This window comes from Dromaius novaehollandiae, chromosome 25 (assembly GCF_036370855.1).
Source record: "Dromaius novaehollandiae isolate bDroNov1 chromosome 25, bDroNov1.hap1, whole genome shotgun sequence".
Lineage (NCBI taxonomy): Eukaryota > Metazoa > Chordata > Aves > Casuariiformes > Dromaiidae > Dromaius > Dromaius novaehollandiae.
Window position 1 is genome coordinate 2,150,857 of NC_088122.1, and position 516,449 is coordinate 2,667,305.

At 50.8% G+C, this 516,449-nt stretch overlaps 30 protein-coding genes and 2 long non-coding RNA genes across 68 annotated transcripts; 16 read left to right on the forward strand and 16 right to left on the reverse strand.

The window, feature by feature from the left end:
- Positions 1-1,834: 1,834 nt before the first annotated feature.
- On the forward strand, positions 1,835-6,622 carry ISYNA1 (inositol-3-phosphate synthase 1). The gene is made up of 10 exons (XM_064497622.1): positions 1,835-1,992; positions 2,650-2,774; positions 2,857-3,018; positions 3,102-3,231; positions 3,303-3,646; positions 3,724-3,939; positions 4,025-4,189; positions 4,266-4,379; positions 4,469-4,686; positions 6,214-6,622. The coding sequence occupies exons 2-10, from the start codon at positions 2,661-2,663 to the stop codon at positions 6,407-6,409; spliced, it is 1,659 nt and encodes a 552-aa protein (XP_064353692.1). The 5' UTR covers positions 1,835-1,992; positions 2,650-2,660; the 3' UTR covers positions 6,410-6,622.
- SSBP4 (single stranded DNA binding protein 4) lies at positions 6,584-20,875 on the reverse strand. Of its 4 annotated transcripts, XM_064497625.1 has the most exons (18): positions 20,613-20,872; positions 18,480-18,552; positions 18,224-18,285; positions 16,913-16,997; positions 12,002-12,091; positions 11,261-11,344; positions 11,087-11,146; positions 10,928-10,997; positions 10,780-10,850; positions 10,631-10,698; positions 10,446-10,491; positions 10,297-10,332; positions 10,155-10,209; positions 9,986-10,056; positions 9,776-9,854; positions 8,559-8,587; positions 8,368-8,469; positions 6,584-8,121 (listed from the first exon to the last, which is right to left on the reverse strand). In XM_064497625.1, exons 1-18 carry the CDS (start codon positions 20,666-20,668, stop codon positions 8,092-8,094), a joined length of 1,167 nt encoding a protein of 388 aa, XP_064353695.1. In that variant the 5' UTR covers positions 20,669-20,872; the 3' UTR covers positions 6,584-8,091. The 4 variants fall into 4 exon arrangements, with proteins under 4 accessions (XP_064353695.1, XP_064353693.1, XP_064353694.1 ...); XM_064497623.1 differs by having other exon boundaries at positions 10,155-10,332; positions 20,613-20,874; XM_064497624.1 differs by having other exon boundaries at positions 10,631-10,850; positions 20,613-20,874.
- Positions 20,876-21,829: 954 nt separating this feature from the next.
- Positions 21,830-25,213, forward strand: LOC135323607 (uncharacterized). Its single transcript, XM_064497336.1, has 2 exons — positions 21,830-23,630; positions 24,341-25,213. The coding sequence occupies exons 1-2, from the start codon at positions 21,961-21,963 to the stop codon at positions 24,465-24,467; spliced, it is 1,797 nt and encodes a 598-aa protein (XP_064353406.1). The 5' UTR covers positions 21,830-21,960; the 3' UTR covers positions 24,468-25,213.
- A 150-nt stretch (positions 25,214-25,363) lies between these two features.
- On the reverse strand, positions 25,364-27,045 carry GDF15 (growth differentiation factor 15). Its single transcript, XM_064497338.1, has 2 exons — positions 26,598-27,045; positions 25,364-26,370 (listed from the first exon to the last, which is right to left on the reverse strand). The coding sequence occupies exons 1-2, from the start codon at positions 26,935-26,937 to the stop codon at positions 25,619-25,621; spliced, it is 1,092 nt and encodes a 363-aa protein (XP_064353408.1). The 5' UTR covers positions 26,938-27,045; the 3' UTR covers positions 25,364-25,618.
- Positions 27,046-36,356: 9,311 nt separating this feature from the next.
- PGPEP1 (pyroglutamyl-peptidase I) lies at positions 36,357-53,287 on the reverse strand. Its single transcript, XM_064497339.1, has 5 exons — positions 53,156-53,287; positions 49,712-49,764; positions 43,849-43,965; positions 43,223-43,455; positions 36,357-42,864 (listed from the first exon to the last, which is right to left on the reverse strand). Exons 1-5 carry the CDS (start codon positions 53,187-53,189, stop codon positions 42,672-42,674), a joined length of 630 nt encoding a protein of 209 aa, XP_064353409.1. The 5' UTR covers positions 53,190-53,287; the 3' UTR covers positions 36,357-42,671.
- Positions 53,288-53,894: 607 nt separating this feature from the next.
- On the forward strand, positions 53,895-60,401 carry LSM4 (LSM4 homolog, U6 small nuclear RNA and mRNA degradation associated). The gene is made up of 5 exons (XM_064497340.1): positions 53,895-54,043; positions 54,136-54,177; positions 54,362-54,460; positions 57,141-57,324; positions 59,792-60,401. The coding sequence occupies exons 1-5, from the start codon at positions 54,041-54,043 to the stop codon at positions 59,878-59,880; spliced, it is 417 nt and encodes a 138-aa protein (XP_064353410.1). The 5' UTR covers positions 53,895-54,040; the 3' UTR covers positions 59,881-60,401.
- Positions 60,402-63,641: 3,240 nt separating this feature from the next.
- JUND (JunD proto-oncogene, AP-1 transcription factor subunit) lies at positions 63,642-65,319 on the forward strand. Its single transcript, XM_064497337.1, has one exon. It carries the CDS (start codon positions 63,830-63,832, stop codon positions 64,793-64,795), a length of 966 nt encoding a protein of 321 aa, XP_064353407.1. The 5' UTR covers positions 63,642-63,829; the 3' UTR covers positions 64,796-65,319.
- An 11,808-nt stretch (positions 65,320-77,127) lies between these two features.
- On the forward strand, positions 77,128-82,472 carry PDE4C (phosphodiesterase 4C). Its single transcript, XM_064497325.1, has 14 exons — positions 77,128-77,361; positions 77,485-77,521; positions 77,659-77,732; positions 77,844-77,893; positions 78,518-78,630; positions 78,763-78,856; positions 79,405-79,583; positions 79,668-79,766; positions 79,856-80,020; positions 80,124-80,223; positions 80,319-80,473; positions 80,605-80,727; positions 80,959-81,141; positions 81,305-82,472. Exons 1-14 carry the CDS (start codon positions 77,330-77,332, stop codon positions 81,803-81,805), a joined length of 1,905 nt encoding a protein of 634 aa, XP_064353395.1. The 5' UTR covers positions 77,128-77,329; the 3' UTR covers positions 81,806-82,472.
- A 320-nt stretch (positions 82,473-82,792) lies between these two features.
- RAB3A (RAB3A, member RAS oncogene family) lies at positions 82,793-87,672 on the forward strand. Of its 2 annotated transcripts, none has more exons than XM_064497356.1 (5): positions 82,793-82,814; positions 85,168-85,395; positions 85,511-85,629; positions 85,709-85,833; positions 86,300-87,672. In XM_064497356.1, the coding sequence occupies exons 2-5, from the start codon at positions 85,168-85,170 to the stop codon at positions 86,488-86,490; spliced, it is 663 nt and encodes a 220-aa protein (XP_064353426.1). In that variant the 5' UTR covers positions 82,793-82,814; the 3' UTR covers positions 86,491-87,672. The 2 variants fall into 2 exon arrangements, with proteins under 2 accessions (XP_064353426.1, XP_064353425.1); XM_064497355.1 differs by lacking the exon at positions 82,793-82,814 and adding an exon at positions 83,774-83,902.
- A 259-nt stretch (positions 87,673-87,931) lies between these two features.
- MPV17L2 (MPV17 mitochondrial inner membrane protein like 2) lies at positions 87,932-91,009 on the reverse strand. Its single transcript, XM_064497357.1, has 6 exons — positions 90,952-91,009; positions 90,228-90,437; positions 89,793-89,963; positions 89,436-89,512; positions 89,218-89,346; positions 87,932-89,134 (listed from the first exon to the last, which is right to left on the reverse strand). The coding sequence occupies exons 2-6, from the start codon at positions 90,403-90,405 to the stop codon at positions 89,069-89,071; spliced, it is 621 nt and encodes a 206-aa protein (XP_064353427.1). The 5' UTR covers positions 90,406-90,437; positions 90,952-91,009; the 3' UTR covers positions 87,932-89,068.
- A 305-nt stretch (positions 91,010-91,314) lies between these two features.
- On the reverse strand, positions 91,315-93,865 carry IFI30 (IFI30 lysosomal thiol reductase). The gene is made up of 7 exons (XM_064497354.1): positions 93,606-93,865; positions 92,376-92,561; positions 92,194-92,268; positions 92,010-92,105; positions 91,756-91,908; positions 91,576-91,644; positions 91,315-91,490 (listed from the first exon to the last, which is right to left on the reverse strand). The coding sequence occupies exons 1-7, from the start codon at positions 93,849-93,851 to the stop codon at positions 91,428-91,430; spliced, it is 888 nt and encodes a 295-aa protein (XP_064353424.1). The 5' UTR covers positions 93,852-93,865; the 3' UTR covers positions 91,315-91,427.
- A 545-nt stretch (positions 93,866-94,410) lies between these two features.
- Positions 94,411-110,475, reverse strand: PIK3R2 (phosphoinositide-3-kinase regulatory subunit 2). Of its 2 annotated transcripts, XM_026105915.2 has the most exons (16): positions 110,277-110,424; positions 105,264-105,971; positions 102,677-102,769; positions 102,330-102,392; positions 101,507-101,638; positions 101,151-101,352; positions 100,748-100,833; positions 100,318-100,423; positions 100,021-100,119; positions 99,669-99,849; positions 99,244-99,369; positions 98,810-98,952; positions 98,487-98,663; positions 98,221-98,292; positions 97,810-97,980; positions 94,411-97,459 (listed from the first exon to the last, which is right to left on the reverse strand). In XM_026105915.2, exons 2-16 carry the CDS (start codon positions 105,601-105,603, stop codon positions 97,267-97,269), a joined length of 2,184 nt encoding a protein of 727 aa, XP_025961700.1. In that variant the 5' UTR covers positions 105,604-105,971; positions 110,277-110,424; the 3' UTR covers positions 94,411-97,266. The 2 variants fall into 2 exon arrangements, with proteins under 2 accessions (XP_025961700.1, XP_064353423.1); XM_064497353.1 differs by lacking the exon at positions 105,264-105,971 and having other exon boundaries at positions 110,277-110,475.
- Positions 110,476-111,097: 622 nt separating this feature from the next.
- Positions 111,098-146,237, reverse strand: MAST3 (microtubule associated serine/threonine kinase 3). Of its 8 annotated transcripts, none has more exons than XM_064497352.1 (28): positions 146,184-146,237; positions 144,069-144,100; positions 130,355-130,443; positions 129,574-129,646; positions 128,992-129,012; positions 127,557-127,635; positions 126,771-126,928; positions 124,537-124,612; positions 123,919-124,128; positions 123,730-123,831; positions 122,861-122,993; positions 121,988-122,055; positions 121,396-121,481; positions 120,650-120,858; positions 120,065-120,203; positions 119,564-119,696; positions 119,201-119,366; positions 118,633-118,734; positions 118,130-118,252; positions 117,654-117,763; positions 117,331-117,485; positions 116,922-117,154; positions 116,531-116,731; positions 116,084-116,310; positions 115,837-115,959; positions 115,173-115,309; positions 114,614-114,795; positions 113,008-114,348 (listed from the first exon to the last, which is right to left on the reverse strand). In XM_064497352.1, exons 1-28 carry the CDS (start codon positions 146,220-146,222, stop codon positions 113,183-113,185), a joined length of 4,572 nt encoding a protein of 1,523 aa, XP_064353422.1. In that variant the 5' UTR covers positions 146,223-146,237; the 3' UTR covers positions 113,008-113,182. The 8 variants fall into 8 exon arrangements, with proteins under 8 accessions (XP_064353416.1, XP_064353422.1, XP_064353420.1 ...); XM_064497350.1 differs by lacking the exon at positions 146,184-146,237 and having other exon boundaries at positions 113,008-114,091; positions 114,230-114,348; positions 144,069-144,316; XM_064497351.1 differs by lacking the exons at positions 144,069-144,100; positions 146,184-146,237 and adding exons at positions 142,425-142,514; positions 142,966-143,029.
- Positions 146,238-147,478: 1,241 nt separating this feature from the next.
- On the forward strand, positions 147,479-153,954 carry IL12RB1 (interleukin 12 receptor subunit beta 1). 2 transcript variants are annotated; one of them, XM_064497362.1, is made up of 15 exons: positions 147,479-148,420; positions 148,627-148,741; positions 150,106-150,275; positions 150,362-150,513; positions 150,715-150,769; positions 150,841-150,951; positions 151,037-151,119; positions 151,206-151,431; positions 151,513-151,683; positions 151,960-152,061; positions 152,544-152,684; positions 152,789-152,932; positions 153,016-153,112; positions 153,179-153,260; positions 153,329-153,954. In XM_064497362.1, exons 1-15 carry the CDS (start codon positions 148,381-148,383, stop codon positions 153,647-153,649), a joined length of 2,010 nt encoding a protein of 669 aa, XP_064353432.1. In that variant the 5' UTR covers positions 147,479-148,380; the 3' UTR covers positions 153,650-153,954. The 2 variants fall into 2 exon arrangements, with proteins under 2 accessions (XP_064353432.1, XP_064353433.1); XM_064497363.1 differs by lacking the exon at positions 151,960-152,061.
- Positions 153,955-159,883: 5,929 nt separating this feature from the next.
- Positions 159,884-166,953, reverse strand: ARRDC2 (arrestin domain containing 2). Of its 2 annotated transcripts, none has more exons than XM_026105968.2 (8): positions 166,564-166,953; positions 162,325-162,391; positions 162,034-162,181; positions 161,649-161,751; positions 161,156-161,412; positions 160,784-160,943; positions 160,545-160,696; positions 159,884-160,458 (listed from the first exon to the last, which is right to left on the reverse strand). In XM_026105968.2, exons 1-8 carry the CDS (start codon positions 166,826-166,828, stop codon positions 160,405-160,407), a joined length of 1,206 nt encoding a protein of 401 aa, XP_025961753.1. In that variant the 5' UTR covers positions 166,829-166,953; the 3' UTR covers positions 159,884-160,404. The 2 variants fall into 2 exon arrangements, with proteins under 2 accessions (XP_025961753.1, XP_064353640.1); XM_064497570.1 differs by lacking the exon at positions 166,564-166,953 and adding an exon at positions 163,114-163,449.
- A 1,517-nt stretch (positions 166,954-168,470) lies between these two features.
- Positions 168,471-170,586, forward strand: PEX11G (peroxisomal biogenesis factor 11 gamma). The gene is made up of 5 exons (XM_064497571.1): positions 168,471-168,584; positions 168,653-168,841; positions 168,987-169,165; positions 169,352-169,402; positions 169,529-170,586. Exons 1-5 carry the CDS (start codon positions 168,519-168,521, stop codon positions 169,752-169,754), a joined length of 711 nt encoding a protein of 236 aa, XP_064353641.1. The 5' UTR covers positions 168,471-168,518; the 3' UTR covers positions 169,755-170,586.
- A 1,449-nt stretch (positions 170,587-172,035) lies between these two features.
- Positions 172,036-175,850, forward strand: LOC112986610 (ectoderm-neural cortex protein 1-like). Its single transcript, XM_026105967.2, has 3 exons — positions 172,036-172,116; positions 172,483-174,298; positions 175,278-175,850. The coding sequence occupies exon 2, from the start codon at positions 172,498-172,500 to the stop codon at positions 174,265-174,267; it is 1,770 nt and encodes a 589-aa protein (XP_025961752.2). The 5' UTR covers positions 172,036-172,116; positions 172,483-172,497; the 3' UTR covers positions 174,268-174,298; positions 175,278-175,850.
- A 5,518-nt stretch (positions 175,851-181,368) lies between these two features.
- Positions 181,369-234,185, reverse strand: ARHGEF18 (Rho/Rac guanine nucleotide exchange factor 18). Of its 2 annotated transcripts, none has more exons than XM_064497550.1 (31): positions 233,934-234,185; positions 227,161-227,297; positions 226,147-226,646; positions 224,341-224,551; positions 223,196-223,310; positions 222,233-222,290; positions 221,967-222,011; positions 221,468-221,548; positions 220,965-221,070; positions 220,260-220,434; positions 207,520-207,587; positions 205,775-205,835; positions 202,140-202,284; positions 201,207-201,319; positions 200,913-201,053; positions 199,448-199,698; positions 198,560-198,685; positions 197,136-197,253; positions 196,468-196,716; positions 195,565-195,641; positions 194,145-194,323; positions 193,658-193,749; positions 193,107-193,295; positions 192,401-192,538; positions 191,347-191,468; positions 190,837-190,893; positions 190,155-190,202; positions 189,080-189,547; positions 188,037-188,364; positions 186,203-186,325; positions 181,369-186,113 (listed from the first exon to the last, which is right to left on the reverse strand). In XM_064497550.1, the coding sequence occupies exons 1-31, from the start codon at positions 234,037-234,039 to the stop codon at positions 185,953-185,955; spliced, it is 4,788 nt and encodes a 1,595-aa protein (XP_064353620.1). In that variant the 5' UTR covers positions 234,040-234,185; the 3' UTR covers positions 181,369-185,952. The 2 variants fall into 2 exon arrangements, with proteins under 2 accessions (XP_064353620.1, XP_064353621.1); XM_064497551.1 differs by lacking the exon at positions 233,934-234,185 and adding an exon at positions 232,378-232,507.
- Positions 234,186-238,033: 3,848 nt separating this feature from the next.
- On the reverse strand, positions 238,034-295,115 carry INSR (insulin receptor). The gene is made up of 21 exons (XM_064497361.1): positions 294,899-295,115; positions 285,592-286,143; positions 261,545-261,860; positions 259,769-259,914; positions 259,324-259,468; positions 258,860-259,074; positions 256,763-256,889; positions 255,888-256,138; positions 255,315-255,482; positions 254,365-254,566; positions 250,007-250,278; positions 249,641-249,783; positions 248,572-248,731; positions 248,120-248,219; positions 247,786-247,853; positions 247,337-247,566; positions 247,046-247,156; positions 246,788-246,947; positions 246,056-246,185; positions 245,688-245,822; positions 238,034-243,947 (listed from the first exon to the last, which is right to left on the reverse strand). The coding sequence occupies exons 1-21, from the start codon at positions 294,984-294,986 to the stop codon at positions 243,593-243,595; spliced, it is 4,074 nt and encodes a 1,357-aa protein (XP_064353431.1). The 5' UTR covers positions 294,987-295,115; the 3' UTR covers positions 238,034-243,592.
- Positions 295,116-301,221: 6,106 nt separating this feature from the next.
- Positions 301,222-306,397, reverse strand: USE1 (unconventional SNARE in the ER 1). The gene is made up of 8 exons (XM_026105960.2): positions 306,223-306,397; positions 306,046-306,095; positions 305,866-305,944; positions 305,165-305,317; positions 304,899-304,917; positions 304,137-304,167; positions 303,726-303,888; positions 301,222-303,222 (listed from the first exon to the last, which is right to left on the reverse strand). The coding sequence occupies exons 1-8, from the start codon at positions 306,322-306,324 to the stop codon at positions 303,040-303,042; spliced, it is 780 nt and encodes a 259-aa protein (XP_025961745.1). The 5' UTR covers positions 306,325-306,397; the 3' UTR covers positions 301,222-303,039.
- Positions 306,398-306,930: 533 nt separating this feature from the next.
- On the reverse strand, positions 306,931-353,209 carry MYO9B (myosin IXB). 12 transcript variants are annotated; one of them, XM_064497367.1, is made up of 46 exons: positions 353,103-353,209; positions 352,493-352,592; positions 346,923-346,981; positions 346,520-346,628; positions 341,750-342,643; positions 333,902-333,996; positions 332,357-332,419; positions 331,997-332,096; positions 331,746-331,846; positions 331,359-331,488; positions 330,777-330,866; positions 330,252-330,368; positions 329,828-329,962; positions 327,782-327,903; positions 327,013-327,154; positions 326,538-326,733; positions 325,861-325,936; positions 325,244-325,333; positions 324,062-324,172; positions 323,063-323,102; positions 322,453-322,575; positions 321,913-321,993; positions 321,616-321,726; positions 320,995-321,117; positions 320,346-320,495; positions 320,096-320,262; positions 319,449-319,710; positions 318,760-319,355; positions 318,150-318,216; positions 317,633-317,763; positions 316,778-316,935; positions 316,418-316,608; positions 315,859-315,957; positions 315,156-315,332; positions 314,624-314,665; positions 313,972-314,083; positions 313,721-313,791; positions 313,051-313,243; positions 312,588-312,716; positions 311,838-311,943; positions 310,883-311,014; positions 309,614-309,737; positions 309,102-309,149; positions 308,442-308,581; positions 308,018-308,145; positions 306,931-307,862 (listed from the first exon to the last, which is right to left on the reverse strand). In XM_064497367.1, exons 5-46 carry the CDS (start codon positions 342,584-342,586, stop codon positions 307,417-307,419), a joined length of 6,552 nt encoding a protein of 2,183 aa, XP_064353437.1. In that variant the 5' UTR covers positions 342,587-342,643; positions 346,520-346,628; positions 346,923-346,981; positions 352,493-352,592; positions 353,103-353,209; the 3' UTR covers positions 306,931-307,416. The 12 variants fall into 12 exon arrangements, with proteins under 12 accessions (XP_064353437.1, XP_025961678.2, XP_025961677.2 ...); XM_026105893.2 differs by having other exon boundaries at positions 318,760-319,710; XM_026105892.2 differs by having other exon boundaries at positions 318,760-319,710; positions 352,493-352,657.
- A 171-nt stretch (positions 353,210-353,380) lies between these two features.
- On the forward strand, positions 353,381-366,276 carry HAUS8 (HAUS augmin like complex subunit 8). 5 transcript variants are annotated; one of them, XM_026105912.2, is made up of 12 exons: positions 353,675-353,767; positions 353,848-353,918; positions 353,990-354,042; positions 354,358-354,463; positions 355,002-355,115; positions 355,664-355,746; positions 356,366-356,437; positions 356,947-357,105; positions 358,156-358,297; positions 359,102-359,243; positions 360,064-360,198; positions 364,055-366,276. In XM_026105912.2, the coding sequence occupies exons 1-11, from the start codon at positions 353,745-353,747 to the stop codon at positions 360,182-360,184; spliced, it is 1,086 nt and encodes a 361-aa protein (XP_025961697.2). In that variant the 5' UTR covers positions 353,675-353,744; the 3' UTR covers positions 360,185-360,198; positions 364,055-366,276. The 5 variants fall into 5 exon arrangements, with proteins under 5 accessions (XP_025961699.2, XP_025961697.2, XP_025961698.2 ...); XM_026105913.2 differs by lacking the exon at positions 364,055-366,276 and adding an exon at positions 363,838-364,043; XM_026105914.2 differs by lacking the exons at positions 353,675-353,767; positions 364,055-366,276 and adding an exon at positions 353,381-353,498 and having other exon boundaries at positions 360,064-360,921.
- CPAMD8 (C3 and PZP like alpha-2-macroglobulin domain containing 8) lies at positions 365,741-425,505 on the forward strand. Of its 5 annotated transcripts, none has more exons than XM_026105905.2 (43): positions 365,741-365,821; positions 374,161-374,312; positions 375,613-375,635; positions 377,069-377,234; positions 377,377-377,429; positions 377,933-377,950; positions 378,936-378,990; positions 379,121-379,234; positions 380,033-380,117; positions 380,419-380,527; positions 381,004-381,231; positions 381,396-381,566; positions 381,950-382,078; positions 384,428-384,617; positions 385,082-385,254; positions 385,364-385,513; positions 385,634-385,795; positions 387,823-387,965; positions 388,939-389,004; positions 392,257-392,488; positions 393,111-393,264; positions 393,849-393,991; positions 394,377-394,428; positions 395,145-395,443; positions 395,895-396,120; positions 396,703-396,879; positions 399,882-399,963; positions 401,476-401,632; positions 402,112-402,186; positions 404,155-404,320; positions 404,878-404,964; positions 406,005-406,141; positions 406,523-406,678; positions 407,076-407,138; positions 407,277-407,515; positions 408,480-408,567; positions 413,288-413,362; positions 414,064-414,169; positions 414,257-414,367; positions 415,061-415,273; positions 415,723-415,797; positions 420,933-421,101; positions 421,407-425,505. In XM_026105905.2, coding segments are annotated over exons 1-43 (5,550 nt in total). In that variant the 5' UTR covers position 365,741; the 3' UTR covers positions 421,408-425,505. The 5 variants fall into 5 exon arrangements, with proteins under 5 accessions (XP_025961690.2, XP_064353443.1, XP_064353441.1 ...); XM_064497373.1 differs by lacking the exon at positions 365,741-365,821 and adding an exon at positions 371,231-371,451 and having other exon boundaries at positions 420,936-421,101; XM_064497371.1 differs by lacking the exon at positions 365,741-365,821 and adding an exon at positions 371,232-371,451.
- A 163-nt stretch (positions 425,506-425,668) lies between these two features.
- On the forward strand, positions 425,669-426,597 carry LOC135323616 (uncharacterized). The gene is made up of 2 exons (XR_010385086.1): positions 425,669-425,807; positions 426,148-426,597. It is a non-coding gene; the product is annotated as an uncharacterized LOC135323616 (long non-coding RNA).
- Positions 425,798-428,530, reverse strand: F2RL3 (F2R like thrombin or trypsin receptor 3). The gene is made up of 2 exons (XM_026105910.2): positions 428,401-428,530; positions 425,798-427,645 (listed from the first exon to the last, which is right to left on the reverse strand). The coding sequence occupies exons 1-2, from the start codon at positions 428,489-428,491 to the stop codon at positions 426,570-426,572; spliced, it is 1,167 nt and encodes a 388-aa protein (XP_025961695.2). The 5' UTR covers positions 428,492-428,530; the 3' UTR covers positions 425,798-426,569.
- A 4,755-nt stretch (positions 428,531-433,285) lies between these two features.
- On the reverse strand, positions 433,286-448,250 carry SIN3B (SIN3 transcription regulator family member B). The gene is made up of 19 exons (XM_064497377.1): positions 447,996-448,250; positions 447,550-447,656; positions 446,813-446,966; positions 445,512-445,775; positions 444,947-445,090; positions 444,569-444,691; positions 443,955-444,044; positions 443,409-443,527; positions 442,443-442,650; positions 441,563-441,679; positions 440,925-441,163; positions 440,078-440,261; positions 439,256-439,850; positions 438,575-438,744; positions 437,847-438,020; positions 437,471-437,563; positions 437,056-437,150; positions 436,397-436,601; positions 433,286-436,014 (listed from the first exon to the last, which is right to left on the reverse strand). The coding sequence occupies exons 1-19, from the start codon at positions 448,092-448,094 to the stop codon at positions 435,784-435,786; spliced, it is 3,411 nt and encodes a 1,136-aa protein (XP_064353447.1). The 5' UTR covers positions 448,095-448,250; the 3' UTR covers positions 433,286-435,783.
- Positions 448,251-448,824: 574 nt separating this feature from the next.
- Positions 448,825-462,766, reverse strand: NWD1 (NACHT and WD repeat domain containing 1). Its single transcript, XM_026105919.2, has 18 exons — positions 462,683-462,766; positions 461,867-461,983; positions 459,913-460,201; positions 458,248-459,520; positions 457,626-457,829; positions 457,291-457,450; positions 456,683-456,800; positions 456,228-456,392; positions 455,446-455,643; positions 454,869-454,991; positions 454,493-454,692; positions 454,079-454,351; positions 453,201-453,291; positions 452,651-452,805; positions 451,671-451,944; positions 450,743-451,299; positions 449,919-450,027; positions 448,825-449,114 (listed from the first exon to the last, which is right to left on the reverse strand). The coding sequence occupies exons 1-18, from the start codon at positions 462,764-462,766 to the stop codon at positions 448,825-448,827; spliced, it is 4,680 nt and encodes a 1,559-aa protein (XP_025961704.2).
- A 6,935-nt stretch (positions 462,767-469,701) lies between these two features.
- On the reverse strand, positions 469,702-476,354 carry TMEM38A (transmembrane protein 38A). Its single transcript, XM_026105922.2, has 6 exons — positions 476,155-476,354; positions 473,848-474,004; positions 473,090-473,265; positions 472,713-472,800; positions 472,481-472,598; positions 469,702-471,872 (listed from the first exon to the last, which is right to left on the reverse strand). The coding sequence occupies exons 1-6, from the start codon at positions 476,276-476,278 to the stop codon at positions 471,651-471,653; spliced, it is 885 nt and encodes a 294-aa protein (XP_025961707.1). The 5' UTR covers positions 476,279-476,354; the 3' UTR covers positions 469,702-471,650.
- LOC135323618 (uncharacterized) lies at positions 471,713-474,256 on the forward strand. The gene is made up of 2 exons (XR_010385088.1): positions 471,713-471,838; positions 472,268-474,256. It is a non-coding gene; the product is annotated as an uncharacterized LOC135323618 (long non-coding RNA).
- Positions 476,355-476,427: 73 nt separating the features above from the next.
- Positions 476,428-481,496, forward strand: SMIM7 (small integral membrane protein 7). The gene is made up of 5 exons (XM_064497378.1): positions 476,428-476,538; positions 476,621-476,662; positions 477,122-477,174; positions 477,968-478,058; positions 478,666-481,496. The coding sequence occupies exons 1-5, from the start codon at positions 476,513-476,515 to the stop codon at positions 478,679-478,681; spliced, it is 228 nt and encodes a 75-aa protein (XP_064353448.1). The 5' UTR covers positions 476,428-476,512; the 3' UTR covers positions 478,682-481,496.
- Positions 481,497-481,895: 399 nt separating this feature from the next.
- On the forward strand, positions 481,896-505,505 carry MED26 (mediator complex subunit 26). 3 transcript variants are annotated; one of them, XM_064497583.1, is made up of 3 exons: positions 481,896-482,276; positions 501,678-501,752; positions 502,792-505,505. In XM_064497583.1, exons 1-3 carry the CDS (start codon positions 482,202-482,204, stop codon positions 504,481-504,483), a joined length of 1,842 nt encoding a protein of 613 aa, XP_064353653.1. In that variant the 5' UTR covers positions 481,896-482,201; the 3' UTR covers positions 504,484-505,505. The 3 variants fall into 3 exon arrangements, with proteins under 3 accessions (XP_064353653.1, XP_025961712.1, XP_025961711.1); XM_026105927.2 differs by lacking the exon at positions 481,896-482,276 and adding an exon at positions 482,797-482,983; XM_026105926.2 differs by lacking the exon at positions 481,896-482,276 and adding an exon at positions 488,631-489,127.
- Positions 505,506-507,989: 2,484 nt separating this feature from the next.
- Positions 507,990-514,569, forward strand: SLC35E1 (solute carrier family 35 member E1). Its single transcript, XM_026105929.2, has 6 exons — positions 507,990-508,440; positions 508,618-508,688; positions 509,089-509,226; positions 509,918-510,043; positions 510,556-510,801; positions 511,299-514,569. Exons 1-6 carry the CDS (start codon positions 508,041-508,043, stop codon positions 511,530-511,532), a joined length of 1,215 nt encoding a protein of 404 aa, XP_025961714.2. The 5' UTR covers positions 507,990-508,040; the 3' UTR covers positions 511,533-514,569.
- The last annotated feature ends 1,880 nt before the right edge of the window (positions 514,570-516,449 follow it).

Genomic DNA, 516,449 nt, shown 5'->3' on the forward strand with positions numbered 1-516,449 from the left:
TGCCTCGCAGAGGCGGCTTTGCAGCAGCAACGCGGCTTTTACAAGAAGCCGGCGCGCCGCGGGAGCTGATCCGGGGGCCGGGCTGCCGCGTGGGCCCGCGGCTGGGCGCAGCGCTCGGGAGCAGCTGGGGCATCGCCGGCTCCCGGGGCCGGCGGCGGCGCAGCTCGACCTGGGGCTCCCCAAAGCGCCTCTTGCACATATATATATATATTTTTTTTCCCCCCTTTTTGCGGTGGTCCCTGGGTGCCGGTCGCGGCGGCCCGGCGCTGCTGGCCCCCCGCCAGCCCTGGCAGCGGGACGCGGAGGCGCCCTGGGCCGCCGGCCCGGGCTCTCGGCCCAGCAGCGATGCCGCGAGCGAGCGCGAAACAAGGGCACCCGGCTCCGCGGCCGAGCGTGGGAGGGGTGGGAAGGGGGGGAGGAACAATGGTGGCAGAGCCGGGAGGGGGCAAAAAAGGAAAAGCAGTGGAAAAATACCAGTTCTGGGCCCCTGGCAGCGCCGCCCGGACCCTCCCGCCCGGGATTGTTGTACAAAGAAATGTTATTTTTGCTCGGCGATCTGCTGAGGCAGCGGCATTCCAGCGCCGCGCTCGCTGCGCCCCGCGGCCGGGCCCGGCTGGGGAACCGGGTGCCGCTCCGGCCCTGGGGCCCCTCGAAGCGGGGCGGTGTGGGGCCCCCGCGCGCTGCTGGCCCTCGTGTGGCGCTGGCCCGGGGTGCGTCGCGTGGGGCCAGGGCGGCCGCGGAGGGTGCTGGTGACGGGGTGCTGGTGCTGGTGGTGGGGGTGGCAGGGTGCTGGTGGCCGTGGCGGGGATGGCAGGGTGCTGGTGACGAGGTGCTGGTGGCCACGGTGGGGACAGTGCAGAGGTGGTGACGGGGTGCTGGTGGCCGCAGTAATGATGGTGGGGTGCTGGTGGCCACGGTGGGGTGCAGGCAATGGGGTGCTGGTGGCCATGGTGGGGATGGTGCGGAGGTGGTGACGGGGTGCTGGTGACCATGGTGGGGTGCGGGTGCTGGGGTGCTGGTGGCCACAGTGGGGACAGCGGGGTGCTGGTGACGGGGTGCCGGTGGCCATGGTGGGGATGGTGCAGAGGTGGTGACGGGGTGCTGGTGGCCGCAGCAGGGATGGTGGGGTGCCGGTGGCCATGGTGGGGTGCAGGTGACGGGGTGCCGGTGGCCATGGTGGGGTGCAGGTGATGGGGTGCCGGTGGCTGCGGTGGGGATGGTGCAGAGGTGGTGACGGGGTGCTGGTGGCCGTGGTGGGGTGCAGGTGACAGGGTGCTGGTGGCCGCGGTGGGGATGGCGCGGAGGTGGTGCCGGGGTGCCGGTGGCCGCGGTGGAGGTGGTGCCGGGGTGCCGGTGGCCGCGGTGGGGTGCAGGTGCCGGGGTGCCGGTGGCCGCGGTGGAGGTGGTGCCGGGGTGCCGGTGGCCGCGGAGGGCAGGGCAGGGCGCCGGCAGCCACGCTGGGGCCACCAGGGCGCTGGTGTCCCGGTGACCGCGGTGGGGCCACCAGGGCGGTGGCGAGGGGGGGTCGGGGGGGGCCGGGGACCGGGGGGGGGGGCCGGGGGGGCCCCGCGGGAAGCGGCGGCGGCGCAGGAAGGCGGCGGCGGGGCCCTGAATGGCCGGAAGGCGACGGCGGGGCCCCCCCGGCCCGGCCCGGCCCGACCCCCCCCCCCCCGGGCCGCGGCGCCACTTCCCCTTCCCGGGTCAGTGGCCGCCGCTTCCCCGGCGGCGCCGCCCGTAGCAGCCGCCACGCACCTGCCGCCGCCGCGGGGGCCCGACGGGGCGGGGCCGGGGGGGCCGCGGGGGGGGCACGTGCGGGCCGGGGGCGGCGCGATGGAAAGTTTTGGGCTGGGCGGAGCCGGGGGCGGGGGCGGGGGGGGCCGGGCCCCGCGAGCCCCTTAAGCGGCGGCGGCGGCGGCGGGGGAGCCCCAGCCCCGCTCGCAGCGCCCCGGCGGCAGCGCCGGCCCCGCTCGGCTCCAGCGCCCCGCGCCCCCGGTGAGTGGCCGCCCGCGGGGGGGGCCCGGGGGGCGGGAGCGCCGCGGGTCGGGTCGGGCCGGGCCGGGCCCGTCGGGGGCGGCCGCCGATGGGGAGCGCGCTGTCCCCGTGTCCCCTCCGCCACCCCCGGGAGTGGGGCAGCCCCGGTCCCCGTGTCCCCTCTGCTGTCCCCGACGGGGGGGGCAGGCCCGGTCCCTGTGTCCCCGTGTCCCCTCCGCCACCCCCGGGATCGGAACAGCCCCGGTTCCCGTGTCCCCATGTCCCCTTCGCCACCCGCGGGAGTGGGACAGCCCCGGTCCCTGTGTCCCCACGTCCCCTCTGCCACTCCCGGGAGTGGGACAGCCCCAGTTCCCACGTCCCCGTGTCCCCACATCCCCTCCGCCACCCCCAGGAGCAGGACAGCCCCGGTCCCCGGGTCGTCCCCCCCCGGGGCCAGCCCTAGGCCCTCCGGCACCCTCTGCCACCCTGGGGAGGGGGCCGCGGGGACCCCTGCCATCCGGGGCAGCCGGCGGTGCCGGCGCGTCCGGGGGCTGCGCGTGGGAAGGGGCCGCGGTGGCCGTGGCCGTGGCCGTGGCCGTGGCCGTGCCGGGGGGGGGGCTGGCGGGGGGCCCGGCGTGCCCGTCCCCGCGCGGCGACACCCATTTCCTCCCATTGCAGCTGCGGGAACAATGGCGGAGCCGTTCGTCGTGGAGAGCCCCGACGTCACCTACAGCAGCGACTACATCGAGGCCAAGTACACGTACAGCACCGTGCACGTGTGCAAGGAGAACGGCCTCACCAAGGTGCGGGGCCGGGCGGGCGGGCGGGGGGTGCGGGGGGGGGTCGCGGGAGCCGGCCCGGCCTCCCGCCCGCTCTGCCCCGCAGGTGCGGCCCTGCTCGACCCGCTTCACCTTCCGCACGGGGCGGCAGGTCCCCCGCCTGGGCGTCATGCTCGTGGGCTGGGGGGGCAACAACGGCTCCACGGTGACGGCGGCCGTGCTGGCCAACCGGCTGGGTCTCTCCTGGATGACCAAGACCGGGCGCAAGGTGAGCCCGGGCGGCCCTGTGCGGGGCGGGGGCGGCCCTCGGAGCCCCCCCGCGCCCTCAGCCCCCCCGGCTCTGCTCCCCAGAAAGCCAACTACTACGGCTCGCTGCTGCAAGCCTCCACGGCGTGCCTGGGCGCCGGCCCCGCCGGCGACGTCTACGTGCCCTTCCGCGACCTGCTGCCCATGGTGCACCCCAACGACATCGTCTTCGACGGTAGGTGGAGGGGGGGGGCGGCCCGGCGGCCGGGGGGCCCCCACCCACCCACGCGCTGCCCCCCGCCGCAGGCTGGGACATCTCCTCGCTGAACCTGGCCGAGGCCATGCGGCGGGCGGAGGTGCTGGACTGGCAGCTGCAGGAGCAGCTCTGGCCCCACATGGAGAAGCTGAAGCCGCGGCCCTCCATCTACATCCCCGAGTTCATCGCCGCCAACCAGGAGGAGCGGGCGGACAACGTGCTCCGCGGCTCCAAGGCCGAGCAGCTGGAGCAGATCCGCCGGGACATCCGCGACTTCAAGGAGGCCAGCGGGGTGGACAAGGTCATCGTGCTGTGGACGGCCAACACGGAGCGCTTCTGCGACGTGGTGCCGGGGCTCAACGACACCGCCGAGAGCCTGCTGCGGGCCGTGGAGGTGAGGGCGCGCGGCGGGCGGGCCAGGGCGGCCGGGGCAGCCGGGATGCCATGCTGAGCCGCCCCGGGTCCCCGCAGCGAGGCCTGGAGGTGTCCCCGTCCACGCTCTTCGCCGTGGCCAGCATCCTGGAGGGCTGCGCCTACATCAACGGCTCCCCGCAAAACACCTTCGTGCCGGGGGCGGTGGAGCTGGCCGCCCAGCGCCGCGTCTTCATCTGCGGCGACGACTTCAAGTCGGGCCAGACCAAGCTCAAGTCGGTGCTGGTGGATTTCCTGGTCGGCGCCGGCCTCAAGGTACGCGGGGACGTCGGGGGCGGGCGGCCCCGTCCGTGGCGCGCGGGGATCCATGGGGTGACCCCTCTCCCGTCCCCTCCGCCAGACCAAGTCCATCGTGAGCTACAACCACTTGGGCAACAACGACGGGAAGAACCTGTCGGCCCCGCAGCAGTTCCGCTCCAAGGAGATCTCCAAGAGCAACGTGGTGGACGACACGGTGCAGGCCAACCCCGTCCTCTACGGGCCCCAGGACAAGCCCGACCACTGCGTGAGTGGGGGGCCGTGGGGCTGGCCGGGGGGCTGGCCGGGGGGCGGCCGGGGGGCTCACGGGGCCTCGCTTGCAGGTGGTGATCAAGTACGTGCCCTACGTGGGGGACAGCAAGCGGGCGCTGGACGAGTACACGTCGGAGATCATGATGGGAGGCACCAACACCATCGTCATCCACAACACGTGCGAGGTGCGCGGGGCGCGGCGGGGCGCCCGCCCGAGGACGGGGGGCCTTGCGGGGGGCCGGGGGCTCAGCCCGCGCCCCCCCATTCCCCGCAGGACTCCCTGCTGGCCAGCCCCATCATCCTGGACCTGGCCATCCTCACGGAGCTGTGCCAGCGCATCACCTTCCGCACCGAGAGCGACCCCGAGTTCCAGGGCTTCCACAGTGTCCTCTCCATCGTGGCCTTCCTCTGCAAGGCGCCCCTGGTGCCCGACGGCGCGCCCGTGGTCAACGCCCTCTTCCGCCAGCGCAGCTGCATCGAGAACATCCTGAGGTACCGCGCGGCCCCGGCCACCCCCCCACCCCAGCCGCTCCCCCGGCCCTGCGTTGGGCCGCCTGCCCCGCCCCGGGTGCTCCGGCGTCGCCGCCCAAGCGATGCGAGGTGCCGCCTCACCTGGGGGTCCCGGGTCCCCTCGCGGTGCCAGGGGCACGAGGGTCTCGGCGCCCGGTGCCCGTGGATCCCGGTGTCCGTGGGAGCTGGTGCCCACGGTGCCCAAAGCCGGCGGGTCCCGGGCTGGTGGGTCCTGATGCCCCACAGTGTGCCCGGAGCTGGTGGGTCCCCGTGCCCAGAGCTGGTGGTCCCCGTGCCCAAGGCCAATGGGTCCCGGTGCCCGATGACCACGGTGTCCAGCACTGGTGGGTCCCCGTGACCAATGCTGATGGGTCCCCGTGCCCGATGACCACGGTGTCCAGCACTGGTGGGTCCCCGTGCCCAATATCTAAGGTGTCCAGCACTGGTGGGTCCCCGTGACCAATGCTGATGGGTCCCCGTGCCCGATGACCACGGTGTCCAGCACTGGTGGTCCCCGTGCCCAATTCCGATGGGTCCCGGTGCCCGATGACCACGGTGTCCAGCACTGGTGGTCCCCGTGCCCAATTCCGATGGGTCCCGGTGCCCGATGACCACGGTGTCCAGCACTGGTGGGTCCCCGTGCCCAATATCCAAGGTGTCCAGCACTGGTGGGTCCCCGTGACCAATGCTGATGGGTCCCCGTGCCCGATGACCACGGTGTCCAGCACTGGTGGGTCCCCGTGCCCAAGGCCAGGGGTGCCCAGTGACCAGGGGGCCCAGCACTGGTGGGTCCCAGTGCCCAATTCCCAGGCTGCCCAGCACCATGGGGTCCCAGCACCCAATGCCCAAGGTGCTCCATGACCAGGGTGCCCAGTGGGTCCCAGTGCTCCATGTCCAGGGTGCCCAGCACTGGTGGGTCCCCGTGCCCAGTATCCAAGGTGCCCAGCACTGGTGGGTCCCGGTGCCCAACATCCAAGGTGTCCAACGCCAACGGGTCCTGGTGCCCACCACCCTCGTGCCCCAGCACCGGGGGTCCCAGTGCCCAATGCCCAAGGAGCTCCATGCCCAGAGTGCCCAGTGGGTCCCAGTGCTCCATGCCCAGGGTGCCCAACACCGATGGGTCCTGGGGCCCATCACCCCGGGGGCCCAGCACTGGGGGTCCCAACACCACCGTACGCCCATGCTCCGTGTCCAGGGTGCCCAGCACTGGTGGGTACTGGTGTCCAACATCTAAGGTGCCCAGCACTGGTGGGTCACGATGCCCAACATCCAAGGTGTCCAATGCCAACGGGTCCTGGTGCCCACCACCCCGGGGGCCCAGCACTGGGAGTCCCAGTGCCCAATGTCCAGGGGATCCCAACACCCCCGTATGCCCGTGCTCCATGCCCAGGGTGCCCAGCACCGGGGGGGTCCCAGTGCCCAACGCCCGGGGTCCCCGCCGCCACCGGGTCCCGCCGCCTGCAACGCGGGGGCTGCCGGGCGCTGACCCCCGCCGTGTCCCCCCGGCAGGGCCTGCCTGGGGCTGCCCCCCCAGAACCACATGCTGCTGGAGCACAAGATGCAGCGGGCGGCCCCCAGCCCCAAGCGCGCCTGCCCCGCCGGGGCCGCCTGCCCCGCGGCCCCCAAGAAGGCGCCCGCCCAGCTCAACGGCCACCCGGGCCCCGGCGCCCCCCCGCCCCGGCTCCGCCTCGACGGGGCCGACTAGCCGCCCCGGCGGGTGTCGAAGGCGCTTTTTGGGGGAGACGGGGGGGGGCCGCGACTTGCCCCCGGTGCTACCTGGAAACTGTGAACCTCTTGCACCCGCGGGCTCCCGCGCCCCGGTGCAGCACCCCGGGGGGGGGGGGGGGACACGGGGTGGGGGGAGCCAAACCCAGGCGGCTTCTGAAAAAAAAATCAAATTACATTTATTGATGCAGGTTTTTGTGTTGTTTTTGGAATTTTTTTTGGTTTTGGATTTTTTTCTTTTTTTTTTCTTTTTTTTTTTTTTTTGATAAGCAACTTTTCCGTCTAAAGACTCTCGAGAATAGAAAGAAGGGGGGGGTCCCTACACAGCACGACTACGCCTGGGGGGGGGGGCTGCGGCCCCTGGGGGGGGGGGGCCAGGCACGGCTGCCCCCACACTGGCGCCCGCGGGTGCTGCGCAGCAGTGGGGGGCACCTGGACCCCCCCGGCATGGATGGGGGGGGCTGTACAGGGGGAGGGGGCCCGGGGCACGCAGCAGCGGTGTTTTTTTTTTGGGGGGGGGGCGCTGAGGTCCTTTCTGTTATAAAAGAGGAGACAAAATCCTTCATATTAAAGTTTAAAAGTGGTCCCTTCTGCGGGGGGGGTGGGGGGGGCCCGGTCTGGCGCTCGGGGAGGGGGCGGGAAGATCACAGTGCTGGCTGAGCACGCAGACGGGGCTGGGGGGGGGCCCGGGGGGGGCTGCTCTCTGCACTGGGGCCTGCCCTATAGCGCATGGGGGGGGGGGGTATGGCTTGGCACCCCCCTGCCCAGCCTGGCATGATGCCCTAGTGGGGGCTGTGCTGTATTTATGGCTCTACCGCCCCCCCCCCCAATTTCCCCCCCCCCCCAAGGCTTTGGCAGGGCCAAGCTTTGGCTATGGCCAAATGGCAGTTTTGGGGGGCGGGGGGGGGGGAGGGACAGACGGGACCTGCCTTGAGCCCCTGCCCAGCAGGGAGGGATTGGGGGGGAGGGGGGAGTCGGGGGGGGGGTCCAAGACCTCCCAGGCAGTGAGCATTTTTGGGGGGGGGGGGGGGGAAGCGCCACCATTGCTCATTAGCAGCTGAGCTAATTGCAAATGAGTGCATGTGCATGTGCCCCCCTCCCCACCTGGCAGATGCTTGGGGGGGGGCAGGGCAGATGGGGGGTATTTTTCAGTGCCCATGCAGCACCCCAACCCCCCCCTTCCCCCCCCCCACAAATAAATACCCCTCTCCCCGTGCTGTATGGCCCCCCCCGGGGACGTGTGTGTTGGGGGGGGGGCGGGGGGGCATCCTGGGCACGGTGCCGGTGCAAAACGCCCTCCCCGCACTGCATCTCGCCGCTGGTTTCCCCCCCCATGCCCCCCCCCAGCACGGTGCCAGGCGAGCGGGGCAGCGGGGGGGGCCGCAGCGCGGCGGTGCCCGGACCGGGGGGGCCCCGGCCATTGTCTGGCGCAGGGCGGGTCCGTGCCCGGGGCGGGAGGGTGGGTGGCCAGTTCCTGGGTGGTTTTTTTTTGTTTGTTTGTTTTGTTTTTTCCCCTCGTTTTTTCCTTTTGTTTAGTGTGGGGTTTTTTTTTTCCTTTTTTTCCTTTTTTTGTGTGTTTTCCCCTCTCTCTGGTGTGTGTTAAACACAGCGGTTAGCCCCGCGGGGCGTCTGGCGGGCGGCCGGGCGGCGTCGGCGCTGGGGTCACACGCTCATTGTCATGCTGGGCGAGTACTAGAGAGACCGGAGACACCGGAGGGTTAGCGGGGGGGGGGGGGGCGCCGCGGGACCCCCCCTGCGCTGGGGGGGGGGCCGGACGGGGCCGGCGGCGGATGGACGGATGGATGGACGGACGGACGGATGGCGCCGGGCTCAGGCCTCCGTCGGGCTCTCGCCCCGCGGGGCGGCGGGCGCTCTGCCGCGGCCCCCCCGGCCCCCCCGGGCCCCCCGCCCTCGCCGCCTGCCCGCCGCGGCCCTTACGCTGTCGCTTTGGAAGGGGTTTAAGAAATTGCCGCCCATCTCGGCGTCGTCCCGCGGGGTCCCCGGCGGGTTGCTCATGCCCGCGAGGTTGCTCGGCGAGCTCTGCGGGGACGGAGAGACGCGTGAGCCCCCCCGGCCCCGCCGCGGTGGGCCGCCGGCTGGCCCCCCCCGCCCCGGCACGGTGCACTCACCTTAGGCAGCCCGTCCATGTCCCCGGAGCCTGCAAGGACAAGCGAGCGGCGTTAGCGGCACCCCCGGGGGCCCCGCTGCTGGGGGACGGCGGTGGCCCTGCGTGATGGCCCTGCGTGGTGGCCCTATGTGGTGGCCCTATGTGGTGGCCCTGCGTGGTGACCCTGCGTGGTGGCCCTGCGTGGTGGCCCTGTGTGATGGCCCTATGTGGTGGCCCTGCGTGGTGGCCTTGCGTGGTGGCCCTGCGTGGTGGCCCTGCGTGGTGGCCCTGCGCGGTCCCCGGCCGCCCGCAGATGGAGCTCACGGACCGCCGGATGCTGCCGGCTGCCTCCGCGCTCTGCCGAGCCGGGAGCATCCTGCTGCCGCAGGGGACCATGGCCACCGCCAACACCGGGACATCCCAGGAGCATCTGCTGCTGCAGGGGACCGCGGCCACCACCAACACTGGGACATCCCGGGAGCATCTGCTGCTGCAGGGGACCACGGCCACCACCAACATGGGGACATCCCGGGAGCATCCTGCTGCTGCAGGGGACCGCGGCCACCACCAACATGGGGACATCCCGGGAGCATCCTGCTGCTGCAGGGGACCGCGGCCACCACGAACACCGGGACATCCCGGGAGCATCTGCTGCCGCAGGGGACCGCGGCCACCACGAACAGCGGGACATCCCAGGAGCATCTGCTGCTGCAGGGGACCATGGCCACCGCCAATGCTGGGACATCCCAGGAGCAACTGCTGCTGCAGGGGACCGCGGCCACCACCAACACTGGGACATCCCGGGAGCATCCTGCTGCTGCAGGGGACCGCGGCCACCACCAACATGGGGACATCCCGGGAGCATCCTGCTGCCGCAGGGGACCGCGGCCACCACCAACACCGGGACATCCCGGGAGCATCCTGCCGCCGCAGGGGACCGCGGCCACCACCAACATGGGGACATCCCGGGAGCATCCTGCTGCTGCAGGGGACCACGGCCACCACCACCACCGGGACATCCCAGGAGCATCTCTGCCATCACAGGGGACCGTGGCCACCAACACCGGGGTGTCCCAGGAGCATCCCCACCACCGCAGGGGACCGCTGCCACCAGGATGTCCCTGATGCCCCGGCACCTGGCTGCTCCCTGTCCCCCTCCCCGGTCCCTCGCGGCCCCAGAAGGCGCAGGGGGACGGAGGGCCCCCCCCCCCGCCCCCCCGTCCCCCCCCCGGTACCCACCTAAGGATCCGTTCATGTGATGGGGCTCCATGGCGCTCATCCCTCCCATGGGCCCCTCGGGCCCAGGCCCCATGGGGAACTGCAAGGCAGAGAGCGGGTCAGCGCCGGTGGGGCCGGGGGGGCCGCGAGGGCGCCGGCGGCGGGGGGGGGACACCGGGGCACGCACAGTTTTGGGGTGTCCCCCCCCCCCCAGGGGTCCCAGGCGCTTACGTTGGGCCGGCTGCCGGCGGGGCCGATGGGGTTCATCATGGTGTACATGTTCTCGCTGGAGTTGGTGGAGTCTGCGGGAGGACCGGGGGGGGGGGGGGGGGGGGCGTCAGCGCTGCTGCCCCCCCCCCCCCCAAAGCCTCCCCCCCGTCCCCGTCCCCAGTGCACTCACCTCCGGGGCTGGGCATGATGGGGGTGCCGGGGGGGCCGCCGCCGCCGGGGGGGCCCTGCCGGGACAGAGGGGGCTCAGGGGGCTGCGGAGGGGGCGGCCCATGGCGTGGCCCCCCCCCCCCCGAGCCCTCCCCAATACTCACCACGTAGTTCCCGGGGGACGAGGAGGAGTAGGCGATCTGGGGGGGGGGACAAGAGGGACGGGGTCAGCGGGGGCCGGAGCAGCCGGTGCCGTGCACGGGAACGCGGTGCCCCCCCCCCGGCCCCCCCCCCCCCTCCCGCCGGCACTTACGGAGTTGGCGTTAGGGTTCGGCCAGGGCCCCCGGCCGCCTGGGCCCCTGCGAGAGAAGCAGCGAGAGGTGAGGGGGGGGGGGGCCTGCCCACTCCCCACCCGCAGCCCCCGGAGCCGGGCATGGCCCCGGCACGTGCCGAGGGGGGGTCTGGGGGGGGGGGGGGGCCCGGCGTGCGGGGCCTTACATGTTCATGGCGGGCATGCCCGGGCCGGCCAGCGAGCTGGGGGGGGGGCGCATCCCGCTGCCGTAGGTCTGCAAGGGAAAGGGGGGGGGGGGGTGAGCTGGGGGGGCCAGGGCCTGGGCATCCCCCCCCCAGTGCCCCCCCCGGCTCACCTGGGGCGCCATCGCGGCCATGCCTCGCGGCGGGTTCATCCGCTGCATCGGGCCCCCCATGTTCGGATGCCCTGCGGGAAGGGGGGGGCGGCGTGAGAGGGGCCGGGGGGGGGTCTGGGGGGGGGGGGGGCGGGCAGCCCCGACTCACCCTGCGATCGCGCGCCGGGGTCCATGGCGTTCGGCAGCAGCGGCTGGGAGCCCGGGACGCCCACGGGAGGCTGCGGGGGGGGGACAGCAGCGGTCAGGGTGCTGCGGGGCCCCCCCCCAGCGCAGGCCCCCCCCCGCCCCCCCCCCGCCAGCGTCTCACCTGGTTGGGCATGCGGAGCGCGGGCCGGGGGCCGCCGGGGTACCGCGGGGACATGAACGGCTGCAAGAGAGCGGGTGGGGGGGCTGAGCTGGGGCTGGGGGGGCCACAGAGGTGCTCCTGCAGCGCCATGGTGGGGGGGGGCACGGGGGGGGGGGGGCTCTGCCCCAGCCTTACCTGGCTGTGCGGCCCCATCATGGGGGCGCTGGGGTTGTGGGGCGGAGGTTGGGCGTGCGGCGACGGCTGCGAGCCCGGGGGTCCCTTCGAGAGAAACGGGGTTACGGCCGGCGACGCGGGGGTGACGGGGGGCTGGGGGTGCCCGGGATGTGCCCCCCCCCCCGCCAGTGCAATGGGGACGGGGCGGTGCGGGATGCACGCGCGGAGCTCGGATGTGCAGCACACGCACGCATGCACCACTGTGAGCACACGCACGTGTGCATGCAGCACTCACCCCCCCTCCAAGCATGTGTGTGTGCTGCCGCACACCCGCAGCGCTCACACGCACACGCTTTGCAAGGACACACATGCACACACGCCCCGTGTGAGCACGGATGCACACGCATGTGCACATGCTTTGCAAGGACACGCACACCCCGTGTGAGCACGGATGCACACGCATGTGCACGCTCGCATGCACACGCTTTGCAAGGACACACATGCACACACGCCCCGTGTGAGCACGGATGCACACGCATGTGCACGCTCACCCGCACACGCTTTGCAAGGATACACATGCACACACGCCCCGTGTGAGCACGGATGCACACGCACGTGCACGCTCACACGCACGCGCTTTGCAAGGCCATGCATGCACGCACAGACGCACACGCGCACGTGCACGCTCACACACGCAGCCCCGGTGGGAACCCCGGCTTGCGCTGCCCCACGGCCCCGGCTCGGGGGGGCCGCGGGCCGTACCTGGAAGAAGGCGGGGGGCACGGGCCCCGCCGGCAGGCCCTCGCTGGGGGGCATGGTGCCCATCACCGGGCTGGGCGCCGCCGCCGCGCTCTGCGGGAGGGAAGGCAGAGCTCAGCGCGGCCCCCGGGGCGGGGGGGGGGCACGGGCCCCAGGAATTAACGCCGCTAATGAGGGCCGTGCTGCGGGAGGGGGCATGCACCCCGCTCCGGGAGGCGAGGCGGCCGGGGACCCCGCGCGGGCGGCGGGAGCAGGTGGCACCGCGACACGCAGCCCTGCCTCCGCAGCTGCTCCGGCCCCCGGGCCCCGGCCCCGCGTCCCTGGGGCCCCCGGCGCGGCCGCCTCCGGCGCAGACAAAGCGAGCCCCGGCCCCCCCGCCGGCCCCGGCCCCCCGCCGGCCCCAGCCCCGCTCCGCAGCCCATCTGCTCCGCGGCCGGCCCCGGGGCACCGAGCACTCTGGTGCGCGAGCAAGAGGGCAGAGCGTGGAGAACCCCCCGCGCTCCCCTCCTGGAGGGGACTGTAGGGCAACACGGGGGGGTTGGGGGGCCCCGCGGGTGCCGGCTCGGCCCAGGGGCTGCATGCTGCGGGGGGAGCGGGCGGGGGGCCCTGGCCCCCCTCGCCTGCCGGCCCCGTCCGAGGGGAGCTATTAAACGGGAAGGAATGCGCTGGCTTTCCGGCTCGGCCCCTCGCGCTGTCTCTGCCACAACTGGTTTCAATTTGAAGGGGAGGAGGAAGGGGGAGGGCCGGGATGGCCTCGCGCTGCCCCTCCAAGCGAGCCGGGGGCCCGGGGCGGCCGTGGGGCCTGGGGAGCACCGCATCGCTCCAGCCGCCCCGGCTGGGTCCGGGGGGGTCGCGCCCCACAGCTTTGGCCCCACATCCCCATCCCACCGGCGAGATGGGGCCAAAGGGGCCATGAGACATCCCTGCCCAGGGCCGCCGGCCCCCGCCGCAGCTGGGGGGGGGGCGGTGACGTGACCCGGGCCCCGTCCCGCCGCGGCAGTGCGACGTCCCCAGCCGCCGACCTCGGTCACGACAGCACCGGCCTCCCGGAGCCGCCGGATATTTTGGTCCCCGCGTTGGGGTCACGGCTCCCTGACGTCAGCGCGGCGGCGGGGCCGCGGCAGCCGGTGTCCCGTGCGGCACGGCCGCCCCCCGCGCTGCCCCCGCGCCGGCCCCACCTGACAGCGGGGCAGCTCCTTGCAGGAGCCGGTGACTCATTTAAATGAAATATGACTAATTCCTTCCATGACAGATGTCACCAGTTTAGCGAGCAGGCACCGCGCGGCCCGGCTCCCGCGCCAGCCCCCTCCCCGGCCGCCGAGCATCCCCGGCGGAGCGCCGTGCCGTGCCGTGCCGTGCCATGCCGTGCCGTGCCGTGCCGCATCCCGCGCCGGCGGTGCAGCGCGTCTCCCCTGCTGTCGCGGAGGGGAAGCGGGGCCCCGCGGGGAGCGGCGATGCCCCAGCACCTGCCCCCGCGTTGGGCACCGCTGCGACACGGGGGGGGCTCCAAACCCCCTGCAGCGGGGCGGGGGGGGGGCGCAGGGCTCCCCGGGGTGCTCAGCCCGGTCCTGCAGCCCGAGAAGGGCCGAGCCCCTGTTTGCGGGCGGGGGGCGTCACCCATCGCGGGTATCCCCACAAAACCGGAGCGGGGATGCGGGCGGGGAGGGAAGGACACGCGGCAGGCGGCGAGTCCCGTGTCCGGGCACACGGGGGATGCTGGCACACGGGACACGCCAGCTGCACGGGTGATGCTGCATGCAGGGGTCACGCCTGGCACACGGGACACGCCATGTGCACAGGTTGTGCATGGCACACGGGTCACGCCTGGCACATGGGACACGCCATGTCCACAGGTCATGCCACATGCACAGGTTTTGCCTGGCACACGGGTCATGCCTGGCACACGGGTCACGTCACATGCACGGGCGATGCTGCACGCAGGGGTCACGCGCGGCACACGGATGAGGCCTGGCACGCGGGACAGGGCCATGCTGCACGCAGGGGTCACGCCTGGCCCACGGATCACGCCGGGTGCACGGGTGATGCCGCGTGCGCAGGACATGCGCGGCACGCGGGTGACGGCGGGTGCTCGGGTCTCGCGGGTGACGGCGGGGAGGTCTCTGCCCCGCGGCGGCGGGCCGTGCGCTAGGGCCCGGCACCCCGCTCGGGGCCGCGTCGGGGCGGGCGCGCGGGTGCCGCTCCGGCCCCCCGCCTCATTTATCAGCTGCAGGCTCGCGCGGGCCGGGCCCAGCTGAACTCACTTTACAACCATGCACAAATCATTTGCAAGACAATGGCGAGTCTGTGCAGGCAGCCAAAACCAACAGCGCCGGGGGCCAGGCAGCCGCGCAGCACCCGCCGAGCCGCCCCCCCAGCGCCCCGCCGAGCCCCCGCAGCATTCCTCCCGTTAACCCCTCGCCCGGCCCCCGAGCGGGGGGCGTCCCGGGGGGCTGCCCGGCCCGCGGGGGTTAACGCCGCGGCCGCAGCGGGGTCATCGCAGCTGCCCGCGAAGCGGATGGGGCCCAGGAGATCCCGGCCCTGGTTGCGGCCCCGCACGAGATCCCCGGTCCCGCACCGCCGCGGGGACATGGGGACAGAGCCGAGCTGGGCGCCGGGTCCCCGCGTGCCCGGGTGCAAGGAGCCGGGATGCGTCGGCTCCGTTCCCGGCCGGGAGCCGCTGCCGGCGGGTGCTGGGGTGGCCACCGGGGACGGTGCTGGTCCCCACGGGGCTGGAGCGGGACCCCCCCATCCCGCTGTCACCCCCCATCCCGCTGTCACCCCAAGCCCAAGCGATGCAAAGCAGCAGTTGCCATGGCAACAGGTTGGGGCGTTTCGGCTTCTCCCGCAGGCACCGGGAGCATCCCGGAGCGGCCGCGCCGGCGGGATGCTGGGGGCAGCCGCGGTGCCCGGTGGGGCGCGGGGGGGGGGGCTGCCGCCCGGTCCCGCTCCCCCCGCGCGCCAGCTGCGAGGCAGCACTGCCATGGCAACGGGGCCGGATCTGCACGGCGGCATCGGCACCGAGAGCCTCATTAATTCCAGCGTGGAAACGGGCTCAGCACCGGGGGCGGCGAGGGGGGGGCTGCACCGGCCCCGCAGCCCCACGGCACGTGCGGCATCGCCGGGCAGCCCCCCCCCCCCGTGCCCACTGTGCTCGGCGGCTCACGGCGCCTCGCCAACGCGAAGTGACGGGCTGCGGCGGGGAGCGGCGCTGCGGCGGGGCGGCCGAGGACGCAGGAGGTGGCGGGGGACCGGGGGGGACAGGCCAGGGCTGGCCGCGACGCGCTGGTGCTGCAAAGGGCAGGCGCCCACGGCCCCCCCTCCGGCCCCCCTTCCCCGCGCGGCGCTGGGCTCCCGGGGGCGGCACGCAGCGGGGCTGAGCGGCACGACGGAGCGGCTCCGCACGGCTCCGGCCCCGCTCCAGCGGGATGGGGAGGAGCGCGAGGCCAGGGAGAGGGCGGAGGGCAGAGTGGGTCTCGCAGCCTCTCGCTGCACCCTGCATCCCGTGGCATCCCGCAGCATCCTGCATCCCACAGCATCCTGCATCCCGTGGCATCCCATCAGCATGCAGCATCCTGCATCCCACAGCATCCTGCATCCCACAGCATCCCGCAGCACCTTGCATCCCACAGCATCCCGCATCCCACAGCATTCCGCATCCCACAGCATCCTGCATCCCACAGCATCCCACAGCATCCTGCAGCATCCCGCATCCCACAGCATCCTGCAACCCACAGCATCCCACAGCATCCTGTATCCCGTGGCATCCCGCATCCCACAGCATCCTGCAGCATCCCACAGCATCCCACATCCCGCAGCATCCCGCATCCCGCAGCATCCCACATCCCGCAGCATCCTGCATCCTGCAGCATCCCGCAGCATCCCGCATCCTGCAGCATCCCGCATCCCGCAGCATCCCGCAGCCCATGCCTGCAGCCCCCCAGGCCAGCACCCAGCTCTCGGCTCTCTCCCCAGTGCCCGCCCCGTCTCCGGTGGGGCCTGCGCCCCCGTCCCGCTCCCCCCCCCACGCCCCCGGCAGCAGCAGCCACGGCGAGGCGGCCCGCGGGGACGGGGACGGCCGTCGCGGGGACAACCGGCCGGCGGATGCTCGTCACACACGGCTGGCGGCCGCGCTGTTGACTCTGCGCCAATGATTAACTCGGCGATAGCCCCGCGCCGATAAGGCGGACGACGAGCCCCAGCGCCCCGTCGCCGGCTCCGGGGGGGCGGGGGCCGGGGGGGGTCCGGGGGGACCGCGGCGAAGGCACCGGCCGGCTCCGGTGCCGGGTCTGGCCCGGCGCCCCGCGGCCAGACGCGGCCGAGGAGCGAGAACACGTTTGCTGGCTGCTCGCGGCTCCCGGGCCGCCGCCGGGGCTGATTCTCTCCAGACGTCCCCGCGCCCCCGGGGAGGGCTGCCCCGGCGCTGAGCCCTGACGCACCTCGCTGCACGTGTGCTCGGCCCCCCGCGCAGGGTCGGCGGGTGCAACGAGCGCGAGCTCCTCTGCAGGGGCGCGGGGCTCCCTTGGGGGGCAAAACAGGCAGAACGGGGGCAATTCGCGCCACCCCCCCATCCCCGCAGCCCCAGGGCTCCCGGGAGCGCGCAGGGCCCCGGGCGAGCTCCGAGCCGGGTGCTCCCCGCTCCGTCCCCGCCGGGAAGCGAGGGGAGGGCAGCGCCGGCGGGGAGCTGCCGGGATGCCAGGGGGATGGGCACGCTGGGGCACGCCGGGGCCCCTGGCTGGGGAAGGGGGGGGGGGAGCGCTGGGCCTCCCCGTGCCGCGCCGCGCAAAATAGGTCAGGCCGCGCCGCTGCCGAGGACGGCGCTGGCAGAGCTCGCGTTAACCCCCGCGGCGCCGGCACGGCACGGCACGGCACGGCACGGGGGGGGGGTCCGGCCCCCCCGGCGCCGCGGGGACTCACGTAGTCGTGGAACGCCTTGGCCTCGCTGGAGTGCTCACAGGTTTCCCGGCGGTCGGGAGCGGCGCAGTACAGGTCCCAGAAGACGCTGCGGGGAGGAAGAGCCCGTCAAGCCCCGCTCGCCATCGGCCCCGGGCACCGCCGCGGTGCCCTCGCCGGCGAATCCGCCCGGCAGCCGGGATGCAGCTGAGCCCCGACACGCTCGTGCCGCCCGCGCCGGTGCGGGTGCCGGCGGGGCCTCGGTGGCGGCTCCCGCCCGGCCCCTTCGCCGGCTGCAATCCGGCCTCCCGCCGCCGGCTCCCGCCCGGCCCCGCGGCTCCACCGCAGTGTTTTCCCTGGAAACGGTTGCCACGACCATCAGCTGGAGCCCGGCGCAAATTCCTGGGACTTGACATCAGGCTGCAGCATCCCGGCGCGGGGGGAGGCCGGGCCGGGCCGGCAGCGCTCCGGTGCCCGTGCCCCCCCCCCGGGACCGGCCCTGCGACCGCGATCCGGGGGGTCACGGGGACGGAGGAGCCGGGGGGCAGAGCCGGGGGCGCAGGGGGACGCCGGTGCCAGGCGCTCGGCGTCGCGGGGGCGCGAAGGTCGGAGCAGCATCACGGCACCTCTCGGCCGGGGGGGGGGGGCAGTTTTGGGGCAGCACCACGCAAACGGGGCGGCATCGTGCAATGCCGCCGGGGAACCTCCCGCGCCCGGCCAGCTCCCGCCCCCCCGGTCCCCTCCGCGCCGGTGACGGTCACCGGGCCGGGACCGCGGTGCACGGCGGGACGCAGCCCCGTTCCTGCGGGATGCTCCAAGGCATCCGTCGCCGCAGCTCGGAGCCGGCCCCGCGCCGGGGGACAGGACGGGACGGGATGGGGGGATTCACCCCCCCGGGGGGGCCGGAGCCGGGCTCCTCGCGGGGCTGCGGACGGGGCCGACTCCCGCCGCGGGGGCCGGCGGGTGGGGGTGGAACCCCCCCCCCCCGCCCGCCCGCCCCCCTCGCCGCCTTTCGCCGCGCGCTTTATGCCTTTTTGGGGCCGCCCAAATTGGATCCATATGGAGGAGCCGGGCTCGGCGGGGCCCGGCCGGGGGGGCCGGGGCACATCCGGGAAGCGGGACGGGGGGGCAGCGCCTCCCGCCAGCCCCACGGAGGGCGGCGGGGGGGGGCCGACACCCAGCCTGGCGCTGATGGGAAAAGCAGAGCGGCAGCTTTACGGGGTACCAGGCAACGTGTCGGCGAGCGGAGCCGGGAGCTGCTGGGGGGGGGGGGGGGGGGACGGCAGCCCCCGGCCCCTCTCCGGCGGCTCTTCCGCAGCCCCCGGCCGCACTTACCACCACCAGGAGTGCAGGAAGCCCGGGGGCTCTCCCAGCGTGATGTTCTTCTCCCATCGGATCTGCAGGGGCGAGCGAGGGCGGGGAAGGGAAGGGGGGTTATCGCCATCCCGGCCGGCCCGGAGCTCCGTCCCAGAGGGACCCTCGCGGAGGGAGGCAGCCCGGGCAGGCGGCTCGGAGCGGGCAGAGCCCTCCGGAGCCGGCGGGATGCCGGGGAGGGGAAGGGGGGCACCGGGGCCGGGAGCGCCGCGCTCACCTCCGACAGGAAGGTCTGTGCCGATTTCTGGGCTCCCACGTGCAGCAGGTACTCGTAGACGTACAGGGCCAGCCTGCGAGGACGGAGCGCGCGTCAGGCCCCCAGCCCCCCCGGCTGCCCCGGCTCCGGGTTCCCCCGCTTCCCCGGCCCCAAACCATCAATTATTCACGGCATCCTCAGACGGTTTAAAAGCCGGAGCTAAGCCGGAGCGCCGGCACCCCCCCCGGGCCCCCCCCCCGCGACGGCCGGCCCGGCGAGGAGGCAGGCAAAGGCGCCGCGGCTCGGCACCGGCACCGGCACCGGGACCATCCCGGCGGGCACCTCGGGAAGGGCCGACCGCTCCGAAACGCGGGCGCCTGGCAAAAGCCCCCCCGCGCACGGGGAGGGCGACCGGCACAGCCCGGGGGTGACACTGGGGGGTGGCTAGCGCTACGGATGGACCCTGTGAAATAAAACGGGGGGATTAAGTCCCGGGGCCGGGGCTGCGGCGGCCGGAGCGGCAGACAAAAGGCCGGAGCCATCCCGCAGCCCCGGGCTCGGCTCCGTCCCCGGGGCGCTGGCACCTCCCCGCGGGACCCAGGCGTCCGGCCGCGGAGCAGCATCCTCGGGGCGAAGGATGCGGCGTCCCGGCCGGGGGCTCGTGTGGGGGCCCCGATTTAACGCCGTGGGGGCCGAGAGGAGCCAGCGGCACCTCGGCGTGCGGGGACCCCCCTGGGGAGGGGGTGTCAGAGCCGGGGGCACCCCGGGGCTCCGCCGCTCCCGAAATCCCGCCAGCACCCTGGTCACGACGCAGCCGGGAGCAGCAGATCGGTGGGATGAGGCAGGTCGGAGCGGCGGAGCGGGGAGGGCACCGGTGTGCCGAGCATCCCGCCGGGCATCCCGAGCATCCCACTGAGCATCCCGCCAGGCATCCCGAGCATCCCGCCGGGCATCCTGCGGTGCATCCCGAGCATCCTGCCGGGAATCCTGCCGGGAATCCCGCCGGGGAGCCAGTTTGCAAGGTGCAAGCGCGGGAGGCCGGGAAGCGGCGCGCTGGCTTCGCGCGGGGGGACAGACGTCCCCGGGGGGACGGACACGCGTGCGGCACGCCAGGGCCGGAGCAGGGAAGCGGCACGCTGGGCCGGACCCCCCCGGGGACGCCGCTCCGTGTCCTGCGGGGACGGAGCGCGCCAGGGGCGGCCGGCGCCATCCCGAACCCCGCGGGGATCCCGACGTGACGCCGGAGCTGCTTCTCCAGGGGGACGCAGCATCCCGGGGCTGGTGCGGGGCTCGGTGTCCGGGCGGGGGGGCACCTCGGGGGGGCCGTGGGGCAGGGGCGCCCCGAGGTGACGCCGGGGGGGGGGTCCGGGGCTGCGCTGCCGGGGCTGGAGGGGGGGTGCACACGGGCACCGGGGGGCTGGACGGCTCCAGGGGCTCCAATAGCCGGTAGGATCCGGGTGGACAGCGCCATTCCCGGTAGCCCCGGGGGGGCTGGACGGCTCCCGGGGGCTCCACTAGCCGGTGGGACCCGAGGGGACGGCGCCGTTCCCGGTAGCCCCGGGGGGCTGGACGGCTCCCGGGGGCTCCACTAGCCGGTGGGACGCGGGCGGACGGCGCCGTTCCCGGTAGCCCCGGGGGGCTGGACGGCTCCCGGGGGCTCCAATAGCCGGTGGGACCCGGGCGGACGGCGCCGTTCCCGGTAGCCCCGGGGGGGCTGGACGGCTCCCGGGGGCTCCACTAGCCGGTGGGACGCGGGCGGACGGCGCCGTTCCCGGTAGCCCCGGGGGGCTGGACGGCTCCCGGGGGCTCCAATAGCCGGTGGGACCCGGGCGGACGGCGCCGTTCCCGGCAGCCCCGGGGGGCTGGACGGCTCCCGGGGGCTCCAATAGCCGGTGGGACGCGGGCGGACGGCGCCGTTCCCGGTAGCCCCGGGGGGGCGGACGGCTCCCGGCAGCCCCGCCGCCGTCGGGGGCGGCCCCACCGGCACCCCGGCACCGACCCCCGGGGCGGCGCGGCCGGGCAGCGGCGGGGCGGAGCCGCCGGGAGCCGCCCGCCCCCCGCGCCCCGGCTCCGGCTCCGCCGCCGCCGCCGCCGCCAACTTCCCGGCCGCGCCGCCCGCCCCGGCGAACTTCCGCGCCCCCCGGGCGGACTCACTTCTCGCGGGCCTGGCCGTCGGAGGGCACGCCGGGGCCCTTGCCCTTGCCGTACATGCTGGGGCGCGGCGGCAGCCACCACCTGTCACGGGGAGCGGGCGGCGCGGCCCCCCGCCGCCATCCCGGCACCGGCCCCGGCAGCGGCAGCGGCTGCGCCCGCGGCGGCGCGCGCGCCCGCGGGGGAGCTTGAAACCGCCGCGCGGGGCCGGGGGTCCCCGCCGCCGCCGCCGCCCGCTCCCTCCCCCCGCCCCCCGCGCCGGCTGTTCCAGGAACGCCGCCCCCCCCCTTCGCCCGCCGCGCCGCCGCTCTTAAAAGGGCGATGGCAGCGCCGCAGCCGGGCCCCACGCGAGTCGCGCGGGGACGCCGTGGGGGGGTGGGGGGGCAGCGGAGGCCCGGGCACGGGGGGGACACGGACACGAGGGGACGCGCGGCACGTGGGGTGCGGACACGAGGGACACGGGCACGGGGGGACACGGACATAGGGGCACGGGGGGGGGCATGGATGCAGGGGGGCACAGACCCGGGGCCACGGCTAGGGGGGCACGGACACGGGGACAGCAACGCTGCGCAGGGACACGCACACACGCATGCACACACACGTGTGGGCCTGCACATGCACACACGCATGCACACACGCATGCACGCCCCCCTCGCATGCAGCCCGCGGGCCACAGCCCTGGGGGGCCGGAGACCCCACGGAGCCCCCGTGGGTGCAGGGGACCCCGCAAGGGGCCCGATCCTGCCCCCGGTGCGATCCCCCCCGAGGCCGGGGCCCGGCGGCGTCGGGCGAAGCAGCGCTGCCCCCGTGAACAGAGCCTGCGAGCGAGCTAATTGCACCAGCCCGTAATTAATAACGCGCTGAACTGCGCCCCCCCCCCTCCCGTAGCCCCTCGGCGCCGCTCCCGGCTCCGCCGCCCGACCGGGCTTCCTGGCAGCAGCCGCTGCCCCCCGAGCCCCGCGGCCGGCGGCTCCCCCAGGCTCCGGCCCGCAGGAACCGCTCCGCGCCCCCCCCCCCCCCCCGAGCGGCCGCTCCGCCGGGACCCGCCGCGCAGCGCCGCCGCCCCGGCCCGCCCCGACGGCGCGGCCGCCCGCAGCCCCCACGGCCCGGCCGGGGCCTCGCTTGCCGCTGCGGGGAGCTTGAAGGAGCCGCTGCGGCGGGGCTGCGCTCCGGTGCGGAGCCGGGCGGCGGCGGGGGAGCAGGCGGGGGGGGGGGGGAGCGCAGGGGCGAGGGAGCGGCGGAGGGGTGTGTGTGCAGCGGTGTGCGTGTGCACGCGTGTGTGCACGCGGGAGTGCATGTGTGTGCACGCGTGTGTGCACGCGGGAGCACGTGTGTGCATGCGTGTGTGTGCATGCATGCAGGCGGGAGCGTGTGTGTGCAAGGGAGCACACGAGGGGCTGTGTGCAGGGGTGTGTGTGCACACGTGTGTGCATGCGGCAGTGCATGCATGCAGGCAGGTGTACATGCGTGCAGGGCCGAGTGCGTGTGTGTGTGCACACGTGAGTGCATGCGTGTGCACGCGTGCAGCTGGGAGCGCCCAGGCGGGCGTGCATGCGCGTGCCCTGCGGCGGGGTGCGTGGATACACGCGGGCACCCAGGCGTGCACGAGTGCCCGGCGGGGCCGGTGGGTGCACGCACGTGTGCAGCGCAGGCAGGTGTGACGTCCCGCACCGTGTGCCGCCCCCGGCTGCAGCCAGGCCGGGCGGGCAGAGCAGGGCTGGGGGCTGGCGGGGGCTGCGCGCTGAGCCGGGCGCCGGCACCGCTCGGTGCTTCCCTCGGCCGCCTGCAGATGTCATTCGCGCCATCCGTGCGGCGAGCTGCGCCCGGCATGCGAGGCTCCCGTGAGCCGTGCCCGCCGCGGCCCCCTTGCACCGGCCTGCGCCCTGCGTCGCTGCACCGGGGCCTCCCCAAAGCCCCGCGGCGGCTCGGCTCGCTGGGCATCACCGTGGCGGGGACGGCGATGCTGGGGTGGCGGTGGCCTTGCACGGTTGGACCCCCCCCACCCCGAGCACCCCACGGGGCTCCGGCACAGGGGAAGCCGAGCTTCCGCGGGGGCCGGCGCTCGGGGCCCCTGTCCGGCTGCGGCTACGCCCCGCGGCGCGGCGGACCCGCCCGTTCCTCTTCCCGGCGCAGCCGGCAGCGCCGAGGGGCGATGGGGCGCCCGGGCGCCCGGCTGCTGCTGCCGCTGCTGCTCGGTGCCGCGGCGGCGGGGCCCTGCTTCGACGTGCCGCCCAACGCCCCTGCCGAGCTGGACCTCACCAACCGCACGGCCTCCTGCCCCGTGCTGGACTGGGCGCCCTTGGCCACCCGCCGCAGCCTGCTCCTGGCGCACAACGGCATCGGGGCGCTGCCGCCGGACGCCCGCGCCGGGCCGGCGCTGGAGGTGCTGGACCTGTCGCACAACGAGCTGCGGCGGCTGCCGGACGCTTTCCTGAGCCAGGCGCGGCAGCTCCGCGACCTCTTCCTGCAGCACAACCGGCTGCGGGAGCTGCCCGCCGGCTTCCTGGCCGCCGCGCCGGCCCTGCAGCGCCTGCGCCTGGAGGGCAACCCGCTGACGGCGGTGCCCGCCGGCGCCCTGCCCGCCCGCCTGCGCCTGCTCGCCCTGCCCTGCCGCTGCGACGCCGTGGGCAGCGCCCTGGGCGCCTGCGCCTGCCGCCCGCCCGCCTGCGAGCCGCCCGCCTGCCGCTGCCTCTCCGACCGCCGCGAGCGCAACGCCTCCGACTTCCACGAGCAGCAGTGCCGCGGCGGCGGCGCGGGGCTGGTGGGCGCCGGGGTGGGGGCCGCCGCCGGGCTGCTGGTGCTGGTGCTGGCGGCGGTGGCCGTCGTGCTGCGCTGCAGGGGCAGGGGGGCTGCGGCGGGGCGCCGAGCCAAGCGGGACCCCCCCGCCGCCCCCGCGCAGCCCCGCTACGTCAGCCGGGCCGCCGAGCCCGAGAGCCCCCCCCCCGCCTGCCTGGCCCTGGAGTACGAGAACGTCTTCGTGGGCGCCGGCGGGCCCCCGGCCTGGCAGCGGGCGCCGGGCAGGTGAGCGTCGGGCGTCTGCTCTGCCCTGCCGTCCTGTCCTGTCCCTGCCGTGCTGTCGTGTCCTGTCGCTGCCGTGCTGTCCCGTCCCGATCCGTGCTGTGCTGTGCTGCCTTGTCCCCTGCTGTGCCCTGCTGTGCCCTGCCCTCCCGTGCTGTGCTGTGCTGTGCTGCCCCATCCCATCCCCTGCCATGCTGTCCCAGCCCGTGCTGTATGGTCCCATCCCTCCCATGCCATCCCACCCTGTGCCATGCTGTCCCATCATCCCATCCCATCCATCTCATCCCATCCCATCCCATCCCATCCCGTGCTGTGGCATCGCATCATCTCATCCAATCCATCCCATCCCATCTTGTGCCATACCATCCCATCATGCCATGCTATCCCATCCAATCCATCCCATCCTGTGCCACAGCATCCCATCATCCCATCCCATGCCATCCCATCTATGCCACCCCATCCCATGCCATCCTGCCCATCCCGTGCCATGCTGTCCCATCTTGTACTATGCAGTCCCATTGCATCCCAGGCCATCCCATCCCATCCCGTCCCATCCATCCCACCCCATCCCATCCCATTGCATTCATCCCATCCCATCCCATCCCATCCATCCCATCCCATTGCATTCATCCCATCCCATCCATCCCATTCATCCCATGCCATCCCGTGCCCTGCTTTCCCACCCCGTGCCCTGCCATGCCTGTGCCCCGCAGCCCCCCGGCGCCGGCGGACGACGACTATTTCCTGGAGAGCACCGGCAGCGCCGGGGACCAGCCCATCTACGCCAACACGCAGGGCCCCTGCGGAGACGACGACGTCTACGTCATGCCGGACGAGTGAGGGGCGCGGGCGGCCCCCGGCCCGCGGGGACGCACGGCTCCTCGCTGCTGTGCTGCTGCTGCTGCTTTTTTCTTTGCAATCACAGCAAACCGCAGTGCAGCTCCTTCCTGCCGCGGCAGCGCTCTGCCTGCTCCGGGCACGTGAGCGCAGCGCCGGGCGCCTCTGCCCGGGCTTGCCCCACGGCGGGCGGCGCGTGCTGCCGGTGCAGGGCCCCACGTGCGCCCTGTGGCTGGACTATTTTTTCCCCGGCTTCGCGGCGGGGGCTGAGGGCGGCGCTTCCCCCCCCCCGGGGGGGCCGCAGCAGCGCTGGCCTCCCACCCCCAAGCAGGACCGCTGAGCCGGCTGCGGTTTCCTCTTCCTCCTCTGGCGCAACGGCCCCGCGGCAGCCCGGCTGGGGCCTTTCCCACCCCCACATCTGTCCATCCGTCCATCCGTCTGTCCATCCATCCACGCATCCACACATCCACCCACGCATCCATCCACCCATCTGTCCACCCATCCATCATTCCATGTGTCCATCCGTCCATCCATCCGTCCACCCATCCATGCATCCATCCGTCTGTCCATCCATCCATCTATGCATCCATCCGTCCGCCCATGCATCCATCCATGCATCTGTACATCCATGCATCTGTCCATCTGTTCATCCATCCATCCATGCATCCATCCACCCATCCGTCTGTCCATCCATCCATCCGTTCATCCATCCATCCATGCATCCATCCACCCATCCATCCATCCGTCTGTCCATCCATCCGTGGACGCAGCACGGGCCGGGGCCGGCGAAGGGGCCGAGGAGGCTGAGCCCGGCGCCCGCGTCGAGGACGGTGGCGGCCGCGGGCCGAGCACCCGGCATCGCTGCCGCCCGGCGCCGCGGAGGAAGGAGCCGCCAGCGCCCGCGTTTGCATCGCTTTATTCCTCGGCATCGCCGCGGCGGTCCGTTATAGAAACATATAAAACACAAACGAACAAACGTTCCCAACAAAGTATTCCCACAGCCATAAAATACAATAAATAAATAAATAAGAAGCGGTATAAATAAGTCCGTACGAGTCCACGGCAGCCCGTGGCGTGCAAACCGGGGCAGGGCCGTTCCCGCGCCCGGAGCGGGGCGGCGGCGGGGGTGGCGGCGGGGTGCACGGCGGCGGCCGTCAGGCGCAGTGGCACTTGGTGACGAGCATGTCCTCGAAGACGGTGGAGACGAGGCGGCCGTCGCCGTCGTAGTGCATGAGCACCATGGGGTCGTAGGCGGCGGGGACGCAGCAGGGCGCCGGCGTGGCCCCGGCCAGCGCGTGCAGACGGGCCTTGACCTGCGCGTGCATGCTGGCCGCCTTGTAGTTGTGCGGGCAGGAGCCGGCGCAGAAGCGCATGTAGTAGCTGCTGGGCGCCACCACCCAGTCGGCCCAGCCGATGTCCTGGAAGGAGACCTTGAGCGAGCGCAGGCAGCACTTGCCGTCGCTCTTGCGGCACTCGTCCTCCAGCGCCCGGGCTCGGCGCGGCCTGCCGCCCCGCCGCCTCCGCGTCCGCGTCCGCACCGCCAGCACCGGCTCCTCCGCCAGCAGGGCCGCCGCGTTGGCCGGGAAGGCCAGCTCCAAGCGGAGCGTCTCCTCGGAGCCGGCGGCCCAGGGGCGCACGGCCGCCGTGAGGTCCAGGGCGGTGCCGGGGGGCAGCGGCTGCTCGCGCAGGGGCTGGGGGGCCGCGCCGGGCGCCGGCAGCCGGGAGACGCGGACGCGCGGCGGCGGCACCGAGCCGGGGGTGCCCAGCGCCTGCTTGAAGAGGCTCAGCTCTGCCCGCAGCACCCGCAGCCGCTGCTGGAAAGCCGCCGTGCGGGTCAGCAGCAGCTCGTAGCGGGAGGTGCCGGGGGGGTCCTGCTGGCTGCTGGGGGGGTCCGGCTGCCGCTGCACTGCGGGGACAAGGAGGGAAAAAAAACAGTGTCAAGAGTTGCAAATACCCAGCTGCAGCCCCAACCCGGTCCCCCCGCCCCGTGCAGCTCCGCGGCACCTCTTGAGTGCTCAAACCCCGGCAGCCCGGGGCGGTGACTCCTCCCCCGGGCCAGGCCATCGCCGGCTCCATTCATGCCCGGTCATGTCCCCAGTGTGCTCGGGCAGCGCCGCCTCCCGCCCCGCTTACATGTGACGGCCAGCCGGTGCACGCTGCTCCGTCCGGACACGCCGCCTTCCTCCTCCTCCTCCTCCTCCTCCTCCGCCGCCGCCCGGCTCCGGTTGCCCATCAGCTCGGCCACCTTCTCGGCGTAGAGCCGCTGCGCCCGCCGGACGCCGTCGGGGTCCAGCGGCCGCCGGCCCGCGGGGGGCCCGGCCATGCCCAGGCGCTCCAGGATGCCCCGTTTGACGGCTTCGAGCTGCAGCCGCTCGTCGCCCGCCGCCGGCGCCCGCAGCTCCACGCCGGAGAGCAGCAGCAGCACCGGCAGGCAAGTGGCGGCCGCCCGCACGTCCCGCGGCGCCCGCCGCATCGCCGCAGCCCCAAGCCCGCTCGCGCAGAGGCCCCACGTGCCGCTGCCAGCGATGCCGGGAGTGCAATGAATGAAGCTGCCCGGACCCGGCTTTATAGCGGGTGAACTTCGCCCGCCCTCCCCCCCCCCCCGCCCCCCCCGCCCCGTCCCGGACACGCGCAGGCGGCTGGCGGGTGACGCCGCAGCCAGCACTGCCCGGGCTTGCTGCAATCTGCTTCGCCGCTACGGGAGGATATGTAATGCTTTTCCCGCCGGGATCGCATGTAAACATCTGCCGGCCACGCTGTGGTTTTTCCCGCTGGTCCCGCTGGAGGAATCCCCTGCCCCCGGCAGCCCCGGGCGGACGGTGCGGCCGTCCCCTCCGCGGCTCGTCCCTGCCCCGCGGGTCCCCCCGGGCTGCACCGCGTCCCAGACCCTGCCGAAACCCAGCTGCTGCTCCCGGATGCAGCCGGGAGCATCCGATGCTTGCGGTGCCGCAGCAGCGGGAGCCGGCGGCTGACGACACCGCGGCCCTGCTTGCCGCAGCGGGCGGTGGGGCGACGCCTGCGTCCCGACTCGCCGCCGGCTCCTGAAGTAACCGCCGGCGAAGTTGCATCATTCCTCGGCCGCCTGAAGACGGGCTCGCGGCACAGCTGGGCCGCGGGTGGCACCGCTCCAGCGGCGCTTGGCACGGCAGAGCGGGGCGGGGAGGTCGCTTTGCCCGCGCTCCGCGGCGGGGTGGACCGCGATTAGCCTAATCCCGAGATTTAAGTGTGCTCATCCTCCCTTCCGCCCCGGGACGCGGTGCCCCGTGCGGCCCCGTCTCCCCGGCTGCTCGGAGGGTCGCCTGAGGCCGAGCGTCTCACCGCGAACCGGGCGAAACGCAGCTGGGTGCACGGGGAGGGAGCGGCGCGCGTGCCGCCGGCGCTGGCACCGGTCTGTCCTCTTCCCCGCGGCTTCAGCTGCGACCCGCGCCACGAGGCGGTGGGGAAACGCGGCGTCTGCAGCCACCGCCCGGGGTCCCGGCTGCAGCACCGCACCGGGCGCCAGCCCTGGGGCGAGACCTCCTCGAGCAGAGCCCGTGCCGCGCCGCGGGCTGAGCCGGCCGGCTCGGAGCTGCACGTGCAGCGGCCGCCGCTCGGAAACCTCCGACCGATCCGTGGTGGCTTTCGCTGCCCGGAGCCTCCCGCTGTCGCGGTTGCAGTTGCTCCGGGTTGGAAAGCAGCCGCGCGTGCGGCTCGGGAGCAGACCTCGGCCGGGTCTCCCGCGGAGCATCCCTGCAAGCAGGGGTGGCTGCGACCCGTCCCCACGTCACCCCCCGGCTCAGGGGGACGGAGAGGCGGGCGCACGACTCCGCGGGGACCGAGGGGCCTCCAAACCATGCCCGGGGGCAGCAGCCGACCCAGCCGCCCAGCGAGGGCAGCCGCGCGGCGACCTCCGAGCGCCGGCGCCTTGGGCGAGACGGGGCAGGCGACGAGGCCTCGCGGCCCGGCTTTGCAACGGGCTTCCCAGCGGCAGGCGCGCTGCTCGCCACGAGCCCCGGCCGCGGGTGACGCACGGCGGCTCGCGCTCGCGGAGCATCAAAGTTTGCTGCAGCCGGATGTTTTCTTCCGAAAAGCACCAGTCGGAGTTGGAGATTTACAGTCCAGCGGTGGCGATAAGACTTGTGTTTTAATAGCGACATTTGTGTGCTGATTACACAGATCCGGACGCAGGAGTAAACAGCATCCTACGTTTCCTTCGGTCCTCGCTCACCCACTCGTACACGCCGCGTTGTACCGCGAGGTCAGCTGCACCCAGCGCTTCTTCCCCGGGGAAAGCAGTTCCTCTCCGTTCAATCCTGGCTGTTCCAGCGTGCGTCCCCAAACCGGTCCGATCGCAGCGCAACTTTCACCTCGTTGGCACAGAGCTGGAGCCGCGACGAGGCAGCGGTCGTGGGGTGCGGACGGCCCAGGAGCCGCGGCCCTCGGAGCGCGTTCGGCGCGGGGACGGAGGCGAGGGAGGGCAGATGCCCCAGCACGGCTGCTCGTGTCGGCCGGCAGCGAGCGGGAGGGACCTGCCTGCTTCCCGGGGGGAAACGGGGGATTTTGGTCATTAAAACAGCAGTTCGGTAAAGGCAGCTAGAGAGGCTGGTGGAAAGCCTAGCAGCAGTTCCGTTTTGCACAACTTGTTTCTGTGTGGACCTGCCCGAGCAAACACCTCCCTCGCGGGCCCTTCTCCTCCCGCCTCTGCCCGTGCCGCGATACCGACCTCCGCGGCGGGAGAGCCCGCGCTGGAGGAGGAGACCGCGCTGCACGTGCCGAGACTGAACACCAAAAGGGAGGAGAAGAGGAACCTGAGTACGAGCTACTTCCCCACGGGACGCGAGCCAACTGCCATCTCCGGGCGGTTAAGCCAAGCCAACCCGGGCAGGGCTTGCAGAGGGCCCCGAGAAGCAGCCGAAGCCCGGCGGAGCGTGGGCCAACCCCGAACCGGCTCCGCGGCTCCTCCAGCGCGCTGGCTGCCCCGTCCCGAGGCGAGCCTGGCCGTGGGGCTGCCCCGCTCCGCTTGGACACGGTGCTGGTGGTTTTGCCTTCTGCCCAAGCGAGAGGCTCCCCGGCGCTTGCTTGCAGCCCGCACCTTTGCAGCAACCCCGGTTCCTTTCCGTGGCGTTTGTCGCTGCCACCGCAAAGAGGGACAGCTCTCCTCTCCAAAGCCTGGGCCAACCAGCTCCTTGCAGTCATTGAGCAACCGGCTTCCGAAGAGGTGCTCGGGGGCTGCCGCCAAGCCAGGGCCCCGCGGGGAGGGGAAGCTGCACGTCAGCGGTGGAGGACAAGGCAGGCAGTACTTCCAGGTAGCGCATTTTAAGGCAAATGCTAAGAAGCGAAGAGCAGCGCAGCTCCCCGTGCCGCCATGTGAAACGTTGGGTGAAGCTCAGGGCCTCGGCGCTGGGAAGCTGCTGGCTGGAGGCAGCTCTAGCACTTCTGCAAATATACCACTGCTTTAGGGCAAAATATATATATAAAAATAACCTTGGTGAAGGGGAGAAGCCCAGGCAGCCTCCAAGGCGGTTGATGGAAGGTCACAGCCGTGGCGGCCCTGGCCAGGAGGTTTGTTCTGTCCCAGTTCGTGCCACATCGGGAAAGAGCTGGGACTCGGTTTTGAGCGTTATCCGGGAGTTTGAAGACGGACACAGCGGGAGCAGAAGCAACGGCTCGTCCTCCGCTGCCCGTGGGGGGGTTCAGAGAGCCGCGGCTGGTGTTTTCCCATGCTTACTGCCGTCATGATGAATCTGCAGTGGACTCTTTCCTGACCTTTAGACATTTCTAAATATAAAACAAACACGATAAATCAGGTGAGCAGAAAACAGCTTTTATCCTGTTGCAGCAGGAATCACGTTTCTCTTCCTTTGTTGTGAGTTTACAGCAACTGCCAAAAATGAAGCTTCGGTTCCACTTGGAAAAGCCATTTCTGCCTTGACTGCACTCGCTGTCAAAGATTAACTTTAGTTCCCAGACTCCTTTGCCCAAACAGCACAGGAAATTACTCAGATCCAATCGCCAAAAATAGAAATCCTGCCTGACATGTTCTCTCCGTCGGTGCCTAGAAGGACTCCTCTGCATCGATGCTCGAGGCGCAAGAAAGTCCCCTGCTTGCAACACGCGCCTTTCCTGGCACCGGCTCCCCGGCCGGAGGGACGAACACGCGGTGCGGATGCTCAGGCTCTGCTCTGCCCTCTGGTCACGCTGCTTTACAGCTTCACTGTGGTATTTCCCTTTCTGCAGGCACAGAGATGCTGCAATGCCTTGAAATCGTCGTCTGCCCCGAGAGCAGCCAGCCAGACCAGCCTGGGCGAGATCAGTGATGACTGTTGAGAGGAGCAGCTTTAAAAAAAAGCATTTCCATGATGCAATTCTCTCTCTGTTTGAAGAGGGAACGCGTCTCACCCCTCCAACCAGCCCGAACTCTTAGGATGCAACTCGTGTAGCTCATCGGTGGTGGAAGTTCTCCTTTCCCACCTGCACCTTTCTAGGAAATGGTCTCTGTTCCCTCTCAGGCGAAACCACGCGTAACGCCCCACGCGGGCCTCGCTCCCGGCCGCGTCTCTGCCGTGCCTCTCGGGGCCGTGCCGCTCCCAGCCCGCGCAGCCTCCTGCTCCGAGCGTGCCACACGCGTGCCAGTCCCTTTCCAAGCCCCAATCCGCTCACCCCCTCCACGTCCCAGCCTGAATTTCCGCATGCTGCCCGTTATCCCGCTTTCAGGAACGTTTTGCTCCCTCGGACAGCGTGCGTTGAGCCCAGGAGACCTGAGACTCCCCCAGGCAACCGGGCGCCGTTGCACGAGGCGCCGTAGACGAGGGAACTCGGCAGATGGGACATGATAACGTCTAGTATTTTATCCCGAGAAGTCGTTTTAGCCTCAGCTGCAACGCGCATGAGAGCCGCTGAGTGCCGCCTCCCGGGGCAGGTAGCCCCGGTCCCAGCTGCAAGGACTAGGAGCTGGCACGGCGGGATGAGCAGGGAATAGAGCAGGGAAGGGGCCTGGGATGGGGAGCCCAAGAGACGCTCCGTGGAAGGAGAATGCAGAAAGCTCCTTAAAACCATGGGATTTACCAAGCGTCTCGATGTCTTCTTTAATGCCAGGTGCGGTTTTGGATGAGGCAGGAGAATGAAAGCCTCCAAGTTAAAGAATAGTGTAAGTTTGCTATTAATCTACACAGCCCCCAACACCATTCCCCCCAGCGTGCTCCTGCTGCCGGGGCCTGCATACGCGTGTGCCCACGGCTCCTGCCCAGCACCGTCGCGCTGCCGCGGTGTCACGTGAGTATTTACGTGCCCTGGCAGATCTGGGAGCTGGCTGCAGCACCAGGAGCCCCCCTGGAGCCTCCAGCAGTGGTGAAGCCCAAAGGGCTCCTGGCTGCAACCCCACGGCTGCAGGACGACCTCCTGCTCCGGGCAAGGGGAGCTGCCCATCGCGCGGGAAGGGGGCAAGCAAGCACCGTTAGAGCAGTGCGATGTGGTGCCGCAGAGACCCACAGCAAACACCGGCACGGAAAGATTTGTGCCCCCGCGGTCCCCCCCGGCTCTTTCTGAGCACTTCCAGGTCCGCGGGATCGGAGAGGGACCAGTCCGGGCTGCTTGCTTCAGTCTGAACGCAGGCGCTCGTGTGTCTGCTGCACCAGTCAGGAGGATATTAGTCACCTAAGTGCACAGCCCAGTCACGTGGCTCCGGGAAGGGTTGTGCAAGAGAGAAGGTTGCTCCAGGACCGGCAGATCCATCACTCCGAAAAGTGGCACGCAGGCACAGAGGGAGCATCCAGCGAGCCGACAGACTTTCCCTGAGCCCGGGACGGTCTGATCTGTGCCGCTGTCCAGAAAATAAGAAGCGTTCTACGATTTGCAACCAAATAACAGGGAACCAGCTGAGAAAACTCGAGTGTGTAGTGCAGGTACGTGGCTCATGTCCATCTGTACCTCCGGAAAGGCCGGAGCTGGACAGTGAGTTACTGCAAAACAGAAGCGCTGCTGAAATACCGTGCTGAGGAGCTAAGGGAGAGGCGGCAGTGGGGACTACGACGGCAGAGCGCTGCCTACCACGAGGGCAAACTCGGGAGCGTCGTCTCCTCGAGCAGGCGGCTCGTACCAGGGATTCTTCCCCGTTGCTTCGGGAGCCTGTCCATCATCGAGCCAAGGAGCCGATGGTGCAAGAGGCAGCAAACCCTGGCTGCTATTCACTGAGAGCTTTTTGTTTGCAGACGAAACTCCGCTCCCCCAGGCATGTGCCTTCACATGCCTCCAGGAAAGGCAACAAGGGCCACGGCTGCTCCCAACTCGTGGCTCTGAGCAGGCAGGAAATTCCAGCCATTCTCCCGTACCAGACCCACAGCTGCATGTTTCTGATGGAAGCCTGGGGAGCCCTTCACAGACACCGTAAAAAAGGGTGGGTTCTCCATCACCTTTGCTTGAGGTCAGCTTTGATTTGCAAGCCGGGAGAACGCGGAGGGCTTGCAGCCTGCCAGGTGGATGCTGTCCAAAAATCCCACTTCATTTACGAACAGTTTGGAGGAGCTGAGGAGCAGGGGAGGGAAAAAGAGGGGGGCAGAGACTCCCAGATAGACAAAGCTGTTGTAAGAAAGAAAGCAAATGTGATGAGATCTGCTAGGAGCCAGTCGACCAAAGGGATCTCTGAGTCCGCAGCCCAGAACTCCAAGCGGGATGCAGCACCCGGATCCACAGAGCTTCCTGGCCGACGGCCGTGCCAAGCCTGGGTTTCTTGCCCCAGAGCACTGTGGTTGCAAAATGCCCCTGTCAGCAGATGGCTTGTTCAGCAGGATGACATCATTCTGGGACCAAACACCTTGTCGGAAAAGCTTATCACCTTGTAAAGGAAATAAAAAAGCGTGATTTCAGCGCGCACACAATAGCAGAAGCAGGGATTGGCTCGCAGGAGGCCAGTGCCCTCTCCGGGGAGCACACGCCACGGCTCACGTTCGAGGAGGAGCTCGGGTCTCCACGGTCCCGGCTCCGCGTTGGCTCGTGCGGCTCGTACCGCCTGACTTTGCTCCAGGCTGTCGGCAGCCCGTCCCGTGCTGGGCATCAGCGGGGTAATAAAAGCGAGTGGACGGTTCAGATGTCCCGTCTCCGGAGAAGCAGGTAGCGAGCTGAGCGGGTCCTGACGGCAGCCCGGGAAAGGCGGATAGAAGTCCCCGACCTGAGCTGGCGGATCAAAGGAGACCAAGAGTGAGCACCCAGGCACAGAGCAAGTCTGTGGCAGAGACTGAAAACAACCCTTTAAGTTTTCGTTTCTGATGCCCCTCTGGTCCCAAACCAGCTTTTGCTCTCTGGGCTGGGGCACGGCAAAGGCCTCGCACGGCTTTCGGGCTGCCTCTGCCCAGCGGTGCTCCCTTAGCGCGGCCTCGTGCTCGCCGCGCGGTGCACAGCCCCGCAGGGATGCTGGAATCCTCCCGGGAATCCTCGGGGATGTCCCTCCGCGGGGACAGCCTCCAGCGGGGCCCAGCCTGCTCTACCTGTAGCTCACAAAGCAGCTGGCAAGGGGCAGAGACTGAAATCGCAGTGTTCAGCGCAGTCTCCGCTCGCTGCTTCTGGGGACGTTGCTTCCCCAGGTGATGCCTTGCTTCCCCCGCACCTTGGCGGTGTTAGAGGTGGCGGAAGACAGGACTGCGATAACTCATGCAAGACACAACAGCACCGAGCCGACGCTCTCGAGGAAGGTCTAATTGCTCTACCCACGCAGGGCTGTTCCAGGCTATTTCCCCGGGTCCGCGCACAGCGAACCAACCCCCCCCAGCCGTGCAGCAAGGTGGAAGCCGTGGGCAGCCCGGCCCGGGGCCCGGGGCCGGCGTCGGCTGTCTGGCAGCACCATCTGGCGGTACCGGCCCCATTCCGGCTCTGCGGCTCGCTCCGGCGGCACCGGCACGGCCGGGGAGGGGAGGCAGCCTGGACGCGCCCGGGGGGCCCCCGCGCTCCTGCCCGTCCTCAGCCCAAGCCCGGTGACAGCAGCCCGCAGAGGAAGAGCAGCAGCGGCGACCGCCCGCAGCCCAGGCGCGACGGCGAGGAGGGGCAAGCCGCGGCTTGCCTGGGCTCACGAGGACCTTCGCAGGGACGATCGTGAGAACTCCCTGCTCGGGGACTCGCTCTCGAGGGAAGCGGCGTGCAACGGCGGTTGCAGCCTGCTGCGAGTTTCCAAACGCGCTGCTCATCCTCCCGTGATCGCCGAGGCGGGGTTTCCTCCGCCGGAGGAGCATGACACGAGAGGTACGACTGGGAAATGCATTACCATCGTTTCTCAGAGGCTTTGAGAAGCTTGCAATGGGTTTTCAGCCTGAAGATCAGGCCACCTTCGCAATTGCTCTAACCTCTGCTGCTTTCTGCTGCGTTGCGTAGCAGAACCCACAGTCTCCGCGTCTGCCCCCCCCCCCCCCGAGTCCCTCGAGCTCTCCAGCTCGGCAGGGAGCGGGTGCCGGGATCCCCGGGGAGACCCGCTGCTGCCGTTCCAGCCGGCGCGAGAACAGCGAGGGCCGGACGCAGCAGAAACGTTTCATTGCTAGAACTGGCAGAGCTGAAGAAGACAGAAGAGATTTAGGGTTCGCTGGGCAGCGCGGATGCTGCATCACACAGCTATGAAGTCCAGGCTGAAAAGAAAGCCGAAGAAGTCAACCGGACGAGCTGCAAGCATCAGCACCTCACATGTTCGGCGTATTGGTAAAACACAAAGGTTTCATCAGACTCTAACGCTTTTCATAGGACGGTAACTGCCTTTCCCACCTGCAGCACACTGGTATCTGTGAGTAAGTTTTGGGAAGCTCTTTGAGCCCTGACAGCACGCGATGAACCTTTTTGCGTTCTGAATAGGTGGCTGCAAAGAGACGAGCTCGGCAGGATGTCTAATATTAGGTTCAGCAACGCTCTTTACTGCCGTGCAGCACATTTCTGCTCCAGTCGCTTATGGCAAGGCAGAACTAGCGCATACACCGTGCAGACTGGTCCGTACAGACACCTCATCTAAGAACAAAGCGGCAGGAGTTACCTTCTGTTTAAAGAAATGCACTGGTTCCAGCTTGGGACACAGAGGCAATTCCCGGCTCTGGAGGACAGCAGCTCCAAGAGCCAGGGAGAGCTTCTATGAAGTCTTTGCCAAGTGAATAACGGTAATAAAAAAAGTCTGAGTAGAACGGACATCTTTGGTGTGAGAACTGTGTAAGTAGGTTTATTAATTAGATCTTTTCACCACTACCTGCTGGAATTATCCAGCTCAGAGTGAAACGGGTAAGTCTCCAACTTGTAAAGCAAAACCGCTAAGCAGCTTGTGCTCACCAAAGCCTCCAGGATTACCGGCCCCTCAGGAACCCAGTGCTGCGGCACGCCTTTAGGAATCATCACCAGATCAGGGAAAGGACACACACACTAGGCCTCTGTATTTTAATACCAGTAAGTCTGAAGAGATACAGCTATTGCACAAGTGATATTTGGGTCTAACGCTGTGTGTTTGGGCTTCATCCGTCACATGCTTTCCGTGCATCTTGAGGTCACCTTTCCAGTGGTAGCTCGGACACACAGCACAACGGAGCAGCAGACAAGACACCCCTGCAAACAAACGCCTAATAGATGGCAAGACAAATCTTCCAAATGCTCTTCTGAATAAGTGACATGAAGGTTCAAGATATGCAGCTGACGTCTAACAGACCTGAGCCTAGATAGCATCTGTTCCCCTTCAGAAAGGGCCACGCTGGATCAGACAGGAGGTCCATGTAGCCCAGGACCTTGTCTCCAACAGCAGGAGGTATTTAGGGGCTGGTATAAGAACAGGACAAATATATTGTTATCTATTCCGTCTATGATTGTTGATATGTAATTTAAAAACCCAGAGTTAGAAAAACACAACCCTATAAAGGGCATCTTGAAAAGCGAGTCCTTCAGAAGACTGTCAAAGAACACCACGAGTGAGAGTTCAACTCTTTATTTACTTTGAAATATCAGTTTAAATTTTCAGTTACAAAGTCCAGTCTAGCAATAGCAAGCTGAAAGTATGTTAACGGTTCTTTATTACACAGCCCTTTCGTGACACACGAGATTGTTTGGTTTTACAAGGCACTGCAAGAACACACTGAGGAAAACAGAAGCCCCAACAGATTCATAATTGTAGCTCCAGGAGTCCTGATAAGCACGAGATTGGCAACACCTGAGATACCCAAACAGACAACTCTTTATTTCACCACAGTTAACAAAAGGAGGACCCAAAATGCTGGGCGATAACATGCATGACCAAGTCCGAACAAAACACAAAACCTTAAAGAACGACAGAATAACTATAAAGAAAGTGGCCCATCGAACCGACAATGACAAGTAAGTAGCAAATATTCCGCTTTTCCTTTGTCGGGTCTGAATGTGTTTCAGAAAACCTCAAGAACGCAATTCAGTGCAGTTTCTAAAGAGCACACTTGGATAAAGGGGACACTGAGGGAGTTCAGCAGTTTCTCCCAGTGATAAAAGCCCAGTCTTTCCACCCACCTCAGGTGCGAATGGCTCATCTGTCCCCATCACCGCCACTCTGCTTCCCAAAGCGAGCCCAGCGCAGGACAAGGCACTCCCTGTTCAATCAAAGTAAACATTTGCAATTCAAGAAGCTGGTGCAATATAAAACCTGACCGTGTACTTAAGTAGCACAGACTTATTTAAGGGCAGTGTGTAGTCTCATTTCCTATATCTAATTCCTATTTATTGGGAGGCATTTTGTTCTCTATTTTGTCTTAAAACAGACTGAGCAGAAGCAGATCTCAGCTTTCAGTTAATAAGGTGAAGAATTAACAATATTCTCAGCTTTGTTTCTACTTTGCAGGTTTGGCAAAACTGTCACTTTAGTCACATAAGACACTAATCAGACATGAATACAAGTTTTTAAGAAAAAGTGCATTTTATACTGCAAAACATTAGGGTTTCTGGTGCAAAAATAACAAAACCATCTGCATCAGTTGAGATGTGTACTTATGATATCAGCTAGTGATATTTTATCCATGCCAACAAATTAAGTTTGAAAACAAGTCTTTGCAGCTCTGAAATTTCATTAAAACATTATTGGATGGCATATTAAAGTAAGTAAAGGAGACAAGAGGAGTGAAGTAACTCTGTGAAAGTTTGTTCCAAGCATACAAATCAATTGCTAACAATTTTAATATCTGCACTGCAGGATGAATTCTGAAAATCATAATTAAAAAAATACACAACTGTACTTTCTACGACTAAACATTGGTTTCCAGTCAGTTTTCAAACACTACCACTCCCTCTTGAAGTAGCTTAGTGTCTGAGCACAAATTGCATGGTTAGAGAGTTAGAAACACACTATAAGTTAAAAAGATGCACAAGTCACAACTACTTAAACCATGATATAACATGGTCAAATCATAACAGCTGATTTAGCCTAGTGCTAGCTCTTGTGTTAGCTGGGAATTACCAATTCAACTCATTTACATAATTATCCCATTTTTGGTTTTAGGAAGCTCTTCCTACTGCAATTCCTTTATACATTTCCTAAGAAAGCCTGCATGCAAGGTCAGTGAATTACACACTCAATTGAATGAAGATTATTCAAGTATTAGAAGAAACTTAGGTAGACTGTAAGTTTTTAAAAACCTTTCATTAACAAATACAACAACACTGGGAGTCTGTGCTGTCCATTTGCAAGTCTGCAGGCCTGGAAGCTCGTGGGTGCTTATTCCAGGCATGCCACTCAGCGACAGCAGCCTGGAATAACACCTTTTGCCAGCTGACTGAGGCACTAAAAGGTTAAATATTGCCTGCACAACTGGCAGAACAATAAGAGAGACACGCTGAAGTTCGAATGCTACATCTAAGTGAGACGGTGTACATAAGTAAATACAAATAGCGCAGTTTCCTACCTGACTTACACAGTACTTGCAGTACAAACCCTAAGGAGATAAAGATAAGGTGACATTAGATGGGAGCCCTGGCTCAGCAAGTCAGCTCTGCTGCGGGCAGCAGCACTACCCAATGCTGCAGCAGAACAGGGACAACCCGCAGTGCTTTAAAGGGTGACGCTGCACGCGGACAAACGCCTTCCCCATTTCTGCAAGGAGTCACCCGCGGATCCCACAGCTGAGACGCGGGAAGCAGCGACTCTTTCACATTTTCTCCAGATACCTCGCCTCTGAACTTCCCTCCTCATCGGGGTGAAAGCAGAACGACTGGTCACTTCTCAAGTCCTGAACTTTTGAACATCCTCAGTCAGTTTCCTCCCCGAAAACCCTTTAAGCTAAACAGTTCTTGGCTGCAGTCTCATGTCACAACCCCACTCAATACCTCTAACCATCTTCATGACCTTTCCACCCTCTCCCACCACCACCTTGCTCAAGAGGAAGCAATCAGATTGGGAAATACTCCAAATAAGCACGAACTGTTCCACATGATCTTACAGATCCTGACATCCTTTCCAAAACTGTCAAAAAGCAGATAGCTTCTGCGCAACGGTCCGTCATAGCCCCACTAGTCTTAAGGTAAAGCAGCTTTCAAGCTCACAGGATTTTTTCTTTTTGCTGTGTCTCATAAAGTAGATTACGGTGTCTTAACCCAAAGGAAGTATCTCCTGACATCACAGTCACCAGTTTATGAAGGAGTTTATGAGTATCTGGAGTTCCTCAAAATCCTCCGCAGCATTTAATAACCAAAACAATTAAATCATCATCAACAAACTTCACCCACTCTTTAGCCAATCCCTACCCCAAGCTGTTGGCAAGTACATAAAATGACATCAGACCCAAAACAGGGGAACCTCCCTAATTCTCCCTTCCACACAAAATACTCTCACACCCATTTCTCAGCGAAGGGTATTATCAGACCCCAGTTTGCAGTCACATGTTTCTAAACCGTTATCAGTGTTTGCATTTTCTAAATTGCAGGCACAGCAAGGAACACTAAACCTGAACTTCCTACGCTTACTCACTAGCACAAAAATTTCTGTAGTTGGCAACAGGTCTCCCAGTCAGTGCAAATTAGCAAATTCTATTTATTGATGATCTGGAAGAGAAAGCGGAGAGCAAGCATTACACAAAACATCACCTCTTTGAAGCTCTGCATCATTTTTATGTCATATTTCCAAAGAAAATATGCAGCTATAGGAAAGACATTATGAATTAATGAATTTAACAAAAAAAACTTTTAAAAAACAAAAGTATTTAATTTAGGTTGAGATTAAATAAAATTAGCTTAATGCCATTTTAAAAAGTTTCACTATACAAAATCTCTCTACCACCAAGACACCCTTTACAAATACAAACTCTGATGACTAATTCTCGAGAACAAAAAGATTATAAAATAAATAATGTTGTTTAACAAACTGATCACATGGAGGCGTCACAAAAACAGATTATGAGGAAATGCACGGTTTAAAATGACGCTCAAAGCAAAATATTTATGAGAATGAGAATTTTAACACTGACGTGTAGAAAGTCAGCTATTGCAGTTCTGAGACAAACAGAAGTCACTGAAATCAATTCAGATTTTCCCTTTGAGTGGCAGAGAGGACCAAAGATACACTTCTAGGAAGAACAGCTCTAGGTGCTGAGCAGGAAAAATTCCACAGGCTGAATAAACTAATTTGGGAAGCGGTTCTCCCCATGCAGTTTCCACCTTCTACCTTCCCTGCTGACGAATCTGGCGATTTTCTTCCTCGCGCACACCCCGTATAACTCCTCAGCGCCCCAAGTGAATCCCACCGAGGCCGGTGCAGCATCCACGCCAGCGGCGATGCCCCAGGCTGACCGCTTACGCTCAAAGGAAGCATAAAACATTCCACGGATAAACACTGATAAATACAGCGCATCTCATTCGGAGCTAGGGACGTTTATCAGTAACAGAGCACAAGGCCGAGCCGTGATCTGCCCCAACCTCTCTCCTCGACGGGGCGAGGACCAGCAGCCAGGGAGCACGCAGCAGAAGGCCTCTGCCCCAGCAGGGCAGCGCGGCTTCTGCAGGTGACCCAAACGGTCAAGCCGCGAGGCTGAACCTTGCCGGCGGCCTTCTGAGCGCAGCGTCCGTGGGCTTTGCTCTGCTAGGCCAGCCGGCCCTCCGTACGGCCATCCTCACAGCGCCTCAAGCCACGGTCGCTTCCTCGCCTCACTAAACTGCTGATCTTCCACTCCCGTTTTACTCACCGCTAGAAATATTAAATGTGCATTAAATAGCGTTACTGAAAATTACTTAAATCGATTGCTGAACTCAGCAGAACACATGAATTATTTCTTTTTTAAAAGTTTAGCAGCTAAGATACACTGGTGATAAAAACTTCTTACCAGATAAAGGAATAAACCTACAAGAAGATAAGTACCTTAACTATTTGCAAAAATATGTCAAATCACCAATATTTAAACAAAACATTAAATATAATAAATTACTAATCAGAAAGTCTGCCTGCCTGCTGACAATCTGACAAGTGCTACTTTGTATTTGAATGCAAAAGAGAATATTTGCTTTGAAGGCAAATTCTTTTGATAGAAAGTACAGTAGTATTTTGCTTGGTAAGCCAGAAGTATATCCCAACATCTTCATACACAGTTTCCCTTAGCGAAGTTATTACAACTGCAGAAGTCTGCATCCTCTCTCCAGAGTTACAAGGAGAAGTGGTATTTTCTTCTTCACTAAACTTCTACTGGAAAACAGCAAGTTAATAGCAGCTCTCACTGAGAGATACTGTAGCAGAATCATCCATAATTAGAAAAATTAAAATAATGATATCCTAAGAAGTTTCAAAATGTTGGGTTTCTATACATATATATATATATATTTGTAAAAGTATTAGAATCAAAGCACAGACCTTCTCATTTAAGTGACTCCTTAATGAGACATCCTGGTCTTCAATTACCAATTTTATTTCTGTTCCCACTACGGCATCCTCTTTCTTTCACTGGAGTCTTGTAATTTGGAAGCAAACGATACTCCTAGCGTAAATAACTCTTAAAGTCCTGCTCAGAACCTGTATATACGTTTTCCCAAATGAATTACTTGGAAAGTCCACACAAGAAGCAGCGCTTCACACCCTCCCATTGGGAGGGGGGGCACTAATAAACCACCTGGACTGCTCATTCTAGGCAAAACTCCTAGTTTTCCAAAAACTGTCTCTGGTTTACAGACAGTGGGAATAGGTTTAAGATTTTAGAGTATTTGAATTGGCAGAATATCTTTGAGTCCACATGTTAGCATATTTATGCCTAAAATAAATCAAGGTGGCAACTTAGAATTCAAGTTAAACATTACTCTTCATCTAACCTCTAACGAGAATGAGAATTTATAACGAAGGAAGTTATAAATTACTCAACCTTCACCTTAAAAATAACAGCTAGCACCATGAGTCTAGGATAAAGATCTCCTGCAGAGAAAGTGGCCTTTAACAAAGCTATTTAACCGCTAATAATTTGCTTTATACACATACGAAACAATGTGTTTTGTACAGGAGGTATATGTTGATTTGAGTGAGGAAGGTGGCATCAAGAGCATAATAAAAAAGACATTTGGAAGTATTTGGCGCAAGTTAGGTTCATACTGTGTACAAAAAGCTATCTCCTGCTTCACAACAAAAGGAACCCAAAACACGTCCCTCCCATTTGCAGCTACCGGTTAACCAGTACGTTACAGAAAGCCCTACTAATATTTGGAGATTGGGGGTATGTGAGAAATCGGTGCCTAAAATATTTTCTGATTTTAGCAAAACAATTTAGAAGACTCCTCGTCTCTAACAAGTACTGTTTTACAACGGATAATCCCACACCACTCCAACTATTTTCAGTTAAACTTTTACATCATGACCTATAATTTGGGCCAGAGTGGAAAATCAAAACAAAATGAAAGCAAACCTTTCGGCTTAAGAATTAGTCATTAGAAGATGGTTTTATCAATTCCCCGCACCTGAATGCCAAGTCCTGATGAGAAACTTTCCATCTGTGCTGTATTAGACTGGTCAGTAGCTGTCACTTGACTGACAGATAAGCTCTGGATAAAGCACAGCGCACATACTTCAGTCACTTCAGAAATGAGTAGTTGCAGGTGTTTAAAAGAAGAGACTTTTGAATCCTTTGTTGCCTAGGCTGAAATGCACATATTTGACAAAAAATGTCAGTTTCTAGAAGTGGAATTTTCATTTTTGAAGTCTCCAATTCTTGTTCTGTACGTTTCAGACAGACTGTCTTCCCCAGTACTTCCGTAGCCGGGAAAATTTTGGAAGTGCAATACTAAGATAGCTTCTGCCCAGTTTCAGTGTTCATGCTGACAATTGATTTTTTCTTCAGAGTGCTCCAAAACATCAAGCATTTCTTCTATTATAGCCTGTAGTGCCCGACCCAGCTGTTCTGCAGTATACGGTTTTCCCAGCGGAGGCACATGAACGAAAGCGGACCTCCCACGGCTCTGGTACAAGGAAGTATAGTAAGTGAAGTCACAAAGGTATCTGAAATATAAAAATAAACCTTATTTAGCAACAAGTGACAAATACAGTGTGCAAACTGCCTGACAGCGTGAACTGTGTTCTTAGCATTCAGCATTGCATCAACATCCTGCAATAAAATGTGGAATACAAGCCAGGTATTGCGTGTTTGTGAAACTGCTTTAATCTAATCTAGGACTATGAAACACAAGAATCTCTCCTTTCCCTTACGACCGCATGACCGCAGAAGAACGGGTGGATTTGCTGGCCCCACTGGAAGTGAAAAGCGTACGAAAGGCACGGGCCTCAGTGAGCTGAGCACGAGAAGAACATGCTCTGCAGCGTGAGCCTGTTTCCCCCATCGATCACTAGCATCCCATACCTGCCCGCGTCCTTAGATATAGTGACAGTGACATCCAGCTCCAGTGCTGAGACTCTCTTGCAAACTGTGTCCATGTCAATAATGGAATCGATGCATTCTGGGCCACCTTCTATGCAACACTGAGAGCCTGGGCAGAAGCGGCAGTTGTCTAAGCCTTTATAACCTACGTTATGGCCACACTTCTCCAGAGTTACAGTTGTAGCCATACCCGAAACACCTACATGAACCACCAGCTACAAGAGAAAAGAAACAAGTTAGATCAACCAAAATAAAAATGGTGGAGAATCAACAGCCCACTATTTCCAGTAAAATACTGATGCAGTTGTTGCATGAATTCTTACATGAATACCACAGTAACAAGTCATTTTATCAGTGAACTCGTGGGTCCAGTACAGAACAATTCTGCTGACTTCACTCCCTCCCCAGGCTAAGTTTTAATTCACTCATGGCAAGATGAATGTTGGCACAATCGCAACAAAGCCCACAAAAGAAGAAAACATCTAGTGAGGGACTACAGTTCTAAACATACATTAAAAAATGTGACTTCGCATTATGCTCATTACTGAAAGAATGCCAGATTTCAATCATTTGTTCTGTCTTTTCTCCTCCTCGCTCTACTCACTCACTTGTGGACTGTGCTTTTTCCATAACGCAGGAATTAGTCTTTGCACGGTCTGATATTCGACTGGGATTTCATACACATGCAGATCCACATCCTCTCGCAGTCCTAGCTTCTCCAGTTCCTAAGGACATAAGGAAAGAAAACCCAAGAAGATCAGACACAAACTCAGCAGAGGATATACTTCGGGAAGGTTTAAGCGCAGAGTGAGTCTGCTGTAATGGACTAGTAGAAGCTTACATTACAGGTTAAATAACCCTATAAACAGCCCTCACACTGCCTTCCTACTCCCTGAGTAGCCAGAAAGTGGGAGCCATTGGACTAATACCTTCCCCAAGTTACAGGGAGGGGGGGGAGAAGCAATGCTACTATTCTAGTTCAGTTGCTTAATACAGAATCAAAGCAGTTTTCTATATCATACCGTACCCTGCCTCAAAGAGAGTCTCTTTAGAGGTAAGACAGAAGGAGCAGCAAAAAGAGAGAAAGAAAACATAATCGGGAACAACAAAGGCATCTCCTTGCACCTGCGTTAACAGCCCCCATTGACGGGACCTTTTGTTTTGTTCTGATGTGTGTGCAACAAAGAACTCAACATTTAACTGACAACAGTCGCCAGCAACGCCCACGCCAAAAGAAAGGGCTGTCTATAATATTCTTAGAAATACTAACTTTTTGAAAGAACTGAATGATATATAGAGAAAGCGGAATTGGAGAATTACATTCATAGTCTAATTTGTTATCTCTCAGGATTGCTGTTTTCATGTTTGTTTCCACATAAACAAATAACAGCTCTCACCTCTAGTTAACAGCACTGCAAGGCAGACTGCGCTTCTCTACAAATATTAACAAACATTCCTCATACGAAAAACAGAAGCAACATTGGCACACCCTCTGCAACATATTTGTTTTTACTTTTATTTTGGCAGAATCAGAGATACAAAACAGCCTATTTCCAAAATAGAAAATGGGCTTCCTTTGCTAGCTTCACCTATACTATCTAACATATTGTACTTCACTTTGCAACATTAACTTTTACCATTTGAGTGATTCAGCTAATGCAGTGAACTATTTCTTCTTCTGTGATGTTGACTAAAGTTATGCCCTAAAACTACCCCACCTATCTCGGTAACAAACTTAGCCGATTTCCTTTAAACCCGGTGAAACATAAAGTGTCAGTTAAATACCTTGGAAAGACTTCCTTAGAACAAGGAAAGAGGGAGGGAAACAGAAAGATCATCTTTTTTTCCAAAATACCTGACAGGAAAGAATATTGTTTCATTCCAACATGCACTGAAAGTTCTCTCTAAATACAGCATATGGTCTTGAACATTTTCCAGCTTGAACAGTGGCATAATTATATTTTATAGGAAAGGGTAAAACTGTAGATTGCTCACTGCTTAGTTACAGAATGCAATACTAGTGGTGAATCTGCCTTAGAGTGCAATGCCAAACAGACTTATTTGACCATTTTTCTTTTCTCCTTTGCTCTTCTTTGGTCCTCATTTTGATATACTCCAGTCTCACCAGCAAAGTTTCAGTTAGATGCTTGCTCATTTGGTACTTCAGACTTTAACAGTCTAGCCCAGAATAGGACTTCATCAGAAGGGAAACTTTCCAGACCTATCAAACCCAAACTTTCAAAAACTGTAGGAAAGGATATACTCACACGGTCTGAAGCCTCTGAAAAAAACTCTTAAACTAAATCATCAGCTGAGCTCCAAACCTGTGCTGTTTGTTTGGGAGCCTTGTGCAAGTCTACGCCGGGAGGCACTTTTCAAGTGGCGTGAGTGATTTCAGCTGTATTTTAGTTAGAAGCTTCTCTTCCTGCGCTTTTCTCCCCTGAGATACATGTCAGTTGAAAAATGCAATTCCACTCGTGCCAGAAGCTCAAAATGATCACTTGTATTAACAGCAAAGGAGCTGCGCGCACAGCAAGAAAATAACCTGAAACTCCCACGTCCAGAAACCACTACAATTGTTTTCCTGGGTCTGAAGTAAAACCAGCAATGTTAAAAGCCATCAAACTATCAAAGGACATTTTAAAATAGTCTTGAATTATTAAATGAGCTCCATTCCAGGTTCTGCTCCACTTTTACGCAACTCTTAGGCTTTATTTTCCTGTGAACAGAGATTATACTTGCAACTTCAGGTTAAGAAGTGCAGATTATTTATTTCCAATGAACCTTACTCTGTTTCAAATCTTATTTTTAACCAGGTTTAAAATTCTTTTAAACTAAAGACAGTGTAAAGTTCAGGAGAGGAGAGGAGAAGAGAGGATTCAAGTTTTCTGGACTCTTCCACTACAATCACACTTCCTCTATTTTCTAATCTAACCGTGGGCATTATTTTAGCACTGGGTTTTTTTTTTTGCAGTTATCAGCATGACTCGTTTCTTTACTAGAGTTCTGAGGGAAGAAAACCCTTCAAACTTGTATGGACACACATAGGCAGGTCTATGTAATCTGTAACAAGATTTCAGATAACTAAAACATGCAGAAAAGACAAGAGAAAGACTTTCACGGACCAGCAGATATGAGCAACAACAATGATAAATCACTTGCTCTGGCTCTGAGGGCAAGCCTGATATTAAAGGCTCGCTGTATTGATTAGTGTCTGGCACACACAGACATTCATTACTAGAGATGGATGCTAAGTGATGTTTCATCACATCTTCTTTACACAAACCTGCCTCCAAAACGCTAGCTAGTTTATGTGCTGCATTAATAAAATAAGCAGTTTACAAATTAGAGTATTTAAATACTAGTTAGTCTCCTTAGAAAAACTCCAGAATGTTAATGGGTAGGAATTCATCATCGCTTCTCTAAAGAGCGTGAAACAGCTGCTAAAGAGGAATTGGATAGTTAGAAGTTTTACCAACCGCGCACTCGCCGCAGTAAGCCAGAAACCTCAGGCCTTAACTCCGGGCCAGACCATTCCGACGGCATCTGTGTTCTCCAAATGCAGACACACTAAACGTAGTTTTACAAATTCACAGCTTTCTTTTAACCAAACAGTGAACATGCGCTTCCATTCAATAGTAAAGATGTACTCTGGCCCCCAGACAACTTATTATCTGCAGCCTTGTATACCTGACAAATATAGAAAAACGAACATGTTTGACCGATTCCCTGACCCCTCAACAATGGACTTCTTTGTGAGCCTTTAATATCCTTATCAGGTCTGTCTAGACACCCTGACAGCAATTGTCCTTAGTAATGTCAAAACGCACTCTGACCTCTCTCCTCGTCCTCCAGCTCAGCCAGAAACACTTCAGCGGGATGAAGGCAGGAGCCAATTAGCTTCACACTCGGCAGGGCACACCTGTGTCTGCCCCGACCCGCGCGGCTCAGCGCCGAGCGCTGCCTCCGACACGCCAGCGAGGCCGGACGCGCACGGAGCACAAAGCCAGCTCCGATAGCTTCTTCAGAGAAAGGTCTCTCCCAAGCAAAAATTGCAACTGAAAAACATCCTCGAGTGACATATTACGAAATCTAAAACATGGGACAGAAACCCCTCATTTTATAATACACAGAATATTTTCATTGTAGGCCTCAAAAAAGAAAAGGAAAGAAAATGGAAGTACGTTTTTCTTCCCTCTGAATTTACAGGCTGTATCTGTCCCATGCATAAAAATCTCCAAACATTTAATCTTCGCATTATTAGAATGTTACAGCAACCATTTAAGATACTCTACATGTTGCCTACATGTAAAAAAATCACTTACTTTTCAAAAAACTGTACTAGAAATTCACTGCAGTGCAGTCAGAGGAAAAAGACACACCATATTTGTGTTTGATTTAGGAATACCAGAAAAAGGACTAGAAAGAGAAGCAGAGAATTTTTTGCTCAAGATGCAGGATAATAAATGCAAAGATGTAATAAACCAGAACTAGCTTAGCCCTAAAGCTAGGAAGGATTTACAAAGATTGTTTAATTGATTTTTCTTCTATTAAAATGCAGATCACACTGTCTGGGATTCAGAAACTCAGACACGCCTTTGTGTCCACTCAGCTCCATGAAGTCCCCTGTCTGAAACTTGCACAATGCCCAACTCGCATGTGCTCAAAGACATGCTGTTCCTTTTTGTTTGGGCCTCTCCAGGCTGAGACAGAGTAAGGAAAGGCAAATCCTCTACACTGCCTGAAAGTTTATGTTTTTAGTCAGATTCTAACATAAGCTGTGAAATAGGACTCAGAGGAAGACCAGATCTAACACAGCAAGGCACACAACACCAATTGTAGTTTTATATTTTCAAAACACCCCCAAGCCCATAAGATGAATTAAAAATTCACATGATTGCTTCATCTATCAGCAACACAGCTGAGCAGTCATCAGCGCCTCGAGCTGCTGGGCTGAAGGAATGATATGCAATTTCTCTTATTACAAATTATATATTAGGTTTGTTCTTGTAAACCGCATCAGGACACCCACTACTCTTTCTTTCCCAGAAGCACAACACGCTTTTTTGTATCTTCTCTAGAACAAAAGTAGCTTGTTTACAGTAACTGACCTGACATGAGTAAGAACAAACCAAACCAAACAGCCTCACTACTAAATTTTAATAGCATAGGCAGATTTTTTTCCATATGTGCAGCTTACATTTTCCCCCAAACTTAGGCTAAGCAAATCCTAACTCGGATATATTCAGCTCCAAAAGGCTCATGGAGCCAAAGGTTTAGTCTTTTTGTACCAGCCAGTGCATTAGACATCTGGACATTAGTTGACTGTAATTGATTATAGTTGTGATTTAATTTAAAAGCATTCTGAAGAAGATATTAATCTCGGAGGTCTGAAGGGAAGAGAGATGTGTTGGGGAGAAAAATAGATTTACTTCCCTGGGTAACTGTACTAAAAGGTACCCTTGAATTCCCAGGAGTTTTGTCATAAAACACATCCAGAAGTGACAAATAAGGAAGAAGTGGGATAATGTGGCAGCACTGTCCCAAGCCAATGTTTTTAGCGCATCCTACAAAGCATCCTTAATTCCTTAGTCTAGCAGGGCATCTAGCTAGAGTTGGATTTCTTCTTCTTGTCTCATTTGTGAATATATCCCAATGAGGTATATCATACAGATGAATGTGGTCATGCAGATACACAGCTACAAGTGGCATAAACTTGATTAATTCAAGTGCGCATGATCTGCTCAAGCAACGCTGCTTCTCAAGCAAGGTCCGACTCCGTGAGCTAAAGTCAGTCAAGCAACATTCACCTGCTGCCTTCTCGAACGAGAGACGAAGCTGGCTCTGGAGCAACAGATAGTGCTCGATCACCCCCACGCCTCCTGCTTCACCTGCTGCAGCCCACCGCTGACAGCGGATCGCCACGAAGGGAAGAGAAGGGAAAGGAGGCAGTGGTAGCTACTTGCTTTGGAGTCAGGGTCCCGAAATTCAGACCCAAATCGGACTACTCTGCAGTGTACTCGACTCCACAAGACTGTCACGTATAAGTCTCATTACCAACGTCCAGCTTAAAGGTTAACCAGCTTGCCCAGATTCAAGCTAGAGTTGAGAGAAAAACATAAAAATCATAAAGATTTATTTGTTTTTGAGTCTCTAAAGAATATTAAGTCACAGAGCGTTCCAGCCCCCGCTTCCTCATTTGACACCTTTCAAATCTAGGGAGTTAGCCTATGAATTCTTTACTTGCCTTAGCTATATTAATTCAATCTCATTAAATTCTACTAGTTAAAGGATTGTTTTCTAAGAAGTGAATAAACATTATCCATCTCTCCATCTAGATATCTGGAGTGAGCTGGTCTCAGGTGAGAAACTGGGAAGACAAGTTATAATAGAGTTGCAAACTAAAATCTGTAAGGATACATTATCAGCACGTCTCTCTGTTTTAACCTGCCAAAAATGAAGTTTTGTTACCTGAACTGCAATCCAACTGGCATTAACAGCATGTTCTCCAAATGGACCAAACCCTGAAACAGAAGTAAAAATTCACAGTGACAAAATCATTCTTATAGGTTTGACTGTAAGTTGCAAAGTAGTTTGCGCTTGCCTGTTTTATACATTCTAAAAGATAAGCCACTTCTTATAATACCCAATTCTTTACTTTCCATCTAAGTACTAAATAAAAGACCTCCACAGAAATGATTGAAGCATATACCTTTTATTGCGAAGGAAAACAATAGCTTGCCTCAACAGAAACTCTTTTTTCTCATCAGACACTGGGGAAGCATATTTTTTCCCTCCTGACCAGGTTAGAAAAGCTTGTTATTAACAGGTAAGTTGACCGATGTCAAAGAACAACAATCATTATTGGATTTTCCATTCCTGACTGCTACAGTCCAGAACCGATGCTTCCACAAGCATGGACAAGTCTATCTTGAATATCTTCTCTACTGGGAAGATCTTCATCAAGATCTCTATTAGGACTGGTTATGCTTTAAGAGAAGTAAACAGAACATTGCTGACAACTCATCTATACTAAGCAGCAGAGGTATGACAGCCTTATGAAAATACTCACCATGTCTAAATTTCTTAATGAATAACTTAGAGTTAACTAGTAATCCATAACATCTTTTCCAGAGCAAGAACACAAAGGTTAGGCAGTTTATCTGGGTGCGATGTCAATATGCTTTAATTTAAAATGTCAGAGTTTCCCTATGAGCCCAATGCAATTAGAAGACATAAATTTTGTCTAACTTGTGAAAGGATTTGAGAGAGACTACAAATATTCTATGACACATTAATGGAAACATTCTATTTGCTATCAACAGTAAGCTAAGTCTGAGGTTATATTGCACATAGCCGCATAAAGAATTAGCACAGCATGGGCTCAACAGGAACTCCACTTCGAAGGAACTCTCACAATTTAACCAATGCCAGTATCTCCTCAAAAGTAATCTTCTGAAGTTTTCCACAAGATTGAAACGTAGGTATGTTTTTTCTGTATGGGCAAACCGCCAATATAAGTAAGATAATCTACAACTGCAGCACAGACTAACAAGGCTAATGATCAAATGACTTTGCAGCTGCATCCACAAGTCAGTGGTGTGCTAAACAACTTTCTGGAAACAAATAACCACAACCCTCTATGTCTCATTCCTAAAGAAATTATAATTGTCTTATAAAAACAAAAACAAACTGAGTATCTCTTTTTAACAATTTCAGCTACAAAGGAAGTGCACCGGAAGGCTGAAATTCTGCAGGTGCCCAAACATGTAACGTAACCCTCCTATTCTGAAGCCAAATGTGACCTGGCACAAATACTACAGCGGGCTATTGCTCCTCTGACTCATCTTCTATATAGATCCCTTGTGTTACGCCTTTTAGAGAAGATAAGCAACTTTGTTGGATAGCATCAAACTCCACCGAGCATGCCCAGGAGCTCTGCATCCACAGTAGGGCCCTCCGAGGCTCATTAGCAGTAAACCAGCTGCAGAGATCTTTATGGGATTATCTCCTTAAACAGTTCTAAAAAAGAAATTGCACATAAATAATACTTATCCTCAGTGAGCACATATTCATAACTGAAAGGGAACACAACACCGCTGCCAATTTTAAAAAGGAATTTAGCGTGACATCTATGACAGATTAGCAAATAGTAAATATGGGTAGAGCTGATAAGGTAGCCACTAAATTTCAGAAACAGACTTCCTACGAAACCAGAAAAAAAGAAAGGGGAGAAGAAGTGTTGCAAGAAGCAGAGTATTTACTGACGCAAGTTTTCTGTTTAGTCACTGCTAAGTGCAGCCACTTAGCAATAGAGACCAGTTTGGAAAAGCCAGAATTTGCCACCTGCTTCTTAGCTCCGTGCAACTGTTCTCTGCAAAGACACTTGCCTCCAATTAAAATCACTCCAGCGCATCGACGACGACGACGAACCCCTCGCCACTTCCCCTGCCCCCGCGCTCGCTATTCAAACGGCCTCAACTTCAGCTGCGCAGGCAGCGCTGAATAGTTTGGTCGAGTTCCCCATTTGTCACAGAGCTGCCTTCCCCACAAATCAAGCCGGCCGGCCTTTGTACCCTCGGGAAAAGCGGCTGACAAGCTCCGCGAGGGCCTTTCATTCCCTCACTTCTTCCTCCCCCCGGCACTTCTGCTGCGCTGCGCAGGTTATTTTGATAACAGTTTCGGCTTCGGCACCTCAATGGCCCGGGACGCGCCGGTCGGCCAGTAAATCCTCCTCTGCGCTCCCGTTTTCCTGCTCCTTGGCAGAATCGGTCCCCTTCCTTCCCCCGCAAGCGAGACCTCGGGGAGGATTGGGGACGGAGGGAGGGGGCACCTAAAAGCCCCCGGCCCGGCCGAGCGATAGGAAAGCCGCCCCAAAGCCCCTCGCCAACTACCACGGGCAGCGCTGGCCCCCACCCCACGGTCCTGCCTCCCCGGGGCACCCACGCCATCCCCACAACCCCACTTATCACCCCACACATGGGACAGGTCCCCCCTCCACCCCCTCCTTGGTCACCCCCCCCAGCTCCTTGCTGCCCACCCCTCTGCACGCACCCCCAGGGGCAGCTCCCGGCCCCCCAGCAGCCCTCCCCAAACGCCCCCCTCACTCACAGCTCCCCCCAACATCTGCCCCCCCACAGGGCAGCTCCTCTCAGCTACCCCTCGTTTACCTCCCCCCAGCACAGCTCCCTCATTTACCCCCCCCCCCAGGACAGCTCCCTCATTTACCCCCTTCATATACCCCCCCCAGCACAGCTCCCTCCAACTGCTCCCCCATTTACTGCCCCCCAGGACAGCTCCCTGATTTACCCCCTTCATTTACCCCCCCCGGACAGCTCCCTCATTTATCCCCCCCCCCATTTACCCCCTCTCAGAACAGCTTCCTCCAACTACCCCCTCATTTACCCCCCCCGGACAGCTCCCTCATTTATCCCCCCCCCCCCCATTTACCCCCTCTCAGGACAGCTTCCTCCAACTACCCCCTCATTTACCCCCCCCGGACAGCTCCCTCATTTACCCCCCCATCTGCTGCCCCACAGGACAGTTCCCTCATTTATCCCTCTCATTTACCCCCCCCAGAACAGCTCTCTCCAACTACCCCCCCCATTTACTGCCCCATAGCACAGCTCCCTCATTTACCCCTCCCATTTACCCGCTCTCGGGACAGCTCCCTCCAACTACCCCCTCGTTTACCCCCCTCAGGGCAGCTCCCTCATTTGACCCCCCCCCCATTTACCCCCCTCAGGGCAGCTCCCTCATTTGACCCCCCCCATTTACCCCCCCTCAGCGCAGCTCCCCCCCACTCCCCCCCCGGACAGGTTCCCCCATCCGCCCCCTCAGGGCAGCTCCCTTCCCTTACCCCCCGCCCCCCCCGGACGGCTCCCCCCCCGCCCGCCCGGCCCGCCGCCCCCGTACCCGTCACCACCACCGCCCGCCGGGGCTTCTCCATGTCGCGCTCCGACCCTGCCCGCGGCCGCCCCGCACTGAGCGCCGCGCCCCGCCCCGCCACCGAGCGCGCTCCGCCCCGCCGCCCAGAGCGGCCCGCGCGGCCACCGAGCGCGCTCCGCCCCGCCGCCCAGAGCGACTCGCGCCCTCCCGCTTCCGCCGCCACGGCGGAAGGCGCTCGGCGGCGGGGGCCGGTGCGTGGCTGCTGGCCGCTCCGGGGCCTCGGGCCGCTTTATCGGCAAAACCGGCTGTCAAGAGTACCGCGGCGGGTCTGACAGTGCGTGGAAGCGGTTCAACCCGGCAAACACCAGCGGGAGCCCGGGACCCGCGGGGGTGGGGAACCTCTTCTCGCTCCCCCGAGCGCCCCTTTGCCGTGGGCTCGGTACCGGGAACAAGCCCTGTCTCGATAAAAAATGGGCAACCGGCAGAAGTTGGTTAAAGTGCTGCAAAGCTCCTTTTATTTTTTCTGTCACGCGGGAGGGTGGGTCTTTCCTCCCACGGGGGCACATACGGGGACAGCTCCGCTTCCCGGCGGGACGGTGCCGGTACCGGGAGGGATGGGGGCAGCCCCCCCGCCGCCGCAGAGGACGCCGGGACAGCGGCGCCGCGGGGCACTGGATACTGCCACCGCCGCTTCCTCGCCTCACCGCTCGTTTCGCAGCACTGTCGTGAAAACGGAAGGGCTTCCCCCCGTGCCTGAAATGAACGAGGCGCCGCTGCGTCGCTTTACGGCCGAGGCCGGGTCCCGGGCGCTGATTGGTTCCGCCGGCGCGGCGCGGCGCGCTGATTGGCCCCGCGCGGCGCCGGGGGCGGTTTGAGCGGCGGGGCCCGGCGCGCGGCGGCGGCTCCGGCACGATGGTGAGTAGCGGCGGCCGGGGAGGGCCGGGGGCGGTGGGTCTCCCCGGTGCCCCGGCCGTGCCTGAGGCCTCTCTGCTCTCTCCCCCTTGCAGCTGCCCCTGTCGCTGCTGAAGACGGCGCAGAACCACCCCATGGTGAGTACCGGGAGGTCGCGGGCCTCCGGGGGCCGCCCCGCCCGCTGCAGCCCCCGGCCCGCCCGCTCGCCGGCCCCGCGGTGCCGCCCGCCGTCGGGCCCGCCCCAGGGGGTGCCGCGCGGGGGGGGGGGAAGCGGGGCAGTGCCGTTACCGGCCGCTGCCCGGTGACTCCGGTCTCTTCCAGCTGGTGGAGCTGAAAAACGGCGAGACCTACAACGGGCACCTGGTGAGCTGCGACAACTGGATGAACATCAACCTGCGGGAGGTCATCTGCACGTCCCGGGTAAGGCGGGTGGGCGGGCGGCAGCCCCTCCCCGGGGCTGCAGGCCTGGCCACCACTCGCCCTCGCTCTGTGAGCCAGCCAGTGCCCCCAGGCGCATCCCACCTCTCCCGGTTCTCTGGGATCCGTCTCTCAGGGACGCCTGATCCCCGTCCGTACACCAGAGACGACCCCCCGGGCTTTGCCATAGCTTGGAGAGGTTATCCTTGCCGTGGAAGTGAGACTTTTGCCTAAAATATGAATTTATTACAGCTATTTATATCATAACAAAGAAAAGAAAGTAACTGAGTGCAAGTAAAACAGCTATGAAGTGTGCTGGCTTTCCGAGGCTTTACTCGGTAAGAGGGTTTTAGGTGCAGGTCTACGGGTGGCTGAAGAGGGGCGGTGGTTAGTCAGTACCTTGATGCTGTGTTGGATTTTCAATGTACAGGAGCTTCAGCAGTTGTGTATGCTCTGCCAAGCCAAGTCTGCTGCAACCCTTCGGGTGCTCGGCTGACTCCTCATAATTTTCTTAACTCTCGCCCTCTAAGTCTCCACATGAAAAATAACAGGAGCCTGTTGTCTACCTGCGCTGAGGTTTTGTGCTGTCTGGTACTTTTGCCGTTGGCCAGAGGTGCTACAGAAGATTGCGATCTGCATTTTGGGCTTTGACCTCAGTCAGAAGTGTCTGGTCTTGTCCCTAAACATCCTACGCGCAGCTGCGCCAGCTGTGGGAACTGCAGCCAGAGGGATGTCAGCTGCTGCTGCTCTTCCCGTCTCAGAACACCAGAGGCCTGTAGGGGAGACCGATAAAAGAGACCACATTCTTCAAAAAATCTCTCTGCAAACCTTCAGTACCAGTTGGCTCCGCAACTGGAAAGTTTTGACCAGCGTTGCTGGGGCGTGGAGGCACGTCAGCACATAAATGAGACACGTAAAGATAAAACAAGCGAGGTTTGGGGAGGACCTGCTGTAGCTGGGCAAGGCAGTTGCTCTCAGATCTTTGCAGGCAGATCTTGGCCCATGGCAGGACAAATAGGAAAGGCCCTTTTCCAAATTATAAAGGAGCAGGACTGACTGAGGAGGTAACGGACAGCAAAGCCTTGTCGGTGCTCGCAACATGGGTAAAATTGTCCTTTAACGGTATCTCTTTGGGAATTAGCTTTCTACTACTTTATGCTCTCTCGTGGGAGGAGCGCTACCTCGCGCTTGCTGTCCTCAGGGTTACCTACGGCCATATCTGCTATATCAGCACGTCGCTTAGGCTTTCCGGGTGTGTTCCTGCCCCTCTCAAATGCCCAGGTGCCTCCTGCGCCCGGGTGAAGGCTCATCGGCCCGAGCTGGTTGCCGGGATTGCGGCGGTGGCACTGGTGGGGACCGGCCACTAGATGGCACGGAGCAGTGGCTGGAGGGCAGCCGCAGCCTGGGAGGCAGCTTGTTTACTTCGGGGAGGCCGGAACAAGGAAGCGGGGAGCCTGGCTGAATCCTTTCCTGTACCTAGAGCCAAAGAGCAGCTAGGAGGATCCAAGGCAGGGTGGGGTTTGTTGGGTGTCTTTTCGAGGGAGACTGTTTCTCTCTGTCCTGTCTTGTGCATGAAGGACTTGTTTGTGCACGCAGAGTTGCCCCAAATAACTCCAGAGGAGGACCATTTTATCCTGAGAGAGGAGAAACGAGGCGTTCTTGTTTAACCCACTCCTCTGGGGTGTTACGGAGCAGCCAGCTTGGTCCCGTGCTGTCAGTCAAGAATAGCTGGGCTCGAAAGAATAGCTGGGCTCGAACGATCCCGCACGCAGCCAAGTCCTGACACAGAGCCGCTGCGAGCCGAGGCTGCCGTGGCGGCGTGCAGCTCGCCCCGCGAGGCGGGGTCTCCTTCCCTCCTCCCAGTTACATCATGGGCAGCTGAGTTGTTGTTCAGCTCAGACGCTTGATTCCTATTCCCACCGCCACGCTTGCTGCTCGGGAGCTGAGGTACTGCTCCGAGGCTCTGTCCTAGGAAGGTCCCAAACTTAATTAAACAACTAATGAACAGAGAAAAAAAATATATATATATATATATAGAGAGAGAGAGAGAGAGAGAGACGGCTGGCTGCTTCCTAACTTGGCACCTGAAGACCGGCTATTTTGTATGGGATCTGTGAGCTCTTTATTTTCCGCAGCTCCAGTTAATACGCATCTGGTGGGCACACACCCCGCACGCAGCTGGCTCCGGATACAGCCTCGCTGCTCAATCCACACCCCAGAGGAGTGAAATATTTAGGTGACTCCCAGCCGAGACTTCTGGAGAAGAAATCTTTCTGGGCATACGCCTTTGCTGGGACTGCGTTTTGTTGTCTGAGTTTGTTGTTCGCAGCAGTTGTGTGTGATTTATCATGTTTGCCACTTTCAATTCCCTTCTTATACAAGAAGTGAAGAGAAGGCTCTGTTTCCTTAGCCTTTTCTTTCCTCATGTTCTGTTAGCGTTAAAAGCATTTGTGGAACGAACTGAAACTTTAATGGCACATGGCTGAACGCCTCCCCCCCCCCAGGTTATAGGGCTGCGTATTTTGGAGAAAATCCATTTTTGTGACTGCTTATGGGTAATGCTTTCAGAAGAGATTGGAATAACTGTCACGCTCTCCAGAAGTGACAGAAATATTCAAATGCCAAGAAGTAGTATGAGTGCATGTCTTCCTGTCCTTAGCCTAACACCTTGCCTCCCTAACAGGATGGTGACAAGTTCTGGAGAATGCCCGAGTGTTACATTCGTGGCAGCACGATCAAATACCTGCGTATCCCCGATGAAATAATTGACATGGTGAAAGAAGAGGTGGTGTCGAAGGGCAGAGGTCGCGGTGGGATGCAGCAGCAGAAACAGCAGAAGGGCCGTGGAGTTGGAGGTGCTGGACGAGGTAACGATCCTGTCTGCTGTTTGGCTCTTAGGTGGGGTGATGGGGGGTCACTTTCTTTAAAGCTCACCGCCTGTGCAAGAAACGGTTGTTGCTTTTCAACTCGAAACCCAGCGCTGTTTGTGAGGAGCTGGAGTCGCTCCTGTGTGGGATCTCGCTGAGCGAGTGCGTTGCCTTGCTTAGGTCTCGGCCAAAGAATACAAAGGAGGCGAGCGAGGGGTGTGCCTTTCCAGTTTCTGGGATTGGGTAGGAGCTTAACAGAGTCTCTGAACTTGACTGTTTCTACCCCTTCTGGCTAGTTACAGAACATGGGCTCAAGTACGTCTCGACAAAATTTCTGGTGTCTGCTACCTGCAAGTCTGGGAGGCAAACAAATGGCTGTTCTGTTTGAAAATGCACTGGGCTCTGACCATCAGGGTGGTAGAAAAACATCGTCTTGTCTTCCATCAGAGTGGTGCTTTTGATCTTCCGACTTGTCTCCCCCCCCCCCCCCCATCTGAGGATTTATGTTCCGCCTGCTCTACGCAAATAATTCATGTTTCTGATATGAGGGGAGGTTACCACTTGGGAAGAAACAGGTCGCAATAACAACCCTTCTTTCCTCTTTCCTGCTGAAAATAGTTAAGTTATCTTGGAGTGCTTCGGTTCGGGGATATTTTTGTCCTTTTTTGCCAAAACCATACTCCAGGAAGCCTGAAAAGCATTTCTCTTTTTTTCTTGCTCACATCTCCTGCCACATCTTTGAGATTTGCTTTATGGTCACCTCCCTAGGCCCCTTTGCCAGCCCCAGGGTTTGGCCTAGGAAAGCTGGGTTTTAAAAGGAGCCCTGGGGACTGAGACACTGAAGGGCAGAGTCTCTCTGCAGAGCACCCTTAACAAGCTGTCTGCGTTTTGACTATGCCAGGAATTCTGGTAGGACAGCTGTGATCTACCTGGGGCCATCGCGCCGGGGCACGTGAAGGGCCGTGTCGCCAAGTCCCCGGGACTTCTGGAGGAAAAGCCCCTGCAGTTCCTGCTGCCCGTGCTATCTCCTGAAAGCTCCAAGCATGCAAAAGTGACCTTTACAAATCTGAAGGCGCCTTTATTTTTCCTCCTTCCCTTCTCAGTGTCCAAAGCACTTGGCATAGCAGCTTTTTGGATATGGTTGTTTGGACAAACACTTTAGCTGAAATGTTTTCTCTGCTGCCTGTGCTGTGGAAATATCCACCTTGCGGAGAGCAGGGCCGAGTTCTGTTTGAGGTGGAGTTCCCTGCTGTTTTGAAGTGCAACTTAAATTAGCTGATGGAATATTTTAAAGGGAAGCTTCGGCATTTGCTAATTAGTTAAAAGGTTTGGCTCTCATTACCGAGACATGAAGGGGGGGGGGAAAAAAAGGCAGGACAATTTTGTTGAGAGGCCAGCAGGCAGAAGTAAAGCTATAATTGTGCACACAGTTGAAAGGATTATTGTTCCTGACACTGGTAATCCTTCATCTTCTGAACTTGGCGAGCCAAGAAGCAAAAGTACTGTAGTCCTTGCTCAACTTCTCTGGGAGCAGTTGGAGCTCTCTGAGCATCCCGAGGACTGCAGGGTTAGAAGCTGCTGCTGCTGCTTCCTTTCTTTCTCTCTCTCTGCCCTGTGGTCTGGGCTGAACAAGCAGAGCAGAGGGCTCTAGAGCAGGTGTCCTTTGGGTTCTGGCTTTTGCGCTAAGGTCACTGGAAGGGTGCTTTCACAGTCCCTTTATCGCTGGCACGCTAAAATAAACCTCACAGTTACAGCCCAGAATCTTATTCGGTCCATTTTAAGTGAATTTGTTCAGCGGGGGGAGGGGGGAAAGGGGGAGACTAGCAGCTCCCAAGGCAAAAATCAAGAGGCTCCCGGGTGTGAGGCTGCTCATACGTCTGCCGAGTCTTACCGCAGCGCTCGGTTATTGCTGTCTTCTGTCATCGTGGCATCCAGTGTCTTCTCCGTGCATTGACGGATCACTGCCCAGAAGCGAGGCGGTGACAGAGCGGGATATATTTTCTGTTTTGTAGCTGAGTGACTGAGTCACCCTCTTCATTGCATTCGGTTTGGTTTTACAGCTTTCAAGGGATATAGTGCAATCTGCTAATCCCACTGGTGACAGATGCTTCTGCTCGATTTTAAGCGCGGCATCTCTTTCCTGGTTACATTTCTCAATATCGGCACGTTTCAGTTTGATAGCACAGCTGGCTAGTAGAGTGCAGGTTAACGTAGCAGAGAAACATCACTGAACCGGCAGGTGTGGGGAGACACATTCATGCACCTCGTGAATAAACTGCAGGGTGTGGAACTGGCAAGGGAGAAGTCTAAAAATCCTGTCTCTCCTTCTGCAAAAACTGGAAAATGGGCTTGCATTCGGGCAAAGCATAAATGACTAAAGCTCTGAGTGGCTGGGAAACGTGTTGCTGGCTTATGCCAATGTTCTTACACCTGTTTTTCTTGTTTTGTTTTGTTTTTTGCCCCATAGGCGTGTTTGGTGGCCGTGGCCGAGGAATACCAGGCAGCGGAAGAGGCCAGCAGGAAAAAAAGCCAGGCAGACAATCGGCGAAGCAGTGAGCAGCGGTCTGCGCCCTGGCCAGAGACAGTGCTGGGATGCTGCTTGGTTTTGTCACCTCAGGATTGCCACGTGTTCAAAAGTGTTAAATTTCTAGTCTTTAGTCAGCTATTCGATGCCTGAATCATGTCACTTGGAAGCCCCTCTCGGTCTAATCGGTAAAGTGAAGTTTGCTGCTTCTAGTCAGAAAATCTGTAATTGGAAATACTTTAAAAAAAAAAAAAAAAAAAGTCACTTGTGGTAAAGGACCTAACCTCAGTCTTCTCTGGAGAGTGAAAGCGCTGTTTAATTCTTCAGAGTCACCAGGTTTAATTTAGTATTACCCTGTATAGTGTTTTAAGAACTGAGGCAAACACTTTTTTGAGGATTGTTTGTTTTGTTTTTATACTTGAAACTTGGGAAAGCTGTTGCATTTGTAACAGATGCAAACATTTTGGTTTAAAAACACTGAGCTCGAGAATATTGTATCTTTACATGAGTAGTCTTAAGCGTTCGTTTTTTTAAAAAAAACCTTTTAAAGCTATCTCCTTCCTGGCTGGTCGATTGTGTGTCTCCTGCGCCCCAGAGCGCGGGCGAGGAGGAGAGCCCGGGATGAATGCTGCGTTGGCCTCTGTAAGGGCTGTTTTCAGAAGAGCTTTGTGGTAAATAAGGGCTTCTCAATTAGTGATGTTTCTACTTTGACTTCAGATTAGAAGTTTCCTTTGAAGGAAAGGGGTTCTATGTTTTATTGTGGAAGGCTAGCGTGCCCCTTACTCTGCACTGCTTTTTTTTTCTTTTTTTTTCCTGAAAAGCGGTTGGAACTGTTAAGTTGAGCTGATTTCCCCCCCACACACTCTGAATACTCCCCCCCTTGTGCCCGTGACACGAAGTCTTGCAGTCAGATTCCTGAGCCGAGACGGTATTTCTCTTCGAGCTTATTTCTCATGATATGTAGAGGCTGACTCCACTGTAACTACCTGTCACTTCATTTTCTACTAACGGTCCAGATATTTTCCCCTGGGGCCCGAGACCGGAGCGCGAACGTGCCCCTCGCGCAGGTTGGGAGAGCTGCTGTGACTTTCGAGGTCGGGTTGCCTCAAGTCTTCCACGGCGAAGGCGCGGCGTCCCCCGAGCGAAGCGTACCTGCAGAATATCCTGGCTGATCTGAACCGAAACCCCGCTAGGGCCACGGGGGAGGAACGAGGCCGTAGATCTCGCCTCAACTTCCTGAATGACTGAGTTTAATTTTAAGGTAAAAGCAGACGCTGCGAGCAGCTTGTTCGGAGCGGTCAGGGGGAGGCGGTTGTCTTCTTACAACCGACTCCCCCGTTGAAGTCCCCTCTGCCATCACCACTGTTTTGAAGAGGAAAACAAGTCCACGCTTTTATATATAGTTATTTTTTTTAATGATTACAGAACTTGTGCTAAGCGGTGAGAAGGAATAAATCGCCAAGCTGTAGAAAACGCCTTCCTCTCTGCGTCCGCACCGAAGCAGGGCCTCGCCAAGCCCTCGTAAAGCCCTTCTCCCCTCCCCAGGGTAAACAACAAACGCCCAAGGAGACCGGCTGAAACGCTGGTCCCTAAAACCAGCCGCGCGGGCTCTGCGGCCGCCTTCCGGCAGCGCGGCCTCTGTTCCCCGGAGCGGCGGGAGCCCTGTCCGGAGCGAGGAGGGAGCTCGGGGCTGCGGGAGCGGGGCACGCGTGTCCCCCCTCCTGGAAACGCAGACGCCCGTGTGGCGTTGAACACCGCGGGCTGAGCCCTGTGTCAGACTTTCCTTCCCAAGCGGCTCCCTCCCTCTCTCCTCCCTCCCTCCAGCCGCCATGTGCTGCAGCCGCCCTCGGGAAACGGGAACAGCCGCGCTGCTGCCGGGACCAAAGCTCCATCCCAGACAGCGCTCGTGCAACGAGGGGCCCTTCGGCCTGGGGGAGCGTCCTCTGCGCGGGGCTCGGGCGTTTCAGCTCGTTTACGTTCTGCTTTTGTCTAGTTACAGCCCCGCTCTTCGTCGCTGTCCTTGCTGCCTCCCCCTTCTTTGCATCCTGGGTTTTTTCCGCCTCTTTCGGCGTGTTTTCCCCGGCACAGCGGTAGGTTCTGCATCGCCGACGCCGCCTCGCGCCGGTGGCACCCGGCCCCGTCGGCGCAGAGCCGCTCTGCGGCTTGGGTCCTTCCTGCGCGCTCCCCACGGCCTTCCTGTCCCCAAACGGCACCGGGCCCCGAGCGGCGGCCGACACCGGCCCGGGGAGCCGCGACGGCAAAGCGACGGCCCTGGGGGGCTGCGGGCGCCGGGGGCCGCCCGGTGCAATGCGGCGGGGCCAGGCCGTGACTCAGGGCTCGGGTGCCCGCGCCGGGGAGGCAGCGCAGGAATAGCTCCCGCCGGCCGCCCGCCCGCGCCGCCGAGGGAGGGGCCGCCGAAATATTTCAGGGCTGCGCTAAGCGCCTAAAAATACGCGTCGAAGCCTCCTCCTCGTTTTCCTTTTTAATATTTTTCTTTTTTTTTTTTTTTTTTCTGATCTGTCGCGGCCTCCTCGGGGGCAGCCCCCATCCTCCCCGCTCGCCAGCCCCACGGGGCAGCGGGGGCTCCGGCGCGGTTCCCTTTTTGGGGGCCGGGATGCAGGTGCTTTCCGGTCCTCGGTGGCGGCGGGGGGGGCCGGGGCCGGACCCCGGGGGGGCGGCAGGACCCCGGCTCGCGGCCCCAGCCCGACGCCCCTCGGGGGTGCTGCGGGGAAGAGCCCCGGGCGCCCCGTCGGGGCGGCGCCGGGCCGGGCTCGCCCGCCTCCCTCCCTCCCGCCCTGGCCGCCGGCCAGCGCCGCTCGCCGCGGGGCCCGGTTCGTCCCTCCCTGGAACTGATTAAAGCACCTCAAAACAAAGCTGCTTCTCATCGCGCCTCGCGTCGCACCGGGGGGGCGCGGGCAGCTCCGGGCCCCCCCCGCGGGCGCTCCCGGCCGTGCGACGGGCTCCCCGCGCTCCCCCCACCCCCCCCCCCGCCCCACGCGCCCTGCGCCGCGCGCGGCCCCGCTCTGACGTCACCGCTGACGCCGGTCCGCCCCCTCAGCCGCCCGCGGCGCGGCCCGGCCGTGACGCGCGCCGCGGCCCCGCTTTAACTCCTTCGCCGCCGGCCGCTCCGCGCCGCCCGCCCCGTCGGGGCTCCCCCCCTCCCCCCGCGGCGAGCGGGTCCCGCGGGCGCCCGCGCCCCGTCGGGGGGCGGGGGGCGGGGACGGACGGCGGCCGCGCGGCACGCACGCCATGGCCGCGGCCCGCCCCGTCGCCCCGGGGGGAGGGCGGCGCCGCGGCGGGGCCAACCGGTCGGGCTGGCGCCGCCGGCGGAGCGGCGGCCCCGCCGCGGCCGCCCCGTCGCGCCGCATCCCGGGCGCGGGCAGCGCCGGAAAGGGCGAAACGCGGTTAAACCTCCCGCGGTGCCCCGCCCCCATCCCGGTGAGCACCGGCTGCCCGGCGCCCCCCCCCGGTGCGCTTCCCCCCCCCCCCCGCCGCTTTGTGCCTATTAATACCGGCGGCGGGCGCGCGGCGCGGGGCCACGTGACCGCCCCTCCCCCGCCATGACGTCAGCCCAGGGGCCCTCGCGCTGTTGTGCCGTTTACCCGCCGGTCGCCCCGGCGACGGCGGAGCCAGCGGGGGGCGGGGCGCCCCCTCCCGGGACGGCGGGGCGCGGGCGGGGGGCGGCGGGGGGCGCCGCGGGCGAGGCCCCGCCCCTATGCAAATGTGGGCGGGCGAGGACGTCATCTGCAGCCAATGGGGCGGCGGCGCGGTGAGGTCACCGCGGAGGCGCCGCGATACTTAAGGCGGCGCGGGGGCCGCGGCGGCGGCAGACGCGTGTGTGCGCGCGCGCAGCACCGGGGCCGCGGCCGGTGCCACCGGGGCCTCCCCCGCCCTCCCCTCCCCCCGCGCAGCGCTCGCCCCGGGCCGCCCTCCCTCTTTCCCCCCCCCGCCCCGTCCCCCGCAGCCGGGCGGGGGAGGAGGATGGAAACACCCTTCTACCATGATGATGTGTTGAGCGGCCTCGGCAGCGGCTTCGCCCCGTCCTCCGGTAGCACCGGGCTCCTCCTGCCCTTCCCCGGCGGCAGCATGATGAAGAAAGACGGGCTCGGGCTGGCGCTGCCGGAGCAGGTGGCGGCGGCGCTGAAGGCGCCCGGCGCGGCGGCGGCGGCGGCGGCGGCGGGCCCGGCGGCGGGCGGCGAGGCGGCGGCGGCGGCGGGGCTGCTGGGCTCGGCCGAGCTGGGGCTGCTGAAGCTGGCGTCGCCGGAGCTGGAGCGGCTCATCATCCAGTCCAACGGGCTGGTGACCACCACGCCGACCAGCGGGCAGTTCCTCTACCCCAAGGCGGCCGCCTCCGAGGAGCAGGAGTTCGCCGAGGGCTTCGTCAAGGCGCTGGAGGACTTGCACAAGCAGAACCAGCTGGGCACCGGCGGCGGCGGCGCGGCGGCGGCGGGCGGCGGCGGCGGCGCTGAGCTGCCCGCCGCCGGGCTGGCGCCGCCGCCCGAGCCGCCGGTCTACGCCAACCTCAGCAGCTACCCGGCGGTGAGCTACGCGGCCGAGCCGGGCCCCTTCGCGGCGCCGCCGCCGCGGCTGCCCCCGCCGCCGCCGCCGCCGCTGAAGGACGAGCCGCAGATCGTGCCCGAGGTGCCGAGCTTCGGCGAGAGCCCGCCGCTGTCGCCCATCGACATGGACACGCAGGAGCGCATCAAGGCGGAGCGGAAGCGGCTGCGGAACCGCATCGCCGCCTCCAAGTGCCGCAAGAGGAAGCTGGAGCGCATCTCGCGCCTGGAGGAGAAGGTGAAGAGCCTCAAGAGCCAGAACACGGAGCTGGCCTCCACCGCCAGCCTGCTGCGCGAGCAGGTGGCCCAGCTCAAGCAGAAGGTGCTCAGCCACGTCAACAGCGGCTGCCAGCTCCTGCCGCAGCACCAGCACCAGGTGCCCGCGTACTGAGGGGGCCGCCCCGACGGGGCTGCCGGGGGGGGGGGGGGGCCACGCCGCTGCCCCCTTCCTCCACCGCGGACTCGGAGCTGGGCGCTCGGCGACCCCCCCCGGACGGACGCAGGGGGCCCAAAGGGGGCACCCCCCCCCCCCCCAAAGGAGACACTCGCACCAGGGCGGCCCCCGCCCTCCTCCTGCCCGGCCCGGCGCGGACTTAGCGCCCCCCCCGCCGTCGGGGCTGCGCTCCCGGGCCGGAAAACCCCCATGGACTTCGAGGTACCGGGGCTCGGGGGGGGGGAGCAGGACAGCACCCCCCCTTCCCCGCCGCCCTTCGCGGGCACGGACTGCAGCAAGCGGGGCGCGACCCCCGCCGGACTGAGGGGCGCCGGGACCCCCCCGGACACCCCCCTCCACCAACGGACTGAGGGGCGCCGGGACCCCCCCGGCCCCCCCCCCCCCGGACTGAGGGGCGCCGGGGCGGCGGCGGCCCCGCGCCCGCCACATTCCAGTGAGGCCCCAGTAAAGCCCGCGCCGGAGCCGCCTCTCGCTGTCTGCTTCGCCGCGGGGGGGGCACCGGGACGGGGGGGGGGGAACCGGGAAGGTTTTTGCGGGGGGGGGAGGAAGAGGCCCGGGGCCCGGCTGGGCCTGCGCCGCCGCCGCCCGGGCAGGAAACGCCGCGGCGGCCGGCTGCCATCTTGGGGCGAAGGGGGTTGTGGGGCGGCGGCGCCGCCGGGGGGGCGATCCGGGCCCGGTGGGGGGGGGAGCCGCCGAGGGGGGGTCCCCGTGGGGGGGATCTCGGGGTTGGGGGGGGCTCTGGGGGTTCCCCTGGGGTCGGAATAGGGGGCTCAGGGGTCCCCGTGGGGGGCTTGAGGGTCGTGGGGGGAGTTGAGGATGTCCTGGGGGCTCCCCTGGGGTCGGAGTGGGGGGGTTCAGGGGGGTCTGGGGGTGTCCTGGGGGCTTGGGGGTCGTGGGGGGATTTGGGGATGTCTTGGGGCTCCCCAGGGGCTGGGGTGGGGGGTTCATGGGGGCCTGGGGGGGTTTGGGGGTGTCCTGGGGGCTCTCCTGGGGTTGGAGTAGGGGATTCAGGGGGGTCTGGGGGGTGTAATTGGGGGCTTGGGGGTTGTGAGGGGATTTGGGGGTGTCCTGGGGGCTCCCCCGTGGCTGGAGTAGGGGGTACAGGGGGGGTCTGGGGGTCCTGGTGGGTGTTGGGGGTCACAGGGGGGATTTGGGGGTGTCCTGGGGGCTGGAGTAGGGAGTTCAGGGGGGTCCCGGTGGGTTGCGAGGGAGGTTGGGAGTTCAGGGGCATTTGGGGGTGTCCTGGGGGCTCCCCTGGGGCTGGAGTAGAGGGTTTGGGGAGGTCTAGGCATCCCAGTGGGTGTCACGGATGGACTCGGGGGTCTCCAGGGGTCCATGTAGGTGTGGGGGGGGTTCGGGGGGGTAACATGGCCATGTTGCCTCCAAGCAGCCCCCGGCTGTGCCACCCGCCACCCCTCCGAGGGGGCACGGAGCCGGGGGGGCGGCCAGGACCCCATCACCCCGGAACGGCGTTCCCCACGGGCGGGGGGCTCGGAGCCGGGGGGCGGCCCACGGCTCCCGCTGGCCTTCGCTTCCAGCCGCCGCTCCTCCTCTTCCTCCACCTGCGGGGCTGGCCTGGCCCCGCGGCCGCCCCGGGTGCCCCAACCTTGCGCCGCCTTTCCCCGGGCGACACGGCACCCACCGCGCCCTGCGTTCGCCGTGCGGGGCTGGACCCCGGCCGGGACCCCCCCGGGGGGGACGGGGAGCGTGCCTCAGTTTCCCCATCGGTGCAGCGCGGGCGGCTTTTGCCTGGCGCCAGGCGCGAGCTGGAGGCCGCAGGCGGGTTCGGGGGGATTTCGGGGCCTCCGTCTCACGCGGTGACGTCGGGGTGCGTTTGGGGACACCCGGCAGCGCCCGGCAGCCCCCCGCGCGCCGGGGCAGGTGGAGCGGGAGAGCGTCTCCGCGGCCTCGCCGCCCCGGCGGCAGGGAGGCAGGGCAGGCGCCGGGATTTGGCGCTGGGATTTGGCCCCGGGCCCGGCCGCCGCCGCTCTTATCTGCCCTGTTCCAGCTCCTGCTGTTCCGAGCGCTCCGCAAACACGGAGGAACCTCCCGCGCCGGCCCGGCCCTGCTGCCACCCCGCGCCGGGCGGCTGCCGGGGCGCGGGGGCCCCGTCGAGGGCGGTGGCGAGGCCTCTCCGGGGAGCCTGGAGCCGGCCGTGCCGGGCCGTGCGGAGCCAGCTGGCCGCGGCCCGCGGGAGGAAGCCTCCTCCCAGCCTCGCGTAAACAGCCGCTGCCCTGGACGGGGCCTGGGAGCCAGATGTGGCCTCCCCGCCGCGGGCGGCCCCCGCGCACCGAGCCCGGCCGAGCCGCCTCCGGCCTCACCCGCTGGCAGCGGAGCCCCGTGCCCCGGAGCCCCGGGGAAACTGAGGCACGGGGGGGGGGGGGAAGGGGGGTTCTCCCACCGCCCCCTCGAAGTGGGGGGGCGGCGGCAGGGCCCGGGGGGGCGGCACGGCCCGCGGCACCCTCTGCCTGCTGCTGTGCTGTGCGTGGGCTGCGCTCGGCACAGGTGAGCGGGCACCGGGGGGGGGGGGGCACCGGGCACCGAGGGGAGGGGGTGTTTGTGCTCTGGGGGGGCCTGGGGACAGCGGGCAATGAAGGGGGGTCTTGCACCCCGGGGGGGGCTCTGGGGCCTGGCGCCGAGGCGGCTGTACCCCCTGGGGCCTGGGGACGCCAGGCACCAAGGAGACCTGGGCACCCCGGGGGGGGTCTGGGCACCCTGGGGGGGTCTGTGGGGCCTGGGGACACGCCGAGGGGCTCCATGTACTCCCCCACATCCCGGAGGGGCTGAGCCCCGTCGGGGGGGGTCCATGAGCTCCCCGGGGACGGGGGGGGGTGGCCCCACAGGCCTTGCCGGGGCAGCGTGTCCTGCCCCTGCTGCAGCTGGCTGGACCGCGGGCAGGATGCGGCCCCGGCGCTGCCAAACCAGCCGGGCTGGCTGGAGCGCGGCGTGGGCGCTGCGGCACCGCCTCGGCCCCGGGGGGGCCACGGAGGCCCTGCCCGCCGCCTCCCCCCGACCCCCCCGGGCCTCGCTTTCCCCCTGTGGGATGAGGGATGCTCGACGGGGCGGGCGGCTGCCCCGGCCCTGCAGCAGCCCCCCGGGCTGGCTCGGCCCCACGCGCCGCGATGGACGGATGCGGCACCGGCGGAGTGCGTCCCCGGCTCGGTTACGGACGGCAGCGACGGCTCATGGGAACGCGGTCGTGCTCAGCCTGTGCCGGCCATGCCCAGGGCCCCTGGCTGCTCCCGTGCCAACAGGATTGGGGCAGATAAGGGCGTTATCGGCGCTGGCGGCACCTGCCCTGCCCTGCCCGCCACGTGCAGCCCCCGCGGAGCAGCCCCCGGAGCCGGCTCCTCTCCGGGCTGCAGCGCTCGCGGCCTCCCCTCCACGGGAGATGCTCCGGCCCCACCGTCGTCTCCATGTCCCTTCACTGCCGGTGCTCTGGCAGCTCCGCGTCTGCCTCGTCCCGGCAGCCGGTCCCGGACCCAGCGCTGCCGGAGGGGCAGGATCCACCCGGAGCTGCCGGCAGCGCTCTGCCCGGCACCGGCCCGCGGGCGCCTCGTCCTGCGGGAGCCCCGGTTCTGCCCGCAGCGTGCGGCCCCCGGCCCGGCGCGGTGCCCGGGGTGGGACTGGGCCCTGCCCCCGGGTGAGCGCCACGCGGCTCCTCTCTGCCCGTGCCTCCAGGATCAGCTGGTGCCTCTCCACCGGGCTCGGCCACGGCGGGGTCTCCATCCGGCTCTGCTTCAGCAACAGCCACAGCATCTCCGTCCGGCTCGGCCACGGCATCGTCTCCACCCGGCACGGCCATGGTATCTCAACCCGGCACGGCCACGGCATCGTCTCCACCCGGCACGGCCATGGTATCTCCACCCGGCACGGCCACGGCATCGTCTCCACCCGGCACGGCCACGATGCCTCCACCCGGCACGGCCATGGCACCGGCCCCATCTTCGCCCGGGCACCCCGAGTCCGCTCCCGCGCCGAGCTCTGCCCCGCCAGCCATGAGCCCCAGCCCCGCGGGCACCGCGGCCGACCCGGCCGGCAGCTCGGGTGAGAGCGGGGCTGGGCGCCGCGTGGGGTGGGGACCCGCGCGAGCGGGTGGGGGCTGCAGCGACCCGCTCGGGCCCACGCGGCGCCTGACGCAGCGGTGACGGCCACCGCGCCGCCTCGCCCCGCAGCCCGGCTCCCCACCGGGGCGAAGCCCGGCCTCGTCGTCGGCGCCTGCCTCTGCGGCAGGGACCTCTCCGGCCCCAGCGTGGGCGGCCGGACCAGGTGCCCCTGGTGCGTGGGGCGGCGGGGGCCGTGGGGCGATGGGGGGGCACCTCTGCCGCGCTCACACCCGCCTCTCTCTGCCCCGCAGGGGACGGCGGCGGCTGGGCCCCCCCGGCTCGGTGATCCCCGGGGGCCCTGCCATGCCGGTCAATAAAGCAGCTGCCAGTTTGGCTGATTCTCCCCATTTCCGAGCCGCCTGCAGCCCGCTGACCGCCCTGCCGCCCCCCCAGACCCTCCGTGTCCCCCGCTGCCCCCGGCACAAAGCCACCGGCCGCGGGAGCTCGGGGGGGGGCCGGCGCCCCGTGGGGGTCCCGTGCAGCCGGAGCGAAGCCGTGTGGGGCCGCGCGGCCTCCCCCGGCGGGGGGTGCGAGGGGAGGGAGCGAGCGGCCAGGCACGCACGTCGCCTTCCTTCTGCTCCGCTGCACTCGGCTGCAGGGCGCCGCGGACCCGCTGCCGGTAAGGGGCTGCCCGGGGGCTGAGGGGAGGCGGGGGGCGTCGGGCCGGGGGCCGAGCCCCCCTCGCCGGCCCGCGCGGCCTTGAGCCGCTGCCGCTCCTCATCCCGGTTCCCGGAGGAGCGAGGGGCTCAGCCCGGGGAATTGAGGGTTTTTCCAGGCGGGGAAGCCCGGGAACGCGCTCCGGAGCGGCGGCGGGGGCTGCCTGAGCCGGGGGGGGGCTCCGGGGCCACGGGCTGCCGGGTGCCCGGGGTTGAGCACTGACGCGGTGCCGGGGGGCTCGTGGCCCGGCGGATGCTCTGGGCCGGGGGAGCGGGGCCGAGTGCGGCCCAGCGCTGGCGGATGGTCCCCAAGCCCATCCCCGGGGCGTCGGGCCCAGGCGCCCCTCACCCTGCCAGGCGGGCGCCCGGCGGGGCGGCGCGGGGGTTTGCCGGCCCCGGGTGTCAGGTCTCCGGGCGTGAAACCCGAGGAGCCCGCGGCGGCGGCGGCGGCCCCAGCGCCCATAAATCAGCGCCGGGAGGCGAGCGAGGAGGTGGCGGCCGGGCCGGGCCGGGCCCCCCCCCCCAGACGGGGCGTCCCGGGGGTCCCGTCGGGGCTGAGCTCCGCGTCCCGCAGGCGCCGCGCGGCCGGAGGCAGCACGATGCGGCGGAGCCGGACGGCGCTGCCCTTCCTGAGCACGGAGGTGAGAGCGGGCCCCCCGGGACGGCCCCCCCCCCCGTGACACCCCCCCCCTCCCCGGGACGGCCCCGGTGCGGTGTCCCAGCGCCGCGCCCGCGGGCAGCAATAACCGCTATGACGGCACTCGGCGGGAGTTAATTATCCCCCTAATGGGCGGTTAATTATTATTAGCCCCTGCGTAAATGCGGCCACGGCGGGGGGGGGGGAGGTTTCCACCGGGGGGGGCCCAGCCCGGCGGTCGGCGGGGGTCCCGGGGCCTCGCCGGGGGGGGGCGGGGGGGAAGGGGGTGCATGCGGGGCCGAGCCGCCCCCGGGACCCCCGCGCCCTGCCCGGTGCACCGGCTCTGCGCGGCCCCCGGCGGCTGCTCCCCGGGCCGGAGCCGGGGCGGGGGGGGTGGGGTCGTGCCCCCCCCCCCGCGCCGCTCCGCCGGTGCCCCCGGGCTGCGGCGAGGCACCGTGCCCGGCAGGGGGCTCCCGCGCGCTACCGGCGCCCGGTGGGAGCGGGCGGGGGGAGCCGCTCCCCGGGGGGGGTCCCGTTCGCAGCGGGGGTCCCGGGTCGGTTTGGGGGGGGTTGGGGGGGTCCTGGCGTCGCGGCCGCTCCCGGCGCGGGGAGTGGGGCCGGCGCCGTCCAAAGCGCCTCGCCCGGTTGCCGGGTGCCCGGTGCAGCCCCCCGCGGCGGGGCGGCCCCGCACAGCACCCTGGAGAGCTCCCCCGGTACCGGGCTCAGGCCGCGCCGTCTGCCCGCAGCGCTGCCGGGACGCCGCCGAGCCCGCCCCGTCGGGGCCGGGACCGGGGCCGGGAGCGGCGCTGGGCGCCGGCCGCCGCCGCTTCTCCGGGAGCCCGCTGCTGCCGCCCCCACCGGGCTGCCGGCACGCCGAGGCGGCCCGCGGCACCGAGCCCGACGGCGCCCGGGTGGTGTTCACCATCGAGGAGAGCGGCCCCAGCAGCGGCGACGAGGCCGAGCCGCCCCGGTAAGAGCGGGCGGGCCCGGCGGGGCGGGAGCGCGGGGCGGGGCGGGAGCGCGGGGCCGCCCGGTGAGCGCGGAGGCGAGGCCGGCGGCTCCGGTCGTCGAGAAATCCCGTCTCGTTCTCGCCCTCGGAGAAAACGAACCCGAACAGTTTCCTAGACGCGTCTGGAAGCGGCGGCGCAGGGCGGGGGCGGGGGGGGGGGAGCTTCCAGGGACAGAATTGATGTCGGTGCCGGCGGGATTTATTTATTTATTCGGTTCTTACGAGGATGCGGGTTGACGAGCACCGCGCCGGGGATGACTAAGGCCCCGGCGGCTCCGGCGGGCGCCAGCCGCGGTCTCGGCGGGGAGCGGCCCGGCCCGGGGAGGCGCCGGGGGGAGCGGGGCCGCTGCTCCCCGAGGGGGCGGCCCGGGGCGGCGGCGCCGGCCGTGTCCCCCGTCCCCGCCGTCGAGGCGGGGCGGCGCCGCGCTGGGGCGGGGGGAGCGGCGGGGGCGCTGCCGGTGCCCCCCCCGGCCGCGCCGCGGTATTTAAGCAGCCGCGCGCGGGCGGCCGCTCCCGGGAGCGCGGCGGAGCGGAGCCGGGACACCGGGACACCGGGGCACCGGGACACCGGGGCGGCCCCGGTTCAGCACCGGCGGGCGGACAGCAGCGGCGGCGGCGCCCCGGCGCCATGGAGCGGCCCCGCGAGGGCCCCGCGACGGCGCGGCCGCCCCGGCACCTCTGGCGGCAGCCGCGCACCCGCGTCCGCATCCCGCGGCGCCTCCGCTCCGCCCCCGAGCGGCACCGGGCCGCCGACCGGGCCGGGCAGGGGGGGCCCTGCCGCGCCGCGCCCCGCTCCTGGCCCCCCTCCCTGCGCGGCCGGTAAGAGCGGCCCGGCCCCGGGCTGCCCCCGCCGCCCCCGGCCCGGCGCGGTGCAGTGGGGTGGGGGGACACGGGCAGGGGCGCGGGGTGCCGTGCCGTGGGGTGTGCGACGGGGAGGGTGCAGTGGGGCGGGTGCAGTGGGGCGGGGTGTGCGATGGGAGGGGTGTGCAGTGGGATGTGCAGTGGGGCGGGGTGTGCAGTGGGGCGGGGTGTGCGATGGGAGGGGTGTGCAGTGGGATGTGCAGTGGGGCGGGGTGTGCAGTGGGGCGGGGTGTGCGATGGGAGGGGTGTGCAGTGGGATGTGCAGTGGGGCGGGGTGTGCAGTGGGGCGGGGTGTGCAATGGGGAGGGGTGTGCAGTGGTCTGGAGTGTTGCAAGGGGTGTGCAATGGGGTGGGGTGTTGCAGGGCAGTGGGGTGTTGCAAGGGGTGTGCAATGGGGTGGGGTGTGCAGTGGGGCAGGGTGTGCGATGGGGAGGGTGCAGCGGGGTGTGCAGGGGTGTTGCAGGGGTGTGCAATGGGGAGGGATGTGCAGTGGGGCGGGGGGGTGCAGTGGGGCGGGGGGTGCAGTGGGGTGGGGGGTGCAGTGGGGCGGGGGGGTGCAATGGGGAGGGATGTGCAGTGGGGCGGGGGGTGCAGTGGGGCGGGGGGGTGCAATGGGGAGGGATGTGCAGTGGGGCAGGGGGTGCAGTGGGGCGGGGGGTGCAGGGGCGCTGCGGAAGGCCGTGCCACCCAGGCGGGCGGGGGGGCACCTGCAGCGGGGAGGCGCAGCGGGGGGGCGCGTGCAGCGGCAGGGCGGGGGGGTGCAGCCGGCCGGGGGTGCCGCGGGGTGCGCGGTGCCACGGGGTGCGCAGTGGGGGCGGGAGGGAGGCCGGGGGGGCCGGAGCGGCAGCCCAGCTGGGCTCAGCCGCCTGCTTTGCTCTTGGGCGCGTGGGGAAAGGGCCGAGAGCCCGTCGCCCGCCGTCCCTGGGGCGTGTTTTGGGGAGGCCTCGCCAGCGCCGGGGGCACCCAGCCCCTTCCCCCCCCGGGTGAGCCGAGGGCGGGGGCTGCCGCCGAGGAGCCTTTCCCCGGCCGGCTCCTTCCCAGGGTCCCTGTGGGAAACAGCCTGCCGCCACCGCCGCCACCGCCGCGCTCTAATTAAACCAGTCTGTCACTGTCCCCGCTGCCTCCGGCCCTGCGCATCCCTCCTGCTCCCCAGCGGTCCCTGCTGGTCCCTTCCTTCTCCCGGTCCCCAGGCACCTGCGGCCAGGCTTGGGCTCATCCCTGTCCTCATCTCCCCATCCCCCCATCCCCATCGCCCCGTCTCCATCTCTCTATCCCTGTCCCCATCACTCCATCTGCATCTCTCTATCCCAGTCTCCATCGCCCCATCCCCACCTCCCTATCCCTGTCCCCATCTCTCCATCCCCATCACTCCATCCCCACCACCACGTCCCCGTCCCTGTCACCCCCTCCCAGCCGACTGTCCCCAGGTGACTCGGTCCCTCCCAGCGTCACTCGGCCCCGTTCGCCCTGGGCTCCGGCCCTTGCGGTGCCCCGAGCTCGGGGGCAGCGGGGACCTCGGGGCCTGGCCGTGGCAGGAAGGGGCTGCAGGGGGCCCAGGCGTCCGGCGGTGCCGTGGGAGGAGCCGGGGGCTGCGGGGCCCGAGGCAGCCTCCGCCTGCAGCCGGCTATTTTTAGGCTGCTCCTTCCTCCCCCCGAACGTCCCGGCTCGGCTTGCAGGGGCGGCACGGCCGCGGCACCTGGCCGCACTGCGCCCCGGCTCCCGTGTCACCCGCCTGCCGCCGCACGTGGCCCTGGCAGCGGACGGGGACAGGCCGTCCCGCCGCCCCGGGGGGCCCTGCTTGGGAGGGCTTTGCCGTCCCCCCCATGTCCCCGAGCTCCTCGTGGCCCCCAGCCTGCACGTCCCCATCGGTCCCCGGCCGTGCCGCCCCTCCGCGGGCCTCGCACGGAGCTGCCAGCAGCTGGAATCGGCGGAGGACGGGGAGCCCGTCTGCTGCAGGGCCCCGTCCCCCGTGTTTTCTCGTGACCGGCTGCTTTTGGGGTGTTTTCCTGAGCCCCCCCGTCCCCCCCGTCCGGGATCCGGACGCGGTGAACCCGGCCCACCCGCCCGCCCGCCTGGGCCCCCGCCAGCTGGAGGTTATTTTTGCTGCCGGAGGGAACAGCAGGTATCCGGTTGCATCGGAGGGGACACGGGGTCGGGCCGGGCCGGCTCCCACGGCCGAGCTCTCCCGGGGGCCGGGGTGACGCCGTGCAGCGGCTCCCCGCGACACCCGCCGGCTCCCCACGGCTCGACCGCGCCGGTCCCACACGGGCCGCGGCCCCACGGTGCCGGTGCATCCCGGCTCGGCCGCGGCGCCGTGCCCGCATCCCTCTGCGCATCCCCTTGCCGCGCGTCCCTGCCCTTGCCGGGAGCAGCTGCCGCCTCGGCCCGGCGCGGTGCCACGTGCCCGGCTGCCAGTGACCCCCCGGCACGGGGCTGGCGCGGCGCGGCCGGCCCCGGGGGATCGGCTCCATGTGCCGGGCCGGCCGAGCCAGACAGTTGTTTCATTTCCCAGGCGCGGGCGGGAGGGGGAATGGAAAGTTTCCCGGGGAGCGCCGGGGCTGGGAGCGCAATGCGCTTCCTGCGCCGGCCCGGCGGGCAGCAACGCTCGCGACCCCCCCGGCCGCCCGCCCGGGCCCATGCCGCCGCCATGCTGCCCCGCCAGCGCGGCTCGCCGGGGGCCTCGCCGGCCCCGTCGCCCCACGGCTCCCCCCGCCACTCGCCCGTGCTCTTCGGGAAGCTCCTGATGCAGCAGAGCATCCGCCTGCAGCGGCGCTTCACCGTGGCGCATCCCCCCTGGTAGGGCGGCGCGGGGCTGAGGACGGGCGCGTTCGTCGCGGCGATGCCCGGGGCGGCGGGGCTGCGCTTGGGGCCGCAGCTGGCGGCAGCTGGCCGGCGGCCGGGGGAGGGAGGGCGGCGGGGATTCGCGTGGGGCAGCGAGAGGGAAAACAAGGCGCAGAGCCGCCGGGCTGCCCGGCTGTGCGGCGCGGCCGTGTCCCCTGGCAGGGCACCGGGGGCACCTTGCAGCCGCCTGCCGCCGCGGCCGGCTCGCGGGGACCGAGGGGGGCACCGTGCCGTCCCGGTGGGCTCATGGGGACCGATGGGGCCATCGTGCCGTCCTGGCTGGCTCGCGGGGACCGAGCGGGGCACCGTGCCGTCCCGGTGGGCTCATGGGGACCGATGGGGCCATCGTGCCGTCCTGGCTGGCTCGCGGGGACCGAGCGGGGCACCGTGCCGTCCCGGTGGGCTCATGGGGACCGATGGGGCCATCGTGCCGTCCTGGCTGGCTCGCGGGGACCGAGGGGGGCACCGTGCCGTCCCGGTGGGCTCATGGGGACCAATGGGGCCATCGTGCCATCCTGGCTGGCTCGTGGGGACCGACGGGGGCACCGTGCCGTCCCGGTGGGCTTGGAGGGACCAACAGGGTCACCGTGCCGTCCTGGTGGGCTCGTGGGGACCCATGGGGGCACCGTGCCGTCCTGGCTGGCTCGTGGGGACAGACAGGGGCACCGTGCCGTCCCGGTGGGCTTGGAGGGACCAACAGGGGCACCGTGCCATTCTGGTGGGCTCGTGGGGACCGATGGGGCCACCGTGCCATCCCAGCCAGCTCGTGGGGACGGACGGGGGCACCGTGCCATCCCGGTGGGCTCCTGGGGACGGATAGGGACACTGTGCTGTCCTGGCCAGCTTGCAGGGATGGACAGGGGCACTGCGCTGTCCCAGCGGGCTTGTGGGGACGGATGGTGGCACCGTGCCATCCTGGTGGGCTCGTGGGGACGGACGGGGACCAGCCTGGGCGCAGGGCAGCAGCTGGCAGCAGCCGAAGCCTCCGCGGCGGCAGCGGGATCTATTTATAGCGGCTCGGCCCCGGCACTGCTCGGCGGTCGTGGCCGCGGCCGGCGTGGGGCCGAAAGGAGGTTTTAATTCGGCAACGAGCCTCGGGGGAGACGCCGCCGGGTGCCGCGGAGCCCTGCGAGGACGCCGGGGCCCACCGGCACGGGGACGCGGCGTCCCGGCCCCGGGGCTGTCCCCGGGGGGGGGGGGAACAGATCGGCGATTGAGCGCCGGGGCGGCGGGAGCCACAATGCGGCTTTGTGTGGCCGGGGCGAAGCCGAGGCGCCGCGGGCCGGGCGTGACGCGGTGCCGGCTCCGGCGTCGCCGCGCTGCCCCGGCCGAGGCTGCCGCACGATGCAGGCGCTGCGGCTCGCGGGGAGGCCGGGGCCCGAGAGCCGCTGCCCACGCCGCCGGCACTCCTGCACCGGGTGGGTACCGCACCGCCGCCGCCGCCCCGGGACAGCGGGCTCGGCCTCCCCGCCGGCCTCTGCCCCTCGACGGCCGCCGGCTCCGGGCCGTGAGCGCGGGATTTGGGCAGCCGGGCGGCGGGGGGCCCAGCCGGGGGGGCTGCTGGGCGGGAAGGAGTCGAGGGGACGTTTTCCGGAGTGCGGGGATGCCGGAGGCCCCCCCTTCGCAGGCCCTTCACCGCCGCGACATCGCGGGGGGGGGATTGGGGGATGCTGGTGCGTGTGTCGAGCTGCGCCCGTTCTCAGCGCCGCGGCCCCAGCGGCCTGGTGGCAGCGCTTCCGAAACTCCCATTGTTCTCGGTTGGGGGGGGGGGGGGCAGGGGATTCTCCATTGTTCTCAGCAGGGGGCTGGGGGGGCGTTGCCCATTGTTCGGGGGGCCGGGGCCGTCCCCATTGTTCTCGGCTGGGATGCGGGGGGGGGGGGTGTTGTTCTGGCAGGGGTGCTGGGGGTCCCTGCGCCCCCGTGGCCCCCATCCCGGGGGTGGGGAGAGGGGGTGGCAGGTCCCAGCCCTGCTCCCGGTGCCCTGGGTGGCTGCAGCAGCAGCACGGGGTGCAAGAACGGGGCAGGGGCCCGGGGCAGCCCCCCACCCATGGGTGCCGGGCCCAGAGCACAGGTGCAGGGCAGCAGAGCGGCAGCAGGACGTCGCCAGCCCCGGGGAGCCGAGCCCCACAGGGTGACCATCACCGGGGCCTCGGGGACGGCGCGTCCGAGCCGGGTCCGAGCCGCGTCCCCTCTCTCCCGCGCAGCTTCGACCTGGAGAATGGCCTGTCGGGCCGGGGCGCGCTGGAGCTGCAGGCCGGCCCGGGCTCGGCGCTGGTGCTGCAGGGCAGCTGCGCCCACGGCCAGCGCCGCGAGTCCTTCCTCTACCGCTCCGACAGCGACTACGACCTGTCCCCGAAAGCCATGTCCCGCAACTCCTCCATCGCCAGCGACCTGTGAGCATCCCCCCCCCGCGGCACCGCGGGCCGCAGCCCAAATCGGGACCGAGCCCCGGTGGCCCCCGCTGCCACCGTGGCCCCCGTCCCGCTGCCGGGGCTCACGTGCCGTTTGCTCCCCAGGCATGGGGAAGACATGATCGTCACGCCGTTCGCCCAGGTAGCGACTCCGGCCACCCGGCCCCGTGCCGGGGGGGGGACGGTATCCACCCCCGCGCAGCCGCGGCCTTGTCCCCCGGCGTCGGGGCGCAGCGGGGGTCCCGCAGCCCGGCCGCAGCCCCGCTCTCGCCCCGGCAGGTCCTGGCCAGCCTTCGCACCATCCGCAGCAACTTCGCCGTGCTGACGCACCTCCAGGACCGCGCCGGCACCAAGTGAGCGGGGCGGGAGGGCGGCGGGCTCGCGGGGGGGGGGGGACGGCGAGGGGTCCCTCGCCCCGGGGGTCCCCGGCCGCCCTGGAGCGCTCAGCGCCCCGCGTTTTGCAGGCGAGCGTCAAGCAGCAGCCTGCCCTCCGTGAGCAAGGCCAGCCTCTCCGGTGAGCCCCCCCCCGTCCCCCGTGTCCCCAGCCGGTGCTGCTGCACATCTGCGGTGGCGGGGGGGGGAGATGGGGGGTGTTTTGGGGGTGAGCTGGCTGCTCCCCGCTGCCCTGAGCATCGCCGGTGCTGGGCCACGGTGTGCCGGGGTGGCGGTGCCAGGCCCCCGCGGTGCTGGACCCCCCCGCCAGGGCAGCAACGGGCCCCCCCGCCGGGGCGAAGGGGCGGCTTTGCCCTCGGGGATCCATGTCGGGTTTTCTCGGGCTCCCTCCTGCCCGGCCGCCCTTCCCGCGGTGGAAAGTCTCCCGTTGACGTCAAACCTTCCATTAATAAAACCCCCGGCGCGCGCGGGGCCCCGCGGGAACCCGGCCGCTCCGGCCCGGCCAGCTCCGGCCCCCGCCGGCCCCCGGGCCCGGCCGGTGCCTCGGGGTGCCCGGGGCGCGGGGATGCCCGGCCCCCGCGGCGTCCCGCCGGCCCTCGGGCCGTGGCCGCAGCAGCGTGCCGAACGCCTGAGGTTTGCACCCGATATTTACCATCGGGGCTCTCCGGTGCGGCGTGGTCCCGGCTGCGATGCCGAGAGGCCGGGGCCGAGCCCTTGCCGAGGCGGCCGGCGTCGCCCTCCGCAGAGGATGCCGCCCAGAAGCTCTCCGTGGAGACGCTGGAGGAGCTGGACTGGTGCTTGGACCAGCTGGAAACGCTGCAGACGAGGCACTCGGTCAGCGAGATGGCCTCCAACAAGGTGAGGGCCGCTCGGCACCCCGGGGCGACGTGAACCCCGTGCTGCCGGAGCCCCCCGGGACAGGGCCGAGGGGACGGGCGGCGAGGCGGGCGCCGGGGCCGGCTGTGACGGAGCCCTCGCCCGTCCCCGCAGTTTAAGCGGATGCTGAACAGGGAGCTGACGCACCTCTCGGAGACCAGCCGCTCGGGGAACCAGGTGTCCGAGTACATCTCCAGCACCTTCCTGGGTGAGTGTCTGCCGCGGGGCCGGGCCAGGCCCCCGCTCGCTTTTTGCACAAAAATGAGGAACCGGGGGTTTCTTTCCCGGGCGTTTGCATGACATTTGCTCTCTGGGGAGTGTCGGAGCTTTGTCACGCTCTGCGGTCCCAGACGGGTGTCAGCACTGGTGCATGCTGGTGCACACTCGTGCACGCTTGTGCATGCTCGTGCACGCTCGTGCACGCTCGTGCATGCTGCTGCAGGGGCTGGCAGCCCGCACAGGGGCTGGCGGTGCCTTCCCCACGCGTGGGCACCCGCGGGAGCCCAGCACGCGCAGGCCCGGCCCGCGGGCGTGGGGGGCCGCGGCGAGGCGGGAGGCCAGGGCTTTCTGCGCCGGGGGCGAGGGGAAGCGCCGCGTTCCTCCCGTTGCCATGGCACCGCGGTATTATTAGCACCGACTGACGTCAATCCTCGGCGTGCAACCGTGCTGCGCCGGGGAGCGCGGGGGTCCCCAGCGCGGGGGGCCGGGGCGCCGCGGCCGGGCTCCCCGCTCTCACCGCCTCCCGGCGCGGCGCAGACAAGCAGCATGAGGTGGAGATCCCCGCGCCCCTGCCCAAGGACAAGGACAAGGAGCGGAAGAAGCGCCCCATGTCGCAGATCAGCGGCGTGAAGAAGCTCACGCACGGCTCCAGCCTCGCGGCCGCCGGCATCCCCCGCTTCGGGGTCCGCACGGCCCAGGAGGGGCTGCTGGCCAAGGTGAGCCCCAGGGCCGGTGGCACCGGGCACCCCGGGGTCCACGTGCGCCGGCCGCCGCGAACACCTTGTCCCTCTGGCCCCCAGGAGCTGGAGGACACCAACAAGTGGGGCCTCGACGTGTTCAAGATCGCCGAGTACTCGGGCAACCGCCCGCTCACGGTCATCATGTACAGCATCTTCCAGGTGGGCGCCCCGGCGGGCTCGGTGCTTGCCCCGCGCTGGGCTGTCCCGTCCCCGCACCCGGTCGGGGCCACCTCCCGCTCTCTCCGCAGGAGCGCGACCTGATGAAGACCTTCCGCATCCCGGCCGACACCTTCATCACCTACATGATGACGCTGGAGGACCACTACCACGCCGACGTGGCCTACCACAACAGCACCCACGCCGCCGACGTGGCCCAGTCCACGCATGTCCTCCTCTCCACGCCGGCGCTGGAGGTGAGCATGGCCTGGAGCCTGGCTCCCGGCATCACCCCGGTCCTGCTCGCCGTCACCCGGCATGGCCGTAACCCGGTCATGCTGTCTTTTTTCCCCCCTCCAGGCCGTCTTCACGGACCTGGAGATCATGGCTGCCATCTTCGCCAGTGCCATCCACGACGTTGATCACCCTGGTGTCTCCAACCAGTTCCTCATCAACACCAGTGAGCTGGGGTGTGGGGAGGGCTGGGTGCTGGCCGGGCACGCGGGACCCCGGCGTCCGGGAGCCGCTCCGGTGGTGACGAGCACCATCCGACAGACTCGGAGCTGGCGCTGATGTACAACGACTCCTCGGTGCTGGAGAACCACCACCTGGCCGTGGGCTTCAAGCTGCTCCAGGAGGAGAACTGCGACATCTTCCAAAACCTCAGCAAGAAGCAGAGGCAGTCACTCCGCAAAATGGCCATTGACATGGTACGGGGGGCCCCGGCCAGCCCCGGGTGCAGGGCTGGGGAGCCGGTGGGGGCCTGGGGTTGGCGTGGGCAGCCCAGGGTTCAACGCAGGGGGCTGGGGCTGAGCCGCGTGTCCTGCTGCCCCCTGCGCAGGTGCTGGCCACGGACATGTCCAAGCACATGAACCTGCTGGCAGATTTGAAAACCATGGTGGAGACGAAGAAGGTGACCAGCCTGGGCGTCCTGCTGCTGGACAACTACTCTGACCGGATCCAGGTGAGCGCGGGGTGCTCCTGCGCTGTGGAGCGGGCAGCAAAACCTTCCCCCAGCCGGCAGCGGTGCAAAGCCCACGGCTCCTTGCGCACCTTGGTCCTGGTGGGACCAGGATGGCTGGAGATGCTTCATGCCAGCACCCCTTGCAATGCCGGTGAATCCCTGCCACGGGCATGGGGTTGCATCCCCGCCGGTGTCGAAGGGTGGCGAGTGACACGGTGGCCGTGTGCGCAGGTCCTGCAGAACATGGTGCACTGCGCCGACCTCAGCAACCCCACCAAGCCGCTGGAGCTGTACCGCCAATGGACCGACCGCATCATGGTGGAGTTCTTCCGCCAGGGCGACCGGGAGCGGGAGAAGGGCATGGAGATCAGCCCCATGTGCGACAAGCACAACGCCTCCGTGGAGAAGTCCCAGGTGGGTCTGCGGTGCCCGGGGGGAGATGCTCACAGGGCTTCGTGGTGGTGCTGGTGATCGGAGCAAGATGCACCGAGGGGCTCATGCACTTGGGGGTCGCCGGCTGGTCCCGGCAGCTCTGGGTCCTGCCCCGTCCCTGAGCCCGGCTCTGCCTGCCCCACAGGTGGGCTTCATCGACTTCATCGCCCACCCGCTGTGGGAGACCTGGGCCGACCTGGTGCACCCCGACGCCCAGGAGATCCTGGACACGCTGGAGGACAACCGGGAGTGGTACCAGAGCATGATCCCGCACAGCCCGTCCCCGCCGCCCGAGGAGCACGGTGCCGCCCCGGCCGCCGGCCCCGACAAGTTCCAGTTCGAGCCGACGCTGGAGGAGGAGGGCGAGTCGGACGCGGAGCCGGACGGGGCCGAGAGCCCCCTGGACGAGGACTACAGCGGCTCCAAGACGCCGGCCATGGACGACTCGGAGTCGGCCGAGGCCGAGCGCCTCTCGCCCGGCTCCGGGGAGCGGGACTCGCGCCTCGGGGACGTGGACAACAGGCGGGCGCTGGAGAGGACGCTGGCGAAGGACGTCGGCGCCGGGCGCCCCGAGGGCAGCCAGGGGAGCCGGGAGCTGTGCCTGGACACGGAGGGGAACGTCACATTCCTGCCGCTGGGCACGTAGCCGCCCGGACCCGTCCCACTGCCACCGCGGGAGACGCACGGGGACTGCACCACCCCTGCCGCAGCCGCCAGAGGGGCCGGGGCGGCCGTCGGGACATGTCCGGACCCCGAAGCCACGTCACCACCACGGTGGGCTCTGCTTGCGGCGTTGTCCCCACACGGATGGGCAGGTACCGATGGGCACGAGGACGCTGTTGGCCCTCTCCCCGCAACGACCGTCCCCCCGAGCCCACCCCGCGCCCCCCCAGCGCCTCGTCCCGCAGGAACAGGCCCATGCAGAAGCGTTTCGGTGGCCTCTCACCACATGCCAGCGGAGGGGTGAGAACAGGCACGAGGGACCCCGGGTCGGGGCACGCCGGGTCCGGCCGGGCGCCGGGGCAGGACACGGGGCTGCTTTGGCACTAGCCGGTGGTTTATTTATTTGGGGACAGGTTCACTTTTTAAAGCCATTTTGTAGCTCACTTTTTAATACAAGCCTCACCTAGGTGCACTCACACGTGTTTCCGTGGCAGAAACCGGTCTGGCTGCGATCGGCACTCGAAATGCTGCATTTACACTTTGCACTTTGGGCCCCGTGCGTCCGCGGGGGCCGGGGCAGCCCCTCTCTGGGGTCGTTTCGGGTTCTTCCTTCACCCTCCAGATATTAAACCTGGTTTGTTCCCTGGAAATGCCTCTTTTCGACATGCTGTAGCAGTGCGGGAGGTGCTGCCGGCCATGTCCCCGTGTGTGATGGGTGCCAGCGGGGTTTGGGGTGCCGGAGGGTCAGCGCGGGGCTCTGCAGGCCACGGTGGCCATCACCCCGGGGCCGGGGCCTGGCTCGGAGACCCGTGTGTGGCTCGTCCCGGGGCCACCAAGCCGGCCGCCACGGGCACCCGCATGGCCCATGGCGTCACCTCCGGCCGGGCCCGGCGGGCGGCTCCGCTCCGGGCGTGACGGGCCCTGTTTGACCGAGATCCAGCTCCTCCCTGGAAACACGGCGGCTCCGTCACCGGCAAACACCGCCGGCTAAGGTAAATATTTAATCGCCGGCTTGGCAGGGCGCAGAGCCCGCTCCTCTGCGTGGCTCCCCGCGGGGATTTATCGGCACAGGCGTCTCCGCCCTTGGGCCCCCGGCCCTCGCCCGGCGGGATGGTGCCCTCCCGCGGCCAGCGGGCTCCAGACGGAGACCCAGGGAGAGTCCGGCGCTTGGCCGCGGCCTTGTCGCCCCGGGGAGCCTCCCGGCAGGGGAGCTCACTTTGGGCAAGGCCCGGGGGCAGCTGGAGGAGAAGCCGGGCCTGAGGGGCCTCCTTCGCCCCCGCGTGTCCTTGTCGCCCTTCCCGCTGCTCCTGCCGCCGCGGAGCTGTGTCACCACCCCCAGGCCGAGCTCCTGGAGCCACCTTCCCTGGGGGCCGCGCGGCCCCGCCGTATGCTGCCTCCCCCTAATCCCCGCCGATTGCCTCAGCCCGCAGGGAGGGCGAGGGAGGACGCGGCCGGCCGGGGGGCTGCCCCCGGGCACGACATGGCTGCCAGTGGCCGCTACCCCCAGCTGCACAGGGGCACTGGGGGGGGGGGGGGCACTGGACCCCACCTCAGGGCCCAGTGATGGGGCTTAGGGTCGGGATGCCCACGGCTCCTCAGGCTAGCTGGAGGGTGTGGGCTTGCATGTTGTGACAGCTGGCAGTTGCGACATGGGGGGCATATCGTGATAGGGGGGACATTGTGAGGGCGCCTTCTGCTCCTCTCCCCCTCGGGAGGAAATGGTTCGTTCCGCTCCCCCCGTTTGGGGAAGGAATGGTTCGTTCCGCTGCCCCCCGGGAGAGGGGCTGGCCCGCACCACTGCCCCTTGCGGGGGGCGGCTCCTACCACCGCGCCCAGGAGAGGGGGTGCCGAGGTGGGCCTCTCCCCACTCCCGCCCCGCCCCGCCCCGCCCGGCCATCACGGCGCCTCGTCGGCCTATCAGCGCGCCGGCCGGGCCCGTCTCCGCTGACGTGCGGCGCTCATCTGCATGCCGGGCCCCGCCCCTCCGCGCGGCGACGTCAGCGGAGCTCTGCAACCGCCGGGGCGGCGCGCGCCGCTGCTGCATTTGCTGCAGGAGGCGCGGCGCGAGCGCGAGCTGGAGGTGAGCGCGCCCCCCCCCCCCCCCCCGGGCCGGGCGGGGGGGCATCGCACGGGGGGGGCTGCCAGCTGGCGGGGGGATTTGCACAGAGTATGTGTGTGTGTGTGTGGGGGGATTTGCACAGCCGGGGGGCGTTTGCAAAGCTGGAGGGGTTGCGCAGCCTACGGGGGGCCTGCGCAGCCGGGGGGGGGCGGGTTGCAACGACCGGGGGGGGGATTGCAATGGCGGGGGGGGGTCCCGGGTGGTGCAGGCAGCCCCTTTGCAACCGGGGCGGTGGAGGGCTGCAGCCGGGCTGTCCCGGAGGGGGTCGAGGCGCTGGATGGCGGTGTGGGTCCCCGTGCCCCCCCCGCAGCCAGGCCTGGGGCCGGGGGGTGGGGGCGGTCGGCCGGGTGCACCGGGCTCGGGGCCTGCGGCACCGGCAGGTTGTGTAACCGGCCTGGCCCGCAGCGCCGGGCACCCAGCCCCGTGCAGGCATCGCCCCCGGGGGCCGCGCACCCGCTGCCCGCCCTCGTGGGGCACCGCGCACCCGCCGCCCTGCAGGGCCGTGCACCCACCCTGCTGCACCCGCCGCCCTGCAGGGCCGTGCACCCACCCTGCAGAGCCATGTACCCACCCCACTGCCCTGCAGGGCCGTGCACCCACCCTGCAGAGCCATGTACCCACCCCACTGCCCTGCAGCGCCGTGCACCCACCCTGCTGCATCCTGCTGCCCTGCAGGGCCGTGCACCCACCTTGTTGCACCCACTGCCCTGCAGTGCCATGCACCTGCCTCTGTGCCCCTGCTGCCTGGCACCCCCGCAGAGCGCCAGGCACCCACCGCCCTGCAGTGCCGGGCACCCACCCTGCTGCACCCACTGCCGTGCAGGGCCGTGCACCTGCAATTCTCCAGGGCCGTGCCCCCGCTGCCGGCATCCCCGTGGATCGCCGTGCACCCACCTCTGTGCCCCCGCTGCCGGCATCCCCGTGGATCGCCGTGCACCCACCCTGCAGCGCCGTGCCCCCCCCTCCCCACGCACCCTGCAGCGCTGCCGAAAGCCCGGGGAGCCCCCGTGCCGCGGCCCTGGGGCAGAGCCAGGCCAGGGCACCCGAGGGCCCCGCTGCAGGTGCCATTTCGTGGCGGAAACGCAGGGAGCAGCCGTGGAGCGCTGGGGAGGGGGGGGCGGCCGCGTTTGGGGCCGAACCGGGCCGGGTTCGGGGGGCGGGGTTGGGGGTCCCCGGCGCTGATCGGGCTGTCGCCGCGGGCCCTCGCGGCCTGCCCCGCTCCGCAGATGGCGTCCGCTACCGACTCCCGCTACGGGCAGAAGGAGTCCTCGGACCAGAACTTCGACTACATGTTCAAGATCCTGATCATCGGCAACAGCAGCGTGGGCAAGACCTCCTTCCTCTTCCGGTACGCCGACGACTCCTTCACGCCCGCCTTCGTCAGCACCGTCGGCATCGACTTCAAGGTCAAAACCATCTACCGCAACGACAAGCGCATCAAGCTGCAGATCTGGGTGAGCCCGGCGGCCCCATCCCCGCGGCCGCGCGCTGGGGTTGGCTCTGCGCGGGGCGGCCGCGGCCCCGTTGCTGTGGCGACTCGCCTGACGCTTGTCCCCGTCCCCCCCGCAGGACACCGCCGGGCAGGAGCGGTACCGCACCATCACCACCGCCTACTACCGCGGGGCCATGGGCTTCATCCTCATGTACGACATCACCAACGAGGAGTCCTTCAACGCCGTGCAGGACTGGTGAGCGCCGCCCTAACGAGCCCCCAACGAGCGCGGCGCCCCGTCGCTTCTCTTTTATCGCCTTTTTTGCCTCCCCAAGGTCGACCCAGATCAAGACCTACTCCTGGGACAACGCGCAGGTGCTGCTGGTGGGCAACAAGTGCGACATGGAGGACGAGCGCGTGGTGTCCTCGGAGAAGGGCCGCCAGCTCGCCGAGCACCTGGGTGAGTGCCGGGCGCCGCCTTCCCACCCGGTATTTAGCTAAGATCGGTTTCCTTGCAGCAAATCTGCTGTTTAAATAGCAGCAGCGACTTGTCACCTACCCCCCCCCCCCCCCCAAAAAAAAATGCAATTCCACTGCACGCGCCTGTTCTCCTGGGTGTTTCTATCGCCGCCTGTTGCGGTCACAGCCCGTAGCCCTGACGTGGGCTGCCGGGAAGCGATGGCGAGGGGGGGGATCGGCCCGCCGGGGCGGGTCCGTGGGCAGGTTGGGCCCAGCCGGGGCTGGGAGGTGCTTTTATGGCTTTACGGCGCTTGCAAACCGCCCATGAATCTTTAACCAGCGGAGGAGGAGCCGGCAGGGAGGCAGCAGCAGCCCTTTATTTATTAAGGGCTCCGAGGAAGAGCTGTAGATCGAGGGGGGGCCGCGGGGTTTGCACGCTGACCCGCCCCCCCCTTCCCTCCGGCCAGGCTTCGAGTTCTTCGAGGCCAGCGCCAAGGACAACATCAACGTCAAGCAGACCTTCGAGCGGCTGGTGGACATCATCTGCGAGAAGATGTCGGAGTCGCTGGACACGGCCGACCCGGCGGTCACCGGCGCCAAGCAGGGCCCCCAGCTCACGGACCAGCAGGCCCCCCCGCACCAGGACTGTGCCTGCTAGGGCCCGGCGCCGGCCCCCCCGGTACCGCCGGCCCGCACGTGTCCCCCCTCCCCTGTCTGTAGCCCCCCACCCCGGGGCTGGGGCCGGCGTGGCTTTTGCTGCTGGTACCTCGCGGGCTGCGCCAGGGCCGTGCCCCCCCCGGAGCCTGCCCCGTCCCCCTGCCCCGAGTTAGGCTGTGCCCCCCCCTTATTTATTTTTAAGCCCGGGACGGTAGGCGAGAACTCCGAGTCTGCTTTTAACTATTCTACGAGCCTGACTCTTATATATACAATTTTATTTCCGTTGTCTGCCCGGCACCGCGTGTCCAGCTCGCGGGAGCTGCGGCCGAGCCGGTGCCGCGGTGCTTCCCGCCCGCCCCGGGAGCCGCTCGGCTCCCCTTGCTCTCTGGCTGTCCTCTCGCCCCAGATGGATGGGTTATTTCAGAACTCTTGTTTATTTGTATAAATAGATGCTAATTTATGCTCCTGCTGTCTTCCTCCTTGTACATATAAAGGGGAAAAAAAAAACCCTCCTTGTAAATAGCAGTAGGAAGTGACGCTGTGCATGTGACCTGCCGTGCTGTGGCCGTGTTGGTGCATTTATTTTAATCGGTGTGGTAACCTGCTTGTGAATATCACTTTTAAATCTATTATTTAAAGGTTTAAAAAAAAGAAAGGGAAAAAGAAAAAAAAAAAAAGAAGAAAGAAAAAAAAAAAAAAAAGCAAAGCAAGGCCAGCAACGCAAGCTGTAGCAAACGAGTCCCAGCTCGGCGGCTGTGACCACCGCGTGCCTCTGGCAGAGCATGGCCCCGAGGAAACCGCTGCCGATTCCCGCACGAGCGCTCGTGGAGCGAGCCGGGCTCGGAGGAGCATCGCTGATTTGCTACAGAGCGTTTGGCGCCTTGTCTGTTAATATAGTAATGTGCTTATGTGGAGACTGTGAATAAGTGGATATTACTGTAGCAATGACTGACCCGGAGGTCTTGCTGCCCTCTATTTATTTTTCTTGGAGCGCTGTGTCTTTATTTCACAGGTCCCCTGCCCACGGTCCCCTGCCCCCCGCCACCCTCCTATTTTTGTGAAGTTTACTTATGGAAGAGTTACACTGTACTGTACAAATGTCAAAAGTGTCAAAAGAGTACAATTTCCTAAAATCACTGTATTAAAGAAATGTTGTGAAGAAATAAATCAATGCTGATCACCAGTCACTCCCGGTCATTTCGGGGGGAGTGGGAGGGCAGGGAGCCCCCCACACAGTGGGAAGGGCCGTCTCCCCACTGCCTCTAACCTCTTTCCTCCTCAGATCGGCGATTTCGAGCTCGGTGGCTGAGAGCGCCCAAATATCTGGTTTCGTAATTAGCATTCGCCAAATGGCTCCCGGCGTGCTTCGGCAGCTTGGCGCGCGGCCGTGGGAGGGCTCTGCCCACCCCGACAGCGGTGCGTTTCAGCAGTGAGGACAAAGCTGTAAGTAAGGCTCATCTTTAATCGTTAGAAAAGTTGATTTAGGCATATTAAGACAGTTTTCATCGACACTGTAAATAAATAAGTTCCCAGGTTACAGAGCGAGCATCGCGCTCACCCGGGGCCCTGCAGCAACGCTCCGGCAGCCTCCTGCGCTGGAGCCCGCGGCAAGGGGCCAGCCCCGAGCACGAGCACCCTGCGCGCAGGCGGCAGCAAGGAAAGGGGAGTTTGCGGCCCAAGGAGCTGCCAAGGGCTGCTCAGCCCCAGCGTAGCTCCAGGCAGGGCCTGCCGAGAGCTGGGACAGAAGGGGCTGCTGTGGTCCCAGCAGCAGCCCTTCCCTGAAGAAGGCTTTTGCAAAGCCTCTGTTTTGGCTCAAGTTCTGGTCTCAGCCGTGTTGGACAGAGGGCAGCGATTACACAGCTACAATTACAAGTCTGGGGGCTACAGCCCACCACGGTGGAGTCCATCCTCTGAAACAGGCAGGGGAACACGGAGAGGGGAAAGGCAGTGCTGGAGTTAGTGACTTTCCCCTTGGTAATAGGCAAGAGTCTGAAGAGAGAAAGCAGGGAAAGGCTGGAGGAGCAGAGGGGCGGCATCGATTTGCCAAACAAACGGCTGCATCGGGAGCAAGGAATGGTTTGGAGTTGCCGTGTTCGCTGTCAGGGCTGCTCCCTAGCAGAAGAGCGAGGGGCCAACCTTGCCGGGAAGGGAAAAACCTGCCTGCAGCAGAGCAGAGAGCCCTGGGGACCAGAACCCCAGGTGCTGGATGCAAAGATAAATGCAGCAGCTGCTCCCCTCCCTAACAGCGTGGGCTCTGTGGAAGAATAGAAAAATCAGCTCTATTAAATAGCCTTTGACACAAGATTCTCTAAAATACAATCTAAACTCCTAATTGCAATCAGTAGACGAGTTAATTAGCACGATCTCCGGCTGCAGTGAGGCGCAGCCCATGGCTGTGATTGTCTCCGGAAACGGGTTTTCTTTCCTGGATCGAGACCTCGTTCGTGGCCGCCGTGAGCCGGCTCCTGCCCACGCTCACAGCGCTCGCAGCTTCAACAGGAACCCAAACAACTGATTAGCGCTGGGCGGTTTACGAAAACATGGCAGCAGCCTCCGAGAACGGCTTCAGCGCTGCCTGTTCACATCCCGATGCTGCGCTGGTCCACGTGCTGCGAGTCGTGCTCAGCGCTCAGGGGCTGGTTATGCTAAAAATGCAAGAAAAGGGGCTCGCTCGATGCGACCCAGGCGAGGCCACGTGGCCCGGGGGCCCGAGGGGGACAGCGCTCACCCTGTGCTTGAGGTAGGAGAGGTACGTGTCCCAGCCCAGCGTAATCACGTTCACGTAAACCACCCGGTACTTGGGCGGGAGGAAGAGGAAGTTCACGAGCTGAGCCGCCGGCCACACGCACCAGTCGGCCTACAGGGAGCAAACAGCCGTTACCAGCACCTAGGCCGAGCCCACGGCGTGGGGAGGGGGTGGAGGAAGAGCTACAGGGCTGCGTTTACCTTGTAAAACTCCCAGAATTTCTCCTTGAGCTCGCCCCAGCTCTCCTCCAGGGACTGGCCCTCCAGGGCGCCCATGCCTGCAGCGGAGACACGGCGTTTGCAGCGCCGGGGTTCAGCAGGCAGCGGCACTTCATCAGGCACCAGCTCGCGCTTCGCCAGCCGGAGCAGGAGCCCAGGCACCCCCATTTCCCCCCCCTCCAAGGGAGCCGTGGAGCAGGGGTGACAGACGTCACGCTCGCAGCCCGCGCGCTCCTCCGCGCCTGGCTAACAGCACATCGCTCGTTCCCTGCGCAGCGGCAGCGTGGGCCCGCTCTCCTTTTAGCAACGTTTACATAAGGCGGCTATTGACGCTTTTACCTAAGAAATACCAGACTCCCAGGGCTGGAGATGCCACCAGCTGGTCAATGAGGACTTTCTTCAGCACCGTTTTCATGCTCTTAAAGCCCCTCGCGGGAAAGGCTCCGTCCAGCCAGAGGTACCAGTAGTGCATCAAGGGGCCCATGCTGCAGCCGATGGCAAACATGCGCGCTGCAACACAACACCGCCGCGTGAGCGCATGCCGCGGGCGGCACGCACAATGCCTTCGTGCATTATTTACGCGCCCCCCCGCTCCGTAAGCGTATACGGCCCTCGAGAAAACACAAAGGGAGAGCAGGTCCCTGCGTCCTGCCGGGAGCCGCGAGGGATGCGGTTACGGGGAACGGAGCAGGGCACGGTGCAGCACGACGGCGGTTCAGCCGCGAGCGCCCCGCGGGGCTGCGGCCCGGGGGAGGCGGCCGGGCGCGGACCCACCTGTGCGAGCAGGCTCCCAGGGCCGGGCCGGGTCCTTGCGGCGCTCCCGCACCTGCTGCAGCGTGTCGCCGGCGGCCAGGAGCGCCCCGCAGCTCACCGTGTTGGTGGCCAGCAGGAACCGGCCCCTGAAGAAGGGCTGGCAGCAGCGGCGGAAGAGCCGCCGGCCCCGGGCCAGCATCCTGCGGGCTGCGGCCAGGCCCCACGGCCGCTCTGCAGTGAGGAGGAGGAGGTGGCCGTGAGGAAGGCCCCCAGCTGCCCCTGCACCCCCAGTCCTCCCAGTTAAGCTGCACCCAGTCCCACCACTCACCACCACACAACCCCAGTCCCGCCGATTACGACAGTAGCCCCAGTTACCCCCCTAGTTCCTCCAGTTACCCCTGTTCCTCCCAGTCACCCCCACCCCAGTAACCCCCATACCCCCCCGGTACCGCTACTGTACCCCCAAGTCACCCCAGCACCTCCCAGTCCCCCCACTTACTCCCCCAGCCACCCCAGCACCTCCCAGTCCGCCCACTTACCCTCCCCAGTCCTCCCAGCACCCCCATTTACCCCCCCAGCCCCCCCATTATCCCTGTACTCCCAGTTACCCCTGTGCCCCTCCAGTTGCCTCTGTGCCCCCAATTACGCCTGCGCCCCCCCAGACTCCCCAGTTACCCCCCAATTCCCCCAGTAACCCCTGTAACCCCCCGCCCCGCCCCGCCCCAGTCGCCCCGGCCCCACTCACCTGCCACCGCCCCGCTCCCCCCGCGCGCTTCCGCCACCGGCACGTGGCCCCGGGGGGAGGTCTCGTGACGGAGGCGCCTTCCGCTTCCCGCGGGCGGCCATGACACCTACCGAGGCACCCGGCGGCGGCCATGACACCTACCGAGGCACCCGGCGGCGGCCATGACACCTACCGAGGCAGAAGCCTGTGTGTGGGGCAGCCCGGTGGCCCTGGGGCAGGGGCAGGACAGGGGCAGCCCCGTGCCCCACACCTGGTCCCCCTTTCTCCCCTCACCCCCGTGCAGACCCCACGCCGGCTCTCCCTCGCCCTCCCGCCGGCCAGGAGGCCCCAGCATCACCAGCAACACAGGACACAGCAGGCGCCTTTTCCACCAAACAACCATTTTTTTATTATTTTGATCCCCCCGCTGGCAGCACGGCCGTCCCGGGTCGCTCCTGCCGGGCCGGGCCGTGGGTGGGGGCTGCCGGCGGGGCGCCTCAGCGGGCACAGCGCGGCACGTTCCTGGGGGCTTGCCCCGTGCAGGCCTCGGGCTTCTCCCCCTGCGAGCAGAGCGGCGGGCAGCCGAGGTGGCACCCAACCCCCCCCCCATGTCCCCCCCCCCCCGGCCCCGGCACCCCGGCTCACCTGGTAGAGCTCGCACACCAGCCGCAGCAACGCGCCCTGCGCCCGCGCCTGCAGCTCCTCCGTGTGCTTCTGCGGGCGGCACGGCGCGGCCGTCACCCCGCGCCGAGCCAGGGGCGGCCATCTGCCCCCGCCGGCTCCCCCCCCCCCCCCCGCCCAAACCCCCTCCCCATGGCCACCTACCCCGCCGAGGACGATCCAGGGCACGTACTGGTGCGGCGGGTCGAGGGCGGCCGTCAGCTGGGCGTTGCGGTGCATCAGCCGCCGCCCCACGTCGCCCTGCACGCAGGCGGCCACCCGCGCCGCCGCCACCTCCGGCGCGTAGACCCGCAGGCACTGCCAGGAGGAGGAGGAGGAGGAGGAGGAGGAGGCCGTGCCGCCGTCCCCCCGCCGCCATCCCCCCCCGCAGGGAAGGGGTCCGGGGACCAGCGACGTACGGCCTCGAGGTCCTTGGTGACGGACACCCCCGACTCCAGGCAGAAGATGATGGGGAAGTAGGTGCTGAAGTCCTGCACCTCGTGCATCAGGCAGGCCTGCGGGCAGGGCCGGCCGTGGTGGAGGGCAGCCGCGGCGCCGGGCGGCCTCCCCCCGCCGTCACGCGCCCCGGCCGCCCCGTCTCACCTCCACCATGTTGCCCAGACACTCCTCGGGGCCGTGCTGGCACTGGAAGCGCCACGTCCCGTTGACGTTGGTCTCCTGCGGGACGGGACGGGACGGGACGGGGTGAGCGGCACCACGGCGGCCTCCCTCAACCCCCCCCCCCCCCCCCCCCCGCCATGGGGGCGGCCGGGCCCGGTGCCCACCTGCGCGTTGCCGTAGGGCACCAGGGTGATGTTCAGCACCTCGCCCGGCAGCAGCAGCCAGGTGGTGAAGAGCTGCCGCACCACGAAGGCCCGGCACGCCGGGCACAGGCTCTCGTAGTAGAGGCTCAGCTCCACCGGGGCCGGAGCCGCCGCCGCGCGCGAGACGTTGCCACACTGGGCGTCCGCCTGCGTGCAGACAGCGGGGATTTTTTGCAGAGTGGGGGGGGGTCGCACTGGTGCCCTTCCCCACGTGCATGTGCCCCCCCACGCCAGGGCAACGCTGCTGCAGCAGCCGGCGGGGCTTTCCGTGGGGAACTTCCTCCACCCGCTTCGGAGGAAGAGCGCGGCCGGCAGGACGAGGCCTCAGCGCCAGGCTGGGGTGCGGCGCCGGGCCACAGCGGAGCGATTCATGTCCGGAGCGCGCGCAAGGGGCTGGAAAAAGCAGAAGTGCCGACAGCTCCCGCAGTGGGGTCCGGCTGCAGCGCGGCTCTTCGGGGAGCAATGTGGCACCCAGAGCATCCCCATTGCTGCTCCGTCAGGGTCCGGCTGCAGCACGGCTCCTCGGGGAGCAACGCAGCACCCAGAGCATCCTAATTGCTCCTGCGTCGGGGTCTGGCGGCAGCACGGCTCTTCCCAGGGACATCAGGGAGCAAAATGGTGCCTGGTGCGTCCCAACTGCTCCCACGTCGGGATCCGGCTGCAGCGCGGCTCTTTGGGGAGCAATGCAGCACCCAGAGCATCCCGACTGCTCCCACATCGGGATCCGGCTGCAGCGCGGCTCTTTGGGGAGCAATGCAGCACCCAGAGCATCCCGACTGCTCCCATGTCAGGATCCGGCTGCAGCACGGCTCTTTGGAGAGCAATGCGGCACCCGGAGCATCCCGACTGCTCCTATGTCAGGATCCAGCTGCAGCACGGCTCTTTGGAGAGCAATGCAGCACCCGGAGCATCCCAACTGCTTCCACATCGGGATCCGGCTGTAGCACGGCTTTTTGGGGAGCAGTGGGGTGCCCGGCGCCTCCCGCACAGCACCAGCCCCGTGCCCTGGCCGGAGCGCTGCTCAGAGCTGGCACGGGCAGCTCCAGCGTCGCGGGCGGCCGGAGCCGGAGCAGCGGCGCTGCCAGGACCCCACGTGCCGGGTGCCTCCCGCCTCCCACCCCTGCCCCGCGCGTGCCGGCCAGGCGGGCAGGCGGCCAGGGCCCCCCAGCCGCGCGGCTCCCCGGCTCTGACCTGGCAGGCGACCGCCATCTCCCGGGAGCTGCGCCGGAGCGGGGCCAGGTCGTCGCCGGGCGGCCGGGCCAGCCCGGGCCCCAGGGCCGCCAGGGCGGCCAGGAGCACCAGCGGCACCGCGGGGGCCATGGGGACGGCGGGGTGGCCGGGAGCCAGCGCCCAGGCGAGCCCGGCCCGGCGAGGACTTTTAAGGGCCGCCTGCGCCCGCCCTTCCCTTCCTGCCCGGCGCAACCTGCCTCCTCTCATGTGACGCCAACGCTGCCGCCGTGGCTGCTGACTCACGCGGCCCCGGCGGGACGCGGCCCCCCGAGGGGGCGGCCAGCCCGGGCATGGGGCCCCTGCGGCCCTAGGGGAGGGGGTCACGCACAGCCCTGACGCCACGGGGATGGACACCCAAGGCCGCGCGGGGCGGACGGTGTCCCCTGATGCTGCGTGGCCCCAACCCGTCCTGCCCCAGCGGCTCGTGCCGGGGCCTTCGAGCGTGACGGAGCAGCCGGGGGCCGCTGCGCCCCGTGGGGGCCCCCAGCACCCGGCGGTGGGAGGAGGCGGCGGCAGCAGCAGCGAGGCCGAGGAGCTTCTTCCAACTTCCCCCTGCCGCTTATAGCCGGCCGCTTCCGGCAGGGGTTGGCGGGGAGCTGCTCGTGCCCGGGCTTGCAACCCGGCCCCGCACGCGGCCCGGGGGACAGAGCCTCCCCCACTGCAGCCCAGCACCCCCCGGCCTGGAGATGGGTCCCATCCTGCACCCAGCCCCGAATCCCCCCCCCCCCCGGGTGCCCCCAGGAGCTCACAAAAAGCCCCATGGCCATATCATTAATTCTGTTTATTTCTTAGTTTTTTTTGTTTCTTTTTTTCGAAGTACCGTACAAAAAGTCTCTTACAGTAACAAATACTGGGTTGACATTAGTAAACATCGACAGAAAGAGCACAGAGAACGACTGCTGGTAACGGAGAGCTGCGGGGGGGGGGGAGCGGGGGCACCGGGTGCAGCAGGGACCTCCGGGCCGCGGCGGGGGGGACCGGAGCTGCGGGGGCCCCCGCCGCCTCGCAGGGGGCAAAGTGCAGCCCGGGGTCCTCAACCCACCTCCCTCCGCCGGGCTGAGCCGAAAGGGCTAAAGCTAAGTACAAAGGCCAAGGAGCTGCTTCGCGGGAAGCCCGGGGCTCGGCCCCCACCCAGGGAAGGGGAAAAGCCGCGTTTCCCGGAGCCGAGTCGAGCACCGTCGGGAAAAGGCGGCCGCCGCCGGGCCTGCTGCTCCTCGCCGCACGCGGGACGGGGACCGCGGGGAGGGTCCGGGCGGCGTCGGAGCGCGGGAACGGCGGCACTAGGGGACGTGTGGGGCAAGGCGGCCCCCCGCGCTGGCACCGAGCCGGCCCCGCTCCCGGGACGCGGAGGAAGAAGCATGGGGCGGGGGGGGCAGCGCGGGGAAAAGCAGCAGCGACGCAGCTGGGAGGGAGAACTGCCGTCGTGAGCAGCTGGGATTTCCCCGGGGAAGCGCCGAGGCGTCGGGGCCGGCGGGACGCGATGTCTCAGCGTCCGACTCAGCCCCCCCGCACGGGGCCCTGCAGCTGCGGCGGGCCCAGAGCAGCCCCCTCCGGGCAGGACGCGGCCCCGAGGGGAGGCCGCCGGGGCTGGGCCCCTTGGGAGAGGCGCATGGAGGAGCCCAAACTATTTCCTTAATCATCCCTAGATGCAGCTTTGCTCCCTAACAGCACCGAGCGACTGAGCCAGGGAAATGCCAAATTGCCACGGGGGCCGGAGAGGGGGCGCGGAGCAGGGCCGGGGAGCCAAGACCCGCGCTGCCCCCAGCACCGGGAGTGCGACGTTTGCTGCAGCGCGCGGATGCGGAGGGCGGCCGGGATCGAAGCGAGAGCAGAGCTGAGCTGGGGAGCAGGGACAGGACGGTTCGTGGTGGCCCAAGCCGCGGCACGTGCCGAGGAAGGGGACGCAAGCAGGCTACGTGCAAGCGTGCCGCACGCCGGCACCGAACCCAAGCACCCTGCGGATCCAGCGCGGCCCGAATCATGACGCAACAGCCAAGCAGCGAAGCCCAGAGCATCCCCCAGCCCAGCCCGAGGCCTCTGAAAGGGAAAGGGCCTCGCAGGCAAGCCGAGAGGACAACTAATGCTTTCTCGAATACAGGCAGACAGGACAACCCAGTAAAGCAAACACTACCCTGTCCTCATCTCACAGCCCCTTTCCAGCCGTTAAAGCGCTGCTGGAGCGGCAGGGATGGCCTCTGCCACCCCGGTGGCTGCAGACACCAGCTCCACCTCCGCGGACGGGCAGAGCGTCCCCAGAAAGGGAGACAGGAGCGGCCCTTGCCGAGAGCTGCCTGCCCTACCAGGGCCACGCGGCGCCTCTTCTGCTGCCGCCAAGCTCGGCAATATCTGAAAAGATGCAACGAGCCCCGTCCGCGCGGGCCAGCTGCGGCTGCAGCGTTACAGCAAACCCCAGCTCCTTCTTCCCAAGCCCAGCCCAGTGCTCATCCCATACAGTACTCGTGATTATAAGTGCTTTGCATACATAGTTCAACGTCATGCATATACATCGCTATGTGCTAAGGCCCTGGGCCCAGCGGAGATACCATCCTCCGGCAGCAGGGAGGTCCTTCACGTAGCGTCGGGCTCGTAGTGTGCGTCGGGCTCCGGCCACCTCCTGCGTCGGCCGCGGCGGGACCCGGGACCCGAGTCGGAAACAGTCCGGTCGGCTGCCGCCCGGGCGCTTGCATATCGCACTGGAAGTTCAGCATACACCGGTACTAGGTAAGCAGCCGATTACAAAAGAACCGTATTTACATGGCTACAGTTAGCTTCAACGGGTTACGTTTGCAGAGATTCACCGAAGACAACAGAAACAAAGAGCTGTGCGTCCCACAGGTTCTGCCGGGAAAAACACGGGTACCAACACGGATTTCACAGCTTAGTTGGCACAACCAAGGCGAGAGATGCCTCACTAACTGGATCCTCCCTCCCCGGACAGCAACGCTCAGGAGGTGGTTATGAAACTAGGGAACAAGGGAGCGAGGTGGGGCACGGCCCAGATAAGCCCTGGTCCCAGCCCGCCCTCCGCCCCACGCAGGGCTTCCTCCTTCCTAAGCGAGGCTTTGCACGGAAGAGCAGCACCCCTCCCTCGTACCAGGCCCCAGCTCCCGCCGCAGCCCGCGAGCGCCGAAGGAAGCGAGAGCGGAGGACGCGCGTGCTCAGCTGCTCCGTGGAGGCTCCTCCTCGGCCGATCCCCACGGCCGGCCAGGAGCCCCTCGGGCAGAGCGGAGCATGCCGGCGGGCCGGGGCGACCCGCTCCGTAGTGCACCGGGGAATCGGGAACCAGCTCCGCAGCAACGCGTGGCTGCAAGAAGGGGATCCCACCTGCTTACCGGGATCGGGGAAGGGGGCTGCGCTCACCCACAGCGGTTCAATCCAGCTGGATCCCACCTCCTAAACGCTGGAGCCCAGTGGGAGTCAACAGCCCAGCCTTTCTGTCCCATCAGCCAACACGGGTTTCAGCTACTGACCAAAAAGGGACACCAGGAACGGTCACAGACACCTCGGAGGCTCTGGAGGGGCAGGAGCACAGACTCAACTATACAGGGAGCGAGAGTCCAGAGCCAGAAAGCAGCGCCCTGGGGAGAAGCCGGAGGCAGCTGTCGTGTCGGGCACAGGCTGCTCATCTGGCCGGCGGCTGGGAAAGGACCGGGTGAGCCAGCGTGACGTTCAGGGAGTCGTTGTGCTGCACCAGGGATGTGTGCTTGTAGTGCAGGACCAGGTCCTTGAGCGAGGCGTAGAGGTTGTAGGGCTCGGCGAAGCCGTAGCCCGTCACCGTCTTGTAGATGACGCAGTGTTTGGTGTCACCGTCCACCCTGCCAGGGAGACGAGGGAGTACAGGTTACCCGAGGGCCTGGCCCCGATGCCGCCGCCGCCGCGCCAAGGACCCCCGGCACGAGGGGCCTTGCTGGGACAGACAGCAGAGCACAGATGTCCCTGGAGCAGCCCAGCGATGCCTCTGGCCCTGGCACGAGGAGGCGAGTCAGACGGGAGACCTTGGGGAAGCCCAGCCTGCCAGCTGACGCCTCCACCAGCCTCTCGCATCCGGCAAAAGACGGGCAGAGCGACAGGGGAGCGCAGCCCGCGCCAGCCCCACCGCAGGCACCCGGCTTTCCCTGGAGCGTGGGGCCGCGCCGGCGGCGAGCGGCCGCCCGGGGATACTCACACCACGGAGCAGGCGTAGCAGCCCTTCTGGCTGCTCTCGCGGATCAGGAAGGTGCCGTCCCGCTTGCCGCACAGCATCTCCTCCGCCTGCAGACGGTTGATCTTCCCCACGTACCACGTCCGCTCCTCGTGGTGGGGCAGGTCCTCCTCGTCGTCCATCATGGAGTACTGGCTGCAACCGAGCCCAGGCGGGGGTCAGACCCCCTCTGCTTGGGCACGCGGCCCCCATTGCTCCCCCTCCCACGGCTGCCTGTCATCCCTCCCAGCAGGGAGAGCATCCTCCGCTCCCGGGCAGGGAGAGCATCCTCCGCTCCCGGGCAGGGAGACGGGGCCTGTCCGCGGCTCCGGAGCAGGCAGGACCGCCGGCGCTCCTACAGCCCATCACCCACAGCGCGCGAGCGGGGACACTCACTCCTCCGTCTCGTTCTTGATGCCCAGCCACTCGTTGATTTTCTTCTGCCGGGCTCCCTTCTGCGTCAGCCACCTGGGGAAGGAGAGGCAGAGATCAGGGCCGGCAGCGTGATCGCCAGAGGGCAGCAGCCTTCCCCTGCGAGGGACCCGCTCGCCCCTGCGAGCCGCTCTCACAGCCCTGAAGCCCTCAAGGAGCCAGCTGGATCGCTCCCAGGTCGAGCCGCAGGGCCCCAGTCCCGGCCCTCCGCGGGGGCAGGCCCTACGTACACCAAATACTGGTCCCGCAGCTTGCGCAGCTGCATGAGGTCTGGCTTGAGGCTGTTCATGCGCTTGTCGATCTCCCGGTTCTCCGAGGCCTGTTTCTTCAGGTCCTGCTCCAGCTTCATCTTGCTGTCGTGGATCTCCGTGATGCGGGACTTCAGCTTCTCCGAGTTCATGAGGATCCTGGGAGAAGGGCGGGAGTTAGGCCGTGCGCCGGGGTGGGGAGCTCCAGCCCACAGCGCGCTGCTGGAGAGGCTGGGATCGCGCGTGCCTCGGCTCTGCCCGTGCCCGCACAGCCCCCTCCGGCCCCGGCTGCGCCCCGGCCTCACCGTTGCACCTCCTTCTCGTTGCCCTCCCGCCGGAAGCGCTCGATGTACTCCTTGCTGCATTTCTCCTGCGTCTGGCACTGCTCCTCAAAGATCTTGATAGTCTCGTTGAAGGCCTCGATCGCCGTCCTCTTCATCTGCAGCTCCTGCGGAGAAGGGTGGGAAGAGCTGAGGAAGCGGCAGGACTTGGGAAGGTTTCTGCTGCTTTGCAGCCTCTCTTATCCCCTTCCCAAAGCAGCACGGTCCTCGCTCCAGCCCAAACGTCCCCCACTTCAAAGCCCGTTCTCTGCAGGGGCCCCCGAGCCCAGGCACAGACAAGTGGGGCAGCAGGTTCCCGACCTCCGCGCTCGTCTGGGCGGACCAGCCCGGCTGCAGAGTCGGGGACAGCGGGCAGCCACGAGGCCTGTGCTCCCACGGGGAAGGCAGCGCCCACGTACCTGGGAGGTGCGCGTGTACTCCTCATACAGCAGGTCGTACTCCCAGCTCTTGTCCTGGTACTGCTGGTGATAGACCTTCAGCTGCTCCCCCACGGCTTCCACGCTGTCCTCTTTCACCACCTGGTCCTGCCACACGCAGAGCCTCGGTGAGCACCCGCTCCTGCCCTACGGCAGCCCCTCTGCGAGGCAGCTGGCCCCGCCAAAGCCCACCGGCCCTGCGGGGTGTTTGTCACCCCAAAAGGCGATGTCCTGGCACAGGGAAAGCGGTGCTGCAGGACAAGGTCGGGGCCAATCCCTACAAGCGCTAGAGGAGCACTCGGTGCACAGGACCCACCTGCCACGGGGCCAGGTAGGGAGGAACAGACGTCCCCCACAGCCCGTCTCGGGCTGCGCTGGCCGGCCCTGCCCTGCAGCCCAGGTCTCACCTGCTGGTACTTGGAGATGGGGTAGAGCAGCCTGGTGTCCAGCTTGGCGTTGTACTGGGCCAGCGACTCGTGCCGGTAGTGAGTGATGAGCTCCACCACCGAGCCAAAAGTCAGGGGCTCCGAGAAGCCGTACTTCCCCTCCCGGTGAAAGATCTTGATCAGCTTGTTATTGCCTCCTTTCCTGCAGCGGAGAGGGGGGAGCAGAGCGCTTACCACCGCCCCAGCACGTGGAGCTCCTCAAGGAGCTCCGGCCAGCTCAGCCCACGCACCAGCCTGGATTGCCCAGCCAGGACACGTGCCGACAGCTCCGGCCCGGAGCAGCCGAGGCTCCCGGGAGGCCCCAGTGCCCTACCTGAGCGTGAGCGTGTATTCCCCCTGGATCTTGCTGGAGGCATCACGCACCAAGAAGGTGCCATCGGGTGTGTCCCGTAGCTTCTCGTTCACTTCCTCCCTGTGAGGGACGAGAGAGGATTGCCACGGCCTGTGACACGCAACCAGCCGGTCCCCGAGAGCCTGGCAGCCTGGATGGACCAGGCACCCATGGGGGCTGGCCTAAAAGACACCCCCCATCCCAGTCTAACGTGACAGACGGCACCCAGCGTTGCCCAGGGCGGCACAGACGTGCCTGGGCTCCCAGGTCACCCCTTACCGGGAGATGTCACCCCAGTACCACTCGGCGTCCTGCAAGGGCACGCTGTTCCCGTTGGCCAGGCTGGCTGCGCTGGGCTTCGGCTTGGGCGGTTTTGGAGGCAAAGCTGTAAGAGAAGCAGGGTTTAAGCAGGGTTTAAGCAGGGCTGGCCCAGGTCCCAGCTCCCCACCCCGGCCAAGGGCGATCCCTCGGAGCAGCGAGCACCCCTCCCTGCAGCGACTGTCCCGGGAAGCCCTGCTTGGCAACAGTCGCTGCAGGGAGGGGTACTCGCTACAGCAGGTTAGCACCGCGAGCAGGCCTCCAGGCACAGCTGGGCTACAGGAACGCCCTCGGCAACCCCTTCACGGGGGCAAACGCTCCGCGTCCACGGAGCGCAAATGCCAAGGCCTCAGGCCCCGAGGAGGGGGCACCTCAGCTGCCGGTCCAGTACCTGGGGGCAACTGTTCTTGCTCCGACTCCTTCGTTTGCAGAAGTATTTCCAGAAATAGCACGGAGAAGTCAGGGCTCAGCTCCGGGCTGCGGGGAGACAGAAGCCAGTACGATCAGCGGCTGTGGGGGAGAACTTGGCAGTGTTCCTGCACCCCCCGGGCACGGGGCAGCCGGGGGCAGCTGCTTCAGCCCAGCACGCGGCCCAGCTGCCAGACCGCACGTGGACACAGAAGCGCGAGCTCTGCCCTGGCTTCGAGTCCCACCTCCGCGTGCTGCCAGCAGCTTAATCCCACGTGCAAGGCAGGGGCCGCGGGCAGAGCTGCCGCTGCGGCCTGCACTCGCCGTCCTGGCAGGCAGAGCACGCGGCACTCGGTACACGGCTGCGAGCCGAGAGCCTCACGTACCTGGCGCCAGGCAGCCGGAGGAGAAGGGGGCCGAAAATCTCCCCCAGGGCCCGAGGGTGGAGGCTGTTGCTCTCTGCCTGCTGCGATACCTTCCCCAGATGCCGGAGCAGGAACTGCAGGGTGAGCGTGTTCTGGAGCGGGACCGCGGGCGACTCCAGGGCCAGCAGCAGCTGCTTCCGGCAATTCTCCGCCTGGGGGATCTCTGGGGAGAGGCGAGACGCGATGGAAGGGCCGGGCCGGGCGCGCTCCAGCTGCGTCGCGGTGCAGGAGCGCTGGCGGCAGCGGGGCTGCGCGCTGGGGCCCGCAGGGACGGGGCCTGTTTCAATGCCTCGCGGACGGCCGGGAGAGGCTCTTACCCTGCAGGACGCGAAGGATGTCCCCGTGCACGGACACCGGCACCACGGGGGCCGGCAGGTCTTGCAGGTAGCCTCGTAGCGCCTCGCTCAGGGAATGCACGTCGAAGGGCTCCAGGTCGCCCAGGGTCCAATCTGCCGGGGCAGAGACGTGTCCCAGTGACGGGCGCAGCCCCGGGCACGCAGCCAGCGGCCCCCGCGCTGCCAGCACGCGACCCGGACGCCGTCGCGCCCCGCACGGGGCGTCCGCCGCAGCAGGAGGGCAGCGAGGGCACTCGCCCGGTGAACAGGGACGCGGGTGCCGCGTGCCAGACCCCAGGCAGCAAACACGTCCGGGGGTCCCCGAAACAGCGGGGCTCCCTCTGCCAGGCACCGGGGTCAGAGCAGGAGACAGCCGCAAAACCCCCGCTGCCCCCAGGGGATCTGTGCAGACGGCCCAGCTCCAAACCGGCTGCACCGGGAGAAGCACGCCTGAACCCGCGGCGATGCTCCCCGGCCAGGAGCCACCGCGCAGCACCGCGGGGCGAGTTCGGGCTGCCGAGCGGCTCTCGCGGAGGAAGCGCAGACCAAACCCACGGGGAAACGGCGGAGACGAGCGTGGGGACTCGCTCTTCGCTGGGGCAGCATGCTGTGGCAGCGATGCCCCGCTCCCGTCCTTCCACGCGGGAGCGGTGGCGGGACGGGAGAGCCCCGCTGCAACACCGGGAGCTGGGAGCAGCCGGGGACAGGGATGAGGCTGGATTGCATTACTGCCAGCGCCGTCACAGCCGCTAATCTGCCCCCTCGGAGCCGGATCGCCTCCTCCCCGTAACGAGCTGGCTCTTACCGGCTTTCAGCGCCTGCCTCAGTTCGGAGCCAGACGTCCTGTAGAGCATCTCGCTGTCCAGCCCTGCGGGAGCGAGGACGCGGCCGTGGGGCGCGGGCCGGGCAGCCGGGTGCCTCCCGGCGCATGCACCGTTTCGGAGCCGGCCCGGCGCTGCTCGGGCTTGGAGGGCGTCCAAGCCAACCGGGCGACGCAGAGCTGCCGCAGACGCCGTGACAGCCTGCCCGGCCCCCAGGTCCTGGTTTGGTGCAGCTGCGTGTCCCGCTAAGCTCGGCCTAACACCGACAGCGTCTGCAGAGAGCTGCCCCCCCCCCCCCAGGAGGTTTCGGGGGGGGGCATCCCCCCCTTACCTTTCTTCTCGATGGCTTCCACCAGCTTCACCAGCAGCGGCGGCGCAACCTCCGGAGGGCTGAACTGCTCCGGCAGGTCGGGCAGGAGCGGTCCTGCGGGACAGGGAGGGAGAGAGGGCTCAGAGCCGGCTCGGAGCTCGCGGCAGGGCCAGGCGCGAGGGCGGGCAGCGCTGCCCCAAGCAGCGACGTGCGAGAGCAAGGAAAGCTGTGCGCTGGTGCGGAGGGGTCAGCACCCACGCAACGTGCCGCGCGGCAGCCTCGGAGCAACCGGCACGGCGGTGCAACCGGCACGGCGCTTGTCGAGAGCCCCAGCCGGGCTGCACGCACGTCTGCGCGCGTAGGAACCCCGCGGCTCACTGCAAACGCTGCGAGGCGAAGTTAATTCCCAGCAGCGACCTGGGGACAACGACGTCCCGGGCAGGCACCGGAGGGGTTAAGGGGGCTCCCGGAGCCCGGCCTCTGCCCCGGGGCCTGGCGGAGGAGCCGCGGTCGGGGACCGAGCTCGCGGTGGTGAGCTGCGATTAATCCAGCGATTCAGACAGAACGCCATGTCAGCAAATTCCTGCCCTTGATTGCTCGTTTAACATGGAAACCAGCCCTCCGCCTCCCCCTCCCCGCCAGCCCGCAGCCTCCGCGCAGGCGGCCGGGGAGCACGGGGGGCCGCGGCACGGGCCCAGCGCCCTCCCCCTCGCCGGGCCGGGGCAGCCGGGCGCCCCGGAGGCAGATGCCGCGCTGCCACGTGACGGCAGCCGGGATGCGAAATCCAACCGGTGCAAACTGGCCGGTGCAGCGCGGCCGGCTGCTCCGCACGGCTTTTCCCATGCCGGCTCCAGGGAGCGGCCGCGGCCGCGCTGAGCCGAGCCAAGCCAAGCCGCACGCCCCGGGCACGGCGGCTGCCGGAGGGGCCGGCTGCCCGCGGGGGATGAATTTGCTGGCATCTCGCCTGGGCTCTGCTCTCAGCGGGGAGCCTCACCCAAAGCTCGCCCCGGCCCCGAGCTGCTCTCCCGGAGGCTTCAAACGCCGGCGAGCTGCGGATCCAGGGAGCATTAAACGCTACGGCTGCCTCTAGCTGCACCGAGACGCGCGCTAGCTCGCGGCGCCGGGACGTTCCCGGTCCGCTCTGCTCTGCTGCGCCGCGGCCCGACGGCTGCTCCAGGTTGCGAAACGCGCGGGGGCTGCTTACGCTGGGGTAACGCAGGAGCTAAACCCCGGGACGGCGGGGACCGCTGACGGCCACTCTAGCACAATCACCCGAAATGTTATCCCAGCAGCAAACTGAGCAACAAAACCGGGGTGGCAACCGCCTCCCCAGCCACGCTCCTCCGAGCCGCAGGCTCCCGCGGAGAGCTCGGCTGGCGTTAGGAACTCGGTTTATCCGCTTTAAGGGACACGGGATGCTTCGCATCTCGAGCAAAGCTGCAGCTGGAAAAGCGTCAAACTCTCCTGCTCACCGAGGGCCTCGGGAACGGCAAATAGCGGGGGAAAAACCCCGGGTTGCTCTGAGGCTGCTCTGCAAGCCCGTCCTCGGCAGGGCGCGGGTCTCCGCGGACCCGCCGGGCTGGGGACGCCGCTGCCGGGGCGAGAAGGGCCGTAGCCGGTGCCGGCTGGCAGCTCCGGGCCGGACCCTGCGGAAGGGCCGAGCGGAGAGCAAATAGCGGCGCTGCCCACGTGGCCCGTGGGGAATGTGCTGCTTCAGCAGGCAGCAGCCCGCCTTCTTACCAGGCGGCCGGCGCCGAGCCAGCAGCGGCTCCCGAGCCCGCGGGGCCTCCGGGCCGGGCCGACGCGAACAAGGCCGCTCACAGCGCGGCCGGGGCAGCTGCGGAAACATTTCCAAGCCGCATTTTCCGCTCGCTGCGGAAGGCAAACACCGGCAGCTCGTAAATCCACCATCGGGGCTGCAGGCCCGGGGCTTTCCGAACACCAGGGACGGCGGCACGGCCGGCACGGCCCCCTCCCCGCGCGCCCTGCTCCCCCACGTCACCCGGCTCCCTCCCAGGGCAGGGAGCAGCCCGGCAGGCTTTTGGTTTCTTTCCCAGCCGTGTCTTTTCCCTGCACCAGCTCTGGCACGCATCTTCCTCCACGTCACAGCCATCTCCCACTCCCGCTGCCGACCCAAGCGCACGGTCAGGAGAGGCGGGCAGAGAGGGGCAGCCGCGCGGCTTGGCAGCGGCACGGACGCGCTGCCGGCTGCGGCCCCGGGACCCGGCCCCGCACAGGGCCCGGGAGCAGCCGCAGGTGCCCGGCCCCGGGGCAGCCGCCAGCCCTGCGAGCGCAGCGAGGGCCCCGTGCCAGGCAGACGAGCAATTAGCTCCGGTTCTCGGAAGCGCTTTTAGACCCTGACTTTTCTCCTCTTGCCCAGAGACGAGTAATTGCGTGTCTCAGCGGGGCCGAGCGGCTCTTGGCAGGGAGAGGCGCTCCCGAGGGAGGGAGGCAGGGAGAGGTCAGGGCTTATTCCGTAAAAGAGGGGGGTGAAACTGCCAGCAGAGCAGGGAGAGGGACCGAGGACCGCATGGATCCGGCAGCAAGCCGGAGCAGGAGGAGGATCCCAGCGAGGCACGACGGGCACAAGGCTCGCGGCGCGGCTTACCTGGCTCCAGAGCCTCCTGCGAACGGCAGCCGCCGGCCCCGGGCGTCGCGGGCAGCGGCCGCTGCCCGCGGGGCCGGTGGGAGGGAACGGAGATCTTCACGGGCCCCACGTACTCCACGTAGGTGCCAGGGAAGTCTCCCTTCTGCTTGGTCCGCTCGTTGACGCCCAGGATCCACCCGATCTGGTTGGGGGTCTGCTCGTCGCCGTCCTTGAAGCCCAAGGCTTGCAGGGCGCCCTTGCTCACCACCAGCGTGTCCCCGGGCAGCAGGTCAATGTCCTCCTCGCGCTCCTTGCGGTAGGGGTAGAGCGCGCGGTACTGGAACCCGTCGGCGCTGCCCATCCTCGCCGCCTCCGGGGCTCGGCTCCGATCGGCGCGGCGGCGGCGGGCGGGAGGGGAGGCGGCTCAGGGGCAGCTCTCCCCCATCGGCGCTCCCAACGTCTCCGCGCGAACCGGGAGCCTCGTCGGGGCGGCCCCGCGTGCTTAGGTGCAGCCCCTTTTCCTTAGCTTGAAGCCGCGATTCAGCCAAATGATGGAGCAGAGCGAGAAGGAGACAAACATAATCCAGCACTCGTGAGCGGGCATGCAGCGAAGAAACGGGGGATCAGGGGTCCGGTCACCAAAAAAGCCTTCCTGGAGTCCAGAGGGCACAAGCGGAGAGCGCTTCCAGCCAGGGACGGCGCGGCACGCTATTCCTCCCTTCCCAGCGCCTGCAAAGAGAAGGCCGTTACCGCCCGGCCCAGCGCTGCGCCCTGCCTCAGCTCGCCCTCTTCCTAGCGCTTCTGCAAACAAGGAGGCAACGCACGGGACAAAACAGCCTTTTATGCAGAAACTTTTGCCTACAGAAAAGGGCGACCCTGAAGCCACCAGCCGGGGACCCCGAACAGGAGCGGAGCAAACGGAGTTAACCTCTTCTCGTTAAACCGATGCGCAGTCCACCTTCGCGCCTCCCCGTGCAATCCCCCACAGAGTCATTTTGGGAGGTAACTGCCCACAAATGTAGGTTAACCAATTTTTCAGTCAAAGGCTTTTAAGGTGCTTTGCAACTCCCACGGAGCAGCACTTCAAAGCCTAGCTCGGAGCAAAGCGGATTTTTGAACTTTTTTAAAGCAGTAGCAGCGTCAAGTGCAAACAACACAGACCTGATTTCTGTCTGCAGAGATGGAGGTGATGGAGGGGATTAAAAAAAGAAAAAACATCTTTAAAGCCTTCAAATCTACTTAGAGCTACTAACTGCCTTCGAGCTATTCGAATATAGAGAGAAAGTGAACACCGTGCTGCCTGCCCAGCCCAGAAACCCACCAAAAAGAAAAAAACCCGGGTTATAACATGCGGTCGTCTCCGTGGACGAGCAGGCTTCGCCCTCGGGGAGGCAGGACAGCCAGGAAAATATGACTCCACAATCCCGAGCAGAGAGGGAGATTTACGGCTCAGCCCCGCTGCCTGCCCGGGTCCGATGGAGAGGGGTCGGCAGGGCCGGGGCCGAGCGGCTCCCGCTCTTCCCGCGGGAGAGATCCCGCGATGCAAGCCGGGGCGGCCGGAGAGGCCGGGAGGACAGAGGCTCCGCAAACTCGTCGTGTAGCCATGCAAAGCAGAGCTGCGTGGAGGGGTGGGGAGGAGAGACGGCCGCCCCAGAGCACCGGGTCTCTCCGAGCGGCAGCTCCCGCGGCTCCGCCAGCGGCTTCCCGAGCCGAGCCGCATGCGTGGGCCGGGAAACCTCTGCACCCGATGGAAAGCAGACGGCAGGATCGGCGTGTCCTTTGGGAGAGGGAGCGCTCATCTTCCACAGCCCTTAAGCAGACGTTTGGAGGGAAGGCGAATTCGGGAAGGAGGCAGGCAGTGCTGAGCTCCGGGACACGCAGGAGCCTGCCCGCGGGAAGCGCACCTCCGGGCCGGGGCCCCGCGCGCTCAGCGGAGAGGGCGACGCTTGCCAGGAGATTTCGGCTGGGCCGGCCTCCAGCTTCGCTCGGCTCACGGAGAGGAAGCCCTGGGCGTCTAAGCCGGCCAGCACTTGCTTAGGCTCCGCCGAAAATCCCATGCATTAGACTTCTAAATACCTTCGGTAAATCTATCTCGGCGCCCAGAAACAATCCCTCGATTCATTAACTGCTGTCAATACTTTCTTTGTTTAACGCATCGGCTCGAAACAAAAAACATTACAAGTCTTTTTGTGCGTGTCCAGCACATAAATAAAAGCATCTGAACGTTTAAAACGCGGTTCCTGGGCTTTTATTCAATGTGCGGCTTGACTCCAAACGTGAATAAGTGTTACTTTCCCTCCAGGGAGGCAAAAGAATGCAAAAACATTAAAAAAAAGGAATATGCTACCAACCTATACAGCTCAAGTATTTCCCAATTAGATCAGGTCTCTAGCTAGCAAAAAAACACCAAATCAAGTTCTGAGTGGCAAAACACTGCATGTTAATGCATTGCAAACAACGGCAACAAACCTCGCTTTTGCTAACAAAAAAAATTCCAGCTAAACAGCCAGAAAGAAAAGGGGACAATGCAACTAAGAACGGAAATAAAAACGGGATGCACAACTGCCTGCCACATCGCGCCCTGCCGTGACAGCTACTGCTGTGACTTTTCCTGACCACGGGGACTTTCTGACCAGCCGCGCCGAGGCCAGGGCTGCCGTCCCGAGGGCGAACGCGTCTCCCCAGGCTTGGCGCGGCCTCTCCCCGGAGCCTCACGGCAGAGGGACGGCCGCCGAGGCCGTTTTCACCTCGTTTCCTACCAAGAGACGCTTCTGCTGCGGCCTGCGACGGAGCCCCGGGAGCGGCAGCACCCTGCCCGCAGCCGCCAGCTCCCCGGCCAGGGATGCGGTGCTCATTGCTCAGACCCGCACTGCATTGAGTATTTTTCTTTATTCATTGAAGCCCAAGGAAGCGAAGGAACATCTGAAACATTTCATTGAAAAAAATCAATGTTTTGGTTAGCAGGGACCTGAAAAGCCAAGTAAATCCCCGCACTGGGACGACCTATGCCTATCTTATCCTTGAGAGACGCTGGAGGTCTCAAAGGACAGGTCGGACAGGCGCCTGGGGCAACCTGCAGACCCAATCCAGCACTTCGCTTGCTCGGAAGCTTCTTCCTTGCTTCAGTTTACGCTCATCCCGCCTCACCCACCTCCGGAGCTTCCTCCTCCTCACTGCGAGACCCCTTCATGCCCTGGGGCACTTCTGTGCTCTGCTCGGCCTTTGCAGAGCTCCCGCAGCAGCCGGAGCACGGCGCTTCCCCCGAGAGCATTTGCAGGGCAGGCTTAGGGCTTTGGGCAGGAGTAAACCCAGCAACTGTATTTTAGCTATTTCCCTCAAAAACTACAGTTTTAAAAGAACGCACATATAAAAAGTAACTTAACCGATTTTGCTAACCCATCTCCTTAATATCACGCTACTTGTTCCCTGGGACGTTTGGAATTGCGTGAATGCTTTAAGGATTTATATGACAATTTACTCGACGCTACGTACAGCGGAGCAACCAAATGAAGTAACCTGGGTGAGAAGGAGCCAGCGCATTTCGTCAGCAGGCCAACAACATTAGGAGATCAGTTTAGAGAAGCAGGACCTTTCAACTTGAAAAACCCACTGCTCCTTCCTCCGTTTGCTTTTTATCTTCCATTACTCAGTTACAACAGCTCCAAGCAGCGGCTCCAGATATTCCCAGAGGAATCAAGAGAGCCCCTGATATTATAAATACTCTTTTTCACTGTAAACACACAGCAGCACTCGGACCGGAGCGCGAGCGCGCTGACACGGCTCCAAGCTGGCTCCGCGAATCGCCCTGCTCCTCGCCGCATTCCTCCGGAGCTGCGGTTTCGCTCCCAGCCCGGAGCTTTTGTCCGGCCAGAACCAACTACGGGCAGAAAGGCGGATTTTCCCGAGCTCTTAAAGCGCGGTTGACAAAACCTTGCTCTAGCCGGTTTAAAAACAAAAAAAAGAGGGTTTGAGGCTGCAATCACCTTCAGGAGGACCAGAGCATCGCGGAGCAGCGGGAGGGCGAGCAGCAGCGAGGAGCTGGCTGCGCTCCGGCCGCGCGGGCAGATCCGAGCGCGACTCGCGCGTCAGAGGACGGAGCCTCCGAAGAAACCCAACCACCGCCCGGACTTTCCCACGTACTGGGAGAGGCAGCGATGGGAGCAGAGGCCGGCGTGGCCTCGGGGACGCAACAGCCCCCTGCCCGCTGTGGGGGGGGGGGGGGGGGGGCGGCCAGGAAAGCAGCGATTTGGGCAATATTTACTCAGCTGTCTCCGTGCTCTGCTCTCGCAGAGTCACAGGCCAGCTCCCCAGCGGCTCGGGGCTGCTTGGGAAATACGAGGCTTGCGTGAGCGGGGAGGGCGGGCAGCCGTGCCTGCGGGGCGCGGGGGCCGAGCGGGCTCCCCCCCATCTCCCGGGGGGGCCTTGCCCCAGGGCTCCCCTCTCACCGGCCGCAGACCCCCGGGGCAGCGGGCACGGCCTCCTCGAGGGGCTGGGGGGGACCACGGGGGGCTGAGCCCTGGGAGCACGCTGGAGCCAGGCAGCCCGGGGGGGGGGCTGCACTCAGGACCCCCAGCTAAGGGGGCTGAGCCCTGCCCAGGAGATGGGGGGGTCCGTGCACGGTTCTGGGGGGGGGGGCTGCTCTTGGGGACCCCCAGCCAAGGAGGCTGAGCCCTGCCCAGGAGATGGGGGGGTCCGTGCACGGTTCTGGGGGGGGGGGCTGCTCTTGGGGACCCCCAGCCAAGGGGGCTGAGCCCTGCCCAGGGGATGGGGGGGTCCGTGCATGGCCCCGGGGAGGGGGGGGCTGCTTTCGGGGACCCCCAGCCAGGGGGATGAGCCCTGCCCGGGAACTGGGGGGTCCGTGCACGCTCCCGGGGAGGGGGGGCAGCCCTGGCGTGGGGGCCCCTGTGCTGGCACCGTGGGGCAGGGGAGAGGGGGACACCGGGGGGGGGGGACGGGGACAGCCCCGGTACCGGGGGACACACGCACAGACACAGCCCGGGCCCCCGCCGCCCCCCGCTCCCGGCCCCGGCCCACCTCTGCGCCGGCCCCATCCGCCGCTCCGCTCCGCTCCAGCCCGCTCCAGCCTCCAGCCCGGCGGCAGCCTGGGAAAGGGCCCGAGCGGCGCCGGAACGGCCCGAACCCGCCCCGGAAAAGCCCGAGGGGAGCCGGAGAGGGACGAACCTCTCCGAAGCCTTCGGCGGCTCCGCCCCCTCCCGGCGCCGGCTGACGTCGAGGCCACGCCCCCCCGCCCGAGCCGCTCCGGAAAGACCCGAGTGCTCGGCGGAGCCAGGCGCGGCGCGGCGAGCGGAGCGCGGCGGCGCCTCCTAGCGCCGAGCCTGGGCGCCGCAAGGCCCACGGGGACCCGGGCACCGGGCACGGCACCGGGGAGCAGCACGGCCCGCACCGGGCACCATGCATGGGACACCGTGCACGGCCTGCACCGGGCACCATGCACAGCCTGGGCAGGGCACCGCCTGCACTGGGCATCATGCACCGGGCACTGGGCATGGCCTGCACCGGGCACTGCCCTGCACCATGCACCATGCAGCAGCCTGCACCGGGCACCCGTTCCCCGGTGAACTGCCTTCCCCGGGCACGGCCCTCCGCGGGCGCCCCCATGCACGGGCACCCCGGGGCCCAGGCTCTCACCCTGGGGGGGACCAGGGTGCTCCCGGCGCGGTGCCAGCCCCTGTGGGTACCCGTGGCCGGGAGCATCCCCCTCCCAGGAGCAGCCCTGGGAAACGCCGTGCCGATGGGCCAGCTTGCCACCCAAACGGAAGGAAGAAATAACGAGAAAGGAGCGTTTTCAGCTCAGAACCGCTTAGCTCATCGAACAGAGGACACCACGCCACGGCTCATATCAAGGAACGATTTTAATACAACATAAACTTTTTGGAATAACAAGACCCATGCTCGCACCACCCAGGAAGACGAGAGCCGGTTTCCAGACGTTTTCCATAAAATCCCTCTCTGCGCAGCGGTGAGGCGCCCACCCCGCTCTGCTTCCCGCGTGCTGCACACGGAGACGGGGAAGGAGCAGAGGACCAACCTTCGGAAAGGGGGACAGGAGGGAGAGGAGGCAGCAGCTCCGCGCGGAGGGGCTTTGGCAGCGGTCGGGCAGAAGCGGAGAGGCTCCGGCCGCGGCGCCGGATGGAGACGGGATTCCCGCGCCACCGCCACTCGTTTTGGGGGCAAACGCGGGAGAAGCAGGTAACTCAGCCTTGCACGAACCGCACACGCGCACAAAATAATAATCCGGTTCAGTAAGCGGCCGGACGGAGGAGCTGCACCCTCCGCGCGCGTGCTGCGACACAAGGCCAACGCTCTCACCGTCGAACACCGCCGTTAGAAAAGCCCGTACATGCATTATCAAATGTAAACGTTTACATCATATAAAACATTAGAAACGTGGGGGAATGCCAGGCTGACCCTTCATTCACCGGGAAAAAAGCTGCCAGAGGAGGAGATGAAATTTAGAAATTATTAACAAGGAGCAGTTTAGAAACACAGATTGGAGCTCAGGAGATGTTTTTAATTGGAAACGTGGCTGTTCACGAAGCCCTGGGGAGGTCGGCAGGCACCCGCCGCGCGGCCTGGGGAAGGCTCGGGTGCAGATCGCGGCAGGAGAAATGCAAACGGCTAAAACGAACCCTGCTAGCGTTTGCACTGCGTTGCTGAAGCCCGGCCCGAGGCGACGGAGGGCTCAGCGCCAGCTCTGCTTTCCCTAACCGGCTCCGCGGCCCACGGACAGACCGCTGCGGAGACGATCTGCAGGTTAGCAGAGTATTTTGGTCACTGCTGATTCATTTGCTTCTCTAAAATAAGAACTGACGCCCTGAAATCTGCTGCACCTTTATAAAATTAACCCTGCTTCAAAGACGCGGACCACGGCCTCGCGGGGCTCGAGGGGGAGCCGCGAGGGCGGCAGCGCTGCCACCGCCGCCGCAGCTCCCGGGGCCGGGGAACGGCCCTGCAGCGCCCCGGGAGCCGCACGCAGAGAGGCCAGCTATTACAAAAATAAAAATGAAATAAAATAAAAGCCTTTTTTTCTTTTTTTAAAGCATTGCTACACACACCTAATGGCCAGTACGAGCCAGACGCCAGAAGGATCTGCACATACAGCTCAGACCACTAACATTTGGGGGATTTCGCTGTGGGTTTTGGTTCCTTTTACTTTAAATTTTTACAGCGGAAAGAAAATCAAGTGCTGAACCACTAGTAAATCTAGTAAAACACCGCTTCCCCCCTCGGCTCTGCCCTCGCGGGGGGAGCGAGGGGCCCCCAGCCCAGGGGGTCCTTCCCAGCCAGGCCGCGAGTTAAACGGGTGAAAGGAAGAGCAAAGACCTGCCGCGTCGCGGGGGGGAAGACACCGGCCGGAAGATCGGAGCAGCGGAGTGAGAGCTCAGCTTAAACAGTATTTTAAAAGCACGTCTCAGAACTGGCTTTTCCGTAGGTGCTTTTCCAGCTGGAAATGATGTTAATGAACGGGGAAAACCTAGTGGTTCTTTGTGACGTTAGGAAGCATAGTGGCTTCCGGACGGGGCTGCAGAGCCCCCGGAGAAGGCTGGGATGCCGCCAGCCCGGAGCGGGTCAGGCCCCTCGGATGGCCCTGCAATGCCTCTGTTTAGCTTATAAAAGTAATAAATTAGTTATGAGTATTTGCATCGAGTCCTTTCTATTCACAAAGGTTCAGGCCCTGCCAGGGAAACGCCATTGCCGCAGTAAACGCTCCCGCTTCTCTACAAAAATAGACACATCTTTCCGGTTAGTACGAAAGCCTTTTTTGAGTAAAATCACCGGGTTACAAGAATCCTTGCAAGGTCTGATGGTAAAAACGCCTCTGGGTGTGTTTCGCTTGCGTGGACGGCTCCAGGGAAGGCCGCGGAGCCGGACCCTTCCCGCTCGCCTCTCCTCCCCGGCCTCCCGGCCTCGCCGCCGGATCAGGCGTCCTCGCCGCCGCCTGAAGCCGGCCCGCGGGCGTCCCGCTGCCTTGCCGGGCGGCCGGGGGGTCCGACGGCTGCTGGCTCCCGGCTGCCCCGCGGCGGCAGCCCCCGGGGGCCGGCTGCTCCCTCCCCGCACGTCCGGCGCGAGGGCCCCGGGGCGGGCTGCCGCCGGGGGCTCGGCTCCCGCGGCCGCGGCGAGGCCACGCTCCTGCACTCCACGGCGGTGGTGCCGTCCGTCTGCTCCGTGTAGACCCTGGCCAGGAGCTGGATGGGGTAGGAGCCCTGGCATTCCCACTCGGCCGCGCCGAGCTCCTGCTCGTCGCTCTCCGATCCCTGCACCGCGATCTGCGGGACCGGCCTGGGCTTCGGCTCTGCCGTGGCGTCCCGCGGGCTCCGGCGGGCCGAGCCCTGCCTGGCCTCGGCCCACGAGGCCGCGTGGAGGCTGCGGCGCTGCGGCGCGGGCTCGTCCTCCGGCCCGGCCTCGGGCTTGACGCCCTCTTCGCTTACTGGCAGCTCTGGCTCGTCGAAACTCACTTCCTGAACGGCTTCCTGCTTCTTGAAGGAGTCCCGGCGCTCGGAGAGGTTCAGCCTCCTCATGACAACCACCTCTTGGTCCCGGTCGTGCCTCTCCCCCAGCCACTCTCGCGTCCGGGACGCCCCTGCGTAGCTGTGCTCGCCGGCAAACGCCTGGGCGGGCGCTTCGCCCTCTCCCAAAGCCTCTCCCGCCCCGTCCGCCGGGGGCGGCTCCAGCCCCAGCTTGCGACCGCTGCTGGTCTTCTTCTCCGCCAGGTAGGTTGCAATCTTCTCTGCGGACTGGACGCGTTTTAGCAGAGGGGACCTGGGGCACTCGGCGCTCCGCGGCCGAGAGCCTTGCCTGACGATGGTGGGGGGGGACAGAGTCTTGCCCTGGAAGGAATGGACGTTTTTGGGGTAACCGGGCAGCGGCGACGGAGACCTCTGGGGGGAAGGCGGCCGCTGGGCGGAGGAGGGGGCGCAGGCGAGGGGCGAGGGGGGGATGCTGCTGGTGGACTTGCGGCGCCCCACCTTGTAGCGCTGGCCGCCGAGCTTGGGCGCCAGCCCGTGCAGGGAGCTGGGGCGGACGTGGCCGGCTGGGGAGCTGGGGGTGCTGGAGGAGGGAGAGGTGCTCGGTGGGGACGCAGCATCTGCCACACAAAGAGAGAAAGGTCGCGGTGAGGGAGGCCGCGGCCGCGTCCCCGTGATGCGGGGCACGCGGCAGGACGCTGCGAGAGCGCGGGACATGCAAAGGAGCTGCTGAATAGCTGGAAACACAACTCTGGCCCTAGGAGTGCTGCGTCTCTGCCCATGCTACGGGGTGCCCCGAACCCCCAACTCCTTTTGCAGCGACCGAACAGGCACCCGGGACCCCGCAGCAGGGCCCCGGCTGGGGGACTGACGCAGGCGAGGTACCTGGGGGCAGGTCTGGCGCGGGGCTGCGGCACGGTGTCGTGGGGCCGGGCGACAGGCTGTGGGTGGGCGACTCCGGGAGGCTCTCGCTGGACGACAGCGAGTGGTGGAGGCCGGAGGAGAAGCTGCGGCTGGTGTGCAGGACCGTCGACTGCTTGGAGATCTTCTTGAAGAGGGACTTCCTCCTTGAAAGAAACCAAAGGCCGTGGGAAGGGTTTGCGTGGGTGGGTTGGTCAGAAACAGCAGGCGCAGGCAGCACTGCTGTTAAAGCCACTGAAGCCACAAATAGCCTCAGCCTCTCTTTAAAGCCAGCAAACCTGCAAGCCCGCACAGCCAGTGCTGTCAGGACTATCCACGAGCATGCTACAGCCTCCCACCTCCGGCTCTGGGGTGTCCGAGAGCCAGGGTGTCCAGCCAGCACCGCTCACCGCAAAGCACGGCTCATCAGATGAGCATCACTCAAGGAGGCAGCTGCGCCTGCCCCATCCCACTTCCAGGTGGTTTTTCAGCTCCAGGACACCCAGGGATAAATGCCATTTTATCCCAGTTTCTTTCCACTCACCTGTCCTGGTTGTCCCTTTTCCTGCTCTTCTTGCTCCTTCGGGCCATCCTGCTCTTTGAGCTGTTTTTCCGAGCAGGGCCAATTTTTATGGATGTATTCTCCAGGGCTGTGGTCCGCAGCGCTACTTTATTGCCGCTCTGAAAGGAAGAAAATGAGTCACTGCAACGTGCTGGACACAAGCACCAGATTTTAACCCGAAACACTGCCTGTATCTCCCGCTTCGGCTGTCAGCGGAGGCGATGCCAGGGCCACAGCCAGGGCTCAGCCGTCCCAGCTCGGGAGACACGGCTCAGACAACATTTACAGCATGAGCCGCATGCTGTGGTGACCGTGGCTGCAAGGCAGCTCCGAATCCGTTCACAGGAACTCGAGAGGAGTCGCTGGCCCAGGATGCCGGGCAGCTCTGCAGCCACCGATCGCGGGCGCCCTGCTGCGGGCAGGCCCACGCAGCACAGTCGGCCCCACGCGGCTGTTAGCACCGTCAGCGGGAGGAGAACAGCCGCCGCTGCGGAGCCCTCCGAGCTCTCAATTCCCACGCTCTTTAAGGTTATAAACAGCTTGCTGCTGAAAGACCTGACAGGCCTGATCCACTGGTTCTGGGGGCTGCACGCGGGAGCCGGGGTTAAAAACAAGCCGGGTGAACAGAGCGAGGCAGGCTGCCTACCTTCAGCAACAGCTCCACGACGTCCCTGTGGACTAATCCCAGCACAGACTCCCCGTTCACATGTGTGATGAGATCACCGGCTCTCAGCCCCGCTTCCTGGGCAGGGCTCCCGTCCTCCACGCTCTGAAATTGGAGTGCCAAGGCTTTGCTCAGACACAGCCTACGTTTACTTGTGTGCTGCCCACGGTCCCGAGGCAGCGCACGGCGTGAGCAGCCCCTCTCCGCGCAGGGCTCCCGGGCCACTTACCCACACCATGTGGTGCACCGCGTACACGTCGCTGTCCCCCATGTACACCCGGATGGCTCGCAGCGTGAAGCCGTACTTCTTGCCCGAGCTGTGGATGAGGATGGGGGGCCGCAGGCTGGTGATGGCGAGGGAAGAGTCTCGGCTCGGGGACGAGTCGCGGGAAGACGGGTTGGAAGAGAGCGAGTGAGGGGAGATGGGGCTCATGAGGGCACCGCTGCTGAAGTCGTCTGCAAGCAAGAGAAGAATCCAGCTCATCCCGGGAGCCTCAGCACCACGGCTGCGGGAAGCCCGGTTCCTTTACAGCCTGTGCGGCGTGTGCGCGCTCAGCCCCACTGCAAGGGAGCCAAACCCTCCCGCGGGCTGCAGCACCCGCACCGGGGCCAGGGAAAGCCCGCAGCAGCCGCCCCAGCAGCAGCGGCTGCTGAACAAACCCAGCGGGCCACAAACCTGACGTGATGATGAGGGACAGGGCCGAGACAGAGGCAGACTTGGGCACTCGGCCGCCCGGCGAGGCTCTCTGTTTGTCCGATGCGTCCTTCTGGCTGCTGGGCCGTCGGCCGCCGCCCGGCTCCAGACCCCGGGGAGCGGAGTTCTTGGTGCCGGTGCTGTTGCTCCGGAGGCGGATGCGGTTCAGGCTGACGAGATCAGCTGCACAGAGGGGAGGAGGAAGGAGACAGTGAAATGTGAGGACACACACGGGGCAAGCGGTGTCCTGCTGGACCAGCTACCGGACAGGACGGTGCAGAAGAGCTCGTGCGCATGGAGAAAGCAGCCCCATGCCATCAGGGCCCCTGGCTGCCTCCACAGCAGCCCACACCAGCGTCCGCAGCCTACGCACCAGATAACGCCGAAGACTTCGCTGGTCCGCCTGCCCCTGCATCGGGATCTCCCAGCACAAACATCGGTCTCTCTGGCTTGGAAGGTGCCAGACAAGGGTTTTCATCTTCCGAGGAGAAGGCAAACTTTGGCATGGTCTCCAGGCTGTAGGTGCTGGTCAGAGCGGCAGGGCTGCGGCTGCGCTCGTGCTGGGAGGAGTACGGCGTGGAGCTGCAGGATGTCCAAGATCGGAGCCTGCTCAGCAAGAGAAAGAGGGCTTAGGACACTGACAGCCGAGTGAGGCAGCTCGTAATGATTCACTGCCATGTGCTTGGACGTGTCCCACCGGGAGCCTCCGGCAGCCCCAGGGCAGTGATACAAATCCTGGCTCAAACACCTCTGTGCCGCGTCCTCCCCAGCTCAGCACTCACCGGGTCTCAGGGCCCAAGGGGCGGCTCCTGTCCTCGTCTCCCGAGCTCCTGTCCCATCGCTCTGTCCTGTCCTCTTTCTCCTCGCTGTGGCTCCGTTCCGAGGATGAGAGGCTGAGATTGGAGTGAGTCGCCAGGTATTCGGAGCTGCTGTAAACCTGAGCAAAGGCCAGCAATCAGAAAGCAGCACAAAACTGGGAGGCCAGACGGTGCTGCAGGATTCCTCTGGCTTCCAGGGGACAGTCAGCCAGGACAGCAACGTGCGTGACACCCCCAGCCATGCGGCCAAAGCCTGTCTTTAGATCACAGAGGCCAGATTCAAATACCTTGCTGAAGCGATGAGAGCAGGAAGAGAACTGGCCAATCTCCACGGATGATTCCTCATCGTTGGTTTCCTCATCCTCCGAATCCAAGTGGCAGTACCTCTCGGAGCGAGCTGAAAGCAAGGACCACAGCGATGGGGGCTGCTTCCCGCCCGGCAGCACGCAAGCTCCTGCCCTGCTGTGGAGCCCCCGGCCCCGAGGGGAAGGGGTCGGAGCACTAACTGCACCCAGCCATCCTCTGGAGGTGTGTTGTGGCTGACAACCCAATCCCAAACCCTAGGAAGGTTTTGGGATGAGAAAGTAGCATTCTTTTCTTAAGGCTGAGAGGTTTGGAAACAGAATTAAATCTGTTTTGCAGCCTAACCCAGCTTGTGAAATGACCAACTCTATCCAGGAGATTTTCATCCCCTGCCAGAGCATCCGATCTGCAGCTGGAATAAAGGATTCACAGAGAGGGAAAGGAATGGATTTGGCCTCACTGTCAAAGTAGCTGGTGTCATCCTCCGACTCCAGCTGGGGGATGAATTCTGCCTTCTGCCGGAGCAGCCCGTTCCAGTCGAGGTGCAGGAAGAAGGAATGGTGCTTCACCTCGTGTGCACCGCCTGGCAGGCAGAGGGGACGCGCGTTAGGGGGGACGCGCGCAGCCCGAAACGCTAACTCCTGCTCTCAGCCTGAATGGCACGGAAACGACTCATCCGGCACCCTCTCCCCCAAAGAGCAAATGGCTTAAGACAGGACTGATCTGCAACTGCACTAGCCTCGGCTTCCCCGAGCAAACCCTGACCAGAAAGGGTCCAAGTACCCTTAATGCGCCAGGACTTACTTTGGTTTCTGTAACGCAAAAGCCTTGACATGAATTAGTAGTGTGCCAAGCAACTCCCAAACGCTGCTCAGCCCAGAGTCACGCAGCCATCTCGGGTGATGGCCCCACGCCCGCGAAGGACCACAGCCCTGCCCGCCGTGGCGGTCAGGACGCACGTACCGGTGCCCAAGCGCTCGAGCGGGCACTGCCGCAGCAACCGTGTGATCAAGTCCTGAGCGTCAGCAGGAAGAGCCTCATCTCCTTCAGGCCATATAATTTCATCTGAAACAAAAGGGAAAACAAGTCTGAAGTCCTTCTTCTGCTGATAGCAACAGATTGGGCTAATACGGCTAGGTCAGAGTGCAGCGTAGGCACAGGGCGGCAGGGCAAGTCTGGGGCTGGAAGGAAGAGTTTGCACCAGACAGGGCCTCACGTCAAAGCAAGTTCACAGGAGAAGTGACTTCCAGGCAGGAGGAAAATCCACTAGGAGCACTAACAAAACAAAGCCATCCTCCCAAATCAGCAAATCCAGGCTCCAAGGCCTTCACTGACTTAAAACACAGTCTCACACAAAGTGGCTGCAATAAAGCCTGATTAAGAGCGCTAAGAGGAGGATAAAAATTCAGTGGGTACAAAACCAAGCAATGAAACACTGAGCACGTTAAGGAAGAGCCACGGCTGCCAGGCTGGGCAGAAAGAGCGAATCAAGCAGCCGAACTGCCACCGCACGGCAGCTGCTGACACTCACCGCTGATCACCTGCCCAAAGAGCTCCTCGGGGGTGTCTCCGAAGAAGGGGACGCAGCCCACCAGGAACTCGTACAGGATGATGCCCATGGCCCACCAGTCGACAGGCTTCCCGTAGCCCTGCATGAGGATGACTTCTGGTGCGATGTACTCCGGAGTGCCATACACCTGCACGGGAATAAACAGTGCTGCTGATGCCTCTGCACCCTCTGCAGTAAACCAAGGCCTGCAACTGGCCCAGAGTCTATTCTGGTTCCCAGCAACGGGAAATCAGCCAAGCAGAGCAGGGCCAGCATTGCCATATGCCCCAGCGAGCCTGAATCTTTTGCCCTAACGCTGTGAGCTCTCAGGTATCCTGGAAGTACCTGCTTGTCCATGAACTCCCGAGTGTCCTTCTCTATGTGCTCTTCGTACAGGTTCGTGGTCATATTCATCAGGCCAATCTTTGACAGACCAAAATCTGTCAGTTTTATGTGGCCCATGGAGGTGATCAGCAAACTGCAACAGAAGACAGACACAAAGAGATGCAGCCGGTCCTGGGCAGGACCAGCTGGAGGGGGACAGCCCCACGTCTCCATCCCAGCTGCATGCAACAGCACAGAACAAGGAGGGAGGATATGGAAACCAGGTCTTTGGGCATCAGCATTCACTTGCCAAAACGCAACCTCATTCTCCTTTATCTCCCCAACTCTCCCTTATGCATGGAGGCTGAGCAGCAGAGCTGGGGCACTATATGAAAGGGCGCCCGCTCTTCTGTCAATGCCCTGGCCTTGGCCAGGATCGGTCCCTCTCCACAGAGAATGGCATGAGTCCCTCTCCTTCCCCATTCAGCCCACCCCAGGCGCAGGCCTGACCCACGTCCTCACTTGTCGGGTTTGAGGTCCCTGTGCACAATGCCGTAGTTGTGGAGATACTCCAGCGCAAGAACAGTCTCCGCGAAGTACATTTTTGCCATGTCGACCGGCAGCGGGCCCATGTTCTTCAGCAACGTGGCACAGTCCCCCCCTGCGGGAACACGGGTCCTCCTGAGCCCCGAGCACGTGGGGCTCAGAAAAGGGAGAGAGGTCACTGGGCAGGGTTACACCGACTGCCTCCCAAGCAGGCAGGGCTCCCAGCACCACGCGAGACCTCCACACCCCGCCTCGGAGCAGCTCCATCCATGGGCCCGTGTCAGAAACCCTCTCCTAAGTGAGCAGCACATCCAACACCTTCATCGAGGTGAGAGACTCAGAAACGCAGGAGAATTTCTCTGTGCTTCCCTCTGCTGCCGGCCCCCTGAGCAAAGCGGTGAGGACCCAGGAGGGTGCTATGAGTGCTCAGACACCTCTCTGCATTCCTGCATCACAAGGATGTCAAGGGCCTCGCCATTCACCTCTTCTACAACAGAAGACTGGCAGACGTTGCCACTCTCCCTCCCTGCTGCACCGTCCAGTCCCGAGCCCTGTTCTCACCTTCCACATACTCCATCACCATGCAGAGGTGTCGCTTTGTCTCAAAGGAGCAGAACATGCTGACCACGAAGGGGTTCTCTGCAAAGGTCAGGATGTCCCTCTCCACAAACACCTGCTGGATCTGGTTCCTCAGGATGAGGTTCTGCTTGTTAATCTTCTTTAAGGCAAAACGCTGCCGCGTCTCTCTGTGCCTCACCAGGTACACAGCCCTAGGGGAGAGCAAAACTGGGCCTCAGGACATGTCCTCCAACGTCCAGGACCGATCACACAGGGCCGCAGGGCTCGGACAGAGAGGCATAATGGCAGCTGTGGTCAGAAACATGCAAATCCAGAGCACGTGGGCTTTGGAGGCCTTTACAGCCAAAAATAATCACGACACAAGGCTTCCTCTGCTACAGGTAACCTGCCACGCACTCTGTTCACCAGGCTGGCTAAAAAGGACGTTTCCAGTCCTGTTGCAAATGCTGCCAGGCTTTCTGGGGAACTGCAGACCCTGCAAACCTGCTTCTTCCAGACTTGCATGCAACAGCAGTAACAACACAACGAAAGGCAAGAGCTCTGCACACCAGCTGCAGCCTGGAGAGCCAAGTGCTCCTGTAGGGTCGCAGCTCCGCCACGTTCCCAGAGGAGCTGGCAGCGCTCAGAGCTGAGCAGTTCTCATCTGGATGTTTGCTGCTGTGACCAGACCGCACGGGGCAGCCGCCAGCTCCCGCAGAGCTGCTAGGGCACGGCCCTTCCTCACTCACCCATAGGCCCCATTGCTGATCAGCTTGATGGTCTCAAAGTCACTCTCGCAGGGTTTCCTCCGCGGAGCGGCGGCCAAAGGCTGGCTCTGAACAAGAGACACAGAAGGTTTTAGTGTTTCCCTGCCTGCTGGTGCTTTACATACTGCTGTGCTGATTGCACACAGGAATTCATCGCTTCTGCAGTGCCCATCACCGACACAGACACGGTGCAGGTGCCGAGGGACGTTCCTGGTCCCCGACTGGACCGTCCCTAAGCCCTCCCCATCCGCGAGCCCCAAACCAGAAGACAGAGGAGCTTTGCAGATGGCGACCGCAAAGCCAAACCTGCCTCAAACAGGGGGCCGTTCCGCGCGACACAGCAGCAGCTCAAGAGAGACTAGGGGTGGCTGTGAGATACTACCAATAAAAACACCTGAACACCCACACACACATCAGTCACTCCCTTAGGGAAGGGATGATCCTAATTCTTGTCTTCCAGACTAAGATAATACAGGAGCTGCTCTGCCCACAGGGTGCAAAGAGTTACAGGCTGAAGTGACACAGGACAAAGCTGGAGGAATCGTGTGGGAAATGCCGGCAGCACTGCACTCACCTCGCGGGCATCATCATTCTCCGGTGTGATGGTGTTCCCACTGTCAAAGTGATCCAGCTGGACCATTTCTGCAGGAGACAGTGATAATATTCACCTTCTTCTTCATGCTCAACCCCCACAAAGATAATTCCCCAACAAGCACTTTCACCCCAATCACTGAGATCCCCATGGGGATTTAGTTACATGCTTTGTTTGAGCTATTGTATGGAGAAAATCAGGTCACAGCGTTAAGAGGTTAAACATTTATATAATTCTCTTTTTCCATAGTCATTGCCGTGTTCTTCAAGGATTACGGTTCCCCCAAGGCCTTGGCTTCCTATGGATTAAGTGTTCTTGAGATTAATCTACTTTGCTGAACATGTAGGGAGCAATAATGAGAAATGCTGGGCTGGCACAGAGACTTGGACTCCATCCTGGTCCCGCAGCCCAGCCCACTCCGGCCCCTGCCTGCTGCCTGCAGGTCACTGCAGCCTTATCCCCCAGGGTCTACTCCAGTATTACATATTGCTCAGGTATAATCCCTTGGCAGGCAAGCAGCCGTGGGATGACGGACCCTTCAGGGAGGGGGCACGAACGGGAGAGGAGGAGGGAGCCCAAGGAAGGTGCTGGGCTCACTCTGGAGCGCAGAGGAAGGGTGAGCGGGGGAGAACGCGGTGGCTTGCCACCCCGCCTGTGCCGTGACGCACACAGGCCCCCGCGGCCACACGCCCTCCCCGTAGCACAACGTGCTCTTGGAGGTGGTCGGCCCTGCTGGGCCACCAAACGCCATCCAGCGCGCATTCGCGTTGGCCAGCAGCAACCCGGGAATCTGTGTCCTGCTGGAGACCCTTGCCCAGGCCCTCAGCCCAGCGACAAGCCCAAGCGCTTCCCTACCCTCCAGCGGGTCTTTGACTAGTCCCAGCTGGCTGATGATGTATCGGGGAATGTCGGTCTTTATTCCCCGGCCAACTTTAGCATGTCCCTCCACAGCTTCCAGGAGATGATAGAATTCCTCAGGGTCAAACTCCTACACAGGGGGAAACCAAACAAAGTCAAGGAACAAGTCTGCCTTTACTTTGCAAAGCTAAATCCGTCCTCTGAGCCCCATCGATGGCCCCTTTAATTGGGGCACAGGCTCTGGATGCTTGCAGGAGAAAGCTAAATGCCTTGCTCCTGTTTCTAGCATAATGCTTCTAAGCTTAAAGGGTAGATAAAAAAAATGCAGCCCTGTGACCTGGCCTAGAAGAGGACACCTTCCAGAGAGCACGCTGGCAGCACGCTTTGGCACAACGGCTTCTTCCAGCTGTAGAAAATGCTGGAACCACTAGCCAATTGGGCTCAAAGAGAGAGTGTAACAGATAAAAGCTAAAATCGGATGAGAAAACTTGCAAAGTTGTTCACATCTCCACTCTCTGCTGGGAAAATCCAGCCTCTCCTCTCCAAGAAACGGCTCTAACACTGTGAGTGGTGTTAGCGTGTCTCTGTAGGCCAGCCAGGCTGCTAACCAGGAGCAATTCTCATGGCAGACCAAACAGGTTAGAGAGAACAGGCTCTTTCTACTGTGACATCTCCTCTCTGGGCAGATGCAGACCATAACAGAGATCACACAGCCTGGAACTGTCCCAGGGTCACGGTGGATGATGGTGATCTCCTGGAGGGGCACCTGTCTGCCCCTCGGTACGGAGCTCTTCCCCCCAGGACGGGGATGTAGGCAGCTCCGAGCGCAGAGGTGCATGGGCGGTGCGGGAGCCGCTGGCTCTTACCAGGCACTCCAGAAGGCGCGCAGGGCGGGAGATTATTATCAGCAGCTTCCTCACCAGCTGGTCAATAAACTTCACCTCCTCGCTCTCTGAACGCTCCTGAGCCTGCCGGAGAGGAGACAGAAGCCCGCAGTGTCACCGATGCCCTGTACCCCGGGAGATGGGACTGGGCAGGAACTGCCCCACACTCACATCTCTGAGCATCTTCTCGAGTTTCTCCTGCAGCTCCATGAAGTAGCGGGAGGTGATGAGAGCCTCCTGGGACTTCGCCAGGCAGTCCCGGGCCAGCTCAATGATCTGGTGGTGGATGAAGCCCAGCACCCCGTCCGCCAGTGGCAGAACGCTGCTTGGGGAGAAGTTCGTGATAGTGTCCTGCAGACGCTCTTCCATTTGGGCTGTGGCCTGCAAGGCAGAACAGACGGTAATGCCCGGGAACACGCACCCCAACACCACATTCAGGGTTTGGCCAACAGAATTGCTGATCTGCAGCTACCAGCTCCTGCAGCTCCACTATCCGTGTGCACACCACAGGTTGCACAGCCCCACCTGGGACCAGGCTTCCACTAAACCGGAGAGGCCCCTGATATCTCCAGAGACTGCTGTTTGCACGGCTCTATGGCTCCGTGATGAGGCAGAACCATATGTCCCTGTCTCCCCGGTTAGCTACTGTGTCCCCAGTGCCCTCCAACACCCTCCCTGTATCTGTACGTTTTATCTTCCAGCACAGAGAAGTGATTTTTCTGGAGAAGAAGCTGTCAAAATGTGTTGGAGGCACTAACGTGAGTTGTCCTCACCAGGCCAGGCAGTTACCTTGGGGAACCGCTCCTTGTAGACATGGTTCATCATCACAATCTCGTTATCAAACATTCCACTTGTTCGTCCAGGGCTGTGGAGGGAGGAGGGGGAGGAAGCGAGCTGCATTATGAGATCTAAGTCATTTACACCTATGCAAATAGTTACTGCCCCTGGAGAGTCACCACAATTTGTTTTCTCTCCGTAACCCTCCATCCCAAGTGTCACAAGCTGTTAACGCACATCCGAGCTGAGCACTCAGCCTTGTGCCAGCACTCCCAGCAGCATCCCTCCCCCAGCACGCCGACCGAGCGCGCCCCGGGGCCTCCCCACCGCAGCACGCCTGCCAACGCTGCTCAGCTGGCTCAGCGCGCTCCCTCCGGAAACGCTCTGCTTTCCCAGCCACAGCACTTCCTCCCCTCCCCAGCGAGCTGCACCCTGGGCAGAGGTTGAGACAGCCCCACGCGGGAGATTGCATGCTAGCTGTCAGGTCCAGGGAGCGTTAACCTTCTGTATACCCAGGTCTCCAAACTCAAGTCACTTGAAAATTCAAGGTCACTTTGAATCCAGGTCTCCAGAGCTGAAAAGCTAATGCATTAGTCACTTCATTTTAAACAGATAGCTCATCTTTTGCTTCCTCTCATGCTAGAATTTCTGCTTCAGTCCCTGCCATGATGTCAATATTATAGACAGCAACTACAAAGCCACTGGAAAGATGCCTAGACTGCAGCCAACTGCACACAGGCAAGTATTTGCAGACATCCTGGATTCCACAGTTTGTTGCTGTAGTTGCTTTTTTGCAATTCATTGGTGATGGCACAAAAAAACCCAACTAAAACCCCACTCTCTCCCCAGCAGACACAGGGATCTTTAGGGAAAAAAAGCTTCTCTCTTACCCTCCGTGCGCCCTTACCTGACCCTGCCTCTCACTGGCCCATGCCACTGGCAACGGGTCTATAATCCCCTTAAGCAAAGCAAGCCACGGGAGCAGCCAGCAACTCATTAACCATGATATAATAAATACCACAATCAGAACCAGACCCAGCCCGCTCCCTGTCATTAAGAGGTGAGTCCTAACTCAGCACGGAGACTCTACTTTTGCTTTGTACAAGCAACAGCAACCACAAAACTGGCGTTTCCTTGGTGAAAGTCACAACCCGCAAAATCTGTCAGATGGTTAATCTGATTTTAATGAAATTTCAGCGGAGAACACACAAGGCCAGCTACAGTGCTGCCTCCATAAATCACAGCAAGTGCGAGGTACAAAGAGGGTCTCAAACATTTCACAAAAGGAAAAGAGGATTTAACTAAAACAGCCCCTGCAAAAAAACCAAACTCCCTGTGTTTGACAGGTAGAAACTTGACCAGCAAGTGCTCCTCGCGCAGAGCAAGGTCTTGAGGGGGCAGTGAGGAGCTCAGCAGTCTGTTCGTTCAGCCTACGCTATGCCGTGGCCCACAGACCTCAGCTCTCCAATCTCCCCTCTGCTCTGGCCACCACACAGAGAGGCCACGGAGCAGAGTCCCCCGCACAAATCGCACTGCCAGGACCCCTGCGAAAGCCGCGCACCCACCTGCGATTCTTGTTCCGGAGAGGCAAAGGCTTAGCAGGGGAGGCACAGCCTACAGATGTGCCTGCAGCACTCAGCTTTATTTAATATAGGTAATGCTTCCCAATCCAAGCACATAAACAGGCCTTTTAATCTTTTAATGGCCGGTCGGGTTGGCAGCCTCTCAGCCGTGCCCCTGACTCAGCTGCATGCTCTGCAAGGAGAGCTCATGAGGGGCACTCAGAGCAGATGCCACGACTTGATCTGACCTGCGGTTCCCCTCTCCGCTGAGGCCTTTGAGACAACTCAGCAAGAGGCTGTAAAATGACCTTTCTGGAACAAATTCCAGTTTCTCAGACCTCATCCCAAGGAACCTGACTCTCAGATGTCATCCGTTTCCAGGAAAAAAAAATGCCACATCCTAGCAGACAAGAAACTGCTGAAAAACAGGCTCTGACTAACACGCACGGAGCTCTACCAGACTCCCCTGCGATGGGAAAAACCGCATCAGGGCTGCTCAACGTCACGGGTCTGGCCAAGCGGGACCAGGACGTCCCAGGAACAGCTCGCGAGAGGGCAGAGCCCTGACACACTTGTAGAAGAGGCTGCTCCCGAGACCCTGTGCATCGCCGTGCCAGCGCCTTGAGTACCGCCCCAGCAGCCCGCTCCCCCGCGCGGCTGGCAGGCAGCTGGCGGTTTCGGTACCTTAGGCTCTTGGATCGTGGCCGCAGGCAGGGCGAGTGCCGCCCCTCCTCGTCCGTGACACTCTCCGTACTGCGGAAATGCTTCGAAAGGAAATGCAGCTCATCGGGGGTGGGCTGGTACGGCAACTGGTGCAGACGCTCCTGGGAGGATGAAGACGACTGGAAAGAACGACAGAGGTAGGGAGTCAGGAGGCAGCTCCGTCCCTCCAGGGCAGCAGGGCAGAAACCAGCAAACTCTCTAGAAAAATACCCCTTGGAGCCTCTTAGTAGACTGGAAACACTGACAGGCAGCGTGCAGAGCCGCTTTGCACAGACCTGCTGTGTTCAGTAATGTGAAAATGGAAAGCAACCCCAAACTACACGAACTGAGGCGCTCCCCAGCCCAGCCCCGCGAGGTCTGCACAGCTCACTCCCACCCCGTCCCCAAACCTGCAGCTCTCCAGCTCAGCACGGCTCTGCTGACCGTGATCCGCATTTACGTGCGGCATCCTCAGCAGCTCCTGCCCTGCCTCTTCTACGAGGTGCACCCCGTGCACGCTCAAAGAGGGACACGCAGCAAAGCTTTAACGCACAAAAGAAGCTGCTGCATTAGCAATACTCTGTAGCTTTCTGAAAAGCACATTATGAAAACATGATGCAGGTAAAGCATGTGGTCAGCAGAGAAGCCCCAGCGAGGAGCTGCCTAGGAACTGATATCACAGACCTCAGGAGGCTTTTCACATGTTCCCAGCTAAAGCTCAAGTGTTTCAGTTCTTCCCGTCTGCTACCACGAGAGAGCAAAGTTTACCGAGACAGTGGAGCTGGGGGTGTTAGTCCCATAGCCAGACGAGGGTAACGAAGCCAGTGACCACCTTCTGCCATCAGCCCTGCAAGTGCAAACACAGGAATCACACACAGGAAAAAACATGTAAATGCAAATAAAGAAATAATGTCAGAGAGATAAGGATGGGAAAGATAACTCATGTTTGGCTCTAATGAGAAAGTCAGGGACAGCTCCAAAACCTCTTTTCCAAAGGGACTGGAAATCAGGGAAATAAACAGTGATTTTGCACAGTTAATTTTCCCAAGTAAGGAAGGCAAGTCCACAATCCCAGCGTGCAGGTGTTGTTCCTCTCGCAGGAGAAGTAACTGGTGAGCAGGGGTCCCCAGGAAGGGGGACTGCCCGGGCTTGGCAGGGTGGCAAATCCAAAGCGATCCAGCAGCTACCGCCCCGCAACAGCTCTGCCCTGATCTGCCACATGCTGCGCTTGAACAGATCCATTTCAGAAAGCAAAAAATGTGAAATCTGATTCTTAATTACAGCAAAATTTAGGCTTCTGGGACTCTGTTCTACAGAAATCCTGATTCCTAGAGCCACGTTCAGAGAGAGCACATACCCACTGAGAGCAGAGTTGAGCTACAAACAGGAAGGCAAACACTTAAACGTAGGCGAACACTTCCTCTTGGAGACATTTTTAATGGACAGGTCAATGTCCAGGTCAAGACGAGGCCCTTCACCTCTCTGTGCTGTTTCCCATGTGAACACAGCAAGCAGAGCAGGGCAGGACACGGGGCCAAGGCCCGCAGAGCTGGCAAAGCGCTGATCCGCCGCCACCGCCTCCGCGTGTCCTCGCTACCTGCAGGCCCCCTCTCGGGCTTGCGCTCTTTGCCCAGCAGCTTGGCTTTTCGCTCCGTTACTAGCACGGAAATTAAACACAGCCCTCCAGCTTTTTCCCATGTGACAATCAACGGGTTAACGTCATCCATCTGCCCCCACATGTGAAATTAAACAAAGCGTCTTGGCATCTGCTCCTGCATGCGCACACTCGCGGGGTTAGCAGCAGCGGCTGGGGAAGGGAAGCGGGAAGATCTTCTTCCACGCAGACCCGGCCGAGCAACCCAGCTCTGGATGTCTGCTGAGCGTCTGTTTAGACTTTGGTGGCAACGCTTTGAGCGGGTCAGAATTTGGGGCTGAACTCGTGGCCACCGAGAGCGTGACGGGAACAGAACAGTTTCTGTTCTTGGAGCTGCAGTCACAGAGCAACGCCACAAACCCGACGGCCTTGCTGCAGCCAGCACAGCCTGGCTTGTCCTGCCCAGGGATGCAAGGCATAAACACAGGGAGAAGAAGAAGAGCAGGGATATGCCGAAGTGGGGCAGACGCTTCACGTGAATACAGCCCCCTGCACAAGCCCTTCTCTCCGTCCCCGGGCCCACGGAGGGCCTGCTCCGCTGGTACTTGCCTGTCAGTCCGAGGAGCATGGCTGGAGGGCGGTGGGAGGTTCCAGTCACAAGGGAAGGGGCACCGAGGCAGAGAAAACAAAACCAGAACCAGAAACGGTGGAAAAAAAAAAGGAACAGAAGAAATCACTTGAGAACAAGACAGCAGTCCCAGCTCATGGATTTTTTTGGCACTCTCCTGAGGACCAGCACAAGCCTGAGAAGCAACACAACTCGCAAACCCCACGGAGCAAAGGGAAAGATGAAGATAAAGCAAATAGTGGGGAGAGCTCTTGGGATCTTTGGACCGCCCTCCCCCCATATCCTGCTCTACTTCACAGAGGCATGCAGAAAAGCCATTTTTCCCACTGCCCTGGGAAAGGGCCGTCTGAGCCGTGCACTGGCTTAGAAAACGCAAGCCTGCCCAAAGCCCACAGCCGCAAAAACTGCGTGAACGTGGATCCCTGCAGGCTGGAAGCTCATCTATTCCTAACTGCAACCTCTCGCCCCAAAGGGACCCAAAGGAGAGCTGATTCCTCCATTAGCCTCACGCCAGGGTGAACCGCTAACGCTCTTGGAGGAGGGAGAGACGACACAGGACTCACCTGCGAGCAAAGGGGAAGTTGACAGAAGTGCTGGTGGAGAAATTGCGCGGGCTGTCCAAAGGACTGCTCCCGGCTGCAGGGAGAAAGTGAGAAGTGAGCACAATCTCTGCCCGCACATTGTCTGTGATCCCGCAGCTGCTCCTTCAGATTAAAGAGTCAGGGAGTCAATTGTTTCCTAAACAACCCTTCTATTCCCTCCTGGAAAATAAACCTGCTTCCTGCAGACAGAAACCAGCCTGCTGGGAGGTAACTGCCCACCGCGGACAACTGCGCTTGCAACAGGATTAAGACAGGCCTCCAAATTCCTCTCCCCAGCAGCTGCTGTGGCACTTTGCAATGGGCAAAATGAACTGAACAGACCCCAAATCCTCAGGGACTGCCACCCGCCACGGCCGAGAGCCGGGGGTGGAAACAGGCATTACAGCAGAGATGGTGCCACAGCTCAGCCACGCTCCGAGAAAGGATTTTAACCTTTGGGCTCCTTGGCATAAGCCACCCAGTCCCCCTTGATGCATTTCCAGGGAAAGTTTCCAAAGAGACCCTATTCCGGGTTATTGCCACCCGCCACGGCCGAGAGCCGGGGGTGGAAACAGGCATTACAGCAGAGATGGTGCCACAGCTCAGCCACGCTCCGAGAAAGGATTTTAACCTTTGGGCTCCTTGGCATAAGCCACCCAGTCCCCCTTGATGCATTTCCAGGGAAAGTTTCCAAAGAGACCCTATTCCGGGTTATTTTGGCCGATGCACAGCCCATCTCTCCCCCCCACAGCATCCCCCTTACCTGTAGGCACTGAGAGAGGGGAGAGAGGCCGCGAGAGGGTTGGAGATGGGGTTCCCACCACCAAACTCTTCCTGTTGTTGCTTCGACAACTAGAAATGAAAACGGGAGAATTAATTGTTGGGTGGTAAAGCAAAGGACAGGCGCGGCTGGACAGACTTGGGGATGTAAGACTTGTTTTCAGCCAGTGCTTTGCAGCCCCCTGCTTCGGCTCGCCCGGGTGGCAGCGAGGGGGTGGCCAGGCCTAGCCCGGGGCACGGCACGGCTGCGGCTGCAGCATCGATTGCAGAACCGCCGCCCCAGGGAAGAGCATGTCCCCGGTGAAACGCTGCTGGAGAAGGGCCAACATCATCATCTTTAAAGACAAACCGTCTCGTCAAGGTCCCACTTCTGGTTTTGGCTAGCTGGGGAGGGAAGATGCATGTGGACAGTTGGGCAACGCTCATGGGGCGAGAATAGAAAAAGGGATCTAAAAAGAGGAAGAGGTGGAAATGCCAAGCTGCTTTAGGTCACAACCACACCAACTTTACAGTGTAGAAAATGCCCCCCAGTTCCTGTAACCTTCTTTACACTTCACGTCCCCCACATCATACCGGAGAGGACAGTCAGTCCCTGACCCCTAAGCCTTTGCCGTGCCTCTCAGCGCAGGCACAGCCACCCCAGCGGAGAAACCCTACCGCCTTCACCCGATCTGCGGCACCACCTGCCCCCTCTGCTCTGCCCGCTCCGTGCTCACACACGAGTGGAGAAGAACTACCCGAGGGAGAGCTTTAGCTCAGACGCACTTCTTCAAACCAAAGGCAGGAAGCTCAGGCGGAGGAAGCCAAACACGTGACGGAGCCAGGATGAAAAGCAGCTCCGTGCACGAGCCCAGCCTTGTCCGCGCTCACGGCACCGCACCGGGCCTGGAGACAGGATCTCACGCTCAACCGAAGGGGCACGTTTGCAAGCACCTGCCCTCCGTATCGCAATCTATTTTCCTAGCCTCAAAACTCACAAGACTGCAATTCTTCTTACAGGAATTTCATTTTTGCTTTCTTTTTACCCCTCCTGCAAGTCACAGCTTCAAGGTCCCCTTGCAAACGTGCATGCAAGGAACACACTTGGAAGACCACCTGCCATAAGACGCTGCAGCCCTATTCTTGCAATACGCAACCCGTTTAAACCTACGTTTAAAATACAGTTAGCACATTTAAACTTCCTTTCAGTCTGCTGAGCGGGAAGCCAAGCGATGCTCAGTGCAGAGCAGAGTGCCAGCGATCAGCGGGGCACGAAAGCACCAGAAAGGTCCCCCCTTGCAGAGAGCACGCTGGCAGATCTCTTCCTCCCAGACCCGCATCTCCTCCGACCGGCAGCTTCCTTCCGGCAGCCGCGCCAGACTCGGAGAGGCTCATCGCCCCCGAGCCCTGCGTTTCCAGCCAGGCTCAGCTTTCGACGTGCCTTGCGCTGCACAGGGCGCTGCTCTGTTAAAGGGATGCTCGCAGCCTTCGCCTGGAAAACCTCCTTCGAGTTCAACTCCACGTCCTCTCCTGCGGAGAGTCGCACCTCTGGCTCTGGCTGCAGTGCTCCGGCACGCAGCTGCCAGGTCTTTGGAAAGAGCTGCACTTCGGCATCTCTAGGGAGACATTTGATACAACCGGCTTGCAGAGGAACAGACTCGGCTGTCAGGATACTCCTCCCCCTCGGAGCCTGCCTGCAGCCCTTGGTTGTTGTTTCATGTTCCAGCCTGCACACAAACTGGGCCAGCCTCACACTGCCTCTTCCCTGCATCGTTATTTGATTCACTGAGCCCTCCTGAAAAGCGAGAAAACGTGCCAGAGAAACCAGATGAGCGGAGATTTTTATAAATGTCAGATCAAGGCCACAGCCCCATGAAAATTTCAATACGCCCAAGAGCCAAATTTAAATAAAGTAGGTCAAATTGCGTTTCCTGCTTATTTGCTTCCTCAGGCTGCAAGTTCTGCAGAGACAGAGCAGGATTTCCTTCCCAGGCTGGGATGGAAACGTGCACGGACACCACCAATTAAAGTACTTTGCTCAGTCCCGTGAGGTGGCCGCGGACGCGCACCGGGTCTGGCGAACGAGCCCAGCGGGAAGGGATTCTCCCCCGATCCCGGGCGCGGAAACGCTACGCAGCAAACGCCGTCTCCGCGGGACGGGGAGCGTGCGCAGCGGCGAGCACGCGGCCCCCCCGGGCAGGCTCTCGCTGCACCACTGCGCCGCAAACGCTGATTACGCCAAAGGTCAGAGACTGACCCGCTCCGCTCACGGCCACCGCCTGCCTTTCGTGCGGAAACCCAAGGTCCGCCGGAGAGCCTGGCCTCCGCTGTGTGCACAGCGGTGACACGAGGCTGATAAGACTTTCCAAGTCCGCTCTTTTTCCAGCGGGGCCCCCAGGAGCGAGCGCACGTGCGCGGAGCCACACCAGGCAGCCGGTCACCTCCCACGCTCGCCGTCCAACGTGTGCGACTCCTCACGTTCCCCGGCTACGGGATTGGAAAGCCGTATTTTAGATATCCAGCAACGCGAGTGAGCAGCGCAGGGAGCGGAGAAGCACTTTCCAGAGGGGAAGGATGGATTTAACCCTCCAGAAGAGCCTCGGTGCAGCCTCCTCTTTGAAAGCAGGAGTCCCAACTCCTCCACTTGAGGCCAAACGTCTCAGCCAAGCCAGCGACCAGGGAGGCTGGTCCGGGGCGTCCTGAAGATCCTCCTCTCCGAGCTGTGTCCTCCACGAACCAGGGCTTCCCGGGACGCCTGTCCAGGACCGCACCACGGACCTCCCCGAGCTCCACGGGAACACCAGCACCCCGAGCTGGAGCACCAACAACCGCAACAGCTTCGGATGGCTGGAATCCCGCCTGCTCGGCACCGGAGCTGAGGGGGCAGGGAGAAACCTTCCCGGGAGCATCCCGGGATCTGCCGCGGGGCACGTCCTCCTCGGGAGGCTCCTTGCGGGCTCCCCCGCGCAGATGCTGAACCTCTCCTGCAGCCAGCACCATGCGCCGATCCCTCGTGCCTGCCTGGGTTTGCCTAGCCCCCTTCTTTAGGGGGGGATTTAGCAGATGCTGCAGCCCCTACGGCTGCGAACCCGCCCCCAGCACCCGCCCGAGGGCGAGAGCAACCCGCAGCTTCCCGCTGCTGATCCCGTCGAGGGCTCTGCACGCCGCACGGATAAACGGGACGCTGCGAGCAAGCGCGCTCCTCCACCACAGCAGCCCAAGCAGATTTTATTCAACAGAACTGCTGCGGAAAGCACGCTTTCGTATCGCCCCGCTGCTGGGGCCGCCGAGGGCTGCTGGGGCTCCGCTCGCCCATGAAGCTCGGCAGCGGGCGCGTGCCGCTCCGCTGCGTCGCCCCGGCCGGGGAAACCCGGGCAGCAGGGGCTGCCCTCTGCGGCCGGGCGAGGTGACGCGCTGTCCTTGGCAGCTCCGCGCTATCCTCGCGTGCTCCCACTTGGGAGAGCTCATTTTGGAAGTGAAAACAAACCTTTGGCTAAGCAAGTTCCAGTAATCGTTGCACAGACAGAGTCTGATGCTTCCTGTTTCCGCGCGCTCCACCCTCGGCACTACAACCATCTTGCGCCACCAACCCCGCTCTGCCTGACGCATCAGCTACAGCTGGTTGCCTTCCCCCCAAACGCGTAAGCCGTGGGCTAGAAACAAGCCCGCACAGCCTTCAGGGCACACGCTTGGGCTGCAGCCAGCTCTCGCTGCCATCTATGCCTCCATCACTAATTGCACACTTGGTAAGTTTTACCAAAAATGGAGTGGAAAATCGCAGTCAGCATCTCGAGAGCTGCTCGTATGCGGTGACATGTTGCCTGCGCAGAGCATCGCCAAAGCTGCTCGGAGCCGGCGGCCTCAGCACTGCCGTCACCATCCGGCGCTTTTGCAAAGGATGTGGAAAGTGTGCGACAGCATCTGCGGCCCCAAAGCCTTTAGCAAAACAAGCCGCTTCGGGAGCCAGGAAGTAAACAGCCGCGCGGGCCGGGGACCGCACGTGACTCCCTCCCCTGCGCAGCCCCCGGCCCCAGCGCCACCGGCCCGTGACGTCTGCAGTCGCCGGAGACCGAAACACGGTGACACTAAACCGTCAGGCTGTAGGTAGGGCCAATGCTGGGAAACGCCTGTGACCTGCAAGCTAGCGGCAGGCGCCCGCGGGCATCCCGCTCCCTCCCTGCGCGACGGACAGCACGTTTCTCCAGCACGGCGTTAAGGAAACCGAGCACCCGTCGCTAACGCTTCCCAGGACGGCAGAACGGGAGAGCGACTTCTGTGGGATCCCAGCCCGGCGCCTGTCACCTGTGACAGTGGGAACAACAGGCAGAAAGGAGCGCGAGGCTCAGCCGCCTCTTCCCCAGGGCTCCCGCACGGCGCCTGTTCCAGCGCAGCAAGCCGGGCCGGGGCAGCCGGACGCGTCCCCGGAGCAGCCGGGGCGGACGTGGCGGGGTCTGCGGAGCCCGTCCGGGCCGGGCACGTGCCGCCGCACGGGCGCGAGACGGAGCCGTGCCACTGAGCAAGCGCTGCGGCAGCCGGAGCCCTGTTACCAGGGCTGCGTTGCTAGGAGGGACGCAGCGACTGGAGCGAGCTTGGCCATGCCTACAAAAGCCGGAGCGCATAAAACCTAGTCCTAAGCCTGGAATTGAACCCCCTTGGCAATGCTTCCACCTTCCTACCCCATGGGCGTCACAGTTGGGACAGCCACGGGGCTGACGGGAAGTGCCGGCCGGCGGCTGCGGCACGCTGCAAGGCAGGGCTTGCGCCGGGAGGCAACGGGCACGGTCTCGAGCACAAGCAGGCCGATCAGCTCCCCCGTCTGTGGTTGAGCACATGAATCTGGATTCCTGGGTCTCTTCTTTGGGTGGCTGCAGACAAAGTGTTTCTCCAGCTCCCCAAAGCAGGCGCACGGCACTATGGTGCCAAGCGCTTTGAGGCTGGGGGGTTAAGAGTGCAGTGTATCACGATTTCCTCTCCCAGGAGAGATTTGTTTCCAGTGGGATAATTTCGTGCTTAACATCTAAACCCACTGAACCAAGCAGCTTTATCCAAAGTTTCCACGCCGCTGCTCAGCATTTCTTCCCCACTGCGCTTGTGATTAAAGCATACTCCGCTGCCTCCAGAGAGCGAGGCACAACGGGGCACGCTGCAGAGCGGCGTCGAAACGGCTAAGCGCAAAACGCTGCCAGGCGCCGGCTGCGCGCCCGAGCTACCAGCTCCCCAGGACCTGCACCGCTCAGCTGCAGCCCTGCTCCGCCGTTGCTCACGCGCTGGCGGCACGGCCCTGCCTTCAGCAAGAGCTGTGTCTAACCGCAGCTCGCGAGAAAGCCGCTAGCTTGATTTTCTGGGCCGGCCCGGATTTTTATAGGGCAATCTGCCCGGGCCGTGCACCTTGCATCAGTCTGCAGTGCCGCCACGGCCCCTCTTCCCAACGCAACCCAACGCAACGCAACCCAACGCAACGCAACCATCTCCTCTCCAAGTAAGATGTAGAGCCCAACAGCGTGGACGCATGGCTCCCAGTCCTGGAGAGGGAGAGCCATGCTCCCGGCACCTCCAAAGAGCGAGGACTCGAATCTGCCCAAGGAACCGCAGAATTCCCTGGGCCGGAGCTTTACAAAAGCATCAAACAAGTCAGCTCAATACATACTGATTTCTTTGCCCTGAGGAGGCAGGAAGAAAACAGGCTGAAGAACCTGCCTCACCCCTTGCACCCTCGAACAAATCACGGCATCGCCCTGTGCTGCAGTTTCCCAGTAATGAAATCAGGTGGCGGTACCTGTTACGTCTTCTGTCCCGCTTGTCCACGGCGAAGATGCTACATGTCAGGGGCTGCTCCTACCACGCACAGCCCCTGCGAAGAGCCACCGAACCGGCTCGCGGTCCTGCCCCGCATCACGCCAGCCTCCTCGGCCGCCACACGGCAGGAAATTAGGATTCCTCTGACATTACAGGGCTCTTAATCACAGTAAATAACATCATCTGCTTTCTGCCCACTGTAAAATAGGCCAGAGCGGCTCGATCACTAGATTCTAGGAATACTGATGAAAGGAGAGCAAATCCTGTGCCCTTCAAGAGAATTACGGTCTCATCATGCTTGGTTAGAGACACATGACTGCCTAGATTATCCCTCCGGTTACATATCTCTAAAAGAGCGTGTGTCCCCCCCCCCAAATGCTCAGCCACTCCGAAACGCTCTTCACCAGCGGTGCCGCGCTGCGGGACACGCTGCAGCTCCCCATCGGCGTTACCGCCAGCGCTGATACTTTAATCTACGCCTTTTCCCATTTACTGAGGAGCTTTAATCGGCAGTCTCACAGGTACGCGACGTTTGCAGCGTTAGCTCCTGCCTAAAACCAGGCGCGCACGTTCCCGGACTGACATCTGCACTGGATGGATTAATTTGCTAAGCGACCGCACTGCCTCGTTCCACCCCCTAGGAATATTAAAAGATAAGCACAATGGGTATCATTCAGCTGAAGGAACATCGCGCGCTGCCTCCACACTGCCTTAAACACCTCTTTTGTGTAAAACCACAGGTGAATTTCCCTCCTGGGCCAACCACGGCACCCAAATTTTCACATTTCAGTGGCCACGGGCTCTTCTGCCAGCCGGACGGTGCTGCTGCCCCGGACTCGGCCCGTCGGAGCCCACCCCGACACGAGGGGCTCGCGGGCACCCCCACCTCCACCCCCCCAAAGCGCATCTCCCCTGCTGCTCCTCGGTGTGCGGGGCCCCAAAACGTGCATGCCCTCAGGCCCTGGGCCCCTGCACCATGTGTGGGGCTCCCAATGTGCCCCCCCCAGCGCTGTGCGGGTACCCCTGCCCGGGCACCCCCGAAGCCCCAGGATGCGCCCCCCCAGCCCGTGCACCCCCTGAGCATAGGGCCCCCCAAGCCATGCACCTACTGGGGCTCCAGGTGCACCCCCGATGCACAGGCCCCCCCCCAAGCCATGCACCCCCGGGGTGCACCCACTGGATCAGAGCCCCCCAGCCCATGCACCCCCGGAGTCCTGGGATGCAGCCTGCATTGCACAACCCCCCCCCATGCACCCCCGGAGTCCTGGGATGCACCCGGGGTTGCACAGCCCCCCCACCCATGCACCCCTGGAGTCCCGGGATGCACCCGGGGTTGCACAGCCCCCCCCACCCATGCACCCCCGGAGTCCCGGGATGCACCCGGGGTTGCACAGCCCCCCCACCCATGCACCCCCGGAGTCCCGGGATGCACCGGGGGTTGCACAGCCCCCCCACCCATGCACCCCCGCAGTCCCGGGATGCACCCGGGGTTGCACAGCCCCCCCCACCCATGCACCCCCGGAGTCCCGGGATGCACCCGGGGTTGCACAGCCCCCCCACCCATGCACCCCCGGAGTCCCGGGATGCACCCGGGGTTGCACAGCCCCCCCCACCCATGCACCCCCGGAGTCCCGGGATGCACCGGGGGTTGCACAGCCCCCCCACCCATGCACCCCCGGAGTCCCGGGATGCACCGGGGGTTGCACAGCCCCCCCACCCATGCACCCCCGCAGTCCCGGGATGCACCGGGGGTTGCACAGCCCCCCCCACGCCCGCCACACGGCTCCTCGTGGCACAGCCCCCCCCCCACAACCCAGGCACCGGCGGTGCGGAGCCCCCCCAGCCCCCGGGACACAGCTCCCCCCCGGCGCACGGGCCCCCTCGCCGCCCCCGGCCGCGCCCAGGCCCCCCCGCGGCGCCCCGGTACCTCTTGGAGCGCTGGAGCAGGGCGCCGGCGCCGCGCTGGCCCCGGTAGCCGGGCGGCGCCGCGCCCCAGCAGCTGGGGTCCGACATCGCCGGCGGCGCGGCGCGGCGGGGCCCGGCGCGGCCCGGCCGCATCCACCCGCCACCACGGAGCGGCGGCGGCGCCGCCGAGGGCGCGCGGGGCCGCGCCGGGCCGCGCCGCGCCGGGCTGGGCCTCCCGCCGCCTCCCGCGCTGGGCCCGGCCCTTCCCGCCCGGCGGCGGGTCACGGGGCGGGGGGGCGTTGCCATGGGGACGGGGCAGCACCCCAAAATGGAGGCCGGGGTCAGCGCGAGGGGGGGGACAGACGGGGTTACCATGGGGACGGGGCAGCACCCCAAGATGGAGGCCGGGGTCAGCGCGGCGGGGGGAACACAAGGGGTTACCATGGAGACAGGGCAGCACCCCAAGATGGAGGCCGGGGTCAGTGGGGGGGGAAGAGCCAGGGTTACCATGGAGACGGGGCAGCACCCCAAGATGGAGGCCGGGGTCAGCACGGGGGGGGGAGCACACGGGGTTACCATGGAGATGGGGCAGCACCCCAAAATGGAGGCCGGGGTCAGCGCGGGGGGGGGGGGAGCACACGGGGTTACCATGGAGACAGGGCAGCACCCCAAAATGGAGGCCGGGGTCAGTGGGGGGGGGAAGAGCCAGGGTTACCATGGAGACAGGGCAGCACCCCAAGATGGAGGCCGGGGTCAGTGGGGGGGGGAAGAGCCAGGGTCACCATGGAGACAGGGCAGCACCCCAAGATGGAGGCCAGGGTCAGTGGGGGGGGGAAGAGCCAGGGTCACCATGGAGACAGGGCAGCACCCCAAGATGGAGGCCAGGGTCAGTGGGGGGGGGAAGAGCCAGGGTTACCATGGAGACGGGGCAGCACCCCAAGATGGAGGCTGCGGTCAGTGGGGGGGGGGGGGGAAGAGCCAGGGTTACCATGGAGATGGGGCAGCACCCCAAAATGGAGGCCCGTTTTCCCCGTGCTGCCTCTCTCCCCCCTCTCCTCCTCCCTCAAAGACCTTCTGTTGCTATTTATTCGCTTTTTAAGATCCCCCCAGGTCACTTCGCCGCCGCCATTTTGTGGCGCCCTGCGAGGCTCCGGCCCGCCACTGAACCCATGATGACGTGGGCCCCGGCACAGGCCCTGCTTGGAGGCGCGTGGCGGTTGCGCAGTAACAACACTCCAAGAAACATTTGAAATTACCCATTTTTTCCCCCTGGGGGACACATCAGCCATTCCCCCCATCCCCCTGGCCCTTCCCTCGTGTGTGGCCTGCAGCCGCTTTCCACGCTGTCTGCTCAGGAAAATGCACTTCGCTGAGGAAAACGAACCAAACTCTTCCTGGGGACTCCAACGCCCGTTGACCCTCCGCGCAGTGCCCAAAGCAGCCCCGGGGGCGGGAGACTCCTTTTGCGGTCATTTCCAGCAAAATCCGTGTGCAAACGTGCCAGAGTCCCCCCTCTTGGCCGGCGGGTCCCGCAGCCTCGCCTGCACCAGGGGAACGCGTCGGGAACCGCTCGTCTTTGCTAACCTCCCCGTGGCTCCATGGCTGCCGGCAGCGCGGGTGCTTCTGCAAGCGTTTTAAGCCCAGCAGCGCCTAACGCAGCTCGGCGCAGCCGCTCCACGGGGCCTCGCTCGCGGCAGCGATCCCCCGGCCTTCCCGGTGCCCCAGCCTCTGCGGCGCTGCGGGGACGCTTCCCTCCTCCTTCCCACCAAACTGCTTTCCCGTAAGCGAAACAAATGCTTTTCTCAGCAGCCACGCGTATTGTTATTAAAGCGGAGGTCAGCTGAGGATGATTTACGGGCCCGCTTCTTCCTCACAGACAGCTTCCCAGCTTCGGCAACTCACGTCCTTCAAAACACAGCCCAGGCAAAGGTTTATGACTCGCCTGGCTGACAACTGGCCAACGGGCTCCTGCTTCTGGCTTCCCGGCCGCCGGCGCTGCCGTAACGACGCCGCGACGCTCACACACGACCTCGCTGTGCCCGAGTTCCCGCACGTGCAAGATTTAATTGAGGAGACCTCGGTAGCACTCACAAGCGGAGAGCAAAGACCTAGTGACACAAATCCTCTGGCGTCTGAGCTCGTGTTCTGGCTGCCGGAGTAGGTCAGGTGCTAAAGGCTCGCAAGCACGAATTGCTCTTTAGCGCCTTTCCTGAAGGCACGCGCAGCATCGCTCGCAGGCCGGCGCGGCACGGGGACGCGGCAAGGCTCGCCGAGCAGCCGCCAGTGAGGCTGGCAACGGCCTGAGCTCGAAAACCCGACGCCAGCAGAGTTTGGCAGGGTTTTCCTCGTTAGAGCATTGCAAAAGGGCCAGAGGCTGGATTCCCGCAGGAGCGCTCTGGAGCCGTATTTCACTCCGAAACACCCGGGCACGTTCTCAGCAATGCACACAAACAGCAAAAACCCCTCCATAACCCTGGCTGAGAACGCATCCAGCAAACGAGGCTCCACAACAGAAGGGGGATTTTGTTTCTCTCCCCAGATCCCATCGCGGTATTGCCGCGTGTCACCCCCTAGGCGTTAGCGTGGCCGCGGCACACCGGCCGATGCATGAACGTGGCAGCCCAGCCGCCCCGCGGCTCTGCTCTTTGCTCTTCCTGCAAGGCCTTTTCCCTGCAGGCTCTTTGAACGCCTCCTGCCTGTCCTAGCAGCACTAGCACCTGCTCGCAGAAGGGAGAGAAATGGTCTGTACACCAGGAAAATATACCCGAGCGGAGGGACAGACACACCCTCAGCCCCCCACGCAGAGCCGGACAGCGCGAGCCCGCTGCGCTGAACCACGAGCGGGAGAGCCGCGCTCCCCGTCTGTATTTCTGGACGCATTTGTAAAATGCACCCAGCAAAAACGGTCTTTAGTTACTGATTTATTCGGCGGACGCGCCAGCACACGCGGCAGCCACCAGACGCGAGCGTGAGCGCACGCACGCTCCGAGCACGCACACGAACCGGCGGGGACGCAGAGGGACGCCCGCCAGGCTGCCGGTGTCGGCACCGGCTGAGGCGGATCCGGGGCGAAGGGAGCCTCCGGCGGGGTTAACGCGCCGTGGGCCACGGCCCCGCTCCCCTTCGTCGTGCCACAGCGCGGCTCAGAAATGCGAGCGCAGACGCGCCGCCCGCCCGCCCCAAGGACAGCGGCTGCTGCGGGGGGGCACAACCCCTCGGCAGCGCTCGTTTTTCCATGATGCTTAACCGCGCGGCCTCGATAACCGGAGGCGTGGCGCGGCCGCCCGGCCCACGAAGGCCGGCCGGCGATGGCGGGGGACACGGCAGGGAGGGCAGCGGGTCTGGGGTCTCCGAGGGACCCGCTGCCGGGACGGGCGCCCCGCGCACCAGGGCTCCAGCCCCCCTGGGGCCTCCCACCATTTGCAGACAGCTAATTGCAACCGAGCCGCATCCCCCACCCCACTGTGGCAACACTGGGGAGCCGCATCCCCATGGATGCGGAGGGAGCCGCAGCGGGATGCGCTGCTGTCCATGCATTTTGGGCCACAGAGCATCTCGCCCTTGGTATCCCGCACGGAGCAAGCACGGCAGGGCAGGGATGCAGGGAAGGCAGCGCTCCGGCCCCCTCCCGCTCGCCCAGCCGCGGCACTGCTGGTTTCCCGGCGGCATCAAAGATCCCCGCGGGCCCGGGACTCCCCGGCAGAGCCGGTGCAGCGGGACGGAGCCGTTCCGGCGGGCGCCGGGGCCCGAGCAGGCGTGGAGCGCGACCGCGGGGCTCCAGCGTGGCCGTTGCACCTTGCACCCGGGCAGAGCGCAGCGACATGCGCCCGCCGCCGGCCCTGGCACCGCGTCGTCCCCCGGCTGCCACCTGCCACGGGGAGCGCCCGGCCGGCAGAGCAAGGTCCTCCTGCTCGCCCCGTTTTGGGTGGCGGTGCCCAGCCCCCAGCACATCTTTTTCTCTCCCCTTCCCCCTCGTCGGTGCCTGATGCAGAGCAGAAAAGAGCGAAGGAGGTTTCCTGGGCGGCAGGAGCGACGCGGGGTCCCTGCTGCCGCCTCCCGGGGTCCCTGCTGCCACCTCCCACCGCGGGGGCGCGAGGAGGCCCTGCGACCCCCCCCCCACTCCAAACAGGCTCCGGCGCCTCTCGGAAAGCGTGCCAGGAGACGGGGAATGCCGGAGCCCAAGCCACCGCGATGGGCGAGCCGGTGCAGCCAGGCCCCGAGCCCCCGCCGCAGCCATGGCCAGGCCGGGCAGGAACGGCCCCTTCCTGCCCCTTCGCGGCATCTCCGCGGACCGGGCTGCTCCGCTCTGCCCCTTGCCCGCTGGTCCCTGCGTCCTGCCCCAGCGTGCGGCCCGGCGCGCGGGGGGCTCTTACCTCCAGGGGTGCAGGGTTAGCAGCGGGCTGCAGGGGCTGCAGGGGCTGCAGGGGCTCGGCAGGGTCGGGCTCTGGCTGCTCGGAGACAAGCTGCAAAGCAAGACGCGCCGGAGCGGCATCAACGCCGACGCGGGAGCCGGCGGGCACCGGAGCGGCACGGCCCCGCCGGCCGGGGGGCTGCGGGGACCGGGGTCGGGGGGGGACCAGGGCCGGGGGGGCCAGACGGGGTCGGGAGAGGAGAGCAGCGGCAGAGCCGGAGGGGGATCCCGGGGGACACCGGGGACACCGGGAGGTGGGGGGGGGGGTGGCACCGGGAGGTGCGGGGTTGCAGATGCCGGAGGAAGAGGGTCCGAGCCGGAGCTGCGAGCGGGACCCGGGGGTGCCCGGGGGTCCTGGAGATGCGCCGGAGCCGCCCCGGCATCCGGAGCCCCCGGCGCTGCAGCGGGGCGGCGGCCGGCTGCGCGCAGCCCCCCCGCCGGCGCCCGCCCGAGCCGCCGCGGCCGGTAACGGCGCGCCCGAGCCGCCGCGGCCCCGGACTCACTCCAAGGTCAGCGCCGGGATCTTCAGCCGCTCCCGCCGCGACTTCATCCCGCCGCCGCCGCCGCTCCGCTCCCCGCTCCCCCGCCGCCGCCGCCGCCGCACCGGCAGCCCCCGCGCGGGGCGGCTCCCGCCGGCGGGCGGGCACCAGCGGCCCCGCGGGGCGCGGGGCTCGGCCGCCGGGCACGGCCCGCCCCTGCGGCACGGCTGGGCTCGGCTCGGAGGGGGCCCCGGTCCTCGCCGCTCCCGGCATGGGCCGGGCACCGCCGGCACGGCCCCGGCACGGCCCCCGGCACGGCCCCAGCACGCTTCCAGTGCGCCTCTGCCGCGGCCCCAGTACGGCCCCAGCATGGCCCCAGTACAGCGCCAGCGCAGCTCCAGCACAGCCCCGACGTGCCCGATGCACAGCCTCACTACGCCCCGCACGGTGCCGAGAGACCCCCGTTACAGCCCCCAAAACACCCCACAACGCAGTTCCAGTACGGCCCAGTACAGGCCCAGTATGGCCCCAGCGCAGCTCCAGCTCAGCCCCGACGTGCCCGATGCACAGCCTCACTACGCCCCGCACGGTGCCGAGAGACCCCCGTTACAGCCCCCAAAACACCCCGCAACGCAGTTCCAGTACGGCCCAGTACAGGCCCAGTATGGCCCCAGCGCAGCTCCAGCACATCCCCGATGTGCCCCAACACACAGCCCCTCAACACCCCCGCACGGTGCCGAGAGACCTTGTTACAGCGCCAGCACCCCCAAAACACCCCGCAACGCAGTCCCAGTACAGACCAGTACAGTCCCAGTACAGCCCCAACACATCCCCAGCGCACAACCTCAGCACGGCTTCCGAACGGCCTCCTGACACACCCCAGCAAGTCCCAGTGCCCCCCAGTGCCCCCCAGTAGGCTCCAGCCACGCGGGTGCAGACCGTGGTGGTGCCACCCCGCGTTCGGGCACGGCGAGGCCGGCACCCCCCGGCAGCGCCAGGCACCCCGCGGCGAGGGGCACGTCCCCTGCGAGGCACCCAGCAGGACGTGGCCCTGTCGCCCAGGGCCCGGCCGCTCCTGGCACCGCGGGGTGCAGAGGCCCGGCGCAGCTCGGCGCGGCGGTACTTACGCTCTCCCTCGACGCGGCAGGCTCAGCTCCTTCTGCAACGAGAAAAGGCGAAAGCGAGGGTGAGCGCGGGCCCCCCCCGGCTCCGCAGGCAGCGGCCTCGGCCCCCGGCGTCCTGCCCTGCCATGGCGGGGCCGCTCCCTCGCGCCCCTCGCACAGCCCGGCCGGTCGCTCCGAGCCCGTACCCTTCCTGCCAGCACCCGCCGGCACCAAACTCCTAAGCAGCTTAGAGGCATTCCTGCGGCTTCCCTAAGAGCAGCGCCACGGGCAGACACCTCCAGGGACGCAGGACCGCTCCAGCCACCCCACGCCACTGCCGACCCCGGTGCGGGATGCTGCGGGGACGGCGACGCAACAGGCATCACTATGGTGACGGCGAGCCGCAACACAATGCGGCCGGGGGCGGGTGGGGACGCCGGGCCGGGGGGGTCCTCGGCCACAGCCCCGGCCCCCCGGAGCAGAGCACCCCGCACCCGTGCCATCGCCGGGGCCGAGCCAAGGTGGCAGGTCGCCCCGGGGTTGTGTTTTTGGGGCGTTTGTAGAGAAGCAGGTGCCCCGGCATCGCCCGCGGTGCATCGGTGCAGCCGCCGAGGCCAGCGCCCCGCGGTGCCCCGGAGCCGGGGTTAAAGCCGAACCCTTCGCCGCCGGGACATCCCGGCTTGGGGGTTTGGACGAGCCCCCATCCGGCTCCTGCACGGCAGCCGGGGCGGGCGCCCGAGGCGCGGGGGCTGCTGGCCCTGCAGGGAGCGGGGCGCTGGCGTGGGCCGCTCCGGCCCGGCACGAGGGAGCCCCGAAAAGCAGCCGTGGGGCTCCCGCGGTCCTGGCCATGGCCACGGGAGTGAGCCCCCGGCCGCCTTCGGGGGCTGCTCGCAGGGCTCTGCCCCCCGCCCGGGGCTTTGCTCTGGGCACCCCCGGCGCATGGTGGCCTGTGACCCCCGGCACACAGCCCTGCGCCCCCCGGCACCCGCAGCACTGCCCGGCGCTTGCACCCTGCCCCTCTGCCGGTGCGGGGTGACGGTGCCCGTCCCCCCCGCCACATGCCAGGCTCCCACGCGCGGTGCCCCCCACTCGCCCGCGCACCCGCCTCCTGCACACCCGCGCCCGCCCTGCACGGCACCGCCGCTCGCACACGCAGCACCCACCTCGCTCGCGTGTGCCCCCGGAGCACCCACCGCGCGCCCACCTCGCCCCCGTGCCCCCGGAGCACCCACCGCGCGCCCACCTTGCGCCAGGCATACGTGCGCAGCACCCCCTCGCACCCGTGGCACCCACCTCCTGCACCTCTCCGTGCAGCCGCCCCACAGCAGGGCCGGGCCCCCCCGCTGCTCCCCCCACTCCTGCAGCCCCCCTCCCTCTGGCACCCCCGACGCCCCTCTCCTGCCCCTGCCAGGCTCTGGGGCCAGTAGCCCCAGTATCCTTCTACCCCCAGTATCCTGCTACCCCCAGTATCCTGGTATCCTGACCCCCCCGGTATGCCAGCAACTGGGTATCCCGGTGCCCCTGCTATCCCGGTACTCCAGCATCCCCGGCATCCCGCCACCCCGGCACCCCTGGTATCCCAGCAGCCTGGTATCCTGCTGTCCCAATATCCCGGTACCGCAGCATCCCTGGTATCCCCGTATCCTGGTACCTCCGGTATTGCAGCAACCTGGTATCCCGGTGCCCCTGGTATCCCGATACCCTGGCATCCCCAGCATCCTGGTACCCCTGGTATCCCGGTATCCTGCTACCCCCTGGTATCCCAGCAACCTGGTATCCTGCTGTCCCAATATCCCGGTACCCCAGCATCCCCGGTATCCCTGTATCTTGGTACCCCCGGTATTGCAGCAACCCAGTATCCTGGTGCCCCTGGTATCCCGATACCCTGGCATCCCCAGCATCCTGGTACCCCTGGTATCCCGGTATCCTGCTATCCCCCAGTATCCCAGCAACCTGGTATCCCGACACCCCCAGTACCCGGTATCCCGCTACCCCCGCTATCCCAGCAACAGAGTATCCCGGCGCTCCGGTGGGTGCTCAAGCCGGCTGCGATCCCGTGCCCTGGAGAGGTGCCGCTCTGGTGCTGGTACCCGGTACCCGGTGCCCGGTTCCCACCCCACCGCGGCCGCCCGCGCTCACCTGGAGACCCCGGCGCCGCAGGATGCTGGGCTCGTCCATGCCCGCTGCGCCCTGCCGCCTCCCGCAGCCCCCGCAGCTCCCGGTGCTCCCGCAGCCCCCGCAGCTCCCGGTGCTCCCAGTGCTCCCGGTGCTCCCGCGGCTCCCGCAGCTCCCGGTGCTCCCGGTGCTCCCGGTGCTCCCGCAGCTCCCGGTGCTCCCGGTGCTCCCGGTGCTCCCGGTGCTCCCGCAGCCCCCGCAGCTCCCGGTGCTCCCGGTGCTCCCGCTGCGCCGCCCAGCGGCGCCGCCGCGTCAGCTGACGCGCGTCAGCCCCGGCCCGGCCCGCGCCGTGCTGCAGCATCGCGGCCCCGGCCCCGGCCCCGGCTCGGCCTGGCACGGCCTGGCACGGCCTGGCATGGTGCAATGCAGCTCGGCACAGCACAGCCGGGCACGGCACAGCACAGCCTGGCGTGGTGCAGTCCAGCCCAGCAAAGCCTGGCACGGCCTGGCACGGCACAGCAGAGCCTGGCATGGTGCAGTCCAGCACAGCACGGCCTGGCACGGCCTGGCACGGCACAGCAGAGCCTGGCATGGTGCAGTCCAGCACAGCACGGCCTGGCACGGCCTGGCACGGCACAGCACAGCCTGGCATGGTGCAGTCCAGCCCAGCAAAGCCTGGCACAGCCTGGCACGGCACAGCACAGCCTGGCATGGTGCAGTCCAGCCCAGCAAAGCCTGGCACGGCCTGGCACGGCACAGCAGGGTCTGGCATGGTGCAGTCCAGCCCAGCAAAGCCTGGCACGGCCTGGCACGGCACAGCACAGCCTGGCATGGTGCAGTCCAGCACAGCACGGCCTGGCACGGCCTGGCACGGCACAGCAGAGCCTGGCATGGTGCAGTCCAGCACAGCACGGCCTGGCACGGCCTGGCACGGCACAGCACAGCCTGGCATGGTGCAGTCCAGCCCAGCAAAGCCTGGCACAGCCTGGCACGGCACAGCACAGCCTGGCATGGTGCAGTCCAGCCCAGCAAAGCCTGGCACGGCCTGGCACGGCACAGCACAGCCTGGCATGGTGCAGTCCAGCCCAGCAAAGCCTGGCACGGCCTGGCACGGCACAGCAGGGTCTGGCATGGTGCAGTCCAGCCCAGCAAAGCCTGGCACAGCCTGGCACGGCACAGCACAGCCTGGCATGGTGCAGTCCAGCCCAGCAAAGCCTGGCACGGCCTGGCACGGCACAGCAGGGTCTGGCATGGTGCAGTCCAGCCCAGCAAAGCCTGGCACGGCCTGGCACGGCACAGCAGAGCCTGGCATGGTGCAGTCCAGCCCAGCAAAGCCTGGCACGGCCTGGCACGGCACAGCAGAGCCTGGCATGGTGCAGTCCAGCCCAGCAAAGCCTGGCACGGCCTGGCACGGCACAGCCTGGCAGCGCAGCCCAGCGCGGTGTTGCACTTTCTGGCCCGGCCCGGCCGGAGGGGCTGCACCCCGCGCTGGAGAACCCGCCGCCGGCCTGGCGCAGGGATGCTGGCGCCCGCACCGCCCGGGGCCGCGGCGGGGGCGGACAAGGGGCCGCTTTCCGCGGGGACAAGGCGGCTCTGTGCGTGGTGCTCGGTGCCAGCCGGCTCCACCGCGCCGGGGTCGCCCGCGCCGCTCATGTGCTGCCGCGGCTCACTGGGGCTTTTGTTCGCCGCGGCGGGCAGCGATTCGCGCCGGGGCTCAGCGGCACAACATGGCCCTGGCTCCGGGCACCGCCGCGGGCACCGCCGCAGCCCGAACCCCCCGAATCGCCTCCCTGGTGGGTCTCCCACGCACACGGATGCCCCCAAAGCCGCCCGCGAGCGAAGCCTCGGCGTGCACACGTGCGCACGCACACGCGCCGAAAAACCGAAATCGCGCCGCTCGCCGCAGAGCAACCCCCCCCGCTTGCCCTGCTGCCGGCGGGATCAAAAAGTCAGCGCGAGGCTTGCAAAAAAACGAAAAACCGCCACGGCTCGTGCTTAGCTGGCTCTTCTCGCCGGCGCGGGTGGCGGGCGGCGGCGGCAGCGGTGCCGGGGCCGTGCGAGAGGCGCGGGGGGCCCCGCCGCTGCTTTCTCTTTTGCTTTTGCCGGGCGCGAGGCACGCGGCGCGCCCCGCTCGCGGCCCCGGCACAGCGGCAGGGCCCCGCCACCGCGGAAGGAGCCCTTCGGCCTCCTCCTCCTCCTCCTCCTGCTCCTCGCCGCCGCCATGCGCTGGTGGCTGCTGCTGGCGCTGGCGGCGCTGAGCCGTGAGTGTTTCTGCGGTGTGCGGCGATGGGAGATAACTCCAGACGACTTTCAATGAACGATGCCGGGCGATAAGGCACCGCCGCGCCGCGCCGGCTCGCTGGAGCATGGGGCGCCGAGGAGCTCGGGCTGCCGGGGGGGCGGCGGGACCCCGGCGGGGGGGGGGGGGCACCGGGTGCCGGGCGCGAGGCCTCCCCTCTCGCCGCAGGCGCTGCCGAGGAGCCCGACCTGGCCTGCTTCAGGCCGTGCAGCTCGCGCAGCTTCCTCTGCCGCTGGCCGCCCTGGGGCCCCGCCGGCGACACCACCTACGTCCTCACGCTCTGGTGAGCCGGGGCCCGGGGGCGCGGGGGGGGTGCGGGGGGGCGGGGGGGGCCGTGGGCACCACGGGAGCCACCGGGAGCACCGGGGAGCTGACGGGTGCAGGGACGCGGAGGCCACCGTGGGAGCTGCCCGGCACAGGGATGCTGAAGGCGCCATGGGAACCTGCCGGGCGGGGGGACGCGGAGGCCACCGCATCCCACTGGGAGCACCGGGGAGCTGATGGGCACGGCACTGTGGGAGGCACCAGGAGTGCCGGGGAGCCCAGGGGCACGGGGACACGGAGGGCGCTGCGTCATGCCGGGAGCACTGGGGAGCCCAGGGGCACGGGGACACGGAGGGCGCTGCGTCATGCCGGGAGCACTGGGGAGCCCAGGGGCACGGGGACACGGAGGCCACTGCATCATGCTGGGAGCACTGGGGAGCCCAGGGGCACGGGGACACGGAGGCCACTGCATCATGCTGGGAGCACTGGGGAGCCCAGGGGCACGGGGACACGGAGGGCGCTGCATCATGCTGGGAGCACTGGGGAGCCCAGGGGCACGGGGACATGGAGGCCACTGCATCATGCTGGGAGCACTGGGGAGCCCAGCGGCACGGGGACATGGAGGCCACTGCATCATGCTGGGAGCCCAGGGGCACAGGGACACGGAGGCCACTGCATCATGCTGGGAGCACTGGGGAGCCCAGGGGCACGGGGACACGGAGGCCACTGCGTCATGCTGGGAGCACTGGGGAGCCCAGGGGCACGGGGACACGGAGGCCACTGCGTCATGCTGGGAGCACTGGGGAGCCCAGGGGCACAGGGACACGGAGGCCACTGCGTCATGCTGGGAGCACTGGGGAGCCCAGGGGCACGGGGACACGGAGGCCACTGCGTCATGCTGGGAGCACTGGGGAGCCCAGGGGCACGGGGACACGGAGGCCACTGCATCATGCTGGGAGCACTGGGGAGCCCAGGGGCCTGGGGATGCGGTGGGCACCATGGGAGCCACTGGGAGCACCGGGGAGCTGATGGGTGCGGGGACGTGGAGGGCACTATGGGATCCCGCCGGGCACAGGGATGCAGAGGGGTCCATGGGATCCCACCGGGCACAGGGATGCTGAAGAGACCATGGGAATCTGCTGGGCCGGGGGACACGGAGGCCACTGCATCCCACCGGGAGCACCGGGGAGCTGATGGGCACGGGGACGCGGAGGTCACCATGGGATCCCGCCGGGCACAGGGATGCAGAGGGGTCCACGGGATCCCGCCGGGCACAGGGATGCAGAGGGCACCGCGTCCCGCGGGAAGCCCCCAGGCACGGGGACGCGGCGGTCCCCTGGGACCCCCCCGTCCCTGACGCGCCGGCCTCGCCGCCCCGCGCAGCTACGCGGCGCCGCGGCTGTGCAAGGAGCACGTGGCGGGCGGGCGGGCGGCCCTCAGCCTGCGGCCGCACTGGCTCTACGTGCTCACCAACGCCACGGCCTGGGTGGAGGCACGCTGGGGCCAGCACCGGCAGCGCAGCCGCAACCTCACGCTCTACCTCGACGAGGCCGGTGAGCGGGCGGCGGGCCGGGCGCGGGGGCCACGGGGGCCATCACCGGGGCCGCCGCCGCTCACGGGGGCCGCGCCGCCCTTGCAGTGAAGCTGGACCCCCCCTCCGCCGGCGCCGGCTTCAGCAAGGCGGCGGGGTGGCTGCGGCTGCGGCTGCGGCGGCCGCCGTGCCACCGCGGGAACCGGCCGCTGCAGAGGGAGGCTCGCTACCGTGGGACGGACGACGGCGTGTGGACACAGGTAAAAACCCCCCCGGTCTTCCCTGGCGGTGCAAATCCCGTGCCGGCCCCGGGGGGGGCTGCAGCGGTGCCGCTGGGCGATGCAACCCGGCCGCTCGTCCCCCAGACGCCGGCCGCGTGCCCGGGGCGGCCGCGCACCGAGGGTGGCTCAGCCCGGGGCGGCCGGCGGGCACCGCCGCGCTCGCCCGGCTTCTCGTCGCAGGTGGCGTGCGGCAGCGAGCGGCGGCGGGACGGCGGGGACGGCGAGGAGGAGGCAGGTGGGTGCCGCCCGGCCCGGGGGGACGCTCGGCGTCGGGGCGCGCCGCGCTCAGCCCCGCGCTCCCCGCAGTGAGCTGCAGCCTGGGGGGCAGCGGCGCCGTGGAGCTGCAGCTGCGGCACAAGCCGCAGCACTGGAGCAGCTACTGGAGCGACTGGAGCGAGCCCATCTTCATCCCCGAGGGTGAGCGCGACGGGGCGCCCGTCCCCCCCCACCCCGGGGTGGCCGCCGGCGCGGCCGGACCACCGAGCCGCCGCTCCGCTTGCAGAGCTCCTGGAGGCACCGGCGCTGCACCACGAGCTGGGGCACCTCGGCGGCGGCGGGCAGCGGCGGCTGCGGCTGCGCTGGCAGGTAGGGCACCGCGCGCCCCACCACCCGCCCGCCCGCCCCGCGAGCAGGGCACCGCCGCTGACCCCCCTCCCCACCGCCCGCCGCAGCCGCCCCGCCGGCAGCAGGGCGACGTGCGCTACGCGCTGCGGGTCCGCATGCTGCCGTGCCGCTGCGCCGAGCCGGCCGGCGAGGAGGAGCTCGCGCTGGGCGCGGAGGCCACGGGCCACGAGCTGACCCTCTGCGCGGCCGCCTACGACGTGACGCTGACGGCCGCCAACGCCGCCGGGCCGGGCCCCCCGCGGCACCTCCGCGTGCCGGCGGAGCAGCGGGCAGGTAGCGCCGGAGCCCCCCGAGCCCCCGGGGGACGCGAGCGGGCTCGGCCGTGGCCAACGCCGCCCCCCCGTCTCGCCCCAGAGCTCGGCTTGGCGGGCGTCAGCGCGGCCGGCGGCGCGGTGACGGTGCGGTGGGAAGCGGCGGGCAGCGGGCTCGCCTACTGCTTCGAGAAGCAGCCGCTGGCCGGGGCGCCGCGGCAGGACGCCTGCGTCCGGAGGGATTTCCCGGCAAAGAGCCTCCACGTGGAGAGAGGTAGGAAAGAGCAGCCTGCCCCTGCCGCGTCCCTCTCGCGGCTGCGCGGGTCCCGCTGCGCGCATTTCACAGCTCCCGCCCGAGGCCGCGCTGCTCCCCAGACCCGCTGCGGTCGGGCCGCTGCGAGCTAGAATATCCCGGTTATTTGCACCCGGGTTTTTACAAACCGTCTGGGATGTGCAACTCGTTTCTTGTCCCCCCCGAACTGCGGGGGCCCGGGTGAGCTCGGCGCCCGCCAGGGCCCGGCTGAGCAGCGCGGCCTCCTCCTGCGCCCAGGGCAGCTGACGGAGCCGGCGTGCTACCGACTGGCCGTGCACGGCTGGGCGCCGGAGCGGCGCTGGGCCACCTTCGCCCTCACCTACCACTACGCCGGCAACGGTACATAGGGCAACGCGGGGCATTAAATGCACGTATGTCCCCGGCGCCGGGAGAAAAAGCGGCGTCCAGAGATGCGCTCAGGGCACGCAAAGCCCGGGCTGGCTCCCCAAATGGTTTCTCCGGTCTCCGCTTGCACCATGTGCGCGTTTGCAGCCTGGTCTCCTCTTGCAGCCCCTGCATGTTTGCAGCCCCTTCTCTGCTTGCAGATGCAGTGTGTTTGCAGCTTGGTCTGCACTGCATCCCCTGCGCGTTTGCAGCTCTGTCTCCACTTGCAGCCCCTGCACGTTTGCAGCCCGGTCTCCGTTGCATCCCCTGCGTGTTTGCAGCCTGCTCTCTGCTTGCATTTCCCGCGCGTTTGCAGCCCGGTCTCCATTGCATCCCCTGTGTTTGTAGCCCCGTCTCCATTGCATCCCCTGCGCGTTTGCAGCCCGCTCTCCTCTTGCATTTCCCGCGCGTTTGCAGCGTCTCCCCCAACGTTGCAGCCTCGCTCGCCGAGTCCGTCCGCATCAACGCCAGCAGCGACTCGGCCGTGCTGCAGTGGCAGCCCTCGCCCCGCGCCGCCTGCCCCGGCGTCTTGAAGAAGTACATCATCTGCTACGGGCCCGAGGGGCACGGCCTGGCGCGTAAGCGCGGGGGGCGGCGGCGGGGCGGGGGCCGCGGGAGCCCGGGCGCCGGGGGGGCTGCACTGGCGTTGGCGCTGCCTCCCGGCCCCTCTGTCCCCGCGCAGACGGCGAAGCGGACGCGGCGGCCCGGCGCTACGTCCTGGGCGGCCTGCGGCCCGGCACGGCGTACCGGCTCGGCATCCGGGAGGTGACGGCGGAGCCCGACGGCGCCTGCGCGGCGCGGTGGCACTTCCAGACCAAGGCGCTGGGTAACGGCCGGAGCCCCCCCGTCCCGCCGCCCGCGGGGCAGCGCGGCGCCGCTGAGCCCGTCCGTCCGTCCGTCCGTCCCCAGGGCCGCGGCCGGCGCCGTGGAAGCCCAACCTCCGGTACCTGGGCGTCCTCCTGGGCCTCCCCGTCCTGGCGGCGGTTTTGCAGCTGAGCAGGAGGAGGTGAGCGCGGGGGCCGGCGGCGGGGGCCGGGCCGCCCCGGTGCCGCTCATCGCCGCCGTCCCGCAGGGCCGCGCGCCTGCTGTGCCCGCCGCTGCCCAAGCCGCGCGGCAGCCAAGCCCTCCGCTTCTCCGCCGCCGAGATGGGCCAGGTGAGGCGGGACCGGGTGGGCGGAGGGGTCCCGGCCCCCCGCCGCCGCCAACGCCCCCGCGCCCCCAGGGCGAGCGCCGGAAAGGCTTCGTGGAGCCCGCGGAGAAGTTCAGCCGCGCCGAGCTGCTCGTGCCGGAGCCCGGCCCCGAGAAGGAGGGTGCCGAGAGCCGGGTGCCCTCCCCGGGCCCCGCCGTGCCGCCGCCGTCCCCCGGCGCCGAGCCGCCCTTCGAGTACCGGCGGCAGGAGGTGCCGGGCCCGGCGCCGGCCGCCGGGGAAGACGCGGGGCTCCGCCGGCCTCTCCTGCCGCTCGGCACGGACGAGCCCGTCCTCCTCCTGCTCCGGAGCGAGGGCGGCCTCGACGCGCTGCCGGAGCGGCCGGCGCTGCCGTGAGCGGGCGCCCGGCGCGGGAATGGCCGGTGTCTGGCACGGGAATGGCAGGTTTCCAGCGTGGGAACGGCGGGATGCGAGAGCCCAGCGTGGGAACGGCGGGTGTCCGGTGCGGGAACGACGGGAACGGCGGACGCCCAGCGTGGGAACGGCACATGCCAGCGTGGGAACGGCGGGAATGGCGGATGCCAGCGTGGGAACGGCGGATGCAGGCGCCCAGCACAGGCACCCGCCTGCCTTGGGCTCACTTTTGGGGGAGTTTCCTGGTTTTCAGGACTTGTGCGCTCAATAAACACGATTTCCTCCCAGCGAGGCGGCTGAGCTGTCGGCGGGCCGGGAAAGCTTCCCGCGGGAACCACCACTCCTTTCCCTGCCCCAAAATGAGGAGGGGACGTGGCGGGGGGCTCGGGGCACCCCGGACCCCCGGGGCAGCGCTCGGCGCCGGTTCCCGCGCGGGACCCCCCCGCCCGCGGGAGCCGGGAGGCAGCAACCGCCGCGTCTTATCTGGGGCGAGACTTCAGCTGCCGACGATCGAGAGCAGCTTGTGGTTTAGGCGCAGCTCGGGGCCGGACGCAGCAGCGCTCGCTTGCTGAGTGCTCAAAATAAAAGCAAAAAAAAAGGTCAGTCGCACGGGAAAGCACAGGGAAAGGCAGCGCCGGCAGCCGCCCGGCCCCTTCCCGCCCCGGCGCGGTGCTGAGCTCCCCGGCGCGGTGCTGAGCTCCCGGCGGCAAACGCCCGGGCCAACGCGACGCGGGGGGAATCCTCGGGGATCCGGCGGCCGGGTGGAAGGGGGAGGCCACGGGCTGCTCCCGCGCCCCGTCGGCTCGCGGCGCGCCGCGGAGGAAGCGTTTCGTCACGGGCTCGCGCGCTCCCGGCCGGTGCCGCCGCTCGGGTTTCAAGCCCGGCCCCTGTTTACAGCCCCTTTTCGGCGGCGGCCCCGGGGTCACGGCGCGAAGCCGGCGGTAAACACGGCCCGGCCCGGGGCCAGCGCCGCCACCGCTTCGTCACGTGCGTTTTCTGGCTGGAGCCAGCGAAAGGGCCGGGTTCACGCCAGGATACGAAACGATTCCTGCTTTCCAGGCGGCCGGGGAGCAGCGAGAGCCCCCCGTTCCCACCAGCACACAGCGGCTGAGAACGGGCAGCTCGTGACACGGGTGACGCTCTCCAGGGCGGCTCCGGGACAAGGAGCAAAGAGTCACAGCAACAGGGGGGAAAAAATACCCCAAGCAGCCCAGGGAAGGGGGAATTGCAAGAATTTGGCAGCGGCATCGCAAGCGGCAGCCTGGGAGCTGCCCCGGGCGCCGCCAGCCCGTTTGCACCGGCTCGGCGGAGCTTCACCCGCCGCGGCCCATTTCGGGCGCACGTGGACGGGCAGCTGTAAAACGGCTAATTTAAGAGCGGCCGCCTTTATTTTTAGGGCGGGCGTCCGGTTACGCGCCGCGGGGCCTCTTTCCGGGTCCCGGCCACGCGGGCCGGTCCCGCAGGGCACGGCATCGTCCTGTGCGCGGGGAGGGGGGCATCCGGGAGAGCCAGTCCGGGCGCATCCCGGGGAGCTTTCGGGATGCGGAGGAGAGGCAGGAGCCTGGAGGCAGGGAGCTTCCCGCTCCGAGGTTTGGCGGTGCCGGGAAATTAAGGCAGAGGCACGACGTCACCCGGCGCCAAATAAAAAGCACGAAGCGGCTGCTTTCACGCAAGCACGCTCCGGTTTTGTTTGCAAACGAGGGATTTGGACCAGTTTCGCGGGTCAAAGGGCCGACGGAGAGCGAAGCGGCGGGCGGCAGAGCCCGGTTCCCGCGGCAGGGCCGGCCCCCGCGCCGCCCCCGTAGCAACAGCCTGTTTTTAGCCCGGCGCTGGCCGGCCCCGGGCGCTGTGCCGGGAGGAGGACCGGGCCCGCGCGACGCCTGCTCGTCCCCAGGCCACCCCGGACCTGGCCCTGGCCTGTTTCGCTTTTTTTAAGGTCCCGGGCGCTGCTGCCAGCGGCGTTTCGCAAGCGCCGGGTGCCGCGGCCGTGCCGTGCGAGCCGGGCCTGGGAAAAGCGGAGCGACCCCGCGCTTCCCCTCCGCTCCGCCGCGAGCCCGGGTTCTGGTGCGGCAGCGCTGCCAGAGCAAGTGCTGCCTGCAGAACAGCTGCATTTGGGTGGAAAACGACCTAAAGCACAGCTGGTACCCAAAAATTTATCACTGCCATTGCTCTCCCCCGCATCCGTCCCCACGGCGGTGATTTCCCGAGCGGGGTCCGTGGCTTTGTCCGGCTCCGCCTCGGCGCAGCCCTCTGCTTTCCAGGCTTTGGCACCGGCTGCCGGCAGCCCGGGAAAACCACGGATGGTTTTTTTTTTTCTTGAACTGAAACTTGTGATAATAAACGGGAGAAGGAGCCCGTGCGCGGTCCCGGCGGCGAGAGGGGGCCCGGCCCCGCTGCGCCTCTCCCGGCCGGGCCATCGGATTATCGCGCGGGGAAGGACGCGGCGCCCTTATCTGCGCACCCGGCCCCGCTGGCACGGGCTGCCCGGCGTTTGCAGCATAAACATATTTTGCTCGTCAGGGTTGAGCTGAGGACAGAGGCGGCTCGGGAGAAGCCGGAGGGCTCCGCTCCCGAATCCCCCCTTTGCCTTCGCGGCACGGGTCCATCCCGGAGCAAACGGCCGTGTTTTGAACCAGCAGCAAGCAAGCCCCAAAAGCAGCCGCCGATCCCCACGGATCTGCTTCCCCCGGGCTCAGCTGCTCTTTGCAAGTGGATTAACTTTTCCTGTTGTTTCCCGAGCAAAAACACCAGGAAAGCAGGACAAACCGGCCTGGGGGCCCTTGCACCTCCGCACCCGGCTCCGGCCGCTCCAAGCCGCCTCCGGCACCGAGGTCTCCGCCGGGACCCGCCCGGGCCTCACCGCGGGCTATCGCTGCTCTCCATCTCTGCTCCCAGAGGCTGCCGGCCCCAGGCAGCTGCTTATCAGCCCCCCCCTCTCCTTACGGGCGGCTTTTAAAGGCAATTGGGCCCAGGCGTGCTCACAACCCGGCCCGTGATGAGCCTGTGCCGGGGGCAGATGGAGCTTAATTGCAGCCCCCGGCAGGTGCTGCCGCGGCCCGGGCACCTCGGCCGGCTCCTCGGCCAGGGATGGCCCCGCTTTTCCGGCGAAACCAGCCCCAAATCGATGTTTCATCGCGGGAAGCGATGTTCCCGGGGGATGCGCGGCGCCCCGCTTCCCTCCGCCGGGCGCCCCGGGAAACCTGCTCCGTTCGCCCGCCCGCCCCAGGGAGGTTTCCCTCCCGTTTCCTCTGCAAAAAGCTCCCGCTGATGACCCGGGATCTTGAGTTTTCGGGGGGGAGACGGGGGAATCTTTCCCCAGGTGCCCCGCGCCGGCCGTGCTGCGCGAGGGAGCTCTCCCTGCCGCGCTGCAAACCTCGCCGGCGGCATCGCGGGCGCGTCCACGGCCGCGGCTGCCCGGCAGCACCGGGCGCTCGGGACATTCCCGCACCGGCTCCTGCAGACGGGAACCGAAAGGGGAAGTCGGCCGCGGGGGTTTTGCCGGCCGCGGGACAGAGCAGCGCCCGGAGCCGGCGCTCCCGCTCCCTCGGCGCAGCAACGGCACGGAGAGCCCCGCGGAGGCTTGGCGTGGCCAAAAGCCCCGCGACCCGGCGGATGAGAAGCGGTGAAAAAGCAGAGCCGAGGGGAGAGGAGAGGCCGATGCCCAAATTAAAGCTGGGAAAAGCAAAAGCTTAAGGACAACCAACCCCCTGCTCTGCCTGAACAGTCCCCTCGGGGGGTATTTCGCACGCCCCGGTCTTTTCCTGCACGTGCAGCCGTGAAGTATTTTTTCAGCCGTTGCAAAGCGGCAGAGCCGGCGCAGGAAAGCCGCCCGGGCTTTTTCTCCGCATCCAGCTCGGAGAAAGCGGGCGCAGAAAACGGGGCAGGGAAAGCGCCGGGAGGCTACGGGAAAGGGCACGGGATTTTCCCAGCAGCCGTGGGGCTTGGCCCTTTCAGCCTCCCCCCCGCCCCAGTTATCCCATTGGCTTTTATTGGGACCCGGGGGGGGGGACGTGCGGCTCCTGGCAGGCGACGGCAAACACGGGGGCAAAGTCCCGGCGGCGCGGCCGGGGCGTGGGCACCGCCAGCCACCCGCACGGCACCGCGGCTCGGCGTGCCGGCTCCCTGTTTGTGTGTCAACATGTCACGCGCCGCGCTGGGATGACCCCGCCGCCTTGTTTGGCTTCGCCTTGTTTTCGAAACCCCGTCAGCTGTTTGCCGAGAAAAGCCGAAATAGCGACGCCGGGTTACGGTTCGCACCCCCTCCCCGGTTTGCTGCGAAAAGCACCAAAATCAGCCGCTTTCCCGGGGGTGGGGGAAGCAGGGCTGGAGGGACGGCTGCCTTTCGGGGGCTTCTCCCGGCGTGAACCGCCCCGGCGCCGAGGATTTGCCCCCCCGAAGCCGGGCCGGGAGTGCGGGAGCCCAGATCAGCGCGCTGCACTCGGCCGGCCCCGCTGTTTACCCATAGACATGTTTGCGCCGAGCTCGGCCGCTTCCAAAACAGCTGGAGAAGAGTCAAAAGTTGTAAAAATTTTCCATTGTCGGAGGAAGCGGCCGGTAAACAGGCGGGAGCCCCGGGGCCGGCGCGCGGCGGTCTCCGGCCGCGGGAAAACAAGCTCCCAAACGCCGGCGACCGGCGGCGGCAAAACAAGCGGCCGGTTTGAAGCAGGGAATAACAAAGCAATTTGCGGCGAGGCCTCGGGGCGCCGGGTGACCCCGCCGCAGCCCTGCTGCGCCCCGGGGCCGGCGCCGGCTCCGCCGGGAGCTTTCCCGCGCTCGGAGCCACCGGCCGGGCCGCGGCAGGGCCGGGAAGGGGGTTTCCCTGGGGGCTGAGCGCTGGGATGCGCCAAGGGATAAACCCCCGGTCCCCATGGATAAGCACCCGGTCCCCATGGATAAACCCTGGATCCCCATGGATAAACCCCCGGTCCCCATGGATAAGCACCCGGTCCCCATGGATAAACCCTGGATCCCCACGGATAAACCCCTGGTCCCCATGGATAAGCACCCGGTCCCCATGGATAAACCCTGGATCCCCATGGATAAACCCCCGGTCCCCATGGATAAGCACCCGGTCCCCATGGATAAACCCCGGATCCCCGTGGATAGGCGATGCCGGAGCAGCGGGCCGCGCTCCTCCCGGGCGAGCGGCGAGGAGCCGCCGGAGCAGGGAGAGGAGCCGCAGCACCGCGGGGAAAAGCCGCGATTCCTGTCGAACCGGCGGGGAAAGCCCCCGCGCAGGGCAGGGACCGGCGCGGCTCTGCCAAGCGCTTGCCGGCGGTTTCGGTGGGCGGCAGCGGCCGGGGCGAGCGCGCGGGTGAGTCACCGGGCGTAGGAGCGGCGCCGAGCCCGGCGCTGCCGTCAGGGCTCCAAAAACGTTGCATTAAGTCGCATTTCTGATCACCGCCTATCCCCCCGCAAGCCCCGCCGCCGCGGAGGGGCCGGGCCCGCGATGCCGGCTGCTCCCGCGGGCTGGCACCTGGCAGCGGGGCCGGCTCCGGCTGGGAGGCGGCGGCGGGTGTTTTCCCGGAGCTGGAAGGGCTCCCGGGCGGGGAGGCGGCTGATCCCGGCGCCCGGCACATTCCGTCCCCGCCAGCGGCCGGGCGGCTGCCGCGAGCTCCACGTGCCACCGGGCACCGCGTCCCCCCCCTCCCCGCGCCCCCCGTCACCGCGGGGGCCCGAACGGCCTCGGCGTTTTGCCGGGGGGGCTTGGAAGCATTTTCCGAGCGAGCGGTCCAGGAGCTATAAACACCCCCCGCACTGTAAGTGCCACCCGGGAGCGGCTGCCCCCCGCCACCCCCCGCCACAGCCCGGACCCGGCCCCTTTCCCGACCGAGCGCCGCTCTGCAAAGAAAAAACCCAAAAAGCCCCGTGCTGGTAACGGAGCGGCGCTGGGAGCCCCGGCGGGACTCGGGAGCGGCGAGAGGCCGGGCTGCACCGCGGTGCAGATCCCGCCGGGGTATTTTTAGCCCGTGGCCCCGGCCGCCCGTCCTGCCCCCGATACGCGAGACCCGGCAGCGCCGGGGGGGAGAGGGGGAGAAATCCTGCTGGAAAAACAGCCCCCGCTCCAGCAGCCACGCGGTGGCCGGGCCCGGAGCCCAGCGGCGTCGGGTTGCCTGGCCGTGGCCCCCCGGGCGGGCACGCTGCCAGCCGCTTCCCCGGGAAGGTTGCTCGAGGCAGCGGGAGACGCTGAGAGCGGCGCGAGAGCCAGACCACGGCTGCATTTACGAGTTTATTCCAAACAAAAAATTCCCAAACAGGTCGTACGAAAGGAAGAATCGGAGAAAAGAGTCGTCGTGGTAAGAAGCGCTCACGGACCCCGAGTGCCCGTGCGCAGAGTGAGGGGCGAAGGCCCCGGGGCTCCCACCCACCGTCCCCGTCTTGCTGCGCCAGCCCCTCGGCCGGGCATCAGGTCCACCCCACTGGCGCGATGCCGGTGCCACCCCTGCCTCTCGCCGGTGCTCGGACCCAGAGCAGGGTCGAAACAGCCTCCGGCAATCCTGAGACACCTCCGCGGCCCGGCTCCGCTCCGGGAGCCGGCCAGAGCGCGGCCGCCGCGGGCAGGGCGAGCGCCGAGCACGCCGTAACACTGGGGCGGCGTCACCCCCCGCATGCCGCCGGCACCGGGGTCCCGGCACCGCGGCGGCTCCGGTGTCGCCGCGTCCCCCTTCCCGGGGCGAAGTCCAGCGGGCTGCTCGCCCGCCGGGATCAGCGCGTGGTCGCCGCGGCCCCCGCGGCTCTCAGCACGTCATGCAGCGCGGCCGCGCCGGCTCCGGCGGCGGGTTCGGGTCCACCTGGAAAGCCGAGCGCAGGGTCAGGGCGCGAGCGGGGGACGCAGCCCCCATCGCGGCCCGGACCCCCGCGGCACGGGGGGTTTTACCTCCGAGTAGAGCGGAGGCGGCCGGAGGCGAAACTCCTGGATGTAGGCGAAGAAGGGCCCCTCCAGGGCGCCGCGGAGCTCGGGGGGGCACGGCAGAGCCAGGCTGCGCTCGGCCTCCGGGCTGGACACCACCGCCGAGTACTCGGGGGGGGCTGCGGAGGAGCAGAGGCATCAGGGAACGGGAAACTTCCCGCGGGACCAAGTCCGAGCGGCAAAGGCGTCCCGGGCCCCGCGCTCACCCTCGGGCCGCTCCGGGAGGGCGCTCAGCCACTCCAGGCGGACGCTGCCCTGGCTGCTGACGCTGGACGTGCGGCTCCCGAAGGGATGCAGCGGGATGGTGCCGATGACGAGCGGCAGCTCCAGGAGCAGCTTGGACGTGCCGGGAATATCCACGCAGACCTCGAGAGACGGGACACCAGCGGCCGGTTACGAGACGCCTGCCGACTCGCGCTTGCCCGGGTCGCCGGCCCCAGCACGTCCCGCGCCGGGGACGTCCCCCAGCTCCGGCGGGACCCCTCGGCGCGGCGCGGGGCCGGCCCAACGCCGTCGCAGCCGGCGGATCTCCGCCGAGCGGCTTTCCTTGCAAAGGGCGTCCGTGCAAGGTCCCTCACCTTCAGGGAATATTCCACCTGGATGATGCGGCAGCAGAGGATGGACGGTCCCACCGGGGGGATCTTCAGCGCCCGCCCGTGCCACACCTCCCGCCTGCCCGCCGCCACGGCGTCCCCCACCATGCTCGTCACCACCGACTTCTTCTGCTTCTTGGCGCCGCGGGCGACGAAGGTCTGCGTCTGGATGATGGCCGCCTTGGGCACCACGGCTCGGCTGGTGCCGTTGTCGATCTCGGCAAAGATAGGGATGACCTCGCCTGCCGGAGCGGACGCGCGTTGGAGGGGAGCCCCGAGGATTCCCCCGCGGAGCCGCCCAGGGCAAGCCCTAATCCAGCGGGAGCCGAGCCCCGAGGCGGCCGCCCACGCCAGCTCCGCGAAGCGGCGGACGGCGCCCGATTTCGTGCCCGCAGCGGAGCCCAGCCCCGGGCGGCCCCAGCGCCCCGCTCACGGGCGTTCGCCCGTCGCCCGCGGAGCTCCCAGGGCCCCGGCTCACCTGGCGTGTAGCCTTTTCGGTCGATCTTGGCAGTCACAGAAACCTGCCCGCGATTGCAGTACCAGGCGCGGACGAGCTTCTCCTTCGCACCCGCCTGCGGCGCCTGGGCAAAGGGACGCGTTGCAGCCGGTTAATGAGAGACCGCGACGCGCAACGCCAGCACCTCCCCGGCAATAACAACCGGCCGGGAAACATCAGCAACTTCTTGGGCATCTTATGCAAGAAGCTGCTCCGACGGATTACAGTTTACGACCCGCAAGACCTTTGCTTCCCGCAGCGCCCAGCCCGGGCGGTGCCGGCGGGCAGGAGTTACGCGGGGCGGTCATTCCCGCGGCGCGCGGCAGCGGCGGGGCCGGGGATGCGGCTGCCCGCGGCGGGGGCTCACCAGCAGCGCGGGCGTGTTGATGTCGATGGGCTCGATGACGGTGAATTCCTTCTTGGCCTTCTTCACGGTGGACCAGGGCCGGTGCAGCTTGGCTTTCACCCAGTAGCGCACGCTGCCGTGCTTTCCCTCGAAGGAGGTCGCCAGGGTCCTGCGCGCGCCGCAGGGGGATTCAGATGGGCTTTGCCGACTCACGGTTTCATTTCCGAGGTCCTCTGTCCCCGCAGGACCTCTGTGCCACCACGAGCAGCTCCCCCCCCCTTTGCATCACGGCACCGCGAAAGGCGAACTTACTCGGGGAGCTGGAAAGTGAAGGGGAACTCGTGTCTTCCCGCCGGCAGGACGGTGACTTCGCCGTTGTCTGTGGGCAGAACAGATGGGAGACGATCGTCTCGCTCCCGCGGGGCTTCCTCCTCGGGCGAGCGCCGGGGAGGCGCGGGCGGGCGGGCGGGCAGCGGGGCGGCTCCGCGGTGCTTCTGCCGGGGCTGAGCTGCAGCCGCAACGCCGACCCCGCGAGCCGGGCACGTCCCCGGGGACGCGTCCTTCGCGTCCTCTCCGACGGGGGCCGGACGGCCACGGCCCGCAGGCCGCCCCGCTCGGCGGTGAGTGCACACCCGTGTCGCGGACAGGCAGGGCGAAACACACACCCGATCCCGATGCTCCCCATCCCCGGGGGTGCCGGGGCACCCGGTAGCGGGGGTGTCCCACCTGCCCGGTCCCCGGGAAGCTGAGTCCTGGTGCGCCCAGTCCCCTGGGGTGCCAAGTGCACCCACTCACTGGGGTGCTGGGGTGTCCAGTGCACCCAGTAGCCAGGTTATCTCATGCACCCAGTCCCTGGGGTGCCCGGTCCTGGTGCACCCAGGGTGTCCCGTGCACCCAGTCCCGGTGCACCGAGTCCCTGGGGTGCTGGGTGCACCCAGCTGCTGGGACATCCCGCCCGGTGCACCCAGGGCGTCCCGTGCACCCAGTCCCTGGGGTGCTGCGTGCACCCAGCTGCCGGGGCATCCTGTGTGCCCAGTCCCCGGGGTGCCCAGTCCCGGCGCCCCCCGTCCCCGGGGTGCCGCTCCCCGGGGCGCGCAGTACCTGGCGGGGCGAGCAGCGTGTCGCGGTGGCTGAGGAACTCCACCCGGTCGCTGTAGCTCTGCGTGTAGGCGGTGCTGGAGCCGGCGCTGCGCGACTCGGTCCAGTGGACGCGGGCGGCACCGAGCGCCCGCAGCCGCAGGGCACCGAGCCGCGCCGCCGCCGCCAGCTCCAGCACCACGCGGCCGGCCACGGCCTGGCCCGGGCTGAAGGCGGCCGGCGCCCCCCGCTCCGCGCCCTCCAGCACGATCAGGAAGCGCTTGAGGCGGTCGAAGAGCATGGCGAGGGCGAGACCGAGACCCAGACCCAGACCGGCACCGGCACCGCAGCCTCCCCCGCCGCCGCCGCCGCCGCCACCGCGCTTTAAGGGCGCTGCGCCGCCGGGGGCGGCCCCGACGGGGCGGGCCGGGGCGGAGCGGAGCGCGGCGGCCCCGCAGAGCCGGGCACAACGCGGCGGCGAGCGTGAGGCCGGGCCCGGGCCCTGGGCTGCCCCCCGTCCCCCCCTCGGCGCCGCTCGGATCGCGCTCCGGTAGCCCAGCCCCGCTGCGACAGTCCGTGCCCGCTCCTAGAGTTTGTGCCCGATCCCATAGTCTGTGCCCGCTCCGATAGGCCGTCCGTGCTCCGATGGTCCATCCCTGCTCCTAGAGTCTGTCCCCGCTCCCACAGTCCATGCCCATTCCTGTAGTCTGTCCCCAGTCCTATAGCCTGTCTGATATTCCGTGCCTGCTCCTGTTTGTCCCCAATCCTATAGTCTGTGCCCGCTCCTATAGTCTGTGCCTGCTCCTAGAGTTTGTCCCCAATCCTATAGTCTGTGCCCGCTCCAATAAGTCGTCCATGCTCCGATGGTCCATCCCTGCTCCTAGAGTCTGTCCCCGCTCCTAGAGTCCGTCCCTGCTCCCATAGTCCATGCCCATTCCTATAGCCTGTCCCCAATCCTATAGCCTGTCCATGCTCTGATATTCCATGCCTGCTCCTGCTAGTTTGTCCCCAGTCCTGTCTGTGCCCACTCCGATAGTCCATCCATGCTCCGATGGTCCCTCCGCACTCCTATAGTCTGTCCCTGCTCCTATAGTCCGTGCCCACTCCTATAGTTTGTCCCCAATCCGATAGTCTGCCCATGCTCTGATAGTCCATGCCCGTTCCTGCAGTCTGTCCCCAATTCTATAGTCCATCCCTGCTCCGATGGTCCCTCCCCGCTGTGACAGCCTAACCCCGGTCCGACGGTCCATCCCTGCTCCCACGGTCCAGCCCCATTCCCGGTTTGCCCCCGCCTGCGGCTGCCCCACGAGCCAGCGCTGCAGCAGGGCCGGTGACCCCGAGACCTGTGGGGACGAGGCAGGGGACAGGGGCAGATCCCCGCTGCCAGGCCACACGTCCCACCGGGCACCGCGCGCGGGCTGTGCGGGCCGGGCTCTGACTTGGCGCAGGTGCAGGTCTGGACCTGGACCTGGACCTGGACCTGGAGCTGGATCTGGAGCTGGACCTGGAGCTGGACCTCTCCGTGCCTGCTGCCACCACGGAGCGCGGTGGAGGGGTCGCCGGCGCCTCGGTGGCCCCGAAGCTCCTCAGAAACGCGATGAACGCGGAGCGGGCGCCGGGCAGCAGCGTCCCCAACTCGTCAGCCCCACCTAGAGTCCGGCCTGGCTCCAGGCAGGAGGGGACACCCCGTCCAGCCCAGGAGGGGACACCCTGTCCAGGACACCCTGTCCGGCCCAGGAGGGGACACCCCGGCCAGGACACCCCGGCCAGGACACCTCTGCCAGGAGACCCCGGCCAGGAGACCCGGCTCAGGACGCGCCGAGTCGGCTCCCCGGCGGATCCGTAGGTGCCGCGTCCGTACGGCGGTTAAGCGATGCTCAACCGCGGCCACCCAACAACAGAAAAAGAGCCGTGACGGGCTTTTAGCCACCGTGCTATGACTTTCCTGGATGTCTCTTTAAAAGAAAACGGCCTCTAGATGTTTCCTTCTTGCGGAGCCTCTGCTCTTTGCGCCGGCAGCGCTGCGGGGTGCCGCACAGCCAGGACCTCGCACGAAAAGCACTCGTGTTTCTGGGGCTTTCTCGTGCCACCTCCCGCAGAGGACTCCGGGGCGGCCCCCCGCCTTTGCCCGCCGACCCCCAGCTCGTCCTCGCGCCCTGCTCCCCGAGGGCTCAAACCGCGGACGCTGAACAGCCCTGCCCCTCCGCCTGCCCGTCCCCCCTCCGGCCCTCGACTCGCCGGGGGCTGCGGACGAACCAGCTCGCGGGGAGCCGGAGAGACGGCTCTCATCCCTGCCCGGCTTCCCTCCTCCGCTGCCTCGTTGCCATGACAAAACTCGCGTTTTCAAGCCCCACGCGTGCGGCTGAGCTCACCCAGGAGCCCAGGGAGGGGACGCGGGGGCCCGCCGGCCGCGGCACCTTGCACCAGCCTCTGGCCAGCCGCCGTCGGGAGCGTCCCCGCGCTGCGGGAGGTGGCAGCGGGATGGAGGGGACCCGCGGGATCCCGCGGAAGGGGTTTGGATGCGGATCAGCGCTTCTGCGCAGTGCACGGCCTCGTGCGCCTGCGAGCACATGCCTGCGTCCCCCTTGCAAAGCAGAGGAGGAATCAGTGCCAGGATGGAGACGATAACACCACAGCCCACGGGTCTGGCGCGGCTCAGCACCCCTGGCGCGGTCCCTGCAGACCTTGGCTCCGCGCCTTCCTCCGGACGGCTCCCGGGGCTTGGATAACGGACGAGCCCGGCAGCGAAACCCAAACACGCTCGCGGCGGCTTGCGGCTTCCCCGCAGGCGTCCGTGCAGCAAGAACGGGGAGCAGAACCCACCCGCTCACCCCTGCAGCAGCGCCGACCACCTCCGCCCGGGCACCGCGCGGCTCCCGGTGGGACAGGCAACAAGGCCACCGGGAGCGGGGAAGAGGGGGAAACCGCCACGGAGCCACGACTGCAATAACATCACCGTTGGGGGGGGAGGAAAGAAGACATGCAACGAGGTGGCGTGCTGAGGAGCAGCTGGGATGTCCCCTGTCCCCGGCTCCGGGTCATTTCACCCCGACTACGCGGGAGGAATTCGAGCGACTCATCCTCCCGCGGCAGATCCGAGCAACGTGCCAGCGGGGCAGATGGTCCCGGCATTGGGAAACCGAAAACAAATATTTGCTGAGCTGCTAAGTGCTCTTTCCACACTTGAGAGCAGACACTTGTGTTTGCGCAGGGAAGCGCAAACAGAACGAAAGCCGCGACGCTTTCGTGCTCACCGGCCGCGGCGGAGAGGCAGCAGCCTCCCGCACACCGGCGGCAGAGAAACCCTCCGTGGTGGCAAGAGGAGGGTGTCCGAGAGCGACGGTCCAGCTGGCAGGTGCAGGACGCTCTGCCACCCGGATCAGGAGGGCAGACGCCTGGCCGGGACGCAAGCAGCCCAGGCGGGCTCAACCCACCCCCCCGGAGCGGAGAGCCACCCCGTGCGCCCAGCCTTACCGGGGAGGAGCTGGCAGCAGCGGTGCAGGAAGGTCTGGGAGGCAGTGTAGCTGTAGTAGACGGTGTTGAGCCCCACGCTGTGGTTCTCCAGCCAGTACACGTCGGCGCGCCCGCGAGCGCACACCTCCAGCGCCCGCAGCCGCAGGGCTCCGCGCAGCTCCAGCCGCACCCGGCCCTGCAGCAGCTCCCCGGTGCCGTAGGCGCCGTGCGCTCGCCCGCCCTCCAGCTCCACTGCCAAGCTGCGCACCCGCCCCGGGGGCAGCATGGCTGCCGCGTCTCCCCGGCTGCGCCGAGCTCCCCCGATTTATCCCCGCCGGGGGAACCCGGCCCCCAGGCCTGACCCTCCCGGGGGGACGAGGCCCTGCTCTGCAGTGACGCTCTGGCGTCGACCTCACATACGTGCGGCTGACGCCGTGCCGAGAAGGGGGCCGCGGAGGCCGGTGACGTGTTTTTAATCTGCACGAGAAATAACGCGTCTTCGCCTTATCTCCGAGCCGCAGAAAGAGCGGCCGTGCGGTGGGGACGTGCCGGCGGCTCCGTGGGCAGGGTGGGGTGCCGCGCTCCGCCGATTTCGCGTAGCTGGAGGAATCAGAGGAAGGTTGTGCTCGGCCTTCCCACTTCGGGCTTTCCCGGGGTGTTGCTGGAAGCGTTGCTGAGGGGTTTCCAAAGCAAAGCCCGTTGCTCCAAAAGACAGTTTTTGTTTCTGTGTTTGAAACTGCACTGAAGGCCGAGTCCACATGAAAAACAAAGTGAACAACCACAGGTTCCTCCCAGCAACAGCTCCCCGGCCGGCTGGTACCACCCAAGGGCTGATGTCTCCCATCCATCCCCAGCGAACAGCAGCTGCTTCTGCTGCGGCCCGGCGGCAATGCCACCTCGGGGTCACGCAGAAGCCGTAAGGCCAACTTTGGGCAGTGGCAAGTCTCCCTTACCGCACCCAGTGATGCAATGCAGGTGTTTGCAACGCATCGGGGTAAGACACGGATGTGCCTGCACGAATCCGCGAGACTCAAGCACTCAGCTTGGAGGTACGCGTGGAGCAGAGGCCGTCCCCTGCCCGGGACATGGGGCACCGACAGCAAAGCGACATCCCGGAACGAGGCGCAGGGGATTCGCACGCCCAGCAGCTGCTCACACGCAAAGTGCAGTGGCTGGACTTGGTAACCGGTGCTCCAGCGCTTTGCTGCCGGTTCACCAAGCCGGTCTGCAGCAAAAGCCTGAGAAGAGCTCGTGGAGCTGCAGCTGTGACGAGGCGGCGCTTGGCCCTGCTCGCGCAGCCTCCCACGGCAGGGAGCCAACCGTCCCGCGCTCGTCCCTCTCCGAAATGCCTACGTGCCACACGGTGCCAGCTCAGTGCTCAGGAAATCCAGGGGAGTTCTCAACCCAGCAAAAACACCCGGCTCGGCCCCAGGAAAACAGCCCGCTCATCAGGAGCTGCGGAGCGCTGCCTCCCCGCCCTGCTGCTCGCCGACCTTCGGCCTCGGCCCTCGGCACCAGGGCCCAGGCACAAAGCCAGGGGAGACGCCGGCCCACGGGCCGTCCTGAGCGTCCCTGTCTGCTTTCCGCCTCCGGCTCTCCCTGCGTTCCCCGTGCCCCCCGGCCCGCCCAAACGGGTCCCGCCGCCCTGACGCAGCGACCCGTCAGCCCTGCCTCGGGTCCCGTCTCCCGGTGTTTATTCCCGCTGTTTCAACACCCTGCTGTGTTCTCATCCCACTCCCGAAATAGACGTTCCCTGGAACGACACGGATGGGCACAGCTGGCCCCGAGCAGGACACGGGATCACTAACGGCGTTTATTGGCACCTCAAGGTGCCAAACGCTCCCCGAAGAGGCCGAATGTCGCCCACGCGCAGCCCCCCCGCCGCCCCGCCCAGGCCGCCGTCGCCATGGAGACGGCGCGGGTCCTCCGCGCTCCCGGCGGCCCCCGCGCCAGGCCCCGCCCCCGGAAGCGTTGCTATGGCGGCGGATGCGCTCGGTGGCCTGGTGGCCGTGCTGGAGTCCTACCGCGGCCGCGACCGGGTGGTGAGTGGCGGCAGCGGCGGCGGCGGGGCGGGGCGCGGCCGCGCTCTGACCGCGCTCTGCCTCCCCAGGTCCGCGCGCTGGGCTATGGCTGCCAGCTGGCCGGCGGGGCGCTGGCGGCGGCGCGGGCCGCGCCGGCGGGGCTGCCCGGGAGCCTGCTGGCCGTGTCGGCCCAGCTGAACCACTGCCGCACCGTGCTGCGCCTCTTCGACGACTTCGCCATGCTCCACTACAGCCGCGGCTACGGGCTGGGGCCCAAGGTGAGCGGCGGCGGCGCGGGGCACGCCGGGAAGGGTCCCCCTGCCAGCGCGGGGCACGCCGGGAAGGGTCCCCCCAGCGGTGGCAGCGCGGGGCACGCCGGGAAGGGTCCCCCCCAAGCGCAATGGCGGGTCTGTCTCCCCGCAGGACGAGGACGCCGTGGTGCGCTGGCTCTCGGTGCTCGCCAACGCGGCCGACCAGCTGTACTACCCCTGCGAGCACGTGGCGTGGGCCGCCGACGCCGGCGTGGTTGGCGCCAGCTCGCCCAGGTGGTGGGCTCTGAGCACGGGGCTCTGGGCCTTCTCCCTGCTGCTGGGCCTCACGCGGTAAGACGGGATGGGGACGGGGCGGCAAACATTGCCGCCTCACTGGGATCAGGGTAGAACAGCAGAGCTGCTGCGGCCGCAGAAGGGCGGTTGTTCTTCCAGTCCTCCCAGGGGCAAGACTGACGCTAGCACGTAACCTCCCCTCGGTGCTACGGCAGAGGTAACTCCGAGTCATCTTGTTTTCAGGTCCCTGAGAATCCTGTTGCAGTTGAGAAGGAAGCTGAGGCAGCACAAGGGGTACGATCTCTCTCCTTTGCTGTGGAGCTGTTTTAACCCAAATGTTTCTCACTCAGAGTGGGGGCTGTTACTAATTATTATTATACTATGGTCTATCACTAATAGTATTATTCTTATTTCCAACAGTAAATCTTCGCCTCCATGTCAAAAGGAAATGAGAGCCCAAGTGAAGGCTGAAGTTTTGAGCATCGTTAGTAACTTGGCAGATCTCTCCAATGCCATCCATTGGCTGCCCCCAGGATTTCTATGGGCTGGATGGTTTCCTCCGTGGTTAGTAGGTCTCTTTGGGACCGTATCTTCCCTGATTGGTATCTACCAGGCATCTGCAGGGGGAAATTCTGGGGCTGTATGAACCACAACTAAGCTTCAGGAATCCATTTTTTACATGGAAGAAGTGCACATAGTGTACGCAGGGTATGTTTTAATTTTTCCAGGTGTCGATGATTGTAGTTCCACGACCCCTGTAATTGAGACTGGGATCAAGGTGTCCCTTTTCCATAGAGGACTGGTTAGGGTTAAAATAGTTCTTATGGCTCTTCATCACAGTAAGGTCTTTGAGGTGAATCCTCTGAAAACTAAGCAATCTCATAGGATTGATAAAATAGGGGAAAATGAAGTTACATGTTAGATGGAGATACGGCCATGGTTCTCTTACGCAAAGCTTCTGAGAGATGGGTTCTGCGAGCTTAAGCTCTGGGCTCAGTGCTTGATGCCTCACCTGAAACCGGCTGGTGACCTGTATCATGGAAATATCTCCTTCAGATATTTGGTCTTTGAGCCCAGACCAGATGCCCCGACTGCCACCAGGGGCAGGTGACTGAGGGAGGTGGTTGGGTGGTGGGTTTCTTTAGAGGTGATGTGGAAAAGAAACAGCAACTGTAAGCAATGTCTTGCTAAGCTTCCTTCCAGTCAGTATTACTCATTTAAGGAGAGATATTAGATGTTGAGACTTCTCGGTTAAACCAGAGCAAGCAGAAGTGCACTGAACCCGCAGATGCGCCTTAGCGCAAGGCCACGGGGTGGAGCTCTTCCACTGGGCTCCGGCCGAGCCAACGGACTTCTTCTAAAAAGAAGCAAATACATTAATCACCTTTCAAGGGACCAATCAAACAAATGCAGAGATGACTTTTACAATCATGTTCTAAGCTGTGCCAATAATAAATGAGACGAATGTTTCAAAGGTGGCCTTGAGTGATCGTTACTGATAACCGGACACATGCTCTGTGTCTGGCTGTGGAAAGTTCCAAACTGTTCCCAGGCAACAAAAGACATTTGTGCTGTGTTAGCGAAACCTGCCCTGGGGGTAGGCAGAGCCCATCTGTTACCCAGACTTCTTTCTAGCCGGATAATTCAGAGCACCTGACTCCTTTGATTTTCCTGGAGATGCATCTTTTGAAACAGTTCTGCTTTGTCTGAGCCGTGCTTGTGTTCCATGCAACTTGGTAACAGAGATAGCACCTTTCCAGGGTGGTTGCCTTTTTTTTTTTTTTTTTGTGGCAAGGACATGGGAAACTGTTTCCTACCTCTGTCCAAAGAACACAGCAAGACCCTGATATTCTTTATCTTTTGCCCTGTTCTTGCTTCCCTGCTTGGCTATTTGTCTGGACCTTCACCCTGCTAAGTCTGCCACAGGGGCCACCTTAATGACTTTGCCCAGAAGCTGGTGTCATGGATTGGCAGGGCAAGCGCATGCAGGTAGTATCCAGAAAAGACTTTGGGTCTCGCTGTGGTTGCAGTGCAGGTCTCGTCTTCCAGACAGGTGGAAAACCTAGGTACTGCTGCTTAGGGACAGTTGCATCTGGCCCAGTTCTGTCCTTTTTAAAAAAAACTGGGCAAACCGCTGATGCAGAGGTAGAACTTTAAACCATACCTTTAATGTAGAGAAAGCACACTGTAAACTGCTTTAAGTGTATTATGCACTTTCTTATCAAGGAATTTTTAAATCGCAGCAGGTAAAGCACAGAGAGTTTAAGTAGGGCCAGAACTGCTGATTTCAAGATTGCACCATAAGTGACACATACTGTTCAGGCAGCTACGGGTGGCTGCTGCTGGCTGCTGAGCCTGGCCCCGGCAGCGCTGGCTGCCGCTGGCTTGCTGGGCGGTTTTGCACAGTTCTTGTGAGGGCTGAGCTTGCTCCCAGGAACCTGCCGCTTCCCTTTCCTGGTGCCTGGGCAGCTGCTGTCCTGCCCCACGCGGGAAACCATTTGCTGAGCCGGGACGGTTTGGTGTGGCCGTAGCCGCCGCTTGCCCGCGCGGGGCTCCGCGATGCTGCCGGCGGCACCGTGGCTCCTGCCTTATGGCCCTTTATGGCCCTTTATGGCCCTTTACGGCGAGTGACTCAGTGACCAAAGCTGCAGCCGAGCTTTATTGCCCTCAGATCCGCCGCGCCTCGCCAGCCGCTGCGGAAGGGAGGGGTGCTCCTGCTTGGGAAAAGCTGCCTGGTTCAGCGACCGGCCTGCAGCCCTGGCCGCGCTATCGCCGAGCTGTCGCGACAGCACTGTCGCGGCCCCCCCCCCCCCCAACCGGGGCGCCACGCGGACGAAGGGGTTACGGGGCGGCGCATGCGCAGGGCCCGGCCGCGGGATCTCATTCACAAAGAGCGAAGCGGCCGCTGATTGGCTCGGCCTCGGCTCCGTCACGCGGGGGGCGGGGCCGGCGGCGGGGAGGCCACGCGGCGGCGGGGCGCGGCGGCAGAGCGGCAGCGCGAGCGGCGGGTGAGTGCGCGCACGGCGGCACCGGGGCGGGTGCGGGCACCGGGGCTGCAACACCCGTCCGTCCCCCGCCTCCAGCGCAAGGCTCCTCGGGGCAGGCCCCGGTGAAGCGCGGGAGCGGCGCAGGCAGCAGCCGGGAGCGGACAGCACCGGGGCCCGGTGGTACCGGCGGGTACCGCGCCTTTGATCGGGGACCGCTCGGCGTCCCGCCCCGCGCAGCCCCTCTTACCGCCGGGACCGAGCACCGTCCGCTCCCTGCCCGGGCCGCAGCCGCCGTCCCGCTGCCCCCGCCGGTCCGGCTCCAGCGCTCCGCCCCCCCGGGGGTCAGAGCGGAGCTTTCGGCACCGACTCCCCGGTTTTGCCTTTCAGAGCAGCGCGGCGACGATGTCCGTGAGCAGCCACGAGAACCGGAAATCGCGCTCGAGCTCGGGCTCCATGAACATCCAGCTCTTCCACAAGCCGGGCCACGCCGACAGCCTCCTCACCCAGCTGGACCTGCTGCGCCGGCGGCGCCTCTTCACCGACGTGGTGCTGCGGGCCGGCAGCCGGGCCTTCCCCTGCCACCGCGCCGTGCTGGCCGCCTGCAGCCGCTACTTCGACGCCATGTTCAGTGGGGGCCTGAAGGAGAGCCGGGACGCCGAGGTGAACTTCCACGACTCCCTGCACCCCGAGGTGCTGGAGCTGCTGCTGGACTACGCCTACTCGGCCCGGGTGCTGATTAACGAGGAGAACGCCGAGTCCTTGCTGGAGGCCGGAGATATGTTGCAGTTCCAGGACGTTCGGGATGCTTCGGCCGACTTCCTGGAGAAGAACCTCTGCCCTGGCAACTGCCTCAACATGCTGCTGCTGTCCGATGCCCACTGCTGTGAAAGGCTGCTGGAGCTCTCCTGGCGAATGGCACTAGCCAACTTCACCTCCCTCTGCAAGACCGAAGACTTCCTCCGGCTGCCCAAGGACAAGCTGCTCGAGCTGGTGGAAAGCGAAGAGCTGGAGGTAGAGGACGAGACCCTGGTCTATGAAGCTGTTATAGGCTGGATCCGGTACGATTTGCCCCAACGACATGAAGATCTGCCGGAGCTGCTGCGCTCTGTCCGCCTGGCCCTCCTGCCCGAGTCCTACCTGCGGAAGCAAGTGGCCTGCGAGAAGCTGGTGACCAGCCACAAGCTGGGGGAGGAGATCGTGGCTGACGCGGTGCGGTGCAAAATGAAGATCCTGCAGAACGACGGGCTCGTGACGGGATGCTGCGCCCGGCCCCGGAAGGTCAGCCAGGCCCTGCTGCTGCTCGGGGGCCAGACGTTCATGTGCGACAAGATTTACGTGCTGGACCACAAAACCAGCGAGATCATTCCTCGTGCTGACATCCCAAGCCCTCGCAAAGAGTGCAGCGCCTGCGCAATCGGGTGCAAGGTGTACATCACGGGTGGCAAAGGCTCCGAGAACGGGGCCTCCAAAGACGTCTGGGTTTATGACACCCTCCACGACGAGTGGGCAAAAGCTGCTCCAATGCTGGTGGCACGGTTTGGCCACGGCTCTGCCGAACTGGACCACTGTCTCTACGTGGTCGGGGGGCACACGGCAGTGAGCGGGGCCTTCCCGGCCTCCCCCTCCGTCTCTCTCAAGCAAGTCGAACACTATGACCCGCAGCTGGACAAGTGGTCCTTGGTGGCCCCTCTCCGAGAGGGCGTCAGCAACGCTGCCGTGGTGGGAGCCCAGATGAAGCTGTTTGTGTTCGGTGGCACCAGCGCCAACCAGGAGAAGCTGCCCAAGGTGCAGTGCTTTGACCCCTGCCAGAACCGCTGGACGGTGGCTGCCAGCTGCCCCCAGCCCTGGCGCTACACGGCTGCCGCCGTGGTGGGCAGCCACGTCGTCGTGATCGGGGGCGACACGGAGTTCTCCGCTAGCTCCGCTTACCGTTTCCACAGCGACAGCTACCAGTGGTCCAAGTTTGGGGACGTGACTGCCAAGCGCATCAGCTGCCGCGCTGTTACGTCAGGCAACAGACTGTACGTGGTGGGGGGCTACTGCGGGGCTCAGCGCTGCAAAACACTGGACTGCTACGACCCATCATCCGAGACCTGGAGCAGCGTCACGACGGTGCCTTATTCCCTCATCCCCACGGCCTTCGTCAGCACCTGGAAGTACCTGTCTGCCTGAGCCACGGCATCGCGGTCAACGTACCCGGCAGGTAGGTAGTCGCGTCTCAGCCCAGAGCTCCGTCCTCTGAAACGTTGTGCTGCACAAGGCTTAAACCCTGAGGAGCAGGCGTACATGGATCCCAGCTGGAGTTGTCCTAGCGAACAGCCCTGTGCAAACATCAGCTCCAGAAACGTGCTTCCAGGCTAGTGGTTTGATACCTGAAACCCTGCAGAAGTGTCTGTAGGTGCTCAAATGCTGTCGGGAGAAGATCAGTATAAATAACAGAACATATAAGCTAACGTCCCAGCCCTTCCACCGAGTCTCGGCCTACGCGAGGATCTTGGGGAATGCTCTCTGAGCGTCAGATTGGGTGTCCTCGGTGCAGAAAGCTCGTCAAGCCGATCAAGACATTGTCGCGCAGCCTGTCTGCAGGAGCTCAGAGGAGATACCACGTGGTGCCACGGGGGACCGGCTGCTGCTTTTAGCACAGCCTTCTCCTCCTGGTGCCACAGTTAATCTGCTAGCGGCACCCAAATAGCAGCCACTGTCTTGTGGGACACGAGGGCTATGAGCTGGTGCCAGGACAGAATTATAGCTGGGATTTAGTCCCAGAATGGTATGTAATTACATTTTTAAGACAAGCCCTGTCTACATATAAACACAGGGTTTCTCCACTTTAATTATTCCCTGGTCCCCTTCATGCCATTTCTTTTCTGCTACGCAGCAAGTAATTTTTTAAAAGTTTGCAACTGAAATTAAACCTTTCTAGAGACTCTTGGCAGAAAAGATGCCAGTGAATCACAGATCCCGGGGGGGTTTCTTCTTTTTCCCTTGCGAGAGATCTGGTACCCAAATGAATTTGATGCAATAAAACATTCTGTAATGCCTGTAGAAAATTCCTGGCTCAATACACAAAGGGAAGCAGAGGGAAACAAGTACGATAACAGAATTCTCTGTTAGCTTCAAGGCCCAGGGAGTGTTCTTGGGTTTAAGGCACACTATTCATAATACTCTCTTCTGCACTACAGGTTTCACCTCTGATTTTGCTAGTGTCTTGCTTCACCAAGGATCCGGACAGAAGACATGGGCAGTGGGAGTGCCTCCCTTCTACCTAGCAGGTCTGTGAACTCCCAAGTCTGGACGCTGCATGGATTTATCAGCCTCAGAAGGGCTCAAGGCAACACAGCTTTGGCTTTGAACCGCTTTGGAATGGGGTGGGGGGGAGCTTGGAGAGACCCCCTTGGACTGGCAGCATGTGCTGGCCCTTGAGATGGCAAGAGGTTTCCAAGTTTTCTCCTAACGCATGTGATCTCAGAGCGGGAGCCAGAGGAATACTTTTTAGTTCTTTCATTTAATATTTTGCTTTGAATTATATTTACTAGAAAGAACAAAGGAAGCTCCTAACTGGCAGCAGGCTCTGGGCTGCGCTGCTGTCTGCGTGTTTGACTTGGAATGCAGTCAGCACCAGAGGCAGTTGCCTGAAACGTCTTAACACTTGACAGTTACTTGCTCATCGGCTGGTTCTGTGTATTTTTTATACAGCAGTTGTGTGTGTTTATTATTCAGCCTGGAGCTGCTTCAATAAATCTGAATAAAATCTACCATGTGCCTTGCCTGTTCTGTATGCTTAAGCTGCAAATTCTCCCAGCCCACACTCAAGATAATGTTTATAGCAGCAGCAGTGAAGAGCACTCCCTGCTGCGGAGTCCAAACCTTAATCTGCGCGAGGAGGGGCTCGGATCTTCCTCTACCTTTGTAACAGGGCTCACGGCAAGCTCAGATGCCATATTGCCTTCCTGCTTTGAAAGACACACAAACCTGTTTCTCATAAGCCATTCACAGCCCTTACCCGTCATCTTCCGCAGGGCTGTTTTCCTCATTGCAAAAGGAACAGAGAAAAGAGCTGCTACTTCTCTCCTAGAGGGCTGTGTGCTCCTGGCCCTGCTGCAGGTGATAAGATGGGGACAGCAGTTAGGAAAGAACAGCTCCATTAAAGGGAGGAGTTAGAGGACAAAGGAAGCAGCATAGTCAGAAGAAACAGACACCCAAGGTGCAATCAAATGTCTGGCCACGGAAAACATGGTTTAGGTGCGATCCATTATTCATTTTCAGACTGAGTTAAAGAAACCAATGTCACAACCTTTCCCAGCTACCAGTAAAAGCAAGAACTGGCAAGACTGGAAGGAAGAAAGCTGCCCTGTTGGTGCTGGCTGAAGCAGATACAATGACTTTTCCGTCCTGTTTTCTGATGCCTCTGCCATTTTCAGCCCCGGGCTGGGCCTCCTCTCCATCGCCTGCTGAGCCCAGCCAGAGGCTCATTCCAGAGGCTGCAGGGAGAGGAGCCCCCGGCTTGCACTGCACACCGAACCTGGACCCCCCCACGCAACAGCCGGAGCTCGGGGCAGCCCCCAGCCCGCCTCCGCAGCCGCTTGGCTGGGCCTCGCACGCTCTCGTCTGCGGCCAAGGGGAAGGTGACAGGGCAGGACGGAGCTGGGACGAGAAGCCAGCAGGAAGCGCCTTTATCCCTGTTACTTAGCAGGAAGCTGCTTCCCCTTTTTTAAATCTACGGCTAATCTTGAGGATCGGACAAAGTCCAACTTTGCCCAGCAAGCCAGAAGAGCTGAGGTTTCACTCATGGCCATTTGAGCAGCAGCTGTTTTGTTTGTGCTGCCAAGCAATAAACGCTGGCTCCCAGCCACATCCGGCTTTTGCACCAGGGACAAAGTTGCTTCTCGCAACATCAGGTCTCTGTCTGCCTCCCGCTCCTGGCGCTGGGGTGTTATCTGAGCCCTGCTCGCGGCGTTTTCAGCGGTGGTGGGGGAGCGGGTGTCCCTTCTGTGAAGCCTTTGCAAGTATCAGTGAATCGTTTCCTCAGTGCCAACTATTACTATTGCTAACTGCCTCTCAGGGAAAACCTGCGCTCAAAAAGCGGCACACCTGGGTTGAGCTCTGCCATGGCTCCCCACTCCCGGCAGCAAAGAGCTGCTTTTTATTGCCTTCATCCTCCCCTCATCTGGCAGAAAGCCCCGTCCTGTCTCTGCAGCTCCACCTCCTCTAGCAGCAGCCAGCTCCCAGCGCTGCGGAGGGCACTCCCGGGCAAAAGCAGACACCTTTCTCTCTCGCATGCTTCACTTCGGTCCCAGCAGCGCACGGCACAGACCTGTTTTCCCAGTCAGACATTTCTGTGCGCTGATCCAGTCACTGCCTCAGTGCTGAGGCCAGAAGGCTTAGGCTGACTGAGCTGCAGATAAATTTGGTTTGGGGGGAATTTGTTTACTGGGACAGAAGTCCTCCCAAATAAATACCATCCACTTGGACTCTCAACATAGCTCAGACCAAAGGGTCTCCTGCTTATGCAGGAAAACAACTCTCAGTGCCTCCATGCCCATGGAAGCGTATTCGGCTCTCCCCAGTCAGCAGATTCCCATATCCAGTGGGCGATGAGGTCGAGGTTTGATTTCACCAATCGTCCAGACAGTGACACAGTGAACTGGACACGACTCCCATATCCGCACGGACTGGGGTCCCTGCGCTTAGCACCAGTCCAGCCTCCCGCGGGCTGGGTCGCGACAGAGAAGGACCGTTCCTTCGGCAGACGAAGGGAAACAGACTCTAACTGATGTAACCGCTTCTTATCAAGCGGCATCTAAGCACGCCCTGCACTGGCTGTCTGCACCCGGACCTGAGGCACAAGAGTGGCTGCAGTCAGACAGCTTCCCGTGTCCTCCCACGGGGCAGGCAGAGGCTCTCCCAGGCATCGCTAGGCTCAAAGCCAAAATCCCAGCATGACATCGCTTTTCCATGGGGGTGCTCCTCCTCTCGTAGAAGGCCTGCAAACCCCACAAAAAACTCGGAGCGCCAGACAGACCGACCCACCTCCCTCCCGGCCACGAGACGCGGCCAGCCCTGGCATTCGCAGGGGGCTAGAGACAAAAACGCTTCGCAGCCCCCGGGGTTGCTCTGGCAGCTCTAACGTGCCCCTGGCTAAGCTCACGCACCTGCCCAGCTCCTTGCACTCTTATTCCTAAATCTGAAGAGCACCTAATTCAGTGGCAGCTGAGACCCTGCAGCCAGTTGCTGACACAGCACTGTCCTTACTAGCGCAGAGACGCCCGTGAGCACTGAAGCAGGGAAACGTGTGGGAAGCAGCAGGTACTACCTAGCTGCCAGGCTGTAACACTGCAGTTGCTCTGAGGTCTTCCCTGCGAAGAACACAACCCCAGCAAGACGGAGAGGAAAACAGAGAGCATTACCTAGACACTGCTTCTTGGATCTCCGGCTGCGCTCAGCTCAGCAGGCCCTGCCACAGGGTGTGAGGGTAGCACAGACTTTCTCCCTTCTCCATTGGGGAAGGCTGGAGCTGTTAATTGCAAAAAGCAGCACAGTGTAAACTGAGACATTACCTTTTCTGGCTTAGGGCAGATATGGATCATTCCAATGTCCTGTGGTGCTCCCACCATGCAGCTAGCAAAGAAGTGGGGCATACATAGCTAGGTTTCAGTGACAAGCCATGGTGGCACAAGGAAAACAAAGCACCATACAGCGCATACAGTGTCGTTTTGCCCATGAATTCAGATGTTCGAGAAGGGAAAAGAGCGTTATCCGTCTACCTGTCTGAAATCCCCTGAGAGATCTGTGCACCACATGCAGCTCTGGGATGACTCCAGGTCTGTCAACACACTATGCTCCAGTCAGTGACAAGGAACCAGCTGCTGCTTGGGCACGGGAAAGGCACATCCGCGTTATGCTGCTCAGCGAGGATTTTCCCTGCTCCTCTGTGCTTGTACCTCTGCAACAAAGCAATCCCTACCTCGTCCAAGTCTCCCGTGCATGTAACTCCATACCAGAGCTAGGGACCATGTGTCTCATGCTCCAACACTGCCAGCTCTGAGGCAGTTCGGCTTTTATCCCCTGCCAGATCCCATGGGCCCAGAAGCAGCAAACAACGTAGGCATTACACAAGGACAGGCCCCACATCCCTTCTCTGTTGAGCCTTGGCCTGGCCCCATCTCTGGGATGAGAAATTAGACCGGATTTGAGTCACAGGGGTGAGGAAAGGGAAAAGGCACAAACCAGCAGGTTCCTGCTGTCAAAGCACACTGTGGAGCCAGTATTTGTTGTTCGCGTTTGTCCTCAAGCATCTGGCTTGCCAATGAATCTCAGATGCACGTATGGGAACCATCCACCATTCCTCACCCACATGAAAGAGGAAGGTTTAGCATAAAGCTGGCCATTGCCTATGGCCTCGGAATGATTCATCCGAATAGAAGGAATGTGGTTTGGGTTTCGGGTTAATTATCTGCAGGTTTTAGATGAGACAAGGCAGGGTGGAGCTGCTGGAACACTGGTGCAAGCAAGTAACAGCTATGAACATGCTGCCAGCCGTCCCAAAAATCACACCCTCGTTGTGACAAACGGAGAGCGCACATCAGAGTGACAGCGTCAGCAAGGATATTGTCAGCCAAGGTGTTTGCAGACACCAGAGGAATGCCTACACTGCTGTTGCAGCAAGAACTGAAGCATAGCACAGATACACCCACGCTAGTCTGAGCACTGATGGCTGCAACAGTACCAAGCTCCTAACAAATGCAAATTGTGCCCGAGAATTAAACTTGCCCCTGTGGAGCTCTGGGCTGTTGCAGCTGGACAGTTATCAGCGCCGAGCTGGGAATCTGCACTGCAGAGATACCTCTTAGCCACATTACTCCCTGATCGAGCCTGATCCAGGCTCTTCTGCCTTTCTCAGAAACTCTTCCAGTTGGTCTGAGGCAGGATTACGGCTGCAGGAGAGTACAGTGCAACTAGAAAAAAGTCCACTGCTCTGGAAGTGCTACCTTTTAACTCCAGCTGCAGACTGCCCCTTTCAGCTGTCCCCGTGAAGTCACTTTGATTCCATTTCCCGTTGCGGAACAATATCTAGAAACACACATGAAGAATTATTTCCCTCTTTCTAGCCACAAAGGGAGAGAGATCTGGAAGTGCACAGAGGTAGTGACCTCCAGTGGCCACTGCAGCTCAGCTCCACGGAAGCTGAACAGCAAGCAGGAGCATGTAGATCTAAGACATCTCTTAAAGGAAGTGCAAATAAAAACTTTTACACACACAGTTTAAAACTCCATTCTCTAAAACATCAGTCTTGCTTCCTATAAAGAACAAAGTCATATTGTAAACACTAGTGTCCCTACAAGTAAGTTTTGTTATTTACATACACTGGAAAACTAGAAAAACTCTATTTCCAATTCAGAGATCCAGCTTGTGCTGCAACACAGATGCCAACAGCATTTCAGCAGAATACAGTCTGCGTTTCTCAGCCTCTGACTCCTATGCACAAAGAGCCTGGATCCTTCAAAGAGGCTTTGATGTACATAACAGCTTATCACTGCGCAAATCGATTCAGACTGCGCCATTGGCATCATCCCATCCGGAACGGGCTGAGGGTCTTCCTCAACACTGGTTCCAGCACAGGATTGTGACGACGTTAAAAAAATTGCACCTCGTCCTTTGAGGACGTCTATCCAAGCCCTGGTTCTCCCACTCTTGCGCTGGTTTTGCATCTGCTCTAATCTCCAGGACTATCTGAGGTTACAGTGTTTGGGCTAGCTTGTTAGCAAACCACAAATGAGAATTTTACTAGGAAATGCAACGTGCCGACTCTGGGGCTGGGGAGCACTGTACCAACCAGAGGCTGCGGGACAGCAGCGAGAGCGAGGGCTGCCAAGCCGACACAAGCACTAGGCAGAAAGCTTCTATTTTTGTTATACATGTTCCAAATGGGAACTGATACTGTCTGGGACAGAGTCAGGCATGTCTCAGACCGGCCCCATGCAAAGTACCTGTCTGCCAATATAAGCAACTTTGCTCAGCTCACTCCTTCACTCGTATGCTGTGTTCAGTCATTTTGAGACCATCTGATTTTTTCTAGAGTGCTCACCTCATTGGCAAAGTCTGCAATTATTAGTACCCTCCACTTAATTCTTCCTACGCAGTCCTCTTCTCTGGAAAACTGTCAGTTCTGTTCATATGGCAGGTTATTTCTGTCCAGGGCAGAAAATGAGAAGCACATGAGAAATGCTGCTTTGATCTTTAGTCCAAACAGAAAGAAAAGATCTATTAACGCAGTCAGTTTTTAACTTTTTTTTTTTATTGCTAGAAGTTGGTTTCAGTCCTATTGCAGCTCTGAAATCCTTCAGTGGAGAAACATTGCAATCATTGTAAAAATCATCATTTGGTGTGCTAAGATCAAGTTTACAATTAATCAAGAGTGCACAATTCAACAGAATATTAACATTTAACCATCAACTTTACAAATAAAATAAGGACTACAAAGATGTTGCTATTGAGTATCAACAGGAAAGGAACTATTTACAATGTTTACATCCTAACAAAAAACAAAACGCTTCCCCAACAAAACGCTCAATTTAACCACGAACCATGATTATTTATTAAATCTTTACAGTGCAAGGTGGGCCTAGAAACCAGACCTAAGACTAAACAGCATCAAGAGAGTTCACAGCTCTGGGTGAGATGCACGCAATTACATCAACAGGATTTCCTTCCATGAAAGATTTCCTTGCAGGTAAAACAAGTGGAATTTGAAATAAACTTTTCTAAAGTGCTCCAATTTCTTTCAGTACAAAAATATAAAACACTGATTTATAAACATGGCACAAGTGGTATTTGACGTATAACGCGCTGATGGTAAATGATGAAGAGCCGTCAGTGGTCACAAAGATGTTGGGTTTGGCCTTGAAGGCGCAGGGGGAAGGCTTTTCTTTTACTTATTCGACAAGAAGGTTATGCAAGGAGAACAAATACGTAACCTGTTGCCAAGACCACCTTTCTTGTACATGCGAGAACTGCTGGGGAAGACAACAAAACGTTCTGAATTCCCTTTTACAGGGGCACAACACACAGGGACACCACTGAGCAGCACCAGGGGAGCCTTCGCTCCAGTTCTGAAGGATTGAATGTAGAAGTTAAACTAAACATATATTTTTAACCCTTGGCTAGTCTAATTTTCGACTTTCATTGCAAATGCAAATGGCAAACACCAAGTTCCATGAATGCAGGATTATCTCACTACTACGCAGAAAGACAAAACTGCCAGCAAATTATTTAGAATTACTCCTACCTTTGCAGGAATGCTACTACCTTGGTGAGCAAGCATCTCTAGAAATACCAATTCTTCTGCCTCACACTGGGAAATGATAAGCAATTTCAATTTGTGGAACATGCCACAACGACAATCCACAGATAGTACATTTAAAAACTAGGAGAGCATTTACAATACACACAAGGCAGATGTGCTCAATACTAGTGAATATGGAGGGATCTTCAGTCTGAAAGACAAAACGACTATAGTCTGAATGGGAAGGAATAGAGGAAGCATCCTTTACGCCAGAGTTTAAAATTGAAGATCAAAACCATAGTCTCTATATTTCAACATCACAATATTAAATACAATCATAATTTTAAGGCTGTGACACAAAGCAAAGAAAAAGGCAGTTCAAAGCTTGTGCCCTAATTTCCTCCACACCCCAGCTCAGGAAAAAAGCCAAAAAGCACCTGGGAGGCACAGAATTTTGAACTGTCTAATCCTTTGACATCAGTTAGAAGCAAACTTTTATTTTAAGTAACCAAAAGGTCAAACGGAAAGAATTTTACTGACAAGCAAAAGCAGGTCACTTAGCCCAGGACACAGCAGTATTTTGTAATCTAATCTGCTTCAGCAGATAATTTTGCTTCAAATCAGAGTTAAGAATCCAAAACTAGCTCACTCAACTGGAGTGACTGAATGACAATTTGACAGATTAAACTTTGCAAAAGTGAAGAGATGACACATTTTTCATTTAAATAAAGTCTTTCACTTGCTTCCCTCTGCTTTCTATAAATAATTTTACCATACGCTGGTCTGTCATTGCACTAATAAGGAGATAACACAGCATTTGCTAATTCTAAAGCCTCTCCCTAGCTGGGTACTGTACAGGAAGCCACATCAATAGCTAGTATGGCACATAATGATTTTGACCCAAGGGACTATGAGTGGATGGAGATCCAGGCTCTATTCAAGGTGCAAACAGCTGTCACAGCACTAGCGGCGGCTAGACGTGTATTGAGGACAGGCGATAAGGTAATTTCTCAGTTACAGAATGAAGATCCATATTCCAAGGAGATTTTGTGATGCTGAGCCAGCAGCCTAGCCTGTAAGCATCCTGCGTCCATTTGCTAGTCGTCATAACAACTTATTTGAAGCACTGCTGACAAAGAGGATTAAAATGGTTATATTTAAGTTCAAACATACTAAAAGAAATGAGACCTCACTGCAGACATAATATTTTCCAGATGTCACTGTTCGGTATCTGACTTTGTTCACTGTACAGAGGAAGAAGAAAAAAAGCAGCCAAATAAACCTCCTCAGTCCATACAAGTCTTTCTCCTATACTTTAGGGCAGACACAAAATTAAACCAAATAAATGTTTCTAAAAATTGATTTAAATCCTCCAAACAGCCAATGGAGACCTTGCTTCTTGGCTGAGGCTCAGGACATGAGTTCATTCCACTCATTTAACTTAACTTCAGGCTACAACTCCTAAAAACCTGGTAATCGAAGGAAATGGGGACACAGCATTTTCACTAGGAGTGGCCCAAACCACAGCATAAAGGCAAGAACATATTGTGCATTCTTGCTGCTTCACTGTATGTTTATGGAAGAAAATACATGGGTATCACAGATGACTGGAGCCTCGACATCAGCAGACTGAAAAAGATCATTCCTATAAAGCTGTTGGATCTTACATGCCAGCTTGATCAGAACTGATTTTTCTTTTAAGAAGAATTCCCCTCCATTTCAACCTAACATTTAGGAATGCAAAAAAGAATACGATGTAGAACTATGTTCTAACCATCATCAACATCATATCACAACAATACAAAAATCACTATGTTCCCAATAGTGACCATACTGTATTTTGCAAATTTAACCATTGATAATCTGCATCAGTTCTGCAAGACTGATGATTTACCAAAGCAATACTTTGGTATTACAGTCAAGTGTATCCTATTTAACGGTGATAATTTATTCTAGTAAAAAGTCAGACGGTTTGGAGTCTCCTCTCATTCACAACATTGCAGCTCCATTGAATTCGATAGCATTGCTTCAGGTTTACACCAATATCAGTTCACAAAGAAATGAACATTAAATCCAAGAAGCACTACAGAAGGATTCTTTAACCAGGGTTAACGATATGACAAAACTATTACCACTCATATTCCGAAAGGTATTAACGCACATTTTTAAGGTCTGAGATACTGATTTCTCTCATTCTGTAACAATCCCCTCTAAACAAGCTCTTCTGTGCACAACGTATCTGACTGGCCTCCTTCAGCATGTGCTGGAATACATGTCCTTAGGTGAAGTGACTAACAAAAACTGACATACAGAAATAATATACACCAGATTACTGTGCAAATTACTACAAAGGGGCACAATGCCTTTTGAACAGAAATATGTTAACACCATCACCATTTCATGATTACAAACTGACCCATTTAATAAGCGGTGGCCAAGCTGGCTTAGCTTTAAGCAGCTAAACCAATGGAGGTTTAGCGAATGGTACATTTTTTAAGAAATAGTTCTTATTCCCTTCATTCCTAACACAGTGTTGCAGAGAAGTCTCTGCAGTAACAGCAGCTTTATTATCTTCCGATACTTGGAGTAATGTCCCATCAAACTAGCAGACAAACAAGAAATGCAGAAAACTTAGGATTAAACAAGACAATAAATTACTGCGTTCGAACACTTCCTATGTCTTCAGCAAGGAGTAAAATGCAAGTCTCTAAGTTCATTCCAAACCAACTCATCAGTTTTGCTTGGGAATCTGCACCACTCTCGCTAACATGGAGAACTACCCAGTATGTTTCTAAGGACATAGTTACTCCCTGGTGCAAGGTGATGGCCAAAGAAACGTGCATTTAGTCCAACTCTTCATTACTGTTGTATATTTTCACATGTCCAACCCTTCATGTCCACAAGCAGGTGGAGCTCCTGACCCTTGAAGGCTCTCAAGCAGCTTACCTTCTCTCTTCTACTGTACCTGCCCATCAGACGTGTTCCACTGACTCACTAAAGGAACAGAGTTGCTAGTCTGGCTCCTGTGAGTGGGTATCGCAATGGTTGCCATACCTGGCTGTAAGGAGACTGGCTTGCTAGTCAACTAGTTAGGGAAACATAGTTAGCATAATCCATTACACTGACCACGTATCTGTAATAATGGATTTAAAAATTCTCAGTCATTTGGGGCCTACTACTAAAATTTTTTACATAAAAAAAATCTGGGAGGTTTGACATCAATTAAAACAGTTTACTTCACAAGATGGTGCCCACAAAGAGCGCAGATTCACCAAAGAGAGCAAATTACAGTAAATAGCAGCATTTTAATATGCTCTGAATTTATATATCCTTGCCATGTATCAATACATTTCCATGTTTGGAGAAATTAAAAGCAAGTTATTACTACTGTGTCCTCATTCTGAGCTGCTGGCAGAGAAGACAAACAAAGTAAAACAGTAATCCTGGTCCGGTCCTTGCTAGTATTAAAGGGGCAGGGATGAAAAGACATCCACATCGGGTCTCTGTCACGTTGAACACTTGGGCCTGAGTTCTTGAAACAGTATGTCAAAAGACTAATCTTTAAATGGAAACAATTAGAAAAAAATTACATCTTCTTTGCTGGTATCATCTTGCACATTTAACAGAGTCGGCTGAGAGGCCACCGAGGTCTGGACAGGAACGTTATTGGGCTTGAATAAGTTTGCTGAGGCAGACGAAAGTGCTTCTGGCTGAGCATCAGTAGGGCTGTACAATTCTATAGAAGAAGAGAGAGAAGAAAGATTCATGACACTGCACAGAAAGTCTGATGCATCTCCACAGATCGACAAGTTGGTCAAGACATACCTGGCTGGAATGCAGTGGTCTGGCTGCTTGGGAGGACTGGACTTGCCGATCGCCTGCCTCTCAAGACACCCTCCTCTCGTCCAACAAGCCTGGGAGGAATCAGCTGTTTCTGATCAACAGATGCTGAAGAAAATATTTTACAAATTAGTATTTCATCCTGGCAGTACACAGATTTCATTGTTTCATGCTGGGGCCCATTTTACTGACACCTCTGCATATACAAGGAAGCTGCTGTTTCACAAAGAGCTGGTGCTCCTGCTGCAAATTACTTAATTTTTCTCTTCAGTTGCTTACAATTTAAGTACTTTCCCTCTCTTCTTCCTTTAGGATTTCTGTTTCAGTTACCAGCATCCCCAACAACCACAGATTTAAAATAGAGTATTAGAGAGCACAGTGGAGAAAAGTATCTTTAACCCCTAACATTCAAGTGACAATAGCTATTTGCTACTTTTAATGCTGAGAACTGTAATGAACTTCTGTCTCTGCTCTCCATCTGTCTCACAGCTGCTCAGCAGCAGAGTACATTGGTGTTATGGCCTGTCAGTTGCTTAATTTCAACAATAAAAGCAATTCACAACAACAATTGTTCTGGATCCAGAGAACTCCTCCCAGTACACATTCCTTACACATCGCACAAGCCAAATTCAATACACAGTATTTTGCCTCTGGTACAGAATTCTTCTTCTGTTTTATTCTGTGATCTACATATGGACCTAACAAGCATGAGTCACACTATTGCTCATAAGAGAATAGAGATCAATATATCCAAGTTTTATACCTTTCATAAAAATTCCAGAAAAATACCATTAAGTACATTTCCACTGCAGACATCATTATGTAAGAGTTATTAAAAAACGAAGCTGGGGAGATGTGGTATTAGAGCTTTATTTTCCCATTTACCAGCATTTGGTATTCAGAGTAAGAGGATATCAGGCTTTACTTATGTGCAAAAACATAAGCAAGTTTGTAGTTGCATTCAACTTCAGACAGAACAGACACACACATTTCTACAATGTGCAAAAGCCCTCTCCTGCAATAGACAGGTTTGGCCCTGAGTCCACTATAGTGTAGGCCTAAGCAGCATGTAAACTTGCCAGGTCTGAATCCTATATAAAGCTAAAAAGCTAATTTTGTAACTTAAAACTATAGGCTATTCTCCTAAGCTGGAAGTAAGGCTCTTTTAAGCAGCAGAAAAAAAAAGAAGTGGTTTTTGCTGGGTCTGTCATTGGCAGAGATCACTACTTCAGTACCCAGCAGTTAGCAGCACAAATGACACTACGACAGGGTGACTGCATTTTTACTTGTTTCTATTTCTGACAAAATCAGCCCCTTTGAGCTCTGCAACACACGCAGCATCTGAATTCTGGCCTGGAAATCTGTATTTAATGATTGACTGATGCTAAGAAAGGCATCGCATTCGATGTCATTACAACTCTGGACAATCAGGGAGAAAAGGTTAAGCCAGCATCAAAATGTTCCACACATGCAGAACAAGCAAAGCATTTGCTATTTTCCATTACCACTACTATGGTGGCACATCAGGCAAGAAGATTTTACATCCAGGCTTACAAGTTCTCACCACAGTTCTGTCCTGTTAGGTTAAGACACTCCATTTTCAGCACTACCTATTTGGGCTACATTTCCAGCTCGAGCAGTATGCACACTTGTAATTTTTAACTCAAGAATTTTTATGGCCTATCACCACAGTAAGCACACTAACAATTCATAGCACATTAATTTCTGGCCTCCACATGGGTAGCCAGAGGTTTAAACTATCGTGTTCTGTCTTCCTGTGATGCTGGCAGAGCTCAAAAATGCATTTAAACATGCTTACCCGAACTGTCTGTCCGATGAGATGCTTTGTTCTTCCCACCTTTCTCTTTGCTTCCTTTTGTAAAAGTGGCAAGCTTAGTAGGAATCTGCTGCTGAACTGCAGCTGGTTTCTGTATCTGATTAGTTGCACTCAGGAGATGTATTGGCACTTCATTCTTCAGCGCAAGAACTGGACGGTTCTCCATGGTAGTACTGTCCCTACGAACCAGCTCCGTCCGTTCCAAGTAATCCATCCCGCAGACGCTCACTCTCCCAGAGGTTTTCAAGACTGGTAGAGGTGGTTCTACCCCTTCTCCATTGAAGCTAGTGGAATGGCTCAGCATCTGATTCTAAATGAGAAAAAAGGTATTCTAAGTAAAACTAGCATTTTCATACATAACGAGGAGAGACCACCCTCAGTCCTGCACCTTTTTGTGATAAAATGCAACAGGCTAAACCAAACCCAAAGCACAGCGGCAAACAAAAAAGAGAAAAAGAACTCAGACTATGCAAGTCCTTGAAAACTGAAAAGGACCTCAGCAATTCCAGACTGCTTGAATGTCGTATCTAGCACAGGAACTAAAAAGCAGATTGCACTAGGTGATGATAAAATGGAAAGAAAGCAGTGAAAAATGAGCAAATTTCATCAGACCTCAAAATGCACACTTTGAAAAAGAGGAGATGTTTTTAGAAATCAACTGTACAAAATGCTACCAATGTAGCACACCTGCTGCAATCATCAGTGTGCAGTAGGACAGTTCCTGTATTTAAAAAATCTTCAGCCAGCCAGGTTCAAAAGTAACCTTTTTTCTGTTTCTACTTTTTTTTTTCTAAATATATATTCTCATTATCAAAAGACTGGGTTGAATTTCATAGACACGTGAGGAATTGCCAAGCTCTGATGTCTCTCACTGCGGCCCTTGTCAGCTATTTTAGATGAGGGTACACGAACCCCCACAAGAAGCAAACAAGGATAATCTGTTCCCAGAGAGTTACATCATTGAGACAATGTTAGTGCTACAAACAAGAGCAAGCTTCATTCAGAAGCAAGCAGGTATTTCTTACCTGTCCCAATTCTGGGGAGCAGGTGCCTGACATTGTGTTCTGTTTCTTCAGCTTCCTTAGCTGATCTAGACGCTCTCTCTCTTTCTCAACTGCTCTCTGAGCTTCCCGAAGCCTCTCCAGGTCATGCTGATAGGCCTCTCGCTGCCTCTCTAGCTCTTCCTTGTCCTGACTCAACCTGTCTTTTAGCTGCCGAATCTCCTCTTCGCGCTCCTGCAGCCGGGCTTCTGTTCTTTCAAATTCCCTCTGCTGCCGACTTCTTTCCCGTTCCCAGCGCTGCTGTTCCAGCTTCAGCTGGTTCTGAAGTTTCTGTACATACATCAGCTCTTCTCTCTGTTTTTCAAAGTTACGCTGCTTCTCCTGCTCTAGCAGCAGGTTGCCTCGCGTAGACTGCAGCCGGTATTGCTTCTCCCGGTCTGCCATGGTGGCTCGTTGCATCTCAATATAGCTGTCCTGCTGAGATATCACTGCCTGGAGGGGAAACGTAAGTCCATCGTAAGGCCCACAGGCTCCAAAGACATGTACAGCAAAGTAAAAGACAGCAGCATCTACCAGAGTTGATCACCAAGACCTTTGCCTTCGAGTGCACGTCTAACTTCCCCAGCTTGTACATACCATCACAAATGGCAAGATACCTCAGATGGCTGAGCAAAATGTTATTTTTACACGTCAAAATTAACACCTCTTGCATGTAAAACTATGACTCTGAATCTGACAAAATCACTTAAAATATTACTTATTATAAAGCTACAGTAAATACACACATACAAGTATATATCAACAATAACCATTTTATTAGGAGGTGTATCTCTGTAGCAGGGAGATTAGATGGAGCTCAAAGCAGCAAGAGAATTACATTGCACTGCATGAGCAGGAAAAAGGATTCAGTTATTTAAGACAAGATCTACAGTTCTTTCAAAAACTAGACACAGTGTTTCCTTGAGACTCAGGTTTTAATTTCTGCAGTTCACTCTAGCTTGTTTAGGGCATATATCCAAGGTAGATCCTCCATACCTGCCTAAATTTCACTAAACCTAATGCCTAACAAAATTTCTTAGATAGTATGTAGTGGTTTTACCTGTAGACTGAAGAGCAACTGTAACAGCGTCTGTATCCTTTGGACAAGCTGAGGAGAGGAGGCAGGGAAGAAAGAAGACATTAGGCACTCTGGAAGAGAGCTCTGTTTTGATACAGCATTAAGACTTTTTTTTTTTTTTGATAATAAATATAATCAATGCTATCTATACAGAAACACACACAATGGAAGCACGGCAACAAGAGTATTCTAACACGGCAGCAGCCCATATAGCAATGTGCAGGCACAATCAAGTTCAGTATATCAGCCTTTGCACAAATATGCCCTTCAAATCTCACTGGGATTCCAGGGAGGAATCTGCATCATCAGTTTTCTTCGCAGGAGCTATTTAATGACCACTTTCTCCTATGCTCCAGGTGCAGCACTCATGAGAGGTTCAGAGGCAAATTTTGTCAGTGAGCTGAGAACGTACAATCCTTCCAAAGATTCAGGAGAAGTAGTTAGCCAGCTCTTTGAAACATTATCTGCCTACATACCCAGAACCCATCTTTGTTTCCTAATGGGGCTTTTATCTCTGCATTCATAATGCATTAGGAGTGGTAAGGTACAGTTTGTCAGTGAGCATGCAGTTCTGCAGACATTAAAAACATTGTTTTCTTTTGCATGCTATTATTATTATTACAGCTAATTCCCTTTACATTTCCTAACAGCAGAAGCAACATACCTCAGACTCGATGGTGGGCTGCAAACCACTGCTATCACCCAGCCTCGTTGTGTCACTCTGGAAAAAGACAAAAACAGCATGGATCCTAGAGCACACATCTTCTGCAGTGGTAGTGCTGCCAAAACACTTTGGAAGTGTTCATCTCATTAGGGAACAGTATTTAGAGCTAGAACACAGACTGCTCCCCTAAACTGAAGGAGGCGTATCAAAAGTACATAAGCCAGAGGCCAGGCTGAAACAAATGCATGAACATTAAAGCTAAAACTAAAGATACAGCATCAAATGAACAAGTATAAAACCAGATTACCGTGCCTCCCAAGAGCTAAGCTACAAACCATCAACTCCCCCCACACAAATAGCCTTAATAGAGTGAAGTAATTTCACAGAATGCTGTTACAGTCCAGCCCTACCAGCTATTAGGACTTCTGGCTTTCAGAGGTTTGTCCTCCACCACTATTATGACAGAGGCCATCAGGAAATACATTTGAGTTATACATAAGCCCAACATACGGTTTGAGATGCTTCCTCTGCATCAAAAGGGAGGTCATGGAGCTGCACATCTGAATTTGCTGCAGGGCCTCTCCAGTCCCACTGTCTCTGGTCACCACCACTGTTTTTCCTAAAACTACCATCTGAAAGAAGAGTGGAGTATGAGTGGCTCACACCAGCACAGAGCCTGTGAAAACTCACTGCATAACAGCGCAAGCAGAAAAAGAATTGTGATTCTGAAGTTAGAACCAGATTGTAACTGCATGGCTTATCCATACTGATTAAAAGAAGTAGAAAAGTAGACAATAGGAAGAACAGGACTGCTCAAAAAGGCATTAAAAACTTGAAGAGAGTTAGTTAAGATAAACAGGGAGAGCAAGGTCAAATTACATTATGCTACTTTAAACGAAGTAACCACAAATCAGCATGAACAGGAAGTCATCTGCAGCTACCAGAATGATGAGATACTTGTTGGTAGAAAAATCCTATTCAAAGCCAGCACTGCTATAAAGCATGCAGGGAGGTAGTGGGAGATGGAAACCATACTGCATAGAGCACTACAGTCTGACAGACATATATAGCCCTTCATAGGCAAGCAAAACAATTTCTAGAGATAAATAACCAGCAAAATAAGGACTGTTTCATTTTTCAATAAAAACATGACATAAAAATGAGGGGAAAGAAATAGTATCTAGTATTTCTATTTATTTCATTAATTAGCTGATAAAACATCTATGCTAAAAGGACCATCTACATTATCCAAGAATTCAGCAACCCTTAGTGACTGTGCAGATACAAAAGAGTGCAAAAAGTTTTAATGATTCAATAACAAACAACAGGCAGCTGAATTCAAGTTCTCTGCATTTTCAAGCTTAATTTTTCATCAAAATTAAAACGCTACATGGAATTGTGGTAATTAGAAAGCATGGATTCAAGTAATAATGCCCCTAGCAAACACCAACTAAGAGCCCTACTCCTCTCTCTACTGTTGGTACTGCAAGCATAAGATACAACATGCTGATACCACACGGCATCTACAAATCTGCACTTGGCCCCCACAGCCCCTATTTCTTACTTTTATTTGAAATTGAGGGGCTGATGTCATATCCTCCAAAGGGGTCTGCTCTCTTGGGGAGTCCCAACCCAAAGCTATCTTCAGGCTGAGAGGATCCATTGCCCAAGTGAGTTAAGATGAGGTTCTGGAGATTTTCAGCTAGGAAAGAGGAGAACATGTCATTTTAAACAGCCACGTCTACACAGTGAGACAATTGCATCATGCTAACAAGTCACAAAAAAATATTTCAATCCTCATGTACATTAAAAGATTAGCCAGTTTGAAAGCTTTCGTACAGTACAGATGGATTTTCCTTTATGATAAACTCCTTAAGACAGGCTTTTCATATTGCACGTATGAAGATAACCTCCTCCTTGAATATAAGGTTAGGTTATTAGGACTTGAGTGGGTTTTTGTCAAACTCAAAGCGATGTCTGCGCTTACTCTCTTTCTAAACATGCTATCCCTAGATAGGCTATCTTGTTCTAGAACCCTCTGATCTAAACAAACAAATAAATACTCCAAGCTGTAGATAAGATCCTCTACCTGAACACATAGGGTGCACTTTACCTATCCTGAAGATTGGTTCCGAGACCAAGGAATCTGAACAGCATTAAGTGTTAAGTTATTACAAGATTTTCAGGACCAACAAGCTGTATTTAGATCCTGTGTGCTTATCCAAACCGGCATCTGTTTAAACACATACACATTCCCACATTGCATTTACCTTCTGTCACTGCAGACTTCAAAATCACCTCTCCTTGCAGATCCTCTGAGTTATCCCCCCGAAAAAGTAGTCTAGATCGGACTCCTTGGGAATGGTCTTCAAACCCATTCATTTCAGACATTTCTAGATAAATCTGTTGCTTCTCAGTCAGATTTTGCACAATCAGGTCATCTTTCATGTTCAAACGCTCTAAAGGAAGAAACAAACTCAGTTCTGCCCTCCAAATTACTGCAAGATTACAATGCTAAATTCAGAATATTATTACTCATTTTACATTTAGAGCATCAAACATACAGACATAATGAACAGTTTAAAAAAAAGTGGGAAAAATCCATGGAGCATACAAAGCTTCGCTTCCTGTTCAACAAAAAACTGGGACATTTTTGTCAAATTTTATTAGACTTATTTAACTATTTCTACGCAGTCTTGCAATATGTTGAAAGACTTATAAAGGAGAAACTTGATCACATCATATGATACAAGAACAAGATGGTCATAAATCTTAAGCAATGCTGAGAAGCTGTTTGTGGAATATATAACTAAGCCATTACCTTGAAATTCTTTTAACTTAGCAGCTCTTGCTTCAGCCAGCCTCTTTAGTGACCCTGAAGCAGAAAACATTCCTCCTTCTTCATCAGGACAGCTGTAAAAAGGGGGAGACAGAAAGATGTTTGACTTGCACATTAGATAACTTACAGCCATCTCAGGATTCAACTCATGTCTTTGCCTAGGATGTGCTTTATCTTCTGTTAATCTTCCTCCTTTATCCAAAGCCCTGTTGCATTTGGCATCAGTGAACTAACTTTTTTATTTATTTGTTTTCTAAGAAAACACGACAAAGTCTTAGGATGGTTTTTCTTGCATCTTTTATGCATTTCTTCACAATAGGCATACACAGAAGTACATGCTTCACTCTTAAAAAAAGGAGTTTTTAGGACAGTTAAATGTATTTTTAGCTAAGGTTACTCCTATGAGGCCTGCTGAAGACGAGACAGATGAGCAAGAAATCAAGCCTTCCAGCTTTCATTCATAATTTACCTTTCTACAGCTCTGCGAATGTGAGCCATCCAGGAATTCCTCTCTTCTTTTGAGCTTGTATGAATTTCATACATTTCTGGTCCTTTTAAGGAAGTACTAATTAAGAACATTGCTTTTTCCTCATTAGCTACCTCTCTTACAATCAACTTTTGCAATGAGATAACTGGTGGTTTAGAGTCCTGTGAAACAAAATATAGTTTATTGCACTATATTACATACATTCTTTGGGGTTAGTGCTTCTTAGCCTCCTCCACCCCCTGCCCCTTTCCTGTTTATAGAGGGCCATCATGAGCTGTAATATTGTAACATTATTACTTTACTACTGTGACCTTTTCACATGACACTGTTGACATCTGTCATTTTCTACTCATCAACCATGGATCAAAACACTGAATACAGAATGTACATTCCAAAAACAGGAAGTCTCAGTACCTGGTTGAGTATTAAAGCATGCATTGATTTAACCACCTGAACATTCCCACCAGGTCCCAGAAATCAAGCAAAGGCAAGTCAAGCAAAAGCAAATCAAGTTAAAGGCAAGAAGCAGCAATTTCAGTTAGCCATTATGATTTGTGAAAGTATCCCCATTCCGTGCATTAGAACATGGTCAATTTGAAAAGCCGTTGCTTTTATAACCCTGAAGTCACCCAAATAGCTTTTGCCATTAGAATTCAGCTCTAATGCTAATGTCTTGAAAAAAATATATATTGAAAAAAACCAATTACATAAAGTTTCTTTGCTTCTGGTTCCATTACAGCCATAACTGAACTAGATCAGTACAAAATGTACGCAATTAACTGCTCTGAGGATACCTGTGGAAATGCCCTAGAAAAAATAGGCAAATCTATCAAGTGTTCCAAAGTGCAGCTTTAATTACTTTTGCATTTAATGCTAGTTACATTTGCTTCAGGAAAATTCTCAGCCTCCAGTAAGTCACAGGTTACTATGGTCACGGCTTACCATTTCCCTCACTGAAGTGGAGGATTCTTTCTCTTCATATTAACATACAGAAGGAGACCTTATTTGCAAGTGCCTTTCAAACTAGAGTTCTAGCATGTTTAACATATATGGCTTGTATAAATGGCATAACAGAGCTTGATGAAAGGGAAAGTCACAGCACTAGGAAAAAAGGAAGTAGTGAACCCCAGGACATGCTCAAGGCATCAGAAAACCACAGGAGATGCCACAGCTAGAGCAGACCGACACAAAGGAACATTGTTTTGTACCAAGAGGCAGCAGGAGCACCAGGACTGCTTCAGGAGAAGTGACTCTATAATAGCTAACTTGTTTATTAACTTCATTTTTCTTCTGAACCTGCCATAACAAGTATCTAACATTTCTATCTGTATTTCTTCTGTAGTTACTGTCACTTTCATAAATATAGTGAGTGAATGTTTTAACTAAGGAGAACAATACCTACCACTGATGCAAATACATATTTTTGGTCCTTTTCTTGTAATAGCAAAAGCACATCAGTTAACAGGACTGCCAGAATATCTACGGTAGAAACAGAAAGACAAAAAATAAATTATTTTAAATCAAAAAGACTGATGCAGACTCAAAATCACTTCACTTAAATTTCCTGTGGGACAGCAACACAGGAGAAAGGGACAGGGACATGTCAATGTTTGCAATATTGGGTCTCCTACCACATTCCGCTTGGTATCCCCACAAACATATACAGAACCAGCAGAATACAAACAGCCCATTTAAAACTTGAAAACACCTGCTTAGGCATGCTACACATGGACTCAAACACTCAGGAGGGAACACTCTCTACCTCAACAGCAGATTCTTCTGGAACTGCAGATGTTCACAGTACCAGGTACTCTTAGCTGCATTATATGAGCCAGTGAAGCTTCTCCTTGAACATTTGAGCAATGAAGCTGTTAAAATATTCACTGGTGGATGCTGCTTTGATTTTCTGGCAAAACAGGCATTATGTAGAATGAAGGTGTCATGGGGTTGACATGACACAATTTTTCAAAGTGTGAACCAGAGCTCGCACAAGATAATGTCTTTCCACAGGAGACTAAGTCAGTATGACTCAAAGCTTTGTCATCTGTCTAAAGACCTCCCACTTGAATTGGAAAGCAGATCAGACAGATAATAAGCAAACAGCATAAGGAACTTATCATGCACCATTACAGAGATGCTTATTGGACAAGCCAAGAATAGAACAAGTGCTATTTCCTCCAACATCCTATTAAACAAGCAGGTTATTGTCATCTTACTTTATACTCAATCAATCGGTAATAAACAGTTACTAAACAAAGCGAAATCTTGTTTCCTAGTTGCACTTTTCCCCTTCCTGGTCCTTCACCTTTGAGTCGCCCTGATGCAGCTTTCCAGTATAGCATCCCATCCAGCAGAAGCCACCTCTGCCCCATGTCGTCCTTCCGGAACAAAAGCCCATTCTTGGATTTTCCAGATGATTTTAGCTCCATTTTATGCATAATCTCTTTAAGGCGCTGCCCCTTCTCACACTCATTTACCATGGCGTCCACATGAGTGATCGTGTCCTTAATTAAACTGAGAGCCTGTGTCAGCTCTTCACAATCTTTAGTTCCGGCTACAAAGAGAGAAGAGTAGCAGTTAGTCAGATTCTGAACTCTGGAATGAAAAATGAGCCATCCAAACATATTTTAACATGAAAAGTTTCATACTCAATATCTAACAGTAATTTCTAAGAACATAAAGATAAATAAAAAGGTTAAAAAAAAAAAGACTTCTAAAGCACTAAATCTCCAATGAAATGACAGGCTTAATTACTATGATTTCACGGTGGCAGACTTGAAACTGAACACTCCTGCTCTTGACCTGATCTGGATCTGCATCTAAAATCACACTGTCGGCTAATAAAGAAGTGAGCAAGCAGGTATAAGGCAGTACCAGCCTGTCCTCCTTGTTTGAGGAAAGAACGTGCAAAACATGGGAGAAGAAGGATCAGCAGACAACTGTCAGGCATCTAAGAAAGATTAAACAAACTACCTTTGGTATTCTGAATAATACGTTCCACCAACACTGGATATTTGGTGATGCGCTGTGTAACTAGAAGGATACACTCCTGAACGCCAAGTCTCCTCACAATGGAACAGTTGCCTATTTTCTAGAAAACAAAAGACAGACCATTCACATGCTCTGTATATATTGCTCTTCTAACTCCCTCCCCTCTCCATTCATACATTTTCTGTCTCAAAACATTTTTGTACAACTAGAAGCAGCACCACAAAACTAGCTGCATTCTTTTACTGCAGCAAAACTCATGATAGCAATCAGAAAAGGTAATTTATTACTTTTTGCTTTCATTACTAGAAAAATATTTTAAGTATTATTTCCAACTACCATTATTAAATCTGGAGCCAAGCAGAGAAAGTTCCAAATTTGAACAGCTGGATTGCCTATTTGCTAACTATCTGTATTTTTTTTATATCTTTAATAATAGCATCAGTTCTTAAATACATAGAAAGTACTCTATTTTTAAAATCAGATGCAACCACCTAACAGCCAAATTATGTCAATAATGAATAAAATATGTATTTATTTTACCACTTTATGTTCACCACTATGTTGATCTAAACAAATACATTTCTGTTTAGAAACAGAAGATTGTAAACCTCAGAATCTCAATAGCTGGCCTGACTCCAGGTACAACACAATCCTGGCAGTAGAATACAATACCAAGCTCTTCTTTTTTGTCAAGGACTGAGGCTATATATTTTAAAACTCATTCCATTCACTTATTTGGTTCCCTGAAAGGAGAGCTTTTTCACTTTCAAAGACACCTAGTTAAGAAGAGCTGTAACTACAGAGCCACGTTGGAAAGTTCAGAGTATCATTTACTAATGACTGGAAAATGAGAATGCTTTGGACTGTACAATGCCATCTAAGATTCAGGTTACATGCTTTGTGTTTGGCTGTGTTTCCCCAGCCCTTCCTATTAATTGCACATGACAGTGTAGAGCAGATAAACAGAATGCCCTACAGCCAATCTCCCGGTTTTGGAAAGATGACTTAGTGGACAGAACGAGAGCAATAACACCTACCTTTTCTATAGCGTTTTATCAACAGAATCAATCACCGATTTGATTTGTCAAACCAATTTATCAAGGCGGTCACCTATCAGGGCAGTCAGTGACAGAGCCATGAATAAAACAAATATCCTAGTCCCAGTCATATGCACTCTCAAAAGAAAATACCTGCCTGCCTCAAATTTAACACCTCCTAATTGTGGCTTTGTGTCCAAACAGCTCAAGACATCAAAAATACAGAAAGCTAGCAGATCATCAAATAACAAGACCATGCTTCTTTAATTCTGTTCATTCAAATTTAAGAGATCTTTAAGAACAAAATAAAACTCAAAGTAGTCAAGTATATGTTGCTCAGTCAGATGAAGATTTCTAATCGTTGTTTACCTTTATTAAGTTTTGGAACTTCTTATTGCTTTGGAGAAGGTCTTTATAGTGACTAACAGCTTCATTGTGACCACAACAGAACACACCGTATTTTTCTTTCATTCTCTCCCCATTTTCACCTGAAAACTAATTGAAAATATAAGGATGGAAAACATGAATCATTAACAATATACCTACACACTACAAGACCCAAATTTAACTAGGTTTTATGGTAACTGACTTCTGAGACAATGTTTCTTTGATATTTCAATTTCTTCATCGGAAATGAGAGATTTATGCAGTGTGACATCACAGAGCTTGGAATAACACAACGCAACCAATATTAACTGACTGCTGTCATAATGAGAATTTTTAAAAGGACTTTGGGGCCTCTGCACTTACAAAGACTGAGGGCTGTAAAAGGTGAGGGGTAAAAAATGGTCATGATATATGAAAGAAATTGTTTTGCATCCACTCCAGACCAAAAAGGGCATTAAAATTAAAAAAAGCAGTGATCAGTTGAAAGGATCTTTACTTCATTTTTAAAGGGCCAAAATCAAAACAGTCAGCATTAAATGCAGGAGAGCTGTGATCACGAAGGACACCAGCAATATGTTACCTGACTTTTGGAACAAAAGAAAAATAAAACTGAATCATTTGCAGTAGCATACCACAACACAGACATGTATACGGACCCAAAGGAAACCATTTAATGGACATTCCACATTATTTGTGAGCAGATGTATTCCTGGGAGCCAGGATCACACACTATACTAGGAAGATAATCTTAAACCCAGTGTTAAATGAAGGCTCTATTATAGTCAAGCTTTACAGGACAAAAAGCTAAATGTAAGATTAAAGCTAGGAATTTCATAGTGTCAGGTGATGTCGGTAGAACTTAATTCACACCTGCTTTACCAAGATGTCCCCGATGTTCTGGATAATATAATTTCGGTCACTGCCTTCTTCCAAGGACTCCCTTCGCCGCTCCTTTAATTGGAGCAGGAATTGCCCATGCATCTCCAGCAACTCATCCACACAAGGGAAAAGTTTGTTGATGACTGCATTTGGGAACTGCAGTTCCTCTCTCATGGCTTTGGAGTACACCTTCAGCATAATTTTCAGTGTTCTGACATGGTGCATTTCAGTCTGCATTAGTTCTGGGCAAGAAGAAATTAAAAAAAAAAAAAATCATGAGTCATTTATATACTGCACAATGACTGGTAAAGATATCACAGAGCAGACTCGGAAAGGCAACATCTTCCGCAAGTGAGCAGCAGACCCATCACCAGAATAACAACAGCTAGACTGACTATCCTGGATCTATAAAACATGCTTACTATTTACCTCTTACCAGTATAAGCCACTAACAGAAGAGTTATACTGATACATATTTGATGCCAGAAAACCTTCCCCAATTCTAAGTGATGCAATACACATTTCTAGTTTCTGAATTTAAATACTTCCAAATATGCTTTTCAGTAAAAATAACAAAAATCTTCCTTTTAAAAGAAAGCAAGTAACTCCTGAGAAATTCTGGTCTAATGCAGACCAACTGTCCAGATGAAATGTCTAATTAGTGTAATTTACACCTATTATTTAGGACAGAAAGATGCAACACTACTACTAACTGCTAAGAAGAGGAGAATAAACTGTTTTCAGTATCAGAGGGGCATGACAAGAAAGACAAGAGGTAGTAGTCTTACACTGCAGCAAGAGAGATTCATATCAATATTTCCTTATCATCACAAGGATTAACACTGGAATAAATTGCCTAGAGCACCTTTGAAATCTCCATTTTCAAAGATTTTTAAGAACAGGTTAAAAAAAAAACTCTGACACGTAGGTGCAGCTGATTTTGTAGTAGCCCAACAGTGAGGACTAGAGGACATCTTAAGTTTCCTTCTAGCTCTGTTTTGTATTGTTCTAGATCTCAATAGAAGCAAGCTATTCCAGGACTGTCCATATAGCTTTACCAAGGTATCATATCAGCATTGAGAAAAGAATAAAAATGTCACTGATGCAAAGTTCTTAAATTTGTCCTGTTAATCTCCCATCTAAGTAGTGACTGAGATTGACCCTACTTATTTAATGACATCTCCCAGTCGCAGTCAAGCTAGGGATATTCCCAAACTGTACAGATGGGCTTTGTTGCTTACACAGGCATATTGGAAAGTATGGGTTGCTCAGAACTATTAGTAGGAGAACTTACGCACACTAAGACAGGGAACAGACATGAAAATCTTCACTCAGTTTTAGTTTCCAAGCACAAGTCAAAATGGGAAGCCAATTAAAACAATGATTTCTACTTCATATCAAAATGGTAGCGCTATGAAATAAAAAATATATTCATAAAGATAACAAATATTCTTACCATAAATGACATCTTGCCTTTTTATAACTTCTTTCCTTTGCCTTTTTGCATAAGGCTGTTCCACTGCAACACTCCAAGACTCTGCCTCAAACTCAAGAGCATCTGTTTCTATTTCACTTCGGAGGGACACAGAATATGCATCTGGATCAAAAGCACATTTAATTTCACTAATCAGCAAATTGTGTCTAGCTATATCCCTCATTACCATCATTAACAAGAGTAAAAACATGTGTTGTTTTGTTATGACTGTGTCAGAAATTGTATAAAATCCTGTAAAGCACAGAAATTCCATACCTTCCAGAAAAATGGAGTCCGACGTTGAAGGTGCAAGTGAGACAACATCATCTGATGCCTGCTTAAATTTTATAAATCCAGAATCCCCTTCATCCATGTCTCCTGAAATTAGTCTGAATGGCCAAAAAAATTAGACAACAAGGGACCAGAACATTAACATATATATATTTTTAAGTTGCTTGACTAAAACAAACAAACAAACCTCCTGTAACAAGCATCTCTCCTTAATTACAGTACAATTAAGTTAAAAAAACTATATACGAGCTATCATTGCACTCCAACTTTAAGCAGTCAAATCAATTGAGTAACTTAATAATAATCACTGAAATGCTACAGTTTTAATTAAAAGAGTATGAGCATGCAACTTCTGGTATGACATTTTAAAAGACATCACCTGGTGACAAGCCATATCCAGTTCACAGTACAAAGAGCACTTCACTGAGAATTGAGCATAATTGTGGCACATTAAAAGGACATAACTATATAAACAGTACATAGTTTTAAATTTGTCTACTATTTTAATCAAGGTATACTGCAATTTAAAACATTGCTGCCTCCTATACTAGTCAGAACTAGTAATATCTAGAATAACTGATCTCAGAAAATATTCCTGAATTTCAAAAAGTCTGAAGACTAATACACCCATGGGAAAAAAAAAAAATCTAGACAGAGCTACTGAAATATTCCCCTATTTTATATAATATTCTGTGGCATAGCACAGGGGGACTAAAGAGAAGGTGTTGATTTAAACAAACAAATAGCTTACTGTTTAGGGGATACTTTAAATTAATTTCAGCATTAGAAGCTGACCGAATCTCTTTTGAGCTTGAAAATAAATGAGAGCTCTTGTTTTAGTACTCTAATTGGTTTTACTTTTACAAAGGGGGGGATGCAGCAGAAGCTAGTGGATTAGAAGAGAAGCAGTTTACTTACCCAAATTTATTAACAGCTCCAGCAGTATTCAGTGAAGACTGAGAATTTCCTCTCTGGGCGATAGTCATACCGAGGTTCCGCGATAATACTGGGGTGCCATCCGGTCCCAGGAGAAGACCTCGGGGCTGCTCCTTCAAAGAAGCGGCTAGAGAGGCAAAAATTGAATTGGTACTCAGAAAATGAGGCGTACACTGCAGATCGCCTGCTCTCAAACCTCTCTCTGAATGTGGACGGAGAACAGACAGGATCTTGGATGTCAAGAGCTCATTGTCCAAAAAGACATTCTCATTCCATTTTCTTGAAAAGGAACCACAAAAAGACAGCTCAGGATGAGCTGGAATTGCATTGCTCCTGCTGCTGCTTTTTGAATTTGTATTCCCCATGCTCACTACTGGCTGCCCTAAGACTTGGCACAGTAAAGTGGCCCCAGAGATGCACTGTTTTTATACTACCTGTGATCCTTCTAGAAATGTAAAGCTGCCACTTAACTTACTGTATTGGCTAAATCAGCAGGTCTGAAGTGCAGGAAATTGGTCCCTACTGTGCCCATTTAGTGTGGAAATTGCAAAGTATCTTCTCCTTTAGTAAAACACCAGAACCTACACACAATTATTCACACCCTGCCGTATAAGGGCACAGAACATTTCATGGCAAACAAGAAAAATCTGAGATCACATAAAAACCACAAGTTCTCTGCAATGCTTATTGCTACACAGTGATTTATACCTGCATGCACACACACACTGAATGTAATAGATACCAGAGCTAAATTTAATTTTAATACTGCAGCTTTTCAGTGCTTTTTAAATCTAGACAGATGGTGAACTGGAAAGATATTTAAAATTTTAATCACTATTATACAATACATGGAAGCCTGTAATAGACTTATAAAAAAATGGATATAATTATTTAGCACTAATGTCTATAATGAATGATAAGGAACAGGAGACAAAATACATCCTTTAAAAAAAGGAACTTCAAAGAAGTCAAAGATAAAGAATCAGCCAGACAATCTTCAAAACTTTGTGTCACTGATGAGGTCTGCAGCTGCCCTTTCTTCAAAGTGCTTTTAAGGACATGGGAGTGGAAGATACCTCATGGATCCTTGAGCCCAGGTCCCTACAATTGCAGGCAAGCTTCATCTTACACACAGACTGAATTTCTCTCCCACTACTGTGTCTGGGAGGCTGCTTCAGGACCATGCTGTTGTGACAGTTCAAGTGTGTCTTCAATTTCAAGCCTAGGTTTATCGATGACCAATTTATAACTTGTTGTTTTGACAACACTGGTGCTCATCTAGTCCAAATAGTTCCTTTTTCTTAGTATTTACCCCTCAGCGTACTCTCATCAACAGTCATCTCTCCCTCCACTTCTGTTTTGCTCAACCAAACACAGCCAAACCAAGATATTCAAGTTTCTTCTCATAACACAGGTTTTTCCAGATTTCTTCATATTCTGTACTCTACATCTGCTTGTCTTTCAGTTCTCTTCCTTAAAACACTTGACTAGAATTGTAGGCAGGGCTGCAGATGAGAACGATATCAGTAGATCTTTTACCCACTGGCAACACCTCTCCCAGTACCTCCCAGGATCAGGTTCAGAATTTCTTGGCTGCACTGCACAGCTAATTCTCAATCTACTACAAACTGGATAAACTGACGTACATCTCCTCCTCCATCACCTCCAAGTGATGAGCTCCAAGCCGATCGTCCCCAAAAAGGGAGACTAAGTGAATATTAACAAGATCTGCAAAGGAGGATTTCTTGGAGAGAGGCTTAAAAATAATTGCCATCCTGTTTCCATCTGGGGAAGTATTGAAATCATTAGCCATCATGTTCTCCTACTTTGCTTCACCTGCCAAGAATATAAAGTTTTGTGTCAGTGTTAGGGGTTGTTTCACAACCCTGCTAGGTCAAATCTAAAAATCTCCAGAGGCAAAATATGAAGGGGGCACAGCTTGAATCTTTCTTCAAATGTATTTCTTTTACACTGATACCATACCTTTGGCTTTTTCTGCTTGGCATTGATGTCTGCAGTGTTATACTGTGCATAAAGACATACAATGCTCATGTTATTAGCTGTTCCTTTAACTTCCTGCTTCTGCTTTTGACTATAGAAAATGAGTACTGCCTGCCTAGCAGAGCCTGCACCAACAAAAAGCCATTTTCTGAGTTCAATTAGCACTGTCTGCACACTGCTGAGAGGCCCTATCGATTGCTGTTCACCTATCGCATCAGACCAGACTGTATACCACAGAGCAGTTCCAACGACAAGCCCTATGCCCAACTTTTCCTATTTTCATTATTCCTTATTGTTTCCTATTTTAGCCTCTGCACTTTCCCCTAAGTGGACAAAAACATTCTTGGCAGCACAAATGACCACTTATCTTATTATAACGATTCTTCCCTTTGTGCTATCTTGCAGTAAGGACCGTGTCCTAAAGAAGTGGAAGTTTGAAATGCAAGTCAGAGGTAACAAAGATGTATGCAACATTCAGAGTAACACCCAGACATTCTCATCAGTTGTGTTCCTTATAGCCAGTAAAGCAACCAAATAACCAACTGTAAGGCAAAAATAATTCTGTTCTAGCTATTGTCAAACACCTTAGAGCCCAAAAAATCTATTCTGTTAACGCAGACCTCATAACTTCTACCAACCAAAATGCCATTTAAATCTTAGACCTGGACCTGTGACTCTGATGTCTGTTGTATTTGCAACTACACAATAATCACTTCAGTAAGCTCAGTCCCAAAGAATGGTGATCAAAAGCAGGATGGACAGTGACTCTAAGTCACTTTATGTAATTACTAAAGCAATTTGTTTTATATGTAACAAAATAGTTTTTAAAATTTAACTGACAACGTAATCAGCCTCAAATCTAACAGTTATATCATGGAAAAAAATGTAATTCTTCAATGTACAACTGAAAAATACCATCTGTCCCTTTTACAAGTATTGTTTTCAAACTCTGGAACATGAGTAAAAAGAAAGGTCACAATCACACAGTTTGCGAAGAATTCTCTTAGATGGTGAACATGCCAAAGAATTCAGCAAAACCGGTAAAAGAAAAAAGAAAAAGAAAAAACCCCAGCTATTTGGTCTTTTCCAGTAGCAAAAAGCTATTTCAAAGCCCATGCTGCAGAACAGCTGTTCTTTCTTCTTATTTTTTTCCCAGATCCCTTTTCCCACTTTGTTTCAACAAAGATTTATGTTCAGGCCATTTATGCTAGCTTGTCTTAGAGATTTCTAGCAACCAGTAGCTGCAGGCAAGTTTTAAATAGACAATTATGAAAATCTGATGTAAAACAAAGTTCACAGTTCTAGTCTTTTCAGAGGCCAGAGAATAGACAATCAATGAGAAACTAGCTTATTGATCCCTTTTCACCATGATATTTTGAGGTTACACAGCAAGAAGGTATAAAGGAAAATAAAAAGATAAAAAGATAAAAACACACAGGAGATTGCTAGGAGCCTCTAAGCCATTCCCAATAGAAAAAAAATGAAGCCATCTTATTAAAAGAGACCTTTCCTATACTTCAATAACACACTGTGTATAGCCTTTAAAACATATTAAAGAAAAAAAATACAATTGAACAGATAAGCCTTGAGCACAGAAATCATTCTTTAGTACAAACCTGGGGAAATGCACTGGGACGAACTTTGTGGAGATCCAGAAGGTCTGTGCTGCAAATCTTTCTGTTATAGGAAAAAATACAATATTCTTACACATACAGACCAAACTTTCAGTCCAAAACGAATCATAATTTCCCTATCATATAACACTAACTGTAAGTGGAGCTTTATCCTGAAAATATAAAAGATTTGACACAAGAGCAGTTTTGATTTTTTCCACATTCCAGAACAATGGTATATTGACATTTACATTACATATAAATACTGCATCAAGTATCAGCCAGACTGAAGTTGAACCAAAAACAGAAAGTTACAGCTGAATTAAAGCTACGATCATAGATAATCTAGCAAATGAAAGCAAACCCTTTAAGTTGGCAGTCTTCATCTACACTTTGTTGCAGTTTAGCTTACAGCAATACTAATTAAACTTAACTAACCCAGACAACACTTGGTTTCAACCAAAATTAATATTGTCCATTTAAATTGCACCTTTATTCATCTGCACAGCCTTCTCATTCTTACAGCACTAGGATATTCCAAATTCACTGAGAAAGAATTTATCTAAAAGATAGACAAATTAATTAAATAATACAGTCTGCAACAAATGGCTTTTGGGGGGGGTCTCACTTCACTGTGAGTCTCACTTCTGACTTCATTCCCCATATCATTTTGTGCTACCTCTCCTTTTTCTCTTCAGAAGGGGTTTGCAGGGGTGATTCAAGCATGAAAGTTTGGAGACAGTCAAGAGTGGAAATTAAATCTCTACTGCATTTAGCATAGGAGCGATGGAATGTTTATGTTTGAAAGAAAAATGTACAATGACTTTAAAAGCATATATGTATGTGTATATACCTATATATGTATATAGATACCTATATAGGTAGGTAAATAGATTTATAAACCCACACATCTACCCTCAAAAAGGTTACATCCTAATCACCAGAGGCTGAAAGTGTTTGCTCTAACCTCTAACTGTCCAGAAAGAGCTGCTCTGCTCTTTCTCCCTCTCATAGTACTCCCTAATCTGCTCTGAAATCATCAGTCGGTCTCTGAAATCATCAACAGTCACAGGCTAAAACAAACTAAAAAAAACTTTCAAGTCTAAATGGTTATAAGGAGGTGGAAATGATTCTCAAATACAATACCAGAATGAAAAGTGACAGGTACACAGCTATCTGAAACCAACCTGTGACCTTACATGCAATCTTAGGCACCCCTGTGACATAGATAAAAAGTGAACATCTTGGCAAGATTTAAAGTTTATCACAGTTCAAAAATGAAAGCACTTATTCTGCATTGTTCAGCTGATAAATAGTATGCAGCTATTGTGATCAAATTCCTCCCGGCTCCTCATTCTTCTATCAGCTCTGAGGTGGCACTGTATTTGTAAATACAGTAGCACAAAATTCAGAGGTATCAAATTAAGAATATCTTTTTTTTAAGCAAGAAATAATTCAATTATGTTCCAAAAAGAAGTCATGGCGTTTGAGCATTCTAAGGGCAAGTCACAGTTCTGACTGTTTTCTGACACAAACAATGGTAATTAGTTTTCAGTAAAGCAATAAAATGTTTCACTTTATTTTCCCTACATAGATTCTCACAAATTACTATAAAGACAAGTTAATAACTATTTGACATCTCGGAGATGTAGGGCAAGATTCCATACTGATTTAAATTAAAACACTCGCAGTAAATTCAATTTATTATGTCAAGCATCATTATTTACAGAACAAGCTGTAAAACCCACCTTGGGTCTGATGCTGCTGCATTCAGCCAGTAAATTCTTGCAGTTCTTATGGACATTCACTGCACAATCTGAAATGCAAAACAAACAAACAAACAAGAAATTTAAATTTCCCTAGAAGGGGAGTGGCAAGGATAAGAAAGGGTGAGCAATAAAAGATTTTGGAAGAGATGCAGAGTAATCTCAGATGTTTCAGTGAGCATCCCTGTTGTGCACATTCTGTTTTTCATTTACATCAAATACTCAAACTCTTAAAATAAGATTCAAAATCACAGATAACAAAATTCACAAACACAGAGACACACTACTGAATGCACTAACATTATTCTGCTTAGTTTCCACTTGACAGGACCATCACTTTCTTCAGATTTGAAAATGTCATTTCCATGTCTCACATAATTCAGAATTAATACTATTCAAAAAGGAAGCAATTTATTTTGCTCCAGATGTGTAGTTGCCATTTCCACATAGAGTATTAATACGAGCCAAAGTAATTAAAGTTCAAAACACACTACAGAATCATCCAAGTACTACCATCTCTCTAGCTTCACAAAGGAACCGCTTCCAGAATATGGAAGTAGAACAGCCCTCTCTCACCCAAAAGGCATAATACCACTAATATCATGATAAAATCCAATCTCGATTTTTCTCATAACAACTATTTCTTGAAGAAACAGGATGACAAAAACTGGTACTATCAAACATCCTTCAGAGTCTCACTGCCCCTCTGTAAAATCAGATACTTTCTTTATCCAAAGACCACAGAAGCAAGACACCAGGAACCCAACTAGTAAGGCAAACCAGGATTTATGTCTTCCTACAGATTGCACGCATGCCTGTTAAAGGAGAAATTGAACAAAACTAGGAAGATGGACACTGTATCTGGTAGAGAAAAGCCCGTTTGTGTTTATGTCACAGAGGAAAAACTATTTAAGACTTGTTCATCCAACAGAACTATTACCCACTCCTGACACCAAGACTGCTGACCTGCATTAAGGCTCCTGGCTAACAGAAATTCTTGCTTAGAACTGTTTTTCATAATTACAGCAAATCTCTGAGAGCATGAGCAATATGTTTACTTGGCCTTATTTATAAACAAACTAATAAACAGATACAGAAACAAGCACAAGAGAAAAACCGAATGCATGGAACTGAAAGATGCTTACATGTTATGCAACTTCCACAAGCATGGGAAACAGGATCAGAATACCGTGCTTTAAGTGCCTGCCAGACACAATTTTTTCACAACAATAATCACCCGCCGTAATGTCTCTCTTATTTGTGATATTTCTACCAATATCTTACCACATGCAACAAAATAAAAGGCACCATATATAACTTCAGATGAACGCGCCTCTAAAAATGCATGATAATAAATGTATCAAAAATATTTACTTCCTGAAAGTATGTAAAGGACGACTACGATATTAGCTATTTTGGCATTGACAAAGCCTGCACGGATCACTGGGAAATACAGAGCTTGTTAAAGCAGGGAAAAACAACAATCAGTTGACAATGGCAACTCCTTCCTCCTGAGACAAAGCAGCAAACTGTAGGACTAAATCACCATACTAAAGGAAACAGGAAAAAATTCTCATGACATCATGCTGTATTGCATGGGCCACAGAGGCTGGATTTGAGCCTGGCTTACAGATGGGTTCCCTTCAGGGCAGAAGAGGCACCGCGACACAGGGAAGCGTGACACAGCCACTGCCTGCTCTGCTCTACCTGCTCTGAGAATAATCAACGTCCACAGCGATGACTACACCATGTCAACTAAGCATAGTTTCTATGTAGAATGAGACTGGATTGAGAAATAAGATCCTTATGTTTCAAATAATTAGTTTTAAATTACAGTCAAGTATTTTCAAAAACCAAGGGTCACCAGTGTAGGATAGTCATTGCACATGATTTCTATTACTCGCTAAAGTTATGTTTTTGCAAAAGCAATTGTTCGGGTTCCCGTGCAGCCAGGAGCGCTGATGGCACGCACTCCCAACTTCTTGGCAACCATCTGTATGAGCCTGAATACACTCTCAGTGCTAGAAGGCAGTGCCTACATATACATATTTTATGTATATACATACGCATATATCTGTGTATATACACACACACATATATATTTATAGACATATATATACATATTTATGGATATACATTTTGAAGATATACAGAGTTTTTTAAAAGCTCTAGTTATACAGATATACTATTATATACATAAATCTATAACTATTTACAATAAAAATTTATTATAAATTTGAAGATACACCATACAGAGTTTAGAAACTGTATCTGGTGCATCTTCACATTTCCTTTTGAAATCATTTTGTTATCTAGAATTGTGCAATACAGTACTCCATAATCATTTACTCAAACTCTGACTGGACATTTTTATTTCCTGACACTTACATATCTTTACTGGTTAAGTTCAAAAATTTTTTTTCCTATTAATGATTAGTAAGACCACTTGAAAGACTTGAGTACCTGGTTAAGCTAACTGTAAAAGGAATATCAACTTAAAAATGTATTTCATTTTTAAAACCATGCACTTGCTCTGTTACAGGTAACATCTTACATCCCTCTCAGTAGATATTTTCCAGGTAATTACATGACATATCTAACAGTACCGTTTATTAGTTTCTTAGGCTGCTGAAACATTCTTTACATGATAGGAGAGAACATACTAGAAAACACAAAACTGCTACAGGAAAGCCTCACAAACTGCAGGTGAATCAAAGGATTCTCTAAAACACTATTTGAAATCCAGTAAGTTTAATGATTTCTAAATGGCATTATTTTTACCCATGTAACAGAGAATTTTGAAAACTGACAGAAGCTAGCAGAAAAATCAACAGAGCATTTTATAAATATACTTCATTTTATAAAATATAATCCAGCTGTCCCTATTCAAGGGGCACTAAAGGGCACTGAAGACAGTGCTGAGTCAAGTACACTCTAATTCAGGATAAGAACGATCATTTGAATACTAGTGAATTTCCTTTCTCTAAATCTAAGATCTCTTTGCAGTCTTTATTCGTTTGGACAGCCTCTCTGAACAGGACACTAGAGAACAGCAGGGGTCAAGAAAACAGCAAAAAGAGGGATGAGGAACAGACAAAAGTGGAAAAAGCAGAGAAACCTGAAAACATTGAGATTGATATTTAAGAACAGAAATAAATCAGAAGAATCATTATAAAAGTATACAAATAATAGATACCTAACTTTAGAAAAGACAGATGGGAGGAATTTTCTTCCCTGTATCATGAAAGAAAAGAAAAGGAAAGAACAGAAAAAAGGAGACCAACAAAAGAAAAGGAACACTGATAAATTCCAAACTGATAAAGAAAATATTTCTGCACGTAACACTTCAGTAACTGGTGGCATTAGGTTTTATTTAGATCAGTAATTTGGAAAGGTATAAAAATGAATTGGACACTTATTCCTCAAACTGGAGAGGCACAGAAAGTCCCAAGGAAGGACGGGGCTAAGAGCGCTCAGAGAACTCCCACCCAGTCTCTTCCTTTCCTCTTCCCAGTCTTCTCCTCCTTCCTTCCACTGCTAGAGCTGAAGGTTAACAGCGATCAATACCACAAATAGCACGAGAAATTAAGTAAAACCAGCATGGTGGTTCCTGGGCTTAAATCAAGCCATCTCTGATTAGACTGAGCATTTTGGGAATATCACAGAGTCTTCCTTCTGCTTACTATGGGGACGGTCACTGCATCTGAAGCATTTCATATTGGCTAGTGTCAGGGATGATCTTTAGTCCATCGACAGACTAAATGAAACTGAGGCCGCATCCAGCAAAGAAATATTCAAGACCAAGGAGCTCATAAACAGCATAAAAGATGCTGTTCATAATTCAGGATAATGAAAGTAATTTCTGGTAGAATAATAAAAACTTCCCTTATTAATGAGATGCCTTCCCAAAGGCACACAAAAAACCAATTCACAAGTAATCACTTAAGAGCGTTTTATTGGACAACGCATTACACTGCCCCAAAGCGCAACACTGATTCACAGTATTCAAGAGGGCAATGAACCCAGCTCAAAAAGGGCATGCGAATACATTTTCCCCCACACCTGTAATACCTTACAGTGGATGAGACACTGGCAATGTCCTATAAATGTCTACCAGAATTGAATTCCAGGACAAATCTATGACTCACCAAATATTATGAGCATTATGACCCTGACCTTTGGTATGGAACAGCACTGCCCAATAAAATAACTCTTAAACAACCATTTACAAACTAACACTTAGATATGCTGTAATTAGTCTAAAATTTAACTATTAACTTTTTTTCCTTTTTTTTTTTTTTTAATGGCAGACTGAAAAATCTTTAAAATATAATTAACCTCAAACAAGGACAGCCTTTAGTACTGATACTAATGATACAAGGAGTTTGAACACTCTTAATACTAAGGATATCTTCACTACCTATTAAATCCAACCAGCAGAAATGAGCTGTGGGCAAAATAGCTTTCTTGTAAAACTAACAATTTTTCTCATATTAAATAATTCTGGACACTGCAGAGATGAAAGAAAATCTCTTCCCTCTTTTCTCACTGTTACACCATACAAGAAGGTCATTACTCCCTCTTGAATTGACAAAGAAAATGTTTAGTTCTGAAGAACTTGCATATGAAGGATTAATATAAGAATATAAAATCTGAATTTATACGTAAAGATACACAACACAGCCACTGAGAAACATTTGTGACTCCTCAGGGAACAGGAGGAGTTTCACTTAAATTTGAAGAAGTTCCTGTACTCAGTAAAACCAGGTCATGTATCCTAATTAATTCAGAACAGATTTAATTTTTGTCCTAGTGGCTTTAGTGACTAGCATTTATTTACTTGTTTTGCTAACATGCCTCATCGAGCAGAGGCAGAAACCAAAAACGGGAAGGGTACAGAGTGACAAGACACTTCACATTCTGAAATAGAAACAGCCCACACTAGACAGCAACAACACTAAATTATTAGGTTTCAGTTTCCCTGTTAAAACATTCCTCTTGCTCTCCACAAACAACCTAGGAATTACTTTCTCAGTGTTTTTGCTGTTATTGTCAAAATTGCAAGGAGACAGATTAGAATGGTTTATGTCATTCCTAACAAACTGCAAGTTCTGGTGGGCTGGGGTTTTCTGTTATTTTTAAAGCACTACCCCCTTCATCTCTTGGAATGGACCAACTGAACAGCTGATAACTCTTTCCAAAAAAAAAAAAAAAAAAAAAAAAAAAGCAAAATTAGTATATTGTTCTAAAAGAAAGATTAATACCATTTAAATTCTCTCACACTAAACCCTTCCCCCATTGTACAGAAACACTGCAGCAGGACTGAAGCAGCAAGTATGACAATCATAAATGGTATTTAAAATATTTCATAGGTAAACATTAGGTGGAACTACAACACACAGTGTCTGATGGCTCCTGTTTGAGAGCCATAGTCCATGCATTTATTTTTTTAACCATAACAAAGAGGATCTTAAGAGTATTTTATAACTTTAAAAATATGCCACATAAAAAGGCCACTAAGGAAAAAAAAAAAAAAAAAAAACTTTCAAGAGGGGTAGCACCAACAACTCAGAAGGAGCTGGTTCATTTCTTAGTTTTCTGTAGAAAGCCCATATATGCTACAGTAATGAAATCACAGCGCAAAATCTTCAGACAGTATTTTTTTTAACTTTTGCAGTGAACCCAAACACAGTACTAGAAACACCTAGAAAGCTAGTTTACTTATGAATCAGTCCCAGCTTCTCCCCACCACCCCCAAAATCTGGGAAAGGGAGCTTCTAGCTCCCTTTGGGGATTTCCTTTCCAGCACATATAAGCATTTCAGCTAAGCCTACAATCTGATATTATCCCTCTCTTGCTTATGTGTTGGGGAATATGTCAGTATTGGGGGATATTTCAAATGGGTCAGGCATCACAATTGTGGGTAAGCAGCAGTATGCAATTTCCACCAATTTTTTTCTAACATAGTCAAAGTCCTTTTATGCACACCTTGGACGGTCCTCACCATTACAGCCCTACTATGAGTAGTACAGCTAAATGAGGAGACAAGACGTAGGATTCTTTTGCCTATAAGGGTGCTGAGGCTCAAGCTACAGGGTAAAAAGAACCAGATACACGATGCCAGATCGATTCCCTTCCGCGATTCACACAGCAATATTTCAGCTCCTTCTCTAGCTCCCAGGATAGGTCTCTAAGTCTCTGAAATAAAGACTGGATCTTCGCAGGCTACGTCTTGCTTTGTCTCCCTAATTAAGCCTGGAAATGCTAACGTTGGTGCAGCTTTAAGCCCTGCAGAACTTATCACGAGAGGGAGGAGATAAACCGAGTGCGGTGGCCAAAAAATCTCGATTTCCTTCACGTTTCGAGGGAGGCGGGTGTTGTGTAACTCGCCGGCGCGGAGCGCGGCGGGACGTTGCTAGGAGGCACCGGCCGGCTGACACGCTCCCCCCGCAGCCGGCACGTCCCCGCCGAAACCCCCGCGGGCACCAGCGGAGCGCCGGGAGCGGCGCTACCGCCAGCCGCCGCCCCGCTCCCGCGGCCGGGCACCGGGCCGAGGCCTCCCGGGGCTCTGCCCTACGGGGGAGAGGAGCACCGGCGCCCAGGGGGCCCCCGCTGAGGCCGGGAGGGGGGTGCGGCCCCGGGGAGCCGCGGGACGAGGCTCGGGGCGCCGGCGGGCGCGCTGACACCCCGGTCTCTTACCAGACTCCCCGGGGAGCCGCCGGTTGCACTCGGTCCCGGGAGCCGCCGCCACAGCAACAGGAAACGCCCCCGTCTCCCGGAAGCAAAAACCCGCCGAGGGCGCGCGCCGCGCTTGCGCCACCACGCGGGGGGCAGGGCGGGGGCGGTGCCCCCCCGGCTTCCCCTCAGCGGGCGCGCGACGCCCCCGAGCCCGCGCTTTCTCCTCAGCGGGCGCGCGACGCCCCCGAGCCCGCGCTTTCCTCTCAGCGGGCTCGCGACCCCCCCCCCCCGAGCCCGCGCTTTCCTCCCCCCCCGAGCCCGCGCTTTCCTCTCAGCGGGCGCGCGACCACCCCGAGCCCGCGCTTTCTCCTCAGCGGGCGCGCGACGCCCCCTGAGCCCGCGCTTTCCCCTCAGGCTGGAGCTGGGAGAGGCGGCCGAAGCCAACAGCCTCTCCCTGCAGAGGGGGACAGGCCGCCCCCCATCCCGAGGCAGGAGACCCAACTCCGGGCGCTCCCGCTGCCCCTGCGGGCGAATGTAAACGTGCCGCGCCACGGGGGCTTTCCAGGGGACCTGCCTTCCCTCAGCGCCTGGCCGCGGCGGGAACAAAGGCTGAGCGAGGCCCCTGATGAATGGGATGTAGCATCCCGAGTGACAGCTTTAACACGGTAGTTCATGTGCTTGTGCAGCGCCAGGGATTTACGCTAAATACCGAATTCATCACTAAAACCCCAGAGTGATTTGCCATTCGCTAGGGGCCGCGCCGAAGTGTTTACAGTCGCTTCTGCCAAGGTAAGGTTAGGGCGCCCTGCGAGTTGGCGCGCTTCCTGGCCACCCTGGTGCAGCTAGTGCCCACAGCCCGCCTGGGCCTCCGCCCGTGTTCCCCATGCAGCCAGACAGTGAAAGAAAAGGTGCTAGGGCTTCACTTTTAGCACATTCACGCATTGACTCATACAACTGAATCGCTCGCTGAAAACAAAGCCTTTTCCCAACACCGAGGCCTGCAGTTTGCCCTGGTGCTAGCACCTGACCACTGCAGAGCTCCCTGTGTGGGAAGAGGAAAAATTAGAGGAGCCCGTGACCTACCCTAACCTCCTTATCTCTGACTCACTCCGAGGACTCACGATACTGATCTCCACTGCAAGTTTGTCATATTTTGAATCATGCACATTAGTGCTATTGTCCGCGTTCCCTGACAAGCTTGAAAATGCAACACACACATGTATAAAACAAACTTCTCTCCCCAAATCCACCTTACAGCTCTCCTGCACTGCTTTGAAAGAACATGACAGCAGCTGGGCTGGAAATGTGCTGAAATCACAGACTATCATGGGAGCAATACTCTCTCTTGTTTCAATGTTGTGACCTGCTTCACCAATAATTTTTATTTTTCTCCATCTTATAATTGCAAGCTTTTCAGAAATGCTCTCTCTTGTTCTGCTTCTGTACAGGACTAAGTACAATGAGGTCCCAGTCCTTTATTGGGGCCTCTCAGCACTAAAGTAATACAAAGAAATAATCGCTACATGAAGCAATTTGGGGGTAAACAGCTGGCTGCCATTTAGTGACAGATGAATCCTTAGACACTTCAAACTTTGTGCTTCACTATAATATACAAGTAAAGCATTGCAGATTGCCCAACTGCAGTTTGCAGAGAGAGAACATCCTGTGCTTGTATGGCTGGCCTCAGGGCATCGCCGCAAAATCAGAGTGAAATCTGGCACAGCAACCAACACAAATACTCTGTAGCTTAGAGCTAAGGTTTGGATCACAGCGAAGACTATCGCACCCACTTTCTAATTCTGTTTAATTATCTATAATAATAAAACATTCCTTACTGAACGAATAGTAGATAGATTACCACCAGATCAGCTTACGCATTTGTCAGGCCAAGTGTTTAAGATCCTGAGGTTTTAAAAGGGCACGGGAGAGCAGCTTGGAAATGTTCCAAGTAAAGGCGATACCGCCCAGATAGGAGAAGAAAGTGAAAAGCAGAAAATGAGAAGGACTCAGAATAATATGTTTTGCAGCTTCCTTCTCTAAACCCTCTAGGGTTGCAATGACTATTTAGCAGGGCCAGCTGTATGTCAGCAGATTCATAGTTCAGTCAGTGTTTCCTCTGAAACCAACACGACAGACCACTTTCACAGTTGCTTTACATCCTGCTTTGTTGGCTTATAACAGCATTAGCCCATAGTCTCTCTGGTTTTGCCTGTTTTATTTGGACTTTTGTCAGTAATCATTTATTCCAAGTGGGACTCCCAGTCCATTTATCACTGTCATCATGTTACAGCAGCCAAACCTCTTTCCCCAAAATAGAAGCTTTTTGGCAGTCGTGTCTCTTTCCAGAAATGTAAGTTTCAGGTTGTCTGCTGCTTTTTAGATTTCTCTGGACTCTGAGTGCTATCAGCAGAAATTTCATGATCGAAAATCAGGTGAGTCCCGATTGTAAGCCAAACCTATCCTTCTCATATTAGCTTATTGGTGCTGCACTGGAAATCCTAAAAGCAAAAGTGTACGAACACAATTGCAAAGAGGTGAATTTCACGCACATTTCAAGTCCAGACCAAGGGATATTTTGGCCTGTTTCCTTTACAGATGAAAACAGCACGAGTGAAAGATGCTTGCCTGACAATTGCAGAGACCCATGTCCTCCATTTACCCGCAGAACTGTTAGAAGAAAGGAAGCAGCTCTCCAACCTCTTTCACAATATGCCTTAAATAAGTCCTGGAGACTGCATGCTACAACCATTTGTTATAAATTAGCCTGCTGACTGGAACAGCCAGCAAGGGTCAGCCTAGGACAGGTGGGCAGTATGATATCAACCACAGCCAGCCCTCCAGCCTGCATTATTCATGAAGACTCAGTAAACTGTCTGCCTTCTCTTAAAGAAAAGGAATTTGTCTGAAACCTACCGAATGCTTTCATTGCAATTTGATTAACTTTTGAAGATGGTGCTCTATATGAGTAACCTAAGGGGGGCTACGGCTGCATCTTTCCCATGAAGTAACAGACAGGTTGCTCTCAACTAAAGAAGATGTAGAAGACCCACCCCTACCCCAGTGCTCAAGCTCAGGTCGCTAGGAGGAAAGCAATCCTGCCATGCATATTCCATGGCATATCCTTGGCTCCCCTCCATGGCACAGCCTGTTTGGAGAGCTCTCCTCCTGTCAGGGCTTTCCTGGGATTCATCTAACTCCTGTTGCATAAACTCTGGAAGCATGTTTATAAGAAAGGATTAATTTAGGCACAGAACCTTTTCCACCCTTGACAGCAAAGGCTCAAAAGGAGCTTTCTCCATTTCCAGGTGAACAACAAGCTAAGAGGCTCACAGTTCAAAGTTTATGCAACAGTGAAGTTTGGGTGGCCACTGTTGTTGAGATCTCAGTTACCACAAGCATTCCTCTTTGTTTTTTATCCCTGCCAGACTCTTAACATCGCATCTGTAAAACTCTGAAACTGGAGCTGCAGAAACTGTCCTGCATCCGTACTCCAGATGCACACAGCAGACTCCTCACCTCCCGTGCCGGGAGGCTTTGTGCTGCTGGGTGTCCACGGTGTGAGCTACACCGCGAGGTGGGAGGGGAAAGCAAGTGTGCCATGCACAGAGCTACCCAGGCTGCCAACCTTCTTCACAGCACACGTTTATGTCTCTAGCAGAAGAATTATAATTCTTTGTTCTGAATTAAGAGCACAACTCCTCTTGCTGTTACTTCCTTGAATAAGAAGAGCTCTTATCTCTCTATGTCATCACAGTCATGGTAGCCACCTGACCTTCTATGTCCACAGGACAGTGAAAAGACTTAAGGCTTTTCCACCATCCGCATTCCACTATCCTTCCTCTCTCTGGCTTCAACTCATCCCTCTCTTTACCATTTATTCTTTCATTTTCTTTAGATGAGCCTATTTCGTCTTCTACCACGTGGTGGTGCTGCAGTTAAAAATACCATGGAGATAACAAATAAACAACAGCACCTGACCATGATGTGGCAGAGAGCTGGCCTCGGGCCAAAGCATATAGACGGTGAAGTGTGACCTCATTATGAGAAAACAAGAGGAGCAACGAAATATTCTTAGATGCTGGCAACAACTACAGCTCAGACTGAACCCTGGCAGAGCAGCTCTCACTTCTGAAAAGTACATGTGTCACCCTGGCTGAGGTGTGACCCAAAATCTTCCTTTTCGAGAGCCCTATCAGGGACTTGCCAGGAGACGGTCCACCGCTCCTCGCTGCAATAACAGGAGCTGGTGATATCAACCATCAACTCTGGTGCCCAGATGGAGCTTGCAAAGGTTTCAGCATTCAGCCCAGCATAATCCAAATATAGGCAGTCTCAGACTAACAGCTGTCAGAGGACAGGTCCCAATCCAGATCTGACCACAGGCCAATAATTTTAACAGACATCCCAGAGCCCTGCCCAATTGCTCAGCCTCAGTTCAAGCCACCACAAAGGGAACATATGAAAACAAGCTCTCCAGCCCAACCACCTACACTGGCTAGGCAGCATAATCCCTGCATAGCCCAGAAAGCCAAAGGAGATGTCACAGAATCCCAAAGACAGCCAGGTCTTCAGTCACCTTGGAGTTTTTCTCCTGAATGTTAGTAAGACTCAGAAACACAGATTCCTCACAGCAGGGCTAAGAACCAAGGTAAAGATTACTCCCGTTTACGCCCATTCCCCACACATTTATGATGGACAATGATATGCTGAGCCATAATCCCATTTAGACACACCTTAGACCTCTGGCTTCCACCCCTTGCGCTCCAGATCACAGATCTCTAAAGCAGCCGTTCAGGGAAGCATCACTTGTGCCACCCTGGGCAAATGGCCTCAGAGCTCCCAGGACCATACAGAGCCTGGCTCCAAGCCCTTGGCGCACTGGGGTCAAAGCCCACCTGCATCCCCTCGGATTCAGATACTCTTTGTAAAGCGGCATGCTGTGCTGCAAGCAGAGCCTCTGCTACAAGGTTCCTTGGAAAGCAAGAGTGAGGCCTTGGCATAACTCCGCCTCCTCTCACAGTTGTCTCTAAACATCCACAGAGCACTTGCTCTCACGCAGCTCCCTGCAGTCCTTTGCTGCAGCATCTGCAAAATGTTCACTAGTATCTAGGCCCGTGGTCCTTTTAAATTTCCCTCCAGCTGCCCTGAAAGGAAAACATGCTGCTCACAATGCATGTCCAAGGGCAGCCAGGAATGCATGTCTTTTCTGCCCCAGGAAGGTTTTACTGACCTTAAGAGCCTCTGAGAGTCTCCTACGTGAGAGTGAGCATTGCTTGAGGATACAGGGTAGAGAAAGAGAGCAAGTCTCTCATTTCCAAAAGATTTATTCTGCACACAGACAATCCCTCTGGAAAGAAAATGTTCTTCAGTGCCCTGAGTGCCTGCCCCGAAGAGCAGAGGCAGGGTTTGCCTGCCAGCCAAGGCCATGCAGCGAAGCCCGCGTGTAGCCTGCACGCCAGGTGAATGCAGCGGGAGAACAGAGTCCCCCACACACCAGCAAAGGAGCAGCCGCCATTCCTGTGCACTACTGAGATCTGCAAAGCAACAATCTCATCCTTGCAGGCCCTGGAAGGCACCACTTGACTTTTGGATTAGCTGATAAAGCTTTGGGTGCTCTAGGAATCTCTGTGCCCATTCACAGAGCAGGTGCAGAACTGACAAATCACTGTGTCTGGGGAAAAAAGTCTAAAAGATTCAGCTTCACTCAGGCAGCAGAGATAGGTGCTTGGGCAAAGCAGAGCTTTGTGAAAAGGAAGAGTTGACCCAGAACCCTCCTTTTGGGAACAGGGCAGGAAATGGTCAGGCGGCCAAAGAGAACGAGAACGAACTAATGCTAGGCAGGACTTAGAGATCATTTAGCCTATCTGAGAACAACCGAGCCAGGCCAAGCAGGGTGGCAGGGTACAGTCAAGCCAGGCAGAAAAGTGAAGCAATCTATGAGGCTGATTGAGGCAGGGGTATGGCCAGCCTGGCCCAGACAGGAGGTTGGGGGAGCAGGTTACCGACAGGCTGGGTCAGAGCCAGACAGCGACAGCCGTACTCACTCAGGCACTGCAGACCACTTTTATTCACAAGAGGTTTGGCACACAGTGAGCAGCTGGTGCAACTGGAGAAAACTCCTGGCACAAGCTGGTGCCCATTGATCTCTTTCCACCTCTCTTTTGGCTCCTTTGGCTCTTTCTCCTTCTCTTTCTCTTTGGGCTGCTCTTTGTTCTTACCCTGGAGGAGAGAAAACACAGCTCCATTACAGGCCTTGCATTCCCCACACACTCCTTTCCCCCTCAGTAAAAACGAGCATGCAGAGAGGTGGCCCCCAGAAAGTACAATGGGCCCCTTAGTGCCTGCGCCTTTGGGATTCAGGTGACTTTCCCAGATGCCTTCCTAAAGGATTGGGATAGCCCCTTTAGGCTAGGGCCACGTGTGATGAAGGGCAGGACATGGCACTGCAGCACGAGTCTGCACCTCTGCTGGCTCTCCTCCGTGCCACAGCGGGTGACCTAGGCAGTCACCCAACCAAAGCACTCTGGGACAGCCCTTGCTGGGCAGCCAGAACATGCCCATGAGCAAGGCGGGCTGAAAATCAGATATCGGTTTGTCCAGTGCATAATACTAGGGGTCACAATACATCTGCTGGCGAGCATAGAGGCCACATCCATCCAAAAGCAATCCAACTGGCTTCCTGGGTGAGATCATGTTTTCTACTTGGAGAATTCAGCAACCTCTCTGCAGATTAGACATCTCTCCCTTACCTTATCCTTCTGCCAGGACCCAGTGACTCGGCTCCGCAGGGAACTCAGACGTCGCATCACCTTTGTGCCTCTCTCTGCTTTATCAGTCTTTCCACTGTCCTCATTTCTGAAACAAGCCCCCAGAAATTTTAGCTATAGGGAAGTTAACTAGGCAAGCACAGTTCTCTGAGAGATCGCTCATGGAGTTCGCCTGATGCGTTACTTTAGGATGCCATCTCTGACTTTTCCATCCCCCACAGGATCAAGTTCAGCACCAGTCATGTCTTTCATGGGGAGATTTGCAAATAAGGAGCTGAGCTTTCAAACTGTCTGTGCAAGTTCTGGCTGTCTCTATGTTTTTGATCAATGCCATACACAACAGGGGCCCCAGTCCTGGCTGATACCAGTGTGCTGCACACAGTATTAGCAGGGCAGTAGAGCTTAGATGGAGGGGGACTAGAGATCAGAATCTGCTCAGGGGACACAAAGCATCTGGGTTACTGCCTGGCTCAGCACTCACTTACTCATTAGACAGGAACTCAAACCACGTGAGGTTCTGCTGGGAAGCATCACTACTTTCTTGCACACATGCTCTCTGCTTGGCCCTGTGCAGGGAGAAGACATCAGACACAGCACAAAACACAAGAGCAGAACTTGTGGGTCAGCTGAAAGGCCCATCTTTGGAGAATGAGCAGTCACATGTGTTTAGAGTTAAAGAACAGGCAAGTAAAGTGCAACTTCCCCTTGCAATCTCACCCTAGTTTCAGAAACACTGGAAGAATACAGCAATTCTGGTGCCCTACAGATGTGTCCCCAGAGGACTAAGTGTCATTTGCCAGATGGGTCCCAGGCAGGTCCATGACCCCCACCCCCCGGTGAAGGGATGTTAGAGCACAAAGTCATGGGCTCAGAGAGGAAGCATCAGTAATTCTGTGCGCTCTCCAAAACAACTTCTTGCAAGGGGGGCAAGCTCTGTTCCCATGCCGTTCCTCAGTACCAGTTCCCTCTCCCAGAGATACTTACCCATGATATTGTTTCAGCTCCTGAAGTACCTGCTGGACAATTAGTCTACCAAGGATGAGGCAAAAGAAAAATGAGAGATTAGAAAACATCCTTGCAAACACATTCTGCACCCCATGAAGCATCAGATGCCATTTTATGATCAACTATTCAGCCCCAGCATGGAGTGGGATCTCCCTTATGGTTTGATACTGGATCTCCAGTAGCTCAGACGCACTCAGGAATCCCAGCCATCCCAGTATGGCCATTCCAGGACTGACAATACCTACACGTGGTCTGGGGACACGTGGTCCTTCTCCAGCATCTCCAGAGCAGGGGGTTCAACACCTGGAACATAAAACACTCTCAGCAGGGATTCTGGTTTGCCTTTGCAGAGCACCAGGCTTCTAGCTATGCAATTAGACCCCGTTAATCCTGCTAGGTTCAAACTCTGCCTTTGATGGTGAGAGAGAAGTGCTGAGCGAGGGAAAGGCTGCATCACTTTTCTGTGTTATCCCTCTCTTTTCCACTCTGTTTAACTTCTGAGCATCCTGCTTGCAACCAGAGGGTAGGAGGTAATACCACCACAGAGACCCTCCCCATGACAGCCAGCTTCCGCACTTGGCTGCCCCTCCGCTCACTTCCCAGGCTGTGCTCTAAACAGCTCCCTACGTTTTGCCCCAGGGCAGTCCTCACAGGTGGGAGAGGTCAATAGATTCCAGCAGTACAGAGATGGCCAAAATTGAGTTTGCATCAGCTGTGGTGGCTGTGGTGCTGATAGGCCATCTTGGAGTTGGGCTCTCATATGAGCTGAGTCCTGTCACCATGTTTTGCAGCAGAGGTTGCAATAAGAGCTGGAGCTAAGGAAAAAATCTTCTGAGCAGGGATTTCTCTTTTCTCAGACTCATAAGCCCTCCTAAAGAGGGCATTTAAACCCAGTCAGCTAAGATGATGCGTTTTGTTCCTAGGATACCATCTTTGCCTTATGTAAGTAGGGAATGACCAATGCACCAGCCACAGACAGGTTATATGGCAATGTGTCACTGGAGACAGGCACGTCTGCACTTAGACTACACACTCAGCCTGGAACAAAGTCAAAGTCAGCTTGACTTTGTTTCAGAAGCTCCTGGGACCATGTAGAAGAGAGGGGCAGAGAACATCTAGGCTTTCAGAGGCTACATCTTCGGTTTTGTATCTTCTTAATCACAAAAAGCTTGAATTCATTTTATGCCATAGATTTAGTATATACCAACCTTCCATGGCTGGAAGAGGAGTGTTGAAACTGCAAGGTATCTGAGGGGAGGCAACCTTGTCGCAGGCTGATGGGACAGACCTTGACCTCAGTCTCTTCCCATTGCTGCCACATTCCTGGAGAAGTAAAAGGTCATAGACATCTCTGGTCCTTTGTGCACCAAGGGAACCTCCATCGGTGGCACAGCGTGGCTGGCGAAGTGCAAGGCAGCAAACAGGGCTCCCATGTCCAGCCAACTGCCGGCGACTGTTCCTGGCTTCCCACAGCCTCCTAGCCTGGGTGCCCTGTCCTGGGAGACCCCGGGCAGATCATTCCCTCGCTGCACGGCTGATAGCTGTGGCATCAACCACAGTGGTAGCAGGGCACAGGATTAATCCAAGGCCCAAGAGACGGATCCTGTCACTAGCTCTGCCTCAAAGTCTCAGTGGGGAACCAGTGAGGCAGCTGCCACAAAAAAACCCTCAAAAAACAAATACAGAGGAAAACCACCAGGAACAGGCTGACTCCTCACCCCTTCCCTCTCCTGTTTTGTCAGGGTTGTGATGACAGGAGCCTGCAAGACCCGTCTGGTTGTTGGGCTTCAGGTGTGGGCTCCGGGGCAGGCTGGAGCAGGTGTATGCTGCTGTGACGTTTGCTATCTTGTGGCTGACACCTCCTTAGGTATTTCCCACTTCTTACTTGTGCCTATAGGACACGTTGCGCTGCTATGCAATTCTCCTTTTAACATGAATTGAATCCAAAGAAGTTCCCTGGAAAAGCAAAGGGTGAAACTGGGGGGTCAAACTGCTGCCTTCAACTACCTGATGGAGGATAACAGAGAAGACGAAGCCAGACTCTTCTCAGGGGTGCACAGTGACAGGAAAAAAAGGCGACATACGCAAGTTGCCACAAGGCAAATTCCAACTAAATGCAAGGGAAAAGAGGGCTGTGCATCAGCCAGCTCTCAGGGCCTTTATGCTGCAAGAGGGGAGAGTTTGTCCCGGAGCAGAGAAAGCTCGTCCTTGCTGGGATTCCTGCCGACACCCTGGCGTACCTGGCTCAGCACTGGCATCCGAGGAATCCAGCCTGCAGCTGACACCTGCGTGAGTTGCTTTCCGCACCCCGAGCTTGCCCTGCCGCCCATACGCACAGCCCTTGCGCACTCACCGCCTCCTCGAAGCTGGGGCCCACCGCAAGGTTCGGGCGCAGCGGCTCTATCTCCACTTTGATCACCGTGCCGCCCCCGCTGCCGCTGCAGGCTTCCAGCTCCCCTCTGGGCAGCTGAAGGGACACGAGAGGCTGCGGGCAGGACAGACTCCCCTTCGCCACGTCCTCCTGCTCTGGGTCACTGCCCATCTCTGTGGCGTCCAGGCTGAACCTAATTCAGGAAAGAGGCACAAGCCAGCTCAGCAAGCCAGTCCTATTGCACCATGCAGCGCCCTGGCTTGGACAGACAGTCCTGAGGAGCTCGTGCAGTTAAGACAAGGCAGGGACACCGCAGCAGGCGCACGGAAAGGGAAATGTCAAGAAGCATCAGCCCAGACACAAAGTCCTGGGCCTGCTAGAAGCAGCCGCCCTGGCTGCCCTTGGCAGGTCCACCCCGGGATGTTTAGCGCCTGACAGCTCCTGCTGCTCCCTTAGCAACCCCTGAGCCTGTGCAGCCATCCCGACAGCAGCCTGCCTCGCCTGCGGGAGTGCTGCTGCCCTGGTAGCTGCAATGCCAGGAAAGTTCCTCTGGGCATTTAGAAATGGCAGATGATGTTATTTATCAAATCACCACAGCGGCATCATGTCATAAATCCTGCCCCCACCATGGCCTAGCTTGGAGGAAGGAAGAAGAAATCCTTTTCTGGGAAACGAGGGGCAGAACAGCCCTCCCAGTGCGCCGTGGTTCCTGAGCACCAAGTGCTGTCGCAGTGCCAGCAGCATAGGAGCAAAATGATGGATAGGGCTCAGTGGAAAATCTTACTCTTCCCAGTGGATTCTGCCTGCAGATCACTGTCACTTCATTCCTGCTGCCAGAGACAGGCTTCAGGAAGCATTTGCTTAGGGGACAGTGGGGCATATTCCCCTTCCCTGGCCCCACACTCACACATGCTTAATCACCCAGCAAGGGGACTGATGGCCGCTCCGTGCAGTCGATGCTCGTGTGCCTGTTGCACAGCACAAATTGTGACTGATCCGCAGCACAGGGAACAACAATAGGTCTGAGAACCAAAGCCCGAGCTTGATAAAGAGTCGTCAAGATTTCAGGCTGAGATAATTTTAGGGCACCTTATAAGGAGGAGAGATAAAAATAGTCATTGCTGGCTTGCACCTAACTCCCAGCCAGCAGCAAGATCGATACGTTTGTCAGGAGGGAAAGCACACATGCAAAAACCTGGACCCCGAGGCCTTTGCGTGACAGGAGCATGGCACAACCGTAATGGCAGGCCTGGAAACCAGTGCCAGCCCGAGCTCAGCATCACAGCAGAAAATACACTCTCCTCTGCAGCCTCATGGAGAGCAAGGGGAAGGAGGACGGTGCTGCGACTGCAAGCGCAGACTCCACTGAGCCAGCTCACCGACATTCTGGAAAAGCTGCTTTGACAGAGCTGTCTTCATCCCCCTAGAGTGGGCAAAATTGCCTCTGAGCCAGGGGATAGAGGGCATCAGGGCAGCTGATGCTGTTCAAGGGTTCCCTCTAGGCAGAGATGTGCTCTCCCCAGATGAGAGATCCTCTTCCTGGCCCCAAGAGCAGGAAAAGAGGGTCTTCCTATCGCCAAGAAGACGTAAAAGCCTCTTGCTGCCCTAGTGTCTGTTCCTCCACATCCCACCCAACACGAGCAGTAGGCTTCCAGCTGCATTGGCAGATGCTGACCGGGGAGGGAGACCACCCAGCAGCAGCCAGAGCCCGGGGCAGGGTGATCGCTCCAGCCTTGCACAGCATCGTTGTACTGTATGTATCAGATACTGCTCCCAGGCCTGCTTTACCTGCGCGTGCAGTCCAGGGGTGATACGGGGCTCTCCCAGCTGTGTCTCCGTGAGGTAGACATGGACCTCACCAGCGTGGGGAAGGTCTCCTCGGCCTCCTGCAGCTCCAGTGCTTTGCCTGGCTCTGCAGGACACTCAGAGGTGCCAGTTGCCTCTTGTGGCACTGCTGCGCGGGAGGAAACGCAGTCTCTGTTCAGGAAGTGGCAGTCGGCCTCCCCATAACGCACCGAGCAGGAGACAGGATTGGAAAAAGCAACATCCACAGACATTTTGCTCAACCCCCTCGGTCTCTCTTCCAATAAGCGAAAGGCAGATACAGCTTGGGGCGCTTGTTCTGACGGTGATGCAGTCTCTGGTGCTGTGCTGGTAGTTGGCAGGCTCAGAAACCCCAGATCTCTGAAATACTCTGTGCCATGGAGAGCAGAGTCTGAGAGGAGATCCTCCACGCTGCTGTGCAAATCTGCTGTTGGGACGTCCAGCTCTACGGAAGATGAGTCCTCCTGCAAGGGGAGCCACAGCTTAGCATGGCATGAGCACGCAAATCACATACCCCCTTCTGAAGGTGCTGCATATATCCTGCAAAGGAGCATTTCCCTGCAGAGCCATACCTGCTTTTCTTTCCTGTCTCCTGGCAAACGGCCCACCTGCACCTAGCCAGGCCCAGCCGGCAGCTTGGTTTCTCACACCAGGCTTTGTAACACCCTGCTGCACCTCAGGGCCAGACTGTCCCAGCCCACCTGCTCAGCTTGCTGCAGGGGACTGCTGATGTTGCCCCTGAGGTCTCTGTGCCTTATTCCCACTAATGTCAACGTGAAGCACGGAGCTGTGATTTTTCCTAGTGGCAGGAACAATACAACCTTTTATTCGTTCCAGCCCATGATAGTCTGTGTTGGTACCTCTTTTCCCCGTCCTTATTGCACCCGCGGACCCCTCAGGATACGGTGCTGACCACCCAGTTTGTGGACCCTGGCTCCCGCCTCGCGCTGCGGTAGCAGAACAAACCAGGACACTTGCCTTTTCTTCAGCCATGCTGGTGAAGAAGGAGTCATTCTCAGCAATCAGGGATGGGAGGAAGGTTTTTTGGGTGTGATACTCGGAGGCAGCAGCGCTGTGGTCAGTGCATTCCCGTAAGCATGGCTTGCCCTCGGACCCTGCAAGAGAGAGGAGGTCGCGGCGTGGGACCAGGCAGCCTGGAGGTGTGCACAGTCAGCCGCACGCGGAGAGCTGACGTCTGGCAGCACTGAAACGCTCCACGTGGCCCTCTGCTCCCTCGCAGACAGCCGGTGCAGGCTGTATCGGCACCTGGGCGGCCTTGATCCTCTGGGAACATGCCGCAGGGGTCCCCTAACAGCAGAGACCTCATCCCTCGAGCCACAGTGTGTGCAGGGACAGAGACCAGGCTTGCGCTGCCCCAGCCAGACACCTGTAGCACTTCCTGTGCTGCCGAGGCTGTTTCTGTAGTAAGACAGACGAGTTAAGCACATTATGACTGCTGCCATTTAGATTATGGACCTTTAAAGCAGCAGGAACCTGTGAAAAAGAAATATTGTCATTGATTTTATTCTCATCTTTAAAGAACAAAGGATGCCACTGGGAGACAAGATCGGAAACACGTTAATGACTCCAGGCAACGCTGACCGTTCGGAGCAGCAGTGGAGGCACAAAGTGCTCCTGGTACCAGGTCGCTGTGATACGCGTGGATTTTCCCCGCACGGGCGTGTTGAGCGAGTGTGAGCCTGAGCGTGTGTACACCATCGGGTAACTCATTGAGAAACAAAAACAAGGTCTGGCCATACTTCATGGTACAATATATCGTCCAGCTGACTAAAGCACATTCCTATGTAACGAGACACACTGTAAATGTTAGCCACGATCTCTAAACCAGCGCATGACTCACAGAGGCCTTTTATTCCTTCGAGATACATACAGCTGAGGCGAATGGAGAAAAGCCAGGCTGCTGGCTGAAGCACCACGGTGGATGGCTGAGGATGCAGAGAACAATAGCAAGAGCCTGTAAGAGGCCACATCTACCCAATGGCAAAAAGTTGCAAGAAACTGCTAGAAACCCATCGTGCTCCATGAAAGTCAAGGATAAAAACATTAACGTGAGTAAAACATAGCTAAAAACACACTCTTGGAAGCAGTAGATCCTGCTGTGGGTTTTAATGCTACACAGTGCAGCCAGAAAGCCAGGAATAGCATGGTGCCAACGAGAAAAAGGCAGCAGACGTGCGGGAGAGTTTGGAGGTTTGTTCCTTGGATCCCGCTGCACACTGCAGTTGCCAGAGTTTCTGTTTTAAGGAGTGTTTGGGGTGTTTAAATGTGTGCTGTAATTTAGTGTAAGGGGCTGTAAATAACACACTAAAGAAAACACTCTATAAAGATGCTACTTTAATTAAGGGTTTTCTAACTATAAGAGCAGTGAAAATTTGAAACAGCCTAGCTAGGAAGGTGGCAGAGTTTGCTTCACAGGAAATTTTTAATTGGCAAATTCCTGCACAGGATGTACGAACCATCCTTGATCCACATCTATAACGCTTCATCTATAAAACTGGTAGGGGCTTAGCAAACCATTTCACATCACTTTTTGTTTTCCCCAGCTGTGCCTGGAATGGCTCTATTCAGCCTGTAACCAAAAAAATCAGTATTTTGAAATGAATAAGCATTTTAACGAGTGCAGGGTTTGGAAAGCTCGGAAAAAAATGGGCAACCAGAGATGTCAGCAGAGAATAAAAACCACTAAACCCCCCAAATAGGCTGGAGCAAAGCCAAGGGAGAACTGACCTCAGGGGAGCAACCAGGTGACTGGGAAGGTCCCGGGGGGGATGAAGGCAAATTTTGCGTCCCCTCACACAAGTTATCTCCAAGGAAAGAAGTACAAGGAGCTTCCCTGCCCTCGTCGCGCCTTGCAGCAGGGAACGCGCCTCGCGGAGAGGAGCAGAGCCCCGAGCGGCAGCAGGGCTGGCGCTGCAGGAGCTGACAAGCGCTGCATCCTGACAGAGGCCAGAGCCTGCCCACGGGTTTAGCTAAAACAAAGAGGTATTTTCCTCTCGAGCAGGGTCGCGGCCGGCCTGCCAAGGCTTCGCCGTGCCTGCCCAAGGCTCCAGCCTGCAGCTCTGCAGTGCATCCCTGGAGCAGAGTCAGCAGCGGCTCCTCGGAGGCCTGGAAAATATTCCCTGTGCTCTGCCTGTGCCACGCAGGGCTAAGGATTCGGACACAGCATATACTGCCGGCAAAAGACCCACAGAACGACTTCTATCCTCGCCGGGCACTTCAGACGCTCCTGTTCAACACTCGATAAATCAGGCTCGCAGCCACCCGCCAGCAAACGCCGCAGTGCCGGCCACCGGGCAGCGGCACCGGAGCACGCAGGGTTACGGCGATGGGGAGACCATTTTAGGCAATGTGTGAACACCAGCCATGACAATTCAGAGCTCCCCGCATCTGATTCCTGTGCTAGCACCGTGTATAGAGCCATGCTGCACGGACACGAGGGCGAGGGGGTGCTGGAGGGGGTTTTTTGGGGGAAACACTTTCAGCTTCAGGTTCTAGCAGGACGAGCAAGGAAGGGTCAGCGTGGAGCACAGCCAGGAGGGAGGCAGGTTTGGAGGGCCATGAACGTCCTGCACCCACGGTCAAGGTGGTCACTGAAACCCCAGCAAGAAGGGCCAGCAGGGACCTCTTGAACCTCCTGGAACTGAAGCCCGTCTCGCTGCTGCACAGCGGTAAGGGACGGGGCACCTTTGCCCTCCAGCACAGCCGGACAACAGCGTTCACCCTTCCTCAGCTGAGGCTGGAGACAAAATGACAAAGTGACACTTTCAAGAGCACACACTGTTTGCTTTAGGGGAACATTAAGCAGATTAGGTACTGCAGTTGCTTAATTCGCCTGTCCGGGAACCATAAAAGGTTATTGCTGCAGGGAGCAGCCTCAGCAGAGGAATTCCCAAGGCAGAGCCGGGGAGGAAGCGCTGCTGGCCGGTGCCGGCAGGTCCCTGCGGCTCACGAGCGGGGCTCTCCGGGGCTTCGCCAGGCCGCTTCCCGGCAGGCAAAACGTGACGAAGCTGGGCCTCTGCGCGGGGAGGAAGGAAGTAGTGACCAGCCTGCACCGCATGTGACAGCTGGGAAGAGTCTCAGGGGTTTTGATGCCGTGGGGACGGCGGGCCCAGCCAGCTCATCTGCTTCTTTTCAAGGAAAAAACCCTCTGCTCTGCCATAACCTGGTGCAAGGACACTGGGAGCCCAACAAAGATTTTAATCCATTTCAGACCTGCAGTCCGGACCTCCCGCCCCGCTGCAGCTAACTGTCCGTGCCGGCTTCACTCGGATGAGCCCATCGCCAGCGAGCGGTTGCAGCGGGGGAGAGCGGCCGAGCGGCTGGTGCTAGAGCAGCTCGGCCGGCCGCCGGCTCGCTGCAGCCCTGGGAGCAGCTCCCGGCCCTCGCTCGCCCGCCTGCCCTGCAGGTCCCATCCCCTAAGCATCGCACGCTCCCTGCGTTTCCCCCGCGGAAAGGCCACACCACACAGCTCTGCTAAGTGAAATAATCCCAGGAGGAAGGAAAGACCAGAGCATCTGGGCATTTCCCAGCAACTGGGGGCAGCGACTGCTGGGAAACCACCAAGAGCATCATGGACAAGAAACAAAAATCAGCCCCCTGCCCGGCTGCTCCGCTGCTGGCCCCACACCAGCTGCCCTTTATGTCCTGCCTTCCAGGATGACCAGCCTTATAGGATAAAACCTCTGTAAAGCAAGCACTCAACTCACTGTGCTAGAATCAGAGCAAGCGCAGGCCTTGGCACGCTCCGGGCCCCGGGTCAGCAGCCGCTGGCAGCAGCGGGGTTGGCTCAGGCGGCCGGGGCTGGAGGCGGGGAGGAGATAAGCTGTCCAACACTGTAACACACTGTACAGCGAGCTGCTGCCTTATCGCTGCGCTTGGGGCCTGGTTTTAGGGCTTGCAGGGCCGGGGGAAAAGGGATCTAGCACAATCCAGCTGCTCCTCAGCTGACGGGTCTCAGCAGTTTGCTGACAGAGATTTGCAGCCGCTCTCATGTTCTCCGAGTCTCCCGATGCAGCTCCCGTCGGTGGCTCCTCCGGGTACCGAGGGACGGTCGGGTGCCACGGCGCAGGCAGGGGCAGAAGAGGAGCTGAGCGAGACCCCAATGTTTTGTGCCCTCAGTGCAAGTCCCAGGGGGCCAAACCGCTGACGCTGGGGGGAGAGGGCCCCACCGGGACACGCTCCCCAAAGCGGTTAGTGCTTTGGTCGCTGTAAGGGTGGTTTGTTTAATATGGGAATTTGTCCAGCTGAGCCTTCCCATGAGGCCATAACCTGCAGGCACCGCGCTGGCAGGGCCGGTGGGGCTGGGGGGTCCCAGGCAGGGCTCCAGGTGCTCCCCATGGACCAGAGCCCGGCACCATCCGGCTCCCTCCTCTGACTCTACCTTCTGGTGGCCACTGGGTTTGGATCTCACCCTCCTGCGTGTCCACGGAGGAGACAGGAGAAGCGGGGGGAGCAACGAGGGAGGAAAGAGCTGGCGCGTAGCAAGAGCTCTAATGCCAAAGGCACCAGCCTGAAGCCGGTGTTTGCAGGAAGGGCAGCAGAGGCCGGGTCCCCGGGGACTGCAGGTGTCCTGCTTCCCGGGGCGCTGCCGTTGCTCCGTCCAAGTCAAGGCACTGCATGCAGGAGCGAGGCTGGTTCACATCCCTGCCGGTGTTCCCCGTCCCTGCGCCCCAACACCGCGATGCGAAGCTGGTGCCGCACAAACCGCCGCGGCTCAGCCCGTGCTCCGAACGCAGGGCTCTGCTTCCCCTCGCTGAAGGGCCGGGGAGCCTTTCCCCAGCCTCTGCCCGAACACCAGGCTCCCGGCACACGACCCAGCGCTCAGTCCTCTCCAGGCAGCCGCGCAGAGGCAGCTGCCTGCAAAGACTGGGACCTCCAAATCACCGGCAACAACAAATCACATCTATCACATCGCAAAACCAGAAGGCTGATATTTAACCCATTACCCAGCTCCTAAAAGCACTTACAAGCTTCGAAAACAGATTGAAAGGAAGTAATAGCGTTAACCAACACCTAGGCAGTGTCCCCTGCGGAGGGGAGCAGCACGTACCCTGCGCACGGCCCTGCCTGGGGAAGCCAGCGCTCTCTGCAACCTGCTCGCTGGGGACGGGCTCCCGGCGGCGTGCAGCAGCCCGGCTCCCGAAACACGGTCTCTCCCCGCGCACGGGCCATTACCTCGCTTAAAGGACCATCTCTTCTTCCAGCGCTTCGAGAAGGACGGCCAGGAGTGGTTCAGCAGCGAGTCTGACATTTGGGAGCCCTCCAAGCCCCGCGCAAGGTGTAACCCCGAGCGGGAGACAACAGCACGGAGCACGGCAGAGCTCAGCGCGGTCTAAGGCAGCGCTGCAGGCTGCAGCCCAGGGGCTGCCAAGGGGGGAGTGGAGAAGCCAAGTGTTTTGTCAGAAGTATCAGCTGATGGAAGCTGTAGCCAGAGAGAAATTCCTGGTCTCCAGCGTTCCCACCTGTGTGACGGGTCAGTGACTTCCTACAGCAGGGCCCGGGGTTTAGCGGCCCCAGAGCACTGAGCAGCCCCTGATCGCTGATCCAGGCTTGCAGATGGAAACAGAAAGCAAGCTGTTAACACACCGTAACCTTCCCCTCTCTGCCAAAACCTCCTTGCTCCATTCGCGGTTATCAGATGTCAGCCTGCCAAACTCACTTTTAAGTCGGTACTGCCAGGGCGCTGGCCCCCTTCGCCTGGGACACACAGGGTGAGAGTAAAGACTGCTGATGGGCATCGTTTTCGTGTGCCAAGGCATAGCAAGGGAAGGCGAGAGACCCCTTCCCTCTGCAACACCAGCAGCATCTTGCGGCTCTTAGCAAGTCCTCGTCCCCTGGCAAGGACCTTTCTCCAAGTGCTTCTCAGCTCCTCCGTGCTGCCAGGTGCATGGAGGCTGTCTCCAAACTGCCCCAAGACCACATTCCCCAGCCTGAGCTCTCCGAGCCTGTTGCTTCCAGCTGGCACCAGCCCCTCAGCCCAGACCGGCTTCAAACGTAGCCCTCAGCCCCTTGATGAGGCTGAAGAAGCTGAGCTTTACCCCGTTCGCTTGTGGGCTCCCAGGCGAGACTGAGCCTCTGTTGAGCTTTGTTGTGCCCGTGGCCCCGCTGAGCAAAGCACAGCAGCTTGGGAATGGCCCCAGGCATCGCCACGGCAGAGCCCGCCTGGGCTGCTGTCACGCGCAGACCCAGCCCCAAACCCCAGGCTGCTGCCTGCCCAGCGCAGCCCTCGCCACATCCCCTCCGCGCGGATCTCCCCCCGGCAGCCGGCACCCAGCCCGGGAGCAGATGCTTTGGAGGGGGATCGGGGGGACTCAGCTGCAGGGCTCAGCCGGGCCCCGTCTCATGCCAGGCCGAGCACCGTGGCTCCCAGCCACGGGTGGTCCAAGGACCCTTCCTTTGGCTGGAGGCATCTTCGCGTGCCTTCAGCTGTGGCACAGCAAACAGCAGGAGCCAGGACCAGCTCCCCTGAGGTGCTCAGACGCCTCAGTCCTGCCCCAAAGGGAGCCACGGTTAAACTCCAGCCTCCTCTCCCCCCCTTCCCTTGCAGCAGGGCTCCTCGTAGGCCAGGGCTCCATGGCCCAAGTTTTGCCTTCAAGCGTGCTCGTGGAGGGGGGAGGCTGAGCAAAGCCCAACGCTTGCCTTTTCGTTTCGAGGCTAGCTGCTTCCTCATGAGGCCTTGAGGAAGATGAGCAACAACCCCAGGGACGGAGCTCACATTGAGAGTGACTTACCCCAAAGGCTGGCAGCATCTCCCCAGCAAGTCTTCCAAGCGCACTTGCACCCGACGGTCCCGCTCCTTCTCCAGATGCTGGAACGAAGCGAGGAGCAGAGACTCATCGGGGAAGCAGCAGCCGTGCGGGCGGTTTGCTGGTGGGGACCTCCAGCTCAGCCGTCTCACCACTTCCCCTTTCTGAAGGCACAAACAAACCCGCCTCTCCCATCCTGCAGCTCCTTCGACGGAGGGATCGGGGTTCCCCTACGCTTCCTCCCTCCCTCGCGGGGGTCGCGGCTCCAGGGGGGTCAAACAGGGCCGCCTCGGGGCCGCGCAGCCCGAAACGCCCGCGCGGGAGCCCGGAGAGCCACTGAACCAGGGATGGACGCGAGGCCAGCGGTTGCCACAAACTGCTTCCTGTTCCGTTCAAAGAAAAACCGCGCTGTGTGCACCGTGAGAGCCTTCCCCGCACCGGGGCTGCGCCCGCGGGCTCGTTGCGCCATCCCTCACTAGCCTCACGCCAGAGGCAGCGAGGCCCGCGAACGCTTCCTTGGTCTTCGGGAGCTGCCGATGCTCAGCGTGGGTTGACGCGGAGCAGCTTGAGGAACTGCACGGAAGGCAGCGACGGAGACCTCGAAGCTCAGGTCTGTCTCGCACAGGACACGGCATGATGCAACAGCGAAGCACAGAAACGCCTCTCTCCTCTAAATACATCCGTGCAGCTGGGAGACCGACCAGCGGGCACGTCAGCTCCCACAGCAAGCAGGGAAGAGGGACGAGGCCGTGATCCCCCGGCCCTTCCCGTCGTCCGGCAGGCAGAGCCCCCGGACGACGCTGTGCTCCGGTTCCCAGGCACAGGCATTCGCTGCTTCCCGACGGCCCGGGGCCGATACGTGCGCATACCTCATCTCCCTGCCCCGAGCACAGCAGCCCCGGCCGAGCCTTAATCGGAACAAGATCCGCTCACACTCCAATTACTCAGAGACGGCGGCTTTGGCAGCGCTTGGAACAGCAATTACCCAGTGCTCCAGGAAACCACAAGAGCGAAGAGGAGTCAAGATTTAATTTCTCTGAAGCCCACAGGAGCTCGATAAGGATCAGAGATCAGGGCGCTGCCTAAACAGGCGGCTGCCCTAGCGGAAGGGATGGGGGAATTGGCCTCTGTTCAGACAAGGAAGAGACCTTCTGAGACCCTCTCCTTCTGCCCCGTGTCTGAGGAGGTTCTGGGACTGCCGATGCTGAGCTGTGCGGGCAGCATAGCTCAGCAACGAGGGCTAATATAGCCCAAGGGCTGGACAAGCCTCAGCTGCCTCTCCCGGCATCCCTGACGCGAGACCTTAGCAGGCACCAAACCTCCTGTGACAGCAAGCTCAAGTTCTGTGGCTTTGCAAAGTTTTGCATTCTAGGAACCCCAGAGAACAAGCCTGTGTCAGCAGCTGCAATTCCAAAACATTTTAAAATGTTTGTTTTTCGTTGCTCTCTTATGGTAACAGAAATCCAGATGGGCGCAGAAAGCGCCGAAGTTCTGCTGAGCTGCTTGTGTGGCTGCCGGAGCCGCAGGCGCCGGGGGCCCGCGGAGAGCACCGCGGGCTGCAGCTGCCTCTCGCACGTGTTGTTCTCGGCGGCACTAGATGGCATCAGCACAGCGCGTTTTCTAGTAACCAGCAACGTGCTGCCCGCTGCCTTCCCGGGCCACCCGGGCCCCGGCTGGAGCAGTCCTCGCTGGACCTGGCAGGGATGGGGCAAGCAGTGCGTAGAGCAAGGGTTCATCTCCAGCTCCTCGGGAAAAGGAGCACTTTTGCAGAAAAGGAAAGTTGCATTAGTCACATTGCTAGCAATTTATTGCACAAGCTTCAAAGATATTCTTGGCTCCTCCTGCACCTTGGGCCTGGGAGAGGCTGGTGGCAGCAGCAGCTGCCCCCAAAGCTGGACCCAGCCGCTGAACAGCCCCCAGCTCGTGGTCACAGCAGGGGAACCGGACCCGCTCAGTGACCACAGAGCACCTCTCGCACCTTCAGGCTGGCGGGGAAAGACCTTCCGCGAGCAGAGGCCTGGTGAAGAGCCCGAGTGGGGGCACGGGCAGAGTTATCCCACAAAGCAGGGCCTGGGAAGGAAACACGAAGCTACAGCCATTAATTCCACCAGCTGCACTGCCGTAAAAATCACACCCTGCCGTCAACCACCACGAAGAGAGAGCCGGCGTCGGCCCCAGCCCCAGCGCGGGACGCAGCTGGGGAAGGGCTCGTGGCCGCAGGCCCTGCCGAGGACCAACGCAACATCAGGCGATTTTGCTCGACAGGAGCGAAGCACGGCATTGCGCCTGAATGGCAAAATACACCTAGGTGAAAATAGCAACAGTGAGTCCCCCGGCTTTTTGCTGCAGCTGATCAGGAAGGAAATCTCACCTCTCAAAAAAAACGAAAACCACCCTCCAAGAAAACAACCCCCCAAGATTAAAGTTAGAAGAACGAATGATTTTACCTCTCGAGTGCTGCCTGACCCAGAACATGAGGCGAGATGGTTCCCAGTGCAAATCCGTTACAGCTGCTCCGACCCAGGGATGAAGCAGGTCCCCTGGACACCTTTTTTTTTTTTTTTTTTTTTAAACTTTAATGTTTTAACCACCTGTGTAGAGATTTGTCCTGCTCGAAGTGAGGAAAACCCAAGTCTGCGCACAGGGAAATAAAAGAATTGCATTACAGAAAAGCAGCTCTAGACACTTCATGCAGAAGGAATCCCCGCACCAAGGTTTATGCCACAGCTTCACGCTACCGAAAACGGCACCATCAGGACATGGCCCTGGACAGACCGCACAAGCCAGGTCGCAGAGGAGTTAGACTTGTGGTTTGAAGCCTGTTTATCAGTGGCAGATCAGTATTTTTTTTTTCTTAACACCATTCATTTTGTAACTGAAAGCATTGCTTATTCCAAGATGCTTTCTCTGTGGTAAAGCAGCACTCAGGGCTGCGCAGACAGCAGACAGAGTGAACAGTTATTCTTGGATAATTTATTCAGAATTTTTATATAAAGAGTTAATTGTTCAATATTCTGAAACACAGCAAGATTTTTTCTTAGTATTCAAAGGTGTTTTCTGTACATGTCACTGCTTGGCTCTTACATATGAAAACATTGAAAAAAAATTTTTTTCCCTTTTTTTTTTCTTTTTCTTTTTTTTTTTTTTTTTAAACCATGGCACATTTGATCCTTTAATTCAATCAAGAGGTATCTGCAATACCATCTGTATTCTGGAACCTTTTACACGCAGAAAGAAAGGCAGGAGCAGCAAGATTAAACAGAAAACGAGAAAAAATGAAGACTTCACAGAACATCACTTAACATGTAACTGAAACTGTCTTTAGTTTATTTAAGGTGCAAGCAGAACAACATTTGCTCTTGGCTGTGTTTGGTAAAACCGATGCCCAGTACCTGCATCCACTGAGTTCCTCAAACACAGACCACTGTTTTGATTCTTGAAGAAAATAATCGTTGTCCAACTAAAGCAAAAAGGTAAAGCTTTTCTTTCTAAATAAGGTTCTAACCTTTCAAATTTAAAAGTGGCATTTCAAAAAAAAAAAAAAAAAACAAACAAACAACCAAACAAAGAACAAAAAACCCCTCCATCAGGCAGTTTTCATGGGACTCGGTTATGGGGTAAGTATTCAGAAACAAAGATGCCTGAAGTGTTACCAGATGCTGCTAGGCAAATTCGGGTTTAACAGAAGAGCTTTGGTAACCAGCCAGCTAAGGTACTCATATTTCTTAGGTAATCCCATCCCGAGCTCAAGCTGCGTTTTCCATTGATAGTACTAAAAACTCGAGTCTTGGTAACACAAAGTCAGAGCCATACTGGGGACATTGGATCTCAATACTGGCTGGGATCCACCTAAGCGAGCCCACATCTGCCCACATTTAAACCCCGCTGATGGCTCCTTCAGCAGAATTAGGCCAGGGCCCCTGCCCGGGCCAGACCGGGCTCGCAGCGAGCTTCTGCACTGAGCAGAAGGAACCATTTAGTACCATCAGCTGGGACAATGTACTCAGAACAAAATGACTACCAAAAACATTATTTCTTGCTGATTCAAATATGTTGGCAAAAACAAAACAAAACCCAACACTGTAGGAGTTGATACTAACTTTATTATACAATATTTAAAAAGTCATTTCTCTACCTGTCCCCTTATAGCTTGCATTGTGCTGCAGTTGATTTGCTGAAACTGCAAGAATAAGTGCTTACTTTTGAAAAGGACAAGCAATTTAATTTTAAAAAGAAATGCACAGTTAATGACAGCAGATTTACTAAAAATGGTAGCTTTATGATTGCTTTTGAATAGTCCGATTCCTCCAAAAGTCAATTTTACTACTGGCTTCACTCTTGTGATGTCCGTAACAAGGCAAGCCAAAACAGAACAGGTTGAAGCATGTTAATGCTCTTACACCAACAGTCACATACAGTATCCAAAGCAGAGTTAACACAGAGCCAAGCAGAAGGTAATAAAAAGGCCAAATTTAATTAAGTTCATACAAACATTAACTAATCTTATTTTGAATTGTATGCATTTCTGAAGTTACTATTTCTTGATTCCAATCCATTCGACAGCTCCTTTCCCTGGAAAACACGCACAGGAAACTACGAGGGGCATCAGCTGCTCTGCGGAGGGGAGCGAGCTCCTGACACGCCAAGCCCGCCCGGCCTGCAAGTCTTCCCACGAGAAGTCAGGTGAGGCAGCTTCGAGGGAGGCTAGGACACAGCGAGAGGATCAGAGGGTTTTCTGCCGTTTCTTGTTCACTCTGCCATTACTCCACAGTCTCTGAACCAATCTCACATGGATCACGGGAGCACCTAGCACAGCCTTTAGACTAAGGTTTTATGGCACAAAGATACTGGTTTATTTTCTGACTTGTAAAACAAGGTTCCAGTCTTGAGAGCAGGAATCACTGCTAGCAGTGAGGGGCCCGGAGCATCTCAGGGTCCGTCTTCCTATCACAGTGACATTAAGAGGGAACTTGATTGCCTCTCTCCCTCCCTAAACAGGGAGGCTCTAGGATAACTGACACAGTACCCTCCTTGCTCCTGTCTTTTCCTGTTTGCCTTCATCATATATTTAGGTCAATAACACAATAAGCAACTTGGAGATTTTTCCAAAGAGATACCAACATTATATGCAACATACTAAAATTAAGCAAAGTGTCCCATTACTATAATACAAATTTAGGAGGAGAGAGATATACTACCCATAAATTAAGAGTACCCTTTAGCAACCTAAGAGCAGCCTCTTCATACCAACACAGCTGCTTTACTGTCAACGTAAAATAGCGTTGTTGCAGCTTGGTCTATTTCCTATCACGGTTCTGACTCTGTGCTGGCACAGAGTTTATGTTGATTAGCTCTTCTATTTTACAACACAGAGTATTTACAAGCAGCCAAGAAAGCCATGTTTTTAACCTAACAGACAAGCTTTGCAATGCTGCACTGTACTGCAAGAGAAGTACCAGATTTGCAAGAGGCATTCAGGAAGTGGCGATTGAATTTAACGTGCAAACGTTTCTCAGAAACCTCTCCAGTCTCACCCTTCAAATATTTGCTCAATAGAAACACAGCAGAGCATAGAAAGCTGTTTCTTGTGCTTCCTGCTTTACTAGCTTTAGAGATGGTGAAGCTCTGGCTACTTGGTGGTGCCCCTCGCTGTCCCTGAACCACACACAGGAGGCGATCACTCCTCCTAAACACATTCGAGGCTTTGCCCTGTGATGCAAGTGGGAACTTCTCAGCTGCCCTTCTGCAAAGGGCAGGATCCAGCCCCAAGGCAAATGCAATCTCAAGAAAAAAAAAGAGCTTCCCACCTGCTGGTCAGAGCTGCCCTCCTCCAGCCACTCCACCTGGTTTCCTGCACCACCATTTGGCTCCACTTATCACTTAGTAGCATGTGCTTGTGCTTCTGCTGCAGCTGTGACAGTCTCACCCCGATAGGGATCTCGCCCAGCTGAAGAGCGGCAGCTCCCCGGATGAAGGCACAGCCACCTGTTGCATAACACCCCTTCCTGGAAATGAATTCTGAGCAACACCTCATATAGAGAAGGTTTCATCTAACAAATGCAATCTCGACTTACACACAGCCCCTGTCATCTCTGAACAGGTATCAGCAAGATCCAAGCGAGGGACTTCTGCATGCCCAGGGTAAAGATCTTCCAACAATAGAGACCAAAGTGTCAACTGCGGGCTGAAAGTAAAGGATTTTCCAGAAGTGAGAGCTGGGCTTTACAGAAGGTCGTCATTTACTCTTCCTAATTCTATAGCTAGGTAAGTGTAATCTTTAACAGCCATGAGTGGCAACCACTAGTGTTTTTTTTTATTTTTAAAGGGACTAGCTGTCGGGAAAAAATATATTTTTACCACTAGTACCATACGTCTTTCCTTATCCTTGGCACAATATAGAAAGGTGACCGGAGAAATCTTTACGCACTGTACTGGGTATAAACAACTGCTCAGTTTGGTGCAGAGTGAAGATGACAACATGAGCCACGTGAATGGACCGCCTGTCCACAAAGCAAAACACATATTCCCTTGTTCGGTGATCTGAGTGTTGCAAATCATGTGAACTCAGAGGGCCAACCAATATCAAGTGAATTTAAAAGCCTGACCCAACACAAGGTTCCAATGTTTGTTTATGTAATAGATCTTCTATTCCTACAGTTATGATTGCTGCAATTTAAAATCTTACCAAAACAATGAGGTGTGGGAAAGGTTTACTCCAGAAGGTCACACCCTCCTACTGGCATTACTCCAGATTACCTGTGCAGTGAGAAAGGCATGTGACCGAGAGAGCCAAATTCAACCAGAACAAGGGCTAGTCACAGTCACTGGTCCACACTGGCAAACACAGCTCCAGAAGGAAGCTGTCTATTCCTTTTAGGTCATTAATTTGCAAAGTCCAAATATTTAAATGGCTTGCTTTTTTTTTTTCTTTTTAAATCACAACAGAACTAAGAGGATATCAGATCCAAATTGGCTATTGTGCATGCGAAACTGTAAACAGGTTCCTTTGGTCACTACTGCTCAGATTAATGATAAATGCTGACTAGCTGTTCTTACCCATTCCCTTCAGTGAATGGTCCCTAGTATTGGAATCAGCTGATATTGATTTTCCCTGATCCACAATAGGTCCAGACCAGAATATTTAAACAAGTTTAGAGGTGCACAGTATTAAAAATATCCTTAAGAAACACTGAGGTAGACTGCACCAGAACAGGATGAAAATAATCCCACCATATCCACCTGCCAAGTTTTTACCAATACAAATTTACATGTTCTGTGTGTTTAAGAAAACAAATTGTTTGGTTTTTTTACAGTGTTTTATATATTAAAATAAATAAAAAATTTCTAGTAAGAAAAGCTTCTCTTCCTTAGAAAAGTGTGAGAATATGTCTTCTTTCCTGCAGTGTAGCATAGAGCTGCTAAACAGTTACTACTTTGTAAAGCAGAAGAAATGTAAACGAGGCCTTTAGAAATTGAAGGTTCTTACCCCATGTTCATACTGCCTATTTTCCATCTAACTTTGCGAGCAGTCTTTTTGTACTTTTCACCTCGGTTCAAACAGACCAGATTTAACAAGCCCAAAGGGCTGACAAGTCCTGGTGGTGCAGAGTCCATAACCCTCCGCAGATGTTGTCCTAACAGGTTTAACTACGGTTTGGCTCGAGTGGAGCGGGAGCTGAGAGGTGCTTCCCTACGAACTCCAGCCCTGTTTCACTCAGTTACAGGGAGAAAGAAGCGGCCCTGCCTGGGCTGGAATAAAAAGCCACACGTCAGTTTTGTGTAGTGTCCCCACTCTCACCAAATCAGAAAAACCTCATTTTCACCCAGAAGAGAGAATAAGTACGCATGCTCTTTTTCACTGGACTTCTCCAAGAGGAGAAGTGGAGAACTGAGCAATCTCTCCCCTTTTAAAATCCCCTCCTGTACTACAATGGCCTGCAATATCTGTAATAGTGTTCATTTCTTGCTTTAGCACCTCTCCCTGCCAGCACACTCCCTCATCACTGTGAGACACATCTAGTTTCACAATTATTTTCTAACATCTTGTGCTGATCAGCTCTGTCTTTTATGCAAACAGCAGCAAAACAAAGCACAGTCCAAAAGACAGAAAGTTAACATCCTGAAGAGCTGAAAGCAGTGGCTAACACGTGCCCTGGGAAAGGCGCAGGGCACAGCGCAGGTATCTCAGGAAAGCATCGAAGGCCCGCAGGCAGCACTAGGCCAGACGCCCGAGCAGCAGCAGACAGGCAGCGGGTAGCTAACCACAGTCACGTTCAGCTTCTGCTTCATGTACAGAGCCAAGAGCCTCGTGCTCTCCCCCCTTAGATTGGCTTAGTGTCTCTTTTTGGTAGAGTCCTTGCTCTTCCCCTTGCCGGTTTCTTCTGCGGCACAACACGCGCAGAAGGCAAAGCAAGGGAGTTGGGGTAAAGAAGCAGCAGGACTCAGGACAGGGACATCCCGGTGTCCTTCAGCCCCCAACAGCCAAGTCAAGTCCCAACTACTTTATCTCAGGGCTTCAACTGGAGCCAGCTGACTGCATTATATAAATCATGAAACTGTATTATAAAGCCTTGTCAAGTATAAACTTAACATGTGCTCCATAGCTCCTAAAAGGGTAATCAGCTAAAATTAGTTCATTCTGAAATCTTTGGACCACTTTAAGACCAAACAATCCCCCAAATTCTACCCTCCCAGAAAGGATCATAAACAGTCAATAATTTATATGAAGTTTAAATTTAAACTAAAGACATTTTAAATATGTTACAACAAACAATATATATACTCAATGCTGTAAGAACAGAAAACTCAGTATCTCAGGTCAGGGGACTCCTACTTCGTTTGGTCTTGAAAGTACCCATAAATCTCAGATTTCTGCTCCTTTGGCTCCCAGCACATTTTCCTCATTTGTTAATGAGAGAAAACCTACTCCCAAGAGTCCTTAGTATAAAAATAATCTGTTTAGGATTCAGTCACTCCAGGGAAATGGGGAAAAGATAAGTACACACTTCTGAGAAGAGGAAAGCTTCTGTGAGAACATACAAAACTTATGTACAAAAAGAAGTGTATATTTTGATATACATATACACCCCACATATATATACTGCACACACGCGCACGCACACACACACGCACGCACCCCTGGGATTTAACCCATTTAAAAAGTATGAAAGCAGCAGCTATTGGTCAATCTGAGGATATGGCGCGTCTCATCGATGGGTGTTCAATCCTTCAGCTGTAGTGACGAGTATGCCTGAAAGCCTGGAATTCTACTGAAAATGCTTTTGTCCTGCAGAAGTTTTGTTCCGCACCGTTATACTGTAGCTCAGATACCAGCAAATTTCACTTCTTTCGTTGGCAAACGTGGATGCTCCTCCTTTAGTTTAACTTAAAAGGTCACTTCCTGTTTTGAAACCATGGTTACAGAAGGGACAGCAGCCATGGAAACCTTTTCCATTTATATTCACAGATAAGTCCACTGACAACCAGTCAACTTGGCAAAAAAAAAAAAAAAGTATTAATCATAAGATGATTAAAAATCTGAAGAGTTTGTAGATGTGTGTCATACACTGTGGCAGCAATAAGAAGAGTCCTGAGATTTGTGAAGGGGAAAAAGCAGACACAACCCTTGGGCCAAACAGGAAGCGTTAGGAAGGGCTTGACCTGGGCATGGAGAGAATCCGCCCGTTTTTCTTGCCACCGTTCATGTGAGTGTAAGGTATGTGCTCTTCATAGTTCCCCTTGAGGGCCATGGAGGGTCCATTGTCCCGACCCAGAACTTTGTCCCTCTGCGAGTATGAGGAGGGATCGAGGGGAATGCTCTCCATGTTCTCAAAGTCCATCTCGTACTCCTCTGTTTCCAGAGGTTTGTTCTCCTCACTGTAAAAGAACGAGACCTCATGGAAGCTGGGGTGCAAGTCCTCCTTCAGCATCTCGATGATCTCAATGAAGGTGGGGCGCATTTTAGGGTTGTACTGCCAGCACATCTGCATCAGGCTGTGCCTGCGTCAAGACAAACAAGTGTCAGGGACAGAAGAAACAATTCCACACAGGCAGGGCTGACGCAGACCAGCGCTCGTGTCCGTGTCAGACCACCCACAACAGGGGCTATTCCTCTGGTCCTCGATCCCCCTGTCCCTAACTGGAGTTGTGTTTGTTCCTTCTCCAGTCTCCATTTTTGCCTGTAGATCCTTACACTCCTTTTTTGCTATTTCTGTCTAAATCAACTATTCCTTCCAATTCCTTCAATTGTTCTTAACTCAGCTTCGAAAGGAAACAGGGCTGTAGTTCACGCACTCGGCATGCATGCGCACACATGCTTATATCCAGGTCACAATTTTTTTTTTAATTCATTGACTAATTTCACCTCAATCTGAAAGATAACTAAGTTCCAAAAACTTCAAGGAAAACAGGAGGTTGTGCAGAGGACAGAAGTCCTGTAAACATCCCACCTACAAGAAAGACTGCAGCAAGAGGTCATATGTTATCAGATACCATGAAGAAAGAACTTGCAAATGTCCCAAGTACAAACAGACTTTCAAACTAGAGTTTGTAATTGGCCACCAGAGAAAAGTCCCCAGGAGAGCAGGCTTTTATCATAGGGATACTCACAAAACATGTTTATTTTTTGACTGTGGAGCTGGACATGCTGTTTTGGCTAGAACTGGGCTGGGGTAAGAGGTTACTGAAACCAGCTAGTTACTCTCAGTGTTCCCTTTCCCAGCCAGGGCTCCTTCCCCTCATCTCTGCGTCCTGCTTCACTTGCAGCTCCTTACACCCTTTCTGTCAGAATGACCTAGCTCAGGTTAAACACTTAGTAACAGGATTTTTTAATTATTCTGACAGAAACAGCTGAGAGAGCATCTGGGTATGCAGCCGCGCTGATGGCTCTGGGGATGCAATAACCATCAGACAGGGAACATCACGAGCAGCTGTGGACAGTAACCCTTAACCCCGGCACAGGAGAACGTCTGGCTTTGGCTTCTAATCCTCTTTGTAAGGTGTTTTTCACTGTGTCTCCACACAGTGCCCCTTTTTCCTCTCAGCTTGCAGGCAGCCCAGCCTTAAGGTCTCTAAGTGGAGCAATGAGTCTGCCACAGCAATGAAACAGCCGCAGACATGATAAACAGCTGTTGGCTCAGCCAAGCGTTCCCCTACCTTTACCTTCTCATTAGCCATAAATTGGATTTCTGAAAATTAGCAGTTAAACGCTGTAATTCTCAAGGCAATGCAACACCAAACTATTTACGTAGTACAGAAAGATGATTTACGCAAAACCTCAGCGACCTTGGATTAGCAAGCTGCTTTCCAGCCTCTGCAGCCACGTGGATGCAGACCGTGGCCAGGCCCTGCCGCGTTACGTATGTAAACCACCACTCACCAGTGTGCAGAAGGGCAAAAGCATCTTGTTTGGGGCAACTGATGTAGTGCTTATTTGTAGTTTAAGCTTTTCCTATGCTTTATACTTTATTCTCGAGTCTGTACTCCTGATATAAGGTCCAGGCTGGTTTCATTTCTCCATTTTAGGGAAATAGGCTGGCTTGGGACTCTGGCTTTAATTCCTGGCTCTCTGAGGATGTGCTGGTTGCATTTCTATCTAGGGCAGGTGCCTCACTACATTCTGCTTTGTTCTTCCACCAGCAGGGAAGGGGCTAAGAGGTGCCACACATGGGGCCACCTCTGTTGACCACACTGCAGCTAAAGGAGTGCAGCTTGTTCATTACCGCCTGCTTCACTACTTACAGCCTCTCAGGGCAGTTGTCTGGCTGATCCAGGTATCCTCCATCCATTACAAACTTTAGCACCTGTTCGTTGGACAGTCCCTGGTATGGCTGCTCTGCTAAACTGCTTATTTCCCAAAGGACAACACCAAATGACCTAAGAAAAAAGACAAGACTTCTGGTAAGAATATAATATCCTGGAGATCTATAATTGACATTGTTAATTTGGAGAACATATATTTTAAAAGAACAACTATATTTTTAGGAAGATAGTTTAAAAACAATGTTTTGTTTGTATTCTGAAGAAGTCAGCGACTCACACAAATCAAGTGTGTTAAATTAGTGAGCTCTCCTGCTAGAATTCAGCTTGGGAGGCAGAGCGCGACTTACCACACATCCGAATAAGCAGTGAAAACACCATCCTTTAGTGATTCAGGTGCCATCCACCGCACCGGCAGCAGTCCTTTGCCTCCCTTTCGGTAATAATCTGTCTCATAGATATCTCTGGTCATGCCAAAGTCTGAGGAAAGCAATTGGGATGTATTAGATGTCTCTGCGCTGAGCTCACTTGGTTAACTGATGGTTACTGAGAGGAAGCGTGCTGCTAAACACGCACGATCAAAACCGTCCCTGCTGGCAGAGGTGGGCACTCGGTGCAGGATGCCTCCCTGCACCTTCCACTGGCAGATTCCCCGAACCGCTTCACAACCTCTCTGCAGCACCAGGGGGGCTGCTGCCCACCCCAGAGCTTTTCCTACTTTCACTGTGCAGCACCTCTAGATGAGCAGTTCTTTCCTCTGACATTAGGCTACTGCTATACCTGATGTCCTACCTTTCAGTCATTTGTCCCCTTGTGATTAGCATCCAGAAAGCTTTCCTCCTCTTTGCATTTTTTTTCTGAACTATTATAGGGCCATGATAGAGACTCTAGAGAGGCAACTTTTAGTGACAGCTTCTAGTCTAAACATATTCATCCCCTTTAAATAAAACAGCGCTTTGCTGCATTTCCAAAGGGAGCCAGTGGAAATCACGTGCATTTACAGCATTGGTCTTGAATTTCACAGAGTTGCCTTTTCAACAGATATGACCCACAGAATTGTCTTCTGACCATACACTACATACCGCCAATTTTTACAGTGAAGTCTTCTGCAACCATACAGTTACGAGCTGCAAGATCTCTGTGGACAAATTTTTTGGCATTCAGATAGGCCATACCATCAGCAATCTCTGCAGCCATCTGGATCATTTCTCTCAGTGTTGGTGGGGGACGACCAGGGTTATTCTACAAAAAAAAAAAAAAAAAAGAAAAAAAAAAAGAAAAAAAATTAGAAACCAAATCAAGTTAGTCTGTTACACAACACAGTCCCTCTCTGTGTTTACCTCAGCATCAGGTCTCAAAGAGCGAAGGTAGCTTTTCAAATCTCCATGGGCCATTAACTCCATCACCACTAGAGTAGGTTGCCCCTTGGAGACCACCCCGAGGAGGCGAACCTGGAAAACAAATGAGAATTTCCTTTGGGGTTGTGTCCAAACACACTGGGCAGAGCCCAGCTATGAAAACAGAGCTACTTTTGTAACCTGAATATTGAGCTTCGAGAGTGTTAAAGAAACATTAGTTACATGGTGGGACTTTCACTTGCTAACTATGTAAAGGCACACAGGACTGCTTACCACATGATGGCAGCTGAACCCTTTCATCACAGAAGCTTCGTTTAGGAATTCAATGCGCTCTCGGAGGCTGGCTGATTCATTGACAGTTTTTACAGCTACTCGAGTCTCTGGCTCTCCCTTTACTATGTCCTTGGCAATCCCTTCATACACCATGCCGAAAGAGCCCTGTCCCAGCTCTCGGAGGAGCGTGATCTTGTCTCGTGGGACCTCCCACTCGTCCGGGACATAAACTGTTAAACAGGGAGAGACACTTCTGAATGGAGAGAGCATCGTTTGAAAGGTATTTCTGCGACAGGCTTCTGCAGCACTGCCACAGTGTACCGTGGATATAAACTTCTCAAAAAAGAGCCAGAAAAATCCGTAAAGGAAAAAGCCCAACCCATACTGTAGCACTGTCTGAATGACTACAGGAGAGAAGCAGCACAGCAGACAGCGCTCATTGCTCTCACCATCACTGGCGCTGAGGTATTCGGGGTTAGAGGATGCATAGAGTGGCCCAGTTGGTCCTTCAGTTTGTCTGGAAAAGATAGAGAAGCTTTTCAGTGCATTCGCTGCCTTCAACGCTTTTGGACTTAAGACAGTCTCATTAATTCCCAAAGCATACAGCAAATACAAAGTGACTCAGTTTCCAAAAAGCACAAAATATTTCCTAAACTAAGTTCAAATCGTTATCTAAATAGAAAATAAAGACAATACCACACAGAATTACTTCCAGCAAGTGAACAAAACCTTTGGATATAAGTTTTATTTGTTCTGGTGAAAACCACATAAGATCGCACCCACCTCTTTTTCACAAGCACGTAAGCAGCTCCAATAATTCCAGCAAGTATTATCGCAAAAATGATCGGAACAATTATAACAGCAATATTAGGCTGAGCATTCACTAAGAGAGAAAGAGACAGAGGCATTACACAGGCCTCAAAATGCAAGTCTTCTCCTGAACAAAATCTCCCCCTTGAATAAATAGGAACGAACATGAAGCTAGAGGTTGCTTCAGATACAGAACGCAGAGCTGCTCAGAACGAGAACTCAAACTGCAGTTCAACAAATAAGTGAAAGAAACCAATTCACTTCTAAGTATTTTCAGTTTCTTGAAAGTACATGTATTGATAAACATCTTATGACCCTCTACAGTTCCCTGTGCACTCCTCCTAAATCCCCATCTTCCAACAACCACCTGGGTTTCTATCAGCAATTAAATGTTGAAGAAGAAAAAATAAAAAATCCAAACTCACAATAATCAGCCACATAGAAATAAGTAGGTTCTGTCCATGAGCCATTTCCAGCCAGTGAGGTAGCTCGTATACGGACACTGTAGTTTCCAGGCTGCAGTCCACGCAGTTTACAGCCCTGTTCACTGGCAAAATGCTTACGGGAAACGCAGTAGTGGGCTTCCTGCAGGCAGAGGGAAGAGGAAGCTGTATTACGCTGCCTCTGCAACAATCCAGAGGCCTATAACGGCATAATAGGATTTCCTCCTCACCTCCTTGACTGGCAAATGCACACAAATATTGCTTTCACATGCTCAGGTCTATTCCAATAGAGTGGTTAGTCCTGGATTTGCATTTTATAGTTTAAGAAGTTCAGATTACACAGAACGTATGCCATTTGCTGTACTATACCTCAGCCCTGAAACCTGACCTCGGCTGGCAAGCCCTCCCGCCCACACGGCACTGCCATTCTGCGCAGGCAGCAGGCCTTCTTGCTGCTCAACACTTCCTTGATATCTTTAAGGAACTGAAATTCAGATCTACAACTTCTGTCCTTCTGTGAAATAAAACTCCTAGACAAGTCTAGGCATAAAGTTAGCAAATCAGATATTCCTATTTGGCTGAGAGGCACCAAAGAGGCAAATTTTTAGTTCTTGATGTCACCACAGAGGCTTCCAGAGGATACAAGCTCACTAGCAAATTCTTATATCACATTGGTTCATGCAAAAGGAAACCAAAAGGACAGAACACCTTATGCACTGGGACTAACAAAGACTGGACAGTTCTGGGTTCCCATGGATTACCGCAGCAAGCAGCATCTTGAAGCACATCTGGTCTCCCAAAACAAGTACAGAGCCATGCTCAGCGCTAATCTTAAAGTGAGAAAATATGTAGCCACATCCCAGCAATGATATAGGAGGTATGATGCCAAAAGTGACACAAGAACCCAGAGAGAGAAATGCAGAAGGGTCTCTACAAATCCAACTTCCAGCCTCCGCAGCATCACCCCTAACAGAGCCTCCCCCAGAAGCGGGCGAAGCACGGAGCTGCTCCTCCAAACGTGCCGAGTTAAGGGACAAGCAGAAGTTCTCACCTCTGTCTCCCCAAGACGTCCATAATTCACTTCATACAGCACAATAAGACCATTTGGTTCCTTTGGTTCCTGCCATTTCAAATGCACGGTATTTTTTTCAACCAGTTCATGAGTAACTGGACCAACGATGTCATCAGCCTTAGCTAGAACCAAAGTCATGATTAATAACAGTGTTTATTTCATGTCTTTTACACAAAGCAAAGCTGCCAGTACTTAATACATCATCCTTTTGTGTCAGGGAATAATGAAAGCACCAGCTCTACATGGTGTTTTTCTACCGCAGCTGGCTCCCACAGAAAAAACAGCCTTCTGACCATATCCCACACACCTCCATCAACCCAAAGAAAAGCTTGGGAAGATAATTACCTTCGGGCATGGTCCTGGCACTGACGTAAGCTGCAACACTGCATCGGGATTCCTGAGCATCATGGTTACAAGCATGGAGCTCAATGCGATACCCTGTAAAATGCCGCAGGCCTGAGATAACCAAGGACTCCTTAGACTTAACTTTTTCAAAAGGTTTCTGTTCATCTGTGTTCTCAGATGCTGCTACAGAAGCGTTTGGAGAGGATGGGATGGTGGGTATCACCACAGTGGCATTTGCCATGGAGCCAAGGTCTCTTCGTTTTCTTGATGGCCTGTCAAATATTACATGTTAAAAAGTTATTTATCATCTTCAATGTAAGCACATTTATCTGAAAAGAAAGAGAAACTGGAGAGCTCAGAGTACAACTGAAAACTCAAATTCAAGCCTCATATTTACAAGGCAACAACCACCAAGAAACTCAGGACTTAAAAATCTGTCTCGCCCCCTGCAATGGGCATGGCTTTAAGTTCCTGCGTCCTTGCGACACCTTCCCTGCACAAGCACATACATAAGAGAAATACGAAAGCATAAGAGCAGTTTCACAGCTCACTGGAATGCATTCACCACCCAGATTCAGACTGAGGATTCAGTCTCTTTAGATACTTTTAACTTTTTCATGAGAAACCAAATATTTCTAAGTCCTTTTCAACAGACACTTAAAATAGACAGATTCACATATATATTCATTGTGCTGTTTGTTAACCAAAGATCGCCTCTCAAATTATTGCACATTAGTCTGGAAGTCAGTTTCTGCAGTCGTGAAAATAAAATTGAGTGTCATCTTGTCATCTTGTCAACTCCCCTGTCTGCAAGGGAACGCTACAAGCCAACCTTCATGTCAGATTATGTTAAATAAACAAACAACCAAAAAGGGGAAAAAAAAAAAATCAATGCAATAGAACTAAGAACCATTCAAAAACTTAGTTTACTTGGAGGGAAAAAACCCCAACAACTACCAAACCAAAACTGCTTGCTCTAATATCAAGACAGTGAAACTCTGCTTCCTGCAACACACTCACAAACAGGAATCCCAGGTTGGGAACTAAGCAACTTGGGGAATCGGTAGTAGTATTCAGTTACACAAAAGGAATTAATGCCATTTGAAGAGTGGATCATGTATTTTAAGAGGATGATGATCTTTTTTTGTGTGTGCATGTGCGTGCAGCTATTAAAGGGTACAAAGAGTGACCTGAACTGAACCCACACTTGAGGCATCTCCAGTCTCTAAAAATGTAACAAGCTGTTGAAGCAAATCTTTGCTGCTGAACTGAACTTTCCACTGCCACCCTGACTGCCGAGCAAATGACTGGCCAACTAGAACACAGCAGGTGCCTGCATGGATCAGGTCTTTGTCTGCAATCCCCAGTTCCATTTTCTGATGTTATTTTTTCTCAAACTACAAATGCAGCCAGTCGGAAAGCAGATTTTAAGATTTCCTCAAACTAAACATCACCTTGCACGCAACAATGTAAGCACATTCGTCCACCTAAGGCAAAAATGTGATGCCTAATGGCAGGCTCAGCAGAGCACATTCCAGGTTTTAGTTTTCTCTTCCTGTAATTACTAATTAACTCCAGAGACATCGTTTTTAAGTTGCTGTTATCTCGACTTGTGCATTGTTCTGAAGAGAGTCCCCCACCAATGGGGCAGAGTTCAAAGATCCAGGCCTGGGTCATGCCACCTCCCTCCTTTAGAAGGGATCCTTACGGTCAACCAGAATCTTGTTTGTACTTAAAAGCAAAGCTACACCCCACTGTTTACAAAGTGTGGATTCAGCCATTCCTCACATTTAAGAGTTGTTTTTCACAAGTAAAACAGTAACTAGGCCATCGATGCAACACAACAACAACTTCTTTCTTCCTGAGTAACAGAAAGCAAGAAAAACTTTGGAAGCTGTAAACCCAGACCTTCACATATTTATTAGCCTAGATTTGCAACAATTTTCTTGCCAAGCCCTCTGTATTTTCAACCATCTGATGTCTCCCCACAGTTGTTCCAGTGCAACTTTCATTACAACTCCTGGCCATTTCAGTAGCTCCAGTGAGCTGCCATGTGAAATACTCAGGTTTGGATTCCTTTTCCTCCTACTACCGGAGATTATCGGCATGCATGAGGGCTCTCAGAATAGCAGCCATTTAGTTCCCCTCTGCCTCTCAGGACTTCTATTACTTTTGAACACTTCCCATACTTTTCACAGAATCACAGAGTTGCTGAGGTTGGAAGTGACCTCTGGAGATTGTCTAATCCAACCCCTCTGCTCAAAGCAGGGTCAACCAGAACAGGTTGCTCAGGGCTGGGTCCACTGCGTTTGGCCATCTCCAAGGACGGAGACCCCACAGCACCTCTGGGCATCCTGCTCCAGTGTTTGATCACCCTTTTGTTCCAAACTGTGAAAAACTCTTTTCAATATAGAGTGAATAACACAGTAAAGAAGAAACAAAGCATCAGCTTCTGATGGCCACTTTGTTAGCTACAAAGGAATATTACAAAGCACGTGGCATAAAGATACCCACTAGCTATGACTGGGAAAGTGGGTACGGCAAGAAGCATTTAGAAGCGTCTCGTTTGCCTTACCAATGCCGAAACAAATTAAGCCACAAGACTTGTAACTCTCAGAGTATCTAATTAACTGTGCACGAGGCAGAGGAACAGCTCTGGGATCTCCACAGGGGTTCTGAGAAAGTCAGGTGAGATCAGACCTGGACTGAGGCAGAGCATGGCAGATCTGCGGTAGAGCCCAGGACCAAAGGATACTGCAGAGGGATCAGATAGCTGGGAACGGGACAGGAGGAGAAAAATAGCACACAGAAAACAAGGAGACAAGACATAGGTGGTGCAGCTTCTCAGCTGCTCTGTCCTCTCCACCCTGCCATTTCCCACACTCTGCTAGCCTCATCTCTGAGATTCCTCCCAGGGACTGCCTGAAGGCTCCCCCCCACAAGGAAGAGGCCACAACAGTGCTTGAGAGAGGCTGACAAACTAGCTGAAGCAATATAAAAAAGAATCTGAAGTCAAACACGCTTTACGTTCAGTTGCCAGGCTCTAGACAGGGTGTCCTATGAGCTGGCAAAAGGCACAAGAATCTAATTGCTCTGCCACAGCCTGAAACCTGTCACAAAAGACAAGCAGGCTGCGTGTCAGGAGGACACTATCTCTGCTGCTCACTTATCGTAACAGCAAAAGGGGGTTGTATTAAAGTGATTAACCTATCTAGGGGAAGTGGAGATTTCTTCCTTCGCAGGCTGACAAGGTGGCACATCCTGGTGATTGGTTTCTTCCTAAAATACATACCCCAGAAACTGGCCTGAGAAGCATCCTGAGCTGGCTGCACAATAAGATTGAGGAGAGAGAGGAGAAAGGAGAAAAAAAAAAAAAAAAAAAAAAAATCAGATCAGAATTGTCTGCCTACATCAAGAGGAATCTGGCTTCTGAACATGACTTGCTTTTCCTCTGGTTTTGAATATGCTGCGTCCTGGGCATCATTTTGCACACTGAAACTTGTTCTGATCCGCACTAACAGCAAGGAAATAGCACAGGAGTGACTGCATGAACTTCCATGTGACAGCAGCAGGCATCAATCAGGCTCACAGAAAAGAGAAACTGTCTAGTAATGCACTCTTAGTAAGAAAAAAGGTTTGTTGCAGTAACTTGGCTTTTGTCAAGCAGCTGCAAACAATTGTTTAGCTAAACACAGTAAGTGGAGAACAAATTTAGAGCACAAAATACATGACAGTGACAAGGGTAAATCATTACAAACTCTAACCTGATTCACAGTTATTCCTCTGTAAGTTGCGTATGAAGTGTGAAGATATTCAACACCGCTTAATGTGACACTGTGTGTGCCTTTCAAAACAGGACATTTACCACCCACAGCAGTTGCATTCCTCATGGTATTGGAGGTATTTCCCAGACTAAGTGCAAGGAAGACCGCAAATACCGCACTAAAGGACAAGGCTGTGGCAGGGTAAACTTCCCTTTTTCTTTTCTTTTCAACTCAATAAAAAGCTAGACCACAAAATTCTAAGACAGAAGAAAAAAAAAAAGGCTATTTCTGACATCACACAAGTTTAAATGAGCTACAGGTTTTTAGCTATTTGTTGAGGATTCTCACTTTATTCTCAAGCTGAGGAGAATTCAGAGACAGGAAACACAGCAGGATCTTCCAAATCTGTAATAACATCACTTGTAGGTGCTCAGCTTTCACCAGTCTCAGATGCACATAATCAGCTGGACTAGACAGTCTCATGGAAGCCCAGAGACTGGCAGTAGGGCCCAGTCCAGCCCAGTGCTTTTGTTTAATGATTAATTCCATTTCCCTACCCCACACCACTTAGACAATAATTTTGGCTATTTGTACCTGGGGACAAAAACCTCATTGTGAAGATAGTTCTCAAATGTCTTGCGGAAGGCAGACTCCTCCAGCTCCTTTTGTATTTGAGAGTCTGTTTTAGGACAGGAGCAGCATTCTCCGCTGACATCCTCATTTTCACTTTGATTGTATTTCTGAGGGTCTTCGGATTCAAAAGGAGGAGACCACGTCCTTGAGGGCAGTTTTAATCCTATGGACAAAGCCATTTAGTATTATTCTCATGCTTGACATGGCAGAAGCAGACATTTGATCCCACCATGGGAAAACAGCTAATAGGTAAGATCCAAAACTAGCGTATGCTAGAGTCATAGCACATTCAGGCATCCTGAACTCTCACATCCAAGCTCGAGCAGTTTTCCCCCTTTTACAACAGGATTCAAATCTATGCTAGTTTTGGAAAAAAGCTCAGATGTTGCTGTAGCCAAACAGAATTCCAGCCCAGTTCATCTCAGTGCAGAAAACAGAGCAGCAAATGAGGTTCTGGGAGTCCTCAATGAAACTCCTGATCCTGAAAGCTTTCGAAAAACAAAGGCACAGGATGACTTCAAAAGTTAACCTGGCCACTGATCTCCAGAAGCACCGTAATATTTTATCTTACTATCTCTATAGCTGTTTTTATACTTGTTACTCATGTTTGAAAGGAATGAGTGCAGATGGGAGATCTCCAAAGGATAAAATATCTGATTACTTTCAGTAAAAAAAATGGTTTTTGGAGAGCTTTTGTATATGGCCTGGCAGAAGTGACTAATGTACAAAGTAACTGAACAGTGGGAGAATACAGCTGCATCACAGCCTGTTTCTTGAACAATAGTCTTGAGAATAGTAAAATTAGGCACTTAAACTACCTCAAAGCTGTGTGAAAGACTCTCCATGGACAATGTCAAGATAGCCCCACTATCCAGGAAGCTTGAAAGCCAGGCACAGAAGCACACACTCACCCTTCAAGCAATAATCAAGTTCATAAAGCTCGCTGTCTTCTGCCTGCTGCTGCCAGAACACCAGGTAGTGCGTGATGTTTCCGTTGGGCTCGGAGGGGGGCTTCCATTTCAAAATGATTTGGGATGAAGAATTAGAAACAGATATCGGATCCAATGGGACTGAAGGAACTGCGGGGGCGGGGGGAGAAAAAGAGACATGGGTCATTTCCACTGCTCTGTGAGGCCTGGACAGAACATGAGACAAACACAAGGAAGTTTCCTTTTCCACAGGAATCAAGTGTTCTCCAGAGTAGGCACACTGACACTCAGTAAACCTGCAGGAGGTTACACCAGTGTGCATGCAAGCTCTCCTCTTACACACACGCAAACACGATGAAAGAGGTGCTTATTAGTACCCTCTCCCCATTCAGGGAGATAAGTTCTTCCATTTGCTTTGGAATATCTTCCTATGAAATTAAAGCAGCAGTGTCAGTGGAAAGTGCCACAGACACGGAACTATCATGACTACTAGTCTAAAGATGGCTTTGGTCTATTTTTCTATTTGCAAAGCAATATTAATTTAAGGATACTGACCAGTAGCATTGGTCTGGACGTAGATAATTTCACTCTTTGCACCATACGTCCTTCGTTCATCCGAGAAGGTGACCAGGGTTTTAACAAACACAGCGTACTGCGTCCATGGCTTCAAGCCCCTCAGAAGCCAGCCTGGCTGGGCCTGGGCTTTGGGCTCATTTGACCGTGGAGGAGGGTCAACATCCACAACTGTCCAGCTGTTTGACCCACAAGCATCTTGGCCATCGAACTCTGTCACATTTTGGTAGGGACTTAAAAGAAAAAAAAAAAAAGTCTCAAATTAACAAAATCCCGATTTCAGGCTTTTCGGAACATTACCTGGATTCTGGAAATGAGGCATAGTGAGTTTTGCAACCCAGTCTCCTAACACTATCACAGATCAGGAGCTGTTCCACAAACAATCCAGACAACTAAATCCAGGCTTATTATTTTCAGCTTGAAAAAAACTGAATTGATGAATATCCGTTTGGTAACCTTGATTTTTAAAGAATGGTTCCCATCTAAAAATGGAATAAATATCTCATCATCCCACGGAGATAATGGGGAGATGATAAACTACACCCCCACAGTTACAGCACGTATGGATGTGTAGAACAGTTGGAACAACTAATGTTGGATTGCTCTTAAATGAGGAACACTGACTGTATACAACTCAGTTAAGTCAGGGATCTTAACTAGCACTTATATAAACAGGTAACACTGGAAACTTAATTGAAAGAGCCAGAAAAATCACAGAGACTAAATAGCTATGTCCACAACAGGTTTAATGTTTACTCTTTAATGCCAACTGTCATTTGTGGAAGCCCAGCGTGGCTGCTATTTTGTACCCCAACTGTGGGTCACTGGAGGTACCCTCTCCTCAAGCTTCCACTTACGCTTCTTTGTAAAAAAGCATAAATCCCAGGAGATCACGGAAATCAGGAGGCCAGTACGGCTCCCACTTCAATAGGATCTTGTCATGAGATGTTCTAATAGAAGAAAATTTTAACAATTCATTTTCACCTATAACAGAAGAGAAATGACAATGATTTTGATGTTAAAAGTAATGTTTTCTATTTCTAATTAATTTAGAATTTTCTATTTTTCACAGATGAGTATGAGGAACCTTAGCATTGAGAAGAGCTGCTCATTAAAATCTTATCTTTGACGCTATCCATGCTTTGAGCCAGGGTTTGGAATAGATGATCTCCACAGGTTACTGCCCTCTTAAATTATTATATGATTTTATGAAAGTGATCTTGTAGAAGATTTAAACTAAATTCTAGTTAGCTGGATATCTAAAAGTAACATATTTTAAAATTCATGACAACCTGCATAGATGAACCCAGCGAAATGGTTTGCATCGCTTATGCGGCTTCTGTCTTCAAAGGGAGTGAACTCCCAGCCTTGCCAGGAGTAGCACGGTCCCTTTGCAAACAGGAGGAGAAGACAACAAACAGTTGCAGGAGGGTGGAGTTTCGAGACTCAGGGGAAGCGTTAGGATATGGTATGTCCAAGCAGTCCAAGAAGGACAAGCTGTGTAGCTCTGATTGGATTTGCCAATCCTGCAGTAGCTGCACGAGGGAGGAAGAACATTCATTTCACTGGCACCACATCCAGAACAAACAAGGGCTTTTTTATAAACAGGATGCTGCCAACGTGAAAACTAGGCTTGAAACAAAAACAAACAAAAAGCCAAACACACTGGCAACGTGAGGTCTGGCGGGGGGAGGCGAGGAGAACAGCACAGCAGAGCGGAGTTAAAGCTGGCAAAGAGAAATGCAGCCATCTCCTCCTGATGCTTTTAAAGCAAAGCAACCAGCTGGCCCAGGAGCTGCACGCAACCATGCGACAGTGCACGATTTGAACCCCAAATCCTGTCTCATCCTCAAATGTGGGAAGAGCTTGCTAATGTCTCATGGGAGAGGACAACTTTTACAGAAAGTCAATTCCTTGTACCTACCCCCTTTGCTCTGCCCCAGCCAGAGCTGCGATGTCCCTGAGGCTGTGGTTCTGCCTGGGTTTTCCAGTGGTACGGCCAGTTTTAGGTAGGCAGTGATTACGCGCCCCTCTCCCCACTGTGCTAGCATTGCTGCATACCTCAAACCAGATTGGGAAATGGATCCAGCTGAAAGATCTTCACTTTTTAAGTCTGTCCACAAACAGCTGCACCAGCACAGCAGCAAGGGCAGGAGAGAGGAAGGGGCTGTTTAAGCAGCACTGTCGGGATCACGCGTGGCACGGAACAGGAAAAAGCAGCAGGGTTGGGGGCGCAGAAGGGATGTGCTCATGGTAGTACTGCTGCCTAAATAAACGTCTGTACAACTACACTCCGAGTGGTAGGACTTTAGGGAGAGACTGCTGGAAGCAACACTGCTTGTTTGCTCCTTAGCCATGCTGACACAGGCATCACCTTACTGCTGTTGTGGAAGGAAGCTGCTAGTTTAAACCCCCCCGAAAAGCATAACAAAAATTGTAGGAAAAATGTCTCCAACTGTTGTCATAGCAACTCCCTCAGATGGCTCTAGAGATGGGTGAAAAAGCTGTTCCTCTGCTATGTTTGTTCTGAACGCATACTGTCCCCTCATGACAGGCTAAAAGAAGATTACGATTATTAATCAGGTGCTCAGCAGTAACACAGTCCCAATCTGGACTGAGGTTATATTGTGCTAAATTCTTCTGAAAGACACAACAATACACTCAGCCCTGAAAAACTCACAGCTGAGCACACAAAGAGAAAAACCAAAGCTGGCAAGGCAAGTTCCTGGCCGGATGCAGAACCCATAAGTACTTTTACTCATGGCACATTGACAATGTCGCTGCAGCGTATGAGCAAGTGGCAAGTCGCATGACCGGTGCTTTACCAAAATGACACGGGGACACCTCTGAACAAACTCGTAGGCTAGGTGGAGAGGAATGAGAATAAAAGGTTAGCAAAGACAGAGGGAAAGGAGAGTGATGCAAAGTCCCACTGCATTTGGAAGCTTTCTTACATGAGGCTTGGTCACCGTTTGTCTTCAGGGCTATGTCATTCCTTTCCTGACGCCCTTTAGTCCCAGAAATCTCCTCCATCTTGTGGATTTCTGATAAACACAGTTTGGGATTATAATGGAAGAAGAGTTTGCCTCGTGCAATGGTAAGGTTGTGCTTACTCCAGTCCCAAAGCTGGCGAAGATTCTGGTTGTCCAAGGCATAAAAAGAGTAATTCCTGAAAGCAGAGAATGAAAATGTAGATTGGGAAGAGATCCTCTGAAAACTCACTTTTTTGTTCTCATACACTGATCCAGACATCATGGAAAAATGAATACAAACCATCTTCCCCAACAGGCTGCAAGCCATGGGCAGAATAACATTTAAAAATAAATTAGGGATTGTTTTCCAATACAAATCACCAGATAGCACTGGCACTCCTCACACTTCTGAGTACTAAATTAAAATATCTGTTGAAGAAACTCACCCAGCTTCTAATGTTTCTCCTCTAATCAGATGTAGTTTACGAAAAAAAGAAAGCGAAACCAAGGCATAGGACCGGCGAATTTTTAGGTAACCTGAGATTTCCTCAATCAAGCCAAGATTTGCTTCTAGCTCAGCTGCTATGTTATCTGCGGAGAGGAAAACATTGGTTTTAGCCTTCTGATATCTCAGAGAGAAACACTGATATCAAAGCCCAAACAGATTAAATGGAACAGCTCTACGTAAATCCAAATGACACTAAAAAAATCAATTAGTGAAAAAACCCTAATGAACACCACAAGAGCCTTGGCTTTGCTGCTATTTTTCCTGAATCACTCTAAAATTCAGAGTGATCAAAGCAAAAGAGAAATCCCCCAGCTCATGGAGAGTGTCATATTCACTGATCCAACACCCAGTGCGCTCTACCCCCTTACTCATCCAGAACTTACTTCCTCCGCGGATATTTATAACTAAGCTTCCATTAACAACTGTGCAGCCACGGAGCTCCTGGGCAGATGTCACTGAATCAATAGTCTTCTCTTTGCCGTAGTCGCAAACCTTTGGGCAGGGCCCTGCACAGGGAGTACAGTGCAAGCTGAAAAACAAGAAAGTCAAGAACATAGAAGTGATGCTTTTGCAGAATATAATCTGAGGCATCTCCAGCAATTCTCAAAGGCAGAGTAATCAGCTCAAAGAGATGCTGTTCTGACAAGGGGCCAGGGATTCACTCGCAGTGCACAGCATGTGGCTCTTAGGAACCCCAAATAACTGCTAATTATTCTTAAAATTGTTTTGACATTTCAAATTCCAATCTGAACTATGGGTCATTATGAGATGAAGCAATTTCTCTTTACCATCCTGTCCATTCCTATATAAGAGAAACCAGAACAAAGCAATTTTGACTATTATGGGCAGTCCCGGACCCACCGAGCTGCTGTTCAGTGCTGTAAGTATCGGGGTTTCAAGATTAAGGAACCCAGGTCTAGTCTCCATCCTAAGAGGGTTAAACGTGTAGCTGATGAGCAGAGGGCAGAGCATTCATCTGGGAATCCTCTGATTAAGGACTGCACATAAAGTTGCTTTAAAAAGGCAAGCAAGCATGTGCTTTGTGCTCTGGGGAAATACTTCTTAAATGGCAGCAAGATGATTGCTTGCCCTGGTCATAACACCACAAGAATGTGCTTCCAACTAGTCCAGAGAAAAAAAAAAAGTGCTTTATCTGCTCTCGGAAAAGCACAGAGTAGCGTGAGGTCCTACTGACAGCAGACTGCAGCAAGTATAAGACAGAGGAGACGGCTGCTGTTACACAAGCAACATACCTACTTTGGGGGCTGCTGGTTCATCCTTTTGAAATGCAAAACAGGAAACAATAAAAAGTCCTGCTAGAGCAAATTCCCTGAAATTGTTCTATCAGGAGCAAATACGTGGGAGCACAAAAGCTACCAATATTCATAGGAAATCTGAGTCATCACAATATATAGCGTTATTGTGGGACAAACAGCAAAGTTTTTAGTGATAAACAGCTCAGCAGCAAAAATTATTGAATTCATTTGCTGAAAAAAACCTGGGAATAGTCAGAATGGCTGTTCCCTGCCTTGAGTCATGCTACAGTTGTTTGTCATATTGTCCGTTTATGTCTGGCACAGCTTGAACCTGCTCAATGAAAATAATTGGAGGGATGAGGGACAGATATTCTGAGAATGATTCACTCAAAATATGCTACGCATGTTCTGCATTGTACATCTCTCTTTTTCCTGTTCTGCTTAATATGAAGGCTTTCCAGTCCAAGGTGTGCTTCGGAAGGGAAGGGAAGCGAAGCAAGGCTATTAAAGGCCTCTCCATTCCCCATCTCCCTCATTGCACTCACGTACAAGACGAGCCTTCCGACTTGCTAACACTCCTCCTTCTTGCACCCTCTCTCAATCTCCTTTTCCCACTTTTTCCAAACTTGAGAGGGAAGAAGGGAAGCCAAGTGAAGCAGAAGAATAAACTATTGACACACGGTAGACAAATGTATCTGCTTCTAATGGCTTGGATTAACAAGGCATTAGTTTGCCAATCAAATTAAATTAGACCAGACAATTGTCACAGCCACTTCAACACTTGCAGCTTTTCTCAGCCTTGATACAGAATACGATGCCTCTGCCCAAGTGAGAGACACACAAAGCTCCTGAGCAATACCCAGACTACAGCACGGTTTGTTTAGTCGCAGACGTTGCACTTACTTGCTGGAATTCATGATGTACCCTGACGGGCATTCATGAACACACTCGTTGTTGTGGATAACGTGACACCCTGACTCCCGGGCATTTTTGCATTTGTTGTGTAGTTCCTGGCAGAAGCCGAAGGTCACACAGCGCCATCCCTCAAAGTGATAGTAATTGGGTGGGCAGGTATCCACACATTTGCCATCAAGGTAAAAGTTGCGGCAAGCCACGCATTTCTCCGGGTTGTTCGGCTCCGTGCAGTCCCCAAGACATTCGCTATGACAGCACTGACCATCAGAGGTGCAGCCTTGCGACTTGCAGGCAGGCGGGCAAACTGTGAAGAGAAAAGACAAAAAGCAACTGAGTATCGCAGCACAGCCTGACGATGCAGGACCACAAGGGCTTACGAGCAACCACACTTTGTCCAAGTCCGCTTTGCACCCTTCTTTCCACAGGGACGTCCATGGAGCGCACAATTCTGCCTCATCTCCACTTTTTGATTTCAAGTTCCAAATTTTGATCGCACTGTTGCAGTGCGGAGTCTGCTGCCATTCAACCTCACAATTCACTGATTCACTTTAAATTTCAATTAAGCAGACTATTTGGAGTACCTGTTTCCAAAGAAGAGAAGTGAGTTCTCTCCTTCTACGTGCCCAGCGCGGAGAGGCTCCCAGGAGGGCTCTGCGACTCAAACGCTATGCCCAAAGCCCAGAACGAGGGGTGAGACTCGCAGTGACAGCCTTCAAGCCTGGGACAACCAGCTGCAGCCAGAAGATTCTGGTTTCCTAGTTTAAGAAACTAAATTTCCCACACTAATGCCACAAATAACGCTTGCCCAGCCCTACTGCTACGAACTCTTCAGCTTTATCGGGATCTGCTTCCTGCCCGTACATCAGCCTGTCACCGGTTTCCCTGGGGGAAGCCTGCCGCCCTGGCACCCAGCACGAGTGCTTGAGCGCTTCTCCCGAGGACGCCCAAGACCAAGGGCACCCGCAAGTGTTATTGCTTGAGGTTTTTACGGTTTGCTTTTTAATTATCCATAACTTAGTGCCTCACAATACTTTTAATGAGCGGTTTGGGCTTTGAAATAGAAACCAAGCTGCAGCATAGCTCAGAGCAAACACCGTGACTAACGCGGAGCGGGGAGCTGCAGGAGACGCTGAGCAAAGCGAGGGAAGCTCGGAAGGGAAGCGCGTTCCTGCCACTTCACTCGTTATTTGCTCAGCACCTTCACACTCGGACTTACTCTTCCAATGAGTCTGACCAAATTAAACCCAACTGCTTCATCCAGAACATGCCACGGAAACTCCAGTTCGGAAAGGATACAATAAAGCCGAAGATACCACTAGAAGAGTAAGCCAAAAAAGCCAAGTACAGCTTTGATGCAGCAGTTCACTTAAACAGGAGAAAGAACATGAGAATGAGGGAAGGTGGCATGGGATTAGATTTAATTGTATGGTAGCACACGACCTCTGCACTACAGCTGTGAATCACCATGAAGCAAACTGCAATATCACCTTCTTAAAGAGGATTTTGCCAGGGGGAGAAGGATCTGGCCCTGGTCTGAGGCCACATCTGAGCTACATCTGTTGTCCTGCCTGAAGTGTGCTCCACAAAGCAGCAGACAGGCGAGCTCTCCTGTGATCTGTGCTGGCTGGACCAAGTCACTTCGCGCTGAATTAACAGCGGTGGTCTCAAAGTTTCACAAGCTTTCTGTCCAGGGTGGATACACGGGCTAGAAAGAGATCCACCTTGGACAGGACAGAGGTCTGATCAGGTGCTTTTGCCCATCTCTCCTTTCTCCTGACAGAGGCTTTGCCACCCCAGAGTCTTCTCACAAGGTAGTATTTTAAAAGCAGTGTGACACAGACCTGGGTCAGTAAAGTAAGTGCATATGTATTCCCCTTCCTACCTCTATTAAACCTCCTCCAGACTGCAGGGCTCTCATGGCAATTCTTGCAGGTGCTCAGTACCAGAAAAGACTAAAGAGGCAGCAATGTAAGATGTTGCTGCAAATTAGGGTTTATAATTTTCGCTGGAGATGACCATCTACTTCAGCAGAGCAGCACATCCCACCTCTGGGCAGTTCCAGGTCATGGCTTGTCCCATGGCTCCTACGAGGGCCAGTTTCAAAAACAAAAGGGTCAAGGCCAAAACCAAAACCCGGCGGATAGTGATGCAACAACGAGAGGAAGGCTACAACCTGCGCTGGGTGTACACCAGCGCGCTGGGGCCAGAACGCGGCACACTCGCTTCTGCCGACCGTACAGCCAAACTTGGCATCCTGCCGTTTCCCCACTGGACTACTGGCGGGACCTGGATCTGCTGGGGCGGGGGGGAAAATCTGCAAAAATAATGCAGTTAAAACCCAAAAAACTACCCAAACCACAACACTTGGCACAAGCAGTTCAGGTTTGGGAATATTCAGGATTGAAGCAGAAGGGACTTTCTTTGGGGAACTTCCAGACGCACCAACGTACAGGGGCTAAAATGCTATTTTTAACTTTTGGCTAACTTGCTTGAACAGACCGGCACTGGAATGTGGTCTACTTTTATTCAACTAACCGAACAGTATGTAGGTCCCATAGTACAACATGCCACCAATGTTTTCATGATCAAATCAGCAGCTGCGGTTAGGAAGAACCTCCCCTCGCCAAAGGAGCGCAGAATTCAGTGTGTCAAAGCAGTTAATGCCATTCTTGGAATAAGCAGCAGTAGCTGCCGCAGATGGGATAGTAAAAATGAGCAACCTCGGTTTCTTCCGGCCTGATAAATCCTTTAAACAAGCACGAAATGGCTCAAGTCAAAACTTCTATCATATGGTCCGTTTAATCTCATAAATATCTGACTTCTTCCCTGTCAATCACTCAGTACAGGTATTTCCTCTACCCATCTCCCAAGATTCATCCACTAACGTGAAACACGGGAGCGGATTATGCAATTCATTCGCTTTTATGGTGGCAAAGCTTTCGCCCTTTTACAGGGATCGCTTGTATTTACGAGCCTGGCGCGTAGAAGCGGTAACACAGCGAAGGGCGGCGGGCGAACGGAAACAACGCGCAGGTGAGACCTTGCCTTGGACTAAACACAAACCGAGACGCTCGCTCTGAAACCACGGCTATGCCTCCTCCTCCAGGCCGCAGAGCGCACGCGGCCCAGCGACAGATGTCACGGCGGGGGTTAACGCAAACGCGTAATTAAATTTAGCAATACCGTACATCAGGAGAAGCTGTGCCTAAAAAGCAAGTAAACAACCTGGGACTGGTACTAACTGAACTGCTCTGGCAAGTACGAGGAAAAAAAACTAAACCAGCTGTTTATTAGAAATATTGGCAACAACAAAACGCAGACAGAAGATTCCAGAATTTAGTCCAAAACGCTATCAGACTTACTAATTCCAGGCTCACATGTCAAGGTTTATGGGAAAAAACCCGCCTGGGCTGCTTCTCATGCATCTGCGCCGCGGTCGCCCTCCTCCCCAGGGAGCCCCGACGCGCTGGGTCCCGCATGAGCTTCCCTGCGCGCCACGGCACGCGCCTCTCCGGAGGGGGCCGGCGTCCACAGGGAGCCGATTCCTATGGCAAACACGCGGGAAGGCTTTTTGCAAGGGGGAGGATGAGCGGTGGCCGTGCGACCTGCAGGGCTCGTCACCAGCCCTCAGTGCAGCACACAGGGCAAAACGGCGCGTCCCAGGTACGTCTCGTGCTTGGGGACTGCGAAGCCTAAGAAATCCGGAAGACAACAGCTGTGTCCGGAGGAGGCAGTGGATCAGACGGGCAGTTTTGCCAAGCGGGCCCACATGCACAACACCCTCGCACGTAGTTTACGTTATGCCACACAATATTTTGGTATCTGTAATGGAAATAATCTCCAAAGGCCTATGCTTATTTACACATTTTAAACGCAGCTGCAGATATTCACAGAGCAGAAACTGTTTGAATTCTCATCTCTAAAGGTTTTCAGAAGATATAATTAAACTATTTTTGAACAGGAGAAAGAGATGTTAAGAACAATTTTAACAGCTTTTCATGTCTATAAGACAGCTTGAAGAAAGTGAAGTAGTCAAGGCAACAATTTTTTCCGTTAAGCACTCAAGATAAGAAATTGTCAGTCACTGTTTTGTACAAATTTAAGTTACAGAGGATCCTGAATAGATGTTATCTAGACACTGTCGAAGTTTGCATGCTAGAAAGTACTTCACTTTTTTAAATGAGCACCTGAAAGTGGTGTAGAAACCTCTCCAGCGCATCTTCCCTCCTGCTTTGTGCAAGTCCCACTGCAGGACCCAGGTTACGCGAGTCTGCAGGGTCAGACAGCTCCCCCAACGTCACCCTTTCGCCATAGGACCTGGCAGACTAGGTCCGTGCTGACCAGGTCCATCTCAGTAGCACTTTCTCATCCAGGTTTGTGGACTCCAGCAGCTGACAGCGACTCATGGAGATTCACCACGTCGCGAGCACAAACCCAGCACGCGGCCTCGGCAGGAGTCACGCACGCTTGGACACGCCAACCACGCGGCCACGGCCTCTGCTTAACGCCGGGGGACATGAGATGCTGGAGAACGTGGTGCTGAGCCCTCCCTTCACGAATCGGGGAGAGGGTCAACTTTCTTCGCTTCCCCACAGAAAAGAGAAAAATTAAAAGGAAACTTTGTAACTCCTCATTAAATAGGGGCAAGCAAGCGACTATTTTGGGGGTAGGGGCAGAAGCCACCAGGCTGTACCGCGAAAGCTGCTGCAGGAAAACACGCTTCAGCGCTGGCACCAGAGCAGAGCTCTTCATCACAGTTATATAAACCTCCTCATCGGAGCCCTGGGAGCCGGGATCCCAAAATCCCTGCCCCAATGACAGCAAACCGTGCAATGCTCAGCCAGCCTGCCCCGGACGGGGGAGAAGCGGAGCAGGCACGGAGGCTCAGGCCTGCTCTTCCAGGGATGAATAAACATTTAACCAGCTAGCTAGAGCGGCTCCGGAGACCGGGGAAACAATGCGTTTTACAAACCATTCCGATTATGGATTCGAACGGACATTTCTTCAGGCTGCTGAGGCCCAGCTGGGGGGACGGACGGCGGCCGAGTCAGCGCAAAGGAATTTCTACCTCTGGATCGATCGCTCGCGCCACTTCGCTCCCTCCTGTGCTCCAGGTGAAAACAAAACACACTGACACTGTAAAACACTCCCGAGCCAACACAGGTAGCCAGAAGATCCACATTTAACAGGCAAGTCAGTTAAGCAGTCTAGCTAATGTATCTAGCTTGTCCAAATATCCGACTATTATAGAAAACATTTGTGTTCGGTTTTTATTTCTTGCTTTTTGCTAACAAAACAGTGGCAGTGAATTGTCCAAGAGAGGAAAAAAGGATAAACATTGGTCAGGGCAGATTTTGCTTTTCCTTTGGGATCCTCTACCACTGGATTGATTTAAATAGCTATCTCCTGCGTCAACAGCAGTGTATTCAAACGGGCAGCAGTTCAGGTAGAGTAAAAGGTATGTATTTTATTAAAAAGACATCCTAAGCCACGTGTGAAATTCAAGATACTGCACTGTGTCCTGTGCCGAGCCAGACGTTCCCACAGGGCTTTGGGACCGCTCAGACCATGAACCAACATGATTTTTCTGCCTTGCAATCACAAGCTGTGCTCCATGTGACTGCGGGTCAGCAGGGCCAGCGCAGCAGCCTCGCGGGCCTCCCGGCCGGCCAGGGCCACCACCACGGTCCGGGCGAGCGGCTCCTCCCAGCCGCCGCGCAGGAGGGCGGCGAGCGGGAACTTTCCTTGCACTGCCAGGTCTGTTTTCTTGAATGATACAAAGTGGGTTTTGACTATAAACAAGGCAATTAAGAGAAATTAAAGACTCCAGTTCCCCTGAAATCCAGGACAGGAAACAACTGCGGCAGGAGAACCGCCCTCAACCTTAGCCAATGCATTTGCTGCCTGGGCAGGGAGGCATCCAACCACTCGGCTATCTGCACAAAGCAAACACGGCTTAACCCCTTGCCAGCTGCACAGAACAGGGCGACGCAACCCGGCCCTCGGCTCCCGTCGCCGCTTGCGGGTGGTTTACATCATTCTCCAACAAAGCTGCTGCAAGACTTGCAAGGCTCATGCAATTTAGCAAGTTATTGCAAGGTTTTCTCATGCCAAGCTTTAACTCGCAAGGCGTATTTGTAAGTGGAAGAAAAACGTAGGAGGAAACAAGGATGAATCCAGCATTGACACGGCTTAAAATGGCTTATTTTGGCTGCGATATGTATAATTCAATGCCAGAGCTTAGGTTAGCGTAACGTTATACGACATGCACACGTGTATAATTCAAAGCTAGCGTCCCACAGAAACAGTCTCGTAGAGCTCGTTTCCCTGCGTTTTTCCTCTTACTGTACATGGCAGTAATTTCCGTCATATATATTTATTCAAGAATGTTCTCTTACACGCACACACATATGCGCATATAAATCATAGCTGAGCTGCCGTTGCAGCGGGAACTGTAACTTAATTTCCTGCCTGTATATTAGGAATAATGAGCTCAGGAGAAAAGTGTGCTTATGGCCCTAAACACAACAAGCCAAAAAGAAAGCAAGCAAAACCATGGACTGACTGCCCAAGGCAGTAACTCCTGCGTGTCTGTGTTGCAACCGTGCGATCTTATTTTAGCATTGCAGACTGCATGTTTTTTGAACTTCTGGAAATGCTACGCAGTGCAGCTTTCACCAAAATCGGCACGGATCTTGCATTCTCACAAAATTATGAATTAAATTACTTTATACACACATACACCTAAACTAAGTGCATAAATATATCTTGAGGTTGAAAGAAGAGCGTGCGTGCGCAAAGACGAGAGTAGGTATGAAGCCTGGGGTCCTTGGAGGGGCAGCTGTCGGAAAAGCCGCGTGCTGACAGCCACCCTGCCCTGCGGCTCCTGTCCGCCAGTTATTTCTTCACATCCCCAGGCCCAGAGAAGCAGCAACCTGAACTCTACCAACGACAAGTCTTAGGCTGCACAGGACAAACAGCTCCCAGGGATGTGTTAGCAAAAACCAAAGGAGTAACGTGCCGGGGAAGAACAGGACCATGGGGACCAGCAGACTGCGAAGAGCTGACCAAAACCAGAACATGGTGACAGGTCTCCTGGACGCCCAAAACACCACACAAACGTAAGGTTAACGTGCTTCGACAGAAAACCAGCAGCTAGCACAGACAGCTGCCTGACACCAGGCCACAGTGATCAAGTGAAATTCAGGAAATATCAGGACATGTTTGAGTAAACGTCATGTCAGTGACTCAGTGCTCAACTGCTCTGGCAGCATTTACTCCTTCCTGTTGCCCAACGCCAGAGATGCCCGAGGAACAAGTGCCCCAAATGTATCAGCTCAAATGCTTTTATTCACACGCAGAATCTCAGCACTCAGCACCAACCTGGGAAAGAGCAAGTGCCCAATAACTCCAAGGTTTTACAATCAGCACTAAAATTAAAGTGTTATTTATAAAATAAGGCAGAGTACAGTACATAATGCCACGACCCCACTGACCCGCGAGCTGGGAACGTCAGGAGGTCTGTATTTACACAGGAACAGATAAAATTAACTGCAGGTGCCTCCCTTCCCATAGACAGTGACTTCCAAAAACAACACACTGTTACTAAAACATAAAAGGAAACTCTTCCCATTGACATTTCTCAGGCCAATATTACAGTTCCTATCTCGCGTATCAGTAAGGATAAGAATGAACTTGTTTCGCCTCCAAACCCCTTCACCCCTACGTGCCTCTCTGGAGCTATGGTAAATGTCTCAGCCGTTGCAGAACGGGACCGGGGCCAGCCGCAGACCTCACGGATGCTGCTGTTTTCCACAACGCGCCCTCCCAGCCCAGAACAGCCACCACAGTTCAAACCGGAGATGCTGGTAGTGCTGCGTGGATCTGTGAGGATCAGCAAGTGCCAGGTGACATCCCGGATGCCACCAGGCCTCAGGGTAGAAAAGAGTTTGGAGTTCTGCGCCCCCTTGTCCAGCTGTGACCATGCGGGACATGGAGGCCTCGGAAAGAAGCTGCCCAACGGAGATAGGGGGGAAAAGGCTGAGCTGTGTTTTTGATATAGGAAAAAAGAGGACCAAGGGAGATCGCTTTAGAAAAGGTTAAAGTGCTTTGAGCACTTGCAGGCTCTTGCACACTAACCTTCTGCTCTCCAGGCTGCGGAGCAATCAGCTCTTTTTCTCCCTATAACTACTGGTCTGTTTTTCCCTGGAAATAGAGACATTGACTCATACACAAATTATGCCAAGGAATACGGAAAAGTTACCAAGAGGAACTCAAATGTATGTATGTATACACACACACGTTTTATATAACATGTATTTTATATATACAAATATATATTTGTATCTATATCAAGAAGTATTTGGTCATGTGTCCGGTGTAATTGATACTGAACTTCACGTTTTTTTAAAATGTCTAGGAATGTTTGCTACGTTGTGCACGTCACCTTCTTCCCACATGCAACAGATTTAACTCATTGCACTAAAAATCACACAGCAAATTAAGACTTCTGTTACAAGATAGCATAGAAACGAAAGCCCAAATAAATCAAAGAATTACACTTTTTAAAAGTGCGTGGTGTTTTGCTTGCAAAGTAAAGCAAATAAAGGTAAAAATAAAGAGAGCTGCTCTCTACGATGCCACGACAGAGCAGACAGGCTGCTCTTCTCTACAGAAAGCTCTGAGGACGTGCTGGCACTTCTGATTTTCAGAGAAAAGTAAGATGAATGCTGAGGGTCAAAACATCAATGCGACACATACAAGTTCAGCTGCATGACATTAATTTGTATTAATAACTGCACGGCTTTGTACTCTTGTGCAGCTTTAAGGAAATCCACTGCTTCATTTGCTATAAACAAAAGGTACCAAACACAACCCGGCATGTTTTCCACCACTAAGCCATTTCCAAACTGTCCTGTCCAGTCACCCGTGGGGAGTTCAGGCACACCATCTACTAGCAAGCGATCTTACTACGGTGAAGCCTGGAGGAAGTGGTAAACTACAACGGATCCACAACGCTGCTGGTCACCCGCTCCTCATTAAGAAGTTATGGCCTTTGCAAATGAGCTTCTCCAGCTATGACACCAAGGACACAACTCAATCTCTCTGCCTAGATGTCAGTCCTCCGTAACCGCAGATTTATGGACTCTGGCCACTGAGACAGCCCAACTGCCTTTAAAACACACGCACACCTTTCAAGGATGGACCTTCTTGGGCAATAGACCGCAGCAACGATACTCCCCCACTTCTTCCCCACCGAACCTTCAGGAAGGGCTCGGCCATTTCGCAGATCCTCTAGACCTTTGCGTCCGTCCCTGGAAGGGTTTCCCTCCTGCTGTCCTCGGTCACCCCAACTATTTACACAGAGGAGCAGATGTCTCCCAGCTGGGTGCACCTAAAACTGCCCAAACACACTGCTGATCAAAGAAACACTTTTCTTTCATGCCTTTTAAGCAACCCATATGGTGTTTAGATCATGGCAGCAAGCACCCTACAAACCGCCTTCACAGAAGAAAGCGCTGGGAAGCGGAGCTGGGGAAAACCCTCCAGACTCCCTTTGTTTGCATTTGTCTAGTACAATTCAGCTGAGCCAATTCCCCAAACAGGTAAAACCGACTCGCACAAATCTGCCTGAACTCTTGGCAATCAAGCTCAAAATATCAAAACACGGAGTTTGATTTGAAAACACAGCAGCCCTGTTAAAGGCGGAACAAGTGTCACAAAGTGCATACAAGGATAGCAATGAGAAGCTGTAAATACTTCACCTAGCGTCTACAACACTGCTATTGTGCCATTCCCTGGCAAGCAGATCAAGCCTGCTCTTGTACGTTGTGTTCAAAATTACACGGGAGCTTAGTGCAGCATAAGGAATTGGAAATAACTACCAACCTCAGGGGTTTTTTTCTTTAATATTCAAGCCCCAAAATTGGCACTACATCCTCAAGTATGACTGGAGCTCCCAGCCACTTATCACTAAATATAATGCTCTGTGCAAACTCCAGGCTTTGCTATTTTCAGCCCTTTTGATAGCTTATAATTTGAGAACATTAAGAAACCACTGCATCCATTCCTATCCCCCAAGTACCCGAGGAACGGGAGGCTAGAAGCTTCCAGGCTTCAGCCCTGCTGAGAGCCATCTCCAACGCAGCTGCTAAGCGAACTGTGTCCCCCCCCTTACACAAAGGGGCAGAAATGTTCTGTATCTAACTGCTGGGGAACACGGGGATTCATTAGGAGTAGTTAATTTTAAGGTAGTCTGGAGATCAGCCACCTCATACTGTACTTGGTCTACCTCATAACAAGGGTCAGTAATTTAGACCAAAATCAGAATCCTTAAAAAGGAATTTAGGGATTTTTCCTGTAAAGTTTTTTTGTATCTTTTTGCTCACAGCTACGATTTTTTTCTGTCCTTGTTTACAAATTTCAATCCTTCTTACAGTCTAAGGATTTGCTTTTGGCTTTTATCATTCAATGGTTTACTCACCATCTGGGAGCCTCATGAGAGCTTCACGTTAATATTTAACTGTATATTACTCTTTCAGACGCACAGCATCTTGCAAACATTTCTCAGTTCACTTTAACCCACTCCCCTGTGGAACCTACTCACTCGCACTGAGATCCCAGGAGACCCAAAAGAATCACAGTAAAGCGATCCATGCAGCCAGGGAGGCCCTAAACATAAATGTAATTAAGATTAAAGCCTCTATCCAGGCTTTATTTTGGATACAGATATGGGCCCCTGCTCTCTGAGCCAGCAGGACGTGAACCGCCACCTCCCTCGAAAGCCCTGTGCCGGTGACAGTGCCGAGGGCGAGCTTCCCGACGGGCCAGTTTCTTCCTTAGTAACTGGCACCATGGATTGACCAGAATAAGGCAGCATCGTACTCGATGAGAGAAAATGCTGAGCCAGGATGAGCCATAAGAGAGGTAGGAAGCTCGTATCCGACGTCCCGGGAAACAGAGGCAAACGCAGGTACGCAGAAGTGCTGCGACGTGCGTGGTCCAAGAACACAATCCCAGCCAATTCCTCCAATTATACCAGCTGGTCTAACACAAGCTATTACTTCTGCCTACAAACCTTGTCCTGAAAATAAGGAGCGATACGATCAAAGCATAAGGCTAAAAGCACAACCTTTGCTTTCTGAGCAGATAAGAGGGGTAAGATTGCTTTTCTCAAGGCCACAGAGGAGGATGTTGTAGTAAACAAGGCATGAAAGAATGAAAGCTAAGTTGACACATTCAACTATGTGTGGATAGAAAAGATTGCATTTTAGATATGCTATGTGAAAAGATGTGTGAAATGTAACCTGGACAACAAAAATAAGAACAAATCTATGCTGAAAGGGAAATACAGTGTACAGCACATAGGAAAACGGAGCTGTCCATAACTGAGAAAGGTAATGAAAAGGGGGGAAGTATAAGATTAACCACAAGGAGATTAAACTGATAACTAATGATCTACACTGAAATGTCAGGCAGAGGTTAAGATTTTAATCTAGAGAGATTTCACGGCATACACATGAATCATAAACAGATACTGAGGCTGAATTTGCATTTGTGGATGAAGGTACTGAAAAGAAGCCAGAGAAGGAGGAAGATAACCTATTCCAGCCTGCCTCCCTCCCCACCTCACCTCCCGAAGCCGGAGAGTTAGGCAAGGAGAGGGAAAAGGGCCAAGCACTACCCGAAGGCCAGCTGTGCAGAGAAATATCTAGAGGGCGAATACACCTCTGCAGCAGAGCTAGCCAGCTCTGCATCCCAGACTTTTTTTTTTAAAAGGTTACCAGGACGCATAAGCTGTTTTAGCGTATGGGCATTTAGCACACTGCCCAAATACATGCTGGCCCTGGAACGGCTGCAGCGGGAAGCCGATTACAACGCCGGTCTCTGTCCCACTGCAGCCACTCCAGGGGTAAAGGGTTTCGCTCCGTGCCAGGAGAGGCTGATGATGGGGGGCCGAAGCAGAGGGAGAGCAGGCTCCCCGCGCCGGCAGCGCCCCGGGAAGAAGCACCGCCGCTCAGCTGCCCGCTCCCCAGTGTACCTCAAGGCTGGCAGCAGGCAGCTTCCCAGGAACCCAAACAGAGCCGCTATTCCCTGGGAGCAGCTGGGGCCTGAAAGGATTCGCCAAAGGGCCAACGCGGAGACGCCGTGCAGCAGACCGCTCTCAACTGCTGCTTCTTAACGAGCACACGGAGACCTGCCAAATCTGAACAGATACCTGCACTCCTTCCCGGAGCACAGCATTCACATTTATAACGCAGAAAGGACCACTTTAATCGCTCCTTCCGAGCTCTTTTTAATGCCGCCTATTACAGACCAATAGCAACTAATTCCTGCTTGGCTGATCGGTTTTAGAAAAATCATTTGATCCTGATGTAAAAATATTTCAATGATGGAAAGTTGACCATTACCTTTTGTTTTAGCAGTTTCACCATTAGAAAATATGCTTAATTTCTAGCCTGATTTTCTCTATTCCAACTTCCAAACTGAAGAGCCTGTTACCAGATTGGCAATATTGCCCAAGTCACCCTCAAAGACCACGAATGCATTTCTCCTTGGGGGTTATGCAAGAGAAAGTTGTAGTCTGAGGGGAATTCAATCCCAAACTAGCTGTGCCACAGCACATGCCAACAGAGAGGGGCCGGCAAGGAGGGCACCGAATCTGCTGCAGTTACATGAACCTCAGGGGAGATCTCTGCTTCTTCATCTTTCTTCCACAATAGCTAACAGCTCCAACTGTCAATTGTTGGATCTTGAAAATCCCACTTATACTTCATACCTAGGACGTAAGCTCTTAAAATAAAACTCCTCATCCCTAAAGTCACTTTGCTCAATAATGAGGAAGTACAGTAGTAGCAAAGTCTCATCAGCAGCTGGCTGAACTACGCTCAGTCGCACAGAGAAACAGGATCTGCTTGCATAACACGAACTTCGCAGGCGTGTGCCACGACTGCTAAAAAGCCTCAGCTTCGTGGATGCTTATCAGCGCGGCAGTCGAGATACGGTCTAATCACCAGCTGCCATCAGCGCCGTCCATTGCAGAGCAATTAAGACTATTCAAAGTTGGTCTAACTGATACAGTGGCACAAGCCCTGACACACCTGCCAATCCCTGGAGTAATTATCATGGGAAGAAAGTTGTATGGAAATAACCTTACATTAGACAGAGTCCTAAAAAAGACAAACTAGCTCATCTAGCAAGAAAAAGGATAAAAAGTGGGTTTATAGATATATACACACACACACACACATATATATATATATATTTATATATAAAAAACCACTGAAGCCATATCAGTTTCTCCAGGGACAAAGACTCTTCTTCTAAAGCACACTAAAGAGGTTTCATATCTCAGCACGGAGCTGCCATTATTAAAAGCAACCTTTAACTGGAACATCCAGCTCATCCACCTGTCCACAGCCCGACCAAATACTTTACCTATGACATTTCTGACAGTTGTTTGTCTTAACTGTTCTTAAAGATCTCCAACTAAAGTGTGCCTCAAGGCGCTTCCTGCATTAGCTGTCTGAGCTTTATTAAAATCCAGCTCTTCCGCAGGTCGGGATCATCGTCTCCATTTCGCAGGCAAACACTGAGGCACAGAGGGGGGAAGCGACTTCCACAGAATTACCCAAAAGGCCAGGGACGGTGCTGAGAACTGGACTGCGGTATCAAAGTCCACAGGCAGCGCTTGATCCCCTGCAAAATACCAACCTAGCACAAAATGAAACACCTCACAGTGTATCACCGAGTCCTGTTCAGTCTCCTCAGGAATCAAAGCAAGGCTCGTATCTGAAACTCTGCCATTTCAAGTCAGGCTTCGGGTGGATGCATGTGCTACTGTAACGGATAGTCACTGGCAGACCTGACCACTGGGAGACCTACAGCTTGTTTAAACACACAGTCTGGAGCTTTTGGTTATCACAGATTAGAGCATGTGGAAAAACAACACGCTACCCCAGTGCGGATCAACGGGAACCGTCACGTGGTAACTCCTCCTGTTACCAACAGAGCCATGCTGAATCTATGAGCCGAGGACGCTCTTCTTACCCCACCTCCCAAATCCACACACTACACAAACTCTAAGACCAACACTTAATATTGCCTAGACTAAACCTCGATGGCTGATGAAGATGGCTAATTTTGTATCAAGCTACAGAAATTTGATATATAAGCACTGAAAGAGCAGCCAAACGCTGTACGAGTTATTTAAACAGCCCTGGAGATAAGGTTGTTATAATGCGGAAGAGAAGTCCAAGGGAAAGGTAATACATGCACGAGGCATTTCCCTTCTCTCCGGTTTTTGCTAATGTAACAACTGTTGTACTCTGCCAACGAGGTGAAGAAGCTGTTTCCGATACAATTCCAGTTTCCACAAAACTGCTTTTCCATTAAGTCTTCTAGCAAGACTGCTACTGCACGTTATGCTCTCAATTTGCCAGAAATACAAAACCGTGCATGGATTCCCTGAGTCTATACTCCTCTGAATTGAATGAACAGAGAAACAGTTTACTGAGCTTTAAAGGCTTCATTTCAAATACAGTTTTAAAACAAAAGCCTTATTCCTTTAAGCCACGGTAAGGCTCCACTGGGCGAGACGGTCAGACAGTCAGACATCACACTGAGGAGCTCTATTTCCTCTCCGGCTTTCGGGAGTTTCTGAGGGGTACTTACAGGGGAACTCTTGGACTCATTCATCCCCCACTGAAGCTGTGTAAACACATCCAGTGCAATCAGCCTTACTTCAGAAAGATGACATTCAGCAAAGACTGAAGACCAGAAAAAAAAACAAGTCCTATTTGTTTTATTAAATCATTGCTACTATTTTTTTCATTACCCATAGAATGTAATTGCTTTGTTTTTGCAGAAAAGACAAGAAACACTTGTCTGAGACTCAAGTTTTTGTGAATATTTTTCTTGCTCATTAAGTATTAAAAATCCTTGCACTGTAGTAAGGCAACATGGGTGGCTAATGAAACTTCAAAGGGTAACAGAAAAATGCATAGTTACCCCATCTCTGATGTCCTTATTATCCTGTGATGCCTGCTGACTTGTAAATGCCTTATTCCTAGGAAAGCTAGGAATTGTCTCTTTAAGAGTGCAATAGGGTTCAAGTCCACTAGTGCAATCATTCTTCGTGTATTTTCTCAATCATAAGAAGTTGCCAATATCATAAAATTTGTTTTCAAGAGAGCAATGTCTGAAGATTCTGTTTGAGGGAGATTTCTAGACTCTTAATCCTGCACAGTAACTGGAACTTCATTTTCTGCTGTAGCTTCCTTAGTAAAAAGCAGTTACTACTTTCAGATATTTCCAAACAAACAGCTCAGAAGCTAATGGCATCTTACTTGCGTTATCGAAAGTGGAGCTGCCAAGTCCAGCAGCTCTCCCACAGACACTAAATAATCCCTTCCCCGAACACACAATACCAAACTCTGTCTTCTTCACATCAACAGCAGAAAAATCAGCCAGCATATGGGCAATCCCATCGCATGTCATGCGAACTACCTTGTAATTCTGCTACCCAGGAATGCCGCATTTCAGCACTGAACTCGCTCTCTCCCAGCAGGAGAGGCCCATCTGTTCCCTCCTCTCCGAAAGGCACCCGGACAGACGCCGTATCAGCCCAACTTCTCCTTCACCATATGTGCTGCTCCTTCACTATGAAGTTCTGCCCACGCAGCATTTAAACTATGTATTAAAGCCTTCAGTTGCAATAATGCTGTATGCTGTTAATATAATTAAACCTTCACAGCTACAAAACCACAGAAAAAAAATATATATAAAAAAATGAATTTGAAATGGCAGCCACATAACACAAAGCTTTCATTTCAGACCTGAAGACTTATAAACCCCAAACCACGTCTGTTCCCTTGCCCTATAAATCTTTCCTTGCTTAAAATCCTGCAGTCCAACAGACTTTATTTTGATTAACAAATTGAGATCATCCTCCCCCCTTCCCTGCCCCAGACGATTCATTTTTCAAAAAAACACTAAAAGAGAATGTCTCCGTTTAGGAAAATCTTGCTGCGGGGTCAGACTAAAGTGAACTGCAAGGAGCAGTAAGAATCAGAAAGCCAGCAACCTAACACCCTACGGCTTCTCAGTCTCCAGATACTTTCTCCAGTCTCTGGCAAGCTTGCTATCTGAGTTGCCTTAACTCTGTGCATTGACTTAAAAAACATCAGTCTTCGCTGTAACTCGAGCCGAGGCGCAGCTCATCGTGTCAGGGCCCCGAAATTCCAGCGTGGCCACATACCGGCAACGTCAATTCTGCAGGAGTCCCAAGTGACCGGCAAGAAGAGGTGCACATCTCCAGGCACCTCACACCTTGCAGCGAAAACAAAGCATTCGAGTAGTCTGTGAACAGATTAATAAAATTTCCCTTCCCCCAGCAAAAGCAATCCTACAAACCTTACAAGCTCCATCACATGCACTCGGACTAATCTCGCTAAGTAGCTGCCACTCTCATTACAGTTGCATATGAACAAGAGTTGTAACATTAAAGAGCTCAACCGCCCAGCACCAGCCAGTGCTCTGGTGACTACAGAGTGGTAGCTGACAGCAGCAGATGTTTAAACCGCTGGATTTTAAATTACAATAGAGCAGTATTTCTTGACATCCTTGAAAAAGAGCATCTCTAACCTGATACACAAGATTAAAGTCATATTTATTTTTCTCAAGAGCTCTGAAGTGATGCCAGAGAAACTAGGTACAGCCCAAGTTCTTTCACAGAAAGTAGGAGGAAATGATTGTGCTGAATACTATTCTTCCAATCAGACTTTCCTTCCAAGTCTTTTCTACGAGTTCCTTCAAAACATGCTCGCTCTCAGAAACTGAGAGCTTCTCGAGATGCCCCAGAGGCTGCCCCTGGCCAGGTGAGCAGGAAAGCTTGCTCCCCAGTTAAGGGATTCCCATTTCTGGTCCAGCGCTAGAAGCTCCTTGCTCCTACGGAGCGAAATCCTGCCCGGTGCTAGGCCTTCTATTCTATAGCAATCCTGATCATGTTTTGGAGAAGGGAGAAGGAGATTCCAGGTTAGAAAGCTTTCGGGACACAAACAGGTGCTGAATATAGTGCACTAGCTTTCCAGGTCATTTAAATAGAGATTTCAGAGGGAAGCCAGATTTAAATGAAAACGCTATACTCACTCAGCCAAGATTTAAGTACGACACAGAGCCAAAGCTAATTCTCTGTTTATGTTAAATGTCATAAACCAAAATAAAAGCAACACTGATGACTCTCCAACACTGCCAGCGTAGCCAACGCAGTGCCCCCCCCACCAGTGCCCCCTCCAAAATCTCGATGCGGATTATGAACGCACACGGTTGTACTCCGCAGCATTTCAACGCGCGAGCCACACGACGCTAGTCTGTGCGCTTACGCAATGCCAACCGCAAACTCGGGATCAAAGCAGCAACTGAAATAGCTCCAGGCACGGCCCAAACAGCTCCGCTGCGTGCCAGGCAGCCCCGGCCGGCACCCCGCACCTCCCCGCTGCCCGCGCTTTGCTCAGCCAGCCCAGGGCCCTAATTAAGGAGCATAAACATCCCAGCAAGTTCATTCACATCCCTCCAATAGGAACTTGCACACAATTATAGGATATAATTGGGAAGCAGGATCACTGAACTTTTAACCAGCTATTGTTACAAGCTGAGAGGAGGGTTAGTGCTGCTTCCTCCAGGACTCGGACAGTTATTCACTAACTCTGTAATTAATCATGAGGTCCTGAAACCCTCAACCTTTCAGCTAGAAACAGTCTTTGCACTGGTCACACCTTTTCTGCCGTCTTTTTTTTTTTTTTTAACTGCACAATTTATGGACAGAGGCAATTCCTGTCAAATGCAATTCCTGAGAGAGAAAGATGTTGATGTGCTTTGCCAAGTCCCATATTTCACTTGGTCTCATTACACACACTATTTCTTCGTATGGACCCAAACAGCTCACAGACCTTTTGAGGCCTTCTACGAGAAGCCTATCCAGTCCTTCAGCATAAAAGGAAAGCAGCTATACCAACATGCATACCTTAAACTTATTTTGCCCTATCTGCATAAACCATCATGAGCTGGGGATCAGAACTGCAGGGAGAGGGGAAAACATACAGGATATATACATTGTCCAGTTGCTTATCTCGACTTACTGCACCAAGGCGCCCCAAGGCTCAGCAAGGTTTGCTCTGAATGGGACAACAATCTCCTCCTCTCTGGGCAAACACAGCACACCAGACGAACCACCTCCATTCCCAGAGCTCCCATCCGCATGGTGCTAACTTCAGTTAATCCCAGCTCTCTGTATTTTTTACATTCTGTGACTATCTGCTTCCAGAAGAAAGACCAAAAACGACAAAAAAACTTTTCCAATTTTCACTGTAGAAGCAGCAAGATGTCTCATTCTCCTTTTCACCTAATCAAACATGCTGTTTGTCTGGACAAGATCTCTACACAGAAATTCAGTTATCTTAGCTTTGGGGAGAATTCTCTATATTTACTGCTTATTCACTGTTGGTTGAAGAACAACAAATTCCAGGCTCAAAGTGCTGTAAAGAAGGAGCAGATCAGAGTGGCTTGTGACTAAAGTGCTGGTCAGGGAGTGGGGGAGAAGTGAAGAAGAGCTTGCAAACATATAGGTGATGGTACATTTGTGAAGAAGCCCAAGAAACAAGAATGTGGTGAGAATATGGGAGCTGCGCACATGCACAGAGCTGTGACCAAGTGAAAACTGTAAGTATTGAAGTCCTGCAGTCTTGTGTGCTCCTGGGTCAGTGGACTGTTAAGAGAAAAGCTGAAATAGGTTCTTCTTCACAGCCCTAAGTTTTCTTTGTTGTTTTTTACATAAGTAGTATGTTCTTAAATAGTAATCTGTGTAGACTGTTTTTTTTCCACCTCTTCTCCCCTAATTCTGGGCTGTATCATACTGCCGAGCACCATAAATCTCTTAACTACTCTGAAGAAGCTAACGTGAATCAGTTTGGGATGTCTAGCCACTCGCAAGCATCACAATAGCCCCAGCCACAAGAGCTACACGCACTCAATAAAGCTGTCACTTGGCAAGGTTCAGAGCAGACGCCCCAGCGAGATTATCGGGTGTCAACTTCCATCTGGCATTTGTTAGAGCTGGGAGGGAAAGGAAAAAAGAGCGGTTCTTATCAGATCTCTAAATAAAAAGAGCACTTCCACTTCATGTGGTAGCAACTGGAAAAATTTCTTTGTTTGAAGCTTTAAAAATATCTTGCCCTTGAGGTTGGCTAAGTCTCTTTGGTGCTTCAAGCCCCCTTTCCCATACAAAGGTAATAAAACTAAGCTTATGGTTACAGAAATTCCCAGCACATAAAAATTACAGGAAGCTGTTGCTAAGCAATATTTCTACCTAAGTAAACATCACAAAACGTTTCCCACACACACCTCCGAACTTTGTTATTCAAACCTGCCTTGAAGATGCTCATAGTCGCAGGATTTCTTCTGGCACCAGCCTCTTTAAAACCACTCAGTTCTGTTTCACAGCAGTTTAAAAGCACTTCAGGCTGAGCAGTGTTTTTGCAAGTGCTTTGCTGCGTTGCTTACGCTAGGAAACTCAAGAAAGCTACCGAAGCAACTCTTTAGGCCCTTACCTGTCCCCTACCTGTCCCTTTATTTTCCCTGGATAGGTCACAAGACAAATAAGAGGCAAGCGCTATTCTCCAGTCCTGCTTGCTATACAACTGTAAAAAAACTGGACAAACATCATTACTTTTATACTGTATCTTCCTTTGGCATCTCCTTTGCATGCCAGTTACACTCTTTCTTCGAACTGTGTCCTGCTTTGTGCAGTGAAAGCAAAGGATGGGTCTCTCGATTAGTACATCTAGGATTTATTGCAAAGTTACAACCCCATTAAAAGAAAGCAGAAGGCACCTGCAACCTCTTGGGCCAACTGGAGAACTAGCTGATAAAACGGTGTAGGTGGAAGGGACGGCAGTCTGGTGTATCTACAAGCCTGAAACAACTGACGGTGTTAAATAATTCAACCTTCTGGCCGGATGAAGTCCCAAGATCAAGAACAGAATCCTGCAAAGGTTTTATTCTGGATGAATAGGAGCTTGAATTTCATCATATTCTCTAAGGAATTAAACTCACATTCCAGATATCCATCCTTACATTCCAGGAATACAGCTTTCCAATATTCACAAGGGACTGTGATATTACAGATTGTTTCCCTGCACATTTTTATTTGGCCATTCCACTTTTCCTTCCTATTACCTTTCCCCACCTCCAGATGACTCAATATGCAACTACAAGGCTGAACAGCCTTTACAAAGAGGCTATCAAAAACATCGGGCGGCCTCAGAGTGTGTATGTACAGAGAGGACCGACTGCAAAGAGAATTGGCAGGAAATCCTATTTTACAGGGAATTGCTTCTTCCTTAAGTGGAGTGACAGACATATAGCATTTTTATTGCATGAAAAAAAAAAAAAAAAGAGAGTCATGTGGAAAAAAATGCAAAATACGAAAATCATGTTTGGCAGATCTGAACTGAGGTCTAGGACGTGGCATTTCCAGCATTTTTGTTGTCTGAATTCTTCAGGAAAGACGCTCTCTGTATGAACATGTTCCACTGAACTAAGAACTATGTTTTTATGGTAATGAAAGTGAATATTAAATAAAAAAAAATTATAAAAATGTGGGCTGAAAGGGTACAAACCCTCCCGAACAGGCACAGCACTCAGCTGCCACAAACAGCGTAAGGCTTGACCCAAATTCCCAGCAGACTGCACGTTACCCCCTGCCTTCTCACCCAAAATGTAACATAACTTAAGTTGGCCTTAATTGAACAGACTTGCTTCTCACACCTACACAAGTAATTTACAATCTAGAAAAAAAATAAAGGAAAACTTCAGTGGAGGAAACACGTCCTGACCCACCTCAACCCCTGCGATACCAACCCACGCGTCTTTGCGCTCGAACACGGTGCTCAGCGGCTGTTCCCAGGGCGCAGCTGCCCACAAGCCGTCTCGGCTCCTCGCAGCGTAACTCACGCACAACCTGAGCTCTAACCTCCGTAAGAAAAATCCTTTACTTTGTTGTCTTGAACATGTTATCACTAAACGAAAAGTTTCTGGGCCAGAGTTATAGCTGCAAGTATGATTCAGAGACTTGGATGTGTGCCTCGGAGATAATTACATGCTGTAACTGAAAGTTAGTTATGGAGTTAACGGGGATATTTGGACCGATTAAAATAAATACCAGAGGTGCATGCTCAATACAAGCTTGGCATCCAACAGGGATGACACGCACGCAGCGACTGTGGGAAGCAGGCACGGGAAGGACCCCGCTCCGGCGCCCACCCTAGCATCCCGCTCCCGTCCCATCCCTCCGCCTTCCCCGAGCGCTTTCTCAAGCTTCCCACTGACCCGAGTTTCTGCGGGAGACTCGCAGCCGGACAGGCTGGGAAAGTCTGGCACCTCGTGACCTTTCTCTGTGAACTGACACACATTCTGTAACATCAACACAATCGGTATTTAAGTGTTCTTTAAGTCTTTTTTTTCAGTAGACGAAACAGCAAACCAAGTCACTAACACTTGGCCAGCGGCAGCCTCCGGGCTTCGGGCAGCGGCAGCTCCCAGCCAGCGGAGCCGGACAGCAGAGGAGGTTCTGCACCGAGCGCGTGAATCAACTCCGGATACAAAGTATCAACAGCTTTTGTAAAAACAAACAAATAAAACAAAAACCAAAACAAACTCGCTCTGAGAAAGGTATGATGAAATCACTACATTTCATCCCGGTATTGGTTAAAAGGGAAAGGGCTAAACTAAAAGCGCAGCATACTTAAAACCAGAAACCCGAGAGCCTGCAGCGAGGCAGCGCCGGCTGCTGAAGAGTCCCGATAAACTGCAAAAACGCAGAAGGAAAGATGTCATGACATGAATACCCTCAGCCCGGGGAGTTGCTATGAGGCTCATCGGGCAAAGGAAAGCCAAAGTACAATTCACACAAGCTTATAATAATCTTGACAAAACAATTACACACGCTAAGAATACGTTATGGCTGGCATGAGAACAAAGAACACAGCTCTCCCACTAACAGATTCACTAAATAAATGTCACTTAATCTCTACCATAGTTATTAGTGTGCACGTACGTTAAAAGTTTCACCACTTAATACTAATCAAAACCAGTTAAAATAGCTCATGAGGCACGCAGGCAGGTGTCGCAAGGCATAATGTAACGCAAATTCCATCTCGTTGAGAACACCAACTACCAATAAATAAAAGTACAAATATTACCATTCAAAACAAAGACAAATTAGTAAAAATAAGGCTTGTCAAGTGTGTGTTTCTGAAGATGCATATCAATTACAGCCAAAGTCTTTAAGAGCACTGCTTCTCTAAATCTTGTAAAAGGAAAAGAGAAAACCAAATGAAAGCTTTTGTATATTAATTCAAGCTGAATGATTTCAAAAGCAATCAAATGGACATGTTTAGCTTGGCTTCCTTAAGTAACTAAGCTAAGTTAGTGTGTGATAACGCGTGGGTATCCTCCAATAAATGTAGCTGAATTTGGACGAGAGTCTCAGAACCTGAGATTTCTGCCCCTCTAGTAAAATACTACATTCATACGCATTTCATGGAAACAAGCAGTCATATAAAGGAGAGAAACCATACATTCCAGCCCACTGTAGCACAGCCACAGAAAATTTGCAGGAATGAGACGCTATGAAGGGTCTAGCCACAGAAAAAGTTTCAATTAGATCTTGTTCCCTATTAAATAACAGAAAACACAAAACATGAATGCATAGGAAAACAAGTTTCAGTGCTGATAACTGTATACCAGAATAATGTAGAAATTAAAATGCTCTATAACCTTACTTTTCATTTTAGGAAAGGTATACACATATGTTTGCATGTTCCTGCTCATACCCTCTTATTCTGGAGATACAAAATAGCCATTTTCTTTCAAAGAAAACCAGACAATTTGAGGTGAGCAGCAGCAGAGGGGAAACCACATTAATTTCATTAGTTTATGCATACTGCTAGGAATTTCTTCTCAAATTTGGCACTTAGCACTCAGAGTTGCCCTTTAAAGCTTGGCAAGAAACTCTCCCCAGCCCGCAAGTTTCCTAATTTCATCTTAGGACACACTGCTTCATTTGGACGCACTACCTCCAGAAAGCCAGACAACTCTAAATGTGACAGTTTTACCTCGGTTGCTCCCCATCAGTCAGATTTAACATAAATCAAAGTAAATATATATTAACACTAAACTTAAGGTCAGATTTTTAGTTACAAGGTTGGAAAAAACAAGCCTGGAAGAAATTAAAAGCAACTCAAATATAATTTAAGAACTGAAGTTCAGGGCTTACAACAGCACCAACATTCCTGAACACACCTTCAGCCCCGAACCAAGACCCCAGCCCGAAAGGCTGTTTACTTCACCCTCCCCACAATCCCTCTCCAGGTTCTTCTCTCGTTGCCCCCACCCCTTTTCTTCGAGTCTGACTTGGCTTCCGGCTTCTTATTCTCTGCAAATACTGCTCACTCATTTGCATGTTTTGCACCTTCTTTTTACGTAGTGAAGATTTCAATAGAAAGGGAAACGCTCCCTTCTGGAGCTGGTGTATTCTGTGCAGACTTCTCCCCCCGGCTCTGCTCTCTTTCAGCCTGCTGCACACTTTCAGCTCAAAGTGGACTTCTGATCTTATACCAAAGCCTTGTCCGAGTTGCTTATACCACTTTAACTGTTATATAAGATACTAGTTACAGTCACAGTCTGTTAAACTTGTGAGCTGTAAGCAGTTCCTAACTTTGTAGAGGAATAAAACAATTGTTTTTGGATACAGTATTCACATAGGTGGAAGAACTGCTACAACAGCCTAAATCCAAAGGGCCTCCCCTTCCTTCTTGCCCTCACCTACCTACTGTCAACTGTGAGCTTTGCTTGAGGGGAGAAGGAATCTGTGTTTAAAAGGCAGCAATTAATAGCTATAAATTAGCCCTTCAGAAGAACTGAGAGGTTAAAAACAGACAGCAAAACCATACTGAGCACATATCATTCTGCAGACCTACCTCTCTGGCAGCGATCATGGGTCCAGCAGCGTTCAATGAAAATGCCATTTATTACAGTAGGCGGACAGTTGCTTTTCCCTTTCACAGTTCCTGGACACACATCTCCACACTCTTCCTTGTCATCCTTGTTGGCAATGATGTAATTATCTTCTACAGAGTCTAAAATCCTTGACCAGTCAATCGTGGACAAGTAACACAGTTCGTTGTTCTTCTCAATCCGCACAGCACCTCGAGTTATGTTCATCAGGTTATAGAGGCCGATCTCCTTCAAGTGAACCATCTCAAAAATGACTAGCGCGTAGTTAAAAAACAGATGAGTTCCTCGAATCACAGTGAGGTTAGGGAAAAGCCCCTTTAAACTCTCTAGGCCATACACACGAAAAAGAAGCAAGTAGTCTGTAATCATAGTCAGTTTAGGAAAGCTGAGCTCACGGAAATCTTCAGGCTTGGTTTTAAACATCAGCAATATTTGCAAGTGGCCCTCAATCACAGTGCAGTTCTCAAGCATATTAAGCCGGGTCAGATTGTTGCGAATGTCCATGCTCCTGCAAACTGGAAGGCAGAGAACAATTATTATTTTTTAAGGTAATTGCTCTAGTTTTCTAAATACACACATTTTTCCAATCATGCCACAATATACAGCAGCGTTCAGAATATATGGCTAGGTTCTTTTCAATAAAGCAGGCTGCAAGTGTTAGGAAATACACTGTTGGGAACGCTCCCTGATAAATGATTACAAAATAAGACTCAATTTTTTTCTGCCATCTTGAGTTTCTGGGTATTACTTCTATCACGACTGGAGCGGCAACACCAGTCTTTAGACGTCACTTGGCATTTACAAAAGTAAGATGTGTCTATGCAACAGAGTCTGTTTTCTTTAGATAGTTGCCAGTGACACACCTACCTCATCTCAGATTGTGCAATTAATGCCAGTGGATTAGAGGGAGTAATTCAGAATGGTTGCAGGGAGGGGAAGATAGGAAATGGTAGTACTCCAGAAGAGAAGAAAAACCTGGAAATACATACACGAAAGAGTACGGCCTCTGCTCTTGCTCAGACTTTACTGACAGAAATAATTTACCGCATTATTGCCCTAAGCATTCTTCTCAGATTAGAGGGGTTTTGTTACTATACTGTAAAGGGTGGAAACCTCCCTGCCTCAAATATTGAGACAATTCATTTAGTAGAACCAATAACCCGGAGAAAGAACTGGCAAAGCAAACAACTGCATCCAGCATGAATTAGAAGGTAAACAGAATAATATGAATCCAGACACCAGCAAAACCAGGAACAGAAAGAAAAAAGCTTGGATTGGAAACAAGCTTTTATTCTAAACACAGGGAGGAAATCAAGAATGACATGTAGAGCACTGGGCCTGTGTAGCACCACGAAAGCCCAAGCAACAGCCCTTTCAAACCAAACTTCACGGGACTCGAGACCTAAGGGCAAATCCCTGCAGAAAGGGAAGCCTGGCCAGTGATACAGGGGCACAAAACAAGACGAGGAAAGCTCTAACCAAACACAGACAGGGGAGCCCCCCGGGAGCTGAAAGCATGAGACCTTTAATCTTGTGTCACCCTGCGTAAACTACAAAATCACCATATCACAGCTTCAAGAAATCATCCAGCAATCAAACCTTGCAAAACCGAGGTACAGACGTTTAGTATTTGCGATTGTCTGACTCCTCACAATTTTACGCATACCATGCTGTGTGGACTAAAAATAAATCGTATGCAAACGTCTTCATGATTATTCAAAAATTTGCTTAACTGCAATAAAAAAATAAACCTGGCAACACTAAGACAGGATTCAGAGCAATGTTATTGCCCAACAGGATTTCTTGGCACTATATACAAGTTGTTTCATAAATGGCTTTCTGGAAGAAAAAGCTAATGCACACAGTGCATCAAAAATCAAGGATGTATTTTTTTTTTTTTAAGTGGCAAAGAAAATCTGATGACCAACTAGCAGCAACCTCTTTGCCCCATGAAAAACTGCAGCCAAAATGGAAGTCAGCCAAAAAGCTGCCTTGCTGCACATCCAACCATGTGATAAAAATGAGGAGAGCAACAAATGCAGTTTAAGGAAGTTCTTCTATTACTTATTTTAAACAATTAAGATAGGTATTACCAAGGAAGCAGGTGTATGGCAGGGCAGACCCCATTACACGTCTTTCCATAGAGGCTGAAAATTTCGAACAAGTTACCGTGTTTTGCTCAGCAGCATCTAGGCAGACTGTTTATGCCTCTTGACTTGAAAGCACGGGGAGCAGGGCAGAAGGAAAAACCTCGAAGAAATCTGTTCCTTGTAACATGGCTAATTTTTTTTTTAGTGAAAATTAAAATCAGAACGCATGTGTATGTTACTCTGAATTTAGCTTCTCAGCCCAGGCAGTTTGTTATCAACTTCACTATGACTTCACTACAGCTTCTAACAAGGAGAAGGGATGGCACAACTTTCAATCCAAGAGGAGTAACCAGTGGGAGCAGCATCAGCGCTCATCAGCTGGTGACAATCAGAAAGACTTCAGCACACCTACTAAAGTTTTGCAAAAGGAAAAAATAATTCCCAGCCGTATGCAAACTGGGAAAGAGCAAAGGTAGGGAGGCTTTCCCTCAAGTTATTTCTTACTGAAAGACTTGGGGGTCTCATCACATAGGAGAATATTTTCTATCAAAGTCAAAAATCAAAAAAGAATTTGTACATGTTATTAATTAAAATTATCAACACACATAATAAAATCCTGCCTTTATGCCAATGATTTCTTCAGGAAAGGAGAAACAACAGCAGGACAAATAAAACTCAACAAATGTAAAAATTCAATGTACAAGTCACTGATGCTGCTAAAACTACCTGGTAATATAAAATTCACCTTCCTGGTTCTTAATACCTGCTTACTGAGTACCCAGGTAAAATGCAGCAAGCTAAGGTGGCTCCCGGGACCAACTGCTATGCCACAGTATAAAGCACTGTCTGGAGTTATTTGAATGTATACAGCTAACCTTAAGAAAACTGAAAACTAAAACAAACAAACAAGAAAACCCCCAAACCTCACAACTCAGCTCTACTGAATAATAATTACTTCCAAAAATAAGAGCTCTAGGCTTTTATTGTGGCTCAAAGCCGCAGGATGCATCTATACACTAAGCGTAACTACCCGAGTCTTTCATCACTTCAACGAGACGCTCTCGGGTGGCCACAAGCCGGCCCCCAACCCACAGAGATCGTCCCGTTCTTCTGGGAGCTGAGCCCTCTGGAAAGGGGGGAGAGCAAAACCTCGAGGACTGCCGGGTTCGACACAGCCCAGACGACACCCTCCGCGTGCTGCGCTGCGCCGCGGGCCAAGGGAACCAGCCCGTCAGCCAGGAATGAAGCCGACAGACCCAGCGCGACGGAGGCATCCCAGCTGGGAAGCTGCAGGCACCACGAGCTGGATGCCGAGCACCGGGACAAACGGTTCTCCCATCTGGCTGATGGGAACATGTCCTGAAAGGCTTCTCGGAGAGCGTTCTCCGCTTTTATCCAGCAACAAGCCGACCCTCTGCCTTCCCCCAGCTCACTGCACTCACCACTTTTCTAGAAACTCAAAAAGAAGTAAAATTATCAAACTGCTCATGGATCTGAGCCGGATCACTACTGGCTTGCGGAGATCACAAACGCAGCAAGTAGTGCTGCTCCTGGTTCAACCAGCCAGAAAGCTGTTTATTTTCCTCCCTCTTCCAAAAATGCAAAAATCCAAGCGCCCATGCAGGGTATAAGCCTCCCTCACCTCCAGCTTCACCTATCCCAAAATATATCCCCCCCGCTGCAGTTCACAGAGGAGGTAGCCAACGGCCAAATGTTTTCACAAGGTGTGCTGAAGAACAGTCAGTTAAAACTGAACCTAAAAAAAGACAGGCGATGCTTGGGAGTAAACAGCAAAGCATTTTGAAGAGTTAAATAATCAAATAAATCTAGAGGAGCTGGAAGTACACCTCCACTAGCTGTCGGTTCAGTGTGCATTTCAGAACTATTTTTGTATTTTTGGCCAATCCTCGCCTCTCGCAGAGAAAGCATTGCTTGTAAGCAGCGCTGCCGGCCCGGGCCAGACAGGAGATTCCACACGCCCTGGCAAACAGGAGCTGACCTTAGTTATTCAAACCTTGCTGCTTTCAAAGCTGAGCAATAGCCATGTAATAAACTGGTACATTGTCTGCTACGTTTAGGAAATGCCAATACTGGGAGCTACTGCACAAGTCCTTTTAATGGAAAGCGCTCAAATACTGCAATACTAGTGTTGTATAGAAACTCGCCCAGCATGTAAAACAAGTTAGAGGTTTGCTGCTGAAACAAACAACTGAATAAAAGGCACAAGCTACCATAACTGTAAACCTAAAAAATAAGATTAAAGGGATTTATGCAGATTTTTACGTATCTAGAGAAAAATCACACTTAAGAACTATTTTTCATGTTCGATTTTAGTTTAGCTTTTAAGTGATAAATACCACCACAGTATCTGAGCTTCCTTTTTTACCACTTCAGGGATCAAGGAGATAAAGGTAGGAATATCTGATGAAATGTGCTTTTCTGTTGTAGAGATCTCAGTCGTTCCCTGCTTTTGAATTCTCTTCAGTAGTTTGCATCTTCTATTCATGCAGTAGCTGCTCAAGTCACCCCATAAATATACTGTTACCAAGACGACAAAAAGCAGTTTTAAGCAAAGTAATAAGTGTTTTTCCACAGCTTCTCTCAATAGTGCTGCTTCTGCAGAGACAGGGGAATTATTCAACAATTCAGTACGGAGGCTGGTCAGGTTTGGTCCAGAAGAGAGAGACCAAAGTTGAGAAGCCAATCGTAAGAAAGACGATGTTTTCAAAAAATACAGAAAACAGCTTTCAAGAAAAGAAAAATGTCAGACTGATTCTCTAGCAATAGGCCCAAGACTACTCCTGTTCAAAGCAGGGGCACAAATCTCCACTAAACTTTACCAGGAGCAGACGCCTTGCGCAGGAATACGGCATTACACTGGCAGAGAGGAAACACTACATCCCTGGTTACTGGGCTGTTCAAAGGAACTGGGGAGAGGGAAAAAGAACAAAAAAACCCACCACTATAGACATGTTTCATCAGACTCCCAAGAAAAAAGTTGCAAGGCATGCTTTTTAAAACAAACAAAAAAACCCCCAAGAGGCCAAGTCTCTTGAACAAACTAGTTTGGTAACAACCTTAAAGTACTGAATGAAGAAACTAGATCTGATGTCAGAGGTTACTTTCCAAGATAGAGTCTAAGTGGGGGAATATCTGGAAGTTAAGCCTTGTTTATAGTAAACCGTTTGGATACCAAACCTCAGTGATTCACTGCTTCACAGCTCTGGCTCTTCAACAGTCCAGAGCAGGAGACTGCAGCATCGCACACAAAGATCACAAACCATTCGAGATAACCACTGGTTAATTCAACATTTTTACATTGTTCACTGCCTACTTGAATAAATGAATTATTGAAGAAAAACGACACTCACTTTGATCAAGTCAAAAGCTTTGCAATTCTATATAACGCTGACTTCTAGAAGTGATATTAGGCAACTGGAAAAAGGGCTTTCATGTGTTTTGGGGGATAACTGGATGTTATCCTGTCTCAGCAGTTAAGTGACAGGTCAGTAGAGGGGAGGGTAAGGCAGTTTCCAGCCTACTGTAACATTAGTTCAGTAAACAGAACAATATCTAACTGTGAAAAGCTCATTTTTAAACTTTGATTTTCCACCTCAGCCATCTAGATCTGAGCAATGAAGCAAATTCAGATATGCATTTAAAAGCGAGTCTGTTTATAAACCTCTGGCCTGCTCAGATAACATCTCAGATGGCTGTTGTCTCCCACCAGTCAAGAGATCGGTGCTGAACTAAGGGCAAACCTGTCGTGGAGACTGCTTTCTTTAACGCCCAAAGCATACATAACCTCACAGCCTAGCCTAAAACGCTGTGAAGTCTGCTGAATTCTGCGCCTTTTCCTCAAACCTGGTTTGCTATGTACCCTTATGCTCTCCATGTTAAAATCAAGACAGTAACAGAAAAAATAAGATTGCATGGAAAACATAGCAGTAGAAAAGATAAAAGGCAGTGAAGTGAGAGCACGCCAGGACCATGGGAGTGCAATTAGGGGAACGTGCAGAAGTCAGTACTAACAGACCCTAAGATCCTGCTCCCTTTGCAGGGACTTGCTTGCTACGTTGCCAATATCAACATAACTCATATTCCATGAGACGGTCACCCCAAAACTGACCTCCAGAAAGCATATGAGTTTTACAGACTCTTCACAGGGACAGTTAGCGTACTGTACCTCTCTCTAAAACACCCAGAGGTCACACTGGGATAGCCGACAAAACTGCTCCTAGCTTTGATACAGCCCTGCCCTGTTGCAGTTACTCTAATTTAAACTCCTGGGAGCAAAATTTCATCCTAGGCTGAGTCTCTCAACATTAAAAATTAATAAAGAGTTGAGATGGGAAAAGGGGCCACAGTTTCTTAATGAGTTTATGAGCATAAAAAAACCCTGTACGAGACAGATATCATAATTTAGAAGCAGATTATTTTAAAAGAACATTATCACAAAAGTAAGAAGTGGAATTTTTCCCAGTTTGTCCCTAATTTGGGTACCTACACCTCAGCTAGATGTCTGACTCCCACCGTCACCAATGGCCACTGGAAAACAAGTACAGTGACCAGATGCAAGTGAATGGTTTAGGAGGGGAGGAACTGCCTTTGAACTCTGACTGTATTGATTAGCTCTCTACTAGCTACAAAAGGAGCCCAAAGCAACTTGCTCGACTGGTAGATGCCTAAAACTAGGTGAGGTAAATCCCCCTCTAAATACCAGAGCTAGTGAATGACATGCATGAGTCACGTGAGAGATTTATTCCATGAAGTTGCGCTGTGTTTACACAGTGGTAAAAAACAAAAAAGCTGTTTTTCCTCACAAAACAGGCTATATGCATCTTCATTTTGTGTGCATGTCAGCTCTCATCTTCTTAACCCTGCTCCTACCCCCCTCGACAGCTTCTGAACACGCCAACTAATTTCAGTCCGATGTAAAAGAAGAGTTCACATATGTATCATGTTCCTAAAAGACTCCTGAAAACTAGGTATGGGAAAGGAAGAAAACTTTAGCATCTCCATCAAGAAAAGCTTGAAATGGGAACTCCAGCCATCCATCCAGCTTGCCTACTGTCCCATCTGTGCGCACAGCTCAAAACTGTCCATGCTACCTGCTGCTTCTGCCTAGCCTCTTACGGGACATGAGAGGAACTACAGCATGGTCTAAAAGAAGCACAGGGAGGAGGAAGGCACAGGAAAAGCTACGGTTCGAGACCGGGGAATACTGTCACTGGAGAGTGGCATTATCAGGGCACGTGTTTGTGCAGAAGGCAGGACACAAACCTCGAGGAAAGCAGACTTCATTAGTCCCGTTGCTCAGGGAACAACTTGTTTGCTTATGCAACCACTGTACGTGCGTTTACCCTTCAAGCCACACTGATGGGGGCCTTCACATCAGCATGTTGTTTTCGATCCACGTTGTAGTGCAGCACGATCTAACCATTCTCAGAAAATGGAGTAGAAAATTAGAGCTAAGTAGCTGAAAATCTTTTGAATCAAGGACCTCGCATTCCAAACAGTCTGTAAAATACTTTGAAAAGTATTTGCACTACATGAACAACATAAAAACATTCCAGCCCAGACTTTGCCACAGGCTTTGCCGTCTTGTGCATCACTCCTGTTTCTCCATCCATAAGTTGTAAAGCATACTTTCCTACCACACAGTAACGCAGCAAAGATTAAGCAGTTACGATAAACACACTTACCACCCAAAAAGCAGAATATGACAGAAGAAGATGACTGAATGTAGCAGTGGTAATAGTGTTTTCAAATGTGGAGCCACTGGACTAGTTATTTAACCTTATTTATTATTAGTGCTATATGCCAATTATCTTTTACATTTTTCTGTTGCAGAAGGGCAGGTTTGTACACGCTTGCCAGCTATAGCTTAACCTACTAGGTTAAAAACTTACCACTACTCTTTTTCAAGTCTTCTGATGTAAAAGCATGTAAGAAGAAGAAATTGGCTATTTTTTAAATATGTAAGTTGGTAGATTGCTGGAGGGAGGCTGTTTGAAAGGTACGTCCTGCTTTATTCCCTCAATACTATACACATTTCAAGAGTCCACCACTGCGCTGTCCGGGCTCCAACCTACTCACTTGCTCTTGCCTTTCCCAGTGGGAAAGCTATCCGGTAGCAGCTACGGGATAGACGGCATCAGTGTCCAGTCCTCTTTAAATAAATATTTTCCTCTTGTTAAAAATAAAAATCTGTAAACATCACCCAAAATTCAAAACAGAAGCTAACCAGAACAATTCCTTAAGCAAGTTTATTCAACAAAACCTATCAAAACAGCTCACGATCTTAAACTCATGCCAGCCACGAATTTGACAAGTTTGCCACCTCCAACACACGTTTTTATACCCCTGTTTTGTTCTTTACGAGCCTTTGCTTAAACACAGATCCCCACCATCTAGCTCCAGCCCCCTTAATACCTGCGGGCTTCAAAGCCTGCCTGGAAGCATTTGTGTGGCTAATGGCGAAACCTCCCAACTCTAAGCGCGCTAAAGAGACCTTCTGCGACTTAGAGCCAGTTTTGCAACCAGCCCAGAGGAGAAGCAGCAGGGAACGCGGGGGGCAGCCAAAACGCCCTTCCCCGCAGCCGGCCTGTGCCGAGGCACCGGCTCCCAGGGCGCAGCTGAGCCCAGCTCCCGGCCTCCTCTTATATATATATGTTTATATATATTTTTTATATATATTTATATATAAAATATATATAATATATATGTGTGTGTGTGTGTGTGTATATATAGCCAGCGGGCACAGCTGGCACAGTCATACCCTTCCCGTCCCCAGCACCAGCTTTAAAGCCCGATCCAGCCGGAGCAGCAAACGCCACGGCAACGCGGTGAGCCCCGGGGGGGGGGACGGGAGCCTCCGCCGCCGCGGAAAGGCTCGCGCGGCCCCGCAGCCGGGGCAGAGCCCTCACCCGCCTCGGGGCCGCCGAGACGGACCCCGGGGGTGAAGGTGACCCGAGGCGGGTCCCCCCCTCCCCGCGGCAGGGGCCCGCGGCGCGGCCTGGTGCGGCCGCCACTTCCCCCCCCCCCCCCCCCCCCCCTTCCCCGGCCGGTACAAAGGGTAAAAAGGCGGCAGCGGCGGGGCCGGGCCCGCGGCGCCCTCCCGCCTCGTCCCGCCGGGGCCCCGCCGCCCGCCTAGGCCGCGCCGCCGCCCCCTACTCACTCTCCCCGCGGCTGCGGCCGCAGCAGGCCGCCAGCACCGCGGCCACGGCCAGCGCCGCCGCCAGCGCCGCCGCCGCTCTCGGTCCCATGCCCGCGTCGCTGCAGCCGCCGCCGCGGCTCGGCGCGTCCCGGCGGGGGCGAATCAGAGGCTGCGGGGCGGGCGCGGGGGCCGGGCCCGGCTCCGGCTCCGGCTCCGGCTCCGCATCGTCGGGAAGAGCCCCCCGCCGCCGCCGCCGCCGCCTTTATCGCGCCCGGCCGGCGGCCCCAGGAAGCGGGGCGCCCGGCCCCTCCCTGCCCCGCGGCGGCGGCCCCGGCTGCGGCGCAGGCCGGGCTGGCGGCTGCCTGGCCGGTAAACAAGGGGCTGCCCCCGTCAGCTGGGAGCGGAGCGGGGCGGCGGCAAGAGGCGGCGCGGAGCCGCGCGGGGGACGGGACGGGACGGGACGGGACGGGACGGGACGGGCCCGGCCGGGGGAGGGGCGGCGCCATCCACCTGCCGCCGCCGCCGCGCGCGCGCGGGCCGCCCTGAGGCGAGCGGCGGCCGCGGCCGGTTCCGGCCGGTTCCGGCCAGGGCCGTTGGCGCCCGCGGCCCCGCCGCGCTGAGGGGGCCGTTAGTGCCCAGAGCGGCTGCTGGGGCCGGGGGTCACGCAGCAGCCTCCGCGCAGCTCCCGCTCGGGATAAAAATTGGGGAGCGGAGACATTTCAGCCCCGGTAGCATCGAGTGATGGAAACGGCCATGGCGCGAGGCAGCCGAGGCTTTCCCCAACAGCCCTTTTAGAGGCAGTGATGGGCCAAAGCCCCCCTTGAAAGCAGGGCCCTTCTCCCCCAATGGTGACTTTAGTGGCAGCTTTGCATCACTTGCCCTCTTTTCCACCATCACCCGGAATTCACCCGGAGGCCACGGGAGAGGGGGTCGCCTGCTGGGCCTCACCCTTTTGGCTATCACAGACCCCAGCCCACATCCCTATTCCCAACTTCTGGTCGTCCTTCTCCAGTGGGATCCAGCATTTGATGCCTTCTTCTCCTTTATCAAACACCTGTGCTTTGTCGTTGAGCGAAGCCATTTCAACATGTTTCCTGGCAACTCCCAATAATTTAGTCTGATGCTTACTTTCACCTGCAAGACACTGAGTTATGTAAACTCTTACGATTCAGCTTTTCAGGTCCTAAAATGCTTGGCAAAGGGGCAGATACTCTCACATCTTTGCCCCACCACCTTCAGCTGACACCGGCTCTCACTTTTGTGTTACGTTTCTTGCTCAAGGGACCATTAGGGAGTGGGACTCTAGACCCTGAGTTGCATTGAGAGAGCGTGCGCTGTTTTACATACTTTGTGTTAGTTTTCCTTTTAAAGAATTGCGGCAGCCGTCACAGGGATATGACCCAATTGTAATGGTCTGTTTTGGTGTGGCTCGCTCTCTGAAATGCTTTGAGGTTTCTCAGGTGGATGGGTTATGGCTGGGGGGCTGCTAAGGGTACGTTCTTCTAAATTACTTGAGTATAAACAACGTTATAACCTGCATTTCAGCATTTGCAAAGTATTCAAAGGCGTAGGAACTCTTTCCCCCACATGCCTGTTCTTGCTCTCGGCTCATTTTCTCAAATGAATGCTTCTACTTACAAGTGCAGAGGAGACACAAAACTTAGTGACCTGATCATTTTTCTTCAGAATCCTTCAGGAAGTAAGGACAGCTCAGAGATGGAAATACGCAATAAAACTATTCGATCTGTGCTTGCAGATGAAGCTGCCCTATGCCTATTCACTTTGCATACAGCCCATGCAGCCAAACATCATCTAGACAGCTTGGGCTATGTCGAATTTATAATGTGACTGTAATAGCAACCTACCTTTGCTTACTCACTTACGTTCTCATTGCCTTTCAAGTAATAATGATATCAGCTTACAGATTGGCACAGAAGGATTAAAGGCTACAGATTTATTATCTTTCAGTAAAATACTATTTTTAGTTTCTAATTACTGATTAAGAACATCAGTGTGCAATCTTTCCAGCATCTTTCCCATACTGTCACTGCTACGTATCCATCTTGCTACAGTACACTAGGTTTGCAATCAGATAAACCAACAGTAGCAATGTGGGCTCTCAGAAACTCAGCCAGCACCTGTCTACTCATTTTATTAGCTGCACTACATGCTCTTTGCTAATTTTTGACTCAAGAAACAGTCCTGGAGTCATTAGTTTGATACATTAAATTCTACATCCTTCTTCAACAATATTTGCAATGCTTTCTCCCTTTATCTTCCATAAATGTTTGGTGTTTTATTTGAAACAACTTGTAACTATGCAATGACAAGTATCTGCTATGACCTGTGACAGTTGAGGACTTTGGGGGTTCATTTCTGAATCCTCCTAAGAAAATAAATAGCCTTGAAATAGGAGGTATTTACCTATTTGTCCCCACAAAGATTTAGGGTTTTTTATTCTTTTCTGTCAGTTATTTGCTTAAATGAATCTCATGTAGCAAATGCTAGGAACAACAAGGAACTTTGAGATAATACTCTCTTTTCTGACTGTTAACATTTTTTTTCCTCTTTGTGTCTATAATTTCATACTGGGACAGTGTACATTTGCAAATGTAACTTTGCAAGACCTCGGGTCAACGATGTTCTGCTAGGATGCTGCTAGGAGTCTGTTGTCCACAGTAGCGCAGATGCACTGAACCCAGCAGTCTGCACACTGCCACTGGAGCTCAGTCACATCTCTCTATTGACTACTACGCGTGAAGAGAGAACCCAGACTGGCTACCAGATCTCCCAGGAGCTGAGTTTACTCAAAGGTTGCCATCTTGAAAATGAGATCTTTTCTCTCATGAAACACATGCTGCAAACAAACGCACAAGCAGAGGTCTGATTTTGTTTGTTTTTTTTAGCCATACAAAAGAACTTAAAACTCCATGCTACCTGCTCAGTCTAGGAAGATGCAAGGAACTTAAAGCTTTGCACCCAAAAGGAGCTTTACAGCAGTTAACTCACTAGGAAGGTACATCAGTACTAATCCTGTTTTAAGAACAAAATAGCTTCAGTGACCCAAAGCCACAGAGCAAGCCAGAAGGGAGAGCTGAGAGCTCAGCATTCCCCCCTTCTGCTTCATTCACCAGAGAACATTGCCCTTTCTTAAGAACAGGTTTGCAAGGAAACAAGCGTTTCCTTGCAAAAATTAGGGAGGAAAAAGTTCTGGTTGGGATCCAGCTCAGATTGCCCTATTTTTATTGAGTAAGAATTGATTTGTCAAGCCCGCTTTCCTGCTCCCAAGTTCTCACCATGCAGCATGTGTGTTATTCAGCCTCCTGTCCTTTGAAGATGCAGAAGAGCTGCAGCTGAAGCCAACAATAGCGGAGTCTCTGCATCACTGGCAGGATGTTGCTGTAAAGGTTAGAGAATTGACTTCTTAGTGACTAGCCCTAAAGCCAAGTGTACAGGAGAGCTGACCTTGGGAAATCTATCTCATCCTGTTTGCAGTCACACAGAACTATTTGCCAAATCTCCTAATACAAAATATTTCACGTCATGGATTGACAAAGTTCCTTTCTTACCCTTCCTTCCGTCCACACCAAATCCGATAAACGATTACTCTCCTCTCGATGGAAGAAAGCTCAGAGGATGAAGATCTGGTCACTTTACGTGCTAAGGAAAGAAGTCCCAGTTTTTTTGCTGTTGAAACAGGAAACCTTGTCAGATCCTTCTGGACAGTTCTATTGTTGCACTAGCAAATACAGCCTCTGCTCAAGGTGAAAATGGCAGAGGGCATCTCTCTGCCCCATGGAGTCCAGAGAAAGTGGAGATGAAGGATGCGAAAGAAATCACTGCTGTTCATGGCCTACTGTAATGCTGCCTCCTTGTATCTTTAGTTGTTGTCCAGCTTACATTTTTGGATGTCACTGAGGGGAATGCAATATTCAGCTTAATTTCCCTTCCTTATCAAAACCTTTATGTTCTAATTCAGTATCAAACTTTTCAACTCAAGATGTTACTAGATTTGGGGGGGTTTTGATGCAGATACACATCCAGCCTTGTATAACTGCCTTCAGACCCCTCCAGCCTCCTCCTCCACTGCCCCCTCCACTGTTCTCTCCTACAGCTTCTCACAACCCCCTTGAGCAAATCCTGCATCTGGTTCGCACAACCTGCTCCACGCTGCCAGGCGCGCTGCTCTCCATCGACAGCCACGGGCAAGTCAGCAGCTGCAGCAGCAGCAGCAGCCGCCACACTCAGTACATAGTACGGGCATGCCATGCCCCAGGCCACCAAGTGGCTACACCAGTTCTAATCTCTGGTACGCCTTTTATTTACTAAGGCACGTTTTTGCTGATCCAGAACCTAATTTGGAGGGACAACCTTCTGGGCAGCACAGCAGAGTTCAGCAAACTATAACCGTGCGTGCCGCGCTGCTTTATCTCAGTTTTTGCGTTTTGGACAACACAGAACTTTTAGTTACCATTCTGATAACCAGTTTGTTCTGTAGCTAGGAGACACACCCAAGTGCTTTGTAAATGTTGCAAGTCAGGCGTATCTAATCCATTATTCACTAACTGCTGCTGCTTCCCACTTCATCTCCTACTAGGAGGTAGTGCTCATGACAGAAATGTCACAGTGGTCTCATGTGACAGGCGGTGTTGATTTAGCTACGTCAGTTTTTAATGTCACTCTTGTTTGGAGGGAACACACGGTGTGCGCAGAACAAGCCTCAGCAATGTGGCAGATCCTGATCACAAGAATGAGCCAACCTTGCGCTGAGCTGTAGGGCTCCGAAATGGTAGCAGCACACTATGGTAGAGCAAGATATTTGATTATTGTTTTCTGTCCTATCTGCTATATTATCATGGTTGAAATAGATTTTTTTAAAGATGTTACTGGCACTTCTTTCATGCTTGTAACTACTAGTTTTAAGACATTGATTTTTGAGGTATTGTTTCAGTTTTATAGCAGAGGTAAAGAGAACAGAAGTGACTTGCCCAGTATCACACAGCGAGCAAAGATTCAGGAACAGAACCTTGCTCTGTCACTCCATCATTTTCACTCTTTCACAAGGATACCCAGTTTGCAGAATAGCTACCAGTTTTGGAAGGCTGCTCACAGCCTATTAAATCTAATACACAGTGGCTGTGTTAGATAAAGCCAAGGGAACACATGCCCAAAACAAGCCCAAATACTCATTACCCAGCCATAGGAACCATTGCATACAATGTTCTGTTCCTACCATTCATGCATCCTTACTGACAGCCTATATACTCAAAAAAAATCCTTTTAAAGCAAATCTGTTTGCCTTTGAGGATACAGCTCAAAAATTAAATATTACATAGAGAGCCTGACACCAAGAATGTTTGCCAGAAAAGCTTAGACTGATCCATAGTTTCTGCTGCTGCCAGGCTCAAAAACTGCTGCATTCACTGACCTGATATGACCCAAGTCTCCAAAAGATTTTTTTTTTGTTACTTACTGTCTGAAAGTAGGTAGTCTGCCAAGAAGCCAACCAAGGCCCAGCCCTGTGCCTGATAAACATCTCTCCATTTGGATTTCCCAAGATTTTGGGAAAGTTAAGCAATTCTCACTTCACGATGTTTGCAACTTTCAGAAAGCCATTTCTATATATAACAATATTCTGTGAGGAGAAGCACATCAGAGCACTCTGCTATGAAACAGAGTTGCAGGCTAAAGTGGCAGATCATACAACCACCACCTATATATTAGTCAAAAATAAAAGCTGTCACTCTACCTATGAAATGTCACAAAGTCTTGCCTGATTGTTTATTCTAATTACTACTGGCAGAGATCTTCAAAGTGTTCTTGAATTACTGTAACTACTAAATGAATGCAAGAAAAGCAAAGATTGCAACTGCCAATTGACAAAGCAGTCATTGTGTGCAGGGAGATTGCTGCCCGCTGAGGCAATTAATCCATTTGGTTTGCCAGTTCAGAAGGTAACATTCTTCCACTGGGGCAGAGGCAATCAGAAGCTCAGTTGCAGCGCTTGAGGTACTACGCTTAACGGTCATGCTAGATATTGTAAAAGGTGTTAGTAGTTACAGCATTCAATCAGGGGTTCACCCTTCAAAATAACAAGCACCCATGAAATGCCAATGGTCAAAAGTCAAATAGGATTTGGTTCTGAAATGATTTCTTAACAGGCTTCTTTGTAAAGGAACTGCTGTTGACTTGGAGGGCTGAATGTTTGCTTGGCAACAAGCTATTACTAGTAGTTCCAGGTCCTTCCAATTAAGTTCCTGATTTATAAGTGGCAAAATGTTATTGCCAACACATGGCTGATAGCAAAACTCAGCTTAAACTTTCCTGCAATGATGCACCAAGTCTTTTGCAATCTGGAAAAAACAGTTTATTTCAAGTAATAACAGGGAAAATGTTGTAGACAATGATGCAGCATTAATGTTCTATCATTCCAATAACACTCAAAATAAACCCCAGTACTAACTTCAACCTCTGCTCTAAAAGAAGAGCTCAGCACTGCAGGGAAAGTAATAAACAATCAGAATTAGAAAATAATGTTGTGACCCAGCATTCACTAATGAGACACAGTAAAGAGCCAGACATTACAGTTCAAGAAGAAGTTCTGGGAGAAGCAGAAACCTCCATAAATTATTAACTGCTACAACTATACATTTATTTAAGAGTTTATCATAAGAGGTTGCTCAAGCTGCACAGATGAATAGCTAGAAGAAGCAAAAGCCATACTTCATAGCAAAATCAATCATTTGACAATGCATAAATGACTGGCATACTAAACTGTGTACACATCCAGTTAAATAATAAAAAATACTTTGTGTAAAAAAGTTAGTGTCTACTTAACATGGTTGCTTTTGTAAAGAACAAAGAGTAATTCTGAAATATTCAATTCTGTGTTGAACCAGTCATAGAAACTCCATTGTTGTGACAAACAGAGCTTTTCCTCCTCCTTGATCCAGAGCTGCTCTGGAAGGTCTAAAATACCCCATCTAGTGGTTCAGCAATAGAAATGCCAAAGGAACATTTTGGAATTGTCTTTTACTCCTCACTTCTCAGTATGTGAAACACTCTACACATTTAAATACCAACACTTGAGTAACACTCCCAGAAACTATAGCCCACAAGGCAGAGTGTTTTGCTTCCAGCTTATCACAAACACTTGAAGATGGCTCTCACACAGTCGAGTATTCATTCTGATCTATTTCATCTCTGCTTTACGGCAGTGATCTCTTAGGAATACAATTTTGACATGACCACTCTTGACCAGAATAGCCTGTCCCAAAAAATAATAGCTGAATATTTTATATCTTGAAGACATCTGCTTCCTGTGCCCTCGTTCTACAGCGAAACAATACTCACGCAGGTGAGATCTGTGCCATATGGAGAGTCCCTCTGTGTACGGCTCCACAGTGCAAGGGTCACAGCCTATTCTTGATACAACAGCATCGATATATATCAATGACTCACTGAGAACATTTGTGCACACAAAAAGGGAAGCAAACACTTCACGCGGCTTCAGCCCTTCTATAGTAACTAAGCTGAGGAAGATTGCAATGACAAACACCCGTCTGGGACAAAGGCAAGCCTGAGATTAGTTTTACCTGTCACCACTCTGAATCTCAGCCAGGCTAGCAACTCAATGGCAGCGTTCTCTCCCTACACCCTGCAGTAGTATAGGTGTATAACCTTTGTCATCAAGTATCCTGTTTGCAGCATGGCCCTGGTTCAGTACCGGAGAGCTGTAAACACAGGAAAAATCATATGACTTCAACTGACTTATTTAAATTTGTATTGAGTAAAACTCCTTTCAGAGGAGTCATAGTGTTTGACACAACTGCATTAAAAAGACAGAGGATAGCACCTCTCTAAGGAACTTTTTAGGAGCTCAGTGTAATCTGCCATCTTTATCCCAGTTCTTTTCTCAAGAAATAGGCAACAATATTAACTAAGTAAAAGAAATAACCAAATATCCAAGCCCAGCAAATCTTCCTCATGAAATCGTTCACTGAATCCCGTGATGGCACAAGAAAGAGATGCAAGGGTAGACCTTGGATGACCTCTTTTGGGACATGATAGGTGGCAGATTGTCAATAATCAATGTCATTGCAAGGCAGCATATATCATACCAGGCAAACTTTCCAACTGTCACTTCTGGCAGTTGTAAAAAATCATTTTAGTTTGGGGAAAATTCTGATAAAGAGGATCATACTGATGAATATAAAACAAACTACAATTAACATTATCCAAAGTAGCCAGTTGACCGATTTCTTTGCATGCTGTTCAAGGCGGTCAGATTCATCCTTGAGCTTCTCAAAGTTCTGGTCTGCCATTCTGAGGGAATGTGATAAAGTCTGGGGAACAAAGAGAACAAATGCTGTGTCAGTAGACGTACAGGGAGAAAATGCACTAAGGGTGTCAGCAGCACTTGACCTAACTGCTAGACAGAACCTGAACACTGAGAGCTCTTCTTTCAGTGGAGACAACTGCACTACTTGTGACTGAGTTGTAAAAACAAGGTCCTTACAAATGGGTTTAGGACTTAATTAAAAAAAAAAAGTTCTAATTTTCAAAGTGAAGTACCAGCAGTTCCACAAATACAGTAACATTTATAGAAGCTTACCAGCCCCTGAAGTCAGACCCCTTTCAACTTCAATCAGCTCTGAAAGTTCTGACCACTTATTTCTTGCAACAAAGGAAAAGTTCAACTGTCCCATAGAAGGCAGGCAGGTATTGCCTGCAGCCTTCCCTACTCTAATCCCATCTAGAAGCTAATTACATGCATTGTAATTAATGCATCAGCACTTCAGTATTCTAGGTCGCTAAACTGGGAGCCTACCACTGTAATATGCGCTACCTGGTTATCTTGTTTTATCACGTTCTGTGCAGCCAGAGTGTTGTTTTTCAGACTCCGAGCCAAACTTAGCATTTCTTCAGCTAACTTCTCCTGCATATCCTGATGGCGTTGCAACACAGCATCTAGCTCAACTGCAGACTGCTTCTCATCAGACGCAAGGCCTCTGCAAGAACACAAGGGAAAAAGTTGGAGATTTATGCTTCTTGGTGAGCTGTTCTCCCAATGTTTCCCCAGGTTGTACATCTCTTAACTGTTCTTTTTTTCTTGTCAAGTCCCCTGAAGTCATTCATAGTTAGGTTTCTACAAACAGACACTAGATTTCACTCAAACAGAAGTGCATCTACGATAAAAAGAGCTTTGGGAAAGCAGTCTCCAAAGCATGAATCGTTAGAATGTGAAACTTTGACTTACTTCCTCTTCCTTACATTCAACTCCTCAGAATCTGGGGGGAAAAGAAAAAAAAAAGTTAAATGTATTAGAGCAGTTTATAAATTCCCATACAATCACAAGCTGAAGAAACAAGTCTTCTGTAAGGGATTTTTAGATGTCCAAATATTTATTCCCACTTGGTCCTCTACATCAGCCAGATTTCAAATGCCTATCTGCTTTCCCCAGGGAAAGGACAATGCGTAACATCATACATATGGTTGAGGGGAAAAAAAGAACCCACAAAACCCACACAGATGAATCACATCCCTGAGGGCATGGTTTAAGCTTGTGTGTCCTGGTGTTCTCTTTCAGGACGCATTAGGCTGGCCTAGCTCCAGCCACTTTAATAGTAGCTATGGAAATGGTAAATTAATTCCTACCGGTTGCCTACATGAATAACATGGCTGTCTATTTAAGAGGAATTGAACATGTGATTTGGTCCAAGCAGAAAGAACAGGAGCAATAATAAGCCTAAATTGTCCTGGCTAGTTCTATAATTAGAATGTCTGCTTCTGCATGAATTCTAGCAAAATGGGTTCCTGCAAATCCCTGCTGCTGTACTATTAATGGCACTTGTGCTTTCAGCTACTTTAGCGTGTTTCATTTGCTACCTTGGAAACAAAAGTTCCAAGATTGTGAGCTGCTAACTTAAGGTACACTTTGTCTAATGCCTGACCTTCCCCTCTTCCTCTCCCTGCAAGACTCGGTCATCTAAAGTGAGAAAAAACAACAGCTTACGCTTACCACTGATAGCCGAGGGATCCTGGGGAGGCAGAAAGAGAAAAGAAACAGAAGATTACACAAGGCCATTGAAAAGGCGCATACAATATGATCAAAGACAGTCTCCCAGGCCCAGCATAGTCCCTGCGCCTGGTACTTAGCCAAACCAAAAAAAGCAGACTCCCCACCCAGCCCGAGACACATGGGAGGCACAGCTACCAAAGGCAGGGGAATGCCACAAAAGACAACCTATAAACTAGCAATAAAGAAACAGCAGCACCAGAACATACTGTACCAAGCAGCTCACTCCTCATCTTGCCTGTGCAACGAGCCTTTGTCTGCAGATGAACTGTTTTGGTGGCTGGGGTTCTCTCTTTGATTGTTGTAGGGGTACGTCCAGGGGCCAAGAACTGATTAGCCAGCGCCTTTTCAGTTGATGATGACTAAAAGCAGGGGAAAAAGCAAGAAAAAGTCACGAACGTTGCAATCAGCAGAGTGAGATCACCTGGATGTATGACCAGCAAGGATTCAGGGAGGACTTCCACAGCTGAGCAGTGCACCAATGAACAGCTGAACCTGCAGAACAGTGACATAAGTCTGGACAACAGCACTGGCCTTATCCAGACTAACTGCAGCACGGATTATTGGCCTTTCGAAGCTCTCCAGATGTGCACAGTGCCATACAAAAGAGATGTTAAACCAAACGGACAATGCCTGCCACTGTACCTCACATCACAGAGGTAAGGAGGACAGAGAAAGACATATTCTAACGTATTTTTGAAAGGGAGGAGTTCTGAATTTCATACACCCCTTTCTTTTTTAAAAGACACAAAACCCAATGTATTTATTCATATTTTTACAAGCTGCCTGATAAGATTATAACAAGTGTTATTTTGAGAGATAAGATAAAGACATAGAAACAAGACGGTACGATAAATGTAAGCGGAGAGTACTTCTCAGAGTCTTTTCAAGCTGAAGTAATATATCTTACCAATTTTTCAGCTTCTAAGAGTCCCTTTAGGAAGTCCACTTTGCGGGAGTATTCATTCAGCAGTTCTGGGGCAGGCTTGCTGCAAGAATTGGGGGGGAAAACAAAACAACAATGACAACCAGGAGGCCACGGCGACCGCCGGGGACGCTCGTCCTCCCCCCGAGGGCCGGGGCGCCTCACCTGGCCTGCTTCTTCAGCTCGCGCAGCATGTCCTCCAGAGCCGCCACGTACTGCGGAGAGAGGGGCCCGTGAGCGCAGCGCTGAGCACAGACCGGCCGTCAGGCCCGCAGAGGCCCGTCAGCGCCTCGGGGACGCGAAGCCCCGCTCCCGGCAGCGCCGGCCGGCCGGGCGCCTCACCTTCTCCAGCCGCCACTCCTCGGGGTCCCGCCGCTCGGCCGCCAGCGCCTCGCACCGGCTCAGCAACCGCATCAGGTTCAGCTCCAGCCGCGTCGCCGCCATGGCCGCCGCTCGCCGCCGGAAGCCGCCTCAAGCGCCGCTTCCGGGGCGGCGGGCGCCATCTTGGGGCGGGGCGCGGGGCGGGGCGGGGCGGGGCAGGGCGTGTGGAGAGGCCGCGAGCGCCTCGCCCCGCCCCGCCCCCGGGGACGTTTTATAAAAAATTGCAATTTTTAAAGGAAAAAAAAGCGGGGGGGAGGGAGTGAGCTGCTGCCAGGAGCCCCTGCGGCTGGCGCTGGCTGGAGCAGGCACAGCGGTGGCTGTGACTAACGCTCCCACGGGCGCCGCTGCACCTTCACTGCTTCAGAATTGGAAACAGCGGCGATTTAGCCCAACTCTGCACAGGGTCTGGGCACGGCCGGCTGTTTCGAGGCATATTACGCGTTGCTGCGCCTCGTCCTCGGGGACGTCCCCGCACAGAAAAAAACTGGGGGATGCGAGACAGGGCTGGGCCCAGAAGCAGGCATTGGGGGAAGACGCAGCGCCGTGCACGCAAACGGCACCAAAACGCTTCGCTGTGACACGGCTTGCTGTTAGCGCTTCCTCGGAGCGGCAAAGATACGCGATTCCCAAGAACTCGCTCCCTAGAAAAGGCAGACACGGGCAAGAGGACATGGATAACCTAACGCATGTATTTTTAAAAAGTGCAATGTATTAATAAACGTTTTTAGATATTTTGGTCTCGGTTAAGGCTATTACAACAATAACAGTTCTGTAAACCACACAGAAAGTTGTCATAAAAACATAAAAAAAATTAAGGCAACGCACATTGACCCAAATTCACCGTTGGTCCTATTAGAGTCCATTGTAAGGCAAATACAAAAAGGCACGGCAGCAGAATTGGGGCCATTAATTTCTTCTGTACACTCAACCCATGTGTTTTACTCAATGTAGATTTATGTTCTACTTTCTCGGTAGGATTTTAATTTAAAGTGAGGAATATTATTTGTTTTAAACAACCTTGTTTAACCCTTACAGTACTGTACATTTCCAAACTGCCTCCCTAGCAGCCATTTAAAAGAACAAGTTCACAGCCTTCAAAGGGTTAAAACCAAAGCTGCAGTCAACTTCAAAAAGAATCCAGACAGCTTAAATATTTCACTTCTCTGTACAGGGAATGTGAGAGTACGGGTCCGAAAACCTCCGTTTTACTTTTGCTGTTGGTTCATATTCATCCAAGAGTTCCTGAGCGTGGGCCATTGCTGACCCTTGTGCAATGTATACAGAGTGGATTTTATCAGTTCGCCTTGCTGGCTGCTCCCTTCGTCTCACAATTATTTGAGACTCTTCATTAGCTGAAGTCCTGCCCTGGGATTCTGTACATTTGAAAATCCCAGGAGGAAGTTTTATATTTGCTGTTGGCATCACTGGAGTTCGACGGGGCACTTTAATCTTGGCCAGTGTTAAAGATGATCGGTGTCTTGAAGCCAGGGATGCAAGGGAAGAATTTGAAGAGGCTTGCGAAAGGGAAGGCACTCTGCAAGTGTCTTTGGCAGGCATACTGGAGCTCCGAGCATGGCAGCGTAATCCAGAGAAAGTAATTCCTTTAAAGAAAAAAAGATACTTAGATGCTAAAGGCAGGCATAAAAAAGGGACTTGACACAAGCAACTGTGACCAGAAAGCATATGGTCACCTGGCTATATGCAGTAAAGTATGTAGAATAAAAAAACCAAAAGCACACACTACCTTAATACTGACCTTCGGTATCCATCCGTCCTGTTCTATCATCTAGCAGGCTCTCTGTGCTTGCCGAGGTCTCGGAGTCTACATTTTCCTCATCAGAGCCTCTCTGATCAAGCTCAGGTAATCGATAGGTTATATCTTCCCTACATCAAAAAGAGATTGTAGCACTCCAGGAGACAATGTCTCAGATATGAGCAACTTTAAGCAGCACAGATTTTAGAAGTAAACTTTCCTGCATCTAGTCATCGAGTAATAATTCTCACGGCATTTTCCTTTGTCTACTCCTTTGCATTTTCCTCTCCACCTTCACAAAAGTCTACAGAATGTAATTAACTAGATCATTTTGGACAAAAAAGTATACTGCTTTACTACCTGTATTACCTCCAAAGGCAAAGGGCATGAGGTACAGAGATAAAGGTTTTTCAAAGCTGTGACTTACTTTTCTTCTTTTATTGACTGTATGCGATCAATGAGAATCTCCTTTTCCCGGTTATCAGCTTCAGAACCTTCCTCCTCTTCACGCAGTGAGCCCAGTTCCGAGTTGTTGCTGTCATCTCCTTTGGCCTGTGGGCTTTTATTCTGCAAGATAAATTCATGTGTTGCACTTACAGTCATAGGAAGCTATACAAGGCTGGATTGTTTGCTAGTTGCAAGGTGAAAGAAATTAACAGGCCAAATGAAAGGCTGATGGAACTGATGAAAGAGCTGTTAGTTATCCATACAAATGTTTCAAAAGGTAATAGACAAGAAATTCTGTTCACCTGATTTCTGGGGTTTTATTACCTTTTTTTTTTTTCCTTTTTGAAGCATAGTAACTTGATTTGCCAGCCTCTGTTTAGTTTCAGTAGTTACTTACAAGTAACATTATTACATCTAATACAAGTTAAGTTCAGAATGTGTTTAAAATGCCAAAGCCAGGACAGAACATGTCAGCAGCACTACATGCAGTTTGGGAAGGAAGTCGCACCAATACATGCAGTCTTGATTGTTCAAAACAATATTTAAAACCAAGTTACAACATGTGTAGTAGGTTTTTTAGTCATGCAGTAGTACTGTAGAAGAAAGAACCATGCACCCTGAACACAGGCAGTGTACATACCAGCATCCCCTCGTAAGGGGAAGAAAACCCGAGCTTTACAGGCCAGAGCTAGAGAGAGATGAAGACCAAATTCACTATAACATGACTTCTGATTTTTTTTTTAAATCAGTACATTAAAAAAAAAAAAAAAAAAAAAAGCATATTTGACCTAACAGAACACAGAATATTTTGTCCACCATCCATCTCGGAAGTGAAGGAACTCCTTTGCCATGTAACAGGCTCAGCAATCTTAGTTTTACTAATGGAGTTGTAAGGGAATAGATTTATACCGCTACAGGAGAGGATACTCCCCCCACCTTCATTTAGCAAGCTAAGACTCCAGTACAGCCACGCATTTAGCTCTTACCTATAGCTTTGGGCAAGTGCAAATCCTTTTTTTCATTATTCCACTACTGATCCTTGACTTACTGAATGGGATAGACAGGGTAAATAAGCAGCACATCCCCTCCCAAGAACTTGATGGGATGCTTTCTCCTGGATGGTGTGGTTCTGTGGCTTATTTCAACACTTACCGTATTCTGCCGGAGCAATGAGAGTCGTCGAAAAGCCATGCTCTCAGCTGCTTCCAGCTGACTTATTTCATCCATTTTTATCTTGTACTTCCTTATCTGTTCTTTTATCAGCATCTCTACACACCTGGAGAAAAGGTCAAGAGTTTAATGAGCAGCCTTGTGCTATATAAGCTCTGGGGACAACCATGGTGGGATGAGATGCCTCATCAATGCATGGAGATACCAAATGCTGTCCTTTAATGTATCTGGCTTGGGGATGTTTGACACACATACGTGGACGGCCTGCAATAAAAATCTCCCAGTGCATGCTTTACAAGGGTAGCATTACATGGTAACAGGGTAAAGCGTCCACCAAGGCAAGCAAAACAGGACACAGATGGTTACAGCTAATGGCATATGCCCTTCTCTGAGATAACCAGGGCTTCTCACACAACACCGGTAAGTGAACAGACATCACGGCTGCTAACTACTGCTGCTCCTCTACCTTTCTTCCCTGTGCTGGCACACGCTGGTCAATAGAGAACGATCTTGCAACTGCCCTTTTCCACCTCTGTGGAAAAAACTGTCATTTTTCAAACTCTTTTCATCGGAGACAGGTGCAAGGCCAGCCATGCAGTGTGGATGGCGAGGGGCTTTCAGAGAGCCAGAGCTGCTGCAGGGTCAGGAGGACAGAAAGGATGAAGGGCAGAACCTTCAATTCAAGGAGCATCTCAGGAGGAATGATTCAGGGGTTTCCAAGTATGCAGGAGACAGTTTATTTCTATATCCTGCTGTTAAAATAATTATGACTTACATCTCAGCAAAATATACAATTGGCATTTAACCCCCCAGAAAAGGTTATCTTCTGCCTATCTATAATATAAATCTACTGTAAGACTTATAAATTGGAGAATTTATATTGAAAAATTATTTGTAACATTTTCTGACATGAATATTTGATACAAGTATTGATTATGAAACTTAAGACTAAATCAGAGTCTCATTGTCCTGGTCAGAGTTAGAAGATTTATGCCACTCATAACTCACGCGCTAATCCCCAACACATCAAGATAAACAAGCATTATCTTATTGTATACAGCGTAAATTTGAGACAGGTGAAAGGACTCAGGCAAAGGCACATCAATTGGCAGCACTAGCAGAGCCAGAATTTAGCAACTCTTAATCCTCAGTTTCTCAGCCTGATATGCACAAGGCTATAACAAAAGGTGGTGGAACTGGCCTTCCACTGTATTTCAAAGCACTACTTTGCAGCAAACTGCTAAAACTTACATGGTTGTTTTTGAAACATCCTTCATGCTGGTTAAAGGGTCAGAGGTATCAGGACAACGCAAGAGGCATGGAGCGAAAACAATGGCCAGGGCATTGGGTGACATACGGTTGACGTCTTCTATCAAAGCCACTCTGAAATTCAACATGTAGAGCAAAAAAGATTTAAGTGCACCTTGCTAGAATACAAGCAATCTGATCAAACTTTGCCAAAGAGTTCCACAAGACAGATATGAGTAGACCACTGAGGTACTAAAGTATGTACAACAGTTCAGGGAAATTTTTTAAAATGAATTTCACACCCACTAAACAGGTAAAGTTTCATGCATCAGAAAAAGGAACACGAAGCCACCCAGGCTGAGCTACTTTGGTAGTTTGGCAAAACTGACTAGTGATTTAGTTCTCCTTCTTTAAAAATCACTTTTACCTATGTTTACAGGGCCACTCAGAAACTTCTTGAGTTCCTTAGATGAAAACAGCTCCTTTACTTGTACCCATTTATCCCGGCTCCTAAAGCTAGCACATATGCACGCATTTAAAATCCTTATGCAGTCCATACCAAATATGCTAACGTCCTTGGTGCACTAATGTACCCATCCATGTACAGACCACTCACCAATTCTATGAGATCTCATTTGTTTTCAAAGTTGTTCTTACATGATTTGATACAAATAGACCAGCTGGTAGAAGTAAGCCAGCATCTGTTTGTAAACACAGTTATCAACTTCAATTCTTTCATTCCTAAACCAGTAACACAATCCTAAACTGACATTCAGGAGAGGGTTCAAGCTTTTAGAAAGCTTTCAAGAGGGATTCACAAAAGCCACACACATGCCAAAATAAAAGGGCCAAAAACACCCCCAAACAAACAAAGAACCCCCACCACCCTCCTGACCCCCTCCCCAACACTAAAAAAGGGGTCTCAAGTAGAGAAGTGCCAAAAAGAAAAGCTCATTACTTGACCAGATGGAAGATGAGTCTCTCCAGGGTATTATGATTTGCTTGTGGAAGCTGTTCGAGGACACTATAAATGGCACAGATTTGCTCCTGTTTTCCTGGTAGTTCTGCACAAGGAGACAAAACACATGATCATAACTGCTGTGCAACACCAGTGGAAAACAGCCAAGCACCTTCTGAAGTTCTCTCAAACTGTATGCGGTAGTTAGAGACTACTTTCTCAGAAGCTACCACCTTCACTTCATTTACCAATAGTTATAGCTGGATGTTACAGTACCCCAGATGGCCCCGCAATTTTCCTGCTCTTTCAGATGCTGTTGTTAGCAAGCACCAAGTGAGACACTAAGATCTCCAACGGTATTTGAGGTGCCCAACTGCCACCGAAATTAAATGAATCTAAAGGAGATTTGAGGTTTGCGGATGCCTAGATCTGACCCAGAACATGAAGAGGAAGAAAAAGCCATCATGAAGGAAAACTCATTCATATCCTTGCTGTTTTTAGAAAGGGCAATATTGTACAGTGACATTATGCTACAGAAAACAAATTCTGAAATGAGATTAAGTAAGCTAGAGAAAAAATTCTCTGAAAAATGTTTTACGTCAAAACTGTAGAATCATTGCTGCAAGTCAACTGGAAGGAAGATACTTAGCCAACTTGAGCATCTCAGAGGTTCTTTTCGCAAGTAAAGAACAAGTTTAAAAACAAACACACACACACACACACACTGCTCCAAACATTTCTAAAACCTACCTACAGCTCGGAGAAAATCATTGTACTGTGCAGATGTCATTAATGGATCTGGTAATTCTCGCAGCCATTGCTTCAGGATCCCAGTAATAGTATGAATAGGATAATTCTCCAGTTTCACTGAATTTGGATCTGAAAAAAAGATGTCTCATCTGGAACAGTTTTTTCCTTTGATGCATACTACAGAATCCCAGAGAAGCAATCCTATAAACACTAAATTCTTTCGCCTCTGCTCACAGAATCCAAATAGGAACTCAGGAAAAAAAAAAAATCTGCTGATAGGCATTTATCAGCTAAGTAGCTTTTGCCAGCCAATGCACGCTAACACAGACTGCACAATGAAAACATGCCCACCAAAAAGCTGTTTTGAAAACACTAAAATGTGGCAGATGCTTTCAGAATGGAAGAGAAGAGCAGGGAAAATTGATACACAAGGAAGTCAGAAAGGTGGACAACTCTGTCTGACCTGCTTGCAGCAACTGCTTCAGCTCCTTCATGCGATTTGCTGACCCTGATTTCCTGTAAATGCCTTCTGTGTAGAGGCCGTGCATCTCCACGTACTCCAGCAGCTTCTCCATGACAATGGGAACTGAATTTCTCTCACTGGTCAGGGAACTCACGCATACTCCGAAGTGACGTGGTTCTGCATCCTGTTCATTCTGGAATTGATGCAGGTCAAGCACTGTGAATACCTGTTCCCAGGCTAGAAAATTCAGTTGTGTTTCATGCTACAATTAACTTATATTTCCAGAAACAAAAGCAGAATATTTTATTCTAGCTTGCTAGAAGCCTTTGATCATAAGGGAAACTCCCTAAGCTGCAGCGGTATGTGAAACTTGTAGTACTTTAGATGCTTTCTTTAACAATTTGTCCAACCCAGCACATATGCTCTAAAGGAGGAGTTCCTAAATTGTCTTGAGTACCATCTTTTAGAGAAAATCTGCTGTTTCTGCAACTGCAGGGCCTTGCTCTGTGCCCAACTACATCCAGGCAGAGAAGGGAACTTGACTCTAAGCAATGTTTAGTCAGCGCCTGGACATCTGTTCTTCCTTTGCTGAATAAAAAGAATGGCATTTTATATGCACCACCCGTGGTATCAGAGCATGGGATCCCAGATCTGTAATAGGAACTCTTACCTTTCTTTCACAGGATGTGCAGCTGCTCTGGATTTTGGACATGCATTTCTTGTGACAAGTCAACTTGCAAACTAGAGAGAGGAACAATTGTTACAAACAGTTCAAATCACATTAAAATGCTAAGTTCCCTGTCTTCATCACTACGTAACCTGCAGGTACTGCTCACTAAGCCCTGTCTGTACCAGCCAAAGCTGCAAGGAATCTGCGCATTTTGTCAATTAAGTGGTAAGAATGAGGTGTTTTCCACTTACTACGACAGAGACAGGCCTTCTCCATGGGCCAGATGTAGGATGAGCAGTGTTCACATGACTGCCGAATGCTCACTTGGTAGCTTGCGAATACATGACCGTTGTGTTCTTCAATCTGGTGGGAGACAGGGAGAAACTAATGGATTGTTTTGCTTCTTTTCTTTAGAAATCTACCTACCATATTTTAGATTTTCTCCTTTTTTTGCAATTACAGCTGACAGCTTTGACCTTCAAACCAGATTTCACCCTAGCCTAAAGGCAGGCGGATTTGCTGGGTCACTTCATGACTTGCGCGCATTGGTTAAAGTTCGTCTGTGCAATACATTAAGCTTTAGTTTGTTATTAATACTGCTTTCCTGTTAACAGTCCCATGATCGAGATAGTCATTAGGTCCTAAAAGATGCTATGGAAAAGTAATGAGATGCTTGATTACCACCTATCCCTATGTAAGCAAGTTCTTTGGTTTATGGAAAACAGTTTTATATTGTGTCACACCTTCATATAAGAGGTAAATGATTTAGCATGAAAAGCTGAGCTTCAGTACCAAATCAGCTCTTTCAAGAGTACTTTTCTGTATGCTTGGACAGCATCTAGAATATGGGTTCTCTGAGTGCAGCTGAGGACGTGGATTATCGTAAGAAGGAAAAGTACTCACGGCACGATCTTGTTTTCGTTTCTTCTTCTGGGCTTTGCTTTGCTGCAATGGAGTACAGAACTGGCATTAATCTTTGAATTTCAGGAATTCCATTCCCTGTTCTCCCTACCCAGCTTCCCAGACTCTACTTCGCCTCTGTACATTTGAGACACCATACTGCACCTCCAACTTGTATGGGGGTTATCTGAGCTCACACTGACTGTGAACACCCTAAAAATTACCAGACCTCACTGTCTGGTGAAAAAGCAATTCCATCTCCGAAACCTTCAGAGAACTCTAAGCTTTCACAAAAGAAAATACTCCAACATTTTAAGATTCTGAAAATATTAAGAGCAAGTTAAATAATGGACAATTCCATAAAGGCGTTTCAGCATTCAAAATTTGTAGTGTGCAGGAATCATGTGGGGAAAAAGTTTCCCAAAGAATAAAGAACGCTATGGGAAAGCATTCTGAGGTAACAGGGACCCCTCACCCTACGACAGTAATATTGTTTAATCATCCCATTAAGTCAGGAACAGAGTAAGTTTTATACCTTGTGCTGCTCAGATTCCTCTTTTTTTGCATATCCTCTGGTGAATTCATCCAGAAGGGATTGGAAGAGATTCAAAACCAGCTTGACTTCTTTCTCTTCCCTTTCTTTTGCCAGATTTGTAACTAGAAGCTGGTAATTTTCCACCAGATCTTTGTAGCCAACGTGGATTTGCCCATTCTGGGGAGTGGGGAGAATTGTTATTCAGAAGACAGTCTCTTGAATATGGTTGATAGTTTCAGATTTCTATGATATGTGCTTAAGTTCAGAGATGAAAAAGCACGCTCGTGGTTAAAGTAAAAGATAACAGCCCATGACAGAAATAAGTTAGCACACTTCCCTACTATGCTGCAGAAGGGTACCTGGCGGAGGCAAGCTTGAGTTGTAAGAGTATTGAAAACACTGTTGACAACTGTCTTAGGTGATTAAATACAGCAACAGAAAGAGGCTGAAGACAGTAACGTCCAGACATTTCTAAAAAATTTACAGCTGAGTGAATGAGAAAAGGGAAACAAAGCAATCTGTTTGCTTAAGATTACAACTACAGTACAGAAATATACAATCGTTTTTTCAGCTTTAAGATTCAATTTTGAATTATGTGCTAAAAATTGCATTTGTTAAAGAGCTGTAGGTCAAGCATTTAAATGGCATGCTTGATTAATTTATTACCTATCAGCTTTTCACTTTATTGAGAATTACTACTTACAGGAGCAGAGTACATGGTCTTGATATTTCCTCTAAACTTCTCTGTGGCTTCAAAAAACAGACATTCAACACCAGACTTCTGGGAGCGCAAGTCATTGATCTAAAAGGCAAATACATCTCCATCAAATTTCATTAAAACAAGTACATCCAGCTGGTGTTAAGCTTCAGTCACTGGGCTTAGGTGTGTGTGACCATACCAATTATTTAAAACAACATTTCCTAATGCGCTGTGATGATACAAAAAATAGGAGTTAGACTCTGAAGAACAGCCTCTACTTCCTTAAAAATCACACTGCCCCTTTGAACACACTTTGCAAACAATAAATGAAGGACTAACATGAATGTCACTTGAATATAATGTAATATAATATAACGCATGCAAATACTTGGAGAAAGGAAGAGAAAGGGTCTTAATATGGGCCTAATCTGATCAAGTTATCGAATCAATTCCCCTTTGCTTTAAAACATAATAGAAACTTAAACGCAGAAAAGTTGTCTTTGAAATTCCACACAAACAGTGAACACTGACCTGAATTTCATCACAGTTCAGTGCACTTTACCTTGTTTAGAAGGAACTCGTCAAGATGTTTCAGCTCATTGGCATTTGCAATCTCACGGACCATGGGAGCTCGCCAATTCTGAGACACACTTGAGATCTTGCTGATCTTAATAGTACGGTTCTTCTTTGTTTTACTACTCTCTTTCACATGGTGATCTCCTGCCTGGAGGCGACTTGACTGTCCAGAAGAAGCTGGGAAAAGAATTAATTTGTATTCTAAAGCAGGATGATGGAATGCTGCGGCGTTTGTTTCCTCAGTAGCCATATAAAACATTGCAGAAACAATGGTATTAGGAAGTTGAGGAAGGACTTTTAAAATATTCTAACCACTTGCACATTCTCCAAAGTCACAGAAACTCACCTTCTGAAACTTTCTGGGGTCCTCCTGTTTCTGCAAACAGGACACAGGATACAAAGGAGAGGCCTTCTCCCTCTTCAATCACATCAGGACTCTCCTTCGGAATTTTCTTGTCTGTTTTTTTCCCCAAAAGTCTACGCAAAGGGCTTTTAAAAGTAGACCTGAACATAAAAGCAGATGCAAGTTTGTCGCACTTGTAATGCAAGCTGGCTATACTACAAGGAAAGGCTTATTTAACAGTACAGTTAATGTCCAAGACGGGAATGACCTCCATTGTGGACACTCACTTGAAAGTCCAAGCTGCAGACAAATGAACACCAGAAAAAAGGAAAGACAGTCTGAAAGCGCATCTGGGCATTCTGGTATTTACCGCATTAGAGCACTGCTTTCAACATACCCAGAGACAGCACATCAGATGTCCAAGACATCACTTCTGGCTCAGGAAGTCCCTGAGCAGCAGAATGCCAGAAGCTGGGGGAGCAGGCCAGGGAAACAGCATTAGATGCTTGCTGTGTTCTTAAGTTCTTCCCTGGTGTCCTATTTCTCACTCTGGATGACAGTATACTAGATGGACCTTCAGTCTGAGCCTGTATGGTAGTTCTTAAGTTAAAAAGAACCAGTTTAAAGCCATGAGTTACATAAGCAGTAGAGGTTTTTTTCCCCCTCAAAGGTTCAGATATCATGCTTACACCAACATGAAGATCAAATCAACCAGCAACACAGTCGCTCACACAGCTGATGTCAACATATGTCTCTTTCCATAGTCATGCTCTCAAGATGCCCAATGCAAGTACCAGGGGGAAACCTCCTTGTTTCATTTTCTTAAAGGCAGTCCACAGCCACACACGCAATACATACTTGGCATCTATCTGCTGACTTGGTGGCTGCGTGGAAACAGCTGAATCCCCGGTAGGCAAGAGTTCACTGGACTTCTTTTGTACAGGATGTTTTTTGTTGCCTTTTTCTTCTTCTATTGTATCTGGTGATTGCTACAGTAGAGAAGAAAAATGAGTCAAAAAATACAGAGTGAAACAGACTCTTTAAATGGTCTCATAAAAATCAGAAGGATGAAAAAGTTTGCCTGGTCAAGAGAAAACATTTCTTTACCTACTATGTATTACCTGACTAAACTAAAATCCAAGTATATTTAACGCTTTGATCAAGAGTCCATTTGTGAAAAAAAATTAAGTTTTCAAATTGCTGCACAGTATTTGGTAAAGAAATCCTGTTACTTGGATATTGAGCCAAAAAAAAATCAACCTGAAAGGATGATAGGCATGCAGAATGCACTATAGACAGTTATTCAGGAATCTTTAAACTTTACGAATAAGGATAACTGAGTATAAATACGCACATCTTTCCATAGCCTCAGTACCTGATTCACAGCAACAGACTGAGCCAGGGTAGAGAGATCGTTTAATGAAGATGAACTCCCCTTCTTTCTGCAAAGTTACAAGATTAGTTTCAAGATGTATTTTTCGCAGAACTCTACAGCCTGTTAATACTTACTAATTTTTAAATAACCCGCATATCAATGTTACATCTGCAAGAAAAAATCTCGATCGACTCTTGCAAGTTACTTTTAAATACAAAATGTACTGGAGAAATAAAAAATGGCTATATCAGATTTCCTGCCATAACAGAGGGATGATGCTTGCAGACCAGAAGTCACTAAAACTTTGTAATAAGCAAGAAACACAAGACAATAAACTCTAGACTATTTTTAGACTGAAGTCCTGACTCTCCATTTCAATCCAGTAAGGCAGGCTTCAAATCTATTGTTAGCTTTGGAAAACATTCCACCCATACAGATTCAGTCGTAGGATTGGGGACTTAAAGCCAAGAAAAAGCAGCAGTTGTTCATAGTTCATGTTCTCCCATTACATGGCCAGACACACAGGCTAGCAAGAGTTCTCCATCTATTTTTAAATGTTACAGAAAACTCTCCTTTGAAAAAGTCAAAATAATTAAGAAGCTGCCCTTACTCTAGCTGATTCTGAGAAGACTGATCCACACGTGTTCTTCCATCCAAAGACTGACTCAGCATGTCATTGTGACCAGCATCAGACTGTCTCTTTCCTTTCCACTTCTCTCTCTTATATTTTAGTTTCCCTGGGTCATCCACATATCTCTGAATTAGGGAAGAAGTGGGACTATCCAGATCTTTGGTTGCCTTCTGAAGAAGACGTTTGTTTTTATCTGCACCACGTTCAGCTGGAGTTCGAAAGCTCCCAGTAGCAGGCAGGATATTTTTAAGATCCAATGCAAGATCTGTTGGCCTTTCAGGGCAGTTAAAGCTTTGGCTGCCTTTTATCTGGTTCTTTTGATTCTCTTGTGTTTTCACTCCCTCAATGGTCCTTTCCCCTTCTGATTCAGGTGGTTGCTCAGGAATGGAACTACTTTCTTTTATTTCACTTGAGAGTGGTGTGCCTGAAAGAATGTTTTCTTCGCCTGGACTTTTCTTTTCCTTGAAACTTTCCTGAATGACAGTATCTTGTGCTGTGGATTTTTTTGGCTCTTCAACAGTTTCTGCGACCTCTTTAGAAGAAGTTTGTTCCTCACGGCACAGTAAAGATGGTCCCTCGAAGGAAAACAGGACATGCTTATTCTGTAAGTCATTGTGTTCCAGCCCCCTCTGCCGGCGAGATTTACGTTTCTCCCGACTGTTTGTTACCTTCTCAGAGCTCTCTGTCATGTTCTTCTGAGGTAATGTAGCTTTTTCAGATGATGAGCTCAGGTGTTCAGCTTGCTCATTTGGAGCTTCATCAATGCCCACAGCAGCCTGATCCAGCTCTGACTCGTGTTTCACAGGCAATTGATCTGTTGCTGGTTCATTGCCCTCATCCTTGCTCATATCATTCTCTCTGTCTTGAGCTTCCTGCATTTCTCTCTGCTTTTCTTCAGCTTTCTGCTTTTCAATAGCCATTTTCTGAAATCTATTAAAAGTTTGAAAGATGAATACAGAAGTATTTAATGCACAGTGGCAAACAAAAATACCCCATAGTTTAAACACAGCCTACATAGAGATACAGACACAGTACAAAAATACTTACAGTCCCAGCATGACTGCATGGAGGACTGGTTATTAGGACTGGCACACATCAGTGCAGCCCAGCTGAAAAATGTTCAAGTACAAAGGGCTTAACCAGGCTCTACACACTACTGGCTATTCGATACTGACTACAGGATCACGTGGTAATAACTGTCTTCAGTTGTTCACTAAGTCAACATATCACACAGAAACTGAATTCAGCAGGCATAGCCAAGCAGCCAACTGGCTAAAACGCATATTTGCATACCATATCGCTTCTCTTCCTTTACCTCTTACGCTGGAGGTGTCCTCTAACCACGGCTTGTACAAGACAAATTCTGTTCTTCTGCTGAAGGTAGTATTTTCGCTCCCTGTATCCTCGCCATGCTGACTGAATAGAAGTGGCAGCATTATTCTTCTCCAGTTTCCTCCTAACATAACAGGAACGCCACCAAGCCTAAGAAGGGAGACTTCTAAAGTTAATAAGAAGTACTTGAAAGTGGTTTTTAGAAAAGATTGGCAATTTTCAGTCAAACATACCTGCAAAACAATGGCTGCTTGCCGTATTCTGAGAAAGCGTCTCCTTTCCAAAACCATCCTGAGCCAGCTCTGAAGGAGAATGATTTTCCTGATCACTTCTTTGTGTAGTGTATCCTGTAGTATCTGCCGTTCAGCCTCTTTCATAAAAACCTGCTCAGTTACAGAAAAGTTCATTGACAAACAGATAAGAGACCTTCTAGAGGTATTTAAACAAGACAGAAAATGAGGATGGGAAGACTTACTACTGCTGACAGCAGTTAGTGCTCCCAAGAAGTAACAATCCTTTTGTTTTACTAAATCCAAGTGCTTGGATTTTAAAACACACTTGTATACTTACTGCCTTCAAACCACAAAATCCTTCTAAAATGAAAACATTGACCTTTTTGACAAATGCTAATAGGAACAATTTCCCAGAAGGAACATCCTTACAGTACAGAAATTATACTCTCTACTGTACTGCAAGACGACAGGAATCATCAAAAATTGTGAGATATTTACTAATGTCTGTGTCAACATTTACAGCAGTTAAAATAGCTAATTTTAGTGTGAATTGCAGAAGAGAGCAACATCTGTAGACGAACTGCACTAAGTTTGGCAGTGTACATTAGCGTTTCCCATAATTGCCCTGATTATAGAAAGTTTTACAGACCTTGGTCTTCCCTATTTGATAGTAGTTTTTGTCCAGTTTTAGTTTATTCAAATAAGCAAAAATGTCTTCCCTAGATGCTTTGGCATTCTTGGGCAGTAGCACCTGAAACTGGTCTATGAATTCCTGTGAAAAGCAGAGACAGCAAGAGATCAGAGTTAGAAGATAATTCACGAGTCCAGAGTTTTAACTAGATATCTAACATTAAGCTTGGCCATCTGAGCTGCAGGAGTTTGAAAGTACTTATTCCTCCCTCCAAATTAAGCTACTTTTTCCCCATTCTGTAGAATACAGGCTTCATTCAGTCTCCAGTTAAATTTAATGCTTTACAGATAACCTCTATGTGATCTATAAAGCTACATGCACAAAGTATTTTACAGAAATGAATTCACATATAGAGACACTGATGTATAGCACTGACTGCTTATATTTGTGACAGCGCTCAGAATGGTTTCCTCCATGCAACAGGTAGAACAGCTTACTGGTAGATTCATTCAGAATGGTCACAACTATCATACGAACAAAGACATGAAAGACCCTGTTACATCATTCATGGGCAATGCATGCTTTTCAACAGCTGCAGATATTCCTGAAAGCATAATCCATTTCCAGTTCCTTACATACCTGGAATGTATATTTGGCACTATAGCCAGATCTTCTGATTCTCACAGTTTCTAGCATGCCCGTATATCTTAACTGTTGAAGCACCAAGCTTTCATCAAAAAGCATCTCTTTCTGAAAAAGATCAGAAATCAACATCTAGTAATTGCCTGAACTGTCCTGCTTTTGTCCAGTAGACATTCCGCCTTCATACACTGGTTACCTTCCACCTTCATATAGAATGACAGTGAACAAGATATATCATAGGGCCTATAAGACTTAGGGCATCAGCAGCCAGATCAACTCTTAAGGCAGTCTTACCTTCTCAGCATTGGAGCGGATGCAACGGATGAAGAATGGCTCAGCTTTCCCCAGTGTCTCCAACAATTTACTAAGTGAAGTCTGAAAGGAAATATTCAAAAACATTTTTTCTTCAGATATCAACACCGAGTTGCATTTGGCAGCAGTACAGCCCCTTCCTCAGAACACAAGTTCTTTCAGGTCTGATCAAATCCTGTTTCATCCCATACAAATCCTATTTCATCCAATATGGAGGTTCTTCTTTTTTTCCAAAAAGGCACTACAGAAGAACAGTGCACAATCTCCCCTCCCCCTCCAAGTATTTCAAAAAATAGCCTACATTGCTGATCAACAAAGCAATTTTCTTAGAAGTACTATACGAACGTTCAATAAAAACTAGATACTAAATGCAACATAATTGCAGTGCTTTTAATTGTCATAACCCCATTACAGCAAATATCCTGAAACAGTGAACTGCTATGCAAGTCCCAGGAAGGTCTGTTCTCATATGGGTGCTTAGATTGCACCCACAAAATGTGTACCACCATAGCAGTCACCCACCTGGAACTGCGCACTTATGCTAGGGGGTTTCTTCTTTTTGTGCAAATGCAAGAGGGATTTTGTAGTTCGATCATGCAGAGTCATGCTTACTATGAGCTTCAGAGACTTGGAATCCAGCAAGTTCTAGGAGAAAGTTTTCATAATCAACATAAAGTACAAGTCACGTAAGTAAAAAGAAAATATTTCCATCTACATGAGAATTAATAAGAAAGAAACCAACTAGTTAGCTCCACAATCAGTAACGTGTTATGCTTCATGACTTTTTATATTTCACACCAAAACCTCTCCTCAAGAGTGAAAACTTTTCACTGCCCCATCCCAGCAGTACAAGGGGAACAGGGGGAACTACATAGTCACTATGTCTGCCTTTCATGACTTGACTGGAAATAGCTTTACATATTTATGGCATCCTTAGCTAGTCTAATTAAACAGATGTCCCAATTCAGAATAGTTTTTTTCTGTTCAGCTCTTCTTATAAGGATGAACATTTACCTATCCTTTGGATTGTCAAAAGGGAAGTTCCCCATAACATGAAGCAGTATTTTCTGAAGTGAATTCTGTCAATCAAACACAACAGACAAGAGAAATTAAGTTATTTGAATAACTTTACCTTGGGAGTGATCTGCTTTTGTTTGATACCTCTACTTTTCCTGTTAAAATATTAAAGATCATTTAAGAAAAAGAACACATGATTTTTGGTTATTCCAGCAAGACACAGGTTGGTGCAATTTATGAGGCAAGATGAAAGACAGAAGAAAATGAGCACATCATCACTGGGGTGTATTCATGCACAGACTGTTTTATAAGTGATCAATGCAAGAAATGCAAACTGCTTCGCAACAATTTCTTTTTTTTTTTTTTTTTTTTTAAATAAACACTGTAGGCACCCTAAGCTTTCAAAAGTGAAACATTGTGTCTGATGTCAAAGTTATTAAAAACTACAGCTGTAAAGCCTGTTTTCTGTGCAAGTTATTATTCTATTTAGCCAACTGTACAGTCACCGAAATCTCTTCATACTAAGGCACCATCAGGTAAAAATACTTGACTCAGAAGTTATTGTGGCTTGAGCGAGAACCCCTGTGAAAGCGCTTTACTGCTCACAGAAGGACAACACATGCCCCAGCACTCCATTTATGAATTCTGACAGGTCTGAGAGCGTTTCCAGGACTTCCTGGGGCAGTACACAAACCTCAGGCATACTCCGATCCACACAGACTGTGAACACAACCTGAAGCTGTCAGAAACAAGATTGTAGTTCACATGCTCCTAAATCTAAATGTGTCAACTCCTCGATGTAAGGCACGTTCCAATGCCATGCAACACACTACAGACTGATTTTCTTACACATTCATAGCAACAAATTTGTACTATGTTCTTGGATTTTAAAGCAAATTTACATGAAAAGCAGGCTTAACCATCAGCTAATGCAAAGGAAGCAACAAAGCATTCTCTACAGGCTTTATATCTTTTGAAGGAAATATATTGTTCATAGTTGTCTCGTGTGGGTTTTGCAGAAGACAAGTTTGGGAAAAGAACACTTTTTTATGGACTAGAATAAGTACTCGGTAATTGTTGCTCTGCCAAAGCAATACCTAGCACCAGAACTCACATGAAGTGGGAGCGGTGTTGAAGTCGATTGAGTGACCGAAGCAGCTTACATGGGTCATCACCCTGCCATGGAAGTCCTTTTATACTCGCGATGATTTGTTCATGCATGTCTCTAAAATGATTCACAGCAAAACAAAGATGGCAAACAAAGATACACAGCCATGAGGGAGAAAAGAGGAGTTAAAAAACAGGAGATCCCATCACCAAGTGTGCTCCAAACAGCAGCAGGCCAATCCCAGACTACTTTTTCCTAAAAATGAGTTATTTTGATGTCAAGTCAGCACCTTCTACTCTGTTAGCACCCTAAATTTTAATACCAGTGTCATACACTAAGTTATTTTCTAATTCTACCTTTTCATGAAAATTCTTGAGCCATCAATTTTAAATGCAAACAGAGGAATTTAACAAGATGTACTTAATGTGCAAGGAAACTTTTTGTTAAGCTAAGTAGCCTTTTTAGATAGATACAGCTTCTTTGTAATCTAGCACTAAATATTTGTATCTATTTCCTGAATGGATTAAATAGACTTGAATACTGCAATGAAGCTGCTTAGTGGGTTCACATCAGAAGGCTAGATTAGAAAGCGGATATTGCAGGAATACTTGAAGTTTCATTAAGACGCAATTTGATCCTTTATTTCAAACTTATTTACATATGTTTAGCTTTTCAAAGTAAGCCTGGGATGGTGCCTAATTAGTGGTAGATTCCATTATTTTAAGCATGCACCATGCTCTGCGAGTGTTGTGCCTTGGCACAGAACTTACCTTCTTTACTCTCCAGAGAGGCACAAACCAAACACAACAGAAGAGTCACTTCTGACCATAAAATGCAATCGCCATTCTGAGCTGTTCCGTGAGGCAGCAGCAACACTATTACAGACAGTTGCTTGTTTTCCCCAGTACCACTGAACATTTTTAGAATACCAAGTTTTTGTTTTAAGATATTGCAAGGCAACAGATGTGTTACATTGACCAATCCTGTTGCCAGAATTGAACCTTCGGTTCTTAGCTGCCACAAGTGGCTGAGACTGTCCAGAATGTAGTAATTATGAAGTGGTATGAAGTGATTACTTTATGTTTATTACACTTCAAGGCTTCACTTTCACACAGAGCATGCTCAGAAGGCCAGCCTGTCCAGGAATGTGCCTCCCTGGCCTTTAAGTACGGGCCTATTTCTACTTACTTCTTGTTTTCATAAAAAGAAATGATGTCTTCAAAAGCATTTATATCGAAATCCTCAGAACAATCAAATGAGAAATCAAGCATTGAGCAGCTGCAAAAGGAACATGTATAGAACCTAAATACTCCATTGAAAGGCAAGTATGCCTATACAGAGCAATGCTGGAGCCAGTTCAGGACTTGCCCTGCCTCCTAATCATGTCACTTCCATATTCCTAGAAATAAGAAGGCTGCAAAAAAATGATTCTTCACCATAGACTAGCTGCATAGGAACATACAATGCTAACAGCAACTTACACAAAATATATATGGAGCATTCAGAAACCCAGTGGTAAATGGGACTCGGGCTGTGCCACCAGCGTTTGGTAGCGCTGGGTCTTACATAAAGCATAGCTGACTATTGTTTTGATAGTATTAAAAGGGCAAAACAAAACAAGACAGGGAAGAAATAAAATCTGCCACCCTTGTGGAAAGATCTAGCTGATATTTGATATATGAAAATGTGACTCAGCAATTCAGGCTTTTCCTCAGCTCATGTGTTGTCAGTCTTGCTACACTTGGGTATCATCCATTGTTCCATTTAAAAAGCTACGAGATAAGGGTTAAGTACGTTTTTCTCACCGGTAAACTTTTTCTACTGGTGTATTTGCTCTCTGGAGTTCTCCAAGGGGAACTCGGGGTCCTTGGCGCACCACTCCTATTATGAAATAATCAATAGGTTGAATTTTGATAAAGCTACCAGGATAATAGACAAGAGATCCACCAATTATAACAAGCAAAATATCTATCCAAGGGTCTGGAGTTTTTCTCTAGTATTTTAGCTGTTAATCTAGACCACTCACTTTGGTTCTCAAATTACCTACTGCTACAAAGTACACTGCAGCTGCTCAGAAAAACATTGCAAATTAAACTTTCATTTGAATATTCATCTGAAAACTCAGGGAAATCTGCGAAGATCAACAAATATCAAAATAAACAGTAATAGGAAGAACTAGCAGTACCAGAACTAGCAGTACCTCCCCCATCTTTTACAAATATGACTTCAAGCTTGGCACAGCCTGCTGGCTACAGTGCACTAACTGGAGATCCATGGAAGTCTGAATGATCTCAGACATAAAAAGTGACAACCTTTTTGGCATGTCCATGTCAAGTCATTTTCACAACTCAGTTTTGTCTTCAGTATCAACTAAGATCACATTTGCATGATAAGGTTTTGCAATAAACTAGTTCTGTCAACAAGCATTAATTAGTTATACAATATTTGAAAGCATTTCCAGAATGTTTTTTCCCTACCATACCTGCGGTCTTCTGAGCTCTCTGTCGTCCAGCCTCTGCAAATACAGCCATTGCTCGAATAGCTGCCCGCAGAACAGCCCAGCGGAACACAGCTACAGGGTCCATTCCTATCAGCTCCCGAACATAAGCACTGTCACTACTTCGTAGTAAAGCAACAATATCTGGTCTCATGTAATCCATATTTTTCTCTCTGAAATCCTGCAAAACAGGAACATTGAACCAGAAGCTCTCGGCAAAGCAGGTACACAGGCACAACCCAGAACTGTGTTTTGAGCCAACAGATTCATCGCTATTCAGAATAACTCATCATTCCAATAATTCTCACTACAGTGAACATTTTATCCAAGTCTGTAACAAAAAATCTAAAATACATCCAAGGACACACCTGATTTAGTCCATTCTCAGCAAGTTTTCTATACCCACACAAGTCAGCAAGGAAAAGAAATTTCTTTTGTGACCATAAGAGCTACCACTTACTTTTATCTGGTATTTAACTTTCCCGGCAAAGTGTCGGATGATAAAAGCAGGCTCCATCACTGGGGTTCCAACAAAAAACTTGTTCTCCTCATGCTGCTGTTTGAATTTTGCAAGTAGAGTTTGGTTGGTGGCATGGGGAAAACTAGGAAAGCAAAACAGGGTTAGCTAGTCTTCTCCAAATACAGATAAGTTTATTGAGGTGCAAGATGTCAAACTGAAGAACCGATATTGATCCTTACAGAAAAAACTTTTGTCTCAAATCTCTAAATCTAGCATTACTGACACACTTGTTTTGTATTTAGAGGTTGGCTGCTGGGTTAAATTTGTGGACAGAAAAAACCCCAAACAGCTCTATACATAGCAGAATATTCTGAAGTTTCAATGGTATATCAATGTTTCCTCCTGCTTCACCAATTAAGTTCTGTTAGCACCACATTAACTAATTACACCACATTTAGTTGCTTACTGCTCCAAAGGCTCATATGCATGCACTTACTTTAATCCAAATTACACAGTAAAACACAAAAGCAAAAGTTTTCAAATCTGCTTAAACCAAAATTTAATTTTAACATCACTTTATACTACCACCATATTGGCATCATTAGAAACAAACTGGAGTGCAGATCATACCCATGAGATGACCCTTCCCGTCCCATAACATTCCTCTTATTTTGCAAGTGCTGTATTTCTCTTCCCTTCCACCATCCACAGTCCTTCCCTCCTCCCTGCCACACACGTTTTTTTTTTTTTGAAGATATTTGATGCTTACTTGCTTTCTTCATCCAGAAGATAGAAGAGGCCAGTGGGCTTCTTGCTGATTAAGTGAATGCAGGCCACATTATCAGTATAGTCAATATTGTGCCAACTGATCCCTTCACTCTTATATTCCTCCTGTGTAGCTCAAGAAAATTTCCTCATCAGTATAGTGTCCTAACCTTTAATGTCCCATGGTCTAACTGCTCAAAAGACATTCTTAAATAGCTATGGTGAGTTGAGTTTGTTAGTTCAGGCAGCAGAAACAAAAAAAGGAAAATTTATAAATAAGAACAGAACAGCAGGCATACTGGGTCAGATCAAAGGTCCACCTAGGGAAGTCACTCAGCAGTAAATGTTTAGGGTAAACTGTTTACAAATCAAAACACTGAGAATAATCCTTCCCCCGTTGTGCCTTTCCAGCAATCAGTAGTCTATATACACTTGGTAGTTAGACCTTACATCTACATCATCACATTTAATTTAAAATCCTAAGTAGACATATTTTTCAAGGGATCTAAGCCTATTTTTCTCTTCCATAGTCTTTATAACATAAGAAGTGACAAATATTTAATGTTAAGCTCCAAAATTTCCAAATTGCACTGTCAGAGGAAATAACATAAGTTTCAAAACAGGCAGTTAAGTCCTACAAAATATCAGTGCAGAAACTTCCCCAGGAAGCAATGCTTATTGCTTAGGCTCGGAAAGTTTGGAGCTCTCTTTGACAAAAGAATACAAAGCTCTTGTGTTGAAATGACAGTGCATCAAATAGCTTGACAGGACAAGCTTCACTTTAAGATATGGAACCAAAACACCAGTTTCTCTGAACGTTGCAAATGTCCAAGGAAAAAGCTAAAAGTAAGCTACAAGCCTAAAAAACCCATCCCACAGAGAGTTAACTGAACTAATTTTTATGTTTAGCAAAAGACAAACTCCCATACTGTTCTATATGAGATAGAGATGATAAGAAATGGATTATTTTTAAGTAGGTAAATTAAATGTCTAACGAATCTGCTCAGTGTGCACGCCACATTACAGAACTGAAATACCATTTTTCACAAACAATAAAGCCCTTCTTTAAAAGATATACAGAAAACCCCTGAGGGCTCTCATGCAGAAAGAGATACAGGAAATGGGCTATTCAAGGATTAAGCTTATTTGGAAAAATGGCATTAGAAAAAGAAAACAATATAACTATTTACTCTAGTTAGTCTGGAGAGCCACTTGTGTTGTAAGTTACAAAACAGGGAGCTCAACATTATGTTTACATAATTTTGTACTTTTGGTAATTTTCTTCTCTTTAATATGCTTGTTTAAAGTAATCTACATATCATTGACAAAATTCTACATACTACAGAAAGACTTCTTCTTTTCAGCAGAATGACCAGAGGATTACTTTTTGGCACAAACCAGAAACAAACTCCAAGTCAAGAGCAAAAAACCCCCAAACCTCACTCTAGAAACAGGCCCTCTAGCAGCTCTCAAAGCATTCTGTAAGAAGATGATACTATCTGCTAACAAGTGTATCAACATAAGCCGGCAGTATCAGGATTTCAGAACTGCCAATATAAACACACAGTTGTATCCCTCTAAATGCAGTCAGGTGGAAGAAGTAACAAAGCGTGGTTATTAAATATTTACTAACTGACAAAAATAAGACAAACTCTGTCTCAATGCATTTTGAAAAACCTGAAACAAACATCTCACCTATGGACTTTCAATCTCAAAGTTTGCAATTTCATCTCCCTGATGCCTGGGGTTGCCTGAATGTCTTTTTGTTTCTTGCAGTCAAGCAGAAACTCACTGCTAGCTCTCTAAAGAAAGACCCGGCTATCATTAGTATAAATGGAGTGCTAAACACAGCAAACCTGCAACCTTCAAACACCACCATAACAAGCTATATTAAAACAAGAAATTGAAAAGGGAGACTTTGAAAAGCAGAAATTGAAAAGCAAGCGATTATAAAAATTATGGTGTGAGGTTTGCAGAAAGATGATTCTGAGTTTGCACAACACATGAGCCCTTGATATATATACATTTTTTGGCAACTCTAATTTCTTACCTGTTCCAATTTGAAAATATGCTGATTGAAATAATACTGAAGCTGCTCATTTGCATAATTTATGCAGAACTGTTCAAAACTGTTGGTTTCGAAGTCTTCAAATCCAAAAATATCAAGTACACCAATAGACAAACACTAAAGGAAGAGGATGAGGAAACCCAATTACACAATCTATCATACAGCAACCTAACCTGCAACAGCTAACCATTACAAAAAACACTGCAGAATATGCTAATAGATTTCAAATATTTAACAGCTACATCTATTGTGAAAACAGGGGTGATTTAATATTAGCAAGAAATTTATTACAGACTTCAGAAGGATCAAAATTTATGCCAGACATCTGAACATGTTATCTGTAGCTCTCTTTGATAGCTCTAAATATGCAACTGTCTACAAAGACTTGTTTTAGTGAGAAACTTACTGTAACAGATTCCTCCATGTCCTTCTTATTAAGAAGCGCATGATTAATTCGCAGAACAATCCAATCAAACAAAGCACTGTACAAGGACTTTGCCATTGAATCACGAGCTGTTATTGCCTACAGATGAAACAAAGTTCATAACTTACTTAAAAAACGCATTTCTAATTCAGACTAGTGCCACTGAAAGGTTATGATCCTTTCAGAGATGAGATAAAATCTGCCTTTAATACTAACTTCTGATGTTCCAAACAGCAACATCCCTCATTAAACGTGAAAGCGTACCATATTAGCTTTTTTGCAGCCAACAATGGAAGTTTGACGTTATTGATTCCAGTATGCTTCATTAGTTAAAACCCTATTGCTATGCTACTGAAATTTGACATTTCGAAGCTAAGGCAAAATTTTACATAGGACTTTTTTCTGAGTTTGTGATTTTTTTAAAAATTTTTTATTTATTTATTTAAGTCCCAGAACAATCAGCAGGATAACATTAAAATAATTCTACTAGTATTCCTTCACACTCACCTCATTGAGACTATATGGCAAAATAAGCTTATCGTTAGCTGTCACAGTTTTTCTTTTTGTCAGCACTTCCACTAAAATTTCTCGTTTGACCTTCAAAACAAGCAAGAACAAGAGTTAATGCCACCCAATAACTACCCAATCACTAATCTGATGGCAACAGTGGACATTACCATTTTCTCAGAAAACGTCAGGCACTTTGACAACCGCTTCAGTTGTCACCCAGCTATAACTTTACAAGTTCCTTAGCTTCTTTAAATTATTCTCAGCTTACATCCATTCAGTTACTTCCCTATGGTGGCAAAGCACCCATCTCCAGTAAATTTATTCCTACTCAGTGCTGTGATTAATGAATACACAGATTTTACTTACATACTATGTGCTATATTCCCTCTCTTTTTCCATCCCTAACCCCAATAATTTCACCAGTCCCATCCATTTCCTCTCCCATAAGATGAATGTTGTGGGAGTATCATAAACCAAATCTAGACGTAGCAAACTTGGGCAACACATTCAAGTAAACTCCTGAGGTAGAGCATGACAAGAAGGTGTATCAAACATTAGAGCTAAAGAGAAATACTCTACTTTTAAAAGCTGGGAAAGAATGTCCAACACTTCAGGAGGTCCTACTTCCAACCCTTCATCACGACCTGTAGCTTTCTTCTTGTAAGTAACGTTGCCCAAATAAAGAATAGCCGAAAGCACTGAAAAAATCCTGAGGAAGAAAAATTGATTTTACAAGAATTTTGCTTATGGGTAGCATTATAGCAGTTGAACACATCATGTTCTATTTCAGGAAACACAGACAACAGAATCAGTCCACAGGCACTCACAAATGTTCAGCTCTCCCTGCCTCTAGTGGACTAAATAGAACCTTAAGACAGATGCCATAGCACCCATACGGTTCGGTTCAGGGCACTTCACGATCGTTAACTAGCTATCCGCAAGAAAGGCTTAAAAGATTCTACTTACTGTTTCTTTGTTGCTGAAAGAAAGCCAACCATCTCCATGGCTTGTTTTAATCTTTCAAAGTCATGCCGGAGATCCTCCCCATCTTCAATTTTCAAGTTATGCTGTGAAAAGAGCCCCATAATGAAGGACAAACAAAATCCCCCAAAATATCACAAGAAAACAAGTACAATCTGTTCTGTCTCCTTTGATCTCTAACACAATATCAGACATACAGCACTTGTCAATGCATTTGTAAATCTGTCACAGATTACCTGATTGAGGTAGAAATAATCTTCAGGTTGTTTGAGGTGAAATTCTTTACGCTCCTCCTCGCTGACTCCAAGCAGTAAATAATAAAAGACATGGTAGTTCCTACAAAGTCAAATACATTTCACTTTCATGAATATATAATGATTTTTCTTTTACTCTATACACTTTAATTGATATGAGAGCTTAAAAGCATTTATAGACATGTAGGGCAGCATGTTAATAATAAAAAAGACCTTATTTGTTCTTAAAGCAACATATACTCGTACATGCAAGATAAGTGTGCATACCAACTATGCGCTATGCAGTAGCTGCATTCAGCTTAAAGCTGAAACGTGCTAGTAGACACAGTACCAGTCTCTTACCTTTCATCTTTTTCTTGAGAAACCAGACGAGATTTTTCAAGAAGGTATTTTTCAACAACAGCCCTGAAGTGCCCCAAAAAAGGAAAAAAAAACATGAGGGGGAAAAAAAAGACCTCCCAAAACATTAGACAGCAACTGCCAAGAGAGCTCAAATAATGAAATCTGCACTAGAATACATAAGAGAATGGCTTAGTTATCTCCAAGCTAAAACGAAAAATTCAGTATGGTCTATATTATATTTGAGACAATGAAAAGAAATACTCAGGAAACACCTATCTTGCTTGGTTTTAGTAGACAAAACTAGAAGGATGCAAATGAAGCTGAGAAAAGTGCTGATGCAAAATTATAAGCAGAAACAAGATATGTAAAGTGCTAATAATCTGTTACCTACTCCAGGATTAATAGTTATCTAGCAAGGAATGCAAAGACTACAAGTCCCCCCAAAATATACTGAATAACTGGCTGCTTCTGAACCTAACAAATTTGCTAGATTTTATGACAGTACACATGCCAGTCTCAAACAGAGGCCAGCCAGCCAGAAAACTCTTTACATCTTGACAGAGTAGGCACCTAAATAACCTAAACTCCTTCACAAGGGATATAAACAAAGAACGAGGCCAAAGTTTGAGCAGCTTTTCCTCACACTGAAGACAAAACAAATTAATTCAAATGGTACCAATCTTCCGAGCTGGTGTGACTTCCTCTGTAAAGACGCCAATTCTGTTCAGAATAACACTCAAAGCAATTGTGGGGCAGAGTTCCCAGCTGTTTATGTTACTGCTATTTTGTAAATTGCAACCCAAAGAAAAGATACAGTCGAATACAAAAACATAGCGACAGCTAACGATGCTACATAATGCAGCTGATGGTACAAGGCAGAACGTCATACCCATATAGTGCATAAGGGCACTGAACCTAGTGCATGCATACATCTTGACAACATATGCGACGTACTGCTGTGTATTTTGCAGTTAGAGACTTTAGGAATTTCAGAAACATTTCCAAAGCAGGAGGAAGATGAAAAGATTTCATGGCATGATGTTAGACAAGCAACTAGACAAGTATTTACAGACAAATCTCTAATAGCGTAGAAATTTTTTGACAAAGTTATTCGTTTGAAGTGAAAGCGTCCACTCCTAATGAAAAGCATAATCATTTGGATTAATAATATTGAGTGACTTCCCACTTCATTGAGGGACTACACTAACATGACATGATACTATAGCATTTTCTGCAGGATAAAAAAATCTAAATGCAATTGTAACGGTCAGCTGTGGCTATCTATCACATGCTTAAAAAAAGAAATGTAGGTACAGAATATTTCACATTTGCCTAGTGTTTCTGTCTGAAGGACAATGACCAGATGTTGCATCACCTGACTATTTCACAAAGCTTCACAAAGTTATTGAGCCTTGAAAGCATGTGGGAAGCTATTCTCACACAAGAAGTGCCTCCGTAAGGCAGCATTTTACACAGCAATATGAACCTTTACCAACTCCTAAAAGCACACAGTCCACTTCTGGAAAACCCTCACACTGTACTTACCCTCGGACAATACCATTCTCTAAATAGTTGACTTGAATAAATTTTCCGAAACGACTGGAGTTATTGTTATGTGCTGTTTTTGCATTTCCAAATGCCTGTAATAAACCAAAATGAGTTAACTTTCAATTAAACTGAACAAGCCAATACACAGCTTTTCAAAATATTCTGTTCATTATTCAGCCCCCTCTTAGCTGGCAGCACATGCCTGAAATATTATGGAAACAGCAGCATGCAGATACCAGAAAGGAAGCTTAGGAAGTCTTCACTGTTCCTCACAGAGCTACACACATTTATTATTTGCCCTATGCAATTACATCTGGGAGTCTGAGGAAGGGGAATAATAAACTTAATCAGATATTTCTAAGAGTATTGAAAGGTAAACACAGCTAGAGAGCTCAAGTCAACCTCAATCATTAGCAATTATGAACTTAAAGAGGACATTTGGTAGGAGGAAAATAGTATAATTACTATGAAATTGCTTCTCCTATGGTAAAGCCACAAACTATGTCTTATTCCCCAAAGTACTGCTCCCACTCAAAAATTTCACAATAAACATGCAAATATTTTTTCTTTAAGTGAGAATAGAACATTAAGATCTTGCTTATAAAGTTAGCCTATGAATTCTCAGAGTTGCGTATTAAAAAAATGAGAAAACAATTAACAGAAACACAATGGCTTGCAGAAACACATCATACTCATTGACCAGTTAACTGTGCTATGCAGCACTGAAGAACACGGTTTGACTAGGATGCGTTAGGAAAAGGGAAAAAGAGGTATGGCACAAATCTCACCCATTTCTAACTCTTAGTGCCTAAGCATCTTTGATACTTTTGCCTCTATCATCACGCCTCAGAAAGTAGCTAGCATACTCTGCATGAGTCACACTTAAAAAAAAATATATATAAAAATAACTTAGTGCATCTAGAATTCCATGAGAATTAGTTACTGGGAATGCCCATAACTTTATCAACTCTTAACTATGGTTCCTTAGTTTGACAGAAACCTCTCATCCTGTTAACATGAGGAAGGTGATCACTGTACAGAGAAGAAACCCAGGGTGGAATGCAACTGTTTAGAAAAATAACCACTCAGTGTGAAATATCACCAGCAATTCCTGCCACAGATATTTCCTCTCAGAACTCCGAGCAATTAAGGCTTCCCATAGGAAATCCGTCTCGCCTAATATAGAACAAATTCATGGAACAATTTCACAAAAAATGCCACCCTCTTCCTACACACAAACACACAATGATGGACATGCTAGCACTGTATGCAACAGAACTAAACTGTTTCTAAATTAAGCTGCCCAATTATGGTGCATCTCCTAGGCAAGTACTGCTTTCATGCCAGTCACAGTGTTTCATCTTCAACGCTGAAGGAAACTCTTCCCCCTCACTTTTTAAAATGATGTGGCGAGGTTGCAGCTGCACTGCAGTATCATACCTGAATCACTATTTCCAAAACAAGTTCTCAAAGATCTCTCGTAAGTGATTTCTACTGCCATCTGCCTGGTGTTCAGAGAATCCAAGAAATCTGTGAAGTGAAAACTTTCTTATAAACTGGGAGAATTCCCATAATTTTCTGGATAACAGTTATTCCTGATCCTTTTTCCTTAAAAGCAAGCCAAAGAAACTCTTCCTGTGCAGGGGAAAATGGATTCTTATGAAGCTTTAGAAAATTCAACAGGTCTCCAAAGAGACAGCATTTCCATCCAGCACCACTTATAGATGACCGAGGCTGAGCTCAGCCTTCCAATTTCTAGGGATCATCCTACGTGTTTTATAACACAAACAGCATCCCCGCTCAGATTTTTCAGAGAAGGCATAATGACCAGAGTCATCAACATCTTCTTGCAGCTACTATCCAACACAGTTACTATCTTTTTGTAGCTACTATCGCACAGAAAACAGATTTTTGCGGTTTTCTTTTCAGAGACCATTTTGCACATGTAGCATATTAATGTTTTTATAAAATCTTCATCAAAACCTTTTAGTTAACAAATGATACAAAACCAGAAGCTGAAGTCCTGTAACATCAGGACAACAAATGATCTGCTTTGTCAGAAGCCTACTCGCCTGCCACCGGCTCAACTGTGGCTCTCCAAAGGAAGGCACCCAGCTTTTCATTTAGTGTTTCAAGAAACATCGAGCTACATTTGCCAAATTATTTTTAAAAGGTAAGTACTTTGGCATCACAGAGTTAAGAAATCCCATAACTCTAGCTTCCTGAAAAACTTTTCTTAGTGATTACTCATGTAAGCAATGAATACAGTTTAAAACTACTAATGGCTCATATGATCTCATATGTCTGGTATTTAGTCAAAGCATACAGCAAATTCTTGAAAGCCGATCTAATATTACCAGTTTTGGGGAAGTTTTCATGCATTTAATCGTTTTCTCATAAGGGCCATTAATATCTACAACTTTTTAAAGAACATTCCAAGTCACTTAACATTTGGGGTTTTTTTTGATAATATTTAACTTCAGACTCAAATTCCAACTGCTGCTACCATAGCCTTCAGTATACTTTGAAGTAAGTATAAAAGAATGACATTACTGTGTAAAGTCATAAAAAGTGCAAAAAATTCAAATGAGAAATATTTTAATATTTAGTAGTTATGTGTCTTTAATTTATAACCTATTACACCCTTATCCTAGTGAAAACAGGTTATAGACAAGAATTAAATTTCTATATTATCAAGCCATTGCTCTGGATAGAAAGCATCTTTCATGGATAATTCTTTCCAGGTTAGACTAACAGTAGTTTATTCAAAGGGATAAAATACAGATTTCAAATTCCACTGAAAGATTACCTTTGTTCATCTTCACATAAAGCCTCCTATGTCTTTCCCAAATAAATTCAGAAGATTAGGGGACATGATATAATTTCAGCTGAAGAGAAATCATTTATATAGCTAAGCCCACTCACTATTTTCCCTTGTGACTCAACTGGGGAGAGAGGTAAGAAAAATGAAAACCAAAATTAAACCATTCCAAGGCAGAATACTAGCCATCTCCAAAGAGGGCAAGTCAAAAACAGCAAACCAAGGCCAGCAGGAATCTGAGCTGGGACAGACTGTTCGGGGAGTCAGGAAGTCATCTAACCTATCTTTTACCTTCAAATACAAGAGGCCTAACTGGGGTTTGCTATTCCAAACTCCCTCAATAGCAGTGACACCTTTAACAGTATTGAGAAAAAAAAGTGCACTCGATCAGGCCACAGAACTCCAAATTCTCATTTTACCAATTTATTTGCTGTAAAAAGAAGCCCAGAACTACACACAGGCTCCTACGAGCTACCCCAGGAACACGACTAAAAAACCTAATTTAACTCTTTCATGAGAATTGCCAAAAATCTGAAAAAGCTATCAAGAGTTTCTACATAAACCGCTCTAATCCATGGCAGAAACACAACTGAACAGACCATACTTTTAATGTACAAAATGACACTGAAGAATCAATTACGCCGTGGAAAATACTGCTTCAGAGTAACACCTCCAGGGAGATCTGGAGTGGTCTTCACAAACACGCTCCAAAAGGCGGACTCATCTACACAGAAGCTGCAGCATTTCAGGGTAATTTTGCAACCCTCTGCCTGCTGTGTGAACTCCTGGGGAAGTCTAAGCAACCCACATGATAAAAATGTATAAAGGACTAGGTAATTTTCCCAAGAGATGCACGCAGCAGGGAAAAGTATGCATGTCTACAAAGTCTACAAAAAGCAAGTAACAACCAAATGAATGGAAAAAGGAAGTTCCATTCCCTCTCTGATTATGATTCTTAAAACAAACACATGCAGATAATAGCCTCAAAACAACTACTTTACCTTAAATAGCACAGACTACACCCACTAAATATATATGCAGACTTTTATGGCAAATACAAACAAAAACCAGAGTCGAAGCACCACTTAGTTTAAGTCCATCTCATACCAAAACCACAAGCACCGTCGGACCGTACTAAAGAAAACAGAGCTGACAGCCAATTGATTTACTGTTTTCCATAGAATGGTAAAACATAAAAGTTTACTTTCTACAACGAAATTTAGCAAGCTTTAAAACATGCTGGCTGAGTTCCAGTAAATCTCATTACCCCCTCAATTGTGCTGTCGAGATTAATTCATATTTACAACTGCCTTCTCTAGATCACTCCATGAATATTCCCTGTTGGACTTTCCATTTTATTTGGGCCTTAATTCTTTTCAAAGAATGGTTCGGTACCATTAATAAACCTCTAAGAACATGTCCAAATGGAAATAAGTGGTGCTTTTCAAATTAAGATGAGAAAAAGTTGTGACAACTCCAGTACGTCTGTCCATCCTGCCTCCTTCCTATCTTCTATTTGAGTTGAGAGCTTGGGTTGATTTTTAGCTAAATTATCCAAAATCAAGCATTTACAAGTTTTTTTTTGCTTCTCTTTTGCGTCTTCTTTTCCCTCAGTTAGAGGGTCAGAAATAGCTATTATGGTAAATAAATTTATCAACATTTTAGAAAGTTGTGCTCATCTTTATGTTAATGTTAGGTCTCCAAAATAAATTAAGTCTTAGATTGCGCACTGTACATTTTATATCTGAAACATATGGTGTAAGGCATTTTTCCCTGATGAAAGGAAAACACAAATTTCTTGGAAACTTCCTAAGCATGTATGGAAAGATTTAATTAATTTGTTTGAAACTCTATAAAATAAATAATGGTTTGATTCACTATTCCCAATCTGACCCATATAATAGCTCCCAAATGTGCATTCCTTCTTTGGACTTCATCCGTAAGTAAACTGAACTTAATAGTCAGTACTAGAAGGCAAAACTCCAACTCAGGGAATAATACTTTAAACACCAAATTTAGAAGAGGATGAAAAAGTCAGGAGTATCTTAAAACAGAACCTATCTTTATTTTCCTGACAGTTTTTAACACCTGGCTCAGGGCACTTCACTAGAGACAAGCCATGGGATCCTGGAGAAACAAGAACGATTCCAAGAGTAATACCTACGCAGCTAAGGCAACTGCACGGCCTCCACCACTGTTTAATAGATCGCCAACGGGGAGCCTCATAAACAGATCAGACTCTGGTGCCAAAGCTGAGCAAGAAGTACATCTGAGCATGAGAGACTAATCCACGACCAACTTTCCTTTCACTAGTACACATGACAACAATTACGCTAGTGTCATATACAATTTTAACCTACACTGTGTCAACTTGGTGTATTTGATGTTTCAGATGTCTGAGAAGGTAATATCAAGCAACGTCTAAGGCCAAATCTCCTTTCATGGTACAGCTACAGTTCCACTCCTCAAAGTTTAGAAATTGTGAACAAGGAGCTAAAATATTAACAATAGTTTATGTTCAAATTGCTCATAGCTTTGGACAGAGATTATTTAGCCAACGCAGAAATAGCATTTGTTAAGAAACATTTTCAAGTGTATTAAGTATGTGATGATAAACTTATAAATTCACCTCCATCCACACTACCAGAACTCACCTTTCCTGTGATAGAAATACTTGAACTTTTATAAAAGGTCAGCCTATTAACAGATGCTTTTTATTTAGGTGTCAGGAAAATAAGAGGTCACTAAAAAGGGGAAGTTCTAAGCCAGAATGTAACAGCTTTTATATCACAGGAATCAGACTATCTTTAGTCAAGATGCCATATTTTCACTTGTGGAAACCACTTCATGAGGACTCAAATTAAAACTTCAAAATTAAGCAGGACATTCTAAATAGTTCAGGCACACTTCAAAACTGTTCATGCAAAAAATCCCCTAAAACACCCGTTTAAGAAAAATTTCCTTGTTCCACTTAAGTTCCGTTAAGTAAAAACCCAGATGAGTCACCATAGTTAGAAAAGTGACCAGTTCAGGAGCAGTTCAGCTTCCACAGCGTAAGCGCTTTCAACATATTCTTCCCTGAGATCAAGATTTGTCTTGATTTTTTTAAATTGCACTTAATAACTGGCATTGCACAGGAGCATCCATGCTGGGAAACCTGGAAGCTTCACTGTCTACTGACTCTGCTCTGCAGCGAAGCAAGTTGGATAACTTGATTTTACTTCTCTATAGTCTAAACCCACTGTGGCATCACTTTTTGATGCACACTGAAGTTATGGGAATAGAGGAGTATTGATCCTACTCCTACTACCTTAACAGAGTTGTGCCACAATCACAGGTATCCCAGGGGCTGACTTTAGCTCAGACCAATCTTAACCTGGCCTCTGTCAGTTTCGAAAACGTTTCTTTCTCCTTAATGTCAAGTCAACGACTAATACCTTTTATAAAAAAAAATACAATTAATTCTGAAATCATTTTATGATACAGATGTTCTATATTTTGATATTTAGTTGTCATAAAACCCTTCATCTTTTTTAACAGTCCGAAGTGCAAATTTACACTGAATAGATGATGCAGAGTGAGAAGTTTCTCTGAGAATTTCAGGAGTCTCACATTTTAGATAATATGTACTCCAACATCAAGGTTAGAATTTGTTCGTCAAATTTGCAAGCTAAGCTTTCAATTGCTCAGCATAGTTCTAGCTAGCAAGACTATTTTCACATGAAGTGCATTACTAAATTGCTCAATCGAAGTCTGAAGAGTTGCAGCACACGTGCCAACCAACCACACTGTAGAAAACCACACGTGTCTTTTCATGAACATTCTCAGATCTAGACACCTGCAAAGTTGGGTCTTAGTTTTTAATGTACATGCACAAAAACAACAAGATTTCAGCTCCCCCAGATTTGACACAGCTCTATCAGGTCCTGCAGACCAGGGCCTGAAACAGTTAATTGTATCAAATGCAGAAAGATCAGCTGATCAGACAGTGCTTTCCACAGTGACCCCTTCCTGTTTTGTGTTTAGAACAGCAAACTTGAGCTCCAGCAAGCAACAAACCTCAAGCAATTTTACTTCTGCTTTCAAGTAGCAGAAAGAAAGGCAAAGGAGAACTTGCATATATTCCTCATTCTTTAAAGAAAAGCTTTCAAATCACATCTATAAATATAGCACAATTTTAGATTTACTTTATTGCTTTTTCATGATTGGCTTAATAATAATAATAATAATGAAGTTGTTGTTACATTTGAGAATACTTAAACTTAAAAATTCCAAAGGCAGTGTTCGAACTCCTTGCTGTTGATTTTATTGCTGGCGACCATTACATCCAGCAAAGATTTCAAAGAGTTTTTCCTTTCAGATCAGAGAGTAAAAGGGAAAGGCTGCAGTCTACAAGATCTGTTTAAGTTTATCCTGTTGTTACCTTATGCAAGACCAGTTGTACCCCTTTCACTCTAGTGGTTAGTTTTGCTTTCTGTTGGAAACACTGTTCTAACTAAAAGCCCAAACTGATTCACACTTTCTCCCCAACGAACAATGCTGTTCTTTTCAAAGCAAAAATTTATACCTAGGAAATAACTCCCTTGAAAATTAAAAAAAAAAAAAAAGCTACAGGACATGCTTACACACAATGGCATAATTACACTAAGCAGTTAATATTTCAGTGGAACTATTTATTTGTGAAAACATTTACTCATAATTTCAGCTTGATTCAAATGGCATCAGAACTTGAAGAGGGAGAACACAAGTAAACTCTGTCCCAGAATATTAGTGTCTAGTTGTGGAAAGTTAAGTCAAATATCAATTAAAAGCTACAGGAAGTCAACTGCAAGGAAGTATGAATTAAGGAAAATCGATTAGAAGCAGTTCCGCAACAGAGCCAAACACCAATGCAGCCCAGAGATATTTAATGTCTACACCAAGCAAGTGACTCTCAAAACACTCTCAAAATTAGTATTCAACAGCAGTTATTTGAAATTTTCAAGAAGCAGCTTTCACAAAAGGCAATTTTAGCATAAATTTACCTCCAGAACTGGTCCAGCTCCAAGAATAGTCCTCTCCACACCACTTGCGTACCCTTTCTGGCTCAGTGCCGTGAGGCAGTGAATTAAGAAGTTTGTGCTTTGAGTTTTTCCAGACCCACTTTCACCTGATATAACTATGCACTGATTGACGTGTTTTTTAAGCATTGTGTGATAAGCCACATCAGCAATGGCAAAAATATGAGGCTCCAACTTCCCAAGCTGATGATTCTCATACATCTTGACGTATTTAGGATTATAAATGGGCAGGAATTTGAAGGGGTTTATTGCAATCAAAATACTTCCTGCGTAAGTATAAATTTTGTGTTTTAGAAAGCGGCATTTGAGATTTTCTAGAAGTGTTGTCTCTGTTAAGTTGGGGAGATTGCACAAGTCATCAAAGTCCTCCTGATGCCAGGGAAGAAAACCCCTTTCAACCAATCGCCGAGCATCCGTCTCCTTGGATAGCAGTTGCATCTGGACATATTTGATAGTCCCATCAGTGTTCCTTTCTTGCAAAAGAAAGTAGTACCCATCCTTTTGAGGATGCTCATCCTGAGCACGACGAGGCCAAAGTAAAACCCTATGAACAGGAGAATCGTTTATATCAAGTACCCATTCTTCACCACCTGCTTCTTTCACCTCCACGAGCACATAATGTTTTGAGACATCCAGGTTTAAGATATTAATCACATCCTTGATGACATCTGAAGATGTGCTGTCCTTGGTTGCTGTCACTTTGCAGCAGGGAGCACTGTCTGTTGAGAGCTGGGGGTAAATATGAAGATTATAGGCTGCCTTTGCCTGGCAAACTGCACTGTCAGCATCTTTTAAACTCATTCTGCCCCCAAATGGGCTTCAGTCTTCCACCTCAGCTTAATATGCAGTGCCCATTGTCTAAAAAATAAATAAAATAAATTAAATAGAAGAAGAAAAAGAAGCTGAGCATTAAAAAAAAAAAAACAGTGCACAAGAGGTATTAGGGCAAGGTATTGTTTTCTGGAAGATAAGGATAAAATTGTTACACAGGCAAATTATTAACAAAAAGAACTAATGTGCTGAAGTAACACATCAGTATTATTACTGCACATTAGTGAAGTTGTTTCAAACTGTCTGTTTAGCCTATTCCATTGAGCAAATAGCTGTTATAACATCTATTTTCTTTCCACTTTGCTTCTATTCCCATGCCATCTCCTCCTCCCCCTTAGAGCAGGACAAGCATTCACATAGGCACAAAGCAAACTGAACTAGAATAAAGATCCAGACTAAAAACCTCCCTGTTTTCCTAGGTCAGTCTTAACCCAGGTAAATTCCCTGACCTGGTTCACTGTATGGCTGTACAAACATTTATTCCCCCTCTCACAGAGAACCTCCCTGCACAAGCAACTTGAGATTGAACTACTGTTTGATTACTTCTTAAACCAGCCACGCCAGCTTAGAGCAACCATGAAGTATGGCAGCAGAAGCAATACATGGATGCAAGGAAGAAGGTTGTAACACCATGATCCACACATTCTTGCACTTTCCCCAACTGCCTTCTTTTCACAAAATGTACAAGATAGGTACAGTATTTACCCCACTCAACTTTAATGAAACAGTGCCTCTAACTGACCCGCGCAAATATTCCTGCCATCTCCTTCTAAGCTCACACACTATAGCAATTTCTTAAATATGCATAATTTACCCAGAAAAGAGAATGCTAATTTCACTCAAGTCAACCACATCCTTACTACAGAGAGGTTTGATCTTGCTTTTTTATCATCTATTTTAGGCAACAAAGTAAAATTAGTCTTATTGCAACTGCATTTCAGCTCAGCTTCTTTGACACGATCATGCAGAACTTTCGTCCCAAATAACCCACTTCATCAGCTCTTTCCTCAATGGGTTTCCAGAACCTCATGTGTGAAACTCCAAATATCATTCATTCATTCATCCCTACTGCTTCTGCTTCCTTTCTTCCTTTTGGAGGCCTGCAATCGAAGTCCCGTGACATCAACCTCACGGAAGTCAACCTCCTCCTTACGGCCCACTCTAAAAGCCTCTAGACTTAGTAATGTTCTGTGCCTTTGCTGTATGGTTATTTTCCTCTCAGCTGCAATCCAGTACACCCAGATCACCAGGGATAGATTTGATTACATGGCATTAGTTCAGCAATTTATTAGCTTATCAACATAAAGTAAAAGGAGAAGGATAATGAGGTATGCCCTTTGTTTTAACAGTCTGTAAAACTTCATACTCAAAATGCCATTTCAATTTTTGTCTGAAGAACAAAGTGTTTTAATTATACACTCACATAATAAATAAATAAAAATATATATATACACAAAGAAAAGCCAGTGAAGTTGCTTGCTTGTCACTAAACAACTGCACAGGAACTAACGTAAGGCCACAAAGAGCAATCATTTCAAATTAAAATCAGCAGAGAGTTGGAAGCATTTAACTGCCACTTCCACTGCAAGCAATGAATCACTTCAGAGAAACATATGACATAGTTCTGCCTCATGAACTGCCTCAGAGTGGAGAAATCTGCTTTAAGGGAACTCTGAATAGTAAGCTTTCAGAAGTCACTGTTACGCAAGCTGGATCGTTTTTAGTGGCTACTCATCAAAAGAAAGGCTAAACAAGCCACAGACAGCAAGACAAACCACAGCAAATCTCTGGTGAAACTGTATGGTCCCTCAGAAAATTGCTTCTTGCTTTGTAAAATTTTGTTCATCATTCATTAAAGAGGTCTTATTGCAAGATCTTGACAATACAGAAAGGTGGACCAGTGTGCTCAAAGGCCTCTCTCCATTTCCTATACTTATCACTGATCAACAGTAAAGTAGTCTGAAGTGCCTTTGAAGGAATTATGCAAATGTAAAGCATTCTTGACCTACAGAAGCTCAAACACCTTAACATATAGTAGAATCAGCAATAGACTGCTGCTTATGGGGAAGACAAATCTGGAGAACAGACAGAGAAAAAGAACAGTGACCATTTTCTTTTGACGTCAGTCAGCCAAGGGAAACAGGCTAGCTCAGACTTCCTTTTTTTCCCCTCAGCAACTAGTTTCAGAGTCATTAGAGTCTGGTATGATAGAGGAAGTCCCCTCAAAGAGTGTTCTGGCCAAAACAGCATCCTAAAAAATGTGTCACCAACTTTCTGCCCATGAAGAGCTGCAGCTACACTTCTCACCAAGGTGCTGACCTCTGACTGCTGACAGAGGTTTCCTAACCTCACCTCACATCAGTTACCAAGGTGTAACTGGTACATTGCTCGAGACTTCCAAAGAACACTTCCCAAAGAGGAAACCGGGACACAGCCGCTTCTTTACTATGTAAAGCTCAGGCCAAGCCAATTACAGCAGGCAAAAGTGCCAATAGCTGGTAGTCTCTGCTCAGATGTGCATGACTGAGAAACTGGAAAGAGAAAGATCTCTCATCCTGAAGATGACAGTTTTCTGACAAAGCAACATGCAGACATCAACCTTAATGCGTTTATGCTACACACATATTTCCCTATTATGCAGTTATCACATATGGCTTGATGGAACTGTAAGGCAGACAGCAGACAGTTCTACTTCCCCAGTCATTGCCCTATAGGAATGATTTGGGAGATAATCTACAGCATAAAGAACTTGCTGGAACACGATTTCAATACACAGTCACATGGCAAGTAAACAGAAAGACGGTCAACATAATACTGTCTCACAACACTGAGCTTTAAGAGTGTTCTTTCACTCAATAATAACTTCAATCAGATATGGTACTTTGAGTTATTTAATACTGATGATGAGACTTTAAAAGAAGTGAAATTCTAAACCTCACTTCAGAAAGAATAGCACCCAATTATTTTAATTAGTTCTCCCTTTGCTACCAACAGCTTATTTGCCCAAAGAGAACAGAACTCAAAGTTACAATTTTTATTGGAATAGTCTAATACTTAATGTTGCAATGATCCAATTTAAACAAACAAGTAGAATCCTACAATTAAAAAAAATTAGAGTACACAATATGCAGATTATAAAAGGTAGATGTAAAAGTAAATACCATGATTAGCATATGCATATTTCAAAGCTGCTATGAAGCTTTATTCAACAAAATCAGATATAAATAGCTACTAATAATCCTCATCACACAAAGCAATGACAGAAGTAAAGAAGGACATAACCCAAGGCCTATAGCAGCTAAAAAAAGGGGGGGACATGATGGCAGAGACTGGATTATGCTACAGGACCACAGCCTCATGCTCAGAACTAATCTTAGCAATCTTCCAAAAGGACAATCTCAGTAATCCAGCTATAAATGAAAATTTACTCATTTTGCCTTAGGTATCAAAGGTAACTAGGTATGACACAATCATATCACTCCTTTGGGTTCTTGGTTACATAAGTCCATCTATCTTAAGCAGATTTACTAACTGAAACCACTAGACATTTGGGAAAAAAATATATGGCTTTATTAAAAAAAAAAAAAAAAAGAAAAAAACTCGCAAGAACCTGTAAATCATCGTACTATGTGAGTCCCAAAAGAAATAACATAATGTTTAAAATCTTCTACCTAAGAATTAGGCTGAGGAAATCTGTCAACCCAAATAGAGGTTTGAGGAAATACTGCCACTCTCCAATTAGCTTACGATTTTCTTAGGGTATCAAATTTGGTTGATGATGATACTGCCCTAAAATAGGTAGCCTTCAGTATACATCTGACTTCATACTCTACAATACCTTGAGTAACAAACTAGAACATAAAAGTAAAATAGCATACACTGAACAGATTGTAAGTTGGCTACCTGATGGGTCCCAGTATTCAACTACGGACAGGTATCGTCAAGCAGTTGGAGGGTTAGATTCTAGTAAAGTTGGATTCCTGGCATCAAAGTACATATTTTCATCATAATTCTAAAAGAAAAAAAAAGTGCATCATACAAAGATTGAGAAAGCAGTAAATAATCAAAAAGCTAGGTCAGTGATACAGTTTGGTAGTATAGGAATAAGCAAAAAACCTTAAACAAATTTCAGCTCGGTTTATAGATGCATAACTTTACATTTACCTGAAATAAGTCACATCAGCAGGTTTGAAAACCATAGCGGATAATCATTTAAACATGAGATTCTTATGTAACATAACAAGCACAACAGTGAACGCAATTCCCAAACACATTAAATGAATATTTAGCTGGGCAGCCATATTACCTTTGTGCTCAGAAGGCGCATGACTTCATATAGAATACATCCAAAATTCAAGTAAGTAGCTGAGATAAGAACAACAAAAAAATCTGTTAGAAAATATCCCCTTACAGCGAAATGCTCTAGAAGCTTTGTCTATGAGAAACACACAGGGTAGAACAATATCAGTTCAAGTCCTTGCATGGAGAACTAGAATTTGATAACCCTCAACAGTCTGAAGGACGAAACTATAACAAGAGTCAGCAGCTGGAATTCAAAGCTAGATAAATTCAGCCTAGTGTAACAGAAACATCACCAGATTACCCTCCGTTGCAAGATTTAACTGACACCAATGAAGAGGCCTGACTGCTAAAGTTCTTTTCAGAAAATCAGCCAGTCCCCACTCACAGATGTGTTTCCGAGTCAGAAAAGTTAATTAGGTATCACCCTCTAATTTATGTTAAGAGTAGAGTGAACAGATGATGACAATGATTCCTTCTAATTTTATGCTCTATAGTTACTTAGAAAGTTTTTAAGCAATTGAAATATTTATTGCTTCAATGTAAATTGGTTCATCGATGAAGCAGAAGCCTGAATTCAGGTGCAGAGAATACTGGAAGAAAAAGGAGAAATACAAGAGTACAAGGTAATAATGAAACCATATTGGTCAGCATGCAAAGCAGCATACTCAGGAAAAGAGCAGCCCAACCACTACTGAGTTCTCTTTGTAAGAGCTAGAAATTTCTACAAAGTTACCTCAAATTTCTTTCAATGCTCTTTCCTATAAGGAGCTCCCTTCCAATGCATGGGGCAAAATAAAGCCGTGTGTTAGAAGATTTAATAAGCGTGAGACAGAAGCTGGCACTAAGCGTGCATCAACTAATTTTAGACTTCACATTCAGACTCCTTCCTGTTTTCCTTAAAATGAGTTTTACTTTTCACAAGCCTTTAGTAGCACAAGTATGTCTTCATAGTACTTAAAATTGACTAAGTACAGTCATCAGCATCTGCGAAACATAACAAAGTATTATTTCTCACCATACTCCTATTTTACAGATGCAAACACAGGGGAAGAATTAGGCAAGCTGGGCAAGACAAAAAATCATGCAAAATTAGAAAAGAAAAGCTTTTGATTTTAATCTTTTGTTCAACCCATTAGACTATAGTACTACTGTGGGCATGCGTGGGGCAACAGCTGCATGGGATTAGCATGTTAAAGGATATAGTGATGTATGATTTTTGCCCTAATGACAGTGGGTTTGTTGTCCCAGTGTAAAATATTCAAGTTAAAGGTACCTGTTTTCAGGCGAGATTGAAGAAAAATGGGAAACCTGGAGCAGGGCAAGACAAATTTAAACAGAAGGTACCAGTTATAGGTCCCCCATATCCAACTATCCTAGAATGATAATTCCAACACATCCAGAAAAATGGAAGCAAGTCTAATCAACCTAAAAATCTCTTTCCAGGATTTTGTTACTCTCCGTCCTCTCCAACCCTACCTTTCCAAATTCTACAAAGTAACTGTACCTTTGACAACAACACTAATATAACAAGCCTGTAAGACAACAGTTTAAAGCAATATTAATTTTTATATAAGCTATAAGCAAGTCAAAATGTACCAAAACCCCACTAGCTTTATGCAACAATAATTAAGTCAACATGGGGCTGTACTATTTGGTCCATCACTGGAGAACTGATTATACTTGCCACTGAAATCACTCAGAAGGGCAGCATTTCAGGTAACTACTTCAATGTTTTATGAAAGAAATGTAGCAGGCTACATATTTCAGCATTAATGCAAAATTTCACTTTTTGTCTAGACAACATTAATAGAAATAGAGAAGCAAAAAAGGTAAATTCTATATGGCAATTTTGATGATATTTTCTAACCATCTTCAAGTCTCTACTAAACAAATCAATTTTCATAACACGCATTAAAGCCAACATTTTATAATGTAGTAAAATTCTAGAAAAGGACTTTGCCCCCGTCAGCGCAGGGTATCTCTTTAGTTTAAATAAGGCTATAATTTGAGACCACATGTTTAGTCAATGAATCACAGTGAAGCTAAAAAGGGAAAGCTACCATTACAGCAAAATTGTCTAGGACGAACTTTATAATATTCCAGTTCTTCACATTTTCACGTACATTTTCAGTGCTGCATGCCTCAACCTGAAAGCTTCAAGCTTCTCGCATTGTTCACCAAGTATCTTTCAACATGAAAGTAGAAATATATCACAATTGCCTGACCTCTAATATTCTTTAGTATCAAAATCACCAATTATTGTCCCAAAAGAAGACCCCACCCCCCAAAAATCAAACTGCAAACATTTAGCGATTTCAAAAATATTCAACTATAACTTATCCTTGGTTTCCAAAGCAAGGAATTTCCAGCAAGATCATAGGTTGTAGAGACACCTTAAAACTTCAAGAATAAACTGTGCTTTACAGTTAAGGCAAGGCTTCAGCCTTACTATAGCAAACTTCATAGAGACATGCAGTTGCTTTTAGTAGAGCACAATTAAATTCCTCCCCCCTTTTTTTAATATTCCAGACATTCGTAGATTACTTGAAAATTGCTAAGCATTCTAGTTACACTTCAGTATTTTTCCCTGGTTGTCTGCAGTTCTGTTGGACTAAACAACTCTAGAGCCCTGGTTGTCTTTAATCAAAAGCTCTTCCCTTTTTCAACCCCAAAAGAGGCAGTTCTGAATGGAGCATGAAAATTCATAACATATTTGTCACTGCTTTTTCTAGTCATTGCTGCCAGAGAAGCTAACTTCTGCCATTGACTGCCTAACCAAGACACTGGACTGCAATGCAAGTTATGCGACGTATTACAGGAAAGTCAGAGACATTACCTTCATTACAGGTAGTTCCTTCTCAGTTTAAGTTTTCTCTCCTCTCTGTGGCCCTTAAGACCCTGATTCCAATCTACACTCTCAGATCACCTAAGCTGCAGACCTCTGCTTCCCCTTAATGACTCAGATGCACAATTTAACCTCAACAAGCCCAGGATACCTTATCAGACTTACAGTGACATTAAAGGTCTAACAGCATGTTATTACCTTAAAAGAGTGTAATGTCAGAATTATGGATGTACACTTGAGTATGATTCAGAGGAAATGAAAATGTGGCTCTTATGATAGAAGTGGAAAAAACAAGGAATGAAGGCAGAACAACCAAGGGCATTTGTGGCAAACAGCATAATCAGAAGAGCCCTGGATGCTATTCTCACCACTTTTTGTAATTTTCTTAATTTTATCATTAATGGCATTACAGCTGTCATCAAAAGAAGTCAAAATCGCACTGCTCAATTACACTGATAAGAAATTCTCTTAAGAAACTTTAGGTCTAAGTACTGTGTGAATAAAAAGAAAAAGAAGGCTCATCAGCAACAGAACCTACAAACATCATAAATAGCTTTAAAAACAGTTACTATTAAATGCTGTAGTTCTTTGAAAGAAGGGCAAATTTTGCTGGGACCTACCTTGAGTTTCATTGGTGACATAGTATCAGCTACAAACAACACAATAAAACCTAGATAAAAGCAAGTCCTCAAGCCACACTTAAGTCACTTGCTAAATGAAGAAAACATGATATCCTAAGAGACAAAGCCTCTGAATTTTCATTCTCTGAAATACAGACAGTGCCAACCCTTTCAGAAAACAGATAATTTACTAAAAAGCCACCTACTGAAAAAAATTCCTTATAAGTATCTCAGGCCTTACTTCCTGATATTGGTCAGTTCTGAATATTTTCTCCTTAAAAAAACCCAAAAAAACAAAAAACCCCCCCAAAACTTGCATGCATTTATAAACTAAGCATGAGATTCAAACCTCAAAGTGCTACTCTTTTAATACAAGTTTTTAACACTTGTAACAGTACGTTTTTATACGGCACCATCCACCGGTACATAGCCCTCCTAAAAAAAACTATTCACCATATTTAACAGTGTAGAAATAGCAGACCATGTTACAGACTTCTGTTTCAATAAAATGTAACTGCAATTGACCAAAAAATTCAAAAGTCAGAGAAGATAGACAGAATAAGTATGTCTTGTTTCTTAGAAGCTTGAGTTAATAAACCCCTTCATCCTTCAAATTCACAAAAAACGTATTGAACCATGGACTTTTTGTTCAATTATAACTCATGACTTTTCTCCCCCCCGACTGGTGAAACAGCTAATACTGTTGCATCTTTTAGGATTTTTTTCCTTTTTAAATTCCTAAGATATGAGAACCATGATATTTGCCCATCCAGCTACGGAAAGGCCATATTTAGCCTAAGTAATATTGGACTATGTGCATATGAGTCAAACAGTTATTCATACACAGGATTATTCAATGGGTCTAATGTTTGAATCATTATTCCTCTAAAAACTGTCTGTACAAAGTTCTACTTACTAGGTGTACCTCACTTACATTTTTCATCTGTATTCATCTAAATTATTCAATTCCGCAAATGTTTCAGGTTCCACAGAAAAACACAAACCTATAAATCCTCCCACTCTGATTACAATACCCATTTCCACAGACAGCTGCCCTGTCACTGCACAAAGTACGGCCTTCAACTACTGAAAAAGCTTTTTATTAAGGCAAATATTCATGCAGGGTAACAACAACAACCAAAAAAGTTCAGTTCTATAAAAGCAGGTCCAACATGTTACTGTAGTATCTCCCAGGTTTGATGTCAATAAGTTAACACTAGCAGTGAAGTAAATGGCCTAAGATACATCATCCTGACAAGTGAAGAAGCTGTTACTGTACTTTTAGCCTACAGCAGGTAAAGAATCTCATTGTTAGGGGTACCGTTTCTGAAGCTCAAAGATGAAAATAATCAAAAATAACTCTTCTCAGAGAAGAACTACAGAGAATCTTGAAGCTAAGATGAATATACATTTACATCAGAAGTTCTTCATGCTGTTTTCCCTACATTTTCTCTCCTAGACCTCCTCCTGACAAGGTATATAGTTAAAGGCACCACAGGCTTACTAAAACTTGGTGGGTGTGACACCAATATATCAAACTGGAATGCAGGGTTACCTCACACTGTTACTTTAGGGCAAGTGCTTCAGTCATGTACTTCAGCTAACAGACCTGAAATCAGAGATCTCCTAAGTACCTATGACAAAGTCTTATCTGCAGATAGCTAGGTAGACAAACCGATACCAATCCACCTTAAGGAGTAATGTGGGAGGATGCCAATGACATCTTTGAAAGGCTAATTACATCTGCCGGAAGCCTGAGATCATCTCCAGACCTCTGCTACATCGCTACCCATCCAGAAGCTGGAATCAAGGAACATGAGAATCCATTGGGATACAAAGTACTTCTCACTTTTCACAAAGAACTTGCAAACAAAGCTGCTGGAGAATTTTGCCAAAATATTTACAAAGTGGTAAAAAACAAGACTAACAATGATATTAGAAAGTCATCTAGTCTCATGCTAGGATGACATACAACTGTATCAGCTGTACTGTCACAATAGTCATGGATCAGGAAAGAACTCTGCTGCATTTAGTCTATAAATGCATACCAAAAGGCCGCCTCCAGCTTGCAAAAGTTTTACATTCCAAAGATTGCAAAGCCAAACTTACCCAAAAGCCCAAACGCTACCAAGACACAAACAGCGAGAGGCACGCATCAGTGAGGCAACGACGGTCAGCGTGATAAAGCATGGCGTCAACGCAGCAGAGCCTTGGTATTTGTCAAGCGTTGCCCCCAAAATCAAACGAACAGACAAAAGACAGTTTTAAGGAAGCCTGGGGGGAGAAGACAGCGCGGTGTGTGTACGGGCGCTCGCGGGCAGGTCGTTAGAGGCGTCACGGGAGAGAGCAGCGCGGTGGAAAGGTCAGCAAGCAGGAGCCGGGAGCGAACATCGCGGCGGGATCCTCCCGGCGCCTATTGTGTGGGCTGGGAGGCAGAGGCGCGGGCGAGGCGGGCTCCTCCGCCTGCGACACGTCCAGCGCTCTGGGCACAGCAGAGGCAAAACGCAGCAGCATCAGCAGCGCGGCCTGCCCGGCCCGGCCGCCCCCGCCCCCGCGGCCCCCTCCTGAGGGAAACGGCCGCGGCCAGGGCCCCGCCGCGCCCCCCGCGAGACCCGGGCGCCTCTGCGGCGCCCCCCGCTAAACAGCTCAGCCCGTGGAAGGGGGAGGGAAGGAGGGCGGGCGCCCACCGGGGCGCGGGCCTCACGCCGCCGCCGCCTACCTCACGCCGGTGGGGGAAGCGCTGGCGACCGGCGCCGCCGCCCGCCACAGGCCCCGCCGAGGCGCCGCTCGGCACTTCCGGGTGGGGGAGGGGGAGGCAGGGCGGCGGCCCATTCAGCGCCGCGCGCGCACCGCGCATGCGCTCACTCCCCCTCCCGCTCTCTCGCCTGCTGCGGCCCTGAGGCGAGAGGCGCGAAGCGTTGCCTGCGGCTGCAGTGGGCCGCGCGCGGCCTCGTCCCGCCGGCGGCTCCGCGCAGAGCTCGGGAGCGGGAGGCAGCCGGGCGCTTCCCCAGCCGGCGGCCTGCGGTGGGGAGCGGGTGTGCCCCCGTCAAAACCGAAGGAGCCCGGCGCTCGCTGCCCTTCTCCAACCGCAGTAGATGCCGGGGTCTTGCGGCCTGTAGGCAGCTCTGAGGGGCCCGTGGCACCCGTGTGCAGGCGCAGCCCGGGGGGCCGCAGCCCCTCCGCGGGCGCAGCCCCGGGGCGGGGGGTCCCTTCGCGTGAGGTGGCCGTTTCGCCCCGTCGGGGCAGCGCGGGGCGGGTCGCGGCCTCGCCGCGGCCGTTGCTGCCCCTCCGCGCCGGCAGGGGACGCGCGGCGCTGCGGCCTGGGGGGCGGCGCTGCGCCTGCGCGGGCAGTTCGAAGGCGATGGCGGCTGAGGCGGCCGGCGGGTGAGGGCAGCGGGGCAGGAGGGACGGGGTGTGTCTCGCCGCCTCCGTCGGCGTTTTTACCTCCCGCTCTGTCTCTGCAGGGTGTCGGCGCTGGCGGACAGCTCCAGTATTGCGGCGGCGGACGACGAGGCGTCTGGGCAGAAGCGGAAAGGTAGGCGCGGGGTGAGGGGGGAAGCCCGCGGAGGCGGGTGGCCCGGCCTAACCCCCCCGCCTCTCTTCCAGGAGGAAGAGTCGTGAGGTCCCGCTACCTGCAGTACGATAAGGAGAAGAAAAAGGTACTTAGGCGCCTCACTGCGGGGCTCGGGGGTCTCTCAGCAAAGACTAGAAATGGTCCTAGGCAGCGGTTTGGACTTCTGGAAGCGGGGTCTAAATAAAAGGCAGCTCTGCTGGGGCTGTGAGGGAGCCGTTATTTACTGGCAAATAGATGCAGGCTGGGATGGGATCTTAAGAGTGTACTCAGCTGATTTGCAAAGCAACAAGATGCCCTAGGATAGTAGTTGTTTATTTGTCATCATTCAAATAGGAGTAAAATAATGTTACTGCTTGTAATTGCTGCTTGTATTCAGTCTTATCTGTTTCTTGGTTGTCAGGATAGTTCAGCAAATTCTTTTACAACTTCTACTGTTAAACCATCTGAAAAAGGAGGGAGCCTACAAAACAGATCAGTTCTTCCTCAGAAAGGCAAAACTTCTGCTGGTAAGTTTTTCAAGAAGAATTTAAAAGCTGTTCTTTGAGGACCTTTATTTCCAACCTGTGGATTTCCTAACAGCTAAGATCTTGCAAGATGCATGAACTTGGTGTGGGATTAGGAGGTGTAAATTGAAGTGCATTAAACTCTTGTCTTGACTTTCTCATGCAAAACTAATCTCGAATTGAGTAATTGAGAATTGAGTTGTCTAGAGTAAGTATATCTCTTGCCTTGTCTGCAAAACCTTGAACTATGCTTTCAATATGGCCTCATCGTTGCCTCAGGTTTTTCTTTAATCTTTACAGTAAACCTAGTGTAAAACACCACAAGTCCCTCAACGTATAAACTATCTGCAAAACTGTCCTTTTTAAATTCTTTTGCAAGAATTGCAGAAGAATGTTCTGTGAGCTTTAGAAATGGTGTGTATAAAGTAAATGTTTAAAAGTTCCCATGAGATTGCCACATGTTAGTGAAAGAATATACAATTGTAGACTTGTGCAGAATCTGTTCTAGTTATTTTAGTTTGACAACAGCTTCTTGCTACAGGTGCTGTCCCTCATTCATTAAATCAGAGCAGTTTTGAGAAAGGTGACTTACAATCCACATTATTAGATGAAGATAAAGTTACTCGACCTGACCTTGATCTTTCAGCTATTAACGGTAAGTGCCACTCAAATTCACTTTCTTGTATTATTATTTGTAGTTTATTGTAGTATAACTTCATTATCAGTAACACTCATGCTGTATTGTATTCATGTGAAGATACTGCTAAAGAAAAATAAGGTAAATCTTATTTTTAAATAAGTGTCATTAAGCAGAGGTATTGAGGACTTTGGAGATTAATTTAACCTTGATTTTGAATATCTTCTTGGTACTCTTTTTTTCTAATTGACATGCAATGTTAAGGAACAAAGCACCCTCAAATTTCTGTTTCTGCAATAGATGGGTTTTAATCAGTCCTTCTGAAAACTGTACCACATCTATCTGTAACTGTCATGTAAAGCTGAATATCAGTATAAAATGCTTGTAAGAGCCACATCTTGTCATGAGTATAATCAGAGCCAGAAACAGAGCACAAGTCTCTCTTACTGGAACACACAGTCATTTCAAAATTTTCTTTGCCTTTGAACTTCATGGTATGTTGTCTTGCTTCATGCATTTTGGGGGGGGAAAAAAAGAGTAATAACATCTCTCCTGTTCTGATACAGACAAAATTCTCCTCAAAAAGACTCCTAGTTCGAAGTCTGTTTGCAAAACAAGTACAGAGACAAGTGGAAAAAAGCAGAATGTGGTGAGTCTCACTGCTTTGTCTTAAATATTTATTTTGAAATGTGCCAGATGAGTATTTTCTCTTTATCTCTGCCTTGGTAACAAAAGTTAAGGTTTCCAGAATGACGTAAAGCCTTATGGCAGAAGTCAGATGGTAGGTCTGTTCTAGTGCTAGTAGAACAGGTATAAATCTCAACAACACAGACCGAAGTTTTGCTTTTGCCTCTTGTGATAGTCTGCTCTAGTTGAAGCATTTGTTCAAGTCAGTTCTTCTTGTATTCCTGTATGTCTCTTGACACTTTTTCACCAGAAAATTAACAGTGACTCAATCTAATTCTGAAGTGCTTTGTAACAGCAATGCATTCAACATAGCATTGAAACTTTGAGTTCTCTACAAGTGTTTTGAACATCTGCTGAAAATGCTAGGAAAAGTGGTGGAACAATGAATAAATAAGCTGGTTAGGTATCAATGGTTAACATGCAATGTTTAAAAACCCAAACTTCCTTCATACAGCTGACAGTTGTTGATAATAATGCTGATTCTGGGCACAAATTAGATTTCCAATAACTTATTTGAATGCTGAAAAAATAATTGTTTAAATACTGAAATTGAGCTAGTATATTCTTTTCTTTTTTTAAAGAACTCTGATTCTGGTGTTCTGAACGAATGGCTGGAATCTCAGACACTGCTTTTAACTTACCTAAGAGTAAAGGTGAGAGTCAGTCAAGTATTTGGTACTTCAGATGGAAATTGGGCAGCTCTTCCATATCAAGTTCTTCTGTGCTTTCTGATTCATAAAAGTTAGATTTTTATGATTTCATATATATGTGTCTGTGGAGCTATACAACTTGCTTTGAAAACTTTCCTGGAGTTAATTCTGTGCCGGTTCATTAGACTGATGCCAGTTCTTCATGAAATGGGTGGAGGGTGCAGAATTCTTAGAAAAACTGGAGGTGAGAGTGTTTGTATTTCAAGGGTGTAGCAATTACTTTGTTCACTCAGTACTGAATGTGTATAATTTTCCTTTACAAAAGATATCAGCAGGGATGAGGGGAGAAGATGGAGTGGCTTTAAAAGATACTGTGCTCATTGCATGAGGTCTCTAATTCCCTAATTGAGGCTATTTGAACTTGAATCTGAGGCTTTCATGTGCTGCTTCAGAGTATGTTAATTACTTAGATGTAGCATCATTTTAGTTATGAATATTTTTGGATTTAATAGGCAGGAAAAAATCTTGCCCAGCTGGAGGAAAAAGCAGAAGAAAACTTGCTAATGTTGTGTGAAGAAAAGGAGAGGCAACAGGAAAAGCTCTGTGAGTTGAAGCGTGAATTTCTGCTTGAGGAGCAAGAGCAGAAACTTGAAGATGTATTAAATAAACAGGTAGGCTTTTTATTACAAGTCGCACTTCCTCTACGTTTAAACAAGCTCTGTTATGAAGTATTCCTTTCTTCAGACAGATTTCTGTTTCTGTGGCCTGCAGGTACAGAATTTTATGCATCTCTAAATGTCCACTTCCTGTTGTGGCATGTTATACTCTCTAGAAACCTAAACAAATGCCTGTGTCACTTTTTTTTTTTTTTGATGTCCCTTGTGGATAGGCAGGAAGGAGAAGTCGGAGCTGTTAGGCAAGGGGGAGCGATAGTGCACCAGTTGCCAGAGCAGCTTACAGTTGATGCAGAAGAGAAATAAGTGGCTTAAAACCACATGAACATCCTGCAGTTAGGCAATTACAGTTATCATGGCTAGAGCCGAGATGCTAACCCTTAGATGAGAGGCAAACACCTTCTGCCCTTTATCTGTCTTATTTTTATATGTTAGACAACAGTAATTCTGTAAGAAGACAAGCTGTAAGAAGACAAGTTTCTAACAATTTTCTTAATAATAGATTATCTTAGAAGCTAAAACCTCCTCTCTTTCTCAGTATTTTGTTAGTTTTATTGTGTCAAATTGAAAGGATAGTATTGTTGGAATAATTAATTTTAAAAGCTAAACTTTTGTTTGGTTTTAACAAATACGCATTGCATATTTGCAGATTTGCAATTTGCAAAAATTAAACAATGAAGACTTTTGTCTCTTGGGGAATACGCTGTATCTGCAGTCCAAAGATCAAAGGCAAAACATTTTGCCTGCTACGTTTCTAACACGTCTGAACTACAGTGACGAGGAAACTGGCATTGACCTAGGTATTTTGGGGTGATAGAAAAAAACCCTATTAAACAGTAGAATAGGAGTAACATACCACAAACTTCTTGAATTCTTCTGTCAAAGAGCATTTCAAAGTGGTACTTGTTTATTTTTTTTATTTTTTTCTGTGTTGAACCAGACTTGAATCACAATCTATAGGGATATAAGCCAGCTCATGCATTCTAACTGTATTACTAGAATGGCTTCTTTGTGATGAAGTGTTAGTTCATCATGTGTCTTTTTCAGATGGAAGTACTTGCTCCCCTTGTTCCTGTTTGTGAACAATTTAAAGAGCAATATAAAAGCTTTGCAGCTTCCCTGGACGCCACTAGACATGAATTACCTGTGAAGAATATACACATAGAGGGGGATACACTAGCATATCTGGGTAGGAGAACTTGAATTTTCAAACTTACTTTCACAAATAGTGTTTTTCAGTATGCTAGAATTCTTAAGTCATTATTGCTGGATCTATTTATAGCTACTGGATGAATTTTGTGTGCTCTTCTTTCAGTCTGTGTGGACACTGGCTGCAACATTAGCCACATGTTTTGCTCTGAATAGTTCTTGTCTCTGTTTAACAACTTAGGTGTACGTGTTCAAGATTTTTATCTGGTAGCAGGAAAAATGGTTTCTAAGTTAGGGCAGTTATTATATTTTCTTTTAGCAAGTTTCTGTATCTTTTTTTATCTGTGTCTTTCACATTCCTCTTTCTCCTTTCTTGTTCCTAATGCATATGCAAGTTGTATAGTTGTAGTATCTTGATCTTTTTTTTTTTCCTGTATTTGAGGGATATAGCCATGTGGAAAGATTTGCTTGTTCTGTAAAACTAGAGCTTAAGTATATTGTACGATGTCTTGAATCAGAGTCTGTTTGCTTTATAAGTCTTTACTTGTGGTCTGTACTGAAGTCTGTGCAAAAACTTAAACTTTCTAACCGTTCATCTGTCTAGCATCAAGAAAGCAGATTTTAATAACCTCTTGCTGCAGTTAGTCTTCCTCACTTAAATTAAATAACTTGGCTTTCATAGTTTTTTCATTATGTATTTGTGAATGCTGAGGAAGCAGTGGTTTTCCAATATCTGGTTCACTTGTCTCTGGTTACTGCAACTATTCAGCTGTTAAGTAATCTTACATTAATTGATGCCACTGTGCATTTCTGAGTAATGTTTTTAATATCTCCTATATTGTAGATGAACTTCAAAAGCATTTAACTGTCACACAGGAGCTTCTGGCAGAAGTTAAGCCTGGCTGTGCAGAAGAAAATGCAAAAGCATCCACTGTACTGAAAGAGCTTAAAGAAGTCTTTCAGGAACTGGACAAAGAGCTTCAAAGGTATTTACAAGAATCGGGTGAAAAGACTCTCCAACTCAATATTCGGAGCAAACCTACAGACCTCAGCTTTTGAATTCAGCTTGTGTATTGGAGGATTAATTGAGAGAATTGTTAGCACTAAGTTAAATTCTGTTTGTAGCAGGCAGACATATTTCTGTCTCTACCCTCTTCTACATGAAAGTCAAACGGAAGATGTTTTTTCTTGTTTGTGTATTCTAAATAAGTCACTTCAGCGTGATGTCTCTGATGCTTTTGTTGAGAATTTTAGCGAGCAAGGGTAGCACTAGTAAAGTGCAAATATGTAGGAGTGGAGAACTCCATGAGACAGAAAAGTGATCCGGAAGCACTCAGTCTTAAAGAATAACTGTACAAATATAACTGTAGCCTGGCTTTTCCTTTCTTCCCTATCAAGTCATGCACTTTCCCTCTGTATTGGGCATCATCCCTGAGCAGGTACAAAGAGCACAGAAAGGTTCCTTCTCTGAATATAGTGTCAACAAATATAGAATATCATGGAGAGCATGAGGAAGAGATGTAATATGGTAAATTTCCTTTCCTCTCTTCCTGAAGAGGAGGCTACAACTGAAATCTTTGAAGGCTGATAGACCCTGAACCCAAACACCTATCTCCCTGTTCTACAAACTTCCCCTTCCTCTTATCCAAATTCTTGCCATGGAGAAGCAAATTCTTAATTTACGTTTTTCCTCTGGTGGCTATAGAGTAGAAGAATCTTGTGAATCTTCAGGTACATGGCCTTTGTGGGTAAGCAGAAGTTATGATCCTCCAGTGTAACTGATTTAGCCTGCTTGGTTTGTTCCAGGAGCTTCACACAAGTGCAGAACCTGTCATTTGAAGTCAGTAAAGAAGTTTCTCTGCATAATCAAAGAATATGCGAAGAGAACCATGGACTAGATGCTGTGAAACGTTGGTACTTCAACTGAACTTTTATTGATGGGTGGGTACTAAATCAGTGCCAACAGACTTGTTATCTTTTTACTTCTTGTTTAAACATATGACTTGTCCAACTTTTCAATGATACTAGAATATGAAACTTGCAACATATATGACTAAACTAACATAAGCCAGAGTTCTCTTCTGTATGATGTCCTGCAAGGAAACATCTTTTTTCAGATGTGAATTTTTCATTTCCCCGTGGCACCTTCCTCGTCACTTTCTCCGTGACAGTACTGAAAGGTAAACAATAAGAAATGCTATTCTTAGCAAATACTGCCTACGTACTCTTCTTGTTTTACCATCTTGTAGCTGGCTTCAAGTGCACTGACTTGCATCTCTTTCCAAAATAGTGTTCTTTAAAGGGCAACGTATCAGACTGTAGGTACGGAATTGTGCATGTGGTACTGTGCATTTGCTGATCTAGGCAGGCGATCTGCAGGATTATACAGCGTGAGCATTGATCACTCGGTGAGCAGCTTCTGGAGGAACTCTAATTGTCTCTTGTTTCTTTATTTGCCAAGAGGAAAAGCTATATGGGTAGCTAGTAGTGAGGCTGATGAACGGGAGGAACCTGGTCACTTGCAACAGAAAAGTTTGGTGTTTTGTCACCTAATTGTCTTGGAAACAAATTACTAAAATCTGACGTGCTTTCATATTAACCTGACACATTCTTTTTAAGGACTCTAATTTCATTTTATAATAAAAAAAGTCTTTCATTGCTGTATTAATAGTTTTCATTTTTGAATATTTTCATTTATCTCCTGCAGAAGCTTTTTTTTCTATCTGGGCTTATATAGGGCTAATACTACCCAATATATACAGTGATGGGTTTATAGGCATTAACTAGTCCAAAAGGCAAGCCATGTCCTGCTGGCACCCAAAGTGCTGAGACCAGATGACTGTGAATGTGGAGAGAAACCTCTAACCTAAATACTGAGTAAGTGCCTGGATGAGAAACAGAAAATATCTGTTATGAACATATATGCCAAATGTGGCATTCCCCCCGCAACATACTTTCCATTTTTATAAGTGGAATGTGTGTAGCTGTCTGAAAAACATGCATCCCATATTGTGTACCTGTGAAACCTCTCTCTGTGATGGTTTTTTCAAAAGCTCTGCTTTGCATTGTTTGCGTACTGGTATGTTTCTGGCTTAAGCTGTGTCTATTGACCTTTTTGCCTGCTCAAAAAAAATGTTTGGAGCATTCCCCTTGCACTCTTTGAAATATTCTTAAACTTCATAAATGTCTCAGGTTCTATTGCTGGTATTAAGGGTCTAACTAGATCCTGTCTCCTTATTTAAAAATAGGATTAAGTTAAGCTATAGTAGCTGCATCAGTAAGGTGTGCAGTGTATTAGAAGAGAAGTCAATAACTATTAAGACTCTCCTTGTGTATAATTTCAGTGTTATTATTCATAGCAATTTAGCCATGGGCCAGTAGGAGGGCAACAAGTAATTTTAATGTACTCATCTAGTATCTCCATTTCCTCAAACATGTTGGGTGAACAGCACCCAGTAGTTCACCTGTGTGTGCTGCCATTCAGGCCATGAATCATAGATGCTGCAAACGGCAGGATCATAGCCCTGGTCAGGACCAGGAGTTGCACCTATGAAGTTGACCACAGGATGGGGAACTTTGCTAAGCAGTCAATTCTCGGGTTAGTAACAAGTTGTTTGTTTTGGTTTGGTTTGTTTGTTTGTTTTATCCTCCCTGGGTGGAATTCTCAATAGAAAGGTTCATGTATAATGAAACCACTGGTCAGGCAGCTGTTTATTCCTAAGTTAGGGTAATTTCTTGGCTGTTTGTCCTCATGCCTTTAGCCTGTTCATCAGAAGTGTGTCATTCTGACACTCAAACTGTACTTAGAAAATTAAGAGGGTTCTTAAATTTGATAGGGGAGGGATGTAATAAAAAAAATGTACGGTATACTGTCTTCATAATTCTGTCTCTGCACAGACACAAGGCAGAAGTGTTTCTCCTAGAATTTCATGATGTTAGAGTGCATTCCTTTCTGTGATTACTGTTCTTAAAAAAAACAAAAAAACCCAAAAAACCCACTAGTTTAGGAAATACTTGACTCCTAAATTTAACATATCCTCTTCAGTCAAGTATTTTTCCGCCAATGAGATACTGTAGTATATATACCAAAATATTACTTAAGCAACAGAGAACAATACAATTTTTTTAGAAGTATTTATTTCTAAATAATGTGCAGTTGATCTCAGGGACATAGTTTCTATCTAAAGAATAAATATATGTGCTCCAATTTTAACAATGTTATGTAAAAACCCTTTTGCTCAGTAATTTGGAGGGGTGGAAGAGGTCTTAAGTAGTTTCAGCTTCCTTCTCGACTTTCTCACCCTGATCATTTTATAAGCTATTGAAGTGTTACATTTGCATTCATACTGTGAAGTGAAGTGGAATACTAGTCCTTCCCTCCCCTGAAGAAGGGTGTGCAGGGGATTCTGCTCACAGTGGTCCGAATCAGAGGCTCTAAATCTTCTGGTGCAGCAGTTCATCCCTGGTGCTGCAGGTGGCAGTCATTATCTATGCAAGCCTAAGGCAAAGTGGGAGTCTACGGTTAAAGGAGCTAAAGGCCGACTGCATGCACAAAACAAAGTGCTCAGGGATGTGTACTCATTTTTTTCAGGAGAGTAATAGTGTCTTAATTTGAATGCTCTGGCCATTCTTTTCATTAAGCTGAAGTCTTGAATAAGTCTTTGTACAGATGGTAGAACAAGTGTCAGATAAAGCAGCTCAGCCTATCTAGGGAAGGATTTTGAACTGTTGTGAACTGAGTGTCTTTTTCATTTTGATCTTCCTGAATATTAGTTCTAAGTGGCTTCATTTTGGCTCTTTGAAGAAATAAAGTGTTTTAGGCTCTTCCACTTTAAAATTGTCATAGGCATTAAATGTTGTCATATCTAATAGTGTACAGACAAAAAAGACTGCAAGATCGCTGGAGCAGGGGCTAAACAGATATGGCACCACTTATTTTGTATTTTGTACTCATTTTCTGGAAATGTTACATATCTCAAAAGCTCTGAATCTGGTAGGAATCCTGAAGAGCTTAAGAGTGATAATATAGAGCTCTTTTTCTTCTGGTTATCGGTGTCTCTTTTCTTTTGCGCCTAGAATTAAGAACATTCCCCTTCTTGTATCAGTGTACATCTAGGCTTGTTCTGTCTGAACTAATGCAGTACTTAATATCTATGTATTCATCCTTCAGGGCAGAAGTTCATATTGTCTAAATGTTAGCAGCATTGTGCCCTAAGGCTTTTGTTAGCTTTTTTGGTTTTTGTTTTCTTCCAGAAAGTGAAGACAACTGTAAAACAAGCCAACTAGCTCTGCGAGCCTGGGCGGGGGGAGGACTGAGTGCTAATGGGGGGCGGGGGGGGGGGGGCACAGAGATGCAGATATTTGTCTTTGGCAAAACTTTGTCATTAGTTGTCTAGAAGGCGATTGGTAAAGATCATTCTGAACTAACTTTGCATTGTGCAAATTGCCCTGCTTAGATTCTGGTATCTCTTGGAAAGGTCTGACTTGAGTCACTCTGGTATTGCCTGTCTTGACAGCAGCCTCAGAAGGGCTGAGTCAAAGTGGGTTTTTTTGATGCAGTTTCTGTGCTCCCTGTGATAGGGTCACCAGGGGTCAACATGAGGGAGCATCCCTGCTTGCCTGTGGTGTGCTATAGTGGAGCTGCAGCCCAGGAGATAATTGAAGCCTGTTTGTCTCTTCACCACCAGCCCCCAACGCTCTAATTCTTTGTTCACACTAGCTGCAAATGGAGCTGATTCTTTGCTCATCAACAGCAAGTAAGCAGCTCATGACCCCAGCAGATGTTTCTGCATTTTAGGCTAATGAGAACTTACTGGATTACTGCAGTCTTCCCTGCCTTGGAGTAAATACTACTTTGTTGGACATCCGGAAACTCATACTGAACATGATAAACAAACTTCTGGCTGGACTGTGATTGCCAGGACATGAAAAGAGTTCCACAGCGGCAGAGGATCTAACAGTTCTGAATTGCACCACTGAGCCACACCAATTAAGAGCATTTCCAGTGATTATGTGAGCATTCCTGTTCAACTCACAGAAATAATTTTAGATTGTTTCCTCCACTGCATTTGTGTGTGGTCTGTAAAGCAAGCACAAGAGGACTTGGTTTGCAGAATAGTCTCAAATGCTGCTCATCAGTTTCTTTCAAAATGTTTCTGTGTTAATGTATTTGCAAGACCTATGCTGTTTCTTTTTCTGTGTATGTACAAGATCTATCCTGTTTCCTGCTATTTCAAGATTTTAAACATACGTTAAGGGAGCAAACACAATTTTCTTCTAAGAAGACATAGCTAACTTTTTGGTTTATATAGCTCGCATATATTCAGAGACAGCCAGTGTGATACCCAAACCTCACTTCTTGTTTTAATATACTGCACCCAAGAAAAAAATGCAGTAGCTGATTGAACAATAGAGTTTTCAGGATGACTACCCAAAAAGATATTGTTTGTGCCAGTTAGTCCTTTCAGCAGTCAGTTTTTGTTGCATAGTTCTTCAGAACTTTTAGACAATATTTTGGTGATTGAAGTGGAAGACAGAGAACTATAGAAATGCAGCACTGATCCCAAGCTGATAAGCCATAGGCAAAGGCTGGTGATTATCAGCTTTACAGTAAAGCGATATTAGTATAGTTATACATCTTCTGAGTATGGGCAGAGTAAGCATAATATCTGTTTGCCGAAGGCTACATAGGCAATACCCAAAGATGTCGAGAGTCCTTAACCCTTTCTTGCTGCCTTCTCTGCCTTGAGAAATTAAAAACAGCTTCACCTTAACTGAATGAAATTAAATTTCTCAAATGAGTATGATTCATGTGATAAAAGGAGATTCCTCGCACCCTTGCCAAATCTGGTACCCTCCTTAATTGAACTGCAAAGCTATTATATAGATGGACTTTCTCTCTAGGTTAAAAAAGGAATCATCCCTTCCAACTCCTTACAGAACAAAGGTCATAGAATCATGTAATAGTTAGCAGAGCTAACTTTGAAGTAAATTAGGTTGCTTAAGGCATTATCCAGCTGAGTTTAGAATAACTCTTGAGTGGAGATTCCACAGCCTCTCTAGGTCCCTTATAATTTGTGCCTAAAACTTCCACCAGTCACTAAGACCATGCACAACTTGTATTACATCAATTGTATATGGAGCCTGTAGCAAGTTAGAATTCATTATAATAGAAGAAAACAAAAAAGCAATTTCTTATTAAATGCCCTAATGACAGCCACTTACTTCTGATTAAGCACATTCCTGTTCTAAATGAGTATCTGCCCATATTAATGGTTTATTAGTACTATTTCAGTCATTTGATAAGAATTTAAAATATAATATTACACTGAAAGTTCAGTTTCTCCTGTTCTGTGTCAGAGTTATATAATAATCATATTGTCGATATCATTATGTGCTGCTCAGATTATATTCTTATTTTAAACGTGCTCTTTAATTAACCTTTCCTTGTAATTTTGTTCTAGAGATGTTTGTATTCCCAGGAGATGGGATCACTCTTGTTTCTACCAGTCTGTATTGGAGCTGATGTTGTAGTTTCTGTAAAAAGACATTATCTTCATTGCTGGTAAGCTTGGGTTAGTATGGCAAAGCCAGGAGGACACTTACTTTGCAGTTAGCAGTTTCTACATTAGATATTTATGTTTGGCTAACAGAAAGGAGACTGTTACAGAAACACAAAAAAAAGGGAGAACAAAACTAGCAGTTAAAGAAGTGGGTGTGGGTTTTTTTGCCATGAATATAGTATTGTAAAAATTAACTAAGACCTTATTCTTGTCCCAGCGTATGGAATGACTGACACATGTTTTTCCATTGGGAGGGAGGGGAAATAATGATTGTGGTTTCCTTAAAGCTGATGATGAACTACTTGTCCCACTTTCTCACCTACCTTCTGTTGAAATCTAGCGAGTACAGGATTTAACAGCAGGAACAAGCCATTAATAGCTCTGTTTTTACTGCAGCATTTTTTTTATTTATTTATACAATATGTACAAGTGTTCCATAAATCTTTAACTACGTGAATATTCATCACCACCTCTGCCTTACCGTGATCTTGGGCCTGGACATCTCTGTGGCAGGTTAGAGTGATAACATTCATGCTGAGGCAGTGCACTGGGATTGGGGTAAGCATGGATAAATTAAGGGCATGATCCTACCACTTGATTCTTTTGAGTAATCTTACTGATTCAAACCTGTTTGGGGGGGGGGGGGGGGCACAAAAGGAGGCACAACTGGGAATAGCCGTACTCAAGGATTAGTGGTTTTTTAGAGCGTAGTGTTAACCGTTATTGTTTGACTAGTACCTGTCTGATAATTGTTGCATGGGTAGTTTAATTTATTCACTAGTAGAGGGGACATGGGGAAGAAATTCTTCTCAAGAGAAAAATGCTGAGGAGGATGGTTCTGAATAGATCTAATTTATATGCTGTTTGTACAATTTAGATGTGTTCACACCTTGTTCTATAACTGCAAGCTCTCCCTCACCTCTCTGACACACCACTATAGCTGCACGAATCCCACACACACTTTCGACCTGGACAAGTGCCTGAGATTCCTAAAATTTCATGAGGAGCAGAATTCCGGTTTTTGTAAACGACATAAAAATCTGAACTATGCACAGTGCAAGCGGTGGCTGAATATGGCCCATAGATTTGACTGATGAATAGTTTTTATACATAAGCAGTTCTTACAGAACTTCCTTTAAACTCCTAACCATTACCAGATGTGGGTTGCAGGCGGCTGCTGGAATTCCAACACCTGTTGCATCACACTGAATAGGATTCATTTTGGCAGGCACAGAAAATTCCATTTCAGTAACTAAATAGTTTGAAATGATATCTAAAGCCTCCTTTTTTCAGAGCAAGCTGATTCTAGCCTTATTTACAGGATAGCACATGCTTTCATAATTAGAAGACAGCTTGCAGTCTTTAGAGGCTGTAATTGCCTGCTGTTTCTTATAGTCAGTAAATATCAAAAGGAAGTTCTTTAATTAGGGACTATAACTGTCTGATATTTCTTATAGTCAGTAAATATCAAATGGAAAATCCTTAATTCAAAAAAAAGAAAACCTTTTAAAAAATGATGACAAGAAAAAAGGCTATGCTCCAAATAGTGGTGATTTCTAGTGATTTATGAAAGGTAGAAATACACTGTTTAGTATTCAAAAATGCTATAGTGTTACATTGAATATGATGGAGCTGCACCTTAGAAATGTACTCCATTGCATACCTCAATTCATTGCTGGATTATGTTGCTTCTTCCAAATCTGTACCCAGAGGTTTTTCAAAGATGAAATGCGTACTGATTTGGATGACTACAGAATGGATGTTTAGTGGCACTTTGTGGTGAGTTTTTGTGGCACCAGCCTCCTAGATCTTGGGCACAGGAGTCTGTAAGGAGCCATTTGCATGTCTGTTCTGTATTCAGGTGTGGGTGATAGGTACTGTTATGCTTATCCCAATCTTCTGAAAACATAATACAGTTTCATTCAAAATTTGCCCCATCTCTAGGACTAGTATCAAAGTCATTGTATTGATAATGGCAGCTGTTGAGGTGTTGTGCATCAGTTGTAGGCAGTTACAGTATGAGAATGAGAGGTGTTTTATTTTCATTTTGCCCTCCTAATCATCTTTAATTGAAGGCTTTCAAAGTGCTCTCAAATATTACCCCTAGGAAGGAGACTAACATTAGATACTTTGCAGATTGGAAAATTGAGGCTTAGAGTGCTCTCTGGATGTTTCTGAGAAAACAGTGAAACTGAAAAAGAATTTGGAATTACCAGGTTTTGCTTTATCTGTGCGTGCTTCAGTTTGTTTTAATAAAAGAATTCCCTTTTTAGTGTACTTTCTCATGAATTGCTTCTCATAAAGTTTAGCTGGTTTGCTTAGGAATGATCTCCAGGGTTCTAAATTTTAAATCAGTTTGATTTAACTCAGGAGAATGCAGCAGTATGGAAGAAATCACTCACTTAAATTTAGACACTAGCTCTTTCCATTCCTAGTTGAGTCTCAAAGGCCAATCTGTGTTACAAAACCCAGTGGTTTTCTTTTTTTAATCAGATATATTATAAACTGTATGAAATGCAACCTAGGTTTGACAGAACTGGTGCAAGTAAGTTGTAATCATAACTGTGTCACAATTGCATTTAGTATGGAGAAACATAAAATTAGTATGTGTAGAAAATGTGTAGAAAAAAATAAGCTCTTAAAAATTGAATTGCATTATTTAGTTTCTCATAAAAACAGTGTAATGTCAATTGAACTGACATCACCCTGAAGAGTACTAGTGCAAGGTTTGTGGAGAGAGGTAATATGTATTATCTAACTAATTAACATAGTCTAACAAAATATTCTCTCTCCTTACTGATATTGCCTCACTTATACCCTCGACCATCATAGCTAAAACTAGCTCCTAGTAAAAGAGTAACATCAGACCACAGTTGCATGTTGTTTGAGGAATGGGAGATCAGAGGAAAAACCCTATATACTTTAAGGACAGAGGGAAAAGATGTTAGGAGGGCCTCTTCTTGACTTCATGCTTTCTTGCACGTGTCTTCAATTTTAGACAAACAAAAGAGTCCCCTGGTAGCTCTCATGACGTTGTTTTGTCATGTGAAGATACATGAGCAATGAAGTGAGCAGGAGAGGAACAGTTGTGCTTAAATAGCACAGCAGCAAGCAAAATGGATTCAGCTTACATAATGTTAAAAGCTGAAAGCTGCTCCAAGACATTCTGCAACTCCTCCCACATATGAGCTATAGCTAGAAAAATCCTATTAAAAATAAATAAAAATAACCTTTCCCAAGGTGGTGAGCAATCTTTAAAAAACTCTTGTTCAGCAGGGAGAGTATAATTCTGAGGTTTTTTTATTATATTGAATAGAATTTATTCAATATTCCACCCTGATCTTGACAGTTAGAGAGGACATCTCTGAAAACAGCATCTGTAGACAAGCACTTGTCAGGGATGGTTGGTCTATATGTATTTATTTGTGTCTTAATACAAGAGGTTGGACTAGATAATTTCTTTAAAGTCTTCCAAACCTACTTGTCTATGACTTTTATTGTCCAATTCTAAAAACTGTAATGATCTTTGCAAAATACAGTCCTTTCAATTTGGGACTATTTTTTAAGTTGTCTGGTATAAGGATTTTCAGGTGATAAGCACTTTTTTTAAGCCCTAGTCTATCTTCTTTTTTCTTAAATCAACAAAATGAGTTACCTCTTTTTCTAGGCCTGTTATACCTCTCCACAAATCATGGGACAGTGCTGTTCTAGCATTGGCTGTAAGCAGGAAAATGTAGCTACATCTAGCAGTGTTACCCATTATTGAAGATGATCTAGATTTAATAGAGTTATTGAATTAATGAGTTTTTTGTAGAAGTCAGTAAAATCAGTATGAATTTCAAACAAGATAAATAGGCAGCGTTTTGTTGCTCTCCCGATTGTGGACTGATCCAGAGTCTGAAGTCCTATTCTGAAACGTCACTCTTTGTATTTTCAGGGCGTAGACTGCCTTGCAGAAAATGTGTTAGCTGGCAGTGACTCTGCTAAAGTATATGGCAATTGAAATAATTTTGAGAGAGAGAGAAATAACTTTAAAATTTAGTAGCTTTATCAACTTGATCAGCTGCTTTGCTTCTCAGAATCTGGAAGAAAGGGCCTTTGGTGTACTACCACGTTGACTTTTGTGTACAGAGCTGTATTTTTACTAAATTAAATGTCAGGCTCTGTATCACTGATTTTTTAGAAGACACAGAACTGAGATTCAAATAACTGGGCTAACCTAGGGAAAAAAGGGATTTTGTAAAATTTTCTCTTTTCCTAGTTATCTTTTAAGCTGAGTTTATAGTACTGGGAAAAAATGTAATTCTAACTACAAAAATAGATCAAGGGTTTTCATTTATTGCAGGGGGTAGAGCTCAACTCTGTTGAGATGCATCTGGGATCCTGGCTTGCCTGGGTCTTCTCCAGCAAGGGCTTGGGGAAATCGTTCCCTTGATGGAATAAATGCCATGCCTCTGTATGTAACGATCTCCCTGAATCGCTGCTAGCGTTTTGGGTATGGATGATCCGCTTATACATCTTCCTGCTAAAGACTAGCTACAAGAGGGACTTTTTTTTTTTTAATAATTTCCTTCTGAGTGATCTTTGCACAGCTTTTTGTGTACGAGAACAGCTTTGCCTTAGAGAGCTAGCTAAAGGGGCTTGGGTGAAGAAGGTGGACTGCTAGTGATGTATAGCGTGTACTGGGTGTTAAGCACTAGGTAAAATGGATAAGGTAGGATAAAATTAGAGAGGAAAGTGAGAAGTGAGGCGATAAAGGCCAAGTTCCCTGCTTTGCCCTGGTTTGTGTGAGCTCTGCTCTCACACCGCACCCTCTGCGTCTGACCGGTGTAGTGAGAGCTCCCTCTCCTGTCCCAAACCCCTGCAGCCGCTGGCTGGGATCGCGGGATGGAAATGGATAGATCAGGGCCTAGGGATGGAGGAGGACAGAGTAGCAACGATCCTGGCACTGGGTTTTGAGTCGGGAAGCAGTTCTCTGGCAGTGCTCGGCGGAGTCCCCCGAGTCCCACGGCTCAGTTATGGGACCAGACCGCGCAGGAGATGCTGCGCCCGGGTCCCGGTTGACAGGAGCTTTAGGAGCCGGAGCTTTCGCAGCTCCTGCCTCGCTGAGTGAGGGACGCGGGCACCCTCAGGGTCGGGGGGAAGCCGGAGAGCTCGGGCAGGTCTCCTCCGCCCCGGGCTGGGGCAGGCGGAGAGGAGCCGCTGCCCGAGCAGCCCTCGGGGAGGGAGGCCGGCCGGGGCGGGGGGCTCGGGCTGTCAGGGAGGATGGCGAAGGTGAGGAGCGGGGAGCCGGGGCGCGGCCCCCTCCCCCGGTGCACGCCGCTGTCAGGAGCGGGCGGGGAGCCGCAGACAAAGAGCCGCGGCCGGAGCCGAGCGGGCACCGGGGCCAGGAGGGGGCGGCCCGGGGGCGGGGACGCGGCGGGGGCGGCGGCCAGAGGCACCGGGGAGCCGAGCCCGGCGGCGGCGGCGGCGGCGGGGCGGCCGCGGAGCTGGGGCTGCGCTCGCCGGGAACAAAGGGCCGCTGCCCGCCGGCGCCCGCCCGCGGCACCATGCGCCGCGCCGAGCCCGGCCGCGCCTGGCCGCTGCTGCTGGCCCTCTGCAGCCTGGGCGCAGCCCAGCCGTCGCGGAGGCAGTGAGTACGGGCGGGGGGCGGGCAGGTACCGGGGGGGGGGGGACGGGGACGAGCCCCGCCGCCGCGGCCACTAACAAAGCCCGCAGAAGTGCCCCGGGGGCTGCGCTCGGGGGGGCGGCCCCGGTGTGCTGGCCGGTGCAAAAGCGCATAGCGAGAGAAAAAACAAATCTGCCGAGAAATACCTGTCTGCAGCCGCTGCGGCGCGGGGCTGCGAAGCTTTTATCTGCGAGCAGTTATTCGAGGAATCCGCGGGGCTGCGCGGGGGCTCCGCCGCGCCGCTCCCGCCGCCACGGGAAACCCGCTGCCGCGGCGGAGTCATCCGAGGAGAAGCCTTTCGCGCCGGGGAAACTTTCCTGGCTTTGGGAAATGGAATCCCGGGATTGTTCCAGCGTGTTTAGGTTAACTTTGGTTTAGGTTTGCTTTGTTCTTTATCGCTGGCTGATTATAGCCCGTCGCCTTCGTGAATAGCTGCGTGCCGGGGAGAAGTCCTTATTTTCACTTGCTTACTAGAAAATATTTCGCGTCCTGCCAAGCTTTGGTGAAACCTGACAGAGTTGTTCGTTAAATATGCCTGCAGGATCTGTCCAGTCCCTGTCAAGTTAACTGTTTAATTGCCCATTTAAATATTTAATATTCAAATGCTGCCTATTAAAGGACTTAAATAGCCGTATCAACAGGCTGATACTTCACAAAGAGTTACAGTAATTCTGAACAATGTGAATACATGTGCTTCGCATATGGCACTATAGTGCTGTGCTTAGTGACAGTTTGAATCTAATCACTTCATACTGGATGCAGATGGTATTCTTTCCCTCTCTCCAAATAGATCAGTTATGCTTTTCTTAGCAAGAATTTGCAGACTAAGTAGTAAATTTTTATTGTTATTTATTATTGTTCTGATGAATTTTCAAACCTGGCAACCATAAGGTTTTGAATCTGTAAGTACCCCATGCAACGCAACTCGGATGCCGCGGAGATCTGAACTTCCTTTGGGGGTAATGGGATCTCCATGGCAATGAGGCCTGCTGAGAGAGAAACGTGGGGTTGGAATTTGATAAAAGATGACTTGGGGGCTGTAAAACACCATCATCCTCATCCCAGAGTGATAATTAATCATGAACTAGAGCAACCTGGTTCACAGGACGGCAGAGAGGCAAGGGGCTGAGAGAGGAGGCTCGAAGAGTCATACGAAGAACTGCCTTGTTTAAAAAAATCCTTTTGGGAAGAAAAATCCCCAGAAAGGTGTGTGATGTCACGAAGAGGGTATGAATGTATCGCTAACAGCCCGGCACGCCAAAGAGCTCGGAGATTGTAGTGGAAGGGACTGTAACGCTTTTAGCTGAGGAGCTCGTGGCATGGTGCCATTCAGCACCGAGGAATGGTGAGGATCCCATTCAGAAACGCAGGGACTGTAGCGTGTGTGGGGTGTCTCTTAGGGTGGTTTTAGACCTGTGCGTATGTGTCTGCTACCATAATTCCTCTTTGACAGGGTTTTTTGGCTCGCAAGGTAAAATCGTTTGAACAAAGTGGTAGCAAAACAGAAAATTTGAGCCCGATCTTGCAACTGCGATTTTTGAGTTGCTTTGCTTTAAGTTTGCAGTTTAGAAGTGTTACGGGTATGTGAGCCTGGCTTTTAGAAAGTGCTGAGTACCAGCGGAGAGAGTCGCATTTCTTGTTTATCAAGTTGAGCTCTTAAAAATGGAGGCTTGAAAAATAATTAAGGCAAAAATATTAAACTATTTAAACTCTTTCAAAACAAAGAATTAATCTACAGAACTATTGGAAATTTAGCTACCACCTTACTCTTTCATGAACTTCAGCTCTTTTATGTGTAGCTAATCATATATCGTGGTTTGATTGTATATAAACATCAATATTAGTGCATTTATTTAAATATTAAGGATTGAATCTCGTGAGCCACTTACACTCTGCTCATTTCTGTGTGCAGTTATATAAACGTGAATCCATTCAGTGTAGCATATTTGAGAAAGACAGATACGCTTTTGAGATATAAAATAGTTGACCATGGTGATAGATTCAGAATACTTATAACATCTAATCAGGGATCCTGTAATATTTAATTTGTTGTTGCTTGGTATTGTGTATAAAGTTTGAAGACATAGTGTTTTATTTTCCTGTAAATTACTGCAGCAAATCACAAACTGTTGCACTGATATTGATTACATGAAATTCTTCCAGTATTGTACGAATGTGTGTTATCATTCCAGAAGATTCTGTTTGCAAGTATGTGCTTATAAGGCACAGCTATTTTTGCAGTCTTACTGTAATCATTAATTGCACTCGGGTGAATCTCTTAAGTGTGAACCGTAGAGTTGCAAAGCCTGAATTTGTCCTCATCTGTCATACAGTTTCATCCGCAGAGGCTATGGCTCTCCGCTTGCGATGGCTTATCTCTAGTCCTTTGATCAAGCTGGAACATTGGAGATATCTTTGTTTAGTTACCAATGCAACCAGACAGCAATCAACAATGTTCTTCATTTTATAAGTCCTAGATACAGGCTTAGACTGTTGTTACACATGTGACCTGACATGGGCAGATTCTGGGAACCTGTGTTACAGAATAGTCTGTTCTCTACTTTTAATTAGTCCATTACGTGTTTTTATGTTCTCTTACAAATAAGCATCTAAGAAAGATCCCACTCTTGTTGCTGTTCTTATTAACCGTCTACTTATAATCTTACTCCCTAGGGGCTATTTGATTGCTGCACCTTCTGTTTTCCGGTCTGGTGTCGAGGAATCTATAAGTGTGACCATCTTTAACTCTGTTAAGGAGACAACAGTCCAGATTCAGTTAGTGGTCAAAGGAGAAACTGTGTCAAGAGGCCATGGAACAGTTTTGGGTAAGTTCTAATTATTGTGAACTTGAGAACTGGTGTACAACTGTGTATCGTGGGAGCACATCAATATCTCTTAGAGAATTGCTTTGGGTGATAACAGAGCTGGAACCAAGCTAATACTTAATCCATTGACTACTGCTGCATGTTCTCAGCATTGTGCTAACCTGGGTTTGATTTCTGTGGCCTGAAACATCCAAGGCTGATCATTTTGGAGCACCAAGGCATATAGAGACCCTGGATAAAGATGGCACGTTGATATTCAAGTGTTTTAGAGCAAATAGTTCTTTCCTTTTGAAACTTGAACTTTTAACACTGGGGAGCTGTATAAGGAATAAGAAGTTAAATATAAAGAAAAATATGATATCTACAAAAACATCATTTTCTATCTTCATTTTAAAAAGAGTGTTGGAAATGCAGTCTCCTCATCTTCAGAACCGAGTATTACTAGAGAGGTGGTAGCACTTGTGCAGTTGGATAGGCCTGCCTTTAAAATCCAAGACTAATATCTGTGTACTCACAGAGAAAGACAAAAAGACTTTTGATTATGTCCAACTTAATCGTGAATGAATTCACATTAGTGAAAATGAAGTCTACCAGTGCTGTTCTACCACTGCTAGTAGTGATGGAAGTTGTAATTCAGGCAAGGCTTAGGCAATCAGTCTTTTTAGCCATCATGTTTAACCCTTCTCTGTGCAAAAATTTGGAGTGATATACATGCCACTTCCTTTCTCGGAACAGATTGTCTCTGTTTTTATCCTCTCCTGTCCTCTTTGAAATTGGCTGACAATTGCTTTACTAAATGAAGGGGAGTGATGCTTACACATGTGGACAACATATGCTAAAGAGAAATCTTAGGTATGGCAGTATCCAGCAATCAAAATAGACTCTATGGCTGTTTGTTTTGAGAATGATTCAAGTCCCAAGAAAGGCCAGGTCTTTTTTTTTTTTTTTTTTTTTTTTAATCGAAATACTTATGGAAGCATAAGATGCCCTGCAATGAATCCTCAACCTTGGTGGCACTCTCTAACTGTAGAGCATTTTGCAGTTCACCCTGGGCTAAAATTGTGAATAAATGTAGATCAAGTTTATATTGGAGAACTCCACTAGTTCTGACTTCACTCACCCTGCAGATTGTTTTACACAATGCAGGAAAATTGCTTAATGAAATCATAATCAAGGGGCATTTCAGTTAGCAGCTTTATGATTTTTGGGTCTCATTTCGCTGAACCCTAACTGGCTCAAAGGTTAGTACCTTAGCTTGAGAAGAGTAACACTAATCCTCATTCTCTCTCTCTCATTTTAGATAAAGGAACAATTAAACTGAAGGTAAGTGTCAATTTTTTTTTAATGCTTTTTGGAGAGAATATGAGGGACTCTCTTCCAGTCACATCAGGCATTGCTGTCTGAGCATTTGAGGCACAGATACTGCTGCTGCACTCATTACAGAGGAAGCAACCTTTGCAAGAGGAAGGGGGTGGAGTGAAAAGAACTGCAGCTTAATCCATTAGAGCTTGTCTGTCAGGCTCTTACACCACTGAAGAAAATCAGTGGCTGAGGAGAACGTGAAGAAGTTTGGGGCAGAACTAATAACTCTGGTGCAGACTTTAAACTTTTTTTTTTTCCATGTGAACAGCCGAAGTATGAAAAAAAATCTGTGTGGTTCATTGTTCAACATAAAGTTCTACACTGTGGTTATTTTATAAGAGTGGTAGTACTCTGATAAGTGTGCAGTACTCTGGCCAGATCCAGGTGTTTGGAAACAGTTTTAATAGGTTACTGCAGCACAGCATGGGTGCCTTCATTGCACCTACTGCATCATCTACATTATCACTGGCCTATAAGTAAATTGAAGCCTTTGATTTACAGTCATTTAACTAGCTTGATGATGATCTGTCATGGCTGGTTGGGCCTCTTCTGCCTTGGTGGCATATCCCAGAGTTTTCTTTGCCTTCTCTGTAATTGCTATATGGCTGATGTTCATATTGTTCTGTCCTGCCAGTAGTTAAGCTGTGTCTGGGAATTAGGTTCCAGAAAGGGTTTGATATGTATTTCCCCCCCTCCCACCACCGTTTAGTGTGCTAATACAGAAATCCGTTAGTATCTACCCCTTACATTGCAGGAAGGTGTAAGGTTAGGGTTAGACTATGTAAGAGGAGACATACATGGTTAAACCAAATGCTGTAGACTTATTTACCTAAAGCCTGCAACTCACTGTTGAATATGATCTGCAGTCATTGCTGATTTCAGAGGTTAGTAAAGGCAATGCATTTTATCTATTTTTATCTTTTTCAATCCTAAATGAGGACCTACTACAATAATATTTTAATATTAACAGATTTTTTTAGTTTGTAATTTTTAATTTAAAGCTATTAAAGAAGTCGTCTGCCCCCCCTCCCATCCCTCCCCGGTAGAGCCATGTCTTCATAGCATGGTTAATTTCCCTGTGTAACACATCTTTATCACTCAAGCAAAGTGATATCTGACCTGCCATGTGCAGCTTCCCCTAAAGAAAGGGTAGAAGAGAATTTCCTGCCATGTTTTTAGCATAACCTTTCCTCCTCTGAAGTTCTTCTTTGCGTTATAAAAAATCTAATATGGTCTTCATTTTCTTTTTATTACTAACACATAGTTGCACTGAAATGCAACAGGTGGCTGCTCTTTGCCCTCTTCAGTGTCAGTAATTCTGGAGTAGTAACTGTGTTCCCCAGAAAGCTCAAAGGCTCTTCTATGTCTTCCTCACCTTATGGTCTGTCTTCTAGGTGCCTTCAGGACTTCGTGGACAAGCACATCTAAAAGTCTGGGGCAACCGGCATGTCACAGAGGAAGGTTACATTTTTCACAACTATACCACAGTAACCATTGATAGCAAAGGGTCGTCAGTGTTCATCCAGACTGATAAACCTGTCTATAAACCTAAGCAGAAAGGTAAAGTGACCTCAGATACCTTGCCAGATGCTAGGGCTGCTTGCAAGCAAAACTTTTTTTCAAGGGTAAATTCTAGGGTGTGATCTTGTGTTCAGGGCTGGCTGTGATGAATAATAAATTTCCTCTTTTCCTATATTTTTAGTGTTAATAAACCTCTTTATGGTGACTTCTGACTTGAGACCAGTCAATGACAGGGTAAGAAAAACTCTTCTTTTCCTCACTCTAAAATGTGATGGAATACTTCATTTCCTGTTTTACTCTGTCATATATTTGTGCAAAAATCTAATTGGATTCCTTCATCTATTTTGCCACCTCTCGTGATTGCTTTTTGTTATTTACAAATTAGTGTGTGTGTGTGTGGGGGTTGTCTTGCTTTTTTTTTAATTTGGGCACATTGCTATTAAAGGAGAATACACACTTTTGTAGTGATATCAAATACAACGTTACTATACCAAAGCAGTTATGGAAAGAATTTTTTTAGAGACTTGCACTCTATTAGTGCACAGATGTATGAATTTTCCAGTCATTTGCTTGAATGCAATGTTTGTTTCTCAGACTGCTCTTACCAAAGAACATAGGTTTAAACGTGCTTTCTTTGTGCATCATACCTTGCTTATGCCAGCTCAGCAGCTTGTCACAAAAAGCAGAAAAGGAGTTTTGTTTCATAGAGCCTTTTTTCTTTTTTTCATTTCTTTCAGATTGAAGCTTATGTGGTGGTGAGTATCTGTCTGCCAGTCATGTAGCATACAACCTGTAAAGACACAAGATTGTAGTAGTCTTAGGAGGAAGAAGTAACAAGTCTCTACCTTTTCAAGTTCATTATGGCCATTCCCAGCTGTAATCTGTGCCATTATCTCTAGCCTTGCGTCTTTAACAGATCTTTGTGTTTTGTTTTTTTGTTATCACCAACAAATATACTTGTTCTCTACTTCAGTTTCAGAAATCCACTCCCATTTTTTTGCCTGAGAAGAACTGGCTAAATTCATTAGGCTTTATAAATGTAATAGTCCCACTCAATTTCTCCCTTCTTTTCAATGCAGACACTCTCCTATCCTTCATCTGGCTGGGCTGATATAGCAGGGCCAATTTCATCTCTGCACCCAAACATTATGATAGTGGACAATAGAAATGCATGGCAAGGAAAGGGTGCTCCTGTCTTCTTCTCTATGAGGTGAATGAGAGGTTCCTTCTGTGTCTAGTCTCTTTTTTTTTTTTTAATCCATGTTTTCTTTAGCTGTCAGCAAGTGGAACTCACCCTCTTCCTTTGTTTGCATTCAGCCACAAATTTAATGCGGACAAAAACAGAGGGATTAATTTCATCTGACTTTGCCATCTAAAAATTGTCTTGCTAGTTGTACAAGTCCCTCCATGAATGGAAAGAAAGCATCTCAGAAGCCAGTTCATCCCATCCCAAATAGGTGTCTAACAGAAGTGGAAATCTACCCCTGGTGGTGCTTCTGTGTGCCCACTGACTATAAAAGCAACATAGCTGAAAAGAGCACTGAATTCTAGAAAACAAATCCCACTCTCCCACGCATAAAATATCTTCAGAAATTTTTGAACAGATAGATGCTAGTTACATGTGAGCTATTAGTGAAGTGCATAGATAAAATGAAGTTCTTTGTTGCAGACTGTGAGTTAAATGTTTTAGTGATATTCACTTTCACTGTGATGTTTCTCATTCCTAAACCACTTATGCAGGATCCTCGGGGGTCTCGTATGATAGAGTGGGGCAATTTGAAGCCATTTTGTTGTGGTAAGTTCCAGATTATTTTACCTCTGTGTGCTAGCTGCCAGTAGTTTCTGTTTATTCTAAATTGTGTTAAATAAGCCTTTACAAGGATTGATGAGTGATAGAGAGTTCAGTGTCGTCTCTTCTTTCTCAGGAATTGTAAATATGAGTTTTCCTTTGTCTGATCAGCCAGTGTTTGGTGAATGGCTCGTCTTTGCTGAAATGCAGGGGCACACATACAACAAATCCTTTGAAGTTCAAAAATATGGTAAGTTGTATACAAATCGGCTTTGACTGTGACCCAAACATGTTTAGAAGAACAACATATTGTGAAATGCTTTTACTTAAGGTGAAACACTTTAGAAATAGTGCATCAAAAATGTCAGGTACTTTGGGCATATAGACTCTTGAAATTTAATGAAGTTCTTTGTTAACGTCCTTCACAGTATGTAAAGTGAAAGACCTGAAACGGAGTGTCATATTGCACAATCTGCGCATGTGAGAAACAAAGATTTCACTTCGCTTTGGAAAGCTCTTAAGGACATTCTTAGTCTCTCAGTGCTTTCCTTCTTTCCGCAGAGCCCTCCTTGGAATTATAAGTTCCTTTTCTCTACCCCACTTTTCAGTCTCAAAATGCCCCTGCTTGATGAAAGGTGGGCACTGTTCTACCTGGCACCCCATGTGTGGCATCAGATCTGCATTTATAGGCACTCACTGTTACAGCTGTTGAGTATCTCAGTTCCATTCCTGACACAACATGGAGGAATAGTGGATTGTCCTCTTCACCTTGTATCTAAGAGGAAAAGTTTGGGCTCAAATCCTAGAATTTGGATCCCTCTGAGAAGTAAAACTCTGGGAGTCTGTTGCTAAGGTCACCTTGCCAAGATGGTCTTGGTTTGCTGACTTTTATTGTTTCATTCTCTGGTCAGTGCAGTCCTGCGTAATGTTAGCTACAGTGCCTTCATCTGACCTTACGCAGTGATCTTGTCAGAGCTGTATATTTTTGCTATAATCTGAGCTGTAAGATTTCTTTGAAATGGCTCTGTTGTATTCCTTTTCATTGTAGTATTACCAAAGTTTGAGTTGCTGATTGATCCCCCTCGCTACATTCGTGACCTTTCAACATGTGAAAAGGGAACTGTCCATGCCAGGTAGGAACATACCATAAACACAGTTTAATCTGTATAGCTTGTAGTACAGCCACAGGATGGTGCAGTCACTGAAACTCAGATCTCATCCCCTGTGGTCTTTTCAGATGGTTTCTGGTCATCATCAGAAGCTTTCATATGCAAGAGCCTTAATAAAACACGTTAACAATAACAAGTTGGAAAACCTTCTGTTACCTTTTTTTCTTCTTTTCTAGATGTGCGGATCACATGGTTTTAGTCTTGATCTAATTGAGAAACCAGAGAAGAGGTCTGGAAGTTTTTCATTATCTGCTTTCCATTTCAGATATACATTTGGAAAACCAGTGACAGGAAAGTTAATTGTCAATATGACTATAAATGGAGTGGGGTACTACAGGCATGAAGTGGGACACCCTGTCCTCAAGACCACCCAGGTGAGGGAGATCATTCAATCAGCTGCAATACGATATCTGATCTGCAGTCTTTGAAGTTCATACTACAGCTCCATTTTATGTCCCTGATGGGAAACCAGAAATAAATAAATATATGTGATAATTTGGCCCAACATAAAATATTGTGTATTTTTACACTGCATGCTATAATTTGGGGGATGAGAATTTATTGACATAGTACTAATCTGCTAGGTTTTTAGAGCATATGAGGCTGAGGGAGAAGATGAGAATGAGGAGCTTGGACAAAGCTAGTCCAGACTATGGATGAGGGAGGAAAATGAGAACTGTTGCTTTTCCCTTCTGCCCCCATACCTCTCAAGAACTAATTCCTTCCATTCCATATCCTTAAAAATACTGCTACAAACTCCAATCAAGTACCTACACTTTACATTTGGCCTCTAGAGCCTTTTTGAATGTGCATGCAAACTTACGTTTGCATTCCCCAATACACCTGGTAGATTGATGGCTCTGCTGTTTTCGACGTGTGTGTGAAAGACATGATGCCAGCTGACGTTCCAGAACATTTTCGAGGCACAGTCAATATCTGGGCCACGGTGACCAGCTCTGATGGGAGCAAGCAGGTTACATTCGACGACTCAACACCTGTTCAGAAACAGCTGATTGATATCAAGTACTCCAAGGATACTAGGAAACAGTTCAAACCTGGACTGCCTTATAAAGGAAAGGTAAGATTAAAAATAGAGACACCGAAAAGTGGCTGATATAAGACCTGATCTCAGGATGTTGCACCGTGTTCTGGTGTGTTTTTCCCATCTGCTATTTTTTCTGTCATTGACCAGAATTACCAATAACATAAAACACCTTGTTCTGTAAATGAAACGTTGTGTAGGTAGAAGTCACTTATCCTGATGGGAGCCCAGCTGACAGAGTGACTGTCCGAATTAAAGCTGAACTAACGCCAAAGGACAACGTTTATACAAGTGAACTGGTATCCAGAAATGGCCTGGTGGAGTTTGAAATCCCCTCCATTCCTACAGCTGCCCAATATGTCTGGCTGGAGGTGGGTAAAAGCTCTTTATAGGATTAGTGGGCTTTAATGCAACTAATCTTGTCAAACCTGCACTTTATAAATCACTACCACAAACAGGAAATCAGTGCCTTTTAGTTTCAACTTCTCAATTTAAATGCAGCAAACACTTGCTTTGCTTCCTGCTGCCAGTAGAACTGATTATTATAACTGTCATAAAAGGATGCTTCTCCAAATATAGCTTAACATAGCAGTAAATAATGGTCCAATATCTTAAGAGTATTGTCATTATGTAAAGATGGCAAAAAGATAAACAGCTGGAAAGTGTAAAATGGGAGGTGGGGATACAGGATAAGAAGAGACTAGGAGTCAGGCTTCCTATGCATGTATAACATTCAGATATAACTTTTGTTAAGACCAAAGTGACAGCGATTGATGGGAAACCGTCAGGGGACCAGTATCTGCCAAATTATTTGTCCATCAGTAGCTGGTACTCACCCAGCAAGTGCCACATCCAGCTCCAGGCACCAGATAAGCCTTTCCAGGTATGTTGGCTTCATATTCCATTATGGCAACACTGCATTTCTTGGGTTTATGCACTTTTTTCTGATTAAAAATTTCCAGCCATTCTGTTACCTGGGGTCCTGGTCTTTTACTGTATCTATTGCAAAGCTTAAAGTAGGTGCATGTCAGTCACCAAAAAATTGTCAGCTGCACACAGTTCTAAGCAATGTGCCTTTGATGCTTTGGGTGGCATCTCATTTTCCTTTTATGTTGTGGAGACGGGGAGAGAGGGTGGATATAGGGACGAGCAACAGTTTTTAATATTTGAACATAAAACAAGTCCTGTGCACCCCAAGTAACATTTATGTATGAATTGTTTGATAAAATGATATGTAAATTATACTAATGCTTTAGTTCAAATCAACAAATGCCCTAAAATTGGAAGTGAAGTTGGAGTAGCTTAATAATTAAAAGATCCAGATTAGGGCTATGTAGTCTCTCTGGAACTTCCAGTTTAAATCTCAGCTGGGTCAGTTTAGTCTTCCACTTTTCAAACTATGAACATAGTTATCTTGTTTTCTTTTGTAGTTTTTGTAGGAGCCCAGTCCTTCCATGCAGAAGTTGTCATGATCTGTCTCCTGAAGGAGAGATCTGATTTAACTAGAATTTCTCTTGCCTTCTATTGTATACTGAGTGGTGTTTAGGGCTTGTTCTCTACCTAAGAAGACATGTCTCTGAGGGATTGCATATTGCTTTGTGGGGAAAAAAAAGATTGGGTTCTGGCAATGTGTACACATACAGATAGATCTCTATTATCAGCGGATCTGTCAGGTTAGTTTTAGACTCATTGTAGCAAAATAAGAGAGGTGTAGTGGTGGTTTTTGGTGTGTTTTGTTTTTTTTTTTTTTTTTTTTAATCGCTGCATTTTGTGGTAGTTTAATGGCTAATTAATACTTTACAAGATTCCTGAGGAATAGAAAGGGGATTATACACTGCTAATCTGAACACATTGTTCTTATTATAACCTGATTAGAAGTAATTCTTCTGTGGGAAAGCTGGGAGTTGGATGACCAGCTGATGTGGGAACTGTTTCCCTGCTTTGCCAGCTCTTACTGGGTGTTCCAATTAGCTACACTTTTTCTTTTTTTTTTTTTCTTTTTCTTTTTCTTTTTTTAAATGAACTGTTTCATCATTTTGCAGTAGGAAATTCTTAATACTTCAAATATTTGATGTCACGAGGCACCTCTCCCTGGACTCTGCAGCATTCTCACTGTATTTAACCACTAGCAGCTTCTTGTTCTCCTGTCCTTGCCATTTTGGCTTGTACCATATATATGCTCTGGCAAGATAGCACTGTTAGTATTGAAGAAAAAGGCTTTTCAAAATGTTTCATTGGTATTTAACATTACTGCTCAGTCTTAGTTGGGCATGCTATGCTTTAAATGGCAGGCGGGTCAGGACTGGAAGCTGCTGAAGAAATCCTACTTAACAGAAGTGTTGATGACTTCTCATATGCCAGAAGAAAGAAGTTTGTGTTTCTAGGAAATTCAGCTGCTCCACAGAAGTCTTATTACGCAGCCAAATGTGACCCAGTCCTATTGCCCTGACCATGAGCACCGATATGCATTCTGTTGGGACTAGCAATATTTGGGGGATTTTACCTCCAGGGGATTTAGTGCTTAAAGTGCTTACCTCTGGGTATAAGACTTGGGAGTGCAGAAAGTCAGTGTGCTTCTTTGCAGCCTTTTGCAGGCATCAGATGTGTTTGCCCTGAAAAAAAGAAGCTCTCTTCTTGCTTTCTTTTATGTTTGACAGCTCCTTGAGTGCCAGATTTGCAAATTAATATCAAAACCTGTGTAATTTGAAAGCATTTTCCCCAGCCCTGTCCCCAATAACTTCAGGCCTTGTTAGTTGTTTGAATCAGTGTTTGCCTTGTGACAGTAATCATGATGCATAACCTCAATTAAACAGCAAAAAATGTCAGACATGACACACATCACTTTCCACCCCCCAACCCATATCTTTCTCTTTTGGGGCTGGACTACTGAAGGGGTGTCTAAAATTCAACCAATTCTGACAGCTGCTCTGTGCCAAAAGGCTTAACTTTCAAGATTCCAGAGATTCCTTTATTGTTTTCATTAATGCATACAACCCCCCATCCCATTCTCCTGTTAGACTTGCAGGAAGTGAAGAGCTGCACACAGGCCCCTTCTTACTGTGAAGAAAATCCACGAAAACAGTGCTAATACAGTATTCTCTTCAATGCATAAATTTCGTAGGAGAGGCATCAAGCCTCTTGTGGGCTCAGACCCAAATAGATTTGTGCTTTATAAATAGAAAGTATGCATTATAACAAACCAGATCTCTTGCTTTTCTGTCTCTGGGCACAGGTAGGAGAGGAGGCTTGGATTGCAGTTAAGTCCACATGTCCTTGCAACTTCACTCTGCATTATGAAGTAGCATCGCGAGGCAATATTGTCCTTTCAGGACTGCAGCACAGTAACATCACCCAGCAGAGGAGCAAAAGAGCCACCAGTCCCCTTGAGAAGAATGTTGATGTCGTGCATTCCCCAGGAACAGGTAGCTAGCATCAGATGTGCTACCTCTCCCTTATTTTCAGGGGGAAAAAAACCACCTTTCTGCAAAGTTTTCAAAGTATGTTCTTTTTTTTAATTCGATGCTCTTTAAAGGGCATAGAATAATTTTGTGCAAGCAAAATAGTAATATCCATTGCATACAAAATCATATAGAAAAATATAAACTTCTCCAAGAGGGAAAGCATAGTCTTTCTTAACATGCATTGCCTTTGGGATCAGCTGAGTGGTAGGGAAGGAAGTGATGGGGCCAGGGGAACTTAGTAGACCAGTTGAGTGGGCCTACTCAAGGGAGGGGAAGAGATGCTGAGCCCAAGACAAACTCGTGCAGCAGGAACAAGGGAAAGATGAAAGTCCTGGATGAGGAATTCTGTGCCTTGCAGCACTTAGAGGAGGCAGAGAGAGAGTGATTTTGATAAATAACACTGCATTTTCCAATTTATTTTTTAGCACCTACCAGCAATCCTGCAGCAGAGGTTGAAGTCTGCATGACATTCCTCCATTTCTCAGTAGTTCACAACATGGCTCCCTTTGGCCGTCTTCTGGTGTATTACGTCAGGGAAAATGGAGAAGGGGTCACAGACAGCCTGCAGTTCACTGTCAAGTCCTCCTTTGAAAATCAGGTATTGGCAATGCAGGTAGCGGAGAGGAGGGGATGGTATCTTGTTATTTTTCATGGTTTTATCTGCTGACCAGGAGGTGAGATGATGGGATTTTATGTTAAATTCCTAGGTTGCAGTGGCGCTCTCAGCAAATGAGACCAGACCTGGTGATGTCGTGAACATCAAGGTCACAGCTGCCAAATCAAGCTGTGTCTGCATTGCCACTGTGGATAAGAGTGTCTACTTGCTGAAGACAGGTTTTCAGCTGACAGCCAGCCAGGTAAAAGGAAGCTTAAGGTGCTAATGTCTCTTTCTCTCTTAATACCAGTATCTGCATTTTACCTTTAGTAAGAAACCCTTATACTTGGAAAGGACAGCAGTCTTTTCCCTTTCTCTGTAGGTTTTTCAAGAGCTTGCAGAGTATGATGTATCTGATGCTTTTGGAGCTCCCAAGGAAGAAGGGCATTTCTGGTGGCCAGGCATGTCCTCACGTAGACGCCGTCGATCTTCTGTCTTCCCCTGGCACTGGGACATCACCAAGGATGCTCGCTTCGCATTTACAGTAGGAAGAATCAACCTCCACTTCTCTGTGGAGTGTCTTTGTTACTTTTATGTTTGCAGGATAATTTTTAGTTCCATAGGCTATTCCCTTTACACATTTGAGGTTGTTTCTCTGGGGGGTAGTCTGAAAAGTAATTTCCAAGAACAAAGAGTACTCTTGTTTCATCAAAGATATGAGAGAAATGTGCTTTGACTTTGGTCAATCTTGAGGAGTGGGCCAGATTTCCAGTTGGCTGAAGGAATCATGCTGGGGCTCTGGAGGGTCAGACAGGGGACCAGAAGGTTTCTGCTGTTATGTGTGACCTTACAGGTCTGTTCTGCAGTTACTTGGAAGGGAAGGGAAGGTGGAACATGAGCCTTTCCTTGTAGCCTTTTCCATTTTAGATTATCCTTTGAAAATCATGTAAACTTCTTCCCTGCCCCAGTTCTGGCAGCTGCTGTGGCCATCTGTGTGTAAGATCGGTTATGTTTTCTTTGTATTTTTGTTCAAATTATTACTTTAATGCTGTATATTTAAATAGTTATGCTAGTTTGGTTTCCTTAGATAGTTGAACTTGACCAGATTTAAAAAAATTTTTTTCCTTTGATCTGTGCTGTGTATTTGCTTTAACTTTCAACTTGAGTATTTAAAACAAGTTAATTAGTTCTCCATGCACTAATCCATTTCTTTGTTGCTCGAGATACTAACAATGTAATCCTTTAAGTTAATCAGTCTTCTGTAGGTTTTAAGATGTGTTACTATATTTCCATTAGCTTCTTGCATTCCTTTTTATTAAAATTAAGTATATCTGATATATTTGAAAAGTTCTGCATGTTAGCATGTTTCCTTCCTTCCAGCAGTTGCACAGTACAAACCATCCACCCTTTCAGGCTCTGCTGACATCCTGCCTCTTTGCCTTCCACACCATTGCAGCACATAATCTCTTTTCCATGACTGTCTCTGCTGACTGCCTGAAACTGTGAGGACATGCTACATGAAAGGCCATGCTATACTTACCGTAGGATTTTTATTCTTTCCCTAGGCTTCCGTTACTGGCCACTCTTAAAGACAGACTGGCCTAGCAAGCCAGAGTTGCAGTGCTAATGTTTTATGTTCTTTCCATTCTTAATTCATGCTGATGTGAAGTAATGATTCTCAGTTCCCCTAGATCTTCTATCCATTCTCTTTGTACTTTCTGCATATTTAGCTAAACTGATCTACTGAGTTGTCTTAAACCCCATAGTCTCCCACATATTCCTCCAATTCCTCAATTTCTTAATCATAAAATCAAAATCCTCACTTAATACCCACTGATACAGGAAGCCCCACTTAATCTCCTCTCCCTGGTCTGTTAGTGTGTGGGGGGGGTTGTTTTTTTTTTTTCTTTCTCTCTGATGCTCTTTTTCTTATTGAGAGCTATAAACTCTTGGGAAAAGGTCTATATGCTGGTTTAGTAAATAGCTGGTATGAATGCCTTGCTGTATATCTGATTTGTAAAAATGGGTGTGTATGTGAAAGAAAACAAAGCCCATTTTTCCCTTTGGTACCTGGGAACTGCTGTCTCCTATGAATAAGTACGTTTAGGGGACAGAGCTAGCAGACAGCTTTCTTGTGAATTCTGTAAAGCTGCGTGGACAGTTTCCATTTTGCTTGGCATTCCTGGTAGAGCAGAACTGGTGATGTCTGGCATGAGAGCTGCCTGCTTGCTGCAGTGTAATATTCAAAGGGAAACATGTAATAACTTTTCACCTGTAGTTTTCTGACAGTTGTACGCATAGCCAGTAATGCTAGATATTGGTGAAATGCATTTTTCAAGCAAACGAGCTTTCTCGTAGAATTCCTGCCTATAAAGCGTCTATGTATTTTCACATTAGCAGTCATTTTTATTTTCCATAAAGTTTTTTAAAAAAATCCCCAAGTTTCAATTGAACTTTACCCTATGATGTTGGGATGGAGTGGGGGGATTCCATTCAGAAAAGTCTTCATTGGTATATGCTGAATTTTTCTGTGTTGGTTTCTGTTTTGTGGTCTTCATGTTTATTGTCTAGGAAACTGGCTTGGTTGTAATGACTGATATAGTCAGCTTAAACCACAGGCAGAATGGAGGCATGTACACAGATGAGGCTGTCCCAGCTTTTCAGCCACATACTGGGACATTAGTGGCTACAATGCATTCTAAAATTGCACCGAGGTAATGTTTTTGTTGTAATGTGTACTGCTTGCGATACTACTAGCGATTTTTTTTTCTATAATCTCAGCTGTTTTATCACCTCCCATGCCCCCAGAAAATTGCTTAGTTTAGTCAAGATTGGGCGGGGGGAAGGAGGGAAACCCTCTTCAGTTGTCTTGATAGACCTAACAAAAGTTATAGCTGGTGGTACTTTCTTGAATTTAATTAATTCCAGAAAAATGCAAAGTAATATTCTTTGGAAGGATCATTTGAAACTCTGCATATCTTAACTGTCTGTGAATTAGTTGCTGCTTCTCAGTATTTGCAAGCTAGCCCTTGTTCTGCACAGAGTTGCTCACTGTTCAGCTGGTGGTCAAAATAAATAAAATAAGGGATTGCACGAAGGAAAAGTTGCAAGTATTACAGATAGTGCTGCAAACTAAGGTTATGTTGTTCTGAACCCTTTGTGTTCTGAACCAACTGGTGGCCTCTCTTAGCAGAGTAAGTTTTGGAGATTTGTTCAGAAAGAGATAGTGAAGTATCACAGGTAGAAATATGGAACAAATTACGAAAATATTAGAGACCAAGACAGTTCCAAGTAAAAGAGAGGGAGAGGGATATGAAGTAGTGATTGTAGTAACTTTTAATCTATGGCCGTGTCATGATGTCATGGGAATTCACAGGCTGTATGTGTTCCCTCTGTGCTTTTGCTTGGTGAAAGAATTTGGAACTTGGTGAAAACTGTTATTTCTTAGACTGTCTTATTTATGTCTCCAGACTGTTTGTGTGTGTGAAGAATGGGATCATTTGGAAAGATTGTGTTGTTTGTATTATGAATGATACACATATTCACTTTTTTATAATTCTGTGCTAGCTAGAGCTTTAGTTGGTTATTTGAGCTGCATTCAAGTGATAACATTGATTTATCAGTTATCGTTATAACTAACTATCTTATTAAAAGAATTCTTTGCCAAGGATTTATTTCTTCTTCTAGCAGAGCAGAGAAGAAAAAAAGAACCTTCTTTCCCGAAACGTGGATTTGGCACTGCCTCAATGTCAGGTATCTACAGGGAATTCCCTTAATTATATCCAGTGTGTTGTATCTTCTTCAGCTGCAGAAAGCAAAGCTCTTTAAAACCAACTAGGAGCTGCACTGGCATCCTCTGATTTTTATGTAGCTTTTCTTCATTACTGCTCTAAGCAAGGATCTTTCTTTATGATGCTTCTTCTAGTCTCGAAGTTTATTCTCTTGCTTCGAGTTATAACTATCAGTCTTGACTACCTTGCAGTCCATGTGTAGTTCACCATGGTGTCACAAGCAGAGGAGTTTCTTCAAGGAGGAAAAGGAACAAGGAATTAGGTTTAACACAAGTGAGTTTCTAGGTTTTACTCACTTAGGGTAAGGACATATTGATGAGTTATTGGAAAGCAAGTGAGGATATAGGTCTGCAGTGATCAGCTACACTGGAGTAACTGCCTGTTGCATAAGTTTGCCTCACAATAAATGCAAGTCAGACTGTTCTTGCAGTAAGAAGGGACTGTAGGATATAAAGTGAGACTTCACTTCTAGCCGTACACTAGAATCTTCATACGGGCCAGAATTATATGTACCACATACTTAGGAAAGCAAAGGGGAATGGGAAATCTTGCTGGAGTTCACAGTCAGGTGAGAACACCAGCTCCACAGGGGTGCCACTTTCCATTTGCAACGGGGGATGAGTCTGGTCTGGAGTTGTGTTTGGGCCCTGGGATAGTCCAGAAATGCCAGCTTCAGCAGTTGTTACCATCTTTCGTCTTCTCGGCCCATATTCTAGCATAGATTGTTTATGCTGTAGCGTAAAATTATCCCAGAACAAGGTATGTGAGGAGATAGAGGCAGTAAATGCTGGTATAACCTAGCCATGCCCTAGTGAGTATTCTATATTGATTGCTTTTTGAATTGCACAGAGCCCTTCCTTTCCCTTTCATCTGATGCAAGATGCATCTCCTCCAAATCTTAATTTACTGCCCAGTAAATCACAGCCTGCACCTGGTACAACCGGAACTACAAAATGAGTAAACAAATAACTAATCTCTCCCAGAAACAGCACATCTAGGATAAAAATATTTGAAGTAATTATTACAGGCTTTTCCAGGTTTACAAGTAAACTTTACTCTCAGTAAATGATTATAAATTAAATTTGACAGGAATTTGCAGTAAGTGTATTCAAATCTGTTCAATTGAGCATGAAATATGCTTTGTAGAAATACACAAAGAATTTCAGAAGTGCCTGTTTGGGCCTCAGCAAGCTAGGGCAGTTAATTATAAGTGGGGGAGAGTGGAATAAAAAGTTGCAGATTGCATTTTCTCCACTTCATTTCACTATAAATAACTGAGCTGAGCATTGCTTGATTTCCACTCTCTTGAACAGGAAGAATTTTTTTTTCTTCTACCATTTATAATTACAATATACAATCCTGAAAAAAGAAACAAAAGCCTAATGTCAACTTCCCAAACCAATTCTAAAAATTCCTAGAGCCTGGCTGGAGGGTCTAATGGCTGGAAATGTATGTGTACTTTGGCCCCCCGCCCAGAAGAGTAAGTGCCCTCATGTGTGAAAATAATGTTAATGTTGGTTATGGGCTGAAATCCCAGTGGAAAGAACATCAGCTGCAACAAATTGTCCAGTTAAACAGACTGGAATGCAGCCAGTTCTGGGGCTGGGACACCCTTCCCCTTTACTGTTTGGGGCTGAAGCTTGTGTTGCAGGTACCAGCTAGCTAACTCCAGTTAGGATGAAGACCTAAGTATTAAGAAATTCATGTGCTTATGAGAAGTTAAAATGCATGTGGCTTGACTGCATCAAGTTGTTTCCCAGGCTTTCCACTCTGTAACCTGAGCTGGGGAGCTATCTTCTTTGGACAGACTGCTTGGACTGAACCTGGCTGAACCTAGCGTACCTTTTCGAAGGCATAGCGAGCTCTAGGTTTTATCAAACTACTTGTTTTAATCTTTTCCTATTGTAATATCAATATGGAGACCTGTACATGGTATGCTGCCTATTTTATTAGCAGTTATATTGGCTTAAGCTCATTGAAAATTACTCAAAGAGTTGATTTAGATGGTGCAAGTAAAGGTACTTCATTGGAATCCTAAAACTTAGATAGCCTTCAGAGTTGAAAAGCACTGAAAACTGTTCCTCGTTTTGTTCTGGATATGAATCAGCAGGTATTGCAGCATTGAAAGGCATGTTATGCTGTAGACACACAGAGCTTACTCTTAAGATCCCACTTTCTCATCTTCCACGCCAGCTAAGATGCGCGTTGCTCTCAAAAGATTATGGAGTTAGCAGCATGTGTATCAAGCTCTGAGGAATAAATAAGAACTTGAGAGAAAACAGCCTTAGGGTGTACTCATAACTGCACCAATCATCCTGCCAGTTGAGCCATGAAATAGCTTTTGTTCTTGCTGTAGAGGAAATGTTTTCTGTTCCAGGCGAGGCCAAAGCTTCTTTGCAGGAGGCAAATAGCAAAGGCTGTAGAACAGAATTGAATTTATATTATTATAAAACATGGAAAAAGATACCAGGTTTGTGGTATCCTGTTGCAGTATGCACAGCAAAGCTAAATACCCCAAATAAAAAAATGTTTTTTAATATTTAGTTACAATCCTTACTGGGGGAAAAATGATTGTTGGGGAAATTTTCTATGAGCCAGACATACCAAAAATCAACCAAATAATGTTTCTGAATCAAAATATGCCCCCCTGGACAAGCAGTTGCTGAACGTGATAGCTGGAAAATTTCTCATTCGCCCTGGTGTTCGAGCACAGTCTGTAATGTGGCAATGAATATAACAAGGACAATAGGTTCCAACAAAGATTGCTTTTATTTCACTAGCTGTTGAATAAACTATTGCTTAACTGTTTTTATCTAGGACTTCAATCTAGAAGTCTTTCTCTTTTTTCACTTAGCATAGACATTTGCCTCTAAGAAAAGTGACCCTATAGCTAGGGTGCAAATCCCTGTAAAGCTTTTAATCTAGCAAGGACTGGTATTCTGCAGTAGCAACTACTTGCTGTTCTGGTCATTACAGTTATGCAAGCCAGGAGTCCTGCACAGGTCTCAAACTGTTACTTAGGAAGAAAACATTGAGCCTTTTTATAATCTGATGTTCAAAGCAGACACTAATGTTCCTGCATCATAGATGATACTGTGTTATAAATTTGGATTTGGAGGGAATTCCCCAATTTGTTTGGCTCTGTGTTTTGGCTTCATTCAAAGGCATTTCATTAATCCGACCACCCCACGTTATTCCTTATTCTCTTTGGTAGTAATATATCCGGAGAAGCACAGCTGCGTGTGGAAGTGCCAGACTCGATCACTACGTGGATAACTGAAGCTGTGGGTCTCTCTGAAGAGAAGGGGTTGGGCATTGCCAGTCAAACAGAACTGAAGACATTTAAACCTTTCTTCATTGATTTCACCTTGCCGTACCATGTCATCCGGGGAGAACAGACCAAAATCCCATTGACTGTCTACAACTACTTAGCTGTCTGTGTAGAGGTAACAGCCCCTTTATTTCTGTTGCTAAGTTACTGAATTATGTTTCATCATGAAAGAAAATTTCTTAAATGATCTACAAGTTGCAGTAGATAAGGAATAGGGATAACAGTGATAAGCTCAGATACAAACTTTGAACAAGATAAAAATACTTCTTTGCAATACTAATAAAAGTCATTGCTTTATTAACTTTTAGTTTGAAACAACTATAATGATCTGAAGTGTCTTGAAACTTCAGAAATCCAAATACTGAAAAATGTGGTGAAGATAATTAGAAAACTCTCACTGAACCACAAAGAAGAATTTGCCTCTTAATTAGAAAGCCTCTCTCAGTAGTTTATTTTGAAAGAACATATTTTTTTCAAGACATGCTTTCTCCATAGGTGAATTTTTTCTCAAATGCACTAACTGTCTAGCTAGTATCATTCTGAACTTCTAGAATTATTGAGCTGAAAGTAGTCCTGTCGGTTAAATATATTATTGGAAGGTTTGAAGAATTAATAATCCGTGCATACAATGGTTTTATTAAGCATTATTTTGTGATTTTATTTTTAAGATCTTTTACTTATATCTGTCATTTTTGCAGATGAAACTTGCAGTAAATGGCATTCAAAAATTTTCACAGGTTCACGTGAAGATTTCTGTTCCAAAAGGCATAAAGTTTGTTGGGCATCCTGGGAAACACCATCTGACAAGAAAGAAGTGTGTTGCCCCGGGGGAAGCTAAACCCACCTCTGTTGTTTTGTCCTTCAATGAGCTTGGACTGAGCAACATCACTGGTAGTATAGAAATAAAAATACCTTCCTGCTTGAAGGAATTTCACAAGCATTTCTTTTTATTCCTTTTCAGAAGAAAATTCTCACCTCCCCAGTACCCTAAAATGGAATCATTCACTGTACTTGCTGCCAACTTAGCTTTCAAACCTATTTATTTCTTACAAATGGATTCTTTAACTAGAATGCACGGAGGAGTTTGTATGAACAAACTTCAGGAGATTTCGTTGTCTTCAGTATTCCTGTTGTGCAATATGTTGTCATGTATGATTTGGACCTGTTACACCTACCTGAAGAGATCAGTCGAAATTTTTAAGTAAAAAATAACAACAAATTCTTTAGATCTCTTCAGGCAAATAATTATAGGCAGTAAAATTTGTGTAACACTGGATATTAGCAAAGAGTTTCTCTGTCGTCCTCTGACTGTCTGAATACTTATGGAATAAAGATAATATAGCAAAGCTCTAGTTACAAAACACTTAATGTGTTGTTTATCAGTTGCATCTATTTAGTTTAGATCAGTGCTTTGAACTCCTGAAGATCTTCCTATGTTGAAATCTCTGCTGCTTCTCTTCTTTTCTGTTTCTTAGCAAAAGCTTTTGCTTATGGTGGAACTAATTGCTGTCAGGATGGGATGCAGACCCTAAAGAACAGCAAGCACTCAGAGGACAATTATATGGATAAAAGGACCCCAGTTGGGGTCGATTATGTTCGCAGTAGTGTTATTATTGAGGTAAGAAAATATGATTTTGTTATAATTCAGAAAAAATGTGATATATGCATGGGCAAATCATGAAAGTTCTTTGGTAGTGAATCAAACCTGAATAGGATTATAATGATCTTTGATTCATGGTATGTTTACATGATGGCAAATAATCAATTTTTGTGTTATATGATGTGAGCGTGGGGATTTTTTTTGTTTGTTTGTTTTGTTTTGTTTTTTTTGGTAATGGTCATTGTATCTCTAGCTAACAGAATACAGTATAATCCCTTTTCTATAAAGGACTTGAAACACTGTACTGCAGCAGAATTTTATTTATGTATTTTTTAAGTGAAATTGAATAGCTGTCATAACTAATCCACTGTATTTTTACATATGAATTTCTGTCTTCATATAGCCAGAGGGACTGTCGAGAGAATACACCTACAGTGTATTTTTCTGCCCAAATGGTAAGTTCATGATTTGAATGAGATAATACTAAGTTTGTTTGATTTAGTTATAAATAGAAACACGTGGCTTTATCCCATGGGGGGAAAAAACCCTCTTTGTTTCCATCTGTTCGGTAGAAAAATGAGTAAACTTTTTATCCTGTCTGTGATTGATGAGTTATGGTGTGTAGAAGGAACTTTTGAATAAAGGGTCTTTCTTACCTGGTTGGCTAATTATGAATTTGGTCTAACTGCCCAAGTGATTTCTGGAAATGGCAATTAAATTCCTTTACTTTATGAAACAGTTTAAGTATTCAGCACTGTGGACAGTAACTGTGGCTGTACTATATTTTTAGTTGATGTTTTAAAATTCAGTTCTGGAATCAGTATGTCCTTTCTGCCTGAGATTTGGATAGCTCAAACTTGGCTCCACTAAGCTAAACAGAGATGCTTTTGACCATTAAATTTGAACTGAAAAATCATATACAGACTTCACAAGAAATCTGACTGAGTGATATTGAACTGAAGTATCTTCTATATTGAAGAGGGTGTAAGTAGAAGATAGGAAGAAACATCTCCATATATTTCTATAGTTTGATTAAGAGAAACTGGAAAAAAAGAATATGTATTTAAGAAGAAGAAAGGACCATCTGTTTAAATTTTAGCAGTTAGCTATTGGTTATCTTTTAAATATGTGAGTTCTAATTCTTTCAACATTCCATTATTTTTCTGACTAGAGAAAATTCACATTTCTACGCCTAACAAATATGAGTACCAATACATGCAGAAACCTGCCCAGATGACACACTTTGACATTGCTGTGAAAGCACACAATGACGCTCACCTGGCCTTGTCCTCTGGTCCATATGACATGGCAGAGATGACTGAGATTGTTATTGGTGGACATCAAAATACTAAAACATGGATTTCCACCAGCAAAATGGGTGAGCCAGTGGTCAGCATGGACACAGCTGGTATCCTCTCCTGGGATGAATTCCGCAGCTTCTGGATCAGCTGGAAAAATGGAATTATCCAGGTAGTGAATGTAGCTATGTAACAGTCTGGAAGCCTCTTGCTTTCTTAACTAGAGCTGGAGCACACATAAGGCAGATTTTCACTAGGCATGTTGTAGAAGGAGAAAGCTTCATTCCTGTTGCTATTCTATATTAAATCTTGATCAGGCTGTTTTTATCAGAACACCTCTTTGCTTGTCATATTAATACACTCAGCACCTCAGCCTTCAAAGTTTTTAGTGCTAGATACATTGAAGGCGTGGGAGGCCAGGCCTGTGGCACATATTCTGGAGTTATCTCATTAAATTTGCTTAGGTGGTTTTGAGGGTGGGAAAGAGAAAGGGGTCTGTTGATATATAATGTTCTCTTAGATGTGTGGTGCAGACATAGGTTACTGGGTCCAAGGGCGCATGGCAGGCTGATTTCACATGCATGGGTTCTTGGAACTGCATGGGTTTTCTTTGTTCCTTTCAGGTTGGCCATGGTACTCGGGTGCTAAATGAATCTATTATTGTGGAGTGGACAGTCCCCAAACAGCTTGAGGTGAAGTACATTGGCTTTTCCACAGGCTGGGGGTCAATGGGAGAGTTTAAAATTTGGAGAAAAGAAGAGACTGATGAAAATCACAATGAAGCGTTTACTCTTGGAGTTCCCCACAACATAATTCCAGGATCAGAAAGAGCTACGGCTTCAATAATAGGTATCAATTATGAGGAGGTATCAATAGGTATTAGTTATCAAGTGTGAGGAGATACTTCCAGCTGTTGTTTGCTTCTGACCAGTATTTCAGTAATATGGACCAGATAAAGTAGTCATAGGCAGTTACAAAGGCACATACCACTTAATTTGGGGACAGAGAATTTTTTGTCTCAGTCACTTGTTCGAACCCCATCTGAGTTGATAGTGACTTAAAGTTGATACCATCTGAGACATCTTCAGAGGCCCTGTCTGTTAAGAGGCAGCATTTCATAGAATTCATAGTATGCATCTCATAATCGTAATCACAGATTGTACTAACTGCCTCCTAAACTGGTAGTCTAAACTGAATACTCACAGATGATCAAAGTCTGAAATGTGAAATTTCTTCTTTATTCCAGCAAGAACTTGAAGGGCTAAGACTGAAAATTTGAAGGACTTCCAATATTCTGCTACAGTTTATTTAAGCTGACTTTGTGTAGCTAATAGAAACTAGTTTAGTCAGGTGGGTTTTAATCATAAGACATCAAAAAGAGGTAAAGCAGAATTCCTTGATACTGAGCATATCACCTCCTTTTTCGAACAGGAGATGTGATGGGTCCTACGCTAAACAACTTGGACAATCTTTTGCGATTACCCTTTGGATGTGGAGAACAGAACATGATCCATTTTGCTCCCAATGTTTTTGTCCTGAAATATCTGCAGAAAACCAAGCAACTCAGCCATGAGGTGGAGAGTGAAGCTACCGATTATCTTGTTCAAGGTATCTCACAGAACATACAGTTTGTAGAAGGAGAAAAGGCTTGTAAGTTAGAAGAGTTTTACTAGTATTATCCTTTCTAATCAAGAGGATCCCAAGTGATAAGGATTCATCATCTCACAGGTTAACAGATTTTGATGGCAAGATGTTTTCTCTTGATGTGTAGCCTACGTTTCCCTTTAACAGTTCCTATTTTACATAGTTATTGATTTATTGCTCTCTTAAGTAGCTTATTTCTCTGTGTTTACAAATTTCAGAAAGCCACGTAAAATTAAATTTAGTCAAGATCTGTGTGTTTAGTTATTTTATCTGTATTCCTAAGTTGTCTTTCCATTCCTTGAATTGTTCACATTACTCTTCTCTGAACTTTCTCCAGTTTATCAGTATCTTCTCAGGAACAGTATATGCAGAATCAAAAGTTAGTATCCAAAGTAGTTATCCAAGAGCCATATAAAGAAAGCTGCTTTTTTTCCCTGACCTTTCAGTGCCTTGTCCTATCTCTCTGAACAGCTCAAAGCGATCTGTCTTTTTATGCACTGTTTTTCTTAACATTCAGTTGGGAAGAGTCATGCACAAAATAGTTTATAATTAAATGCAATTCTCAGGACAAGTAAGAATTCGGCAATCATTAATGAAAACAAGAATAACCCAGAGGGACATAGCTGTCTTGTATGTGAGTCAGACAATAGTCATGTCATGATATCAGAGGTGACAGGGTTAGGTGGTTCTCCTCTCAAAATGTAAATATAAAATGTAATATATTCCTTGTATTCAGCAGCAAAAGCCCAGTGCTGCTTCCTTTGCCTGACCACAATTGTTTCACTTGTAATTTGCTGTGCTTGCTGATAGCACTGAGAAAAAGGGAGTTTTCTAATAGTTCAGGTTAGTTTTTCAGTATCATTTGGTTTTGTTTCTTTTTATGAATCTGCAAACCTTCCAGGATTTTGACTCCAAACTCTGCCTGTTCATTAACCCTTAAAGAAGAAATCCTCAAGAGTTTTAAATCTTTCTGTGTTTGTTGGAGCCCTGCCAAGTATAAGGTTCAGATGGAAAAGTCTGTTCGTTCAATCTAGAAGGCTTTTGTGACTTACCAAACCAGAAAACTTTATTTCATCACTTAGCCATAGAACGTGCTGATACCCAACAATTCCCACATTTTCCTAATCTTTAGAAGTGGCTTGAGCTGAGCTGGTCAGTAATTTTTCTGCTTTCCCATAATGCAGTTCTAAGTAGGTGAACAGGTGACAACTAGAAAGGTGAAACTTTCCAGACATAAAGCCTGTGGCATGATGAAACTAGCAAGCAAAGAATAAGAACAATGCAGAATCAGTCAGCCCAAAACGAACATTAGAGTAACGGAACAGAGAGAACTGTAAGACTAGTATAAAATATGACTAATACCTATTTCCCCATCTAACATGCTGCAAGTGAATGTTTAGGAACAGCTGAAGGATGAATAGCCCTGATTCAGTAGTAAATTGTGTCAGAGGCTTGTGTAGAAAAAAGCAGGCTAATTTAATGCAATGGCTCTTGTTTGAAAAGAAGAATACCATTGCTTGAGCTTTCTGTCACGTGTTTGTATATATCCCACAATCCCCAGTAAAAGACTTTTTTACTGCAGGAACATTGTTAATCTATAGGGTTTTGTTTCTCACTTTGCTCGCTTCTCAGACCATTCTACCTGCGTTCCCTATGAGCATCGAAAGGCTATAGAGCAACAGGAGAAAGTGTAGCAGTCATGGGCAGCCATTACTCAGAGATTGTGGAGCTGCCTGTATCTAGAGAGGTCAACAAAGAAACCTGGTCTCTGGAAATGAAAAAGTAATTCATTCCCATAAAAATGTCATGCAGTGTGGAATTAAAAAGTCTATTTATGGGTCAGAGGATTAATCAGGCACTAAATGTCTCTCTGACCCAAAGCCTCTTGCACGTGTTTGACATATCTCCGTGCAAGAAATGTCTATTCTAACAGGTTTGATTCCGAGAGGCTTTTAAGAGATTTATCAAAATGTGTACTGGGTATTCCTCAATACAGAGACTTGGCCTGCTTTGTTAGCATATGCGGTTTGCAATTGTAAGGTTTGAGAAGCAAATTGTTCTCCTGATAGAAACAGCATTCTGACTATCTCTGTTTTCAGTCTCAGAAGACATTCAGGTAGGGAGTTCTTCAACTTAATTACTGTTATCTAAAACAGGCCTTATGTAAGCCAGAGCCAGTGTCTAGGAAGTGTTCGCATACATTAAGATCACACATTATCCATCACATCTAAGAAGTAGTTGAAGGAAGATACGACTGACAAGGTATATGTGTATATGCTAAGGGCTCCTAAATAAGTAAGGGCACAAGAAGACAGCGTGATTTTTGCCAATATCTTTCTCTGTTAAATGAGAGTTGTTACGTCTTCCCCTCCTTTGGGATTTTGTCACTAAACAGTCAGCTGTTATTGTCATATTACATTAAGTTCTCCTAGGCAGTAGCTTTGGAGAAAAATCTGAATCCTGTGATATCATTCAAGAAAATAGCTCCTCAGCTGCACAGTACTTTCAGTAAATAGAAGTAGATGGCTGAATGCTTAAGTAAAAAAATTTTTTTTTTTTTTTAGTATTGCACCTTGCTGAGGGCTGTCAAATTTTAAACATTTCTAGTGGCCAAAATGCAGGAGTTGATGTTTAATATAGACTGTTTCAGGAACTTAACTTTCTAATCGTTTTTTGGATAGATGTGCTGCTCAGTAAGAGGCTAACAGCTGGAGAAATAATGTTTCTTTCATTTGTCTTCGGCAGGTATATGTAGACTTACAGATGCTAGCCTGAAAGGATTTCTGAATAAGCTCTAGCATATGTACGCAGAGCTGGCTGTATCGCACACAGCAAAATAAGAGGTTGCCTCGGGCAGCAGAATCCCTTACGCTAGTGCCAGATGTTCTGAGTCTTCATTCACTTTAAATACTTGTTTTTCTCTGTGTGAGGATTTTGGACTCTCACAATTCTTTTGTGACTTCCAGGCTACCAGCGCCAGCTGACCTACAAGAGACAAGATGGTTCATACAGCGCTTTTGGCGAGAGGGATTCCTCAGGGAGCATGTGGTGAGTTGCTATTTAAAACAAAGTTAGAAAATTCAGTGTTTGCTAAATGGGAAAAATACACAATGGGCAGGGAAAAAAGAGTAATTTTCCAGGCTATATCATGGTATCGTGCACAGTGGAGAATAGAAATAATCCTCAGTGATTTTAGGCCTACTGTTTCAATGCCGCTGAGTGTTCTGTACTGTGCTAACAGGTGTATAATAGTTGTTTCCAGACTCGAGGACAGTTGAGATAGTCACTTCTACTAACATGCCCAGGCTTTAGGCACAGAAGCTATAGTATAGGGCATACTTGGTCTACTGGAATTGCAGTAGCAATGTATGGGACACTTAAAGCACTTACTTCCACTAGAGAGCGGAACTTCACCTGCACGTCTACTGAGAAGCATGCTGTCTCTAGATATGTCAGAGACTTGTCCTGTCAGGGTGTGAGAAGTATTTCTCCCAAATGCCTTATATCCCCTCATGGATGAAATGGAATGGTATGGATTTATGCCCTGAGAATCTGAAGTGCAGGACCTTTCGGAGTAAAACAGTTTGAGAAGCAGAAATTAAGGAATTGAGAGATCAGCTCATCTCACTATTATCCTCCTTAAGATACCACAGCCTTTACAGTTGCATGTTACATCACATTAGTGTGGTAGTTGACTGTAGTGTCTCAGACCTAGTAGATTCTTGTCTTCATTCGTTTGCTTATGCTGTCATTTGGCTTCTCCATCTGCTCTGTATTTTCCTTTAGAATGATTTTCTTCATGAACTCATCTGAGGGAAAGTACCACTTCTATGATGCTGCCTCTTTTTTTTTTTTAAGGCAGTAAACTTTTATCTCAGATCTGGCATCTCCCAGTCCCTAGATGTAAAATATGGTGACACAGAATTACTTAACACTTGAAAAATCCCCTGCCAGGCAGCATGCCTCCTACCCTCCCATTCCTCAGGGGCTTGTAAAATGAATGATTCAGTCTCCCAAAGCTGGCCAGAGTTCACACTTGTTGCATGTCAGAGGTTTAGAATTCCAAAAACACTTCTGTTGCTTTCTTAAGTCTTAATTCTGTATAAAGTCTAATACAGTCTCAGACTTTAGCAGTGGGTCTGGATTTCTTTTTTTTGTGTATAGTATATGAGAGTAATGAAATCTGAAAATTTACTTCTCTCTCTTCTTTACAAATATCTCCATATTTATAAGCATATTGGCTCTTAATTTAAAAGCTTTAAGCTGGGCAGCAGCTGGCCACCTATAAAAGGGAATTGAATTTCAGAATGTGTCATAACTAAGACAAATACCTCTCTTGGTTATAAATTTCAATTTAATTTACTGCCCCTTAATTCTGCTCTTATCCAGAAGATTGAACAGTGTTTCAGTGACTTTATGTACCATTCAATTTTTTTGAAAAGTATTTAGTGTTTCCCCCAGAAGATTTTTAAAATTCGTGCTTTCTAAAAATGTTTTCCCTTGATGATGTGTTATTCTGAATTTGTTTTCTCAATAAAGCTGATAAATTTGTATTTTTAGGCTAACAGCTTTTGTCCTCAAGTCCTTTGCACAGTCTCGTGGGTTTATTTTCATTGACCCAAAAGAACTAACAGCTGCAAAAGACTGGATCATCCAGCATCAGAAAGAAGATGGTTCTTTTCCAGCTATGGGCAGGATACTAAATAAGGACATTCAGGTAAAAACTATACAGACCTGAATCTGTGCGACGGATGCATTTTTAAAGATTTTAGCAAAGTAGGAAATGATGTCGTTTCCTTAAAGCCAATATGAATATTGTGTTTGAGAGGCTAGGATAATATAGGAAAGAAACTAACAGGAGAATTTCGGTAAAACAGTGTATCAGAGCATATCTGTGTGCTGTCCCATGAGAATAGAAAGCAAGAAGTCAAGTCTTTCAAAGCACTTCAGTCATGCCTCAGAGTATGGAGACATGCGCACTGAGTATGTTCTCAAACCATTACCAGGGAAGGAAGCTACGGTGAAGGACTGGGTTTCTACATTTCATACCCCTTGTGTGCAAAGGAAAAGAAGCACTGCAGTGCCACAGCTTCTACTGTGGTTGCAACGTATTCCTTGCTTTGCTTCAACAGTCTTTTTATCCAGTGCCCTGTTCTCCAGTTTTCATCTAGTGGTTTTATGTTTGTTGCCCTCCAGGGTGGAATCCATGGTAAGATCTCCCTGACAGCTTATGTGGTTGCAGCTCTTTTGGAAACGGGCATAACTTCTGAGGTAACAGAAACCTTGTTAAAATAGATCGTGCATTCTACAAGTTCTAAAAATTCTTTTTTTTTTTTCTTTAAACTTAATTTTACTACTGTTCACTTTCAGAGGCTCTGTGCTCATTAGAATGGTAGCACCTGGGTCACTGTGGCTGTTTCAAAGCCTTGTGACACTTCCAGAATAAGGAATCTTTTCTGAAGTTGTTCAAGGTGATTCCTCTGTCCTCCAACTGTCAGCTCAGAGTTTATTCTACAGGAGCAAAACTCTTCCCTACAGTTCCTGCCTGCCCCCCGCCCGGACTGTGAATGAAGTTGTTTCTGTCTTGTAACTTCAAGGTGTAATTGCAGCCCATGCAGATAAAGGTTGCTTGCCTAGATATATTCAACATAATTTTAACTAGCTAGCTTAGTGCTGATAGTTTAACTGGGACAGCATAGGCTACAACCACATGAATACTTAAGAGGGATCCAGAAAACTTTTGCAGTCTTGCCTTTGCTACAGTGGCCAAACTGCTACTGTTATTAGATTACAGTGTCTTTGGAGAGCCATACTCCTGTGATGTGCTGGACTAGAGACTCTGGACAAAAAAATTGGCCTTTTCTGTAGTGAGAGAGAGCAGGAATACTCAGGGAAAAAAATAGTTACATAGGAGTGTGCAATTGCACTGCATAATTTTTGAAGCAGATAAAGATCTTTTCCAGTACAACTGGCTTTTTAGAGGTTCCTTTCTAAAGCCCAGGGAGAAGGCAATGTTAATTTCCTCTGCATTTTTGCCCAGTTGCAAATTCAGTAGAATGAAGAATCTCAGATAACACCATAGTTGAACATTCCCACTAACCATGGTTAGGAAAACCTCCACTTGGAGATGCATTGACTAGTCCATGAATACAGTTCTCCGTTTGTTCTTCAACAGCCAGAGAAAAGAGCAGTAATGGGTGAGTAGGTCTGCACAGGAAGAATTGGAAGATGAAAACAGGAGGTGAAGTGGGTTGTACAGCAGGTCTTGGTGATTTGTATTCAGGAAAAAAAGGACAGCCCATTCAGGCAAAACCCAGTAAGTTTATGGGGACTTTGAAACAGCCAGTGCAAACAGCAGTATCTACTCAGAAATCCTTTGATAAGCTTAGCACTTTTGATGGCCTCCCTGCAGAGCTCACAGAGTGAGACTGGGCTGCCACTGCATGCAGACCTCCCCCCCTCCCCGGTCCCTGTGGGAGTAGAGGGCATTCAACCTTGTTAAAAAACAGTTCCTCAAGTGATAGCAGAGGAACTTGCTGCCTCCCTGTCAGCAGCATGTCTCTCTCAGAAGCAATGTGATGCTTTCTCTGCACTGCTGTGAGTCAAGACAACCCTAGAGTTTTTATTTGCTGGAAGTGCAGTTTATGTGGATCTAATGGTTTTTCTAGAGGAGATTTGCAAGTGTTACTAATGATCTTAGCTAGGAAATGAGGAAGGGGAAGGTTAGTGCCACAGGGAAATCAAAGGAAACCAAATTACATCAAGTCCAATTAAATTGTTTCTATAAATTATCAGAACCACGTTCCTGCATGGTGAGGTCATCGAGGGAGTTAATAAAACATGTTTGTTGGCTGCAGGGACCCCTGGGAACCTTGGCCTTTATTATCCTCTGGCGTCTGCTAGACGCTCTAGAGTGTCAGGGACACAATCAAACATGCAGAGCTCCCTTCTGCTCTGTTCATCTGCTGCCTTGCAGGGGCATGAAACTTCTTCAGCTCTAGGGGGACAAAATGTGTCTCAGCATTAGTCTAAGTGATTCCTGCTATGCTAGTGATTCCTGTTTCTAAATTCTTGATGTGTGCCCTTTCTTAGGGAAAGGGAAGAGTTGGTTTTGTTCTACACAGAGCAAAATTGTTTCCTAGTTTTCTCAATGGACACAAAATCATGAGAAGTATAGTGATTCTAACTCTTGAGATACAGAGGCTAGTAATATGTCTGGGCTCTTTCCCTTAAATATAGGAAGAAAGAACAGCTGTTGACAAAGCAAAACACTTCTTAGAGTCCAACTTATATTCGGCAGAGGATCCCTACACTACCGCCTTGATTGCATATGCCCTGACACTGCTGCACAGTCCCTCTGCTGCTGTGACACTGCGGAAAATGAACAGCATGGCTATTACACAAGGTACTGTGCACCTGGGGCCAATCTGGCAAGTCCCTAAACTGGCCACGCTCTTACAGGAACGAGCAAATGGCCTTTGCAGCTTGAGTGATGCGTTTGAGTTACTGAAGAGGATAGCACCTGTGAGATGAGGGCTTCCTCATAACAGAATTCGACCTTGTAGGGCAGCAGTTTTCCTGATTCTGAGAGAAGGCTGAGTACCTTGGTTCTGTGGATGCAGCTCATGCTGAAGAAATACGAGTGCATCAGAGCCTTTACAGTGACTTCCCTGTCAATATGACAGAGTTTGCTTAGTAACACAAGTCAGATACCCTGCTAGTGTCTTTTAATCCAAAATCCAGGAATTACCTCACTTGTCACATCTTTGTAATCATAAAGTGAGCAGGAGTCTGCATCCCCTGCCTAGAGGATACTGGTCTAAATGGAGAGACAGTGCAGCTCAGGGCATGACTCTGTTCCTAGAGTTAATACAGTTGTAAAATTTGATTCTCTCCATACACAGAGGCTGAGCTACAGGCCTGCAGTAGTATCATACATATTCTATTGTCCTGTTGTTTTAGATGGCTTTACACACTGGAGCTTGACGGGAACTCTGGTTACTGATGAAGATACCTTCATGGGATTTAACGATGGTCTCTCTCAATCAGGTACCGGTATTGCAAAGACGGAGATAAAGGAATGGGCTGCAACAGCAGGCCAGTGACTGCATGCATTCTAGTGCATTGTTTATACAATACACTTTAAAGTTTCTCTCACTTTTTCCAACTTGTTAGCATTTTGGGAGGGATACAAGATTTTGGTCCCCAGAGAAAGTTTATTTTATTACAGCATTCCAAAAATGGTAGGCAGTCAGGGTGGGGTCCAGATGAAGGGCCACCCAGAAACAAGAGCTGAGAGGAGGCAGGTGGGTTGATGTTGAAAGAGCTGGTAAATCTAGATGAGAGACAGAGCTAGGTGTGGTCCAGGCAGGACTGGCTTGTCAGCCCCAGCTGTCTCGCCATTTCTCACTCCAGTTTTGTAAAGACGCTGAAGAATATAGAGGAGTGTGAGCCATATGGGATCCCATCAGAGAGGAATCATTTGAAATGGAGAACTGAGGGAAGTCAGATATACTTAATTTTTTGGTAACAGCTGTTTGGCCTTGGATTTCCTAGTGGACCTAGGAATTATGTACCCAGCTTCTATTGATAGTCACTAGTAGTTCAGCAGTGTTTGCCTAGACTTTACTTATCAGAGCCGTAATAATAATAAATAATGCTATAATTTTAAGGTCACTTAAAACCGTTGTGCCTTCTAGTCAGATGTAAGTGCACAAATGTTCAGGAAGGAGCTAATTGGATTTGATATGAAAATCTATAGGACAGGAATACAGTAATGGCAGCAGAGAGTAGAATTGGAGTGGGAAAGAAATTACGTATAGGATAAAGTCAAGCAGAAAGAAGGCTATTTGTTGTGTGAAGATACAAGCTTGTGTTGGAAGCAGGAATAATTTTGAAAGATGATGCATATTGGGTGCACACAATTTTTAACTTCATTTTTCTCTGTGTCTGCATTTTTCTCTGTGTCTAACATTTTTTTTCAGTTAATGAATATTCAAAGAAGTATCTCTAGACCTGCCCAGATTCTCAGGTCTAGTTGGTAGTCTGATTCCCCTACACAGACACTTTTCCCCCCTCCTGTCTTTCAGTTGTTTCTGCAGAAGTGGAAATGACATCTTATGCTCTTTTGACATACACGCTCCTAGGAGATGTGGCCTCTGCGCTCCCAGTAGTTAAATGGCTTTCACAGCAGAGAAATGCACTTGGAGGGTTCTCGTCTACTCAGGTGGGCCACCTCTGAAAAAGGCAGCTTCAGTGCCTACATAGTGCCTGTAGAAATCAATTGATTGGTTACTGCAGAGTCTACATTAGACTCTACCTAATGTCTGGAGTGTAGAAGCTGTGTCCTGGGAAGCAGAAAAACTTTTCAGTGTTCTTTACTACTTCCTGCTGGGATTGATAGTTTGAAGGGAACCTAGAATCTGCGCTTAGAGATGCCTTTGGAAGGGGTGACAGCAGAAGGGAACAAAACCAGATTTCTTTTGCTATATGAATTAATAAGGATGTTTTTGCTGCCAGAAGCTGATGACTGTACAGCACATTGCTTGTTAGTAAGTTTACTCCTATGTTCTTTGCTATTCTGATCCCTCCCTCTTCTCATCCCTAGGACACATGCGTAGCCTTGCAGGCTCTGGCTGAATATGCTATCCTTTCGTATGTTGGAGGAGTCAACCTTACCATTTCCTTGGCTTCTACTAATCTAGACTACCAGGAGACATTTGAGCTAAACAAGATGAATAAAAAAGTCCTCCAGACTGCAGTGGTAGGTGGCTTTGTGTTAATGTAGCCGAATTTCCAGTGATTTGTCTGAGCTGGGTTCTAAATGGTAACTCAGGTAAGTTCAGTAATGGCAAAAGCCTGGGTTAAACGCTGAGATCTTGGGACCTCCTGGGGACTCTTGGCTATGTTCTGATGTGGAAGAGGCAGCAAACAAAGTTGAGGGCATTTTTCACCATAATCAATGCCCAATATTTGTTTTGCCCTGTTGCTAGCTTCTACCATTGCTAAATGCAGGTGCTGAAAAGAATGTGCCACGTTTGCTTCACTTGTACTATTTTACAGCTGGAAAGATCTTTCACACACAATAAAGCTAAAATTGGTATTCATTTCCGTTCTGAGTGCCATGTCTTTTCTGTGTCTTAACTGTGGATTTTCCCCAGATCCCCAGTATTCCGACGGGGCTGTTTGTGAGTGCCAAAGGTGAAGGCTGCTGTCTGATGCAGGTAAAGTTGCCACGGGGCTGGAGAAAGTATGTCCATGCTAGTCTGTGAGGAACACTTGCAGACACTACAGAAGATTAGGCACCAAAAAACAGATCTAATCTGTTTTGTTTTGTTTTATTTTTCCCTCTTCTGCTGCAGATTGATGTCACCTACAATGTGCCTGATCCTATTGCCAAACCAGCTTTTCAGCTTCTGGTTAACCTGAAGGAACCAAAGTCGGAGCACCATCTTCAAGCTCCAAATCTTCTGCGGTCTGTCTCTCCAGATGAAAATCGCTCTGAAGCCTTGCACAGAGAGAGGACACTGGTGGATGATGATGACCCAGCTTCAGATCAGGACCATCAGGAATACAAAGTCATACTGGAGACGTGCACAAGGTACCAGGCTGCATCCCATCCCACCTGTTTCTCAGAGAACTGTATTCAGTTTTGGATACCGAAACCTAACGAAAGATGCTGGTTGTAACGGTAAAAATTTGGAATCTGACTTTATGGTAATGGTACAATATATGTGGATATTTGTTAACGAGTTCTCTAAAGCCAATTGCTTATCTGCTAATAAAGGAATGTACAAAATAATTTTTAAAGATGCCTGGCATGATACTAAAGCTCCACAAGTTTCATTCCTAGCTCTCAAAACTCTTTGCAAAAACATCACTAGTTTTGTCCCCATTTTACAGATGGGACACTTCAGCAGTAACAATTCTGGATTTCATTGGTTTTTTTGGAGTCTTCATTGGTGCTATAGAGGATGATATGGACAGTGAATTCTTTAACAATAGTAACTAGAGAGTGAGGTTGCTGACTTGTTAACAAAGACACTTCTCCATGTCAGTTAGATGCTGGAGGGAAATGGACATTACAACGCACACGTCTTTATTGACTCTACCTGGTATTGGCAAGGCACCTTTCTTCCTACACTGCAACCCATTTACAGCCTTCATTTAGAAAAGAACAGAAATATATTCTCCTCAAAAGGGCTCTTCCCTTTTATTAAGGTACACTTTCTTAGCGATGATTCCAAAAATGAGGCAAACGGCCCCATAGGACACTGCGTATTTTCTTCTGCTTTTCTGCCTCTGGTTGCCTGGAAGTCTCCTACATCTTTCTCCTCTGTGAACTGTGCTTAGTTTTTGTTGAATAAAAGCAGAAAAGATGAACCAAATAGGTTATGGCTTTCAACAAATTCTTTAAAGAAGACTAGATCCTTTGTATTATTTTTTTCCCCCACGAAACTTCTGTTTCAGTTGTGCTCCATCCCGAGTTGTCTCATGTACCATCTGTAACCTTGGGTTGTGAGTTTATTCTCATCCTTTCTCTTTCTTTTTGTTCTCATTGGAAGATGGCTGCACTCTGGATCCTCCAACATGGCTGTCTTGGAAGTGCCCTTGTTCTCAGGGTTTCGTGCAGATATTGAGAGCCTCGAGCAGGTAAGAGGTTGCAGTGAGAGTGCAAGGCAAGGCTGGGACCCGGCTCTCTAATTGACGGGGATTCCCTCTGGGAAGCAGTAGGAAGTAAATGTTGTTGTTTGCTAGAGCACTGTCTGAAAAGATGCAATTAAAATTGGGGGGGCAGGAGATTTCACTTGTCAAAAAAATATTTATTTGAAATGAGTAAACAGATGTTCTGAGTAAGATTAACAAATTTACCTAACATAGCCAAATAAAGGTTTATTACTGAGCACAGCCCACGGTAATTAAATGAGACCCATTTGGAAATGCTGAAGTGAAAATGTGCTCTAACAGGAGCTGTTTATGGCTTCTTAGTAGGCTGTGTTATCTCCAACATCTGGATTCCATTTCTTTGGAGGCTCTGTGTCTTGGAATTTTTTGCCCTTTTTTTTTCCCCCCTCTCTTCCTTCTGGGAGAACATCATGTTTATTGCAAGCCAAACTGAGGTGGACAGAATGTGCCTCTTACCCAGCCAGCCCTCTAGGGGAGATGTACTGTAATCTTTAGCTTTGCTTCAGATTTTGTCGAAGCATTACAGGGTATTCGCTTTTGTTTGTTTGTTTAACGCTGCTACAGTTTTTAAAAATGGTGTAACTGCAGAAGTGTAAAAAGGAGCTAAATTCGATCCTTGAGAATTGGTAAAGAGCTAAATAGGATTTTGTTTCCAAAAGACCTCTTCCTTTAATAACCTTATCTTCACTATGCAAGAAAAAAAGGGAATTTAAAGTAGAATCATAGTGTAGAACAGGCAGTTTAATTTGACATCCCAGTTCAGAGAAAAAAGCGTGCATTGCCTTGGCTTCTCAAGGATTTTACTTGATTTGGCTAATTTATGTTTTAAATGCTATTGCATTTTCTTTGTGAAAATGAGACCAATACGTTCCTCTTCAGGGGCTTATAATCCATGTCAAAACCTGCTGTCAGCTAGTTCTCGCAAGGCTGTCGGTGAAGCCTGAGAAACTTGTGTATTAGTCTCTGAGAATAAAATTAGATCCTTTCAGGATTAGGGAGATGTTTGATTACTTTTGCGCAGAGATGTGTGTTGGTCAGGTATGAAATTATTCCTATAAAGGGAAATATCAAAGTTATTTTACATCTGTTTGATATATATATAATTCTTTATTTCAAATGCATGTGTGTAAAATACAGCAATTTTTATTTGCCTGTTGATTTTTTTGAGTCTGTTGTTCTCTCTCATATGCAACAAATTGTGCCACAAACAGAATATGGCTATTCAGATCAGGCAGGACTGCCGGTAGGAGGTCTCCAATATCTCTGTAGTAAGAGAAAGAAGGAAATTAGATGAGGGTCTTGTCATGGTTCTGGTTTGTATTTTATCTCTTCCGGCTGAAGTGCTAGAGTGACAGTTGTTTGTACTGCTTTCAAATAAGTTCTTTTTACAGTAATTTATGCAAGTAATAGCTGGAAAAAAAAGGATGGAAACCTGGTTTAGGACCAGAGATCTCCAAATGGGACAGGAGCAGAAGAACAGGTTATCTTTATGGTGTTAAACCCATGGAATGTATTATCAGGAGAGGAAAAGGAGGAGTAAGAGGAGGGAAAGAGTTGAAGCGAAGAGTGCAAAGGGGTTTTGATTACAGAAAAGAAAAATCGTTAGGTTAAGTAACTATTCCCGGTGCTCCTTATTTTTCCTAAAATGAGCTAACAAAAAATTAGAGAAATAAAAACTCCTATTGTCCAGCCTGTTCTGCGTGAATAGCCTCTTTACTGGTTTCAGCAGGGGACAGAGTAGGAGTTTCTAGGCTGAGAGTCTGAGAAGGCCTCCTATGCTGATGTTTCTAAAGGGACTACACAGATGCTCTGTCATTTCAATTCTTAAACTTTCTATTTTTTTTCTTTTTGCCAAGGCAACTGTGCTGTGATATGAGACTTGTTTACATGATTGGCATCTTCCACCTCTCTGAATCTCATGTTCCTGCCTCCATGGATAGAGAGGCAATGAAGAGTCCCAGTGCAGCCTCATCTGGGGAGGAGAGGACAAAACTCATTAGGGCAGAGATTAACAGGTGGTTTGGTTTCCTTTCTCCCCACAGCTTAATGGGGAAAGGAACTGATCCTCCTCCTTTCTTACCTGGAGGCTGAGCTCCTGCAGCATAGAGCTGAGGCAGAGTGAAGTCCTTCCAAGTCCCAGAAGGATGTCACATACTGCATACGCTGCATACTTAAGTGCAGGTCAGATACCAAAGAGGTGGTTCAGAAACGACCAATCTGAAAGTTCTTTGGACAAAAGACTCTGTAGTTAGTGCCCTGATTTGGAGAAAAGACTCAGTGCTGAGCAGTCCATTTCCATAGCCACAACTGAATTACTTCCTTTGGGCAGTAGAAGATTTTGCTAAATTGGGAAGGATATTGCATCTTCAAGAGGGAATGTTCCCCTTGAAGGGCTGAATTCCACCTTTTCTTTTGCAGACATCCTTTGCATTTGTAAAAATGAAAGGTAGGGACAAAGCTCAAACATACAGGTAGACATGAAGATGCAGATGTAACCCCTACAATTTATTCATGGATATCAAATGTGTATCCAAATCAAGCTCACAAAAATGAAGTTCTTTCACTGAAGACATGGCACCAGTTTTGTCTCGTATTTTGGACACCTTGTTCTGCAGAGGCAAGCCCCATCATTCCCGTTGCTGCAGTTTTTGGTTTTTTCTTTTGTTACCCTGGCCATTTCCCTCTCCTCCTGGGGAGGAGCGGCGGGGCTGTAAATCAGGTTTCCTTGTTTGTTGTTTGCCCTCACAAGGGAGCAGTGTGCGCAGAGCGGACCCACGTGCAGCTCGGGGCAGTGATGGTTAATGAATACTCTCTTGCACGTTGACGGCAGCCCCCCCCCCGGCAGCGCAGCCACAAATCCTTCTAATAATGCTGGGTGTCGACAAGGTCGGGAGGTCACCGCAGGCTGGTATATATCAAGCTTCACCAGAAAAATGCAACTTTAGCTGAGCCGAGCATTTCCCGGTGGCGCCAGCCTCTCCAAGCCCTCATAAAAGGACTGTCTGCAGCCATCCACTGCTGAGTAATAACAGCCACCACCAGGCCCCTAAAATTATAAGGACAAATTAAATTGGCCCTTTCCATATTGTGTGGGACTTAAACACATGTTCCTTTGCTTGTTACAGTAATAGCAGGAAGCTATGTGCAGGGTTTTACAACTAGAAGCACTGTGCTGAAGAAATTCACAGCTAAAAATGTTGGTAACAGGTTTGGGCAAATTGCAGTACAAATGCTCCTTGCTTCACGTCATTCTTGCTGATATATAATAATAGTAATGCTTTGTGCTCCTTTCTGCAGAGCTTTCATTCTAAGATTCCAAAACAGTTTAGGAACAGTAGAAAGACCCAATGAGCTAAGTAAATATTATCCCTGTATCACAAATGGGATGGGCTGACAGAGTAAAGTAATAGGGCAGTTTGGAGAACAGGATTAAAGTATTGGCTCTAACTCACTGGTCTTTAATTCACTCCCAAAACTGGGATTAAAACACAAGAGTCCTTTTCCACAGACCGTCCTCCCCAGTTTCTGGATTAAATATTTTTCATGTAATGTACATTTTGAATGGAATTTATCAAAATGGTAATCGATCCACTGATCAAGCATGCATACCCCATGACAGTCACTGTAACATCAAGATGTTAGTTTTTCCACAAATAGTAAAAATGTAATAGCAATTTTAATGGAAATTTTAAAATTTTTATAGAATTTCATCAGATGATAACATTTTTATTTCAGGGGCCATTCATTAGCATTCTGCACCAGAGAGATAATTACAGGTTCTTTGCAAAGGCGCAGTGATTCCATGAACAAGTGTTCTTGCACTTGTCTCTGAAGCCTGTGATCGCGACGTACGTACAGAGCTGCAGTCAGCCTGGGGAGACGAGGCAGAGCGTTCTTACAGTGGCTGGGGTAGATCAGGGGCAGCGGCACCCTGGATGTGGGAAGTACTGGTGGATCTTGTTCCGATACTCCTTAGGTGTGTGGATTGTCCCAGTAATTAAAGAACGTAAGCAGAGGGAGTTTGTGGGCCTGGCTGGTGCAATGCATGCTACAGGTCTCTGGGCCTCAGAGGGCAGAAAGATGGGTAGCAGAGGCCTGGCCTGACCCTGTTCTTCCTTTGAAATGGCTGCTCCGTTCAAACGTAAGGATTAATTTTCTTGGCGGAAGAATGTTTTGGATTTTTCGGCTGGTGGGAGAAGGGAGCCGTTAATACCTGGTGTGATTCAGCAGCATGATTCCCTGGCAGTCTGAAGCAGTGTGAATAAGAGACTTTATCAAGCGTTTTGGGGTCTCCGAGGTTTTGCTTGAGCCTTGGTACTGAAAACAATCTGGGATTTCTTCACTTAAATTATGGATGACATGTCAGGCATAGTCCAAGGAAGACAGATGCACCCTCTCCCCAGGGACCAGGAAGAGCACTTGGCATTGTGTGTCTTGCAAGTGTTCCTCATAAGATCACAGGAAAGAACACAGAGGGTTTTTTTTTTCCTCCATTGTCTCAGAGCAACTTCAACCCTTTTTGCATTTCCCCTCTCTCTTTCTGAAGCATCATTTTCCAGCAGAAGAAATCTCAGCCTTCTAGCATCTAATCATACATTTTGGAGAAGCCTGGAATCTTTCCTCTTCTGTAATTTCAAAATGTTTTCTGTTAAATGAGATGAAACTAAACCTGTTCATTTCTTCACAGTTATTGATGAACAAGCAAATTGGATTAAAAAGATATGAAGTTGACGGAAGAAAAGTCCTTTTTTATTTTGATGAGGTAATGAATTTGTTTTTTTCATGATTATGTTACTTTTCAACGAAAGGCAAATGACCAGTGGATCAGACATAGATACTGTGTATTGCCATTGATGGTCCCTCGCAGATGAGGATCATGATGCAGCTTTAACTGCAGTTGCCTGAGCCTCTTTTGAGGTAGGTAGGTGTTGTGTTTTTGTTTGGAAACCAAACCATAAGGAAGGCAGGTGATTAGCTTCAGCTCATATAGAATCTCTGGGAGGATGACACTCAGTTTTTGCCTCAAAATAATCTGACCTTCCAATACAGGTAGCCTTGTTAAAAGGTTGGGGTAAAAATGCTGTCTAATTCAGATCTCACAGCATATATCTGAGAGAGGGAGATGAGAATCTCTCCTGCCTTGGTCATCATCAGTAAATTGTTAGCTAGTTGCATTTGCAAGCTGTTTGACAAGAGTGGTGATAGTCCTGACAGCTTGAGTTTCAGGTTTAACTTTCTGATGTTGTTGTATGTCAAGTACATGTTTTAAAGGTCAGCAAAATATCCAGTTGGGCTTTTATTCCATCATCTTTTCCTCTATAGCTAGTACTGGAGGGTGTCCTCAGTCTCACAAAGTGCCTAGCACAGTGTTACATTAGGGGCACATGCTGCATGTTATTTGTCTCTCTCTTCATTTAAAGTGTGGTTTCTGTTACAATGAGTCCTTTACATCACTTTATACAGATTCCTAGCCAGTGTATGACCTGTGTGAAGTTTCAAGCTTTCAGAGAGTATATAGTTGGGAAAACAGCTCCTGTTCCCATCAAAGTGTATGATTACTATGAGCCAGGTATGTGCTACTTTCCTTTGATTTTTGCCAGCATTAGAGTCTAGCCGTGAGGCTCAATAGTGATTTCTCATTCTTGCTGGCCTGCAGCTTTTGAAGCAACTCGCTTCTACAATGTGAGTGAAAACAGTCCCTTGGCTCGAGAGCTCTGTGATGGGCCAACATGCAATGAGGTGGAAAGCTCAGCTAGCCAATGGGTTGGTAAGTTACACCAAAGCCTAGTAGATATTTCGGAAAATGGAACCCAAAGAAATACTGTCCAGGAGTTCAGAACTCAAAATGATGTTTAGAAGAGTGTCCTATTCCAGTATCTCTGTTAGTAGAAGGTTTACAAATGTCTGTGTGATAGCAACATTAAATTTAGGACAGCCAAACAGACCCATGTAGTCTGGCCTACAAAGTGATTATTATTATTAGATGCTTCAGAGGCAAGATATAATGTATAATTCTGAAAGAACCTGCACAAAGTGAGATGTGATAATAAACATAAATGTGAAAACTTTTTTAGTGCAATTTGGTTGTCTTTCTCTAAAATATCTTGTGGTAGAGAGTTCCACAATTAACTGTAGGAAGGTGAAACTCTTTCACATGTCAGTGACAGGAATAACTTTCCCCAGAAACTGTCATTTCCTTTCTATCCCATATATTTTACAAAACTCTGGGAGAGTTGCAGTGTCCTATATCTGGAATCTGCTGCAATCCAGGTGTTTCAGAGAGACAGCTTTAATCCTATAGCTTTTTACTTCACTAGGTTTTTATAGTTTCCTATGAGGAGCCTTAGGGAATTCAACATGAAAGCGTATGTCAGAGAAATAGAAGAAAACTATCACTTGCTTTTCTCCTTTCCTACACTGTGTGAAAATATTGCTTTGGATGTTTTTGCTTTCTTTTCAGGCTTTGTTCACTCTGGACCATGCAATAACATTTTTGGCTGCTTGGAAGATGAGTATTTTGAGCAATGCATGTGTTCACGAGACTGTGGCTATGATGGGGAGCCTGTATGTGGATCAGATGGACTGATTTATCAGAACCATTGTCAGATGGAGGTAGCATCGTGCAGGAATAATACAAGGATAGAACAGATCCCCATGTCTCAATGTTCTGCCTGTAGGTTTCCTTTGGTTCCTTTTTCTGTTATGATCTAGTTGCAGAACACTAAAAATCCTCATCCAAGCAAATGATTGATTACATCTGTGCGGTAGGGAAAAGGGGAGAATTAAAAATCTCCTATTAGTGTTCTGCTACTCATGTTATGGGAGACTTAAATTTTAAGAGCAGCTGCCATCTTGCTTTGCTCGGAACAACTAGATTTTATGAGTGTACATTTTACCAACCAGAATGAACTTCAGAGGAAATTAGTGATACTGTTTATCTGAACTGAAGTGATAATCCTAAATAAAAATGATGTCCATGAAATGTAATATTTTGGAGAGTCTCTCCAGGATGTGCAGTGTGGCAACTCGGTGAACTATACTACCTCCAGAAATGCAAATGTTTTCTAGCGTTTCATTAACAAATTTTATGACCGCTGCATTTATTTTTCTTTTGGTTCATAGCCAAGAATTTGCCAGAAGAAAGAGAGATGCACTTCCTCACAGCTGAGCAACCCAGTGTTCAACAAACTCCAGCAGGTAATATCATATCTTTGCATTTACCCGAGGCCTTTTTTCTTTAAGAAGATTAGAGCTTATGATCCTGTCATTCTACAAAAATATATATGGCTCTTAAGCACATTTAGATAAAGATGCTGAAATTATTTCTTCACGTTTTAGAAAAGAAAAAATACATCCAGAAATCAGATAAAATGAAGATGTTGAGGAAACTTAGGATAAGTCTTTGACACCAGTCTAGCTCTTCTAGTCCTTTTCAGAAAATCTTGCACAATACCCACTGCCTTCAGCACACGTGCAAGATTTAGGTAATTGTTCATAGGAACAGGCAAACGACCCTCCTATTTTCTCAGGCTTGGTATGTTTGAACAATACAGACTCTGTGATTTTTTTTCTTCAATATTAAGCTGGAAAGATCCTGTTTGAAACCAGGCTGATGTAATCTGTCCCAACAAACAACTGAACAGGACAACAGACCAACCCAGTGCAAGAACTCAGAGTCCAGGTGGATTGACTTTACCTTTAGCAGTTCTGTGCAAAATTTGAGCTGGCAGTCCTGATCCTCTCAGAGCTGCTGTTTGGAATAAAGGGCCTTAGTGAGCAAAAATGTTAAGGTCAGTAGATGGAGCAGTCAGGAATTTGGCTGCTCATTTTATTTGGTGCTTACATTCATACATTTTTTTTTTCCAAGACTCATGTCGAACTTGCTCATGGCTTACAATAAATCTCACCAAGAAGCAGTGGAGGGTCAATAGAATAGTTTGTTTCATGCTGTTTCTAGTAAATAAACTGGACTAGATTTTTCCTGGCTGCTTTCCACTCATTAATTCTCCCCTGGCCTCTAACTCTTTCAACAAATTGGTGAAACAAGTTAATTCTTCAAGAGAAGTCCCTGCCTTCCCATGTCGTCCTTGTACCAGGATTCAGGCTAGCATGTGTCTAAGCTGTGAGCCACCCTTACGGTCTTTGCCCTTCCTCTGCTCTATAGCTGATGGGCAGTTTTTTTATTAAGGTGTAAAAGCGTGGTGAGTATTCCATTATGATCATTTCTATTGGTCATGCAATCTGTGTGTTTCAATGCCTTTCCTGTTTTTCCTCCCTTTATTTCTGGACTTAGTGTGAATATATTTCAGACTGTTAGAGGAACTGAAATGAATGCTTGTCTTTTATTCTGGGCAAATGCAGTGTACCCACCATGGAAATTCTGTTTGTAATCTGAAGTTTTTAAAGCAGTGGTCCCGAACTGCTCTGTAAAACACTGCTGGTATGCGAGGCCATAGTAAGCAGGCTATCAGGAAGCCCAGTAGGCTATCAGGAAGCCAAATAATAACAATAGAGTAACAATAATGTATAAAATGTAAATAAATATGTAAAAATTATATTAAATAAAGTAAGAACAATAAAAGATCAGTAGGCTATCAGTAAGAGTAAAAGCTTTGTTATGTGGCATTTTTATACAGGTTGATACATTTTTTTAATCTCCATTAATATCTACCTCTGTGCTATAAGGATGTGTTTGTTAAAGCAAAAGCATTTAGGGCTGGCTGTGTTGTAGGATCTATGAGCGTTAAATTAGAGAGCCTCCTGGAAGACGGATGCTCTTCTGAACTGAGCTGTCTGAGCAGCCATGGCAGAGTGAGCATTCAAAAATAAAACAGGCTAAATCCTGCATCAGGAAAAGCACCCAGCATGTGATTTTCATTAATCCTCTGGGCTCCCCTCGGGTCAGCCACACGGTACATGAATCAAAGTTTAACAAATGAATGAATCCCTCCTTATACACAGGTCTCATTTGGACTCACTGGTTTGTTAGCATTGAAGCATGTGATTGGTTTAAGTCGACTCAGGTGCTCTGGGTTTCTAGTGAAAGTTCAGATGAGCCGTGTCTAAATCTGTGACTTCCTAAAAGGATGCAAAACTCCAGGAGCCAAATCAAGTTTAGGGCAGGTTGTTGAAACTGCCTCAGTGTGTTAATCTCCAGGAAATACCATTTTCTTGCAGAACCTCGTGGTGTTTATATTGTCTGCAATCCTTCTGTATTTGCCATATGACTTGTGCAGGCTCAGCTTGGGTTGATTGATGCTTTCATTGTTAGCTCTTGTCTATGTTACCCCAGCAATGGAAACAATGAGAGACAGCTTCCTTCCAGCAAACAGTGGGGAACTTCATAATGCATTTGGGCTCACTCTGGCAAGCACTGGCTTGCAGTATAGTTCCATATATGCTAGTGAGTTAGGTAGAATAAACAATAGCTCATGAGTTATGCTCTTCAAGGTAAGCAATTGTACATGGATGGTCCTGAAAAATCAGGATGCGGGGCTTCTTGCAGCACTTTGCTATAGTGAAAGCATTTTATGCTGCTGTTAAAAAGTCTGCAGCAGGTGTTGTGGCAAGTGGCAAACCAGTGGCTTGGGTTTGATCTTAAAACTGTTTGCAACCTTTTGTGCACAAATAGGTAGGTCCTCTTTGCATCTTTAGAAATATTCTTTCGATTTGGAGGGAAGTGTGCGGGGTGATAGGACTCAGCTGAGATGAACGCTAAAGAGTGGCATTTGTGTCCAAATCCCCTTCCTTGTTTCTTCTTTCTCACAAGTGAACTACTGAGACAGAGGTATGGAACAAGTATTTTGAGCAGTGGGGACCCAGCTCTGCCCCTAAGCATTGAGGCTCTGCTAATATGCTTTCTTAGGTCATTCTAGTCATGTTTGTTCGGACTGAAAGCTCTTTGGGCAGGATTTTGGTTGACAACCAGACTGTTGGTATCTTGAGTGCCTTTCTCTCTGTAGCTTTCCTAAGATCTTTTGTCACACTAGGGTACAAAAAATACTGGGTGGATTTCAGAGCCCCAGGAATCCTCAGCAGCTCTGATACCACCTCCGGTGAAGCGGTGCTTTGATTGCTTCCATAGTTCGTGGTGATGTTCTGAAATTGCCTATGTCTTCTCTGCCCAAAGTTGTAAAGGTATTGCTGATGGTGGTGGTAGACAATATATCAATATCACAGTAATATTGCAATTCTAAATGTATTTGGAAAAGCAATAAAAAACTACTGTACAGCAGTGGTATCAGTGCTGCTGCTCTTGCACTCTAATGCTCTGAGCAGTCAGGCCACCCAGCTTCATGCTGTCTGACCCTAGCCTTCTCCCCACAGCTGGAGCCATGTTATTTGTACAGTTCTGCTCTAGCAGTTCGAAGGACCAGGAGCTGGAAGCAAATTCTTGGTGGTATTATGATACTTTCATTTGGTGTCATTATTATTAAAAAAATAAAAAATGCTGTCACCCATCACTAGCTCCTAACTGGAACATCAGAGTGAACTTTGCCTTCAGGTGGAGTCATCCCACAATACCCCCTGGCAGGGACAGTATTCACAGGAGCATTGCTTTTCTAGGATTGATTGGCCTGGCTGTGGGCCACTTTTCCTTTCACCCCATCAGTATTCAGCAAACATTGGCTGAGGCACAAACATTTGGAGATGGGGGAGTGGTTTGTGTGCAACAGGAAATGTCGGTCCTTCGTCTTTGCTTTGCCTCCAATGCTGCATTCCTAGGAATAGTGAGGTCTGTGATGTTAATTCTGTCCCTGGTGGACAGCAATCATCCATTCATAGAACGACCTCATGATCTGGCAGGTTCTCATGTGGAGAAGGCCAAGGAGAAGTGAACGCTGAGACTGACTCTCCTTTCAGGCAAGTGTTCCCTTGCATAGGACTGAGCCTGTTGCTGGGAGGATGTGGGAGGCAACAGGGAAGAGCCTTCAGAAACTTTATTTCTAGAGAACAAACATTTTCAAAGGCTTTGAGGAGAGTTCTCATTAAATAGAGCAGCTTTTTATGATGGGACTTTTCCTCCCTGCAGCAACTATATTTAAGTGATCACTTTGGTTTGGATCAGAGCAGTAGCTTTAGAAAGCAAAGAGGGATGATGGGCGGCAGCTGGCTCAAGGAACAGCTTAGAAAACAGGGAGCTATTAATATTCCTAGGATTTTTATCTTGCAGTCTTATCCTCTGGACAGTGAGGAATCACCCACAATAGAGAGTCACAACCTTTTCTTTAGCAGGAAATGCACTGCATGAGCAACTTGCCAGTGTTTACTACAGAGTAGAGCAAGTGTAATGAGGGTGAATATCTGTTTTTACCTGTGATGTGTGTGTTCCTTTCTTAAATGATGGAAGTTCCTTAGCAGTATGTGACTGTGCTGAAGGAGACATAGCTACTGCTAGTTAAGGCTGAGGGAGAAGGCAAGGCTTTTGATGTAGGTGCCTGGCCTGTCAGGCTGAAATTTGCATTCTGATTGGTCTGGAAAGAAATCTGTCTCCATACACCGAGCTCTGTGACGTGCACCAAGTAAGCTGCTCTAATACACTCTGCCATCTAGCTTTGTAACCGATTTTTATAAAACAGTGCTTAAAACTCCAGTTTCTCTGCACGTGGTCTCAAAATATTTCATTAGGGCTGCATCTGCTCTCTGCATAGACATAGCAACATTGACAATAGACAAAAAGAAGGGAAAAAGGTTAATCTAAAACCACATAGAGAATCAGAAGGGTTGGTTAGTGAAACAGTCCCTAATTCCCTGTCCCTGAGATGCATCAAAGACACATTACAGATCTTTGTATGGTTTGATCTCTCAACTGAGGTTTTCAACTTAGGACCTAGTAGTCAAATAAGAGAGGTGCATTTTCAGAGTGCAGTTTAACTCATCTGTTATGTCTAGTGTTCCCAAAGACATCCCTTACCCTTATTTAACTATATACAGATCTCAGGGTGAACTGATTCCTAACTTAAGCACCTCATCTAATGCCTAAAATTAGATGCTTTAAAGTACCTTCTGAGACTTCTCAAATACATGACCCTTTTCTTCTACAATTCCTTTTACTTTTTTCCAGTGCTCAGATCTCAAAGAAAAACTGAAAATTCTGATTTACAGGAGTTTTTCTGCTTGCATGTGAATCTAAGCATGCATGGACTGCTTTGTTGACATGCATTGCCTGCTTTACTACTGTGGTGCACTCATTTGGCCAAGTACATTTGCCCCCTGATTAACATTCCTTCCCTCTTCTGTCATTCCCCTTCTCTCAGTGATGCAATACGTGCTGCTGAAGTGTAGTTTCGTTGGCTAAAACACAACCTGAGACTCTGTCGTTTCCTTTCCAGCAGAGGAAGGCCCTCCACTACAGTCAGATCTGTCATATTACTCCTACGAATATGACCCAGACCCCTATGCCTCTGAAGCTGACATTTTTGAGATTGTGGCAGAACTGACAACAGCAAGCACATTGAAAGAAGCGGACAAGATTCAGGAAGTAGTGACCACAGTAGAATGGTGAGCCAGAGAGCGGGGAATCATAAATCTGGTTTGAGAGTCAAAATATAGTGTACTAACTCATGTGTTGGATCAAATGTATTCAAATCCCCAGAAGGGGCATTCTGACAGCTGACTTGCTAGCCTCCTTAGCAGGAACAAGATCTTGCTGGGATGGCATGTAGGTCTTCATGGCCTGGATATGTCTCTCCCTAGTAGAATAAAAAAGTGACCCTTTAAGCTTTTCTCCGCCCAGCCCCAGTGATGCTTCACAAAGATATGTAATGGAAAAGTGACTTTTCTTCATTATGTTCTCTTTTCAACAGAAATATATAATTTAAATAAAAAGAAGAGGCTCAGAATGAACTCCTGTATGAGTTTGTTCCTACAGACGACCTGCTGCAGAACAGAAACCAAATGATGACTACTTCCTGATGCCCTCAGAACTGTAGGCTTTGCTGCCCCATGGGGGGGAACTGGAGCTCTAAGGGGGACACTCAGCATTATTTTTCTGTCAGTTTTCCTGCCTTTCGTGCATCGTCTTAGGAGTACTTCCAAGGACGGGAGACCAATATGCTGTCCCCCTCTAGGTGAGAAAAAAAGGGGCTGGAATTCAAACCTGTAGGCCACTTCAAAGTGTTTTCTCTATTACCAAGATTCCACAAATGCCATTTCCTAGCTCCATTTAGAAGCTAAGTCCAGGCCCTCCCTGTGCTTAGCTGAACTGCTGTTTGAGGAAAGATGGCTGAGGAGTTTTCTCCCAAATTATTATAATAATAAAAATCAGTGTTTTGCTAATTAAAACATAGCAAGAGGCTAATCATCTTCCCCAGCCCACAAATCCACTGCACCCACAGCACTGTCTCACGAGAGAGAAATTTTCCTAATGCCTCCATGTTCATCAAAGTCCTTTGGAGGTCCATTTCACGAGACAACTGAAATCTACTGTCAGACTGACAGGGCTGGAAAGCTTGATGGCCCGCAATGTGGCTGCAGGCTTTGGCTGGGGAGATTGCAAGCCATACCAGTGAGGAGGGTCAGGTAGGTGAGCCCCCTTCATGTTGCACTACGTGCTGATAAGTGCTGCATGCAGCCTTCTCAGCTCTGCAACCCCCTTTCCTCCATGTAACCCTGGCATGAGAATAAAACTGACCCAAGGCAGAGTCCTTTTAAGTGCTTGCCTGATTTCACCAATCGCTTTTATTCTGCTCCCACCAGGGCCCCCATGTAGTGGTTGTTCTGGATATGATTAACTATGCATAGTCCATGTGGCCCTGGGTCTGCTGGCCAGTGCAAACCACTTGGGTGTCACAGAGGCTGGACTCCCTTAGACTGACCTTCCCCAAGAGATGTGGTGAAATGAGAAACAAAAGCTTTGTGTCTCCAAAATTTTGGGAGCCAACGTTTTTTGGTTTCCCTTCTTGCCTGGAGCAGCATTGTTCTCTTTGGAGGAGTTACATGCAATTGCCTGTTGCAAAATAGTGTTAATGTTTTATCTTCCCGCTTCCATTGTTACCAGCACCCAGAGTGGGGCTGAAACTTCTTTTGAGAGTGTTTATTGGTGAATGGAAACAGGAAAAAGCCCAACTCCATTCATTTTTAGGGCTTGTTTACACAGGAACCTTGACAAAATTATATCCCAGTATAGACATTCCATTCCAGAATAAAAGCAATTTTATTCCAGAAAAATGTCCACATGGGGACAAAACAGGAGGTATCCCAGAAGCTGGGCATATGTAGTTTCCAGTCTTTTTTGTCTGGGGCCAGATATTTGCAGAATGTAGCTGACATGATGAAGGTCTGGGTCTTGAAGTTCCCAGAAACTTCAGAACTGCTTTTTTGGCGCGTTTCCAAGCCTTCTTTCATGGCTGGTCTGAGCTGTCCTCACAGAATCTCGACGTGGCTGCTGCCCATATGTACCCGCTGCTTCTCAGCAGAGGCTTTTGCCACGTCTCTTCAGTGTGCATGAACAGACCATGTCCTCACTGTGTCCCCACAGCACAGCGGAAGCACTGGCGGCTGCATTCCTGTCTGGCAGGTAAATAAATGCCTTAAAACTAAATTCCATCTCCGTGTAAGCAACTGGCCTGGCAGATGCTGGCTATTGTGTACACACGCAGGCCTGAGTCAATATTTATCCCCGGGGTAAATAACAGACCTAGTGTGAGCTGCAACAAGAGGGGTTTTTTTCTTCTTCTTCTTCTTCTTCCCCCAAATATCAAAGCTGCACAATACAAACCCTGCTGTTTGCTGGTTCAAACCTCAGTTGTTTAATGCTTAGAGTCTGGGAGAACGAGACATTTAGTCACCCTGATAATATCTGTGTGACTAGCTTCCCACAGAAGATGGGATCTATGCTCTGGGTTCTCCAGCCTCCTGTCTTTGGTCCCTTTCTGGCTTTAGTTTCCCTGTCTCATCCATTGAATGTTTTTAGATAGATACTTGAAGTCATTTTTATATTGCTTGGTCCTCTCAGATGCTTGGGCAGTCAGACAGCATCACCACTGGGGACAAGGAGATGAAGGTAGGGAGCTTCAGCCAAGTACTAATCCCTACTTCCTTCATTTCCCTCGGGCTCTGTTACATGTAATGTACTAGTTCAAGATGCAAACGTCTTCCTTGTTGCTGCCAGCTGAATAATTTCTTCTGGTGGTACCAGGCCATCGATCACAGCCTTGTTCTTCAGGGTCACTGTGTGTCCATGCGCTAACCTGTTTGGGGTGGGGGAGTCTTGCCTCTGTTTTATCACTAGAGGAACTGGCAGAGAGACTTGGATTCTCCAGAAGGCTGAGGCAAAGCAGGCTTAGCATCCTGAAATGAAGGCAGTTAGAGCAGGACACTGCATGTGAGGTAAGGTGCCAGAGTTTCTACGTGCTGGAGCCTGACATCACCTCGGGTGTTTCTTCATAGCTGTAGCACTTTCAGGGCCTGTTTGCTCTTCTGCCAAAGGATAAGTCTTGCCCTGTTCCTAGGTACCTGTTGGCAGCCTCTGCCTCCCTCCAATTCTGCCATGCCAAACCAACTACTTTCTGCAGTTAAAAAGCAGTCGTCTTATTTAAGGAGTTGAATAAAGAAAACTACAACTACGGAGTTGTGGTTGCCCATCACAGGAATAATGGACCAGAGAGGCTTTTGGTGCATGGACAACACCTTAGAAAAGTCTCTGTCCTCCAGAGCTTGTCCACCCCAGCTGATGGTTCCACTCTGCACAGCTTTTCCTTGCCCCTGATTTGTTTTCCCTGTTTCTTGCCATCGTCATTAACTCTTTTATCTAGGAAAAAAATCAGTACTCATTTTTCCTCCATTCTTTAAAGTCCTGGATGTGCTACAGAAGCTCTTTAGGACGAGGTCCATGAAAGCTGCTGGACACAGCGCTGTCTTACCAAATTTGATGTTATTCATAGGCTTTGGTGCAGTTCTGACTCTGAGGATTACCAGAGTCACACACCTGTCTCTGAGAGCACAAAGACTTCTCAGCACTGAAAACTCAGGCTCTAACTTTGTGAAGATCAGCCCATCATAGTTTGGAGAGAAGGGATTTTTTTTGTTTGTTTTTTTTCCCCACCGAGGAGCAGACCAATTTGGTGGTGGAGAGCCACCAAGAATGGCCAAGCTGCTGCTCCTTTGGGCTTTGAATTGTTTCTGGCTTGGACCCACTTGCCTTCCTCTGTCAGAGAGATGCTTTTCCTTTCCTTTCTCTGATGGTCCCTCATTGTAAAAGGAGAAAAGTGCCAGTGAGTTTTTAGGACACAGATTCCTACTTTACATCAAGTTACATTACTGACTAGCTGCAGCAGTGCTAGTTATCAGTGATTTTTGCTTGCGATACTTTTGATGAAATTAATATTTATATTTGTAACTGTACATTATGCGGAGTAATCATTACCATGATATTTATTTTAAAGTAATAGTTCCCTTGTCCGTTCTTGTCCACATGTTTTGGTCTTGTCCCTCTCCCGCCTTCTTAATCATCCTCAGTAGAAAACAAGTATCAGAAAAATGTTCAACCTGCTTAAAGAACATCATTAAAACAACAGCACTTGCTTTGCTGACACTATTTAATGCACAATAACCCGGATTTAATTATTGTGATCATGTGTTTAGAAAACCTCAGTGCAGTGGGATTTTTTTTTTCTTTTTTAATACTTGGTATTTCTGACTGAATGACAGTAGCCCTGGCTTGCAGCTTGGCTACACCAGGTTTCCTGCGTTTAGTAGCTGGCACAGCCTCTACATTTCCAGTACTGCACCCTTAGGAGATAGGCTCTAGTTTTCACCAGCATTTCACCCCACACATACATGTACACACAAACAGTTCTGTGACAATTTTTGGTTTGTTCACACAAATCTTAGCAAGTCTGAGTCCAGAAAAGGATTTGTTTTAGATTCTGATAAATATTTTATTAAAAACTGATTTTAAAACAATCCTGTCTGCCTCTCTTCATTGACATCGCAGGCTCTAAGCTTGTTATAGGTTATGCTGAGGACAGAAGTCATGCCTGTACCACTAAAACCAAAGAATTAAGCAATTCTAAGGAGGTTTATTGCTCATTTTCTACCTTGCTGCTCAGCAGGATGTGCCCTAGTTGGTCTGAGGGACGAGTTGGCTGTAATTCGTGAAACTTGCAACGCGTTCCCGGACTAAGCAACAAGCTTGGTCACCTGCTTCGTCAGAGAAGGTTCTTGATTCTGTGTGATGTTGCCAAAAGGAAACATGGAGTTCCAGAGTGAGTGTTTCCTATATTCCTTCTTTAATATTTCAAGAGACATAAAAACCTTTTTTCATTAACATAGTCTTTGTTTCAGAGTAATTATAGATGCTAAAGGTAATCTGCAAAAATGGAAATGAATGAACGTGACTTTTACATTCCTTACCAACAATAGGCTGACATGACATTACCATGGTGTTAATGACTAGTCAAGCCAAGAATGTAAGTGCTAGAGAAGCCAGTGTTCTGCACTCCTGGCAGAATATTTTAGCTCAGGAGAGTGTATTTCACACAGGCATCTCCTTGTACTTTTGAAATGTTTAGAAATTTGATTTTGCAAGTATCTGTTCTTTTTCAGCTCAGGTGAAGTGTATGTGCAAGGACAGCAAGCAAGGCAATAGCAGAGAAAGAAATAGAACACACATAGCAACCAGGTTGTAAGATGCATTAGGAAAACCAGACCTAGCTACATTGGAAAGAGTGCCCCTGGCAGCGTGTGAGCAGATGAAAAGTTGCATACAGCGTCCCAGTAACAGATCTGTATGTGTTCAGCATGCCACATCTTCTCTGGACTCCATACCTCCCAGGAAAGCCCATGGCCCGAGTTAATTCAGTCTTAGCCATGCAGATGGAAGAACCTGTGTCTTCCTTACAAGGACTTGTCTCCTGGAAAACCTTGCTCTCTCCTCTGGATGGAATTTGTGGAGTCTCAGCGTTGTCTTTGGCTCACCCCAGCATATTCTGTGAGTGCCTTGGGAGCGGGGAGCTGAGATGGAGGCTTCACACCAGTAAATCTTTGGAACTTTTTCGAGGGAGTGTTTCTTTGGATGTTTTTAGGGATGTGGTGGTTTGCTTGCTGTGATTGAAGAATCTTCTCCTCACCTTATCCCGGAAGTCTTCAGAAACATAGTAGTAGACAAAGGGGTCAGCACAGCTGTTAAAGGTGCTGATGGCCAGGCTCACCATGTAGCTGATATACAGGTCGCCATGCAACTTGGAGCAATAGCTGGAGTAGTGAACAAGAAGGAGAATATTGCTGGGTGTATAGAAGGCCACGAGTGTGAACAGCACGAGAGCAGTGAGCTTCACAGAGTAGGAGTACCGCTTCCCGCTGCACAGGAGGGCTCGCAGTACCGCACAGTAGCTGAACAGCGTCACCACCAGAGGAGCGAGGAAAGCACAGATGATCAGGCAGAGGAAGTAGTAGAAGTAATACCCGTCATCCTCGTGTCTGGGGAGAACATCATGGCACAGGGTGATGTCTGCCCTGTACAGGGGATACGACTGCTGCTGCAGCGTCAGGGGCAGGGTGAGGATGGCAGCACAGAGCCAGATGACAGTACAGATGCAGGCAGCAAAGGCAGGGGTGCGGAAAGAGCGCGAGAAGAAAGGATGCACCACAGCCAGGTACCGGTCCACACTGATACACGTGAGCAGCAGCACTGAGCAGTACATGTTGCCATAGAAGAAAGCGGTGGTGAGCCGGCACAGGCCTTCGCCAAAGGGCCAGTTGTTCCCCAGGAAATAGTAGAAAATCTTGAAGGGCAGCACCAGGACGAGCAGCAGGTCTGCCGCAGCCAGGTTCATCAGAAAGACGGTGGAGGTCAGCTTCTCGGCCCTGGTGGCCAGCACCCAGAGGGCCAGCCCGTTGGAGGGCAGCCCCACCAGGAAGACCAGGGTGTAGAGGCAGGGGATGAGCTGCACCGTGACCACACTTCTCAGCTGGGAGCGGGAAGCCTCGCGGATCACCAGGTACGTGGTGTTGCCTATTGTCATCTTTTCCCCGGGAATGGCTCGGGGACATGGTGTGCTGTCTGATGTTGTTCCCTGCTCGTTGGTGCTGTTTTGAGAGTAATCTGTCAGGGCAAACAGTCTGTTACTTGCTGTTTGTGCAGTTACCCACGTACTGGCGCTTTGCAGAGCAGGCTGGATACATAACGCTTACCCCAAATGCTAAGGTTTTGCATTTATATTGGGGTCCCTAGCAGTGAGAATATTTTGCAAACTGTACGATGGGCAGAAGAAACTGACTGACAGAATCAAGTGTGCGGGAGTAACCGTCAGGAACTGGCCTGCCCTGACCAAATGATCCCTTCTGAGAGAAGTGGATGCTTCTTGCTCTACTTTTACTTTCTTTTTCAGGCCTCACCTGCTCTGATTGGTACCTGCTGCAAACCCATGCAAACTTGCACAGTTCCTCTCTTGTGTGGTTTCCCACAACTCACAAATGATTTCTGTGTCGTACAATTATCAGCAAGCCTAGAGAACCAGAGAGCACCTTCTCCGGGCGGCTTTTAGAAGAGCTGTAAAATCTGGAGCCCCCCCAGGGGAAAGCTGTGGCTGCAGGAGCCTAACTTTGAGCTAAAGGCTTTGGCTTCAAGTGCTCCCCGGTTTACCCCTTCTCTAACCTGTCCCACCCCAGTTTCTTCCTCTTCTCTTCTGTAAGTATCTTCTGTCATCTTCTCTTCCACTTAGAGTCTGCACCCATCTCAATTAGAGCGTGCATCCATATGATAACTTCACAAAAATGAGTCTTCAGGGACCTTATGAGCGTACCAAGTATCCAGTACTCTAAGAAGAAAGAATTTTTCACCCAAAGACACATACTCACCATCGTAGTCTGAAGAGGCCAAGCAGAGTCCCCAAAAGGCACAGCAAAGCACAAGCCTGAGTGACAGCCGGCCGCTCCCGAGGGTCTCCATGCTGCAGCGGGGATCAGTAACTCTGGGACCAGTAATGCTGGGACCAGCAGTGCAGGGCCGTGCTCCGGGCTGCGTGGGGGTGGCAGTGTCACTTACCCTGCTTGCGCATTTCCGTCTGTCGGTCCTTAACTCGTGGAAGCACCAGGCTTATCCTATGGAGGGAAGGATGAGGCACAGGGGGCTGTCACGACATTCCCAGGGTTTGCCTTGTCTAAGCAGACGCTTAGCTGCTGTGTCCGCTGAGGGCCGGGGAGGGAGGAGCATACACATCCAGATCCACAGGACGTCAGAGAGAACCCGGGGTTTAAGTGACTCATTTGGGCCTCCTTCCGCCTCCAGAGTATTTCTGGAAATGCCAAATGTGGCCAGGTTTGATGCGGCTTGAATTTGGTTTAGAGCATAAACTGAATCCACTGTCCCTCAATGCCTCTGATCTCCTGCACTGAGCATCTCCCCACCCAAGAGAGATCCAAATGGGCACATGTGAGATCCAGGATCTTTCCTTGCTGCCCTGTTTCAAAAAGTTTCCCGGCAATGTGACGAGACATCATCCCCTCACAGAAACATAAATGAAGGAGAGCTTCAGATGCAGACAGACCTCTCCAGCTCCCTGCGATTAGGGTTACACGGGGCTGCTGCGGCCTCGCGCTGTGGCAGTCAATGGTTCTTAGTCTTCCCCCTTGCAGCCCCCAGGTTAGGCTGGGCCTTTCAGCGATCTCTTAGAGGAGCCTCTATTCCTCCTCCTGCTCCCTGGTTAGACAGGGGACAGAGCTCCTGCATCTTCCTCCTTGACCTCACTGCAGAGGTTAGTTAAAAGCCCCAAGTCTGAGCTATTTGCACCGCAGAGAACCAGCCCTAGCACCTGCCTGGAGTGCTGTAATAAATGAACAAATGTAATAAATGAATAAATGTAATAAATGAAGTGGCAAGGTCCCAGGGTTTGAGTGAGGCACTGTGCTTCTGCTGATAAACTACCAGGAACAGGGAGAGCCGCTCCATCCAGCAGGAAGGGGCCTGAGGGCCCACAGGATGTCTCTGCTGCTGGGCAGATAATGCTGAATTTCGGCCGCTCTTGTCCTGAGCAGAGCTGTGTCTGTCCAGAGATGTGCAGTCTCCACCCGCTAAACCCCCGAGAGCGTAGAGACTCCTTCTTGCTGACGCCTTGGAGCAATGGCAGGCTGCCGCTGGCTGTGTGGAGATGACCCATGTAGGGTTGTAAGAGGGACCCTTTGGACTAGCAGATGTTACCTGAACCTTCAGCATCGTTTGCTCCTTGAACCCCCGTTCTTGAGCTCTTTGAGAGTGCAGATCCCTTCCATGCTCTGCCAATGCCTCGCACAGCGTTGCTGGGGAAGTCCCCAATCCCCTTGCAGCACCTCTGTCCACGCCCTGGCACGACCACTTCCCAGCGATCGAGTGGGCAGGCAAGTGGGGCAGGAGGTCATAGCATGAGAGGTTGCTGGGTTTTAGGCCTTTGCTCTCCAGTCTCCTGCCTGGCTCTGCAAGGGAGTAAACACAGAAGCTGGAGTCCGGGCAGTAGGAACTGTAAATTTGGTTTGGCAACCTGAGCAATAGTTCGTTTCTTTCTGCTCGGCTTATGAATGGCCTCTTCTGTGAAGGTTGCAAATCTGAGCCTGGCTGCTGTTTGATGAGATTCCTCTATTCCAAGGAGAAAATGATCCTATTTCCTTTGCTTTTGCCGTATTCCCACATCCTTGTGCCGAGCGTGTTGAGAGGTGGAGTTCCACTGGCAGGGACAGGGAAGATGCAATGTTAGATGTTTTGCTTTTTGTGATTCTCTCAGGATTTATGAACCATTACAGAATGACTCATGTGGCCACATATTTTCCATGCCTCAACCAGGATCCTTTCCATGCTCTGTATGCAAAAAATTAGACATAATCAGGTTCAGATAGTGTGCAAATTGCAGCCCTGCTTCCTATGGCCAGGTCTCTGGAGTGGAGCAGAGAGAGGTTACTCATTGCTGTAGCCTTCATTTTTCAGATGCTGTGTGATCTTTAGTGACTGCTTTAGATGCAGAACAGCTTGCTTGAAAATTCTGATGCCAGAGGTTTGTCATGGCTTGTTAACATCTCTTTAAGTCGTGTGATCCCTGCCCTGTGGGGTAACAATTTGGTTTTAAAGCACGTCATTGTTCATTGATCACCTCCTGGGAGAAGGCACTTTTTTATTCCGTGGCTCAGAATCCAAAAGATGTAAGGCTGGAAAACAGGTTAGCAGGGTGCAAACACCACCTGGCCTGCCCAAACATACATCTTTAATGCTTGGAAGATCGACCTTTGGAAGGCAAATAGCCTCTTTGCCGTAGAGCTTGCTCTTCCTGCTCCGTTCCAGGGGCTCTGGGGACTTCTTCAGCTGCAAGTCAGCAGGCGTCAAGAGAGAAATCTTGGTGCAGCGAATACCTGCCCAGGCTGAGCTCGCATTCGCAATGCAGACGGGAGAGGCAGCCAGCCATGGTGGCAGAGGCTCTGCCTCCCAGCCAGCAGCACGGAGCATTTCCACCAGTGTCAGCACAACCTCACATTTTCCATGAACGCAAGGCTGGCCCTGCCTTTCCCAGCCGCTGCGTGCGCGGCTGTCTGAGCCTTCGCAGAACCGCAAGGCACAGGAAGCTTCCACTGACCATTGCTATAAATAGAAATGACGGTGCTTTTAAGCAGGACCCCTCCACGCATCCCAGATTTGCCCTTGCCTTGCGAGAGAGGAATTGCAGGCTCTGGCGCATACAGGATTATTTCATGCCTTGGCCGCTCTTCCTGGCTTCACCGTCACACCAACCCCCCCACACACACTTGGTCACGTCTCTTACTGTCACGCTGAGACGCCAGGGAAGTGCTCTGCCTCTGTCCCCTTCTGCTTGTCCCAAGGTCTCCCGTTCCGCTGGCATCCCACCCACCTCCCAAATCCCGAACCCCTTGTGGTCATCTCCTCACTGTTCGTAAGCCTTGCAGTGGTATAATACTTCATGGGAAACAAGTTTTTTCAGAATTACTATTTTGCCTGCACTTTCATTTCCGAGCACAGAAAGCCCACGTGAAGCCATTATTCAGGAATATTTTAAATTTAATTCACTAGATATTCTGGAACAGCTTCTTTTGGCCTTTTCTCAGGAAGATAATGACAGTGGGGTGGGGGCTGCCCTGTGTTACAGAGACACCTTCATCCCTTCTCAGCACTGAGGCTAGGGTGATTCTGTCACCTTGGATTCATCCTTCAGCACAGGTATAATTTAGAATCGCTAGACTTACTTACTTAAAAGTTTAATTTTGATGAGTGGAAGATAGAGGGTATCTCTGGCTTCATTATGGTAAAGCTACTTAGTTCTGCGCCGAAGGAATGGCTAAAGCATGAAGAAAATCTCAGCTCATATTTACACACACATACTTCCAGATTGTCTCATTAGTTTACAGTCCTCCTCTTTCTCTGTGTGTCATTGTGAGATGAGAACACGCAAAAAAAAGTCCTGAGATATGAAATAGTGAATTCAGGTACTCCCTTCAGCATTTCTTAATTGAATTTAGAAAACCATTAGTTCTTGTTCCATCCAGCAAACTTGAAAGATATTTTTAAGCTGTCCTTCTTTATCATTGCCAAATCTGTCCACTTGCTGAGATCTCCAACTGCTCGTGGGTGATGTCAGATCTGGCTGTCCCTTCACAGGGCCTATTGCCTCCCTTGGAGCCCGGGGGACGTTCTCTTTGAGAGCAGTCCAAGATCTCCAAGAGGAGACTTTTGTGCAAAGCATACTGCGTCCTCTGAGACACCACTACCATCATTTTTATCAAATTATTCCATGCAATTTATGCATCAGAGGATTGTTATTAGGAGAACAACGGTTTGTTTCCCCGTGAGCAAATAATACGCTGAACAGAAAGTAGAGTTGCCTTTTGTTATGGCAACGGAAGTGTTGGGAATGATGTAAAGGAAACTCCTATCAGATCTGGGTCACATCACTACAGCTTAATTTGCAAAAACTACACATTCGTTTGTTGTGCAGAGCTCACAGGGAACAGTTAAACATGTTATTACCCAGGAATTTGGGGAGGTTGAGGGAAATGCGGGTGGAGGGTTATTTTCATGGTTGCAGTTGTATTGTTTTAACCTGTAGCAGATGTGCTTATAGATTTCGGAACTGGAATCAGTCACTTTCTTGAACGTCTGCTGTATTTAGCGTGTGAGTACTTGGGGGCCAGGCCTGGACTGTATTTTCACACCACACCTCTCATAGCAAAGGTGCTGCTAGAAATAACCAATCTGCAGCAAGATGTGCTTTACTGGCACTACAAAATGTTTTCTTTTGAAACCTATCATCTCCACATGGAGCAACTATGCCACCTCATGGGCTTTCATGCTCGTTTGATTATGGGCCTTTGCTCCAAGCGAGGTCTTGGCTGCACACATTAGTACAGAGCCACAGGCACTAAACTTCTTGCATGGGATCTCTTATTGTGCACTGCTTGCAGGAAAGTTACTTCCCTTTTAAGTTAGCTTGTACGCTGGCTTACTTCGGCTTACTATTCACTAACTTCTCTGTGTGGATAAGCTCAAAGATTTGCTGCTTGCTGGCCCGCTGGAAGCGAGTTGGCACATGTCTAAACGATTAAGCCTTGCAGCCTGTCCTGCACCTGCTTTTTAAAGGGAGGCTCATCCAGCTCTTCGGTCACATTTTTGTATTGTTTAAAATTCAGTTTCAGGTGCAAGAAAGACAATCAGTTCTGGGGATTGTCAGAAATTCTAAATTGATTTAAAACAAAGGACTCAGTGAGAGCGGCAGACTTTTAAAATCAATATTTTATTTTACTTGAATGTGCAAATAAATATAAAAAAAACTACATTCAAAGAGCTGGCAAAGCAATTACAAGCCCAAAAGCAAAGATCCTTCAAAAAATGGAAGAACAAACTCTTTAATCAATGTCGTGCTAGCAGATACACAGCGGTCAAGGTTAAACCCTCAGACATTAGCAAGCCACTCTCAAACCTGCACTGCCCGCTTACTTCATTCACATCATTTGCTACTATCAGTTTTGAGACAGTAGCGCTGTAAAGGGCAAAAGTCTTACTCAATCTGTTCAGATTATAAATTAAGTTTTACAAAATAAGGATGCTTAAAAATACCTGAAGTACACTTAAAAATGGGGAGATGGAACAGGATGGTGCACAGGTGCATTACCCTCCTACACCTTGGGAAACTTGGAATCAAATGCATTTTAAGCCACAAGCTGCAACCTATTGACTAATAAACATCTGTCTGTATCATAAAACCATAAAATTTGGCACAGTTGTCATCTCCACTGGAAGGCAGCAGAGAGGTGAACAGGACTGAGGTGTATTTTGTTGAGCTGTCTGGAAGCAAAAGGGGATACTGTGCTTTGCACTGGGCTTGTCCCCCCACTCCACCCAGCTCACACACAGCTACGTGGTCGGTGTCTTATACCACTTACTGCAACAAGAGCAAGGGGAAGAACCTTCAGATCGTTTCAGTAACGAAAATTTAACAGAGACCCCAGACAATGAGAACATGAATTCTTGATGAGAAGTCCTCTGCTGGCAGTGGTTGTGCAAGTGGCCACGAATGCCAGGAGACTGGCCTCCCTCCCTCCTACAGATTATGTTGCAAAAAAGACAAAGAGTTGGTACAGTTTTATATTAAATGTACCCCAAAGGCCAATTTTTCTACTGTCAAGTGAGACAATTGCAAAACTCAATGCTGTACAGTGGAAATAACCCAGGACAAATCCTACAGGCTGCTACTTAGGTCTGGCAGAAATTATAATTTAAAAATCAAAGCCACAAAAATATTGGGGGGTTTTATTCCCCCAAAAGCCAGGAAAACTTGGAAGCAGAGCTGAAAGAAGGCTGGACCTGCCTCAAGACATTATGTTTGTTATACACTCCATGGATAGTTTGCTTGCCCTGAGCCCCTGAAAAACAAGAGCAAAGTCACAGTGGGGTTTCAGAACAGACACAACTGAGTTTTCTTGACTTTTCAATAGATTTAAGTCACACAATTGACGTAGGGTTCTGCACAGTTCAGGGTACTTCTTTGTTTTTGTTTCATTTTAAAAAAAGCTCAGATAGAAGTACAGATGGTTCAGTGGAAAAGCTTCTCTACGATGGTTGTGGCTGGGTCTAATCCTCCCCATTACAGATTTCCGTGCGTCACTGCAAAATACAGCATCTGTGCTGACCTAGCAGAAACAGCAGCATATCTGGGACAAACCTCAGATCCAGGGCAAACACTGTGCTTCAAGAGCTCCATCTACTGATGTTATTTAAGTGGTACAACCCAGCAAAGCCACGGAGTCCAGGCATGCACGAGGAAAGTGAAGCGCCTGAGAATGCAGTCTCCAGAGGCCGCCAATCAGCATGCAAAATACAAACAAAAAGACCAGACCTCGCAATGGATATTCCTCCCCACGCACACGCTCCAAGCAGCTCCAGATCTGAGAAGGCAGAGTCTGCAGCAGGTTGCAAGTTCACAAGACAACAACGTGGGATCCGGTGCAGTATCTGCAGACAGGCAGGTGATGGGTCTAGACTGCCTTGTGCCACAAGCGGCTCTCTTGCCTAGCACTGCAGCTCAGAGTTTCTTCCCCTTAGTTCATGCTCCAAAATACTTAGTCAATGAGTGAGTTAGAGGGTTTAGTGCGCCCCTCAACCTTGTCTAAGTTTTGGCATTTTCTCACCAGAGCACCAGTAATGAATACTGCATTCATTGCCTTATTAGTACACAGAGATATGAAGCAGCCCCTAGTGAGGCTGGCAGTCTGTGCCAGGTGCTCTCAGCCCACTGGCACTAGGAGGTTACACTGAAGAGTTCTGCAGGCTCCAGAATGGCATAAAACCCAAGAAGATAGGGAACATCAAACCCTTCAAAGTGGAAGCAGCTGCCAGCATCTGCTCAAGCACCAGCCCAACTCCACCTCTCCAACGAAGCCACTAGTGGTAGTTCACCCAGGGCCTGACCCCCTCACTCAGCCTTCCTGTGCTGGCTGGTCAGCAGTGGCCTAAAGCTAGGAAACTACTAAAAAGTGTGGCAATGCCAAGAGCCCTCTTCCCATAAAGCTTGTAGGTCTCTTCGTGATGACTGGAGGATTACACTGCAAGGAGACAAATCTATGCCATATGGAAAATACATCATACTCCAAAGTAAAATGCTGTTTGGATAAATATCAGTAATACATACATTGCATTCCCACCACTATTCTCAGAGTAAAAGTGTTTCACCAGCAACGCTCCTACTTGTCTTGGTCCCAGGGACAAGTCTCTGCTCATGGTGAAGCTGGACGGCGACTGTACTGAACTCTGTATCTGTTCACTGGGACCCCATGGACATTCACCGTCTCACAAGTTGTTTTACAGGGCACCATCTCCTCATCTTCATCTCCCATTAGCCAGTCTTGAACTAGATCAACTGCCTCCATGGTCACGTTCTCTTCTAGCCACCTATTGTGCCATTCTTCAAACTGCTGGTGGTGCTTTAGCAGCACCATTGGCTGTACCTGAAAACAGGACAGTAATGATCACCAAGAGGTTTCTGGGGGAGAAGCCAAAATCTTCACCCCTTTGTGTATCTGAGATGTGCATGCTTTAAAACAACACAAGCAGTAAAACAGGAAGCCACATACCTGCCTTTAAAGATCTCTGTTTCTGAATGGTTGCCACTCCCCCATAAAGTTTGCATGATAAAGTGAAGGCGGCTAAACTAAACTAAAGCACAGAGCATTTACCGGCTCTCCTCCCTGTTTCATCCAACAAGGAGTAGCAACTTCTGGGTGTAGTTTGCAGTTCAGCCCCAAGACTTATTATCAGTACCTGTCTTTTGGCTCAAATCCTCAACCTCCACTACTGCCTGAGCTGCAGAGAGAGTAACAGGAGATGCACCTGCTTGGCTCGGCAGAGCGCTCCCCGCCTGTACATGTAATCCTCCGAGTTCATGATGAACATCATTTTGTGAGTGTTGAGCTTGAACCGGCAGTCCACATTGCAGGCGCTTTCCACACCAATCAGCCTCTTCCAGGAGCTCTTCACTTCGCTCCGCAGAGCTCTCACTTGCTTACATTGCCACTTGCGGAACTTTTTTAGGTTTCTAGAACAAAACAAGGATTGTGAAGCATTTGTCACACTTGGTTATCCAGTCTCTTAAGCTAGCAGAGCTGATAGCACAAGTATGAAATTTGTATTGCTACATTTAGTTTTCAGACCGTTTCTCCAAAATCTTCCTCCATATGCTCTTCACCAACAAATGTTTAGTGAAACGGGAACAGATTAGATCTCAAATTCCTCCCAGAAAGAACTGCTTAGACAGTCCCACTCCATTCTAAACACAGCTTCATGAACAAACCTTAATGCTGTGGTCACAGAATTTTTCTTCAGCCACTTGGTACAGTGCACTGGATTCCAGCAGCCCCTCTAGACCTCAAAGATGAGTGAGGTTCCCTGGAGCTGTTTTTACAGCACATCACCTAAAATCATTGCCACATATGCAGGAAGGTAATAGTACTGCTGCTGCAGATATGACTCAGGAAAGGGAGAGAGCTCACCTTTGCAGAAAGACCGGTTTCAATAAGAAGCCATCGTTCTGGTTGCTTGGAGCTCCTTCTACCCCAACATACTGCTCCATGTAGTTAGCCAGGTGCTACGTAAGAGAGACCGATTTCAAGTCAAATTTCTCTGTAGTCAGAACAAATGCTGCTGCAAAGAACTAGTTTATTTCCAAGCTGCTTTTTATGAAGCTGCTGGTATCTCACTCAATCACAAACTGATTTACTTTAAAACTGTTTTGTAAGTATACCCATCTGTATAAATGGCTAGAGCCCAACACGTGTAGTCTTCCTACCTCCCAGACAAACTCGTTCTCCTGGCAAAGTCTCACATTTTGGAACAAGAAAGTGGAAAAGCATTCCTAGACATCTGCTTTGTCTGCGGCACAACAGACTCCACAGTTACTGGTATTACCTGGACCTCCACAGGATCTTCTGTCTGGGTTTCTTCTGTATCCAGTAGCTCAATGGTCATGATCACCTGTCCTTTCCGCTGAAGAAACATTACCTGTAATAAAGTGACAGGCACAAGATATTGGCCACACAGGGGTCCACATCAAAATGCCTAATATTCACAAAGAGTCACCGGGACAACTGAGATGAGCCAGGAGAGGAGTAAGCAATTAGGCTTTCCATTGAGCCAGTATGCCACTACACTGTCTATGCTGTTTTGGGGACCTTGTCTCCATATTTCTCCCTCTCAACATTGTGGTCTTGGAGCTTCCAAACCCACTTCTCCCAGGTAAAGTGCCACAGCCACTTCATAAAGTTCCCTGGCAGCAAATTCTTACCTTGAAACAGTTCTCATCTGCCATGCAACGTTCGGCCTTCCACTGATAGCTGGTCTCCTTAGCTGCCCGGACACATCTAGAGGATAAGTTACCTCCAGCAGCACCTCGCTTCCTTTCGTTCAAGTAGAGCTCAACAACCTTCAAGCAGATGTCATCGCTCACTAGATGGTGAAGCTTCCATTAAAAAAGGGGGAATTCAGTCAGCAAGTCTGGGCCAGGAGTTAACTCTAGTATGTTATGAAGGGAGTGCAAAACCCAGCACATCACCACACCTCAGACAATGTACCGAAGTCTTAACTCTGCCTTCACAGACTCCATACTCTTCGTTCCCTTTTCATTACTTTACAGTAAAAGGTACAGAGAAGAGTAAAGGGCAGATATGCCTTAACTGTGGCAGAACTGTAATTAGAAGACAGATACTGAGTAGAAAGGACTGAGCCCTTTTTTTGCCTCAGATCTATTTTGGGAATGGCAGAACTCTGAAAAGACTGGAACTCTGAAAATGTTGGAACAGGCCAGGAACATTCAGTCCCCTAAAGTGGCTCTGTACTGCAGCTGAAGCTGAACTGAACTGCTGCTTGGCACTTTCCACTACAAATATAACTTCTCTATGAATTTGCTCTGAGCTTTGTGAGTTCTTACATTACACGATACTGAGAAAGTTATCTGTCTACAGAAGGAAGATGTGCTGTCCCCCAAACATACAGCACAGCTATCAAACCAGTTACCTGGCGGACAATATTCTGCACCAGTTTGTCCATAGTAAAGCCAATATAGGCATGGATAGTGAACATCTCCCTCAGAGTGTCCTCATACTGTGTTGGATCTATATTCCCATCCAGCAGACTCCTCACCATATCCAGGAATGCAGGGTAGTACTCCTCCAGTTCCACTTCACCTAGGTAGGAGAAAAGAGCAGTCACTCACTACATGCAACAGACAGTGAAGTCAGGAGATACAAAGGACAACACTGTTCAAGAAACATGACATTCAACACCAAGAGCAGGTTTACATGTAGAGAGAGAGATTTCCCTAGGGAGTGCTGACAGGTTTTAAGAACTTTTCTCATGCCCTTCCATGACTCTCTTGTGTCTAAATGACTAATTGGTCATGGAGTCATTTACATTTTCAATCAAAATAACAGATTAATACATCAAGACACTTCAGAACATCTGACAACAGTGTGCTTGCAGGAGGTCTGTATGAACGATGCATAAGATCCCTCAAGGGATAAATCACAAGATAGCTATCTGTTAAACTAGCTGTATCCACGATTCTCAAATATTGTGGGTGGTTGTGCCTCAGCATTCCTTACAGACTTGCCTGCTGTTCTGAGTTACTCAGACACATACAACCTCGCATAAGCAACCAGAACATTACGAATGGACTGTGTCTCGGACTATTCTTACTTGGTTGCTTCAGTCTGAGTTCCATGGCTGGATCATTGGTCTTCTCTTTTCTTCCCTCACAGAGGAGTTTCTCTCTCTCTTTTTCAGTCCGATACTCTAGAAGCTGCTTCTGAGCTTGACGATAAATCTTTAGGAGCCTGGAGCACAGAGTCTGATGAAGGCGGAGGAAGAAATACCAATTATTATTGACAAAGAACAGACTGTAAACATCATCCAGAGTGTTGTGAGGCTCAGCAGCTGTAACATCACAGAAGGTTGCTTTGGCCTCCAGAGGACTGCTTGGAGGCCCAGGCACGTGTTTCTTCCGTAGCTCAGGAGTATCCAGGTTCTGCCCCTGATGGTTTTCTCTGTCCTCATCTGTTGATTCTTCAGAAATACTGTGCTCGGGGGGCTGAGAGAAAAACAGCTCAGGTATGAAGTGATGCACTATCTGCCGAATGGTTGCCTGATCCTCCTTTTGAATAGTAGGCTGTCGTTTCACATAGTAGCTGATAAGAGAAGCTGCATCTTCCAAAATCTGCTTATCTTCATATATAAAGATAAGATGAGGCTCATTTGTGGATGAACTTCTCCCCTCTGAATGCTGCTCCTGATGCTGTAATCAAGAGACAAATAGATAAAGATCCTTCCAATCCATGCTCAAGAGCCATTCCTGCCAGAAGAAATAAGCCAATATTAATGGCTATGCTTGGGACACTGTCATTTTTGACTAAGAACTCTTCAGAACACTACCACTTCAACGAGGTCCCAGGTTTGATGTGAAACTCTAGATAATACTGCAAAAAAGTACAAATAGGACGGATTATTTGCTAGCACACGCACCTCATCATAGACACTCTCAATTTCATTCAGCAAGCTCTTGGAGCGCAAAGCTTTGGTGTCATTTTGTTTGAAGTTGACGGCCTGGTGGTCAAGAGATTTCAAGTAGGCTTTCTCATACTGCTCCCGCCAAATTTTGTTGAAACCCTGCTGGGCCTCCCGCCATTCTTCCTCTTTTGCTTTCAATCTGCAAAAATGTACAATCTATTTGAGTTTGAAAAGTCAACGACAGAAATACACACAAAGCATTTCTAATGTAGCCAACTGAAATGAACCAAAAACCCTTCAGTATTCCTGGAAGCAATAAAAAACACTACCACAGGAGATGAGTTGTTCTTTAAAATAACGGCAATAGAAAACAGTTATTTAAAAATGCTCAGGAGGAAGTCTAGAAATACACAGTGGTTTCCAACACCCTAACTTTCTTCCTGGAGCACCTTTCTCAGAATCTTTCAGCTTTTCATGGACACTTGTTTGTAACTGAAGTACTCAAAAACACCTACAGAAATGCAGAGAAGTAGGCTGGACTTAAAAGAAGTTAAAACTCAAAAATAGATCACTTCTGAACCTGATTAAGAATAGGGTTTTCCTTTATGCGCAGTCTGAGAAGTTTTGATAGAGAAGGGTGCATTTTCAATAAGCTACTGAAATATTTTTAGATATATCTAAGAATCTGCTAATGCATTTGTGACTTCAAAAATAAATGAAAACCTATTTCTGTCCTGCATTATAATCTAAGGAAACAAAAGTAAATCACTTACTTTTGGGGAAAAAAAACAAACAAACAAGCTTTATAATCTTGTATCAGTTTTGTAAAGATAATAGGCAAGCACAGGAGAATGGGAATTACCTCTTAAGAACAACAGGAACTGCAGTAACTGGGTTTTTTTTAAGACTTTCAATGATCTCTGGTGCTTTATCACCATAGATGCGATAGATGGCCCTACGCTGGATCACTTCCGATGTTCCTCCCAAACAATCATCCAGTCGGAATTTTTCCTGATCCTCTTGAGTCAGTCGAGACAGCTTTTTCTGCACGCTCTCCAGCACACGTATTGTGGCTAGATTGGTCTCCAAGACAACATCCAACTGTTAAGAGTTCACAAAAGACAGTGTAAGAACAGGCATAGCAGGAAAATGGAGACCAGTCATACTCAGGTCTGTGGCATGCATTCCAGACCCACTGGGTGGAGCTAAGAAGCACCAGCAAGGTTTCCTGCTGCAAAACACACCTCTACCAGTTCTCCCAAAGGTAACATGCTCTTCCCAAAGGTAACATGCTCTTTAGAACTAGACTTATGCCTGAAAGGAACATACTAGACTCCAAGCAAGTGGAAAAGACCAAACACTAACTCAAACCAATGAGTACTAATAAAACTTTCAGTATTTGGCCACAAATTAATTCAGTCAAAAATCTTATAACTAGAAGTTTTGCTTTTTGAGGAGCAGACTGTATGGACAGGTAGCAAAGCAAAACAGCAGAGGTACCTCAAACCGTTCATCTTCACAGCGGTGCAACTGCTCCTCATAAGGAGTCTTCTTGGAGCTGACAAAAGTTGAGTCTTCAGACCAGGATGGAAATGAAACCCAGGTATCATTTAACACCTGCAACAGCGCAAAGACATGACATTGTACAGAGTCTCATGATCTCAGAAGTGTTCTCAAGGGGCCTGATACTTCTGTTTCATTCTTGTAGTGTTCTTCCCTGTGTTTCTATTGGAAGTTTCAGACCCAGTACACAAGTCACAGTCAGGACAATTAGAGGTCCGTGTAGAACTGTGCCAGGGCCCTGCTCAGAAAGCCTGAAAGCACCTTTACTATCATCTCACAAAGCACAGAGATCACTCTGCAATAATTAGCAACGGCAAGTAATGGAGATGGAGCTGTCTACAAGCGGGAGGGTTGGGAGCACCTTTTCTGCAAATGACCATTCTCAGTAAGAACAGTGCCTAACTCTGGCTCACGATTTTCTTTCAGGACAACAGTCTCATTTCATGCTATTTAATCTTCTGTCTATAGGAGAAAATCTGGGTTTGTACACAGACTCAGAGAGGTTAAAGTGAGAGGTGTGATTTGAGATAGGTTTAGATAAAACTGGTAAACTGCATGAGGATACTCTTATTTCAATAAATTGGATGAATAGTAGATGCAAGATTAAAGCTGGCTAATCAGCATTAAAGTAAGCAATTCACATACAGAAGTTGTAGCAAGCTAAATAGCCCACTTCAAGTTAAGTAAGTAGAATGTGTGTTTCAATAAATACTAGATTATCATGAGAAAACAGCAGATGTGAAGGTACTGACCAGTCTACTTTGGGAAAAGTTACATTACAGGCTAACAGAGATTCAATAGCTTGATTCCAAAGTACCTCCTTGCAAATGGCTGTTCTTCCGCTACACTTTGGCTGCTGGTAAGTTTTTGGAAGAGCCCGATAACTTGATCCTATGCGTTTGCAGGAAGCGTAATCAATTTCCCGACTCATTCCATCCCCAGATCGGTCACTCAGTGGAGAGGCAAATGAAAGTTCTTTCACACCAAGGAAGGACTTGAACTGTGCAAAGAGTTCTGGGAATTTCCTTCAAAGATAAATACACGAGTAAGTATATGAGTAAGTATATTCGGTATTATTTCATTCTGACAGCTTTAGGGTGGCTAATATCCTTTTCTGCATGTCATAAAAGTGAGGGTGAAATCTAAACAAAGTTAGCGTTACAGCGAGAAATCCTTCACCAACATTTTACTTGTGTTATCATTCCCTCTGAAGTGCTTTATGTTCTTTTGACTTAATGCAGAAAAAGAATTCCCCTTCAGAACTTCAACAGTACTCCCCTTAACTGACTGAGCAGTCACTGTTCCTCGGCATGTGGCACTCCCTCTTCTGCTGGAAGCCAAATACAACACGAGAGGTTCACATCAGAGAGCTGGAACTATGTATGTTTCACAGCTCTGTTCTGAGATTTTATGTTATATTTTGAGAAATTAGAAAAGGGAACATGAACAGAGACCACCCTCCAGAACATATGAGATTCTCTGCCTCCAGTGGTTTAGTGTAACATCAGGCGGCCTGCTGCTTGTACAGCTCTCAGCTGGGTGCGTAGACAGAGGAAACTATCCTCCCAAACTGCTCTTTTAAGAGCTGTGTAGACAGGTTAAAAGATTCAGATTTTATTACTTCTCTTTTTGGATTAGCTTTCAATTTCTGGCATACTACCCAGAAGGTGTTACCTGAAGTTAAATCTGAAACTTTGGTAACAAAGTTCGTAATGCCTACTATAAAGTATCAGAGCAAAGCCTAAAAAGTGCAACATAGTAGAGAAGATAATTAGTAACTTACCCTAAAAATGGTGTAACTAGCTGGAGCAGCTCAGAGCCAGAGACCAACTCCTGGTTGAAGAGAGCAATGCAACGAAGAAAGTTTTCATAGACTTCCTGACTCTTTAGCACCCTGCGCACCTAAGGCACAGATTGGAGAAAAATATCAGACCATCTGGACTGGTGTTTAGTGTTGATATTCTAGATTGTCTGAACCATGGGTACAGTCGCAGTAACTCTATCTTCATTGCAACATAAAAGAGAATATGCACAAAATGCCCAGTTTCAAATAATACTTTAGTAACTACAGATTGTTCTATGAGGGAATATCACTGAAAAGCAGAGAAAAACATGTCCGAGAAAAGCATTCAGAAAAATGTTAATTATGAGTTTCCATTAGTCTTCCAAAACGATTTGTTTTCTTTTTCTTAGTCTGTCTCCCCCTCTCGAAAAGTCAGACAATTGCTAAGTGCTGACACACAGATTACATAAAAAAAGCAAACAACTAATAACCCTATATATGGTTGAAAACGAGTTCACAGAATGTGAGAACAAGCCAGATACTGACCTTGTCAAAAAAGGAAAACTCTTGCAGTGTTCCATATTTTCCCACTGTTGCTACTGAGAGATCTTTGGTACCTCGCAGCTTCATTTTCTTCTGTTAAAAGAACATGCAGTTATACTTAAAAGGTTGTGACTCAAATGCTGTAAAATTCCACTTTGCTGACCTATAACAACTCTCTGCATCAAAGGCTTAAACTCACTATTCCCCAAATAGCGATCTAACATTGCCATGTCAAATCCTCCACAGCAATCTCTATCAAATGACTTTTGCCTAAGAAGAAGAAAACAAAGAAAGGACCATTTGAGGAAGAATTTTAGAGAAATATTTCTTTGCAGAAGCAATCAATTGGCACTTTCCAGGGTCCTGTTCTTCCTCATGCTTAATACTGAAGGTCCTGATATTTAATATTCAACATGTTAGCGTAACATGTTTAAGCATACTTTAAAAATTTCCTTTCACTGCATTAAATAATTCTCTTTAAAATAACTTTGAAATTTTGTTTCTTTTACCTAACACCTACATAATTCAAAGACTCGACTCATTACAACTTTAAGCAATTATCTAAACACGACAAGTAATATCACAGTATTCTAAGTTTTTTGCCTGTGAAAGGATACCTTTGCTGGGCCAGAAACAGGACGCAACAGCAGTGGTCTGGATCGCTTTTTGCTGTGTTCCAGATTCTTTTCATGCTCAGTTTTCTGGACACTGTTCACTTCACATGGTCCATTTCCTGTGAACTGAAGTAAATAAATAATGATTTCAATGTGCTCTCCTTAGTCTGTGCAAATAAAAAATCCTGTTTATCTGAACAGAACAGAGAGAATGTAGTTAAGTCTCCTGTTTTGTAAAATTCCAAACTATGAAAAAGAGCAAAGTTCACCTACTGGCTGTAGGCTTTTCCATAATATTTTGCATTCCTAAAGCTTCTTTATGTGTTCTGCATACAAGCAGAGAGTCCTCAATATTCTGCCTTACACTAAGCATACACGTACCAAAGACCTTTTAGCCTCCGGGAGGAACTGTCCAAACTCAGACAGCAGATCCTCCTGCCCCCGGAACAGGTTTGCTACTTCAGTAAACACTTCTTCCTCTGACATGCCTCGAAAGGGTCGGCCTTTAGTGTTCAGCTGTTCTTTCTGAAAGATACATACAGATGTTAAATAGTTATAAAAAATACCTCGCTAAGCAAGAAAATTTCTTAACTGCACAGCAGCCAACAGCCAAAACCAAAGACCCTAAGCAAAACGAATAAACTTTATATAACATCAGCTAGCCCAAGGTCCTTATAGTGCATCCTATCACACAGAATATCATTAAATCAACTGAAGGTTAGTAAAGACAGATCTAGATACAACCCCTTTACACCTCAGAGTCCAGAAAGTTCAGCAGTTTTCACACTTTTGTCATTTCATGTGAATATCTATGAGGCAATTGTTGGACAAAGGCTAGTGCTTGGGAACGGTGCAAGCTTGTTCAACAGACAGATGTTTCATTTGACAACACTGTTCAAGCAACTACCATGCAAACCCACAGTCTCTTATATGGAAGACTTTTTACCTGGTAAGTATGAAGAATTTCTAAAAAGGATCTGTAAATTTCTGGATGGTCAAGAAAACGTGTTTTGATCTTATTCACATAACTTATAGCATTATTGAACTCTACAGAATCAGATTCCAAAGGAATTTGGGATTTATCTTCTTTGTATGGAAGCTGTTGCCTAAACTCCTCGGGACAGTCACTATGGTTGTGCGAATTCTCCTGAGAGTAATGCAACAACAGCCCGCTGCCAGGGAGAGCGCTGGGAACAGGCTCTGAGGGCACCTAGTGGCATAAGACATGCAAGACAGTGACTTGTAGAGAAACACAGGTGCAAGTTCAACAATTTAGCATCAGTATTTTCAAGCTGTTAGCTAAAAAAAGATTAAGACATAAAGGAAAAAGAAAAAATTCAATTTAGCCAATAAATTTCTTCATTTATGTCATTAACATTATCAGTAAAAAAATCCCATAAGCCATATCTGGCTTACGAACTATCTGACTCATTACTGCTTCTAACTGTCACTACATTATCCACTACACTTGAGAGGGTAGGGAAGCCACGAATGTACCAAATAATCTGTGCTGCAGCTTCTACTGCCACTGTTTTATTTCAGAAGAACTATCGGTTCTAAGAAATGTATTACAACATAGGGCCCCTTAAAGGTGCTAAATTTCTGAGCAACAGAGAGATCTAAGAGAACTGAGATCTAGAAGAGATTTATTGCTACTAATTAGAGTTAAACCATATGTTTATAAGTAGAATTCAGGTGCTAGCTCTATTTCAGTCTCCACAAACACACAGGAAAAAGGGAAGCAAAGATCAGTCTGTATCTATTTATATTACAACAGATGTCTTTCATTGCAGGATGTGAACAATTGGATGGCAATACCTAACTTTTTTTTCTTTTTTTGCCTATTGCATAAACACATTTCTCAGTTTCTCACTGAAAGACTGGAAATAGGATTCTTACAGGATTTTTTTTTCCAAGTTTGACATTATACACCACGCACTGAGAATATATGTAAACATGTCAAGCCACTCACAGTTTCAGTTTTCAAATTTAACTGAAGCATTTGGAGTTGCAGTGGCAATTCATTCAGGAATTTCATTCCTAGTTTAGCAGGCTAAACTGGTAACTAGTTTAAGAATATATATTTGGATTTATACTAAACCCATTCTTACAGACTTTGAAAACCACATAAAAAACTTAAGACTTACATGTATTGCATGTTGCTATGTAGCCTAAACTGTGCAAGAGACCTATATGGGGATACATACACCACAGTTCATTTAGAGTAACGCAAGTGCTTTAACCTACCTGACTGGTCAGTGGTGACTGTATACTTAACTTCCCATTCTTTGGAATTTCTATTCTGTAGCCCAAAGGGAGGAAAGCATTGAATCCTACAATAAGGTCGGGATGCTCATGGAACAGCTGTGAAACCCGCCGGATTACTCCAGGGGTGTCAATGCTAGAAATGAGAGGAGTCTGTTACTTGCATCCAAACCAAAAATACAAGGTAAACGCAGAAAATTACAGAGCTATGTCAAACATCTGGTTCCTTAGAGATGCAATTTTTAACATGAAAGTTTGGGATCCTCAGACCTAGAGATCAGCCCAAACAGAGGGAATGACTGCCACGCTCTGCAGCCTGCCGCTGGAAACAAAACGTTCTCCACAGAGCTGAGACAGGAGCGTGCGGGTTACCCAAGACAGGCGAGACAGCCATCACGTCCAGGGCTGGCTGGTCACAGAGGGGCTCTGCACTCAAGCTTCTTGTCCAGAGCTGCGTTTCAGGGTGGGCAGTGACAACAGATTGGCCTTTCCCTGTGGATTTTGGCTCTGGGAAATGGTGGAGCAGATGATGCTGGGAAGGACGGAGAACCTCCGTCTCCTGAGTGACCGCACTACAGGGGGACGGGGCCGGCAGGGTGGCCTGTGGGGTTGGGGAGGTGGGAGGCCAGCATGAAGGCTGGGGCCCTGCAAAGCCGAGGGACACCCACACAGGTCGGGGGGCCCTGCGGGGCAGCCCCAGGCGGGGGCCCAGCCTTTACCTCTGGCTCTTGAACTCCTTCATGATCTCCAGGAAGCCGTTGTAGGTGGCAGGGTCGCTGCCAAAGCGGATCTTCACCTGGTCCAGGTAGGAGAGCGCATCCTCCACCTGCGGGGGAGACACGGGTGAGCCCCGGCGGATGGGACGGGCGGGGGTGGGGACCGGGACCCAGGGCGTCCCGCGGCACCGGGGAGGGGGGCGCAGGCCCCGAGGCGCCCCACGGCACCGGGAAAAGGGAGGCAAGGGCGCCCCACGGTCCCGGGGGAGGGGGAGGCCCCGGGACGCCCCGCGGTCCCGGAGGGGGGCAGGCCCCGGGGGCGGGTTCGGCCCTGCGGGCGGGGCGGGGCAGGTCACGGCGGGGCGGGCAGGGCCGTCCCGGAGGGTCGAGGGCGGCGGCGAAGGGGGGGGGGGGTGCACACCGCGGCGGTCCCGGGGCGCCGCACTCACGTGAACCGGCAGCTTCTCCTGCGCCGCGGCCCGGCCGCCGCCGCCGCCCCAGCGCGGGGCGCTGCCCCCCCGGCCGCCGCCGCCGCCCCCCGCCGCCATGTTGGGAGTCGGGCAGCGGGCAGGCGCGCCCCCCCCGTCAGCGCGTGCGGAGCGCCTTGCGTCAGCGCGCACGGCGCCGCCGGGCCCGCCCGCCCGCTCGCGCGGCCCGGAGCGGCGCGGTGCCGCGCGGAACGCCGCCGCGCGGCACGGAACCTTCGCGGCCGCCGTCGGCGCGGCCCGGGGGCGGCGGCGCGCGGCACCGCTTCCGGCCGTTCAACCGTCATGGCGGGAGGCGCGCGCCTGAGGCGGCTCCGGGCGGAGGAGCGGGGCCGCCCTGGCCCAGGTGAGCGGTCCCGGGGGCGGAGGGGATGGGGGAGGCGGAGCCCCCGGTGTGCCCGGAGCCTCCGGTGCTCCCGCAGGGGGGGAAGGGCGAGGCCGAGCGCGGGCAGGCCTCGGTGCCGAGTGCCCGCTAACAACTTCTGCCGCCCCGTCGCTGAGCTGCGGTTAACGGTAGAAGCGGAGTCCTGGTGTCGGCTTTGGTGTGGCTGGATAAAATGTGACTTTTTTTGGTTATTTGCCTTTATTACGTGGTTATTGCTGTGGTGCCGGGCAGCTGTTGGATGGTGCCGAGATATCAACAGGCTCTGAGTAACCCCAGGGATGGAATTTTCAGCGGCATTTAATGTTGTAACTCTAAAGCACTAAGGAAAAGGATATAGCAGACGGAAAGAGAAACCCGCAAGCTCTACCCTGGGTGGTTATGCTGCCTTATCCTATTCATCTCTGCTTTCTATACCACTGAGCAGATTTGGGAGAGCTTGTTGGTACGAGCTGGGTTCCCAGAAGAGCTTCCTTGGTTATGCTGTTGCTTGCTCAAGTTTTCTCGTTCTTTCTTTCTGGATTTTACTGTACACGTTGCCACGATGTTCTGGAGTGGGTTATACTGAGGAGGTGTGGTCTGAGGACAACGAAACTGCTCACGAATGATATAGCCAAGTTTTGTTGTTGCAACAAACCCATCTGCAGTTGGTACAATTCTGCTAGCAGTTGCGTACACATGCTGTACAGCTAGTAAGGCACCTGCAGAAACCAAGGGCAGAATATGGGAAAGGATTTACCATGTGGCAGGAGTCCACTTAAAACATGCTACTCTCTTCAAATGGTGCCTTGTCATGAGACAACTTGGACTCAGTGAAACTAGGTCACTGATGGTAAATGAAGAGGGAGGAGGAGGGGGGAATAATAAGTCATATTGTTTGCTTCTCCTTAGAAGATTATTGATGTTTTTCTTACTGGAAACTTACAGAGACCTTAGCTTGCTTTGCCATAAAATTTGATGCTGATGTTTAAGCCCAGAATATTTTTCTCTACTGTGTGCTAGAATACTCACTACTGATGTTCTGTAATTGCAGCTTCTTGTCGCAGTTATAATATACTGCTTCTGGCTTCAATAATGTTCTGTTCTCCATTCTGATAATCATTTGGGATACATGTTCTCTGTTGCGGTTTCCTATTGCAATGATACAAGTTAGGGAATACGACCAAGTAGTCGTAGGATGTTTGTAGGGACCCAGAAAAGGGAAGCTTAGTGCGTGTTTTGAAGTAACTGTAGCCTAATAAAGTCACCTTAGTTCATCAGCAAGCTTCTTTGGCCAAGATATTTGTCTATGTTTTCTGCTCTAATATTCAACCAAATGAGTATCTGTGCACAAACTTGCTGTATGGCATGTTTCCCTTCTTACAACATAAAGAATGCTACGAGCCTATTTAAATACAGAGTGTAGTACGAGCCTATTTAAATACAGAGTGTAGTACGAGCCTATTTAAATACAGAGTGTAGTATATACTTGTTTCTCATAATTGCTGGAATTCAAAGTTACTCACCACTTGCAACATCCCAGACTGTAATGGACTGATCCAATGCTCCAGTGTACAAGTACTTATCATCTTTTGAGAAACAAGCACAGCGAATGCCTTTCAGGAGAGATGTAGGCTGAAAATGGATGATGGTTAGGATTAGATTGTTATACTGGTGAAGACAGATTGAGATGGAGAAGCCTTAGAACATTCAGTAGGTATTCAGTACCTAAGAACAGGGGTCACAGTGTAACCAAATAAAGATTTTTTACAAGGCAAAGTAGTCCTGTAAGGAGGGTGGGAAATGTCCTTAGGCTTTTAGCTTATGAAGCACCCTATAGCTGTCCAGAAGAAAGCCCAATATGATCACCCAGAAACCCATTATTCCACCTGTGGAAAGTAGTAATTCAGACTCATCCACGATACGTTGTCAGGCGAAAGATTAACGGAATGAATTTAGCATTCTCCATCGCTTATGGTTTTACTGAATTCCCCTGACCTGGTCCTATTTACCTCTCCTGTTGCTTAAACCAAGTAAATGACCAACAATAAGATCTAAATAAATAACTCCTATGACTTATGTTCTAGTGTCAGAATGGTGTTAACAGCATGCCTTCACTTTGACAGCATTTTTGGACCTGGGAACCTTAACAGTGTATCTACATTATACGGATGCTTTAAAACCGGACTTAAAATGCTGAAAATAGGTTTCTGCTTGTCAGTTTGAACAGCTCCGTACAGGATTTGGGTATTCTCTCGAGAGCCGGGATTCCTGTGAATTGAATCTTCCCTGATAGCTCACTGCAGTAATTGACCGTAGACGCTGTCTTTCCTCTCTGTCAGTGCAGTACCTTATAATAGCGCATCTCGTGTTCCTGCTGACAAAACTCCAAGTCCCAGAGACATTGCAGGGAATCTTCAGATCCACTGAGTGCCCACTGCTCTCCATGGCTGCTTTCCAAACAGGAGATCTGGCTTCTGTGAGCTTCCAAAGGAAACACTGTGGATTGAGGGCAGTCATAAAGGAATAAGTCCCCGCTAGTCATGCCGTAGAGGACTCTGCAATCTGCGAGGACAGCCACACTGGAAATCAGAGCGCCAGGGATCTGAGTATAAAACGTGTAGGTGGGCCTGTCGATCACTGGGCATGGATCTGCAGGGGTAATATTCAGCACAAGGACTAAATCATCATATGCTATGGCCAGCTGCTTTTCCCCCTTGCTGATTGACATATCATTGACTGGTTTCCGTGACTCTGGAGGTGGGATGCATGCTACGTCCTGCCTGGAATTCAGTGGAAAGACAAGGACTGTTCCAGACACAAGCCCAGTGAAAAGGAGCTGATTTTGCTCAGCTGTTTCCAGGCATCTCACTTGGGCAGAGGTGTCCAATGTGTCACACACTGCACCTGTAAAAGAGAAGGAAATCAGCAAGACTGTTCTTATTCCCACTGCATGTGAATATCTTCCATCAGCTGGGGCTCAGGATGGCTCCTTGTTTGTCAAGTTATTTGCATGTTATTCATATTTCTGTTTTTTCCCTTGTTAAAATAATAAGCTATTCTAGACAAAAACTTTGAAGAGGAGATTAAAAAGCTTTCCAAGCCTGAACCCTGTTCTTCTGAATCTCATGCTTAGAAAAAGCAGAAAGGAGCAGACTGTCCTTGTCACACATGCTCAGAAACTAACTCTGCCTTTACTGCCTCCGTGAATTGTTTTGTTTCTCTCCTACCCCATATGCAGACTTAATTTTCTGCTGTGTTTCTGAGATGCAGTTCACCTTCTGTGGTGTCCCAGATGATGACTTTATGTCTGTCTTCAGACTGGGTAAAATAGACATAGTTCCCACCATGCGACAGCGCAGTGCAGCCTGTGTCTGGGACAGGTGGCCAGGTTTGCTGCTGCTGGTTGTCAGTGAGGTTCCACACTCTTAGATACGGCGCGCCGTGGGAGGCAGAGACCACGGTGCGGTCATACAGGGCTAGGAGTGTTACCGGTGCTCCCATGCCGTCCAGCCTGTCAGTCAGCGAGCCCTGGTCTGTTAGACTCCACACCTGGGAAAAGTTAGGGGAGGAGAAGTCAGTACCTGAGCCACTCTCTTTCTCTAGCCTTATTCAAGAGGTGAAACAACAGATCTTCACTGACTTTTACAGAAACATGAGTAAAGTCACAGATAACAACCTATTCCTCATCTAGAAAACAGAATCTTGAGCAACTACTGATACAAAGTTGCTCTTAAATAAATGTTTAAAGTATCTGGAGCTATTCAGCTCATTTGCTTCCTTTGCTTTGAAAGATCCCTAATTAGATCCTGCCTTTTTGGGGCTGTACTGGGTATTTACCTCCTTCTTTGAAAACAGATGATTCTCCAGATGTTATATATTCTGTGTCTGCCTCACAGATGGGTAACAAGGCAGCTTCTAGGAGATCAAATTTAAAATACTTTAGGAATAAAATTGTAATTTGGGTTCTGGGTGTATTCTGGCTTAAGGCTGGCTCTCTGAATTCATAAAATGCTCTCCATTCAGTCCCCAAAATAAAAAGAGAGCAGAGAGGCTTGAAGCAGTAAAGAGAAGTAGGGTAAATGGTCATCTTTTCAGAAGCATGGCAGTACAACAAACATCTTCAGAACTGTAAATCCACCCCCAAAACAGGTTGTTGGGGACCAAGATAAGCACTTTATTGGACTAAGGGCATAGTCCGTGAGTTGTATTTGTAAAAGATGTTCTGCTTGGGAAGCTGCTCAGCCTTCCTTCCTACCTGGATAGATGCAGTTTGAGAACCAGTAACAATGAGGCTGTTGTCAGGAGATATAACAGCTGTATGAACCATTCCTTCATGTTCCAAATCTGCCACTAGGAGCCTGTGGAATTCCTTCGAGTCAGCCAGAAACACTCGCACGTATTCCCCAAAGCCTGAAACAAAATGCTAGTTACTGATTTATTGATCTGAGGAAGTCTCTAATCCCCTACAACACCATGTGCCTAGGCATATTCCTCATCATTTAATACCTATATTTTTAAAGGTAAGCGCTAAGGATAGCTTAGAAACCCTAAAAAATACCCATGCCAGTGTAAGTTCTTTTCACTGCTTATATCTCACTTCATCTCTTGAAATAGGGTTCCTGGTGCACGGGCAATGTTCCAAGTCTGCACAGAGTGAATGTCACCCAGTTACTCCCTTGAGCACAACAGATGAAAAAGATCAGGCTAATGGAAAGTCCCACATCCTGGTCCCCATTTAAAGGATGCTTGGCATGTGAGAGAGGAGCTATTGCTAACACTTTCCTAAGCAATGGGCACTATTAGACCTGCAGCAAGAATGGACTCGTCTTCTGATGCCACCACAAAGCAAACCCTTCCAGGAAGCTTCTCTAGCAGACTGTTCCCATCAGCAGAGATCTGTACAAAATAAGACAGTTAGACATGACATTAGGATAGCTAACCTGCCTTTCCCTTGAAAGAAAGAGGATAGATTAGCAGTGAAATTTAATTTGGTCTCTTGGTATTGGACAGAGCTATGTGTGCAACAGGATATAGAGTGTTATCCTTGTCCTTTTAGGAACTAGGATGCAGAAGTCTGAGGATGGTGCTCTGTTCCAGATGAAGAAGGAAGGCCCACTGGTGACCAGATTTGTTGCCCAGCTCAGCACAATTCTGTCTAGTGTGTAGGAACTGCATTTTGGTTTTTTTTGTGACTGTGTGGTAACAGTCTTTCTCCAGCCCACCCCTTTCGCCCTTCCTAAGAGTGTTATGCAGAACGCTTGTTCTGTGCTTTCTGTCCACGGAGTTCAGTTTGATGCAGTCTGTGATCAGACAGTGCATCAGCAGGTGCAGGATGTTCATGTTTGGTTTGGAGAGACTGAGGCCCCCTTAGAAAACAGTTTGCTCAATCACGAAGCAAATCTGTGGCAGAGTTGGGAACAGAACCCGAAGTGACAGCAGTGGAACCCCACGGTCATATTGCTGGTGACAGGTGGACAAAGAAGGGCAGAGGCAGATCACATTGCTGCAACTGCCTGGAAATTGAATGAAATGTGAAAATGTGTCATCAGAAATTGCTTATGATGACAAAGACAGGTACCAACACAACAGAATGAGATGGATGAGATGGCATACCACAGAACTAGTATTGCTTAGGATTGAGATCCTTGAAATATTACAGGAAAGTTGAAAGGGAGGTGTGTACCGTGGATAGAGATCCCCCACTAAATCCCACTATCATCTTCCCTTGCTTCTGGATGAGAACGCTAGCAGTTGGTGTTTCTTCCTGCAGCCCTGATAGCTGACATTTCGACTGCAGCTTGCCGGTGTTGCTGTTCCACAGACTCAGCGTCCCTCCTTCAGACACAGTCATAATCACCAGCCTTGAGCTGAATACTGCAGAACACATCCACGCATCTGTCACCTCTCCAGAAATCTGGAAGAGGAGTTCTGCTGTCTCCAAGTGCCAAGCATTAACCTAGTAAAAAGGTGGCAAAAGAGATGGAAGCAGAGAGCACCAGGGTAGCTTTTCTATTTACAACCCTCATGATTCTGTCACTCCTTGTGTTCTTGTCTTTTCAGCACCCTTTCCATTAAGAAATGTCCCTGAGCTCCATACCTTTGTATCTGAGGAAGAATATACAATCATGTGCCTCTCATCCACGTGAAGGCAACGTGAGGGCTGCTCTTCAAAGTGGGTGTCCTGGATAACAAACTTGGCTCTGCCAGAGGTCAGATTCCAGATGCGCAGAGTGTGATCCATGGCAGCTGAAACAGCACAAGTTCCTTTTCCAAACACTTTCACACACCTCACCTCAGCTATAAAATAAGAGAGGAGAATTAGCGAAACACAGGATTCTCAGTGCTTCGAGCAATTAGGGGAATGGTGGCAGCCAGGAGGTGTCTGTGTGCCTAGAGCTCAAGAATGGCTGAGCAGTCGGAGCTCTCTTCAGATATGAAAAAAGCACTCCTGCCATGAGAAAGGGAAGGCTCACCGGAGTGCCCAGGCAGGGGGTGCAGCATCTCGATAACTTCCATGTTCCAGACGAGCACTGAGCCATCCTGGGAACCTGCCACCAGCAGCCTGTAATCAGAGCTAAGTGCCATCGCTGTGACGCCTGCAGTGAGAGACAAAAGGGAAAGGCTATTCCAGATACCACAGACAAAAACCCGACAATCTGGGATTGTTGCTATGCTGTGCTTCCCCAACTGGGAACCCTCTATATTGACTGAACCCCGTAGACGGTGCCAAGAGCAAGATTAGGTTCCCTTGGACATATCTAGGTCAGTGTGTGCCTTTGTTGTCCTGGCGACAAAATGACCCACTTTCTCTATCCTCATTTGTTAGAGCAATTGCAAATGGAACTGGTGCATGACGGAGCATGAAGGCGAAGGGACCTTCATCCCGCCTTTGTGTAAGCTCACAGGCCAAATTCTATTTCTACAGAAATAGATGTTCTCTCGTTCTTGCTTTATTTATTTATTAGTTTATCATTGGTACTTCAACCTTATTCATAACAGGCGGGTGCATAGATATATTCTAGAGCTATATATCCCCAGGACTAATCCTACCTTTGAGGAATCCAGTGAGCGTTGTGTTCAGGGGCCCACCGGGTGGCTGGAGAAATCCACACGATGGAATGAGAACAGGGTAGGGACAGACACTGAACCAGCTTAGACACTGCTGGCACAGATTCCCAATCATGTCAGGGTAAGAAGGCATGAGAGAAAGCAGCCTGGCCAGCACTTCTGTGTATAGTATACTCAATCCTAAGAGGGCAAAGACAAAACGAGTTTTAGAACGTGACTGTGTTGGGCCTGTGAGAGTTGCTGCGGTTGCATTCAATGTGATGTACAGTGCATGTACTAGCAGTACATAATGAACCAAAATGAGTGGCTAAAAGCTGTCCTTATCTGGCCAGGCACTCAAATAATATAGGGAAAGCTACAGTGTAAACGGTGGACAAATTTCATGGGGTGACAGGATTTTTCCCTTAAGGAAGGTATGGAGACTGTGAGGCAAAAACAGAGGAGCAGCAATGCGTATCCTTTCCTCTTGTTAACGTTAAAGCTGCAAGGGAATCTAGATTGCTAATAGGTGCTTGTACTGGAAGAGGGGCAACAGGCAAACTGCTCTAGTCAAATAGACCAAATACCTAGTGGCAAAGAAACTTCAGGTTCCTATACAGAGGCCCTACCAGAATGAGGCATTTATAAGGCTTTCGATGGATCCCAGAAGAGAGAATTTTGTCACTAGTTGTAATTCCTCAGAAAAGTAACTTGGCAAGGAAAAACCCATTTCTTTCCCCCAGGTAGACGTGTGCATCTCTCTGCCACTTGGACACAGCATTTACCCTCGAGGCTGTCTATAGTGCTGACTGCTGGTTTCGAAAGGAGAAGAGTATTCTGCACAAGATGTAGTTCTGGACAGTCGATCTGTTCAGTACACATGGCAAAGTCATCAATAACACTCTGTATTCCAGAGACAATTATTTTACAGCTGATCCAGTTCATATTCCCTGCAGAAAGAAATACTATTAGAGCAGAGAATGTCAATCCTGAGACTGCACAGTAATTTTTAATAAACTGAGATTAAAATATGCTTTTTTGGGCAGGGAGAGTATAGAAAGATTAGCAGCTACCAACAGTGAAATTGGGACTCAATTGCTGAGAAAACTGAGGACTCCCATTGTCATGGTTCCTTCTTTAGCTTCTTAAATGCTCTATGTATTTTTAATGGTATTTTTAAATATTTCCTTCTCAGCTTTGGGAGAATCTAGAGCATTTATTTCATTTGCTCAGTCCTTACCTAGCACGTCCTGTTTTAGCTCCTCAATTCGTCCTGCGCTGAGTAAGTGAAATGGCAATTCACTCAGCTTCCTCCGATTGGCAACAGAATCGGAGAACCAGAGTGGCTGAGGGGCTACCTAGGAAGAACAGGAGTAGCAGAACAGTCGATTTGAGACGTGGCTTATGGATTATTAGTCTCTGTGCTTCCACAACTTCAGTTCTCGATGCTATGTCACAGTGTGACAGACAGCGCTTCCAGGGCTGAGGCCTATTTCATTATTTCATTTTGCCCAGGAAATGGTTTTCATGATTCTGAATTTCTGTTGCTGCAGTTTATGATTGCCTTTCTACAGATGTTAATAATAGATTATTCCCTTCCTCACTGAAGTAGACTTTTACATATATGCAGACGGTACGACTAAGTTTGTAAACTTACTGTAGATCTCCTTGGTAGGAGATATCTCTGTTTAAGAAAATCTATTTCTTTATCATTATTGAAAGCACTGAATAGCGTCATTTACCATTATTTCCATTGTCTTCTGATTTCAGACCCTGTCCTGCAGTCTGGAGATGCAGAGCCCTGGTCCAGAGCCTACAGGTATGGTCATGCCTACTGATATTCCTCACCTTCCTGTCAGCATTCAAAGTCCTGCTAAGGTTTGGTAATGTAAGAGGTTTCTTCATTCCCCAGCTCCAAGTCCCCTTGAAGAAATCTGCCAGGAGAAAATGCCGCTTGGTTTGGTCTCGTTTTGATAGATAACGATTCTGTACTGTTTCAACAAATTGCCTGGGAAAGGAAAAAACAACAGAGATGCTGGAAAGGAGAGCTAGAGCTCGATTTTTCCATAAACCTCAGCACTGATCGAGTTTGAGAGCTGAGAGGAGTCTGGGCAGGATTCCCAAAAGCCCAGGCTGAGAACATCTCGGGGGTTGGCATCTCATTCTCTGCCCTCTAGCAGTACCTGTGTGCAAAGCCGAGAAGGGCAAAGCCGTCAGCCTTCCGTTCTGCCAGGCACCCTCCCATGGCACTGCGCAGCCGTGCCCAGTGGAGAGGGGGAAGGCGCAAGACGCTTTTACTTGGAGGAAAGTGGCAGTGGTGAATCTCTGAAAGAACATCATCGTCAAGGGATAAAATGTCCTTTAGCTCCATGTCTGACAGCCCGTTTCTGCAAATGAAGTGTGATACGTGAAAGGAGATTATTTATCCTCCTCATTACTGTTTGCAGTGATTTCTGTAGTGGGTGAATTGTGAGTGGTGAATTATGGTGAGGGTCTCTCTAGCAGTTCAAAAGTACCAGTCACCAAGAACCTCACTAGCTTACATGCACACATAGCAGTCTCAGCTGAGAGCTTAGGCCCTGGACAAGCGATGGAGATAGATTTTCTTTTTCAAATAAACAAGACAGTATTTTAGGTAGGCTTCCAGGTATGAGAGGCATGTCATGCTTGATAAATATATGCATAAAGACCTCACAGGCTAGAACAACTGAGAATTTCTACTGGCTTTCACTGTGTTTAGGCAGAGATTCCCTATGAACAGTCAGGAAATACAGGCGGTCTCATCAGGGGTACAGCAGTACTCACCGTGAGGAAGCAATGTAGCCGAGCGCATGGGCCACAAGGACTGTGCCGTGTGACTTCTCCAGTCTCTCACACAGCCGGTGCATGGCTTCCTGGGCTGTGCTAGCAATCATTAATTCTGAAGGTGAAGTGTAAGACGCCCATCTCCTGGCCTCGTGGAAGGCCAGCTTGAAGAGCAAGGGTAGTCCACCAGTGGGGAAGTTCTGCCTGAGATAAGCTTGTTGAGCTGGGCTCAGCTGCCGTCTGTCTGATGCTAAGAGCATCTCTAGCATCTCCTCGCCTTCCTCCCTGGATAAGGGTCCTACTTCAAAGTATGCCTCAGCCTCAGGCACAGCATGTTGGATAGCTTTCAGAATGTCATGCTCTGCTGTGGAAATGGAAATGATGATGTGGACCCTGGGAGGGCAGTCTGTAGGGAGCCAGTAGAATCTGTGAGCAGCACTATAAGGAAATAATCTCTCCACAGAGTCAAGGAACAACACCAGTGTCTGTGTGCTGCAACGTGAGACAGTGAGGAGGAGGTTACTGAGGAACAAGACTAAATCACTGCAAGCCTGTTTGATTTGGTTTGGAGGTGGTGGCAAATCAAAAGCTAAACACACTTGGAGACAAAGGTCCCTCAGCAGGCTGTGAATAGTGGAACTGAGCTGGGATGTCCCCAGCAAACGAATCACGACCACAGTGTCTTGCCCTAAAACAGCTTGTGCCTGCTCAGATAGTTTGCACATCACAGCTGTTTTTCCACAGCCTGGTGGCCCATAGAGGATCAGGGCTGTGTGTGTTTTATCATTGTTCTGCCTGATATGGTGAAAAATGTTATCCAGTAAATTCTGTCTCCCACAGAAAAATCTGCAGCTCTCCAGGCACAGAGCTGCATGGTGGCTCAGCTCCTCCAGAAGTCCCTCTGGCTCCTCGCTGATCTGCCCTCGGTACCGAAGATTCTCTAAGACCTGGTGGTTAGTGACAGCAGTGAACTGTTCACAGAGCTGTTTCAGGTATCTATTACTCCTCTTGTGCTGGGCGTTTCCAGAGTCTTTGCTGTATGCCAGCGTGTGTACTGTGAGGTGTTGGGGATGGTGGCTTGCAATTTTCACTTTAAGGTTCCTGAGCAGCTCTTTTGCTTCACTGTCCAGGTTGTCCTCTTTCTCTGCCAGCTCAGAGTTTGTCCCTTTGTCTGTCTGTCTGCCAGAATCCTCAGCCTCTCTGAGGAATATGAAAGCCCCCAGGTTGCTCTGCTGGTTATTGAGGAGACAGTGTTCAATCTCCCATTCGATCGCTACAGAAAAAAAGAGATGTGGGCATTTCATTCCAGAACAGAACGCAGGGAAAGCCATCTATAGACATTAACTTACCTCATTTGGTCCTTCCATATTTCACGTGATTTTAGCAGGTTAGCATTCCCCGTGTCCTCTGAGCCAGGCATACTCCTGGATGTGGTCAGCGAGCTGGGAGTGTTTCTCCTTTTCCCCCCTTATCTGGCATACTGTTTGCTAGTCAGCACCAGCTTCCCCCCCCCCCACCCCCCCACCCCAGGATCTGGCAGATGGTTAAGTCGCTTCCTTCCTCGCATACTGCCTGTTGTACACAATCTGGTGCTGCCTTCACCCAAACGGCTTTCCTCCCTGACAGCTCTGGTTAGAATAACGTTACAGCCCTGCCAGAACACACCTGATTTGCGGTAGCAGTGCCTCTGCTCTGGGCTGAGCAGCCCACACCTCTCTGCCCTCTGGGCTGCCTCGTGCAGCGCCGAGGCCAGGCGTCTCTCCGCGCGGTGCCAGGCCTGCCCGTCAGCCGGCCGCAGGACGTAGTGGGTGGGCAGCGCGTTCTCATCCCGCTGGTACCACTGTGTCAGGAGCTGGGCAGAGTCCCCTGACAGCTGCAGAGTTAGGGCCTCAAACTCCTTCTCTGCAAGGAGCCGGGGCACGGTCTGGCGCCCGTAGCAGTCCCCCAGGAGCCCCTGCAACAGGCAAGAAAGGCCGCACATGCAGACACTGCTGCTGTAGTGGCAGCCGTGGTGCGGGCTGCCCGCCCGCCTTACTACCTGCGATCACCGGGAGGGCTGCTCAGGAAACCTGCCAGGAACGGCAGCACCCTTGCAGCTTCCCTGCTTGGGTGGGGGCAACCAGGCAGAGCCCCCGCTTGCCCCATGGCTGGGGGGGAGAAGGGGCCTTAGAGGAGCTGCTCCTCAGGCCCCTACAGTGAGGAGAGGGCTGAGGAGATCGGCTTTGGGGAGGAGCCCAGGCAGAAGGAGACAGGGCTGGGCCTGGGGACTGCGAGTTAGGACTGAGGGCTGGGCTGGGGAACAGGGAGATCTGAGAAGGGGCAGCATCCAGTATCTGTGTACGCTAGAGAAAGAGTGAGCTCGGAGGTTAGAATCCACCACATAACCCTTGGACAAAACCCTCCTGGTTTGTGTGAGGGGAGAGGGAGTAGTCAGACCTTTGTGGCTGGCTGGAGTGAGATTTGTAGATACACAGTCAGAGCCAGTTTGCGGAATATATGGCCTGAATGCCGGCTAGTGCCATCTGCATGCAATATGGTGCTGCTAACAGATGTGTGAGCCGCAGGGAGCTCGGAGACAGTGAGTTCATGGATGCAGTAATGCTGTGGTAAAGCTCTAATGGTCTCTGCCTCAGAGATTCTCTATTGCTGGCCTCTGGTGGAAGTGGCTCAGGGGAAATCAGGCGCAACTCACACAAATACTTAATTACTTACTTATTTACTTGTGGCTTCTATTAGGCTCACTGGGACTGTATGTTCTCTGCATTTACCCTCTTTGTTCAGCAAAGCTTTCCTCCTCTCTTTCTAAAGCCTAAACAACCCAAGGAAGCAAAGTACTTCTGGCACTTCTGCGGGTGTCACAGTCTCCTCTCTGCAGGCCTGGAAGTTCTGGGTGTGGATTTCTGTTTGGGGTTGTCACCAAAGTGCCTCAAGGAAGCTGAGGTGGGGAGCTTTCAGTGGTTAGAAGAAGGGATTGGAGGGATTTCAGTTTCTCCCCTTTTTGTGGGGCAAAAGCATGGAACAGGTATCAGCTTACAGTGTGATACCCAGACTCTGTCCCTGGTGGTTGCTATGGCATTTTTTATTTCTGGTTCTTTGGGGATTTTTTATTTTTTGCTTAGTTGCTGAGAAAACCTCCTCAAAATTGAGTATTGGGTAGGAAGCAGTCTTGGAGCAAGGAATAGTATTGTCCTTCTTGCATTTTTATATATATATATATATATATATGTATATATACACACATATATATACACATACACACACACACACATATATATGCATATATATATATATAAAATCTCCATCTGCCTCTTAGTTCTGCCAGATAGTACACACAGCCTCAGTATCTCCAGCTCTGAAGAGACTGTGTTCAAGGCTGGACAACGCATGCGCGTCTGCCCAGCCCATCTTGTCTTTCAGGGACTATTGCAGTTACTGATATTTTCTCAGTCCCATCAGCTAGCTGATTAAATATTTGTGAAGCTCCTCGTGCAGGCTAATTATTGAGAAAAATATCTTACTTCTCAACTATAACTTTGCAAGTTCTGAGTGTGTAAGGACAGCCCTGTATGTCTCACTTCAGCTATAGGGACTGAGTATGCACCACAGTGCTGGCACTTACAATAAAGGTAGGACCTGCTGACAGTTTCTGACAGGCTTCAATTTCTTCCAGACAGAGCTGTGTGTTTCTGTGATCGCTGTCTACAAGCTCAGAAATACCCCATCTCAGGTCAATTACCTGCACCAAAAAAAAAAAAAGGAAAAGGTTCTTAAAGACCAGTCAATACTATCATAAAAAACAATGACATGGGAAAATTGTCATTCCATCACTTTCATTTCTAGATCAGTCTGAAAACTAGTGGTATACAACTGTAATTATTGCTATTCTACAGGATTCAAAATCTCTCAGTAGGGATTTCTCCTGTGAAAGACTTAGAGGTTTGAACCATTGACAACCAAGTATACAACTTGGACAGTTCTTCAGGACAAGGAACCTCAGAACTGTAGGTTATTTGCTGCAATATTTGAAGTCTATTTTCTATCACAGAAGATAATGATCCCCAACATTTCAATGGCCCCTTTTATGTTAAAAAATCTGTGCAAATTAGTATAGTCAGGACTAGTCAACTACTCCTGAAGTGTACCCAGTGGAATTTATACATACCATGAACCTTTTTTCCAACTGAATAAAGACAGGAAAGGGTGATATAAGCCTTAGCATCCAGATCTTGAAGATGATCAACCACCTAACTTCTAATTGAAATCCGTGAAACTCAAGCGTGAAAATATACTTAGAACGAAAGCTCTAGGAAACCAGTACAGCAATATTTGACATCAAAGAGACTTCTAAGGAAAATCCATGAGGATTTCATTTTTTCTTTTTTCTCTGTATTTTGATGGCCTTTGGACAGGACAGACAGGAGAGTACGTGATTTACCTCAAACATCAGTCCGTGCTTCTGACAGAAAGCCAGCACTTCTGGATATGCTGTCTCCATGAGGGTCTCTCTCTCCGTAGCCATGTCTGCATGGAAGGATTTGTGCAGCTCAACAAAAGTTAGGAATTGGGAGCCTGATTGTTGCTTTACCTACTTGTCACATTTTGACCTTAAAGTGAAAACGCAGTTCACGTTGCTAGTATCTAATCTGCGCAGAATTTCATATAGATGACATTGTGGTTATGTCTGTGATAGCCACAGTAAAAGGCAGGTCCTACCCATGGGGAATCTTTTTGCAGAGTCAAGTCTGTGAAATTCTTATGGCTGCTTCCCCCTGCTGTGCCTATTACAAAGAGACATTACCACTTTCCCAGAATTATCTTTGTGACACCTTTTAACAGTGTCATATTCACTGAATTAAACAACATACTAGGTAAGTTTAAAATAAAATAAGAAGACAGAGCAAATAAGGGAAAAGGTGTGTATATGCACACAAACGCAAGCATGTATGCTCGCTCCCAGTGCTCACATGCAGAAGCATGCACCCTCTCCTGTGCATTGATACACAGGTCTTATATTCATGGATACTTTTCACACCTGCAAAATGAAAAGACAAGGGAAAAGTAAAGAATGTGTTTCTGCTCATGTATGTGTTATATGAGATTGTTATTTCTTCAGTACTGGAATTTCCTCTCCCCTAAATTCTGTAAATGTTCATGGCACTGCCTAATCGTGTGATAAAGTAGTACAAGAGGGAATGCTAAGGGATGGGGAATCTGCAGCTTTCCTTGGGACTGCTCTAAGTGAAAAATGATCGCTAATGAAGTCTGTGCAAGTGTCAGACGAGGAAAGGGCTCCCTTGGGTTAGGAATTGTAATGTCTGCACTGGTGTCCAACAGAGCAAGCTCTCTCAGCATAATACTCCTGGAATAATTCATTAGCTCTCACAGACGTTGTAGTTGTTATGGGAAATGCTTGTACTGCTTTACATATCCAGCCCAAATGAATTCTAGGCAAGAGAGTAGTTTAACGTGTGCCCTCGTCCTTTGGTGAGAATTCAGCCACATCGCATCCTTCATCCCAAAATTATTCTTGAAAATACATGAAATCTACCACAACTCAGATATTGTAGGTAATATTTTAACACTAACTACATCCTTATACGCCCACTAATTTCAAATTGTCTGTAATTCTCATACATTCCCTCCAGAAACTTCAGCTGCAACCCGTTCCCTAAATGCTGACCTATCTGCTTAGGCTGAAGACACCTCTCCATCCAAGCAGCATATTCATCATGTTACCTCCTACTGGAAGAGATATTACAGTATCTTCTTTCTTTGGAAGCTAGACATACGGGAATCTCTAACTTTTTCTGGAATGGGAAGATGTAAGCCTATGTTTTCTTACTAACAAACTGAGACAGAGTGAACAGTTTCCAGAGGAGGGAGAAATCTGGGTTTTGTAATTCCTGAAAATCTGAGTCATTGCTACCCACTGCCAGTTACCAATTTAGGAGCTCAGTCTGGCAACTGTGTCCCAGTAGGCAGAGGAAGTGGGAAATACTCAGGTATTGTCCAAGAAGGGAAGTTCTTCCTAAATATTTCTTGCTGTTACAATGGTAGATGGGAATCAAATGTGTGGCCTAAGGTTACAAGAAAGCCTGCAAACATTGCTGTCTTGTGCACAGACAGGCGTTGCCCTGCACTGAGCCATTGCACAATGGCATCTAGGCTGAATTTGGCTTCCCTGCAAATGCCATTAGTCCCTGAACTAATGCAGAATTCTGCCATCTCTGACGCGTTCTAAGTGCAAATTTGGTGTGACAGAATAAAGCTGTGTATAAAATACAGCAGATTGTAGGCATCTTCACCTTCAAATGAAGCTGCAAGCTTACAGATCACTGTTTATCGTGGAGGTCTCACCACGTTGCAATACTGCGCAGGCTCTAGCAGAGAGTACCCGATAGCATTCAGCAACTTTTGGACTTTGCAGCTTATTTACCTGAAAAAACTGAGCTGATGAAGACTCGGACCAGGTTGGAGGGCTGGAAAGGAAGAGGAACCATCTTCCCACGGAGAAGATCCCAGCGTGTATCTGGACTGAAGCTCATGCTCTTCCCAGACTCCCCGAGTCCTCCTCAGCAGAGACTGTTCTTTAGAGAGAGGGCTCATGGCAGTGAGCACCCATCAGTGGTGCCTCTGAGAGCTCAGCTCACATCAGCGCTCTTCACGTTACTCCAGAAAGCCGACGGGTTCCTTTGTTTAAGGAAAGCCTAGTAAAATTTCAGCTACTTTGACAGAGGCTGTAGGAAATTGCTGACTGTGTCTGCACTGAGATGCAGTGAAACTTTGCTGCGTCCTGCAGTGATCTATCTGTATTTAGAGAGGACAACTATCTCTATAGCAACCAGTGTTTGTCTCTTGGGGACAATCCCCAGGGTCGCCTCCTAAAGCACCGAATGTGTTCCCTATCAGGTGCTGTACACCTGAAGTCCCTTTGTTCACTGACCTTGTCTGTATTTCAGCATCAGATAAGCGTACCAGTACTAGCATCATTTATGGTTCGGGCACTCTTAGCCATTAAAGGAGGTTTCTTAATATGCTGGGACCATGCCCATGCCCTGTCACCATTTGCCTTGTGTCAAACTGTGCAAGAGTGAATTACTAAACTGTCTTAGTTAAAAATGTTCACAACAAACATTTCCTACTTGCCAAGCAGGGACTTGGCAAAATTGGGCTACTGTCATTAGTATTTTTATTCTTTCTAGTTATTGAAATAAGAAACCAACTTCAGATATCCAAGTTCTAAAATTCTGACTGAAGAAAGTGATTATCAGCCTTAGGACTAAATAGATTTTTGCTTTTTTCTTGGTCCTTGTCTATTACTAACAAAAAAGTTTGTTAAAGTCAGTTTGATGTGTACTTTCTTCTATCCACAATCATTGAGGTTCTGTAAATCCAGATCATCATGATAGCTGGATATAGCTTTTCTTGTAAGACATGCTGCTTTCTCTGTGACCTGTGGAAACAGATGGTGCTGTACCAGCCAAGCAGATTTACTCAGAGCTATTTTCTGCTTCCCCATTTCCCCACAGAAGACCATAGTCTATTATCTCTGTGGCTTTTAGCCTTTTCCAGGAAACTCTGAACTGAGCATATCAGAGAAAACCTAAGATCAGCAAGAGCAGCTGCTGTTTTTCAGTTTCTCTCATAAAATGAGACTTAAGAGGCTGGTTTTCTATCCTTTTTTATCCCTGGCATAGAGAGGAGTAATTAAAGAAAAATTAGTAATCTGTATTTATGTAATGAGCCCCTTCTGCAGACAATACTTGATTAACCTTTGCAGTCATCTAGTCAAGTAAAAAGAGATTAATAGACATCCTAATCTATCATAAATCAAACAGGTGGTGAGACAGAGTCTGGCCTAAAGAAGCAAACATTAGAGAGGGCCTACACAAGGGCTAAGCCAACATTAGAGTTTAGCCTGTGCTAGTCTAAATATAATCTAAGCCAACATTAAGGCTTAAAAGTAATGGATTTTCAGACTGTTGTTCAAGCCACTGCTATCAAATACAGCTATGTAATGGAGGAAATTGTCAGCTTCATGAAGGAAGAAGCTGAGAATATACCACACTGGAGGAGAGGAATCCCAGGGCAGCAGACACAGTCTGGAGAATGAGGACAGCATCCAGGCAGACTGAAAAATGGAAGATATTGATGGAGAGAGATGTAATAACCTTTTTATTCTACAAGCATCAACACAGAAGTTGTTTGGGGCTCAGGATGTGTCTCAGCAGCACTCTGTGATAATGCTATCTGCATCTCACACTGCATATGCATGTCATTGTTACTGGTGACACCAATTGATGTCACTAACAAATCCAAGAGAATCAGCTGACTCACTGATTGAAGCAGTTGGCTTAGGGAGGGGGATGCCCCCAGCAAAATTAAGTTTAAAATCTAGGCCCATATTAGCAGATCATGTTTGGAAAAACAAGACCTGCCTGGCCTAATAAGAATGAATCATCAGGGGTTGGGAGAGTTGGAAAAGAGGAAGTTTGCTTTTTGCAGGAGTGCAGCATTGTACATTCTGGGGAGCAGGGAGTTTCTGTAGTTTGCAAATCAAAAACAAAAAAACACAACCAACCAAATTTTTCAGGGGACATTCTGGATTTCCTCAGGCTATAAAAATGTTCAAGCCTCTAAACATATCAGACCTGTTTTTCTGCATTCCGCATCTCTATCCTGCCTGTACCCTAAAGTTCTCTAGGATGAAATCACTGTCTCACACTGATTCTTTCTGAAAGGTTACATTTGCAAGCGCTCTAAAAAAATCTTTCAAATTCCCTTGAGGAACATTAAGAAAACAGATAGGGGTCATGGTGGAAGATATTATAAATGGTACTCTGACGTGGGACAAAGCGTGAAAAAGGCAAATGCTAGTGCAAGTGTGAAAGAGAGGCCAGACTGAAAGATACTCTGAATGTCGATCTTAGCCCTGTCGACATCTCTTCTTTCTCAGAAATGTCATCACAGAGATGAAGTGAGTAGCAACTGTGAGTCACGATGGCAGAGCAGTCTCCGGTATGATAGGAAATCAGTTTTCTCGCCGTCTGTCTGCTTCATGCAGCCAGTGAGCTGTCATCCCCCACAGCTCCCTCACAGACTGCTGCCTTTACAGACCACATGAGGGCAGGATTAAATTCTTATCCAGGTGGTAGTTTTGTGGGTGGTTGCTCAGTAAGGATCTCACTATCAGTGTTTAACAAAATCCAAAACCCTTTAATTGGTTTTTATTTACAGTTTTCAGAAGCAGAGGTGGGGTCACGCAGGGCACCCATGCACCCAACAAATGTGATGCTGAACCTCAGAATCCCCACTGTTAGAAGAATCAGTCAGGGTCAGCAAGGAGTGAATCCACAGCACCCGAAAAAGGCTAAATCCAAGGCCAAAGGAGAAATCAGTAGGAAGCAGCTGCTGATTCGCATGCCCTTGCTCCCTCCGGAGACACATGACATGTGGAAAACACTGAGCTGGACAAGTTACTCATACCAGCTTTCACATTCTCCCTTCCAGTTCCTGGAGGAGCCCTCTTCTTTTCCTGGAAAGAAACTTCTTTGAGGACCCACTGGTAACTCTGAGACAATAATCAAACTATCAAGGTGTAGAAAATCTTTCCTTTGATTGGTCCCCTGTTTATTTACTTCCCTTCATTTACTGTGAGGAATAATTTTAAGTTTTCTGCAGAATTAGCCATTCTTTTTCTACAAACAGAATAAGGTCTTTAGAGTTTTCCTTATCTGTGAAGCTGATCTGCAAAGATAAAATCTGTAGACACTTTATATGGCTGGCTATGTGTAAAAGGAAAGGGAAACCTGTCAATCAGAAGAAGTGCTGAGAGCAGCAACTGAAACACTGCTTTTTCCATCAGGCAACCAGGGCCTCTTTAAGGATTAAACCTACTGCTAAATTTAGGTACATCTCACTAGAGTTAGTATCAGGAGTTATCAGATCAGAACTTCTTTGGAGGCAATGACGTCTGTCCCATGGAAGTCTAAGCGCTGGCACGCTTCTCTCCTACCCTGTGCTGCTGCAGTTTGGAGCTGGGAGCATTTTGCACAGCCAGCACAGCGTGGGACTCAGACATTGCAGGATCTTTCAAAGCACTTGAAATACCTACTCTCATCTGCCTGCTTTTGTTTACTATTCTCTCTAGGTCCTCAGCAAAATTTGTTTGTAGTGCTTTTTTCTAGCATTTTTTAAATATACAACAGGGCTTGCACTGACCTTCTTTTCCATTGGTTGAGTCATATGGAGACTTTAAGACCCACACTCCAACATAACCTACATTCTCAACTGCTATGATAAATAAGGGAATACTAATAAACATTTTAAAAGAGTTAGATGGGGGGGAGAGAAGTGACATCCTTAAGAAAATAAGTAGCACTTTCCAGATCTTCATTTAATCAGCCAGAAGATTGACTGCACCGAGTTCTCTGTAGTGTTCCCAGCTCTGTGCCATGGAAGCAAGTTATCCTGTCCCTCCAGGAAATGCCCCTGGTATCACTATAATGAGCATTGTCATTCTGGCTGGAGCAGTCTGAAGAAGTGTATGTGTAAGTAAGCATACAGCACTTCTTCTATGTCTCTGGGAAGCCCTTTAGAACCCTGTGCCTCTGCAGCAATAGCTAAAATATGCTACTTTTGAAAGAACCATCTTTGCTGTCTGGGATGAAGGAGGCCAGTCTGGAATAGTACCAAGGGCTACCAGAGCTGAGCCCTGAAAATTCAGGAAAGACTCTGTATTTCTCACTATGAAATGCTTCACTGAATGACAGTTGATACTCCTTTCTGGCAGCTGTCTTCTCGATACTGATCATGTCCCAGAAAAGGTACTTTGAAGGTGAACAAAGCTTTAGATTTTAACATATCTCAGAATATTTCTCCTGTCTGTTCTTAGTTAGCTGCTATGATCTGACTCAACCCAAAATACTTTGAAGAGTAAGGAGTCTGGCACTTTGAAAACAGCAGCTGATAACAGTACCATGCTAAACAGATATTCAGGGTTCTCACACCTGTTCAAGGCATTTTGATTTTTTTGTTTTAAATAGAAAGATTGAAATTCCATATAAATACGCTAGAATTTTGTGTATGTGTGTATACATACCTGTCCCAGGTGAATGCTTTCCTTTGTCTTACAGTGACAAAAGGAAAGACAAACTGGTATAAACATCAAATTAGAGTATTCTGGAAGTTAGTTTTCCTATTTCTTTCCCTGAAATCTCAGAAAATCTGCTTAGACTACAACACTACAAATACAACAGGAATGGACCTTTTCCCATGTTATTTCCAATTATAACATACTCAGAAATGCACTTAGAACATATCAAAGTCTGTTGTCTGCCTCCGATTAGAATCAGTTTGTCATCAGATCAAGGAACAAGCAGACTTTAAGTAGATCAAAGAGTGTGTGGTTCCCGAGACTGGCAAAAGTCAAAGAAACACACTTATTTGCTCAAGTGCCATTGAACAACCAGAGTCACTTCACGATTTTTATTTTTTTTTTGAGGGCTTTCATAAAACAAAATTCTCCTTAAACCAGACATCTCATGAAACATGAATTACAGTCTTGTGCATGCTAGTGATACATCAGGTTTCAGTAGAATAGTATCTGCAAAACCAGGTAGAATTCCTGTTTTCTACCAAAGGGGAGGGAGAGTCACAAAGTTAAGGCACTTTCAAAACCCAAGCCCACAGTTAATCTGACCTCCCGTACTGGCTTTCATTTGGTTGTATACAAGAATCTTTAGGTTACAGGTACTCTTTTGTTAAATTAACCATTGTAGTTTCAGTTTTGCAATAGGGACAAAAAAGGGGGGAGTTCTTAAAGTCCTCCAATTTATATTCCCGGTTTCAAGCCCCTTACTTACCACCACTTTCAAATTCAGGATGACAGCAAGAAAACCTTATCATTGGGATGGCAACATGCTGCTTAACTGAAAGCCCAAGGCTCCATCCCCAAGCATGTCATTTCCACAGCAATGATCTCAGCTCTTGGTGATGAAAAAAATTCAGAACAAATTCAGGTCTTTAGGGCACAGTGCTCCAGATGATGCTTTTAAGAACAAAATCAGTTATAAGAACAGTTTGAAACTACTCTAAAAGCCAATATTCACTAAGCCGAGACAGACTGCTCCCTGAGCAATGCAAGACATTTGATATTCTTCACTCACTGGGCACAAACTCCTCCCACAGGTCAGTAGTTTCACTAAAAGAGACGTACAAAGGATACTCAGTTTCTTCAGCTGGTGTTCTCTTATTAGTCCTTTAAAGTAATTTTAATCCATCTGTTGTGAAATCCCCTTTCTCAGCCTTTAAATGTTAGTTTAAAAATATGGGAAATAAATACTCCTTTCTGTACATAGGGAAAGAGTTGAGGCTAACTTCCAGCACAAGGCAGCATGTAGCTGTGGGCTTAGGACCTTACTTAGAAGTATCCAATTCTGTATATAAAGATGCAAAGCTTTTTAAAAAAGCCAGTTTCAGGTCCATTAATTTGGTGCCCTGACAATTACAAATAAATAGTAATAAATACTTCTTTTCATTTACACACCCTTCATGTATCCCACAGGATTATAAACAAACCAGAACCATGCTTCTTCCTCAGTTAAATACAATGAGGTTTGAGGTGGGACACACAATTGCTAACAATGTGCAGCAACACTACGCAACAGTTTAGAATAACAACAGTACCAATACATAGCACTTAGAACATTCTGCAGCTTCAAAGCCCTTGCAAACAAAGACTTAGCTAAGAAAGAGATAATGTTATATCCATTAACAATCAGAGGCAATTTAGATGAGAAAAATGTAATTACCCAAAGTGGAATTTGGCCAGGACACCAGAGTTGATGTCCTTATTGCATATAAAATGTCACATTAACTGGAGATACTGCAGATGCAGGAGCTAAGAAAATTAGATCAGGCTCATATGAGACCATTTAATTTCCTTGAGTATGAAAATCCAATTTCCACATGGATTGTGTCCAAACAGTTTGTTGTTTTGGTAGACATCAAGAAGGCCAATGAAAACTCAAAGGAACCTATCCAGCTGCAGGAGCACAAACCACTATCTCCATTCAAAAATTAATACAATGAAAGATTTTACATCAGTTGAAAATGCTGCATCATAATTGCTGACAGTTTGGGAACTGGCACCCAGGTATCATCCTGGCACAAATCGACAAATCCCTGAAAAAAAGCTCTGAATAGAGAGACAGAGACCAAGTAACAAGAAGCAGCAAAGAGAGCACAGATGAAATTCAGGGACCCGCCTGGCAGTGTCCTGGCTTCCAACTCTTCTCTGAGGTCTCAGAGAGAAGGACTGGAGGATAAACGAGGTCACAGTTGGCTTTGAGATGCAGCTCTGGAAGAATTTTCTTGGCCTATTTACTGTGTGGTTGCTTCTTTTATTCAGCTTTTTTTGCTTTCCGTTTCCTTGTGCCTTCGTTTAGCTCCTCCTTAGATTTTGCAGGAGGAGGCGGAGGATGGGAAACATCGTGGGAGGCCCCATGTTGGTCATGATGATGACTAGTGTGTCCACTAGAAACAGAGCCAAAGAAAACTGGGCAGAGGAAGTCTTCAACAGGAGCAAAAGGTGAGGCATGAGAGTGAGTTGCTGTCATGAAAACCTGCCATGCAACAGTGGATAGTTAATGACCACATACATCAGCGATGAAATATTAATTAATAAGAGCATCCCACTAACCACAGATAAGAGTCCCTACTGCTACATGACTTGAGGGTGTATTGCAACGATCTTCTTCTGCCATACTGCCCACATGATGGAGAATTCAGTCTATAATTTCTTGAACAGATCTTCCCTGGTATGTACAGGCAATGCCTTCAACAGTGGCTCAGAAAAGTGACCAAAGCTACATGCGAGAATTAGTCCTAGTATTTCTTAGCAGAAACCAGTGAGACTCATAGGTTGCTTTCTAATTGCCGTGCAGAATAGCTCATTTCACTAACTTTCTTAAAAATAACATTTTCAGTTTTTTATTTCTTTATGAACTTACTCATGCAGAAACTCTACATGGGCAAGAAAACACAGGCACCTACATGGAAGTTCTGGAAAGTTAGGAGGCACAGATCAGCAGAACCCACTAAACAGGGCAGAAAGCAGCATTCCAAAGTCAGCGTTTCGACTTAAACTAGTGAATTCCCTCAACTTGACTCTATACCCCTTTTCTTCTCTGGTTCTGCAGAGTTTTTAGCAGAAAATCTGCTGTAAACTTACCTTGCAAACTATCATGAACATGGTGAAAAAGAAGATGAGGTTGGCTTCAGAGATGGGGAGCCAGTGAGTTTGTTGCAGAGTGAAGAGGAGTGTGCCATACAGGCTAGCCTTTGTAGGGCTAGAAGAGAAATAAGCAAGTTGTCTAGAAGGTTTGCATAGTTTGTATCCGGTCCTGAATGGTTCTTTAAATTCCATTTTCAGTCTGACAGAGAATTTGCAGTTAGCTACTTACAAGGACATATGAAGAATTTCGTTTGTTTCTGGCTTCCAGACCCCACGCAACAGTTGCTCAAAATTAGACATCAAAGCAACACCAGAACCTGCAAAACAGTAGAAGTGAACAAATAAAACTGCCGCAACAGAAGGGAGTTTTGCTCTCTCTTCCAGATCCTCAAAAAGTAAGGATAACCTAAGAGGAACAAAAAGATCAAAACTTTCTTCCCAAATGTAAAAGAAGTTACCCTAGAGTACCAGTTAACCACATCCATTAACCAGCTTATCAATCAGCACTGAGTGATGTGTTTGCCTTAGCTTCACTCACAGATTCTCCCATCCCTCCCCACAGAGGCTGAGCGTGTCCCTGCTGCGTTAGAGTATCTCATGTTTCACCTTTGACCCATCCAGTAGCCATCATAACGAACCACCCATGGTGGTGAGCGTGGTGGACCCCGGCAGCAATTTTGCGAACTCTGACCACCTCCTTCATTGCCACAAAGACGAGCTTCATAGGCAGAAAGCTAACACACTTGTAGAAGAGGTTCATGGGACAGAAGAATATCAAATACCTGGAACAAAACCACAAAGAGTTCAGGGACCCATTTGTTTGTCCTCATTTGGAATGTACAGACAGGATGAAGAATATTGTGTTTTTAGCCTGAATTATGTCAGGGAAAAGGAAACGCTGGTTCTGTGACACAAAAGCACATAGATCTCCTATACACTGAGGAAATTAAACCTTTGAGAAACCATGGTTACTTTGTGCACATTTCACTAACGTGACCAAAAACGATCCCCAAACTTCATTGCGTGCTACTCTGCTACTATATGTGGTGTCAGTGCAGTGCATGCTGCTTTTGTGGTTTGGCCACAGTTCAGCTGTGGCAGCTATGAATAGAAATGCTCTGCAGTTGGACTGTCTCCAGCCCATATAATCAAAACATTAGACAACTGGTCAGACAAACTGGAAACCAGATCTAGGAATACAAAAGACTTGAAGACTACTTCACACTACCTCTTCTTTCCCCCACTTATTCCAAACAAGATAATAAATATGTGTCACAAACAGAATCCCTCTCTTCACACAGGATGATTTCATATGCCGCCCGCAGTGTCTTATGCTTAAGTGAGATACAGTGTAAAAGACTTACCAGACTGCTGTGGCCAGGACAACACTGGAGTTATTACTGAAATAATGAAGAGGTGATTCTCCAAGTAACAGATCAGCAAGTATGTAACTTCCAAAGCAGTGGAGCATCGCACAAAGCCAAGAGGCAAAAGGGCTTTTACGAGACATCTCCACAGCTCCTGTGAAGCAAATTGCAAATGAGAAGACACATTCAACAAAGAAGTTCCAAGACCCTCCAAGAGACTTTCCTTGCATTTTCTCCAACAACGAAATGTCAGAGAAAAGTGGTTGTAAAACAAAATACAAACATGTATTCTGTGAAACCTGAACACATACCAGATATTGTCAAAAAATGACACATGATCATAGCTTACAGGCCCCCCATGAGATTTCATATGAACTGAGTCATTAAAAGTTTATGAGTTGGTTAACAGTTTATCTCCTATGGTTTTTGCTACTTCCTGCAAATAGAAAGAAAAAAATTTTCCCTTGAAATCAAAGTCTTTTTACAGTCTAAAAATAAAATGCATACTAGTACCATTCTCTCCATTGCTTCAACCTAGGTGCCCTCTAGAATTCATGAACAATCTGTTCAGCTCTTTCATTCATAAGATAACCTGTAAAAATAGAACAGTAATTCTTAATCTTTTATTTAAGAGAAGGGGATCTGAGGATTCTTTCCTGCCCCTGTTCTAATTTGCAAATGCCCTACCAGTTTAGAAAACAGAACTACATATTAAAGCAGTGTTACGGTTTGATAATACATTATGGTCTCCCACAGCCTTCTACTGTGTTGTTTTAGGGTTTTTTTTTTTGATCCCTCTAGCCATTTTCATCCATCTCTATGCTTCTTCAGGGAAGTCTCTCAAGCATATTGATTCCATAAGAGTCTTTCATCACCTTAAGCTGATTCCGGAGTCCTTCGTGCCGGGTTTCAGTCACCATACTCATTCAGTAAGCCAGTAACAGGCAGCCAAAAGACAGAATACTAAAATGTTATGTCAACATTACTAACAGAGGCCTACCTTAAATAACAGTAAGTGAATCAGCATATGCTAAACTATGGCTATTCATACTCTTCCATCATAGAAAGAAAACTCCATCTTCAAAAACATTCAAACCAGCTGAAAATATAGCAGAAGTGAGACAGCTACAGCAGCCATTGTATGAAGCTGATTCTGCAGGAACCTGAAATTTAGCTTCTTGCTTAAATTTAGTAAAATTTGGGGTTTTTTTGTTCCATAAAGCCATGCTGTCTCCAAGGAGGAAACAACATTACTGTCCTGACCCCGATCTGAAGTATAGAAGCTGTGGGATGAAGCAGTCTTAATAATCGAGTGAAAAGTACACCCAGCCTTATGCAGTCCAAATGGATTATTGGCCTTATGTATTTTTGAAGGTATTTTCATAAGGGTTGTCTGTTAACTGTTCAATTTAGGACATAATGTTGGGAGGCAGCTGTGGGTGATCAAACCTTGAAAACCCAGCCATTCTGTTTACACAGAATTTAAATAAAACAGTACATAGCTCGTGCAGCACTGCAGTCTGCAAGCTGCAGAACTGGAGGATCTCAGAGTCATACCAAAGGGGAAATGTTTTTCCCTCATTCACTGGACAGTTACACTGAAACTGTTCAAAACAGAGCATGAAGAATGTACGTTGTATGCAATACAGTAAAGAGAGCATGCGGAAGGGCCTGAGTCAGACTGCAACTCAGGAGGAGACAGAAGCTAAGACGCAGGTCTGTAGACCTGTACAAGAGAGGTCCAAGAGAGCAAGACAGCAAGGTCAGCTAGGGTGTCTGAGAAGGACCACGAGGTGCAAAAAGGCAAGATCTTGCTTACCACCCTCTGAGAAGACATGTGAGGAGGGTATTGCCTCAAAAATAGAAAAGCCGAGCAACCAGACCGAAACGTAATGCCTAGTCCGGGGGGCGGCCGCGAAGCAGCACCGGGAACGGACACCTCAGCGCGGTGGGAATCGGATCTTAAGTAAAAGGCAGGGCTACTTTTTCAAAACGGCAGCACCTTTTCTCTGCTCTACCCCGAGGGGTACGTCCGAAACGCTGGCTCCGGCCCAGCGGGGCAGCGAGGGGCACGAAGGGGCAGGTCGGGTTACCCGTGTGCGCACGAAGTGTTAACGCCTGAGGAAGCATCATCGCTAAGCGCCCGCCGCTAGTATTATTATTATTATTATTATTATTATTATTGCTGCTGCTCCCCCGGCCTGGGGCGGCCCCCGGGCCTCACGGACGGCGCTGTTTCTGCGCGGCCGCCCGTTCGCCCGCCTTATATAGGCACGGGCCGGCGCGGCGGCGGCCCGCACTGACCTGGCTCGTACTTGAGGTAGAGGACGGAGACGATGAAGTAGGCGAGGTCGAAGAGCGGGAAGACGGGGAGGGCGGCGAAGGCGGCCGCCAGCTCGCCGAGCTGCAGGGCCCCCGCCAGCTCCATGGCGCCCGGGCAGCGGCAGCGGTAGCAGCGCCGGCCGCTCTGCGCCGCTCGGCTTCGGCTTCGGCTTCGGCTCCGCCCCCGCGGGGCCGCGGCTCCGCCCCCGCAGCGGCTCCGGAGCCCGCGCCCCGCCCCGGGGCCCCGCGCCAGTACCACTGCGGCGACCCCTGGCGGCGGCGAGCGGCGCAGGCGCCGAGCCGCGCAGCGCCCGCCCCTTCCGCTTCCGGCGCCGCCGCGATGATCGGGGACCTGCTGCTCTGCGGGTAACCGGGGAAGGGGCCCGGGGCGGCGGGGCGGATCTGCCGCGGTGTCGCCCGGCCTCACGCGCTCTCTGTCTCTCCGCAGGACGCTGCTGGTGAACGCCGGCGCCGTGCTGAACTTCAGGCTGTGAGTAGCGGGGCAACCGCCGTCCCCGTGTTACTATGGCAACCGGTGCTCGGGGGGGCTCACCCTGGTTGCTATGGAAACGCCTTTCGAGAGGGGAATCCCTCACGCTAGTTGCTATAGAAACCCCTGGGGGGCTCCCGCGCGCTGGTTGCTATAGCAACTCCCGCGCTCAGGGTGGGCTTCCCCCCCCCCCCATCCGCCGCCCTGGTGCCGCCTCAGGGGAGCAGCCATGTCCCTCCTCACCGCCGGCACGTCCCCCCGCGCCGGCCGGGCGGTTGCCCGCCCTCCCTCCTTCCCTCCCTCCTTCCCTCCCTCCTTCCCTCCCTCCTTCCCTCCCTCCTTCCCTCCCTCCTTCCCTCCCTCCTTCCCTCCCTCCTTCCCTCCCTCCTTCCCTCCCTCCCGGCCGCGGCCCCGGCGCTCGCTGCCGTGCGCGGTAACCCCTGTGTCGCCGTCCCGCAGGAGGAAGAAAGAAACGGAGGGCTTCGGCGAGGAGTCCAGGGAGCCGACGACCGGTAACCGACCTGGGAGCCCGGGCCCGGAGCTGTGTCGCAGCGCGGGGTCCCCGGCTATGCGTGACCGCGAGTGCCGCGCTGTTACTCACAGAGTGCTTCCCGCCTCAAAATTACATAGATACATACAGGAAGGGGCGTCTTCTGCAGAAAATGCTTGGTTAAAGCATTTTCAAGGCACCAAAGTACCAGTTTGCCCTGTTTTGTTCAAACGTGAATTGCCCTGTGGCTGGAACAACTGCTTTACTAAACTGCAACTTAAAATTTGGCTCGATGATGTTATTTACATTTAGGCATCATTTTACATTTAGGCACCATAGTGCTGTTAATCCCAAAATCCCAAATCTATGACTCAAGAAGAAACATAAAAATGTATATTTCTTTCTGCATTCTTGAACTTAGGTGCCTGTGCTGCAGAGGTAATACTATGCTTGCAACGTGATTTCCATATTAGTGTTTGTGCACCCACACTGCTCCTTTGTATCCCTCACTGCTGTAATGATTAAAGTGACAGGAAAGCTGCAGACTACCACAGAGAGCTGTCCTCTATGTCCTCTACACTACAGTGACCTCTTTTTATCACTTGTTTTCCCAGAAGTTCGTGGTAGGGATGTACTGAATGTAGTATAGATCATTGCTACCTAAAATTTCAATTTTCTTTTTTTGTTCTCTGACGTTTTTGGTTTTTTCTTCTGTGTTAAACTAAGAGTTGCTTGTGTTTTTCAAGCAGTGTTGAAAATGTGAATTACTGACGTACAAGGCGTTTTTCACATCAAAAGTTTCTTCTGATTTTCAGGTGACAATATCAGAGAGTTCTTGCTGAGTCTCAGATATTTTCGAATCTTCATTGCCTTGTGGAACGTCTTCATGATGTTCTGCATGATCGTGTAAGTAGAGGCGTGCAGCATCTTGTAATTTGTTTATCCAAAGTTATGTACTTGGGGGGGGAGTTATTGCAACTATCTTTCTTTTCTGATCTCTCTCTCTCTCCCCCTCTCTCTCCACTTGTTCCTTAGCTACTTTTCATTTTAGTTGCATTTATTTTGATTTTCAAAGACTTCTTGGCTGACCTCACAATTTTTTGCTAATGCATTCAACCTGTAGTACACAAAAATCTTTCTGCCGGTCTATAAGTCATTTAGTCTTAGTTATAGGGTTCCTTATTGTGTGTTGCTTAGATGCATCCTCATTTGGTTCAGCATTTCAGTGTAACTTTTGTCATGTTTTTAATTTTAGAGGGGGGAAAAAACCTCCCAAGTAGTAGAATGGAATCAGCTTTGCAAATAGTCTCTGGAAACCATAGATTTAAGTCCTGATAGGCAGGCTAGCAAATATCCTCTCTTTTCCACTTACATAGCTATATGTTCTGATGTATAGGAGAGCAGAACTGGTGCCCAGATGTGTGCTAGTGTTTCACCTGCTTGAAATGGCATTGCCATGACTATTAATGGTTGTACTTGATTCTCACCTACTTTTTTCTGTTGCGTCCATTAGGTTATTTGGATCTTGAAAACCGTCCACAAACATGTCTGTTAACTTGGAAGAGACTTTTGGCTGGAAACATAACTTTTCTATAAAGTAAAAGATCATAATGCCTTCAAAATACTGCCCTGGGATTGTGGCTTGTTCTTTGGTACAAGCTCTAAAATGTTAAAGGGAAAGGACACATTCATCCTCTTCAGCCAGTTGTATAATTATATGGCTTATGCTGGTTTGCTCGCTGCCTGGGGAAGTAAGCCTTTAGGCTCCTGAACCAAAATCTTCGAAGTAGAGTCATTTCAACGTTACTGAAATGAAGAGAACTTTAAATTGTTTTCCTAGGCTTAGAGTGTGGTGCTTAGTATTCAGTGTAGAACTGCAGCATGCCGAAAGACCACAAACTTAAAACTGTGCATTGTTAGTCATTCCCAGCTCTCGATGTGTCTGCTAATGTCATGATTGTCTAGGTTACTTGGACTCTCTCTTCTTTATTCTCATTTTTATAAACTTATTTTAAGTTCAAAGACATCTTCTGTTTTTTCTTCACTATTCCATTTAGTTTGTTGAAGAAATATACAAAGATGATGAAAAAATGTGATTCTCTCTTTATTATTGTTTGTTTCCAACAAAATGCTTTTTTAAATTAAAATTTCAAAGATGGTGTTTTTTCCTAAACAAAATTAGGGGGAGGTTGAATAGAAAAATTGCAAAAATTGTTCTATATGCCAACCCTAAGGAATAGTTTTGGAATCATTTTGGATTTGGTTGAATATAGAGGTTCTGTTCATGAGTAAAAATGTATTTGATATCCATGTTCATTCTGTTGCATGAGAAATCAATTCAGTGTTAATGTTTCTGAGAAATTTTAACTAGTCTGTCTTGTAATTGTGCCTGGCTTTTTGTGTGTCTTTATTTATTTATTTATTTATGTTGTTAGCCTCTTTGGCCTGTAACTTTCCCCCAGCATCAGCAAAATAATTTGAGAGAGTACAGTGCTGGTTATCTTTTAAAACAAAGTGCAAACTATTAGTGGAACTTCCTCAGCCTCAATTTCTTCAGCTGTATAACTGTTGAGAAGAAAGAGAGGCCTCCAGATTTTAACCTGAGGCTTAGGTTTTAACAAATACCTTGAATTTTATCTGGATGCAGCCAAGTAGTGAGGACACAGGTGTCATGTACTCAGAGCAGTTCACCCCAGTTACGCTTTTCTGTGTTACTGAAGTGTTCAGAGTGTTCGTGCGCTCTTTTGGGGAAGGGTAGTCTGAGGGAAGATGCTGTACAGTAATGAACATAGAAGAATATATGGAGAAAAAGATCCTTCAAGAGAGGTTTGTACTGCACAGAAACATTTACAGTCTTTGGCTAAATTGTAGATGTCTTGTGTGTAACTTTTGTATTTTATGTTTTAAGCCTTTTCTAATGTATTTTTAATGAGCAAAAGAGTAGTGTGCTGCCCTTGTTGTGGTATCTGTGAGATGGCATCCAAACAAATCCACTGCTTTATATAATCCTTGGAAAGCATTTTCTCCCTAACATTCATTAAGCTGAGTCTTCCTCAGTGAGATTTGAATGGTAGGGAGTGTAAGAAGTTTTTATCAGATTTATGCTTAAGCCACTAGAGGGCCCTTATAGTCAGCAGAGAAGCACTCGGGTCTCATTTTCAGACTCTCTGGGTTTAATTTTTACTCGGAAAAATGGTTGAGCTGTGCGGAACTTACATTCCGCTTTGTGAGTGACACTGAATATGGTGAACACAGGGAATGGAAGATGATCAAACTCTACTGGGAAAGGAACGTGGACAGTTTTATAGCTTGAAATAGATAATGCATGTTAATATTGAGTGCTGTCACCTCAAGATTTCAATTGTTCAAAAGAACAGAAGTTCAAAGGTAGTCATTCTCCTTCTATCCACCTGCTTTAGAAATGACTAGAGTAGTTAATTTTGAACTGCTCTTAAATGCTATGGAAGGGCTGACTGCTTGCCAAGTGTCACGTGGGATGTCTTTCAGTATAAGATTTTGTGCGTTTGCTTTTGTACTGAGTCCAATTTTGTATGATAAGCTTCTGAAAACCTGGCTTTCTTTTTACTCGTGCTTTCTTCAGAATCAAGGAGAGAAGCGGCAAGTTAAATTCATCTTTGAAAAGAACTGTGTTTGTTTGGATTTAATAGGCTTAGTTTACCTATGCCTAATTTGTATGTAATGGAAGAGTTGCATCGCACATTGTTTTGAAAATAATGAAATAATGAAAAACTGAAGTTTCTCTACTAGGCAAAAACTTTTCGGAATCTTTTGCAAATTTGGGACTGGAAACCATTTCTTTCAGAACATACTTGACTTTTTGCGATGAAAAAGAGCTTTTCACCCTTCTGCAAACGTAAAATAAGGCCTGAGAATGAAAGCAGAGTTTGCACACATGGTCGCATTGCATCTTTAATAGCTGAGTAATAGCCATAGGAACAGATGCTAAGAGACAGCAGGGGTGAGCAAAGCGGTAAATGCATTTTCTTTTAAACAGTACATTCCAGAACAGGAAGCAGTTTCTGTTCGGTTCCATCTTCCCCTTGGACCCAGGACGCAGACCGATTTACACCATACTGAACAGTAGCTTCTGAGTGTATTTTCTCTGATACCCAATGCTGATTCTTGGGCTGCGTTTCTTAAGGTCAGTTCTCCAAGTGCACCTGGATGCCCTAAGCGCTTGGGCTGTTTGTTTGCTCCTCCTGCCTCTCTCAGAAGCGCAGTCGCAGCAGCCACCGAAGACCCGCCGCCTGCAGACGACGGCTCCTGGAAGCGCTGACAGACCAGGGACTATTAAAACCTTTGCAAATAAACGCCTTGGCGCCCGAGGGGCTCCTGTGCTTTATTTCCCTGCTCGCGGTGCTACGGGGGCGCCGGTTGCCGCGCGGGAGGGAAGGCGCGAGGGCTGCTCCGGGCACAGCGGGAGGCCGCGGCGCCGCAGCTGCCCCCCCACACGCAACGACGGTACCGGTTCGAAACGGTCGGGCCGGGCTCCGCGGCGCGCTTCCCCCCGCAACGGGAACGGCTCTCTTCCTTCATTCCCCCCCCCCCCCCCGGTGCTCGCCCTCGCCGGGCCGCCCCAGCGCCAGCGGCCGTGCTGCCGCCGGCGCCCTCCCTCCCCCCTCCCGGCGACCGCCCGCCCGCCCGCACAGGCGCGCCGCCCCCTGCGGCGCCCACCGCGCATGCGCGCCGCGTGTGCCCGCCGCTGCGTGCGCCGGCCGCCCGCGGACGTCAGAGGCGCGCCGTGCGTAACGGCGTCGGGCGTGTCCCATGGTGCCCTGCGCGGGGCTGGCTCCTGCCCACAGTTGAGTTCGGCCCCGAGCGGAACAGTCGGGCCCGGCCCGGTCGCGCCGCCGCGGCCCCCCCCGCGCCTCGCCCCGAGCGCCGCTCCCCCCCGCCTCGCGGGGAGCGATCATGCGACTCCGGCTCCCCGAGGAGGCCGCCGCCGGCGAGTGAGGAGCCGCCGCCCCGGCCCGGCCTGGCCCCGCCGCCCGCCCGCCCCGGCCGCAGCCGCCCCGCTTCGCCCAGGCAATGACAGCGGCTCCGGCCCCCTCCCCGCAGCAGATCAGGGACCGGCTGCTGCAGGCCATCGACCCGCAGAGCAACGTGAGTACGGCCCGCCGTGCCCCGGGGCTGGGTGCCGGCAGCGCGGGGGACGCCGGCCGCGGGCCGCCCCGCCGCCGCCGCTGCCCCCCCCGCGCCGCCGCCTGCCCGGGGGGTCCCGCCGCGGCTCGGGGCCGCGCGGCCGCCGCCGCCCGCCGGGACCCCGGCTCCTCCCCGGGCACCGGAAGCCTCCGCTGCGGGCGGTAGCAGGGAGCTCCGCCGGCGCCGTGCCCGCCGGGGGTCCCGCGGCGCCTCGCCGCCCGCTCCCCCGCGCGGCGGGGCCGGGGCCGAGGCCGGGACCGGCGGCCTCCCCGCTGCCGGTGGCCGCGTCCTTCCCCAGCCGCCGCGCGGCTCCCGCTCCCCCCCCCCCGGGGCCGGCCGCCGCTGCCCGGCCATGCGGCGTGCGGCCCGGCGGCCTCCCGACGCCAGGCCGCGGCTCGGGCGCGGCCTGCAGGGGGCTCTGGGCCGGCTCCCGCCGCCGCTCGCCGGGACCTTCCGCGGCGCCCACCTGTTCCTCGGGCCCGGGGCCGCCCCCAGCCGGCCTTCCCGGGGCGCTCGGAGGCGTCGGACGGAGGTTTGGGGGCTCCGGAGCTGCTCCGGCGCAGGGCAGGCTCGGTCCTCGCCTTTATCCTTCTCCGCACGGCGCTAATGAGCTTATCCGCTCGCTCCGGGATGTAGCGTGAGCGCAGAAGTCGGCGTGTGTTTCACCTGTAAGTGGGTTTACTGTATAAGTTGCGGTTATCCAAAGTGTTATTTAATCCTTTTAAGGTTTTTGGCATGTTAAAGCAGTTCTCCGCTTAGGCGTTTGTTTCCGCGAGAGGACCACGGAGTCTGTAATCTGTCAGATTTTTACATTTTAGCTCAAAAGTCGCCACAGCGGGATACGAAGGTGGGTTTGGTTTGGCCATCTGCGGCTCGTCTTGGGGCAGCTGCGGGTGCATCGCACCGAGCGCCCGTTCCAGGAGGCTGGGGGTATAAAACGATGTTTTGGCTCAGTTAAAGCCATACCTATTTCCTCTTAATAAGTATATTCTGTATTAGATGTGTATTGCAGTCTTGAAGTAGCTAATAAAGTTCTTGCAGTTTGGAAGCATTTGAGAGCAGCCTGTGTGTGACGTGAAAACTGAAGAAAAATCACCCTGACCTTGTAATTTCTTGAGTAATCTGCTGTGATGTGCATTTGTCAGGAGCTGGAGTATTACCTGTTCCAGTAACAGTCATGAATTATAATGGTAATTGCGGGCTTTTAAATGTCAAAGTTATTCAAGTTTGCAGTACTTTAACTCGGTTCTCAGTGAATGTCAGTCCACTTCATGAATTTTGTTTGCTCTGGGTTCTCTCTGTGGCTGCACATTTTTCACTTTACTTTCAACTGAGTGCCTACCTAGTTTAATAAAACTCTTAAGAGATCTACAGTTTCTTTTAACCTTAAAGCTGTTGGCAGCACTGGTTATCCTACTTCCAGTGTTACTTTCTAAAACGCTGTCTGTATGGCAGTGAGTAATCAGGAGATATATTCTACAATGGATACTTTTTCCTTTCTCCATCCACTAATGTTAAATAATGCTGTATTTTCCAATACATTTAAGAGCGCTTCCAGCTTGGTTGTGATGAGGGGGATCAGAAATAACTAGACAGGTGTCTGCAGAGGGAAGCAGAGCATCAGCCAGCAGCTCTGCTGAGCATCTGACAGGTCAGTAGCTGCGTATGCTTAAAGAGTAATGTATATTATGTTATAGCTCTACGTCCTTGATGCTTATCCAGAGCAATAATTAGTGGTGGAAAAATCAGCCCATTGTTTGGAAATGCCTGTAGGCAGGGGGCTGTCTTCCATTTTAACCTCTTCCTCAAATGAGCGCAGGGGTGGTATAGCTCAGGTTAGTTGGTGCAGATTTAGATCTCGGAGGTTTTTTTCTCTGAGGCCTGTAGAATACATGGTAAACGATAGATACGACTGTCTGTCTCGCCATTTTCACAAAGGGAAGAGAAAACTTGATTCTTGAGCACTTTTTGAAGTAAATTCTGAATTAAAGCTGACTTGAGTCCCAGCGTGAAAGTATGAGAAACTGTTCTGACAATCTTTTCCTGCGGTAAGAAGTTAATGCAGCTGTGAGCCTCGGCGCTGTTAGCGCTTGCAGAAAATTGCGGCTACTTTCTTCTGGCCTTTTAGAATCTTGCGTTAAAAGAAGTGGTTGCATTCAAACTTGGAGTATTCATTATTGTGATTGACTTCCTTGTTTACCAGGAAAGTCAAGCTTTGAGGCCTGGATTTCGTTCAGGCTTTTCCAATATAATTGTCAGTGTGTGTATGTGCATGTTTCTGGAGAGGAGTAAGGGTGAAAACTGCCCTGATAGTGTCAAGTGTGCAGAAGGCCAATCCAGTTTTGTGAGGGTGAGGAGGGGGGGAGGTCCTCTGCAGTGCTTTGATTTGGGATGATTTGAATTTCAGCTTCACTGATATGTTCTCTAATACAAACGTTCTCTTCTGTGGGTATCACAGTGTGACTGGAAAGGTCTTTGAAGTATATACAAAGCTTGGGTAACTCTGAGGTCCTGCTTCAAAAAAAAAAAAAAAAAAAAAAAAAGCTGCCCTACCTGCATTTAATTTAGCTGTTCAAAATAATCTTTTCCCCAGGTTCTCAGTACCTGCTTGCTTATCAGAAATCATCTTCTCCACCAACTGTTCATCCTTGTTTTAACCACTGCGTTAAGCCCTGCCGAATCAGGAGCAATGTTTTAATTGTATGGATGCATTTAGCACTTGAGACCTCTTCTAGTAATTGCTATAAAACGTGCTTATAACTTAGTTTCACACACTTAGTTTAGAATTTACATGTATGACCTTTATTTCAAAGGACACTTGTAGGAAATAAGCTACTTAAATACTGTATCATCTGGGAAGCCACTCGAGATATCTAGTGTTATATATTGCTCTATTCAGCCTCTTCCTCTTGGGGGGGGGGGGGGTATGAGGGCAAACTGCTGCTACTACTGTGCCACTTAAACAGTAAGTATCAACATCAGTTTCCTTCCAAAGCTTGTAGGTTAGTGACAAAGTACCAAGGCTCATGTTGGAGGAAAGTATGAGGTTTAGCGTTATCACGCATAGCGATGGAAAATCCTTTTCCTGGAAGAACTGAGTAGAAACAATAGCTGGAGAAGTGTGTCTGACACCTTATTGTAGCAGCTTTGCGAGCGCTTATAGGGAAGAGATTCCTCGGTCCTGGCAGAAACAGCCCTCTCTCCCTTTGGGCTTAGTGTGCTGAGAAACCACCTCTTCCACCAAGCAGAGCACCTTTGCCTTGTTAAATCGTTCTTTGTACTCCTCAGGGAATTTATTACCTGATGTCAGGAATAATGAGATTTGTTATTTTTTTTCCTCTGTGGGAAATAGTTGTTTCCAACTGGCTATTAGGATTGTGCTTGCAATTAAATGATTCCTTGTCTTGAATATGTAACAATCTTCTCCTTATTTTAAATATTAGACAATAATTTAGTTATTTGCCGTTAATACCTCTCTCACTGGTGCAAAGCTAGCTTTGATTTGTAAGCAGCAACCCATTACGTTTGCTATGTGGATCGTGTTGGTTGAAAATCAGACTGCCACTGATGCGGTATCTCAGTCAGCCTTGCTGCTCAGTCCTTCAGGAAAAGTCTGGGGTCTGAGTTATTATTAATAAGTTGGTTCATGTGTTCTAATATGCTAAGGAATATATTGTCCTGGGATGATCTTCCAGTTGACGCATGAGTTGCGTAGTTAAAGATGCTCCCATGACTGTTTTTTGTATTGATTGCTGTATCAAAGTCCTAGAAACAAAAGCCTCTATCATCAGTGATAGATTTGCTTTCTAGAATTGAGTTTTAAATAAATAAATAAATAAAGGGAGCAATGTTCCAGGAAAAGGTGCTATAGACACTGCTGTAATAATATAAATGTTAGGAGTGAAGGATCACAGTATTACACTTCAGGAGGGTCTCGGTAATTTCTTCAGGTGCAGGGAAGCCGTATGTGTGGGCGAAAGTAGAGTAGGCATGGCTTTTGCTTTAGCTTTATCCTTTTCTGCAGGGGCTAATAAGCTTATCAGTTTTGAGGAAGCCGCAGTGTGCAAAGAGGCTGGAGCCTGTTGTACCTCTTACAATTTCTGTTTATTTTCTTACTGTACCTAGTCTTGCTCCAGATAGTGATTTCAAATCACGTTTTTTGTATCAAGGCAACTGATAGTGTCTCGTGTGTGTTACCCCGTACAGGTGACTGCAGCCTTCCTGAGTGTCTAGAGTTTGAAGTGGCACTAGCCCGTCGGTCCTGGCTTCCGGAGAAAGATGTGGTGTCTGCTCTAATAGGCCCCGTTGTGTTTGGTTTATTCATAATTTTAAATGACCTTAAATGAGTATGATTGGGTTTTAATGCTCTGTATCGTCAACAGCTGGATCAGCTTGAACCCGGTGGTTTGAGCCTGCTCTGGAGCTTTCCTGTTCGTCTCTTTTCAAGATAGCTTGTAAGCTTCTGGGTTTTGGCTTCCTGGCAATATACTGCGAAGGCGCCTGTGATGCTTGCAGAGATGCTGTGTTTGACTAGTACGGGTTAGTGCCGTTTCTGATCAGTTGCCTGGATGGTCCTAAATGATGTTTTATTGGCGACCATACAGCCTAGTCCCTTTTTGAGAGAGCTTTTTGAGTTTAAAAACTTTCACTTGCACACTGCCCCTTGCAGTAGCAAGACTTGCTGTTACAAAGTTTGTAACTGGGGCTGCTGAGACAAAGTCTGAGCTGAGCAAAAGTAGCAGGGAGTTGAGGGGGGGGTCAAAGCAATGGAAATACCAAATTGCCTTTCTATTGTTAATTCCTTGAAACTCTACAGGTTGCAGTGGTGATGGCAGCAGTCATTTGCTCTTAAGCTGTAATTTGAGTGTTTGGTTCAGCAGCAGTGGCGATTTAAATAACACCCACTGCTTATTCCTGCTACACCCACCCCTTTTACGTGTGCCAGTGCAGCGATTTGCAGGGTCATGTGGTGAACTGCACTGGGGAATTGATCTGGACTTCAAGAAGAAATGGTGTGTTTTTCCGGGTAGTTTTTAATCTAGATCACTTGCCCGATACGCTTTCTGGTGGATCGGGAATAGCACCAGCGCAGGCGCGGCAGCGGGGATGGGTGCTGAACTGCTCCAGTAGGTACCGGGGCCGGGAAAGGTGCGTTTTTTGCTTCCTCCCGGTTCCCCGCTGCGTTAGCAGGTCGGCTCGGGAGCTCATGGAAAGAGCTAAGTTACCTGCAAAAATTAACCACACCTGTCTCTTTTTTGAGGTGAGTGGATGCCTTTTGGAGAAACAGTTTCAGCCGCGGGGTCTGTTGTCCCCGTGGCTTGTGTGCGAGGGAGCTGCCCTGCGCGCTGTCCGGGGAACTTCCCTCTCCAGGCGCCGGGAGGAAGCGCCGGCGGAGGCTGGTGAGCCAGCTGCGAGCTCCAGCGAGCCGCCGGGCGCCGAAGGCTGTGCAGAAAACGCTCCAAATAGTCAAAAATTGAATCGACTTGGCTTAAACGTGCGCGCTGAGACCGGCCGGGAGCGCCGGCGGAGCCGCGGCCCGTGGGAGGGCTGCCGCCATCCCTTCCCCTTCCCCACCTCCAGCTGCGCATTCCTGCGCCAGCCCCGGAGCTGCCTCGGCCCTGCCGGGACCGGGGCCGATCTGGGGGTGTGCTGGGCGCCCCGACCCGCCTCGCGACGGCCTGGGGGAGCGTGTGGCAGGGAAGGGGGACGGTGGGGGAGCGGCGGCCCCAAGCAGCGCCCGCTCGGGCCGCTGTCGAGTGGCACCTTCCTGTCACCCCACCGTTTCTCGGGTTGTTTCACTGAGGGATTGAGTCTCTCCATCCAGCTGACCCCTCCTGCCTCTCGCCTTTGCTGCCTTCTGTTTCGGTGAGCTAAGAACAGCGCAGAGCAAGACGCAGCAGCAAGTGCCCGTCTGCGCACGCTGTCGCCTGGGCCCTCGGTCGGAAAGGGGCTTTGGTGACCCGGGGGTTGCAGGAGGAAAGCGCGTTAAGGGGAACAACTGCTGTAACACGCTTTCCTTGATTAACCGTGGGACGGTTTGCTGAACGGACAGACCAGCTTTCTGTAGGCAGAATGAACATCTGCAATCTCTCACTGTCATCGCAGTAGGGAAAAGAAGCGGTGTGCGAGATGCACGTGCGTCCAGGAGGGATGCACCAACACAGGCGTCCTGGGCGGCAACGAACCGGCAGCCCGGGCTGAGCCGCTGCAGCGCCCGAGCCGGCAGGCGTTGGGCCCTGCCAGGGCGGCGGTGGCACGGCCAGGGCAGCGGGGACACGGCTGGCAGCGGGATGAGCTCGTGCTGCCGGGCGCTGCAGCCTCGCGCTGCCCCGGGCTGGGAGGCAGCGGGGATGTTTGCTGTCGCTAAGTCCCCGGGGAGGAGAGAGCTGGTCTGTAAGTGTTGCAGCATACGAAGACCCTCCGCTCGGGGCCCGTGTCTCGAGAGCCCGGGTCTAGCGGAGCAGCTCCGACTCGCGCTTTGGCTGTGGCTGCGGCCGTGCGTGCCAAGGTGAGGGCCAGCCCCCTCCGGGAGGGCGTGAAGGGGGGTGGTTGCATCAATTCAGGGCTTTTGGTCCAGACTGAAGACACAACAGTGCTGTTACTCTGGCACCTTTGGCTCTTGATCAAAGTAGTCTCAGGGCAGCTGAAGCTTTTTTCCTTCTTTTTTCTTTTTTCTCCCCCCGATGCTGGGAGAGGAGATCCTTTTCCAGCTTCTCCAAGGAGCCGCTGCAGATGTCGAGCAGACTTCTCTCTTTCAGGGACCATAGTAAGCTGCGAGATAGGGAACAGAGGAATCGATTCTGCCTGCTAAGGTAATTTGATGATAATTCAGAAATACTTCTAAATACTTCTTGTAGAGCGTAGCTATTCTGATATATTAGATTTGGAATTAAAAATGAAGGTAAGCATAGTTTAAAAAAAATACACATCTGTTGTAGCTGATAACACTTTGCTGCTATCCCGTCTCACCCATTTTGTGCTTGGTGATAACTTCGAATAAACTTTTTTTGGTCTGTATAACTCATGGTACGATGTGGCCCCAGTTACGCACTTGGTCTTTAAAGAAATATTTAAGGTACAGGTAAGTAGCTTGCATTCAGTTTAATGTAATTGTAGGTTTGTTTATTCAATATTTTAAGAGCTAAATTATTCTTTCTGCAGGTAATTCATACTCTCAGCATTTGCAACAATATTTAAGTGCTAACAAATTGCTTTAATTTGAGGTGTAATCTGCTGAATTTAACAACGTGTAGTGTTTTCTGGGGCTTGGCTTTCACGGGGCAGCGGTGCATGCTTAAGTGCGATTGTTGATATCAAAGTATACAATTTTCAGCGTGTCCAGACAGTAGACGGTGGAAATTTCTATTGAGGGATCACTGGAAGTAAAACGTAATTAGTTCTGTTTTATTCAGCAAAGTGGCTTTCGAGCTTCGCTGCTGGGGAGGAGGGGAACGCTGTGCCCGAGTCTGTCTGTAGCACTCAGCAGCAGAGTCGGCTGGGTGTATTTGGAAACTTTGCACTGCAGAGATGATTGTGCAGAGGTGGAAGTTTTGTCTGAGAGTGACAGCCGGTACTTTCGTGGAGCTCCCTTCCAGCGTATTGTTCTCATGCGGAATCAGCTTGCAGAGCGTCGTGATTATGCTGTAGGTCTAACTTGATTTTTTTTCGTTTTACTGTGTGTGGAACCTCTGAAGGTAGAAGGCGCATGGGTTTTCCCCGAGACGGTAACACACGTTCACAACTTGTCTTCAGCGAGCAAACTTCCTGCGCGGCTACGGCCAGGGATATGTTTCTGTAACTTGAGTCATCGCTTAAGCAGAGCTTTGCTTTGAGCTGTGTCCCATAGTTGATATATAACACTCCTTGTGCTGGGTGAGTCTAATTGGGTGGGAACGTGGAATTTGTATAAATTTGAATATAAATTACAGTTCAGAATGTTCCAGAAAAATGCATAACCTTAATATTGTAGTTTATCCTTGGGGAAACTCTGGTTAACCCTTAAATAGTGGAGCATAATGAGATGGAAAAGGAAGAGAAGAGGATGAAAGAGGAAATGCTCAGGCGTTATGTTTCAGATGTATTTGAAAAGGTGGGATGCCTGTGTCTCGTAGTGTTGCTCTTTGCAGAGCGAGCACAGCGTTAAGGGTCTAACTGCATCATGCAACCTCAGTCTCTCCTCTCGTGTGCAAGAGTTTCAGTGCATCGGCCTCGGCTATTGATTTTTTTGACCTTGTGTTGCATCTTCTTCACTGGACTGTTTAAGACAGGATTTCAAAAGGACTTGGGCTTCAGCGGGGCTTTCTTAAGAGGAAATCATGAAGCTGTCTCATACTAGGTTACAGGGCTTAGAAATAACTAAACTTGCCTTGTGAGGCACCAAATTCCAGCTTCCTAAGTGTTCAGTGTTTAAATATAAATACAGTGGTGATCGGAGCACCGAGTTCCTTTGTGCTGTTATGCTGCCGTTGGGTGATGGGCTCTGCACTGACCCTGGTCTTCAAGTGAAGCAGCCCGCCAGCTCGCAGGCTCCCAGATGAACGTTGTGTGTTTACAGGCCTCCAGGGGATGATTTCTCCTGCCAAGGGGAGAAAACTCATATTGTCCCTAAGTAGCTGTTAATGCCCGTGCCCTTGGGTGGGATGGCTGACCATTCCCGGACTATCAGGGAGGTCCATCAGGTCTCTTCCCCCCCCCCCCCCCCCCCAAGTTATAGTCTCCCAAGGACATGCGCTGTACTCAGAGAACGGAGGTTTTTTGGAAATGGGTGATCGGCAGCAGCGTTTTCTCTAGAACTTAGTGAGCAGTAATTCTAGGAGAAGGATTACTTGATAAGAGATTGCATCTTGTTTTTGGCATATCCATGAAACCTCTTTATGAATAGGCTGATAAATTCTGTATTAGTAATTGCAGTTGAAAGGATACAATGAGTTATTTCTCTTCAAGCTTGGTATTTAAAACCTTCCCAATTTAACTCTGCTTTTGCTCAGATTTTGTGAACGAATACACGGTGCTTAAACTCTCATGAGCAGTCATGCAAGCATATAGCACTTCTATCTGATGGTCTGAGAAGTTGCGCACTGCAATGTATTCTGCAGGCTCTTACCTTAGCCCCTCTTATCATTTAAGGAATCGGTTCAGAAGCTGCTTTGGTACTTTGAAAAAAGTTGGCCTGCTGCATTTAAAGTACCTTGATATGGTAGTAGTGAATGTCTTTATTTCTAAGAAAGGAGTAAAAATTATATATCAGTGATGTTAGGGCTTTCTGGAGTTCGTTAAGATTAAGCAGGTGATTGCAGAATGATGCCGTCCAGCTGACCTCGTTAAGGGTCATCCTCGCAATCCAGCGCAGTGTCCGACTTTGCCCTTACAGTAACACAGGTGGGTGCTGGGAGCACCTGGCTCTGCTGGGGGAGACCAGTGGTTGCTGGTTTCCCCAAATACCTGCAGTCACAGTGCAGTGTACTTGCCGAATGAGTGGATCTCTCTGTACTGTAGGAAGCACTGAGATCGTTATGAATTAAAAAGAAGTGCATTTTGAGGGTGACACTTCTGTATCAGCCTGAATAATCTACAAACTCTCAAACTCTCGTTGAAGTACCATCAGTTGTCCCTGTGACTGCGGCTGCTTTGTGGCAGAAACCAAATTTAATGGTTCTTCAGATACTTAAGGAATAGTTTCGATGCCAGTTCATAGATTTGGATAAATAATAACTATCTCCATTCATCTAGTTAAAGCTTTTGTGCAAGGAGAGGAAGAGGAGAATTGGCTCTCACATATATAACAAAGTAAGAACGTATCATGAGTAGATGTCCTTAGGACCAGTGTAGTGACTGGGCTCTTAGGGCTCATATGTTAGCAGTGTGTTCTCCTAATGTTATTTATTGCACTGACATCTATAGCAATTGTTGCACATATGAGGAGCGGAGGGCACCTTGCGTTATTCCATGATCTTTGGTTGTGCAGGTCAACACTTGGAAGAGTCTGGGTCTGATAAGCTGTGCTACATTGTTCAACACAATGTTGAATACATTTGTAGCTGTTCTTGTTGTGATCTGTGGAAGTTATCCCAGGGGGCAAAGGATTTATAGGGCTGGATCAACTGAAATGTTTCCATGTTTATTCTTTTTTCATTAAATCGTCTGCTTTGTTTTAGCAAGCCCGTGCCATTTTTGAAGTGTGCTCGGGTGTGGGGAAGGATGGTGATAACTCTGAGGCTGTTGCAATGAGGATATTAAGCAGTTACAGAGGTAGAGGGGTCATGAACAACTGGAGACGGCTGTGACAGACCTGCACATCTCTTTTGGAGGCTGCTTTCGCTCAGGGCGCTGCCCTGGGGCTCAGTGAGGTTGCCCGGAGGGGTAGGGGCAGGACGTGCCACAGGCTGGTGGTGGCAGCAGGCAGACGTGGGAGTTGAGGGTATCAGAGCCGCTTTCCTCATGCTCCTCTTGGAGCTCCTCCGGAGGACCAAGGTGTAGGAGTAGGCTGCAGGTGGGAGAGCTCCTGCAGTGCAGGGTTGCTGTTGTGGTCTGGAAACTTACTTCCACCAAGGCTGCTCCACTTGCCTGCTAGATTGGCTGAAGAACTGATTTATCTCAGTAAACTGGTTTCTGGGGTGGAATGTTGTAATGCGTCTTATAATGCCAAACGCGCAGTGAAATTGAGAATAAGCTTGTTGCGGATCAATTTGCAATTAAGGAAAGTTTAGTCTTTAATTTCCAGATAACTTTTGGGGGGGTTGTTTATGGCTTTGAAATTTCTGATCATCAGAATTCTTCTCTACAACCTTCTTACAAATTAGTTACTTCTCAGTTAACACCTAATAAATCCTTCTGTGCTGTTACATTTCTATTCTGAGCTGCTAGAAACAAATCTCCTCCTTAGATTATTATGAACTATATTTTGATGAGCTTTGTCTGAAGTCCTTTATAAGACAAACTGTTTTGTATAATGGCCTGTACGTCTCTCTCTGAGAAGACAGAATTTAGAATGAAGTATTTGGAGTCAACTCTTGGTTAGGACTAAATAGAAATGAGACTGGTTGTTTCAACATGTTTCTAATACTTGATGTTTAGCATCTATTCCACAGATGTGAATCAGAGGAATGTATGACTGGAAGGGACTTCATGAAGCTACATGGTCCATCGCCTTCACTGAAGCAGCATCGCGTACATCAAACAGCTCCTTCCAGATGTGTCTAATCTGCTCTTAAACCTCTAGAGTCATTATAGAAACTGTTTGAGAGCTTGTTTTAGCACATTGCTACCTCTCTAGTTATCCCTAATATGTAATCAGTATCTCTCTTGTTGCAAATTAGGCCAATGAGCATGAAAGCATTTGATCACCATTTTCTTTATTATAACTACGTAAGGCACAGGAACCGCACAGGAAGGCTTATTTCAAGCTTTGTCTCCTCCATATCTGACTTTTTTTTTTTCCCCCAAATAGTGTGTGAGCTGAGTACTTAAACCTTTTCTTATTAACCATGTTTTCAAAACCTCTTATCACTGCTCTCCTCTGAACTCTTCTTTGTATACATTCTTCTTGAACTGTGGCGCCTCACAATGAACATGCAATTCCAGCTGAATTTGATTCCTGTACCATTTCTTATCAGTATGGTGCTGAGTGAAGAACAGGACTAACATATCTTGCTTGTAGTATGCCGTGGTAGATACCATTCTGAGAGTATGTTCTGTTCTGCCATCACGACAGCTGACTGGTCCATACCCCATCCTTTTTTCTTTTTCTTTTTTTTCCTTCCTCTCTATTTTCTTGGCCTGAATTTGTGCCACACGTGTCCTTCTAGTTTAATAGTATTTCATGTAACTGATCTGCATAGTTTTCAAACAGTTGTGCCACCTTTTCATAGTGGTTTGATCTAATCTTAGATGATCCACTTGGCTGCTTCTGGGCTGGATCTGATCCCTTGCTCTGTTTGTGTTTAAGCTCGTAGGAGAGTAGAGGGGACACTTTCCCATCACCGCGGGAGGGGATATCACTGCTGCAGTACGAGGAGCTGGAGGCAGTACTGGTATCTTGCTGCTCAGCAACTTTTCTGTTGCCCCCACCATCTTAAGCAGCAGCAAAAATATTTTCTTCCTCTCACCCACCGCTGCCTGGAGATGAGAGGCAGTTCCATTGTTTTTCCTCCACTGACCCTGGCATTTATTTAATCTGATACTTAATTCAGTCTGCAGGCTAAATTAGGAGAAGAGAGGGTAGAACAAATGGCTGAGGAGGGAGGGGAGTAATTACTTAAGCTGACACTGCACTATTGAAAATTAGCTGTGCTGCTTTGACTTTCTGTGCTTCCAACCTTTGGGTTGCTACAGTCTTTAAGTCTCTTAGAACTTTTGTAGTCCTAATCTTTGCAGTGATCAGATAGTTAAAATGATCAAGTTTTTGCTCGTTTCACATACTCCTGACAATTCTGGATATCAGAGGTCTGCACAAAGACTACCCACTTACCTTTTCTTACCTGTTTTTGACCGTATTTTGACTTTTCACTTCTCTTCCAAATGCAAGTTATTTAACTGATGGTTTTGTAATTGGACAAAAGACTTATTTCCCCAGAAAGGTTTTGCCCAGTTTCCTGCTCTGGTGAGTCTTCCATATTTAGTCATACAATGGGGGAGTAGGCACTAGAGTACTATGTGATATTATACAGAGACTACACAATGAACGCTGAGGTTGGGAAGTATTCCTGCCTATAGTAACACGGAGGTCTTCCAGTTATTGGCTAATGAATGTGAATGGCAAAAGTGTTACACTGTTGCATGCTTTTTTGTTCATTGGCTTGAAGACCTTTTTGGGTAGAGTAGGAAGACGCTTCCTCAGGTACCACTGCTGTCCTGTGAACTATTTACTTTCTGGGTATGCGTCTTGGTTTTGTATATCTAGATTTTACTGCCTCCTGTATCCTACCTGCCTACTACATGACTCCATGAGTGGATGGTTCTTCTGCTAGGTGGTTTCCCCTGCCTTGCGGACGGGTGATATTTGTTCCTCCTATGTCAAGGCCAGCCTTGAGGAGGTCTGCCAGGGTTAGGAGTCTCCCGAGTGGGTTCCAGAGTTGTGCACGCAGAAGAGCTTGAGCATTGATGGTGCATTTACCAACTGTTGTGGGTTCCTCTCTCTAGGCTGTTTGTAGCTGCCAAGCTGTCTTGTGCTGGCAAATTCCCCTTGGTCTCTTGGCTTTTCCAATCTCTCTGTACCGTACTCATGTGCATACATACTGCTAAAAGGTAACAGAGGGCTAAACTACTGTCTCATTCCAGGGAAATATTTCAGGTCGGCCAATGTCTTTGCAATGTGATATTTTGTTGGAATCCAACCTCGCTTCTGGCTGGACAGACCAGACTTTTTAAAGTGTCTGTGGGATGGTATCTTACTGGGACTGGGTGATGTTACCTTACCATTGAGTAAAGCCTAAGTACAAGTAAAATCTGTTCGGTACTTGTTGTACCTAGCCACTTTTGTGACTGTTTGTGGTAGCCAAGGAGTATTTCTTCCAGCTGTTGTCTTGCAGCACCAATTTCTGACTTTTTTTTCCCGGAGCATGGACTCCCAATGAACTTCTCTATCATAGAAGATACTATCAGTGGATAACTTTAAGCCAAAAATATGTAGACCATTGATTCCATCATGTTTAAAGATCTATCTTACTATTAAATACTGACCATTAGAAAACTGGCCTTCACCTTTAAAGAAATCTTTTGTATACTGGTGAATATTTGAGCTCCGCTTAGCAAACTGACTTTCAAAGAGTTTCAGTAGTTATGATCATAAGGAGTGCATGATCATCTTTTTGGCATGTCATTTCTGTGAATGGTGTCTCACGTACCCCATCTTTACACAACATCATGTCACATTGGGGTAGCGGAAACTCTTAATAGATCAGTCGCAAGGGAACTGATCTAAATCCCAGCAGGTTGTCGCCTGAATTCTAACTTTGCCTGTTTGGTCTGTATCTATATGAATAAATGGCATTCTAGTTTACTGCACACAGTATGTATTGTTAATGTCTGCTACCTAGTGCTTCCCATATCAAGTGCTAAATAAGCACCATACTACTGTATTTCCATTACAGCATTTAAATAAAGCCTATTTTGAATAGCAACTTTTCTCTTCTTCCGTCTTATTCCATGTTTCAGATTACTATGCAATGAAGTAGGTTTTATATAAGTGTGCTACTGCGGGCAAGATCTGATGCTGATCAGAAAGACCAGACTGCGGTAGAAATCAGTATTTGTAGACATAAGTGATGGCTCTGCTGCTTTGGATGAAGTAAGCACGCGTGAAGGGCATCATTCATAAAAGATAGTGCTGTCTGCTTGCCTCCATTTGGGTCGGTTCTGCCTTCCTGGCCATCTCAGCAATATTGACCTAGACCCCAGGACGTTGTTGTAAGTTATCCTTTTCCACCTAAGGATATACGTGGCCATAGATACACAACAATTTTTATAACTAACCAAAAAATGATACTGTCCTGGGCGGGGGGCAGTTGGAAGACAATAAAAATGGTACAGGTGCCCCAGGGAATTTCTGGATAGACCATGCTGTATTTCTTATATTAGTTGCTAACAGAAATCATCAGCTTGGGAATAGGGATCTGGATTCATATTTATAGCAGAGGTAGAAAGATCAGTAGGTCCACTTCTTTGCTTGCGTTTGTAAAATTGCTTTGATACTACAGATGGGAAAGTGCTACACAAAGTACTTTGAGACTAGCAAAGTATTGAGTTGCTAGAGTATATTCTGAAGAAATAAGCTGGAGTTGGATGAGAGACATTCTCTCAAAGCCAGTATCTTCTGATGCACCTGTATAGTCTGTTTCAAACTGCTTATGATGGAGTCAGGGTACTGATAATTGTAACTTGGGATTTTGGGAGGATAATGGCATTATATTTTGTTTGGAGAAAGTTTCAAGGATTTGAGGCTAGGTCAAGTTTAACTACCTTTTAGCCTTTTTAAAATACTAAGGCGATCCATACGGATGATGATGTAGTTTCAAAAGATGCCTTTTATTGCTGCTGTTTGGACTTAGTGTAAGTAATTAAAAAGAGGAACCACCAGTTTCCTGTTAAATTATAGTTCTGTACCTTTCTAGCAAGAAACCCAGTAGGATAAAAATCTGCATTAGCAGCTTCACTGCAGGTTTTTTTTTTTTTTTTTAATGATGCACCTAGTTCTCAGGTTTTCTCCTAGGTGCAAAGTCATAGTATGATGAAATACTCCTTCCCCTGCCCCCCAGCCTGTAAGCTCTGTAAGCAACATCATCTTCTTCGATACTCAGATTTGGTCGGTCGCCTGTCGGGGTATAGTTATGCAAAGGCCTTTGGTAAACATCCCTCCAAAACCTGTTTGTTTGTTTGTTTGTTTGTTTTAATACAGACCTACGATTTCTGCTTCACTCTAATGCCTGTGACTGGATGTTTCCCTAACACTTATTTCTTAGACAGCAGTGGAGTGAGAGCACCCACGGGGCTGCAGCATCCCGCGTGCGGAGGCAGCCCTGGGCACGAGAGGAGCCGTTACGTTGGTGTTCGCTTTCTGGTTTAGCTCCGACTCCTCGCCCACCTCTGAGCACAGACCAAACGGTCGCATTTGGGTGCTGGTTCTGTATTATATAGCGCGTAGCCGGGCCGGTGGGTTGTCCCGACCCTGCCCACCCCGGCACGCGGCAGCAGTGATGCTGGCTCATGCGCACCGGCGTAGCTTGCTGCTATTTTCAACCCCCCAGGAAAGGGGCTGTAGAATAGGAGGTGGCAGGGAGCAGTTGCATGGGCAGGAGGGGAAGGTGAGCGGTGGCTTGTGAACAGAAGGGGAGTAAATTGTCCTGCCGGGAGCTGGGAGGCTCCAGAAAGCCCAGCCAGCGCTGTAGGTCAGGAGTTACTGTAGCTTGAAGTTCCTGACCTGAACAAACTCCTTATCCTGTCAGAGTGCTGTGTAACACTTACCCTGAAGGTAGTTACTGAATTGCTATTGATTCCTAAAAGCTAAAATAGGATTAAAGTGGTAATTAAAAAAAGAAATTAAGCTGCTTGATCTTTTCCACAGAGTTCAGAAACCCATGCTTTTGTCTGAAACTGTAGTGAAAACATCTACTGCTTAACTTGGAAGAGATACCAGTAGTAAACTCTAGAGTATGGCCAAATGACTTAGAGACTTGCATGGAATAAATAAGATTTGTTTTCGGTGACCATCATTAGAGTTGGCTGGAAAGGATTATTGCAGATGACTCAAAGCAGATGTTCTCCAGTAAACTTTCAAGTGAATTAGTCTCTGTGCCAGCCTCTTCAAAACACGGGACTAGCACAGGGTGGTTTGAAATGCAGTACAAATTAGTCATAGGTGTCTTCTGCGAGGTCCTAGGGTTGCCCTATAGAGAAGGTTTGGTTTTACGGGATGGGGGCTGGCAGTGTAAGCGGATAAAGGCACGTAGAAATGAAAGCGATGTGTAAGTTCCTGAGACACTGAGTTATTATGCAATTGCAGTCTTGCACAGTGTCTGAAGAGACTGAAGTTGCCAAACTCCCTTGTCCCACAGTGCTTTATTTTACTTTGCCTATCTAGCATATGTAGCTAATAAGCATTTTGACTAGCAATTTGCATCAATAAGTGATCATTCCTACTGCTGCTCAAAATAGGGTTATGTTCTGGTAGGTTTTATAACTTCAGTGTTATGAAGTCAATTATGTGATAATACATGAATTTTGTTAAGCTGTAACAGATGGTTTAAGGTAAAGATATGGGTCTTCTGTTATCAGAAGAGATGTCTTTGTGTTGGAAAGACTCTCTAAGGTGTTTTGGGGGAGTCATCTTGTTTTTGTCATGTTTCAGTCTTTATTATTTTGAAATAGGCAAATATGATTTTTATGATAAACTTATCTTTATGCCAGTTTGGGTGAAGAATTCCAAGGTGACTATACAAAACTACTGGAGAAGGGTGGAGAAGTTGTTGAACCTGCCTGATCCTTGTTTTTAAAAGAACCATGCTTTCCTGAAGGTCAAAAAGGAGAAAAGAGAAGCGGCTCGAAGTTGATCGCTAGCGTGAGCACTTGCACTCCTTGCAGCAGCGATTGCTTCAGTACGACGGCATGTTTTCAATTGGTTACGAATGTGCGAAGAATCTGAAATGGGTGTTTTTGTCCTACCAGCAGTTAAGCGCTCGACACAAACTTGGTGGCTAAGGCTGGCTTCATTATCTTAGTTGGTATCATGCCTCCCTTAAAGGAGGGAATGAGATAAGTCAGTTTTGGTACGGAGCCGGTGTTAAAGGGTAGGTGACTTAGCATTCTGGGGACATCCATATGTGTGTATTTGTGTATTTTGAAACAAAAGCAGAGCTGTTACTGGAAATTCCCTGGCCAAATTCAGCTCTCTGCAGGTGTGTGTATGTATGAGCATATTGCATTCCCCATCTTGACCTTTTGATAGACTAATGATCCTTTTTTACTATCACTTTGTCATTTAGATAATGAACGTTTGGGGATTACCAGTAACTGCAAAAATAATTGTACCAATTATTGGTGTGTGCAATACACAGAGCCTTTTTGTACCCAGGTAATTCACAACCTAAAATAATGTGTTGAGAGGGACAAGAATCTATGTTTTGCAAGTCTAAAAATCTTTGTCTGGAAACTCCCGGAATTGAGCATTAGCTATTCTAATTGCTCCAGTTCTAGAAACTTTGACAAAACTGGTGTTGTATATTACTTAAGCCTGGGGGGGCTAAACCATCCTTCCTGGGCGCTGAGGGCAGCGCAGGGATAAAAGCATGAAGAAATGTCAATGTACTCAAGTGACATATTCAGTACTAAAGTATGCAAAAAATACTTGCTGCGTGAAAGCTTAAGCAGAGCTTCGCCAGACCTGACTAGATGGTAAGGCTTTAAATATCTGCAGAGGCATTGTAGTTAAGTAAAGAAAGAATCTTGACAAATTAATTCCTCTTTGAATGTTTTATGTCTTGTGAGAATTATAATCAAAGTATATATAGACTTAAGTTTAATAAAAGTAATTTTCAAAATCTGGTGAAGTGCTTCATTGCTGACAGCTTTATGTATCTTCAACCTTAAGCAATCCTACTGCGATTGAAAAAAAGCATTTTGTATGCATAGAGTTATCTGAAGAACAAAAGAAAAAGAATTTTGCTCCTAATTTCCCTGTTGTTGCTTAATAGAGGGGTAGTATAGACTTTAAAAAGCTGCTTCTAAGAAACTTGCACTGGTTTTTAGATGGACAGTGTTGCAGCAGTGTGTGGCTGGGGAGGGCAGGGCTGCCTGCCCGTGCTCCTTATCCAGGCTGGCGTAACGGGGGATCCCTGCAGAGGTTCTTGCTGAAAGATTTTTCTCAGATAGTTCGTGTCCAGTTGAGTCACAAATGCAGCTGAGCAATAAATGAGACTCAGTGATTCAAATTTTCCTTTGCATTGTCTTTTAAATCTATCTACAAAGGTGAATTAGAAATTCCTGGGTTTGGTGCTCTTAATACCAACTAATGAGCTATGGATCTCTGTATAGCCTGAACTTTCTCATTGGAACTATTAAAATCACCCTCGTGTTAAACATCTACAGATTGCGGGCAACCGGTTCCGTGTGACGTTTATTCATGCATAAAGAAATGCTGCAGCAAAGCACATCAGAAATTCACCGTATATTACAATAGCGTGCATCAGATTTTCAGAAGTCGCTCCTCACCGTCTTGCACACGGGGAAGTGGGACCGCAGAACGAGTGCTGCCGGAGTCAAGGTGGCTCTTGAGGAGCCGGGGCTGGTGCCGTGCTTGGTCCCTCTGGTCGTGCGTGATGGTCTGAGGACATCTACTGGGCATCGCGCTTGTTTCCTGTCTGGATTTAAACGTCCGGTTTATACCTAGGCTTTCGGATTCTTTCCTGGTGCAGCTGCGGGAAGCACCAATATTTTGAACAAAATTGTGGAACAGAGACTTGTATAAATCGATAGTAGTGCATAAAAGAGTGAATGTGAGGCTTCTGATTGAACTGGTAACTCTTCTTGGTCCGTTTGGCACTTTTATGTTTCCGGTTAGGCTGTTGGATAGTTAACTAATACCTTGTCTAGGGGTCTCGGAACTTTCCTAGTGTAAGTTGTGCTGGTTTTAGTGCTAATATTTCGTTTAGTTTTATATAAGAGCATGTTTGTTATAGCTTCTTCAGCTTCCAACTAGGTCAGTAAAGTGTCCTTGTCCCTATTCTTTGAGCAATCAGCTCCCTAAAGCCAGACAGTGTGATAGCAATTTTGGGATTAATGCTTCAGCAATTATGAAGTGGAAGGCTTTAAATTACATTTGATAACTAAGACCTGTGCACGAAACATGAAATGACTTTGTCTTCCTTGTTGCAGATCCATAACATGGTGGCAGTGCTGGAAGTGATCTCCAGCTTGGAGAAATATCCCATTACCAAAGAGGCACTTGAGGTATGTTGCCCTCTAAGCATCGCCTGTTTTTTAGGGGTATAAAAGACTTTCTCTGCCTATCTAATTTCCATAAGTGCTTTTCTTGAAACGATATGTTAATTGCAAGCAATTCACAATTAAGGTAGTATTACGTCCCTCTCATGCTTCCTCTGACGTTCAGCATGCATAGTGATTCTTTCTGGATTCAGATCAGTATTCTGGGCAGCCCAGGTTCTGTTTGTATAAGGCACTAAATTAATCATTACTTGCTACTGATTAATTCTGGTGCATTCAGCAACATCACTCTGCTGGCTGAAGACTGGTTGCCGCCTTCGCAGCTTGATGACCAAGGAAAAAGAATCTGAAATAGGAGGAATATAGTTGCTCTGTGTCCATAAAACTACTCTTAAACTGAGTTAAGCATATTTCAATGCCTGATCTAGTTCATGAGATTAGGTGTATTAAAAGCTGAAGTATCAGGTGGGATAGCAATTGCAGCATTACTGGCCACTCTCAAATACAGAGCCCAAAGAAGTTTTTATGCTTAAATTATAAAAAGGGGCATAAATCCCACCTTGGCCAGTCAGATTTGTGAGATCGAGATTTATGTTGTTAACACGTTACTGTAACAGGCTAAGATTCTCAAATGCCTTCTCATGCCTCTTTCTGCAGGTCTCAGTTGCACTATGGTGAACACACTTTTCTGCCTCGAGTGTGGCACATTCCCCTCAAATCTGAGCTTGCACCTTTATTTTCAAGATTCTTGCTGATTAAAGAATTCCTTTCTGATGTCTTTCACGGTTGATGGCTCTGGTACTTTAGTCAGGGAACAAAGACAGGATGACTCAAAACCTACAGCAGGTTTTGTGTTGTGTGGCAGAGCATTGGACCAACTGGACTAATTCTTTCCCAAAAAATTAATTTATCTGCTAAATCTTTATTGTTTTATACTAGATATTTATTAGGGTAAGCATTAAAAGGAGAATTTTTTCTTAAAATTGAAGTCAGAACTTTGTTTAGAATGATATGTGTTTGTAAAACAACTTTTATCTCTTTATAGGAAACGAGACTTGGGAGGCTTATCAATGAGGTGAGGAAGAAGACATCCAATGAGGAACTTGCCAAACGTGCCAAGAAATTGTTGCGGAATTGGCAAAAGCTGATAGAACCTGTAACCCAGAATGAGCCAGTGCCAAGAGGGTTGCCTAATCCACCTGGATCCGCAAATGGTGGTGCTCACAACTGCAAACCAGAAGCACCGCTTCCTGCCATGGCTGGATCAAAGCCAATCAGCGAATTGAAAAGCAGGAATGATATACAGAAACTAAACTCTCCAAAAACAGAGAAATTGGGAAATCGGAAAAGGAAAGGTGAACATAGGGATGGGCATCAGGGCCCTCCTGCCCCAAAAGTCTCCAAAGCTAGTCATGAAGTATTACAAAACTCTTCACCCCCTCCAACGAACGGAATTGGAGGTAGTCCTGAAAATTTCCCTAGTCCTGTAGACGTAAACCTACATGCAGGGCCCGAAAGCAGCAGGACAGAACTCAGTGAAAATGACAAACACAATAAGATCCCAGTAAATGCTGTAAAACCTCACACCAGTTCTCCAGGACTTGTAAAACCTTCAAGCACTTCCTCGTTATTAAAGACTGCAGTGCTTCAGCAGCATGATAAATCAGAAGAAACCACAGGACCGCACCAACCTAAGAGTCCTCGCTGTTCCTCGTTTAGCCCTAGAAACGTTAGGCATGATACTTTTGCTCGGCAGCATACTACGTACTCACCAAAGGATTCAATGCCTAGTCCATCTCAAAGGTCTCAGTTCTTAGATACTGCACAGGTGCCATCACCACCACCATCCTTGATGCAACCATCAACACCTCCAATGCCAGCGAAAAGACTGGAGTTCTCTCAGCAATCAGTAACCGAGGTGTCTCAGCACTGGCAGGAGCAGGTACCTTCCGAAAGCCAGCACAGGCATACCGCAGGGACGCTTCCACAGCACACATCTCCCAGCTGCAAAACCAGCTCCCATTCTGGGGAATCTCTCACGCCGCACATTGGCTTTTCACAGGACGCTTCAAAAATGGACAGTGATGATGCTGCTTCAGGTTCAGATAGTAAAAAGAAGAAAAGGTACCGACCTAGAGACTACACAGTCAACTTGGATGGGCACGTCACAGAAGGGGGTGTGAAACCTGTGAGATTAAAAGAGAGAAAACTTACTTTTGACCCCATGACAGGACAGATAAAACCTTTAACACAGAAAGATCCTTTGCAGGTAGAAATTCCTGCACTTACTGAACAGCACAGGACAGAAACGGAAAAGCAGGAGCAAAAACCCAACCTGCAAAGCCCTTTTGAACAAACGAACTGGAAAGAATTATCCAGAAATGAAATAATTCAGTCATATTTAAACAGACAGAGTAGCTTGCTGTCTTCATCAGGAGTACAGACTCCAGGAGCTCACTACTTCATGTCTGAATATTTAAAGCAGGAGGAAAGCACTAGAAAAGAGGCTAGAAAGACTCATGTTCTAGCTCCTAACAGCAAACCTACAGACTTGCCTGGGGTCACAAGAGAGGTCACAAGTGATGATCTCAACAGAATACGTGAACATAACTGGCCAGGCGTGAACGGTTGTTATGATACACAGGGTAACTGGTATGATTGGACACAGTGCATATCTTTAGATCCACACGGGGATGATGGTAGATTGAACATCCTGCCTTATGTCTGCCTAGACTGAGTACAGTTTTGCTAAAATGCTTTTACATCTGCAGTTAGCAAAAATGGCAGACACTATGCCACTTAACATGGAGAAAGCCTCCTGTCCTGGACAAACAGGCCCAACGAGCAGAGGGTGTGAGGGAGCTGGTTATTTACAGCTCTTTCCTTTAAATTCTCCTTTTGTGAAATGCTGCTACCAGTTTACTAACAATTGCAAAGGAAGGCATACGAAGGTTGATAAATTGAGTTCAAAACTCTATAGCGAGCCAGCTATAAAAAAGTGTTAGTCCCCAAGAAGTGAAGATGATTTCCAGCACTTTCTGAATGCCGGAATCTTACTACAGGCAGGTACAGAGAAAATTGTGGAAGTTACCTTAACAAAATATGCATCTATTTATTTGACTTGATTTGGGTTTTTATTTGGCAGTGAGATATTCGAGAGACAATGTGCAAAAACTGTAGTTTTATTTGTATCACATCTCTGAACATGATTGCGTTTTTAAAGTCATGTGGTACAGAGATTGGGTTTTAAACAGCAGGTGTTGCACTGCAGGCTGGGACACCAGCTTCAGCTCAACATTCCATAGGCATCCACATATTTTAGTCTGGTTTCAGTTTAAATCCAGTCTCTGAGAAATGCTGCAAAAACTAGATGTTTAAAGATATTTTTGATCCCACCACCACCAGCCAAATATTTTTCCTCCTTTTCCCTTCCTGCAATCTTCTAGGAAAAAAAAGAAAATCACCTTTTCTAGAATCTAAACGTAATGAGGGTGCTACAAGTTTGTAATTGTACTGTGAGAGGGAAAAAGGAAGCCTGTTTGTATGCTGGAAATATACTTGTTACCATTCCTTTAGATATTGTTTGCCTTATGGATATCCATCATAAACGCAATTTGCAAAAACAAAGAGCCTTAGTGAATGTACAGTAACTAGACTTCTGTGTTCTTGGGATGCAGAAGGGAGCAACTTTGCTATTTGGTCCTTTAAGTGGACACATTGTGATATAAATGTGGAAATAAAAAAAATTTGCACAAAACAGTTTGTGAATTATTTATACTTAACTGATTTATTTTTTAAAGTTTGGTCAATTCAGACAAACTAAGTGATCATCAGCACTGAGAACCCATTGGAGCAGTGTGGCGAAGCTGAATCCCATCTGACACTATCTAGAGCAGCTGGCTGTTAGGGGTGTACAAGATGTCTTCCAAGTACGTTGGTGGTATTCAGTCGCACAGGTGTGTGTTGGTTTTTTTAAACGCTGGTTGCATCCAGGGTTTGGAGACTGATAACCCAATTACTGTTAATGTACCTCAGAGATCACAGTTCACCTTTTCTCATCTGTAATTCTGTAATATATTAATTGTTAAGCATCTTATAAAGTGGCCTGATTCAGTATAAAAGGCTAAGAATTTCTATTAACTATACTTGCTTTAACATTTGGGACAAGTTGTTTTCTACAGTCTCCAGTAGTGGGCTTCTGTCTGGGGGAAAGGGAGAGGGGACAAAATACCAAAAATTTTGCTAGTTTTAGTGATGTTAACTCCGTTAATCCATTTGGGCTGGATCTTGCCTCTATGGAGAGCCTTGGCAAAAAGCTGTGCTGCCTCTGAGAGCACAGTCAAGCTCTTAAATATCAAACCATGATTTGAGAAGGGTGTTCCTTACCTGGTATACATTAGGCTGGTTCATTTGATGGAATACAGGTGTTAAGGTATGGTTTATTTTTAAGTCATTCCTGTTCAAACCTACTGCTTTTGTGATTTGACTGGTACTGAAATGTGTGGGTGTTTCAGAAATCTTACTGATGTCTGTTTGCTTCCATTTCTGATTTCTGAGGTCTTAGACTGAAATTTCCTAACCAGAAAAAGTGGTTACCAAAAAATGTTTCCAAGTATATTTTCAGTTTACTTCCATTTTATCCTTCTACAGTTGATCAGGTCAAGCAGTGTGTTCTAGAGCTGAGGAAAGTCAGTATCTTGCAGTTCAGGAAAGTAGATTTGATGGTAGAGGGCTAAAAGACTGGGAATGCTTAATTTTTTGTTTATGTAACAATACTGTGTATTAAGAGACTCTCTTACCCACCCCCTACCCCTCAGCCCTGCCCTGTTGCCCTTCTCCCATTTTTCCTGAATGGTCTTCACTAGGAGCAGGGTCTGTGCTCTTCCGAGGCCTTTGAATGTAGGGCAAACTTCAGGAAATGTCTTGCATTCCATCCAATATATTAATCATCCTTTTCTCCACTGCTTACATTTCTGCTGCAAGTCATGGTCCGTAAGGGCTGTACTGAGGGAGGAGATGCCCAGAGTTCATCACTGCTTCCAAGTTACCGTATAGCCCTCGGCAGCAAACTGACCATGCTGATGCTCACTTTGCTGGGAGGGTGCAAAGTACCAGGCACAGCCCTTTCCCTAGTGGTACAAAATCTCTCAGAGAAATTCACTCAGAATGCAAGCTTTAAATCTCGTTACCTACCTAGTTTGTTTCTGCTGTAAGGGTCAACTCACTTGGATGTAATCCACAGTGAGACAAGGCTTGACAATCTTTATTTCAGCATGCTAGTATAACCAGTTGTGAGCTCCAACAAATGTGAATAAGTTTACAAGGTGATTTTTTTGTCAATTTTGTAAACAAGTTCAAATGAAGTTTACCTGGTGCACGTGTGTATCTGCTGTGTACTCATTTTTGCATGCACTTAGTTTCTCTGCTACTTGATTTTCCTAACTGCCTTACAAAATTTGCTATTCTAATCCTAAAATCTTAATATATTGCCATCTCTTTGCAATGAATGACATGCAGTGGCTCATCTGTGACTCTTTGGGGAATTGCCGTTACCTGAAGTGCATGTTTTCATAGGGACATTAACACGCTGTAGAAGTGTCTTCTGAAGGAGCGCATGGATGAAACAGGCAGTAGACCCCCCCCTCCTCCTCCTCGACAGGTACTCATCCATCTTTTAATATATCTAGCGCTACATCTATCCTGAGTTAGTTTCAAACTGTCACTTTGGATACATGACCTCCGCTCAGTCGCTGTGGAGACTGCGGTTTTGGTTTCCGGAGCGAGCGCTGCCTGGCGGCCTGGCCTGCCTTCCGCTTAACGGGGCGCTGGTGCTGCGAGCCGGCTCAGAAAACAGGCCGTGGGGGTGTCTGCGTGCACCTTATCCTCTTCTGGGTTGTTTTAACCCATCCTCTTACCTGCGCACGGAGGAGCCCTCCCTCCCTCCCCCCCCACCCCCCGGCGGGCTAAATCCAGCGTTTGCTGAGGGCCCTGGTTTAATGGAGCAACAGCCTTGAACCCAGGGGAGAGGGAGACGCGGGTCCGGGGGCTGCGGCGGGAGGGGCAGGGGCGCAGGGCCGGCGCGGACGGTGAGTGCTGGGGGCGGTGGCGCTTCCCCCCCGCGCCGGGAGCGCGCGGCGCTAACGGCCGCCCCGGCTCTAACGGCTGCCCCAGCGCAGCGGAAGTGACGCGCGCAAACAACCGGCAGCGGCCCCTGCCGGCCCCCGTAGCCGCGCCCCCAGGAAGCGACGCGCTGGCGCGGTGACGTCGCCCGGGTGCCGGGCGGCGCAGGCAGCCATGGCGGCCCCGCTGGCGGCTCCGGGCGGCGGCGGCGGCGGCGGGGGGGCGGCGGCAGCAGCAGCGGGGCGGGGGCGCGGGCCGGCGCTGCGCGAGGGCGCGCGGGTGTCGGCGCTGTGCCTGGCCTGGTACGGGCTGAGCGCCGGCGGCAACGTGGTGAACAAGCTGCTGCTCGGCGGCTTCCCGCGGCCCGTCACCGTCTCGCTCTTCCACATCCTGGGGCTGTGCGGGCTGCTGCCGCCGCTGCTGCGCGCCTGGCGGGTGCCGCCCGCCGGCCCGGCCCAGCTGCCGCCCCGCGCCTACCCGCGCTACATCCTGCCGCTCGCCTTCGGCAAGTACTTCGCCTCCGTGTCCGCGCACGTCTCGCTCTGGCGGGTCCCGGTCTCCTACGCGCACACAGGTGAGGACCGGCGGGGCGGGGGGCGGCGCCGTGTCCCGGGGCAGGGGGGGCCCTGCGTGGGCTGAGGCTGCGGCTCCGGTGGGGCTGGACGCGACCCCCCGCCCCGCCGTGCCCCCGGCTGCTCTGAGCGCATGGCCCATCTTCGCGTCCCCGCTGAAGCTCTCTTCCCGTTCGCAGTGAAAGCGACGATGCCGATATGGGTGGTTCTTCTGTCAAGGATCATCATGAAGGAGAAGCAGACGACGAAGGTGCGGACAGGTTTGCTGACGGTTTCTTCTCTCGCTGATATGTGTGTTGTGCTTTGCTGGCTGGCGTGAGGAAAGCTCTGGTTTTGGTCACCTGGGTGAATTTTGTGGTGTAGATTACAGTGTTGCGTAACTCTTACATTTTCATTTCCTCGTCACTGCGAGCGTAAAGAAAACCCGTCTAATGGCAGTGAGTGAGGTGATGCTCTCCTGTGCCCATTTGGATTGTTTTGGTCTGTACCGTAATCATTTAGTTTCCTCGAGCTATAGCAGTGTCAAAGTTGATCCCCAGTTCTGTTGCTGTATTCTTCTCTCTCTATCCCCCCAAATCAACAGTACATGTGAACTCGGTTGGATTGAAACGCTTAGGAGATGTCAGCTCTTCTTCTCTGCTTCCTTTCAGGTGTACTTGTCTCTGATCCCCATCATAAGTGGTGTCCTACTGGCCACAGTCACTGAACTTTCTTTTGACATGTGGGGACTCATCAGCGCGCTTGCTGCTACGCTTTGTTTTTCACTCCAGAACATCTTCTCGAAGAAGGTAGTAGTTCTGTTCTTGTTATTGATCAGTAACATCATCCTTCAGAGGTCTAATATTCATTTTCCAGTACAGATTTTTCTTTTTTACGGTGGTGCTTTATAGTCAGAGGATCACAAAATAATGTTTGGCTATTCTGTTTGCTTGTTTTCTACAGCTCTTCCTATGCGTAGTAGTGTTATACTGAAGATTGGCCAGAACTTGGAGTTTACCCTGAGCCTTTTCTTTACTCCTTGGCGTGGAAGCTTTTTGCTTCTGCTGACAGTTAGATAGTGCTCAAGTTTAAAATTCATTTGAAAACTTCTACATGTCTTGCTGTATCAGATCCTTTCTTTGTAGTCAGTGTCGACACAGGGCAGTACTTGAAACCTTTGGAACAGAAAGGCAAAGTTAAAATGTGTGTCTTGAATGCATTTTGTTATAAACTGATTTCTGGTTTGTAGAACATTGTAAATGTATTATTATCTTGTTAATGCTGAGAGAGTTACCAGTCAAGAAATCCTTGTTTCTCAAATAGAGATCTGTATTGCTTCAGTCATCTTTATAGGAAATTCACGCTGCAGCAGTATTTGCTTATTTTCATAGCACATCTGTCTGTTGTCTGAAATCGTTATTGTTGCGTGCTTCCTGAATCTCTGGTAATATGTGGGCAGTAATCAAAGAAAGGATGTTTATGATGTTTTGATGTGTTCAGGTGTTAAGAGATTCCCGAATACATCATCTTCGGTTGCTGAACATACTCGGATGCCATGCTGTGTTCTTCATGATCCCAACGTGGGTTTTGGTAGATCTTTCCTCTTTCCTAGTAGAAAATGACTTGGTAAGTCTTTGGCAAATGTATTTGGGAATCTCTTCTCTATTAAAAAAAAATTCCCAAACTGAAAAAGCGTGTCTCAGTGTAGTTCCTTGTCAGCACGGAAGGAACTGTTGTGAAACACCTAAGAACTGTTGCACAAAATAATATAAAAAAGGTAGCAGAATGTTTATCATAAGCGTTCGTGTCAGGGTTAGGAGACTTAGCTGACGTGGCAGCACAAGTCCCAGAAATTAGCAGCTGGAGACAGGAGCTCTGAAAAGTCATTCCACGTTATTTGGAATAACTTGCACTATGCTGGAATGCACGTTACAAGTGCGTAGAGATGTTTTCTCATGAGTAGTTGCACAGTGTAACATTGAGCCTCTTGACTCTAGACAAATGGCAGGTGCTCTTCCTATCAAAAAGCAGGTAAGAAGTGACTCATGTTAGATCCGTGTTTCTGTATGACAGTTTCTTTGTCTCTTATCTGAAATCTGAGATAAACTTTTTCCTTGTAATGTTTGTCTTCATGACAGAGCACAATGTCTCACTGGTCCTGGACCTTAATGCTGCTTATAATCAGTGGATTCTGTAATTTTGCCCAGAATGTCATTGCCTTCAGTATTCTTAACCTGATCAGCCCGTTAAGTTACTCCGTTGCAAATGCCACAAAGAGGATCATGGTCATCACAGTTTCCCTTATAATGCTTCGAAATCCGGTTACCAGCACCAATGTCCTTGGAATGATGACAGCTATCTTGGGGGTGTTCTTATATAACAAGGTAAGTGGTGGATTTGCTCTTTTGTTTTGTTTTCCAGGAAACCCACCTGGAACAATAGTTTTCATGCACTGCTCACATCTAGTAGCTTTGAATTATTTCTTCCAAAACAAGTTGACAATTAGCAGAATAAAAATGGAGAACGCGTGGCATAAAACTTCTTTGCAGAGGAGGGTATATGAATTACCCAAGCTCAGTACTTAGCGAAGTACTCAGGTGCTCAGGTCAGGGCAGTTGTTAGGTCTCTAGTGAACTTATATTTTGGTCTTAATATTATGTTGAGAAATTAAGACTGGGCAGTAAATACTCAAATCTCTTTAGCACAACAGAGACTTACTGATTTGGCATATCAGAGGAATGAGATTTTTATTGCGAGTCAGAAACACGTTAGGATTTTAACAAGCACAGATTATGGTATAATTGTAAAGTGCATGTTCTTTCTAGGTATATAAATATGCTAGCTGCTAATCCAAGAAAAACATTCTTTCTTTCTTTCCCAGACAAAATATGATGCAAATCAAGAGGCAAAGAAGCAGCTACTTCCGGTTACAACTGGAGACCTGGTAAATTTGGACCGGCATCGAAACACTCCTGAAAAGTCTCAGAATGGACTTACGGCATTTGCACAACACGGAGACTATCAGTATGGTCGAGCCAACGTCTTAACAGACCACTTCCAGTATAACCGGCAAAACTATCCAGCTACCTACAACTTAAATCGTTTTGATATATAGAATCCTGGCAAACAGGTATAGACTATGATATCAGTGTCCCCAACATTATCAGAAACTTTTAGTACATCCATGAATGTAAAGCCATTTTATTGTACAGGTTTTGCAGAAGGGAAGATGCATGTGTAGTGAAAGTGGTACAGACCTTTGACTTCTGCTAAGCAGATCTTTAGACATGAAATACTTAGATCTGACACTGGAACTAAATGCACAGTGTAGCTCTTGTACAGAGATTGTGGTGAAATGCAGATACAAAACTTCAGTGTAAAATATCTGCTGTCACTGCTCCTTTTTGGAGTCTGTCAATTGATTTTTTTTTTTTTTTGGCAGCTAAACTGTGGCCAGTACTTTGTTTCCATGCTAATAACAATACCTTTAATTTGTTGTCTAATATGTATTTTAATGATATTTAGATGAAATCTTCAGAAAAAGTAAAACTATATGCACTTCTGGTTATCAGGAGCTGTCAGTTTGAGGAGAAATGACTTACGTTTATCAGTTGCAGACAGGCAGACTTGAATTCACCTTGGGCAAATATGAAACTTCAAGTAGGTATTAATTACCTCTGTGCCTATGCCTGCAGGTTTTGATGACAAACCAGGAGTGGTTCTGAAAGACTAGACAGTAGGGAGATTGATACCTTCAATAGTCTTTTTTCAGGCATAGAGAACCATTTTTTTCTAAAATCATTGTTGTCCCAGTTGCTGTAGATAACAAACAAAACAGAGCTTAAGATCATCGTTGTTTTCTGAATAATGTAGTCCTGTAACTTCAGACATTGCTCTTCCCTGGCAATACAGAAAACACCTTGACAAATAAAGTGTTTGGAACAGTATGATTTTTTTTTTACTTGCTTCACCCCTGTTCTTACAAAAGTCTTGTGTTGGCTTAAAAATTCAAAGTTTTAAGGTGTTTTCTTCTCAGTTTTATGCACAAATTATGCTCCTTTATTTGGTTCATATTTTATGAATGCATGGATTTGAATAATCATCATTCTTAATTGTTTCTTCAGTCTATCTTTTTAGCCCCTAATTATTTTTATAACTAACTTAATCAGCACTGTTGGAGCTGCTGTGTGCATTTGGCTTGACTTTTATTTTCAGCTGAAGGAAGTTAAATTTTATATCCTTCTCTCTTCTTGCAACTCCTCTAGCTTGAATAGTAAATTGTTATGAAAAGATATTTTGAATCAGCAGTAAATATGTAATTTATGGATGATAAGTACTGATTCAGTTAGCATAAATGACGGTACTTCTAGACAAGTTAATGGTTGTGTGTCAGATACTGCATTTGTGTGTGAAAGGAATGAAACCAGTTGAACTTTGGTTTTGCTGAACCAGATTATTATTACTCCTTTAGCAAAGAAGATTTTAGGGGCCTTCTTTCCTTAACAGAAAAGCTGTTGTTTAGTAAGGTTTTGATAGCATAAGTATTATGTTTTTACTAGAGAGGTATTAGATACCGGTTACAAAATTCAGGGTGTGGTGCTGTACCAGACACCTCCTCTACTTATTTAATGCTTTCAAAATGACTGTTTCCTAGATGTGAAATGATGATTTGACTCTTTTCTGGATACTAAAGAATTTTTTAAGTGCAAAGTCAGCCTGATCTCATTCTTTTGGTTGTCTGTGGAGGTAGTAATATAGACTGCCTTCCGTGATACAATCCAAAAGAGGAAATGGTCCTTCTGAAACTTTAGAGATGGGTTAAATATGCTGCTAATGTTTGTGAGCAGAACTTCCTTGACTTCACTGTAGTTGAATCTGTTCATGAACTTGGGTTTTTAGCTTAGAAAATCTGAATAAATTATTCCCAAACCTGATTAAGAAGAAAAAGATTGTGAGGAAAAGCATTTGTTCATATGAAATTGCTTTTGCCTATTCCAGTATTAATTTATATATTTCTTTTAATGTGGGAAAGTGCAAAATTTGTATTTCTAAGGCTTGCTTTCCAATATTTAAGTGCTGTTGCATAAATGTAAAAAGGATCTTGCAGACTCTGGATTTGGACTAGATTCTGGCTCTGCAAAAGACTCTTGACTTTAGGATGAGACATTTAGGCTGAATTTTTTAAGAGGGGCTGAAGTAAGGTGTCCGACTGCTTTCAAAGGGAGCTAGCTATAACCTGTTAGACTCCTGCAAAGGCTTGATCTTGTTCTTTATGCCTCAGTTTCCCGTTTGGGAAATGGATGATTCTTCCCTACCTCAAAGGGGGTAAAATACCAATAAACAGTAGCAGTGGGGGCGATAGGGATGTGCAGAAGTACTATGACTTAATCTGAACTTTTTCTGGTCTGTGTACCACTGTAACAGCAGTGTACACAACTTGAACTATTCCTTAGAAGACAAATAAAGCTCCACACACCTTATCACAGATCAGAGGCTTGGTTAAGTATATATAGACGGCTTATTTTCTAAGAGACGTAGCCTGATCTTTTTGCGACTCCTTTCTGAGAAAGCTGGCACTGCACACTTAACTGTGGCAGGTCTTTGAGTCCCCTCCTGCTGTCGAGAGTACAGCCGCAGGTGAAGGCTTTCTGTTGAAAATGCCTTGCCCCGGGTTCAGTTTGGGCTTGTAGCCTCACCGTATTTCCGAAACAAAGCTGTTGTACTTAGTGCAGAGCAAAAGGGGACCGACTCCAAATAGGATATCCCGTTTAGGACACAGAGAGTGAGGTCTGGGCTTCTTCCCCAGAGGCTGCCCGACAGCATTCACGCTCTTCTAGATCAGCTCTGTGGTCAGTGGGGTTAATTTTGTACAATAGAGTATATAAGTAAAACGGTTAAATGCATCTGTTACAATGCGTGGTTGTGCTGAATACCTGAATCCAAGTCCTTAAGCAATATTGCCTGCATTCAGGTAAAGAAAGTTTCTGATATTCTTGTAATATATATTTTGATCTTGGACAGCTGCAAGATCTTGTTTGGCAAAGTGAAACATTTGTTTTAACATGGTTTGTAAATTAATGACATATTTAACTATGTACATAGGTCTGTAGAAAGTATGGAAACACTGGAATAAAAAGGGCATATCTAGACAATCGTGTATAATGACCCTGTTATTAAATCGAAGTGGAGGGGTTGGTTTGGTTTTTTTACTTGCAGGACGTTTTGGGAGTGCCATACATTAGTAGTAATGGCCACCTGGGAGAAATACTGTTTTGCTGTATGGGTGTGATATATTACCGGGTGTTTTACTGAGACTAGAGCTAGCACGATTTGGATGCTGTAACTAGTGTTAGGACACCGTTGCTGGTATTCTTAGAAATGTTTTGATTTCCATTGTGCATATAACGTACATGTAAATACATCACAAAACTGGGAAATTCTTCCCCAAACAGTCCTGGCTAGTTCTAGAAATACCAGTGTGAGAGAAACCAATTTCTCCCCACTACTCTGTGGGGAGTTTTTTGTTAATAGCTTTTTAGAGTATTTGGTGCTCTTTGAAGATCTCCTGAAAATGTTTCCCCTTCAGAGTCAGCTTTAGTACCCAGTAGTGATTAGAGCATCTTTCTCATTTGATAAAATGATCTTTCTTTTTTTGAAATACCTAGATACTAAATAAAATTGAGGCAATACTTAAGAGTGCGGTGATTTGTAAAACTAGTGTTGGTAATTTTGGGTCAACTCATGCTGATTCCTGAAACTCAAGACCTTTTCTTTCTAATGTGTGTTCTAAGCCGCATTCTTCTGATGTAGCATTTTGCAGCAGAAAAAAATTCTGCTGTGTAGCTATTTGTGAAAAAGGTGCAATATAAATAAAGGGAGAGTTTTGTTTTTCTAAGGCTTCCATTTCTGAAACATATTGTAAACTGTTAAAAATAATTCTGAGATAACTTTGTGGTGATGGTACGAGCTGGTAAAACAAATCTGTAAATCCTGAGATCACAGATGTTTTATATGGATACTCACATGCAAATACGCAGGTGGCAGTCACCACCTATCCTTTTTGTTTTGTTTCTATTGGTACTTTACTGGTTGATGTGAATATGGCTGGTTTTACAAAAAAGAGCACAAAACCCCAAAAAACCCTGACCCCTTACTGTACGAGATCTGGCACTTGAGCAAATGCACACACTCGTATTGTTTTCCTGTTCTTATTTCGATTGCGTTGAGGATGTTTTAGTGCGATTGCCTGTGATGCACCTCTCTGTCCGTGTTACTCCTGAAGCTGGTGTTCCTGCATGGGATCACGGGAAAAATTTGCATTGGTGACTTTCGGATAAACTGGGACTCTTTCCCGTCTACAATAAAAGAGTGTCCAGATGGTTTTGGCGGACACCTCTGTCTGGTCGCTGTAGGTCTTGGGGCACTTTGTGGATAACTATTGCTGCATGCTGTGGAACACGGAAGCCCGAAGGGTGGCTGTGTGGGCTCCAACGCGCAAAGCACAAATGTTTTTGCTGGGGTAGAGGGCAGCATTATGAATTTTGAAAAGTTTCTTTCTTTTAAGTGCGAGCTAATATTTAATCTGGTCTTCTGGGGTCTGTGTTATTTTCCGGGACTGCAGAGTGATGTAGGATCATGCCCAGACTCTGTGTTATTTTTTTTTTTAACTTGTATCTGGATACATGCAAACATCCATTTTCTTTCTGAGTTTTTATACTCTGTAGATAATATAGTGGGGTCTTCATGGTATGTCTTGTTAAGAATAAAAAGTTCTACCTTTTTGTGAGGATGTCTTTGGGTGTTATCTGTGTGACTGGAAATACTGTGAAGTGTAATTTAATGCTGAAAACAGAGCGTGATCACAGCTCGGGGTGAGCACCGAATAAAATAGGATACTCGGTTTTGCTTTTGGCCTCTGGTGATTCCCAGATGATCGCTTCCATTTGTAAGTACAATTTTCCTAATATATTAAATAATGCCCAAATGCTTTGGGGCCACATTGAGTTTTTGATCTCTAGTTCTCATAAACTGG

What these genes read in the sequence shown, in the direction of transcription:
- ISYNA1 (XM_064497622.1), top strand. Translation starts at nt 2,661, where the DNA reads ATGGCGGAGCCGTTCGTCGTGGAGAGCCCCGACGTCACCTACAGCAGC. An exon ending in TGGTCGGCGCCGGCCTCAAG is followed by an intron (nt 3,940 to 4,024) that starts GTACGCGGGGAC and finishes CCCCTCCGCCAG; the next exon opens with ACCAAGTCCATCGTGAGCTA. An exon ending in TCATCCACAACACGTGCGAG is followed by an intron (nt 4,380 to 4,468) that starts GTGCGCGGGGCG and finishes CATTCCCCGCAG; the next exon opens with GACTCCCTGCTGGCCAGCCC.
- SSBP4 (XM_064497623.1), bottom strand. Translation starts at nt 20,668, where the DNA reads ATGTACGGCAAGGGCAAGGGCCCCGGCGTGCCCTCCGACGGCCAGGCC. An exon ending in TGGCCGCGATGGCGCCCCAG is followed by an intron (nt 10,699 to 10,779) that starts GTGAGCCGGGGG and finishes TTTCCCTTGCAG; the next exon opens with ACCTACGGCAGCGGGATGCG. An exon ending in CGAACCCTAACGCCAACTCC is followed by an intron (nt 10,333 to 10,445) that starts GTAAGTGCCGGC and finishes CCCCCCCCCCAG; the next exon opens with ATCGCCTACTCCTCCTCGTC.
- LOC135323607 (XM_064497336.1), top strand. Translation starts at nt 21,961, where the DNA reads ATGCATGCAGGCGGGAGCGTGTGTGTGCAAGGGAGCACACGAGGGGCT. An exon ending in TGGCAGCGGGCGCCGGGCAG is followed by an intron (nt 23,631 to 24,340) that starts GTGAGCGTCGGG and finishes TGTGCCCCGCAG; the next exon opens with CCCCCCGGCGCCGGCGGACG.
- GDF15 (XM_064497338.1), bottom strand. Translation starts at nt 26,937, where the DNA reads ATGCGGCGGGCGCCGCGGGACGTGCGGGCGGCCGCCACTTGCCTGCCG. An exon ending in GCACCGGCTGGCCGTCACAT is followed by an intron (nt 26,371 to 26,597) that starts GTAAGCGGGGCG and finishes TTGTCCCCGCAG; the next exon opens with TGCAGCGGCAGCCGGACCCC.
- PGPEP1 (XM_064497339.1), bottom strand. Translation starts at nt 53,189, where the DNA reads ATGGAGAAGCCCCGGCGGGCGGTGGTGGTGACGG. An exon ending in GCGGGCGGTGGTGGTGACGG is followed by an intron (nt 49,765 to 53,155) that starts GTACGGGGGCGG and finishes CTTCTGTTTCAG; the next exon opens with GGTTTGGTCCATTTGGAGAA. An exon ending in GGAAAAAGCACAGTCCACAA is followed by an intron (nt 43,456 to 43,848) that starts GTGAGTGAGTAG and finishes TTTCTCTTGTAG; the next exon opens with CTGGTGGTTCATGTAGGTGT.
- LSM4 (XM_064497340.1), top strand. An exon ending in CGGCGCAGAACCACCCCATG is followed by an intron (nt 54,178 to 54,361) that starts GTGAGTACCGGG and finishes GGTCTCTTCCAG; the next exon opens with CTGGTGGAGCTGAAAAACGG. An exon ending in AGTTGGAGGTGCTGGACGAG is followed by an intron (nt 57,325 to 59,791) that starts GTAACGATCCTG and finishes TTTGCCCCATAG; the next exon opens with GCGTGTTTGGTGGCCGTGGC.
- JUND (XM_064497337.1), top strand. Translation starts at nt 63,830, where the DNA reads ATGGAAACACCCTTCTACCATGATGATGTGTTGAGCGGCCTCGGCAGC.
- PDE4C (XM_064497325.1), top strand. Translation starts at nt 77,330, where the DNA reads ATGTCCCGCAACTCCTCCATCGCCAGCGACCT. An exon ending in CCAGTTCCTCATCAACACCA is followed by an intron (nt 80,224 to 80,318) that starts GTGAGCTGGGGT and finishes ACCATCCGACAG; the next exon opens with ACTCGGAGCTGGCGCTGATG. An exon ending in CCTCCGTGGAGAAGTCCCAG is followed by an intron (nt 81,142 to 81,304) that starts GTGGGTCTGCGG and finishes CCTGCCCCACAG; the next exon opens with GTGGGCTTCATCGACTTCAT.
- RAB3A (XM_064497355.1), top strand. Translation starts at nt 83,789, where the DNA reads ATGCCGGGCCCCGCCCCTCCGCGCGGCGACGTCAGCGGAGCTCTGCAA. An exon ending in GCATCAAGCTGCAGATCTGG is followed by an intron (nt 85,396 to 85,510) that starts GTGAGCCCGGCG and finishes TCCCCCCCGCAG; the next exon opens with GACACCGCCGGGCAGGAGCG. An exon ending in CCAGCTCGCCGAGCACCTGG is followed by an intron (nt 85,834 to 86,299) that starts GTGAGTGCCGGG and finishes CCCTCCGGCCAG; the next exon opens with GCTTCGAGTTCTTCGAGGCC.
- MPV17L2 (XM_064497357.1), bottom strand. Translation starts at nt 90,405, where the DNA reads ATGCTGGCCCGGGGCCGGCGGCTCTTCCGCCGCTGCTGCCAGCCCTTC. An exon ending in CTGGGAGCCTGCTCGCACAG is followed by an intron (nt 89,964 to 90,227) that starts GTGGGTCCGCGC and finishes GTTGTGTTGCAG; the next exon opens with CGCGCATGTTTGCCATCGGC. An exon ending in GGGAGTCTGGTATTTCTTAG is followed by an intron (nt 89,513 to 89,792) that starts GTAAAAGCGTCA and finishes TCTCCGCTGCAG; the next exon opens with GCATGGGCGCCCTGGAGGGC.
- IFI30 (XM_064497354.1), bottom strand. Translation starts at nt 93,851, where the DNA reads ATGAGAGGAGGCAGGTTGCGCCGGGCAGGAAGGGAAGGGCGGGCGCAG. An exon ending in TCACCAAGGACCTCGAGGCC is followed by an intron (nt 91,909 to 92,009) that starts GTACGTCGCTGG and finishes TCCTCCTGGCAG; the next exon opens with TGCCTGCGGGTCTACGCGCC. An exon ending in CCTGGATCGTCCTCGGCGGG is followed by an intron (nt 91,645 to 91,755) that starts GTAGGTGGCCAT and finishes TGCCGCCCGCAG; the next exon opens with AAGCACACGGAGGAGCTGCA.
- PIK3R2 (XM_026105915.2), bottom strand. Translation starts at nt 105,603, where the DNA reads ATGGGCAGCGCCGACGGGTTCCAGTACCGCGCGCTCTACCCCTACCGC. An exon ending in GCAGGAGGCTCTGGAGCCAG is followed by an intron (nt 102,770 to 105,263) that starts GTAAGCCGCGCC and finishes CCTGTCCCGCAG; the next exon opens with GACCGCTCCTGCCCGACCTG. An exon ending in GAGGCAGGCGCTGAAAGCCG is followed by an intron (nt 101,639 to 102,329) that starts GTAAGAGCCAGC and finishes CTGCCCCGGCAG; the next exon opens with ATTGGACCCTGGGCGACCTG.
- MAST3 (XM_064497345.1), bottom strand. Translation starts at nt 144,301, where the DNA reads ATGCCTCTAAGCTGCTTAGGAGTTTGGTGCCGGCGGGTGCTGGCAGGA. An exon ending in ATCAGCAATGGGGCCTATGG is followed by an intron (nt 120,859 to 121,395) that starts GTGAGTGAGGAA and finishes GCTCTCCCCTAG; the next exon opens with GGCTGTGTACCTGGTGAGGC. An exon ending in TCGTGGAGCTGTTGCTGAAG is followed by an intron (nt 115,310 to 115,836) that starts GTAGGCAGCCTG and finishes TCTTCCTTTCAG; the next exon opens with AGCGGCAATAAAGTAGCGCT.
- IL12RB1 (XM_064497362.1), top strand. Translation starts at nt 148,381, where the DNA reads ATGCGCTGGTGGCTGCTGCTGGCGCTGGCGGCGCTGAGCC. An exon ending in GGACGGCGAGGAGGAGGCAG is followed by an intron (nt 150,770 to 150,840) that starts GTGGGTGCCGCC and finishes CGCTCCCCGCAG; the next exon opens with TGAGCTGCAGCCTGGGGGGC. An exon ending in CTTCCAGACCAAGGCGCTGG is followed by an intron (nt 152,933 to 153,015) that starts GTAACGGCCGGA and finishes GTCCGTCCCCAG; the next exon opens with GGCCGCGGCCGGCGCCGTGG.
- ARRDC2 (XM_064497570.1), bottom strand. Translation starts at nt 163,390, where the DNA reads ATGCTCTTCGACCGCCTCAAGCGCTTCCTGATCGTGCTGGAGGGCGCG. An exon ending in TTCACTTTCCAGCTCCCCGA is followed by an intron (nt 162,182 to 162,324) that starts GTAAGTTCGCCT and finishes CGGCGCGCGCAG; the next exon opens with GACCCTGGCGACCTCCTTCG. An exon ending in TCAACACGCCCGCGCTGCTG is followed by an intron (nt 161,752 to 162,033) that starts GTGAGCCCCCGC and finishes CCCTTTGCCCAG; the next exon opens with GCGCCGCAGGCGGGTGCGAA.
- PEX11G (XM_064497571.1), top strand. Translation starts at nt 168,519, where the DNA reads ATGGCGGCGGATGCGCTCGGTGGCCTGGTGGCCGTGCTGGAGTCCTAC. An exon ending in GCTACGGGCTGGGGCCCAAG is followed by an intron (nt 168,842 to 168,986) that starts GTGAGCGGCGGC and finishes GTCTCCCCGCAG; the next exon opens with GACGAGGACGCCGTGGTGCG. An exon ending in AAGCTGAGGCAGCACAAGGG is followed by an intron (nt 169,403 to 169,528) that starts GTACGATCTCTC and finishes TATTTCCAACAG; the next exon opens with TAAATCTTCGCCTCCATGTC.
- LOC112986610 (XM_026105967.2), top strand. Translation starts at nt 172,498, where the DNA reads ATGTCCGTGAGCAGCCACGAGAACCGGAAATCGCGCTCGAGCTCGGGC.
- ARHGEF18 (XM_064497550.1), bottom strand. Translation starts at nt 234,039, where the DNA reads ATGAGTCTCTGCTCCTCGCTTCGTTCCAGCATCTGGAGAAGGAGCGGG. An exon ending in GGAGCTGTTAATAAATTTGG is followed by an intron (nt 201,320 to 202,139) that starts GTAAGTAAACTG and finishes TTGGCCATTCAG; the next exon opens with ACTAATTTCAGGAGACATGG. An exon ending in CCCCTCAATTTCAAATAAAA is followed by an intron (nt 191,469 to 192,400) that starts GTAAGAAATAGG and finishes CTCTTCTTTCAG; the next exon opens with ATGGTAGTTTTAGGAAAAAC.
- INSR (XM_064497361.1), bottom strand. Translation starts at nt 294,986, where the DNA reads ATGGGACCGAGAGCGGCGGCGGCGCTGGCGGCGGCGCTGGCCGTGGCC. An exon ending in TATAAATATCCGCGGAGGAA is followed by an intron (nt 259,469 to 259,768) that starts GTAAGTTCTGGA and finishes TCCTCTCCGCAG; the next exon opens with ATAACATAGCAGCTGAGCTA. An exon ending in ACTGCTTATTCGGATGTGTG is followed by an intron (nt 245,823 to 246,055) that starts GTAAGTCGCGCT and finishes CTTTTTTCTTAG; the next exon opens with GTCATTTGGTGTTGTCCTTT.
- USE1 (XM_026105960.2), bottom strand. Translation starts at nt 306,324, where the DNA reads ATGGCGGCGACGCGGCTGGAGCTGAACCTGATGCGGTTGCTGAGCCGG. An exon ending in AGGAGTGGCGGCTGGAGAAG is followed by an intron (nt 306,096 to 306,222) that starts GTGAGGCGCCCG and finishes CTCTCTCCGCAG; the next exon opens with TACGTGGCGGCTCTGGAGGA. An exon ending in TGATAAAACAAGATAACCAG is followed by an intron (nt 303,223 to 303,725) that starts GTAGCGCATATT and finishes TTTGTTCCCCAG; the next exon opens with ACTTTATCACATTCCCTCAG.
- MYO9B (XM_064497364.1), bottom strand. Translation starts at nt 342,586, where the DNA reads ATGAGTTTAAAAGATGCTGACAGTGCAGTTTGCCAGGCAAAGGCAGCC. An exon ending in ACATGGAGGAATCTGTTACA is followed by an intron (nt 329,963 to 330,251) that starts GTAAGTTTCTCA and finishes CTCTTCCTTTAG; the next exon opens with TGTTTGTCTATTGGTGTACT. An exon ending in ACGAGTTCCTTCTAAACAAG is followed by an intron (nt 315,958 to 316,417) that starts GTAAAGTGCACT and finishes TTTGCCTTTTAG; the next exon opens with ATCAATGACTTGCGCTCCCA.
- HAUS8 (XM_026105912.2), top strand. Translation starts at nt 353,745, where the DNA reads ATGGCGGCTGAGGCGGCCGGCGG. An exon ending in TAACTTACCTAAGAGTAAAG is followed by an intron (nt 356,438 to 356,946) that starts GTGAGAGTCAGT and finishes TGGATTTAATAG; the next exon opens with GCAGGAAAAAATCTTGCCCA. An exon ending in CTGGACAAAGAGCTTCAAAG is followed by an intron (nt 359,244 to 360,063) that starts GTATTTACAAGA and finishes GGTTTGTTCCAG; the next exon opens with GAGCTTCACACAAGTGCAGA.
- CPAMD8 (XM_064497371.1), top strand. Translation starts at nt 371,369, where the DNA reads ATGCGCCGCGCCGAGCCCGGCCGCGCCTGGCCGCTGCTGCTGGCCCTC. An exon ending in AGGCCATGGAACAGTTTTGG is followed by an intron (nt 374,313 to 375,612) that starts GTAAGTTCTAAT and finishes CTCTCATTTTAG; the next exon opens with ATAAAGGAACAATTAAACTG. An exon ending in AAGTCCTCCAGACTGCAGTG is followed by an intron (nt 406,679 to 407,075) that starts GTAGGTGGCTTT and finishes GATTTTCCCCAG; the next exon opens with ATCCCCAGTATTCCGACGGG.
- F2RL3 (XM_026105910.2), bottom strand. Translation starts at nt 428,491, where the DNA reads ATGGAGACCCTCGGGAGCGGCCGGCTGTCACTCAGGCTTGTGCTTTGC. An exon ending in GGCCTCTTCAGACTACGATG is followed by an intron (nt 427,646 to 428,400) that starts GTGAGTATGTGT and finishes TTGCCCTGACAG; the next exon opens with ATTACTCTCAAAACAGCACC.
- SIN3B (XM_064497377.1), bottom strand. Translation starts at nt 448,094, where the DNA reads ATGGCGGCGGGGGGCGGCGGCGGCGGCCGGGGGGGCAGCGCCCCGCGC. An exon ending in AAGGAGTTCAAGAGCCAGAG is followed by an intron (nt 446,967 to 447,549) that starts GTAAAGGCTGGG and finishes TCTCATTTCTAG; the next exon opens with CATTGACACCCCTGGAGTAA. An exon ending in CGGAGGCTAAAAGGTCTTTG is followed by an intron (nt 444,692 to 444,946) that starts GTACGTGTATGC and finishes TATTTACTTCAG; the next exon opens with TTCACAGGAAATGGACCATG.
- NWD1 (XM_026105919.2), bottom strand. Translation starts at nt 462,766, where the DNA reads ATGGCTACGGAGAGAGAGACCCTCATGGAGACAGCATATCCAGAAGTG. An exon ending in GCTCACTGGATTCCTCAAAG is followed by an intron (nt 454,992 to 455,445) that starts GTAGGATTAGTC and finishes CTCTCACTGCAG; the next exon opens with GCGTCACAGCGATGGCACTT. An exon ending in CATCTGGGACACCACAGAAG is followed by an intron (nt 451,300 to 451,670) that starts GTGAACTGCATC and finishes TCTCTTTTACAG; the next exon opens with GTGCAGTGTGTGACACATTG.
- TMEM38A (XM_026105922.2), bottom strand. Translation starts at nt 476,278, where the DNA reads ATGGAGCTGGCGGGGGCCCTGCAGCTCGGCGAGCTGGCGGCCGCCTTC. An exon ending in CTACCTCAAGTACGAGCCAG is followed by an intron (nt 474,005 to 476,154) that starts GTCAGTGCGGGC and finishes TTTGCTTCACAG; the next exon opens with GAGCTGTGGAGATGTCTCGT. An exon ending in GTCCTGGCCACAGCAGTCTG is followed by an intron (nt 473,266 to 473,847) that starts GTAAGTCTTTTA and finishes GTTTTGTTCCAG; the next exon opens with GTATTTGATATTCTTCTGTC.
- SMIM7 (XM_064497378.1), top strand. Translation starts at nt 476,513, where the DNA reads ATGATCGGGGACCTGCTGCTCTGCGG. An exon ending in GGGGACCTGCTGCTCTGCGG is followed by an intron (nt 476,539 to 476,620) that starts GTAACCGGGGAA and finishes GTCTCTCCGCAG; the next exon opens with GACGCTGCTGGTGAACGCCG. An exon ending in GCCGTGCTGAACTTCAGGCT is followed by an intron (nt 476,663 to 477,121) that starts GTGAGTAGCGGG and finishes GCCGTCCCGCAG; the next exon opens with GAGGAAGAAAGAAACGGAGG.
- MED26 (XM_064497583.1), top strand. Translation starts at nt 482,202, where the DNA reads ATGACAGCGGCTCCGGCCCCCTCCCCGCAGCAGATCAGGGACCGGCTG. An exon ending in CCATCGACCCGCAGAGCAAC is followed by an intron (nt 482,277 to 501,677) that starts GTGAGTACGGCC and finishes TCCTTGTTGCAG; the next exon opens with ATCCATAACATGGTGGCAGT. An exon ending in TTACCAAAGAGGCACTTGAG is followed by an intron (nt 501,753 to 502,791) that starts GTATGTTGCCCT and finishes ATCTCTTTATAG; the next exon opens with GAAACGAGACTTGGGAGGCT.
- SLC35E1 (XM_026105929.2), top strand. Translation starts at nt 508,041, where the DNA reads ATGGCGGCCCCGCTGGCGGCTCCGGGCGGCGGCGGCGGCGGCGGGGGG. An exon ending in TCCTAGTAGAAAATGACTTG is followed by an intron (nt 510,044 to 510,555) that starts GTAAGTCTTTGG and finishes TCTTCATGACAG; the next exon opens with AGCACAATGTCTCACTGGTC. An exon ending in GGGTGTTCTTATATAACAAG is followed by an intron (nt 510,802 to 511,298) that starts GTAAGTGGTGGA and finishes TTTCTTTCCCAG; the next exon opens with ACAAAATATGATGCAAATCA.